The 576,462-nt window shown below is 38.8% G+C and overlaps 6 protein-coding genes across 9 annotated transcripts; 4 read left to right on the top strand and 2 right to left on the bottom strand.

Moving 5' to 3' along the window:
- The first annotated feature begins 9,264 nt into the window (after positions 1 to 9,264).
- Positions 9,265 to 59,825, top strand: LOC145978390 (serine/threonine-protein kinase Nek8-like). The gene is made up of 22 exons (XM_083111004.1): positions 9,265 to 9,469; positions 13,369 to 13,570; positions 17,769 to 17,869; positions 21,203 to 21,379; positions 21,926 to 22,124; positions 23,283 to 23,439; positions 24,291 to 24,473; positions 26,469 to 26,607; positions 27,228 to 27,356; positions 27,553 to 27,785; positions 31,376 to 31,396; positions 31,814 to 31,938; positions 34,466 to 34,583; positions 35,591 to 35,718; positions 38,207 to 38,342; positions 47,487 to 47,673; positions 51,672 to 51,887; positions 54,829 to 54,933; positions 55,498 to 55,560; positions 56,326 to 56,456; positions 58,109 to 58,430; positions 59,184 to 59,825. The coding sequence occupies exons 2-22, from the start codon at positions 13,405 to 13,407 to the stop codon at positions 59,259 to 59,261; spliced, it is 3,114 nt and encodes a 1,037-aa protein (XP_082967130.1). The 5' UTR covers positions 9,265 to 9,469; positions 13,369 to 13,404; the 3' UTR covers positions 59,262 to 59,825.
- Positions 37,437 to 80,307, bottom strand: LOC145978393 (non-homologous end-joining factor 1-like). Of its 2 annotated transcripts, XR_014440689.1 has the most exons (8): positions 79,940 to 80,307; positions 75,349 to 75,543; positions 72,067 to 72,205; positions 67,779 to 67,932; positions 64,749 to 64,863; positions 60,714 to 60,833; positions 47,828 to 47,942; positions 37,437 to 38,849 (listed from the first exon to the last, which is right to left on the bottom strand). XR_014440689.1 is itself a non-coding variant. In XM_083111008.1 (7 exons), the coding sequence occupies exons 1-6, from the start codon at positions 80,102 to 80,104 to the stop codon at positions 60,738 to 60,740; spliced, it is 864 nt and encodes a 287-aa protein (XP_082967134.1). In that variant the 5' UTR covers positions 80,105 to 80,307; the 3' UTR covers positions 45,385 to 47,942; positions 60,714 to 60,737. The 2 variants fall into 2 exon arrangements, 1 of the variants encoding a protein (XP_082967134.1); XM_083111008.1 differs by lacking the exon at positions 37,437 to 38,849 and having other exon boundaries at positions 45,385 to 47,942.
- A 187-nt stretch (positions 80,308 to 80,494) lies between these two features.
- Positions 80,495 to 107,067, top strand: Abi (tyrosine kinase Abl). Its single transcript, XM_083110838.1, has 8 exons — positions 80,495 to 80,603; positions 81,354 to 81,514; positions 84,339 to 84,506; positions 86,511 to 86,658; positions 88,999 to 89,231; positions 89,672 to 89,954; positions 91,585 to 91,821; positions 101,506 to 107,067. The coding sequence occupies exons 2-8, from the start codon at positions 81,398 to 81,400 to the stop codon at positions 101,667 to 101,669; spliced, it is 1,350 nt and encodes a 449-aa protein (XP_082966964.1). The 5' UTR covers positions 80,495 to 80,603; positions 81,354 to 81,397; the 3' UTR covers positions 101,670 to 107,067.
- Positions 107,068 to 158,761: 51,694 nt separating this feature from the next.
- On the bottom strand, positions 158,762 to 439,117 carry LOC145978327 (disintegrin and metalloproteinase domain-containing protein 10-like). Its single transcript, XM_083110886.1, has 14 exons — positions 438,834 to 439,117; positions 312,310 to 312,445; positions 253,441 to 253,559; positions 214,913 to 215,503; positions 199,999 to 200,139; positions 196,622 to 196,746; positions 180,785 to 180,913; positions 175,438 to 175,606; positions 173,764 to 173,933; positions 173,192 to 173,359; positions 172,690 to 172,817; positions 171,514 to 171,628; positions 168,412 to 168,546; positions 158,762 to 164,569 (listed from the first exon to the last, which is right to left on the bottom strand). The coding sequence occupies exons 1-14, from the start codon at positions 438,922 to 438,924 to the stop codon at positions 163,280 to 163,282; spliced, it is 3,507 nt and encodes a 1,168-aa protein (XP_082967012.1). The 5' UTR covers positions 438,925 to 439,117; the 3' UTR covers positions 158,762 to 163,279.
- A 53,877-nt stretch (positions 439,118 to 492,994) lies between these two features.
- LOC145978433 (carbonic anhydrase-like) lies at positions 492,995 to 511,321 on the top strand. Of its 3 annotated transcripts, none has more exons than XM_083111071.1 (8): positions 492,995 to 493,336; positions 497,017 to 497,091; positions 498,550 to 498,600; positions 498,988 to 499,152; positions 503,047 to 503,188; positions 505,161 to 505,266; positions 506,462 to 506,690; positions 511,046 to 511,321. In XM_083111071.1, the coding sequence occupies exons 2-8, from the start codon at positions 497,040 to 497,042 to the stop codon at positions 511,144 to 511,146; spliced, it is 846 nt and encodes a 281-aa protein (XP_082967197.1). In that variant the 5' UTR covers positions 492,995 to 493,336; positions 497,017 to 497,039; the 3' UTR covers positions 511,147 to 511,321. The 3 variants fall into 3 exon arrangements, with proteins under 3 accessions (XP_082967197.1, XP_082967199.1, XP_082967198.1); XM_083111073.1 differs by lacking the exon at positions 492,995 to 493,336 and adding an exon at positions 495,324 to 495,482; XM_083111072.1 differs by lacking the exon at positions 492,995 to 493,336 and adding an exon at positions 495,324 to 495,556.
- Positions 511,322 to 532,813: 21,492 nt separating this feature from the next.
- Positions 532,814 to 576,229, top strand: LOC145978161 (carbonic anhydrase 1-like). The gene is made up of 7 exons (XM_083110600.1): positions 532,814 to 532,865; positions 534,200 to 534,238; positions 536,279 to 536,446; positions 548,459 to 548,600; positions 550,837 to 550,942; positions 556,231 to 556,455; positions 576,125 to 576,229. The coding sequence occupies exons 1-7, from the start codon at positions 532,814 to 532,816 to the stop codon at positions 576,227 to 576,229; spliced, it is 837 nt and encodes a 278-aa protein (XP_082966726.1).
- The last annotated feature ends 233 nt before the right edge of the window (positions 576,230 to 576,462 follow it).

Raw genomic sequence — 576,462 nt, 5'->3', positions numbered from 1 at the left:
CATTAATTCAATCTTTCCATTATTAAACAAATTATACCGCAACAGGCAAAACTTTTTGATACCCTCTCGTACTTTACAGTTTCCTAGAGATTTACATCACTATTATTTCTCGGAGATAAATGATGTTCTGAAAGCATGTGAAAAAATATTTTCTGCTTCACTCCTTTGCGACTGATTTTCTAATTAATTAATAAACAATTATGTGGAGTCGAGGGACCAGAAATGTCCTTGTCTTTGAAACCGAAAAAACGATTTTTCAAATTAGATTTCGTGCCAACAAATGCATCTTCTTTCAAAGACATTTCCTACAGTTGGCACTTGCATATGATGCAACGTAAAGTATTAATAAAAAGTGATATTGTTGTTTTTACATTCAAAATAACAACTGTACATGTGTTTGAACATAGTGTTAGTTAAAACACGTTTCTATACATAATCAATCGTATGTTTGTGCGTGCGCGCGTGTGTGTTGCAAATTAAATTATATGCAAAATGTGTGTAGTAATAGGTATTAAGGATGCACAACGTTGTCCGAACTAAACTGTTTGTCTTTAGGATGTATATTATATTTGTTAATCCTTTGTATGTACGTGTTAATATATTTATATTCTATTGTGTGTATATTCTGCAAATGTTGAATAGAAATTAATGAATGCTGAAGAGCACAATATGTAAAATAATTTGAATTTGTTATCACCGATACGGGAAACGAAATTGAAACTTAGATTGTACTTAAATGAATAGAAACTAAGAACAATTGCTTACTTTAGCTTGGACAACGTTTTGCTGTTAAGAAGTAAACTATAGCGACGGTGTTGTATGTAAACTTTCCATATGCTTCTATGTAAATTACAGATCCGTAAGTTATTCCAAGAGATAATTTGTATAAGGCAATTTATCACACAAAAACTTAGAACAGCTAAGACACTTATACAATTGTTTTTTATATGTGTACTTAATACGCATACTCTTCCACTTTGCCATATCTGCAACAATAATATTCCAATGAACTGTTAGTAATAAAGTTTTGTTTGGGGGAGAACCAATCTGGTGCAGAGCCTGTAGCTAAACTCATTGAGGGCAATTGAAACGGTCTTGATAAATCAAATATCTTAGTCTGAAGCGTCGATGTTTATTACTTATACTGTTTATTATTATATATGCCACGCAGTGGCGGCGATTGGGCCCCAAAACCGGGGGGCAAGGTGTCAAAACTAGGGGGGCAAAGACAGTATATTTCTCTTTGTAGATAAGATTTAGCATAGTGCGGGGGCAAAAGTGGCGAAAACTGGGGGGGGGGGGGCAACTGCCTCGCCCCCCTAATCACCGCCACTGGCTACGAGCCTCTGACGCCATCGACCCTATTCGGGGCCTGCTTTGGGCTTAAACATATGCACATGTCCGACCATTCACGCATAATACACACATCTGCATATTTTAAAATATTTCTAAGTATTGTTCGAATTGAAGGAAATGCAGAGAGGGGTGGAAACTTCAGAACTACTGATCAGTGGCTGCGACTGGGGGGGGGGGTGAGCGTGGTGAGGTAGTTGACCCCCCACTTTTTGCTCCGTATTATGGCCTCTTAATGTTAAGCTTTGTTTACAAAGAAAAATGAAACTGTTCTTGCGCCCCCCCAGTTTTGACAATCCCAAAGGCCAGTACTGATTTCAATGTATAAACGATGTGTTGCAGCATGGTGTCCTTCACGTAGCCTCATTTCAGAAAAAATATCTTCATGTTATTTTGCATTCGTTGCTAACTGAGCAGTTACTTTCAACTTTGACACTACCACACAACAAAGTGATTTCTTTGTCACCATGGTTCAAAACAGATGTTTCTTCGAATATTCCATGATCTTCAAATCTGGAATTAATGCTTATCAGTAGCCCTAAGTCTCTGAAGGAAATGCTTTCGAAAATATGACTTTTTTCTCATCGGCTTCGGATGTTTCAGTGGTACACACATAAATGCTTTCTTTTGAGAAAACTAAAATTCTACATCTGTACACTTTCTCCAGGGTGCTCTTTAATTGAATTTAGTGATTTTATTGACACCCCCAGTTCCTGCCGTGCAGTAATTACACCAGCACTTCTCTGTACAAGCAATGAAAGCTGTTTGAGGAGGAAATATAATACAACATGGGAAAGACAAAGTTCTACTATAAATAAGTTGGTATCTTCTGTAGCATTCCTTTGCATTTCTCTTCCTTTTCAACTGATCGCTGCACTGAGCTCATGACAAATTACTGCCGGCACAAACATTTTGTTAATTTCCATCATTGTTGTTGTCACTGCTTGACCACTCTCGAACATATCCTTTTGATTTTTGCTGGTTCATAAAATAAAGTGCATCCATTAAATTACTATCTTTTCTTCATGACATCGTGAAGAGTAAGCTCGAATTTATGATTAAAACAGTAAATGACTGTCATGTCATCCAAAATAATAATAAAATACACATTCAGAGGGGGGAATTTTCTTTATATAAATGTACAACCGGGGATGAAAAAAGTAGAAGGGGGGGCATTCGCTGGCATCCCCCCTTCAATTCAAACGCTGTTTCTAAGATAAGTCAAATATGACGCCAATACAAACAGCAATCAGAACAACTTGTGGCGCTTAACTTCACTTTGTACTCATGCAGGTTAATTAGGATTGAACCTACACAAGTTTAAAATATGAACCTATCCACCGAAATGCAACAACCGTGATTCGAAATACGGCCGGAAAATTAGTAACTAATATATACACATATTAACGTGTGCTAAAGTCTCAAAAATAATAAAAAAGAACCTTCAAATTTGTAGGAAGGTTCAAAGCTGAAAATCGTGGTATTTGGTGTCTGTAAGCAAAATATTGGTACCACTTTCTGACGGGAATCATAAAAATAATCTGACGTTTCGACCAGCTACTTTACTGGCAAAATGTAGAAAATTGGTCTCTCACAGAACAAATCTGTCATTGGTTCAAATATCATTTCGCTCATAAATTGTACCGAATGACCAGTGGCGTGCCCATATGCCTCCTTTTTAACAGAACTTTCCTATATAAAATAATAATAATAAAAAAGTAAATGCAGGAAAAGATGGCAAAATATAGGACTAGTAAAAAAATAAGACATGACCTTAATTTTTTCAAATTCACGGGCACGCTACTGGCCAAAATGTTACCACGATAAATTAAATACTCAACCCCAACGCAACAAGATCATCACCACCAAGTTGAGGATTTCGTCAATGGGTCACATTCTTTTACAGATTCTCAGTACACGTTTTACTGATTTTATTTCATTTTTAAAAATCAATGCAAAGAGAAGATATAAACGTCACTGGGTCTGAACGCAAATTTTCAAGTTTGGTACAATCGTTGTCTCGGCACTGGCAACCATGTAATCGCATTCATCTCAAATCATCACACAATGTTGCCACGTACTCCTACTTTCCCATTTTTTTGTTTATAATGTATTGTAAAATCTCACTGCGGATTTGAAGTTTGCTAAAACTACAAACCAGACTGGCGTGCATAATATAAATGGATAGCACTATGTACAGAATTACATATAATATAGTAGATGTAAGTAAATAAATATATACAAATATATTGAGATATTTCGTTCTAAATTATTTTGTTACGGTCAATTTATACGCTGTGAAATATGTAATCTAGTTAGTTATATCTGTTATAAGTCTGTTTGTGTACATGATCATGTAGTTGCCTTTCATAAGTTTGTAGTTGTTGTAGCTTTATACACGAATGAAGAGTATGAGGGGAAAAAAATATATTGATAAGCTCATTTGATAGGACTGGGTGGAAAATACAACTCACGTCCATCACCAAATCTGTGATTCCTGGCGTACACAAATAAAATATATAACAAATGGAAATTTGTGTTCAATTTCTTCACTATCCTTATGTATACAGGGTGTTGCTAAACAACACCGACAAACTTTTACAGACTGTAGAGGGTCCCGGGTTCGATTTCGGGTGGAGGCACATTGTGCAGTGGTTCCGATCCCACTATAATTATACTGTAGCCTATTAGCCCGATTAGCGGGCCTCTCCGATGGCGCAGTGGTAGCGTCGTTACCTTGTAATCAAGGGGTCCCGGGTTCGATACCTGGTGGAGGCACATAGTGGTTCGGATCCCACTTTAAACTGTAGGTTCAGTCCACTCACTGTGCATAAAGTGGACTTAAAACACAAAATCAACCCAACCCGATTAGCCTATCTGTGCACGAAGTGGCCTTAAAGAAAAAAAATCGCTCAGCGTGTAGATATAGAGAGGAAAACATTTCTTCATAACATAGGTGTCTTGAGGCCCTTGAAGCATGGTGTACTCAATAGGAAGGGCAGCATATAAAATGGCGGCACCCTTTGCTATTTGCTCCGCATGGAAGCAGCGAGCAGTCGGCAGATTTTTATAGTCGGGAGTGTGTGACACCTCGTGAAAATGATAGAATGCTGCTGCAATAGTATGGAAATGTCTGAACTGGTGATGATGCACGATTGGGTATAGATGCGTTCAAAAAATGGGCGAACATCAACCTGTGATGAGGAACGCTCCGTCACTGATGAGAATCTGGGTCGCAATGGCCCCACTATTCGTGAAAACAGTCGCATTTCTTCAGAGGTTTTGGTCAGGGAATTGGATGTGGGTATCGGATCCGCACATATCATTGCCACGGAGGATTTCAAAATTCGCAAGTTGGGGGCTTAGGTGTTCTTCTCTCTCATGGCAAGGCACGTCCTCCCACGGTCGCTGCAACTCTTGATACCATTCGGAGATGGAGATTTGAGACCTTATAGAATCATCCCTACAGTCCTGATCTTGCACCCTACGATTATCATGTACTGGGACCCATGAAGGACGCTTTGCGAGTATGAAGATATGGAAGTGATGACGAGGTAAAAAAAGCTGTGCATTTCTGTCTGAAAATGCAACTAAAAAAGCTTTTCTTTGGTGGAATGAAAGAGTTGGTGGAAATACGTGGAAAATTGACACATCATTTGTATCTCTAATTGCATATACAGCATCTCTCAAAATGTTCAATTTGTGTTACTCTTTGAACACCTTCGTGTTTGATACACGTGGATTGGCTCAGTCGTCTATAAATATTTAATATCTCGTAGATAACTGCGTAATATATTGTGAAATGTGCTTCCCTCCCAATCAACCGAGTTTCTACAGGAGACGGGGTGGACACCTGGGGTTCTGGATGGACGCAGGACGAAGCAGGAGAAATCTATTTCACTTATCGTACAGCAGAAATTTGCAATATCCCATTGGTAAATCGCATTTCAACCAGAAATACCTCTGACGTCACTCGACTACTGAGCCTACCCTAATATAATTGGCTATTACGGATTATTTTATTACTTATAACTTCATTAAACGACGCCTTAATACAAGAAAACTGAAATTCTAGGCCTTATGATAACTTCCAGAAATTTCCATCCCTGCCAGAGACTATATCGTCGCATGTTGAGCCACTTCTCCGAGGGCCTCAGGTGGTTCCATAACATTCTATGTGATTCATGCGGGAAAGCATAATTTCAGGAGCGCGTTCGCCCGAAATGAACACAGTGAGTCTGGCTTCACGCAGTTATGCCAACCTAGCATAATTGTGCTAAACGTAGTACAATTTGAACTTCATTGGCACCTAACACCCTGTGTTAGGAATAATGGAAAAATATAGCATCATCTATAAACATGCGCACCTGGGAGACAGATAAATTGAATTCAGAGAAATATATTTTGAAAAATAAATTTAAATAAAATCGCAAATCTTATTGCTTCAAACAAAAGGTAGCATGCCGATCCAACTACATCTAGTCCACCGTCTTTTTTCATATTTTCCATATCTTTCCTTACTTAGCTCACGAGGAACATTTTATTGAAGGAAATTGCTAGAAAGTTGGGGTCACAGTTGTAGTCGTCGAATTTTCTCAAACTTTTTCAAGCGTTATATTGAACCAATTATATTGGTTAAACCATTGTAACTAATTTAATGGAGGAAATTACCAATATTGTTTAACTAATCAACAACGCATGTCCACATCACAAGTGCCCCCAAAATAGATGCATAAAATGAACTTAAGACCTAAGTCATCCGAGTACAATTTAGTTGCATTTAGCAAAATTTAAGAGTTTAATCAGCACACTTTTCCTGATTGGGAGATTGGCAACGCTGGACACACGGTACACACTGGGCTTCACATCTGTTTCTTGTCCAGCGCGGGGTGTCCAACGAAGGGAAAGGGAAGGTGAGGGTAGAATTGCAAAGACACCTTGTCCCGAGGGCGAAAAAAATGTTTATATCCCAGTGTTCTGCGTTTTCGTTAGTTTCTCGATTTACTCCTGTTGCGTTGTTTTTTCTGTTATATTTTATCTTGTTTTTTTCTTTTAGCTAATTTATTTTTTTATTGTTCTTTGATTGATTTTTTTACTTAGCTTTTCGTGCCACTTTTGGCTAATTTGCGAAGATGGGGAAGAGTGTTGATATGATGAAATTGACGGATGGACACTTAGAAACACCCATGTCCAGGCCGAGATTCAAACCCAGGACCCCTGGCGTCGTAGTGCGATGTGCTAACCACTCTGCCACGGGGGTCGGGTTTCATTGTTGTGAGCGTTAAGTGAGCAAGGGGAATAATGACTTGTATTACTCTGGAATGCTACAAAAACAAGCAATAAAGCCTATTACCGGGCATAGGAAGAAAGAAGGGGCATCGGAACATTGAGGACTGCCACTGAAATGACATCTAAATCATCAATTTACAATAAAATCAAGAAATACGATTTACGAGTTAGCACACATCAAGAGTTACTATTCACGTACGTTGATAGATGCAAGACTATGTTGTTACATTTTCAAAAATAACTTTAAAGGTTATATTTTTTTATATTTTAAAAATGTCGCACCCATAACAACACGAACTCACACGCCTGTGCCTACCCTTCCAGCGACAGCACGCTTCGCCACTGGTAATAACCATTCCCAACTAGGAGAAAAATAATTTCAAATTGTTACTGATAACAATTCACAATTAAAACGTTAACCTGATTACGGCAGATTAATTATTATACTGTGCGGGGAATAGCAAATGATGAATTGCATGAAATTATAGTTGTGTCATATGGCAAAACAAATAAGTATGTAATCAAGTATCGCGAATTTAAGAAGAGCGTACATAATTATCGCTTTCTATATTCGTAACGGAGATTGTTACTTGCCATTAGCTAATTATACTTTAGAGTAAGCACTAAGCAGTAGCCCGCCATGAACGAGTGCGAACAATGGAGTTAGGAACCCAATCTACGCAAATTAGTAGAATTGCAAGATACTTAGTACTCATGACAACCGCAGCAGAACCCGCCTGATGATATTTCGACCTCCCAATGCACAGCAACAGGGCTCCGGGTTCAAGTCGGAGGCACAATGCTAACATTTCTATGTTCTCTCGCATTGAACTGTGGGCGTTCGCGGGATTGTTTCCAGTGTCAACTTTTACCTAGAACAATGCTTCGAATTGAAATTTGATGCATGGACAATACGGTATATAATTTTAGGCTGACAATCATTTATAGAGTCCATGACCCACTTTTTCCCTCGGGACGCCTATACATTGAACATTTCATTATCCGTTTTCATCGTCACGATTAAAAGTGAATACGTAAAATAATGTAAATTCTGATTATTTGACATACGGTTTGTGATTTGATTTATTTAGCATAGCTTTTCTGTCACTTTTGGCTAATCGCTACGATGTAGATGAGTGATGAAACTGGTGAAGGAACACTCACAAAGAACACACGTGTCCAGACCGGGATTCGAACCGGGGACCTCTGGCGTCGTAGCGAACAGTGCTAACCCACTCCTGCACGGCGGTCGGCTATTTGATAAAGGGATCATGCCGAGAACAAGATGAGCTCGTAAAAGTCGAGATTAGAACAAGACCTGATCTTCCGAGACTTGTCAGAAACCTTGACAAGACCAAGACTCTCAATTTCGTTCGAGACTTATGGTATGAAATTGAAATATTATTTATACCAAATGTACTTTACTGTGCAACTTCTTCAAACATACCAAGGGGATATCTACCTGATGATTTACGGAAAAGTAACATATTGTGTTTGCAGCAATTGCAAAGTTAATCCATTAGTGGCAAATGCGAGCCTGTGCTGTGTGGTTGCATACATATTCGAGAGCTCGTAGCGTCGAATTGAGGTGTTAAACAAAAAAAAAATATATTAAATAAAGGCTGTATACGCTGTGAAAGTTTGAGCGGTGACAACTGTGTATGTTGTTTACGATACCATATACAGTTTGGTCCAAAAAAATATCCCCACCCAAAGGTTTTATTGAAAGCACATGAGAATGAAAACTAACCTAATTTAACCAATAATTTTGAAGTTTACTAATAGAGAACTACCTATACTTTGTCTTGGGAATCCGTGGAGCAAGACCATGTGGTAGTGAAGGGGAGAAAGCGAGTGGGCAGATCAAAGCAGTGCGCGCTGATGGAAACGGATGGTAGCTACAGCCGCATTTTCCCCTCCATGCTCTCGCTTCCACTCTCATGCGTTAATTGGTCTAGTCAGTACTTGTCTAGATGCATGTACACATGCAAGAAAATTACTCTGGGTATTGAAATAAAATTGTTTAGCAGAAATAAAAAGAAGCAGAACCATCTACAACATTGCCATCAAACATATACGTAATAAAATACAATTCAATTCTTGTGTATGTATGATGTAATTCACGTCGATTATCTGTGTGAAAGGGTGTCAATAATAGGCATTCTTATCTAGTCACCAGTTAATTGATACTTGTTTCTAAAATAAATAATATTGGCGTTCCTATGACATTGAAACACATTTAATTTGAAATATCTGAAGAAATAAACAAATATTGCAATTGGGGATATTTTTTTGGACCAAAGTGTATTTAGACTCTAAAGGAGCCTGATATTTATAACTCGAGAAGGGACCAAAACATTGTCAAGTCCCGTCTCGATACCGTACCATCTTTTTTGTGGATTTTGCACGGGTCTTTTCTTCACCTCAACTCTGGATGGAGGAAAGAGAATACTAATTTATTTCTTAGTCCCCTTAAAGAACTCTAGGATACGCCGCAGCGTAGAACAGAACCCGATTCTAAGCAAGGTTTTTGTTTAGAATCGGACGTCGTCGTGGTAACCAGGATGACAGCACGTGCTATCGACGTATTACTTCCAGTTCTTTCGGCTCATGACTGGACGTGACAGCACTTACATACGCTCGCACCAGTGCCATCTGCAGGCAGGATATTGATTTCGAAGACATGTTTTTTCCTTCAACTCAAATGCCAGGACACGGTACAGCATTAAAGTAGAAATACCAGGCGAAAGACGAAAAAGGTTTGAAACAAAAGTTAGCAAATGGCGAATCGAATGACGTGGATGAGGAGTCAAGAGAAAACCAACAGGTAGGACTTGTCTAATTGTTTTCCAGCAGTACTTGTCATTCGCAATATCAATCAGAAATCAACACTTTGAAAGTTGTGCAAGGATTACATTAAAACTATGTCAACACCCAAAATTGTTTTCGGAAAAAAATGAAATGTTAATTTTGTAATTTCGATATTAACTTCTTTAAGAATCCATCGATAGACTTGCACTGATAATTTTTTTTACTTATTTCCATACACAGAGATTAGGATGTCATGAGAATGCTTGTCAATGGATCACCTGGATCCTGAAATTCTTGTTCTCTGTATGGCGTTATGTGTGTTGCCTAACTCCGGTGATCGAATTTGCCATTGAAGATTTGCTATTGAACTTCACTCATCGCCGTACATTTAGGAAACACACATACCACCATGAGGATATTTCAGGATATAGGAGTACAGTGGGATCCATGAGTATTACCGTGCAAATTGTCCATGACTATTTTCATTAATTTTTCTCTTACATCCTATGTGTTTTTATGCGATGGATTTTTATGTATGCTAGTGCAGAAGTTGTCAACAGCTTGCTTTGAGTTGTCTTTTAATTCTTGAAGCTCTTATTGGGCCAAATAAAGTGCACGAACATGGTGATGGACAATTTGCACGGTAATACTCATGGATCCCACTGTACATTTTTTATGGCTGATGGCTGTACGTGCTTGCCAAAAACTTACAGCACGTTTGTTTCACAAAGGAACAAACACAACACAATAATATATGCAGTTATGGGAAACAATCCGTTAGACAAACGGATCTATAACGATGCGGCTTCACAGACTTACTTCTGTATTTGAAGATCAAAAGGGCATCAAGTATTTATTTAAATCTGCTCACGAGAGAACTCTTTTATCACAATTATATACTCCAATTTATTAAAATACTCACACTTCTATTTTAATAATAATTATGATTTGGTATTTGTTACTTAGCGCCACTTTTCTGCAATTTTTGACTAATCGCGACGATAAGGATGAGTGACGAAATTCACCAAGAGACGTTGAAAAAAAAACACCCATACACATGGCTTGATTCGGCGTCGTAGCGCGCTTTGCTAATCACTCCCCCCAAGGAGGTCGATTTAAAATTAATTATGAACAGATAAAGCAGATGCTACATTTCACTTGCAAGTCTCGCTATATCTAGCTCAATAGCAGACAATTTGTATTCTGAGTTATTTACCAAACGTTTTCTCTACTTGTTTTTAAGATAAACAAAACATAAAGGGTAAAAGAAGGGATGTTCGTCATGCTGGGAATTCCGCCGTACTTGTGGTTTTTGTAATCGTAGATAGAAACTATAGGTTGGAAACACTCACTGATGCCTGTAAAAAATAAAGTAACATGTGCCTTGTTTCCACTGAAAACTGCAGTGTGGTGAGCGAACTAGCAAGCAAGCAGTACAGTTTGGAATGCGCAGTCGCGTTTACACAGAAGACAAACAAAGGTGCCGAATTTCAATACTATGTTGGAAATTGTCATTTCGTGGCACATTAGAATTATTTTTCTTCCTTTTAATTATTGATATCGTAACCTCAAACCTTAAGAATGTCGTGAAAAGATTTGCTTTGAAAAGCGTGCATGTACAAGTAAACATAAGTTGTTCTCTTTCGACTATGCATTTGCTGGTAAATTCGCCAGAGTAACAGAAAATGTGTCGAATTTCCCTTCTTACAGGCGATCTTTCAAATACAACTTGTTCACAATGTATATGAACATTTAGGCCTATGTTTCTTAAACATGTTTGTATTGTATCTTTTTAAGCAATTTTGTATTGTCATTTGTAGGTCTTTTACACTTTGTTGTCCGACTTATTGGCCACGACTTCGTATTTCATACACTTAAACTGACGATAAAATGATAAATAAGTTATATGGCGAATTTCCCAGCATGTGGCGGGAATTTCTCCACTTTTTCTCATTTTAGTATTTTTAATATTACGTCATAAGTATAAGTAACACAGTATTTATGTTATATTCCTCATAATCCGCAATGACTACTCTTTGTATCGTATAAATTTTGTCCTTCTCCCCCAATTCGTTTAGTAGGAAAAAAAATGAAAAGCATTATGGTGGCGAACTTTCCCTCCTTTACGCTAGTTATGAGAGCCCTCTTCGTCGAGCCCAGATATTTGGAAGGGCTTTTTCCTTGACAATTTGGAAAGGGCCTCCCGACAGCGTAGTAGTAACGTCCCACTTGTAATCGCATGGTTTCGGATTCGATACCCGGTGGAAGACCTAAGTAGTGGTTCGAATCCCTCTAAATTGCAAAGTTAGTACCGATTAGCCTAGCTGTGCATAAAGTGGATTTCAAAACAACAACTCAATCTAGAAATGTCGATTTTATAATAGCTATTAGTTTTCGTACTGGGAAGATGTATTATTGTAAACAATCTATAATATTAATAAAACGATGTAAAATATTCCCACGCTTTCACTTCGTTTAAATCGGTTTATTGAATAATGCATGGTTTATTTCCTACGAAAATATTACAAGATGTTGGCGTGGCTGCCGCGGCTTTATTTCTCTTTTTGATTTCTCCTTGCCTCGCTTATGTATTTCATATTTTACTTCCTTCCATTTCCTCCTTCCTAAGTGTGGTGCATATACTACATATGCGCGCATGTGTCTCGCTTCTCTATTTCTCCTTATCTCTCTCACTTCCATTTCCTTGATTTCTCGAGGTTATTTTACTTCGCTTTGCTTCCACTTTTGGCTAATCGTGAAGATGAGGACGATATGATGAAATTATAGGAGGGGCACTCACAAAGAACAGTCATGCCCAGGCTAGGAATCGAACCCGGGACCCCTGGCGTCGTACCGCACCGTGATAATCACTCCACCACTGAGTTCGACACCTCTCTCTGACTCTTTCATCCTCCTTCATCTCTTTATTTCTATCTCCTTCAAACACTTCTTTCTTATGATGGCATGTTGACACAACGTCAATATAACCTAACTTAAAAACACAGTTCTTTCAATTTTGACCCTTTTGGAAAATTTCCTGCGGTCGCACATGCATATATAGTAGCTATAGTGATATTCATCAAACACAAGAGATGTTACCTGCATTTCTCTGACCACGAAACCTCCTGTATAGTAAGCATGAAAAAGTATACATAACGGAAATATTATGATCATTTTCTAATATCCAAAACATATCCTTTTTATGTCCATTGTTAGATATCCAGTTCTGGATAAGTTCTAGCTATGTTTTGGATATCCCGTTTTGGACAAGATCTAGATATGTTTTGGATATCCCGTTTTGGAAAAGATCTAGATATGTTTTGGATATTCCGAATTGGACGTGTTTTGGATATCCCATTTTGGACAAGATCTAGATATTTTTGGATATCCAGAATTGGATGTGTTTTGGATATCCCATTTTGGAAAAGATCTAGATATGTTTTGGATATTCCGGATTGGACGTGTTTTGGATATCCCGTTTTGGACAAGATCTAGATATGTTTTGGATATCCAGAATTGGACGTGTTTTGGATATCCCATTTTGGAAAAGATCTAGATATGTTTTGGATATTCCGAATTGGACGTGTTTTGGATATCCCATTTTGGAAAAGATCTAGATATGTTTTGGATATTCCGAATTGGACGTGTTTTGGATATCCCGTTTTGGACAAGATCTATATATGTTTTGGATATCCAGAATTGGGCGTTTTGGATATCCCGTTTTGGACAAGACATAGATGTCTTGGATATCTAAAATTGGACGTGTTTTGGATATCCAATAGATATCCATAATATCCATGGATCTGATCTGGACATTGTGGATATCCAATGGGTATGTATGGGTGGTAGGAGAACGTACTTTATAAAATACTTAGCAGTGATAAACAAAGAAAAAGCCTCTATTTGCATTTGCAGGCACTTGTGAAGTGATCAGAAGAGACAGAGCCAAAGATGCCTACAAGGGACGAAGAGAGGAGGAGCAAGCCTCCCGAGCCTCCTAGACTAATTCTAGCGTCGAATAGAGCTCGTCACGTCCCCATAGTTGCAGCATGTAGAAGACAAAATGTGGTGGTTGTTAAGTACAAGTACGACACCTTTACACTGGACGAAATCCTTGGTAATGTATATGTTACTGTACATGCAAGATATATTATTACTAAAATATTAATGCATAATATGAAAAAGTTGTCATAAATTGTCTGCAGATTAATAAAGACAGCTGATTTCCGTATCGATTTCACTTGCTAATGTTTATTCCATATTTACATGGTGTATACCCTACAATATCAACAAACTTTCTTCTTACAGAACATTTTTTTCTTAATAACGTTTTGCTCTTTGAGGCCTCGTTTCGACCCTTGACCTGCATTTTATCCTGTGTGCAGGCAACCATGCAGCACAGATTTATGTTTGCCACTGATATTTACTTTCTGTTGTACAGCATGGATACTGTTGGGTTGTAACGATTCCATTGGAAGTCAATGCATTCATTACAACCCAGAACTGTCCGTGACTGTACAATGAGCTTAAACATGATAATGTTTGCTCTCTAAAATGCGAACGCTTCTAGAAAAATAATCATTATATCTATCACGAAAAGATAACACATGGAGTTTAATGTGGGTAGTAACAGCCAGCTCACCCTATTGACATTGCTGCTGGCAGTGGTGGTGATTAGGGTGAGCAAGGAGGGGCAGTTGCCCCGCCCCTTTTTTTTTATCAGCACTATCCCTTCTTAATACTGAGTCTCGTCTACCAAGATAAAATTAACTGTGCTTGCACCCCCAGTTTTAGCACTCTTACTGCTGGCAGTGGCGTACGCAAGGGGGGGTTACGGGGTTTAACCCCCCCTTTGGGCTTGTGAAATATTATGAAACATGCTGTGGAAAAAAATTAAATGGCCAATTTTTCAGTCAAAGATCTGGAACAATAATATTACTATTACTACTTCTACTACTACTAATAATAATAATTTGAATTATTATTTCCATGGAGCATGGAGAAAAGCACAGCATTCCAAACACACGCGTCTTTCAGAGTGATGCCTTAAAAATAAACACGAGTTTATGAGGTTAGGTTAGGGTAACTATGATTTAAAAGAGAAAAAAAAGTTGTTTTGTATCTCAGTTGCAACAATGTTCAATACACTGGCGTACGCAGGATTTTTTTTTTCGGGGCTGGAATAGTAAATGTGGATAGCACATGGCTTCGTTTTGGAGGGCAGGATGCATAATAAAATATTTCGTATTTTTGGAGCTTTTCAGTCTATTAAAATTGTATTCAAAGACAACAATGGTCATCGGGATTCACTTTTAAAAGAGGTTTCGCATTTACACATTTTGATTTTTTAAAGTTCTTAATGGATTTTTATTTGAAAATTCTGATTTTCTCAAAATTTCGGTAGGGGCTGGAACACCATCGGCCACCCCTCTACGTACGCCAGAGTTCAACGAACATGTATTTTTTTTGTGTGTGAACAATTAGAATGAACTAAATAAAGTTCTTGGTACGTTGTAAGAGGCTAATGTATAGACAAAGGCTAGGCAGGCAAAAATCCAGTCACCAATTCGCATTCCCATTGTATTGTTTACCGCAGCACGTTTGAATGTCTTCTCTCTTTAAAATGTCTCACCTTGTTGACTAGACAATTATTCAAACGACAATAAGCTTAACTATTACAAAATGCTTTGTTGGTAAGGACAGCGAGACAATTCAGATGTAAATTATCAGGAACATTTATGCGGGAAAAAAGCCGGAAAATTTCAGACTAATTCCGGGAATCGAACCCGGATCGCCCGCGTGGTTGTCAGACGCTCTACCGACCAGACCATCGCAACTCCTTGGATGAGTTCCATACTTTGATTATTTCCATTTATTTTAATATATTTTCTTGTTTTATGGATTTTCTTCACACTTGAAATGTCTCACCTCGTTGACCAGACAATTATTTCGTAACAAAGAAACAAAAAAATGCTCCCAGGATTTCATAAAAATCGAATGACTAGAAAGTAATTTCGTTCTAATGTTTTCATAAATACTATATTTATGTAGATCTCTACTACTTAATAGTAGTAGTTGTGGTATTAGTAGTATTAATTTAGCTAATTAATTAATTATAAGTATTATTAATTAATTGTGATTATTATTATTTAATTAAAGTATAATAAAACAATGGTAATGTGAATTTGGAAAAAAGTTTTAGAAATAACACCCTCCTTGATGAAATCCTGCGTACGCTACTGACTGCTGGTATGCAGTAAGGGCCAGAAAAAGCAAGTAGGCAGGCAGGAACTTTTGCTGACGAGAGTTGTCACATTAAAATACTTCTAAATAGACCATTCAAATAGTGTGTATATGGGCTAGAGAGCACATATTTCTCCCTGTCCCTCGTGCCATCATACATATTATGTTCACGTACCATATCCATAGTGCATACTATCGCTTTGTTATTCGACAACAATAAATGTTGGTGGCAACTATGTGATTGTGTAATGTGGTTGTATACATACAGGATAAACTTCTTGTACTTAAAGGGCTTTAAACGGCAGATTAAATTATTTTGTGAATATTTCTATTGTAAGTTGTAACCCATGCTAACTAACTTTCCTGGTGAAGTGTGATAAGATCTTGACATGATAATTATTCCTTTTTACTCAACGTTCATTACTTTCAAATTAGAATTCACTTTTGAATTATTCTTCAATTTCACCTATATTTTAATGAATATCGTTTGTGTTTGTTTTTAATGTCATGAAAATTTGAGTTAAAGAGTTATTTCTTAGAAGTTTATATTGTCTCACGTTTACTGTAATAAGTAAATTTTCCGGAATTGTACAGTCTCCTGCAATACCAGTGAGGCATCTAGATCTTGAAATACTAGTTTTACTGCAATTGGTTGTGTGTGTTGCCAAACTCTACAGTGAGGAGCAAACTATAATAAGTTCAGACACTACTGTATAGTTGGGAAACCTGCATAAAGCATTGCTGTAGGGAGTATGAAGATCTAGATGTCCCATTGTTATTGATGCTCACTGTACAGATACCAGAACAATGTTGATATACAGTACATATTTTCTATATATACCTGAAACCCATAATGGCATGGGTCAATATTGGTGATGGAATTCAAGCCCAATTTATCTGAGGTTGATGGCACCAACATTGTTAACTGATTCTGATCAATAACAAGTTAAATTTACCTTCTTAAGGGTATGAGGAACAATTTCGCACCAGTTGTGCATTTATTTCAATATCGTCCGAATGGGCAATACTACTGAGGAAAAAAGCTGGTGTTCAATAGAGTATGAATTTCTCCCCATGTTGCAAGTGAAAGTGTTTTTTTAAAATTGATTATTAAGCTAGATACGATGTTTGAAAAATATGATGAATAAGAATTTTCAGAAACCCATGTATTCCTTATGAGGAATCAACTTCAACTTATAGTTACGGCTAAACAAATGGAAGTTTCGACTTTTCTGCCTGGCAATTACTACTTCAGTCTGTCCTTTTCCCGTTGATATATTTTTCTATGCCATCGGAAGTTTGATATTCCCAAGAGAACAAATAAAATAATACTTCCATAAGAGCAATATATTTCTCCTTGCCTCCTACGGTCATCCTGGCAGTGTTGCCAAACCTGATGCACATAACAGAGCTAAATTTCACCGTAAATGGAGTAAAAACTTTGAAGGAGCTAGATTTACGAAACTGGATAAAGTGCCTCCTTGGGTAATTTTAGGTGTCAAATGAGTGAGGGTGTGTTATTACCATTAGCTTTAAAGTGATGGTAATTTATTCTTAGTTTTCACTGCCTAGATCCGGTGGCATCAACCATCTCAATAAGCCACTGATGGTCGTATGAAATCAAAAATAAAAAGTATTCCCGGATAACAATATTACGTCCTCTTCACATCAGCCAAGGCGCTATAAAGAAAAGTAGCTGGGGATGTAGGGGAGCTGGGATGAATAGCCAATATAATAATATCACGTCACGTGCAAAATGTATACTTATGGCAGAAGTTGTCTATGTAAGCCAGAGCCAATGATGGCATCATAGTGGGGCAAGGGGGCGAGTGCCATAGTTCACAGCCAAACGACTGCCAAAAGAGCCAAATCTGGCTCCAAAAGAGCGAAGCTGGCAACAGAACACCAGCTGCCGAAGAGAGAAGGACCTAGGGGAAATTGTCTCTCTACCTCTTAACTGCTCTTCTAACGAATCGAGTCAACTCAGGATAATAAAGCAAGCAGTTAAATCTATCGCCTTTTAAATTACAACACATTGCACCTCATTATTAATATTTGCAATTATTTTTCAGAACAAATTCGAAGAAAGCTGAATGGTATGCGAGTAGAAAGCATAGGACTGCTAATGCACTGTTCTGAAACTGAAATCTTCATCTGTTTCATGGGAGGCAAGGTAAGATGAAAGAACTATGACCTCAACTAAATTAGTCAGGCCAGAATGTTTCTTAAGATGACAAAGGCTCTTTTAAAGATTTACACATAAGATATACAATCCTGATAAAGATTAATATATTCATCTTGCTTTACCCTGCATGTTGCCTCATTTCTTACAACTTTAATCCCAATAGTGATATGCAAGTTTTGTTAGTTGAATCCTTTCACAGATAACACAACAGAATCTATCACATGCAAGATGCAGTAACTAAAATTATTAGGTTTAATGAAGTTATTTTGCATAATTTTCTGTCTAAGTAGAGTGCCACACACGTAAATTTGCCGTTGCGTAGAAACGAATTTTCGTTTCGTCTCCCTCTCTCTTAGCATCATGTGTTCTACCCTGCTCGAAAACCTTCGCTATTGTTGCCACATTGTCATTCCATTCCTGGACACACTCGCGCAAACATCATTGAAAACAATTGAATAGCTCTCCAGCTCGCGGTTCCCACCGTTCGGTAGGGACGCTAATGTGGCAATATAGCACGGCGTAGTGCTTGCTTCTTTTATGCAGTGCATGTTCATTGGCTAGCTAGTAACTAGTGTTGCCAACTGTAATAATGAAGCACTATTTCTGTCACGGAAGGGGAAAAGGCAGGTAAAGTGGCGGTGAGTTTTGTTGGATTGGAAGCACCATATTTTTATTTTATACTAAGTATTTGACCGGTTTGACGTTGTGTGCGTGTATTGCGTGTGTGTATGTAAAAGTGTGTGTTTGCTAATGAACGTTAAATTCCATAATGCCTCCAGTTCTGTCGAAGTTGAAATCAAAAACCTTGCATAGCCAAGCTCGGGAAATTCTAAGCAACGTGCACGAGTTCATGAAGGAGGAAGCCAGTCATGGTGTTAGCATCCCAATAAAGCATTTTGGCAAGAGAGCAGCGAACAGCAGCAACAAATTGTTCATATTTCATAATTTTGGAATTATTCAAAATAAATAAATTATGTGGTTCCAACATCATTTCAACTCTGGCTCCGGCACGTGTTCTTGTAGAAATTGCATAGAGGAGGCTGTCATTTTTGCTGCTTAATGCGATACATATTGTTTTCTGTGTTAAAATTGCCATGCTTTGATGGGTGACCAAGTTCATAGCAGGGCCGGCGGAAGGGGAGGGCGAACCGTCCCATCGCCCAGAGCGGCAAAATTTGAAGAGAAGAAAAAAATAAGCCTATTGAAAACTGTGATCGAGCGAGATATTCTTTTGCGCTGAATAGTATTGAAATAGCATAAGAAGTCTCATTATTTATTTTATATTTTGATGTTTTAGTTAGGAATATATTGATTTTCAATTTTCCGTTGCTGCGTAATGACCGGTGGGGGGGGGGGGGGGTCGAAATAGAGCGGCATCTGCCGCCACCTCCCAGAGAGGCAAAATTACTAGCGCCGGCCCTGGTTCATAACAAAAGAAAAAGCCGCGCAGCTTATCGTCTAGTGGCAGTATATGTACTTGTTATTGTTGTGGAAGCCGGCATCCTTTGTAAATGTACAACAAAGGCAACCGACTGTCGCCGATCTCAGAGAGGAAATAATAATACTGCTTCAGGAGGAGTGTTATGGTGCAATTGTAGCGGTTTAACACGTTGGCATGTTATTATCTGCCGTTGCAGTTCCATACCAGTGTATACGGGTTTTGGGAGTGAAAAGTTAGAACGCCACCAGTGCATTAATGCAATGAAAAATAATATATATATTTTTTTATTTTGTTTGAAATCACTCAAATAAGGAATCGTATGAAGAAGTCTTCTTTGCAGCATTTTTGGTAATTTTACTTATGTGTTAGTTCATATTTTGCGAATTTTTAGTCCATATGTATGTAGCTACATACATAGTCACTTGTTAGTACATATTAATCCTAGTCCTGGTATAATGCATGACGTTTAAAACTCAACGTTAGATAGACCTGAATTCTCTAATTTTATTGTTGTACGTAACAGCTGTGCATCGGCGCACCGCAGCGATTTTTCTATCTGCTCCATTAGCAACACTGCTTCTTTAGTTCTGTCGCGCATTGCACGGCAGAATTATCTGCGCTGGACTCTAGTCAGATTTAAAATTGTTTCGTAGGAATCCACCAGTATGCAATGGATAGTTGTGTTACTCTTGCACAGTGTGCGAATTAATGGGGGGAGATGCCGGTGGGGGTGGGGTTCCCCCTCACAAATAATTTTATCCCTGGCAAAATATAATTATTCCCTGCCAGGGATGTTTTAATCTGCCTCAAGAAAAAATGGAATTGAAAGTATACTATTTCTAACTACGTAACAAACACAATTGAAAAGTCCTTTGTGTCCATTAATGGTCCAGTTATGAAAGATTTCCTTGTTGAACAATATGTAGCCTTGTGATTTAGAAGGAAAAAAAATTGCAACTGAACAACTCACTGAGCCAACAGCAGGCTGTTTTTCACTAACATTTTCATTGCATAGTTCTGATAATTTACATGTATTAAAGTTCACAAGAAACATGTAGGTAGGTGGTAGGTTGACAATAGAAATTTGGTCATGTTTTTCCACGTTAGTAGTTCGATATCTGCTTTTGTGTATGAGTTTTGGTCTTTCTAGAATGTAAATATATGTACTAAGTGTTTCAAAATTACGTGTAAATGTTATCATAAAATGTTAACGGGCTAAGTTAGAACCAATGTTCTAAGATACTTACCTACTAGTAGAACCGGCAGGCAATAACTGGCCAGTAACATACACAAATTTGCATACCCCCCAAAAAAAACTATTTCCTGAAATAAAATAACAAATATGCCACTGAGCGTGCATCCCCCCCAAACCAAAAAGTTTAATTTGCGCAGTGCACTTGCATCTAAAGTGTAATCCCAATACAAATCTGAATAATTTTAAACGACTCTCTCATATCTCACTTCCAAACTACTATTCATCTGTTGTAACAGCAAAGTCATTTTGATAATAGCGTGAACAGGAATAAGAGTTGTGTTGGTCCAGTCAGTAGGGCATCCAACTGCCATGTGGGAGACTCAGGTTCGATTCTCAGGTGGGAATTTTCTGACAGTGTCTATGAATAAGCAGCTTTGAGGTTCACTTAGCCTCTACTCTATGGGTGCCTGAGGACATTTCCGAAGGGTAAAGACTGCAGGAGCATGGTGTTGATAACACTGCCTCCACCATGGCAGACATGGAGAATATGTGGGGCTCCAACTACAGTGGATCTTTTTTATTTTTTTTTGTTTTGTGTCAGCAATTCTTGTTCAAAATAATGCATGGATTTGTTCATGATATTATGTAAAAATACTTTTGCCAACCATTTATTTCATCCAATCAGGTTCTGAATCTACAGAGTGTGAAGGAAGACATCAGCATCAGAGAATTTTTCAGCCAACTTGTGACACTCTTCATTAACAGATCCTATCCAAATCGTCGAGTGGATTTCCTGAACTGCTACACAGCACTCCACGTCAATGGTGGACTTATGGCAAGGGAATTAGAATCCTTACTCAGCGTAAGTATAAATATTTCTGTTTATTTACTGTATTACGAAGAAAAAATTATCGGCTGTAACCAGTGCTCAAAGTGAAAATCCCTAACTGGGGGGGGGGGGATGCCTTACACAAATTATTTAACTGGGGGATAACACTAGCTGTAACCAGATTATTACTCATTAAAATTACCTCAACCATTTATTTATATTTTGAAACCCTAAATTGGTCTTGCTGTTTCCAAAATAGTTTGCAACTGCTCATGGCACAAAACTCTTGATCATAACCAGTGGGTTTACTTTTATGTAGATTACCTTCTCTTCCCCAGTTTTTTTTGCTGCGATATTAAAGGTAACACTAATCATTGCAAAATTACAACTCGGAAGCAATCTCACACTCGATAAATCGTGAATCAAAATAAATCCAGTTCGAACAAGTTGGCAATCATTGCAATCTGAATCAAAACATTAGTAAACTATGGAAACTAATAAACTAGGAAAAAACTATAAACTTGCACTCAAGTTTCATTAAAACTTATTCCTATCTCACTTACCTGTTTTATATTCCAGTTGCCAGTGGGAATGAGTAAAGATTTATTTGGTGCAGATGTTCAGCTGGTAAGACTACACGTAGATTCCGATCCAAAGAACACAGTTGGCGAATTGTACTTTCACATTCAACAGTTGCAGGAACAACTCAGAAACGCCAAGGAAGGGAGCCAGAAGGACAAACTGGATGGATACGAGAAAATACGAACTGTGGGGAAAGGTAAGGCAAAAAGCAGGATAAGTGTTAGCAAACAAGCAGCAATGAACTTTAAAATTTCTAATATCGAAATGTTAAATTGATAATTTGAGTTACAAAGCCAAAAGCATATTAATGTTTAATTGTATCATGGAGTGGGGTTTGATTGATTTATTTATTACCATCCAGATGATCATATAAGTAACAGTTGCAGCGTGGTATGGGATAAGCCACAATTAAATTATAAAATAGTAAATAATTAGTATACCATTATAGTTATAAAAATAGTAGGAGATAATAATGTAGAGAATAGTGAAGATAATGATGGTAGAAAAGGCTATAAAGCTACTTTAGTTATGTCCTAATCTACATAAAGAAAAACATGATAAAAATATACATGTATATACTAATCATGCCACTATTTCACTGAAAAAATTAGAAAAATATAAATTTATATAACTATATATTGGTTAACAGGTGTAAGAGTTAAAAAAAAATAATTCTACACTGTACAAGTGTTTCATTAGCAATGTCTTATTGCAATTTTACTATGTGAGGAGAAAATTATAAATAAAATATAATACGAGGGACGTTCCAAAAGTAAGCTTCGTAATTTTTTTTCACAGGGAAGCTTTATTACAAACAGAAGACTACAATGTCATAACAAAACACAATCTTTTGGCTATTTTTCCACATAGTCGCCACCAACATTGATACATTTGTCGTACTGTGAAATCAATTTCAAGAAACCCTCCTCATAAAAATCGGTGCCTAGCAATTTAAGGAAGTTCTTCACACCCTATTCCACCTCTTCCTTGGTTCCCAAGTGACGTCCCGTTAGTGCTGACTTCAACGCAGGAAAAGGTAGAAGTCTGATGGGGCAAGATCGGAGCTGTAAGCCGGGTGGTTCAATCTCTCCCATCCCAGACGACGAATGAGTTCTGCAGTGACCCTTGCTGTGTGGGGTCTTGCATTGTCATCCAAGAACAAAACCTGAACAGGAAGTCATTGCCCTCGCACTTGTACCACATCAAAAATTAAAATAAGTGAAAGATTTACCTGAACCTTCTAGCATAAATTCTATACACATATAATTTTTCAGATTTGAGACTGTCAGTGTGGTTCTTCAAGACATAGCATCATCTCACTGCATAATACTCCACTATTTTTATTTATTTTCAGGTGCGTTTGGTATTGCAGTTTTATACAGAAGGATCGAGGATGATGTAATGGTGGTGTTGAAAGAAGTTAACATGAATGATCTTACAGCAGCAGAGAGGCAAATGGCTTTGAATGAAGTACAAGTGCTGGCCTTAATGGACCATCCGAACATCATCAGGTAGGATTCTCTGTTCAAAGCAGAGCAGATGTGTGTCAAGTCTAAATTGGAATTATGTCCGAGACAAGCTCACAGGCTTTAATGCAACCCTAGGCAACAAGACAAGTGCAATCAGGTTACTGGAATGACACAATGAGTCAATTACAGATCTCAATATCTTGGGAAATATGCAAATAAAGCCACAGTAGTTCAGTAGTTAGGGCATCTGACTACCATGCGAGAGAACCGGGGCTTTTTAAACCTGTTCAAGCGGCTCCGGTGTGCACCCAGCTTCATATAAAGTGGATACCTGGAGAAAACTCTGATCACATCACTCCTAGCTTCGGCCGATATCAAGAAAGTGAATTCTATGAATCAATGGAGGCGATTTAATATTCCAATCAGCTTCTAATTTTATCTTAATACTTATTTCTTCTGAACAATTTTAAAGCTTTTAAATCTTAAAACATTTCAATGTTCCAAGTTTTGTTATTACCAAGAATTAGTAAAGCTCTCCTCTGTGCATTGCACCATGTCATCAAGGTGCAATAGGAGTGTGGAAGTAACACCCCTCACATTATCGATCTTGGCCATACTGAAGATAATGCGATCAGTACAATGTTTTGACCCCCTTTACCCAACAGTGTACTGTAATTACAGGTTGCATGAGCAGCCCTCGAGCTACTTTATGTATGGACATACTTTAAGCAGAACCTTATCAATGAATTCACATAAATTTTATCATAGGAAAACCAATTACAGGTTTAGAAGTTACTAAAAAAGAAAACATTATATGCAAAATTTGACCTTATATTTATGATTAAAATAAAGTTATTGTGTGTATGTGAACTTTTTGTACTTCTATGTACCAGTTACCTGGGAAGTTTTGAGAAGGATGGTGTGCTTATGATAGAGATGGAGTATGCTGATGGAGGAACCCTGGCTCAAATGCTTGCACAAAAATCACGACGAATGGAGGAGAGAGAGATATTGATGATCTTTCGACAAATTGTTGCAGCCATACGGTACATGCATGACCACAATATTCTGCACAGGTGACTATATTTTTAATAAGTTCATATAAAAACAAAGTATGTTTGTAGAAAGTGTCTACTTTGTTAGACTTGTTAATATATCTGAATTAGAAATAACAGTAACTAAAAGTATTGGTTTGAATTTAATCAAAGGTATGGGTTAATATTTTCTTGCATCTATGCATCCTATGAGGTATGCAAAGTATGGCTAACTTTTCACCATGGTTCAAAATATCCCAGGAATTACTCGTACAGTGTCATTATTGTGTGATGAACGTGAGTTTTCTGATTATGATGTGGATGTAATGTTACATGGCACTGGTTGGTTTATATTTAAAAACCTTACTAAATATTACAGTACAAATTATTTCATTCACTGATTTGGTTTATTTTATGTCATGTTTCTGCCACTTTTGGCTAATCAAGAAGATGAGGCTCAGAGATGATATGATGAAACTGATGAAGGGACAGTCACAAAGACCACCTATGCCAGGCCAAGATTCAAACCTGGGACCGCTGTGCTAACTGTTCTGGCACGGAGGTTGCCTACAATTATTTGATTCATATAATAGTGAGACAGTGGCGTACGCAAGGGGGGTGTTATGGGGTTTAACCCCCCCCCTTGAGCTTGTGGAAAAAAATTAAATGGCCAATTTTTCAGTCAAACATCTGGGACAATAATATTACTATTACTACTTCTACTACTACTACTACTACTACTAATAATAATAATAATAATAATAATAAAATTTGAATTATTATTTCCATGCAGCATGGAGAAAAGCAGAGCATTCCAAACACATGCATCTTTCACGCATTCATAGTTACCCTAACCTAACCTCATAAACTCGTGTTTATTTTCAAGGCATCACTTTGAAAGACGCATGTGTGATGTGAATTATTGGGGACATTTATTTATTATTAGGAAAAAAGCCGGGAAAATTCCACCAATTTCGGGAATCGAATCCGGATCTCCCGCGTGATTGTCACTTGTCAGACGCTCTACCAACCAGATCACCGCAGCTCCTTGGATGAGTTCCATACTTTGATATTTCAATTTATTTTAATATATTTTCTTGTATTTATGGATCTTCTTCACCCTTGAAATGTCTCACCTCGTTGAACAGACAATTATTTCGTAACAAAGAAACCAAAAAATGCTCCCAGGATTTGATAAAAATCGAATGACTAGAAAGTAATTTCGTTCTATTGTTTTCATAAATGGTATATTTATGTAGATCTCTACTACTTAATAGTAGTAGTAGTAGTGGTATTAGTAGTATTATTAGTATTAATTCAGCTAATTAATTAATTATAAGTATTATTAATTAATTGTTATTATTATTATTTAATGAAAGTATAATAAAACAATGGTATGTGAATTTGGAAAAAAGTTTTAGAAATAACACCCCCCTTGATGAAATCCTGTGTACGCTACTGTAGTGAGATCATGTTTAATTATGAGTGTTTTTGATGCTATGTGTAAATTTGATTTAAAATTACTTATTCAAGTGACACAGGATTGATACATGCAATAAAAAAAACATGTTAGGAAGGGTCAATCTTGTACCTTTCGGGAGGCTTTCAGACTGAAGTGAAAAGCGACAATTGTCGCTTGAAAATGAATTAACAGATATAAAGCAACATTTCATACTGAAGTGATACAACAAGCTGCATGTGCAGTGAATGATTTCTTACACAATAGAGGGGTCCATGTCACTTCAATAAATCTCACGCCGTATCAATGATTATACAGAATGACAATAATGGAAAGAAAAAAGTAATTTGTACAAGTTATATCATGAATCAGTGAATTGATGCCTGCAAATAACTTAGGATTACGATTATGAGAGAAACACTGTTGCTTCACTTCCATATATCATCCACTAACAACAGAGAACTTAAGACATTACATGTTACTAATAAAACATGAGTAATGCTTTACAATTAATTAAATGTAATTCAGTTGCTATAATGATTGTCTGGTCTTTCTGTAAAAAATGTGGTTTGTTTTAGGGATCTGAAAACAGCTAATGTATTTTTGACTAAGGAGAGATCAGTTAAAGTTGGAGATTTTGGTATATCCAAGAGGTTGGAAACTCGAAGTGCAGCAAACACAGTGTTAGGAACGCCATATTACATAAGTCCAGAGATGGTAAGTTACACTTGTTGAAAGTAAACTAAATCTTTATATCAACTTTGAAAGAATTTCAGTATCACAAAATTACAATGATGTTCAAATACATAACATGACACAATGTAATGGACTAGAATCTTACTGAGATGTGTTCCACCACCATTTGCTCTTAAAAATGTTAATAAATTCTAAACGGAGTATCTTGATGTTATCATAAGGTTCATCATAACAGGTAACTGTAACTTCATGAAAAAAAGTGCTTTCAATAGTGTCATTTTATCTAGTTTCCTGCATTACTTTTCTGCATAAAACTGTACTGAAGTTCTATTAATGTCCTTTACCAGTATTCATGATTGTACCACAAAACGGGAAACAGTTTTTATCTGTTTGTCCTAACATTCAAATTTAGCCTCATGAAAGAGAACATTTTACAGTTCAAAATCTAAATCACATTACAGATATACAAAATAAGATTAATGTAATATTATAAACAATTACTATACATCAAGTAATATTTGTCCATTATCAAATTATGAAATATGGAAACTTTCAATGCTAGCATATACAACTATTACTTCAAACAGATAGGTACAAAAAGTAGTAATGTAACTTTAATGATGCTATCCATTTCTTTGCAGTGTGAAGGAAAGCAGTATGATCAGAAGTCAGATATCTGGGCACTTGGCTGTATTTTATATGAAATGGCATGTCTACAGAAGACTTTCGAGGGCTCCAACTTACCAGCTCTTGTCAACAAAATTATGAAGGTATGTTCATCATAAATTGCAACAGTGATTGATTTAATGCACTTGTCATTTCAACTTATTTAATGTTTTCAACAGCCGTAAAAATATTTTCTGAAACTAAAAGCTCTAGATTGGTAGTTAAATAATCACTGCTGAAGACACTAATGTATTTCTAAGCATTATATTTAATTTACAATTACATTTACTTTATTTTAAGGGTCACTTCCAACCAATCAGAGGCAGCTATTCTCCAGGTTTCCGCCAGCTGATACATGACCTTCTCCAGAGGGATCCAGGATTTAGACCCAAAGCTGAAGAGATCATGGACTATCGTATACCTGAACTGCTGGACAATCTCCACGAGAATGGAGAATGGTTTAAGGACAATGTTGGCGATGAACCCAACATTCCTGGAGCTTTGGGATCAAGTCGAAACAGCTCAACAGCTAGGTTATACTTTATTCCCATAACAAATATAAATATTCATGATGGTTGCAGTAAACATGGTTTAAAATTACTTACGCGAAAATTAGAAAATTTCGCACTTCCGTGTTGCACAATATAATGGTTAAATCCTATTAATTTCGAAGATCCACTGTCTTCATTCACAAAAGGGTACGGCGTTTGAAGCGGAGTGACGTGGTACCATCTTCGAAATTAATAGGATTTAACCATTATATTGTGCAATGCGGAAGTGCGAAATTTTTTAAATTTGACGTAAGTAAATATAAATATACTAGGAATATTTTGATCTCTCTAATTTTATAATACATTATAAAATGATAGCCATACAAATTTCTTCTTTGTAAGTGTTTTGGTTTTCATCTTTATACAAATTAAACAACTTCATGGTATTATACAATAATAATAATAATAATAATAATAAGTTTCTCCATATAACCCTCAGGTAACTGTGGAAATAGAGCATTTTATAATCTCTGCAAACAGGTGCAAAACATGAGAAACAAATTTGGGCTAAAAAAAGATACTTCATTAATATCAGATTTCAATCTCAAATATAGACAGACAAACTTGAACAAAGCTGTTCCCAGTGAAAGATATAAATAAAGATATAATTTAGAGACAGGGTTATGCAAAAAACTTGACAGGTCACTATGGACAAGTTAACACAATACATGGTATTAAAAAAAAATGGTGGGGTTTTGTAAATGAATAAAGCAGCTGTTCAACTTCAATACGAGGGGGGGGGGGGGCTGGAAAGTTCATGAAATCACCCAGAAGATATGAAAATTGAAACAAATCATTGTAGCCATTAGAAAGAGCATATATTGTAAACCTCTTATTCTGAATATGATCCATTTGTCATTTTTATTTCTTTTGTTTCACGTTCAGTAAGAAGAGATGACGGAGGATTTGATTTGATTTGATTTAGTTTATTTTACTTCGCATTTTGTGCCTCTTGGCTAATTTGCGAAGATGGGGATGAGTGATGAAATGATGAAATTGATGAATGGACATTCACAAACAACCAAGCCCGACCGGGATTCGAACCTGGGACCCTTGGCATCGCAGCGCGATGTGCTAACCACTCGGCCACAGGGTCAGGCAAGAGATGACGGAGGACCTAAGGAAATTTGAGAAGAATGAGATTCACAGTGTCATCAAGTTTTTCGTGTTGCACGACAAATCCCTCATGGATATCCACAAAACTTTGCATGAGACATTGGGGGAACATGCCCCAGGATATACAGCAGTAGCCAAGTGGGTGAGGCATTTTAAGACTGGATATGGTGAGACTGAAGATGAACCCTGCTCTGGCAGGCTTGCAAGTGCAGTGACCACGGAAAACATTGACAAAGTATGACATGTTCATGGAGGATAGGTGCATATCCACCAAAACCATTGCTGCGTATCTGGGGATATCACATGATCGTGTGGGTATCAAAATATCAGAGTATCGTGCCATGCGGAAGCGCAGTGCGAAATGGATCCCAAAATGTCTGAATGCTGACCAGAAGAGAACACAGTTGCAGATGTCACGGGAGACCGTGTGCAAGTTTCAACACCCTGATGATTTTTTGAGCTGTCTGGTGACTGAAGATGAAACATGGATTCACCATTATGACCCACAGACTAAACAGCAATCTATGGAGTGGCACCACAGTGGGTTTTCTCGACCGAAAATGTTCTGAAGTCAAATGTCAGCGGGGAAGGTTCTGGCATCGGTCTTTTGGGATAAGGATAGTGTCATCCTCATAAAATATCTTAAACAGGGTGAAACCATCAATGCTGCTGTTTGTTTCCAATATTTGATTGAATTGAAGGCGGCTATGAAGGAAAAACGTCTAGGAAAAGTGAGCCGTGGTGTGCAATTTCTCCAGGACAATGCACCCTCGCACAAGGCCCATCAAACAATGCGATTGCAGCCGGATATGGGTATTACCTGTGTACCCCACCCACCCTATTCCCCTGATCTTGCCCCGTCTGACTATCACCTCTTTCCAAAGCTCAAAAAACATCTCAAAGGCACACATTTTCAGTCCGAAGAGGCACTGGTTGAGGAGGTGGAGGGCTGGTTTGCACAGCAGAACAAAAACTTATATTTGAAAGGGAAACGTTGAAACATCGTTGTGAAACGTGTATTGAGCTTCGGGGGGAATACGTTGAATAATGTATTAAAATGGTTGTTCCAGCTGTATTTCTTCTGGGTGATTTCATGAACTTTCCAGCCCCCCTTGTACAATTGTGAAGTGATTTCACATTCCTGAGAAAACGGGAGACCTCCATCCATTTGGAGAATGTGGTTATCATATTTAGTATCCAATTGTATAAAGAAGCAGTTTTCCAACATGTTCTGGTAGTATTGCAAGTCACGGTTCCTTTGACAAAGAACAATGGCTGCTCACTTTCTCATAGAACATCAGACAGAAAATGTTGACTTTCGGGAGTCACACTGGTCCTCTATTACCACGTGTAGCAGGTTGGTTCTGCAGATACTGACATTGTGACTATTGCCACTGAAATGAAATATGGCTTCATCACTGCAGATGAGCCATTCCACAAAACCATCTTCCTCCATCTTTGACTGCACTTCTACACAGTCACTTTTTCCCACCTTGTCTGCTGGTGTAAGGGTCAGCACCAATTGTAACTTGTATGGTTTAACAGATATCACTTACACAACACTTTCCACACTGTCATTTTTGGCATGTTCAATTTCCTGCTTCCTTTAGCTAGTGACTTTCAACTGCTGAAATGCCTCCCACACTCTATCAACATTGTCACTGGACACACGTGGCTGATTGGCTTTTCACAGGCATCTAGTTCCCATGAACTGTCTGTACCACCTGTGAATCTTAATTCTCATTTGGCATATCCTTTTGAAACCAGGCACAAAACTCCTACTGCACTGTGACAACAGATTTGGACACATCAAACTGGAGTACACAGAATGCCTTCTCCTGCTGAGCTCAGCAATAAACTATTGGTAATGCATCTTGAACTTGAGCAGCTGTTCTTTCTAAGAACACTGGTTACAACAGTTTTATTTACATATAAAACCCCATCACTCTCTTGTGAATATGATGTATATCCTCCCAGTATTCTTGTCTCACACTTTATCTACATACAAATAGTTTTGGGACTATTTTCACATATTTTTCAAAATTCATTACGATTGCTGAGCGGAAAATCTGGCAAGTGTAAATTTTGTTTAAAGTAGGTAAGATTTGATTTGATGTTTTTTAAGTCCACTTTATACACAGTAAGGCTAATCGGGACTGAACCTACAGTTTAAAGTGGGATCCAAATCACTATGTGCCTCCACCGGGTATCGAACCTGGGACCCCTTGATTACAAGGCGATGATGCTACCACTGCGCCATCGGGGAGGCTGAAGTTTCAGAGTAATCTACTGTGGTGAAGCCTGCATGTATATCTGAGCAATTAATTCGGAGATCTAATATTGTTACAATGATTGCAGTCATTGAATTTTATGAGAATGTCACAATGTTATCTGCTTTGGAATTCATACTATCTTGTACACTAACTCTGCTTTTCATGTGTTTTTCATGCTTGCAGCAGGAAAGCCAAACCTCAAAGGTATGAGAATTTTTTTGGTAGTAAAGTAATGCAACACTAACACTAAACTTTACTTACAATATTGTTTCCAAGAAGGTTACTTTCAAGACATATGTCTTGTTATAAATGTAGAAATGAAGACATTGTTTAAGAGACTTGTGCATTGCTGTTTCCAATGCAGTAATCTTTATGGGGTGTACGCATAATTTACATACATCTTAATTATTAGCATCTGTTCAAATTCTACCCCAAAATGAATGTAGTAGTTGGAGCTACAAATATTTAAGGATTTTTTTAATTTTTTTTTTTAAAAAGGATGTATTTTATGTGCATTGAGTGTTTCCAATACTCAACTTTAAAAATATGGAGACAATATCACCACCTGAAAAAAAAAAAAGTTGTTCATCATGATTCTCACTGACATTTTTCATTTTCTAGGTCAGTTCTCTACCATTTCAAGGCTTTTGATACAACAATTTCATTGACACCGATGCAACTACCTCCAAGAAGCAAGATCAAGCAAGTAGCAGTTAGCAACACACATATTATTGTTCTCACTGCAGGTAAAATATATATGTGTGCATGAGTATATCAAAGAAGAAAGGTTTCTAGTTATATATTTGATGACCCCTCTCTGTTCAGATGTAAATCATACATCACTTCAATCCAATATTATTCTTACTTAATCATTTTTTACACCAATGATATCCTGATGATTCTTTTACATGTTAAAATTTTTAGAATTTTTTACACTTAACAGTTACAAATGTTAAAAGATAAAAGCACCATTCTTACAATGCCAATCCATCAGTCCACTGTTCTCAACTATTTCTACATGCAACGCAATGTTAACAATAAATATGCTATTTTTAAAAGACGTTTAATTCTGTCAAATAATTACTCAATGTTCTCGAAATTTCTGAATATTATTAAGAAGCTATGTGCATACTATGTATTCTATATATGTAAATACTGGTTGCATTATGTAACATCTTTCTTTTTTCTGATCAAATAACTGTAATCAATAAAGGTGTCTTATAACTCTCATTCTAGCTTTTGTACAATGCATAATTGTTCAGATCTGAGTAAATGGTTCTTAATATCATCCCTTTTTCTTACTGAAATGTAAACATTCTTCAAAATTTGACATGTTGGAAGCCTGAATAATAACTTACATGCTTCTGATATCTCCACATATGAACTTATATCAACAACTAGTGATTTTACATTGAATAATGTTTCCATTGAATACAGAACCTCATTCACTATACAATGTCGAGTATAATAGCTTCAACATGTACTTACGCACATAAACATTATTTCAAATAAAGATCTTATCTCTCCTTTTAAACAATACTACTTGAGCTTCCTCGATGGTGCAGTGGTAGCATCGTTGTCTTGTAATCAAGAGGTCCCAGCTTCGATGACTGGTGTAGGCTCATAGTGGTTCGGATCCCACTTTTAACTTATAGGTCCAGGCCCGACTAGCCTTACTGTGCATAAAATTGACTTTAAACACCAAACCAATCAATCAATCAACAATACTACTTGCTTGATGCCAAACTGGTTAGCTAGCAAAACCATTATGCGTAGATAATTTGTGGATGTGTTTACTTGCCTCAGTTGACTGGTTTAAACTACACTTATATTATTTCGACAAATAGTCCACAAATCCTGTGAACATGATATGTTGATATATTGAAATTGCCTTGCACACAAATTATAACAACACAACATTACCTTATTATACCAACTACATCTTGTCACACCAACTATATAATTTTGAAACCTAATGTCAAATATGTAACACAGACTATTTTCCTGTGGCTCATCATCTTCATCACACCACTCTAGCACAATAACTTTACAGAAGAAATTATAGTAGACAGTCTCTTTCCAATTTTTATTCTTAGGCTGTGTGCTCATATTATAATGGAGATTTTTTTGTGTGATTTATTCAACATGTTGACATTTGACAGCACGGTTTATAATACGAGGTGGTATTAAAAAGTTTTGAGACTAGCTCTGTTTACAAGGAAGTACTTTATGTATCTACTTTTACACACTATCACCTTCAAAATAGTTCCCTTGCACAGCGATTCAGTGCTCCCAGAATTCCTGCCACTTCTTGAACGTGTCCTGGAAGTCTTCTTTTTGAAGTGTGTCGGCACCTTCTGCGATTCAAGCTGGAGTTAAATTCGTAACATTTGAGCTGGATCTTCATCTTCGGGAAGAGGGCAAAGTCCGCAGGAGCCAAATCTGGTTCCGTGTGACACACTGATAATGGCAGCAATGTTGTGGATTGTTCTCAGAGGATCCTCATGCACAAATTGCTGAATGGTTTTGACAACTTGCTGTCCATGATGAAATTGCAGACGTGGTAACACATGTAGTCAGAATAGCACCAGTTGCACAGCTCCCAATGTACACAGGACGATGTCTCTTGGCACACTGACTCATGAAGGAGGGTGCTCCCAGTGACTGTGCATGCAGCCTTGTGCTGCCAGAACAGAACTAGTCTCAAAACCTTTTGATACCACCTCGTATATTGATCATGTAGGGTGGGGTGTGATAATCTGATGGTTTTCATGACATTGTTATGAGGTAGTAAGGCTGAAATAAACAAGAGCACTGGTAGAAATATGAAGAGGGTTAAGTGCAATTTAATGAGCATGGTTTTCCTGTGCTGCAACATAGCAATATCAATTTTGTGTCTTTCACAAACAATGCAATGTTGAAGCTCCTGGATACTGTGAAGTCAGGTAGCACAGACAGAAGTCTGAGGCTGTTAGGTTGGAAGATTGAGCTAGCCATTCAATGTTTCCAAACGATGAAATAAAATGGCTGTGGAACATTGAACAGCATCCCTGCTTACCGTTGCAGTGTGGTGTTGCACGATCATGTTGAAAGCAAAGGTTGAATACACTGCATACTCCTAAAACTTACTCCTGACGTCATTCAAGTGAAGCAACCTCACAGTGCTCTCATACCAGGTATACAAAAACCATCAAATCCTCATGCCCCACCCCACTCAAATGCATGTACAACACTGTATTTATTATTACATATATATTTTATTCCTCTTTAAAGAACTCCTGGTGTTTACATGGGGAGAAGGCAAAAAAGGCCAACTGGGACATGAACAAGCAGAGATGTGGAGAAGTACCCCAGAATGTGTTGAAAATCTTAAAGGAAAGTCTATTACAAAGTAAGTTTTTCAACAGAAAAAAATAAAGTTATCATGCTATATTTAAAATATACTGTCCATCTTTCCTACATTCACCACAATTAAGTTCATGTATAAATCATCCTATAATAAATATGTAAAAGTAGGTGAATTTTTGTTCTATATCGAATCTTTTTACAGCATATTCAATACATCTCGCTGCCCCACACAAATAACTGGAAGTTTCTTATTCACTACAATTAAAAAAATAAAATTACATAAAAAGTTTTATTCATTATAAAACAACATCAGATTCACACTTTTACAATCTATAGTACACAAACATGTTGTAATAAAGCGAAAAAAAATATTTGCAAAGGTATCCTGCCACTTTATGCAAGAGGCTAATTACGATTGGATATAGATATGCATCCAAACTAGTCAAACCTAAAATCAGTCTTAATCAATATTATGTTACAAACGAGGTCACATATCCATGCATCTTTTTTTCAAACAAATTGATAAAGTTACACTTATGAAGGCTTCAAAAATTCAAAATGCAATTGAAGCACCCCATTTTGATTCTCAACCACAGTCCAAAACAATTTTGTAACACAATTTGGGAAAAATAAAGCCTGCACGATGAGATAACCAAACCAGACTTTTCCTCTCCACATGTGGGAGTTTCGAAATGCAAACGGCAGTGTTGCCGCATGTCTGATTTTAGCTCAGTTGTAAATGACACCTTCTGCTGTCCCTCGCAGTTTAAGGAAAGACATGGAATAGAACAGCCATTCATTTGATAGGCCAGGCAGCACCTGTGACCTGAAACTATTGCTCTGAGGCATAAGATTGACAATTCCGTATACCTACCACAAGAATTTCCCATCACTATGGAGCAGCCTGATTGATTCAAGGGTGCATGTGACCCTGCCTTCACACAAAAGACAAATAGAATGGCAACTTGTTTTTTCATATGGTGGGCTTTATAAAATATATGGAATGATTTACCTCTTCCTAGTTGAAATACTAACTATTTTTCATTACAGGGTAGGTGCTGGTGATGGGTTCAGTGTCTTTGTCAGTGACACTGGCATGCTCATGACGTGTGGAGATGGAACTTTTGGGTGTCTTGGGCATGGAGATTGGAACAACTCTGTTCGACCCAAATTGATTGGTAAATATGTATATTCAGTATAAATAATTACATGCTTCTTTACTGTAATGATGGCAATATGATTATTTTGTTCCTGTCAAGTTATTTTTCATGACCAGATTTTGGAATACAGATAAAACTGAGCAATGGGTAGAAAACATATAGGAATCTTTCTCTATGGAGTACAGTGACATGGACATCATTCCGAGTATAAATGAATAAATGGCACAATATTGGTTAAAGTTTATTCTGACATATGTACTTTGTTTGATTTCTTAAAATCTTGCAATGAATCTTTGTTTGTTTGTTGTGTTTTCATCAACAAATTAGTAGAACAAAGATTAATTTAGAATATTGAACAGACTGTTCTAATCTTACTTTATTTAACAGTTACAGTGAGCATTGCATGATCATCTCCTAATCTTTTCACTGCAGATTCCATGCTAGAGTGTCCCTTCCATTAATTTCACCTGATCACCATTCATCTTCATTATCACAATTAGCCCAAAGATGCAGAGAAGCAACTTCAAATAAGAAAATATACCTACAAGTTAATTTTGAACTGTACTAAGGAAATTAATTTGTACATGAGTTACATGCATACTCATTAACCACTTGCCTGATTAACCCGAGTTAACTCGGAATTTGTTTTTGCTTTACATATTATTTACCCGAGTTATCTCGTTAAAATCGTGCAACCGCAGTGCACTTTTCTGCCTACCCGGATAGACTCGTTTGAGCTTTAAAAGGTGTTAATTCCCATTTTGGCCACTAGATGGAAGGCCATCTACCGGATTCCCATGACACTACGTAGTTGTGGTCGTTCTGTGAGTGTAGTGTCAAAACTTACAGAGCGTTTTTGTGTTGTGAATACATTCTGTTCATGTTTTAGTGTTTTCCATCGTGTGAAGAACAACAAGATGAGTAACGATAAGCTTAGACAACAGTATATAGGAGGAGAAGGAAAAATGGATGTGAGTGGAAGTGATACAACAGCGGACAGTGTGTGTACTGACGGGACAGATACAGATAGTTGTGGTGGTGTACAGTCGCCTTCTAAAATATTTTCTTTGGTATATGATTTGTTGGGAAAGGGGTACTGTTTGACAATGGACAATTATTATAACTCCCCACAACTTGCAGATCTGTTCATTTCGAAAAAGCTGATGTATTTGGAACACTGAAACGCAGTAGGAGAGATGTACCACAGACTCTAAGAACAGCCAAATTGAAGAAAGGCGAAGAAGTAGGGTTGCAATGCGGCAAAGTGAGAGTCATGAAATGGAAAGATAAGAAGGATGTGACATTGTTGTCAACCATCCATTCTGTTGAAATGATGACTGTAACACAAAGTCACAAAGCCAAAATTAAACCACGAGTGGTGGTCGATTACAACGACAAAATGGGTGGTGTTGATCAGCATCTTGCTTCATACGCCACACCAACAAAGCGTGGCAAAAAGTATTATAAAAAGATTTTCTTTCATCTGTTGGATCTGTCTCTTTGGAATTCAACATTAAAACGTGAAGACATTTTATTTTCCACAGTTTATATGCTATTTTGAAACATTTGTAGTACTTAGTTTTTGAATAGTTTGGTAACCTTATTTGACCCCAAAAAAAGAATTTCATTACTGTTCCTTAATTGCCGATATCGGTACATTACAAACACACAATAAAAAAAATGTGTAAAATATGGACCACTTTTGGGAAAATAAAGTGTCAGGCAAGTGGTTAATAGAGTTCAAAATAAGAAGAAATATGAATTATGGGTGTTCGGAAAAATCACCACATTCAGTGCTGGAAAACTGCCAAAAGAAGAAACATAAAAAATTTATACATGTTTTCATTATTTTGAAGTGTAAATGTAATAAGCAATATGCACAATTAAAAAGAATTATTGATTAATGTCAATAATGTATCATAAAAGTATTAAACTAAATATTTGCCTTTGACATTAAATCAGTACAACATTAGTTACTAGTCAACTTTCAATCCTCTTCTGTGTAATATTTACAAATACAACATATGTTCACAGAAACACTGTTCAAACAAAATAAGGTATTATAAAAATAGTTCTTGAGCATGAAACTTCTAATTCACTTAATATTTCAATATATACAGATGTCTCTTTTTCAAGACTCTTAACTTGTATGGGCCTCCACGATGGCATAGTGGTAAGGTCGTTGCCTTGTAATCAAGGGGTCCCGGGTTCGATACCTGGTGGAGGAACATTTCACAGTGGTTCGGATTCCACTTTAAACTGTAGGTTCAGTCCCGATTAGCCTTCCTGTGCATAAAGTGGACTTAAAACAACAAATCAATCAACCAATCTTAACTTGTAAGTGTTGAAACCTTGAAGGAATAAAAAGTTTTGGCCATAAGAAGTACCTTCTTGAACATAAATATTTAATACAAAATTCGAGACTATATGGCCACTCTACAAAGAATTAGAATTAGAGAAAACATGGTCACACACTATTGTTACAGGCTTCCGCTTTTCATTTCAGAAAAGTTGCTGACTGTGGACGTGTGTGCCATTGGATGTGGTCCTCACCATGTTGCAGTTGTGAGTGGGGAAGGGTTAGTCTACTCGTGGGGACGTGGTGATGGTGGACGCCTTGGAGTAGGCCACGAGGAAGACTGGTATGTTAGAAGAAGCCATTTCACACACATTATCCTTCTCAGTTTCCAATCTTTGACTGGATCAGAATGGAGATCAAGTTTCTAAATTTTCTGTTCTTCCACCCTTTCCACTATGTTCCAAATACAGTGCCTTTTCTTTTCCACTCTTCACTACTTGCTCTTTCCTTTGGCTCCTTCCCACTACTTGCACAGTGTATTCTCTCACTGGCAGTATTTATGGCCTTAATATCTTCATGTGTCCAAACCATGGCCACTCTAGGACAAGGTTAAAATTCAAGTATAATTCTCAGTTTTAAGGTGAACTTTCCAAAAGGGGTGGAAACAAGTGCTATCTCTACTTCAAACTTACGTATTACCATCTATCACCACCCACACATGTACACACACAAATATATTAATGATATAAGGGGTTGCAACGTCCTCCAGTTGGACACCAGTCGTTCCAAAGTTAGTCCGCTGCTACTTTTGTCGGGAACATGAGATGCTTTTATCACTCATCAGGGCTTGCTGGGTAGAAAAGAAAACATGACATTCTTTTCAAAGTTAAACACAGTTTCATAATCGCTTATATTTCCTAATCACTTACCAATAAAACACTAGAACATTCAATAATAACGTTCACTCACATATAACGAAAGTCAAATTACATAATTAATTGTTTACTTTCAACTTATCGGCAAGAAGAAAAACTCGAAAACCCAAAATCTATACTTCAATTCTCTCCGTTTCCAAGTTCTTATTATTCTTCACCTGTTTTCCAAACTCAGTCTGTCGTCAGGTGAGAAACATTCAGGTGGGTTCACTTCCTCTGCTGAGATGAGAAAGTGACGTCAACACGAACAGATTATGACGTAACAGTTGGGCTGAAAAGTTCGTAGGCTAACATAGTAAAAAATATTTTTTTGACAAAATTCGATTTTATTATTCAATATAGTTGCCTTCGAGGGCGATACAACGATTATAGCGGTAATACAATTTTTCGATGCCATTTTTATAGTACGATTTCTCTTTAGCCTCAAAATAGGCCTCAGTTTCGGCGATTACCTCTTCATCAGTGCTAAATTTCTTTCCAGCGAGCATTCTTTTAAGGTCTGCAAACAGGAAAAAGTCACTGGAGGCCAGATCTGGAGAATATGGTGGATGGGGAAGCAATTCGTAGTCTAATTCATATAATTTTGCCATCGTTTTCATTGATTTGTGACACGGTGCATTGTCTTGATGAAACAGCACTTTTTTCTTCTTCAAATGGGGCCGTTTTTTCGTGATTTCATCCTTTAAACGCTCCAACAACGCTATGTAATAATCGCTGTTGATGATCTGGCCCTTTTTGAGGTAATCGATGAATATAATACCATGAACATCCCAGAATACTGATGCCATAACCTTGCCAGCCGACTGTTGCATCTTTCCACGCTTTGGATTCGGTTCATCACGTGCAGTCCACTCGGCTGACTGTCGATTGGACTCTGGAGTGTAGTTATGGAGCCATGTTTCATCCATTGTAATATATCGACGGAAAAATTCGTGTTTATTACGGTTGAATATCGCTAAACATTGCTCCGAATCATCAAAACGTTGTTGCTTTTGATCGATTGTGAGCACGCGCGGCACCCATTTTGCACACAGCTTTCGCATGTTCAAATATTCATGCACAATATGTCCAACACGTTCCTTTGATATTTTTAAAGTCTCAGCTATCTCGATCAACTTCACTTTACGATCATTTAAAATTATTTTGTGGACTTTTTTGATGTTTTCGTCGGTAACAGCCTCTTTGGGGCGTCCACTGCGTGCATCGTCTTCGATGCTCATTTCGCCTCGTTTAAATTTAGCAAACCACTTCTCAACGGTTGATTTTCCTGGTGCAGAGTCCGAATAATGTTTATCAAGCCAAGCCTTGGCTTCAACAGTATTTTTTTTTCGCCAAAAAGCAATGCTTTATTAACACACGAAATTCTTTTTTATCCATTTTTTCACAATAACAAAAGCTGCTTCACTCACAATGCTATATCTCACGAACTAATTATCCGGCAGCTGTGAAATTTATACACGTATCCTTTGAAGGTTAGTACTAAGTAAAAATCACATGGATTTAATTCTAGTAACGCCATCTATGAGTCAGCCTACGAACTTTTCAGCCCAACTGTTATTTATAAACATCTATACAAGTTCCAAACACAACTGTATCAATCTAACTATAGTTGTCTGTGACAACGTGCACATTATTTATTTATTTATTTATTAATGCCTTGTTTTAAATGGCGGAGTTAAGGCCGTACAATGCCTTTTCTTCCACTCAACCATACATTTAAAATTATACATTATTATATTATACACAAAGTACACTAAGTCATTTCACATAGGTCCACACACACACATTATACTCATACACACAAGTCTTAAAGCCCTGAATATAACACACAAAATACAAAATATATAATACACAAAAAACTAAATATGGAATGAAAGAATGCAAAATTTGAAATTGTATTTAAGTAACTGCAAGGTATTTTAAGAATTCGTTCACTTGCACATGCTTTTTAGTCTGCTTGACAGGGGAAGATCTAACAACTACTCTGAAGAGAGTGGCGAACACGTCTGCTAAAGGAACCGACGGAGCTTACTGCTCTAGTGCTTTCTGGCAGCTGATTCCATAGTCTTACAGCCGATACGGAGAAAGAGTTGGAGAAGAAGTTTGATCTGTGGACAGGGATAGAGAGAACTGAGGAGCTGCGTGATCTGGTGTCGCGATCGTGAAATTCGTGAAGAAATTGGAAGCGAGAGAGGAGATAGGAAGGTGACTTGAGGTTGAGAACTTTGTAAAGTAAAATCAGAGTGTGCAGCGTTCGTCTTTCTTGCATACGTAGCCACCCCAATTTGAGAAAATAAGGTGATAGGTGGTCCCAATATTTTAAATTAAAAATGTATCGTACGCAGGCATTTTGAACACTCTGCAGACGTCTAGCTGACTCACCTGTTAAGCCGGAATACGCTACGTCACAATAATCTAAATGGCATAAAACTAGGGACTGACATACTTTGGCCTTGATAGAGGTGGGGAGGAACTTGCCCATGCGTCTTATAGAATACAGAGATGCGAAAGCTTTTCTACACGCCGAACTTGTGTGATGTGACCATGATAAATTTCCGTCTAATACAATTCCCAGATCTTTAACAGTTTGGTTAAATGGAATGTGAGTCGAATCTACAAGAATGGAAGGCAGAATGTTAAGATCTACGTAACGTTTCAGTTTATCGGAAGCAATCAAAATTGCTTGTGTTTTATTAGGGTTAATATACATGCCATTGTCTAGCGACCAGTTAACAATCCTCTCTATATCTTCATTAACCTTGGAAATACCATCGTTTAACATTACTGGGGGTGCAGAATAGTACAACTGGAGGTCATCGGCATACAGGTGATAACGGCAGTGTTTCAAGATATTTGGTAGGTCATTAATGTATAAAGAAAATAATAAAGGGCCGAGTACACTTCCTTGCGGAACGCCACAAGTAATCTCAGATAGCGCCGAGCACTTGCCATCATAAACCACCCTTTGTTTACGTCCAGTTAAGTAGGATTTGACCCAGTCGGTTGCAGAGGTGGTGAAATTAAAAAATGATTTTAGCTTGGAAATGAGAATATCATGGTCGAGTGACTGGAAAGCTTTCGTGTAGTCCAATAAAACTAAAACTGTCGCCTGTCTGCAGTCCATAGCTTGTCTGACGTCGTCGGTTATGTGAGTCATGGCGGTGCTAGTGCCGTGATTAGGTCTAAATCCCGACTGAAACGGAGCCAGAACTTCATTTGTATGTCGGCTGATTTGGTCGTGAGCAATGTATTCTAATGCTTTCGATAGCGCGGGAAGAATACTGATAGGTCGGAAATTGTCAATGGAAGTGGCGGGGTCAGTCTTGGCGAGAGGAAGAACGTGTGCTATTTTCCACTTATCTGGAAAAATACCAGAGCGCAGAGAAAGATTAAAAATGTCAGTGATGTATGGCAATACATGAGGTAAAATCAGCTTTATTAGTCGCAATGGGAGGTTGTCGGCTCCTTCAGAACCAGATTTGATCCGACCGATTGCAGTTGCAACTTGGAACTCATAGACTGGGTTAAAATTGAACTCTATCATTTCTGTTTTGTGGTTTGCTATAGCTCTAATAGTAACATTTTTAGCATCGTTATTCATTGAATTAGAGAGAGAGAAATGTGTATTTAATTCATCAAGGGACGAAACACGAGTAGGATCTACGTTACGTTTCTCTCCTAGCCCTAGATTTCTTAAGTTATTCCACAACATTCGGGGGTTGCCTTGCATATTTAATAATTCGTAAGAGAGCCTTCTCTTTGCGTTGCGCACGGCCTGATTACATCGATTTCTCAACACGCGGTAGTTATTAAAACTGTTTAAAGTATTTGGAGATTTGAGGCGCTTGTCAGATTTAAACCTGCGGTGAGCCGAATCACGCTCCGCCATAAGTGCGAGAATGCTGTCGGTCATCCAGGGGGAAGCAGGCCGCGTGACGCGTTTTTTCTTGAGTGGAGCATGTTTGTCGAAAAGGTGTAAGATTAGACTATTTAATTCATTAAGCTTATCGTTAATATCAGTGAAGCTGTTTATTGAATTCCATGGGGTTCTTGTAGCATCTTCGTTTAGTGAAGCGGGGTTAATTTTCTTTAAATCGCGGTATTCAATTATGTTTGGCTTGGATTTCGGAACATTGAGCGAGTAAGCAACGTAAATAAGATCGTGGAACGAGAGACCGCAGGCGCTCGTTTGTCCATGTTTGGTGATTCGAGAGCAGTCTCCTGTTAAGATGACATCTAGCCAAGAATGCGACGTAGCCGTGTGGAAGGTAGGATCGAGCTTCAAAATATTTAGATTGTAAGAAGAGATAGCAGCGCGGAATTTATTTACTTCGGGTTTGTCAGTTTCTAAATGAAAGTTCAGATCCCCAAGTAATAATACATGCGAGTACATGGGAATGAGTTTAGCCAGTTCCTCCTCACAATTTACAAAGCACGTTCCAGGTGGACGGTACGCAACAGCTAGAAGTAGCTTCTGTTTGTTGATGGTAAGTTCCAGGAAAAGATATTCTGTCATTCGTGCGTAGTTACCGTCAGATTTAGCCACAACCACCGCGGTAATATCTTCCCTTATCAGTGCCATCACCCCGCCACCTCGTTTCCCCAACCTGTCGTTTCGGAAGACGTTGTAGCCTCGGAAGGAGACCATGCTGGAGGGTGTGAGGGGATTAAGCCATGTCTCCGATACAAGAATGCAGTGGAGATTCAGGGGGGAGAAAATAGCTTTGAAGCTATCGAGGTGCGCTTCGATGCTCTGTGCATTCACGTGTGACACCAACAGTGAGTTCGGACAAGTCTTCAGCTCATTTCCGAGAATTTCGGCTGTGCTGACAGCGGGGGGCGGAGTGCCAGGGCAATTAGCAGAGCGACGACCCTCTTCAGAATTTCGTCCACTGTCACCGAGATGCGTTGTTGCCAGATTAGCCATTTTTAGAATTGAGGTTTAACGAACAGAAACAAGATGGGAGAAGAAACATTAGCATACCAAAATTAAATTTAGAATTATTACTTACCCTGTCAAGCAGAATAGCATGGAGGAAAGCATCAGGGAATGACACACACACACTCACATTAAAAAACGATAACATAAACAAGAACCCGGACAAAAAACTCACACTAAACACACATGATTTGAACACATCACACACACAATTATTCATACACAGCGTATCATAACGACAAAAGTCACATATGCTCTTCATTACACTTCGTACTCAGTTCGCGTTGCACCCCATCTCAAGGGAGAACGTCAAGATCCTCGGGGGAAGATATAAGGTAGCGACGACCTCCGTGAAATACGAAAATGCGCCCGTCTTGGCTCCAGGCATTGCGTGTCCCTACGCGATCCTTTGCCACTCGCAAAACCCTCTGTCTGTAGGGAGTTAGCGACTCTGTAATTAATAGGGACGAGTTCTTTAGCATCTTCTTTGATTTCCACACCTCGTTCCTGGAGCGGTAGCTTACAAATTTCACTATGATGGGGCGTTTTCCCGATCTCAAAACTTCCGCAGACGATCTTTTCGGAGGGCCAAGCCTGTGGCACCGGTCAACGTGCTCGAGCTTGATGTGCTGCAACTGAAGCTTATTTTGTAAAGTCTGGAGCACGATGCTGTCCACGTCTTCGTTGGTGGTTTCGGGGACCCCATGCAGCAAAATGCAGTTCCTCCTAGAGTACTGCGCTAGGTCATCTATTTCAATGGTGTTCGTGCGTATCTGCTTGTTCATGCTCTCTAGGTCGCGCCGCAGCTCTGTCATGGAGTCGCTCGTCGATCTCTTAAATTGCACAAACTCCTCTCTGAGGTTCAGGAGTGACTTGCGGAGGTCAGCATCTTCTTGCACCGATCCATGGTTGTCTAGCAACTCATCAAGTCGTTGCTGGAATGCTTCCATGGTTTTGCCTATTTCTTCAACTTTGGTCGAAACAACTGATAGTGTAGGCTTGGACATGATAACAACCCCGAAGATCCACACGGTGAAGCTATTGACCTGGCGGAAGATGTGGCAACGTACAGCGGTGGAGAATAGAATGCCAGGCTAGCTGAGGGGTGAAAGCGCGGAGCTCTATTCAAGCACGTCCATCCACTACAACTCACAACGTAGGAATTTTAAAAATCTTAACTTCTTACAAATATAAAACCTTAAACTCTCAGGTTCGTTACAGGGTCTGTGTGATTCCAATGTATCAAAAAATTATAATTCAATTCAATTTAACTGTATTATATTTAATTCAAGGTGTGGATATTACATTTGCCATTTCACATACTCAGACTAGATATTGATATTGATATGTTGTTTTAAGTCCACTTTATGCACGTGTAAGGCTAATCGGGACTGGACCTACAGTTTAAAGTGGGATCCGAACCACTTGTGCCTCCACCGGGTATCGAACCCGGGACCCCTTGATTACAAGGCGACGACGCTACCACTGCGCCATCGGGGAGGCCTATACTCAGACTAGAAATATATCTACAAAACAAAAGTCACAAATGTTACTTGATATAGTAATCTATGAAAATTGTTAATTGTGTAAGAATTTGAAACTCATATTTACCTAATCAACTTCAAGAAATTTTATCATGCAATAATCTTCCGTTTGCCAGATAGACTGCTCTGCAAAAGACACTAACAAAGGAAACTGAGTGAGAGAATTCTTTTTTATTTTCCACTCAGCTTTCTTTTCTTTTCTTTCCTCGATAAAAATAAAGGATAAACTGTGAAAAACTTGCCTCACGGCATTAATAAATACATATAAATTCAATGGAATTGGGATTCTAAAAAGTTGCAATTTTTCACATCTATGGGGAAAACTCAAGCATAATTCCCACTCTGCCTCAACTAAGCCTGACCTATTCTCTCCTTCTCTACGCCCACTCTGTCCGCTGCCTGTTCTGGTCATCACTATGATATTCCTTAACAATTTCATCTCCACTGCGTTTATCTTACTTCTGCCACGCCCATTATCCAAACCTCTGTTACTTAGATAAATTTTACCAGGGATGAGCCGATATCAATGTATCGGTATCGTAAAGTACCAGTAGGATTTTATTTACCGAAACCAGCGGATATTTTTCTGGCATTTTGATCATTTGTGGGGTGTGCAAAAATGACATACAACACTTTCCCAGAGTCTAACTATACTGAAGTTATGAAAAATTCGAAGTTTCCATTGATTTTGTTCCAATATTATGTAGAACTGTATTTTGTGATTACACAGCATGCATTTTAATATTATGATGTAATTTTTTTATATTTCTGGTAAATTAATTAATTATAATTGGAATGGATATAATATTAATCAATATTTTGAACAGCATTTAACTGCTACAATCATCATTACATCAGTATTGGTATCGGATGTAATCGGTGAGAGTATTGGTATCAGTTCAAAGTGCTTTCGGCTCAGCCCAAATTTTTACACATTCAGAATTTGTTGTACAGCAAGAAAAGTTACATTTGTTAAAAGCAGACATGATCTTTTTTTCTACAAAACATGAAAAGTTGTGTATAAAAAATAACCAAAATCAAATGAATGAACAGGAAATAGTAAACATTATTATAAAAATAGGGCATCAAATTTCCAAACTGTAACATTAAAACATGTGTAAACAATTAGTGCATAACTCAAAAGTATGAGCCAAATCACCCCTTCCTGTTTGTGGTTGGGTTTCATACTGGCAAAGTTGCATAAAAATACTCTCAACTTACTGGGACTGGTAGATCACTCACAAAAAATCAAGCAAAAAAGAACAAGAATTAATACAAAATTATGTACTGCAGAAATCTTGAAATATTTTTTGTGAAATTTAGGTGAGCAATTGTGAATATTTGTGATGAGAATGAAAAGTTTAGAAATAAAATTTAAGAAACTCTTACATGAATATGAACTCTCCTCCCTGCTGTGTGTATATATATATATATTCAGGGTGGAACCTCAATTTTATGTTTCTTAGGGGACCAAGTTGAAAAAACTTTAAATGTGGGAAAATGTAAAAAGGAGAAAACTTTTATACCATTTTGCTATGTTGGGACCATCAAGATTGAATATCCAAGGGTGTATCAAAAAGTAAGGTGAATTTTCGATTTATTGAAAAAAGGGCATAGAAAAAATATGAAGTTGGCCATGGACGATACTCCTCACTTAACCATTTAAGATGTTCAATGCATCAGCAATATCATGCAACCTGACTCTTCTGTCTTCACGAATCATCGCAATTCTCAATGAATTTCAGATGGTTTCTTTCCCTTGGCCCATAAAAAACAAATAACACCGCACACCTTCTCCTTGGAGTAATGTTCAAGTCATTGCGCCATCTTTGAATTGTTCTAGGTACTAGACGGGTTGACGTAGAAGGCTGTAATTGCAGTCAGACTTGCATCACTTTGGTGTCTGACACATACAAAAAAATTAATTAGCTACACAAAAAACTCTGCGTTTTACAAATTCACCTTACTTTTTGATACTTGTATAATGCAGGATGTGCAAAATCCGGAATTTAACTGTATTTATTTATTTTGCCAAATACTAAAAAAAACTTGTGACATGCTGTTGACAGCTGTACGCCAGAGCTTGTAATGATGCCAGAGGAAGGTAGCGTAAAGAAAGTATGCTGTGGAGGAGATGGGACGATCATACTGATGGAAGATGGTACCTTGTACGCTTGCGGGAGGAACACAAATAACAAACTAGGCCTTTCTGAACGTTTGGGGTTACTTACGCAAGTGAAAACAATGAGTCTCAAGGTAAGATATACACATCTAGTTTATTTGAGAGGAAAGCCAGCTTCCCATATTGAAACAGCTCATGGAGCAGTAGTTTAAATCATGAACCCATTTTAAAAACAAATCATTAATTACAATAATAACTGAATAAATTAACTACTGGATAAAATCTTACTTTAGAAATTGAATTATGCTCATATCAGCTTTCACCACATGGAAAATCACATTATCACGTTGCACAGGTCACATTGTTGCTACAGTTTAACATTTGTTCTCATTTACTTGTTAGCCTGTAAGATATAAAAGATAAAAATAATTATTAAGTCTCAGTTGCCTTAGCACTATACATCTTAGCATCATAGGTAATTTAATATTGTGTGCTCTCATTATAATAACTACAAAATGAAGGCAGTCATATAACTATTAGGTCAATTAGTGTACATGAACATGTCTGGACTATATTTTATAACTATATTTTAGCTAAACACTCACACGTAGAATCCTACTTCACCAAGTTTTAGAATCTTAACTGCACATTTAAAAGCAATAACGTAAAGAGAAATTGAATGGTATTGACTGCTGGATAGGGGAAGGGAGACAAGTGAGTATCAAGGATGAGTTGCTATGTAATACTTGAAATTTATGGACTAATGATAAACAAAGAATCTTTTCTACAAATTCATAATAATTATACTGAAAATAGCACAATTACAGTAAATCTTAGTGATATATTACTCCAACTATCTACCAAACATCCCCCAAAAAATTGTAACAAGAAAGTGGTAAATACTAGTAGCCACTTATTGTAGATTTCTACATAAAAATAGTTTGTTTTCTTTGCTCGTTTGTATGCATGCGAATGTGCGTTTATTTTTCAAAAACCTAATTTACTGCATTACTACAAAAACATTGTTTTTTTCCAGAAAAAGAGTAAATTTCCCTGACATTTCCATGCTGGTAGACATCCTGCCAATATAACTACACAGCACCTATTACGTTTCAAAATAGCATTTGAAGTTTGTATACAGGGTGGAGCAAAATTCCGTTTACAACGCTTGGGAGGTGATTCGACAAGTAAAAACAAGGAAAAATGCCATGTGAAAAAATGTCGAAATCGGCACCGTTTTAGAGTGACAGGCGTGCGAAAATCGCCTCACACCATGTTTATAGCACAATAACTCAAGAAGGAAGAAAGATATCAATGTCGGAATAAAATAATACAAACAAAATCGTACCTGACGAATACAATGGTGCAGCAATTGAGGCCCAGTGTAAATTGCGCAAAGGGACTCTCAACGAAAATGGGGAATCTCCTGATGGAAAATACAAGAAATTTACTACTATCTTCTACATAATGTTGAGATCGGAATGTAGGCAGTAAAAAATGGCGACGTATGTCCACATGTCCCACTACTGCTGGGACACCGTCCCACACCCGGGAAATAGGAAAATAACTGCAAATCTCCTGTTGTACACGGCTCACATTGCGGTACGAAGAAGAAAAGAAACCAATTTGTCGCATGTCCCACTACTGCTGGGACACCATCCCAAATGGAAAAAAATACGGAAAATCATAAAAAAATGTTTTCAATCCCTTAATGGTTGGTTGATTTGGTATTTTAATTCCACTTTATGCACAGTAAGCCTAATCGGGACTAGACCTACAGTTTAAACAGTTTAAAGTGGGATCCGAACCACTATGAGCCTCCACCGGGTATCGAACCCGGGACCCCTTGATTGCAAGGCGACGACACTACCACTGCACCATCGGGGAGGCCCTTTCAATCCCTTAATGTTGACACACTACTTTGCAGTACAAAAAACAAAAGTTAAACAATGGCCACATGTCGTCAGGCTGTACATACTACGGACAAGAGAGCTCCCCAAAGAAAGTGGGTAATCCTCGAAGGAATGAAGACAGAGAATGGCGAGAAAACGCACACAATGGCATGTAACATTTCCAGGCACAGCACATCTTGAAGGGATTCCACTGAGAAGCGCACAACCTCCGCACATGCAGATCGATGGTATGTAGTACAGCGATCTCCAGCATCTTCACTCGCACCTTTCCTTAAAGGACACTATGCTGTGCTGATAGGGGCTCACAAACACCGGGACACTCAGAGACGTTGTTGAAAATGTCCGTCATTGACTTCAAGACAAAGATGGCATCGGCAAAGCACTGATTGTCTGGTACGCGCAAATACCTCTGGCATGTCACCAATTGTCCCAGCAGCGGCACTAACACGAGCAACGAGATCCTCAGAACTTTCCACAGAGATTTCATACACGAGCCTTTTCATTTCTCCCCATACAAAGAAATCCAGTGGTGTGAGGTCGGGGGAACGAGGTGGCCACGGTAAAGGTCCACCCCTGCCACACCACACATTCACTGCGAACCTATGTTGATGATGGCGCACAATGATTGCATGCGGATTGTCCATATCCCAGACGTGGCTGTTGTGGCTATTGAACATACCGTCCCTGGTGAACATTGCGTCATCGGTCCACAAAACTCTTGTTGGAAAATGGCAAGAGTTTGTTGAACGTACCATTGGCAGAAATCCATGCGTAGGGAAAGTCCGTGGGCAGTATGTGGTGCACCTTATGCAATTAGTATGGGTGCAATTTTTCCTCCTGAATAACGCGGAACACATTGCTATGGTGGGTTTGTTGCGTACGAGCAATGACACGTGTGCTGGTGTCAGGACGGTGTCGTATCGCGTCCAACACGTCCTCTTCAAATTGCACAGTGCGCACAGTGCGGGGTCTTCCACAATCCAACCTACGGGGTAGTAGAGATCCAGTTTCACGCAGTCGAGCATCAAGTCTTTGAAAGAGTGCATGTGCTGCCAACCGCCTATTGGGAAAACGTTCGTGATACGAACGCCGTGCTTCACGGCTGTTTCGGTTTGCCTCTCCATAAACGAGATGCATATCAGCAAGCTCGTGGGTAGAGTACTCCACCATTGTCCTGTTCGAGAATTGCCCAGCAACAGGGGCACTTTCCCTCCGAGTGACGGATCACAACTACCGTGATTAGCACCCACGTAATGTCACACAGGTGTCCACGCAGTTGTTGCAAACCGAGAAAGAACACGGGAATACGTACTCTATGTACAATATTCCTTGGCGCAATTCAGCCACACACACACGCCAGACTAAACTCCATGCTGCGACATGAAGAACAGACAGGAAGAACAACGGTCGACTACACTCTCTACGTAGTATCCACCAACACTAATACGTAACAGGTGACCTACACTCCCAGCGCTTCCAGTGGGGCTTTCTGTATCAATTAGCTGAAATCAATCTCAGCCTAATCTGACGGCATAGAGTCATTTTCGGGTGAATTTCCTATTTCCCGAGTGTGGGACGGCATCCCAGCAGTAGTGGGACATGTGGACATACGTCGTCATGTTTTTACAGCCTACATTCCGATCTCAACATTATGTAAATAGAATATAGTAGTAAATTTCCTATATTTTCCATCAGGGGATTCCCCACTCAATTGCTGCACCATTGTATTCGTCAGGCACGACTTCCTTTGTATTCTTTTAATCCGACATTGATATCTTTCTTCCTTCTTGAGTTATTGTGCTTTACACATGGTGTGAGGCGATTTTCGCACGCCTGTCACTCGCAAACGGTGCCGATTTCGACATTTTTTCACATGGCATTTTTTCCTTGTTTTTACTTGGCGATTCACCTCCTCCGCGTTGTAAACGGAATATTGCACCACCCTGTATTTTTTAATCATGTACAGCATATATCAATGAAGTTAAGTAACTAACACTGTAATATGAAGAAAAAAAAACTCTGGCCATTCCTATTGAATATACTTAATTTCTGCTACTTTATTGATATTAATTTCTTCTAAATATCTCTGGCCATTCCTATTGAATTTACTTAATTTCTGCTACCTTATTGATATTAATTTCTTCTAAATATCTTCTATGTGGTATTACATATTTTAATTTAATGATATAGAGTTTATAACTTCACTATTTGATTTGCAGGCTGAAGTTGAGAAGGCTGTAGTTCCCACCAGGGTGAAGAGCATAGCCGCTAGAGTGGCTGATGTGTCAATGGGACCAACACATACAGCTGTGCTGACAGAAAGTGGTCACATACTCACGTTTGGGAGAAACACCGAGGGGCAGCTTGGTCGAGGCCACACCCGAACCAGTGATGGCCCATCTGTGGTGAAGTATATGGCAGACAAATATGCAACAGTAAGTATATTACTTATACACTTTTCCACCTTACTGAAATTATCAACATTGGAAATCGCAAGACATTGACCTTCAGCAAAAGAGAAAGAAAACTCTCAATGCAGAGAGACAGGTTATTGTGAATACTGTAACTGCCTTAAGGGGAGGAGGGAGAAACAGTTACGCACTAATTGTGCATTTTTCAATATCGCCCGAATGGATACTGCTACTAAAAAAACCCTGGGTGTATTGAAGAGTATGAATTTCTCTCCATGTTGAAAGTGGAAGCATTTTTTTATGTTGATTATTAAGCTGGACGCGATGTTTGAAAAATATGATTAATAAGAATTTTCGGAATCCCATGTATTTCTTATGTGGAATCAATTTCGACATCAAGTTACGGCTAATCAAATGGAAGTTTCAACTTTTTCGCTGGTGAAATGCATCTTCAAACTGCCCTCTTCCCGTTGACATCTCTTTCTATTCCATCGGAAGTTTTATATTCACAAGAGAACGAATCACATCATACTCCCATATGATCAATGCTTTTCTCCTTGCCTCCTGGCAGTGTTGTCAAACCTGATGCACATAAAATAACTAAATTTCACCTTAAATGGAGGTAAAACTGACTTTCATGGAGCTAGATTTACGAAGGCTGGATAAAGGGTCTCCTAGGATAATGTTAGTTGTCAAAGGGGTGGGGCACTACTATTATCGTTAACTCTAAATTGACGACAATATTTTCTTAGTTTTCAACATCTGGATTCGGCGGTATCACCAATCTCAATAATCCACCGCTGGTCGTATGAAATTGAAAATAAAGAATTCCCTGATCAAAAAATTATGTCAATTTCACATCAAACACGGCGCTATAAAGAAGTAGCTGGGAAGATAAGAGGGAGTGGGGCGACGCAGCCAATATAACAATATCACGTCACGTGCAAAATGTATAATTATGACAAAAGTTGGTCTATGAAGGTCGAAACCAGTGATGGCATCATAGAGGGGCACGGGGGTGGGCATCCCAGTTCACAGCCAAACGAGTGCACGAAAGAGCCAGATCTGGCTTCAAGAGAGCTAAGTTGGCACAATGCTATGGATGGAAGAGCTTGGTAAGACTCCCGTGGAGACTGCCCTTAACTAATTCTCTAGCCTTCTTAAACCCGAAGGTTTATGGCTGCAGCAACACAAGCCTTCCATCTGTCCCTATCCTGGGCAAAATCAATCCAATCCAATTTTCTTTAGGCCCATCTCAACATTATCCCTCAATCTTTGTCTTGGCCTTCCAACTCTAACCATCATGAATACTGTAATAAAATTCTAAATATTTGAGTATTTGATCAATGAAGTGAAAACCAAATCATGCAAACAGGAAATAAAGTTATTAAACAATTTTAACTTGGAAAGAGGCTGAAACAATTTGAAGTCTTGTATTAAGACAGTGGAAAGAATCCATAATTGTTCCTGTGTTTAAAAAAGGTGATAAAATGAACTGCAATAATTACCGTGGAATTTCTCTACTCTCAACAACATATAAAATATTATCTAACATTCTTTTAACAAGACTAACCCCATATGCTAATGAAATTATAGGTGATTATCAATGTGGATTTAAATGCAACAGATCAACTACAGATCAAATTTTTCACATCAGACAGACACTTGAAAAAAAGTGGGAATATAATCAAAATGTCCATCAGCTATTCGTTGATTTCAAAAAAGCATATGATTCGGTCAAAAGAGATAAATTATATAATATATTAGTAGAGTTTGGAATACCTAAGAAGCTTGTTAGTATGATAAAAATATGCACCAGTGAAACAGAAAGTAAAATTCGTGTGGGTATTAATATGTCTGACAAATTTACAATTCATGATGGGTTAAAACAAGGAGATGCATTATCTCCATTGCTCTTTAATTTTGCCTTAGAATATGCTGTTAGGAAGGTAAAAGAAACTAAAGAAGGACTAAAATTAAATGGTGTGACTCAGTTGTTAGCATATGCAGATGATGTAGACTTACTGGGGGATGATGTGAATACAATTAAGAATAATGCTAAAATATTTTTCAAAACTGCTAAAGAGATAGGTTTGGAAGTTAACAAAGAGAAAACTAAATATATGCTTACAGGCCGAAACCAAGTGTTAGGTAATAATCAAAATCTAATTATTGATAACAACTCGTTTGAAACAGTTTCCAAATTCAAGTACTTAGGAGTAATATTAACAAATGAAAATTATATTAAAGAGGAAATAAAAAGTAGGCTTAATTCAGGAAATGCATGTTACTTCTCTCTTCATAAACTTTTGTCTTCTCGTTTAATATCTAAGAAACTAAAAGTTAAAATATACAAAACAGTAATTTTGCCTGTAGTATTATATGGGTGTGAAACTTGGTCCCTTACATTGAAAGAGGAACATAAATTGAGAGTATTTGAAAATAGGATCCTTAGGAAAATATTTGGACCTAAAAGGGATGAGGAGACAGGTGAGTGGAGAAGGTTACATAATTTAGAAGTACATAATTTGTATTCATGTCCAGACATTATTAGAATAATTAAATCAAGAAGACTTAGGTGGGCAGGCCATGTGGCACGAATGGGAGAGGAAAGAGGAGTTTACAGGATTCTTGTTGGGAAACCTGATGGTAAGAGACCAGTAGGAAGGCCAAGACGAAGATGGAGGGACAACGTTGAGATGAACCTAAGGGAAATCGGTAGGGATGGAAAAGAGTATATAGATCTTGCACAAGATAGGGACAGATGGAAGGCCTGTGTTGCTGCAGCCATGAACCTTCGGGTTTAAGAAGGCTAGAGAGTTAGTTAGTTAGTTAGTGTATTAAGATAATTGTATACACAGAGACCTTGTGTGAATGAGTTAATATTAAAATGTTCTAATTTATCTTGCAAAACCTGTAATAAATTAATTTTAAGTTTTACAATGGACTTTTACTTATCTTTCAGATGGTGCAGTGTGGTCCAACTTACACTGTGGCAGGAACAATTGAGAATGCAGTGTACTTCTGGGGTACCAGGCACATTAGCCCCTTAACAAGACCAAATACACAAGTAAATGTTGTTTAGATTCCAATCCATAATACTTTGGCCAATTCTTTTTCTCGGTTCATAAGAAGTTTAGTAGGAAGCTTATTTACATATTTCTGTTAAGCTTTGTTTTGAGATGAACATTTCAGCTAGTTTATACTGTAAGTTAATTTGGGAGTACAATGTGTTAAAATTGGGGTGAGGTACACAGACCACAATATTGTATTTAAGATAAAATCTTTTTGAGAAAAAGGGTCTTTATAGATGAGTAATTTGCAGGAATTCATGATTCTCTCAAATTCATTTTTACTTTTCATAAATGCAAAGGAAGAGCAGGAAGAAAATATAAAATACCAGTTTATGGAATCTCCATGATGATATCATTTTCCTGAAACCTTACTCAAGGCATGGAAATTATACTGACTTTAAAATATGTATCTAGAAAAACAAATGAAGAAATTCAGACAGATATCTGATTCATTCCACATATGTTCACTGGAATCATTTCTACATTAAAAGGCTAAGGTCCAAAATATAAGTTTGTACCATTTCACTGCTGTAATTTAAGATCCTAATTTTTCATTATAGGAGATGCTTCATGCACAAGGGTTGAGAATGTCTGGTAGCTACAACTTGTCAAGAAGTCATCAGGTAATATTTTTCCCCCTCAATTTCAGTACATATGAGAAGTTATTGTTCATCATTCACATACGATTTACAGTTCTTTAATATCAGAGAGATAAAAAATGAACTAACAACAAAGGGACTTTAGACAGAAAAAAAGTACATAAAAATATGCATTCCATGCATGCTTTCATACTTCTATCCTGACAGACCTACAAGATCTGGAACTGTTACATGTGCATATAACATGCTAAACATTTTCATGACCATATGCATAGGTACAGTTACATGAGAATAGTATCATGCTAACTAGTATTAGCTCTTGCATTAATATTAATAGTTATACAATGCGGATGAAACTACTGCAAAGTTTGTTGTGGCATCCAATAACTGGATCTTGTGATGTAAGTTAAATCCTTAACCACAAGGCTATCAGGAATGTCACAAGTAGCTTTAATGTCTTTGAAATATCTAACAAGCTTTCATAGTGTGATATTATGTTACGGGGGAGTGTACATTGCACACTGCGCTTCCGCATAGCTAAATGCTTAGTGCTCTTACGTTTGCTGCAGTTCTGAAAGCAACAGTGGCACACACTGATCTTGAAAGCCAGGAAACAGCAGCGATATGACTCGATGTGCTGAACACGTCGGTCGCTGCTTGGCAGGTGTTGGCCCTCAAAGAATTGCACCAAGGAGTTCAGTTTCACTGCACCCAAACATGAAGCAAACTGAATGTAGATAGTAAATTATTGTGTCAATAATGTATGTTTGTACATTCTTCTATTTACAGACAATGAGACAAAATAAAACTGGATCAGCTTCTAGCACAAATTACACGAGCATTCTCACAGCATCGTCTCTGCAACACCAACAGAGCCTACAATTTCGGGATGTCATTCTGGAACCTCAAGAAATACTTGCGTACGTATGGTAGTTGGTTAAATAGAGCAATTGGCAGAAATCATACAAATTGTATAATTCTTTGCCACAGCACTATGTAACATTGCATTCTTGAATCTGATGGATCACTTGAGATTAAAGATCTCAGTTTTGCATGTCACTTAACCATTAGATGTTCCGGCCCTTTTACTATTCACTACATATTTATAAACAGATTTTTATAAAACAAATAATATTTCACAAATGTCATTTGCATCATCAGACCCAATGCAGTAGGAAGAAAACACTTGTATTTTTGGCATAAAAGCATAAGTTATGGCAACTGCAGATTGTATGTTTGGCCACAATTAACCATCTTGGAACTGATTCAACAACTATACAGGGTGTCTCAAAAGTAATAGCGCAAACTGACACAGGTGAAAGTACACGATAATAGAAGCAAAAAAGTCTCAGTAAACATGGGTCTGCAAATGAGCCGTTTTCGAGATATTCGCGAATGTGTGATTACAAGCCGCCACTGACTTCTTTCTTTGAAAACGTCGTCCTAGTTGATAAAATGCTAATAATACAGTAATAATAATGTTCTCTGAGGCGCTGATGTACAGTTGTAAATGTGAGACTCTCGGGGTGACTTCGAGCAGGGTATTTCTCTTGTTACAAGCGTGCAGCCTCCTGTGCATTGCCGTTAGCAAAACAATAAATGAAATGCATATCCACATACTCTTCGTTGCTGTAAGGTTCCATTTTCACTACCCAGTACAGCACAACTGACGTGACTCCCACAGTATGATTAGACTGTGTACTGATTGTATCCATCCTGTTTGATTACAACGCCATCTCTCGGAAATGTTCTGTTTTGTAAACAAAGAGCAAACCACGGATAACGCAAGGAGTAAAAGCACTCTGTGCTTACAAAATGCAATCAGTGACGGCTTCTAACCACACATTCGCACACATTATTAGCATTTTACCAACTAGGATGACATTTATAAACAATGAAGTCAGTGGCAGCTTGTAATCACACATTCGCGATTATCTCGATAATGGCTCGTTTGCAGACCCATGTTTACTGAGGCTTTTTTGCTTCTATTATCGTGTACTTTCACCGGTGTCAGTTTGCGCTATTACTTATGAGACACCCTGTATAATATACAAGTGCTTTTCTTCCTACTCTATTGGGTCTGCTGATGCAAACGAAAAATTTGTGAAACATCACCTGTCATAAAATAATTAATGGGCTGTTTATAAATTAAATAATGAATAACTAGATTTTTTTAATTTCTGGAAACTAATTTTTTTAATTTCTGGAAACTAATAATGATAGTTACCAATAATGCATTGTTTTGTTCAGGCTATAAAAAGAAAGAACAAAAAAGGAAAAAAAACTGTTAGCCAGTTTCCAGGGTAACACCGTGAACCTTTCAAAAAGATCACCCTTCACAATGTATATCTTAGATATAGGTAAGTATGTTATACTCAAGGAAATATAGTCTACTTACAGCTGGACTAGCAACATGAAATAGCTTTGTAGCACACAGAAGATACTGAATATCCAGATTTGATCTCTCATTGAGTTCTAATTTTCACGTAACTTTTCAGTACTTTGTCAAAATTCTGATCTTAATAAGATTACATCTAAGAGAAAATTTTAAAAATCTTGCCATTCATTCTAGGTTGTATGCATCCCCAAAGCAGATATCAAAGGGAGAAACAGTGAGTCTAGCAGGTGTGTTTTCACAGCATCACAGTATCTATATTTTGGTTGACACTACAGCACCTCTTGCTAGATTCACACCTAGATCCGAGCTACTCAATCAAGCACTACAACAAGCAAATACAACAGAAGTTGAAGAAGAGGAGGAGGAAGAGAACGAAGATGTGAACCATCATGCAACAAAAGAAGAGCAGAAACAAAGAGGGAGAACGGAGGAGAAGAGACGCTCTGAAAAGGAGTACGCTTCTGCAGAGAGTGCAGAAGTGGATAGTTTGGGTCCAGTAAGACAATTTTTAATTTATCTTTCTACTGGAAGAAATAGTGAAAACTACATATCTAAAATGCCAGTCCTGACAATATTGATATTTAACCCATGCAAAATAAAATTACAAAGAACCTGAATGGCTCAGTCACTCTCTTAATTTGTGTAATTCGGTGATTGCAATAAGTTTTGCTCTAGATTTTGATTTAGTGTCACTTCTCTGCCACTTTTAGCTAATCGTGACAATGAGGATGAGTGATGATATGATGACTATGACCAGGACAGTATTCAAACCTGGGACCCTGGTGTCGTAGTGTGCCACACGAACAACTCCACTATGGAGTTGGCAGCTTTGCCTTAGAAAAAGCTGTGTATTTAGACACTTCCTTACAAAACCAGGGTATGAACTATACCCTTATATTTGTTCACAGTTGTATTTTTGGCATAAAAACAGAAAACCTGGACATTTTGCACTAAATTACAGGTTATTTATAAAAATATTGGATCAATGTAATTATTGGCTATTTTACGACAAAGCAGCAGGTCTATATTAGCTAATACCAGTAGAGTACTGCCTGTAATTCCTTTCCTAATATGCATCTTCATGTTTGCAAACATTTACTTCAAAACTTGAATTGTAAGTTCTTGAACAACCGCCTCGCTAATTTTTTTAGGAACATTTAGTGCCAAGTACTTTATAAATTCTAAACATAACTTGTGTACTCCCTCCTCTCAAACTAAAACTAAGAAGTATTTTATATATATTTTGTAGGTACCGGAATGGATCAAGGCTGAGCTTGCAGAATCAGATGCAGTGTGGCCAGGATTTGTACATCAGAAGCAGAAATGAAAGTACTACAAAACATGCCCTATAATTCTAATTTCTCATTAACTTACTTATGAGGACATCATTTTGGAACTGTTTGATCTTGTAAAATTATAAGAAATTTCCAATAATGGCACAATACCTAAAGAGTGATGGAGCAAACAAATCACTGACCGAAGAGAACATTCTATGGTGCATAAAATTGAGCACTTAATGCAAATGCAAACCATTTTTGAGAGGATGGGGGGGATTATTTCAGAAATGCAGCCATGGTGTGTGTAAAATTTTTCTTTCATTTTTCTCAATAAAGTTTCAGTTATTTATTAACTGTTTCAGTTATTTCACTACACGTATTTGACTCCATATGATAGTAAAAAAATCGTTACGTCATGTGTCGGCAAAATACTTCTTAAAATCAAGTTCAGGTTTCGCTGATGTTGCCGTAATCACACCCCCTTCGCAGTCTCTCGACCAGCCCTGTTGATGATTCTGCGATGGAACCAAAAGCTTGGACAAACTCTTAAAGTGTATTTTATCATGCTGTTTGTGCATGTTGTGTTGTCTTAACAAGTATTTGACTCAATGTAAAGTGCAAAATAAACCAAATACAGCAGACCTGTGGTTATATGAACTTTAATTTGACATTTTTTCATATTATAAAATTTCTTTACCGTGGATGTATTTGAACATAATTCAGCTCTTGGCATGAAGTTTCGTCAGTAACCAGATCCAACACAACAATTGACCATGACAGTCATACGTCCCAACCAGAATACAAGATTTATATTGCTTGCTGGTTTTTTTTCTGTTGGTTTTGCAGCACTGTACCTTTCATAACTGTCATGAGTGCTATGAAGGAACAATGTGATTGATTGATCGAGTTGGTGTTTTAAGTCCACTTTATGCACAGTAAGGCTAATCGGGACTGGACCCAAAATTTAAAGTGGGATCTGAACCACTATGTGCCTCCACCGTGTATTGAACCCGGGACCCCTTTATTATAAGGCAGCAAAGGTACCACTGCGCCATCAGGGAGGCCTGTGAAGGAACAATGTGTTGTTACTGTGAAAATATTTACAAATATGGGGCAGGATATGCGAAAACAGTTTGCAAAGTGTGTGACAGTCGGCAAAATGGAACAAATAAGTCACCAGTTCAAAGACTGGATAAGAAACTCAAGACTGCATGTTTGATTATGGACGTTAAAACACCCGTGTGCCATCCTACTAGCTGGTCTCTTAAAAACATTGCCACAGTTAGTAATACGTATTTTACTGACTCCAGGAGCCTTAATTCTCATGGAATTGTCATCAGTCACCATTTGTCGCATTTTGCATTCTACACTTAATTGCAGTATGTGCACTTTGTCTGAAATAAAAACATCAGCAATTTTCAAATATATGATGCTATATATAACAAAATTAAATCTTACATTCTTGTTGGGACATGCTTAAAACAATTATAAAATCTCTTTACCATAGACTTGAAGACCATACATCCTTAAAACTTTAATTGTACTCTTTTCGTCTTCTTCTTTTTCTTAGGTACTTCACTTTCTGGTCTGTTCCCACTAGGATCATCATCACAATCATCATCCTAAATAAATAAATAAAAGTTTCTAATAAATTCAATTCCATGAGACACGTGTAATAATGCTAAAACTACAATAAGGAAGAGAGAAAGCAATGATATGAAATGCCAGGGAGTCGGATATTACTGTTGGTCATGGCATCTCCCTGATGGTGTAGTGGTGATGCTGTTGCCTTGTTTGATCCCCAGTAAACTGTAGGCCCAGTCCCTATTAGTCTATCTGTGCATAAAGTTGACTTAAAAACACACCTTCACTGTTGTCAAGTTACAATTACTACAACTTGTTTGTTTGTTGCCTTCTTCTGTCTTGCTATGTTCTGTGTGGCACCTCCCTTGTCTAAAGCTTTTGAGGAAAAGAACACCAGTTAGGTATTGTATAGGTAAAGTTCCATAGTTCTCTGTTACAATGCAGAAATGTGAAACGTCATTTACCTACATAGAATTTTCATGATGTTTACAGTACCACACAGTGACCAACTTGGATCTTACTGTGATTAACTGAATGGCTACAGTGACTATTTGTAAATGACAGATCAGAATCAAGTGCAGTACTACTAAAGTTTTTCTTAGAGATTCATATTCGAATGTGGAACATTTCTTCAAAAATGCATTTATGTTATTTATTATTTAACAAAATTTATGCTATTGTGATTCAGAATATGTTACAACAAACTCAAATTTAGAACAGTGAACACTAACAGGAGCTAAGATAACTACGTATATGTCAATGACAGATCAGGTTCATCAGATCTGGTATGGCACTCCTCATTTTTTGTCGATTTGGATTGAAATTTATTTAATATTAATTTTAACTAAATATATGCTAATAGTATAGGTGGCGGACATTGAAACTGAAACACTGGTGATTAAAGAACACGTCACTGGAGGACTCAACTGTGCCATCTGTTGGTCATGCACAGTGCAGCAGGCATTCAAGCACATAGGTGTGTGTGTCTGCCAGTCACATTCAGTGCTAGAATGGGGGACATATCAGAGTTCCAAAGATAGCAAATTGTTGGCGCTCATCTCTGCATCAGTAATGGAGACTGCGAATATTTGTAGGATATCAAGAGCCACAGTATCAAGGTCATGACATCATACCAGAATGAAGAACAAACCACATCCAGCAGGAGTAACTGTCAGGGGAAGTGGAAGCTGTCTGATAGGAATGTCAGTATATTGAAGAGGATTGTGTGCCAAAAATGCAAAATCACCGCTGAATTGAATAGACATTTGACTGAACGTGTTTCTACCAAAACCATCCACTGAGAACTTCATAGGGCCAACATCCATGGCAGGGTTGCTATGCCGAAACCCTTGTTCACTAGCACCAATGACAAAAAATGGCAACCAAAAGTTGGTTGATTGGTGCCAGCAGTGCAAATCATGTATGTTAGATGACCTGAAATGCGTCGTGTTCTTGGATGAGTTCACCTTCACTGTTTTTACGACATCTGGAAGAATGTACAACCTTGGTGACAATGAAGTTCGACCAGAAAGGAATACGTGATTAAATGCACAGAGGCATAGGCGGTGGAATGGGTGACCCGCAGAAGTGACGCATGTGTGTAAGAGGAGGCGTGTGAGCAGGCAAGAATCGTGATCCCAGCATGTTGCACCCAAGGTCACGTAAAGAACGAAAACGGGGAACTATATGCGTGACATTGAACTTCGACCAGGCACCAGACCCATACGGAAAATTCCAGATAGTGGCGCATTCGACGGAAGCATGACGTCACGGACACGATAAGGGAGTCCGTCGTATATAAGCGCGTGCTGTGCACCGAGGAACCGCAGTGCATCATCACCATGGCCAGGGGCAAACCTATTGACAACACCGTGAGGAGAAGAGTGGTGGAGTTGCAACGGGATGGACTCAGTGAACGGGAAATAGGGCGCCAACTGAACTTACCCAAGTCAACCGTCCACTGCATCATCAAACACCACCAAAATACGGGTACTACAGAGCCAGGTAAGGCCCCCGGTCGAATACGCCTGCTGAGTGTGCGTGACCTACGGATATTTAGGCGCTATATCCAGACCAACAATCATGTTTCTGTGGCCGAGTTACGACTGTGGACTCGAGAACGCTTTCACATTGAAGTGTCAACCAGAACCATTCGCCGTTACCTACAGCGATGCGGTTACCGAGTGTACAAGGCAAAACGTAAACCCTTCCTTTCCATGTTGAACAAAGGCAATCGACTACGGTGGGCACGAATGTACCGGGGATGGACATTTCGGCAGTGGAACAGGGCTTTGTGGACGGACGAATCCATTTTCAATGTTGTGTACGGAAAAATACGGAAAACAGTCATTTGTCGGAAGGAGGAACAGAATGTTATGCACGTCGGGTACAGAAACCTGTGTCAGTGATGGTATGGGGATGCATGACGGCATCTGGGGTTGGCCCAATACACGTCTGTGAGGGCATTGTGAATGCACACGCCTATACACGCATACTGGAGCGGCATATTCCCACAATGCGAAGGCACCTGTTCCACAGGCGGCGTCTCATCTTTCAACACGACAATGCCAGGCCTCATACACCGCGGCTGACAAGAGAATGGTTGACTCACCATCACGTGCGAACTCTGCCATGGCCACCATCGAGTCCCGACCTCTCGCCCATTGAGAATGTGTGGCGTGTTCTTAAGCGACGTGTGCAACAGAGGGGACCCACGACAGTGGCTGCTCTTATCGCTTGCCTGCAGGAGGAATGGCACCGCATCGATGTGGAATACCTTGAACGACCCGTCCGCTGCATGCCCAGATGCATTGCCACAGTTATTCGCCGACGGATTGGCGTCACACCATGGTAAACAGGATCCCCTCTAACAGTGGTCGAACTTCAATGTCACGTGTAGATGGACGATTTTTTTTATTTTGTGTGGACACCATACATTGCTGCGTTGCAGCGGAAATTTATGTTTTCCTTTGTTCCATGTAGCCTGCTGAATAAAATATGTTCAGCATATGCATGTGTTCTCCTTCTTTCACAACGCACTCCTATATTTGTGACTGGTCGAACTTCATTGTCACTAAGGTTGTACTACATGGGGAGAAGTCCATCCGAAGCATACCAACCAGACTACTTAAGAGTCCAGAGTGAAACTTGGGGGTGGATCTGTGATGGTGCGGGGTGCAATGGCAGTCCTTGGAACCATAGATCGTTCTAGAGGGACATGTCACTGCCAAGGACTATAGGGCCATTCTGGAGGACTATCTGCAATGATACACACTGCTAAACAGGTCACAGAGTGGTTTGATGAGCATGAACGTGAGGCTGAACATCTGCCATGGCCCGCCCAGTTGCCGGACCTGAACATTATTGAGCCCTTATGGGGTCTTTCAGTGGATCGCATGTGTCGACGTTTCCCTCCACCAACAACATGTCGTGAACTAATTGGTGTGCTTCAGGAGGAATAGCTGCAAATCCCTCTCAACACTCTGCAGGACCTCTATCGGTACTTCCCAAGACATGTTGCTGCTGTCCTGGCGGCCCAACACCATACTAATACTAATAAGGGTTAGCATCTTCATTCCAGGTGTTTCAGTTTCAATGTCTACCATCTCCATGTAATATCTGCTAAAAGGAACTCTAAATAAAATAGTGAGCAAGCACAAAAATTTTCACACGATTATTGCCAGATAACCATAATTTGAAGTGAGCATTTTGTGATGGAAGACAACATGGAAAATAATGATAAAATAATAGGTTCCTTATTTCTTACAAAATGTAACTTGTATTAAAATTTTGAGGAAATTAGAAAATGTTGCTCTTTATTAATATGTTTTTGTTTCTACATACAAAACATACGAATGTTAGTTCATGTTAAGAAGACATTTTAATCATGAACATAATCCAGATTTTTTCATTATCTAATTTTTACCATTTAAAATAAATGAAATAATACTCACAAATACAATGCCTTTCTTTTCCTCCATCTTTAATGATCTTTGTGGCAAACTGATGATTTCTTTCTTAGGAACTACGGATTCTTTATCATCTAATTCCAAGTTGTTACAGACTGGGCTACAATTGAGAAAAACTTCATTATTGGAAAACATTGACAATATGAAATGCAATTCCAGCAGAAATGAAAGACTAAACAATTCAATTAAAGTATCCATGTTACAAAATATAAAAAAGAAGTTAAAAATTGTACTTACGTATGTGAGTATATGTTCCTACCGTAAAACAACGTTTCAGAGATAGACTATCTCCTTCTTCAGGTTCATATAAAAAAACTAGGTACTTGGCATAGTACTGCATCAAAAATGTAATATGAGGATTGTGGTTAAGGGTTGGTTAGGATACATTTAAAAATATTGTTTTTGCTATTAGAAGTACATAAAAAGCATGTCGTTCCCTAAAAAGACTTGTACTATAGACCTATTCACAGGTAAAAAGTTAAAAAAGTTAAAAATCTAAAAATCCTGCATGAATCACTATGCTACTTGCAGGTTTAGCCATTCCTACCCAACTTTTTTACCTGTGAATAGGTCTATAGTACAAGTCTTTTTAGGGAACGACACGCTTTTTATGTACTTCTAATAGCAAAAACATAATATTTTTAAATGTATCCTAACCAACCCTTAACCACAATCCTCATATTATATTTTTGACGCAGTACTATGCCAATTACCTAGTTTTTTTATATGAACCTGAAGAAGGAGATAGTCTATCTCTGAAACGTCGTTCTACGGTAGGAACATATACTCACATATGTAAGTACAATTTTTAACTTTCCTTTTTTATATTTTGGATTTGTGAGTAACACGCGACTAACCTACAAAATGTATCCATGTTAGCTATGTAATGATGAAAAAAGTGTGACTGCATCTTTGTCAAAAATTAATTTTAAAAAGTTTGTTGTAAGTCCACTGGTCAGATAAGCTAATCATATTTTGTAGGGATGGACTGATTAGAATTTTTTACATATACTAATATTGAAAACTGATCTGATGCAATTACAATATTCCTTGAAGAATATGAATACTTCATATACCTTTTTAATTAATGAATATAATCAGGTATCTGTAATACATTTTGCATTAAAAAAGAAACTTCTGCACTTTCAGACTTTTACATAACCAAGGCCATATATTTGTATCAACAAAAATAATAAAAAAATATTGCAATTTTACTGATAAATCAACATGTATGTAATGTATTGGCAGATACCAATTAACCTGTTCCATCTCTGCAATCTGTATGGATCCTATGGAATGAAATAAAAAATCATAAGTAAAACAAAAATTATGCATGTCCAAGTTTAATAGTATGATTCCTAAAAAATAATAAATTTTCATGAAACTTACTCTGTTTTATCCATACATCAGGCATACTTTGTATTATGGGAGGATAACTTGTCTCTTAATTACATTCATTCAACTTTATTGCTACTTTTAGATGCCATCTCTAGGACTGACTGAATATATTCCTCTTGTCCCTTGAGAAAATTGGGGCATCAACGAAAGTTAGCTATCTGGTCCTGCTGACAGTCATCCCCTTATTTTGCACTAACTAATAATTATCTCCATGGTGATCACTTAATTTTACACATCAAGAGAAGGTGATCCCCTTCTTTTAGAAACTTATTTCACTTACAGATATTTAGGGAGAAAGCGACCTATGAGGGAGCTTTCACACGGACAGCAACATGACATGTGTGTCACTCATACTGGACTGCTTGCTCAATAGCTTGTATTGTGTCACCTTGGTGTTTGTCATTTATGTGCAGTCTTTACAGACTGTTGTCACTTGCTCCTTCAGTGTGTAAGCTCCCTTACTGTTATATGTCAAGGGGAAAGATAAATATTTTAGCCTTGTTTCCAGCTTAATCAGCTCAGGCTGGCATATTTGGTCTTTTACACAATAGTTTCACTATTTCAGTCTTTATCAAGTAAGTAACAAAGATGCTAAGTCAGGTATTCCCACACTTACTTCTTTCAGTAAGATCTTGTCAATATAAAAACAAAAGGCAGCTCCAAATATTAACATAGAGATTTTTATAAACAAGATGATATAAGAACATGAAAATTTATATTAAAACAGCACACACACATACGAAAGGAACAATATTAATATCCAAATACAGTATAACCTTATTAAGTTTATATGGACCAATGTTCAAGCTGGGGAAGGGGATGTCATCCCCATATCTATCTCTAAGACTCTACTAAGCATCCTCCTCCCCACCTAGGAATTTCCATTTCGAGCATTGATATTGAAGCTGCAACTAAACACTTAAAATGCAGTAAATGTACTCCACAAAAATTTTAAAGTGGTGTGTATTATTGGGACCATCAAAAGTTAAATACAGGGTGATTCATATTTCCCTCCAGGGTTCCTAACATTTATAGTACAAGAAATATAACACAGCAAAATGGTGCATATCAGTATATAAAGAACATCTCCAAGCTTGGTATGTACCTTACAGGTGCTCGATATGTGCACCCCTGGTGACTCTACAGACACCATTACTGAAATCAAGTTCCTGCCACGCACATACCAACATATCACAATCAATATCAGCTACAGCATGTGTGATCCTTCCTCACAGTTGTGGTAAATCTTGTCTTGTCTGTAGATGCTTCTGTTCGATATTTCGTACGAAATCTCCATTGTACCATCACAACCGACTAACATTTAGCGATTATAAGATGCGGAATGCTTTGTGTTCGCTAGAGCACACCATGTTTGCATTAACTGCATTATACTGGCACCTAGTGGTTAAAACTACAATTACGTGATAAGGCCTATTATGAGTGCAAACTTGGAGAGATTCTTTATGTACTGATATGCACCCTTTGCTGTGTGCATTATAGTTCTTGTACCATACACATTCAAAACTAAGGAACAAATTATGAATCACCCTGTACATAATGCAATAAATGTAAAATCCAAGTTCAATTGTACAAGTATGATAACAAAGAACAACAAACCTTTCCTTAAAATCCGACAACTTCTTCCTAATATCAGCATACAAAGGTTGTGCTATGCTATGAAAGGCTTTCACAGGTGTTCCCATATTTGATAGCTTTATTTGTGCTTTTTCTTTGAAGTCTGTCTCCTTAAATTCTTGAGTTTCAACATTTTCTGGTGAAAAGAGAAGTTATGTTTAACAAAATATACTGACTTTTAAAAAAGCATTTGAACAAAGAAAATATCATGAACTAGAGAATATAAAACAGTAAAGTGGCAATAAACATGCAAAAGCACAGTACTATTGAAGTGTTTGCTTCAAATCATCTTGGAGGGGGAAAAACATCACAGTGAGTTTGCCATAAACACACACATGGACAGTATGCATAAATGTACATTTCTAGATAAAAAAAATAGCCTCACCACTATGCATCAAGATAAATAACATAGAAAGGGTACTATACAGAGGCATAAACATTCCTATGATTGAGTCTCAATGTCTATAAATATAAACATATGCATACTGGTATATGAGTTGGTGTTTTAAGTCAACTTTATGCACAGTAAGGCTAGTCGGGACTGGACCTACAGTTTAAAGTGGGATCTGAACCACTATGTGCCTTCACCGGGTATCGAACCCGGGACCCCTTATTACAAGGTGATGCCACTACCACTGTCCCATTGGGGAGGCTTATACTGATATATGATGATGATGATGATGATATAAGATCTAATAAGTTCAAAGTTAAGTTTCAAAGCTTGAAACATGAATAAAACTATTATTTCAAGATTAATAGTACGTATTCAAAATAAGACACACCAGTTCAATGTAGCAGCATGGCAAATTAATATGAGTATCTAGTAAGTGTCAGGGTTCGGTCAAATATCATTAGGCTGGTCTCGCAATATACTAAAATAATGATAGTACATAATATATCACAAAATCCTGGGAAGACAATATAATATCATAGGAAATTTACAGAGTATTTCATATGGTGAGACCAAAATATGTACGTTGTCGTTTTCCCTCTCTATGTTCAAGATAAGGCCAATTCCATGAAATATTTGAAATTTCTTATTGTTTAATGAAGATTCCCTACATTATCTACACTTTAGTTCAATTTTCCATATTCTACATTGCCTTTTTGTCTATGTTGGCTAATCCTAATAATGAGAATGAAATCAGTGGAGGACACTCATAAACAAATACCTACATCCAGGCTTCGATTTATCCTGGAACCTTCAATAGAATGATTTTATGAGTTAACCATGCTCCACCAAAAACTCATATCTTGCACGTGTGCAAAAGTTTGCCATAGGAGATGAAAGGATAAATTTTGGATAAGGAAGACAAGGATGAAGTAGGCAGGATTTCATCAAAGGGGTGGGGGGGTTATTCCTAAAACTTTCTCCAAATTTACATTACCATTGTTTTATTATACGAGGCTTGTCCGGAAAGTAAAGATACAAACCAAAAATAAGATATAAAAGAAATGTATTGCTCGCAACTAAAGTTACACTTGATGCACTGATACAGAGGCTATGTCTCCACATAAGTGCCACCATTGTCCAAACATTTGTTCAGATGGGGAACAAGTTTTTGTATCCCTGAATCGTAGAAATCCGCCGCCTGCATCTGGAACCAAGTTGTGACTTCTTCCCTGACTTCATCGTCGTCGGCAAAGTGTTTTCCACCAAGATTTTTCTTCAGGTACAGGAACAGGTGGTAATCGCTGGGTGCAAGGTCGGCGCTGTATGGCAGATGGTGAAGGACCTCCCATTAAAACTGTGCAAGCAGATCCTTGGTGACATTCGCTGCATTGGGGCGGGCGTTGTCATGAATAAAGTGGATTCCACTTGACAACATGCCTCTTTCTTTGTTTTGAATTGCACGTCGGAGATGTTTCACAGTCTGGCAGTAGGTTTCGGCATTAATCTTTCTTCCAGGCAGCATGAATTCCACCAGCAGGATGCCGTGGCGATCCTAGAAAACGGTTGCCATCAGCTTGCAGGTTGAAATTGACGTTTTGAATTTTTTGGCTTTTGGAGAATGGGTATGGCGCCACTGCAGTGACTGCTGCACGTCGACCTTTACTGAAGGCACGGCACCATTTCAACACATTTTGACGATTCATTACGTTCCCGTACACAGTCACAATTTCTCAATGGATATCCGATGGACGCTTTCCTTGTGCCTGCAAAAACCTGATCACGTCGCGCACTTCACACTTGGCGGGATTCGGTATCGCCGCTGCCATTTCCAACGCGGGTTCCTTGCACAAGACTCAGCGCAGCACCGACGACTCACTCCTAATCCTCGTTGTATGGATCACGGTTACTGCCAGTGTTGCCAACTTTGGTACACATTCTTCCCCTAACGTGCAAATGTGTTTGTATCTTTACTTTCCGGACAAGCCTCATACTTGAATTAAATAATAATACTCAAAATTAATTAATAATACTTATAATTAATTAGTTGAATTACTACTAATAATACTACTAATACCACTACTAATATGATGTAGTAGAGATCTACATAAATATAGTATTTATGAAAGCAATAGAACAAAATTACTTTCTAGTCACTTGATTTTTAACAAATTCTAGGGAGCATTTTTTTGTTTCTTTGTCACAAAATAATTGTCTAGTCAACGACGTGAGACATTTTAAGTGTGAAGAAAATCCATAAAAACAAGAAAATATATTTAAATAAATTGAAATAATCAAAGTATGGAACTCATCCAAGGAGCTGTGGTGGTCTGGTCTGTAGGGCATCTGACAACCACGTGGGAGATCCAGGTTCAATTCCCGGGATTGGTTGGAATTTTTCCAGCTTTGTCCCCAATAATTCACACCTGGATTGTCTCGCTGTTCTTACCAACAAAGCATTTCTAAATAGTTAAGGTTATTGTCATCTGAATTCAGAAATTCAAACGTACCATGCAATGGTAAACAATGGGAAGGTGGACTGGTGACTGTGTATTCTTGTCCGCCTAGCCTTTGTCTATACATTAGCCACTTACAACGAACCAAGAACTTTCTTCAGTTAATGCTCATTGTTCAAACAAAAAGATACATGTTCATTGAACATTCTTGCAGCTGAGATACAAAACAACTTTTCCTTTCTCTTTAAATCATAGTAGTTATCCTCATATTTTATTTTCAAGGCATTCGCTCTGAAAGACGCGTGTGCTTGGAATGCTGTGCTTTTTCCATGCTGCATGGGAATAATAATTCAAATTATAATAATAGTAATAATAATTATTATTAGTACTAGCAGTAGTAGTATTGTCACAGATCTTTGACTGTGATAAATTGGCTATTTTAATTTTTTCCACAGCATTTTTCATAACATTTCAAAAGCTCAAGGGGAGGGGTTAAACCCCATAACCCACCCTTGCATATGCCACTGATTGAAGAACAGGTTAGGAAAGAAAATGTTAGGAAAAAGGGGAATAAAATAGAGGGAAAAGGAGGGGATAAGAAGCATAAGAACTATAAAAGAAAGCTAAATAATGTTAAATGGGTTAAGGAAAGCAACATATTTTTGATCCGATCGGATAAGGTGAAAAAAATGGAGACTGGGGGCTGAGTTTGGAACCGGGAAACGTCCTGCATTCTGCAAGAAGGCAAACATGATACCTCACCGGCGAGCGTGTAGTCGCTTGTGTGTTTTCTAATGTTTCAAGTTTTAAAGTTTTTATCTTTGACTTTTTACGCCTTTGGTAGCTTTACAAAGAAAGGAATGTGGGTATGGGAGTTTTATCAGGAATGGGCAAGTTGTTAGGAAACTTTTTTCACCATAGTAACACCTATCACCTTACTCCTTGTTTTACTTCATTTGATGTGGCTATGAAGCAATTTCGCTAGCCAAGGAGATAACCTGAGGAAGGGAGCAGTTGAATCACGAAACGTAGTTTGGCTTACTGTACACACTCACAAACCATAAGTAAACTATATTTGGTATTTTTAAATACTCCACCAAAAACTCCCACACTCACACAGGCATACATACACATTTTTTTTACTCCTGATATTGATAACATTTAAATATTATGTTTAGGTGTAAGAGTGTCACAATTTTGAAGCAATCTTTAATAGTTTGATACATTTCACGTTTTTTAAATAGTCACAAAAAGAATGAAAGATAATGTCGGTTACAACAAATGGTTACATTTACGAACTGCTAATGAACAATAACTGATCAAAAAAAGGTTAACATTTATTCTCCTGGAAGCTGAACTTGACTAAATTTATTGAAAAATATGTATAAGCATGCTGAAGAATGTAAATGTCAAGGTTACTTACTGCGAGTCAATACAGCACCCTCCATTTTGTACTGAGCTATTTCTTTGTCTTTTTTTCTTAGCTGGGTGAACAGCACTTTCTCTCTTTCCTGCAATTCTTGAACCATGAAAATTAATGGAAGAGTCAACTCTTCAAAAACCTGTAAAGGAGAGCGTGACTTATCATGATATAATGGTCTTCTTCGAATTACTGACACAATGACAACTGATCACTTGGACAGTTTTTATTAAACATTGGAATATTAAAACAAACAATGAAGATGATTAACATATACAAGAAATCAAAACTACCTCTGTCCACCATTTATCCTCACCATCACAATTAACACCGAAATCAATAAGTTTCAGTATTTGAAAGGCAAATGATGGATGCAGCAATCCAATAATATATTTTCCTTCCTTAAACATAGAACTATGTAAAACATGATCAATTTACATGCTATACAGAGACCACAAGGAAAAGAACCTTCAGCCAAAAGTTTCCGCGCACCTTTCCCTCCATCGGTTCAACTCTGGCCATAAGAAAGCATGCTCCACTGTCCCTCCCCTCCATGTGGGAATACGATGCACAGGAGTCACAGGTCTGCAAAGGCTCTTTTGCCTGTGGTCTCACTATATATCCACATCTGATCAGGGGCGGTCCGTGACTTTTACAGAAAGGGAAGCACATATCGTAAGACATTTTAAAAAGCATTATTATTATTATTATTAATACCATCTTTATGAATTCTTCTATCACTAGATTGTAGAATTCATCTTCTGCATTTTCATTTCAGTTCTAGCAGCTTCTCAATTACTGTCCTTGGGTATTTCTTAGGGATGTGCAGGATCACGAAAAGTTGGGACTGGGATCGGGAAAAAATTTTCTGTCCCGATTCCGACTTCGGGATCCCGAGCAGTCAAAAAATATGGAATGGTCACTTTAAAAAGTCGTTAATACTCGAAGTTTTCTGCATTGTAAGTTTCTGGAACATATCGGAAATTGTTAGTTTTTAGTCCAGAAATGCAAAAACAATCACTTAAAATGAAAATGATAGTAGAATTAGAGATTTCCAGAGCTTCGGTAAATTGCGAATTTTTCCCGTCCCGAATGTTGTGATTTTAAAAAATTTCCATCCTGACCTGAAAAATTCTGTCCTGCACACCCCTAGTATTTCTACATTAACTGTGAATTCAGTGAAATAATGAAAAGATCATTCGTTCAGCACTAGCACTAGGCACGGGAATTGTTTAAACAACTAAACTTAACTGGAACAATTCAAAAAGCATTCCTTCAAGCAAAAGAAAGGTTTGTGTTCTCCTATCGAGATATATTAATCTGAGGAATAAGCGACTCTTAACTTAGTTCACTTCTGTGATGAGCCATGCCAATCAAAGAATAGAAAATGTCTTCAGGAATTTTTATTGCATTCATTTTATCAACTAACTGTAAACACTTTAATTTATTTTTTTGATTCATTATCTACAGTTGGGGCTGTTGATCTTCTTGCAAGTTTATTCTCTGCAAATGTTGTCAGGAGAATTTCAGCGTGGATTTGAGTTTGCCGATGACGCTGTGATGTTTAAGTAAATTGTTCATATCATCGAAACCTGAACTGCTCCACACCCCCTTTTCATTTGAACTCGGATGGTAGAGTGGTAACATTGTCGCCTTGAAATGAAGGGATACAGAGTTCGATACCTGGTGGAGGCACATAAAGGTTTGGATCCAACTTTAAACTGTAGGTGCAGCCCCGATTAGCCTGTCTACGCATGAAGTGGGCTTAGGAGCAGAACTCATTTGAAAATTGGACCCAACCAACAGTAGAATTTTAATGCTCTTCGCAACCACATCATTCCACATTAGTCTGGATTAAAATGTTGAACACTTTTTTCCTCTATTATACCAAGTATAGTCTAAATCGGACATTGATCTACCACCAGAAATAACCCCTCTCTTCTCTTCAAACCTTCTTGATCTCAAGCCCTGGACGAAGAGTGTTTCCACAACCCACCATTAGCTAGATGCTCCAAGACCCGGAATGAGTTCTGTGGATTCATTCCTTTCGAGTCAATTGAACCGCACTGATTTGGTCAACTGTTAAGTATGATTTTTAAACCTACGTTTTTTAAATACAAATTGCAGAAATAACACACATGAAATTTACTGGGATAACTGACAACACAGAATTCACTGTAAATGAAGAAAAAATATTGCAAAATAATTTATTTTAGGTGGATTTAGTTCGAAAAAACTGAGAGGCTTGAATGAGTGGCAGTCATGCGTTCCCTATGCCGAAGATTTACGAAGAATGCCGAATGATCCCTTCCCTTTGCCGAGGGTGAGCGACATGGACACTGATGGTCGTCTGCTATGACGAGGACACACGTCTCGCGGTTTTTACAATAGCCCTTAGAAGTAGATATACGACTACATAAGAATAGTTTGAATGAAACTAAAAATAAATTGACCACATAAACACAGTTAATACTTCTGCTTTGTAAGGGAATGACTCATGGAATAACCAACCTCCCATGCATCTGATAATGCTAGTGTCAAAGACCAAAGTTTGAGCCAACATGCAAACAAATGTACACAAGCAACATTTTGAATACATTATTTTAATACTCTCGCACACGAACTACTGATGTAGATAAATGCACCCAGAATAAGCAAAATTACACAAAAAACATTTTGAATACATCAAATGGCTGTGTGCACATATACATTTTCAAACATTGCTATACTTCCTTATGATTTAGCACACACAGACAGTGGCGGCAATTAGGGGGGTAGCTGCCCCCCTGCTTTTTGCTACTTTTACCCCCACACTATGCTAAACCTTATCTACGAGGGAAAGAAAACTGTCTTTGCCCCTGCAGTTTTGGCACCTTGCCCCCCTAGTTTTGGAACCCAATTGCCGACACTGCACACAGAAGATGTAGAAATTTAAGCAAAACGTACAGGTTTAACCAGGACTTGCAACCATGGAGTCTGGCACAGTGCCCTTGCACTACCAACTGAGCTAATAAGCTGGCTCTGGTCTCATCTCATTTTTCACTTCCGCTGGGAGATCCTGGGCACTGTCAATATCATCAGTGCTTTGAAGGGCACATATTTTCTTGCATAATCACTAACAGAAACAACTCCACACATGTACAACAATGGAAGTGTAAAACCAGATGGGACTCGAGTTACCTTGGTAGCTCAGTGGATAGAGCAATGGAATGATATGCCTGGTCAGGTTTGCATTTTTCATATCAATTTCTATTGCTCTATTTGACAAAGAATATTGGTACTTGCCGATTTTGGTTCCATGAGTTTGAGACGAAATTCATACTGAAATAAAACTCCTGACAAATCTGACTTTAATTTTAGAATGAGATAGTCATCTTCTTCTGCAACTTCTTTATGAATTTTCTTTCCCTCCCCACTCAACAAAGACTGCACATATTCAAACAAGTGTTCTGGTGAAGCCTCGACAACAGGGTTCAATTTCTGTAAGATCAGATACATATATTAATGTTAAACATATGCAATGCATACAGTGTCTCAGTTCTAGACTAGACTGAGGATTTATGTGCAAATGCATGTTTATATTGAAACACTCATGTTTTCTCATGACAAAAAGCAGTACATAAAGCACATACAGGCAATAAAAAAAATGTAATGTTCCTAACATGAAATTTGTTACTGTTATGTCATGGTATGTGATGTTAGAGATCTTTCTCAAAATAGACTAGGATATACATACAAATGTAGGAGACTGTTGTGAATCTTGAAAAATCTTAATTGAACATTGCCACATGAATTGCTGCATGTAGTTTTCATGTTACATTTTCAATAAAAATTGATAACTTCACACACTGCACCTTATTTGCATACCAATTATTACTTTTACAGTAGAATTGTTTTTGTAATTGCTGTTCATGTTTATTTTATTTTGCACATTTTTAGGCATAAAAATCTGCAGGCTTCTCATGTTGTACTTATTTGATAATAATCTGTGCTGTCTGTACAAAATATTGAATGAACATTACTGTTGTATTCTGTTAAACAAGACTTTCATAAAAGTGCAACTTCAATTTTTTTGTTGGTAGAGAGGATCGCAATTTAATACTATAGGGCTCATGTTTCACAGTAAGTTTTTGACTGATTGATTGATTTGGTGTTATAGTCCACTATGCACAGTAAGGCTAATCGGGACTGGACCTACAGTTTAAAGTGGGATCCGAACCATTATGTGCCTCCACCGATGTTTCACAGTAAGAAACAGTGACTTGAGCACAATATTCCAATGCAAAATACTCACCAATAACATGAGAAGCATGCAAAATAATGGCTACCCATGTTCACATTTCAAATTTTATGATTGTTACATTATTCAGCAAGAAGAGAAGCAGGCTAAACTTCTCTTTGCTAGATGCTAATCTTGCAATTAAGCATGCACTTGTTCTACATCGTATAAATTCTCTACACAAATAATGCACACAATACAAAGGTACCTACAATGAATATTAACCACATCTTTCTCACAAAATGATTTCTCTGTCCTCCCCCCACATACAGAGATATACATTGTGTATTTTTGCTGTTGGTACAGTGCCAGGATTAACATATTTTCCAATGGCCATTGCTGGATCCATTCACAGGAATTATACCATTTAGGTTTAGCATTTTTAGTATATTTATGGTTTGAGTAGATTAGAATTATTTATCTTGTAGTCTACGGTAATTACAAGCATAAAAACACAGTTTTTCGTTGGGACATTTCAGGAGAACACACGCTCCCTTCATCAGACATTTATTGTTAGTTGTATTAAATATAGTTATAACAATTGTACAATGGACCTTGTCAATGTTACATTGTTGTAATATAACAACCTAACTGTGAAAAACAAGCAGTGTGTTTTATTATTTCAGATAAAAAAATTTGATCACATTATTTTTTATTTAAAAATTATGAATTCCAAATATCATCAGGCAATTCAAAATCATCATTGCTTTCACAGAGTTCCTTGATGTTTTCCGTTACATTAAATTTTAAAAATGGTGGCTTACTCAAATTCTGAAAAAGAAAACTCCATAGTGGGTCTATGTTACCATTTTCATTATTTAATTTATTCATATTCTTTATTTCCGTTGACCCATGTCCATAGGTATGGAAATCATCATATAACAATACATACATTAATAAAATATTAATACAATTTTAGACAAGGATTACAGTAATGATTTTAAAGAACTAGTACATGAAGGAAATCCAAATACACTAATAAAATATTAAAAATTATAGAAAAGAATTACAGCAATGATTTGAAGAACTTCTACATGAAGGAAATCCAAATAAAGAAGAACACACTATGGAACTGAAATTACATACAATATTTAAGTCGAGCACAATAATAAGCGAAGAAAATGTATATGGTAGATAGTACTAAAAATAAATCTCTGATGAAATATTTCTTTGGTAAAAATGTCATAACCGGGAAATGGATTTCTTCAAATTTCAGGAGAAAGTACTTACGGAATTGAGTTTCTGTGTAATTTCGGAAGGTCGTAGAAGTGTTTTCTCGCATTTTTCAATGTATTTGGCCACTAAATCATGTATTTTTCTATAATAATGTCCGTCTGATGCACGAAAGCTGTTGCTTGCATTTCCATCCATGTACTTGAACAGGATGTTCTGAGCATCTGATGACGTAATCCCCGGCAAGTGTTTCCAAATGCACAGTTTTTTCATTATATTGCCTAACCTAACCTTAGCATGATGGTGCATGGGGCTATCGTGAATGGTTTTTGGGGCTATTCGTGGATGGTCATACTATACCGAATGGTTTTTGGGGCTATGCGGGAATTTTCTGTTAAGAAGGTTGAAACACTGCTTTGCCATTTGAAACACAACGCATATGATAGTTTTACCATTTATTTTTCTTTTCGGTAACGGTCCAGATCGTTTTATGATTTTTTCCAAATTCTCCTAGCAGAAAGAGTAATTATTGTAGAATGTTGGAAATCATTGTCATATGAAATTTGAACCTTCCTTAAAGTAATGAGCACTGTTTAAATTCGAAAAAAAAAGTTATGTTGAAAAAACCACTTAAAAATCACCTCATGCAAGCACGCGTGCTTCCCATGGACGAGCTTTTCTCCATTGACAAGCGACAGTACGTATCGTAGACTAGTGGGAATGAATGTAGAAGTAAATCGGAACCTTAGTAGAATGCATTTAAGGACTTTATTTGGTATCAGTTAGTTATATCGAAGACACATTTCTTCCTTTCTACAGAAGAAACTACTTATGGAAATGAGTTTCACCAAGCTTTCCAACGTTCGTCGAGGTATTTTCTTTCATCGTGGAACATATTTGACCGGGAAATCATGTATTTTTCAAGAGAAATATCTCACCGACGCACAATTGCCATTGCTTATTGTTTCTTGCTAATTCGCTTTGGTTACACACAATATGACTCATGTTGGCTATCGTCAGCTGATATCCAGTGTTTCCAAACTTACTAACCGAAAAATGCCGCACAAACTATTCACAGAAGGTTTTTAAGCAAAAATTGATCCACAAACCATTCACGGAAGGTTAGGTTAGGTTCAGTTAGGTTAGGCAAACATAGACAATTAAATAAAAAAAAACCCACTCACACGTCATCTTGTAAAACTACCGCATGGTTGCTACACTAACAGGGGGTTACGTAATCGAACGCACGGAACATTTAATTCAAGTAGTCGACGGTAATGGTGGCAAGAGCTATCGTGCATCGGAGATACATTAATGTCGAAAAATACATGATTTACAGGCCAAATAAGTTGAATGAAGGGAGAAAACACTTCCACGAGCTTCCAAAAGTCTACAAAAACTTAGTTCCGTAAGTAGTTTCAGTAAATATGTGATATCGCCCGAATGGATTTCTTCAAATTTACAGGAGAAACTACTTACTGAAATCAGTTTCTGTAGCATTGTCGAAGTTCTTCGAGGTATTTTCTTTCGCGGAAACTGAAAACTTCACCATAGAATGATGCAGACCAAGAAATAATCACTTTTTATGTAAGGAACTTGCATTTTCTGTAAAGCGACAACATTATGCCATTGTTTCCACTATGTACCTGCAGATGACGCGAGCGTCGAAAGTCACACGGTCTCGCCAGTGTTTCCAAACGTGCCTTTTTTTTATGAGAATTTTTTTTTTAACTATGCTTACCTAACCTAACCTTGCCGGAAATGGTCCGTGGGGCTATCGTGAATGGTTTTTGAGGCTATCCGTCAATGGTTTTTGGGGCTATCCGTCAATGGTTCATGGGGCTATCGTGAATGGTTTTTGGGGCTATCGTGAATGTTTTTTTAGGGGTGTTCTGGCGATATCGCACAATTAGCATAGTTTCTCCTGTAAATTTGAAGAAATGTGTTTTCACTATACCATACTGTTACCAAAAATTGTGTTTGTTTTTGTATAAAAAGCATAATGGCACCTTGAACTATGTTCCGCAATACACAATTGGTAAGTACGAACCATGCAAAACACAAAATATCCGATTTGAATGTGTCTCAGATATAACGAACTGTTACCCTTTATTTTAATGCTAAGAGAACCAAACCTGACCTGCCTAACCTAACCACGAAAGCATAATTGAACCACATCTTATGTAATCGCTAAAACTCTGCAGTATGTGTTAACAGACGTAAATCGAAATCGAACCATGTAAACGTTGCATTCGTAGGATGATGAAATCGCAATAAAACAAAAGGAACTTGGGCCAGCTTATGTATTATTATCAATTTGTAGTAGAGATTCTTGGTTTACTATATTACTTTTATCCATTACTTGTAGTGTGAACCCTTACTCAAACATACGGTACACATATGACGTAAAAAAAAAAAGCTTACTTGACATCTCTCGAGAAGTTGTTCCATACGCAGTTCTTCAATCCATACATTAAGCAAATCTGAGAGGTAGAATTTACATACATTATTGGTCAATACTTTCTTGTATAAAAATAATTTGGACGGTGTTGAAAACAGTTCCCAATTTGCAGTCGAAGAATCACACATTTTGAACTTATGACACTACCTATCCTAATGCATTCAAGGATTTTTTTTTTAAAAAAAGTACAGGTAGCTAACATATACTGTTTCTAAATTTTGATGCATGGTGTTGCATTTTATGCCTCTCTTAATTAAAGCCCGTTTTAGAAATTACAAAGCTGGCCAAACTTTAACAAACAACAGATGCGTGTTTTGTTTTGATACTTCCGTTTTTCCTTCTGCTACGGTCGGAAGTGTCAGTCAGTACAGTGTCTATCACGTATGCTACTTGTTAAAGTACTTAAGAAGCGAACATGGGAAAATAATTGTAAATTGATTAGTGTATAAATTTAATCTTCACAATTATTGTAAACTGTGTTCAAATATTAACAAATATTTTGAATTTCGCTCGCCGATTGTCGCATCCCATCGGCGGTGATCGGGCTTCAACTGTTTTATGGTCGATGGTTGGGTGGACTCCAGCAATTCTTCTGTAACAAATATTTGCTAAAATTATCAAGCAACGGTAAGTTTCATCTTAACATCTGTTACTGATGCAACATTCCCATTATATTCTAAGTTGCAAGCAAATAAATCTGCATTTAAGTTGTAAAAAGGAAAGGAAAGAAGATACACTGGTTTAGCTGCAGCTCTGGAATTGCGTCCTTTTATAACTGTAATTCTGTTATTTCATCTGAACGAACGAGAGAAATGTATTCGGTATAATAAGAAATTTTCTGCAACAACTTCCGATAGATAATCAATGTACTCTCCCGAGAGATGTATAAAACGTTCATGAAGTGCTCTCTTTGAAGACACAGTAATGGAAGTTTTCTCAAGTTTTTGAGATCAAATGCATTTGTGGTATAATATGGTGTTTGTAGCCTGCATTTATATGTAAACAAGTTTATAGTAGATAGCGCCATGATATACGCTGCAAAAGTTAGAATGCAACTACTTTTATCAATGGATGGGGAGTTCCTTACATACTACCAAGATAAGATAACAAGCCGCCTATAACTAAGATAAGATTAACGTGTGTAAAGGTGAAAGTACCACCCTAAATCTGTCAGTAATGCTAGAAATATCCAGTGCGACACATTCATACACAACATAGAATAAAGTAATGCTCGTCATTGTTTTATTAGCTACCCATATTGTTATTTTCTCTCTCTTTAAGTTAGCCAATATGAAAACTAAATATATATGTGTACATAAAAAATATGAGCACACAAAAAATAGATGTTTTTTAATGTTAAACTTTACTATGTTACAGTGGATCACAACAGAGAATCTGGTTTTGGGAGTGAGGCAGACAATATGGCCGAACTCGCAGCTTTACTAACAGCAGAAATTCCAGAGGGAAGGAGTAATCTAGCAGACAGTCACACAAATCTAGAGAGAGTAGCAGAATACTGTGAAGGAAATTATTTTCAGGTGTGTAAATCATAATTTCTCAGGTTGTTTTGCAAATAGTCAACTGGTGTGGGTTGGAACACTTTTAGTAAAAACATTGCAATAATTTATGAAGGCCTATTGTTTAATTTTACTGACTATGGCTTGGGTGTTGAGGAACAAAGAGAAAAAGAGGCTAATTGAAAATTGCAAAAAAGGGGACTATTTCAGTGGCATTTGGAATACCCAAAATGCACAAAAAAGGGGTTCCACTAAGGCCAATCATACAGATGTACTCTCACCTGGGATACGGTTTAGCAAAAATTCTTGTTGGGAGAATTAAAAAAGTAAAGAAAAACACGACTTATAGTGTTTTGAATGCATTGGAAGTAAAGAGTGAAATCAAGAATATTGAGATTGACAGTGAAGATGAAATCACAAACTTTGACATAGTTAATCTGTACCCTAGTGTGCCAAGGGAAAAAGCTGCCGATTGTTTAAATAGGTGGCTTATGGGTAACGGAATTGATGTGATAACTGCTTGGGAATACGTCAGATGGTTTACTATAGTTGCGGGGTATAATTATTTCTTTGTAATGAAAAAAAAATATGCAGAAAGAGGGACTGGCCATGGGGAACCCTATATCAGGGATACTATCAAGCATTTTTATTCACTTCATTGAGAACGCAGCATTGAGCAATTTAGAGAGTAAGGTTAAATTTTACGGGAGATACGTAATGACATTTTGGTTATCGAGAAAGAAGGAAGTTTGGACAGTCTATATAAAAATCAGGAGATCAAGAAGCAAGAATCAAATTTACTAGGGTAAATATGAAGGATAATAAAATTAGCTTCCTAGACTTAGAGATTCACAAAATAGGTACAGAAATAGAAACTGGTGTCTTCCATAAGCCCCTAGTGGGAAAAATGTACATCAATAAGGAATTTGCCCATTCCAGTAGGATTAAATATAATGTCTTCCTAAACTTCTTCATACATGCTATCAGATTATGTAACAGTAAAGAGAGTTTAAAAAGGGAAATAGATTGGATCTATAACGTAAGTAGTAAGAATGGGTATAAAAATGAGGAAATGAGGAAGAATTTTCACAAAGCAAGGAGGATATGTTCTAAAGAAGAAAGTAAGGAAAATAGTAATGTTAGTAATAAAATGAGGAGGTAATGAAATATAGGCACGTGGCTATCCCCTATTTTAGAGGAGTGTCTGAGAAGATAGAAAGAACAGTGAAAGAAATTGGCATTAAATGTGGGATGAAAGCACCCAGGAGCTTAGAGAAATATTTCACCAGTTATAAAAAAAAAGGAGGGAAATAGGATGAAAATGAAGAAGTGATGAAAGGGATATATAAGATTAAATGCCAATGCAAAAAATAATACGTTGGACAAACTGGCAGAAGTACGGGTTGGAAAGAACACAATAAGGATATCAGGGAAACGAACCCCAGAACTGGATTATCTGAGCACGTATTGGAAGAACAACATAAAATTGAGATGCAGGAAGTCCTTAGGGAGGAGGATAAATTATTTAGAAGAAATGTATACGAAGCATCATTTATATGTAGGAATAGAGAAAATAAACTTAATAGAGAAGACTGTAACATTGATGAACTCTGGATAGGAATGCTGAAAAAATGGGAAAAGCGGGAATATGAGGAAATCGGATTCAAGGTTACCTCAGATGTAGAGCATGAAGCTCGAATCGTACACGATTTCACCTTAGATATGACGTAATGCGGAAGGGGAAAAGGAGTGGTGGGGAGATCTAACTCGCTTACGACCTCGTGCATTCGCATGGAAGCCATTGACTGTGAACATGTGAGCGGCAAATGGCCAGAGGGATTCTCTTTTAATAAGTTGTAACAGAGGGGTTTTAATTGATTTTAATAGATGGGGAATTTTACAGTGTGTTTTTTAAAAAGAGAACAGGTCAGTTATGATGGAATCCAAATATTTTATCCTATCCATGTAAACCTAATCCTTGCCATCGACGAAGCTTTGTGGGTAATCGTGAAGCCGATACACCGACCTGAAAAAGGGGACAGTGGTCCCTGAAACGTCAATTACTCAACACATACTTACTGAACGTAAGTAAAAATAAGTTTTATTTTCTTTATAGTACATCAAGTGAATAAGTCGCACATAACCTGAAAAATGAAATACTGTTATGTAAAATAATTACATTTTTGCACTGTGTTGGAATAAAAAATATTATATTCCTATTTCAACCCACCCCATTGTAACCTAAAAATCCACTTTTTATTTGCTTCAAGAAAGTACCGTCTAGTTCGCTGCACTTATTGCAGGTGTATCCCGGTGTCAGGCTGGTGCAAGGAAATTATGTTCAATCAAGTAGACAGATAGTGGGGTTGAAGTTCAGAATATTCAACAAATGCCTGTCTGCTGCTTTAAACTTTCATTTGATTAGTTAGCAAGCACCATGTGACCATACACCACACACTACACTGCTCCAGAACATGGTGAAAATGATGCAGACACCAAATCAACGGAGTAGACGAGTAGGTGTTGTCTTTGATTCATCGAAGAAGATGCTGAGGGGTAAGTGTTTCACCGACCAAAAGGTTGAGTGGTTCCGCTAGCAACAAGTATCCTTCTTTGCAGAGGGTATGCAGAAACGTGAGTGTTGGGACTACTGCTCAAATGGTGGGGTGCTTGTGTTTAGGCTCACTCGAACTGTTCTTGCTATGCTATCATTATGATAGTGTATGATGTCCAATACATAAAAGTGCTTGTTAAAACATATATTTACAAGAGTTTGTTGTTTTGTGAAACACTTGCATAAACTTTTGTGTTTTATTATATAATGTCTTCCATTATTCACTTACAGTCGGACAACAAGAGAGCAGCTTTAGAAGAAACTAAGAACTATACCACACAGTCATTGGCAAGTGTTGCATACCAGATCAATACCTTAGCATATAATTTTCTGCAACTTCTTGATCTTCAAGCTGCCCAACTGGAAGAAATGGAAAGCCAAATGAACCATATAGCTCAGGTTGGTTAATTATTGATATGTTTAAAACAAACACAGAGTTGTGAAATTATTGTTTTAGTTTAGATAATGAAAAAATATAAAATTTATGATGTAAGAATTAGAATTATTGCATTAAAATTACACTGCACAACAAATTTGAATACATTTTCTGTCCTTTAGATGAAATCATGTGATTAGAACTAAACAAAGGATACCAAATTGAAGTGTGAAAATCGTATGCTTCTATCACACATCATTTTCATTGGACAGCCACCTTATTCATTGCTACAAGTATGTGTGAAAGGCATATTACAATACACTGTACAGTAAGAAAACACAGTAACAATACCTAGGAACATGACGTTGTGGAGCATTTACGCTTGTAGGGTCTCCCTGATGATAGACCAACAATAGTCAGCAAGCATACTGCCATTCCAACGTCTTCTGAAGCGATTTTAAAACACAGCAATGTCCTCCTGGTGAAACCTTTCCCCATGTCATCACTATCTCCTCCCAGGTTTTGCACGGAAAGCCCACACGTGAGTCCAGAAAGTGTAATTTGAGTAACATGGCACCCCATGACATGAAATCAGTGTACCATGTCACGAACAAAGGCTTCATAATTTTGTGCTTTCAAATTATCCAGGAAATTAGAGCACACCAACTTGAATTCCTGCCATGCTACTTTGCTGGATCAGAAAGTGTAAAATCAAACGCACCGTCACGAAGAACGGTTCGAATTTGTGTGTTAATAAACACACCTTTCATAACCTTTGCCTCACTTAAGTGTGGGAATTTCATCCAGAGGTACCTGAAAGCTTCACCTTCTCAGCCTAGTGCTTTGACGAAGATTTTCATCAAACCAAGCTTGATATCTAATGGGGCAGAAAGACATTCTGATTGATTCATTGTATTAAAATTTTTGGTTGCGTCAGCACGTGTGGCCATTTTGTACCCTTCAATATATGCAGGAAAATATCCCCTTATGTAAGAGTCTTTACTTAAAATGTTAAAACAAGGGTTGTAAAAGGTGCAAGGTTGTAGACAAGACAGAAACAATACTTTAGAAAGTCGAATTAACTAGAAGCTTCCTCACAGACCAGCTAATGCTAAAATCATTTGATAAAATACTGTCATGATCTCCCAATAGGGATGAGAAACAGCTGGCGAGATTAGAAGTTTGCCGGAGGAAAGCAAAAGGTGCACATTCAACAAGAATATGTAGAATACCAAAAACGACATCACAAATATGACACATCTAACCCTTGCAACAAGTGACCATGGGTTAGAGGGCTGTGTCCATTACACAGTCGAATAAGAACTTCTTCTTGACTAGAGAGAAAGGGAGGATATGGTGGGCTTAATCGCTTGAAGTTTCTTCCTCGTTGCCGCATTCCACATTTTGGGGCTTGTCAATTGGATCTCGTGATATGTTCTTGATGCCTGTCGTAGCGGCCAGTGCTTACGAAAATGATGATTATCTCTGTCCCGACTCTCTCACTCACAGAGGAAGCAAGAGTATTTCATTAACCATGTTGCATGCATCTTATCCTGTCATACCAATGTGCAATTTGGAGCATTCATACTTTGTAACACAGGAGAAACACACTTTTGGCTATTGCCCCATACGTTTCTTATGCAACTTTCAAACGTTGTGTTTTTGGCTAAATGATACATGATACACGGAAACAAACTGCAGATTCGTTTTAGTCAGTCATGCACAAATACATTAGAATCACACATTTTCATCAACAAATTTCGTGTTGTGCAGTGATCAGTCTTGCTCATGTTCTTGATCTGTTATTTTTAAATTTCAATATTTTTTTTCTCTTGGTTTAGAACATGACAATTTTAAGAAAGATAAAAAAGTTTAAGAAGCTCTGTGATGAATTTCTCTTCTGAAATGTGCTCTGCAACTCAAAACGTTTGGGAACTGCTGATATAATGCATTTGAAATTACATAACAATGCCAATACATATGGATTAGTCTTCATTCAATGAAGGGTATTTTGTGCTCCATTTCAGACTGTCATGATTCACAAGGAGAAGGTAGCAAGACGAGAAATTGGTGTTCTAACTGCAAACAAAACAACAACACGGCAATATAAAATTATAGCTCCAGCCAACCCAGAAAAGCCTATTAAGTATGTAAGGAAGCCGATTGATTATGCAGGTAATTGTTTGTATTGTAATCATAATAAACATGAATAACATGAGTTATTTTTTGTTGCAGCAATTTTTATTTCGTGTACAACATTTTGATAAACTGTTTGGATGTGTCTTGCTGTGGTACAAGTTTGCTATTTTGGGCGATATTTCATTCTTGGTATCTGAAATTGCTAGAAAGGGGGAGAAAAACAACCTGTCTTTTCTTTTACGAGTCTTAACATGCAAATTGATTACTTGTAACTACGAGAGAGAGTCTGAAAATAAGTTTCCGCTGGCAACTGTGGACAGAGATGGGAAGGAAAAGCAAAAAACGTAAATGAGAAAAGGAATAGCATACTTACTTTATTTTTCCACATAGGAACCCCGGACATTCAGACATTTGTCACACCGCTTGATAAGCTTCAAAAAACCCTCTTGGAAAAAATGAGTGTCCCGTATACGGAAGAGGTGTTGCACGAAATGTGTCACCTCAGCATTGCTTCCAAAGCGCCTTCCTCCAAGAGCCTTCTTCAAAGCTGGAAACAGATGGAACTCACTCGGCGCAAGATCGGGACTGTACGGCGGATGTGTAAGGTGCTCCCAACCAAGGGTTGCAAGATGATGTTGCGTAGCCCTCACCGAGTGCGGTTTCGCATTGTCATCCAATAACAGCACGCCAGATGTGAGAAGGCCAGTCCGCCTACGCCGAATAGCCTGCTTCAATTTGGACAGGGTGTGACAGTAACGTGCAGCATTGATGGTTCCTTGTTCCAAAAAGCCCAGCAACAAAACACCATGGGCGTCCCAAAAAAGTGAGAAGCACCTTACCTGTTGAGGGTGTTGTCTTGAACGTCTTCCAGACAGGAGATGATGGATGTTTCCGCTCCATTGACGCGGCCTTAAATTCGGATGTGCTATGGTGCACCCCCGTCACAATCCAAAAGAGAAACTCATTTCCTTCCCTGTGATAACGCACGAGATGCTCCAAACTGACTCCCATGCGCTGGTCCAGATGTTCTTGGGTGAGTTGACGGGGCACACATTGTGCTGACACTTTCCTGTACTGAAGCATGTCATGGTTGACTTTCCTGTACTGAAGCATGTTGTGGATGATCTTGTGAGCTCGCGCATGGCCTATTCCACTTCTTCAGTGACATCATCGATGGTGATATGCCTGTTCGCTTTAATCATGTCATCCACCAACCTGACGTTTTCGTCTGTAGTGGACGAACGCGTCCGACCAGGTCGCGGTGTGTCCTGCACTTGCTCATGCCCCTCACTGAATTGGCGACGCCATCTCCACACCATTTGTTTCGACATCACTTCTGGCCCATACACTTCCGCTAGGCGGTTATGAATTTCTGCTCCTGATACTACACGTGCTCATTCATACCGGACAACCGCTCTCACTTCCTCTTTTGACCACGAATTCAACATGCACCTTCTCTCCATATTTGCTAGGCCACGACTGAGAGGCACCTCCCCTTGTTTGCATGCACTACGCTCATGCCATCTGTTGGATCGTGGTCGTACTACACCCACTGGTGTATAGGTGTCTGCTGTGTTCCAACACGGCCTGGTTTACCCATTGCTGTACGATTTCCCTGGCAAAACGGGGGGGGGGGGGGGACGACTTATTTCCAGACTTTTCCTCGTAGTTTTACATGCATTTATTGTCTCCAGCAATTAGGTATGAAAGAAAGGCAAATATGGTGAGATTGTTTTGTAATTCCAACTAGCACAAATTTCAATTGTATAAATATGATTTCATTATTCTACATAAGCATTTTCTACATGAAAGAAATTTACACACATTTTCATAAGCATATACTGAACAGGCTTACCTTTTACTACTTCATAGTTTGTAGATATTTTTTTCCCCTCTTGCCTATATTTGGTTACATGGGTAGGTTAGGTGGATCAGTTTTGGTACATTATAAATATGTTTTTTTTGCAAGGTTACCACAATGGCAGGTTGCAAAACCATTTTTTATGACAATATTTCTCATAAAATAATACCTTCTGCTACTTCAGATGGCACTGAATTAGGTTCTCCAACTTCAAACTTATTTCCACACGAATTTTCACTATGCTAAATGCCTTTGTCTTCTCCTATGCAACTTATAAAAAATAATTACCCAATCAGAATTGATAACCTGCACTTTGCCAATATAATTACATACAATTATTCAACCTCTTTTGGTTTTATCATGGACTAGGTTAAAAAAAAAGTAACAAATAGTATTTATAGAAATTACTAGTGATTACGAAAATGCATTGCAAGAAAAAGTTAGCATTTCATTTTGTGGAACATTTTTGATATTTTTCTATTCTAAACCATATTTGCTCCTAAAATATTTTACAGTCCTTGATGAGATTGGACATGGAATTCGAACATTATCAGGAACACCCCGTACCAAACGAGGTTCAAGCCAAGGGAGCATACAATCTTTAGTGGCTCCATCTTTGAGTGGTCAGATTGTAGGGCCACCACCAACAACGAAACCACCCACACCACCTCAAACAGTTCGCACTGGAGGAAGCCTCACAAAAGGTTCTAGAGAATACAGGACACCGCCTGCAGTTGCTCCACCTCAGGTAATTTTTATTATTTGTTAATGTTTACTTAATTGTGCCTTTGGTTCCCCTCCATACCAATCTGCTGAACTGTAATGATTGTAATAATATTAGTTTGTTGCTTAGTGCTAGTTTTTTTGCTGGTCTCTCTATAATTTTGCATTACAGAGGTTATTGATTTTGTTGAAATCAACGCATTAAATTTTTTTTTTCATGGAAGTGAATTTGGAGCTAATAGAACCTTTAGTATATGGAGTTTTAATTTTAGCCAGTCAGTCGTTGCTCTCAAAAATAAAAGCATTAATGCTAATTCAAGCTGTACTCATAGTGACTAAATCTGTCTCTATTTCTCAGTTTAGGTCTTATTATGTAAAGCCCTAATTTTGGAATTAGTCTGTGATTATTATTATTTTCATGTGTATAAATTAGTTTATAATATATGTACATGTTTTTTATTGTAGGTTCCAAGCCATTATGCTCCAAATTACCCATTAGGTCATCCACGCCGTGGTGATAGATCGAGTGGTTACAGCACGTTACCCATGCCACCATCCTCTCACATGCACACCCACACATTACCTCATCATTCATCATCTGCGAATGCTGTACCTACAATGGCACCTCCCCAAGTGGGGATGGTGCATCCTATCCCACATTCCCAGTTGCAAACACCTCACCCACAAACCCCTCCTCCCCCACCTCCACCGAACACGTATCATGTGGATCATCATAGTAGTATGCCTCGTAAGTCTCATTTTTCACTGTTACATGTATTTGAGATGTTAACACTATCGTTACATGTGATACAATAAAAATTCTGGCTACAAAATCAATTAGTATCGTAGTGTAAATTTATTTAAAGTTCTGATATGTGATTCCTGGTATGTGCATCTAGGAATATTTACGGTAGATTGGTATATTGTGTAAGGAGGCAATTACCTTATGTGTGTGATTATTGGTAAAATCATTAAAATTCTGACCAAGGTAAAATTTAGTGTATAAAAAATATACACTAAAAACTAAGGATGGGCCGATATGAAATTTTGGCCGATCCCGATAAAGTACCGATATAAAATTTACCGATAACTGATATTCTACTGATCCGATATAAAATTAGAAATGGTCCTTGAAGAACCTGAAATGTTCATTGATCTCCTTAATAAATGTGTGTTTTGAGGTGACTGCAGTGCAAAAGAAGTTGAATATTTAGACAATTACTTTTTTAGAAAGTAGGGCATCGAGATTATCCATAAAAATTACAACAAAATTACAGAATTTTGCACTGAATTATGAGATATTTTTCAATATATATGGATCGGTAAAATAATCGGTAAATTTACCGATAAACTGATACACCAATATGCCTATATTGGCCGATACCGATAAAGTACCGATTAATCGGTCCCATCACTACTAAAAACGTAACGTTAAAGTTTTATTAACAGGGAAACAAGGCTCAACAGTGTTACTATTGGGTTTAACCATTGGTAAACCCAGCAAAATTTTTATCAATCTGATAAAAAAAATGTGTATACTGCATTCTTGTTAATATTTTTATTAGAACTGAGTCAATACTGATGGCAATGTATCGGTTGGAATTTATTTACCGATATCAGCCGATACTTTTCCTGGCATTTTGATCTGAAGAATTCCAAGCAACTTTATAGTGTAATTATCCAAAAAATTATGCAAAATAAGAAGTTTCTTGTACAATTTTTGTGATTTCATAAGATGTATTTTAATATTCTGATGTAATTCTTGTATTTTTTTGAAATCGAAACTTGTGATAAATTTATGCATATAATTGAAGTGGAATAGTTACAAACTAAAATTATTCATTATTTTGAACAACTTTTAATTATAACAATTTTCAAGCATCGGTATTATTATAAGTGGAAATCTCTATGGTTGGGTATTGCTTTAAAGTGGTTTTGGCTTAGCTATAATTTTTATGGATCTTAAAAGTAATACAAAATGTAATTTAAAAGTATAATATCTTGGTTTTGCAAAGTAAATATGCAGTTTCTTTTTCAAAATCTCATTGCAGCCACTTGATTTCATTTACTAATTGAGAAGATGAATAAACCTTTCAAGTTCAGCATGGAATATTCACACATTTTTATTGAATCAGTAGATTATTGGTTTTCATAAATTTTATATCCATACTTTACTAGCAGCAAAATTACGGTTTATTATATGTTAGTGATTTACTTGCTCTAATAGCTGTGAAGCCCTCATTTGTTGAACTTAGCTAGGAGGTCAAAGGAATTTTAACAACTGCCTGAACATGAATGACACTGGTTTTCAAGTGTGCTGAAACCAAATACTAGTTGCCAGTCTGTTGAAATATATTTTAATTTTCTTTTTTTTTAAGCTCCTCCTTCACCCTTGCCAGTTGGGATGGCAGCAGTAGAGTACACCCACCATCATCATGTGCCTCATCACCACCACCACCCAGGCAATGTGTCTCCACCTCTACCTCCCCCTCCCCCTCCGAATGACGAAAATGGATTTGGGAGGGGTGATCTTAGTCATGGAAACCATATGGGCCGCATTGTTCCTGAAGAAGACGATTTGCCTGGTTGGGTACCCAAGAATTACATTGAAAAAGGTAATTTATTTTAGTAGTTGTGTGTAGGTTTGACCTGCATATTTGCAAAACACAAAAAAGAAAGGCGCGTTATTCATATTTAGTACAGTACATTCATTGTATTTTCTGCTATAATGATCATGAGTATTAAATTCTATTTTCTAGTAATGCTTTCAAATCACTCGCACTTCATTTGAACCTTGTATATATTAAAAACTACTTCTAGAGGCATTTTAAGGTTTAAAACATTAACGGTAACTGCATTAGAATGTGCAAATTTCCTGTTTGTTCTGTTCACTAGATAATGCCTAAAGTCAATGTCAGTTTATGAGCCTTTGTATGAGGGGCAGTCAAATGAAAACTGAACACCCGCTACAAAGCGACACTGGAGTTTGTTTTATTCAAAAGTAATTATCACAAGTGTTAAGACATTTATCCCACTGGGAGACAAGACGATCAATTCCAGTCTTGTAGAAAGAGGTAGGTCGCTCACGGATCCAAAACCTCACCCACTGTTGCACTTTCTCGTCCGAATGAAACCGACGTCCGCGAATCTCTTTCTTCAGGTCACCAAAAATTGGAAGTCACAAGGGGAAAGATTGGGGCTGTACGGAGGATGTTCAAGCATTTTCCAGCCAAAGGTCTGAAGCTTATCCCTCACCAGATTGGCAGTATGGGGACGGGCGTTATCATGCAAAAGGATGATTCCGTCCGACACCATTCCAGGGCGTTTTGACTTTATGGCACGTCGCAGTTTCTGCAACGTGTCTGCATAGCGCTGCGCATTGATTGTGTCTCTACGCTGTAGGAAGTCGACAAGCAGAGGGCCCTTGCAGTCGAAGAAGAAGCTCAGCATGACCTTACCGGAACTCTTATGGACAGCCTTGGATTTCTTTGGCGGGATAGAATCGACGTGTTTCCATTGTTGGCTTTGACGTTTGCTCTAGGGCTCAAAATGGTAGCACCACGTTTTGTCCCCTGTGACGATACATGGCAGAAACGCATACTCTTCCTCGTGGTAGTGCTGCAAATGACTCAGATATGACCGCCTACCTATTCTCGTAGCACTTCTCGCAACTTGAGAATCGCAGGGGACCAACTTCCTTACTTGGATTTTTACCTATCAGGCTTAAACCACATACGCCAACTCATGAAAAATGTCAAAAACAAGTCTGGTGTTAGTAAATTCAGATTTTTATTAATTTTTACATGCAAACATGCTTGAAATTTGTTAGAAAACAATCCGATTAACATGCATCGCATAAACTTACAACCCCGGCTTCCATTCAGCCAAGCCACAGAATATCTCCACCCTCCTATTCCTCTATTTTATACAATGCGATTGCCAATATGACTTTTCTTCGCAGCGCTGTCAAAGTTATAATTTGTACAGCGTGATTATTTTTATATACAACATTTTCAACTAGAGAACTTATGATCTGTCATAAATTCCCCGGGGTTGGGAAATTTGACTTTCTTACTGAGAATCAAGAAGAAATGTTAAATACTTCGTGCATTACTAAAATTATGACATTGTCTACATACAAGAAGTTAGTTACAAAACAAACACCACATAAACAAAGATATAACATGTAAGATTATGACAAAATATCAGATTCATATATTAAATAACTTAACATGCATAAACACAAAACAGAATACAATATGTACAGTGTGTATGCATAATCGCAGAACCAAATTTGTACAATTTTCAAGCATAAACACAAAACAACACACGTGCAGTTTACATGCATCAGTAAAAAAAAGAAAACACAACAATTTGCATGCAGAGATAAAATCATCACATATGCATCTTGCATACATAAATAAGCATAAATTAGCATGCATACATTTAAAACATGCAATAGATAATGTATGCACAAACTCCACATATTACAAATATGGTACCACTAAAATTTACAATTGTTATCATGCTCTCATTAAATATAGTTACACAGCATCATACAACTGCTCCAAACCTAACTCATGAAGTTGCAAATCGTTACGCATGCTTAAAAGTTTGTTTATCCAAAGTTTTTGTTTGTCCAATGAACAATGCCAAACTTTGATATTTTTTACGGAAATATTTGCAATGTCTTTTCCAGTGTTGCAGCATATGGCTTTCACTGTGTTATCATCATGAATTTGCATACAGACAAAAGGACCTTGGTATAAATTACAATATTTTTTTATAATGCAAGTGATAGTGTCACTTTGAGGATGCAGTTTTATGAAGATCAGATCGCCTTGCTTTACTGGATTTTTTGTTGCTTGTTTTTCATGCTGTTTTATAATATGTTTTTGTCTCTTATTGAAACTACATGTTTCTGCCATAAGCAGCTTATTTTTCCACATCTCTACATCAGGAATGCGATCCGTTAGTACTTTTTTACAGATATATTGAGGTTCAATATTTAGCCTGAGTTCTATAGGAGCATAACCTGTACTGGAACAAATTGAATTATTTAACAGATGTAAAATGGCAGCAACATGGCTAGACCATTGCTTATGTTTACCATTGCAAAATATACGCATCAATCTATTTATTTCCTGGTGATATCTCTCCACTAAGTTAGCACTTGGATGATAACTGGGTATGTAAAAAATTTTTACATTGAGAGCATGCATACCTTTTGTAAAATGTCCTGCACGAAATTGTGGACCATTGTCACATATAATGATCGTTGGTATTCCCAAATGGATGAAGTAAGAATGTGTTAGTTTTCTAGTTACGATGGAAGCTGTACTATTGCCAATAGGATATGCCACAAGATAACGGCTAGCAGAATCTAATACTGCTAGTAAATATTTTTCACCTTTGGAGGAACGTATGAATGGACCTTGTAAATCAATAAATAATATTTCACCTGGTTTTGAGGGTTTGTGCATGATTTCCAGATACTTAGGAGGATGTTTATCTGGTTTATTTTTCATGCAAATTTCACAATCAGTGATGTAAGATTTTGTGTCTCTTTTCATATGAGGCCAGTAAAATATTTGGTAAATTTTACCGAGTGTCTTGTCTGTACCAAAATGACCACCTTGATCATGATACTTGTGCAGTACAAGATTTACTAATGATTGAGGCACGCATATTCTTATCCGGTTTGGATTGTGAAAATCTTTGATGGTAAGTAGATCATTGTGAATAAGGTATATATTCTTCCAGTTTCGATGTTTGCTCTGTTGTGAACTTTCACAACCAGCGAGAACAGATTTAACACCACTGCAATACGGATCACTATTTTGTTCATTAACAAAATTGTTTTTATCACATATTAATGACTCATCAAGATACTCAAAGTTATTCATGAATATGAGTTCATTATCACGGTCATTAAAAGATCGGCTCAACAGGTCTGCCAAGAGGTTTTCTTTACCTCTACAATATTCGACATGGAATGAGTACTGTTGTATTTGAATAAACCATCTAGTCAGCCTATTGTTCCAAGTGTGTGCAGATTCTAACCACGTGAGGGATTTATGATCTGTGATAACAGTAAATTTTCTACCTAACAACAGTGATTTAAATTTGTCCAGTGTAAAGAGTATTGCTAACACTTCTACTTCAGTGGACGTATATGATTTCTCAGAAGGTTTCAAAATCCTTGACACGAATCCAATCGGACGCATGTTGTTGTCTACCAGTTGAAAACAATATCCTGCAATGCCTCTATTTGATCCATCAGTTTGAACAAAGAATGGTTTGTTCAAATCTGGATGGTAAAGCATTGTTTCTGCAATAATGGACTGTTTCAACAACTCAAAGGAGCATTGTGCACTGTCATCCCATTCCCACTTTTTGCCTTTTTTTAATAACTGGTACAAGGGATGTGCCATGATGGCATAATCTTTAACATATTTTGATAGCCAATTGAAACTTCCCAAGACTTTCTGCAGTTGCTTGATATTGCAAGGGACAGGTAAGTCTTTTATGGCTTGAACATACTTTGGAGATTTCTCATAACCCTGTGCAATGATAGAATGCCCTAAAAATTCCACCTTGACTTGACAAAACCTACATTTGTCCAGTCTCAGTGTCATGTTGGCATCTTGTAACTTGTCAAAAATAAGTCTTAAGTGAAAAAGATGTTGTTCGAAAGACGTGCTTTTGACAATTACGTCGTCTACATAACATACTGTAAAAGATTCCGTACCTTCCAAGGTTCGTGTCAGAGCATTAATGAATGCAGACGTTCCATTGATTGATCCGAACACTACCCTTGTGAACTGGTAAAGTTTTCCCTGAAAACTGAAAGCAGTATACTTTCTTGTTTTGGGGTGTAAGGGGACCTGCCAGAAAGCATTAACCAAATCTAGGGAGGACAAACATTGACATCCATGGAAACTCATTAAGAGTTCATTTATGTTCATAGGATGTAATTGCTCAAGCTTGACATGTTTGTTGATATTTCTTTGATCTAAGCAGAGACGAATGCCTCCTCCGGGCTTGACTACAACTAGGAGAGGACATAGGTACTCTGATTCAGAATATTCAATAATGCCTAAGTTGAACATTTGTTCTATTTGCCTGCCAACTTCATCCCTATATGCTAATGGTATTGGATACTTTTTGTTAACTATTGGTGTGAAAGTATCCAGTTCTATTGTGTGTGTATACTTGTTACAGAGACCTGGTAATTCAGAAAACAATGTTTTATATTGTTTTAACAACTGAACTAAAGCTATCCTTTGTGACTCATTTAAATGTTCACACTCTTTAACCCTTCTCCACAAGTCTTCATCAGAAGGATGAGAGGATGACCGTGGGGATATGTTAGATACAGAAGGTCTGAAATCTAACTCTTCTTCCGGACAACTTTCATTTGAGACAGCGATAAATTTGGAGAATTTGCTTCCTTCACTCGATTCCAAGAGTAAGCCTCGCTGGACAAAGTCTAAAGTACTATCAATATTGTATAGGACATCTAAACCGAGAATAATGTCTACTTTTAAATGTCTGACTACCAGGAATTTAATGTAAAAGGAAAGTCCACAAATTTCCACGTTCAAATTAGTGGAACCTATTAGCTTGTCTTTCCTTTTCCCTGTATAGTCTACTAATTTTATACCTGTAACTGGCAATAGCCGTGGTTTAGAAGCCTGACTACAAATAGACTTCCACAGGATTTCTGAGAGAACACTGACCTCAGCGCCACTATCGAGTAAAGAAGTATATTCCTTATTGTTTATTCTTACTTTTATGTGAGCAGAAGGTTTACGCTTGCTATTAGTATTTATGGGTTGCTTACAATTTTTGATTTCTGCACTGCAATCTATTTCATCACATTCACTTAAGTTTATAAAATGAATAGCAGGATTTATCCCATCACTCACATCACCTGCTTTTTGACATGAGCTCGTAACTAGTTTAACGAGTTAAACTGGTGTATGTCTGCCTGGACTGTGATTTCATTTTGATTGACATCATTGAACAGACCTTTTTGTTTCAAGAAATCAAAAACTACATTCATCCCAGACTTTGACCAATGAATTAAATCAATTCGGCCATTCCTTGGATTTCCTAAGTGTTTTTCAAATAGATCTAGTTTTATACTAGAATCTGCATTCAAAAACAGATGACTAATATTCACTACAATGAGATTCTCATCATTACCTAACTCCATTAGAAAATTATTCCACTGACTCCACTTACTCCACAAATCAGGATTGTCAGCAGTTAATAACTTTGGGATTGGTGGTAATGTGAGTAATATTAACTGATTCGTTAAAGGTAATAACTTGTGCATTAAACCTTTGAGGTCACTTTTCATTTTGTGTAGCTCTGTATATCTCAAAAAATCATTGGTGCCAATAAGCAACATCACTTTTTTACCAACTTTGGTATCTGGATGGATTTTTTGGGATAGGTTGGAAATAGTTTGGCCACTAGTACATAACCCTATGTTCCGTTTACCTAGTGAATCATATGAAACAGTGTAGTTTGCCAAGGTTTCTGCTACGCGGATCATCATGGAATCACCTAGCAAATGAACATTATTGTACAAGGGTTCAATGGCCTGTGCTTCGGTATTTGTTTTGACTGAATTGTAAAATTTTTTGTGTGTGTGATTAAGATTACTAGAGTTGGGTTGTTGCAAAGGAGGATTAGCAGGTACACTCATGACACCTCCCTCTCGACATGAGCGACTTACTCGTTTCCTGAAAAAGTAGACTTATTAGCATTGGTGACTACATTTCTTTTCGAGTTACGCTGTGTGCTGGAATGATCAACAACCTCGCACTTGAGTTTGTCACCTCTGTCTTTAGACTGATCAGTACATTTAGTTTGAATAACTGCTACGTTTCTATTACTATCAAAGTTTTTAGTTCTACTGTTAAATACTGCCTGTGGCCTTTCACGTAATGAAGTTTTGCTAAGGGCTTCAGAATTTTCTATTACCGTGATGGCTTCACTCAGCTCTGTAACAGGTTTCATAATGAAAATTTCCTTGATTTTGAAAGGCATCAAAGTAGCAATTTGAGCTAGCCTTTGTGCTTCGTCAGTGGTAGGTTGAACAATCTGCAAAATTTTCCATTGGTCCATGAAAAATGTTAGCAGTGACCCATGAACAGACTTTTGATACTGGGAATTCAAGATTTTGGTGAGCATCGTTGTTTTCCAATTAGAATTTTGATAATGATTCAGAAACTGAATCTTGAATGATTGGTAATCTGAAAATTTTTGCTTTGAGATCTTGTACCATTGCTTAGCATCCTTTGTTAGCAGCGTTGGTACATAAGTCATAAAATCTGTTTCTGCTATTTGAAATAACTCTAAATTCTCTTCGACATCATCTAAGAATTCAGATGGGATTAGTTCACTAGAAACTCCAGAGAATTTCGGAAACCTATTTAATTGATCTGACTTCAAAAAATTTATTTTAGTAACGTGAGGAAACTTGATTTTCTTTGCACCTAGAAACACTCTTACTTGTTCCATTAGGGAAAAGTGTTGTTACACTATCATTATTATTCACATTTACTAAAGGAGACATTTTCCTAGACCTATTCTTTTTTCTACTCTTAAGCCCAGATGAATGACAGCTAATTGTGCTGGGTGAACTATCTGAATCACTTTCCCGAAACCTGTGTAGCATGGTAGTAGTTGAATTCTGTAGAACTTTAACTTGTTGAGCTACACCTGACAAAACGGGCAACACTGTATTGTTCACAATACCCACTAAATGTTCTACCTCATGGGAAACATTACCATTTTGTAATTCACTAGTTTCGATGGGAATATTTTCACTTGTATGGGATTTACCAGCAATAAAATTAAACCATTCTTCAGCTTCTGATGGCTCTTCAGTAGATTCCTGGTGATCTACAGGTGAAAATGCAGGCTTCTTTTTGACAGACTCTGGTACTTGTACTTGACGATGACACCATACAGTCTTGGCTTGATTGTTTTCTATTCTTTCTTCCAGTTCAAAAAATTTGTTTTTCACAACCACCAGTTCCTGACACAATTCATCCTTTTCTTCTATCAATTTTCTCACTTCCATGTCAACTTTATGGGTTTCACTCCTAACCTTCTCATTCCTAGAAATGCATTCTTGCCTGTATAGGACGCACATCACTGCAAGATGAACCGCACCCTGGACAGGCCCTCGAGCCATTACACCTGATGTGATTGGCTTGATTGTTTTCTATTCTTTCTTCCAGTTCAAAAAATTTGTTTTTCACAACCACCAGTTCCTGACACAATTCATCCAAGCCAAGACTGCATGACATTCAGTCGGATGTTCAGATCAGCTCTTATATTTTTTTTCTAGATTCTTTAGATCACTCTTAAATTCTGCTTTCACTTGTCCTAACTCCTGTTTAAGTTCCTCTTGTGACTTCGAGATAGCTCATAATTCAGCCAATATTTGCTCCATATTTCTTATTTTTCACGTAAAACCACTTAAATTCACTTTGCACCAAACAAGAACTAGTTGAACACTATCACAATCGTGGAATCACATATTTCGTTTTTGCAAACTAGTTGCGATGATAATGTAAAATATTTCACATTATAATCTTTAGACGAATAATCTTTGAGACAGCGTACTGAGTCTCATAAAATCTTTTTATGACCGCCTACCTATTCTCGTAGCACTTCTCGCAACTTGAGAATCGCAGGGGACCAACTTCCTTACTTGGATTTTTACCTTTCAGGCTTAAACCACATACGCCAACTCATGAAAAATGTCAAAAACAAGTCTGGTGTTAGTAAATTCAGATTTTTATTAATTTTTACATGCAAACATGCTTGAAATTTGTTAGAAAACAATCCGATTAACATGCATCGCATAAACTTACAACCCCGGCTTCCATTCAGCCAAGCCACAGAATATCTCCACCCTCCTATTCCTCTATTTTATACAATGCGATTGCCAATATGACTTTTCTTCGCAGCGCTGTCAAAGTTATAATTTGTACAGCGTGATTATTTTTATATACAACATTTTCAACTAGAGAACTTATGATCTGTCATACAGACATGCAGTCATTCTGTCAATCTTTTGTCCCTCCGTCAGTTGATGTGGAACCCACTGCGCGCAAATTTTTCGGAACTGCAGGTGATCTTTGGTAATGGCATGCACAGAGCCATGACTAATGCCAACCTGAACACGAATTTCTTCCTCTGTGATTCGTCGGTCTTCCTGGATCAGACCATCGATCCTCGCAATCACATCAGGTGTAATGGCTCGAGGGCCTGTCCAGGGTGCGGTTCATCTTGCAGTGATGTGCGTCCTTCGCGGAATCTCTTCTGCCACTCGTGCACACTTGCCAGGAACATGCAGTGTTCGCCATACACTGCAGACATGCGATGATGAATTTTGCGTGTTCCAGCACCCTTAGCCACCAAGAAATGAACCACACCTCTCTGCTCTTCTTTGCTTGCCTCCATTTCCAATGCTGGACGAACACACTTTTCACTACGCTCACTTCCTGAGCAATGACAAAGCAACTGTGTGGAACTGTGTGTTTTCACTATGCATTCCTCCTACCCTACAGATGGCAGTATCGATACGTAACAACAGTGTTGCCAACTTTTGCGAGGAATGTGTTTTATGAAAGGTGTTTGGTTTTCATTTGACTGCCCCTCATAGACAAAGCTTTGTTTTAAGTTGGGTTCATGCACATTTGGGCTAATCTGGAAGTATCAAATATATAAAAGTATTGGGAATTTTACTGATACATTAATATGCAAGTTGAAAAAATCTAACCCTGTGCTTTTTTATTTTATGACCCCATCTCAGGGTTGTCATAAATATGCAAGTACCTGCCAAAAATACAATTTGCTGATTTTGTGTTATCTGGTGTTTATTTACAGGCAAAATTATTCATTTGTAGCATAATTCATACACTGAGATGCTTTGTAATTTCATATTTGTTATTTCTTGCATGTGTTATATTTTGGCATGCACAGATTCTGTTGCAGGATCATTGTCCAACACAGTTACTACAAGAGTAAAACAGCAGAAGCAAAAGAGATGGTGAAGCCTCGTTGTAGCTCATTTCGTCGAGTAATGTAGTTTGCATACCAGACGTGCAGTTCGCCACCAAGAAATATTTCATACCTTTTTTTTTTAAGTACAAAGTATTTTGCGCAGCTATTTATTATTCATAAACAAGTTGCTCTTAAAACACATGCATTCTACATTTGTGGAAGAATATATAGTCAAATTTATATTACAATTTTTGTATTTTTAGTTGTGGCGATTTACGACTACTATGCGGACAAGGAAGATGAGCTTAGCTTCCAAGAAAGTTCCGTGATCTACGTTCTGAAGAAGAACGACGACGGTTGGTGGGAAGGTGTAATGGATGGCATCACAGGGCTCTTCCCTGGGAATTATGTTGAACCCTGTGTATGAAGATACGAAATTCTTTCCCTTCGAAAACGTGGGAAAGTTTCATAATAAGTAGTATATTAGTGGGAATATGCTATACTAAGATAGAATTTTGCTAAGCCCATATTGACATATAATTATGTGTGTCATAATGTGAAGAATCATCTTTGCACACTGGTGATTCTGGCGTTCTGCTGTCATGCTCATGTTGATTAATTTATAGTTGTGGAAGTATATATTTCATACACTGATCAATGGGTATGAACAATATTTTGTGATAAATAAAACGTTATAATTTGACAAATGGCCATTGGCATTTTCACAAAATTGTATATACTGTGATTAGCTAAAAGAGACAGAAAAGCAATGTAAAATAACACAAAAACAAATTCGGATATATTTTTAACTTGTGTATTGTTAAAGTTAACAAAATACTGTTGTGAATTGTTAGTGTGCAAAGCTGTTCCTTTCTTAGGCCTATTTTTTTTGTATAAAATGTTGCTCAGGGCATGACAAGAAATTCAGGTGAAGATTCTCATGAGCTCTCTGCTTCAAAGTAGCCAGTGTGTGTGTATGTAAGTACAAATTACACTGTTGATCAAGTCCCAAACAACTGCTGTAGTGAAGTTGAGACAGAATATTGTGCACTATGATTCAGCGAAATTACAAATGAAGAGAGTTTCATTTGTAATTTGAGTAATACTTTTTAATTTATGAAACAATAGTAGTACAAATAAGGATTGGCAACCACTGAGAACAAGATTTCAGTTCCTGCATGGAAATACATCTTTTAATGTTAATATGTAATTAACGCTATAATGAAAGTTGTTAGTAATAAGAAAGAAACAATAATGTCTGGTAGTAAGTTCCCAAAGAGAAGGAAATATTCTTCCTGCTTCATGGATGTAAAGAAGTTAGTATTCTTTCTCTTTCCATAATAATTTTAGTTGAAGGTGAAAGATGTGTTGTGTTGGTAAACTTACTGGTTGAGTTGAAATTATATGTTCCTGTTTCATTTAGCCATGATTTTTAACAAACCACAAATATAATCAATGACTGAAATGAATATATATTTAAAACTCCTTGGCCTGAATTTGTAATTAATTGTCATGTCCTGAGGCAAGCTTTCCTCCTCTATTTGCATTCCTTTTTGATCTTTATTTGTAATATATTTATTTATGTTCAATTATTCTTAATTATTAAATGAATATGATTAACCCTCAAAATTTAGGGAGGAACCGAGTGCACTTGTAGACTCAACGATAGAAGTGCTTCCTTATTTTCTTATAAGAATTTGCCTTATGAAATGAAATTTGCCCTTGGCCACACCGGATAAAAGAAAAGAAACATGCAACATCTCGCACCATATTACAATTTCTACAATGACAATTAAAACAGGAAAATTCAACTTCATTTCAACAGATGTAAATATTGAAATGAAACTGCAACAAATATATGGGAATATATCTTTACATATTTTAGAGTTGAGTAACTATGAAAATGAAATGTAGGAGCTTTTGCCTTATTGCTCCAAATGTGTATCTATATTGTATGCGTAGTAGTATTTCAGTGATTCAAAACAAACTCTTTTGTTTGTTATTCCTGTGCTTTCTGCTGCATTCACAATTTACATTTATGTAGCAATGCTATTATTTATTTGAATAAATAGTATGTGCAACATAAATCCTTAATGTACAGTGACTTTTTATGTAAGTGTATGTAATTATGCCTGGTGTTGAGATAACACAATAAGTACACCATGTAGTTGGCATATTATACAATAACAGTATTGGCTATGTTCTAGTATTGTTCATAATAAAAATCTAGAACAGCAGTTTTCAATGGTTAGATCACATCATAATTCTACAGTATTGTGGAAAAGTCAACTGCTCACCGATCTTGTTATGTATTAGTGTGTAATCATTCCAAGGAAGGTGTCCACAGGACTTCTGCTGCATTATTCATATCAATGAAACACTTCTGATACATGAATATCAACAAAATTGGCATATTGAAATTGTAAAAAATCCAACATTTATAGACTATTTTTGATATTCAAATAATAAAATATGGCATAATCATTCATATTTAATACAGTAAAGGGTAGTATTGTTTTTTTCTAAGGAAAAAAAATGAAGAGCGTGGGTTGTTTTCTTAGAATGCTCTCAAATATTTCATTAGTTTCTCATATGTGATTACCACTGATCCAGTGTAAAAATTTGAGTTCATGGAAATAGTGGTAATGTTTTTATTAAGTAATTACTAGGGAAACCATATGTCCCGTTTTGATTGGGACATTCCTGTTTCAGAGGTGTGTCATGATCATCCTGCCCATATTATTAAAAAAGCGCTATTTGTCCCGTTTTATAAAAGTCTAGGAGTTATCTTGAAAACTAAGTAAATTTCAGACATTTCATTCTAAAAAAGAAAAAAGATGCACTGTTTTGCATGTCTTCCGTTATTTGTAAAGCAGTGAATAAGCATGCAGTTTCTTCACGGAGTTGCAAAAAGAATGTAAAGCTTAGCACGCACCAACCGACCTGTGTAAAGTTGTAATAAGTTTGTTTCCCTTCACAATCCGACTTCTCAGAGGTTTGGCAATGAAGAGAAACACCTACTCACTTTACATTGCCATTATGCGTGTGAGAAAACCTTAATCAGTTCAGTTGGTATCTTAAATATACACTTAATGGCTAATCACAGCTTCTCATTTTTCAAATAACAAGCTTGAAACATAGTTCATATTTAATATTCCACCTTTCAAGAAAATCAACTCACTTGTACACAGAATAAACAATATCTTCAAATCCAATAATTTGGAACACTGCAGAAAATATTACCATTAGACTTACATTTCGTAACATGTCTCCATGTCCACAACAACGAACATTCTTAAAACATAATCAAATTGCATTATTAACCAACTTACAGAATTGTCTCATTCATCTCATTGTCTATATCCGCCAACATTCTACATTATTCCCTTTCGTTCTATCATGTCAAGAGTTACACACACAGGTTGGTCGTGAAACACAGTTTAACATAAATGTGTCATCACTAGAGCCCAGATTTATAAGCACAATCAAACAGTAAAATAAGCAAGTTAATAAGCACAGAAAATGAAAAAAATAAGCACCAAAATATGCATAAACAAAAACAGGAAAATCTGAAAAAATATTTGTTTATTAGATCTCTTAACTTGCTGTTACAGTATGTAAGGAAGGTCATCGTGAGGTTTTCTTGTGTGAAGCTCCAACGTCTGTCAGTGAAGAATGATTTGTACATTGAAAATGTTCTTTCCACGTCGCATGTCATCACAGGTGCATGTACAAAACACCACAGTTCTTTTTCGGTGAATTCCTCTTCAATGTCTGTTTCTTCACCAGAAATATGTTTATAAATTTGACTGTTTTGTAGTAGAGATTTTTCAGTAATATCTGACTGACCTTGTCGGGTGCAATTTTATCATGGCATGACGTGGATTGCGTCAGCTGACCTACGAGGAAAAGAGGCTGGGAAATTCCTGTGCGGCTATTTAGAAGCATTGATCTCGTCATCCCAATGCCATCGTGTGATTGAAATATGACAGATTTGGGTAAAATATGCTATTTTAAATCAAAATCATAAAATAAGCAAGCATAACAGTTTCCTGCAGAAATAAGCATTCATAAGCACTTTCAACCTTAGTTAAATAGCTCATCAAGGTATGTAATACAAAGTATAACCTTTCTTCTTACCACGAGAAGTCTGGAAAAGAATATGCATTTCGCTTATAAATCCGGGCTGTAGTCATCACTCATGGCCGTTACAATCTCCTGCGTTTTGAGACAAACTCAAAACAAAAATCTGGAGTTGTGTGTGTGATATGCGAGGGTAAGGTTTTCGGAGAGATTATAAACTGTAGGTGAAGAATGTAGTATGCTCTCAAGAAGATTGGTTCTTCTGATGAATACTTCTGGCAGTCCTCAATTTCAGCATAGGACTAACATGAAAGGTTGATCAGAAGGACTAGAAATGCTATGTAAATCATACCGAGATTATAATAAGTAATACCTTTAGACAGCGGGAAATCATATTTCATTTATTGTTTATGCGATCCATCCTTTAATCAATACGTTAATAATGACAATTTTATGATTAGGCCTAACTGATTTTCAGGAAAGTGGGCTGTGTAAACTGATCTTGTGATGTCCCATTTTTGGGTCAAAATATTATGATCACCCTAGTAATAACATACATTGGAATCAGTTAAACATCAGCATCAGAATATCCAAAAAATTATTGGTGGGTATATCACTGTCATCAAGTTTCATACATTATCACGTAAATGGAGGCGGTATGTGAACTGCATCACACTCATTTACTATTTGAATGTGCTATTTCTATTAAAGAAAAACCTTTTGTACATCCCAGATTGTTAGGTTTCTTCAACTTTCTACATAAACACAACAGTCATTAAAGGAACAATTAGTAGAGATTATCCCCACAATGCTGGTTAAAAAGAAAGAAAAAACAAACATTTGAGCTATACAGTACATACAGTGGATCCTCGATTTTATGTTTTTCAGGGCCAAAGCTGAAAAAGCATAAAAAACAGGTAAATTTTATAACATTTTGTTATGTTGGGACCATCGAGATTGTATAATGTGGGAAAATGTAAAATCTGGAAACATAAAATCAGGGTATTCCACTGTAGTGGTTTCAATTCCACTTTAAACTGTAGGTCCAGTCCTGATTAGCCTATCTGTGTAAAGTGGAGTTGTTCGGATTCCACATTACACTATGTTCAGACCTGATGTGTGCATAAAGTGGACTAAAAAAATAAATTTAAGTATCAGAGGTAAGAGTACTATCTATCCAGTCACACAGGAGCCTGAACTCTGTATATTATCCTGGGGAAATGAAGAGTTAACTCTGCTTCTCTTTCAACATTCTTGTGAAATCTTTGAATTATTGTACACACCAGAAGTTTTAATTTGATGTGGAATAATAACCGTGGTTTTCTTGCAAAACTTTTGAACATGCAAATTTCCCTAGCCATTCAAAGAATGAAGGTTATCGTTATCAGATACATCTAAAAAGCCTTTGATAAAAGTTGTGTGGCTGGTAAGCAACATTGGGAAGTAATGTATAGTTAACTCTTGAGAAATTAATCTTGGTTTGAGTTATGTACAGTTTATTATGGAAATGTATAACAAACCAGAGAAGGCTAATGTACAGTGCTACATTTAATATTACTACCTATATAAGTATTGATCGTAAGCAACCAAACACTTGTAATCTCATTGAACAACATTCTTATTTTGTTAAGCTTGAACAATGATGTGCAATTTGAAATGGCATAAATTAAGAAACCTGTGTATCTATATAAAATTAAGTTATTGTTAGTTATAATGTAAATATATAGTTTTTTCTAAGAATAAACAGATATATGTACAACACTATATGAACTTCTTTATTTAGTGCAGAGGTGTCCTGATGATATTTTCAGGGTGAAGATGTTTCCTCAGATTACAACCAGGATAAGTCATTGTTAGTTTCCAAGCCGACACATGCCTCATGTACGGAAATTACATTCATTCATTTTTTGTCATTCATTGTTAGAAAATATTACTTGTATTTTAATTTCAAGGTTGTACAGGTTAAATAACTTTAATGATACAAATTTAAGCAATTATAATAAAATAAAGCAAGAAGTTTACCACACGTTTAGAATTTAAAAAAGAGATTACTTGAAAATCAAGATTAACAAAATTGAAACAAACAGAAAAAAATAGAAATATCAGAGATTTATATAAAGATGTAAATGAATTTAGAAAAGGGTGGCAACCTAAAGTAAACTTGATAAAAGACAAAAACTGTGAATTTTTGGCTGATCCAAGCGATATTTTAAATAGATGGAAGAACTACTTTAATGACCTTTTAAATGCACGTGTAGGAGATAAACCAGAAGTAAATTAAATATGCACAGCAGATTCTTTAGTACCAGAACTTAACTTGACTGAAATGAAAGATGCTATTAAAAGGTTAAAGAATAACAAAGCACCTGGCATTGATTTAATACCAGCTAAGTTCATTAAATATGGGGGGAATTCATTAAAATGTCAAATTCATAAATTAATTTGTTTAATATGGAGTAAAGAAGAAATTTTTGAACAGTGGAAAGAATCCATCATTGTTCTGGTGTTTAAAAAAGGTGAAACTGCAATAATTGCCGTGGAATTTCTCTACTCTCAACATCATATAAAATATCTAACATTCTTTTAACAAGACTAACCCCATATGCTAATGAAATTATAGGTGATTTTCAATGTGGATTTAAACAAAACAGCTCAACTATAGATCAAATTTTTCACATCAGACAGACACTTGAGAAAAAGTGAGAACATAATCAAAATGTCCATCGGGTATTCATTGATTTGAAAAAAATATATGATACGGTTAAAAGAGATAAATTATATATTAGTAGAGTTTGGAATACCTAAGAAGCTTGTTAACATGATAAAAGTATGCAATAATGAAAAAAGGGTAAAGTGCTCCCCTGTGCTTAGCACCATGCCATGGAGGCATATAGGGGGTGTGGGGGTAATGCCCCACACTTTCTAGATCCGGTCATGAGTGGGGGTGATGTGATCAGCATCACGCCCCTGACCACCTTTACCCCCCAGGTACCCATGTCATGCGATGCTGGGTGGGCACCGGGGCCACTTCCAACGTTAGAAAAGTTCCCGGATTTGAACCGGTCGGGGATCGAACCTGGGACCATTAGCATGGTAGTCAGATGCGTTACAAACTTTTTTTTTTTAACAAATTTTGTTTTATCAGCATATATACAAAATAGGTCTGTTTTCTTACATAAATTCTGTTAAAAGTATTGTATAGATTTTTTAACATAGTAAGTAATATAGTAAGAGTCCCATTTTCTCTATCTGATACAAGATTTTTGGCATAAACATTCATTTGTACCTGTAATATACATATACATTTTTTCATATTTTAAATACCTGTTTACACTTTCACACCACAAGTATACAAATATTGTATTCTAAACAACACTGAGGTAGTTTCCAAAATACTCATACATTTTTGGATATTGTAACATTTTCCATCTAGTTCTTTTTAAATACTGTGTGAACAAAATGCTATTGCTCTCATACTTTGTGCAAAATACATAATATATTGTATTAGCTATTAACCAAATTACTGCATTGTTTTTCTTTTCTGGAAAATATTTGAAATCTGGTCTTGTACACATCGACGGTTGAAAGTACTGGGGTGCTGTTCGACATATTTGTCCTAGATATGTCGTTAGGCATTTCCAAATTCCCTTTACTCCATTACATGTTACTATTCTATGTTCAGTGGTGTCTATCTCTCCACATATGTGGCATTTATTAGTTGTTAGTCTCTTGATATTATGTAAGCATTCATTAGTTGTATGTCATTACATTGTACCAAACACTATACACTGATGTATCCAGAAATTTCTTATTTAAATTTTTCCAAATATTTTGCCATCTATTATTAGGAAAATGTTTTTCAATGCGGTGAGTCGGTATCTGCAACTGTTTGTGAAACAGTGTATATAATAAGTATTGAGAGAGTTTTACATCTTCACCTTTTGGCGGAAGCACCACATAACTGAATTCTTGCATCAAACTTCGTAGATATATCGGTCCTTTTTGCAATCTGCGTAGATCGGGTGGATTTTGGGGTGGAAATTCCTCCGTCCATAACTGTATCCATAATGATGTAATGGAACCTTCAATGCCATAGGGCGTATAGGATCTTGCCAGGAATAGGGATTTGCATTTGATCTCAATATTTGTGAGCTCCAATCCTCCTTTTAGTTTCATTTGCCATAGATTGGATAGTGGTATTCGAAAAAAAATGTCCATACCACATAAACCAACCAATTGCTGAATTCATTATTCTGAGATATTTTTGATTGATTGGGATCACTTGGGCCGTATAGTTTAATTTACTAAACATATATGTTTGCAAAAACCACACTCGTTGTATCATGTTCAACTGTCTGCTTCGCATTTTATAACATTGTATGCGAATGTCTCTCCCTATCTTTTGCCAATTGGATTCTAACATTTGTTCCTCGTCCCTGTGAAAAATTATTCCTAATATTTTAATTTCCTGTACATATCTGGATATTTTTGATCCCATGTGCCAAAGGGTAGCGCCTTTGATTTGTCCATATTTATTTTGGCCCCACTAGCACGGCAGTATATATGTATCGCTGCCATCATTTTTTGCATTTGCTCGTTTGTGGTGATAAATCAGATAGATCATCTGCGAAAGTGAACACTTGGTTTTCCTTAAAGGTGTGTATCTCGTCGGGAGTAGTTTTCCTGGTATATTGCAGCAAAGGATCCAGGGTTAAAGCAAACAAGAGCATACTTAGTGGACATCCTTGCCGAATTGATCTTGTTATATTTATTGGGGATGACAGGAATCCATTGACCATTATCCGCGATGTTGCCTTTCAAAATATTAATAAATTTATCACTGAATCTATATGCCTTTAGCACCTCAAACAGGTAGTCATGCGACACTAAATCAAACACTTTTTTTGAAATCAAAAGCAAGCACACATGCATCAAGTTTCTGCAGCATATAATAGGATATCAGATCACGAATCCCTCCAACTGCACTGAATATGTTATGCTTTTTGCCAATGCATGTTTATTTCTCGCTGAGTATCCATGGTAAAATTAACTTTAACCTATTTGCTAAGATCTTTGCCATTAATTTATAGTCACAATTTAGTAATGTTATTGGTCTGTAGTCATCTACTTGTTTTGCATGTGATTTTTTCAGTATCAATATGATGATGCCTTCATTTTGTAAAACTTTTCCATTTTTAAAGGCATCTTGTATGATTTTGATTAATTCATATTTTATAATCTCCAAAAACTGCAAATAAAACTTGTAACCAATACCATCCTTTCCTGGTGCTCCTTTAAGGTTGCATGTTCGTAACACTTCATATACTTCTTCTATTGTTATTTCAGTATCTAAAAGTTGTCTATCCTCTTCTTTCAAACCATTAGTTAGAGCTTTCAGTATTGTCTCTCTTGCTTCTGATTCCCCCTCCCCGTTCTGATAAAGCTCCCCATAATAGTCATAAAATGATTTCATGATTCCTGGCTGACTCACATGTGCTTCTCCACCTGAATCCACAATATTGTTTATCATGAGTGTTTTTTGTTGTTTTTTGCATCTTTACATAGTGATACATCGAAGTTCTTTCATCTTGAATTAAATTCTTGGAATTGGTTCTTATTGTTATGCCATCCATTTGTTGCCTCTGGAGTGTTAAGATTTTGGCTTTATACTGCTGTATGGCTTGGTAATTTTTGATGCCATCTGTCCCTTGAAATGCCTCATGTAAACACTGGTAATAAAAGTTGATCAATCCGTTCCTGTCTTTTGCATTTTCTTTTCCATACCAGCAGAAAAAAGTTTTTAATTTTGGTTTTACATATCGAACCCACCAGTCATTATGATTACTGTAATGCTTTTGTTGTTTACCCCATTCGGCCCATTTTTGTGCAAATATTTCATTGATATGTGGAAGCTCTAATAACTGTATATTTAGCTTCCAATATGAAGGACCCCTGACTAGTTTTGTTTCTTCCAGGTTTACTGCCATATGATCAGTAAAGGGCGCTGGCAATGCTTCTATGGATGTTATTTTTTTTATTTGATCTGTATTTGTATATAACCTATCGATTCTCGATCCAGATTTATTATTAAAATATGTAAATATTATATCCTGTCTCTTCTGTAACCAAATATCTTTCAAATGCAATTCTTCAATTAATGTTGCAAGTGCTGGACTCTTTTGATAAACTCCTAAACAATCGCTGGGAGTCAATACCTGATTAAAATCACCCCAAGTATTATTTTAGATTCACTTAACGGTAGCAAATATATTATGTCCTGATTATAAAACTGTTCACGTGACTGTCTATTTTGATTGCCGGATGGGGCATAAATATTCACAAATGTATAGTTGTTACTTTGAAAGTTAATGCCTCTCCCATCTATTAACTTTTTTACATTATTAATGGTTAGGCCGTTTCTAACAAGTGTTGCTGTCCCACGGCCATTGATACCAGTATTAACTATGGCTTCGTAACCATATATTGATGGAAAGTCACACATACAAACTTCCTGCAAAAACAATACGTCTATGGAGTGTACCCGTACAAATTCTTCTAACATTTTACATTTTACAGGCGAAAAGATGCCATTAATATTAATAGTACATATTCTACTGGTATATACCATTAATAAATGAATAATGTAGCACACAGTTAATAGTACTTTCCGATCGTCCCTCATAACGTTGAAAAAAATATACAAATAACAAATGAAATATCAAATTAAATTTCCCTTTTTAGGGTTTACTTCTTCTGTTCATTACTCTATTCATACCTCCTACCTCTCTCACTGATCTCCTCGTCGCTATTGTGTTCTCGCTACCTTTCGAAGTATTCTTCGTCTGTTTTTTTGCACCCATCTGCTGAGATTTTTTCCACTTTGACACTGAAGTGGCACTTTCGTCACTTTCTTCTTCTGTATTCAATTCACTTTCCAGCTCACAGTCTTTCGATGGTCCCTTGCCCTCCTCTTTTGGGATGTTGTCCTTTGCCGCTGGGATGGGAGGAAGATCAACTGAGTTCCCTTCGTCCTGCATCTGGGCATCCTGCATTTCTTCACTTCCTTTTTCCTCTTGTTTGTCTAGGTGGGAAGTTCCCGGTTGTTTTGTGTCCATCGATAAGATTTTTTGGATGTGTTCTTCCTTTGTGGTCTCCGTATTTACCGGTGGGAAAATTTCCACTGGGTGGGTGTCACTTGGCACATTCTTTATCCCCTTATCTTTCATTTGTTCTTTTATCACCTTTTGTAGACCTTCCGACCTGTTTTGATTATTATCTGGTTGGAACTGATTTTTCACATTCGAGGAACTCCCCTTTTCCACTATTATATCACTATAATTTCTCTCTCGGTTTTTATTCACATGAAGCATTGTTATCTGACGACTATCACATTGCCAGCTACCGTGTCCTTCTTTTCCACACGCCCTGCAAGTTCTCGGTAAGTTAAACACTCTTACCGCTTTTCTTTCCCTCCCCGCATCACTCAAAAGCACTTTTACAGTTTCACCATTATCATAACAAAAGTTTGTTTCCAGACCACATTTCTCTTAATATTCGCGTCATTATTGCTTCTCTGATACATTTTACGAAAACACATCGAAAATGCATAGGTATTTGTATTCCCAAGATCTCATCTACTTGAAGTTGAAATTGTCCATGTATAAATAAAGTCATGAATTTCTCGCGCCGACGGCCTCGGTGCCCCTAACGGAAAACGTATCTGGATGGTATTTTGTCTAATAATATTCATCTTTTTACTATTCTAAAGTACTTTTCCAATTCTACTTACTCGCCAGCCAACTACACCAAACGCCAAAGCAACACACACACGGCACTCCCGCTTGTTGTTTCCTGAAGGCAACTTTTCACTGACCTTCACGGATCAACTAATCTCCGCGTCCGCTCTCTCTGAAGGCTTCCACGGAACCAGGCATATAGGGGGTGTGGGGGTAATGCCCCACACTTTCTAGATCGGGTCGTGAGTGGGGGTGATGTGATCAGCATCACGCCCCTGACCACCTCTACCCCCCAGGTACCCATGTCATTCCACGCTGGGTGGGCGCCGGGGCCGCTTCCAACGTTACAAAATTTCCTGGATTTGTACCGGCCGGGGATCGAACCAGGGACCTTTAGCATGGTAGTCAGATGCGTTACCGACTGAGCCACCACGGCCACAATAATAATGACAGCCACCGCAATAATGAAACAAAGTAAAATTCATGTGCATATTAATATGTCTGACAAATTTACAATTCATGACTGGTTAAGGCAGGGAGATGCATTATCTCCATTGCTCTTTAATTTTGCCTTAGAATATGCTGTAAGGAAGGTAAAATAAACTAATGAAAGTTTAACTCAGTTGTTAGCATATGCAGATGATTTCGACTTACTAGGGGATGATATAAATACAATTTAGAATAATGCTAAAATATTTTTCCAAGCAGCTAAGGAGATAGGCCTGGAAGTTAGCAAAGAGAAAACTAAATATAGGGTGAGGCAGTCAAATGGGAAGATTAAAAAAATTCACAAAAAATACAGAGAGCAAATATTAGTTCATTTTTGAACATGAATGTACTGTACATGAGTTGAAATTACTAGTGTACCTGAAAAATGTTCATTTTATTTAATATGGTGTCAGTAAGATGGCATCCTAGGTATTGCACACATTGTCGGAGTCTCAGAGTAAATCTGCCCATGACGCTTCGTAGCATCTCCAACGGAATGTTGTGGATCTCTTGCCGAATTCGCTCCTTCAAATTATCCCTGGTTCTTGGAGGGTTGTCCTTGAATACTTTGGATTTGAGGTAACCCCAAAGGAAAAAGTCAGGAACTGCCAAATCAGGCCACGCAATATCACCGAATGTGCTGATGAGACGACCATGAAATGCGAGTCTAAGCACATCCATAGACACACTTGCAGTATGGCTAGTTGCACCATCTTGCTGGAAGAGTGTTTCTTCATCTGGGTCATAGTCATCGAGGACAAGCAGGAAAAAAGTTACCAATATGTCAGCATAATGTTATGGGCGGATTTACTCTGAGACTCCGACAATGTGTGCATAACCAAGGATGCTATCTTACTGACACCATATTAAAAAAAATTGAACATTTTTCAGGTACACTAGCAATTTCAACTCATGTACACGTACAGTACATCCATGTTCAAAAATTAACTAATATTTGCTTTCTCTACTTTTTGTGATTTTTTAAATCTTCCTGTTTGACAGGCCAAAACCAAGTGTTAGGTAATAATCAAAATCAACTCGTTTGAATCACTTTTCAAATGCAAGTACTTAGGGGTAATACTAACAAATGAAAATTATATTAAAAAGGAAATAAAAAAGCAGACAATTCAGGAAATGCATGTTACTTTTATCTTCTCGTATAATATCTAAGAAACTAAAAGTTAAAATATATAAAACAGTAATTTTGCCTGTAGTATTGTATGCATGTGAAACTTGGTCCCTTACATTAAAAGAGGGACATAAATTATGAGTATTTGAAAATAAAATCATTAGGAAAATATTTGGACCGAAAAGGGATGAGGAGACAGGTGAGTGGAGAAGATTACACATTGTAGAACTGTATAATTTGTATTCCTGTCCAGATATTATTATAATAATTAAATCAATAAGACTTAAGTGGGCAGACCATGTGGCATGACTGGGAGAGGAAAGAAGAGTTTACAGGATTCTTATTGGGAAACCTGATTGGTAAGAGACCTGTAGGAAGGCCAAGATGAAGGGATAACATTGAGATTGACCTAAAGGAAATTGGTAAGGATTGGATTGATCTTGCCCAGGATAGGGACAGATGGAAGCTTGTGTTGCTGCAGCCATAAACCATTGGGTTTAAGAAGGTTAGAGAGTTAGTTAGCTAGGTTGTAAAGGAGAAAGGCTGAAATTTAACAAACCTTCCTTTTGCAATATTAATATAATTGGTTCTCCACCCCCACCAAATATTGATACTCATAAATTTCCATTTAAAATTACTCCAGAAAGCAGTTATAAATATTACAGTATAAATATGTTAGGGTTGATCTGAGTTAAAATGCCAAATATTCCATGAAGAACTTGAATATTTCATTAATTTATTTAATTAATACATGTATTCAGGCAAATTCAGTGGATTTATACGAAAGGTAGTTTGGTAGCCAGTCAACTGCAGACCTGCATAGCATGTAACATCACTGCAAGGTGAAATATTGCCTTATTGATGGGTTTGTTCTCAAGTGGCATGGGTGACATGACACTTGTCTCGTTGGTACCGTTACTGGGCATACCCGGAAAACCTATCCTAAGCATTTCACAACTCCCGAGAGCACTATAAATGGGTTTAACAACCTGCCTCAGGAAGGAGAAGCCAAGGATCGAGAGTGCGACAGTGCCGGATGGGGAGAATCGTCTACAGGGCGAGATGCCTCCGGCCAGCCAGTGGGACCAGCGCCCAGCCGACCGTTCCAGCATCCAGGTGATCCGGAGATAAGTATGTGCCCCTTTATGGTGCTAATCCTTCTCCCTCTCAATAATCTATTGAAGTACTTGCCAAATAAAACACAGTCACTTAACTATTCAATTAGTGTTACATTAATTTAACTGTACTACCTCTGATTCGTCACCTGCAGGTCAACGGGTACCCTCTAATACAGAGGGTGAAATCCAGTACGACTAAGGTTTTAACGCCCCCAATTGTGTCTCCAGGGACCAGCCCTGGGACAGGAATCTTATCTCGTAACTGTACGAAAACTTCCAATATGTGATGCACTGATAAAGTTGAATTAGCTTAAATATGTTTTAACTTTTTTCATACACAATTTATTACAGGGTATAGAGACTGTTGTTTTGCACTATAAATAATGTTTTTTACTTTATTAGGGCTAAGCCAATACCATTTTGAACTGATGCCCAAAAATACCAGTGTTTGAAAATTGTAACAATTAAATGTTGTTCAAAGTATTGATTAATAATAATGAGAGTATTCCACCCCAGTTATAAGTATCAATTTACCAGTTATGCTTTAAAATTTTAAAAAATTTACATCTACTACATCAGAACATATGTGTGTTATGTAAATGTCATTCTAGAAAAAAAGGGGAGATATAAACCTTGTCCGGCAGTCGTAAAAAAATGTTTTATTAATTTATACATTTGTTGCAAGATTCTTTATTTCTTCCAGAAATCATTTTTCCTCTTTTCAGAAGTTTCCACATAATCTGTAGATGTGCCCTTCCGTGGACTGCCTACATTCCAAATTTATGGATGTAGATTATTTTTATATCTTTTCCTTTAGACAAGTTAAGATTTAATACATTGAGATTAATTAAGTAATCACCATAGATCCCCCAATGAACATAAAAAAATAATGGTAACACTTCGATATGGTCCCAATGGATTTCTTCATTTTTACACAAGAAACTACTTACGGAAATGAGTTTCTGTAGCATTTAGAAGTTCATGGAGGTATTTTGTTTCATCGTGGAATGTATTTCACTGGGAATTCATGTATTTTTCAACAGAAATATCTCTCTGAAGCACAATTGCCATTGCTTTCATTTCCTTCCACTACGTGAACCAGATGTTGTGTACGTTTGATGATCTAACCCCCTGTCAGTATTTCCAACCACGCCGTTGTTTTGCAAGAAGATGACAATTTTAACTATGTTTGCCTAACCTAACCGAACCTAACCTTGTCGTGCATGGTTTGTGGGACTATTCATGAATTAGAATGGGGAATGGTTTGTGGGGCTACACGAGCAACGTGTGCATGGTTCGTGGGGATTTTTCGATTGAGAAGGTTGGAAACACTGCATACCCACTGATGATCTACCACGCTATTCAAGCTGTCTCGCCATATTATGTGTTTCGCAAGCAAAAAAAGGAAGAACAATAATTACTCCTCATGTCAAAAATTCAAATTATTTTTGTGAAAAAAGCAAAATACCACCTTGAAGAATCTTTTGCAATGCAGAATAGGTAAGTATGAATGTTAAAAATGACGAAATAAATGAGTGAGAGGTGTTGGGACCATACCGAAGTAGTAATATAATTTTATCTTAGTTGAGTAAAATATCATAATATAATGACCCAGGAGAAACTGTCCACTCTGTAGACACTGGTAGAACGTTCCTATAAAAATCCACAGAGTGCAGCACTGTTTAATCCACATCAGGAAATTGGAGGGAATGGAAGTCATTGTTATTTCAAGGGACAGTTGAAATTTTGACTGAACCTTCAGTAAATATGTACCAATGTGTGTCAAAGTTTTGAAATTTCGTTTTTTTGGAAATTGTAAAATAAAATTTTGAAAATACTTTTAAAATTTGTTTTTCGCAAATAACCAAGCATGTTGTATATCAAATGAAAGCCCTCTTCATAAGCTTTAAAACGAGACCATGCCCAGCCCAGTAGTTGAAACAGGTCTCTTGCAAATTTTATTTAAAGTTTCAGCGGTGAGTGGTTTTGGGGCAATTTTGTCAATTTTCAAAATTCAATAACTCAAAAACCGACAACATGAAAAATAAAAATATTTTCTATATTTCAGATGATAAGAAACATGTATACCAAAAATTAGTTAAATCCATGACATCAAATTCCAAAATTTATTTTTTCTTTGTTGATTTGACATGGAATTACCCTAAGCAATTAAAAAATACTAGATTTGTCAAAATACAGGGTGGCTCAAAAAGTCACTTAACAGCCTCGGTACAAGGCCACTGCAGAGTGCAACGTGGAAATGGTGATAACCAATCGTTGCTAGGCCAAGGGGGAACCACATTGACGCCACCCACGCGGTCGGAGGCCATCTTGATGTCCGCCATCTTGAATTCAACTTCAGAATTTTAAATGGGAAGGGGGTTATATGATATATAAATCAGGCTAGAATTTCACGAGAAATGCAATGGTGAAGGTTTTTTCGACGTATCTTTAACCAGTAAAAAGTTATGACTGAATTCTTGTACCAATTTGCTCCTTTTCGAGGTGTTAGAAAAATGCCTTAAAATTTGTTTAGCGCATCGGTAACGCATCGAGATCAAAGTGACATATAGGGAGAGAATTTGCATGCCATTGCACAAGATTTTAATCGGATACATCCATGAAGAGCTGAATGGTTGAATGGTTGTCGCAAACAATTACCAGTGTGATGCTTCCATTAAATGAAAAGTCCTTCATAGTGACAAGGCTAATGTTTATGTTCATAAGGAACATATGTTCCGTATACGACTAAAGAGATTTATTGATTGCTCTTATTTGCGCATTATTTTTTTAATATGGGCAAACGATGACAAAACGTTGGGACTCGTTTGTTTATTTATTAAATACAATGTGAAAGTTAGATATTTCATTTGGAAGAAAAATTTTGTGAAAAAAAGAAAATAGTTCAAATCTACTTTCCACCAAGGAAAAGTTTATGTAGGCCTACAGAAAAGGTTTGGTTGCTTAAAAGGGAAATAACACAGAAATCCATTCCAATCCACTCTATCAAGATGAAAGTTCCATTCGTAGACAAGCCACTTTTGCAATTTTTAATTTTCTAATTAACTAGGAGCAAATTATCTTGGCCAAGGTTAGCATTTGATTTGGTTCTATAAGGCCAGAATAGTTCATTAATTTGCAGGGACGGCAACAGGGGTGGGCATGGGTGGGCAAGCGCCCACTCAAAATTTCCTGTGCCCACCCGATTGCCCACCTAATTAAATTCAATAAGTACATATATTGGGGATATATGAATGATTCAATAAATAAGTGTATTCTGGTGTTCATAACTGTTTATTTTACTTGTGATAATTATCTATGCTAGAAATGTTCACATATTATCAACCCATAAAAAGCCAATTTTGTCATTAGAAAGTGAAAGTAATTACTAGAGCTATTGGAACAAAAACTGTGATCAAATGAATACTTCCATGATTAAAAGCAGCTATTAGGCTTAGGAGGCTCAAAATTATGCAGGGTATGATCAAGATTAGATCAGAATTTAGGGTGAACTTGAGGACTGCAACTCCGGGCCTCCACATACGTATATAAATCCCGGCCTGCGTATGTTTAAAATAATCTCTAAATAGATAAATAAAAACATTATCTTAGCGTTACTTCCTCCAGCACAATAAATTATTTCGACTTTTTAATTATTATTAGAATAATTTAATCAAGAAGACTTAGATGGGCAGGTCATGTGACACGAATGGCAGAGGAAAGAATAGTTTACAGGATTCTTGTTGGGAAGCCTGGTGGTAAGAGACCAGTAGGAAGGCCAAGACGAGGATGAAGGGATAACGTTGAGATGGACCTAAAATAAATCGGTAAGGATGGGAAAGATTGGATTGATCTGCCCCAGATAGGGACAGATGGAAGGCTTTTGTTGCTGCAGCCATAAACCTTCGGGTTTAAGTATGCTAGAGAGTATAATATCCGGTAGTTTTAATTAGCTCTGCATTGAAATTCCAGAAGTGTCCCTTTTTTTATGTCTTTACAATTTTTATATACCTGTCATCTTCAAATATCAATATGGTATGCAAAATATCAACTTTATATTTGTTCTACTAATAAGAAGGAATCACAATAATCACTACAATAACGAAGTGAATTAATTTTAACAAAACAGTTATGTATGGAAAAAGCTACAGAATTATTCAATTGCTAATGAGTGGCTTATCCTATTTAGAAATCCTCTCCATACATAAATATTGCCACATGAATCAGCTGAAAATGTCAACAGAATCTGTAGATGCAGCTGAATTAAAGAAAAAAGTTACGTCAGGAACTATCCAGAAGACGATTACGTTAGTTTGTTTTTAAGCCCACTTTTATGCTCAGATAGGCTAATCGGGACTAAACCTACAGTTTAACGTGTAGTCCGAACCAATCTGCATTGTGCTTCCACCAGAGGAGGGGAGAGTCGAACACAGGACCTCTCTATTTTTAATGCGACAGCGTTATGCCATTGGGGAATAAATATACAGAAAGAACTTGCACCAAGCGTGTCATTTTAACACCACAGAAGATGCATCCATTTTAAGAGGGTGATTGCCTGAAACAAATATTTGAGACTTTCGGAAAACAACGTCGTTATTCACGGAATTAGCTGCCTTGATCCACTAATGAAACGCTGTGCAATTGAAACTACCACCTCAACTTTCTAAGAGGTATGAACTAATGAAACTCCATTTTTGGAAGAGTAAGTTGTGGTTGATTTGTTTCATTTTTCTGCTAATTTTGATAATGACGACGATAAGGTTCAATAGTGATTAGATGAAAGTAACGAAGGGGCGAAAACAAACACATGCTGACACTCATAATACAAACCCTCATAAGTTATTAATTTGACAGTGGTTCTAGGCGCCAGGGACTCGTTGCCCTGAAAGAATACAGTTTCCAGGGTATGCTGCACCTCTATAGAGGTTGACATTCTAGTGTGTTCGAAATGGTCACGCCATACAACCCAAGTCATCTATGAAAAATAGATGGATTATTGCTGGTACTTCAACTTCGATGAATTCCTTGTGTCCTAAATTATTTTGTTACCTCAAAAAATATGTTCATGTAACCATACGTGTATTGCTTCTCCCGCATTAGTAACATGACAGTTCAGAAAACGAATAGCAACTTAGCTAACAATCTCTATAATTCTGAACAGATTTTTCAGTCTTACTTGTTTATTATTTGTGAGTGATATTTTGTCAAAATAGCCTTTCATTAGCCTAGGAATACTTCATGGACAATGAACAAAGAATTGATTTTCCGTGTCTGTTTTAAATCATTCCTAATAAGACGTTCATTTTAATCCAAACATTAAGTGGCAGTGATTGCGAGTAGCGGGAAGTGGGGGATGCAGTTCCCCCCTCCCAACATTTTGCCACTTTTTGCCCCCACACTATGGTCTCTTTATGCTAAGCCTTTTCTGCCAAGAAAACGTTTATTGTCCTTGCCCCTCAAATGTTGGCACCCAATCGCTGCTACTACAAACATTCAGATAGATTTCTCAGTTGTACAAACCTTGTAAGCTAAGAAATGTGACCCCCAAGGAGTAAGAAAACTCTTTCAGTCAAAAACTCATACGATGAAAATACTATGCCCAGGAACATGCATTTAAATTAAGAGAAACTTCACGATTGTCTACCATCGCACTTTCTACCACTGTCGCCGAATACATAAAACCAAGTATGTGCCTTGTATTTGCAACACAAGCTTATACCTAATTCACATTTTTTCACTGTATTAACATGCATTAAAGAATGTGATTACAATGTATGGCAGCACATGGTACACACTTCCTTGAAATAATCGTGTCCATCAGAGACAAAGCGAAAGGAAATGGAACAAGATGCGAGAATAGATTAGAAAGAAATAAAGAGGAAAACAAGAAAAAGAAAGGAAAAAGAAGTAAGAGGAAAATAGGGAGTGTAAGAGAGAGGGGGATACATTTGTCTTACATACACATATATACTATATGGTCATACATTTATACTGCCCACCCTAATCTATCAATATGGATCTTCTGCCCACCTGGTAGAAAATTTCTGGTGCCGCCCCTGTTAATTTGACAAATTTTGAACAATTTCAATTTCTTGTGAAATCATCATCTCGTTTCTACCCCTTTTTTTTGGAGAATGACCTGCAATCACAAAATATCATGTTTTTTACGTAATATTGGTACAAAATGAAAGAAACTTCTCAACAATAACATTATTCTTGGAATGTGCCATGTGGCATTTTTGCAGACTCCGCGAATGATTATCCAAACAGACATTTTGAACACCTGTGAATTCTAGTTGGTCCCTAATATCTTCAAGGCCCCAATTTATACTGTGTCCATTTGAATACTTATTATTGTCAAGATTAATACAATGGAATAAAGAGTACATTGAGAAAAAAATACATTGAGAAAAAAAATAAAAATAAAAACATGAAAAGGATTACATATCAATACAAATAAGAACAATTAAATATATAGGTATATACGCTTAGGATATATGTATAGATAATGAAAAAGAAAAACAGATTTACCTATAAATTGTTGAACATAGGTAGTAGTGTAATTGGATTGTTTCAACGCAGTACTTAGTAGGTATCCACTTTTTTTACCAATTGAATATCACTTTTTGACATATTTTGACAATTTTTTGTCGATGTTTTAGCGTTTAGCAATGTTTTTAGTACAATTTTCACTATACTCATTTTTCCCCCACTCGTACTTGGTAGGTATATTATGATCTTACGTGATACAACTTAACCTATCCTTTTTTTACGATTATTTAATTTTTTTTACGATCCTAAGTGATATAACTTAACCTATCATTTTTTTATTTATGCACTGTTTGAACGTCATCATTTGAGGATCATATTTTGTAGGTATTTTTTTTTATCAATCGAATATAAGTTTTTGACATATTTTGACAATTTTTTGTCGATGTTATAGCGTTTAGCGATGTTAGTAGTGGGTTTTGTGGTACGGACAGTGCGAGAAAGGAAGAGCATCCCCTCAAGCAGCTTTGCTACACTTAAAACTTGCTTAACATGAGCATATGAGTTTTTGAGCAAGTGCGGAATCTTGTCTAATCCAAGATTTTTGTAAAAATGCCCTCGGGAATTTTTCAGAAACGAAGAGCTTCCTCAGATTGATTTGTTTATACTTAAAACTTGTTCAACATGTTCATTTGTTTAAGTGTATCACCTGCCTAACCCAAGAGTTTTGTAATTTTTAAAGTATTAACTCTCCTCAAGCAAATTTGTTAATATTTACAAAAATTGCATCAGCCAGTCTATAAACTTGTATCCATACCCACCTATACATATTTACTTCAGGTTTAAGTTCAATTGGATACTATTCAATTTGCTTATCCAATATTAAAACAATGCAATATGCAGAGCATACCTCTAGAATTGGTCCGTGTTTGCATGTTTCCCCTCTGTGGCAATGTGCGCAATTCCCGAGACGTTAGTATTGATTTTTTTCCTCAGTATTTACAGAAATTCCTGAATATTGCATCAGCCAGTATTGTGAGACTGACTGAGGGGAACAGACGTGTTGATACAGTGCTTCTCATACTTACTGGTTTAAATTCATATTGAACAATATAAAATCTGTTATTTGTTGTAATCCACTCATATTTAGAGTCAAGCTTATATTTGTCCCAGCCTGTTATACATAACAAGGTTATTGCTATTCAAGATATGCATGTTCGTGCAGGTATTTGCGCCGGGTCAGTGTGAATGATTTTCCACTTGTGGGCTATTGGCTTTACATTTGAAACCCAGGAAATTTTATATAAATACCAAAGCCAGAAATATTAAGTGTATACACACCTACACACATACACACACATACAAATCACAGTGCTGAACCCAACTGATATTTTTTATCCAGTATAAAGTTTTGAATTGAAACCCAGGAAATTGTATATAATAAACAACAACAAAAATGCCGAATCAAAAATATTGTAATCAATGCAATAAAAATATATTTAGCTCTAATTGGGCCAGACACCAAAAGATTTGTAATCCAGACAAATGCAGAACTCCCACAAAAATTTGCCCCAAATGCAATAGAAAATATAACATGGAATATTTCACATATAAACATAAAGATACTTGCTCTGCATTGCCCTCTCAACCATCTACATCTGGTCTGAAAAGAAAGCACGAAGCACCTCTTAATGCCAGAGGTGCAAAACAGCCACGCCATGAACCTATCCATAGCAGTTTTAACGGCCAATTAAAGGATCACCGGTTTGTATCAGAGCCAAGATGTGGCATTGAGAATTTCTTGAACAGTATAAATTCTGATCTGCAGGCAATTCTTAATGCACAAAATGGCTCTTATAAGCTATCCCTCAAATTGTTTGTACAATATAAGAAACCAAACGGCACAAAATTTACACAGCCCCACATAACAGAAACTGTACCTGTATATTCAAATTCAAATTCAGACAAAATAATAGGCAATTTGATAGATCAATTAAATATCAAACACTCTGAATTTGCGGCAAAAGAGTCAGGATGGAGCCTATGCGGTTCATCACACAAGCTCTATGTTAATATTTCTGAATTCACTCCATTACAAGGATCCACTTATGTGCCATTGCCTGCTAATATCAAAAACAAAAGAGCCGTGGTCAATATAAAAAACACCGACCAGAAATGCTTTTTGTGGTGTATATTAGCTGCTTTGTATCCAGTTTCAAGGAATCCTGAGAGAATAACTTATTACAAACAGCATGAACATCTTTTTGACGATGCATTGGAGGGTTTGGAATATCCAATGTCAGTTCAGAATATTGATAAATTTGAAAAAAGGGCCAGGAATATCAATGGCAAACAATTATCTATTAATATATTTATTTGTTCCACTGGCAATTGCCCGATAGCACCTCTCAGAATCAGTACAATTGATGATGAATCTGCTATTCCGATTGATCTGCTCTTAATTGAAGGAGATGATACATACCATTATACTCTGATACATAATCTTGAAGCTTTAGTGAGAACACAACTAGACAAAACTCATACAATATTCAAGTTGTGTAGAAGATGCTTAACTGTATTTGATGGTAGAAAAATGGTGAATGGTGTTTGTGAAGAGAATGCAGAAATTGCTAAAAACAAGTTAATTGAGCATCTGAAATACTGTGGCAACCATAAACCTGTTCATATGGTGATGCCCAATCCAAGTGAAAATTGCAAATTCAAAAAGTATGAAGCCTTGTTGGAACACCCAGCATATATTGTCTGTGATTTCGAATCGAATCTCAAATCTCTTGCATTCTGTAGCCCAGATCCAGAAGAATCATCAATTACACCATACCAGCTACATGAACCTTCCAGCTTTTGTTGTGTGGTTATACGGGACGGTGTAGCTAGTGAGCCACACTTATACATGGGACCAAATGCCATCAAAGAATTTGCACATATAATAGAAAATGTGTGCCGTGACATAGCATCTAACATCTTATTAAAATCAAAGCCTATGCTGCCTTTAACAGAGGAACAGATTGAAGATTTCAACAATGCAGAAAAATGCCCGGTATGTGATTCTGAATTTTCAGATACAAATATCAAGGTAAAACACCATTCTCATACAGATGGTCGATATAAACAGGCCCTGTGTAATAGCTGTAATATTCAGATCAAGAGACCAAGATTTATCCCCATATTTTGCCATGGAGCATCCAATTATGATTTCCATCATCTGATCAGGTACGAGGGGTTTGAGAAGCAGAATTTAAATATTTTAGCTGAAAATGATGAAAAATATATATCTATTAGCAAGATAATTAAAGTTGATGGTGTTCCTATTCACATAAGATTTCTTGATTCTTACAGATTTTTACCTGCTAGCCTGGCTACACTGGCCTCTCAATTATCTGATGATGACTTGAAAATCACACGTGCAATGTTTCCAAATCAGGACCTGAAATTAATTAGGCGGAAGGGTGTATATCCATACGACTATGTCACAGATTTTTCTAAATTTGATGAGTGTTCCCTGCCACCACAAGAAGCATTTTACAGCAAAATCAGAGGATCTGGAATCACTGATGAAGATTATCACCATGCCAAATTGATGTGGAACAGTTTTAAATGCAAGACATTTGGTGATTATCACATGGCGTATTTAAAACTTGATGTCACTCTCTCAACTGATATATTGCAAACATTCAGAAAATCTTCCATGCAAAATTATGGACTGGACCCAGTGTATTTTTACAGTGCCCCGGGCCTAGCATGGTCTGCAACGTTTTTCAACACCAAAAAGCAATTGGATCTAATCCAAGATCAAGAAAAGTATCTGTTTATGGAGGAATGTATAAGAGGGGGGATGGTGCAATGTTCCCAGAGATATGCCAGAGCAAATAACAAGCATATGCCTGATTATGATCCAGCACGGCCATCAAATTATATACTGTATGTAGATGCAAACAACCTCTATGGTCACGCCATGATGCAAAAACTGCCATATGCAGGGCTTGAGTGGGTTGAAGATTTCAATATTGAAGATCTTCAGGATTTTGATGACAGTGAATATGGCCTCTTCTTAGAGGTTGATCAGATAATTCCAGATCATTTGCACAATAAATTTTCTGATCTGCCCCCAATTCCCGAGGTTAGGTGCCCACCTGGCTCTAAACAGAAGAAGCTCATGATGACTCTGGAGCCGAAACAAGGTTATGTCATATATTACAAAAACCTCCAGTTCCTGATGAAGCATGGTGTTCAAGTGACCAAAGTTAGAAAAGTTTTGAGGTTCAGGCACTCAGAATGGTTGAAACCTTATATTGATACAAACACGGAGCTTCGAACATCTGCAAAGAGCCAATTTGATAAGAGCTTGTTTAAATTGATGGTGAATTCAGTGTATGGCAAAACAATTGAAAATGTCAGAAAACATACCGATGTTAAAATAATTACTGACCCCAGCCGGAGCAAAAAATTGGTTGCAAAGCCCAACTTCAATTACAGAAGAATTTATGATGAGCACATGGCACTCTTCAACATGATGAAAACAAAGATCAAATTTGATAAACCTATTTATGTAGGGGCTGTGATATTGGAATTGTCCAAATTACATATGTTAATATTGTATTATGATGTGCTGAAACCTTTTTATGGTGATCGTGTAAAATTATTGTACATGGACACGGATAGTTTTATTCTCGATATTCAAACAGAAGATGTTTATCAAGATATGTCACAGCCTGAATTGTTTCAATATTTTGATACCAGTGAACATACAAAGATTCAACAACACCACAACAAAAAGGTGCCTGGCAAGTTAAAAGATGAGACACTTGGCGATGTTATTGTGGAATTTGCTGGGTTAAGTGCCAAGGTGTACAGTTTTAAAACATGTAGTGCTGTTGTCAAAAAGGCCAAGGGCGTTGGCAGAGTTACTGTGGAAAAAGAGCTTGTATTTGAAGATTATAAAAATTGCATCAAATCACAGAGTTCAATCAGAACATCAGAAAATAGAATTCAGAGTGAGAACCACTTGCTGACTTCAAATATTGTAACAAAAGTGGCTCTGGACCCACATGATGATAAGAGATGCATTTTATCATGTAACATACATACTTTACCTTGGGGGCATTGTGATTTGAAAAGTGGGAAACAATGCCCAAACACAGAGCATGATTTGAAATAAATAAACATGCCTATGAACTTATTTGGGTTCAAAAAACAGGCTATTATGGACCTGCCCACACCACAACCCTCTCCTGATATGCTGTCTAAACTGAGTGGCTTGTTAATTATTCATCTGAACAGCATATTTACAGATAATGATGAAGAAACAGGCAAAACATTGTACATATTTAACAATAATTTAAATCATTACCAATTACCTGTAGGTGGTCAATTGCAATTTATTACAACCCCTGAGGGTGATGTTAAAATTTCAGTAGGGAGAAATATTTATAGAATCAAGCACTCAAACATGATTTCTGGCACTGTATATACTGTTTCTGCTGGTGACTGCTTATATATTGAGGTCCCTGGATCTTATGACAAGCTTATACCCTTTTTTATAGAATTAAGAATCAGATACTCTATAATAAATAACCATTAAAACAAAAATGCCTAATGATATATTTGGCCATACAAGACATGAAGATCACAGTGATGAGATTCTTATGCTTGATGTCAGAGTCAAGAAATTAAGAAGTGATTTACAAGCTTTACAAACCACACTCAATGCCAGTCTTCAATTAGAAATTACAAATTTACAATCGCAATGCATGGACCCTCTTCTTAAAATTGATTCTGAACTCAAAGTGCTGCTTCAGAAATATACTGATCTGGCAACATTAGATAATTTTCAAAGTTTAGAAGAAGCTGTAGCAGCTCTTCAAGCAAAATTTAAGACCCAGGCCACCAACTCTGAGCAATTGAAACAGCAATTGGAAGAGCAGATAAATAATGTCCAGACACAACTCCAAACAATTGTCAAAAGCATAAAATCACAAGAAGATTTTGATCTAGTGATTTCCACTCTAAAAGAACAGATTCAATCACTCCAAATACCTAATCTGGACCCTCTGAACAATGCCATAGCCGAGGTTAAAGAAAAAATTGAGACACTTGAAAATTTTATGAACAACTTGCCATCTTCTGATGCTTTGAATGCAATAACTCGGAGTGTTGCAAATATTAAGCTGCAACTTGAAACATATGAAGATTTTGGAAAAATTCAAAGTACCATAACCCATCTTGAAGGTACCATAGCAGCAGTGCAAAGTGATTTGGCAAATGTACAAGAAACTCGCCTGCCTGGGATTGTAGACACACTTGTCAGTGTCCAGCAACAGATCACAAAGCTTGAAAACCTCAACACTGAATCTGAACTATCTCATTTTCATCACTTGATCGATGATATCCAAACAAAGCTTGAAATTTTACAACGATCCACACCCTCTCAGGCAGATATAGCCCTGCTCCAAAATGCTATGCAAAATGTGGCTGATGCCTCTGAATTAAATAATGTGAAATTGGCACTTGAATCTTTGCAGAATACTGTATCAAATCTGCCTACATCACAGGAACTTAAAAATATTAAGAGAGCTGTGAATAGGATATTGAAATCAGAAGATATCAAGAATATCCAGGCAGAGATCAAACATCTCACTCAGACAGTGGCCACTCTACCAACCAATCAACATATTAATGAACTGCATTCCCTGTTTGAGGATATCAGAAGACAGGTCCATGATCTTACTGCTCAAAATTCAAAATTGGCAGTTGTTGAAAATTTGCAACAAATTGTAGCTAATATCAAGCAACAGCTAGGGACCATGGAATCCAATCAAGCAAATGCTCTGTCTGTTTTTGCCACCCAGCTTCAAGAGATTGTGCAACAATACAAGAAACTTATTGTGGACATAAAAATTAAGCCAGGCCATGATGATGTTGTTAGGACCATCAATGAGCACCTTGAATCTGTAACAAGCAGATTGCTTACAGCAGAAAAAGAAATAACAGGCATAATCGAGAATCCAAAACATACAGTAATTCTTGAATTGTACAGCATCCCCAACAAAGAATATGATTCTCCATTTACACCAGCTGGCAAAATATATATGCTGTCCCCTGCACAATTTTATTACCAGTTTTTTGTTGGGGGCACATTGAGACCAATCAAGATCAAATATTGGCATCAGCCACAGGCACACCACTACCCTACCTTATCAATAACAAATGCTGACAACAAAGTAAAAATCACCAGTGTAGAGTTAGAGGATTTTACAGACCCCAATACATTAGAAACAGCCTATACTGAAGATGATGGATCTCTGGAATTTAAAATACAAATAGGGGACAAATTATATTTAGAAAATCCTGCAGTATCAGCTGCTGAACACCCTATAGTTGCAATATTCTTGTTTACATACCATGTCTAGACAAATTATTGTTGATGAATTACACAGACAGGCCAGACATAATTTTAAGAGACTCCCAGTAGTCACAAAGGGCATAGATGATTTATGGCAGAGCGACTTGATTGAAATGGCAACTGGGCAGTTGAAAAACTTAGACAAAATCAACAAGGGCTACAAGTATCTACTCACTGTGATAGATACATTTTCAAAATTTGCCTGGGCTGTGCCACTCAAATCCAAGACTGGAAAATGTGTTACAGAAGCTTTGAGAACAATTATCAATCATTCAGGAAGATCACCGCGCTATTTGCAAACAGATAATGGCAAAGAATTTTATAATTCAGTGTTTCAACAATTTATTAAAAGCCAGGCAATAAAACATTACTCGAGTTACAGTGACCTCAAAGCATCAATTGTAGAGAGATTCAACAGAACCTTAAAAAATCTTATGTATAAACAATTTACACTTCAAGGTAATTATAAATGGCTTACAATCCTACCAGAACTTCTACATAAATATAACAACTCGGTCCATTCCACAATCAACATGAAACCCTCTGAAGTAACTTCATCTGATGAGCAAAAATTGATCAGAACTGTTTATTATCCTAGATACCAGCCAACAACAAGAAGGGCCAAATACAGGGTGGGTGATCAAGTAAGAATCAGCAAATATAAGCACTTATTCAAAAGAGGCTTTACAAGAAACTGGAGTACTGAATTATTTACAGTGGTTCAAGTTAAACCCGGGACCCTTAACACATATATAATAAAAGATCACCGAGGAGAAATTCTCAAAGGCAGGTTCTATGAACAAGAGCTCAGCAAAACTAAACAGCCTGACACTTATCTCATAGAAAAAATCATCCGCAGGAAGGGCAACAAGTTATTTGTCAAATGGCTGGGTCATCCGGAAAACAGCTGGATCGATGCAGACAAAGTGATAATATGAGCACCTGGGACGTTATAAAGAGGCTGCCAGAACCTGAACAGCAGAATAAGAGAAATGGCAACTTGCTGCCTGATAATATTAGGTGTCTTATTGTTGGGCCATCGGCTTGTGGTAAAACTACACTAATGATTGATAATTTTTTATTAGCACCCAACTGGTTAGACTGGAAAAACAGGCACTTGTATGTCTTCTCTAAGAGTTTGGAACAATTAAAATATCAGCAGCTGATGAAGCTATATGATGGACTGGATATTGCCACTTTTGAATCAGATGTTAAGCCACTTGATGAATGTCTGGATAACTCTGTTGTTGTGTTTGATGACATTATACTGGATAATCAAAACAAGGTTAGAAATTTCTTTACACAGGGGCGGCACAAAAACATTGATTGCTTCTACCTGGCACAGACTTTTTCTAAAATTCCGAAGCAGCTGATCCGGGACAACAGCAATTTTATATGTGTGTTTCATCAAGATCATACCAACCTCAAACACATACATGATGAATATGTAGGTGGGGACTTGAGCTACAATGATTTTTCCAAGTTTTGCAGTAGGTGCTGGAACCAGGACAGTTATGGGTTTGTCACAATTGATATGACAAGAACACCTAATACTGGCAAATACAGAAATAAAATCAACGATTTTCTAGACGTTGAAACATATATAAATAACCATGAAACGACCAGTCATTGATGATCTTAAGTTAAGAGATTATCTTGTAAAAAGATTCAAGGGATGGAAATCAGAGAACCGGGGAATTTATGAAAAACACAAGCAAACAGAACAACCTATTATTGATGCTATTAGTGAATTAGGTAAAAATATCAAAACTGTTACAGAGCAAAATCAAGATTTGATCACAGAGCTTGTACCTGTAGCTGCAAGGAACATATTAGATTATCCATTCACCCCACTTTCCAGTATTCATACACCTAGTCCTGTTGCTCCTAGAAGAATTGAAGCTACTCAGGATCCTATTGAATTGGGTCCTCTTGCTCAAAAATATTTAACTACACCTAAAGACAACAAAGATGAGGTGTTTGGCTTATATGCTGACACAGAGCTTGACGGGAGCATCATTCATAGAATTGGCAATTTTAGAGTAACATTTATGGGGGATGATATAATTGTATATTCAGAATCTCGTCTCGGAGAAAAAGGTGCTTTTGTTAAGTACACCGGAACACCTGGATTGTGGGAACTGATAACTAGGAAAAGGCCTGGCAGCTATACAGATCAAGATTATGAGGATTACAAAGAAATATTAATAAAATCAGATGCTCTATATCAGAACAATGATCCCACACAAAAAAGAGTCAAGTCTAGCAGTGGGGCAAAATACAATAATTTAATCAAGCCCATATGGTCACAGATCAAGACAGGCAGTGGAATCAAACAATACAACACCCTGCCTAAAGAATTTGTCTGGGTTGATGATGTCAGGAAACTTGTAGATAGGTTATTGGTGATAGCTGGGGAGGAAAATGCTGGGAACCACAATTTTTACAATGAAAAGGTTGGAATTATGGACATGATAAGCACAAAATTGTCTAATTTTATAGTGAATGACCCTAAGGGGATTGGATATCTCATAAAAATTATTAATACTCTACCACCTAAATTTTGGAATATTTCTGAGGGTCGAGGTTTGGTTAATGACATTATAAACAAGCTGCCATTTGAACTACATATTCCAGGCTATCAATATTGTGGTCCAGGCACAAAATTGGATCATAGATTAAACAGAGGTGATCCTGGTATAAATCCCCTAGATGCTGCTTGTAGAGACCATGACATAGCATACAACACACATTCTGATCTTGACAAGAGACATGTTGCAGACAAAAAATTAGAAGAGGCTGCATTTGGTAGATTTGTAAGCAAAGATGCTTCTTTGAGTGAGAGAATATCAGCATTGGGAACCACCATAGCTATGAGCACCAAACAAAAACTGGGGTGGGGGTTGTGAACATGTATATAATAAACCTACAATGAAGGCCAAGGGTGTTATGTATCAAATACCTTATGCAGGTCTCAAATCTCTTAAAACTATTGATAGTCTTTTGACCAAAAAGCAGCGCAAGAAAAAAAGCTCTTGTCTTGCAAAGGGACATGGTATGAAATTGTTGCTTAGTACCCCCCAATTAAAAAAATTACAGCAATCAAGAAAAAAATCACATACAGGGGGTTTCATATTTACTATCCCTGCCATCTTAGCAGCACTTGGGGCTGTGGGGAGCTTGGCTGGGGGATCAGCTGCCATAGCAAAAACAGTGATAGATGCCAAGAAAAATAGGGCAGAATTAGATGAGCAGAGGCGCCATAACCTGGCAATGGAGAAAAAAGGCAAAGGTGTTAAGAGAGCCATGAATAAGTTTAAAAAAAACAAGAGCCGCTTACAAACCAAGATATTGAAGCTTTGATCAAGCCACTGGGCATCAAACATTTTAGAGGTGTGTACATGTCTGATTCTTTACCAGAACAACCACTCAACAAAGAGTGTGGCATTGTTAATTTGGATGAGTACAAAAATCAGGGCACTCACTGGATCTGTTATCTTAAATATTTAAAAAATGAGGCATTTGTGTTTGATTCATTTGGAGGTGTTCCACCTGAAAATTTAGTAAAATATCTAAAATCGGCTAATCTTTATTACAATAATGCCCGTGTTCAAAATTTCAAAGATGTTAATTGTGGACATTTGTGTTTATCTGTTCTTAGATATATGTCTCAAATAAATAAACCATCAATTGAAAATTTTCAAAAAGCCTTGTGGTATCTGAAACATCATGGGGGTATTCCATCTCACCAGCCAAAATTCAATATTGAAACTCAAATTGCATGATGACATAGTGTATCCCAAAACAATAGCTCTCAGAGCATTTTACGGCATGTACTTGATACTTAATATTACACACCACAACAACACAATTGCAATAGGGGATCAAAAAATTGTCATTACTCCAGGGCAATATAATCTGTCCACTCTAAATGCTCAATTACCCAGAGGTATAGTGTTAAGTCAAAATTCTGTCACTCACAGAGTAGAGATTGTATCTGCTACAGAAACAGTGCATCTGGGTACTATAGGAGAGCTGTTAGGCTTTGAGAACAACACAAAACTTGAACCGGCCATCAAACACACTGCTATGAATATACCTAAATTCTTAGCCATAGAGACTCTGAATATTCACTGTAATGTGGCCGAGGGTATGATCACCAAATCAAATGGCATAGGCACTCACAAACAAACTGGCATCATTGCAACATTCAAACCTAATTCCGAATTCATGGAGCCCATCATCTACAATCCATCCCCAACATTATATTTTCCTGTGTGCCATAATAGAATAGATTATATTGAATTGATGGTCACTAATGAAAAAGAAGAATTAGTTGATTTTGCTGGAGCCACAACAACTGCAATCATAGAGATTAACATTTAAATAAAAATACATACAATGGAAAATATTGAGAGTTATGAGCTACAATCATTCCCCCCAAACAGGAGGACATTTGCAAATTTAAATCAACCCAACACAGAAATAGAGGTTGATCTTGATATAGGGGACGGCTTTATACACCCCCACAGAGCAGATCTATACATCAAATTTGATGTTGTAAAGCTCGATGGAACAGATTACCCTGCAAATTCAAATATAAGACTTGTAGACAATTTTGTACCGCATCTGTTCTCTGAAATTGAGATCAGAAAGCATGGCGTTGTTATAAACAGAGTAGATTATCCCGGCATTACCTCCACAGCTTTGGCCACACTAAAATTATCCAAAACCGAGGCTTCTTACTACAAAATAGGTGGTTTTGAAGCTGGTGATAAAATATTATCTAAAAATCACACAGTGCTGTTCCCCATGCGCCTGTTGCCAGGATTCTTCTCGGATTACAAAGAAATTATGTGGAAGGGTGGTTTAAGAATTACATTTAGAAGAGCTGCCAATGATAATAATGCTTTGATGAGGTACAGCACATTAAACCCTACGGGGGAAGCTATGCCTAATACCTTACCAGATGCAGGCAAATGCATTATTCAGACTATGGAGTTAAGAATCCCCGTTGTTGAATATGAGGCCAGTTACGCTCTTAAATACAAAGCAGATATAGTAAAAAATCCACAGATTCCTCTGCAATTTTTTACATATCAATGTGTACAGAAGCCCGCATCTGGTACTTATTATGAATTTGATGCCACAAATTCATTCTCCAGCATACAATACGACATGCCTGATTTCGTGGTGGTACTGTTTCAGACTAGGAGACACAATAATCAGGAAAAAAATTCAAGTAGATTTGATAACTGCAACATCAAGAACATATATCTTAAAAATGGCAGAAATGAAGTCTTTCCTAGAGAAAATTACAATTTAGACATTTCCAAGGATGATTTTCTCAAATTATATGAAGCTTTTTCTTCCTTCAAGCGCGTCACTACTGGCAATACTGACCTGTACTACACACCAGATGAATTCAAGGAACGGAGACCCATGTTTGTCATCAACACTTCAAAAAGAAAACAAGTTGTGGTTAATGACAGAACAAACATTAAAATTATCTGTGAATTCCACGAGGCATTACCTGAAGATACCATATGCAGTGTCATTCTCATAGGTGAAAAATCATATATTTATGATGTGAGAAATGAGAGAGTCACAGAGCAGTTCTAGAAGCACGATTCAGGGCTTCCCCCATGGCGCAGTGGTAGCATCATTGCCTTGTAATCAAGAGGTCCCGGGTTCGATTACCCGGTGGAGGCACAAGTAGTTCGGATCCCACTTTAAAACTGTAGGGCCAGTCCCGATTAGCCTTACTGTGCATAAAATAGACTTAAAACAGCAACTCGAACTAGAAACACGATTCAAAACACAGAAACCCTTTGGATATAAAACAATACTTTACCGTCAGAAAATATATTACCTACCCATTTTATAGCTTACGAGCAGAAAAGCTTTTACCTACTAACACAGCACATTTGCCATTGCAATTATTCTGTTGCGACAAGATCAAACCTTTGCATGACAATATCCGAGAAGGCAATTCCTCAATATGATGGATGGTCCCTGAAAGAGTACATAGTGTAGATAAGAATTTCTCTTTGAGTTCCATGACAAATGACATGTAATTTCCCTCGGAAAATGTACAATAGAGGTAATATCAACAGATATAATCTAATGACGAAGAATAATATGTTATTCCTCTCTGAAAAGACGCAATATAGATTATATCTGTTGGCATACAACCCCCGGCCATGCATAATTAATTGTTGGCCGAAACATGGGACTGATCAAAAGATTGGAAAGAACATGCAATGTTTACTCGACCTCCATTCTATTGTATTGATTATGCAGTTTTGCCCCGTATTGCTGTTACCCAGATAACAAAACTCTGGCGATTCTTAATAGAGAATTACCAAATTTAAGATCTGGGAGCTATCAACAGAGCAAAATCTCACGTATGGAATGCCACATCTCTCAGGACTCGAACCCAAGGCCCCTTGTTTACAAAACAACAATATTAACATTTTGCCATCAGATTTTATGAGGACTCAAACCCGAACCTTTTGATTACATGGCGATGCACCACACTCCACTCAGTCTCAGAACCCAATAGATATCAATTCAAGATTCCTGGGATTTTGACAGAAAAACATACTATAAGCTTAATTTCTGGTGTAGCTAAAAATATATCAATTTTTGGCAAATTTATAAACAAAAATCTGGATGATGCAACTTTTGTAAGTATAAACAAATCAATCTGAGGAAGCTCTTCGTTTCTGAAAAATTCCCGAGGGCATTTTTACAAAAATCTTGGATTAGACAAGATTCCGCACTTGCTCAAAAACTCATATGCTCATGTTAAGCAAGTTTTAAGTGTAGCAAAGCTGCTTGAGGGGATGCTCTTCCTTTCTCGCACTGTCCGTACCACAAAACCCACTACTGATGTTTTAGTACAAATTTTCACTGCACTCATTTTTTCCATTTATACTTGGTAGGTATATCACGATCTTACGTGATACAACTTAACCTATCTTTTTTTTTACGATTTTTTAATTTTCTTACGATCCTAAGTGATATAACTTAACCTATCATTTTTTTTATTTACGCACCGAACTAACCTACAAGGGGGACTCTGTTTTTTTTAATATTTCAGTATTATAAGGTTTTCGCAAATTTTATATAACCTAAAATGTGTTGGATGTTGATTTTTAGTATGTGGCAATTTTTTATGAATTTTAAAACTGCTCCGTGACCCTCTCGTTCTTCACGTCGTAGGCGAAGGACTTCTCTGCAATCAGGATGACACTGCATAGGGTATCCTCGGGCAAGGCATCGTGGAACTCGCAAACACCCACTCTACAAAAATTCTACTATATGATCTTTCACTGGCTAAGCTAACCTACAAATAGGAATTGGCAGCACTGACTTATAAACCCACTGGGTCTTCTTGGCATGTTTTTTCATGATGTGTTGCCAGGCTATTGGGCATCTTGGCGTATACAATGTATATATTTTTGAGGGGGAGGGGTTATAGCTTTTTATGCTGTACGAATACTAAAAACTTGACAGTGACAACCAACAGAGTAGGTAAACCTACATGCAGAAACTGGCAACACTAGTTTCTGACAGTGAATTTGAAATAAAATATTAAACAAAATACACGAGTAAGCACTGTGATTACAAATAATACCAGTGTTATGCCCCCCAACTCCAACTGGGCAACTGGGGGAAATAATTGTACAACAATTTGTACCTAATTGTACAATACTTGTACCTAATTGAGAGAGCCTTCCCGTAACTTACTTCATGCACAATTTATATGATTTTACAACTGTGAAAAGAAAGCATATGTGTTCCGTATGCACACATTCATTCTTATTTTTCGAAGTTGAATGGAAGCACGTGTTTTTACGTTCTCGTAATACTGACCTTGCCCCAGTGATTTTAAATTGCTTCCATCCGGTTTTTTTTTCTGTGCTATTTCCGCATGCACGCAACATTCGCTTTCAATAGACAGAAGGAGTTTTAGTATAGCAGGCTCCGAGTTTTACAATTTATTAAATTAAACAATAATTTATGTAAGAATATACTTGTACTTACCGAACACAAAATAATAAAAGCACATGTGAATATTTGCGTGCGTTCATGTTATATGACGACTGAGTAAAAAATAATGTTGACTCCCCGAAAGATAAAAGTTCCTGGTTCGACATCAGATGCATGCAAATTTTATGTTTTGCTCTCCAAAATCTTGATTTCTATGTTTGTGCTATTTGCCATACAGCAGAGGAGAAGAGGGGAGAGGGGAGGGGAGGGGGTACTATTAGCGCCATCTATTAGCAAACAATAGAAATAAAAAGTAGGGTCAAACTTTTTCAACACCCAAAAATTTTAAACGTCCTCGTTTAGTAATACGATCAGCAGAAGACGTTTGAAAGAGTACTCTTAGTCGAGAAAGCTAATTGCTAGGGCCCATATATTGCTAAAATGTTCTTTGATTTGCATATTTCTCATACCGCCATATGTTGTTCTAGTTGACTTCTTCCAAAAAAATGCTAATTAGCGAGAGTTAATTAAGCAAGGCAAGTAAAAGAAGCAAATAGGACAATATGTGGCGGCGTGGAAATATGTAAAAATTCGACTCGATTCGAATTAAAATTGGAGGATATTTTGCATTTTTTTCCTATAATGTACAAAACATTTACCCGGGTTCGATACCTACTGGATTCCAATTCTATTTTAAACTGTATGCTTAGTCTTCTGATTAATCTATCTGTGCATAGAGTAAACTTAAAAAGTTGGTTAATTATTGTTGCGATTAAGCATTAAAAAAAAAGAGTGGGTGAAGTCAGATTCAAAAAGAATGCCACGTGATTATTTTGATTCAATAGCTTCGTCTAGTTTGCTGCATTTTTTAACTGCACTTACGCGTTTAGTTGGTTATACGGTGCAACCTATCTTGTTGATTTTGGGTGTTATGTAGTGTATTTGGTGTCTGCACCACGTCTTAGAGAGGTGTAATATGTGGTGTGGTGTATGACCACGTGGTGAGTGGTTAACTAATCAAATGAATGTTTAAAGCAGCAGACAGGTATTTGTTGAATCTTCTGAACTTGAACACTGCTATTTGTCTACTCGGTTGAATGTTATTTTTTTTCACCAGCCTGACACCGGGATACACCTGCACTGCATCTAATGTCAAAGAAGTGCAACGTACTAGACGAGGATATTAAATTGCATACTGATCTATTGCATGCTAACCAAACCTCTTGGGAGGTGGGCCACGGTCCTCCACATGTATGTATGTATGAAATGCGATTTAGGGGAGGCCAAATTTTAAATTAATCTGCATGCATGCTTAATGTTTGATTTTTTTGTTTCTAGTTCGACATGAGATACACACAATTTTATTTTTTGAAGTACAGTTAATATTACCTAGGTTAATCTGTGACATACAACTAGCGATCGATACGACCACCTGATACACAGACACAGAGAGAGTGAGCAAATTTAAAGTGTGATCTATCGTGAATTAAACTAAGCTTTTTCACCCACCCACATATAGTCTTACAGGTGACTCAAAAGCAGAAATTGGTCATAGCGTGACAGGTCGATCTATCGTGAACTAAACTAACCTCCCCCCACTCATACATACACACTATGTCTTACAATAAGTAAAACTGCTATATCACATGTAAGGGCTGACGGTTGCCAACACACGCAAGATCTATTGCAAATTTTATTAACCTACGACATAAGCCATGGACACACACACACCAAGTTTTCCAGATAGGCTATAAGCAACTCACCTCTTGCAATTGTATAACCTATTAACCTACAGCTAGCAACACTGTTTGAGCTGCTTTCGACGAGTAGTGTTACCAAACTTATTTTTTTACAAATAGACTCTACAGCTAGAGGCTTGAAACATATACCCTACCAGAGTATGCCAACTTACCTCATGTAAAAATATTACCTAGTACGGGTTAAGCTGTGACATACAACTAGCGAACGACACGACCACCTGACACACAAACAGAGAGAGTGTGATACAGCTTATACGCAGTTTTTCCTACACACGTACTGGGTTTAAAAGGTAACTTACAACAACTATTTTACTCACCTCCTATCATATAATAAAATTACCACAGGTTTTTGATACTTGCTGCCAGAACATGGTAGTTTTAGACTGGAAATTCAGCCCGATTATTCTATTTGTGCAAGAGAAAAATGATGATGCCTGCATTTGGAATATATAATTCTTCTTATGGTATTTTGCGTGCCCCAGTAACCTTGCTTTCGATTCACGGAAGCTATGACGTGTATTTCCTGTTTCGCGAACATACGAGAACTTTTCACAATGTCGCATCAGAGCGAGTTGGTTGTGTATATAAATCTAGTTTGGGGAATGGACATGAATATAATGTCAAAATTATTGCATAACTTAAAAAGAACATTTATTGCACTGCGCTTTCTAGCAAAGGTAAATGTAGAATGCCCCGGCCCCTCAGAGATTCGAATACTGTTAGTTAAACAGCAAGCATTGTCATATGGACTGTCGATTATTATTTTTTAAAAAAAACAGACCTCGTAATAAATTATAACCTGAGCTGTCTTGCAAGTCTCTTGAGTTTGATATCTGGTGAAGGAATATGATGCCACTATAAACTGTACACAAGATATACTCAGTCCCTGGCATGAGATGGACGAGGACCTATACAGTTGTACAATGGTTGTTCTTTATTAAAGCATAGCGCTTATTTACATGTCAGCGCAACATGCATGCAAAGAAGGGAGGGAGACCATAACGGATAATTCTTATTTCGATTTCAATATTTTTGCTAGTCACGCTATCTAGACGAACACTGGAAGATGGGCAAAAGCGAGGGAAAGAGAGAAATGTTATTTTTTGCCCCTCTGCCTGTGTGTGATATACTAGTTTTACATGCATACGGCTGTATCGTGAAGCGAGGCCGAAAATAATTTTTGAAAGCAGTCTCGAGCATCTTCGCGTTCAGCCAACAAGAGAAATAAAATATTACACATGGGTGTGGGGCGCAGTACGGTAATGTGCATGGATGTTAAAATTTTTGGGTTTTATGAATAGACATACATATCAGTTTTGCAGTCTCCAGATGGGACCGGAGCTTACTCTTTATTTGGACAAGGGGGTTCAGATCAACTATAATTTTTGTTCACATCAAAATGAAACAAAGGATTTTACTCTACTGCTTACTTATTCAATATTTTTATTATTGTAAAGAATGGCGCGGTGTGTTTTATTGTATATAGTCTTCCAACAACCACCTCGGGGGCGTAAATTTATGTTTCTGCATGTATGCAAAATGCACTTAACTTCAGTTGTGAAGTTTGTTTTGCTGTTGTGATTAAATACTAAACCAAAATCACTGATGTGATATGAACCCCCTTCACTTGTGTGTATTTGAATATGCGAACATGAGGTATTTTGAATAATCGAGGCGGACAATCACAAAAACAGCTTGCAACGGTATGGAGAGTTCAAACTTCAGACGATTTTTGTTAATCTACGAAAAGCCAAGGGGCGAACGGAGATCACTACGAAAATTGTAACGCGAGGCTATTTTGGCTAATGGCAACGATGAGGATGAATAATGGTTGTTTTGATGAAATTGAAAAAGTGGGGCACGTCTGCTTCGAAGTGCATTACACCAACAACTACAATTGTCCCTCTTCCCCACACGAGGCGATTAACAGAGGTGTACTTTTGCTGGTCTACGACTCTGAGGGCTCAAGTTACAATGTTTACCTATAGCTGTACATATTTAAAAATGACCTGAGCAATTAAATGTTACAATACCGATCCTGATTTTTGTCGGATGACGTAGGTTGCAATCCCACCCCCGATGGCGTATAGACTTAAATGTTTCCATAACATGAAATACTGTTAATGGAAATCTGTTGTTTCTAATGTAAAAATCATATAACAAGAAAAAGAAGAAAATAAATGTTGCGAGCAAATACGGAGCCTCAACCCAAACACATAAATAATTAGACAAGATGTCAACGGTGCGTTCATAACTAACAAGTGATTATTCAAAAATTGAAATGGTGCAGGGGGAAACAACCAACTAACTAACTAGGCTTCTTAAACCCCGAGGGACAGCAAATACAAGCCTATCCTGATCTGAGAAAGATCTCTATCTATTTTTTTCCATCCCAACCGATTTTTTAGGTCCATTCAACCCCTCATGGTACACGAGCTCCCACTGCCCTGATGGTGGAGGAAGCGAATCTATTTGGACATGAAAGAGCATTATGTGTGGGAGACTATAATTTATACATGTGGTTGCTTGGATGCTTACAGAGGATGCCATAGCTCGTGCGATTGAGGCATTTTATTAAGCACATATTTTGATGAGTGTAAAGAATTAAATAAGTCACAAGGGGCCGAGGCATGGTTCGAATTTCTCGATCTAGGTATGGATGCAGACAGACACGAAGTTTTGTGTGTGGACACAAATGATAATGGAAAAATGCCGTTCACCCCGATAGCATAGTGGTAATGTTGTTCTTGCCTCGTTTCCATCGACAACATAGTGGTTATACTGTCCAATATTAAGAAGTTCTCAAAATTATTCAATCATTTTTTTTTCTTCTTCTATCATCTCGGTAACCAAAAAAAAGGTTTTCTCAAACGTTTAGACGGCTACGAAAATGTTGAAATGTAAAATATTGTTGCATTGTAATCAAAAAAGAATTTGTTGAATATGCCTAACCTAAAATAAAATTCAAGAATTAATAGAGTTAAATATTTGCCACTCTGAAATGGCGACGGCTATCATAACATTATTTTCAGCAGGATAATAATGACAATATTATATATATTAAGGATTAGGCCCGAGGGATTCTTATTCACTACACTCGTTTCTAACCTGTCCACACTGGAAACCGAAAACACAAGTACGAGACACTAACTTGGGAGAGGACATGCAAAAACTCTGCGGGGGCTCATCTTAAAAACTTCAGTAGATGTTTGTCATGGAACTCCCTCCTTAAATTCGATTCGAAAGGCACAAATATTCCGGTTCTTGAATAAGAAGCGCGTATGCCTTCGGAAAGAGAGAAGAAGAAATAAATAAATCAACTCATGCATATTCTTCATGTACGTATGCTTGGTGACAAGAAACAGTATTTTTTTTTTCTCTTCAAGAAATTGTTTTCAACTTTTTGCTAGGTGACCCAACAGGAGTGGACGAAATAGCTTATTCATTCAAACTGGAAGCTTGCTTTTTTTCAACAATAGAAAACATATTATTTCCAGTGAAATATCGACTCAACTACCTAGAATGGCTACCACGGGCTTGGTGACTGAATACTAAAAAACTATCGAGCGACTTACTTCACAGCAGTGTCACTTAGTTTCAACAAGAACAGTTCAAGGCTTCCCGGGTGTCCTGCAAGGTTCGGTATTTATTTTTTTAATAGCAAGCAGATGAACTGGCCTTACAATATGAAGACCCCTCTCACTGTGTCGGTTGCAGTTATTTTCTGGTAATTATGTCTTGCCGATGGCGTTGTTGCTTTGTAATCATACTTAGGAGTTATTTTTTTTATTTTGCCTTTCGCGACATGTTCGACTAATCGTGACAATACGTTTCAACTTTTCTGCATGTAGGTTTACCTACTCTGTTGGTTGTCACTGTCAAGTTTTTAGTATTCGTACAGCATAAAAAGCTATAACCCCTCCCCCTCAAAAATATATACATTGTATACGCCAAGATGCCCAATAGCCTGGCAACACATCATGAAAAAACATGCCAAGAAGACCCAGTGGGTTTATAAGTCAGTGCTGCCAATTCCTATTTGTAGGTTAGCTTAGCCAGTGAAAGATCATATAGTAGAATTTTTGTAGAGTGGGTGTTTGCGAGTTCCACGATGCCTTGCCCGAGGATACCCTATGCAGTGTCATCCTGATTGCAGAGAAGTCCTTCGCCTACGACGTGAAGAACGAGAGGGTCACGGAGCAGTTTTAAAATTCATAAAAAATTGCCACATACTAAAAATCAACATCCAACACATTTTAGGTTATATAAAATTTGTGAAAACCTTATAATACTGAAATATTAAAAAAAACAGAGTCCCCCTTGTAGGTTAGTTCGGTGCGTAAATAAAAAAAATGATAGGTTAAGTTATATCACTTAGGATCGTAAGAAAATTAAAAAATCGTAAAAAAAAAGATAGGTTAAGTTGTATCACGTAAGATCGTGATATACCTACCAAGTATAAATGGAAAAAATGAGTGCAGTGAAAATTTGTACTAAAACATCGCTAAACGCTATAACATCGACAAAAAATTGTCAAAATATGTCAAAAACTTATATTCGATTGATAAAAAAAAATACCTACAAAATATGATCCTCAAATGATGACGTTCAAACAGTGCATAAATAAAAAAATGATAGGTTAAGTTATATCACTTAGGATCGTAAAAAAAATTAAATAATCGTAAAAAAAGGATAGGTTAAGTTGTATCACGTAAGATCATAATATACCTACCAAGTACGAGTGGGGGAAAAATGAGTATAGTGAAAATTGTACTAAAAACATTGTTAAACGTTAAAACATCGACAAAAAATTGTCAAAATATGTCAAAAAATGATATTCAATTGGTAAAAAAAGTGGATACCTACTAAGTACTGCATTGAAACAATCCAATTACACTACTATAGGTATCTAATGGTTTTTTTTGCTTTTGTTTTAGTACACATTCATATATATACAATTTGAAGAAGTGTTTAACTTCCAAAGTTAAAGTTCTGTCCATTAACCAGCGCCTGGTTTTCTCAGTTCCAAACAATTCTATTCTCATAGGTTATTGTACTCGGTATCAGGCATGTAGTTAAGCGGTGCCATTGATTTGTAGGAAACGTTTTTTTTCCTGTAGGTTAATAGTTGTTGTCTTATTAATATGTGGTCTTCTACCATTTAAAAGGCACAATTCAGTTTCATCTGTGGTGCTTTTGACCGCATGCACTTTCTCGTGTTATAGATTTAACAATAGATCTTAATTGGATTTTCCTGTATTTTATGAAACTGGAAGAAGAAGATCGAATTCATAGGTTTCTTGAAAGCATCGAGAAGGAGGAGCAATGTGATACAGAGCTTCGAAGGCAATTAGAAAGAGTAAGACACCATTTTGGCTATGAATAATGTGAATCAGAAAAAGAAAGAAAATGCATCCACTGTTTTTAATGTGTGAAATGTGCAAATGGAAATCTTGATAGCGATGAAGTGGATGTGGAGTAAAGATATGAAATAGATAAATTTAAAACAAAAACTGGAGTAGTAAGCGTAGAAAATATACTGCAATTGTAAATATCTGATAGTATCATAATTTTCTTCTCTCTAAACGAGGCTTGGGCAACTAGTTTGCACTCGTGAAGGCCAGTGAGCGCTCTGTGGTGTACAAGCGTCCCGCCTGCACACACAGCCCAGAGAGCAGCAGAGGAATGGGTGAGCTGCCTCTGTTTCTTCGTTCATGATCACAATTCCACACAGCACTGTTATATTTGCATACAAAAGTGCTCTTCCACAAATGCATCGGGTTGGCCACCGTGTGGGCCTTCATCGTTGTTGATGTGGGGCTGTTTTTGGGGGCGTGTATGGATGACTTTGGAACTCTCAGGTAGCTGAATGGTTAGCACTTTGGCCTTTGATATGAGTCGCCCCAGGAGGAGTCCCAAAATTTCGATAAGTAGCAGGTTCCGGTCTGGAAAGCCCATTAATCAGCGGCGATAGGACTAGTCAGGGGTGTCCAAAGCTATGCAGGGCCAGTTAACTACTTGAGCATTTGGTAGCGGGCCATGTTACACTACATTTACACCAAATATAATACATCAAAATGTGAGGTTTTACAAGTACTACCGTGCGTCCATTTCGATATGTAGCCAAGAGATCGGGAGCAACGTGGCGGGCGGCGCTGACGGAGGTGCCGACATTTGCAGCCTGTAATGCCCGCATATTTTTATGGACATATGCAGACATTTATATAAATATTGCAAAACTAGCACTAACCTGTGTTATAAGAGTTGTTCAAAGTGATGTCCACCTACATTCACACATTCCTGGCATCGTTTGATGAAATTTTGATTCACACGCAAAAGTTCTTCTTCCGTAATTCTTCCTAGTTCTGCCCTTATATTGTATTTTAGTTCGTCGATGCTATGAGGGTTATTTCGGTAGACTCTATTTTTCAAGGTTCCCCACAAATAATAGTCACATACGGTAAGATCTGGCGAACGTGAAGGCCATAAACCTCTTAAAATTATTCTGTCATCAAACACCTCCCTTATAGCGTCCAAAGAATCAGCGGCGGTATGGGCTGTGGCCGAATCTTGTTGAAAATACCCATATTGTCTCTCATTATCTGATAACAACTGAAAAAACGGCGCGAGTATTTGTGTGCGGTACCTCTCTGAATTTATTGTGTCTTCAAAAAATATAGGCCCTATTATTCTTTTGGCACTTACAGCACACCACACACCAATTTTTGCATCGTGTAACGGAACTTCGTGTATTATTCGGGGATTTTCAGTGCTCCAGTATCTATTGTTCTGTGAACAAACATGACCACGCAAGTGAAACCATGCCTCATCCGAAAAAATTATTAACTGTGGATCAACCATACCATCTACAATATTCTGCAAAACCCAATTACAGAAATTTACTCTACTTACATTGTCAGGGGGCTGTAATTCTTGCACTATAGAAACTCTGTACGGTTTTAATTTTAGTAGCTTAGTGGCTGTATGTGCTGATGATTTTGACACGCCGATCTCCTGTGAAAAACGACGTAGAGGTTTGTTTGGAGAACGTTCTAACGCTGCACCAATTTCATCGAGTTTTGCTTCGGTTAGAATCCGTCGTTTTTGCTTAGGTGTTTTAAAATTTAACGATCCAGTTTCTCGTAATTTAAGGACAAGACGTCTAACTGTGTCTCTATGTGGAGGTGAAACGCCTGGGAATTTCTGTACAAATTGCCTACACACGTCTCGACACGAGTCTGTTTTCACGTAAGTGTCATACATAAAAATTCTTTGTTCTAACGTGAACCTTGCGGCTGGCATTCCAATCGTCTGACTGACACAACACACATACACACTGCAATAACACAAACAAGTAACGGCAAGTAACCAAGAATAACACTCTTACGCACAGTACGAAATTAACACGCTCTTGGCTTACATCTGCCTGCCACTATATTCACAGCTCTGTAGTCGCGAAGGAACAAAAAACTTGAGCTAGGAGATTTTGGATTGCAAGGAAGTTCACGAACACCATTAGCTTTTAACGGTTCGTCTGCAGCGTAATCTTGATACAGTGTTGCACATTCGAAACCTCCAAACGATCCCCATCGACACAAAACTCTTTCAAGGATATAAACTTAAGCAGGACGTTACTGGTAAAAAATATGATTAAAATGTTTTACAGAGTATTATCTGTGGCTCTTAATATAATTTCTAAAGCGTATTTATTTGTGTATATAAGGGTGGAACTTGGAAGAATTACAGAAGAACTTTTGCGTGTTATAACACAGGTTAGTGCTCGTTTTGCAAGATGTCCACAAAAATAAGCGGGCATTACAGGCCTCAAATGTCGGCATCTCCGTCAGCGCCGCCCGCCACGTTTCTCCCGATCTCTCGGCTGCAGATCGAAATGGACGCACTGTAATAGGGCCCACATAAAATGCCATGGCGGGTCAAATGTGGTCGTAGTTTGGATGGCATTCAGCTGCCTGAGAGTTCTGGGGTTGTTCATGCACGTTCCTGGGAGTAGTCTTGCATCGGCAGCGATGGGGGCTTGTATGGTGTTCGGCCCGACGTATTTGTGGAAAAGCCATTGATCATCATCATCAATATATTTATTGGACTTACAGCAATGCATATGGCTGTTTATGCCTATTATATATTTTATTTACATAAGATACAATTTACATAAAATCTATAAACAAATTTCAAATACACTCCTATCTATATCATCCTTAGAAATATACATTACCATGTTATATCATTTTGTCTAAAAACATGCAAGTAAAATATATTCAATTCACATGCAAGAAAGAAGACAAATTTATGGGAAATGATTACTGGTGGAAAGAGTTAACCATGTAGAGAAATGTACAAAATATTAATCATGTTAATAATGTCATTTTCATTAAAGTGTAAATAAACAGGGCAGCTGATATTTCGCAAATCATCATTAAAGACATTCCCAAAGTTCAGCTACAAAAACTACAATTATAGAGTACATCCAGAATATTTTATTTTCATTAGAAGAAAAGTTACTGAAATTATTATAGTTTCACTAATACATTTATATATATATATATATATATATATATATATATATATATATATATATATATATATATATATAAATATATATATAATCTTGTGTAGTAGTAGTAGTGCATTTGTGTTTTTTCTTGTGTAGTGGTTGTTATGTGCTTGTGTTTATTTTGTGTAGTAGTTATGCTGTCTAATGTGTTTCTGTTTGTCTTGTGTAGTATCGGTGGTGTGTATGTATGTGTCTTGTGTTGTAGTTGTGCTGTCTAGTATGTTTGTGTAGTAGTTGTGCTGTCTAGTATGTTGGTTTTGTCTTGCGTAGTAGTTGTGCTGTCTAATTTGTTTGTGTTTGTCTTGTGTACGCGGTGGCTCAGTCGGTAACGCGTCTGACTACCATGCTCAAGGTCCTGGGTTCGATCCCCGGCTGGTTCAAATCCGGGAACTTTTCTAACTATGGAAGCGGCCTCGGCGCCCACCCAGCGTCGTATAACATGGGTACCTGGGGGAAACCCTGGGGGGTAAAGGTGGTCAGGGGCGTGATGCTGATCACATCACCCCCACTCACGACCGGATCAAGAAGTGTGGGGCGTTACCCCCACACCCCTTATACGCCTTCATGGCGTGGTGCTATGCACAGGTGAACACTTTACCTTTTTTTTTTTGTCTTGTGTAGTAGTTGTGGTGTGTTTGTGTTTATATTTTGTTGTAGTTGTGATGTGTTTGTGTGTGTCTTGTGTAGTAGTTGTGCTGTCTAATGTGTTTATGTTCGTCTTGTGTAGTAGTTCCTCCATTCATATTGGGGGTTAGGCGTAGAGCTGACAACTCTGCACTGTAAAAACACATGTCAAGAAACAACAATATAAGGCCATGGATGTTCCCAAGGTAAAATATTCCGGAGGTAAAATAGTCCCCCGTTCGGATCTCCGGGTGGGGACTACTTTGGGAGGTCTCTGGACTAAGGATAAGATCTACATTAGGAATAAGGATATTAAATTAGGCACCTGGAATGTTCTGAGCCTTTACCGGCCTGGGGCATTTCAGTGTACAGTTAGTGAGATAGTTAAGTATAAATTAGATGTAGTAGCTGTCCAGGAAGTTAGGTGGCCAGGAGAAGGGAATTGTAAAACTAAAAATTATACTTTTTTCTATGGTGGTACTGAAAATCATAATTTTGGAACAGGCTTTTTTATAAATAATAGAATTATCTTGGCTCTTAAAACAGTAGAATTTATTAATGATAGGATATCATATGCAGTTTTACAGGGTAGGTGGTGTAAAATTATTTTAATAAACATACATGCACCAACGGAAGATAAAGATGATAATACTAAAGATGATTTTTATACAGAGTTAGAACAGGTCTTTGATAAATTTTCTCAGTATGATATGAAAATTCTGTTAGGTGACTGTAATGCACAAATTGGCAAAGAAGAGACATTTAAACCCACAATTGGTAAAGAAAGTCTTCATGAATTAAGTAATGATAATGGTATAAGATTGATTACTTTTGCAACCTCAAAGAATTTAATTGTGAAAAGTACCACTTTTAAACATAAAGATATCCATAAATATACCTGGTCTTCTCCAGATGGTAAAACTCATAATCAGATAGATCATATTCTCATTGATAAGAGAAGGCATACTAGTATAATTGACGTTCGTACACATAGAGGTGCTGACTGTGCCAGTGACCATTATTTAGTAATTGCTAAATTAAGAGAAAGACTCTCAGTGATAAATCATAAGCAACAAAATCTAAAAGTTCTAAAATTTGATACAGGAAAGTTTACTGATGAAAGAATTAAGAAAGATTACCAAATTAAACTGTCAAATAGATTTGATGTTTTGCAGGATTTAAATGATGATGAAAATATAAATGAAACAGAGATAAATAAGAATTGGGAGCACATACGTAATGCAATAGAATCAGCAGCTAAAGAAAGTATAGGATACCATAAACCGAGAAAAAGTAAGCCATGGTTTGATAATGAATGTCATAATCTAATAGAAATAAGAAATCAGGCTAGACTTAGGTGGTTAAATAACTCTGATGATACAAATCTAAGCAATTATAATAGAATAAAGCGAGAAGTTAACTGCACGTTTAGAAGTAAAAAAAGATATTACTTGAAAACCAAAATTAACGAAATTGAAACAAACAGGAAAAATAAAAATATCAGAGATTTATATAAAGGTGTAAATGAGTTTAGAAAGGGGTGGCAACCTAAAGTAAACTTGATAAAAGATAAAGACGGTGATTTTCTAGCTGACCCAAGTGATATTCTAAATAGATGGAAGAACTACTTTAATGACCTTTTAAATGTCCATGTAGGAGATAAATCAGAAGTAAATGAAGTACACACAGCAGAACCTTTATTCCAGAACGTAACTTGACTGAAGTTAAAGATGCTATTAAAAGGCTAAAAAATAACAAAGCACCTGGCATTGATTTAATACCAGCTGAGTTAATTAAATATTGTGGAAATTCATTAATATGTCAAATTCATAAATTAATTTGTTTAATATGGAATAAAGAAGAAATCCCTCAACAGTGGAAAGAATCCATAATTGTTCCTGTGTTTAAAAAAGGTGATAAAATGAACTGCAATAATTACCGTGGAATTTCTCTACTCTCAACAACATATAAAATATTATCTAACATTCTTTTAACAAGACTAACCCCATATGCTAATGAAATTATAGGTGATTATCAATGTGGATTTAAATGTAACAGATCAACTACAGATCAAATTTTTCACATCAGACAGACACTTGAAAAAAAGTGGGAATATAATCAAAATGTCCATCAGCTATTCATTGATTTCAAAAAAGCATATGATTCGGTCAAAAGAGATAAACTATATAATATATTAGTCGAGTTTGGAATACCTAAGAAGCTTGTTAGTATGATAAAAGTATGCACCAGTGAAACAGAAAGTAAAATTCGTGTGGGTATTAATATGTCTGACAAATTTACAATTCATGATGGGTTAAAACAAGGAGATGCATTATCTCCATTGCTCTTTAATTTTGCCTTAGAATATGCTGTTAGGAAGGTAAAAGAAACTAAAGAAGGACTAAAATTAAATGGTGTGACTCAGTTGTTAGCATATGCAGATGATGTAGACTTACTGGGGGATGATGTGAATACAATTAAGAATAATGCTAAAATATTTTTCAAAACTGCTAAAGAGATAGGTTTGGAAGTTAACAAAGAGAAAACTAAATATATGCTTACAGGCCGAAACCAAGTGTTAGGTAATAATCAAAATCTAATTATTGATAACAACTCGTTTGAACCAGTTTCCAAATTCAAATACTTAGGAGTAATATTAACAAATGAAAATTATATTAAAGAGGAAATAAAAAGTAGGCTTAATTCAGGAAATGCATGTTACTTCTCTCTTCATAAACTTTTGTCTTCTCGTTTAATATCTAAGAAACTAAAAGTTAAAATATACAAAACAGTAATTTTGCCTGTAGTATTATATGGATGTGAAACTTGGTCCCTTACATTGAAAGAGGAACATAAATCGAGAGTATTTGAAAATAAGATCCTTAGGAAAATCTTTGGACCTAAAAGGGATGAGGAGACAGGTGAGTGGAGAAGGTTACATAATTTAGAACTACATAATTTGTATTCATGTCCAGATGTTATTAGAATAATTAAATCAAGAAGACTTAGGTGGGCAGGCCGTGTGGCACGAATGGGAGAGGAAAGAGAAGTTTACAGGATTCTTGTTGGGAAACCTGATGGTAAGAGACTTGTAGGAAGGCCAAGACGAAGATGGAGGGACAACGTTGAGATGGACCTAAGGGAAATCGGTAGGGATGGAAAAGAGTATATAGATCTTGCTCAAGATAGGGAAAGATGGAAGGCCTGTGTTGCTGCAGCATGAACCTTCGGGTTTAAGAAGGCTAGAGAGTTAGTTGGTTAGTTAGTTTAACTTCCAAAGAACTGTAATCTTGGTCCAATTATATGCATAGGGATGTTATTTTATTCTTGAATTAGTTTTGCCATTGGTAGGTCTACCAGAAAGTGAATAGTTTTTGCCTTTGAAAACAAACTACGAACAGAAACATTTACTTTACAAAACCACGACAAATGAAATGTGTTTTTATTCTTAAAAAGAATAACAATGGGAAATATTGCACTGACTTACGGCTATTTATAAATATATCTAATTAGTTAAATTATTGGTAATTTTTCTGATACACTGATATGATGCCTATATCAACCAAAAGCCCTGGAGTACTGATTAACCTGTCCCACATCCAATAATAATAATAATAATAAATAGAAGGTGCGGATTATATGAGTATGTGTGGATATGAAGAGGCCATTGTAAAATACATGTAAAATAATAGTAATGTACTGTCTATTGAAAATATTTGAGGATTCTGGAAAACTCGGGGAAAATACATTTTAGAGTTCATGTGGGAACCCTGCTGATGCAAATAAAAATGATAATGTAGGGTTTTGATACAAAATTGAATATATAATGCCAATTCTGATAATTATTAGTAATTAAAATTTCACTTACCTAAGCAGAATAACATTTCTTTCTACAAACATAGTGTGATTCAAATTCTCCTTGCAGACATCCATTTCCGGATACTACTGTACACAAATTCAAATGACACGTACATGAACGTAAAAAAAGGATACTTCGGAGGTAAAGTCCTTCGTTTTACTTATAGCACACATCTCAGGCACATGTATTTGACAAGACCAGTCCTTCGTCTTCCGAGTTCTGATGCAATCCTCTCTCATGTCAGAAGACGAAGGACAGGGCTTGATAAAACAAGTGTTTGAGAAGTGTGCAATAAAAGTGAGACCCCTTCACGCTACGGAAGCAGAAGGCAGATGCCAACCAAATGATGCTCCACAACTATTTCCTACTCAAATGTGACCAGTGGCAACCCAGGATTTTCGAATGGAGGGGCATGGACGTCCGGAAGGAGGCAAGGGGCCATGCCCCTCCCTGGAAAATGAAAGTCGACCAAAAATTATATATTTCACACATATAATTTCATTTCAGCCACAAAAGTATGTGTTAATCATTGAATGAAGATGATAAATTCAAATTGAAACAATGTTTTTTTTAGGGAACAACACTATTATTAGGGAAAATGTGTCTTGTTGGCTCCCAGGGGAAAAAATACCTTACTTGCCCCACTGGAAAAAATCCTGCGGATGCCCATGTGGAGGGGGGCTACATGTACTTTGTTTAGTAGCTGGTCGTCAATTTGCTATCTTTTCTTGCCTTTGGCTTTCTTTTAGGTACTCGGTCAAAGGGGGAGGCTATGTCCCCCCCCCCAAAAAAAACCTGCACGGACAGTAAATCTGTGGTGGTTACTGGTTAGGTTAGGCTTGTTCGATTTGGTTCTCTTAGAAGAGGACAACGAAAATCGTTGTAGCAGCAATACCGACCTTTTTCTAAATACAGTGTTATCGATAAATATCCAAATAGCACTGGATATTTTAGATAGTCTATTCAATAAACGTTGTCGCTACAAAGTGATAGCTACAGCGAGTTGAAGCATGCACCTTCTGGGCCTTCCACCTTTCCCCTCCAACTCCACCTATGTCTCAGATTCCTCAGGTGGAACTGTCGGCTTTCCTGTCAGTTGTTTTCCCTTTCTCTTCCTTCCCCTCTCCCCTATCAAGTATGTTTATGCTGCTGCCATGCTCCAAACAGGATGACATGGCAAAGACACCATCAAAATTTCCCTTTTCTCAAAATTACTCAATTTGAAATGATGTGTGGGCTACCTCGACTCCGTCACAGTTTCGAATGGAACAGGATTGCAAAACTACATTCTAGCTCATGAGCTTGCTATGCGAATTAAGTCCTTAAGGATACAAGCAAGAAGAGCCAATCAGTTTTCTCTCGCTGTCTGTCTGCAAGCAGCATCAGACATAAAACACTTCGAAAAAGTAGAGAGACTGACTGCATATGTTGGTGAAGCGGTAAGGGCACATTTGATATTTTGAAGTAGAAGGTGTTCAATGAATAAGTATAATAAAAATTAATTGCATTACGGATTTATTTGGGTGTGCACTTGCAAATAATCAGATGCCGCTACTGATGTACACACAAATAAACAGCAACAATTGTAATATTAGTACCATATGTGCAAGGGTAAACCCTAATTACAAAGGATCCAAAAATACTTAAAACTCTTAGGTTACATTTTATAATACTAGCCCTATTTACTTTTAAATATTTTGTTTCGAAACTGTAAGTACCAGCCTATGACAATCTGTGCAATGTGAATGAACACTATTACAAATTCAAATTCTGAAATATGTTATCAATTTCTCTATATTGTTTCACACTTCACATTCGTGAAGAAAATATTTTGCACATACATTATCTGTCGCATGTTTCATATTACTCGTTGTTAGAGCTTATTGAGCTTCAATCGGAGACCAACTTCCCGCCATAAAGAAAGTGGATTCATAAATATGACACTCTTTCAACAATTTGTAATATCCTCTCTTGCCACCACAAATAGCGGCGGTTAGCACTTCATGTTAATCACTTGCATTTGTACCAGCTCTTGCAAGATGATAGAATAACATTTGAAAAATAATAGACAAGTTTAAGCACTTCAAGTATTCTCCCAAGTGTTCAGAAACACTTCTCTCTACAGTTGCAGATCTGACAAATATGGAATGCAAATGGTTGCCATTTTTAAATCCACATTATGCTCAGATAGACTAATCAGGATGGAACCTACAATTTAACCTCTAAGGCGATTTTGAAATATATTTTTTGATAATTTTCAAGACCACCCTTCTCAGTGCCTTTCCAGTGAACCTTTCAGACTGTCGGGACTTTGAATCAGCTGTGAGAGATTAGTTTCGTACACAGGGCTATAGCAACACTGTCTGGGTAGATGCCACCAAATGCACTCTCATAAGTTTCAGTTTGGTTCATCAAAATGTTCTTTTTTCTTCCTATTTTTATCAATTGTGTAATACAATAGAAATGTTCAAAATAAATAAAATTAGTTTAATCAATAGAGGTAAAGTTATTAAATGTTTTAAAACAATTATAATTTGGATATAAGATGTAATTTCGCTTATGAAACTTAAGAATAAAAATTTCACAGCTTGCATCCTGGTGGAACGTGCTCATCTTACAGTCTCCTTTTCCTCATCTTTATCAGTTGCATAATACAATAAAAAATGTTCAAGCCTAATATAATTACTTTAATCAATGAAGATATTATTATTTACATTCCTTAAAAAAAATGATTCGGAGTCACAAAGCAATTCTGCTTGTGGGTAAAATTTACACAGCATGCATCATTACATCCTAAGGCAGTGGTTCTCAACAATTGTGAGCCTCCAGCCTGGTAATTTAGATTTTTGAAAGTCAGTGACGTGCACTGAGGAGTAGTTAGTCTAGCAGAGATAGATCAATCAATCTCAAATCTCTAATTATTTTCAAATCACAATATTTATTGTTTTGTTGAAGCCACAGTTCATATGCAACACTTTTTTTTCACGCGCTTCTCGTCCCTCGGTGCATTCAGTGGGCAAAGCTGGCCTAGCTCACTCTTTCTCTGTATTTACACTACTTTTTACACGTTGTACAATATGTATGTATAATATGGGATGTACTTTTATTTTTTATGCAATTGGAACGTCTTATGTGCAGACAAAAATTGTATAGTAGTGTTTCATTTCAATATACTAATCTCTTGGTCTCCAATAAAAAAATGGAAAAGCTAAACAATCATAAATACGAATGTACTTATTTGAGCAAGAGAACGCGCGTTCTAATTCTTGTTGTTGGTTTGGTTTATTTTACTTTGTTTTTATGCCACATTTGGTTATCGCGAAAATGAGGATGAGTGATGATATGATGAAACTGATGAAGGGACCTCACAAAGAACAATTCAGGCCGGAATTCGTGACGATCGTGCATTCTTGTTCCTATGTGTTGCACTCTGCCTGCAGTGAATAATGAAAAAAATAGAAATGAAAAATGTATCCCAGAACTCAAAAAGCCAAATGAATATCATTGAAGAAAGTAGAAAAAGGTTTGTTTAAAGGTGTGTTTTGTTACCTGTTTATCCCCCTTCGCTTTTTCTAGCTGTATAGATTTAATCGCAATAAGTAGCTAAGAGCTTATTAAAATCGTGAGGGACAATCATAAAGAGAGAATTCTAGGCTCCTGATTTCACAGTGCCTTGCAGATGCACTGGGAGGAAATTATTTATATTTTCTTCTCTCTTCCATCGCTTTACCTAATATCTGCCATGACGATGAACATTGATTAAATTAAACGGGTGAAGAGTAGTTGCAAAGAAACACTCATGCAAAGGCCAGGGCTCGAGCCCGGATCCTTCAGTAACGAGATCGTGAGATGGAGAAATTACGGAAATCAAGCAATGCAAAATTTTTGAATAAACATTAATCATATATTAAGATGGTATTTCAAAAATTCAATTGACAATTACTACTCAGGAAAAATGCAGTTTGCTTTACCGATACCAACGTATCCGAATGGTTAGCACCTTCCTCTCATGTTTGTTGTCAGCCGACCTCTGTGGGGCAGTGCAAATGGTCCCAGATCTGTACCCGGTGGAGGTATATAGTGGTTCGGATCCCACATTAAACTATAGGTCTAGTCCCGATTTGCCTTTCTGTATAAAGCAGACTTAAAACGTCAAATCAACCAACCGTGGGGGAGTGGTTATCACAGCACGCTACGACACCAGGAGTTCCGGGTTTGAACACCTACCTGGACATGGGTGTTCTTTGTGTTTGTCCTTTCATTAATTTTGTCGTATCTTGGGGCGTTACCCCCACACCCCCTATATGCCTTCATGGCATGGTGCTATGCACAGGGGAGCACTTTACTTTTTTTTTACATCTTCGCGATTAACCAAATATGTCAAAAAAGCGAATCAAATCAAATCATTCATTGATTGATTGTTTGATTTGGTTTATTTTACTTCGCTTTCCGCCATATTTGGTTAATCACGAAGCCGATACGATAAAATTGATGAAGGGACACACAAAGCCGAGATTCAAACCCGGCATCTCTGGCTCAGTAGTCAAATCAAATCGTTTTTGATTTTCGAAAGTGGGTGGAAGTTATGTGTACAATTTTTTGTAATCATTCCTAACTTTGCAATTTTTCCTGTATTTGACGTTCTTCTTTTAGGAATACTGGGCCCTAAAAGGGGGTTGGGGATTATGACCCATTGGACACGCCACTCATTGCTACCCCAAGTATCGACGTCGCCGCACGTCACTGTTGAAAGTCGATGTCCTGATCCCAACAATTTTACTTGAAAATGACTTATTTTTTTTATCTTTATACATTAATTAATATAGCCTTGAAATTTAATGTTAATAATTATAGCATAATCATAGAGAGTATCAGTTCGATTATGTCTAGGATTGTTGCTGAATATAAAATTTGGTTTAAATCAGTTGACAGCGACTAGGTCTAATGGAATCTCTTAGTTTCCTCTGGCCAATATCATTAAATTAATCTGATTTCTAATGGCATGTTCCGTTTCGGACACTGACCGCCACTGTCATGGAAGAATTTCCTCTTATCACAGTCTAACTCAAAATCAAAATGAAAGGCCATCCTTCCAGGTGATTGCCAGCTTGGGATGCAATTCGCTTCACCCTTTCAGCCCCAACTCAAGAATTGCCCCACTTTTGTAATTCAAATTTGGAGGCTGCATGGGTGAAAGTCCCTTTCTCCCCAGCATTGGCCAGAAATAATTTCCTCTTATTGCTGGTAAACCCCGAACAAAAGGTCACCTTTCCAGGTGTTTGCCAGCTCAGTCTGCAAGTTGCAAACTTCAGGACAAACTCTCATGATCTAGCCATTGAGAAACACTATCCTAGAGGACTATGCACATCCTGCTGGGTTAAATTGAAATCAGAACCAATGTGGTTCCACATGAGATCAAATCCAGGTCTCCTTGCAGGGATGGCAGGAATATTTTGTTGGGGCCAGTCACATTTAGTATGCACCAAAATACCAAACATTTGAGATAAGAGAGCAATTATATGACTGCTGGGAGGATTGGGGGCAGACTGTTCGACCTGGAGGATGTTGGTCCACCTACCTTGCTGATGGTAGCTTGCTGCTACCTACCAGCTGGTACCATCTGAACCCTTGACTGCAAGATGACATTACCACTATGCCATCAGGAAGACAAAATCGTAAGTAAAGCCGTGGCTCGTGAGCCCTTAAAAGGCCTAGGCAGATCTCCCGACTGCCGGTCTCCCTCCCACAATCCTACCTAGAGGTGTGGAGATCTTCAACCAGTAATGGGGTGATGTGGGGTCCGCATGTCGAACCCCCACCCGTTATAGGAGATCTCAGAGACTGGGTTACGCTACTCACTCGTAGCTCCCCAATTTCCTCACGATGGTGGGTTGCCACTGGTCCTATACACAGGCCGAAAACCCAGAGACTGAACCAAGGTGGACTCGAACCCATGCCGTTCTGCAGTCAGAGCCCAAAGCATAGCACCTTAGAACGCATGACCACGGAGGAGGACACAATCATAAATTCTTAATACTTTAGATATCTAAAAGCTTTGTCCTTGCATAGTTTGTAGGAAAAATCAAATATGTAAAAATAGTTTATAAAAACAATGAAGAAACAACACCTGCTCAACCTCACCATGCACGCTACTAGAAACAAGTAATAAATGTAGGGAAATTGAAATAACAACAATGCACCTTATTCAAAAATTACATTTTTATTTATAATTAGAAGTGACCTTGTACCTCATTTTTATCTCATTTTTTGGATTTAGTAATTCTTGCATAAAAAGAGTCTACTTTCAGTAAAATTAGCATTCATGTAGTAACCAAGCAGAAGGCAATCAAGATGTTCATGGGTTTCTTGTAGAGCTTGATATTTTTTATAACCAGGCTGTGAGAAAACAACCATTTCATTTTTTCTGGTGAGTCTGTATATTGTTCCTTTCCTTTTAACCCCCACTATGCTCCCCAACACACACACTCATACATTTTCTCTTCTAGAAGAAAGATCATTAAATTAATTTCCTTATTTGTATCAGTCCAACAAACAAGAATAATTTGGGATTTAGAAGTAAGAAAGAACATAGTTTCATGTTTCAATCATTGGAACCCATCAACATCCTCAATGCCTGGCTTTATAACGGAAGTTTTTGACCTCAGAAACAATTTGGTAAGTCAGTATTTTTAATGCAGAAAAATCACTAATTTCCTGTAATGAAATTATTTGTTATTATGAACATTATTGACATTTCAAACTATTCTTGTTGCTTGTTAATTTTTTTCCGTAGAGTACCAAGGGCCTGCTTGACACTCTTGTATTTCACAGCAAGATCACACACACAAACATACAATACATCAACACAATAGAACATCATTTTTTTAGTTCTAATATCAGCCTGTATCCTCAACACATTAACCAAGCTTTTGTATACTGCACAGCGTATAAAAGAAGTGTACAAAATACATTAAACACCTGTTGTCACAGTCACAAATAATTAGGTTGTTATAAAAAAACAACACAGTTTGTCTAATGATTCATATGATGCCAAAATATACAACTTTGAAACAGAAATCTTTGTAGAAAAATGGCCATTGCAAAATGAAAGTCACACTTAGAATAGTTACATAAAAAGGCTTGTCGGTTTTGGCAGGATTTAGAGTAAGATTATATTTCTACATAAGAAGTCTTTTTATCTTTCCAGTTTTATATAGAGATTATCAGTGCATAATCAATTACCGCACATACATCTATTGTATAGTAAAAACAGTTTTAACATATGCTCCAAAACATGTGTAAAATAGCAAATGCTGGAGTTGACACTTAAGCAACATATTAGAATTCCTGTAATACTGGTTTCACATCTTTTGCCACCCAGAATATAATAAAAAGGACTTTTTTTTGGCACATGGAATACTGTATCATGGCACTTGTTGAAATGTTAAGGCCAAAAATTAAACTTATTTACATAAAATGAGACATTGTAATAATTGTATGTAGTTGTTTTCATGAAGTAAACCTTTATAATATTTTGTTTTATTCATACCATACACATCAAATAACAAATGCATTATTTCAACTAGGTATTATGAATCAATAAAGCAATACTGTTTATCTACTTTTTCTCATGGAGACAAAAAGTCTGTTCCTTTTGTTAAAGAGGTAATCATTGGGCAAAGAATCAAAAGCACAGTAAAAATTTTCAGATTACGGTGCCAACTTTACAATATAATTTACCAAATTGCATCGTATGAACAACATTTTCCCCTTCTTTCAGGTACAACACAATACAGAGGTTTTTTTTTCTGGTAATGTATCTGCTGTGCAACAGTGTAACTTCGAAAGATGTAATTTTATATTTTTTCCTCACTTGAAGAACATAGTTATAACAGTCACAGTTCTATAGGTTTCCAGAGTTATCAACAAAATTTGATACTGATTTATACTTACACCATAAAACTGAAATGGCAGTATTAACACATAAATTTCTTGAAAAGGATGGACCCACAATAATTATTGCTTTAGCAACACACAATTTTTAAGTACACGTTTAAACAAAGAAATAATACATTAAACTCAAAATGTCACAACTTGTAATATATTTCTTTTAATATTTATACCAAATACAAAGACAATAAAAAAAATTCTGTACTGCAGTCATGCCTATTGTACACATGTACAGTCAACTCTCACTTGTAGGACCTTACATGGTTCAAACGAAAAGGGTTGTTGATGGAATTGAGACTGATTTTGAACCACACCAGCAACCACATACAAAAATTGTGTTAAAATTGTACTTAGGCTGCTTTTGAATGGCTCCCGTGGCAAAATTACACATTACATTATTTAAATAAAACTGTAATTTATTTTAATAGGTAGATATCTCTTGTGTTCAAATACACCCAAAGATGACATCAAAATTTTTCCAAAACCTTGAGTGTGGGAACATGAAATCACACATCAATCAGCCTAACATTACAGTTGCTTGCTGAAAAATTCTCACAAATAAAACTTTATTTTTAATGATGGAAATCCTCTCAATTACAATGATTATAAGCATTACCTTTAAAATTTTCAACAATGGAAAGGTACATTGGCCTAACATTGCGCCATAACAAGTAACATGGACAGTACTTTGTCCAGGACTTCACATGGTTTGTCTGGTAACCAAAGCCCCAATGGTCATAAATGTAGTTGGAGATAGACACCAAAATGTTGTACCAACTACAACATGCAGTGACCAAAATAAGTATAACAAGCAAATATTTTGGTAGATTTGCATCAAAATTTCAATCTTTCTATTTAAAAGTTTCACGATTCTCAGGAAAGGGGTTCTTACTTTGAGAAGGATGCTATTCCCAGGAATGCAGAGTGATTTGATGTACTTTGAAATATCCTTTCCTATGAATAATTTTCATTCATAATTGGGAAATGAGAGACTCGGTAGTAGATAAATACTGAGAAAATAGTACTCACCTTTTCCGCGAAACTGTTTTATTTGTAGTTATGTTAATTTCAGTAGCCACTGCCACTGTTCCAAGTTCCAACGAGGATGGTGGCAGTGGATACTGAAATTAATAGAACTACAAATAAAACAGTTTCGTGGAGAAAGTGTGTATTATTTTCTCAGTATTTAATAATTTTAATATTGAAAAATAAGTACTAATAGGTCTGAGCACAAAGAGTTCAGCTTTGGACTTATTAAACAAACATTTTTTCTTTATAATATTTATCATAGTTTCTGCATGTGTTTTAACTGCACCACGCAGAGTTATACCTCAATACTAAAATATGCTGAATATATGTATCGTATTTACTCTATTATGGAGCTTGAAGATTTCCCTATTTGTCTAGCTGGCTGGATCATAAAATTTTGCTCTACAAATAAATACATTCACAAAATAAGTGCTCTCTACATATTAAAAAATAAAGAATGAATTCACTCAGCTGATTTGAAGTAGTTTCAGCATGGCTGTAAAGTGAAAATTGTATGCTGCTAAGCAATTGCAGTGGAATCCTGATTTTACGTTTTTCAGAGGGGGCAAGATGAAAGAACTTAAAATGGGGGAACTTAAAATAAGGCTTCCACTGTACGGATATCACATTCAAGTCCAGACAAAAGTTTTCTTTCTAATAATAGTCAACTCTGTTACAATAGACATACACAGTTTCATATTTTTCTTTTACATGTTGGGTCCATCCTAATTCTTATATTAACAACTTCTTGCACCATAATGCTATTACAAAATTAATTCATGTTGGCATTAGTGAATTAGGATCTTTTCTCAAAAAGCATCTTTGAACATCTTCATACTGAGGTAAATTAAGGTTGGCTTTTATATATAACAGACACAGCAAAACATCTGTGGTTGTTGTGGATACAGAAATGTTGGTGTTATAATCAGGATGCACCACCCTGACTTTTATCTGTATAATATCCAAAAATTACATTAAGTACTTTTAATATTTGCATAATTTTAGGTCACAATTATCTTAAAATGAATTCTTAATTGTCAGCATTGTTCACTTGTAAAAATGATCCAGTTAGGTAAGCAAGTTCAGATCTGTGAGGATGACAGAAGTAAAAAAAAAAATCTTTGAACTAAATAGGTCTTGACGTGAATTTTCCTGAGCTATTCAGGCAAAAGAGCCTCTTTAGTGATACATGGAAACAACAATGTCAAGTTTTCTTTTCCTTGGCTTCAAAAGTGTTAGGTGGTACAATCTGCATTGCAGATGTAAACACCTACGTTGCATATTATGTACTGAAAGCTCTATGATACAAAACTATAATTTCAAGTATATTCTTCGTGGTTCTTTTGACATGTCTTGCTGTGGAAGCTTTGTAAGTTCATATAGCAATAGAACTTGGTTCTCTACAAACATTTCGAATAAATGTTTAACATTTAAAGTGCAAGGGAAGCAAAATATTGGTGCACCAGATAAGTAGTGAGTAGTTTAAATAAATATAATTATATTAAAAAAAAATACAAGATTATTCTTACAAAATGGAATGTAAAAGCGTCATGTTTAGAGATATCATTGTCACAAAACCTTTCGTTTGCAACATCAATAATAATAAAATAGTTTATTTTTCCAAAACGCTTTCTTAAACATAGTAAACTAGCCATGATTCTCTTTTGGTGTGTTGAGGGTATTAATATCTGAATCACACACAGTGTGTTACAAGGTAGTTATATATGCCTCTGTACAAGAACCATGATCTGGAAGTACTTCTCTAAAAGTAAAGCCTTGTGTCACGCAATACTAGCACCACAGTCTGGAGTTTGGATCCCTGAAAGGGCTACATGAGTAAGTGGGGTTAAATTCTGAGAGAGACTTGCCGACGGTTCGGGAATGCATTGTTCTTCAGGCTCATTGTCATCTGAGAACAGGAAGTCACTCTCCGAAAGAAGAACTTCAAGATCTGATGGGACGGTATGAATGTTTTCATTCTCCTGGCAAGGGGTAGGAACAGTGGCAACACCCGAAGGTGTCTTTTGATGTCTTCGCGAATGTTGATTAGTAAGCTCTATGCCTTGTCCATGACCTTCTTGCATGCTACCTGTTCGTCTTCTTTTCTGCTGTCTTTTTTCTGGGCTAATCTCACGTTTGTGACCTCCACTACCTTCTCCACTCTTCTTCATCTTTTGGGACACCAACACTGCAGCTTTCCTGCCAGACGGTTTCACGTTCTTCCTAAAGTGCTTTTCAAGCGAATACATGCGATACCTATCTAATTTTTTCTTTAAGGAATGCTGTCCAGACTTCGCAGCATTAAGAATATCGTCCTTGAGCCCAGAAGTTTCACCACTAGGTCCCACAACAGTACTCTGCACTTCCGGTTTTCGAAGTTTCACACTAAACTTAAACGGTGGTTTATACACAACCTGCAATTTCACTTTCTCCGAATTCTTGCCGGTCGCACCGCCTTTAGGCAGATTTCCAAGACTTCGAGATTTACCTTGTCCTCGCGACCTTACCGGGCTCTTCTTGTCAGTTGTGAGCCCAGCAGGGGTGGATTTCGATTTTGGAAGATCCTGTTGAGAAGTTAACAGCCAATTCTGCACTTTGCCCACTGGATCTTCCTCACGCTGGCTGTGCAACAGAGAAGGTTTCTCGCAAGTCTTAACAATGCCGTTCACCACAACAGCAGTTGCAACAGCAGCAGACTTCTTAAGAGCTGTTTTTTTGTCTTTCTTTTCACCTTGTTCTGCACTGTAGTCTATAACTTTTCTCCTTTTCTTCTTCTTCGTTCGTCTCTCTGCTTCTGCATCAGTTTTTTTCACAGCACTCGCACTTTTCTTCCTTTTCTTCTTTTGGCCCGACGAGGGCATGTTTGTTGGCGAATCTTTTGTCTTACCTCTTCGCCTGTTTTCCCTGACTTTCTTCTTCAGTGGAAGCTTGGATCGCATTGCAACTGGATGAATGGTGACAGCTCCATCTTCAGCAGGCAGCCTCACAGTTTCTGTTGTTGAGCTATGGATGATTGTTACCGACTTCAACTTCATGTTTGGATGCTTTCCGAGATACTTTGTAACAAGCACCTGTAAAGTAAACATCAATTTTTTTTAATTTGTACTATCACAAGAATGAATTCTCAACATTTAAACTTTTATAATGAAGCAGGTGTAACATCCTGAATGCAAAGTAGAGTCTTAGATGTAACTAGTACAGGTCTGGATGGTCTGGAACCTCTGACTTAACAATGAAACTCCCTTGGAAATTCTCATTTCACGTATACTATTTGTACATAACTTGGAACTCCCTTTTCCTCGAATATAAAATCCTAGTTGTGCTAATGAATAAAACAATACATATTTCACACATCATATTGTCAACTTGATAACAAAATCTTCTACAACACAAGACATATACCTGAATGTTTGTTCCAAAAATTTTCTATAAAGCTTAAAACATTACATTAGTACATTTTATTCCTTGAAACTATCTTAAACGTTGCCAGTACATAACTCTCTAATCATTATTTCATGCAAGAAACAACAAGTGGTTGTCAAAAATTTCAGGGAAAAACTTTAAGGTATGTGTATTTTTTTTAATGTTGTTAAAAAACTAAAGTATAAACAATGGTATCTAATGAACTGGTTGGTAGATGAAATACATTAAAAATATTTGCTACTATCTCAGTATTCAGGAACCTCTACTTCATCTTCATAGTCAGTCAGCTATGTCTATTCACCCTGAAATTTCGACTCAAACTGCAAAAAATGACATCAATACTGCTGTCCCATGACTCTTTGTCCAGTGTTATCTTGCTTTGCACACTTGTTTCATGTTGTTAATAGTGAATAAATTTATTTGAATACTAAGAAATAATACAAAATAAGCTGTTCGTTTTTATATATATATATAATAATATATATATATATATATATATATATATATATATATATATATATATATATAGAGAGAGAGAGAGAGAGAGAGAGAGAGAGAGAGAGAGAGAGAGGATAAAATAAAGGAGGGCCACAAGGGCTAAATAAAAAGTGAAACAGGAGAAAGGAAACACTCACCGGATGCAGAAAAAATTCAAATTTTTGTGACAGTATGTCACATCTTCAGGAGTAGAGAAACGTTGTACTACGTTGTACGCTTCTCTACTCCTGAAGATGTAACATTCCATCACGAAAATTTGAAGTTTTTCTGCGTCCGGTGAGTGTTTCCTCTCTCTCCTCTTTCACTTTGTGTGTGTGTGTGTGTGTGTGTGTGTGTGTGTGTGTGTGTGTGTGTGTGTGTGTGTGTGTGTGTGTGTGTGTGTGTGTGTGTGTGTGTGTGTATATATATATATATATATATATATTATAAGTAAAACTGTTCGATACTTCATACAGTTACTATTTTTGAGGGGTTTGAGCAACCCCTAAATATTATTCTACTGGGACAAATTTTTACACAGCACTAGGTATTTCATTAGAATGGCCACAATACAGGATAAATTCCCTACATTATTATCAAATATAGTTATTGTCTGTAAGGTAAGAAGCTTGCGAAGGTGGTGGTGTACATTTTTTAATGGGATTTACCAAGTTAATTTTCTACATATTATCATTAGCACAGGGTTAAAAGGGTTTAGTCAATTATCATGATTATAAGAGAAAATTTACCAGCTCAAAACAACTTCCAAAGTTTACTGCTAGCTGTAAACAACTTTCAAAGTCTAGCTGTTGTACATAGATACTGTATACAATAAAATTTCAAGCTTATATGAAGGTTAAGTTACATATGGGGCCAAGCTGTACATAGGTAATTGTCGCAATATACTCACTCTGTTTATCCATAGACCAGTAAAAAGGTAGGGGGGACAAAGAATACATAATATTGTAATGATAATATTTTAATGTTATTATCCTTGTCACCTATTTACTCTTCTGAAGAGAGTGTTTGCCACTGAATGTAACAATAACACAAGAATCTATAGTGCACAGGCCCGTAGCAAGGCAGGGGCCAGGGGGCTCAGCCCCCTCCCCTGGAACTGCCGTCAGCCCACTTGACATTAGGTAAAACTATTTTGTATAATTTGTTTGCAGTGAAGAGTGAAAATGTAGCTTTGCTGCCCCTGTTGCAACCTCCCTTTTAGACAAAAATCTGTGATTTTGATGTCATCATGCAAATTCCCTCCGTATCTGTGTCAAAGGTCAACGGATCCCAAGTTTTTGGAACAAAGGGGAGTTTCATCCCAGATAGCACGTAAGTTAACTGCAAGTTAAATCGAATGTCGATTTAACTTGCAGTTAACTTACATGCTATCTGGGATTGCTTCAACCGGGGATGGAATGTACAGTACGCACAAACAAACTAACTAACTAACTCTCTAGCCTTCTTAAACCCGAAGGTTCATGGTGCAGCAACACAGGCCTTCCATCTGTCCCTATTTTGAGCAAGATCTATATACTCTTTTCCATTCCTACCGATTTCCTTTAGGCAGGCACGTAGTCATTTAAATACTGTATAGTTGTAATTAATATTACTTCCTTAGCAGGATTAAACATTAGATCGAGAAAAGTTTAGTGTAAAATAGAGGACCCAGGTTATATTTTAATATTCTACCATTTAATCCAAAGAATAAATGAATCCACAGCTTTCAAAATGTATAGTTTTCTTTGTGAGAAGTCACAGAATATAAACTTTATGAGTAACATTTGGCCCTAACTTTTAAGGCTTTTTCTTAATGGAATATGTAAAAGTTAATAACAAATTACAATAACTATGAATTTCAGTAATGTACAAAATGTAATAATAATAATGGATAACACTCGTGTTGGATATTCACTCATACAGTAGATCGAGTAGCAAAAGTCTCCATTTATATAATAATAATATCAATAAATTAGGATTAAAATTAGGTTATTTCTAATAACTTATAATAGTTATTATTGTAAAATGACAATCATAACCGTGGTAATAATTATTATTGTCTATATTATTTCTACTAATCAAGTTTTATCAGTGAACTGACCCCTCTACAAATATTTCATGCGATGCCTGTGATAAAGAATGACCCCCCCCAAAATAAAATCCTGGCTACGGGCCTGCCTTTAGGTCTATCTCAACGTTGTCCCTCCATCTTTGTGTTGGTCTTCCTACAGGTCTCTTACCATGAGGTTTCCCAACAAGAATCCTGTAAACTCCTCTTTCCTCTCTCATTCGTGCCATTGATTATTACGTAACACTTGGTTTCGGCCTGTAAGCATATATTTAGTTTTCTCTTTGTTAACTTCCAAACCTATCTCTTTAGCAGTTTTGAAAAATATTTTAGCATTATTCTTGATTGTATTTATATCATCCCCTAATAAGTCTACATCATCTGCATATGCTTACAACTGAGTCACGCCGTTTAATTCTAGTCCTATGATTGAATATTGTTATTTTTTTCTTGTGTGATTATAAATATCTGTATCATCAAAAGTAGTATGGAGTGTGTAGTAAGGGATGATTTCAGTAGCAGTCAATTAACACTTCAAGCGATGTTTTAAAAGATATAGGAAAATGTAGTTTTGTATATTTCTAAATTTTATGTAACTTAATGACCCCCCTCCCCTGAACCTCCACACTTAATTTACCTTCATTTAACACTGTTAAACTTTTGAAAAATGGACATTGTTTACAAAGACCTTCCTGATAAACCATGAGCCCCCCCCCCCCTTGAGATCATTTTCAGCTACGGGCCTGATAGTACATATGCTATACATTGTATCTTCATGTGTAGCAATGCTGCTATTAATGACTAAAGTAATAATAAAAAAATGTAAAAACTTTTCTCACAATAGATTTGCTTTGTTTCATTGAGATTTTTTTTGAAAATTAAACTTTTCACCCTTTTACACTCAAGTCTAAAATAGAATTAGGTATCCACAAGAAATGAACTTACCAGTATTACAACCAGTCCCACAATAATCAAGAGCACAGCATACCAATGGTCCACAATCCACTTTTTCAGAGAGGCAATGCTCTCATCTGACAACAAAAGTTTCCGGAGTGTTGCCAGTGGTCCAGATGGGTCAACCTAAAAGAATGACAGAATGAGAGAAATTTCACACCAAAGTGACACATGACACCCAACATAGGACTTTCACAAGTAAGTGGCATTTTCCCACAAACTGCACACACTTAAATAGCCACACCTCTTCTGTAAAAATACATTCACTGTGCATGCACAACCAACAGATCAAGGCAACCAAATAGGAAATAGGAAAATTGTCTGGTCCAAGTGACACCAAACTGACAAGTGATGTACTCAGTGTGACACTTCATTCTGGCATGAAAGGTTGAATTTATTTCTCAAGGTCTGTTTTCAAATGGCATGTCATAATAAGTGTTACTTGTCATTGCAGTGTGCAGCATAGATGGCAAGGGATGCCTCCCAATTTTCATCTCACTAGAAATAATGATAAAATAATGCATCAATATAAAAGAAAAATGTGCTTTTTTGTGATTCTATTACTTTTTTCATTATCTACTTTCTGCTTATACAGTATTAGCAACTATTAGCATTACATTTTTAATGTGTGTAGGGCAAAAGCTGCTCCATAAAGTTATCAAAGATGCAAAATCAAGCAGGTAAGCCTTTGACTTTACTGCAATAATAACAGACCTAATAATAAAAAATAAGAACAAGAAGCACGGCAACTATATATGAGACTACAGAAATATATATAAATCAAGATATTTTTTCAATTGTATAAAGATCACACCTCTAGAATTCAAGTCCTGGGATCAGCTATGATGCAAAGGTGACCTAGAAATTAAATGTCAAGCACATTTTATACAAGTCATTTCATTTCAATGACAAGACATAAAACTATAAAAGGAACTGGCAGAATAAAACAGTCCTGGAGTAAGACTGCTGCAGACTTGTTAAGCCAGAATTTCAAATTCCAGGCCCTTCACTGCAGGTGACCTTGCTTGTGTGAATGGATTTCCTATTTTCTGAATTCTACAGATCAGCATTCATAACACCATTAAGCCTTGTTTCCATGATATGAAAAACTCAATATGCTGACCTAGTCAGAATTTTATTTTATTATAAAACATAAACTAAACGTAACGTTCCAACCTTCTAGCAAGGTCTTCTTCAGACTCTGCACCAAGTACAAATGTTCAGCATTCAGTGAAGAAGACATCACAGATGCAAATAAATGGATGTTTATAATGCCATCATTAATCTCGAAGTATGGGTCAAAGCTTTTCTGGTGACAATGATGACGGTTCTCTTGATGTAACAATGAGATGAGTCCTGAAGAATGTTCCAAGCTTTTGAAAACTCAAGTCTTTGAAGATGAAAGTAACATTCAGGCCTGGGTGGAGGGAGAGTGGGGGTACAGGCCCAAGCTTCCTTTGACACAACTTGCTGTAAAAGTTATAACTGAAATTACACAGGATGGGCTCATGATGTTGTTGGCACTGGGCTTTCACATACTCTATGTGATCAAAAGTATCCGGACACACCGTGAACGTGTGTTTATCATAGAGGGCGACACAGTACTGCCATCTACCACATGGAACACATAGTCAGCGAACTCAGTAGTCTACAGACAGTGTGAGACAGCAGTATGGGATGGTCTGAGGAACTCATGGACTTTCAACGTGGTAAGGTGGTTGGGTATCACTTGTGTAAGAAGTCTGTGCGTGAGATTTCCACCCTCCTAAACATCGCTCTGTCCACTGTTTCCGATGTTATAGTGAAGGGATGTGTACAACCCAAAAGGGTGCAGGCCAACCTCCCATCTTGACCTCCAGAGACCATCGAGTGTTGAAGATTGTCGTACAGCATTATCGTCAATCATCCATCACCACCATCACACGGAAATTCCGAACTGCAACAGGATCTACTCCAAGCACCATTACTGTTTGGCGCAAGGTTTGGCAACTTGGTTTCCATGGCCGAGCAGCTGCCCATAAGTCAAACATCACACAGACAAATGCCAAACGCCGCCTCGTGTGGTGCAAGGAGCGTCGAAACTGGACCATAGAACAGTGGAAAACCATTGTGTGGAGTGATGAATCACAGTACACAATGTGGCGATCCGATGGTACGGTGTGGATGTGGCGAATGCCTGGTGAACGACATCTACCAGCCTGTATACTGCCGACAGTGAAATTCGGAGGTGGCGGAGTTACAGTGTGGTCATGTTTCTCCTGGAGGGGGCTTGGCCCTCTTGTTGCTTTACATGGCAATGTCACGGCACAAGCTTACGCTGACATTTTAACAGCTTTCATGCTGCCTACCGTTGAAGACCAGTTCGGGGATGACCATTGTGTCTTTCAACACGACCGAGCACCCGTCCAAATTGCAGGGCTTGTGGGGGAGTGGTTTGACGACAACAATGTCCCACTAATGGACGGGCCTGCACAGAGTCCTAATTTGAATCCCATACAACATCTCTGGGATGTTTTGGAATGCCGACTTCGTGCTAGACCACACCGATCCACATCAATACCTCTTCTCATTTTGGCGCTCTGCGAGGAATGGGCTGCCATTCCTCAGGAAACCTTCCGGCACCTGATTGAAAGTATGCCTGTGAGAGTGAAGGCTGTCATCAAGGCTCAGGGTTGGAAAAAACTGTATTGACTGCCAGTGTTCCCGATTGAGGGTTGCCCAAACTTGTACTTTATTTTCAGGTGGGTGTCTGGATACTTCTGATCACATAGAGTATATAAATCCAGGCCTGGTGACATTTGAGAAATGTTCCAGAACTAACTTGGCCATCAACCAGAGAGGATCACTTCATTATTTGTCTCATTATCATGGACCATAAAATAAATAGTAGCAAATGAAAGCATTTGTTACTTAAATATATACAATTTAGTTAAACTCAAACTTATATAGTAATGTACTAAGTTAATGGTTTAAAAAACTAGGGTGCCGTTGATATTCCACTTTCTTTCCAGTACAGATTTGAAGGAATTAACAATGCAAACATTTCAAAACATGCATATTACATACATACATATTACATGTACACATGCTTACCTCTCTACACTTCTGAAATACATCACAGTATCCATTATAATCATTGCAAGGTGTTCCTGGTTTAGCATACATATCTGGAATGTCATATGGAGGCTTGTTCAACTGGAATGATGACCTAATAGAAGAATAAAATGTAAGATAAGCAAAAAAAAAAAAAAAAATGTGCTTTAGATAAAAACAGTAACTCTCAAATTGCTTCATTGTGCCTACATTAATACAGGGTATTCAAAAAGCCATTGGACTGAGATTTCGAACATACATAACTTTTGTACAAAAAGCAATAGAGACATGAAGCTTGCAGTGGGTATTAACTTTGTCTATACAGATATTCTTTAAACAAACAAGAAAATGATACTCTACATGAACGTTCAGTATGGGGAAAAGTTACTCAGGTGCATAAAAAAAATACACGAAATAAAAAAGACATGGTTAAGTACAGCTATGGCATTTCTTGCAATAATTTTCGATGTGCATAGATGGTCCATGTGGGTATTTATCGAACTGATAAAAGAACATTTCTTTACACATTTTATGCATTACAGATGATTTATGAGGTTAATTATGACATTCATAAATATGTATGTTATTTAGAAATTTTGAGGTGTACTGGCAACATTGGTTGTGTCAGAGGGTAGCACCAGGTGTGCCGGACATCTGGCTTAGTTAGTCAATCAATGTCCAGATGAAAGACAAGAGTTGAAATTTAACATACAAAAACACTAAGGGTAGGGCAGGTTAAGTTAGTTGGATATCCAAAAGACATCCATTAGATGTCCCCTGGACATTTGTGTGTTGCTTGAGATAAGGAGGAGGAGGGGGGGGGGGGGTTGTAGAGGTATGCTCTATATATTCACAATGTAGGCCATTTGTGGAGGTGATGTGATCAGCATCACGCTCTAACCACATATTCCTCCCAGATCCCCTCTTATTGGAGGCTGTGCAAACCCCCAGAACTGCTCCACGCAGGGACATTGCTGAAAAAATTCCCACCTGAAATGGTACACACCGGGAATCAAACCATGTCTGGCACGTGGCAGTCCGTACCCTACTGACTGGACCACAATGATTGTTTTAAGTTATCCTACATGTCTGAAAAATATTTTGCAACTGAAAACTAATAATAAATAATACTTAATGTCATGAAAATAGAAACAACCAAGGAAACTTAAGACTTACAAACAAGGCTGGTCATCTCCTGGAAGTTTGCAGCACAACTCACATGCCTTTGTAGGGGAATCTTGTGAATTGGGAATGCACTGACAAGATTCCAGACCATATGCTAAACATATAGACCCTGTACATTCCTGGAAAAGAATAACCATGGAATTATATCAAATTGTATGTTAACTTCTTACACTAATTTATAATAATTCCACATAACTTTTGAAAAAAAGAAAGCTTAATCGATTTGTCTGTTATTGTTCACAGGAATAAAGTGTTTGTTATCTCTAATGCAGTTGTTGACAAGAACAGTAGATCATTTTGATATAATCAAAATAATAATCATAACTAGATTATATCAAAATAATACAACTTGTTCATATTATTCATAATCAAGTTATTAGAAAATAAGGTAAAACGTCCAGGACACATTTACAGGAATCCATCCATAAATGATTCAAACACTTAATTTGTCATACAAGGTAAGTGAATATATTATATCCTATGACATACTTACACCCATGAAACAAACAAATTCCTCATTGCAAATAGTCTTGTTAGGTTTGTTTGTTGATGGTGGACATTGTGGACCACGTCCATCACAATAGCTGGAATCTCTACATCCATTGTCATCTCGGCACTTGTCACCAAAGCGAAGTTGGCAGTCTGGCTTACAGCAAGGACCCTGAAATGAAGATAATTCAAAATTAATCTAAAATACACAACTCACTTTGATTTATATTCATAGAAAACAGGCTGCATTCAAGACAAATATATTTTTGTATTTTTTTTAAATATTACTAATGTGACAGAATTTGTTAATCAACTTGCTATGATTTATGAAAGTGTCTTATGCTACTCAAATCAATACAGAATGTTACCGAATTTGACCTGTATCACAAACACCATGCAAAAATATAGTGTTAATACTACTCTATATTTCACATAAATTCAATAAAAGTTGGACATACATGACACTACTGCTGCATAGTGGATGTTTCTTACTATTAATTTTGGATGGTGAGGATATAAGTGCTTGATTAAACATCTGTAATGCCCTACATGCAGATATATCACAATATTCCTTACCTGTGAAGGACTACATACACTTCCTGGAGTAAGAGTGCATGGTATCTGATCTGGAGGATGGTAAGTTCTCATTGGATAGCAGCATTTGTCACGACAGTCCTCTTCCCAGCCACAATCACATTCCTCTCCATCCTCCACGACACCATTCCCGCAAATTGCCCTCTGCGGTTCTGCAATGGAAACAATGTGCATGCCCTGTTATTGGTGTTCACGAGACCATTTTGGTTCAAAACAATGAATAATAAATAGCACTAAAGATCAATATGTAACGTAGCCGTTACAAGATGAGGGAGGGAGGAATTGATTGTACAATATTGTAGAAGAAAGCTTATATTTATTTCAGGGGGTGGGATGGTGGGAATTCGCCCTTGGAGGCATGCTATATTTATTTTTTTAACACTACTGATAATAACTCATCAGTCTCAGTTAATTAGTATCCAGGGAAAAATAAATTAGCTTCAAAAGTATAATAAAAAATACAGAAACCAAGATAGATTTCAAGCTTTCATATCCTAGCACTTACTTCAAAAGAATAAATGGGTCTGCGAGAGAGTTTCAGTTATCAAAAATTAGATCTCACAATTAAACCTCATGACCAACTTCCAGGATTTGCCTCTATTGATGTGGGGTTAAAGTTAGAGAATAAACATGCGTTTCAGTGTCAGATATTTACTCATAGAGTAGAAATCTCTCCCCAAGGATTGAGTAATAGTAATAACACACTATTATTTTACAATAGCGCTTTCTGCATATCCAAATGGTTAGCACTCTCGCCTTTGGTGCGTGCAGTCCTGTGTTTGATGCCCCCAAATTTCAGCACTGACCCAGTTTCATGAGGACAACTGAAGAGCTACTTGAGAAGAAGAAATAACAGGCTCCGGTCTCAAAAGCCAGAAATCAGTGGTGATGGGACTTGATGTGCTGACCATGCATCACTAAATAAATAAATAAAAAATTGCTCTGGCAGGCCATGGCCCTTAGACGGCTGTTGCACGATGGAGTTATAATAACAATAATTAATCGGTTATTAAAATTGAGTATTACTCAATCAATGTAATGAGCTCATGTGTTGGTACAGGTTTGTGCTCTTGTCTTTGGTGTGAACAATCCTAGGTTCGATTCCCTGTAAGAGCTCCAAAAATCTTGGTGTGCATCGCTAGGACTATTGGGGAGTTACTTGGAACCAATTGCAACAGACTCCAATCTCAAAAGCCAGAAAACAGCAGTAATGAGACGCGGTATACTAGCCAAGCATCATTCAGGACTGTTTGCACAATGTTTTTTTTTAAATCAATTTTGTATCAATCTTTACCTATATATTTTTTTATATAAAAAAAGTAAAAAAAGGATAAAAAATAATTTCAGTAATTTGAACTTTTGAGTAGTGGCGAATTCACACTAAGATACACAATAATGTCGAACAGCATTAACATGCACATCTCATATTCCAACTCATGGAAGTGAAAAATCAGTTCAGCACTGATTCTGATTTGTAAACAGAGAACAGTGTTGGCCCCAGAAAAGAGTGAGGGAGGATTCTCCATGGTCAACCCGTCTATTCCACTTATCCCCTTTAGCAAATAAAAAAAAAATACATAAATAAATGTTGTTTGAAGAAAAGAACATCTACATAGTATCCTTATACAGGATGGCCACAAAGCATGCAGAGCTTACCAGTGAAACATCCTTTAGGATTCCGAGCCTTGGCATTGAGGACGGGGCTAATACTGTTCAAGCTGCAAGGAGAAAACTTATTGTTGTTCCTCTTATCTCCAGATGTCGCTCGGGCGAACATTATGAAGTTGCCATCCTCGCCACCAGGTGTACACAATTCCGGATCATGCTACAAGAAAGAAAATAAAAGATGCATTATGATTCAGCAAAATAATTGTCACACATTATGTTCCAGAATTAGTCGACAAGTTCAAGTACATACTTAGAATCTGATTTATCCCAATAGAACCATTATGTTCGCGTAAATACGCTGACATTAAATATTATAAAAATAAATATTAAATACTATAAAACAAGGCACACTGACGACGTATTTTACTATTTCAAAGTTTAGTATGCAATAGCTCTATCAGGGAGTGGAGTCGAGGCTTCCTGTGCTCCCTTTTAAGCATGCCCTTGGACACGTTGCACACTCTACAAGAATATATGTTAATAGTAACGGCTAAAGATTCTTTGCTTAGTGGCGATTGGGTGCCAAAACTGGGAGAGCAAGGACAGTTCACTCTTCTTGGTAGACAAGGCTTAGCATTAAAAGTCCATAGTGGAGGGGCAAAAGTCGGGAACAACTGCTCCCCCCCAAATCGCCGCGAACGACAGTGGTGGATTACCGATATTTTTCCGTGGGTTGGAGGGGGTGTGACCGTTTGTCTTTTAACTGCCGCCCCGAAGTTCATTTTATTGCCTACATTTTATCTTTTCCCAAGAGTTGATGCTTCAAAGATAATACGAGATAATATTTTGTTGTTCTAAATACGATTTTTTCAGCTCGATAATAACATACGTGATTGGGAAGTAGCACCTTTCCTTCAAAATTACGTTGTAAATTAATGTTTAATCTAGTTTACATTGTGTAGACAATGTAAACTATAAATTAATGCCATCTACGCATAGATTACATGCAAGTAGAGGGAGATTATTTTCATAACATCTTTGGCAGTTATGCATTTGAAGCTTCGGAACGAGTCACAACTCTCGAAGCAGCCAATTAACCCAGCGAGCCGCTGACGTCATCTCAACCCAGAACCTATCGCTAAGCCCCTTGCTCAGGTTCTACACGCCCACTAGGCTCGCTAGACAGACTCGCGCAGTCCGCTGAAGATGTTCCGAAAGTAATTCGACTCTATCTCGTACAACTACAAATATGAAACTTCATCAAGGGATTAGATTTTATTTTTGTTATTTATCGTCGCTTTTCTTACAATTTTGGTTAATCGCGACGATACCATGAAATTGATGAATGAACATCCACAAAGAGGTCGGGATTCGAACCCAAGACTCCTGGCCTTTATCACGGATGGAGTTATTCAGTCCATACATCTGAAACGGGCATCTTACTAAATCAACACTCTAGGAATACTCGATGCATTTTAATCGATGGAGATTCGAAAATAGTGCCTACCCCTCCTTCCCCCAGGAGGACAAGGGTGCCTATATCTGTCTCTCTCACAAGAGCTATCCTGTTTAGTTATTGACCGGGAACCTTTGAGAGAGGCGAATGGACGTAATTTCATTAAAACCAACAGACAAACACGACACACCTACGCACTCAGTTGCCAACGATGATGTAACTGCGAACCGATGAAGATCCTTTTGTGATCCATGATAATAAATTAATTTTAACGCTAGCGTTACTGTTACAGCAATTAGACTCGTAATGTGCCATCAAAAGACCCGCCGGGGCATTCAACGTAATTAACTTAATTACCATGATTCAGCAAAACTCCACGTTTTTTTCCCTTCATGCATGAAACTGAAACATTTGTCGAGCAGCGTAACAAAACAAAAATGATGTTTTTTTTTATTTGCAGTTAGCTGATTTGGTTTCAAACAAAAACAAAGCTGAAAGGCAAATTCATCACAAATATTACTTTTACGAAGCAAAACAAATAGATCAACTGCGTAAAAGAAGGGAAGAAAAAAGTGCTACAAGTCAAACATTGATCTCTAATTTCATCAGACTTTTCTTTTTTTTTTTTTAAAAAAAAAAACCTTTAAAGCTTTTCTGACCGCATTGTATGCAGAGCTGAATTTTTTTTCCTAAATTAAAATTGTAATATAATTAAGCCTTGTTTCCATATTAAAACCAATAAGTTGCTGACCAAGGCAGTTTATTAAGATAAAAACACTTAACACGTAACGTTTCGACCCTGTATCAGGGTCTTCCTCAGACGAAGAACTAAACTAAAAATCCTTTATCTCTTCTTTATGTATTTTGGGAAAGCCTTTTAAACAGGGCAGTCTTCCTGCCTCCTTCGTGAGCTTTTTAAACCCCCTCCTTCCACAATCTTTTATGATCTTTTAGTTTAGTTCTTCGTCTGAGGAAGACCCTGATACAGGGTCGAAACGTTACGTGTTAAGTGTTTTTATCTTAATAAACTGCCTTGGTCAGCTACTTATTGGTTCTAAATTAAAAGCAAATAGAATTAAAAACTTAAAATAATGAATTTATAAAGGTTCGGGATCAAACTGCATTTTCTAAAAGTAAATGAGTTAGTTACCGTTACTTCTAAAATAACTAAGTTACTTCATTGGGTAGAAGATATAACTTTTATAACATGTCGCAAAGCTGTTCTTTTCATTGATGACGATATAAAATTACAATTAACTTTAATTAACTTAATAAATAACTTTATGTTTAAATATGACAATAAAGAGATAAACAAATTGAAAACAATATAAAATTTCCTTCCAAACACAAACAATGAAAATTATCTTCAAAATAAATTCTTTATTTCTTTACTTGTTACTTGACAAAAGAAATTGAGTTACGATTACTTATTTATTTTTAACAGTAACCAAGTTACGGTAGTGTTGTTACTCGAAAAAGCATGTTGATTGCGTCCAAAGACTAACACATATGTATGTTTTAGTCCATGTATATGCTTGTCTACGTTCAACCAATATACAGGGTGCTAATTAATGGGGGGCAGGCGATGGACCGTTGCGTAAGAAAAGCGCTACTATTGGTTATTGCCTTTAGCCACGCCCACGGTTGCGATTTTCACGTGGATTTTGTAAATATGTAAAAGCATAATGAGACCCCGTACGAATGGCGGTGTCATTTTGTTCTCTAGAATGCCCTCTACAATATACAAGATGTAAACAGTGAAATTACTCAGGAAAAGTCTAAATGTACAACATTTTGTTCACTCTGGTTGAGATACGTTTTGGCTTGTAACTCGAGCACCATAACAGACAGAATTATGAAAACTGGCATGTTGTACATCCACCCTAGTAATTGGCGGCTAGATCAATTTTCTAGGTGGGCTGGAGCGTGAGATATGGGGGAGGGGGGCAACGTCCCCAATCTATTTGGAGCATTGATTGCAGTCATTGTCTGTCAAAGAATCTAAATTAGTCAACGACAGACTGAAACCCATATCACATTATGTGTTGCAGTTAAATGTTTTATATATGGTTGAAGCAGTGACGCAACCACAGGGGGGGGCATTGCCCCCCCCAACCTTGAACGGAAATGAGTTCCAGGGGAGCAGGGGGCAAACATTGACGGCCAAGTGTACCTGCAGGAGGCAATTACCGCCCACAACTTCATATTTTATCCAAATAAAAGCACTTTTCGTAAAATTTTCTTGCTCGCTTCGCTCGCACTCCCTGCTTTTCTTAGTCTTATCAAGTTCAGAACCGTAGCTAGGGGGCTGCGGGAGTCTGTCCTGGGTGCCGAACGATCTAAATCAAAATAAGTTGTAAAATTGATTTACACACAAAAAAGCTAATCGGGTCTGGACCTACAGTCTAAAGTGGGATCCGAACCACTGTGCCATGTGCCTCCACCGGGTATCGAACCCGGGACCCCTTGACACAAGGCGACGATGTTACCACGACATCATCGGGGAGGCACAAAAGTTGCTCGACCGTGAAATTGTTTGAGCCCTATTAAATCATATTGATTTCAGCCTGTACAAATATTCGATCCAGAACTTTTCTTGCTCGCAATTTATCATTGTTCTCTGTAATGTACTGTGAATATTGCCAGACAGAGAAATAAGACTTGTCTTAATTGATTTTGTTTTAAATGCATGAATAATTGTTTTGAGGCAAAGGAGCATGGACATTTGAGAGACAATTTATGTAATTTTTGCTGTTAATTTAGTGAGATGCATGAATTGTTTGTGTAACGTATTTAAATAATATATGTTGTATATAGGACTGTGGGAGGGAGACTGGCAGTCGGAAGATAGGTCAAAGCCCTTACGGGGTGTAGGTTATTATTATTATATGTTGTGTATAATATGTATTAAAGATACTTTGAACACGTACACAATTTAGTGTTCACGTCGCTCCATGTTGCATATGTGTGAAACATGTATCGTGCATGAAAGTTATACATGTTAATGTAAAAAAGAATAATATTTGGAATGCATTTATCAAGCATTTTCTGTCTTTCAAAAATAGTTTGTGTGCTTGTTTTCCATTATTAATGTGAAATTGAACGTATTGAAAAAATAAATCAAACAGTTTGATCAAACACAAATGCTTTAGCACTAACTTCTACCCCCTTTTTGCATAATTTACGAGAGTAATAACATCTTTGATACTATTACTACTAGAGGAAAGGTCTAAGTATGGGCCCCCCTTTCTATGTTGTCATTTTTGGAGGAAAAAATTAATATATCAAGCACCTGCCTTTAAAATGCATATCTATGAAATATGTACTTAAATGTAATAGCATGCTAAAGTATAGGTCTTCATTTTTCTTAAAAAAAGCAATTTCCAAAAAATGGTAAAATGATGTATTTCAAAATTGTGGTCTAAATATGGGCTACTAGTGGCAATATCACAAAAAGCAAGTAAAATTAAAAAAAAATAGTCATTTAGCGCTAAAACATTATAAAATTCATATTTATGAATAATCTGTTGTTTTGAAAATCACGCGGAATGGGAAAAATCGAAATTAAGAAAAACATCCAAATATTTGTTGAAAATGTCGGAGGTCGCAATTAGCGTCCAAGGCCGAAACTAACCACCACTTTCTCTTGCGAATTGGCGCCGCAACCTTTGTCCTTGACAGATAACTAGTTCCCTTAGCCTCTGCCAGGCTGCAGCACCCGGGAGCGCTGATAACTCCAAAACTCATATTTAAACCTTCGCCCATATTTAGACCTTCTCCTCTACTACTACTAATAATGTTATAATAATAACTATTATTATTAACATGATTGTTATTAGCATTATTATTATTAACATTATTATTATTATTGGTATGTTTGTCCTGGAACTTAATTCGTGGTTGCGCTTCTGGGTTGAAGCACAATATGACAATACTCACCGGAGATCCGAAGTTATGTCCTATCTCGTGCGCAAGGGTGACGTGGGAGACCGCTGGAGGCACGTGTTTCCCATAGTTGAGCAAAGTAACAATACCAGTGTTCAAGCTCTTCAAACTTCCACGGTAATGCTGCAATGGAAAAAGATAAGCTTTTAAAATAAAGTAATGATGATTCAAATAGCGGAAAGCAATATTTGAACTGTCTCTATTTTTGATACACCCTTTAACATTATGAACCAAAAAAAGATATATTGTACTGCACCTAAGATAAGGATGGATAACGTTTACAAACACACGCCCAGAAAGACCTCTCCGATGGTGTTGCGGTAACCCTGATCTTTGCAATCAAGATATTGCCCAGTGTTTCGGATCCCATTTTGAACTGTAGGCCCAGTCCCGACTAGTCTATCTGAGCATAAAGCGTGAGTTAAAAATCACACATCCTGAAAAAAATGTACAGTCACGGGCAAAAAAATGGGACACGTAGGTCCTGAAATGCTCGCTTCCCTGTAATTGCGTTATGAGTGTTGCCTAACTTTACCGCTGTGGTAGAAGTTGCCATTGAAAATTTGCTATTAAAATCAACTTTTGGACTCAGAGCTAGGCCACACACGCAGGAAAGCGAACATTTCAGGACCTACAGGTGTCCCATTTTTTATTGCCGGTGACTGTACAAACCATACGACCATGGGCGTATTTAAGGGGGGGTTCAACGGGTCCAACCTCCCCTTATGGTTCAATAAAATTACCAGATTGCCTGTTCTATCCGCTTGTTCATAAAAATTTCTTCGGACTTATTTTATTCTCCTAAATTAGAGACGTATAGAACGGGATACGGATGGGAAGGAAATTACGTAATTCCATACAGCAGATGGGAATGCAGGCCAAATGTCTGCAATTTCCTGATAGTTTCGGAATTTCTGCGATAAGAAACTGCATTGGGACTGTCAAATCAGTCATATTTTTTTCCTTCGAGTTTTCTTAAAGGAATTTGGTTTTTAAAAAACGCAGTGCAAGAAAACCAGGCTAACACCGTAACATTCTCAAGTTGTTGACACAAGATGAACAGAAGAGCATCAATACTAAGTAGCATGGCTTGTGGAATTGTATTCACTAATTATAGAAACTACGGACCTTTCAATTTACTAGTAGAAGATAAATATTTCAGCAAGCTGTTCAGTGTTTTCCCTGTGTAACCTGTGGGGAGTTTGAAACATCTTCACCTGTTCTAACCAAATTGTTTTCATGCAGGCCAAGATTATGTTGGGCACCTCATAAGGGGTACTGTGAACATGTCAGTATTCTAAACGAGATATTAAAAAAAATTGCCCCCCCCCCCTAATCATGGACGTCCGCAGAATTTTTTCCACGGAGGGACAAGTTAGGTATTTTTCCATAGGGCATATTACCCCGATAATAGTGTTGCTCCCTAAAAAGCACCACTTGAATTTGGAATTATCACATTCCCGCATCCCCATTATAATAATTAATATAAATTACTGTAACTGAAATCAAATTATACGGGTGAAATATATACTTTTAGATTGACATTCGTTTTCTAAGGGGGGAGTGTGGTCCTTGTCCCCCTTCCAGATGTCCCTATATTATACTTTCACCTAGAAACTTAGTGTACAGGAATCTTATTGCCGTTATTAAACGATATTGTATTTTCAAGCTGATGAAAGTTCAAAGCAACTACGGGGTCAGGGGGTGCAGTGGACGGAAATCAATTCGGGGGGGCGGGGGCAAACATTTAAGTAAAAGAAAGCAAGGCTAGGCGAATCTAAGAGTAGCAGGACAAAAGGACACTCAAGATGGTATTAGTTTTAACGTCTTTCTTGCATTATTTCTTCCAGACGGCCAAGAGAATCTGCAGTGGGGCACAGAGGGGTAATTGCCCACTCAATTTAAAATTTTACCGGGAGTTGGCCCTCGGCGCCAAACAATGTAAATGAAAAAATAAGTAAAGAGAATGCCATGGCGCTCCATGAAATTTTTGTGTCCTATTAAATCAATATTGTTTTCAGTTTGTGGAAAATTGGATCAGAAATATTTCTTGCTCGTTTCGCTCGCATTTTGCTTCTTTTCTGTACTGCATTGTAAATTACTATAATATAGAAAGAGAGAGAGAGAGAAATAACAACAACCAAGAACTTCAGACTGTTGCTGCTAAACAGTTTTGTCTTAAATGAAGGAACAATTGTTCGGAGGCCGCTCCCGTAGCGGAGTGGTTAGCACATCGCGCTACGACGCCAGGGGTCCCGGGTTCGAATTCTGGCCTGGACATGGATGTTTGTTGAGTGTCCATTCATTAATTTCATCATATCTTCACTCATTCCCATCTTCGCAAATTAGCCAAAAGTGGCACAAAACGGTAAGTAAAATGAAACAAATCAATCAATCAATTGTTCGGAGGTAAAGGTGCGCGCACATTTCAGAGACAATTTATATCATTTTTGCTGTTGATTTGCTACGGGGAGGATGAACTGATTATGTAATGTATATAAATAATATGTATAAGATTATATACACACACACCCTCAATGCAATGAAACTAAAAGAGTGAGATAAAATGAGGTTTATCTTTTCAGACTGAACTTTCATCAATGCGTTTGTCCCCCTAATCAGAGGGTCTGCGCATGCCTATGTCAATGATATACTTCGAAATAGAGTTCTGTTTCTTTTTAAGAAGTGTAAATAATATGATAATGTATATGTACATACACACAACTTTGTCGGGTCCAGCACCTCCCCCCCGCACTCTCCAACAAGCTTCCGGTCGCGTATTTACAAACCCTGGAGTGCTGCAGAACCAAAGGTATACAACGCTTTCTTATTGGCTGTAAAAACCGGAAGTGTTTATGTTCCGTTTCCGTCCTCTTTTGTTGGTCGTTTACAGAAAAAAATAGACTCGTGATTATCTAGTAATAAAGTTTCTAATCAAATTGGCGAAATTATAAGAAATATGTATTTGTATGGAAATATGGAAATGTTAAAAATACAATTGAAACATTTCTTGTCGACAAAAATCAATAAGCCATCGAAAAACAATAATGTTGAATATTTCTGAAAGAGCTTGTAACGTATAAATGTGCTCAAAAATCAATCTGAGTTTAAAGGAGTTCTCATGATGTTAGGATGGATGTCTGAAATCTACACTGTCAATTTGAACCCTGCCATCTAGCGTCACTTTGAAGGAACTATGCATTAACTTCCGGAAGAGCCAATCAGGAGCCACATATGGCTGCAGGTTCTGCAGCACTATAGGGTTTGTAAATACGGGTCCCGGATGAAATATAGCAACCCTAATCATACCAAAAGTTGAACCCCCCCTCCTTAACTGAACTATAGATATACGCCCATGCATATGACCATAGGAATACTGAATTGAATGATGCTTATTATCGGACAAGATTTACGTCCATTATTAATCTGCTCTGTCACACCCAATATGAATGATTTAATAAATTTATTCACGTTAAATTCTTCATATTCGACTGAGAGTGTCTGTCAAGTGGATTATTTTGGGTGGCGAGTGTCAGATTCTCACCTCCGCTGTTATCTGGATTTCTAGACTAGAACCTGGTGCTTCTTCTCAAGCAGCTTCTTAATTGTCCTCACGATGCTGGGTCACATCGACATTTTGGAATTCTCACCGATGATCGAAGCCGGGGTCGTTCGTACCAGGTACTTGTTAATAAAATACATTAACAAGAACCGTGCAATAATAACGAATATGACACCATTTTCACCACTGTATATTCACAAGCCGAAGAGGAGAGATACGATGCAGAAACACAGTGAAAAGATAAGTGAAGAAACGTAACGCACAAAGATAAAGTTGGAATCCGTGGAGAGAAGACAGAGAAGAACATTACAAAACTGAAGCACAGAGACTGAAAGGGCCTGAGTGGAGACAAAGAAAAAGAGAGAGAGAGAGAGCGAGAGACAGAGAGAGAAAGAATGAGGATAAATAAATACGGTTAGGAGAAATAAATACGGTTAGAGAGAAAGGGAGATACAGAGATGGAGTGAAAGTGAGAGAAAGAAACAGGGAGAAAGCGAGAGACAAAGAAACAGAGAAACAGAGAGAGAAAGAATTAGAGATAGGGTTAGAGAGAGAAACAAGAAGAGAAAGACAGATGAAGGGGAGATGGAGACCATGAAGGAGGGCTAACAGAAGGGTGACCCAGAGGGAAAGAAGAGAAGGATGGAATATGCACAGATGGTGAGCAGTGGCGTGCCCAAGGGGTGGGGGTGGGGCAATAACCCCCCTTTTGTCTAGTATTCCTAAAAAAAAAGAAGATCAATGGTAGGAAAATATGTCAAAATTGGGGCTGACTACCAAGAAATAGTACACATAACGCATCCCTTTCGAAAATCCTGGGCACGCCACTGATGGTGAGGATGAAGAGAGTGAAGACAGCCGGGAGACAGAGACAAAGAGAAGCAGAGAAGGATTAAGATGAGGACGAAGTGGAGAAGGAACACAGAAGACAAGAGAGTCGGCAAGGGACTGAGAGTATGCGTATGTGCACGAGTTGGAGAGGGAGGTGGGGGTGGAAAACGCATTACGGACTTCATTCTTTTACCGTCACGGTATTCAATTGACCTTAAATAATCCTTCCGATCAGAGAAACCCTCGCTTTTTTGTACAAAGCAATGAACGCCCCATTAGCTACGAAAATTTCGAACAAGGACGCTCCCAAACCGCACTCCCACACTTCTTACAAAATTACGTATGCCTTTTCTCCTGGCCACTTCACAATTCCCCCTCGTCAATTACACAGGCTGCGTTGTCAATTACCGAGAAACCCACCGACCTCCGAAAGACTCATCCTCTTGATTAGCCCATACCAGAACAAACCAATCGATCACCTTTGGCGAAGGCCGTCTTACAGCCTCCGTGGAGCCCCCTAAACCTCCTCCGAGACAGTGTGGCCAACCATGTTTGAGCAATGTCCCTGCAAGTGCATGTAAAGTAAGGATGGCCAAATCCGGATAAAATTTTGTCCTGATATCGGATATTCTGACATCTGGAAACGGAATATCCGGATATCAGAATTGTCCGGATAACAATTATCTGGATATCCGAATTGCCTGGATATCAGACATTCGGATTATCCGGATATCAGAATTGTCCGGATAACAATTATCCGGATATCCGAATTACCTGGATATCAGACATTCGGATTATCCGGATATCAGAATTGTCCGGATAACATATATCCGAATGCCTAGATATCAGACATTCTGATTATACGGATATCAGAATTGTCCGGAAAACAATTATCCGGATATCCGAATTGCCTGGATATCAGACATACGGATTATCCGGATATCAGAATTGTCCGGATATCCGAATTGCTTGGATATCCGACATTCGGATTATCCGGATATTCGGATTACTAGAATTATCCGGATATCGGAATGTGTCGATTATTCGGACAGTTTTATCGTTTATCTGTTGTACGGGCTATCCACATATTCTTTTGTTCGTCATTTTCGTTTTTCACTGTACGGATTTTCTACAAATCCTTCATCAAATACAGGGTGATTCAAAATTCATATTACACACTTCTAGGGATTGTAGAGGGGACTTAGTAGATCAAGCTTTGATAAGGAACCCATGTCCCTAAACGTACCGCTTTGGTACTATGCAGGGGCCTCCCCGATGGCGCAGTGGTAGCGTCGTTGCCTTGTAATCAAGGGGTACCGGGTTCGAACCCGGTGGAGGCACATAGTGGTTCGGATCCCACTTTAAACTGTAGGTCCAGTCCCGATTAGCCTTACTGTACATAAAGTGGACTTAAAAAAACACCAAATCAATCAATTTGGTACTATGCAGATGACAAGATCACATAATTTCACATCTCCCGCTTCACGGTAGGCAACCCGCATTGACGGAGGGCAACGTCTTCAGTCACCTGATGTCATGTGTGCTGCTTCCAACGTCCTCTGCTTACAATCCGGTGTGCTTCCACCTTCACGTCAGTTGCTATTCAGTCGTTGCGGAAGACAGTACAGTATGGTTGAATACACGTTTGCAGAGAACACCGAAATGTTGTTAATTTATGGCGAAGCTGGACGTAAAGGTAGAGATGCGCAACGTCTTATAACGGGTATCGTTATACGAGTCATATTATATTCAACTGTATTCATGTTTTTCTCTATATTATTGATAATGATTATTGAAAATTAACCACGGCTGTTGCTGCGCGCATGCTTATATTCTTGGGGACTCACAGAGCAAAATCTTTATATCTGTTGGCAACATTGTGCAGCGCGATACGAGTAACAGATCTTTTGAACGGTTCATTGGTAATAACTGATCTTGATTTCCGAACGGGATCCAGCAAGAAAATGCTTCTTTCTTTAATGTGATTTGGCGAGTTTGTGAAAAACAAAGATTAAACCATGGGTTTTAATCATTCTCGGATATACGTTGGATGTGAAAGCAGTTCTGCACTGGGAATTGGACTTGTTGCCGGAAATCGCAGGTTGGAATCTGAACGTGAGGAACGGGTCGCGGAAGAGCGATTCAGGAGTTCGGGGAGAAAATATGGTAGACGCAGTAGTGAGCTGTTTTGATGCTGGAGATATCAAGGAACATCGGTCCATTTATAGGCGATCCATCCAAATTGAAGGGTGCCTATGACCCACAAAGGATAAGATTACCTGTTTCACGAGAAATTTGTGAGCGCAAGTGAAGGTGTGAGCGGATATGTGAATTTTATTTTCGCTCAATATTCACAAATTGAAGGACCCGGATGCATTGTAAGTAGGAATCCTTTTCTATCTAAGTGCTTACGGATAAACTCAAATCCAACTTGGAATACATGAAACTCATCGGCATTATACGTGATTTAAGCTAGCTTTCGTGTGCGTATATTATGGCCATAATACGGAACTTAAAACGTCGTTAATTTGCGCGCGAAGCACATGCTAAGGGTAGCCATCTTGACGAGGAAATCTCTCGCTGCCTAAGACTGTGTAAATATTAATTATTGCATATAATTTTAATTTATTGTGCTCAATTCATTCATTATTTTCTGTGATATTTGTCAAAATTTACCTCATATCGAATGAGAGATTTTGTAACGTATGTTTACGTCTGTTAGCTGTCAATAATTTTGGCTGCTAAAACTTACATAGACAAATTTCGTTGTTGGTTTTCATACGTTGAAATGGTATAAAATTGTATTCGTCAGCAACGTCAAAATGATCTAAATGATAATTTTTCAAATTATTTTCACACGTAATAATTGACGGTGTCAATGAGCATGGTGTGATCGATTTTAAGGAAAAAGACCACGGTCACATCAGTTGATATTCACGTATTAATACGCCATTGTCTGGCATGTTGGTAAGGTGCAAAATGTTGCTTACACAAAATGTTGTGTTATGTGTTCGTCGTAAATCAAAATAAAATCCAGCAGATCTTATTTCTGCAATTGTTTTAGTTAATAAATGCTCATAAATCAACTCTCTAGTGTGAATATTATTAACTTACAGATTTCAATTCATGTAAGATAACCATGTGCATACTAATGTCAGTGATCTCTTACAGGTGGGGGGTTCACTTCTTACTGGTCACTCGTGCATGAATAATAACTCAATAAATTGTTACTTACTTTTACCTTAGCGTATTCGTTATCGGGAAAGAATTTAAATTAAGTTCATCTTTCGGGTGCGTCAATAAGTCAACGGAGATGGGTTCATTTTAATATACAGGGTGGACATGTGACAGCGGAATTTAGTATAAAGCATAAGTTCATTTCTGCTGCGGTTTTATACTTCTTGAGGTCAATAATGGTGAACATAAACTTTTAGGGTAATTTTGGTCAAGATTCTTTAGTTTGTTTAAGCTTAATTGTTGTAATTCTTTAACACGGCTACCAGCGTTACCGATGAGATGGGTGGGGTCACGTGTGAGAATTTGGTGTGATTTCAGTGTTTTGTAATTGAGATATCATCTAAATTGTTCACATTAACTTAGTATACCTACCCACCAGGCATTGACATTCTGATTGGGAGTTCTCACCTCTCAGGGTTCGTCACAGTCTGTATGCAGAGAGTTTTCCGCATCGTGTCACTCCAGCACATACCATTTTTGCCCGATTAGATGATGATGGAGATGTAAAATTATGTGATCTTGTCATCTGTGTAGTACCAAAACTGTACGTTTCCGGACATGGGTTCCTTATCAAAACTTAATCTACTAAGTCCCCTCTGCAACCCCTAGAAGTGTGTAATAGGAATTCTGAATCAATCTGTATGTTCTATCCGGAAGTATAGACGTAGACGTAACGAAGTATGTGAAAAGAAACACAGAATACTAAACGAGGAAGTAGGCTATGTGAAAGGAAAGAGCAAAACTCACCAGGAAAGTACGTGAAAGAAATGGACAAAACAAACTTGGAAAGTATGTGAAACGAAAGAACAAAACTCACCAGGAAAGAGCGAAAGAACAAAACTCACCAGGAAAGTACGTGGAAGAAAGGGGCAAAACTTACGGGGAAAGTACGTGAAACGAAAGAACAAAACTCATCAGGAAAGTATGTGAATGAAAAGGACAAAACTACTTAACCGGGAAAGTATGTGATAGGAAAAGGACAAAACTCACCTGGAAAGTGTGTGAAAGGAAATACCAAAACTTATCAAAACTTAATCTACTAAGTCCCCTCTGCAAACCCTAGAAGTGTGTAATAGGAATTCTGAATCACCCTGTATGCTCTATCCGGAAGTATAGACGTAGACGTAACGAAGTATGTGAAAAGAAACACAAAATACTAAACGAGGAAGTAGGCTATGTGAAAGGAAAGAGCAAAACTCACCAGGAAAGTACGTGAAAGAAATGGACAAAACAAACTTGGAAAGTATGTGAAACGAAAGAACAAAACTCACCAGGAAAGAGCGAAAGAACAAAACTCACCAGGAAAGTACGTGGAAGAAAGGGGCAAAACTTACGGGGAAAGTACGTGAAACGAAAGAACAAAACTCATCAGGAAAGTATGTGAATGAAAAGGACAAAACTACTTAACCGGGAAAGTATGTGATAGGAAAAGGACAAAACTCACCTGGAAAGTGTGTGAAAGGAAATACCAAAACTTATCAAAAACTTAATCTACTAAGTCCCCTCTGCAAACCCTAGAAGTGTGTAATAGGAATTCTGAATCACCCTGCATGTTCTATCCGGATATGCAAATTTTTCGCACATTCAGATTATCCACTGCATCCGAAACGGATATTGGATAATTTGAAATCCTGATTTTGTGACCATTCCTAATGTAAAGTGTCAGAGCCTCCCTGATTTCGTAGTGATAACGCTGTCACCTTGTAATTAAGGGGATCCCGGTGAGATTCCCGGTGGAGGCATAGTGGGTCGGACCCTACTATAAACTGTAGGTCCATTCCCGATTAGTCTATTTGAGAATAAAGTGAGCTTAAAACAAGCTCTCATTTGAAAGGCTGATACCTCTGACGAATAACAAATCGGAGACAGAGCTCAGTACAATGAAACGAAAGGGCAAAACTTACACTAAAAGTATATGGAATAAAAGAACAAAACTCACCAGGAAAGTACGTATATGAAACGAAAGAATAAAACTTACCAGGAAAGTATGTGAAACGAAAGAATAAAACCCACCAGGAAAGTATGTGAAACGAAAGAATATAACCCACCAAAAAAGTATGCGAAACGAAAGAACAAAACTCAACAGGAAAATGGTGAAACGAAAGAACAAAAACTCACCAGGAAAGTAAGTGATAGAAAAGGACAAAACTAACCGAGAAAGTATGTGAAACAAAACTCACCAGCAAAGTATGTGAAACGAAAGAACAAAACTCACCAGCAAAGTATGTGAAACGAAAGAACAAAACACAACGAACAAAGTATGTAAAACGAAAGAACAAAACTCACCAGCAAGGTATGTGAAACGAAAGGACAAAACTCACCAGAACAGTATGTGAAACGAAAGAACAAAACTCACCAGCAAAGTATGTGAAACGAAAGAACAAAACTCACCAGCAAAGTATGTGAAACGAAAGAACAAAACTCACCAGCAAAGTATGTGAAACGAAAGAACAAAACTCACCAGCATAGTACGTGAAAGAAAGGACAAAACTAACCAGCAAAGTACGTGAAAGAAAGGACAAAACTAACCAGCAAAGTACGTGAAAGAAAGGACAAAACTAACCGAGAAAGTATGTGAAACGAAAGAACAAAAACACACCAGGAAAGTACGTGAAAGTAAAGGACAAAACTAACCGAGTAAGTATGTGAAACGAAAGAACAAAACTAACCGGGAAAGTATGTGAAACGAAAGAAGAAAACTAACCGGGAAAGTATGTGTAACGAAAGAACAAAACTAACATGGAGAGTATTGGAAGAAAAGGTCAAAACTATAGAGCGACCAAAAACAAGAGAACCTTAGACCAAAAGCCTTCGCGCATCTTTCCCTCAATTCATTCAACTCTACCCACAAGAAAGCGTGCTTCATTCACTCTGCCCCTGCCCTCCACGGGCGAGAACGATGCACAGGACACGCGGTTCTGGGTAGCTTCCTTTGCCTGTGGTCCCCACAATGACGGGAAAACTTTTCGGCTCCAAATGATGGAGGGGTCCAAGCGTGGGTACAACGTTGTCACCAGTCATAAACAACCCTTCGCCCAGTCAACAACTGATATTCACGCCCTATTGTGAAAACCGTTGCGGTTGTTAAGTTTGTGAATGCAGTACAAAACAGAAACAAACCATCTCGATGGTAACACACCTTCCTCGACTGGCTCAAGTGCCATGACAGCCTCATTCTACTAGCCAACAACAATAACAAACGTCCAAAGTTAGTTCGGAACTCTCGTCGCACGAAGAGTAACGAAATAGTAAAAAATCCCCATATGTAGGAACATAGTTGTACAGAAGGCAACACTGCCCCGGATCAGGGCTAATGCTGTTACTGCGGGATGCATCGAAGTGACCTGGCGAACCGCCAAAAGCGACGACCCTGGCCAAGAAAACCGTTACTTTTTTCTCCTCCCGAAGGAGCATTGTGTTTGAATCTTTCTTGCTCTTCCCCAGAGCTGCCCCCTCTCTTGTTAACATTCTCTGATACACTGAAATTTTCAAAGCGCGGGGGAGGAGGGGCGGGGATGGCTACGTTCCGAGCCCAATCCGAGGATTGCGAGTGGCACAATGGATCTCATTTTGGTCAATATACAGGAAGATAAAGAAGAATAAAGCAGTATGTAGAAGAAAACGGACAAAACTCGCCGGGAAAGTATGTGAAAGAAACGGACAAAACTCATCCGGAAGTATGTGCGAGAAAAAACAAACAAAAAAAAACGGGAAAGTCAATACCAAGAGGGGAAGTATGTGAAAGAGAAGAAAGGAAAGAACAAAACTAATTAGAACAGTACGTGAAAGGACAGAACCAAACAGGGGAAGTATGTGAGAGAAATGGACGAAACTCACCCGGAAGGTATGTGAAAGAGAAGAACAAAATTCATCGGGTAAGTATGTGAAAGGAAATGGCAAAACTCACCAGGAAAGTACGTGAAAGAAAAATACAAAACTAACCGGAAAAGTATGTGAAACGAAAGGACAAAGCTCACCAGGAAAGTACGTGAAAGAAATGGACAAAACTAACCGGAAAAGTATGTGAAAAGAAAGAACAAAACTCACCAGGAAAGTTAGACAAAACTAACGGGGAAAGTATGTGAAGCGAAAGAACAAAACTCACCAGGAAAGTTAGACAAAACTAACGGGGAAAGTACGTGAAACGAAAGAACAAAACTCATCAGGAAAGTATGTAAAAGAAAAGGACAAAACTACTATCCGGGAAAGTATGGGATAGGAAAGGACAAAACTCACCTGGAAAATGTGTGAAAGGAAATAACAAAACACACCAGGAAAGACAAATAGAAATAAGTGTATCCTGCAGAAAGGGCTCCCACTAATTTACGAGAATCAAATTAAATTAATTTCCAGTTAATTTCACAGTGCTTAAATATGTTATTAACCAAGTTTTAAGATTTAGACTGCACTTGTTGTTAAACATGATACAGTTTATTCATAATTGGGAAAATTAAGTAAGAAAAATAAAGTATAAAAACAAAGTATCTCCCACTAAGAACTGTTTCAGAAAAAAAAAAAACAGAATTTATTTTCATTCCCAAATCCTGGGAAGTACAAAATAACACTGGATTTTTCCACAGAATTCTGTAGAATCTATAGTTGAGAGCACTCTGGCGGAGCATTCTGAGAATTATTTTTATTGGTTTTCTGGAGGGACACCCACTTGATGTTTGGTTTGTGTGTAAATAGTGTTCGAATTTCAGGGATGTGTGTGTGAGAGAGAAGAATTTCCACTTTCTATTTTTGTTTCTCTAGTTCAAAATCCGTTCGCAACCGGAGGAAAAATGCTTCCTCAGTGACGTATTTACGATTTCATTTCGGTGAGAGTTAAGTTTCTTTCTTTTTAAAAGAAAAACAGTTGTAAAAACTTGTACACTCCATAATTGCATTGCAGTTTTAACTTGGAACATTGGTTGATCTGTTTTATTTTACTTACTTTGCTTTTATGCCACTTCTGGCTAATCGCGAGGATGAAGATGAATGATGATATGAGATGGATGAAGGGACAATCAGAAACGCAAATGGACGACAGAACAAAAGTTCTACAGAAGATTATACTGGCTGTGAGACCAGACGCCAGAGACTCGTTAGTCTACAAACTGCAGTCCGGGAAAGACAGGTTAACATGTGGGTGCGTATCACAAAAGTGGCCAATTATTACCACACAACATAATTATGTAGGATCTCAACTTAAGGCCGAATCACATGAAACCGGATATCCAGTTAGTTGGCGCTGAACTGCCTACCTGCCCGGATGTGATGGCTGCTTGACTGGTTTGGAGGAATAGGACATGTTCTAATTGCTACTGGCTTTCCTCGACTGGATCCTGTGGAACAGCCAATCAGAGCAAAGTTTGGGCATGTGAAGATAATCTCTGAGTTTGCAAAGGGGAGTTTTTTGTCTCTGTTTTCCGAGTGTTGGCTGTTTTTGTTAGTTTCTCGATAAAAAAAAAGCAACGAGATGACGTGCAGTGAATTCGTGTTCAGTTTATTAATATTTAGGTATTTATGTAAAGCGATGAGATGTGTTAGTGACAAATAAAATTAGTCGAAAATGAAAGTCCTTATTATTACAAGTGTATTAAATTAATGTTTGATTTCTTTAAAATTTGTGAATCAATCCTGCATACCCGAGTTAATTAAAAAGCTTGTTCGGTACGCATTGATTACTATATTTTTTTCGAGCCATACTTTTCTTTTTTAATTTTTAATAAAAGCACAAAGCAGGTAATTCTCCTACAACATTCTTCAAATTGCTCGTCCATCTTGTCTGCCCTGCGCAATGTCTTATGGGAACAAAAGTCTATCGACAAGTACGGTAACGAAACAAGTATCGTGTGAGGTGAAAACTAGCAAATGGGTAGCTAGTCCAGCGCCAACTAGGCCATTCCTACTGGAAATCTAGTTCCGTGTGATTCAGGCTTTACAACTTGTTACGTCAATAGTATCCGATCGTGATATTGGCCCACGGTGTATGTACAGTCACAGACAATAAAAATGGGACAACTATATCCTGAAATACTGGCTTCCCTGCAAGGCGTTGTGTGTGTTACCTAACTATACGACGTTAAGGGCAAATTTTCAATGGCAACTTCTACTGCAACCGCAGAGTTAGGCAACACACATAACGCCTTGCTGGGGGGCAAGTATTTCAGGATCTAGGTGTCCCATTTTTATTGCCGGTGACTGTACATTTAGTTAATTCGCTCTCGATGCTAAAAAATCCTATTATTGCATACATAACGGATATAAAGACTCAAGTTTCGAAACAGACGACGCCATTTTGATGCGCCGAGATGATGACGTTGTGGTTTAACCCGGTGATTACTATGGTGAATAATGATTAATTCAGACACCCGGCGCACCAACTTGGGCATCCAGTGAATTCCGGAAAGCTCGGAAAAGATCTACAAAGACACCAACTCCTTAGATTTCACATTGCTCCAAACCACACAGCGAGGTAGCCATTTCAGTGTTCCATCCCCAACCTACAAAACTTCCCTGACTCATTCCACGCAACTGCTCCTGTCATACTCTTTTCATTTTGTTATTTCACGAGGGATAATCGCTGCAGAATATGCAGTCATGTTGTTATCTGACGCACTCCTTCCACATTCGCATCAAAAATCGAACGAAAGAAGTCAACCATGAACACCCCTCTGTTAGACACTCACGCACCGCCGAACGAGATGTGAGCCGTTATCTCACTCGGTAAGAGAGATGACAAAACAAGAAGGGTGATAAACTGGCCACTGACTCGTTGTGGTTTTTCAGGCCCTTCCCCCAAAATCCAACGCACAGAATCTCTGCTGTTTAGAACGGGTAGCTATAGTGCATGAGGCATAACTCTGTTGCGTTCCCGCCATAGCTTCTGCGAGAAACCAATCACGTCGGCGAATCGGCCACGCTGATGCACGTTATGACTTCTTTCGCCTACTGGCGCGCCAGAGCTTTGCTGCTTGCCTGCGGACGACGATAGTGCATCGGCAACAATGCTGAAGTGTATCAAGGGATTCCGGCTTCGATTCCCGGTGGAGGCACATAGTGGTTTGGATCCCACTTTAAAGTGTAGGTCCAGTCCCGATTAGCCTTACTGTGCATAAAGTGGACTTAAAACATCAACTCAATCTAAGAATGTTCAAGTGACGTAGCACTTAGTGGCGGGAAAAGCATACAGGTATGCCTAATCCCGTAGAGCATTTGGTAGTTCGCTTAGAGACACATATGGAGATTTCAGACCGACGCGACACGCGGCAAATGTCACTTGAGAACGAGCCAATCAACAGCAACGTTTAGCGGCATCGGAGGCCACACAAACCTGCGTTCGATTGGCGAAATCCTCAAGCAACACGTGTCGCTTATCGCTTCGGTTGAAATCTCCCTAAATCTCCTCACGAAGCAAGGAAAGAAAGTGATCGAGTACAGCAACATCTAAAGCCATTACGGTATCTGTAGTTCAGAATAAAATGACCGAGATAATTCTTTCTTATTTGTTACTCTAAATAACGTTCATGATTGTTACGTTGCCTGCGTGTCCGTATAAAGATTCAAATAACTTGAGTCACAACGTACCAACAATGATGGTAACCAAGTGTCAACCTTACTTCCACGTCGTACACCCCGGAAAGATTTGTGCAGGCCAACGAGACTGCACCTACAGTCAGTATAATCATTCCTCTGTAGGGCTGTGTTTTCTCCCTTTTCAGCCTCAGCAAGAAAATTTTAGTCCTGAGACACACGTTTTGATTTTAGTTACGATAAGGGCTTGAACTTGTATAATGTGGCATGTGCAAATAGTCCAAGTGCTGACGCACCCAAAACATTCATTTCAATCTATAAATGAATGGAAATCAAACAACAAGACAACTTCTAACACAAAAGTAATGGAAGCATCATATACACTACAACAAGTTAATTAAGGAATTTTCGTTGCCATCCAACCACCGTAACTTGACAGTTTCTAAATTATTAAAGGCCATTACACAGTTAATCTAATTAATATATCATTTTAATGACTAGGTTTTTAAAAATACAAACCTGTGGTGCACGCAACTGCAATTTATAATCATTATGCATCCTCGTGCTTGACAAAATATTCAAATTAAATAAAAAATGGCCGTGCACAGTTTTTATAAATTAACAGCCAGACCGTTAAATTTTAACGGTTGAATACTGTAAATGTCACAGTAGCTACTACTCACCCCATTCTTCTCGCACACTCCACCTGCATTCTTGAGGTCGCCTGTCCAGGCCAATCCGAGAGTCCCCATCTCGAAATCTCTGTAAGTGAACATGTAGGCCAGGCAAAAGGCATCGTAGTCTTCCTCTGGAAAAACAAAGAGAGATATATTAAGATATTGCAAAGGCAAAGCAAAGCAGCAAATTCTAATGGAGGAAAGAGACATTAGTTTAAAAAAAATACATATAAACCGCTTTTATAGCTGAAGTGAAACATTAATAGATTGTAACACAATTAAATTATGTTTCCATGTTGCAAGAATACTATACCAGGGCCTTCCTCAGACTCAATACAGTCTGAAGAAGGCCATGCTGCAGGGTCGAAACGTTATGTATAAGCTTTTTTTTTAACGTAAATAAAACTGCCTTGCTCAGCAGATTTAGTGATATTGAGTGTTTCATTGTTTTGGTTTATTTTACTTCTCTTTTCTGCCACTTTTGGCTAATCGCGAAGATGAGGATGAGTGATGATATGGATAAAGGGACACAAAAAACACCCATGCCCTGGTCTGGATTCGAACCAGGGACCCCACTCCGCCACGGAAGTCGACGCTGAAATGAAACAGTACAGGAGCGTACTGACTCAGGTAGAAGAGCACTGGCAGATTAACAATAATCTTAAAAACGGTACGTGGCGTTTCTACATAATATGTTCTAACAGTTTGTTATTCAGAACAAAGTACTTATGAGAAAAAAAGGAAAACCAGTAATTATACAACTAACAACACTGATTTTCAATACATTTTAAGCGTGGTGTAAGTCTAAAGATATTAAACTCTAAAAAATGATACTGTGAATAAGACTTATTTACAGAACGCGATAATCAAAGTGTCAAACAAAAGTTACATGTAAAGTATTGGGTTTTGTAATTTTGTAATTAAAATATAATAACTATATTTTGTACAGCTAGTAAAGTTTGATGTACCCTGATATATGCGTTTGTGTTTTCAGAGCTAGTTAATTGTACATACAATTTGTTTAAAGGTTTTTCTCAAGTGTGTCCTTACTACTGAAAAAAATACCCTCCCCCCGAAAACGGGAAAAGTCGGCCTTAAGCTTTGCTTAACTTTGAGCTCCCCCAAATATCGGAAGAAATAGGCGCCTATGGTGAAATCCCTAGACGCAATATCAAGAGAGTGTGGTGGATGTGCACAGATAATGAGACAGCCTTCTACCGGCTGACCCACGGATCAGTTACGAAGAGTGAGTGGCAGTGACGTCACCGCCGCAGAGCGAAATGTCCACTGAAGGTTCCCTCTCACGGAAACTTACTTTCCGAACGACCCTCGCGCGTCCTTAACTGGGGGGAATGGTGCATCAGGAGCAAACTTTCACGCTCGGCTCGTGTGAAACCGAGAAATCCCGCCCCGTTCCCGCAGGAGAGCACATCCATCTCTCGGCTGTCTCCGCTCCTAGTGGACAGTTCGCCGGGAAAAAAGCAATTTGGCTCCGGGCCCGAGAGCTCCGGGGGACACGGGCCACTTATTGAAACGTTGTCTGACCTCCGCTGGCGGCGGGCTGAAGCACAGGCTATCTCCCGGAACAAGGACAGAGGCGGAACGCAACACAGAAAGCCTTTTAATGGCACCGCGCTGGCGTGTTGTACAATCAACGGAAAAAGTGTATTGCACCCGGTTACTATACCACCAACATATCTGTAATGTACACCCTCGGAAACACATTCGAAATACAAGTGAATCCCCCCGTCTACTGACACATCGATGCTAATGTTAATGTTCTCATGTTATGCAATAACAGGAAAGTGCTATGGTACTTGAAACACCACAAACGTACGCTAATAAATCAGAATTTAATATTTGACCAGGATAGTAACAACAATTTCATAGTAGCAACAATAATAATGGATGTACCAACAATACATCCTCACAAGCAGACTTCAAGGTGTCGAAATACAAAAGAACATAATGTGTTCCAACAGCATTTCTCCTGTCATAATCATTGATCTTTTCCCGAAACATTCAACAGAATAACTGTAACTTCCAGTAAACATATTGACGTGTCCTCTATCCTCCAGTGTGGTGCTTAATGATCCCTTCAAATCAATGTGATTTAGATTTAGGGAGGGTTTACGTATACCCTTTTTAGTGGTCAGTCCTCATTTTGCCCACTTCTCTTGCCTCTGACGTTCTCTTTTTAGGAATACTGGGTCAAAGCGGGGGGCGACCCTCACTAACCCCCTTTGAACACGCCACTGAATCGCATGTTCTGAGCGCCAAATCTGCAAAGTCAATACTACAGATATGTTGGCAGACTAGTAGTACTCATAGACTGGAACAGACCGGCAAACGACTAAGAATTAGACTGCATCAATGCTCGTCAACTTGATTTAACATATACAGGGTTATTGTTGGTGATTTGTAGACATAATACACTAAAAAGTAAAGAGGGAAGATAAAAATATGTAGAGCAATTGTGACGATGAGCAGGACCACTCATGTGTGTCCTGCAGGATGAGAAGTTAGGCAACATAAGCTGGGAAAAAGTGCTCGGAACAATGAGGAGAAAGAACCATGGAAACATTGGAAAAAAAGGGAGTGTTCTTACAAAAAGGCAAGGAGAAAAGAGGTGCGGTACAGAAGCAGAAAAAAAGAAGAGGGCGAACTGAACACTTTGAGAACAGAACAAACTATAACTGATATGATAAACCCTATACGAAATGTGTGGGAAAGTGTATACTATACTGAAATGAGGGCAAATACAAAATGATGGAGTGCACACAGCCGATGGCTCGCAGACGAGAACGAGAAATTATCTAAATCACGAAATCATAATGATTGGGGGGTGCATTAAACATCCACACTGATGGATAGAGAACATCTCAATACGTTTCCCAGTCAATAGCATATAGGTTTGTCCGCGGCAGGTGACAAGTACTGCAATATGGCCGCTTACGCTATGGTAAAAATCAACAATTACATTCGCAGGTGGTATGCCCAATATCAAGATTAAGAGGCAATGTTGTAACGAAGGTGCAATCAATGTCCGGATTCGATCCTGGAGCAAGATTCCAGGACAGCACTTCAGATCGTACTTTAAACTCTGTTCAGTCCCGATTAGTCCATCTGGGCATAAAGTGGACTCAAAAGAAACTTCAGAAAAGGTTTCACTGAATATGAAGAGAGGCTAAAGATGCAAAGCTAAGCGTAACGATATTATATATATACAGAACAGCCCTGTATAGCAACTCACTATCAACAACAGAGTATTAGAACGCAGACATAAACCGACAGACAAAGTGAACTTGGAATTAGAATCAATCACCAAACCTTCTTACAATTGAGTAAGTAAAAGCACCCATTCCCCTCCTCCAGTAACTTACCGGAAAACAGTTCCAGGAACTTCTCCACTCCATAGTTTCCAGGAAATCGATACGTGATGTCGTTGAGAGCGTCGGTGGAATGGACCTTTATCCTCTTGATCATGAAGCTGATGTTGTCGGGCTTCCCGTCCTGGTCGAAATCTGCAATTAAGGGGAGACAAAGAAGGATTACCAAATTCCGCGTTTCGCTAAAATAACAGAAAGTACATAGAGCGAGAAAAAACTAGAACTGTACTAAGTTAAGACTACAGAAAGTAGAGTGAAATAAATTAAAACTCTACAGAAGTAAGGCTACGGTATAGTGAAAGGAATTAGAACAGTAGTGAAGTAAGGGTACAGAAACAAGAGAGCAAGGAATTTAAACTGTACTGAAGTAAGGCTATAGAAAGTAGAGTGAAATAAATTAGAACGGTAGTGAATTAAGGATACAGAAACAAGAGAGAAAGGAATTAGAACGGTAGTGAATTAAGGATACAACAGTAGAAAGTGTAAGCACCTTTAAAATAAAAGATCGCTACAAAATTGTAACTAAACTATATACAGCAGAAGGCTTATTCATATTTTAGATTAAGAGGTCTTGTTGTCTCAATGATTAGCATGTTTTGAAGTAATGACAATAATGCTGTTTATTACATATGGTCAACATATTCTTGTTACTATTCACATTCATATTCACATTAATATTCACTACAATGTAAAGCATTTGCATTATTTAATAAGGAACACCAATATATATGTCATTTGAAATAACATTGTAATAATGACTCCTTTCTTATAAACTACAAATAAAGACTAATAACATAGACCAACCAACCTAATATATGTGTACTCTGCGACTGCTCAGGAAGGAAGAACTCCTCAACAGACTAAGCCTTCTCTTCCAGAGTAGAGAAAATCCTGTACATTTTTATATTATATGTAAGGAAAAAGGTCACAAGAGAAATAAATTAAAACTGTACTGAATTAAGGCTACAGAAAGTAGAGTGAAGGGAATTAGAACGAACGGTAGTGAATTAAGACTACAGGAAGTAGAGAGAAAGCAATTAGAACTGTACTGAATTAAGGTTACAGAAAGTAGAGCGAAATGGATCATAAGTGTACTGCATTAAGCCTGCAGAAAGTGGAACAATTCAGAGCGGAACAAAATTAAAATAAGAGAACGCAGAGCGAAAGAATTACAACTATGTTGAATTATTGTTGTACGGACACTTACTCGTACATCAGCACCTGCCAGAGAAAACCTGAGAAATATAAGTTCATAGAAAATAACATCAAATGTCCTCTACTCATCCTTTTAGTTTTACAATTCTTCCCGAGAGAAATTCGTTGGGATACATAACGGACCTCAAAAGAACGAAATCACCTTTATCAAGCTGGTCTTCTCTTTTCTCTGAAGAGCCTCCTGCATGGTCTTAGCCAGGAACGCTGATCCTCCCATCCATTTGGGGGCATTACCTCCTGATCTCCCCTCGCTCCGCAAACAATATATTTCATCCATCCGGTCCACCTCCACTTGCAACTTCCGTTTCATCCATTCCGATTACGCAAGGTCGTAAAAATGCGATCATGGAGGGAGAAGACTGTCGCTGCTCCTTAAGGATGCTGCGGAGCGTATATCAGTGAAGCTTACATGGTGGTCGTCTCTCAATTAAAATGCAGCCACGCTGTTGTACTCCGGGATGCTACAAAATTTAATGGACGCCAACACCGGTGCCTGAAGGAACTAGAGCGAGGCGGAATTAAGGCTGCGGAAAGTAACGTGAAAGAAATTAGGGCAATCGAATTAAAGATACAGAAAATAGAGCGAATGGAATTAAAACTGTACTGAATTAAGACTGCAGCATGTAACGTGAAAGGAATTAGACTGGAACGAAGTTAAGGCTACAGAAAGTATAGAGACAAAATTAAAATTATACTGAATTAAGTCTGCAGAAAGTAGAGCGAAAGGCAGAACACTGGACTAAATTAAGGCTACAGAAAGTAGAGCGAAATGAATCAGATCTCTCTGCCTTAATTATGTTCGCAAAGAGTAACTGGAAATGAATGAAAGTAAGAAGATACAACAGCGATTAAAGACGACTCGCTATCGCAAAATGATGGAATGGGATAGAGAGAACGTAATGGGTAACATTAGGGATAAATAAAATGACCGAGGGAAAATTGTGCCTAAAGACGGTAGTGAAACATTAGAGTGAGACGAAGTGAACAATACAATATAGAGAAAGAAAATTAACACCAATGAAATTAGAGTAGAATGGACTAAAGGTAAACTAAGTAGATTAGCACGAATGTAGTTAGATTAGGTTTGGATACAGATGTAGAGCAGATCTTAAGGAGATGTAATGTAGATCAAAAATAGTTATACTGGTCGCATCTCCAGCTGGCGGCTGGGAAACAGCGAATCAGCGATCAGTTGAATTCTCTTCGACTGACATTTTCGAGTCGCAAGTCACCGAACGCTCCTAGCATGACGAAACAAATTAGCATCGGATACACTACATGTTGCCAAACGTACTCTAAATGGAGAGAGTTCTCCGCTAAGGATATAGTCAACATCATACTTCAACGGGTGTTAATGGTACAATTGCACACTGGTCCTGAACAGTGAAGTTTCCGGAACGAGCACCCACATATCGGTATGCAACAGGCAAAACAAGAAGTACGCTTGGCAACGTTGCTTCTGGAGAGCGATGTTACACCTACAGCAGTAGCGTATACTGAGTCCAAGATTTGGGCTAACTCACTAGGTCACGTGATCCTAAGTTATGAATAGAAATAAGTTAACTCCTAAGATATCAGGTTGCCAACTCATATGAAATCAGGTTGCCAACTCATAGGAAATCAGGTTGCCAACTCATAGGAAATCAGGTTGCCAACTCATAGGAAATCAGGTTGCCAACTCATAGGACATCAGGTTGTCAACTCATAGGACATCAGGTTGCCAACTCATAGGAAATAATGTTGCCAACTCATAGGAAATCAGGTTACCAACTCATAGGAAATCAGGTTACCAACTCACAAGAAATCAGGTTGCCAACTCCAAAATTACCATTATCATTTCACTGATATGAATAATTTTATTGACAATTTCTGCTCGATTTTCCTCCTGTATTTTAATCTCTAGACTTCAGGCTTCGCAGATAGACTAGATAGCGTAGAATATACGCTCCTGCCCTACAGTTTTTACTTCGCAGTTGAGTGTGTTGCCACCCATCGAGCCGGACACACCCGAAGACAACTGGGGGACAGAAAGAGCCAGAAATAGCCATGAAGGTCAGTCGCCAGGTGGAAATGCGACCAGTGTGCATACATATGTGAGAGTGTAAAAAGGGGAGGAAGAAAGAGAAACATAAGAAGTGATGACTGTCTCCGGTAGTAAATCTGATTCCACATTTCTTCACTTGATTAGTTCAACACACCATCTTTCCATCGACAGGTTAACCACAATAATGAGAGTGACAAATTATGATAATTTGAAAGAACTCTATCTGGAAGGGTTAGTATGGTCTACGACTGCGCAGCCTTATAAGGGGGTGGGGGGAGGAGACAAGAAATAAGAAACATTACAAAGTTGTTTCTTTCGGAAAGTCATGCGATGCTAGACTGAACATGAGGGAAACCTAACTCTCACTCTCTCCGCCCCAACCCCAAGAGCAAAGGAAAGCACTTCCGCGGATGCTTCCACCCCTCCGAATCCGTTTCCGTCAAGGTACGCCACTTTCCCTCCTTTGATGCCGGCCATCTCCGCCGATTACATCTGGAGCGTGAAGTGGAGATGCGACGCTCATCTGGAGGAGAGTTTGTGGGAGGCTGTGTCAACAAATGCTTTCCTCAGAGATTGCCAACAAGCAGTGTTCTCAGAATTAAGAGAGATTCCCGCAATACAATTTTCTCCAAATACAAAAAAAAGTACAGCAAATATCCCTGTATATATTTAAAAAAAAGCATCTGTGGTTCCTATGTCTGTGTGCACTATTTTCTTATAGTTGGGAGGAGCCCCCAAAACACTTCAATTGAAGTTATCGCTTTCCTGCGACGATCTGCACTAGTTTACTTGTAATTATTGGTCCATTATGCAAATTACTCTGACTGAATATATTTGTAAAATATACTGACTTTCATTTTCAAGTGGAGCAACCTGCCTTCTGTTGTTACATTGTTGAAATCAATTTAAATAAAGGAGATATTAAGCTGAATTGTTAACATCAATACTTATATGTCCTAGCTTTAAGTCCACAAAATAATACAGGGTGTCCCAGTTAAAACTAGCCCGACACAAAGATATTTGTGTGTCGGGGGCTACTTTGAACTGGGACACCATGTATCTGGAAATTAAGTCATATTTTAGTCTTCAGGACAAAAATACAGGGTGCATATGCTGTTTGAGGACACCACATTTTTAATGTATAAAAACGTTGTACCTTATTAATGTGTCGTTTTTGTTGCAGATATCCGATGACTGAAACTATATTAACTCAAGAAATGAAAAGAAGCGCTTAGATTGTGGCCTTACATGCAAAACACAAGGATTTAGAAATTGCTAGGTTCCTGAATGTTGCCAAATCATTTGTCCATAAAGTTCGGAAAGAGTTGGAAGCCTCCGGTTGGAATATTTCAAGAGTTTCGAAGCGAAAAAGGCATTCTCGACGTTCTGACATTATCAGGACATCAGATTTTGTCCGAAAGGTTCAGGAAAGTCAATGAGGGCCATTGCAAAGGAACTCAAGGTGTCAGGGAGTAAAATTCGAACATTGGTTCATGAAGACATTTCGATACAAGTCGTATTCGATGAGGAAAGGTCAATTCATGTCTGCAAAAACAAGAGAGAATCGTCTGACCCCATGCAAAACGGTTGCTCACCAAAGTCAAAAACCCTGAGGAACATGGCATGCTGTGACAGATGGTTATGTAAGGATCCTTCTGAAGTTCCCAAATTTATGCATACCAAGTTTCCAGCAACTGTGATGGTTTTAGTAGTTGTGAGTAACGAAGGACACGTCATGAAACCACACTTCTTTCCACAGAGTCTTCGAGTTAATGCGACAGCCTACATTGAGGTTCTGCACCAATACTTTCTCACATTTTATACTTGTAAAAAAATACACGATTGTTTCTTAGATTATTGATTTGCTTTATTTTACCTCGTCTTTTGAGCTACTTTTGGCTAATTGGCGAAGATGGGGATGAGTGATGATATGATGAATGGACACTCACAAACACCCATGCCGGGATTCGAACCCGGGAAACCTGGCGTCGTAGCGCGATGTGCTAACCACTCCGCCACGGGGGCGGGCGCTTGTTTCTTAGAGTTTGTCCAATTGTCATTGGCACCTTTGCTGGAAGAAGGAAGGATAAAAATTTACACAGGATCATAAAATTTATCGCTTTCTGGCAACACTGTGCAGGTCATTTCTCGGTTCCATCCCCCCCACCCGGCCGTTTCTACGACAGTATTTCTGGTGAATAATTCAAATTTGATCCCAATGTGGAAGCGAAAAGAATATTTCCCCTTCAGAGCCAGCAGTTTCGGTTTTGACGATATTAATTCCCTGCAACGACCGAGTTCTTAATTAAAAGCCTCGAGTTTACGGAAGCCCAAGAATGTGCTTTTAAAACGGGACGAGGAAAGGGATGGGGGGGATTTTGCGAAATGAAAAATTCCACGCCACTTCTCCTCCGTACTTAATTATGTGCAGAAAAGTAGCCTCTTAACTTTTCCTCCCTGAAAATAACATTACTGAAACAAAACTGTCATTTTTTGCAGGTTTGCTTTTAGTGGAATATTTCTCCGGCTCGGGATTGGTGCATTCAGGCGGAGGGGAGGGGTTACAGGTATATTCCCTCTTTGGACCACCTTTACTAACAACATCGGATACATGACAAGTGGCTGAAACAGCTAAAAAGAAGGTTGTCGCTGGGTACGACACGACTTCCGTTACGTGGCACAGCAGTTATTATGACGCACTTTGAAAAGAGGAATCTGGTTCGAATGCCGGACAAAGATTTTCATTGATTGATTGATTTGCTTTATTTTACTTCGCTTTTTGTGCCACTTTTGGGTAATTTGCAAAGATGGGGATGAGTGATGATATGGTGAAATTGATGAATGGACACTCACAAACATTCATGCCCAGGCCAGGATTGATCATCCAATTTATTGAGAAGGAAAGTTTCCACTAACGCTCTAAGAGAACTACGTGTCAGCTTGGTGATATAGAAAGTGGGATTTGTCAAGATAAATTGGGATCAGTCGTTTTGACATTGAAACTGTCACTAACACGTTAACATAAAGGCCCAGAGTCATAGGTTCATTCCACCAAAATTTACCTTTATAGCTACACGAAGAACAGACATTAGCTTTGCTGAATAGTACTGCAGTGAGTAGCCGGTGGAAAAGTTTCCATCAAGATCGCTGCCAGCACCTGCAGTGAGTAGCCCGTGGAAAAGTTTCCCTCAAGATCGCTGCCAGCACCTGCAGCGAGTAGCCGGTGGAAAAGTTTACCTCAAGATCGCTGCCAGCACCTGCAGTGAGTAGCCCGTGGAAAAGTTTACCTCAAGATCGCTGCCAGTACCTGCAGCGAGTAGCCGGTGGAAAAGTTTCCCCTCAAGATCGCTGCCAGCACCTGCAGCGAGTAGCCGGTGGAAAAGTTTCCCCTCAAGATTGCTGCCAGCACTTGCAGTGAGTAGCCGGTAGAAAAGTTTCCCTCAAGATCGCTGCCAGCAGCTGCAGTGAGTAGCCGGTGAAAAAGTTTCCCCTTAAGATCGCTGCCAGCACTTGCAGTGAGTAGCCGGGGGAAAAGTTTCCTCTCAAGTTCGTTCCCAGCACCTGTAGTGAGTAGCCGGTAGAAAAGTTTCCCTCAAGATCGCTGCCAGCACTTGCAGTGAGTAGCCGGTGGAAAAGTTTCCCCTCAAGATCGCTGCCAGCACCTGCAGTGAGTAGCCGGTGGAAAAGTTTCCCTCAAGATCGCTGCCAGCACTTGCAGTGAGTAGCCGGTGGAAAAGTTTCCCCTCAAGATCGCTGCCAGCACCTGCAGTGAGTAGCCGGTGGAAAAGTTTCCCTCAAGATCGCTGCCAGCACCTGCAGTGAGTAGCCGGTGGAAAAGTTTCCCCCTCAAGATCGCTACCAGCACCTGCAGCGAGTAGCGGGTGGAAAAGTTTCCCCTCAAGATCGCTGCCAGCACCTGCAGTGAGTAGCCGGTGGAAAAGTTTCCCCTCAAGATTGCTGCCAGCACCTGCAGTGAGTAACCGGTGGAAAAGTTTCCCCTCAAGATTGCTGCCAGCACCTGCAGTGAGTAACCGGTGGAAAAGTTTCCCCTCAAGATCGCTGCCAGCACCTGCAGTGAGTAGCCGGTGGAAAAGTTTCCCTCGAGATCGCTGTCAGCACCTGCAGTTATTAGCCAGTGGAAAAGTTCCCCCTCAAGATTACTGCCAGCACTTGCAGTGAGTAGTCAATAAAAAGGTTTTCCTCAAGATCGCTGCCAGGACATGGCGTGAGTAGCCAGAGGAAAGGTTTTCCTCAATATTGCTACCAGTGCCTGCAGTGAGTAGCCATTGGAAAAGTTTCCCTCAAGATTACCGTCAGTCCATGCAGTGAGTAGTCAGTGGAAAATTTTCCCCTCAAGATCGCTGCCAGACATGCAGTGTGTAAAGTTTACCCTCAAGATCACTGCCAGCACCTGTAGTGAGTAGTAAGTGGAAAGTTTCCCTCAAGATCGCTGTCAGTATCTGCAGTATGGTAGGCAATCATTAACGAGCCACTCAAATCATCTCCGCGAGCTACCGGTAGCTAGCGATCGACTGTTTGGGGATGGCTAGTCGCGCTCTCGTGCAGTTAGTTATTCACACTCCCTCGCAAATTTTACAAGTGCAATTTATGTTTATTTTGGCGCCAAATATGCCTTTTCACCATCCGAAAAAACGACCTTACATCCGTCTCAGATGGAAAATTCTTGTTAAACCTCTGCTTCCGTGAATCAACGCCTGGTCCAGATACTCCGAGGAGTTGCCTTCAGCCCTGTCATTCGTCTTCCCCCAGCAGCCGCTGTCGCCGCTGTAGTGATTGTAGCAGGCAGCGCCACCTGTTCCTCCTCCCTCTCCATGAATACGAGATGAGGCTCCGCCAAGATTTTCGTTCCGCCAGGACCCCACGAGATTTATCCCGTGAGTCACCAAGGTATCCCCATCTCATCGTCCAAGTAATGCACGAGCGTAAAGATACGCACCGATGTCTTGATTCCCCGAGTATCAAGGTTTATACAGTCATGAATAATCAAACACGCAGGAGATATAATAATAACAATACTAACTAACTCTCTAGCCTTCTTAAACCTGAAGGTATATGCTTGCAGCAACACAAGCCTTCATCTGTCCCTGTCCTGGGCAAGATTAATCCAATCTTTCGGATATCCTTTAGGTCCATCTCAACGTTATCTCTCCATCTTCGTTTTGGCCTCTTACAGATCTCTTATCATCAGGTTTCCCAACAAGAATCCTGTAAACTCTGTATTTCCTCTCCTATTCGTGCCACATGGTCTGCCCACCTAAATATTCTTGATTTAATTATTCTAATATTCGGACATGAATATAAATTGTAGTTCTAAATTATGTAACCTTCTCCATTCACCTGTCTCCTCATTCCTCTTAGGTCTAAATATTTTTCTAAGGATTTTTCTCAAATACTCTTAATTTATGTTCCTCTTTTAATGTAATGTAATGATAATAATAATAATAATAATAATAACAACAAAGGTAAGTGCAAAATTATATCATGTATGAAAAGAAGAACTAAACGATGTTGTGTCGCAACAAGAGTTTAAGGGCCAAGTCACCCTATAGGGACGTTATAAATACGGGACAGTCAAGTTCAAAGATTCGTGCAATCTAATTTTCCATCCCCATATTCAGTAGGTTTTGTGCGATCTGTTTCAGAATTGAAAAACAACAACAAGGCACAGCCTATCTGCCTATCCTCTTTTACATCACCTGGAAAAAAATTGTTATTGTAAGCTCATGGGATGTAAAATTAAAGCGCTTGAAAATGATGATAGACAATGTATGTCCGCGTATCTCTGAACTTGACTGTACAGTGCCATCTCGTTCTATTTGGGATATTTTACTTCAACTTGTTTACATCTTGGGTTAATCGCGAGAAAGGAGATAAATGATGATGAAGTGATGGTGTTAGCGCCCTAAGTGGTCGGTCTCGCCACCAAAGTTTCCGGGTTCGAGCCTCAGCCGCGGCATAGTGTTCCTTGTGGATGTCCCTTCGTCCATTTCATCTCATCGACACCCATCCTATAAACAATATCGTGTGTGCCAGCCACACTGTATTCACTGCATCACATAATTTTCACAGCGTGAACTTGCTTTTACATTTGACGCCTGGTTTCGACGCTACGAGTCATGGAAAAACTGCATTTTATCCAGAATGTATGCAGCCACGCTTTGCAGTTACCACCAATGGATTTACTTCGAATCACGATAAACCAAATATATGACAGAGATAAATAACCTAGTAGATGTCTGAATAAGTCACGTGGTTAAGTAATATTAAATATATGTTTTTCTCGGTTTTGTTTCGATAACTCTAAGAGTATGATGTCCATCTCGGTCTCTGTACAATCACTAACTCACACCAAGCGGCCCCTCATTACGGCACGATCAACAAATCTAATCCCATCGCCGCGGTTTCTGGCGTTCCCGACCAAGTTTACAATTTCATCTTCCTCTATATCAGGCATAAACTCTGAAAGGTAAAACTATCAAAGCCGGGAATTGTCTGTAACTCGTTTATTCTGTAATTGTTGACATTCGTACTTACTTATTCTGCATTGCGAAAGATTGTTTAACAAGGGATTTCGCTTTTTTTTTTAACGAAATTAGTATCTATTGTCGACATATCGAGTAATTATTGTTCGTTCTTTTCTCGCTTCCTGAACACGCAAAATGGCGGGCTAATCTTGACTAGCGTTGTGTTTCAAACGGCAAAGCAGTGTTTCAACCTTCTTAACAGAAAAATTCCCGCATAGCTCCGAAAACCATTCCCGCATAGCCCCAAAAACCATTCATGCATAGCCCCAAAAATCATTCGGGATAGTATGACTATCCACGAATAGCCCCAAAAACCATTCCCGCAAAAAAACATTCACGCATAGCCCAAAAAAATTCTGGATCGTATAACCATCCACGAATAGCCCCCAAAACCATTCACGATAGCCCCACGCACCATCACGGTAAGGTTAGGTTAGGTTGCTTTAGGTTGGGCAATATAGTGAAAAAACTGTGTGTTTGGAAACACTTGCCGGGGATTACGTCATCAGATGCTCGCATCATCCGGTTCAAATACATGACTGGAAATGCAAGCATCAGCTTTCGTGCATCGGACGGACATTATTATAGAAACATACATGAATTAGCGGCCAAATACATTGAAAAATGCGAGAAAACACTTCTATGACCTTCCGAAATTACAGAGAAACTCAATTCCGTAAGTACTTTCTCCTGTAAATTTGAAGAAATCTGATTCCCGGCTTTGATAGTTTTACCCTCTGAAATTCGCTGAGTATACCAAACAACAAAACAAAATTTTCGTTTCCAGATGTCAGAGTTTCCAACTACAAAACGTAGTGTTGCCACACGTCTGATTTTTGCTCAGTCTTAAATGACACCTTCTGCTGTCAACATGCGCACTTCGCTCGCGGTTCAGGGAGAGGCAGAGAATCGTTTGCTAAACTGCGGCCGACCGTTAGGCTTTGCCGCGCCTTGGCCTTGTTGGGAATGCCTTTACCACCTGTTTTGCCTTCAGGAAGCATAAATTTGGCAAACAGGATACCTAAAAAATTTCGCCTCTCTATGGCGACTGGACCAAGCCGATTGGTTTAAGGATTCGTGTGACCCTCCCTGCCTTTCGACAAAAAATAGAAATTCAAGTTTGTTATTTGGGTGATCAGGCTTGTTTCTAATGTTTCTAGCCACTCGCATAGCTTGGGTGCTCAGGCTTTAGTTTCTGATGTTTCTAGATACTCGCATAGCTAGCGGTTGAAATTCAAAGTATCACACTGGGTCCTGGGCTTACGGGAGAACCTGGTATTCTGTCTGGAGGCAATTTCTCCACGTACTCACTTGGGCAAAAAGAGTGAAGCCTGGTCTCTTGTCGCCGTTCATTCCGTTACAGGGCTAAAGAACAATATATTTCCCGACAAATTTTGCCAGGAACCACCCCTCCCAACCAGTTTCTTCAGAAGTGATGATCCAGCCACGTAATGGATTGCAAGGGATGCAAAACTGACATCCGAGTGCCCGACGGAGGATGGTCGGGCTGGGCTGGCTCTTTTTTCCCTCCCATGGAAATTCTTTCGCTCCCCCTTCCTAATTCCCTCCCCTCTAACGTCAATTCTCATCTCTCCCACAATCCTTCAGCCTTATCTTGTGTTTTTCTTTCCCTCCCTCGAACATTCATCTTAACTCTCCGCAACTTTTGCCTTCATTACACCGGGAGGACCGGCGCTGAAGACTCCTCCGCGGAAACTTGGCACTCCGGAGGAGATGCTGCAGCGGAACTAAGATAAATGGAGATTCGAAAGAGAGGAGGGGGAGGGAACCGTAGGAAATCAACATAGAAAGGGCACTTAGCACGCCTCTTTGGTTTGAGTTCGGGATCTATCGGCTTCTACCCGAACTTTACCGAACGTCCAACCTGACACGGCAATTTGAGAAATTCAATATAATTATATTCTCCCTTGTTTCCATATATTACCACAATGTACTTCCACCAGCTGTGACCTTGAATCAGAGGGGTCACTGGGCTGTAGTCTCAGTCGATTAGCCTTTTGGTTACTGTCTAAACGAGGGGGGCAGCGGTAGGCCTAATTGGTCCAAATTTCCTTGCAGGTAAACGCTGCAACAGCGGGTCACTGACATACAGGAGGTCCCCGCGGCGGTTCTTAGACTTCCTTGGCCGGAAGATTTGCCTCACTACTTACATCCTTTGGTGTTAACGATCTTGTAACTCTGATGCAGTAATCTCTGTGTTTGTCCTACATACACACAGACGGAATTATTTCCTTTAACATTTATTCTAGCATAAATACTACATAAATGCTTCCAAAAATCTTATAGCATATTTAATAGCACAGAATAAATACTTTACACTGAAAGATTTCATGTTACATTCCGATCAGAGTTGCGACTGCGATGCGAAGTTTGCAGAGGATATACTCGTACAACAAAAGAAGCATACCAACCACGTTGTTTTTATGTAATAACTTACAAGTTCAAAGAGAAAGAGATGTATTTTAAAAGCGGAATTGTTTATTTAGACAATGAGATAATGTGTAAAGAATACTGACTCTAAACGCTTTTTTCTTAAGATACGTATACATAATTAGGAAACTACCAATGCAACCTACCGAGATATTTCCAAGTAATCCTTGATGTTTCTGTCCACGAGCCAGTGTCCGGTGTTTGCAATTGAAACTAATGTAGTCTGCCATACTTGTACTGTATGCTCTATAAAGGTTATAAGGTTTTTCCTCTCGGTCAAACAGTTATGGGCTTCTAAAAGTATGAAGTGATTCAGTGTTTTACATGGCACTCGGCCGCCATTACACGTACATGTAACGCTTCTGATTGGTTATACTACGAGAGATGCTAAGAAAATTTCGATTATATCCATGAAATAGACCATGGAATATGCTATTGCATCAAACTACTATAATCTTTTCACTTAACGCGGTAGATTTCGATCGTGTCGGAAATGTTAAGAAATATGCCAAGGAAAATGCTTTCGGCTAAAGCGGGTTTTAGAAATTCGTAAAGAATATAATTTGCTACTGATATGCCTAAATAAACAAAATATCCGTATGGGAGTAAGTAAAGGAACGGTCTATTTCATTGGCTTCATCCTTCAATGTGAGTGTCCTTGCAGCCTGTGATGCAGCTATCTCTACGTACACTTAGAAATTCTTAATTGAAAAATTTACCGTTGATATACTTAAATTTGAATTTGAATTTACATTTTTGGGTGCGTCAACAATTAAAGGCTATTTTGCACCCGTCACGTTATACGGGGTCCAGCCCCTTACCAGAACTAATATAACTGTAACAGTGGCGTATGCTGAGTCTAAGACCTGGACTAGGCTCATTCTTGACGTCTTCAAGGAAGCCACGATGCCATCTCAACAGTAGTCAGGTTGCCAACTAATAAGAATTCAGGTTGCCAACTCCTAACAATTTATCGATACCCGGTGGAGGCACAAGTGGTTCGGATCCCACTTTAAACTGAAGGTCCAGTCCCGATTAGCCTTACTGTGCATAAAGTGGACTTAAAGCAACAAATCAAATCAAATCAAAATCCAATCCTAAGAATTTAGGTTGCCAACTCCTAAGAATTCAGGTTGCCAACTCTTATGAATTCAGGTTGCCAACTCCCATCAATTCAGGTTGCCAACTCCTAAGAATTCAGGTTGCCAACTCCTAAGAATTCAGGTTGCCAACTCCTAAGAATTTAGGTTGCAAACTCCTAAGAATTCAGGTTGCCAACTCCTATGAATTCAGGTTGCCAACTCCTAAGAATTTAGGTTGCCAACTCCTAAGAATTCAGGTTGCCAACTCCTAAGAATTTAGGTTGCCAACTCCTAAGAATTTAGGTTGCCAACTCCTAAGAATTTAGGTTGCAAACTCCTAAGAATTCAGGTTGCCAACTCCTATGAATTCAGGTTGCCAACTCCTAAGAATTTAGGTTGCCAACTCCTAAGAATTCAGGTTGCCAACTCCTAAGAATTCAGGTTGCCAACTCCTAAGAATTTAGGTTGCCAACTCCTAAGAATTCAGGTTGCCAACTCCTAAGAATTTAGGTTGCCAACTTCTAAGAATTTAGGTTGCCAACTCCTAAGAATTCAGGTTGCCAACTCCTAAGAATTCAGGTTGCCAACTTCAGAATCGCCATTATCTTCTTTTTAAATCAGGTTAATTCACAGTTCCTAATCGAATTTTCTTCAGTATTTTACTTTCTTGGCTTCAGGCTTCGCAGATAGCCTAGCTAGCCTGTAATATACGCTCCTGAACTGTAATGTTGTTAACGAAAATATTAAAACATTCTGACTTCGGTTAAAAGTTGAGGCTATAAAGGGACACTCAGCACACATTAGGACAAAACAGAGGACAGCACAAACAGTCCTATGAAGATTATACTGGCTGTAGATCCAGACGCCAGAGCCACGTTAGTCTGCAAAATGCAGTGCAGGATGCACTACGTGGAAGGATCACCCCTTACACCCCGATATACTTAAATAAATCAGATATTGGTATGAAGGTAAGCTGAGCGAGCCTGTTTAAAACACAAGAGAAACCAGAGAAAAGTCAGAAACCAGAGAAAAGTCAGAAATCAGAGAGAAATTTAATTGGATACGAGTTTCATAGATCGGAGACACATTAAAATCGGATATTTTGTGTTTCGCATGGTTCGTACTTAATAATTGTGTATTGCGGAACATAGTTCAAGGTGCCATTACGCTTTTTACACGAAAACAAACACTTTTTCTAAGTGCTACCGAACGCACGTAACGGTGCGATATCGCTTCTTTGCGAATGATATAGCTTCTTTCGTTTTCGAATATCAGTGTTTCCAACCTTCTTCACCGAAAAATACCTACTATCGTGTTCGTCACGTGTGCAAATTGTATATTATGCACGGATAGCTGACGGATAGCCCCACAAACCATTCCGATAAGGTTAGGTTAGGCAAGCATATTAAAAAAAAGGGGTTGGAAACACTGACATGATTTCCCGGTCAAATAGATACCACGATGAAAGAAAGTAGTTTCTTCTGTAAAAATTAAGAAATGTGTCTCCGATGTATGAAACTGTTACCTTCAATTGGTTGAAACAAGCCATAAACCATCCACTCTGGACTCACCTGTCACTTTGTAGATGTTGTTCACCCTCTGAACATGCCGCGTCATGGCCTCAATGCAAGCTTCCTCGGAGCCGAATTTCTGGAAGAACAGGTGGTCCGCCTGCAGGTAGAGCATGCACGTGGTCTTCTTGGGGTCTATCGTCGCCCGCTTCTGAACATGGGCGTGCGGATCGGGCCACGACAGGCTCTCGGGGAACCAACGTTTCCTCCTAGCGTGGGGCGGACCTATCACAGACTTTGAGGATGCGACTTTGGAAGAATCGTTCGTCACGGAAGAAGAAGATTTAGCGGAAGAAAACGATCGGTGCATGCGGAACTTCGGGCACGGGTTAAAGTCCTCGGCGTCGTCGGAAGGTTCGTCGCGCCACTCCTCCTCGCGGCGTTTGAGATGGAGGAGATGGGACGCGCAAGGAAGGTCGGGGGAAGGGGGATCGACGTCGGAACCGCGGTACACCACGCTGTGGAAGTCCTGGGGATGGGGAAGATACCGATGGGCCGGTTCGATGAAGAAGTCCTCCTTGCTCGTGGAGACTGTCCCGTCGAACAGGCCGTCCGTCGTCACCAAACCGTTGACCACCGCGTCTTCATCATCTGGAACAAAAGAAAGTAGTCACTGAGATGGGCAAAACAAGATGAAATTACACACAAATGTAGTAAGAGATCAGAAAGCATGTTATTTTTTTTATCTCTATATATATAAAAATGGATGTATGTGGGAGTGTATATTTGTTTGTTCCGGTATAACTTTCGAACGCCTGGAGCAATTTCAACCAAACTTGGTACACGTATCACTTAAAACCTGGAAATAAATACTGTGGGTGTAAGACACCCCTGGTACCCCTAGGGGTGGGGTGGGAATGTGTGACATGTAAAAATAATCGAGAACCACCGATATTAAATTCCGCCCAAACAGACACCCGTGACTCTATGCAATCCGCACAACGATTGTGTTACTCGGGTTGTCTAACATTCAGGCTGTGTTGCGAATGGAATCCATAGTTTTCATGACACTCCCAATGCGGTTCAACTCCATGTTCATCACCTATCGGCATCAGGGACATCATAAAACTGCATGAGATCGAAATATTGAGTGTAAAATGCAGGCGCTAGTCCATGCTTTCGTATTTTACCACTTCATCCAAATTTCACATTTTTCAAAATTCCAAAAATTAAATATTTAGGTGGGAGATTCCACAACATAAACTTCATTAATAAAATTGCCCCTCTCTCCAACTTTTAAAGATTCCCTTTCAAGAAAGCTGAAATCAAAATTTAAACACATGAGCTCACTTTGTAATGAAGGGGTCCAAGGTTCGATATCTGTTGGAGGCACATGGCACAGTGGTTCGGATCCCACTTTAAACTGTAGGTCCAGTACCGATTAGCCTTTCTGTGTATAAAGTGGACTTTTAAACAACAAATCAAATCAAACACATGAGCTTATATAAGTTCCGGATCGTTGACAAAATGTGCGTAATTTTTTTAATATTTTCTTGTACTACAATTCGTATATTGTTTTTGTCTCGATAGTTATTAAATATCGGTCAGGACTACTGTAAATTAATAAATATCATGTTATGACAGCATTAATTCAATCTCCTCAGTTTCTATATCTTTCAATAACAAAAACTCACGTAGTTGTAAGATTACAAATAAACATAATCACACACAAAAATTTGTTTGCAATAAACAAAACAACCAGACATTTGTTTCAATATGCAAAAAACAAATGATTGTTCACGAGAATCAAATTATTTTAGTAATTGTGAACATTTGATTAGAATCACAGAAAATTTAGGTAAAAATTACCAATTGGTTTGTTTATGCTTACCAAAAAGCTTAGACAATTAAAAAAATCAATTAAATCTGTTTTTCCTGCATATTCTTTGCTCCAAAAATTAAAAAAATAAGAATTATATACTTTGTTCAAAGGCTAAATAAACATTGCACGCACTTTCACAACTCATGAATTTAAAAAAAAATGAAAAGGAAGTGAGTTGCTCGATATGGAGGCTGTAAACACCCAGAGACAGATTTACGGAGAGCTGAACTCTGAACGTTCTGCTGAACAAACACGAAGACAAGCGGCCATTAGGGGTTATAAATTAGCCCCCTTCATAGGAATTACCCGCCACTGAAAGGCAACAACAAGGGGATCCCTGATCGTCCTCCAACACGTACATGTCACGTAGGGATCCCAACACCCGGGGCCGATGTCACGTTCCACCTGTCGCTGCTCTACTAATGGTACCTAAACCTGTCACCAGAGTTCGCAGCGTGTGATGGACGCGTGACGTATGACAGACGACTTGCAAACACCTGTCCGTCATAACTACACAGAGAGGGCGCTACCGGTAAGGATCACTAATTACGTTGTTCAGTTAGGCAATCTTCAACTCGAAGAAATGGAATTTAGCGAAAAGCGATCATTGCACTTGTGCAATAGCAGAATCCACAGTGCACACTGTCAAATTGTTTATTTATTATTATTATTATTTTTTGCTTCAGGACGGATTATAGGAAATCCGCCTTCGTTTGGGGGCAGATGAATAAACATTATTATTATTATTATTATTAGTAGTAGTAGTAGTAGTAATAATAATTCTTTATTTCCGTTGATCCATGTCCATAGGTATGGAAATCGTCATATAGTAATACATACAGTAATAAAGTACTAATACAATTATAGACAAGAATTAAGGTAATGATTTGAAGAATTTATACATGAAAGAAATTTTAAAAAAGCAAGAATACACTATAGGAATAACATTTCATATAATATTTAAGGCGAGCACAATAATAAGCGAAGAAAATTTTATAATGTAAAATAAAATGTAAATTTAAATACGTAAACTTATACAACATGGCAGAAAGTGGAAGAATGCAAAATATATAAAGAACCGATTAATGATCATTTAGGCACAATAGTAGCATATAGTGAATAATTCGTATATGATAAGTGGTATAATAACCTTTTCTGTACAATCGAACTCTCTTTGTTGACAATTTATATAGTTATAAATATTTACAAATTTAAAAATTCCTTTATTGAATAAAAACAATGTTGTAATAAGAATTTTGAGAATTCCTTCTTAAATTTGGTACTTGATTCCATTGTTTTCATGTGATCAGGTAATTTATTATACAGGTGGATACCTACGAATTTAGGACCTTTTCCAAAAACAGTGGTTTTGTGAGTTTGTATAACCAGATTGTATTTTTTCTTGTGTTGTATTGATGTACTACCTTGATAATTTTGGAGAATACTAGACATATCTTATTTTTACATAGCACAGTAAATGTAATATATATAGGCAAGGTAATGGTAGAATGCAAAGATCCCTAAAGATTTTCCTACATGGTTCATTTAGTAGTAGTAGTAGCAGTAGCAGCAGTAGAAACAGCAGTAGTAGTAGTAGTAGAAGTACAGTATAGTCTCAATAATCATATGCACCATATGCATCTCTTTTCCACATATTAGGGTGTATCGAAAAAAACTTTTTTTCGAAATGTTAAGGTGGCTAGTGCGGAAAAGTGGCCATTTGTGATCAAAAACACGTCTGATTTTTTTCTGATTTTTTGGAGGTCGTTTAGTAGGTGGCGCGCATCGACCTTGAAGTTTTGATAGTGATTTGGTTATGCAACACGCACAACAATTTCACAAAAATGTCATTATGTGAATGTGGATCAAATTCAAGAGGTGTCGGGCTCCGTCAGTTATCGATGGTTCCTTCTTGATCCCAAACCACACCGGTGCGTACACCTTCATTATGTAGTATGTGGAATTTGATCTACTTGTCCCGATTTCTCCCACACCACTTGAGAGATCTGATTAATAGGGTCATTCAACAAAACGCATTCTTGGCCCATCCTGAAAATCTCCTGCTGGCTTTAATAACCGACAAAATCCCAGAAATAAGAAGTTTTGGTTGGCAAAGAATTAAGAAAGCAAGAGGATTGAAAAAAAGGCAAAAGAATTCGCACTTTTGTTTTACCAACCATCAATTTTAATGCAGACCAATACTATGACATGGTTGATTGGGCTTCATGCTCCCTCCACGAGCCTACGTTGGCCAATAATATTACAAATGAAGAAGTAGATGACTACAATAAAAACAAAAATATAGTGGAGCGACTTGTGAAAATTATCACAGAGGCTGCTTCTTCCGTTTTCGGCGCCAGCGCACGTGATGGCTACATCAAAGCGAAATTCGAATCTAGAGAACATATGCCGACCTTTCGAACAAAAAGTGACTATAAAGTTCAAGGAGAAAACTAGAAGAAAATCTTGGCCTGCCCCGTAAAATTATGTTTGCCAACATCATTTGGGTGGGTGGAGCTCGCAGTCCAGCCACCTCCTCGTGATGAGCTCTGGGTTATTTTCAAAGCATAATAAGCTATGAAAATAAGCGAAGCGCTGGACAGTAATTGAGGAACTGTTAGCAATTAGAAAGCCAAAATATTTTATTTAGTCTTTTATATCGGAAAACCTTCGAATAAAACACAGTCGAAACCAATTGGAAACCATCAATAGAAAAAATGGAGTTTTTAGCCTCAAATTGACAATTTTTGACCAAAAGCATACGTAAACAGCATAGGAAACCACCCCTAAGGCACGAATGTAACATATTTGCCATAAACAAAACAATAAACGACCATAATGCAGAAAAAAAACATGAAATAGCCAAATAATGACATTTCTGTGAAATTGTTGTGCGTGTTGCATAACCAAATCACTATCAAAACTTCAAACGACCTCCAAAAAATCTGAAAAAAATCAGACGTGTTTTTGGTCACAAATGGCCACTTTTCCCCACTAGCCACCTTAACATTTCGAAAAAAAAGTTTTTTTCGATACACCAACCACATTCTATATGGAACTAAATATGTTTAGCCTTTTGGGTGAAAGTACAGTTGACAAGGGAAAGCCACCTGCTAGAATGTTCCAGAACAACTTTCTAATAGTCTGGAGGGAGTAATGTTTGTGTATATATATCGTCCTTTTTTGTACCTTGTTTCATTTGTACTTGGTGCAGAGTCTGAAGAAGACCTTGCTAGAAGGTTGAAACGTTACGTTTAGTATATGTTTTAAATAACATAAATTACTGCCTTAGTCAGCATATTTAGTTTTTCATGTCATTTGATATATTTCATTTCATCACCATTCATATTCACAAAAAAAAAAGAATTAAATTAAAGCAAATTAATCAATCAAGTCTCGATAATGTGATGTTCTGTATAATTGGAGGCAAAAACTAAACAAAAATTAAGAAAATAAAATAAAATAAACGTTCACTGTTATGCGATTCTGTTCGGAAACAATACAACAACGTCCTGAAGCAGAAGACACTTGGCCATTTCAATTAAGTGTAAGTTCAATATTGTTTACATGCTTTTTCCCACCCAACATCATTTGTTACTTCTATACTGAGTAATGTACGTTAAGGACAATATTCATAACAACACTGTACATCCCATTTTGCACACATTGTACTTCTTGTTTGCTTTCGCCTATAAGCGACACTGAAACGAAGTTATGCTTCACTACAAACGCATTATCCCAATCTTGTATTAGACAGGAAAATAATGAATTCTAACTATAGTGCAAAATTCAACTAATTTTAAATGTGATCGTGAATGCCACCAATTAGCTTAGCGACTCCGAAAATTATGGATTCGACACTACTGTAGGTCATTTGTGGCATTTTATATTTCACCCCCTCTCACCCCCCCCCCAAATGCCGATAGGTGATGAACTTGAAGTTCAATCGCATTGGGAGTGTCAAGAAAACTATGGATTCCACACGTTTTCGCAACACAAAATTATATCAGCCTGAATGTTAGACAACCCGAGAAACACTATCGTTGTGCGGGATTGCATCGAGTCACGGATGTCTGTTTCTGCGGAATTTAATATCGGTCGTTTTCGATTATTTTTAAGTCACCCCTTCCCACCCCACCCTAGGGGTGCCAGGGGTGTCTTACCTTCAAAGTATTCTTTCCAGATTAGAAGTGATACGTGTACCAAGTTTGGTTGAAATTGCTCCAGGCGTTCGAGAGTTATGCCGGAACAAACAAACATACACACCCACACACATAACGTTACATCCATTTATATATATATAGTAGGTAGGTAGATTTGGGTCGGGGCGTTACTTAGCTTTACTACAGCCGGGTTGAGTCTCGGGTTCGATACCCGGTGGAGGCCAATATTAGGTTCCGATTCCACTTTAAACTGTAGGTCCAGTTCCGATTAGCATTTCTGTGCATCAAGTGGACTTAAAACACCAACTCAATCAGTCTATACGCGGATTTTCACTAAAATCGACTTCACTGCATCCACAGCATACAACTCGAGACTGTGCTAAAGCTCGTCACCGTTCCTGAATTTTACCACCGTATTTTAGCATTCAAAGTGTTGCCAACCCCATCACAACCACCTGGTACTCCTCGTGACCGATGACTGATATTTAAATTTGCGATCCTGACGCAAGCTGAAGACGTGTACGCCCCTCCCCTTTCCCCGCAAGCCCCGCGAGACAGTCTAGTTCCCCTCTCGCCCCATCCTAGGAAAACTGAAGTAATTTTCTCCCCGTGACGTCTCTTAATAATGCAAGCGGAAGAGGCTAAATTATTGAATGATTAGAAGACCTTCGAGTTCATCCTCCGCGCGTAAACTTCATTAGGGGACCCCGTCGCTACGACACTGATCTCGCACTTGTGAGGCGTCTGCAAGGTAAGCCAGAAAGTTCCACCGAAGAGACAGAATCCATTTTGCAGGGCATTTTCCTTCGTTAATGCTGTCAAGATAGTGACGCGCTTTGCCCAGAGTTGTTAGGAAAACAGTGTTGCCACACCAGATGAGTAGAAAAGAGTAACACTGTGGCTGGATTTAAGACGGCCCTACACCTCGAGACAACCTAACGTTGTAGCAGGATTTAGTGTATCATTCTTGTTTGTATGGAGCCCAGCTTCATCTGTGCTCGTCTTGAATCAGCTACAGAGTCTCAGAGCGTCGCCACTGAGTGAACCAAGGTGGGTTCTAGCCCACTGTGAGATAGTCTAAGCTCAACCTTCTGCCCATTAAGTTAGTCTACGTCAGGAATTTTCAGAATCATTTATAGGAATACAAGAACAACGCACACAGAGAGGAAGGGGGAGAGAAAATAATAGAGAGAGACAGGAAAACATAAAAGGAGAGAAACATAGAAATAAATATTACAAGAGAGAAAGAAATAAACAAACAAAAAAGGAAGAAAAATGTTAGGAAGATTCATGCAAACACACGCACGCACGGATAATTGGAGAAACAATTTAGGCATGAAATAAAAAAATTAAAGACAGAAAAGTTAGGATAATTCATACATACACACATACACAGGTGTGTGTGTGTGTGTGTGTGTGTGTGTGTGTGTGTGTGTGTGTGTGTGTGTGTGTGAGAGAGAGAGAGAGAGAGAGAGAGTAATATACAGAAAACAGAAAAGGAGAGAAACAGAGGAATAAATAATACAAGGAAGGAAGAAAGAGTTAGAGAAACAATTGAAAAATTAAACGAAAAAGAAAGTGATTAAAGAGAGAGAGAGAAAGAGAGAGAATGATGGAGACAGAAAAACAAAGAATGAGAGAGGCAGAGGAATAAATAATACAACGAAGAAAGAAAGAGAGAAACAATTGAACAATGAAACAAAGGAAGAAGCTATATGAAAAGAAGAAAGAAACAGAGAAAAGTTAGAAAGAGATACAAAACAGAACAAAGAAAAAGTCATTGAGAAGAAGCATAGCGGATGAAGAAATGGAGATAGAAAAAGAAATATAAACAGAGGAAGAAAGAAAGAAGGGTAGAGAGAGAGAGAGAGAGGGGGAGAATTCTAGAAGCCACTACCATCAAAGCACAGGACATTGTCCACTCTTGAGACAACGAGAGCAAAACGATACAGGATAGCAGAGAAAATCGGTGCCAAAGGAAGGCCCTCTGCAAGATACATTATAGACACTACTCGCAACTTGTAGCTATTCAAAAAACATAGAACTGTGCCGGCATTGCATAAACAACAACAAAAAAGCAATAAATAGCTACAATGTATCCATAGGCAAGGCAAGGCCATTGCCCTAAAAACGTCAGTGGGTGACTAAAAACTGTCAATGCCAAAAATGACTACATTCCGAAGTGGAGCTACCATCGCCATTTTAGAAGCTAAGTCTGGACCCAAACGTGCTAAGTTGGCAACAGTGGCGGAAATGGAACGCTGCTAAAGCTGATCTGATGGAAACGAAAGGAGTCTGACTTAATTGCTTATGAAGATGATTGGGCGTTCATTATGTGCTGCGCCAGCTTTTGCGACTTCAACCGCTGTTAAACCCTATGAACTACGCATTGTGTAAAATTAGTTAAGATTTTTCTCAAAGGATTAGTTCGGATTAGGATTTCTCATTTTCGTCTTTGACTCCCACTGCCGCACCAAAACCCTATGGGCGTCGCTGCGAGAGGGGCAGAAGGGGAACCGCCCGTTGAAATTAAACAGAAAACTTATTCAGCAGAAAACAGCAATCGTAACGCATCAGAATCGTGCTTACTCATGGAAAAGTGACGAAACTTGCTTCGCTTTCCGCAATTGCAACCCTGGGATGTCATTTCCAAAATTAGAAATTATAGCAATCCAGTTTCTCTATCTTAGAAATTAAGGTTTATATATCGTGGACATTAGGACTGATTTTAGTAGAGTTACCTATTAGAAGAGTCAACAAGGTTAGCGGTCCACCTTACATCTGAATGTGTTCTAATAACGTACGAAATTATAGCCCCGTACTAATAACAATTCTTGTGAATTTTGTTATTTTGTATCATTACCCCATGTTTCCATACGTGGGGTCGTTCAGACCCCAACAAGAAATAATACATTTTTTGTAATGTTAAGCACTAGTTCTGTCATAGCAATGCATTTTGCTCTCGTTCAACTCTAGCATCGTGCTTTTACATGTGTATCATAGATGGTGCTAATGAATCAGCTTGACATTTAGTTCATAATATTCGTCTATAAGGCAATATACTCCTATCTGGCCGCATTACTGTAGGAAGAAGAAATACATACTATTTGTCATGTTTCTTTTGGTAGCCCTTTTGCTGTGCATCACCAATATTATTTACAACTTGTCACCTTTCTTGCTGAAAAGTAATTTATTTTATGTAATATCAATGATGCATAGGAATCTTGAATCATATCAGGTTAGTGTTAGTCTTGAGTGTTGCATCCTATGAGTGTGATTTGGAGCTTTTTTCAAGGTATTTGTTTCAACCAGTGACAATGAGTTCTAGAAAAAGGAAGAATGAGCGTTCTGTGATTCATAAGATGGTAATTTTAGTGAATTGTCTCTGAGTACGGCATGAACATTTTCTGGCTTTGCGATTATTTGACGAGCTATGCTGTTGATGGCAATGTATACATAGGGGGGAAGGAGGGAGAACCTGTACAAATAAATCTCGGACAGTCTATTGTGATGGACTTAGTGAAGCCATTGCACAACTCATTCAGAAATGTCACCTTCGATAACTTTCTCACCACCATTCGTTTAGCTGAGGAACTCCTTCAGAAAGGGCTAACTTCAGTTGGAACGACGTGTCTCAACAAACCTCAAATACCAACAGCAATGAAGCCCAACCGTGAACGAGAAGTTTACCCATCATCGTTTGGGTTCAAGGATGACCTCACATTAGTAACTTATGTTCCAAAGAAGAATCAGGGCTGTTATCTTATCGAGTACCATGCATCATGATGTTGCCATACAGGGACATTCTCAAAAGAAAAAGCCGGAAATAATATGTTATTACAATAAAACAAAATGCGGTTCTGATAAAATGGATCAGATGGTTAGAAATTATTCATGTAAGCGACAAACTCGTCGTTGGCCTTTTGCGCTGTGGATGAACGTAATGGATATAGCCGCACTGAATGCATTCACTCTCTTTGTGGAGCAAAATCCTTATTACTGCAAGGACGTGCAGAAGAGTAGAAGAACATTTTTGAAGGAGTTAGCAATGCAGCAGACATTACCAAACATGGAGAAACGAGCACAAAACCCAAGTCTCCTCAAGTCGACTGTGGAAGCTCTCTTACGTTGTGATGTGATTGCTGCTCGTTCTGACGACCCCACAGCAACAAAAGGAAAGCGAAAGAGATGCTTTATCTGTTCCCGTAATAATAACAGACAGAGTGCAATTGTTTGCGTGAAGTGTAAAAAAATATATATGTGGTGAGCATTCTAATGTATTCTGCACTGAATGCAAGTAGAAACTTAAAACCTGCAGCCGTGCGCTAGAGAAAGAAGTGTAGTTTATGCTGTTACAATAGAAGAAAACTGCAATTTTTAGACCTGTGTGTGTCCTGTTGTTGTTGCTACTCGTATAATGTCCATTGTATGATTGAACATAAGCAAAATATTTTAGAGATAATCACAAATATTTTTTTGTGAATATAGATAGAAATCTAACTTCCAAATACACTAATTACATACTAATGTTGAAAGAAATAACTTTATAGTGCTACTGTACAGAACGTTGTGAATTCTGCTGCATCTGACAATAATAAAGTTAAATATGTTTTTATTATTATTTCTTGTTTGTTTGTAAAAGGATGGGAGGTAAACGTTAGAACTTAGTGTGGATAGAATTAACTGGATTGGGAGTGCGCAAGACAGAAAGAGGTGGAGGTTTTATGTTGCTTCTGCGATGAACCTTCGCGTTTTGTGATGCCAGAGAGTTAGTTAATTTGTAAAAGTTATGATAAAATACATGTGGATATCTCAAAACGACATTAACATGTGATTTTCTTATCTTGTTGTAGACAAAATATGTATTTGTAATTACTTTTGCTGATATATTTTGATGGGGTCTACCAGACCCCACCTATGTAAAGTAGTAAATATTTTTGGGTATGAAACCTAGGGTTAAGGAACTAAACATATTAGCCACTACGGAGCAACCATTTCAGGAGATTGCTCAAATTAGCACATTCTCTTCCATTAATAATAATTTTCGGCTCAATAATGATAGTAAATAATATTCGTGCCACGAGTTCGATAATTTTCTACAAACAATAATATGATGATTCAATAAATGCCTTAAATATTTTATTGACAGTTAAACATATACGAGGTTCTGGAAAAGAGAGTGACATTTCTCTTCGTTACGCCATCTGTTGGGAAGCGTTTGTATTAAAGCAGAGCGGCTTGCGACAGCTATAGCAGATTGGAGATAAATGCTAAAGGAACCAAACCTGGTCTGCCTAACCTACTCAAGTATGCATTAATAGCAGAAATATACATGTGTGTAGGTTAGACAGGTTAAGTATTGTTTGTGTCACGAACCGGAAATAAAATGCTTTGTCATCACAAAAAGCCAGCCAGCTCCCGGGTGACGAGAGGCCGCCAGAGAGGTGAAGAGAGTGGTTGGTCTAAGTGGTGCGTCCGTGCAAAGGTTGGGCAGTGCCCAAAGTACACACCGTCAACGGAAAAAACGGCACAAACGCGACCAATCTGACGGACCAGATCAGGTACAGTGATGGCACTATTAATTTAAGAATCAGTGTTTAGTAGTTCAAACCGGATCGGGTGTGTTCACCCCTTAACTGTTCGGCCTGTACATAATAAATAGGTTAAGGACAAAGGAGCATTAATTATTCCCCCTTCTCGCATTTAAACCCCTCTCGTAGCCAAGCTGTTAGGCCGGCGAACGAACCAACGTAACATGGTGGAGGCGCCGGGTATTAGATGGTTGTTGCTTGTTGGTTGATTTAGTGTTTTAAGTCCACTTTATGCACAGTAAGGCTAATCGGGACTGGAAATACAGCTTAAAGTGGAATCCGAACCACTGTGTGCCTGCACCGGGTATCGAACCTGGTAAAAAAAGTTTAAAAAAGTAAAGTGCTCCCCTGTGCTTAGCACAACGCCATGAAGGAGTATAGAGGGTGTGGGGGCAACGCCCCACACTTTCTTGATCCGGTCGTGAGTGGGGGTGATGTGCTCAGCATCACGCCTCTGACCGCCTTTACCCCCAGGGTTTCCCCCAGGTACCCATGTTATTCGACGCTGGGTAGGCGCCTGGGCCGCTTCCAACGTTAGAAAAGTTCCCGGACTTGAACCGGCCGGGGATCGAACCCGGGACCTTGAGCATGGTAGTCAGACGCGTTACCGACTGAGCCACTGGGACCCCTTGATTACAAGGAGACGACGCTACCTCTGCGCCATCGGGTATTAGATGGTATTAGATGCATGCGCGAGGGGGTTTGTTGCTGTTATATGATTGTTAGTCTTACGGCGGGCGGCCTACATGCTGGCAAGGGAAGTGGAGAGCGGGGAAGCGGCCAATCCAGCGCGAGAAGAAACACAGCAGCCTGTAGAACGAGGTGCGTGCAGCACATCCTCTCGCAACGTCGTGGCTCTCGGTACCAACGATGTTGTCTGGTTGATCTGCTGCGTGTTCTACGTCCCCACTTGCCTTGCCATCATGTAGGCCGCCCGCTGTAAGACCAGACAAGAACTATAACTTATATTGCTATAGTTGCCGCTAGCCGCTCCTGAGAAGACTTTGGTCTGGTGCTCAGTGGCTCAAATCGGAACTAGGCCTACAGTTTAAAGTGGTATCCGAACTACAGTGTCCTACCGGGAACGCAACCCAGTGTCCCTTGATTGAAAAGCGCCCTATAGCCCTTTAACAAGCTTCTTCCTGCTCGACCTATGTAGGCGGTTATGAAACGTAATTAAACAAATGAACAACGCCGGCGCTTCGTACAAAGGGATAACACGGAACTGGTTAATCTCGAACAAGTCGCCGGATGAGAATGTGGGCACATAAGAATATCAGATCCCCGGTGGCTCCGAAACAGACTGCCGAAGTGAGGCGCTTCCTTCGCGAACTTTGCCACTTAGCACAGAGTTCTCAAGCGAGGAAACTTCCCCCGCTAAGTTAATCAAAGTTTGGCTGAGACATTAATTCCTCCACCGAGATTCCCTCTTTCTTTACGTCTCTGCAGAAATCCCACACGATCAGGAGACCGCTTTAATCGGGTAAAGTAAAAAAAAATTCTCACAGGTGATGACGTGAACGGTTTCCACGTTGCTTCAGCAGCGTTTGACGAGCCAGGCGACTTCAAGATGTGCCCGAGAGGAAATTCGTCGCTACGAACCGCCGAACGATAAGAACAAGTCACACGTGGTCCGACAACTACCCCGCGACTGAAAAAGTGAAACTATAAAAGGCAATATCCGCCGACCTTCGTAACGGAGTGGTTAGAACAGTGCGCTATGCCGTCCATTTCGATGCCCTGTAAATTACAATTCCTACTTCATGCTTCGATATGATTTATTAAAAATATATTTCATTTTTTGTATTGATATAATTACCCAGAGTTACCTCACTAACACTTCTACCTATCCTACTAAAAGTTTAGCTTATACAGTAAAACCTCGTTAATCCGGACTAATGGGGGGATATAAGTTAACCGGTTTAACGAAAGTCCGGAATACACACGATTATTATGGTGTATTTAAGGGGCATAGGCCTAAGTACACTTCGGATCCCACTTTAAACTGTAGGTCCAGTCCCGATTAGCCTTACTATGCATAAAGTGGACTTAAAACTCCAACTCAATCAAACCTAAGTACACTATACAGTACAGTAAAATGTAAAGCAATACTTGGATGTACGTATTCTTGGTCGTTACGGAGCAATATGACGAATGCGATTCTTGACTTCTAGCCACATTTAAAATCTTGCACTCTGCTTTTTCTTTCTTTCGTGTTTTGCCTTTTGCCTGTTCGGATTAAGCGAAGTCCGGCTTATCAAGGTCCGGATCAACAAGGTTTTACTGTAGTTATAAATTTAGTTATTGTTTACATGGCTGTCTAGGACTACCTAACAGGCCCGGTACTTGATCCTGCAGAATGTGTGTACGTACAAGACACCTGTAGAATCAAGACAATTTGTAATAAACGAACAATAAAGAAAAAGAGGAAAGAAAATCTGGAGGAAACGAGATTCGCGCAAAAGACGTCCTAGTCTTTTTAGGCACCAGGACATAAGTGCATACCCTCGAATGTATGCGGGTGGAGGCGGGCCTACTTCGGGGTCCCCCCTCCCTGCCTTAGTGGGCTATGACGCCAGGGATCCTGGATTTGAATCCCGGTATGTGTATGGGTGTTTTCGCAAGTGTCTCTTTATCAATTTCTTCTCTACTCTTTTTCATATTTAAGGTTAAATCTAACTCCAGGACCAATTACTTTTTGTACTAGAATAGAAAGATATGTATTTTTGTTACTTTATGTCTCTTTTCTGTCACTTTTTGCTAATCGCGAAGTGAATGATTAGATTAAACCAAAGGCTGAAAGGGATGATAATAGGATCTAGAAAGTCAGAAAACAGAGACAGTAGGACTCTATGCGGTAACCACGCGTGAACCAAAGGAATGCAATTAAGATACCTTGCCTGTTGTGGCACAGTAGACTCACGATAATTCGAAGTGGATGGGAGCGAGACTACATCAAATTTAAAATAAAATCTGGCTGAGGATAACTGGAAGTGGCGAAAGGACAACATAAGAAAGAGCTTCAATACATGAAAAGTATACAGTATTATTACGAATATTGTATTTATCTTTCTCAGTACAATAGTAACAATGATGTTAGGTAAAAATAGTGAAATAATATTGAACCTTACTTGAAATAAATGGTCAAGTATATTCAGATTCAGGACCTTCCATCGTTTCCGTTCACAAACCCGCTTATCCAAGAACTTATCAGAAGAAAACTCGGTCTAATTTTCTTGCTACATATTATACAGACAGACAGACAGACAGACACAGAGAGAGAGAGAGAGAGAGAGAGAGAGAGAACTGAGAGCTGAGAGGGGAAGGATGTAAACAGATTGATAGACAGACAGGCAAAAAAAAAAGATGCATAAAAGTGAGAAAAGAAAAATGAAGAAGAGACAGAGGGGAGAGACGTAAGGTAGTAGCAGATAAAGAAAGAAAAGAGAGGGAAATATAGAGGAGGAGACAAAGATAGAGAAAGGGTGACAAACAAGAAGAGGACGAACGTAACCATGGGCACGGAAAGAAGGAGAGAGGGAGGGAGAGAGAGAGAGACAGATAGATGAATAAAGAGCGAGAAAGACTAGAGGTGGGGCGAGGAGAAGTACAGGAGCAGAGACTGGACGAGAAAAAGAGATTTCTCAACCCTGCCTTGAGCTTTCTGCGTATTGGACCTGGGTGAGAAACTAGAGGCCTTTCTAAAATTGCCACAGGGAGAGCCATTATAGAAGTTTCCAAACGCTAACAACTTCCACCAACTCGATCCGGTTGACCCCGTTCGCAGCATCGTTTACCAAAAGAGACTGTGACGCACGTGGGGGCATGGAGAGGCTTCAGGCGCAGGTAGGGATGCTGTTGTCTTGTATTCACTCGGCATTACTAGCACCACCACCACTACTACTACTACTAGAGGAAAGGAGGGGATTATGGAATAGGTAGGAGTATATGGAATACCCCTATAACTGTTCTGCTGTGCTGCACTCTTGTGCTGCAGTCTATACTACATCTTTGAAGAAGCCTTATGACGTCAGTGTATGGTGTGCTGATAATTTTTTGTGTGTTACTTTACTGGATCGAAAGCTGTTTTGCATGTTCGAGGAAGTTTTACAGATAGCTTTTTCTAATTGGATAATATGAAACACACAGCAAATTAGTATAATAACATGGTATGTCATGTAGGTATGGAATACTAAATTTTGAGAATGAAAGTAATTTTCGCTGTTGTCATTTCGTGGTGGACGCTAAAAATTCAAAATGGACGTGGGAGGGAGTTATGGAATACTTAAATTAACAGGTATTCCATAAATCGTTCCTGTGCACCTCCAACCTGGCAATGAGGACGCAACATGTATCTTCTGCGACCACAAATTTTCCGAGGACGTTAGAGGGGAAACTTGGGTAAAATGTGTTATGTGCCACATGTGGGCTCATGAAGTTTGCTCAGGCTGTGAAACAGACCTTTACATTTGCGATTTCTGCAAATGAGCCTATAATGACAATTGCAGTAAATAGTAGTCCATATACCCCTCCTATTCCATAACCCCCGCCTTTTTTCCTTATTCGTTTTTTTTGTGATCACATTTTTTGTATGCGTAAGTAGAACTTCTTGATACTATATAATAAACAGCATTATATTACCTGTGTTGTCATATAAGAATTATGTATTTTGCATAAATACTCATGAAAGTATTACTATGTACAAAATTGTATTCCATAACTCCCTCCTGTCCTCTACTGATTGCTTACAATAGAAGTTTGAATCCCGGTATAGGACATTGGACAGTGACTCGGATCAAACTTGAAGCTGTAGGGAGCTTGACTGACACCCTGGATTCGATTCTCTGTGATCTCAGGTGGAGATTTTTCCCTTAACGTCCCTGTATGAGTGAATCGAATTCTGGTCTCCAGCGTGGCAGTCAGACTCCCTAACGATTGACCACTATTGTTCCTATATAACTGTGGTTCTTACTGCAAAGGGAGAAGGCCTACTAAGGATGGCCTTAAAATCCTAATAACTAATATCCGGATTTCAAATCATCCGATATCAGTTTCGGATTCAACGGATAACCCGAATATCCGGATATCCCGTAAAACGGACAAACGTTAAAACTGTCCGGATAATGTACACATATGATATCTGGACATTTAGAATAATCTGAATATCCGGACACAGGATATCCGAACAACTCGGATAATCTCATATATCCGGATACAGGATATCCTGACAACTAGGATAATCTGAATATCCGGATATAGGATATCCGGACAACTAGGATAATCTGAATATCCGGATAATCCAGACAATTCTGATAAAAATATGTCCGGAATTTGCATCCCTAGTTGCTACTGCTCTTTACCCTAATATCTTTCGCTAGAATGTTCCAACATTGAGTCGATCAGGACAATCAGTGCTCTGTCTTGATATAATGTTTATTCCTTTCCTTCACGAAGACAAAATAATGAAATACTAACCAAACTCAATTGAAAAGTATCTGTTGAATTGCAAATATGCTTTATTAAAGCATATTTGCATGCTTTATTAAGAAGCGAATTACTTGCGGACCAACAGTAAGTATCGTGTGTGTGATGAAAACATTGTTACCTAATGCAAAAGGCTCTTGCCCGATCCTGTGGCCGAGTGGTTAGCACATCGCGCTGCGACGCCAAGGGTCCCGGGTTCGAATCCCGGTCGGGCTTGGTTGTTTGTGAATGTCCATTCATCAATTTCATCATTTCATCACTCATCCCCATCTTCGCAAATTAGCCAAGAGGCACAAAACGCGAAGTAAAATAAACTAAATCAATCAATCAATCAATCAAAGCAAAAGGCTCTTACGGACGTTAATCTTGCCTCAATGGTTGAAATAAAGACACATCCTGCAAGTTATACAACCGGGACAAACTTCTTTACGCAACGGGTTATATAACTTGCAGGATACGGCACACTAATGTACGAAATCTCAGCATGAAACAAGATATTTACGTATTTAAGGATAAAACTAAAGCTGTAAAGGAGTGCTGTGCACAAAACAACAAAGAATAGTTTCCTGGCGCTAAAGGCTATGTGAGCACTATTTGTTCTCTTTGCATAGCCTATTTTATATTTCAAATACACGGACAAGAACTTGATCAATATGTAGATTCTCCCAAATGGTTCAGGGAGAATTCCACGCAGATCTCACTTGGCAGAAATTAAAATATCGACGTGGTCCGTTGAAACTAGAGATAAAAAAAAAACCGTTGGTGAGCCGTGCGGAATATAGAATTGTATCTGCAGCGCAACACAAATTGCACCAGTACGCTTCATTAATTCTTGCAATGTGGACGAAATCCACCAATCACGACGTCCATTTATTAGAAGGAGAGAATCCCTATCAATTTTCCAATTATATGAATATCATTCCATTCCCCCCCTCCCTCAGGAACTAAACACTCCCCATCCACAAGCCATAATGCCCAATGTATCGGCCGAATAAGGAACATAACGGTATTTGTTTTTGTTCCAGCGTGCAAATCGTCCGATTAAGACCCAACAACGCATGAATCCCGTGTACCGCGTTTCCCCCCTCCGCCTGGGACATCTGGTTCCACAGTATTACTGGATGTGCCCGCTCGATTGCTAAACCATAACATGGCGCAGAAGTACCTCGTTCACGTCAGCCATAATTTCATTTATCACCGCTCGTAAACTAGGCTATCGATATTCCTCCGCGTTTTCAATTCAGGATGCTTCTGGGGTTACAGCGCGATGCGATGAGACGCGATCCCGTTTCGCGCGCGAGGCTTCATTTACGGTAACCGCAGTTGCCATTGGAAGAAAACGCACTCAGTGCAAGTTGGTAATTGGGTTGCGGACAATCTAGTCAGTCTACATTTGTTGTTAAGGTAACCGTAGAGTTATCCTGCCGCACATGTTCACGGGCAGCTGTGAAGGTGGTGATCAACACCACGCTCCGACCTCCTTTACTGTCTCAGGGTTGTCGCTCTTCCCACAAGTACCTATTTATTAGAGGTTAGGTCAACCCAAGAGTCACAAGGTACAAGAACTTTCCAACATTCTTGATCATCCACCCCTGGTGGCCTACCGAACAGATTATCCAAAATTTTCCACCTGGGGTGGGAGTGTAAGTTCAACACTTTTGAGCCAAAATGCCCATAAGCTGAGCCTATGCGAGAATTTTTTAGGAAGGGTGTGGAGGAAATTTAGACTACCGCCACGATAACAGCCCGCGCGAAGAACGTCTTTATGGCAGTCATCCGCTGTTGCCGCCTTTACCTACCTTCGGTCAAACGGCCAATTAGTAGAGGCATGCATATTTCGTTTTTGACGAAAATATTAAATGTCAAAAAAACACATTGTAGTGTTAATTTTTCATGATTTTGAAAGGTGTGAGATGCATTTTGCTACCGTGTTTCGTCACGAAATAATGCGAAATGAACTGCAGAATGCGAAATAAACTCTTAAACATGAAATTTAGGGTTTGTTTACCGACGCGACACCTTCCGAGGTCTGAATTATCCTGTGTGTTATGCAATTCCCGGAAAATTGATTAATTCTGCTGTTAATATTGTAGAAATAAACTTAATACTCTGATAACTACATAAATGTGCTTTTAGAAGTGAAATGTTAATTTCTATAGTTAGTGGGGTGTTGGAGTGTGTGGACAAATCACTGCTACTGACTGAATCACCGCGATTTACTTGTTGATATAAAAACATTCTGTATTCGGGTCTAACACTACGGGAAAGGATCGGTCACGTAATGGGTCTGTAAACAGAGGCTGAGTGAATCCTAGAGTCGCTTATAGAGGGACATTCTTACCTAAATAAATTGTCACACGTAGCCAATTGGTTAGTGCTCTTGTCTTGTGCGCAAGTGGTACCAGGTTCGATTCCCAGTGGGAGATTCTAAATGCTGACGTTTGCCCAGCATCATGGGGAGCTACTTGAAAGGAGGACGGACTCCGGTCAAGAAAGTCAGAAAATGGCGGTGGTGGAAATTGGTGCACTGACCACTCGCCTCCAAATGAAAAGATAGGCCTTGGCCCTTGCCATGTCACGGACTTTAGTAAGTTCATTCACTCCGGTAAACCAACCACGGTCTGCCGAATACCTTGGCGGTCAGACTACCAGTTGACAATTTCACCGCAATTCTTAATTGGCGTTCCCTTCTATTACCCAAGACTAACAAAATATTCACTTAACTATTCACTATTTCTTAACATCACAATAAATTCGTAGGTTCTTTTCATTATGGTGGTAAAAAAATGACATTCACGGGACGAGATGTTTGAAATCCGGAGAACAAGGAAGCTTTCATCATTCACGTGCGAAGACAAGACTGTACCAACTTTCATCTCAGTACCAACCTTAATTGAATCCACTTGTGGATGCTCACATTGTACTGTGTTATCAGTCAACATCTGCTGAGAAGAGGTCCATGAGGATGTATCTCTCTTTTAGGGGAGCGAATGCCGTGCACCCCAATTAGGCCTGATGAACAGAGGCCTTTAAACATTCTGCTAGTCATCGAGAGCAAAGTGCTCGCCTGCTCCACATAAAAAAGGGGATGGGGATTAGCTCCAGACAAATCCCATTCCCGGCCCGACGTCCGCTCGACTGTGCAGGATCCTATTGAACCGTAATTGGATTCCTCGGGAGGCAAGTGGTGAGGGATTTGAAAACTCTCCTCTAGCCCATTACGCAATAATCCGACTCCATATTGGCTTAGCACTCGGATAACTCCGCCATGGAGAGGACCCTGGTTTGAGTATAGTTTTTCAAAGCTTGCCTGCTTCCACCACGTTTCTCTTTGAGCCAATTGCCCTGTGCCTTTGCTTTCTTCGTTTGCACGAGACAGAGATAATTTACTTTCACATTACATTATAATCACACGCACGCATCTATCTAGTATCACTGTTCGGTAGGTTGTTGAGTTCGTGTTTTAAGTCCACTTTGTGCACAGTAAGGTTAATTGGGACTGGACCTACAGTTTAAAGTGGGATCCGAACCACTATGTTCCTCCACGGCAACGACACTACCACTGCGTCATCGGGAAGGCTTGGTATCACTGTTGGAAAATTCGTGAAGAAATCGGAAACGTGAGAGGAAATGAGAAAGCGACTGGGGCAAACGAGAGAAGACACTTTGTAAGTTTCGAACTTGTCTAGTTCTCATTTCGTCCTTAACTCGTTTTCGTACCAGTGGTGTTCTCGGTGACATTGTAGTTCTTGAACTTATCTTCGAGACAAAAAAGTAGATATTTGGATCTCTGGTATCTCTCGTTGCTATTTTATCTTATTTTAATATCCGCGACCGTTAGGATGAGTGGTGACCTGAAGAAATTAACGAAGGGGTACTCGCAGGCCAGGACTCGAATCGGGAAACTTCGTTCGCGAGATGTTGAGTCTTCCACTCAAAGCTCTAGTCACACCAGAGAGAGTGAGAGAGAGAATGACAGAGACAGAGAGATAGAGAAGGGGGAGACATAGAGAGAGAGAGGGGAAAGGAGGTGAGAGAGATACAGAGAGGGGAGAGAGCGAGAGATAGAGAGAGGGTTTGATTGATATGCTTTATTTTACTTCGCTTCTTGTGCCACATTTGGCTAATTTGCAAAGATGGGGATGAGTGATGATATGATGAAATTTATGAATGTACACTCATAAACATCCATGCCCAGGCCAGGATTCGAACCCGGGACCTCCGGCGCGATGTGCCCCTCCGCCAAGGGGGCCGGCAATAGAGAGAGGGGAAAGGTAGTGAGAGAGATAGAGAGAGAGGAAGGAGTGAGAAATAGAGTGGGAGAAGAGAGAGATAGAGGGGGAAGAAATTGAGAGATAGAGAGAGAGAGGGGAAAGATAGTGAGAGAGATAGAGAGAGAGAGGGGGAAAGATAGTGAGAGAGATAGAGAGGGGGAAAGATAGTGAGAGAGATAGAGAGAGGGGGAAAGAGAGATAGAGAGAGGGGGAAAGAGAGATAGAGAGAGAGGGGGGAAGAGAGTGAGAGGAGAAAGATAGAGAGAGGGGGGAAAGATAGTGACAGAGATAGAGAGAAAGAGGGAGAGAGAGTGAAAGTTATAGAGAGAGGGGAAAGATAGTGAGATAGATAGAGAGAGGGGGGAAGAGAGTGAAAGAGAGAGAGGGGAGAAAGATAGTGAGAGATAGAGAGAGAGGGAGAAAGAGTGAGAGATTGAGGGGAAAGATAGTGAGAGATAGAGATAGGGGTAAAAGAGTAATATAGGGGAAAGATAGTGAGAGAGATAGAGAGAGGGAGGAAGAGAGTGAAAGACAGAGAGAGAGGTGAGAAAGAGACAGAGAAAGAGTGACAGACAGAGAGAAAGAGAGTGAGAGAGAGTGTGAGAGAAAGAGAGACAGAGAAAGAGAGACAGAGGGAGGGGAGACATGAGTAAATACACATCGGGAGAAAGAGAGGCATGAGACCAGGTGTCGGCCAAACTGAACCAAATTGAAACATGACCTTCACAAATCGTAATCTCGAAAGCATTTCGCCGCCATTTCTTTCACCCATCCGACTGGAGAGAGAAGGTGTCATTTCAATTTCCACGACACCTCTTTCCCTTTTCCCAGGAGACCTCGCTCAGAAACAGATCGCACGCTTGGCGAAACAAAGCCTTCTCCCCCACCCACCCCTTAATGCGACATGCGTAAGAAATGACGCACGGCCACCTCCCGAGAAGCAAAGTCCTTTCTTTGCGTCAGAGGCTTAAAGGGTCGTCCTTTAATATTTTACGAGCGCATAAAGCAAGATGCTGTGGGTCACTTGCTCCTTATTTCGCCCCTTTACTTGCGAAGTCCCTCTTTGACACACTCTAGATTTATGATTTTTCCTTCTCCCTTTTCTCGAATTTCTGAATACCTCAGGGACAACAAAGGACCATTCTCCTCTCTGCTTCTGGAGCAGAAAAAGAAAGGGAGAGAGAATCTGAACAAAATTCAGGATCGACGGCCTTGAAAAAATGATGCCAAGAGATGTAAGTCAAAAAAGAAACGTCGTCCGATATTCTGAGTTAAGCATAAGTCTACTTGGCACCATCTCTAAATCAGTGTTGCCGACTCCGTATTGTAAAAAGTCATGTTTCTTGAGCTTCATATCAAAAATTTTCGAAATTGTTGCGTTGGACTTATAGGCTTGAAGACTGTATCCGTAACGTAAGGGAAGAAGATATTGTGCACGCCTAAAACCAATCAGAAGGGGAAGTTTGCACTACCTGTGGGTACATTGGGTGTACCATTTCTCAAACTCAAGTCGGTCGTTTGAGAAATGGTACACCCAATGTACCCACTGGTAGTGCGAACTTCCCCTTCTGGTTGGTTTTAGGCGTGCACAATATCTTCTTCCCTTGTGGAACAGAGTGCAGAAAGTGTGGAAAAGTTGGAGAAAGTGGGAGTGTTTTTGGTGAAAGTGAAGGAGGAGAGAAGTGAGGCGAGGAAAAATGAAGAAAGACTGGAAGAAGAACTAGTGGAGTGAATAGTGAATGTGCTGTTAGGGGAGGGGAAAGAGTGTGTACATAGGGGACAAAGTAAGAGACAGGATAAAAGAAAAACTCAATGCAATATATATATATATATATATATATATATATATATTGAAGAAAAATCCAAATATTATGTAGTGCTCGCACATGAAAGAATAAATCTAATGTAATCTAATCTAAATCATTTCTCAGTTTTGAAGAAGGAGTTCCTGCATAATTATATTTCAGCTTGTAGAATAAATATTACACCTCCACAAGTGTATGAAGTTGTAGAAGGTAAGTTTTATTATTTTGATAACAAATGTTTTAGCCCTATAATATTGTAAGAAATGCTTCACCTCTACAAAACTGTGTATTCAATTATGTATGTGAAGGTTTCACTTCTGCAAATCAAGGTGTTGAAGACATATGCTTAAGTTTCCTGGAATTCTTTAACTCGAAATTATATCAAGAACACTCAAGCTTTACTATTCGTTACTTACTTTCGTTGCATATAGTACAAAGATTTGCCAAGACATCCAGCATTTTACAATGAACAATGGCAAGCCTCTGTGGATATGTTGCGACTTTGGAGGGGTGGGGCGGATCAAGGCATCATCTGCCTCTAACACAATATAACTTTCCTCAAGAATTTTTATTTTAAAATGGATAGAGAAAAATACACAAAACAAAATATATTGATAAGTTCTAATTCTCTATATCACCTTCTCGTCTAGCAGATATCCGAGCTCTATGGCTTTGTGGTTAGCAGAGTACTACGACGCTGGGTTCCAGGTTTGAATCCCAGACTGGACATGCGGTTCTTTGTAAGTGTACACCCAACGGCTAAAGACATAGTAGGCCAATTGTCCATTACCGATTTTATTCATTTTGTTTTTCACAATGTGATGAGCGTAAATTGAAATAAAAACGACAGTGGGCATAACGCTAAACCTGCTTTGCATCAAAAGATTTTCATTCCTTAAAACAACACAGGATTTGGAATAAAAAAATAATGAAAATAGTGATGGATTCATTTATTTATATTATTTTACTTCGCGTTCACAAACAACCATGCCCGAGCGGGATTCGAACCCGGGATACCTGGCGTCGCAGCGCGATGTGCTAACCACTCGGCCACAGGGGCCGGCAAAATAATGATGGACAATTTTTCTATTATTATCTTTGCCGTTGACTGTACCTTCATCAATTTAATCGTATCATCACTCCTCCTCATCGTTGCGATTAGCCAAGAGTGACAGAAAAGCGACAAAAATCAAATCATCGAGTAAGTTCACGAGAATAGAAGAGAGGAGAAGTATGTTTTCCCAAGAGAATCCACTATCTTCTTCAGGAGAATGTGAACTGAAGAAATAAGTTCTTGTGCTTTTTAAACTGTTAGTACATACATATTTTAAAACTATTACTATTGCCACTTACACACTTACACCTCGTATATGTATGTGTATGTATAGCTCGTCGACTTTGCCCCCTCGTAAACGTCATACAAAGTCTGGGCCCTCTGCCGTAGCAGTTAGAGTAGCATGCTGTCTATCTGTCCCTTCATCTCATCATCATTGTCGCGATTAACCTTCAGGGGAAGAAATGCAACTCGACCGAAAACAGAAAGACAATGCGAGCACTGCACCAAAAGGCATCAGTCGGTAACACTGACGAAGAGCTTTCCGAAGAGATTTGTTTGGAACGACATCTCGGAGCCGGCGGTCTGCACTCTCGCCCACACGGCCTCTGCAGAGCTCCATAAACTTCCAGTTATCCCCTCCCCTCCTTCGGTTCGCTCTATCCTTACATTAAGGATCATGCACCAAGACTGGAACAAGAAAGTTCCGGTGCTGGGCAATAAGTTATCCTTGAGAACTTTATGCCTATGATACAGCATCCCTTTCAAGTTTTTTTTCTTCTTAAAAAACAGAATAGATGATGGGTAACCTAACCTACTCCTCCATTCAGCTCATGTTGATGGGACGGCCATGCCACAGATCAAATTACACCGATGCACAAGATGAATGTCCTGTGGAACCCTCTGCCTCCTGTCTGAGGATCTTTATACTACGAAACTTTAAGTGAGTCGTATATCCTTAAAGAACGAGTGTTATGCGTAGTCCAATCTGGATTTTGTTACTCAAAATCGAAACGAAAACCAGATATCATCGTTGGGTATAATTTTAGAAGATAGCCATACCCCCTTCCTAAACAAAAATTTCGCTGCACATCTTGTTCAATTTTAATAAAGAATGAAACATATGCATTTCAAAGTAACTAACTAACTAACTCTCCAGCCCTCTTAAACCCGAAGGTTTATGGCTGCAGCTACACAAGCTGTGTCCCTATCCTGGGCAAGATCAATCCAATCTTTTCCATCCTTAACGATTTCCTTTAGGTCCATCTCAACGTTCCCCCTCCATCTTCGCCTTGGCCTTCTTACAGGTCTCTTACCATCAGGTTTCCCAATAAGAATCCTGTAAACTCTTCCTTCCTCTCCCATTCGTGCCACATGGCCTGGCTACCTAAGTCTTCTTGATTTCATTTTTCTAATAATATCTGGACATGAACACATATTAATGCAAATGAAAGTTTCAAATTTATTTAATAGTTTAAGCCAGAAAAACATATAAGCGAGTGAAACCTTGATTTCCAAGTCATATGTATGTATGAAGTCCACTTTATGCTCAGACAGGCTAACGCTGACTGTATTAGAGATGGATCCGAACATTGTGCAATGTGCTTCCAATTGTAATTGAAGCCAGGACAGCTTTAGTACTACAATTATGCACTTGGTGGCAAGATTGCCACAGCGAGTACAGCAATGAGTAGAAAGATTTAAACCAACAGTCTTTTGTCCAATGAGAGCAGGACTTCAGCAGATCACGTGGTTGCTTCACCACGAACAGCCGGCTCCTCCATGGCCAATCGTAAGTCACACGTTGGCATATAATTTCGCAACTGCTCCAGCCACTCTAGACCTTCTACCTCATTGGAACATAGGAAAACAGTCTGAAAATCGCAGAGACTACGTACACTTTTAAAGGTGCCGCTAGAGCTAGCATCTAGTGGTTGAACTTGAAAGTTTTTGCCATGGATTCGTGTCGTTAACCACCACTCTATCAGGTGCAGTTTCAGAAACTAGTCCTTCCACATCTTTCCTTTACAGTTGACAGAGTATGTCTCTACGTGCTCTGACAGTGTCGACAACAGAAGAACACTCTCTCGCAATTTCAACATCAGTAGTTAGCATGAGTTGTTAATTGGACTGTATCCATTGTCTACTGCTCTTAACTATACTTAATCTAATACTACGTTGGTTAGCGCACAGGATCTATAGTAAAATCACAGTCTGTTGTGGGTTCGATCCCCACCACCGGCAAAGAGAAGACGAGAGAAGAGGTGCTCTCTCGATACGTAGTGTTGGAATAAGTATACACTAGCGCCAAGATTTCTGAAACCTCGGAAAATATGCGAACTACAGGCTTTCCCTTGTGTCTAAACTAGTGACACTCCTTCCATGCAAGAGTTTGATTTGATATGGTTTATTTTACTTCGGTTTTCTGCCACTTTTCGCTAATCGCGAAGATGAGGATACAATAAAATTGATGAAGGGACACTCACAAACACCCATGCCGGAATTCGAACCCGGGGCCCCTGGCGTCGTAGCGCGCTGACTAACCACTCCGCCACGGAGGCTGGTTCCATGCCCGTTTTTCAAACACAGTAGTGGATCTACAGTTAAAAGCACTACGCAATGGACAGAGTAAAACTAAGATTAAATGCTAATGTAGAATCATTGTTAGTAACATTCAGAAAAGTATGACATAAGCAGCTGATACATACACCATCGTCCATTGTATGTCTGTTATTGCTCAGTAAAAACAAATCTCCCCCTCAAATCAAGATTCTGACAGTACTCTTTGCTTTCATATTCCTCAGACGCCATGAATAAATCCAGAAATGTAGAAAGAAGGTACTGAACATACAAAATGCAAACACAAACACTGATAATCTTTGGATAACAGCAGCTCAAAATCCCTAATACCGAAAACTTGGAACTATTATTCTGAGACAAAAATCCGAATCCTTCTGTTCCTACCGGACAGATTATACATGGATAATCTTCCAGAGATTACGTGTGGATCTGAAAGAGAGAAAAGAAGATTCGGAATAAGAAGAAACGGTCCAGCGAAGACTTAGAGCGAGTCTTCCAGTTTCTTCCCGCAGCCATGGATCCGGAAATTAGAGTTCCTCTCGGGAGAGGAGGTAATTAAACGAGCCTAGATTTATTCTCCTCTTCCCGCATCCTTTCCAGGACCTCCTGCTTCCCACTCCGAGAGGCACGTGCCTTAAAAATAGGCCATTTCTTTATTATTTTCTTCCCCCCCGGTTAAAAGCCCCACCGGCTACTAATGGGCTCTTGAACGGCGAGTTGCTCCGTCGGAAAATCCCTACGTTGCGGGATTTCTTCCGAGTCTAAGATTACAACGCGCGGAGAAGACCGCTAAACAAGCCGTGAGAGAGGTACTAGAAGCGCCGAGACAGGTTCTGAAGAGGATGGGGTTGTATTGTTATTACCAGATGCGCACGGTAAGGGTGGTTTCAAAATTGGGAGAAGAAAGAGAGCGGCCCTTCGAGAACGCCCTTCCTTGGTACGGTCCTTTTGATATAGCCTCAGCCTTCTCAACAACGCCTATCCGTTCATTTCTACCTTGTGTCTTTGTTCTGATGTCCATATGTACACTGTTGGAGGTCACCCTAACATTTACAAATACCGTTAACATTTTAAGTCCCTGTTAATTTACAAAATCGCGACGCAACGGTTTTTTCGTGAGCTTGGGTGCATTCATGCCATCCCAAGTCTGTGCTGTGCCTTCAATGAGATATAAACATGGCGTCGGCAAAAATATTTTGGTTTATCTTCACTTTTTGTGTACAGTGCACCGTTTTCGACATATTATATCTTTTAATTTTCAAGGTGAATTCTTGCCACCATTCTTTTTATGATGGCCGCGAACCTACAGGTCAGAGAGTGGCAAACTCTTCAAAATCGGATTCCTCACATTCTTTGCTACAGACGCAGTTGGTTTCATTTCTTCTGCAATTACTTCCTCAGATGACCAAAAAATTGAAGAACTTTCCTAGACTATTGGAATATCCATTATAGATGCAACCTGTTACACAGGGTGGTACTTGAAGGAGGAATGAGGGGGAATTCCCGCCTCTGGTTTCTGCACCTATCTCCTTCCGAGACGACATTTTAGTCATCTAGAATGTAAAGTAACTAAAAAATCTTGATTGAATCAATATTACGACGAACTAAACTAAATGCCTATTTTGTTCTAGTGAACACTTTCGTATGATTTTCAGTCCACATATTGCCCTAAAGCCTAATTTGTTTCCACTAACCGATTCGTATCTTTCAGTCCCATTATTGCCCAAAATGTATATTTTATTCATGTCAAAAGACTTGTAATCGTTCAGTCCATTTATTGTCTACATGCCTATTTGTTTCAGAACAGATTCTTACGGTTTCAGTCCAGATATTGCCCAAAATGTATATTTTTACCATCAACAGACTCGTGGGCTTTTCGAACAACCATTAAATGCAAATTTCGACTTTCGGACCGCACCCTGTATCCCTATCCATTTTCTATTCCTTCTTCAATTATTGGCTTGATTTTGTTTGTCCCACCATCGATCGATTTCCACAGGTACAAAATTAACAAGGGGGAAGTCTACGAAACTGCCTGTGTGGAAACGAGAGGACGGCATTATCCGTTTGGCAACTATAGTAGAATGTGATTTGCAGTTGTGACCTTGGTTCGGTGTTTGAACGTGCGTCCAGAATTCTCCTTTTTCCCCCACTTATTTCTGCGAATCGATCTCTTGTGTGTGTAGTTCAGTTTTAAAGGGGAGCATGAGGCGCAGAGAGAAAGAGAGAGTAAGGACAAGGTACAGACAGACAGACAGACAGACAGACAGACAGAGAGAGAGAGAGAAAGGCAGAAAGAGAGGATAAATTAAGGCAAAGAGAAAGGCAGAAAGAGAAGATAAAGTAAGGCAAAGAGACAGATAAGATAGAGTAAGATACAGAGAACGATAGGCAGAGAGAATAGAGAGTGACAATGAAAGTAATGCAGAGAGAGCAAGGCAGAGCCAAAGAGTAGAGAGAGTAAGGTAGAGACAGTAACACAGAGAAATGGATGAGAGAGAGAGAGAGAGAGAGAGAGTAAGGAGAGAGAGAGAGAGAGAGAGAGTAAGGAGAGAGAAAGATAGAGACAATAAGGCAGAGACAGTAAAGAGTAAGATAGTGAGAAATATAAGATGGAGATAAAGTAAGGCAGAGAAAGAGAGAATAAGGTAGGGATGAAGATAAGAGTTTAAGGTGGGGAGGAAAAAGAGAGTAATGGAGAGAGAGGGAGAGAGAGGAAGGGAGAGAGAGAAAGGGAAAGAGAGAGAGAGAGAGAGAAAGAGCAAGGCAGAAAAATATAGAGCAGAGAGTAGAATGATAAATGAAAGTAATACAGAGAGAACAAAGCAAAGAGTGATAGGAGAGAGTAAGATAAGAGAGATAGAAGGCAGTAAAATAAGAAAGGAAAGTTAAGATGAAGAGAGAGAATAAGGTAGAGAAAGAGAGATATTAAGAAACATAAGAGAGTGTAAGGTAGGGATGAAGGTAAGAGAGTAAGGTGGAATAAAGAAATATAGTAATGCAGAGAGAGATAATAAAATGGGAACATAAGAGAGTGTAAACAGTAAAGAGAGCAAAGGAGAGGAAGAGAAAGCGAGAGAGAGGGAGTAAGGCAAAGATAGAAACTGGAAGGCACAATGATTGCATATTTTCATTCGCGCATCATCGTGCGAATTACTTCTATTCACAACACTTCACTATCCGTGTCTCCGAAGAACGACCGGCCCAAGCCGCAGCACAAACTTCCGCTTCTTCCGATTAACGCGCTGAGAGCCAGTTGCTGAACTAAAGTCTAAAAACAAATAGCTGCATCGGGTGTTAAGACAAAGAGGAAACTGCGCCGTTTACCGCAATCCAGATGGTCCGTACAAGAACAACCCTCGCCTCTATTGCAGGTGAAATAATTTGGAGGCGAGAGAGGACATAATGATTACAACGTGCTCGAAATATGAATCCTACCTCGCCGAGGAAATTCCATCCCTTCCCTTCCGAGAATAGAGGATGCTCGTGCTATCCTGCAGAGGGAACGAAAAAACATCATCACCATATGTTCCCCTCCCGCCCCCGCATCCTTTCGGGAAAAAACGAGAGCATTTAATGAAAAATTCAAGCCCCTTGCCCGGATGCCCTAATGACGACGGTGGCCCCTGCTCCATCCGTCTCGCTCCTAGGATCTGTTTCTCATTTGCCCTCGCCTTTTCCCGCGGAAACCTGGGTTACACTCCCCCCCCCCGTATTGCAAGCCCGTATAATCTCGCTCTCCGCAGCCCATTCTGTTTATCTGTCCCCGCGGGCGGCTAAGGAACAGCAGGCTAATTCTCCGGCCAAGGACACCGATGCGAAGGAGATTTCCAGTTTGCGCAGTGATGACGCTGAGAAGAGAGGCGAGGTTTCGAGAAATCTTCTCTAAAGAGCACCCGTTGCAGTCGGACATGTCTCCATCAGGAACGCTGCATTTACACAAAAGGAGGTGTTCTCTTGGAAGGCGCAACACGTTCTTGTCGGATAGGCCACTCTTCGGATCACAATCGGAAAATTGCAAGGGAAAATGGTACTAGAACAAGATCTTGCAATGTACAGTCACCGGCAATAAAAGTGGGGCACCTAGATCCTGAAATACTCGCTTCCCTGCAAGGTGTTGTGTGCTGCCTAATTCTACGGCGGTGGTAAAAGTTGCTCCGTAGAATTAGGCAACACACAAACACACATAACGCCTTGCAGAGAAGAGAATAATTCAGGATCTAGGTGTCCCACTTTTATTGCCGGTGACTGTACCTGCCACTATACATATTAATTCTGACTACTCTATTCAGAAAAGACTGAGAAACAGGAGAGAAGAGAGAAAGAAAGGAAAAAGAGAAAGAATAAGAAAGAAAGAATGAGAGAGAAAGAAAGAAAAAGAGAAAGCAAAAGAGAGAGAGAAAGAAAGAAAAAGAAATGAAAAAGAGAAAGAAAGAAGGAAAAAGAGAGAGAGAGAAAGAAAGAGAAATAGAGAAAAGAGAGGAAAGAAAAATAGAGAAAGATAAAAAAGAAGGAAAGAGAAAAAGAAAAGAGAGAAAGAAAGATGAAAGAGAAATAAAGAGAGAAAGAAAGAGAAATAAAGATAAAAGAGAATGAAAGAGAAATAAAGATAGAAAGAAAAGAGAGAAATAAAGAGAAATAGAAAATGAGAAAGAGAAAGAAAGAAGAAGAGAGAAAGAGAAAGATAGAGAAAGAGAATGACGAAAAGCAAAAACAAAGAGTAAAATGGAAAGAGAATTAAGAAGATAAAAGGAAAGAGTGAGAGACAGTGGTTGGATTTTTTCATTTTACTTCGCTTTTCTGCTACTTGGCTAATCGCGACGATCAGGATAACGGAACTGATGAAGGAACACTCACAAAGAACACCCATGCCCAGGCCGGGATTCGAATCTGGTACTCTGTAGTTGCACTGCGCTGTTCTAACCACACCACCACTGAGATCGGCGAGTGATTAAAATTGAAAGGAAGAGAGTGAGAAAGGCGGAAGCAGACAGGAAGAAAAGAAAGAAGCAAAATCTTCTATCTCTCCCCTTTTTTCTCTCCCTTTACATTTCTTTCTTTAAGATTGTTTATCTACTTTATCTACAGGGAGGTCACAAAGTGTATTCTTGACACTACGATCTGCGCCATATCTTTTATTTATTTATTTATTTACTCAGAGTTTCAGATACAGTCTTATTTGGCCATTTTACACTGAAACAACATAAGTAGAAACAAATAATAACAAAAGATAAAAAACAATAACAAGATGGGATAGATTTACATGTTCTTCGTCAGTAATATACAAAAGTTACGTTCTGGAAGGAATATATCTACATTCAGGGGAAGTTTGTTGTAGATTTCTGGGAGCCTGTAAAACAAGGAGCGTTGTAGAAGGGATAGCCTAGTGGTTGGGTTGTGGAAGAGTTGCAGGTTGCGCGTTAGCTTTTGGGGTACCCTAAGTGAGAATTCACTGATTAGGAGATCTGTTCTGATTTTGCCATTTATTATTTTGTATAAAAATTTCATGTCAGCTAGATCACGACGAAAGGATGGAGTGTGAATATTCAGAGCAGCCATGGTGTCTGATTTGGATACATGTCGAAAGGAAGGTATTCTAGGGCGAACAATTGCAAGAAAGAAACTGAGAACAGAATCTATCTATCTTTTCACACTTCGCGATGCCAGTGTGAATGAAACCTTTTCCCGGGCGGTTACGTTCCCCTCAATACGTTCTGAAGGGCCTCCAAGAAGTCCCACAGGTGGTTAATCAATGACACAGGTATGTGTTCGTATCCAACTATTACCGTCGTAGTGTCGAAAATAAAGGGGGGTCGCCCACTTTGTGACCACCCTGTACAGGAAGGTGAATCGGTACTGGAACTTCGGTTCAAAGTGGTATCCGAACCACTACACTCCTCCACCGGACATCGAACCCTTGCTTAATATGACAACATCGAGGAGGCGTTCTTTTACTTTTGAAGGGTGTAAGGGGTGATCCTTCCACGTAGGACACCCAATTGTCAACCTCACTTCCACGTAGTACACCCTGGACTGCTTTTTGCAGACTAACGAGGCTCTGGCGACTGGCACTATGGTCAGTATAATTTTGTGTGTTTGATCCTGTTTATTGTCCTTGTGTGTGCTGAGTGCCCCTTTACAGCGTCAGTTTTTAACGAAAGTCAGAATATTTTAAGATTTTAGTTATGCAACGTTAGAGTTGTTATTTGTAACGAAAGTGTTGCCCACGGGACGAGACGGGACAGGCTTTTAAAAATTCGAGACGCGACGAGATTGACCATGTGTCATAAGACAAACGAATATTTTCGAGACGAGACAGCATTTCCACGAGTCTCCACGAGACGAGACAGGCCAAAGTCTCGTCTCGTGGGCAACACTACTAACGATAAAGGGCTGGACCCCTATAATGTGACGGGTGCAAAATAGCCTAAGTGCTGACGCACCCAAAAGTTTTAAAATCAAATCAAATCAAATTTTTACTTTTGAACTACCTCCTTATATACCTACAGTGAACAAATTTTCAGTTGGAATTCATTACACTGGGGAACAAAAAAAAAAAAGATTTTATTTTGTGGCATAAAGTTTAATAACAGTTTCAGCACACAAAACAGCTGTGATTGCCAATTGTATGATTGGTTCAGTTGAATTGACTCCAGTTATAAAAATAAACACACCATGGAAAATGTAGGAGGTAAAATTACTCCACGCTTTTCTCGGTAATATCAAAATTTGATAATGGGTTGAAATTCCCATTAAGAAACTTATTTATTTATTTATTTGTAAATTGTTGCTAGGCAACTTATGAAGCATTGCTAGGCAATATATATCTTAATGTTGAATTTTGTAGTATAAGCAAAATAAGAAGTTTAATGTGAATACATTGGAAATATGAGTTCCTCACGTAGTAAGTGTTTCAATAAACCAAATGTTTTTTGCTATATATGTGGAATATATTGTCTACCATCACAGGGAAGAAATTTCTAGGATGTAAGATTTGTATCAGGCTTATTTTGCCAAAAATCTGGGACAACAGCATAAAAAATGGGTCCCACATATAGTTTGCAAAACTTGTTTCGAATCACTTCGTTATTGGGGCCAAGGCGGACGAAATTGACTCAAATTTGGAGTGCCCATGACATGGAGTGAACCAAAAAATCATGTTAATGATTGTAATCACAAAAAGAAATATTAAATTGTTGTTGGAAGTTTATTTATATGTATGTCTAATGTTTCCGCCATTTTGGTTTAGTTGCATTTATTTCATAAATTAGAGCCAATTCAGGAAATATATTATTATATCATTATTCAGCAGCATGAAATCGTCCTAAATTAGCTCTCAAACACTGTGCCGCAATTTCACTGTTCCCCAGTGTTATCGTTCAAACTCATCGAAACGACCCATACTTGCAGTGATGGATCCAGCGGAAAGGAACAAATGCTTCGGCATCCACGACGGTGTAGTCACCAACATATAATCGCACATTACAGCCCTTCCTCCGCTCTCTTAAGATACTCTGCTACAAGAAGCGCAGGACCCCGACCGGGAGAGAGACGTGAAAACTCATCGAGCTCCAGATGAAATTCCGCTTTCTCATCCGAGATGTCGTCTGGAGAAAATGAAGCGGGCGAAACGGGAAGCATTTCTTCATTACAAAAACACGCAGGAATGCCGAACCCTGGATTTGCTTTCTGGAAATGTTTCTCTCTCTTTTTCTTATTGTCTTTCTACTCCGTCTTCCTTTCTTGCTATTCCGATAGAGAATCCTCATTTCTTGTCCTTCAGGGTTTCCACTCAAGGAAACAGGACACTAGAGCTACGTTTGCAACACCAATGAGCACACCTCCGTGGCGAAGTGGTTAGCACAGCGCCAGGAATCCCGCCCTATACTATGTTCCTCTTATCTCTGGAACAAGTGAACCAAATCAAGTCTGCGCAAGTAGTGATGCGAGACGGCTGTACCAATTCACACGAGAGAGGGAACGGGATTGCCGTGGAGGGGGAAGCGACTGCAATTACTAGCCTTCCAGCAGCGTGTACTACTTCGCTCTTCCCACTCGATCCTCTCCCAGTGACGGATTTACAAGCCGCAAAACCCCGCAGTGCCCTCAGACAATGTCATAAGGTTCGATGCGTATGTAAAAACAAACTTAGTTACTCAGGAGTACAGAGACGAGTACAATATATACAGGTAAAAGAAAAGTTATATTCCCTGGGCACATAGCACCGTGCCAGGGAAGAGAATGTGGGGGTAGGCCCCCTCATGTTTTCGATGTCAGCCATCTTGGAGGTCATGTGATCAGCACCACACTCGCCACCCCAATACCATTTGATTTGAGGTTGGGTGAGCCCCCGAGCCGCTTTATGCGGGGACAAAGCCGTAAAAATTCCTACCTTAGATCACCCACCCCAGATTTCCCGCGTGGCAGTCAGACTAGAATCAAATCAGGCTAGAATTTTTCGAGAAATGCAGGGGTTTTCCTTTAATCAGGAAAAATTTATAACTGCTTTGATTGTAAGCATCATTTTCCAGGTGTGAGAAAACAGTGTACTATATATCACATAACCCCCTTTCCATTTAAAAATTTTGAGTTGGGTGGATGTGGGTGTAGGTAGAGGGGAACCTTTGGTAATATTTTACGGGGGGGGGGCAAGACTTGTAGATCCGGCACTGCCTCTCCCCCTTCTCTGCCGATATCCGCGGCCTTGCTCCAGAAATAGCCAGGACAGAGTATAGGTGATCTTTGTGAGTGTCCCTTCATCAATTTCATATATCAACACTCATCCTCATTTTAGCGATTAGCCAAACGTGGCATAAAATCGAAGTAAAAGGAAACTAAATCAAAATTAATTCAAAATCAAACACCAATAAGAACGATATCTGGGCGAGGCACATAATGGTTCGGAACTCACTTAAAACTGCAGATCCATTCCCAACTACCTTTCTGTGCATAAAGTAGAGTTCAAAACAAATGCAAACAAACGAACAATATCAAGAAACACTAATGAGGCAAAGCAGCGCTAAATTTATTCAAATAGAACGCAGACGGTAAAGATTCTTCTCAACCACAAGTTTGGATAATATATTGTATTAAACAAGTGCTGTGCATTAAAAAATACGGTAACTATCACACAATAAATTAGTACATATTACACTACAATGTTATATCACGTAGAGTCGCTGTACGCCACCCTTAAACCACTATGGAAGCCGAAAGCTTTCTCTCTTTACTAAATACGAATACATATGCAAATTTTAATTAAAAGAGTTTAGGTCAGAATAAAAGTTAACTTAAATTAAAAAGAAAGGCACAACTTCTTAAATTAACTACTTCATATTAAACAAAATTATAGTTCCACGACAATTTCCCCACGTATTATAATTCTCACTACTTCCCTATTTATTATATCGACGGAATAATATTGTGTGGGCAGTTTTAAATTTACTAAAGACCGTTTCGGATAAACCAGATCTTTCTAATTTACTTATTTACCACCTATAACAGAGCTACATCTGAGATTACAATAGTTTATTTTTTTACTTTAAGTCTACTTTATGCACATATAGGCTAATCGGGTCTGGACCTACAGATTAAAGTGGGATCCGATCCACTATGTGCCTCCACCGGATATCCAACTCGGGACCGCTTGATTACAAGGTGACGACATTAAATTACAATTGTACACATAAAAAATAACAATTACAAGATTGACTGAAAAATGAGCCATAAAGACACGGAAAGTAATCAAAATGAGAGAAAAACATTGCAGAAATGCTCAGACTTTTACTGAAAAATGAACGAAAAAAGGGTCGAAACCGGATCGAAACTAGTACTACAACAATTGCAGATGCAGAACAGAAGAAGGAAAGCACAGAATTAATGAAATAAAACGAAATTGCATTTAAAGTTCCGTAAAATATATGAACACAGTATATATTGTACATAGTACATGCCCTGTATGTGCCAAATCTTAATGAGTATATTGTGCATATTTATTCTAAATAAATAAAATACTAGCATCAGTGTATGTCACATTTGGTTTATTCCCAGTATCCTTTGCACTGATTGGTTGATTTAGTTTATTTAACTTCGCTTTTCTACAACTTTTGGCTAAACGCGAAGACGATACGATAAAATTGATGAAGGGACACACACAAAGAACACCGATGGCCAGCCTTAGTAGTTAAATGAAATCTTTCTTTGTTTTTCGAAAGTGTGTGTGGGGGGGTACATGTACTTTTTTTAGTAGTCATTCCTAAATTTGCAATCTTTTCCCGCCTTTGATGTTCTTTTTTTTAGGAATACTGGGCCATAAAAAGGGGGGTGACCACCATCAATCCCCCTTTGGCACACCACTGATTGCTACCCCAAGTGTTGACGTCACCGCACGTCACTGCATTGTACATAATACATAATCCTATAAAGGGTGAATTCTGGTGTACTGTCGAGTGTCATTTTCCGTACTAAAAAAAAAAAATGTTTGCTGAACCGTAACATATCCTCCTCAGCATTAAAATGCAATGTATTCGGGTAAACGCGATTCGGGAAAAAAAATGATTTTTCAGTGTGCATGAATTTTCATGAAGGAAAAAAAACCACGTAGTAACAAGTTGACAGAGGAAGCATGGTGTGCATTAAACCGTGAATAATGTTCCCTGTTGTTGGATGAAATATTACCATGTTATACCATGCTAATTCACTGACAGTCATTCACTATCTCCTTCGGCCATTTTTCTTTATCAACATCCAACGTTAATACGTTAATATAATGACACAAATTAATAATACATTTACAAAACTTACATGGCAATTGCAAGAAATTAACAATCAATTATGTGAAAATAACTTTCAATACGACTTATAATAACTAATCACCAGCGGAAAACAACTAAAGAATGGGGAATAAATTATTCCCAATTGGACAATTGGGCTAAGATGTTCAATTGTTCGTCCGTCAAGGATCATTCGTTTACACTAGGATGTAATTTGTGTGTCCATCCAGTTTAATTCGTTCACCCAGATTAATTTGTTTATGCTAGGATGTTAAATTGTTCGTGTGTCTGGATAAATTTGTTTACACTAGGATGTTCAATTATTCGTCCGAACGGGTAAATTTGTTTACGCTAGGATGCTTATCTGTTAGTTCATCCAGGTTATTTTGCTTACACTAGGATGTTAAATTCTTCGTTCACACAGCTTAATTTATTTACGCTATGATTTAAATTTTCAGTTCATCCAGGCTATTTTGTTTATGCTAGGATGTTAACATTGTTCGTTTCTCAAGGTAAATTTGTTTACAATAGGATGATAAATTGTTCATTCACACAGATTAATTTGTTTACGCTACGATGTTCAATTGTTGGTTCATCCGGGTTAATTTTATACACTAGGATGTTCATTTGTTCGTTCAACCGGGTTCATTCAGTGATCGAAGCGCATGGTGATGCGGAGGATGGTATTCCCCAGACCCAGCTGTCCTGTTGTTTCCATGTTAACGGACAACAGCATCCCCCAGCTACCACCTAAATTCAAGCAAGTCAGCCGGGGCTAGCAATTTTCACTTCGAGAACTGCATTTAATCGATCATGCATCTTTTGGTGTAGTGTTTATTTACAAAATCCTTGCTCGCTAACCCCTCCCTTTTCCACACACACCCACACCGCACAATTTCAAGTCTTAACGGTGAAAGACAAGATTTGAAGTAGGTATTTACAGACGGCTAACAGAAGAGAGCAAGAGCCTGGTAATGACTTACCCTCCAGGGTCCCGACGTACACTTTGGCAGTATCGAAGTCTACAGCTCCCTTGGTGCTTTCGAAGACGGCGTCGTCAGCAAAGATGTTGGAGTCTGGGACGAGCCGTATCTGGAATAGTCTGGAAAAACAAAGAGAGGCGACATTAACTGCAAGTATCGTTACGAGATGAAAGTTTAGACAAGCGAGAAAGGATATAATCACAATAACAAGGACACTTTGTAAATAGTGGCCGCGGTGGCTCAGTCGGTAACGCGTCTGACTACCATGCTCAAGGTCCCGGGTTCGATCCCCGGCCGGTTCAAATCCGGGAACTTTTCTAACGGTGAAAGCGGCCCCGGCGCCCACCCAGCGTCGAATAACATGGGTACCTGGGGGAAACCCTGGGGGGTAAAGGCGGTCAGGGGCGTGATGCTGATCACATCACCCCCACTCACGACCGGATCAAGAAAGTGTGGGGCGTTACCCCCACACCCCCTATACGCCTTCATGGCGTGGTGCTATGCACAGGGGAACACTTTACCTTTTTTTACTTTACCTTTTACTTTGTAAATAGTAGTGCGTTCCATGCTTAGGACTATAGAGCAGTTCAGATCGTTGGTAGAGTCAAGGCAAATATCTTGGGGGATGTAACATCAATATTACACAGAGGCCGCCCGCAGGATTTTTCTGAGGTGGGGCAGCAGTACTTAAACTGAGGCTTTCTTCAAGTTAAGAGAATTCTCTTAAGGCATCCCCAGTACTAGCATAATATGAATAGGTACTAATCTTCTGCATTTCACGGCACCCTCATCCATGTTTTCACTCTACAATTTCAAAATTGTAATTATATGAAGACCTCCGGCTCCACTCTGCAGGCGCCCTTGTGTGAGACAGGAGAGAGAGAGATAGATGGTATGTGTGTGCAATGATAAGGATAATACATATGTTTATGAAATGAAATATATACAAAGTCATGTTATGAAAACTTGATAGAGCATATTTCGGCCATATTCAGCGTATTTTTGCTATTTCAAGCTATCTTTTGCATTTAGCTATTTCTAAAGCGGATTAAAAATGTTCCTCTTGTGTCAGTCGAAGTGGAAAGGTTTTCTATGTACAGGGATTTGTTGGCTGACTATACTGTCATTAGCATTGGAAAAATTGCACAAATTGGTCACTTGTACATTGCAACTCAGGGGTCATAGTCAAGAAGTGTGCGAAAATACCGCTACCAGAAGATGGTAGGGATATTTTCAATACAATAAATAGACCTTCATACTTCTTTCAAATTTCGTGCTTTTTAATGTTACTTAATCCTAGAAAGAAAACACAATTAGTTATTAGAAATTTATATTTTTGTTAGAGCATACTTATGAAAATTTTAAGACAAAGTTACATTCTTTCTAACCCACAACTAACATTATTTAAGAGCGTATTCTTCTTGCTGCGTCAGTGTACGTACACATATGGTAAACTGCAGAAGAGAGAGAAAAAGAAGACTTAAATGTGTAAAAGGGGGTGAGGCATGTAACATTTGTGAGACAACTATGCGCAACCTTGCAAGAGGGACAACAGCGCCATCTGTGTTCTCCCCCACTGAAAAAACCTACCCGGGAGTTCTCCGAACGGCAAATCTCCACGCGTTTACATAATTTTCTTCTGTTGCTGCGTACGTAAGGGAGAGAATTTGTGCTTTTTACTTTCATGGATCCACGCCACATGTGCGGTTCCTTCGTATCGTGATATGAAAAGTCGCCGCAAAGGAACTGCAAAATCAGCAATTTTAATCCACGGTTGGTGCCACTGTTTATTTTTTATTCTCCACTCCCCCTTTTCATCCAAGTGCCGCACATCTTGCATGGCTGCTTCTTCTATCTTCTCACTGCAATTTAATTTTCCTTCTTTCCCCAGTGGAATATGTTGCTTACGTCTTCCTGTATCTTCTCAGCTATTTCTGCACGGCCAGCTCGTCATTTTAATACCGCATTGGGAGAAAGGATGTAGGGGTTACCCTCCCCCGATGGCGGATTAACCACATTCTTTCGTTATGAGCGGATTAATTTTTATTTACCTGCATCTCGTTATACTGGTCGCATTTCCAGTTGGCGGCTGGCGAATTAGTTGAATTTTCTTCGATTGACATCGGGCATTTTCGAGTCACAAGGCGAAACAAATGAGCATCGGATACACCACATGTTGCCAAACGAACTCTAAAGCGAGACAGTTCTCCGATAACGATATCATCAGCAGCAGAAATCAACGGTGGTTATAGCTCTTTTCAGTTCTTACGGCGGGCGCTCTAGAAGCTGCCAGGGGAAGTGGGGAGCGGGGAAGCGACCAATCCAGCACGATAAGAAACGTAGCGGCCAGTAGAACGAGTTTCACGTAGTACTTTTTTCCGGCCGCGTCGTGTCTCTCGGCGCCACTGTTGTTGTCTGGTTGGTCTGTTGCGTAATCCCCGCTCCCCACTTCCCCTGCCAGCTTCTAGAGCGCCCGCCGTAAGAACTGAAAAGAGCTACAATGGTATAATTGCACAGGTGGTCCTGGAGAATTAAGTTTCCCGGAACGACCACCCGCAGGTCGGTATGCAACTGGCAAAACAAGAAGTACGCTTGGCAACATTGCTTCGGGAGAGGGATGTTACACCTACAGCTTTTACTTCGCAATCGAGTTTGTTGCCACACATCGAGCCACCCCCTTCCCAAAGACGATTGCGGGACAGAAAGAGCCAGAAATAGCCATGGAGGTCAGCCGCCAGGTGGAAATGCGACCACTATAGGTTTGATTAACTGTTACTGTTAGATGTCTCTGGAAGGAGATGATCGCTTAATTTCACATGTCAATGGGTGACATGTACAGGGTGTTTCCGTGACCATGTAACAGACTTTCAGTGATGACGGAGGGGGACAGAAGCACCAACACACCCCTGTCCGGAATCGCTTCGTTCAGAAGCTAAAGAGCCATTCCATGTGAAAATGGACAAACAAGGCTGATTCGTTTTTATTGAAAATATCACTTATTATATGTGAAATTAAAAGGAAAACTACGCAGAATTAGAAATTATTAATACAAACATTAGTTTCTTGGCTTTTTAAATAACACTGTTTCAAACCTATTATTTTTTATAGTAGAAATTGGATTTTGTGTATGGGGTTTCCACTAAATTAGTTTCATTATGATACAGTATTATACCACAAGAAAACTAAAAAATTCAAATTTCGTTCTAATTGTCTCATTTATTGTTCCTATATCTTAAGCTATGAACTATCCTACTTCATTTCTGATACAAATCTTAGTTTGAAGAATATATTTATGATAATTTAAATAGCCCTTGCATTGTTCTATAATTCTACAAAGTAAATAATGTGCATGGTTTCACATCCGTAACAGGCAAATCATGTTTATAAAAAGAAGTATGTAGTAATATTTTTAGAAACTAAAAGCGTATATATATATGTCGAGTAAAGCTTGCTTTGTGAAAATATAATGAAATTGTTTCAGTAAACCAATATATTTCACAGAGTTTTCTAAAAGACTGAGGAAAGTCATAAATAAAGTCATGTCACCAGTCACAAGTACAAAAAATATAAGCTGGATATTGAGATGGGGGATTAATGTTCTGCAATTAAATACCTTTCATCGAGGAAAATGAAATTACATGAATTGATAGAGTTACATATTTGAAGGTGCTAAGTAAATAATTTAAAAATGAATGTAAATTTGTCTGAATGTCACATCCGTTACAATGGCATTGCCGTAAAGCAAAAACCATCATCCGTGAGAGACTGTTACATGGTCACGGAAACACCCTATATATAACAAGTATGACCCAAACCCACCTAAAATTTGTTTTTCCGCGTCCCTAGTTTCAGACTCATCTTGATCTTCATTTTTAGTGAACTTTAAATATTTCATAGTTAAAGAGCTAGGGACAGTTACTACAAAGCAATTGTTTCCTTTCACTGAGAATGCCTTGGGCCATCTCCAGTGAAACCATGCATGTTCTTTGCTGCTTAATGCGATAGGATTTTCGATAAAGGGATCAAACGTGGAGTGAGAAAACTTTGAAGTGCAATAACGTAAGAATTTGTGCATATCCAGAGAGCTTGACTCCATATATTTGTGACTTTTCAGCAAGGTAAGGGATATGAGTTGGTTTGAGTTGGTGTTTTAAGTCCACTTTATGCACAGTAAGGCTAATCGGTACTGGACCTACGGTTTAAAGTTGGATCCGAACCACTGTGTCATGTGCCTCCACCGGGTATCGAACCCGGGGCCACTTGATTACAAGGCGACGACGCTACCACTGCACCATCGGGGAGGCCCGGTAAGGAATATAAAACCAAATCAACTACCAGCGTACACAAGAGTCGCGAGTTGAACATTTGCAATTTCTGGATATTGGTTTCTCATTTACACTTTAATGAGTTCATTCAAATGGTGCGCCGAGGTTGTCCCTCGAAATTCTTGTACTGATTTGGTTTATTTTACTTCGCTCTTTTGCCACTTTTTGGATAATCGCGATGATGAGGATGAATGATGAAATTATGGAAGGGACACTCACAAACACCCATGCCCAGCCTGAGATTCGAATCTTGGACCCCTGGCGTCAAAATTGTAAATAAAATCATGGTAAATCAGTATCGTTATAGTGTAAATTAATATTTATATTCTAAACTGTAAAAATGTTTGTAATTAACGATAATTTTGTAACGGATGAAAATGTATCAAACCCTCCAAACATGGAATCATGATATAGTAAATTAAAATTAAAAGTTCGTAATATATTGTGGACTTAAACTCGTCAAACTCCTTTTTCGTGATTTTTCCTGTGCGTGCCACCTGTTCCAATTCCTATCTTAAAATAATTAGAACAAATATATTATTTATGTAGGACCATTCGACTATCAATATATCTCAGTAAATTGTTCTCGTACGTTCTAAGGCGAGTGACTTGAATACTTCCGAAGATGTCCGAAGTCGAGCGAAAGTGGCGAAGATACCCGAAGTAGATCGAACATTGCCGAAGTTACGCGAAGAAAGCCGAAGGCACAACCGAATGATGTTTAGGTTTTTATTGGCCGGGATAAACGAACCTACAACGTTCTCATAAATAAATCGATGCACGATATCAAACGGAGGCATAACGGAAGCTTTTTGAAGCATCTCGGAAGGAGAAGGCAATGGCTCCAAATGGTGAGAACGCGGCAGAAGCTACCAGGAGGAAGTTAGCAAGCTGAGAGCAGTCTGCAATTAACCAACATCCGTTAGGGCTGCGTAGTAACGGGGGGATTTTTAATTAAAACACGGAGAATCACCTTCGCTTAACCCCCCTTCCAAAAATTGCAGTATGAATCATTTAATTCTGCTTTAAAAATTCAACAGTGCATTCATTATTTCCACCATAGGCGACCTTCTGAATAATTGTTACTATTCCTGACACACGACCCCTAGATCTAATACTAGCACTCTCTGTAATAAAGCACTTGCGAATAAATATGCAATGCAATACTGCGAAAATGTCTATAGTGTATTCTCGGTTTCGTTCGTGACTTTGGTACTGAAAAAAGTTACATCTAAACCAAGTTTATTTTACCACATGACTTCTTCATACATACCAAGCATACCTGATTATTTGGATGTGGCCACATAAGGTAGGTAAGCCAAAGTTTCCCGTGCATGAAGGTGCATTTAGTGGATGTGCATGTCACCACTCATCTCCATCGTCCCGATTAGCCAAAAGTGGCAGAAAAGCGACGTAAAATACCTAATTCAATCGCTCAGTGTACAAGTTGTTCATGAGGATCATTGTCGATCTACACTAGATATATCGGATAATTTTTATCCGGATTTCAAATATCCGATAATCGGATATTCTGATATCCGAATTGAAATTGGCGGGATTATCCGAAATGTCCGTACATCCGAATGTGTGTATTATCCGGGCAGTTTTATTGTTTATGCTTTAATTCGTCATTTTCGTATTTTATTGTACGGATTTTCTACAAATCCTTCATCAAATCTGTTCTATCCGGATATCCGAATTATCCGTTGCATCCGAAACGGATAATTTGAAATCTGGATATTTGTCATACGGATTTTGTGTCCATCACTAATCTAGACAATAACGATATATCGAGGTCGATAACTTTACAATATTGGCCCAGCTACAGGAATTGTCAACCGCACTGTATTAGACTTTGCAGTGAAAGGGTAGGAGGAGAAGAATGCGAAACGTGTGGATCTTGGGGAATACTCCTTTGTCGGTGTGTAGGAGGACTGGGGCCGGAGAAAAGGAGCGATACGACATCCTCCCACATGGCCCTTTTGTAAGTGAGCATTCCTCAGGGCAGAACTTTTTGCTATCGCTTCGCTTCAACAATCGTCTCCTTTTCTCCTGTTTCCGAACTCCGTATTGCGAGGCCCTTTGTCCTGCTCGACACAAGGGCTTGTCCAGAGAGAGAGAGAGAGAGAGAGAGAGAGAGAGAGAGAGAAATGCCCTCTTCTCTTTACTCCTGAGGGATGAAAGGGAAGCCGTAAACCTTTTCTTCTCGTCGCCGCAAACTATGAAAGACTTTTTTTTCTTCAAGAAAGAATGCATTTTTGTTTGGCGTTGCGAGAATCGATCGAGTTCTAAGGAGCAATAAAAAATGAATAACTGCAGGCCGTTTTGAAACATGACACTTTCTTCCCCCTTTCCTTGAAAGAACTTCAGGTGGAGAAAAGGACTTTCTCATACGTTTAGCGTCTTTCCGTTCTCCAAAACATCCCAACGCGTCTCCACAAACCGGCCCCTTTTTCCTCATTTATACATTATTATAATAACGACTCGTATAGCCGAATACTTAGATTATGAATAAAAATAACAATACCTTTTTCTCTATGAATATTTTATTGAATATTAGGACAGCAATCTCCGACTCAGTGGTTAGCAATGGCCATTACTATAGTTTTAAAATCCTGATGACTACACATTTCAACACTGAATTGTTACTTTTATCAGCAGAAAGAAACTGTCCGATCTCGAAACCCAGACAGCTGCGGCGATGAAACTTGCTAACCACAGGTCACCCAAAGAAAAGTCGCTTTGCAGACCTTGGCCTGGCGTTTAATTATTGCAAAGGAGATAAAATATTACATATTGAATTGCTATTGTTTCTGGCACCTGCTAGGTTAATTCAAGGATTGTTGTTAGTTTTAGAGGTCTTGGAGAGTTTTATGCTTCGTTTTATAGTGCAGGAGGCAGGAGCGTTTCGCGGGCTGGCAGCAGACGTCGCTCGCACACTATTGCCGATACTCTCGTGTCGTCTGCTCCTCAGCAGAACAAACAGGCCGAGGTCACTCACCCTTCCAGAAGGGCGCAGAGAGCTAGCTGTGGCAACCGGGCTCGCTCATTCGCGTACCTGATTGGTTCTCGCAGACACACCCCCATATTGTCGTCTGCTGCAAGCCCGCGACAAGATCTTTCTAAGGCGTCCTGCACTTATAGACGTCAAGGAAGATGATCACCTTACTCTGATGTGCATTGGAGATTTATTGTTACTTTCAGGCATGTGAAATTTTAGTTATTAGATATCAAGTCGGTGATTGCGATATTTCTAAACCAGTTTTGTTTAACTTTTGTGTTCTAGTTACATATAATATAAGGTAATTTCGGGATTTCATCGGTTCAATTTATTTCAGAAACCATAAACTTTTATATTCACAAGAAAAAAAGATAGGAGCAGACTCACCCAATGAAACCAGAGCAGCTAAATCTCATGTAGAGACGCACACGCCATCTGTTATGTGGAAAAAGAACTACCCGCTACGTTAGCGTCCCCTTAAGCCAGGCATCATGTAACCGCCTGCATCGATGTAACATAAATAATGCGACCAGTAGTATGTCCAGAATGCCCATGGAGCTGAAACAACATGGTCAAAACCCGCAAACACTTCTCTTGTCAGCCCTTCTTTTGCATGTTCATCATATTTCTCCCTCCTCTATTTTTCATGTTTATCTGCAAAACATATGAAGGCAGTTTCGGTGGAAAACAAGCACGTCCTGTGCGTTCTTTGTGTGCACCGCCAGGGCAAAAATTGATGAGGAACGTTTCGAGCGGAATCACGTGATACAGAGCTAATGTCATCAACCGCCGCTCTCTGCATTTTTGTGGGAGCAAACGAACCATTGCTGATCACAACAAGACTTTCTCTCTTTTTTTTTTTTTCCGGAAGCACTGCTCCGTGACGTGTTGCGATGCGTTCCATGAAATATTCTCTGCCTCTCTGAAAGTGCATTTCCCTCGGAGGGACGTGGACTGCAAGCTGGCTGCATTGGCGATGCAGGGAAGGTTGTTAATATTTCACGGAGTGTGTCGAGTTCAACCTGTTACAATGCATACCAAGTACCGTAGTTTGTTTTAAACTCTGCACAGACTGAACGAAGGCTTTAAATTGGGTTCCGATGAATCCGAATTGAAGTCTGGGCGTCCGTTACAATGCACTGGGCAAGCGAATGGAAACGATATCAGGGTGTTAAGGGGGAAGGGAAGGCGCTCAAATGGTTGGTGCCGCCTTAATGGCCGTCCTACCAAATGGGGTAGTGGTAACGTCGGCGCCTTGTAATCAAATGGTCGCAGGTTCGATACCCGGTGGAGGCACAAGCGATTCGGATTCCACTTTAGGTCCTGTCCCGATTAGCCTTACTGTGCATAAAGTGGCCGAAAGGCATTAAGTGGTCGATTTCGGATCTCGCCACCGAACCTTTAAGGTTCGAGTCCCGGCAAGTACTTTGTGCGCGACCTTTCATCAATTTCAATCAGTTTCAAACACACAACAAGGCTTCTTCAATTTCTATTTTAAGACACCCCTTGCTCAAAGTGTACTTTGTTGCTATTGGAAGCTGAATTTACAATTACACCTCAGAACTGCCCGATGACGTAGTGGTAACGCCGATGCCTTGTAATCAAGGGGGTCCGGTGTTCGATCCTCGGTGGTTCGGATTCCATTTAAACTGTAGATCCGGTCCCGATTAACCTTTGAGCACACAGTGAACTTTGAAAAAGAAACCATTCCACTCCTTAAAAATGTAGAATGAAAATTCTGGGCACACAATGTAGGTTCAGATGCCAGAGCCTCTATTGGCCTACAAATGCAGTTCAGGGTGTACTACATGGAGGTGAGGTTGTGTTCTGGATGCCTTACCAGAAGGTCGCTCCTTACACCCCTAGCCCCAAGTTTGAAATTACTACAAACAAAATGCATGACGTGTAGGATAGATATCCGTATAGTATGTCTGAAGAAATCGCACAGTGAAGTAAATTTGCTTTTGGTAAATTATAAAAAAAAATAATCAAATATTATCTCAAAGTCCCGGACACAAAATCTCGCTCTCCACATCGTCTCCACAAGCATCGAACGGGCTGGTGTCGTTATTGGTTATGGCACACCTGTATTCAAAGCCCCGCTGAACTGTAAAGGAACAAAGCCACCCCTGGCAGTCCTGGTTATTTACAGCGTTGAATGTGTTTTAATAGCTCCCAGGCTCCGAAACATTAATTGCACCATCAGCAATTCATTTCTGCTTAACTGGTCCTCAAAATGTTATTTTCCATAATGCCTTCTCGGTACTGTAAATGTTAATAAAATGTTGATGAATTTTCCCTCCCGGGCAGGATGGCATTATTATCGTTGGGAAGGTAATACTGGGCAGGTGGGTGGGATGTGTTTAACAGTGGCGGATTAACGTCCTCTTTCACCTGGGGGAGGGGGCAGACCGCCTACCTCCTCTGGTTGCCGCTGGCTAGCTTCATTCAAAGCTTATTTGTTCGTTGTAGAATCCATCAACACTGACGTCAGAATATCATCTTATTCTCTTTTGTAATTTCACAGTTTATTATTAGTTTTAGAACTGGCCTCCTTGATACAGTGGTTAGCGTAATGCTATACAAAGCCACCAATCTGCACACACAAAAAAGTAAACTGAATAGTTGAAACAAAAAATGTTCTTCATAACTTCATATCTCGCATAATGACTGCAAATTCTGAGGTCAGAAGTCATTATTTCAAAATTAAACCTATCAAAATATTTATTGAAAATAATAATAAAAATTGCGTTTTTACCGTCAAGAACCTAAAAATAGCACAGAAATGAAAAAAATAATGAATACCATGAAAAGTGTTGTTACACATTATACATTTTTTATATATTTCAGCCATATTTCCCACTTTTTGGCTCCATAAACATCCGGTCCTTATTCATAACCCACCAACGATGACGTTGCATGAACACAAAGAAAGCCTGCCTGCTATAAAGAAGGCATTGGCTTTAACATCCTCCTTTCCACGAATACGAGCGAGGGCTGCTTATTCCGCGAATGCTGTCACCGACGAAGCATCTCGTCGACTGAAGGTTTTCAGAGAAACGTCCTTGGGAGCTTCCAAAGGTCTCCCACGTCAAGCGTTAACTCCTCTTCCTCCCTCCGTTCACCTTGCTTGCTTGCTTACTCATCTCCAACGAGCTTCTTTGCAGTGGCATTTCCTAGTGATAAGCACGTTTCAAGGCGCGTACGAAGAGGCAACGTTGGGCTATGGTGCGATATCTTTTTGTGGATATCGAAGTTTGACATCGCTTGAATATCGATATTGAGTCGATATATCGAGTATCGAAGACAGTATCGATATAGGTAGGCTAAGATAGGCTAGTTTGCACACACACACACACACACACACACCACACACACACACACACACACACACCACACACACACACACACACACACATATATATATATATATATAGTTATTTAAGGAATGGCTTATAACTTCTATATTGTTTTCTATATATTGATATGTTTATTACATAATACATTAACCACACATATACATACAATTTTTGTGCAATATTAAGTTCTCGTTAATATATAGTACTAGCATTTTAAATATATATTACATTATTATTATCATTACATTTAATATTTAACTTTGTCTGTATACCAACTAATACAATAGCTAAGCTAAAGAAATTAAACAGATTGTGAAATGCATGCAAATTTTCTTTTTTTTAAAAATGAGTTTTTTTCCTAATTTTATAGTAAAATTTCTTCCAAGCTACGGAATGAGGGGGGCATGGGGAAGTTTTGGGGGGCGGCCAGTGTCCCCCTTAACGATCTCCCTGGATATAGATTATATCGATACAATTAAATATATTTCAGTTCAACGTTTGAAGTAAGATTTTAACAGGCAGAAAACGAAAATTGTGTTGTTCTTTGGATAGGCCTGAGCAAAAATAGGGAGCTCCACAACACAATGGAGCCGATCGCTTTGTAGTCTGTAGATCTCTACCAGCCCCCCCCCTCTCCCCCCCTCCCTCCAATCGAGAAACTAAAAATAACTAATCGAACACAAGGTTGTCTACGAGAGTCTTCGTCGAGCTCGATAACATCGGTATTGTCAGTGTTAATAATATCGATATTAACGTCGGTATTATCGATATATCAAAGTCGATATTTTTACGATTAAACGACGACATCGAAGCTCCGATTTCGCACAACCCTAGAGGCAAGCCACAAGAACTTCTAACGTCACGATCTACAGAATTATGCTTGCAAATTACATGCAAAATAACGGCCGCGTTGTATGCAGTTGGCGCACATTTTGTGTACAGTAAACAGGGTGCACGTAAACATAAACACGGTGGATGTAAATGTACAGAGGAATGTAAATATAGAAGTCATGGTTGTATTTAAGGAGAGTGTATGACGCGTTCAACTCATCCCTTCGGTTCAGTAAATACATAGTTTGCATTAATTATACGTCCACATAAACAAGAACCAAAAGTTCGACAACTGCAGTTTTATTTCTTGTTCGTTTAATGTTAAATGGGGATAGGGTCTTTAATTTCAGTGTTATTTTGGCATCATATCAGATCACCTCTTCCGCTGTCATGCTGTTTGTGCCTGCGTTGGGGGCCAAGTCAAGGCTCAATCCAGAGACCTGCCAGACGGATAGGCAAGGTTCGTCGACCGCTACTTTTCCCCTCAGGCGGCAAGTACAAGTCAACAGACCTTGAGGGACAGGCACCCAGCAAAATATCAATTGAACGCCCATATATTAGCCAGAATTTGAACCTAGAATACCTGACTGGAAGCGTGTTACGCTGTGCACTTCTCCACAGAGACTGGCATTTGGCAAGCACCAGAAACTGATAAAATGAAAGTATGCACCCCCACACATACATATATATATATATATATATATATATATATATATATATATCTGTCATTATGAAATATACACATAAAGTAGAGAAGACTTGAAGTTAATATAAACTACAAACGTGTGTTTGTGTGTGTGTGTGAAACGAAACTAATGTAATTATAAACAAATCTGGGATAGAATTATAAATTTATAATTTGTTATGTGTAAGATTTAACAGGAAATGTGAAATAATAGAAACTGAAAATATAAATACGCCATGCTATAGCATGCAGTTCATATGCCTCTGTGTGTAAACAGCGTCAAGGCAAAATCTACATAGAAAAGGTTTTATTCGAATCAGCAAAACACGTCTGGTTAATCTTTTTGGTAACCGCCAACAAAAAAAATTAGTAATTTTGACTAATTTTTTCGGCAAATTTGAGCAGTACACGATTACTACAGAATTGTTTGTGGTCTCGCACATTTAAACACATATTTAATTACGAGAATATACGAGAACGTACTTAAATACATTGTTGGTTAGGAATGACAGAGAGGAACACTGCAAGTGACACTGAAAATGAGTCGTCCTACTCTTGACAGGATATTTCCCCCTATGGAAAAAATAATCTGCGATCATAACTTGACAAATAACCTCGGTCAATCGGATGGCATGATTCGGCGAGGGTGTTAGAGGAAGAATGGGGGACGTGGAGAATCAATTAGAAGCAGGGGAAGGGGAGAGGACAAGGACATCAATCAAGGCAAACGGGTCGCGTGGATGGCCGGACGGCGGTTACGTTAATTGCTTGTAATTGCCGGATCGCCATTCAATGCTCCCAAGCATCACCCTGCGGTCCGATGGCAAACGGGGGAGGCTCGCCGGAGGGGAGGGCCGGGAAACAACGGTGACACCCATCCATTACTCCCCGGTCCAGGTCGCTTCCAGCTGTCTTTGGCCAGAGGGCGGCAACTGATGTCACTCGAGGCTGCTGCTACCTGGAACAAGCTTCTGCAATTTACCGTCATCTTTTCTGCTGCATCTTTCTTCGCGGAGAGTGCGAACCATTCAACGGCACAAATCGTGGACGGGGATAGGCAATGGGGAAGGCGAAAATACGTAGACGTGTGTGGAGCGAGTAACAGGACGGGTTTGGCATGGTTCAGGCTAGGGGGATGGGCACAATTCAAGCGCGTGAGAGATGGCGGGAGTGCAGAATGTCCAATGTGTGGGGAAGACGAGACGAAATCCCACATTCTCCTCCAGTGCAAAGAAACAGCAGAGGCTAGACGGAAATACATAAGGGATACGAACGAATCTAAAATGGAGGGGCTAATGAAGGCCATTACGGGGAGGGAAATGGCTGGACTCAAATAAGGGACCTGCGAACCTTCCTACATTACGTCTGGACAGAGAGCGAATAAGTTGAGGGACGGGAGTGAAAGTGCCCGAGAGCGGTGTGCAGAAAGCGGCTTTTTGTCAATATAATAACTAGTGCTATAAAGTGTCAAATTATGAGAAAGAAAACAGGTTGATAGACTGTAGTGAGAGAAGAACCCACAATTAGTAGGAAAGGTAAAACTGAACACATGTGAGGGCATAAAGAGAGGGGTTATGGGGGGAAAGAAGAAGGGGAAAAATTCTTCATTGATGTATGGAAATGTGTGTACAGCCGCAAAGGCTCATTCTGAAATAAACCTATATATTCTATAGAGGAAGTCAGAAATATACTTGGTTACTTATTCCAATCCTCTTCTACCTATTGGGGCCTCCCCCATGGCGCAGTGGTAGCGTCATTGCCTTGTAATCAAGCGGTCCCGGGTTCGATACCCGGTGGAGGCACAAGTGGTTCGGATTCCACTTTAAACTGTAGGCCCAGTCCCGATTAGCCTTACTGTGCATAAAAGTGGACTTAAAACACCAAATCAAATCAAATCTTCTACCTATTGGTGTAGAGATATCCTTCATACCAGGAGCGTATATTCTTGGGTAGCTAGGCTATCTGCGAAGCCTGAAGTCTAGAGAATAAAATACAGGAGAAAAATCGATCAGAAATTGTAAATAATATTATTCATATCAGTGAGATGATGTTGCTGATTCTGGAGTTGGCAACCTGATTTCTTATGAGTTGGCAACCTGATATCCTATGAGTTGGCAACCTGATTTCCTATGAGTTGGCAACCTGATTTCCTATGAGTTGGCAACCTGATTTCCTATGAGTTGGCAACCTGATATCTTATGAGTTGGCAACCTGATTTCTTAGGAGTTGGCAACCTGATTTCTTAGGAGTTGGTAAATTTATTTATATTGATAGCCGAGATAGTGACATAGTGAGATAGCCCAGACCTTGGATTCAGTATACGCCACTGCTTCACGCCTTCGTCCCATGTTCTGCGTGGTATTCCTTTAGGTCTTTTCTTACTTCATTCTCCAAATCCTTCCTCCATAAATGTTTAGGTATTCTATGTTCTGGCATTCTGCTTAGCTGTCCAAACTATCTGAGTTGTGCTGTTTAACATCCTGTTGTATTAGTTGTGTATGTGACGTTATTCTCACTTTATTCTGATTTTGTCTCTTCATGTCTTCCCACTATTGTCCTCGGATATTTCATTTCTACTGTTTGTATAATTATCCACGATTCATTTCTTTATAAGTTGACTTGTAAACTATCACTTTTGTTTTCTGGCTTATTTCATTTTTCCTAAAATCCTTTATTTATTACACAATATAACCTGTTCGTATTCTTTATTCTAGAGTTTAATTCCTCGTCTATTTTTCCAATAGCATTGGTTTTTCCTTTCTTCATATACCTAGTGTAGTTGTTTTGTCTTTGTTTACTTTCATATATTTCTTTGACAGAGTACTATTTATTATTTCTGGATTTTTGTGTAGATTTCATTGTGAATTTGTGAAAAAAACAATATCATCTGCATATAAGAGTTCAGACACGGCTACTGTTTTCAATTTCCTATCTAGAAGTCGTCTTTGCCTTGTAAACAAGGGGTCCTGGGTACGATACCCGGTGGAGGCACATAGTGGTTCGGATTCCACTTTAAACTGTAGGTCCAGTCCCGATTAGCCTTACTGTGCATAAAGTGAACTTAAAGCACCAACCAACCTATCTAGAAGTTTCTCACCTTTGCTTACTTCCGTTGTTACAAATTCATCTGATCTGTTATTCTAGTTCTAGCAAGAAAAATACAATTACAATATAATGTAACAAGAGCGACTACCATCCTCAAACCGTCAAGGGCTTTCTGCATATTGAGAACTGAGGAAATCATGTGAAGATTACTTCAGTACTCGGTTTTGGACCGCGAACAGAGTCCTTTACTAAAGTCTCCGCAAGGAAGAGAACTGATCATTCGTTGTAAGTATTATAACAGGGAGAGGGTAACGGAAGAGAGGAAGAAAAGGCATTCAATTATAAAATGAGAAAGAGAAGAGAAGCTAAAACATACCGTGATGGAAGAAGGAAAGGCGAGATGAGGTGTAGTCCCCCCTCCCTTCAGGCCCAGCTCACAATGAAATTTCAAAGCGGAAATGAGTTTCTGACGAGTTCGTCGGGAAGGGCCAGCTATAAAACCGAACAGAAAGGGATAATATTGCATTCGGCTGTTTAAGCGGCAGGCTGCAACAATTACCAGTGTTAAGGGAAGCGTTCCCACCCAAGGAACGTTTCTTTCTCTCCCCCCTTCCTTCCATTTAAGTACCGGGACAGAGACTCATTCCCGACTGTTGATATTCATTTCCTCCTTGCTTCCTTCCTTCGGGAAGACTCAACCTTTTCTCCCCCCTTTTAAGGCACAAAATATCGTCTGCAAAGGAACGTGTACGGTCATGAGAACAAGTGAGTTAAATTCTACTATACGGTGAGGAGAATCGTGGAATCATTGCAGGCAGGGCTCGAAATGAAAATTTTCACTAAACGGAACACTTTACATTCGTTAACATGTGTCGACCTTCTTGTTTCCGATTACTACAGCCACGAGATTAACGACTAGTCAAATGACGTGCTGAATTAAAATAATAATAATAGTTAATATTAAAATATTATAGAAACATCAAATAATGCAAAATATATTGGATACTAGACTTCTGGACAGAAATCGGAGATGGTAGTCATCTCACCCAAAAGGAGAAAAAAAATAATATAGACAGCATCAATAACTTCTCTCAATAATACTTATTAAAAATCAATTTGTGCAAGTAATATTATTGTTATTTTGCGTGTCATGAGATATTGGATTTATTGTTTGACTGATTTGAAATTTTACTGTTGGGTTAATCGTGGCACTGAGAAAGGGAAATTCAAGAAAAAGTGAAATCCTGCAGATGATGTGCTGGTTGCATCGTACTTGTTTCTATCCCAAGCAACATAGGCGCTTTCATACTTTGATAAGCCCCCTCACGGCAACAACACATCACCATGTACAGATGATTGATTGATTTGCTTAATTTTACTTCGAATTTTGAGCCACTTTTGACTACTTTGCGAAGATGGGGTTGAGTGATAATGGGATGAAATTGATGAATGGACACTCACGAACATCCATGCCCAGGCCGGGATTCGAACCCGGAACCCCTGGCATTGTAGCGCGATGTCCTAACTACTCCGCCACGGGGGCAGGCTAAAAACACAAGTGAGAACAAAGGCTCACTTAAAGAACAAATTACGCAAAAGGATACACATAAATAGACACGATTGTGCTTGGTGTCATTTACGTAAGATTAATACAAATTAAGACAATAATAGGAAATAAAAATACAGGGTGGGCACGAAGTCGCTTTCCCCAAATATTTGATTTCTTCATTTAATGGGGAATGCGACTTTGTGCCCACCCTGTATGTATTAATACACGAGTAAGGAGTAAGGACAATAGATGTAGTCAAGGATGGGCGCCATGTGAGGGAAAAGTAAAGGTAAAATAAGAATACTTGCTTGAACACAGATTTTGCTCATTCAGCAACAGATAAATAAATAATAAATAACAATAAATAATAGTAATAATTAGGGCTTGGAAGTTGAGGACCTATAAATTGCCAAAAAACGAATACCTATAAAAAGACCTAAAAATATCAAAAAAAGACCTAAAAACGGAAAAAAGGACGTATAAATGAGATCCAAATTAATTAATAACTTCAGTTTTAATTACATATTTAATGAACAAAAAAATTCAAAATTCTGGTGGTATGGAACACAGTGCGAAAAAACCATATAATAATAAAATGCATCTTCTTCAAAACATTACATATTTTTTAGATTAACATAATTTAAAAAATCATATTTGAAGAATCATATTTGGCCTAACCACACTAGGGTTACAGAAATAGGACTTCGGATGCTATTTCAGTCGTCCAAATATGTTTTTCTCTCGTTTCAGGGATGGTTCAAATATATTTCTTTCTTTCTTTTTTTTATTTCTTTACTACAGAAAGGATGTTTAAGAGGTGATGAACTGATGATGATTCGAATTGAGAATGGGCAGTAAAAACGTAGTCGAAAGAAGGTGAAGTTGCAAAAAAAAGCCGTTAAAACCTAAAAAAAAGACTAAAAAAGGATCAATAAGCCAAAAAAACGCCGAAAAAGACAAAAAAAAGGACAAATAAAACCCACCCTTTTCTGGCCTACAATGACCCAAAATTAACATATATTATGTTGGGCCTCGTCTTCGGACACTAAGAAAAAAAGGATTTTTCCTCAACTTCCGAGCCCTTGTAATAATAATAATTATTGATTATCATTTCCACTTTCAATTCTGTATTAATGTTTCCCCCCTACAAAAAAATTAGGCGACATCTACGAAGGCACAAGAACTCTTTGTCTCTCATATCCTACCCGGGGACAAGACATTAAAATACATGGAAAGGAGAGGCTAAAAATAATGTCCGAACTTCAGAACAAGGAGAACATTGTCTCGCACCTCCCTGGAGGGAGGAATACGTGTCCTGAATACGTTCCGCCCTTCACATTAAAAGGAAACCTGCCGAGAGTAGCTCGTTCGCTGGATGAAAAATGAACAAGACAACGAAAGGAGATGAATAAAATACACGAGACGATATCTCACCTTTCTCGCTGTCTGAGCTGTTACAGATTTCTATATTATAAGCAGCGCCATTCGGGAAGTAACATTGCGGTTGAGTTGACAAAAAAAAAAGTTTGGAACTGTGTTTATGGGCATAGCATGTTTGAGTTTCAATTCTGTGGAATTGCGATCGAATATTGAAAAAAAAAGGCCTCATTGTATACTATCGTATGTATTTCGAGGTAAATGTGTTATTTATGCTGCAACTCTACATCACAATGAATATATAGCATATACGGTACGCGAAGAATAAGCAGACTTTTGTACAATTTAAAATTTGAATTTCGAGTTCTCAGCGCTCAACTGGGTTTCCACAATATTATATAACTTATGTTGCAATAAGTTAAAAGAGCACAGGTTAACTTCCTAAGGTATTAATCCACTTTAAATGATCGGATGCAAACTCAGTTGTATTACTGTAACACAAGACATTTTAAATCAAACTTCCTTCCTATGAAACAAAAAACGAATCGAAATCAAGTTTTAAAATATTGCCATTGATACAGCGTTCTTAATCTCAACGACTCCCTGTTCATTCATAAACACATGTACAATAGAAAGAAAGTAAATATTTGTTATTTGTGAGTATAGAAGAAGTCACAATACAACAATTCTAATAACATACTTTGACATCACGATGAGCATTCTGAGCGAATTTTAATTCTCACACGAAAAATGTCAGTCATATTAACAAGTGGCGTCTACAGCAAAATCTGTTATCTCTGCAGCAAATACAATAACCAACGGAATATATCGACTTCAAGAAACATTTTGACGCCAAAATGTACACAGAAAAGCAAACGCCTCAGTTGAAACAAAAAGAAATGCATCAAGTCTACAGCTCAGACCAAATGTTTAAGTGCATCATCAAGAAAGGCTTGTTTGTTTGATTGATTTGGTGTTTTAAGTCCACTTTATGCACAGTAAGGCTAATAGGGACTGGACCTACAGTTTAAAGTGGGATCCGAACCACTATGTGCCTCGACCAGGTATCGAACCCGGGACCCTTTGATTACAAGGCGACGACGCTACCACTGCGCCATCGGGGAGGCCCTTCGATAAATGTGAAGGAAAGTCCATCGAGAAACGAATCAGATGATGCATTAAAGTTCAGCTCGACAAACTCACTTGCATCATATGGTGCACTTCGGCGTTATCTTTACAAACGATATGCGTAAATGCATTGTTTTCTGTGTGTTGGCAATCTTACATGAACAACCATGTCAGCCACTGGCGTAGAGAGGTAGAAGGTTCCAACATTGGTTTGTCTACCGGAGAAAATACAAAGAAACTACCTGCACATATAAATTTTTACAAAGGTCGATTGTAGATTCAGGATTACGTACTTCGTGACAGGGATTTTATATTTATTTTTGTCTTTATTGAATTACTTATGAATTGAATTGTTCTCTTTTTAAGTCCACTCCATACACACTCCATGCACAGAAAGTCTAATTGGGACTGGACCTGCAGTTTGTGGGGTCCGAGCCACCGTGTAATGTGCCTCCACCGAGTATCGAACCCGGGAACCCTTGATTGCAAGGCGACGACGTTACCACTACGCCATCGGGGAGTCCCGAATAACTTATGACATTAAACCAATTTTCAAAATTACATTGTTCAGAAACAAGCAATGTAATTATTATAATAAAACCATTTAACCTTCCGCCTTGAAACACAAGAGAAGCAATTGTTTCCTGTGCAGGGTTCGAACCAAATCTATTTAGTTCCCTTCTATTACGTCCCAGAGGATCAAAGGGGCCGGGAGAATGACGGGGAAACAAAGTCATTAGCGAGACTCAGCTCTCGCGGGGAACCGACGCAATGGAGAGAAACGAAGGTGATAAGTTTTAGGCGGCGTTTAACGAAGGGTTGGGGATAATGTAATCGAATAACGAAGGGAGGATGTTATTAAAGAACTTTATGGAACAAACTTAAGATTTAAAGCAGATAAAGGCTTCCTTAAATCATTTTTAAGGGTTCAGAAATGCGTTGAAGATCATATTTTCCGAAGTGTCTCTCTCTTGAGTATCATTTATTCGTTCGAAGAGGTAATGCAGAGAAGATACGACCACTATCTGTTTAATGGAATAAATATAATGTTACTATTTATGTTCCGTTTTTGTATGATCGTTATGTGAACATGAATATGTGAAAAACAATCTCATTAAAATGGGTTTAACGACCTAGCATCTTGTATCTTATGTTTATGGTGTGTAATTTCAAGAAATGACGCATTTATAGCAAATTATGATTATCTACTAACCTGTATAAGAGTACAAGTGAACGAATCAGGATTTATTAGTGTCGAGTATCTCATGAATTCATTAACATTAAACGGGAATTGAAAAGTGAAAAACTGAAATCCTACATAAACAGGAACGTTGGCCAAAGTCGACAGTCTTTTGTTTGACAGGGTCAGAGCAAGAAGAAGAAGTAGGAAAGACTTTCCAATAAATTTGACAAGTTTGGTGGTCAATCCAGATGTTCGGATGGGTTACAAGTTTGTTAACATTCTAAAGAAAACGTAACATACAATTGTAAAGGGAACCTTTTTATCTAACGTCTATGAAATAGGGGGAAAAGACGAAAGGATATTTTAATGTAAAGCAATTATGTATATTTTAGAAAAAAATCATGGACAAACGGCTTGAAAGCTGTTAGATACAAAATAAAATAATGAGTGAATGAAATACCTAGGAAAGTGATTTAAATGTTTCTTTCCACCAGCTTGAAGTGGTTTACTTACCGAGTTCTTTGCTCTATGTCATAAGTAGGGCTAGGATTTTGATGACCTTAAAATTGTCAAAAAATGACCTTTAAAAATGCATTTATGACCTAATACATGCAATAAAATGCCCTATAAACTTAGAAAATGACCTAAAAATTCTGAAAGATTTGTAAAACAAATTTATAAACCACCAAGAGAAATTCAATTTACAAATTAACGTTACAGTATCTATCACATGTTAATTGCGTATGATAGTACAAGTAAGAAAGTTCACTTTTTGTCATCATTTACACTTTAAGTACTGAGTTGCAGTACCCAATGAAAATCATATGAAAATTTTCAAAAGTGAATGATTGTCGGTTTTCGGACAAGAGAGCCTTGTACACTGAAAAAAAAAACTTCCACCGACACAAGAGGAGCGTTCTTGAAATGAACAATATCACTTGCTGTTAAGTCACTTTCAATTCTATAGAGTGCAAATTGCTTCCCTGACAAAATGTCCCATACAGAACACAAAACTTTGTACCCCTTGTTTTTTTTAACAATAATCCGTCTGGCGATAATCGGAATTCTCACACAACAGCTTGTGTCATTAATACTGCACAGAATTTCTTTGTTCCTTCAAACACAGTCGTTCAGAACTGAGCTGAAGGCAATGAGACGAGAGTCGGGACCTCTCTCCATCAAAGGGTTGCATTTGCATGTAAAATGTCCATTCTTACACCAGAAAGCAGAAAAATGCATAAAAAACTTTTAAAAGGCCGAAAAATGACTTACGTGGTTTAAAAAGTTTAAAAAATGACCGTTACTCCAAAAAAGGTAAAAAAATTCAAAAACAATTGCCCTAACAAAGGCATCCAAATTAATTCACTTACGTATAAAACACGTTTCTATCTACTTATGCAATGTTTCTGCCTTAACAAAAAAAATATGCATTTGCATCAAAATCCTAGCCCTAGTCATAAGCATAACTATTGCTAAGGTTGTTATTATGGAAGGATGCGTTATGTGAAGATTATAGATGGAAATGTGCCATCTGCCTGGAAACCTTAAAAGTACGAGAACTATAATAAGGTCTAGGACTATAACGTACAGTATTTCACAGTGACCTTACATTAATTGTGTAATACCTCATTTAGCCTGTTGAAACCTGCCTATTAAGACAGAACGATGAATGTAAATGACACATTTCACTATGACGTGGTATTGTTTACTTTGCAATCAGGCACGTATTTAGAAATTCATTTCGGGGAAGGGGGTTCGAACCAAGTGTCCCAGAAATAATAACAATAATAAATTATAATATAGACGTTTAAATTAAAATAATAATAATTAATTAATATTAATTTAATATTGTATTGCTATTATTACATTAATTGGTAAAAACGGTGTAACAACAATAGAGATGTAAAAGCATGTATTCATTATCTAGCGTGTAGTTAAGATAGCTAAAATTTGTATTAATGCACTGGCAAGGAAATCAGTGCAAAATAGATAGAGAATTGAATATTTATTAAATAACAAGAAATAATATTAGATCCAGTTGAAAATTAAAGTTTCAGATTAATATATTTGGTACTGTCATTAAAAGTTGGGGTGGATATAAATAACCCTCCATTATACAGCACATTCTAAACAAGTATATTTTCATTGTTTTATGTTAGTACTTGGTAAGTCTCTCGGGGGGGAGGGGCCGAAACCTTGGACCCCCCTCCTAAATACGTCCTTGACAGTGCGGCAGGATAGTTTAGTGTCAAGCGTCTTCCAATAAAATAATTATGTTAATGTTATGCAACAAAAGAATCATTGTACTGCGTTAGTTTTTGTTTAGACACACACACACATACATCAAATTAATGTTCAATAAAGGAATTATAAAAACTAAATATTTTCTGCCTTCAAACAAATTGAATCAGATAACCTTCAATTATACGACAAATGTTAAAGAACGCACATTTTTTTATTTAAATTTTGTACTTGGTAAGTCTCTCGGGGGAGGGTCCGGACCCCCTGGACACCCCCTAAATACGTCCTTGATTGCAATTCAGTGCACTGGTTTCTTCACTGTAGCGTGTTAAGGGAAGCTTGGCAAAATACGTGAAACATTGATCAATCTTTGTCAAATAAATGCCAGTGCCGCATTCTTAAAATTTGACCCTGAAAATACCGCTTGACCACAACAATTCTTATTTATTGCATGCATTTATTATATATTAATTAGATATAATACAGGGATGCAAGTAAAATAGCAACAGAAGTCTGACAACTTCAAATTTTCAGGCAATTTATATATAAACTGTATGTATTTATACATACTGTATGTATGAAAAAAAAAAGTTGGTTTCATGGGCGAATACTTCACTGATAAATACTTCAGTAACAAGTTACCAACATTTCGAGAGTAGATAAGGCCGAATGAGTCCATTCCTATGGTTGCCACACTGGCCGTTAGAGCGCCGTAAAAGCAATAGCGGTCTATAAACTTTACAGACGCACTGTATAAGCAGTAAAAGAATCTTCGTTCTGTCTGTATACAGAAGAGAGGGTAATGCAACTTTACACAAACAAACAACCTCGTTGCTTCCGGTTGCATAAGAGAAGCATCAGAGTTGGTTTATTCTCCTGCTCATGCAGAATAATTGCATACATAATGCATGCAGAACGTGCAGTGCGGAATAGTTCTCTAGAGAAAAATGCTCATGAATATTGCGCTTGAATAAGTACACAGTTGCAATATTATGCTAGTGTTTGCTTATACAGCGAAGACTATGCTGCCCTAGTTTGGAACAGACAGTTCTGGTCAGGAGGAGGAGAATGGTATGAAAAAATGCTATGGAGCCAGTTGTTAGTTCTCTAAAGAGCGGGAGGCATTGTGGGTAATATTCGTTACGTTTCCCACGATTATTCTAGTTTGACTCACGCTATATGTTCGCACCACTGGATTCGAATTGGCGTTTCAAGACCTCATCAGATACGTTGAGAATTCAGGCAGACATTTATTTCAGGATAGGTTACTGGATGCCAACCAATCTACAGGGTGGCCCAAAAACAATAATAATAAGAGGTGGGAGATCATTCAACCTGTTATGGTGTGAAGTGTGGTCACCACGACAAACCCCCAGTCGTTGTTGTAGCTCGCCAAATTCTTCACCATGGTGGCTGGCCACCGGTCCCATACACACAGGCAGAAATCTCTGGAGAAATATTGTTACTCTTACACCACGAGGGGTGTAAGGGGTGCTCCTTCCACGTAGCGCACCCAACAGTCAACCTCGCTTCCACATAGAACAGCCTGGACTGCAGATTAATGAGGCTCTGGCGACTGGCCCCATGGCCAGTATAATTCTGTGTCGTCCTGTGTTTTGTCCTTATTTGTGCTGAGCGCCCTTTTTAGCCTCAGCTTTTAACCATAAGGAAATTTTAGTTTTCAGCCACGCTTTTATTTTTGTTATGATATAAGGGGCTGGACTCCGTATAGTGTGACGGGTGGAAAATAGCCTCAGTGCTGACGCACCCAACAAATTTTAATTCAAATTCTTCCCCCTGGAGACTTGAATCAGCGCGCATCCCGTAGCTGGAGCCCAAAGCCTGGCGCCTCAGACAGCAAAGCCACGGTGCGGGACGACCCACAAAAAATGTAACAAAACATAACTTTATCACATAATTAGTGTTCGGTTACCTATTTTGTATTAGTATTTTTGTTATTTAGCGTCACTTTGGATAATCGCGACGGTCAGGATAAGTGATTATATGATGAAGGGGCAGTCACAAAGAACACACATGCCGGGATTCGAACCCGGGACTCTAGCGTCATGGCGCGCTCTAATAACCATTCCGCCGTGAAGATCGGAAGCGGTCACAGAACTTCGAATCTGTGACAACCCGATATCTCCTTTTCTCCTACGAAACTGTCATTCTGAAAAAGAAAATTATACTCACAAGTAAAAACAAAAAATATTTCAAAGAATGATGATTTATAATGCAGGAAACCCAGGGTTCTATTCGCCCAAAATTAATGTTAGGCGACTTTTGAAACAAACGTTATTTCGGATGTGCACCACTTATTTGTTTAAGAATTGCATGGTGCATTCTCAGTTAGCACAGGAACGAAACCTTCAGATTTCCGTGAAGACCTTGTGGAAGATTCGCAGCGAAGAAAGCAACAAGAACGAAAAAACAAGAAGTAAATTTCCGGTTTCTCTGATGGCACCTTGTTTACTGGCGATGACATCACTCTCTGCATTGTTCCTAGCAACCACCTTCGGAACGCGTGCCGAACGCGACCTTCACAAAGAACCTTCTTCAGGATTGAAGTCATTCCTTAGCAATTTAACTGCTGGAAAAAGCCAAGAGATTCTTACCCTTGTCAATCTGGCATTTTCCTGTTGGGATTCATAACAATGTGTCTAAGGTTTCTTTGTTTCGGTTATTTACGATCAGCGTGAAATATGATTGGACAAACGGGACGATAGATCCATGGCTTGACCAGAGTTCGAACCTGGAACCTAGCACGTTGCGCTGACCACTCCATCACGAAGGTCGGCTTCAAAAGGTACCGGTGGACAACCATGGTGAAGGTTCGAACAAGTATTCTCAGCTCGAAATGTTGGAAGCTAAGTCCGATTTAACCTGGCTGGTAACCCGAAAACACTTGTTCGAATCACGTCGCTAGGAAAGCTACAATTCCTATGGTAAAGGTTGGTGCTGATCATGTCACCTTCCCTGTGACTAACATCAAGAATGCATGGAGCCAGAGGCGTGGCGTGCATGTAGCCGGTGTTACCGCAGGTAACAGCAAAATGTAAAGAATTAAAAAGTTGTTTCAATAAAATGACAACATTGTTAAATACGTTAATAAACAGCGTTGCCGTCGAGTAGATATTGCCTACGACATTTTTTCTGCAGCCGACAGAAGCGAAGAGGGAGGCCGTTCCGCTACCCTGAAGAGGCAACAAGGGAGAAAAGAGCGCCAATGCAAGGAAAGAGCGGGGAAGGACTTTGGTGTATTATTCATATGCCTGTTAAGGGGCCCTGTTGCCGTTCAGACCCACCGGAGCAGCCAGTGTTGTCACATCGGATTGACAGAAAAGAGCTAAATCCCACCTAAAATAGGAATACAATTTCTGTGAAGCAACTATAGGTAGACTGCAAAGCCAAGGCTGGATTGAACTACAACTGAGACCAGTTAGGTAATAGACGAAAATATAGTTCCTTAGTGTGATTCGTGATTTGGACAAACCTTGCTCCAAAATACTACGTTGGCAACAGTAGTACGTACAGCTGGGTTTCCCTTCCACGAAGGAGCGGAGTTCTGTCGTCTGCACAGTGCTCACCACACAAACGTCAAACTGACCCGAGAAAGTGTGGTTCTTCTTTCCCTTCGCAGCTAATTGCAAAGAAACGGAGACAGATGAAGAATTGACAAGGGTCTACCACTATTCTTTGGATTTTCGTGGTAACTGTCTCATGAGTGGTAGTTCTTTCTAGGAGTGTTTGTGGCTAAATCACTGTGCTGATTGCAAAACAAGAACGAAATGAACAAATATCTAGCTCGAAGACATGTTTTCTTTCCTGAAGGGAGAAGGGGGGTGTAATAACGTCTAGCAGGCATAATTGTCGTACTGATAGCTGGTAACACTTTTTAAAAAGTCACGCCACGCCACTGCATGGAGCCCTACCTGGCACTCCTTATGCGCCTGCATAGTACTGTGCAATGCACAGGGCAGAGCTTTACGTTTACCGTATATAAATACATATTTTCTTACTTTATTTTTATTATCAATAAGATATAATACAGTAATTAACCCTAATTTGAAATCCATGAACAATAAGCAGGATCTTGGATATTTCATATAATAAAAGGTATACTTCAGATTGTTTATATTTCACATATATTTTGCCAGTATTAGGGTGTACATTTTTTGTGTTTTTACCATTTGCGTTCCGTTTCCGTCACTTGGCTAATCGCGACGACGAAAATGAATGAAGATTTAAGAGTCATTTCACAAACGAACGGCTAGGCACGACTCGAACCTAGGGTGGAGAGATGTCGAATGGACAGACCACTTTGTCATCGAGGTGGTGCTATGGTTTGCACCTGAAATTGTATATTGCGTGTGTTCATGATTTTTATCAATACTTAATGCCGTTTTGAAAACTTTAATATGTATTGTAGATTAAGCACACACAGGAGATATATTACGTAGAAATCTTCAGCAAAAATGCAGGCTCGACCAGGACTCGAACCCGGGTCTCTGGCATACCATGCCATTTCTCTAACCACTGAGCTACCGAACCACTATCGCTGTTTTACCTGCGTGGAATTGTCTCTGCCAGTGCTACCGCAACGGGATCTGTTGCCTTTGAAACACAGTAGACTTCGACGTTGCCTGGTACCTCCCAGCGTAGAGATGTTAATTATTGTAGATTAGGCACACACAGGATGTACTACGTACAAATTTTCAGCGAAACATGCAGGCACTACCAGGCAATGGCACGGTATGCCAGAGACCCGGGTTCGAGTCCTGGTCGAGCCTGCATTTTTTGCTGAACATTTTAATATCTATATTTGTATTGTATTTATTTATTTATTTATGTGTTTCAGTGCCGATCAAAGTTAACGCTAAATGCAGCACACTCATACATAATAAAAGTAACAAATATAGAACCTAATAATAAATTAAAATACAGACATTATGTTACGTAGAAATTTTCAGCGAAATATCCAGGCTCAACCAGGACTCGAACCCGGGTCTCTGGTATACCGTGCCGTGCATTCCTGGTCGAGCCTGCATTTTTCGCTGAAAATTTCTACGTAGTACATCTCCTGTGTGTGCCTATCTACAATAAGACATTATGTTGTAGACAGTTCTTATAGAAATAATATAGATGGCATTATACACTGACAACATTTAGTATCAAATTAAGATCTCAAACACTAACCAGAAATAAAATAGTAATGATTCAAATATAACTTATTATCACTTTATATATTCAGACACACACTCACATACATATATGCGTGTGTGTAATACATAATGTAGCATAATAATGTATATCAGTACGAATAAGAATAATAATGTAGGAATTAAGAAACAAATGAAAACTTGAATGAAGTTTGTAAGGCAGTTTATTCTAGATGGTTTAAAGCAATATCGTTATTATGTGTATGTGTATTCATCTTTGATGCTGTGTAAGCACTGAACGTCACTAAATTACACCCGGGGTTGCATTCTTGCAGGCTAACGACGCTCTGGTTCCTGGACTAACAGCCAGTATAATCATCTGTGGAGGTTTGTGTTGCGTCATCCATTCTTGTTTGTGATTGTGCCTTCATCCATTTCAACTCCATCGTCGCGATTAGCCGAAAGTGGGAGGAAAGCGACGTGAAATAAACTAAGTCAACAACATATCTTTGGCAGTTGCATTCCACATCCAGACCTAAATTCCACGAAAGCCTGCATCAGTTCAGCGCAAACTCGCAAATGTAATTCCCAACACGTCTAAAACGCGAGGACTCTTCACTTAGGCTATATTTAACACGAAGAGGCCACAAAGCCTTATTAAGTTTACTCGCGAGCATTCGCTGCTTTGTGCAGCCTCTTAATTCATTCGTGGCAAAGCATTTTCCGGCGAGTTTCGGAGCGTTGGAAGAGTGTACGGCACAAGAGGACGTGTACGGACAAGAGCAAAAGGAGACAAGCAACACACAACGACTTGACATGTTGCATAACGTGCAAGGATACAAGATGACTGTTTTCTTCTCTTCGATTTCACAGGGACATTTCAGCTGCGGTGGGAAAGAATACGGAGGAGTGTTAAGGCAATAGATAGATTGATTGATTGGATGTTTTAAGTCCACTTTATGCACAGTAAGGCTCATCGGGACTGGACCTACAGTTTAAAGTGGGATCCGAACCACTATGTACCTCCACCGGGTATCGAACCCGGGACCCCTTGATTAGGCACAGGCAACATCAGCTGTTAGTCAACAGGGGACACTAACGAAACAAATAGTCCCTTACATTTTCGACTAACAACACTGAACTAGCGGTTCCATTGATATCAGAACCAATCGATGGTTCTACTAATATTCGTGTAAAGAAAAATTCAACATGAAGTCAATGGCAATAAATAGGAAAAAAAATCCTAGAGTGAAAATAGCGATAAACGATAACATAATTGAACAGGTAACAGACTTTGTATATTTGGAAAGCCATATTTCACAGTACCAACATAAAAAGATGTTGAGAAAAAATTAATAAATATAATAGATTAAATGGAATTTTGAAAAGAAATTTTGCAAAACAAATTAGATATCATAAAATATAATTTCAAAAACGGCTCTCCTATATGGTAGCGAATGTTGGGCTCTTCATCAAAATGTTCGAACTAGAATTGTTCACAAATGAGATTATTTGATGTCTTTAAGTGGATTAACCTTACGAGACAAAATTTAGAAGTGAAGAAATCCGAAATAAATGGAAGGTCGAAGCAATGATGTAAAAAAAAAATCAAAAATATCAGTTAAAGTGGAATCAACATGTTCTGAGGATGCCTGATAGTAGTTTGCCTCGAAACTTGTGAAATTACAGGCCAAAAGGAAAAGGGCATTTAGGAAGACCATATCGGCGATAGAATGATCATTTTTTGTAGTCTCAGAACGGGCTTGGGTTACCCAGACCTACAAGAGGAAGAGGAAGAAGAAAAGAAATTTAAAAGCGAGTGAGAAAGAGAGGGGGGCGGGAAAAAGAAATAAAGAAGCAAGAAAGTGATAAAAAGAGAGAAAGGGGACAAAGGAGAAATAAAGAAGATATATATAGAAGGGTGTTACTACCGTAAAGTTAGTTTCCAACGCTTAAGAGGTGATTCTACAACTGAAAATAAACACAAAAGTTCATGTGACGAAATGCCGAAAACGGCACGCATTCGGAGTTATTGAAGTGGGAAAATTATGTTTACAAGGAAATATTGGCACAACGGCCAAACATATGACCGCGGCGAAGGGCGTTCCACAAAGAAATGCGGCATGCTCTATTCCAAAAAAGCACATGGCAGATGTGTGAAGTTGATGCACAAGGGATTCCCCAAGGGAAGCGAATGGGTCTGTTGAAGTCATGGGGGTAGGGAAGGGTTTAGCGAGATGTGTTATCCACGGAAAGTGATATGTGGAGACTGACAACTAAGAAGAAAGCGAATATCCGTAGTGGACATCACCATTACGTAGAAAAAACAAAGATGGTAGTGGTGGTGCGCTAGGTTGCATATGTGTCGACATGTTCACTGTGTGCAGAGTGGAGGTGCCGAGTTGTCAGTTGCAATATATGAGTTAATAGTTGTCGCCGCGGTCATATGGTTGGCCGTTGTGCCACTATTTCCTTGTAAACATAATTTTCCCACTTTTTCCCACTTCAATAACTCCGAATGGGTGTCGTTTTCGGCATTTCGTCACATGAACTTTTGTGTTTATTTTCACTTATAGAATCACCTCCTAAGCGTTGGACACGAACTTTAGTAACACCCTGTGTGTATATATATATATATATATATATATATATATATATATATATATATATATATATATATACAGCGTGAGCACAAAAACACTCCCTGGTTTCAATATCTCATAAAATTAATAGTTACTTGACTATTTTGATAAAATTGATATCCAAAGCTCAGTTAACTCAAAATATTTTAATATCTTTCTTTTCAGAATCGCTAGTTGTGAATTCGGTAGCTAGAGGGCAGTAACATCGAAAATGGCGTTCACTCCGCAGCAAAGAAGCTGGTGGGTGTTAGAATTTGCCAAAACAAGCAGTGTTGTGATAGTGCAGCGTGCATTTAGACGGAAGTTTAATGTTGATCCACCTACACACAAATCCATTCTGCAGTGGCATAAAACATTTGTTGAGAGAGGATGCATTTGTGATCAAAGAAAAGAACATTCTGGCCGACCGTCCATCTCTGAGGAAGTTGTGGAGCGTGTGCGAGAAGCCTTTGTACGCAGTCCCAGAAAATCAACACGTCAAGCCAGCAGGCAGTTGCAGGAGCCACAAACTACCGTAAGCAAGATTTTACGGAAGCGTTTGCGTTTTCACCCGTACCGGCTGAAATTGGTTCAAAAGTTATATCCACAAGACAAGGTAAAGCGACGTGAGTTTTGCGAGACTATCCACACTTTAATGGAGGACGATGAAACCTTTCTGACAATGATCATTTTTAGTGATGAGGAGACCTTCCACTTGAGTGGAAAAGTGAACAGGCATAATGTTAGGATCTCGGGAAGCGAGCAACCGCATGCCACTCTTGATGCGGAACGTGACTCACCCAAGGTGAATGTTTTTTGTGCAGTGTCAGAGCGTCGAGTGTACGGTCCGTTCTTCTTTGAGGGGCCAACAATCACAGGTGAAAGCTACTTAACAATGCTACGTGACTGGTTAATTCCTCAACTTGCTGCAGAGAGAGGTGACTACATTCTACAACAAGATGGAGCGCCCCCACACTGGCATCAATCTGTACGCAGCTTTCTGAATGAGAACCTCCCACACCGTTGGATAGGACGAGCTGGACCCAATGATCAAAATCTATGCAAGTGGCCCCCACGATCACCGGACATGACAGTTTGTGACTTTTTCCTTTGGGGGTTCGTGAAGGACCAGGTCTATGTACCTCCACTACCCACAACTTTGAATCATCTTCAGGAACGCATCAGTACAGCTGTCAACTTCATCACACCGGATACGCTTGAGAAGGTGTGGTTGGAGCTGGATTATCGTCTCGATGTTTCCCGCGTAAAAGCTGGCGCGCACATTGAGCATTTGTAATTCCAATGAATACCACGAAAACTTTATGAGTTTTTACAACTACTGTGAACATTTCTGTAGAATACTACTTTTGGTATTAAAGTTATACCCTTTCAAAACCAGGGAGTGTTTTTGTGCTCACGCTGTATGTATGTATGTATGTATGTATGTATGTATATATATATATATATATATATATATATATAGAGAGAGAGAGAGAGAGAGAGAGAGAGAAAGAGAGAGGGGGGGAGAAAAATACAGAAAAGATAGAAAAAGAAGAGTTACGGAGAGAGGAATTAAGCAAGAATAAACAGACACTAAGGGTGACACAACAAGGAAAGTTATACGTGGGTACAAGAAAATAATAAAGAATCACAAATAAAAGAATAAGTACATAATTTTACTGATTTCAATTGAGGGTGGGGTTAAGTGGCCCCTCTTACCTTCCATGTTTGGAGGTACACATTTCGAATCAAACTAGACCCAATTTCATTCAAAAGTTGAGCGAAATTTAATAACATTGCAAAACAATAGAATCTTTGTTCTCGAAGACTTTTAGACTTCAGTAAAGCATTCGACTAAATCAATCCAGTTTCCGGCAAATAACGTCTCGACACGGGCCGAAAAGGAAGAGGAATCGTGAGTTCCCGGCAGGACAATAGGCTCTGCGTAGGAGGACTCGACGTTGCGGAAGCGAGGGAATCGCCAATCAAAAGATGCCAGGGAACGAACAAACAGCCTGATTGTGACAAGCAGAAGATTCGGGGTTAACGTCCCGTGAACGCTGGCGGAGAATCAGCCGTATTTTGCCTATGACAGCTCCTGCGCGGGCTCCTCGTCAAATCAGGATCTTTCCTTCAGTGGTCCTTCTCGGGAATATTTCTTTGAAGACAAACAGTCTCTCGAAGTAACAGTTACTGTTTTCGAGTAATGCAGTTACTTCTTTCCGAAATGGCATCCCAAATAACGTAGTGCTAAAGTCTCAGTCCTCATTGGAACGCCACTTTACTTCAAGGAAGTTCGGAAAGATCCTCTCCGACAACCACATGTCAAGTCCACGTGGAGTCCAGTAAATCCTCCCCCTCAAACCTTTCCCACCAATAGCGTTCGTTTCAGGTACTGCCAGTTCTTGTCAAGTCCACGTTGAGTAAATTAGATATTGCCAATACAGTCTGTTTAGAGATTTCTTGACTAAAGGTTACGGTTGCGTGATCTTTGCTAGGGTTGTGTTATTGTGTTGTGCTTATTATTTTCATACAATGTGGAGACCTTGGGAATTTAACGTGCAGTGAATGAATGGATGTTTAAACACTGCAGGCAAAAGTGACGACAGCGCTTCTCAGAAAAACAGTTGCTGGCTCGAAACCAGATACGCGTCCGGTCGGCTTCCTCGCGAGCTGTGTCCAAGATACCGAACTGGCGTTCTAATCAGGACTCGAACTATAACAATGTAGCCTTGTACACCCTATGCAAAAACGTGGTGCTTTGGATCTCACTTTAAATTGTATATCCAGTCCCGATTGGTCTATCTGAGCATAAAGTACACTCAAACAAACTTCATTTCCAAAATTGTAACGGAATCTTTATAAAAAACATACGTATAAGTCAGAATTTTGCAAAGGGTTGGAAAATCCTGAATATTTTCCTTTCCGAATAACGTTGTCTATTGCTTTCACGTGGATGTGCTGCGAGCAATTATATGTATTGCTAGTAAATGCAACAAGAATGCTAACTTTCAGGTGCACAGACATTCGCTGCAAAATTAATATGAAGCAGGATATAATTTCTCAAGTAAGTTCAATTTTCAATTTTCTAGTTCTAAATGTTCATATTTAATCTAATTTTAATTTTCAATCGGCACGAAGGAACATATTCGAACACCCCAATTGCAGTTTTACATGAAACATTAATGGTAACAGTATTACGCCTTGTTTCCATGTTTAATAAAACACACGAAATGCTGGCTGAAGCAGTATATATTGCAAAATTAACCCACTATAAAAATAATGTTCTTTGAAACAAAGCAAGTGAACGGATGGAAAGTTTGTGTTGATGTTGCGATAAACCTTCGGGTTTAGGAATGTAGAGTTAGTATCCTTAAACTTAATTTTAGATTGTGATTCAGGAAATGAATATTATTTGAATAAATACCTGTCATGAACGTTATTTTAATCACGATTTGCTAATTGCCTGATGGCATACCTAATATGTAATATACCTAGGTATGTAGATATAAATTATGTATGGTACAAAAGCATTTAGTTTCAGAACAGTAACTCTTTACAATATCCTCTGTGATCGAATGCATTGAATGGTCAATAAACGAAAATTTCTGGCTTGAGCCCCGGCCTGAACATGGTACTCCCTTCATGAATGTCACCTAATCACTTCTAATCATCGTCATCGTTGCGATTGGGAACAGAAAAGAGTAGATAGAAAACGGGCATTTAAAAACAAACCGGTTATAACCGGTTATACAAAAGTGTCATGTGCCATCGGGCACTTAACAAGTGCAATCAGATGACTCTGTGTCGGGATGTGTCATGTGCCCATCTTGCATCTTGGAACATGCATGTTAGAACATGTTATTTCCCAGTAGGGAACAGTGCATCTTGGGCTAAACTGGTTATAACTGGTTATACAAGTGTAACTTGTCATCAGGCACTTAAGAAGTGCAATTTAAGGCTATGCCTACCCCTCTGCAAGAGGCCACCCCTCTGCAAGAGGCTACCCCTCTGCAAGAGGCCACTTACACTCACTTCCGGTCCACTTCCGGTCTACTTCCGGTCCACTTCCGGTCTCTACTTCCGGTTATACAGTGTAACTTGCCCCTATCGGGCACTTAACATCAAGTGCAATCACGCGACTCTGTGTCAAGGGTGTGTTGCATGATCCCTCTTGCATCTTGGGACCTGTTTATAGACACCTTAAGCTTCAAACAATTTAAGATAGTCATCCTGTAAGATAGGACAAGATAGGACACGATATGACAAGATTGGACAAGGCAGAACAAGAATAGACAAGGTTGGACAAGACAGGACAAGAATAGACAAGATTCAACAAGGCAGGACACAATATTACAGGTTAGGACCAGTCCAGACAAGATTGGACAAGACAGGACAAGAATAGACAAGATTGGACAGTTAATAAACAGAGGTTTTGATTGGCTAAAGCAAGCAAGATTTTGATTGGCTAAAGCAAGCAAGGTTTTGATTGGTTCGACAAAACTATATAAGTCAGTGCACAGTGCTGTTTGTTGTTCTATAGCTAGTCTAGGAGGTTTTTTAAGTGCTAAAGGTGTGTGAATATAAAGCTCTGTTCTTAAATATTGTATATTAATAATTTATTGCCTGAAATTATACAATTTAAAAAAGAAACCTATAAAAATAAACATATACCCCAGTATAAACTCTATTTCATGATATTTGTTGTTTTTTCTATAATTTTTATTAACATAAAATTATAACAATTTTAGTTAAGTGTGAGTTATTCCAACAAATTTTTCTAATTGTATATAAATAAACAATAGGTAAAAAAAATGAGTAACAAAAGAATTAGATCAAACCAAAAACAAGAAATTTTGTATAGAAATGAATATACTACAACAGACATAGATGATGATCTCTCAGATATTCCAAATTTTCTGGCTAAACTGAAGCAAAAAATTATAGATGCAATTCAAAGCATGCTTTTGAAATGTTCCCTCAAAATATACTTCACTCTATCCTCACTGTATATAAATCCTCGTGGTGAACAAGAACAATATTCTCATTGTACCCGTGTGTCAATTTTACACCGTGATGATATCACTTGTTTGAATGATATTTATGATATAATGTGTGAAACACTTAAACTAAAACAACAAGAATTTGAAGGCAGAGGTTCAGGATGGCGATTGTGTAATACTGATCATAAACTTGAAATTAAATTAGCTCGATATACTCCCCTTGGTGGTGGGTCTAGTTATATTGAGCTGCCCAAAAAGATTAGAAACAAACATGCTGTGTTAAATATTCAAAATGAAGATGATATGTGTTTTCTTTGGTGTATTATAGCACATTTTTATCCAGCACCAAATAATAAACATCGTGTCTCTCACTATATGAAATATTTTGATGAGTTTGAACAAATAATGTTTGGTATCCAATATCCAGTAGGTATTTCAGCTATCCAGCAATTTGAAAAACAATATGAACAGCACCACAATCAACCATTAGCTGTGTTTGTTTATGGCTATGATGAAAAATTTCACATTAATGTACTTAGACACCATCCACCAGCTAATGATGCACATATTATTAGATTGCTGTATGTTTCTGAGGGAAATCAAAAGCATTATTGTTTGATACAGGATCTCCCAAAATTAGTGAGAAACCAAATAACATTACATCATAATAGAATTACCATATGTGATTGTTGCCTATCAATATTTCATGGCACAAGTATGAAAACAAGAGAAGAACAATTAAAGGAACATATTGAAAAATGTTACCTCTACCCTTGTGTGACTTATAAATTTCCACTCAAAACTATAAAATTCAAAAATTTTAAATCACTAGTGCAGCATCCATTTGTGATCTATGCTGATTTTGAGACAATACAGAAACCAATGGCAGTATGCCTCCCAGATTCAAATTCATCATACACAACACATATTGCTAAACATGTCGCTTGTGGTTTTGCTCTGAAATTGGTAAACACATATCACACAAACAGTCCACCCCCTTATATTTATCGAGGTGAAAATACAGCCCCAAAATTTATCCAAACTCTTCGAGAGTGGGTGGAAACACTTGCTCCAATTTTACATAACACAAAACCGATGAATGATCTTACACCAGAGCAACAAGACCAACATAATAATGCAACACAGTGTGCATACTGTAACAATAAGTTTGATTCACATTGCCCAAAAATTCAACATCACAATCACTATAGTGGGGATTTCATTGCCAGTATTTGCAATCCATGAAACTTGAAAATACAGAGATACAAATTTATTCCAGTATTTATTCACAATTTGCAAAATTTTGATGCACACTTGTTTATCTCAGAATTGGGATATGATGCAGAGGATATTAATATTATACCACGCAGTAAAGACAAATATATCACCATAGAGAAAACTATTAGATTAAAAAATGGAAAAATTGTTTCTCTCAGGTTTCTTGATTCATACCAATTTCTATCTAGTAGCTTGGCAACTCTGGTGAAACAATTAACCGATAGTGAATTTGTTCACACGAAGAAATATTTTGGTGATGATAACATGAAATTGCTGAGAAGAAAGGGTGTCTACCCTTATCAATACATGGATAATTTTGATAAATTTAATGAGACACAGTTACCACCACGAGAACAATTTTATAATCATCTTCAAGATGAGGAGTGTAGTGAGGAAGATTATCAATATGCCCAGAAAATTTGGAATACACTAGATTGTAGAACAATGGGAGATTATCATGACAAATATTTGATTCTGGATACCCTCCTATTATCTGATGTGTTCGAGGCTTTTAGAAGTAGGTGTTTCCACATATATCAACTAGATCCTGTATATTATTACACAACACCTGGTCTATCCTGGCAGGCTATGTTTAAGTATACAGGAGTTGAAATTGGTCTTGTTGACAATATTGAACAGTTCATGTTTATTGAGTCTGGTAAACGTGGTGGTATAGTACAGTGTCCTTTGAGGTATGCAAAAGCCAACAATAAATATCTAGTTGATTACAATCCTGGCAAATCTTCTACATACATACTATACATTGACATGAACAATTTATATGGTTATGTCATGACCCAATCACTCCCAATTGGGAACTATCAATGGATGAGTAATGCAGAACTTGAAAACCAGGATTTTCTAAATTGGGGTGAAGATCATCCAGTGGGTTGTCTATTAGAAGTTGATTTAGAATATCCATCTGATCTTCATGATGAACACCATGGATTTGCTATGGTTCCAGTTTCTCAGAAGATTCCAGGTACAGGGGAAACAAAATTGGTGTTATCTTTTGAAAACAAATATAATTATGTGCTTCATTATCGACTGTTACAATATTATGTCAAGCATGGTTTGAAACTCACCAAAATCCACAAGGGATTGAAATTTGAGCAACAAAAATGGTTAGCCCCTTATATTCAAGAAAATACAAATCGTCGCATACAGACAAATTCCAAGGTTGAGAAAAATTTGTATAAATTAATAAACAACTCTATTTATGGGAAATGTTTAGAGGATAAAAGAAATAGGGTGAGATGCTCTTTGGTGTCTGATCCTAAAAAATCCAGAAGCTTATTAATGACCCCACATACAAGAGCTTTAACAGCATCACTGATGATCTAACTCTTATTGAGAGGAACCCTGTCAGTGTAATATGTGATGCACCAATAGCTGTGGGTGTTGCAGTTCTAGAATTAGCTAAATTGGAGATGTATAAGTTCCATTATGATGTTATGAGGCCCAAAAATAATATTCAGATAGCCTACATGGATACTGATGCTTTTGTATATGTAATAAAAATAGATGATTTATACAGTGATCTGTTTTCTATGAGAGAACATTTTGATTTTAGTAACTATCCAAAAGATCATCCACTGTACAGTGTTGAAAATCAGATGATCCCAGGAAAAATGAAAGATGAGGTGGAAGAGTCCATAATATCAGAATTTGCTGGCCTCAGGCCAAAAATGTACTGCTTAAAGATAGATGGCAAAAATGAAATAAAAAAGGCCAAGGGTGTGAGTCTAAGCTGTACTGCTAAACTCACAATAGAAGATTTCAAACAGTACCTATTGAAAAATGAAACCTTATTAATGTCAGCTCATCATCTTACTAGTAGATTGGATGGTGTCCATACCACTATAAAAAACAAAATAGCACTCAATGGCAATGATAATAAATTGCAAATATTAGATTGCAATGTTCTTACAAGAGAGTATGGACACTATAATACAAGCAAATCTTGCAACAAATGTTCATCATAGATAGATGTAACTTACAAAATTGTTATATCTCCATCCCTAATTGAGCTAGTAGGATGGTTGATAACTTGTTAAACATATAGAAATTAAAATTGTTCTATTATTCTTTCATTCTTCACATCATATATGTATGACTTCTCTACAATTAAAATTGCACTGCATGTAGTGTTCTCTGGTAGTGCATCATGAAATTCACATACTATTTTAATATTAGTTCTATCATTTATAACTACTAATTTTCTTTTTGAAGCATTTATTAGAAACATTGGCCTATGAGCTATGAATTCATCTGGATCATAATACATATTCATATTTCCTTCAGTAACTCTCTTAAAAGCAGAGTATCCTTCATACAATTTTAAATAATCTCGATTTGCTATGTTCAAATTGTAATTTTCACGGGGGAACACTTCATTTCTACCATTCTTTAAATATATGTTTTTAATTTTACAGTCATCAAACTGGCTGCTGTCTTTTTCTTGATTGTCATCTCTTGCTGTTTGGAACAGTACAGCTACAAACTCTGGCATGTCATATCTTAAAGATTGAAACTGTGTTGTAATATCATATTCAAAAAACTTGCCTTCTACAGCTTTAGATATGCACTGGTAAGTATAAAAAACTAAAGGAATTTTTGGATTTATACTTCAGAGAATAATTTGCTTCATATTCAACAATTGGCATTCTTAGTTCCATGGACTGTATAACACATTTTGCAGCCTCTGGCAAGCTAGCATCATTTGCTGTACCATCTGCATTTAAAGTTTTGTACCTCATGATGGCATTGTTATCATTGGGTGCTCTACGAAATATGATGCTAAGACCTCCTTTCCACATGATCTCTTTGTAATCACTAAAGAATCCAAATAGCAATCTCATAGGGAACAACACTGTGTGAGATTTTGTTTGAATTTTTGTACCTGCTTCGAATCCAGCAGCTTTGTAGTAAGCACTTTCTGCTTTAGATAGTTTCAAAGTTCCTATTGTAGTGGATGTAATACCAGGGTAATCAATTCTGTCTATGACTGTGCCATGCTTCTTAACTTCAACTTGTGAGAACAAGAAGGGTACAAAGTTATTTATAAGTTTCACATTAGCAGTAGGAGGAAATTCTTCACCAGTGCTCTTTTTAACAATATCAAATTTTATATACAAATCTGATCTGTGTGGATGAATAAACCCATCTCCTGCTGTGATTTCAAACTCGATCTCTTTGTTGGGTTCATTGAGTTTTGCAAAGGTCCTCCTGTTTGGAGGGAAGGACTGTAATTCATAACTCTCGATATTTTCCATTTTGGGTATTTATTTATATATTTATTTATTAAATATTTATTTCAATTACTGCAGTGGTATTGGCACCAGCAAAATCAACTATCTCATTCTTCTCATTTGTAATTGTTTTCTCTATGTAATTAACTTTGTCATGTGAAACTGGAAAATAGATTGGTGGGATGGGGGAATAGAAAATTGGCTCCATGAATTCAGAATTTGGTTTGAATGTAGCTATGATACCTGTTTCCTTGTGTCTACCAACTGAATTTTCTTCAGCTTTGATAATCATCCCTTTAGCAATGTTGCAGTGAATGTTCAATGTCTCTATAGCCAAGAATTTTGGTATGAATTTACCTATGTGTCTAATACCTGGTTCTAGTTTGGTGTTGTTGGGAAATCCTAAAATCTCACCCATGCTAGACAGGTCTACCGTTTCTTGCGCAGACACAATCTCCACTCTGTGTGTTACAGAATTCTGAGATAGGAGTACACTGTTGCCAAGTTCTGATTGTAAAGTAGATAAATTATACTGTCCAGGGGGAATAACAATTTTCTCATTGCCCACAACTATAGAATTATTATAATTTGTTACATTTGGAATAAGATACATGCTGTAGAAAGCTCTGAGAGCTATGGATTTTGGATATATGATATCATCATGGAGATGTAGTTTCAAGATCGATGTCTCACTAGAAAGATGAAAAATTCCCATGCTTAATGTACCACACAGCTTTTTGAAAATCTTCTAATTTGATGTTATATATTTTATACAAAATTCTGAGCATGGTAACACAAACATGACCACATATAATTTGATTGAAATTTTGTATACGCTCATCATTGTAATAAATGTTTACATGTTTTAAATAATTAATTAATTCTGTAGGGGGTACCCCACCAAAGGAGTCAAATATGTAAGCATTGTTATTCTGTTTATAATAGCATATCCAGTGTGTACCAATATTTTTGGACATATCCAAGTTAACCACACCACATTCTCGAGCCCCCCAAGAAAAGGGAGAACTATTTTTAGGAAGAGCGTCACTCATGAAAACACCTCTGAAATACTTAATTTTAAATATTTTAACTAAAGATTCAATATCTTGGTTGGTGAGTGCTTCTTCTTTTTTTTTAATTTTCTGAGAGTTTTGGATTTCATACCACTGAGTACCCTAGACTTTACACCACTACCCCCTCGTAGGGGGCTCTCCATAGCTAGATTATGTATTTTCTGTTCTTCTAGTTCTGCTTTATTCTTTTTTGAATCTATTACAGTTTTGGCAATAGCAGCGCTCCCGCCAGCCAAGCTCCCGATAGCCCCTAGAGCAGCTAAGATGGCAGGGATGCTAAATATGAATCCACCTCTATGTGATTTTTTTCTTCTATTTTGCAACCTTTTTAATTGTGATGTGCAAAGTAATAATTTCATTCCATTCCCTTTGGCTATACATTGTCTCTTCTTCTCTTGTTGTTTTTTTTTAGTTAAAATTGGATTAATTTTTAAATTTTTAAGATTATGATATGGAATCTGGTAGACAACACCTTTAGGTTTCATGTTGTTTATTATTATTATTTAAGGGTATTTATATTTATATATATTTATATTACAAACCCCACCCTAACTTTTGTTTTGTATTCATAGCAATTGTTGTACCCAATGCAGTTATTTTTTCACCCAACGAAGCATCTCTGCTGGTTAATCTTCCAAATGCTGCTTCTTCTAATTTTTGATCAGCCACATGTCGAGTATCAAGATCTGCATGTCTATTGTAAGCAATGTCATGTTCCTTGCAGGCTGCATCGAGAGGATTAACTCCCTTGTCTCCCCTCTTCAATCGCTTGTCAAGTTTGGTACCTGGACCACAGTACTGATACCCAGGAACATGTACCTCAAATGGCAGTTTATTAATAATATCATTAACTAAGCCTTTACCCTCTGCCATGTTCCAGAATTTAGGTGGTAGAGTATTGATAATTTTAATCAAGTATCCTATGCCTTTAGGATCATTTGCAATAAAAGTAGCTAGCTTGTTACTAATCATATCTACAATACCCATCTTCTCATTATAAAAATTATTATTTCCAGCATTCTCTTCCCCTGCTATCACCAACAGCCTGTCTATAAGTTTTCTTACATCATTAATCCACACAAACTCTTTAGCTAAAGTGTTGTATTGCTTGATACCACTTCCAGTCTTGAGTTGGTTCCAGATGGGTTTGACAAGATTCTTGTACTTGTCTCCACTACTTGATTTAACTCTGTTCTGACTAGCATCGTTGTTTTGATACAAGGCATCAGATAGTATAAGAATATCTGAATAACTTTGATAGTCTTCTTCAGTAAAATGTTTTGGTTGCTTCTTGGTTAAGAGCTCCCATAGACCAGGGGTACCAGGGTACCTTGACCAACTGTTTTTATCACCCAAATTGACTTTTATGTTGTCCCCCTCGAATGTCACTCTAGACTTCCCTATTTTCCAAACTGCTCCTTCATTAGGTTTCATAGTAGGGTACAGTCCAAAGACCTCATCTTTCTCAAACTTGCCTGTAGTCAAATAATCTCTTGCCAAGGGTCCCAACTAAATTTTCTTCTCTGATTCTTGTTGTATAGCTGGTCTAGGAGGTTCTTTAAGTGCTAAAGGTGTGTGAATGCTAGATAAGGGGGTAGGAGGGAAGTCTGCATAGTTTTTAGCAGTGAGAGGTACCAAATCATTGATGAGATCTTTATTTTGCTCTGTGATGCTTTTAATGTCTTTACCAAGACCACTGATAGCATCTATAATAGGCTGATCTTGATGCTTGCGCTGCTCATAAAAGCCTCTGTTCTCATCCTTCCACCCTTAAAGCATTTAGCAAGATACTTATGTAATTTTAAATTATCATCAATTTTATGTTTTGACATATTTATATTTTTTGATTGATAGTTATTTATAATGTTTCGACGTTCAAAAAGTCGTTGATTTTATTTCTAAATTTCCCATTGCTAGGTTTTCTTGTCATGTCGATCGTAGCAAATCCAAAATCATCGGTGTTCCAACATAAAGAGCAGAATTTTGAAAATTGATTATAATTTAAATCTCCCCCAACATAGTCATCGTAAACATGTTTCAGATTAGTATGATCTTGGCGAAATAAACAAATTAAATTTGTATTATCTCTTAATAACTGCTTGGGAATCTTGGAGTAAGTTTGAGCTAAGTAAAAGCAATCTATTTCCCTATGTCTACCCTGTGTAAAGAAATTTCTTATCTCATTCTGATTTTCTAGAATCACATCATCAAAAACAACAACAGAATTCTTCAAACAGTGATCGAGAGGTTTTACTTTTGAATCAAATGTAGATATGTTAAGTCCCTCATACACCTTCATGAGTTGCTGGTATTTTGGTTGTTCTAAACTTCTTGAAAATACATACAAGTGTCTATTTTTCCAGTGTAACCAGTTAGGGGCCAGCAAAACATTATCTACAAGCAAGGTAGTCTTCCCACAACCTGAAGGCCCTTTGGTGTCAAAGAATAACTTTGTCTGCATCTATCCAACTTTTCTCTGCTAATCCAAGCCATTTAACATAAAGTTTATTATTCTTTTTAAGTAATACTTTTTCAATTAGATATGTGTCTGGATATTTTGTTTTACTGAGCTCCTCTTCATAAAATCTCCCTTTTAGTATTTTATTGCTACTATCTTTTATCATATAGGTATTTCTATTCCCTGGCAAAACTTGAACTATAGTGAATAACTCTGTAGACAAATTCTTAGTAAATCCTTTCTCGAATAAATGTTTAAATTTACTAGTTCTTACTTGTTCTCCTAATCTGAATTTTGGTTTCTTAATTGTATGTTTATATTTATTACAGTAAACAGTAGAAATCAATCTTGCCTCATCAGCTTTGGTTACCTCAGCTGGTTTCATGTGAATAGTACTGTGTACTGAGTTATTATAATTATGAACTAGGCTAGGTAAAATATCTATCCACTTGTAATTACCCTGTAGAGTAAATTGCCTTCACATTAGATGTTTTAATGTTCTATTGAACCTTTCCACTATACTTGCTTTGAGATCACTATATGTAGAATAATGTTTAATATTATACTGTTCCATTAACTTGCTAAATGTAGAATTATAAAATTCTTTTCCTCTATCTGTCTGTAGATATTTTGGTATCCTGCCTTTGCTAAATATCAATTTAAGAGCTTCAACAACACAAGCACCTGTTTTGGATTTTAGGGGAATTGCCCATGCATACTTACTAAATGTATCGATAACTGTAAGCATGTACTTGTAATTATGATTTATCTTATGTAAATTTTTCAAAGTTCCTGTTGACATTTCTATCAGATCTGCTTGAAACAAATCATCTATACCCTTTGTCACCACACTCAATCGCTTGTAGTTGCGACGAGCTGGCTTATGTAATTCATAAACTATATCTTGTCTTGACATCTAATGGTATAAGAGAATATGACATAAAATGGATTATCCTCTGGGTATAATTGTTTCACTTCAAATAATAATTGATCACCTGCTTCTACATTAAAAACAGATAATTGTTCATCCTCATGTACTTTATATCTTTTTGCAGATGCATCCCAGTATGCAACAGGTATCTGAAGTGCTCTATGAACACCATCTTTTCTTTGTATGGTGAACTGTGGTACTTCAAAATGCTTACCACTCTTCAAGTAACCAAATTTGAGAAATTTAATATTACCATCGAGGAAAAATTCATGAGACTGATTTTATGGGTACAATTTGTAAACATTGCCTGCATTGACATATGTCCAGCGACCTCTAGTATTTGGAATACTCTGTAGTCTAACAATATCAACAGTAAAAAAATGTTTTAATTCTTGTTCCTCCAACCTGCTTAATATTTGTTCCAGGTGTTCCTCTATGATTTGTACTACTTCACTGTAGCTAGGTTTGATTCTCACATCAACATACAATCGTTTGAACTCTTCCTTGAGGTTGTGGAGTTGTGTGGTGAAATTAGATAATGCTGATTATTGAGTAGATTCCAGAGTAGCAAGCTGTAGCTTGATGTTTGATATAATCTCTTGTAAACTCTCTACAAGTTTCAATTTGGTACTCTGGCTTGCAAGATCGTGCACTTGATTTTTGATTTCCACAAATAATGCATGAAGTTCATTGATTATCTGGTTGGTAGGTAAAGTATTAATAGTATTTTGAATTACACCAATCTCTTCCTGTATGTTTTTGATGTCCTCTGACTTGAGAATTCTATTCACTGCTCTTGTTACAGATCTTAACTCTTGGGAAGTGGGCAAATTAGCTACAGTGTTTTGAAGTGTGGTCAAGGCTTCTTTCACAATATTTAACTCGCTGGCATCTGCAACACTGCTCAAGGCATCCTGAAGGTGCTTTAAGTCATCTTGGGTTGGCGTAGATTGCTGTAATATTTGCAATTTGTTCTGAATGTTATCTATGAGATGGTGAAAATGCGATAATTCAGTTTCGGTATTCAGATTTTCCAATTTGGTGATTTGTTCTTGAATAATGTTTAAAGTTTCGGTTATACTTGGCAACTTGAATTCTAAAGTTTCTTGTACATTTGTTAATTCATTTCTCATAGTAGTCAAAGTATCCTCAATGTGAGCTATGGTACCCTGTATCTTACCAAAATCTTCATAAGTTTCTAACTGTAGCTTGATATTGGCAACGCTGCGTGCGATAGCATTTAATTCTGAAGATGAAGGAAGATTATCGATAAAATTTTCTAATGTTTGTAGTTTAGCTTGAACTTCTGCTATAGCTGTATGCAACTGATCTGTTTGGAGTTCAGTTTTAATATTTTCCAGTGAAGGGGTCTCAAAAGATTGAAACTGCTCTTGTAATTCTGCAATACTAGCATTGAGCTGTTCATATTCCCCCTGAGTTTTGATATTTTGAATAATAGAAAGCAGTTCTGTGCGAAGAGTATTCGCTTGATTGTTTAATTCGTGTTTTAATTGCTCTGTAGCAGTTGTTTGTATTTGTCTAAATTTCTCAAGTTCAATTTTCAATTTGCCTACACTCTCCCCCAAGCTTTGAAGGTTGTCTATGGATGCTAAATTTGTATATTTTTCAAGTAGGGATTTGAGTTCACTATCAATTTTCACTATGGGGTTAATCAATTGAGTTTGGAGATTAGTAATCTCTGTTTGTATGTTTAAACTTAGTGAATTCTGTAAGATTAACAAGTCAGCTTTAAGCTTTTTTAATCTTTCATCTAGTCTGGCAATGTCACTTGAATTATCTGGTATTTCTTGTCTTCTTCTGTTTCCAAATATATCCATTATGTATATTAATTTTCGAATATGTGTTATTTAATTTTATTTTTTGTTCAAGGTATTTTTATATATTCATGAGAGAATAAATTAATTTAATTTCCATGAAGAAGGGGATTAGCTTGTCATACTCGCCAATAATTTCTGCATAGAGATAATCATCTTTCTCTACATCGTATGTGCTGTCGGGGTTCATATTATTGTGTTTAATTCTATACAGATTTCTACCTATATGTATATTTACCCCCGTAGGGGGCCTCCCTTCCCCCGTGCTAGAAGAAACAGATATTTGAATTTTACCTGTGACAGGAATTCTGTAAGATGGAAGATTATTATTGAACACAAGCATTTGTTTTCCTGTATCCTCATCAACCTGATACCAGATACTATTCAGATGGATGATAATTATTCCTTTTAATTGGCAATGAATTTCTTTAATTACATCCATGTTTACAGCTGTTTTCTCTACAAGTTGAATATGTTTCTTAAATCCAAACAGGTTCATTGGCATTATTTTTCACTGGGTTATTTATTATCATGAAATAAGTATCAGAACTTTATGCCCAAGATGCAAAAAAATAGGTGTGGGTGAACTTGGACCAAGATGCAAGAGGGATCATGCGACACACCCTTGACACAGAGTCGCGTGATTGCACTTGATGTTAAGTGCCCGATAGGGGCAAGTTACACTGTATAACCGGAAGTGGACCGGAAGTAGAGACCGGAAGTGGACCGGAAGTGAGTGTAAGTGGCCTCTTGCAGGAATCAGGGAAAAATGCGCCCGGGAAAAATGCGCTCTCGCAATAAAAGTGGGAAAAATGCGCCCTCCCAAGAGTAACCACATTAGAAAGTGGGAAAAATGCGCCCAGCACACATGACCAGTCAGCAGGAGAGAAACTGACAGCGTTTCTTGACTACTTTGTGCAACAATGGCTGCAAAATCCAAATCTACCAGTTGATGTGTGGCACTGTGGAGATGCAAAGCACCGCACGAACAATGCTGTCGAAGGGTGGAACAATAAGCTGCAGGAGAAAGTTCGGCTTCATCCCAAATTCTACACCCTTCTGAAGACGCTGAAGCAGGAAGCGGAATACAGCGGATACAAATATGACAGGGCTAACAACGGTTTGGAAGGAGCGAAGAGGAAACGAACGTACATAAAACTGGACGAACAGATTAGCAAAATTTTACATACTTACAAAACAAGCACACCCAAGGACCTTACCAAGTGCCTGAGAAGTCTGGAGTAAAAGATCGTCAACGGAGGTCACAAGAAATGGAAATACAAATGTAAATAAAAACTTTAATGAAATAAAATAAAAATTACAACATATTAAATAAAAATTACAAAAGTAAAATTAAAAAAAATACACCAGAAAAATGAATATTTTTACTGTACTTTAAAAACAAAATTATCTTTCCTGACAGTCCCAAGCCTGTGTTAAGTGTGAGGGGAAGCTGCGTAAAGGTTGTTTTAATCAATATATTATCATATTGGTGAAGGTTGTGTGTGCTGGGCGCATTTTTCCCACTTTTCATTGTGGTTACTCTTGAGAGGGCGCATTTTTCCCACTTTTATTGCGAGAGCGCAAGTTTCCCGGGCGCATTTTTCCCGACACCTCTTGCAGAGGGGTGGCCTCTTGCAGAGGGGTAGGCATAGCCTTAAATTGCACTTCTTAAGTGCCTGATGACAAGTTACACTTGTATAACCAGTTATAACCAGTTTAGCCCAAGATGCACTGTTCCCTACTGGGAAATAACATGTTCTAACATGCATGTTCCAAGATGCAAGATGGGCACATGACACATCCCGACACAGAGTCATCTGATTGCACTTGTTAAGTGCCCGATGGCACATGACACTTTTGTATAACCGGTTATAACCGGTTTGTTTTTAAATGCCCGTTTTCTATCTACTGAAAAGTGACGTCAAACGATAAAAATAAGAGTTTGTACATCATATCTTCACCTGCGATAAAATCGTTGTATTCTGACTTTTAGACGTACCCTCGTATATGTTCTCTAGAGCTCTGGCGGTGGGAATCCTGTCAGGCGCCGTTCTATCTGCTTTTTTGTGCAATTTCGCGGGCATAAATGCCTCAGCCACTGCTTCCCTTGGATTTATGCGATTCCAGCGCGTATTGGTCTCTCGGAATCGTGGTGTGTAACTCATTCCCCGACTCCTTATGGGGAAAACGTTGACATTTATCAATAGAGATTGTCCCCATGAATAAATTCCTCTCTCGCTGCGAGATGACGCGCAATTGTTTGCGGTTTTGCCACCGGCGGCTGCCGTGGATGGAACTTATCTTGTTTTGCAAACTTCCAGGAACGGAGGGAAGTAGACGTGGAAACCAAAAAGCTATGACTAAGTGTTGCCAACCCAGCATCGATGCGTGCAGAAAAATTTCTAGCGGGTGGGGGTTCAGTGAAAAGTTGTACCTCTAAATGAAATAATGTGACGCCATAGTGGAACGTGCGACGAAAACTCACCTCAACATAAGGAACGCTTATCTGTGATAATCCAAACTCACTCCAAGTGTGAATGTATTATTATTAATAACCAAACAGATTTAAACGAAAACTGTGGTTGCATATATTCAGGAAAAAATGCTATTCTTTTTTATAGTTCGTAGAGTCCAAACCAAGCGTAGAATAAAAACATTGTTAAGAAAGATTGTTTTCTTAAGGCTATGGCCGACGCCAGAGGAGTCATTTGCGAAATATACTATCCTTTCGAAAAACTCCTATGATATTCCAAACTCTAAAAATTACAATTATGCTTTTATGCTTAAGAATTCCTTCTAGAGCAGGTACGTGCATCTTCGTGTGGTTTGCTTTCACTATTCGCTAGATATTTGCAATAGTTTCGTGACTACGTAAAACCATTAAATTAGGGCTAAGCTGAAATAATAAAAAACTCTCAAAATGTCTTGGTGTTTCTTTTATACCCAAACGAAAGTTACTTTCCGAATGACCCTCGTATGTGATGTTATAAAAAATCAATTTTTACACAAAACTGATGCAAAATAAAAATAAACTTATATTTTTTGCATAATTTGCAGGATAATTAGACAACGCGGAAGTGTCGAACGGAATTTTTGCGGAGCCCTTGAAAGTCCAAAATGCCGATATTTTTTCCGATACCGATATATCGGTAATGGGTCAGCAGTTTCTTGAAAGAAGAGAATTTTTCAAAAGTGGCAACGCTGTATATGTTACTTACACAGTCAAAACTAGAGCTGAGCCGATACCGACGTATAGACATCGGCCGATACCTGTGGTATCGGTACAGGAAAGTATCAGTTGGAATTCATCTACCGATACCAGCCGATACATTTCCGGCTTAATGGTTTTTCACGGGGTCTGCAAAAAATGCCTTGGGACATATTCACGGAGTCTAATTCTTTTGGAAATTATGCAACATTCAAACTTTTCATTTTGCAAGAATTTTGCACAAATAACTATTCTTTTTACTAAATAATATCTATTTTAATATTCTCCTGTAATTCTTGAATATTCTTAATGAAATTTCTTGGCAAATTGATCCATGTAATTGGAGAAGAATATTTACACAGCAATATTGATGACTTTTGAACAAATTTTAATTATTGCAATTTTCAAGTATGTGTATCGGTGGGAATCGGTAAGGGTATCTGTATGGGTGGGAATCGGTAAGGGTATCGGTATGGATGGGAATTGGTAAGGGTATCAGTATGGGTGGGAATCGGTAAGAGTATGGGTATCGGTGGGAATCGGTAAGAGTATAGGTATCGGTATCGGTTCAAAGCTAGTCGAAACCACTTCTTCATTCCCATACCCAATGATTGCAATACTTCCTTCCGATCATGTGTACATACAACCGTTGTGATAAAAATAAAGAATTGCTGAGGAAACGAATGTTCAGTCAGGAACGAACCGAACCTCCTCATTCGACCGAAACGATCAACAATCTTTGGTTCCGAAGCTAAAAGTTTCCTAATGTTCAGCGGACCCCGACATCGAAATCTGAGAGTTAACTGACAACATCATTGGAATAGATTGTGTCTTCCCTGGGAGCCAAAAACCGTCCCTGGCGTCTGAAAAGGCAGAAAAAGTTGAGTTTGCAGGCTTTACGTAAGAACCGTGACGGGAATTTAAATCGTACGTTACCAAATTGGGCAAATTGGACCGAGATTGCTTAAAATTCCGGGCACAAATCGTCCCTCTTCCGTGAAATTGAAAGGACAAGTTACCAGCAAACTTTTCCCCCAACGCTGAAAAGTAGGCGGAATATGATGTAGGAGCGGACACGGATTGAATAACTGGAAAATTGAATTCCATTTTTTTTCCGTCTTGGTATCTAGAAAACGACTCTTCAGCTTCCTGAAGTCAATGGATCCGAATAGTTCCTCCTGGCGGGATCGCTTCGTGGAGAACGTCACGTCTCACAAAATGGCCATCCCTCTGGTAATCATGATTACTTACGATATGGTTGGTCCATATAACTGCAGAAGCGATCTCGTTGGCTGACGCAGACGTCACTTTGAACCACGCTTGCGTCTTCAATAACTCGATATTTTACTTCCGTTCCGGTAACAAACAAGGTTTCTGCATTTAGCTCTATCTACCAGATGGCACGACCATCGATTTCATGAATGTGTAAGGTTATATATTAACTCTAATGTACTTCCTGTGGAGAGAAGTGAAATCCTATTGGTATTTGAAGCTATTGCACGAACAACGTTCTAACCAACAAAAACCAAATATCGCAGAAAGAGTACAACAATCAGCAATATTGTTTCTCTTAAAAGTTTTTCTTGCTACTTCTATTTGGTGCAAGGTGCATAAATCTTAATCTTAAACCTCAGCTAGCATATCATCAGGGTAGGGTTCTTTGTAGAAAACGAAACCAGACAGGATGCCTTCCAATGGAGACGTTTATACGAATATATTAATTCAACACAGGATACATGGAATCAGAATATTTACATGATAAGTTACGTTCTTCTATAATTCTTATTTACAGTCAATTTTCATTTCAATATGCTTTTTATTATTTCTTTTGTTGATTTGGATATTCTTCTCTATGGACTTCCTTCGTAAGGCATGATCTGGACTTCCTTCTTAATGGACGGTCTGGATCTGGACTTCTTTGTCAATGGACGGTCTGGATCTGGACTTCCTTCTCAATATGAAGGATCTGGACTTCCCTCTGGATTTCCATTTATTTATGTCTTTGACGATTTAATGAATTACTTTATCCTCTTTCAGCTTTGGGACTTATACTAATATCCTCCTTTGCGGCTGCGATTGGAACGCGCCAACACTAACTGGGTACGACAGAGTGCATACTTGGTGCCAAACGACTGACACGCGCATCCAAGTAGGTGCTACTGCTACGGTTGAACCAAAAGTGTTGTGGGGCGTCGACTGAAACGCGCCGCCACTGATGTTAACAAAATTTCCGCTATGGGAATGGTAAATCAATCAGACAGATGCAATATCTGTTCAGACACAAACTTGCATCAGTGCTTTGACTTCTTTAATTTTCGTATTAACTTACATATGATCACTGATTTGATTTATCGAATATATATTAATTTCTTTCTTTTATATTTATTCTTTATCTTCTTATAGTAGATTTTATTGTTTTTCATCTTTGCCATTCGTTTTATTCTTATTTAGATAGTTATTCACATATATTATGTTAATTCTTAATCTTGTACGCCTGGTGCTGCCATCTCTATTCCTCTTTGGCAAACTATTTACATTACTTGGTCCCATTGGGTACGTAACATTCTTCAAAACGAAGTTAGCTATACGGTGCACAAAAGGCCGCTGTATTAAGAGAACACATTTTAGAATTAGTTTACCAGTACTGGAAAAATGCGAAAAATAATACAGGGATTTTAACTCCTAAATATAACCGAAGGTACGTCATACATTACTTCCTTTTCTGTTTAAAAAGTGCATTAATGTGTAAATGTGTGTGTGTTTGTGTGTCTGTGTAGTGTGTGCATGTGGTAATATTTTGATTACCAAATATTTTGTGTATAATGTTTTTTAATTTATTAATGTTAATGTTGAAGAAACGACTGATAAAGTAAAATGTAATCTAATAATGTTCGAGTGGAAGAAAAGGCATATACCATATAAATTAATATAAAATTAACGAGAAAGTATAAAAATTACGTAAACATGCTACATTTGCCTTATTTTCAGTTTACAATGAATGAATTATGTTATATTACGTCGCTTCTCTACCATTGTTGGCAATGGCAAGGCAAACATATATGAACGGCACAACACAATTCCTACGAAAGAATATCGTGGACTGCTGGTCCAGGTGCCACAGCCTCGTTAGGAATATGTTCAGCAGGTCATTTTACCCACTCATGAACAATTTCGGACAACGATTAAAGATTTCGACGTAGATGCGGTTTCGAAAAGTAAAGTCTCTACGTACAGGGCATGCAATACAGAATTTGCAAGTGTTTCCAATTATCTTGTTTAACATAAAAACACTGAAGAACCAGTCGACAACACTTAATGTCGTTTTCCAATGTGGCACCCAAAAATCTCTATCAAAAAAACTTTTTTTAAAAAAAACTGTACTGGGGAGTAGTGTATATATGTCCATATGTATCCGAAACCGATGGCAACACCAGTTTGCTGGGAAGTTTAGAGTTCTTCATTCTTACAGGCTTGAAAACTTCGTTTTTATCCTGTCTCTCGCTTACACTCCCCATCTTTTCTTTCATTGTCTCTTTTTCTAGAGATCCTGTGCTTCCGTTACTTCCAACGACTCTTTCCAATCGAAGAAAGTAGGTAAGTAAGTACTGCAGATATGGATATAAACGTCAACAAGGGAGGAAAACATTCGACAGTCGAGAAACACATAATAAGCTTACAGAAGGAGCGGAGCCTGGAAAAGCTGCTTAGGAAATTGCGTTTTCTCCAGAAAAGATTCCTCTGTCGCTCTGCCAAACCAAGAAGAAAAGACAAAGAAAATAAAATAAAGTCGGGGATGCCAAGAAGGAAAGGGACTGGAAGAATTACAACGAAATATAAAACAAAGCAAGCGAATTCAATTAAGGGATGTCACTTGAAGTCAGAGCCAGACTAGACAAGGTCGGAATTCCATTCCACCCCACAAAGACACACACATGCACAGCGTTTGGAAAAGGCAAAGAAAAAAAATGAGTTCTGGGTAGCGTAGTGGCAACGTCGTGCCTTTCTGTGCACGAAGTGGACTTAAAAACAAACAAGACAAGAAAAAGGAACGTGTGGGGTATAAGAAAGTGGCTCAAAGAAACTCTTTTCTCACATGGTACATCATGTAAACTACATACATTCTTGCAGTCTGACGACGCTCTGGCACGTAAACCTGCAGTGAGGACAATCCCTTGAAGGGTTGTGTGTTGTCGTTAACCAGCGAGTGCTTCTTGTAGGGTCAATTCTCACGCGGCAACTCCGTTGGTGTCACATTTCATGAACATTCACCATAAGAACTTTCTAAAATGCTATACGATTTCTATGGTGAAAAACAAGTGTTTAAAACGTGAGAAAAACCATGTGTTCTTAGCAGGGTGTGAAATCATTGAAGACGGGGGGGAGGGGGGGATGAAGATCTTAATCTACACACACATATATAAAGTTGTTAAGTATGAAAGTAAATTACTAAATATTTAAAAGTATCTTATTATTATTGAGTTGCTGTTTTAAGTCCACTTTATGCACAGTAAGGCTAATCGGGACTGTACCGATGTGCCTCCGAACCACTATGTGCCTCCACCGGGTATCGAATTCGGACCCCTTGATTACAAGGCAACGACGCTACCACTGCGCCACTGGGAGGCCTAGTATATTATTATTAAATACATACAAACGAATTGATTTGTTACTTGCAAAGCTAAACAAAAACTTATACATATACCGCGTTTGTTAAAACCTGTCCCTTTTCCCGCGTTAGCGATCGCTCGACAGTTTCGGTGCCAATGAGAAACGAGGAAAAAATCGTCTGCTGGACAGCGAGGAGCGAATGGAAGCCAGAAGAGAGGCGCTTACGTAGACGCTGTTGCGACGTTGCGTATTTTAATTGGCTGCCTGGCTTTGACTTTCCCCAGCACGGAGAAAAGCCAGCGACCAGTTAGCGCGGGAACCGGGACAGGTTGTAACAAACGCGGTATAGTAAAGCTATTTTAACTATTTTGTAATTTAACAAATGAATTTGCTACTTTATTTTTATATATATATATATATATATATATATATATATATAAAGTAGCAAATTCATTTTTTAAATTAGAAAATACTTGAAATATCTTTTGTTGTTCTAACAAAAACTCTTATCCCGGAAATGTTTGAGGACAAGATTGTTGGTGGGGGAGAAATCCCCCCCCCCTGTCTCCCCCGGGATTTCGCACCCCGGTTCTTAGTTTTATCTACTGATTTTATTTCGCGCTGCTGTCGAACTGTAATTGGAAAGATTTTTCGCTTCCAGTCCAAGGTTTCGAGACTAAACTGCGAGACTGTACACGGAGGATGCTCACTTCAAGTATGGTCTTGCACCTTTCTGACAGGAAACTGGAGTATAGATATGCAAATAAGCAAACGTAATCAATATGTGTAATATTTGGCATTTGGGTTTCACTCACTCCACTTCCTTTATCACGAAGACTTCAAATTGCACTTTCATCTCCTCGGTCTTTTCCATGCTTTTCAGCGTCTCCTTTTTATCCAAGCAGCCGTAATTCATCTCAGTTTGAAAAGAGCGTTCCTCATAAACAAAAGAGACCCCCAGGACCGTCCAAATTTCAAAAGCTGCGTCCACGTATAGGCCGTGATTATATCATTCTGCGACATGGTTATTACACGAAATAACCAGCCTCCCCCTTCATCCCCAATCAGTTTTTTGGAGCTACGTACGCCGGCGTAGCTGTAATGGGTTTGAGGGGGAAGGAAGAAGAAGGGGGGTCTTGTTCCGAGCTGATACAAAAATAGCGTATAAAAAAGGGTATATTACACGTGCTCAGGTGAAGGTGCGATGCGGCAGAATCAAAAGCCTCTTTGTTAAGTCGCCTTAATGGTTCCCTTTCAGACTCAGCGCGCATGCGTGGTAAAGTATTGCCACAATTTTAACGCATTCGGACGAAGAGGGTACTGAAGCATCCCTGGATATAGAGGTGTAAGGTAAAATTTTGCGAAATACTTTAAACTAAAAATTATATGGTGTTTCGTACAAGACACCTTTCACAACGCACGATAACGGCAAACAAATTTCCTTAGTCAGGGTGGCCACTCTAAGAGCATGATAAAATTCAAGTATAATTTTCGGTTTCTAAGGGGAAATTTAAAAAAATTCAAGGGTACAAGCAGATGTTTCCTCTATTTCTACCTTATGTATTACCGCCTCTTACCATCCACACACAAATAGGTTAACAATATAAAGGGTCTGTGTGATTCCAATGTATCCAAAAATTCTAATTCATTTCAATTAAATGGTATATATATATATATATATATAAAATAAATAATTTAAGGTTCGGAGTTTGCATTTGCCATTGCACATACTCAGACTCAAAATAAACACAAGTGAAAAATGTTAATGGATATACTAATCTACGAAATATGGTTAATTGAACAAGAATTTCAAACTCAAATTTACCCAATCAACTGTCATATACAGGGTGGCTCAATAAGTCACTTAACACCCCCAGTACAAGGGCACTGCGGCATGGAACGTGAGAATGGCGATGACCAATCGTTGCCTGGCCAAGAGGGAACCACATTGACGTCACCCACATGGTCGGCAGCCATCTTGATGTCCGCCATCTTGAAATCAACTTCAGAAATTTAAATGGGAAGGGGGTCGTGCGAAAACGTGTGTGTTGCGCAAGAGGGACGTCATATTGAGCATGTGTTATAACTTTGTGGTATTGTTAACTCCGCAACAATTAAAGTTAGGTGAAAACAAATGTCACAGTTGTTTTCCTGCTGAAATTCTAGCCCATTTTGATATGTCGCACGACTCCCTTCCCATTTAAATTTCTGAAGTTGATTTTAAGATGGCGGACATCAAGATGGCTGCCGACCATGCGGGTGACGTCAATGTAGTTTCCCCTTGGCCAGACAACGATTGGTCATCGCCATTTTCACGTTCCATGCCGCAGTGGCCTTGTACTGGGGGTGTTAAGTGACTTATTGAGCCACCCTGTAGATTGTTCTGCAAAGGACACTTACAAAGTAAACGGAATGAGAGAATACTGTTTTATTTTCCACGCAGATTTCTTTTCCTTCCTCGATAAAATTCAAACCTAAACTTTCAAAAATAAAAACTTACATGAGCGTGTTTATAGAGATGTGTAAATTCAATGGAATTTGGATTTATAAAAGTGGCATTTTATTTCACGTCCACGGAAAGAAATTCACGCATAATTCCCGGCGGGCAGCTACCCTGTTAGTGTAAGCTTTACTCGTTGAAGCGTTCTTTCGACGCTAGGAGCATCTTCTATTCTGTATGCATGCAGTCATGCAGCATAGATTCAAGGTTGCAACGATAATTATTAAGATAAGGAACGTGGTGTCGTAAGTGCAGCTCCATCTCGTATCCATACTTATTCATTAGCACCCTTTAAAACAGGAAAGAAATGCCGCGACACCATGCAGAGCGAATTTCATACCAAGTTTCTTATGGCTTACAAGAGCGCTGAGCAGAGAGCGGCTAAATTTCAGCAAAGGACAGCGAGAGGAGGGGAACCCGGTAGAAATCACGGCCGTGGAAAATTAGTTCTTCCGGTTAGTCCCCGCTACTCACTTGTTTTCGCCAGTTTCAATCCAACTGGGAACTTCATTAACATTTTACATGAAAGGGAGACCGCTACATTTTACTCCCCCGGTAGGGACAGGAAGGCAAAAAATAGTTCGTATCCTGCTGGAAGAGTAACGTTAATAATTTATTATCCTCCCCCTCCCATTAAAAAAAAAAAAACATTACGGTTCATCCCCCACGAGGCAGATTTTTCCATTCTGGGTAAAACGTATTAGGATTGCGTGAAAGGTTTCGAATCTAATATAACACAAATATAGGGTATTGTTAAAATGGAGTCTGGCGAGTCCATTGTTTAAATGCTAACAATGGGAAACTAATATTGTTATACGCATGAGGTTGTGAGGAAAGGACTAAAGAGAAAAATCAACATGAAAACAACAGTGAAATAAGAGTATAAAGATTAGATACACAGACTGATGGAAGGGACAATTGTTGCGAGGAGAATGAAAAAAAAAATGGCTTGGTTCAGGTTAGGGGGTTGGAAAGCATGAGACAAAAGGATAGAATATAATATAAGCATAGGAAAAAATATATTTAAGCGAGGAAAATAGAAATGGCAGGAAAATACACTAAAATAAAATAAAGAAATAAGACAAGCACGGGGAATATGAAAGTAAATATGGAAAAGAAAAGAAACATAAGAAGAAAAATGATTCAGAAGTTTACGAGAAAAGTTATGAAAGAAGTAATATAGCTAAAAAATAAGATGAATGAAATATAGTACCAAGCTAAAATAATTGAACAATATGAAACAGGAGTTGAGATGAAGGTCAGAATAGAAAGAAATACAAATGTGCGAGAAAATAGAAAAGGAACCGAAAGAAAGAAAAAAATGAAAATAAAATAGAAGAGGAAAATAAAAATATGGGCAATGTGAGAGAAATGAAAGAATGTGGAATTATCGTCTTAACGAAATCACACAAGACAGAATAAAAACTAAGCATAAGAAATAAATGGGTGTCATGAACGAAGGTTACATTGCAGCGTTGGAATCGTGGACATTCGGTTACGAAACTACCATTTTCTTTTCAGTTCGTGATTCAGGGCAGACGCAAATTGTCCTTGTGCAGGAGCAACTATGTTATTGTGCCTTTCATTTTGTATGTTCCTAAGTTTACTTACAGAACCATTGTAGCGTAACGCGATACAAGGTAGAAAGCAAAATATGGCACACGACTTGCTTTTGTATTAAAGCTTAATATGGCAAACGACTTGCTTGTTCTTTGAATTCACGCAAAATATGGCAAACGACTTGTTTGTCTCTTGTATTCAAGAAAAATATGCAAGCAGACAACTTACTTGTCTTTTGAATTCAAGCAAAATATGGAAGACGACTTGTTTGTCTTTTGTATTCAACCAAAATATGGCAGGCGACTTGTTTGTCTTTGGTATTCAAACAAAATATGGCAGGCGTATTGTTTGTCTCTGGTATTCAACCAAAATATGGCAGACGACTTGCTTGTCTTTGCATTCAAGCAAAATATGGCAGACGACTTGCTTGTCTTTTGCATTCAAACAAAATATGACAGGCGACTTGCATCAAGCAAAATATGGCAGACGACTTGCTTGTCTTTTTTATTCAAACAAAATATGGCAGACGACTTGCTTGTCTTTTGTATTCAAGCAAAATATGACAGACGACTTGTTTGTCTTTTGTATTCAACAAAATTCCGTAGACGACTTACTTGTCAATAAATAAACAATAAAGAAACGAAAGTGCAGACCTACCTGTTATGAGCGGTGAAGTTAAGGCGAAGGGGGGCGGCAGACACGTCTCTTCTCAGCCTCCGATGCTGCGTCGCAAGATTGTCCCTGTCGTAATACACAGGCTCGAAATGGCGGATGAACTCATTCAGTATCAGTCCTGTAATGACAAACAAAATTACACAATTATAAGCAATTAGTAACGGAACGTTTGCGACAAAAAGAACAACGCACGTCACTCTCGGCTAGAGTGTGTCTCGATACACGCGCTATATCGATATATTATAAACATTCATCTCGTTCTCGTCTCCGTCTCGAAGGACAAGTCTTGAACTCGCATTGTTTCTCGGAATGTGCATCTAGCAAACAATATCGTTAAGGTTTTCACCTTTTAGAATTCTACACTTTGGGGATGTCACACAGCGTGTCACCACACAAGCTTTCGCTATAGCGTACGTGAAACATTTTTTAAATGTTTTAACCCTAACTCAGACGCTACGAACCTTCGATAAAATGGAATCTGATAATTTGTGATTATGTAATTGATTACTTGTATTATCGGTCTGTGTATGTTTGTGTGTATCTTAATTGTATTGGTTCTGTTTATATTTTTTGTGTGAATGCTTATCTGCCTTTCGTAACTGGAGGTTTTATCTCCGTTGAGGCAGTAATTAAATAAATAAATAAAATACGGCAGACTAGAGTCCGAGTGCATTCAGAACATATCCAGCTGACTGCGTGAGTCTAGCCAGCGAGCCTACGATCAGTGTACAGCGTGAGCAATAGAGTTAGCTATAGGCGCAGAGTAGAGATGACGTCAGCTGTTCACTTCTTGATTGGAGGCGTCGGGAGTTGAGACTCGTTCCCAAGGCGCAAGCGCAGAACGGCCAGAGCTGTTACCGAAATAATCTCACTCTACTACAAATTATCTCTGGAGGAAGCGAACAAAAACAAGTCTCTGCGCAAGTAGTGACGCGAGACGGCTCCACCAATAAACACGTGAGAGGGAACGGGATTGCGCGGAGGGGCAAGCGACTGTAGTTACCAGCCCTCGCAGCACATGTACTGCTTGGCTCTGCCCACTTGATTTCCTCCTCTTCTCTGGCGTTAAGCGCGGCCTTGCTCCAGAGATAACTGAGACAGGGCATATTTGGCATTTACACTGAAGCAAATTGCGAACCTATGTTGGGATGTTGCATATACATTCAGGATAAAATTTCCGTTTCGAAGTCTCCTATAGCGTTGAAACACAGCGTAAAACTGAAAGATGTTATCAAGAAAAGTTGTTTCCTTTAATGACCTCCACACTCTATGAGGGTTTGAGCGGTGTCAAGTTGTACATCGAGACGGGAACGAACTTGAACAAACAAACCCAAGAGCCATCCATGAACAGACAGACACGGACGCTGATCGCAAAGCTTCCTACCTACAGTCATTTTGGCAACCTTCCTCATGGCCCTTCTAGCTCCTGACAGCTATAAAACTTCCCCTCCGGAAATCGTTGGAGAGGAGGAATAAACGTTACCATAAAGAATGCATCCAATATTTTTATACCCTGCACATGTCTGGTTTCCTTCGGACAGACCAAAACCTACGCTTTTGGGAAGGGAAAAAAATCGACGCAAAACTCCCGACGAGCATCCCAGAAAGCCTTAATGTTCACATGGCAGAGTTTATGTCAATTTTAATAACAGGTAATAAACATTCTCTCTCTCCATGATCGTGCTCAAAGGATGGTCTGTTGAAGATGAACGATTAATTGCTGCCGGTATCCCCCTCAGTCATGCACGAATAAGCTCTAAAAGGGCGCATGAGGGAGGTAGTATCAGCGAATATTGCTGTGGGCGAGGGAAGTACCAATGGCAAGAGTGGTACAGGAATCGTCCTCTGAAAAGATGATTACAGGATTTTTTCTTTATAAAAATGAATCATCCACTCTGAAACTGAAATTTATCTGTTAAAACAGACGACTACATGGGTTAGCACAGCGCGCTACAAAGCGAGGGGTCCCGGCTATATATATACACAGGGTGTCCGAATTGAAACGCCCTAATTTCAACTGTCTGTAACTCTACATGTATTTCATGCATCCAAACGAATTGTAAATTAATAAATATACATAGTCCTAAAGTTTCTGTGAACAAAATAGTAATTATTTAGCACATTTTAGTACACTTCTACATGCGCCCATGAGTCGAACGGAGGATGTCCAGCCGAAACTCAATTTTCCGCCAGGTTGTCTGTAGCATGTGTCCCATTGGCAACCCTTTCACGAAGCGGTACAGAGTTATCACTCTGGTTGAATACACCATGTCCTTGACATACCCCCACAGGAAAGAAAACGAAAGGGGGTAATGTCAGGCGCATGTAGAAATGTACTAAATGTACTAAAAATGTACCAAATTTTCTAAATAAACTAATTACTACTTTGTTCACAGAAACTTTAAGACAATGTATATTCACTAATGTATAAATCATTTGGATGCATCAAATACATATGGAGTTACAGACAGTTGAAATTAGGGCGTTTTAATTCGGACACCCTGTATATCTCGGCCTGGGCATGGGTGTTTTTGGGAGTTTGTTTTAAGTCAAATTTATGCACAGATTGGCTAATCGGGACTGGACCTACAGTTTAAAGTGCGATCCGAACCACTGTGCAATATACCTCTACCGGGTATCGAACCCGGGACAATTTTAATGTTATTTTATTATATATTATAGTGGTTCGTGATTGTATTAAAGGGCCAGAAATTTTAAATAAATTCAATTCCGGTCCTGGAGAAAAAATCAGCAAGCGTAATATTTTAGAATGTGGACTGTCGTAATAAAGGATAGGAATTTTTTAAAACTGCTTCAATGGCGTCGGTCAAGGACTCAGCTCGGTATTACTAGTTAGTTTCTAGTAGTTTCTCGGTTACGTAAGACTATTTTCCATTACAGATATCTAGAAAACAAAACTAGACAGACAACAGTTTGTCCGAACAACTTCCAATCCATCATACAAGTATATATACAATCCTTATACATCAAACATCCAGTGCCATTAGTATGCCCAAAGGCATTCACTTCCTTCCCAGGTAAGAGCAATCCTGCTTCCCGTCCACAACAATGAGAAGACCAGTTTGCACAACTGGAATCTATCTCCTTTAACAGAAGATCACTCATGCGTAGGGGGTCGCTTTCATCTTTTGCAACGAGTCTCTGATGCGTGGGGTCACTATTACGCAAGGTGCGTTGTAACAAACGCACGCATTCTCTGCCACGAAAGTACGTCAGAATGAACGAAATCTTGAGCCGAAAGTGGCCAGCAACCTCACTGGACGATAGAACTTTTGAATTGAATTTACTTTATTGATGGACAAGGTACCGCTGTTGCTAGTCTACCACCTAATTCTATTTTTTTTATTTGATTTTTTTTAATTTACAGTAACTTTTGGTTAATCGCGTGAAAATAAACATAAGTGTAGTAAGCATAATACAAACCAATCATTCAATCAGCAGCCTATATCATTGTAATAATTAAATCAAGATGAGCAGGACAAGGATCATGCATGGGAGAGAAGAGCAAACTTGTTGGGCAACCTGATGGTAAGAGACCTATACAAAGATGGAATGGCAATATTAAGACAGTAAGGATGTTCAAGAGAGAAATGATCTTGCCCAGGTAGGGGCAGATGGAATATATACATTGCTCCAGCAAAAAAACTTCAGGTTTAGGAATGCCAAAGAATTGGTTAGATTTAGTTGGGCATAATGCTTTTGAATAATAACCATATGCAGTGAGAAGATTTTCTCTAGGTATCCACCAAATTGGGTCTTGACAATCTGAGAGGTAACATCCCTCCTCATCTTCAGAGACTGACAGGAAAGGTGTTCAACCTTGAGTGGAATCTCACCTCCTTGAGAGCAGGCGTTAAATTATCCGCCACTTTCTCCCCTCCTTAATCCAGCCTAATGAGAGTAACAAGATGAGATAGCTTACCCATCTCTTTCCTCCACAGGGATTCTTGAAGGGGGTAAATTTCATTCAAACAGGTAGAAGCTGCGATTACGACACCAGTAAAAGTTCAGATGGACTGACCGATCTATGCAGCTTTAGCATACACACGCAGAAGCTGTTTCCAGACCAAATCGAACATACTGGGCTATCATACCATACATCTCCACCAAATGTCTTAGGCCAAATTAGAACGCCAACAATCTATTAAAAATTACTCTAACAACACAGCTAAAACATAGTTCAAACTTAGTCTTAAATATTAGCATTCAAATTATCGATTTTCGTATTGGTTCACCCAGGTAGACAATTATGTATCAATAACCTTATTTCTTTCATATTGCATTCCTTTACCGTTAAACGTACGTACCCTCTATTCTATCCCTGCGTATCATTGACTTTTTCATGTCTATGAACGCTGATCAACAGAAATGATAATTACTCGTATTTAATTTATATATACTGCAACGGATTATTATTATTATATATATTTAATATAATATATTTAGTTTAATTAATTTATTACTTCATTATTTTGTAATTCCTCATTTTAATTTTTAAAATGAGCCGACCTTCGTAGCATAGACGGCGTTAGGACGCCAGGAGTCCTGGATTCGAATCCCTGCCTAAGCATGGATGTTCTTTGTGAGTGTTCCTTCATCAATTCCATCATATCATCACTCATCCTCATCATCACAATTAGCCAAACGTAGCAGAAAAGCGACGCTAAATATAAGAAATCAACCAATCAATCGATCAAATTTTAAAAAATATGATAATAATTGGACACAGTATAACGTCACTTCAAAAATCCCTAAACATGAAATATAATTTAGATTTCAATTCGAAAACTGCAGTATTGTGAGTATTGTGAGTTTGTTTTTAAACCCACTTTTGTTGAGATAGCCCAAATCTTGGCCTCCTCCTACGCCACTGATTCTACGGTTTTTTCGCCGTTGTAGTAGTTGTTGATTTTGATTTTCACAGTATCAATGCATTGTTGTTAGAGAAATCAAGAGTTTATATATATTTTTAGAGTGTACGGCATTCATATTCCCAAATATTCTTAGCAATCAGAAACATCGTAATTACGCGCCATAAATCCAGGTCTTACTTTGATCTAGTCATCGCTTCTTCCTCCTATAAGGCACTGTTTTCGACACAATTTATCAACATAAAGGAAGAAACAAGGTAACGTTACAGCAATACTCCTCAGAAAAAGGGAAGATAGAAGGCACCAATCGAACCAGCCTCCTCCTCCGTACGTGTCAAGTGTGCTAAGCGGGACGACCTCCAGCGGCTGAATGGCAATGAGTCAGCTTCAGGGTTCGACTACATTGGCAGCTCTGTACCGAATAGCGGCGTCGACAGAGGATTTCTTTCAAGGAGGTCTATCTCTTTCTCTCTCCACTTGTCTGTCTCTTCCTTCCTCCTCTCTCTCCATCTGTATTTCTCTCTTCTTCCCCCTTCCTTCTTTGGCTCTCTCTTTCCACCCCTCTTTCTTTGTTTTTCTTAATCCCCATCTTCCATTGTCTCTCTATATCCCCTCTTTCTATCTCTTTATCCCCTATTTCTTTCTCTCTCCCTCTCTTTCTTTGTCTATCTTTCTCCCCATCTTCCATTGTCTCTTTCTCACCCTCTTTATCTCTCTCTCTTTCCCCCTCTTTATCTCTCTCAATTTCTCCCCTATTTCTTTGTCTCTCCCTCTCTTTCTCTGTCTCTCTTTCCCCCTCTTTATCTCTCTCTCTTTCTCCCCTATTTCTTTGTCTCTCCCCCTCTTTCTTTGTCTCTCTTTCTCCCTGTTTATCTCTCTCTTTCTCCCCTATTTCTTTCTCTCCCTCTCTTTCTTTGTCTCTCACTCTCCCCATATTTGTTTGTCTCTTTCTCCCCCTCTTTATCTCTCTCTCTTTCAACCTCTTTATCTCTCTCTTCCCCCTCTTTATCTCTCCCTTTCTTCCCTATTTCTTTGTATCTCCCTCTCTTTCTTTGTCTCTCTTTCCCCCTCTTTATCTCTCTCTCTTTCTCCCCTATTCTTTGTATCTCCCTCCCTTTATCTGTCTCTCTTTCCCCCTCTTTATCTCTCTCTCTTTCTCCCCTATTCTTTGTCTCTCCCTCTCTTTCTTTGTCTCTCTTTCCCCTCTTTATCTCTCTCTCTTTCTCCACTATTTATTTGTCTCTACCTCTTTTTCTTTGTCTCTCTTTCCCCCTCTTTATCTCTCTTTCCCACCCTTTATCTCTCTTTCCCCCTCTTTATCTCTCTCTCTCTTTCTCCCCTATTTCTTTGTCTCTATTTCCCCCATCTCTCTTTGTCCCTCTTTCTCCCCCTCTTCTTTTGTCTGTTTTTCTCCGGTTCTTTCTTTCTCTCTATCCTCTCTCTTTCACTCCCCACCCCTCTCTCTCTTTCCCTATGTGCGGGGGAAGAGGGTGAAAAATAATACAGGGTTATTACAAATGATCTTCCCGATTTCAGACGTCTCAAAGTTTTATTTCATATCATTTCAGATACGGTTGGTAACACTGCTGCTTAATAACGACGAGAGAAAATGGCTGCCGGCGAAGACAGGAAAGCGTTTTGTGTGTTAGATTTCCACATACACCAGTCTGTTATTAGTGTGCAGCGACATTTCCGTACAAAGTTTGGTGCAGATCCACCCAGTGGGCATTCAATTCGTAAATGATTCTGATTTTAAAGAAAGGGGATGCATCTGTAGGGGAAGGTCAACTGGCTGCCCGTCAGTACACGAGGAAACTCTGGAACGGCTCCATGCAAGTTTTACCAAGTTTCACTCACATTGAACACTTGTGAGGTGGTGAAAAAAAAACTTTATGAGTTACTATTTACGTTGATATAACCTTTTTGTATCTGGGTTTCATTAAACGTGATTTACATGTGTCTGAAATCGGGAAGATCATTTGTAATAACCCTGTATATTTATTTCGTAATCCATTTACTTTAGCTAGATCCAAGCCATTTTTGCTAAGACGTGCAATAATTTTAATCCCTCAGATGCGAAAAAAGGGAAATACGTACAGTGTTCATTAAAGCTATAAAAAAATAGTGAGTATCGGTAATAGGATACTAGTAGACACGCTGTCGTAATTAAATACTTTATGGGGATTACGACATGATCTGAGGGGAATGTGCCATTGGCCTTGGTGGGGGGTGAGGGACAAATACAACGGTTACCTCCTAATTCTTTGATTTTTACACTTTTACACAAAATTTTTGGACTTTTCCAAAACATTTTTTTTTTTACTCTTGAGTCAATTTCCTGTTCTTTTCCAGTTCTTTTCTGACAATTTCCAGGTCAGTGGGATACCTTCACAAGTAAAAAAGAGCCTTGCAAGCTCCGGTATTGAAATGCTAATCAGAAACTCAAGGAAGCAAAGCTCAGCCTCTGTTTGCCAGCCGCTCCCATTAGAATATCAGGCGACGAAAGAAGATTGATCACTGCCCATAAAATCTCCCTTGGAGGAGTGGCTGGCGACGGGTTTAGGAAGCCCGGTTGACGGATACCCGGATTATGGCGAGATGAGCTACTATGCTGCTATGTATCCGAACTGTCCGATAAAAATTGTATTCACGAGACGGATATTTGGATGAAACTGAGAATATACTATTATGTCTTGGTAAACACGAGGAAATATACTGTTACAAGAGCCTAGCTGAAAACGCAATCTACTGCATTCGAGAGATCCGGGTTCGATCCCCGACGGGGGAGAATTGGGATATTTTCCACCTTTTTAAGCAGCTCCGGCGCCCACCCAGCGTTGTATAAAGTTGATAGAGGGAGATTATTTCCATAACATTTTTGGCTGCTATGCATTTGAAGCTTCGAAACGAGTCACAACTCTCGAAGCAGCCAATCAACGAAGCGAGCCACTGACGTCATCTCAACCCAGAACCTATCGCTAAGCACACTGCTCAGGCTCTACACGCCCACTAGGCTCGCTAGACAGACTCGCGTAGTCCGCTGGAGGTGTTCCGAAAGTAATTCGACTGTACCTGGAGGAAACTCTGGGGGGTAAAGGCGGCCAGGGGCGTGGTTGCTGATCACAGCACCCCCACCTTCGGCCGTGATCAAGGAAGTGTGGGGCCCTTACTCCACACTCCCTATACGCCTTCATGGCGTGGTGCAAAGCACCGGGGGGCACTTTGCTTTTACTTTTTACAGCAAGACTCGAGCCTTTTTCTCTACCAAACAATTTTCAACAATTATTTTCTGCATATATCTCTCGTTTTTCTATCGTGTCTCTTTTCCACGTTTAATCATGTCTTGTAAGGGATTCGAACACGGAATCTGACGTCGTAGCATGGTACGCTGACTACTCTGCCAGGGAATGGCAGAAAAGCCGTTGTTAACGGTCGGCACGGCAAGGCGCAGGAAACTGATTTGAAAGGAATCAAATGGGAGTAACCCGCGAGTTGAATGTCAAGGTTGCCTACCCCGAAAATTAAAACCGGCCTTGGGCCTTCGTCCTGAAACAACTAGACCATGCTGGTGTAGATGTTTTGTTTACTGTACACACTCTTGGTGGTGGTGTGCGAGATATCGAGCAGGAAACGTGAAGACTAACTCCTTATGGAAGAAAATACCTCAGATCCAAGTTAACTATATTTTCTTCTCTTCACAAATAAAGGGTGTCTAAAAAGGACGGAACATTTTGAAACAAGAGGTATAAAGAAGAGAATAAATAGTTGCAAGAAATTTAATCATGGAAATAAATATTACAGAGATGTCATTACATAATTGCATAGCGCTGAAGAGATGGATAGTTTCATGACTTGATAATGACGTCCAATAGATGACGATATTTTCTAAGCAACCATTCCTGCGTGCTGTTGTCGACGGACATCCTGCATAGCTCGAAGTAACATGTCCATAGGAATCTGAGCGATTCTACAGTTGCAGGAGGTCGAGTCGAGAAAGAATCCTTCCGGTGGAGGCACATTGCACAGTGGTTCGGATCCCACTTTCAACTGTAGGTCCATTCCCGATTAGCCTCGCTGTGCACAAAGTGGACTTAAAACAACAATTCAGTTCAGTTCACAACTATTATTTGAAAACTCGCGTTGGTCCAGTCGGCAGGGCGTCTTGACTGCTAAGCGGGAGATTTGGGTTTGATTTCTGGTGTGGATTTGCCCAGCTATGTCCATGCATGGAGCGGTTGGGGTTCACCCAGAGGACACCTGGGGGTAACCCTGCGGGGGGGGGGGGTGAATGTAGCCTGTGCGTGATGCTGATCACATCACCTTCACAAATTGACAGTGAATGTGTGAGGCCCTACTTCTACATCTCTAATATGACTTCACGGCAGGAGGTCGTGTTGTCTTTATCAGACAATCGAATACCTTACGAGAACTCCCTCCGGAAATTTGCTTCTAGATACACCGCTGCCTGGTAGTAGCAGATCCAATCATGTCCACCTTCCATCTCATCCGGGAAATATCAGAAAGGTGGCAAAAACGTCTCGCAGAGGAGGAGAATTTCTCGGGAATCAAAGGAAACTAGGTCTCTCTCCAACGTTTGCTCCCAACTCCAAGAAATTTATAACGCACCGCAAGCAACTGACGCTGAACAGCAAAAATATTGAGTGGTTAATAACATCCGCGCTCTGTAATTCCGTCGTTTCAAGAGCGGATTACAGCGCATTACAAAGAAACAGATTATAATCCTTGACGGAAACATACAGTGGCGAAACACGGCGGTTTCCATGGCAACCAGGAGGATCGGAAGCTTATTTTTGGGAAGCTTTATTCTGACGTGAACGACTTCCCGGAAAGGAATTGCCTGCGAGTGTTGCCAACTATATTCTATCCGCCAGAAGAACAAAGTCATTGTAAACACACACACGCGTGGTTTCTGAGGTTATTTCAATGGCAGCTGCGTGGAAATCTTGTGCGTAGGAATATAGTGCCTGGGATAAAGCCATACCTGCTACATGAAATTTGTGGGACCTTAATTATGACCTCTACATTTACGACCAACATATCCATGCGCAATAAAACACCAGAACTAACACACAGGAAAGAAACTACTTCTCAGAAATCACGTGGTTTGGTTTACATTAACTTCGTTCTTTCAGTGGATGGAGAATCCATGCAAAGGTTACAAAGTATGTTGTAACTCTGTCGTACACGTTTGATGCACATTTCCAAGTCAAAACGTCCATTTTATGGATAGAATAATCGGGACTGGTCTTACCGATACCAGCCGGGAAGCCTCGATCACAAGGCGGCCATGGGTGCATCTACAGATTTAGATGTGTGAGGTGTATAGGAAAAATTTAATTGCTAAGGATTCATTTACGTCAGAAATACTTTCTAGACATAATTGGTACATTCTAAATAAAAATCAGCAACGCATACAAAATAACATCCAATGCAATTTCCCAATCGGTCATTTGGCAGCAATAAGTTTGCAAGAAACATATATTTTATGGTATATAAAGCCCTGCTTTACTCCACTAATGTACTACACTTTGTACACCGGAATATGTGTGTAAACAATTTACAAACACCACAATAATAGAGAAAGTAAATAAGGGAGTTCAAACGCAATCTACGAACACAGGAAAATGAGCAAAAGGGACCTATACAAACGCCGGAATATGCACAAATTAGTAAATCTGTGAACACGAAGCAAGTGCAAAGCGAATCTACGAACAGCAGAATAAGCTGGAAAGGGATCTACAATAACAGAAATAAGCTAGAAATAAATATTCTAATCGCGCCAAAAAGCTCCAAAGGAGGGCACCAACACAGGGATATGAGAGAAATAAATCTTCAAACACACGAAGAAGATCGAAATATCGGGAAAAGAGCGAAAATAATCTACAAACACAGGAATAAGCTTGAAATAAATCTTCAAACGCACGAAATGATCAAAATGTCGTAAAAAAAAAAGTGAATCGAAATCTACAAACACAGGAATAGGAGAAAAATAAATCTATAAACAAAGGAATAATATGGAAGGAAATCTACGAACACAGGAATAGGAGAAAAATGACACTATAAACAAAGGAATAAGATTGAAGGGAATCTACGAACACAGGAATAGGAGAAAAATGATTCTATAAACAAAGGAATAATATTGAAGGGAATCTACGAACACAGGAATGAAAGCAATGGTAACATTCAGACACGGAAAATGTTTGAAATAAATCTTTAATCACAGGAATAAGACCAAAATGCCTGCAAAAGAATGAAATTAATCTAGAAACCCAGGAATATGAGGGAAAGGAGTCTAAGAATATAGGAATAAGTGAGAAAATAATCCTACGCGAAAAAGAACAGAAGCAGGTACCAGTGAGAAAGAAACTATCCGCGAACAGGATTAAACCCGGTTTTCCGGCGACTCGAATTAGGCAATAACGATGAAACTTAATGCTCCAAAACCACACGTTTAGTTTACGTGCCCTACGCTCTTGGAACAGTTGAGGTGTAGCTTGAACAGACAAGACCAAACGAAACAGAGTAGGATTTGCCGGCTGGGCGAGGGAGAGGGAAGCGAGCGTAAAATGTCTTGGGAGCGGTAGTATTGTCCCGAGTAATTAGAAGCAGCCGAGTGTGAAAAGGAGGAGAAATTACGCGGCAGTTTATTTTACGCCCCCCTCAGACTGCGGTTTTCTGCTGCGAGCCCCTACGTCGCCAGCTGCCATGTCGATTTTCGTCCCCTGCAAAGTGAAACGTTGGAGAAGAAAAAACGAGGGGCGTTCCAAAGAACACCCATATGAGGGGACGTTTTCTGAAATGTGTACTCCACCCTTCCATATGTAAATATTACGACTGAGCCTATACCATTTTGAACCGATAACCAGCGTGCGATATCCTGGGGGACGGAAGGATTTCCCCCACCAACAATCTTGGCCTCAAAAATACCCCCACCAAACATTTCAGCAAAAGATAAACAATTGGTTTTCATTTCAAATATACTTTCCTACAAGTAAGTATAATATTGAAAACACACACTGTATCTTTCAAAAGATCATTAACAGATCTACACCAATAGCAATATATTCACAATAAAAGTAAAAAAGAATGCAAGATAAATGTAAGTATGACATCAAATTGCTTTTAATAAAAGCAAAAAGTAACCAAAAATTATTTCACTTCAACTATTACATAATAAAAAAATTAAACTATTTTGTAATTTGTTGACATTTTTAACCAGGTAGTAAAGAAATTAGTTTTCTACTTTATAAAAACCTGATGTACATAAAAGTAACACAGTTAATTAATTTTTAGTAATTAATTTTATATTTAATAACATTATAATAACGTATGTCATATTCAATGATATCCCACCCTGACGATACCGATGCTTCAATTATAACCATTAATTTACTACAGTTTTGCTGTAAAATATTTAAAAAATTACATCAGAATATTGAAATACCTGCTATGTAATCACAAAATACAAGTTTTGCTATTGGTGCAAAAATCGATGAAACTTCGAATTTTGCACAGGGCAATTAGATTCCACGAAGGTGTCGAGAGGTATTTTTGCAGACCTCGCGAACAATCAAAATGTCTGAAAATATCGGTAAATAAAATCGAACCATACTTTCCAATATCGATTGTAGTGGTATCGGCCGATACCGATATATCAGCATCAGAATCGACTCAGCCCTAATAAACAGAAGTGGGAGAAATGTTGTAGCTTCTCCGGAAATGAAATGCCAGGAGAAATTACATATTTCATACATTTAATTTCTTTCAATGACACTTTCCGTTGCCACGTTTACTATTTTACCAACATTGGAAACACGCTGAACGGGGTTGTCAAAATCAGCTTTCATACAATAACATATAATACCGGGTGTCCCAGAAGTCTTTCCCTGATTACAAACTTTATTCATATCCGCTATATGCAATAGAGATGTTAAAGTGGTGCCAAAATGTTGGAAAACTAACCAATTTTATTTGTTGCAGGTTTCAGTAATGTGGCTCTAGTGTGAGTGCCAAGGAATCCCGAATTAATGCTGTTGACATCGGGTGGCATCTTTCCATACAATGTTTCTTGGATTTGACAGGATTTGGGAATGAAGATAAATTCCATTTTTTTAAATACCAACTTATTGATGGCAGATATTCTAGACGAAACAATTCTGTACATTTGAAAGTTCCTCTGCACTGTTATTGGTGACCGAGTCTCGTGATAACAGAGGACATGCTGAGCTTTTTCCTGATTTGTGAACATTTCCGGTTTTCTGAGCACTGACACTGCTACACTACAGCCACGTTACTCAAACCTGCAACAAAAAAACTTGGTTAGTTTTCCAACATTTTGGCACCACTTTCACATCTCTACCTTGCATATAGCGGATATGAATAAAGTTTGTAATCAGGGAAAGACTTCTGGGACACCCGGTATATATTTTAATACACATAATATTATATTAAATGAAATAATATAAGAACTTTCAAAAAACGTAAGGCAACCCTACTAACACTACATTGCATTACGTAGGAAGAACTGATTGCAAGAGTGGACTGCTACATGTTTATCTCAGTAAAACTTTAGCTGTCAAGCAGTGTTTGGCGCACGGGATGTGTGCGGTTGGGGAGAGAGCAACGCAGTTTTAGCTAAAAACACACAATTCTGCGGGCAGACATGGACACAGGTGTTCTTTTTTTTGTATGGAAAGAATGAAAATTTTCTGTTCTCGGTGCTTTCATATTTCCAAAATTACGAACGAAAACATACATCTCTCACCGTAAAAAAGAAATTATTTTGCGCCTGGGCATTAAATGGAACCAATATCAAAAGCCATTCACGCAATATTTCCTTCCATTATCCGTGTCTCCTTCGACAGCTGTTCCCCTTATTCTTTATTCAACGTCTTCCGCTTGCAAGTTCCAATGACCCTAACCGACTGCATTCTTTCGGCCTACAGGTGGGAGGCGAGTGACTAAGAGCAGCGTTGCCACAGCCTCTGCACAGTGGTGCCACCTGGTGTTGCCTCGCCTATGACATTAGTGCCTAGTAACTGAAATCATACCTGTAATTGTAATGGTATACCGTTACTTTTTACAAGTGAAGATTATTACTAGGGCTCGGAAATTGAGGAAAAATCCTTTTTTTCTCCTAGTGTCCGAAGACAAGGCCCAAAATAATATATGTTCATTTTGGATCATTGTAGGCCAGAAAAAGGTGGGTTTTATTTGTCCTTTTTTGCCTTTTTCAGCGTTTTTTGGCTTATTGTTCCTTTTTTTAGCCTTTTTTAAGGTCTTAACGGCTTCTTTTTGCAACTTTACCTTCTTTCGACTACGTTTTAACTGCCCATTCTCAATTCGAAATAAAAAAAAAGAAAGAAGAAAGAAAGAAATATATTTGAACCATCCCTGAAACGAGAGAAAAACATTTTTTGACGACTGAAGCAGGTACGGTACAAGGTCCTTTAACCCTAACTTGTCTGGAAGGTCGCGCTGGAGATGACTACTGTGATATACTGCAATGCCAACTGAGGTAAGGTTTCCGAAGTCCTATTTCTGTAACCCTAGTGTGGTTAGGCCAAATGATTCTTCAAATATGATTTTTCAAAATATGTTAATCTAAAAAATATATAATGTCTGAAAAAAGATGCATTTCATTCATATAGTTTTTTCGCACTGTGTTCCATACCACCAGAATTTTTTATTTTTTTATTCATTAAATATGTAATTAAAACTGAAGTTATTAATTAATTTGGATCTCATTTATACGTCCTTTTTTCCGTTTTTAGGTCTTTTTTTGATATTTTCACGTCTTTTTATAGGTCTTTTTGTGGCAAATTATAGGTCTTCAACTTCCGAGACCTAATTATTACTTTCATTACCACACTTAAGGTTGCCTTGATGAACTCAGAACTGGAAGACTTATTTACCAGAACGAAACATGTGTTGTTGTGGAAGAAGATCTCGGAATCCAACAGGAAAACTGTGACCTAGTAGATACTTGAATTAATTAACCTAAATCTACAGATTTTTCATGACACTTCCCTCATAGGTAGAGTTAGAAGCGTGAGAGAGAATGCTATTTCCTGCCGACGAAAATTTAATCAAAGCCTACTTTTACCTGCCTTACTGTTAACATGTTATAAATAGGAGATGTTCACAAGGGTTCCCTCACCCTAAAGCGAAGACAAAATAATCTAGAAAGGGAGGGCGTGCAGAGTTGTACAGGAAACGTGCGGTTATCAAAAAACATCTCACTGTCAGAAGTTTGAAAGCTAACACAGAATGTTGCATGAAGTAATTATGATGTCACAGACGAAGTCAATTCTAAAAAGTTGGGCTAGGGACCAAGGGAGGACAGAAGCTTATCTGGGAAGCATTCGCTCACCCACATGCCTCCTCCTCTTCTAGATATTTGCTCTGTTAGAACTGCTTACAACAATTGTTGCAACCGAGTGATGCTTAATCACTCTCCACGGTATCTAGGATTCCAAGTAGCATTCTTAAACTTCTATCGCTCGCTCATCGTTTTGCATGTTTTCATTCAGCGTTCTTCAATTCTGATCACACCATCTCCGTTTTTATCTTGAAGCATTATGGAGCTCCGATCACTCACTTTCCGTGTTCTTTGTATTCTCCTGCAGCCTTGAATTCTGATCACACTTTTCATGTTGTCTATATTCTCCTGCAGCATTCTTGAACCCCGATCACAATCACACACTCTTCGTGTTCTCTGTATTCTCCTGCAGCCTTGAGCTCTGATCCCATTTTTTGTGTTGTCTTTATTCTCATGCTATGCAGCATTCTAAAACTCCATTCACACATTCTCCGTGTTGTCTGTATTCCCCTCCAGCATTCTTGAACTCCGATCGCACACTCTTCATGTTGTCTGTATTCTCTTGCAGCATTCTTGAACTCCGATTCACACACTCTCTGCGCTGTCTATATTTCCCTCCAGCATTTTTTAACTCCGACCACACACTCTTCGTGTTGTCTCTATTCTCTTGCAACATTCTTGAACTCCGATTCACACACTCTCCGTGTTGTCTGTATTCCCCTCCAGCATTCTTGAACTCTGATCACACACTCTTCATGTTGTCTGTATTCTCTTGCAGCATTCTTGAACTCCGATTCACACACTTTCCGTGCTGTCTGTATTCCCCTCCAGCATTCTTGAACTCCGATCACACACTCTTCATGTTGTCTGCATTCTTTCGGAACACTCTTTAACTCCGGTCACACACTCTCCGTGCTATCTGTCTGTATTCCCCCTCCAGCATTCTTGAACTCCGATCACACACACTCTTCGTGTTGTCTGTATACTCTTACAGCATTCTTGAACTCCGATTCACACACTCTCCGCGCTGTCTATATTCCCCTCCAGCATTCCTGAACTCCGATCACACACTCTTCGTGTCGTCTGTATTCTCTTGCAACATTCTTGAACTCCGATTCACACACCCTCCGTGTTGTACGTATTACCCTCCAGCATTCTTGAACTCCGATCACACACTCTTCGTGTTGTCTATATTCCCCTCCAGCATTCTTGAACTCCGATCACACACTCTTCGTCTTGTCTGTATTCTCTTGCAGCATTCTTGAACTCCGATTAACACACTCTCCGCGCTATCTATATTCCCCTCCAGCATTTTTGAACTCCGATTCACACACTCTCCGCGCTGTCTATATTCCCCTCCAGCATTCCTGAACTCCGATCACACACTCTTCGTCTTGTCTGTATTCTCTTGCAGCATTCTTGAACTCTGATTCACATACTCTCCGCGCTGTCGATATTCCCCTCCAGCATTCTTGACCTCCGATCACACACTCTTCGTGCTGTCTGTATTCTCCTGGAGCATTCTTCAACCCCGAGCACTGGCTCTATTATACGTGAAGTCAAAAGCGCCCAGAGGCGCATTTGTGAGACACAGTGGTTAACTGGACAGTCTTCCTTTGACGTTACTAATCCCTCACGACAGGGGCATCTCCCGGGGAGCGTTTTATCACAGAAGCCTCTAAATTGCCAAAGCCGTGAGCTGTCTTGGGGACCGCACAACATAAAAGCCAAAAAGTCCCGGAACATCCAGAATCTATCAGCCGTGAGTTCTTTGAGGAGTGAATGGTCCACGGGACTTTGACGCCCCTTGCAATGGAGCGGAAGATTGGCGCTCTCTCCATTCAGAAGAGATCAGGGAGAGAGAGAGGGACTTTTCAATCTCCTCCCAGAGAAAAGTGACTTCCATCCTGAGGCTTGTGATGCGGTTCTTCGTAATCTTGAAGCCTTCCATTCCTCTATTCAGCGAGGAAGTAGCCGAGGACCTAGAGAAACGTTCCGACAAGCGCGTCTCCACAGTCCTTCTACGACCTGTTCCCATGCCTTTCAGTCATCTCGTATCCTACGATCTAAATTCCCGCTTTTCCGAGTACCAATACGCTAAACTTAAATATAGCCTTGTGTGTAGCGTTTAGAGCAGTGTTCTGCGAAACCAGGAATCTTGTGTTTGAATCGAAGATAAGGCATTGGTTAATGGTCTGCCCAATGGCGTTTGATCCCCCATTAGCTTGGTCCAGAATTCCCAAATGAAAAAGAAAGTCAGTGTAGGAAAACATGGCAATATAAGGGTGGGTAAAAAAACGGAACATTGCCGTCATATCTTCTCGTACGAAATTTGTAAGTTGGCATGCCATAGTATATCTTTTTTCATGAATTACATTGCATTCATCGTCTTGTAGGCCTCCTTTGTCGTCTTGTAATTACGGGTACGATTTCTGGTTTGGATTTCACATTAAAATGTTCGCCAAGTACCGATATGAAGATAACATGAACGTAAGATTAATTTGCCTAATATTTTTATACTTCTTATATACAGGTATGTGTGTGTGCACGTGGCATATGTACTCCGTAGACAGAATACAACCCAAAGTAGCAATTACTCATGCATTCAAGCAAAACTTTCAACCTGGTAAGCCAAACAAATTCTGCACGGTATAATATTGCTTGTTTGAATTTTTGTTTTAAGTACACTTCATGCACAGACAGGCTAATCGTGACTAGACCTACAATTTAAACAGGAATCCGAACCACTATGTGCCTCCATCTGGTATCGAACCAGTGACCCCTTGTTTAAAACACCACGATGGTTTTATAATATTATCTGCTATGTACTTGTGAAAAAAAGTAAAGTAAAGTACTCCCCTGTGCTTTACACCACGCCATGACTGCGTATAGGGGGTGTGGAGTTAGGGCCCTCACACTTTCATGATCACGCCGAAGGTGGGGGTGACGTGATCAGCACCACGCCCCTCGCCGCCTTCACCCCCTAGAGTTTCCTCCAAGCACCCACTTTATACGAAGCAGGATGAAACGGGTGGAAAAAATCCCGGTTCTTCCCCACCGGCATCGAACCCGGGTCTCTTCCATGGTAATTTGATTTTTATTTGTTTTATTTTACTTCACTTTTTGTGCCACTTTTGGCTAATTTGAGATGATTTGAGTGATGACGTGATGAACTTGATGAATGGACACTCACAAACATCCATGTCCAGGCCGGGATTCGAACCCGGGACCCCTGGCGTCGTAGCGCGATATTCTAACCACTCCGCCACGGGGGCCGGCTTCGCATGGTAGTTAGATGCCCTAACGACTATGTACTTGTATCTATATTTGAGTAAAAGCCTGCTAATTCACTACATAAATAAATTAATAAATTGACTTGATTAATAACATTATTAGAGGAGAAAGTCTAAATATTGGCGAAGGTTTAAATATGGGTTTTGGAGTTATCAGCGCTCCCGGTTGCTGCAGCTTGGCAGAGGCTATTGGAACTGGTTATCTGTCAAGGACAAAGGTTGCGGCGCCAATTCGCAAGAGAAAGTGGTGGTTAGTTTCGGCCTTAGACGCTGTTATAAAATTGCGACCTCCGAAGATTTTTTGCAGGTATATTTTAACTCAGCGTTTTCTGAATTCTCATCTGCTTTGTATAGGTTATGATATTAGCGGTACATAAAACAAATGTGGGCTTTTATAATGCCATGATTTGTTTGTGAAATATGTACCACGGAGAGCGAAAATAAATTGAAGAAGAAAAATAGCGTGATGGTCTAAATATGGGCTATGACATGAGGTCTAATGTTGAGATCACATTTTCAACAAATATTTGGATGTTTTTCTTAATTTCGATTTTTCCCATTCCGCGTGATTTTCAAAACAACAGATTATTCATAAATATGAATTTTATAATGTTTTACCGATAAATGACTGTTTTTTAAAATTTTAATTGCTTCTTGTGATATTGCCACTAGTAGCCCATATTTAGACCACAATTTTCAAATACATCATTTTACCATTCTTTGGAAATTGCTTTTTTATTTTTTTTTTAAATGGAGACCTTCCCCTCCGAAAATGACAACATAAAAAGGGGGGCCCATATTTAGACCTTTTCCGCTATGGGTGCGTCAACGCTGAGGTTATTTGCGCTTTGTGCACATTGAAGGAAATTTGAGGCAGTACACTTAGGCTGGAATCAATCAGATGGAGACGAAGTACTTATCAACAGTGCCTCTGTGCGCCACAACATCATTAGCCTACCCGATTAAGATTTCCATGATGAAGAGAGCCATTAGAAAATATCACCTCTTTTTCACTTACATAAATAAGATACCCGCGAGTGATATATATATATATATATGAAGATTTCAAGCTGTAACATTTTTGCAACATTTGGTATTAGGTTTTACGAGTTGGTTAAAATGCGGATGGATATCCACAGGATGGAGCAAGAAAAACCTCAAGAACTTTGGCTACTAATTTCTCCGGTGGAAGAAGGCTCTTGGGGACCTCAACCTTTCCCAGTGAACCGGATCGGGATGGAGAAGTCGTTAGGATGCTAAATGACACGCCGCGGCGTCGTCGAATGTCAGTTGCCCCCTCGGGGATGCCATTACTTCAGAATTCGAGCATGGCGACGGTGGATGGTCCTCGGACCATATCTTACTGATCATATTTCGTTTATTATTAGCAACATCGAGCCATTTACTAATTCACCCCTGTGCAAGATAAGGGTGTGACCACTGAATCAGAACTGGAAACAAATTACACGCAATTATCCCTCACAGAAACGGCGAAAACTGATTTGCGCAAATGTGCTCGTGGTTTGTATTTCCACCATGGGAAAGACAAATTGCGCTTAATTGCTCCAGCCGTTCTGAAATGCACGAACGCTGCGGAAAAGCCACTTTTGTAAGAAATATCTCACGTTGCTTCAAGTGCGCTGACAATGGAACTCGATGCACGTTACATAGACTTCTTTCGCACGCGCCCAATCTGAGAAAGTGCACAGAATCCTCGGGAAAGGATCCATCTGCCCCACATAATTTCAGACACGCGCTGAGCTCAGATTGGCCTGGTCCAGATTGGGGGGATGGACACACGGCTTGAAAAGGGGGAAGAAAATGTAACATACCCATTCTGCAGGCTGCTTACTCATTTGCACAGGGTGTCTGGACCCACAAGAGAAAAACACGTACACTTAACGCGTTTGTTCAAAGTTTTCCCCATTGTATAGCATACACAGCTGAGGATGAAATCTCCCCTACTGCAAAATTTTATGTACAAAGTCGCATAAAATTACTGACACGTCCGCAGCATTCTTCAAGGAGGAGAACGCTCTGAATTTTGGCCTTGGGCACCACGGCTATTAGGCGATCCCACAAATTGAGCGGATTAAGATCTGGATTCCTTGGAGACTATTTCAGTAAATACAATGCGGAGGTGCGTCATCCTGTTGAAACCTCTATGGGTCCAGACGTACAGGACACCCTGTAGGATTAGGTTAACCGCGACCGGAAAAGACGGTACCTGGCAACAGTGGGGCGAGGAAGCGTCCTTAGGGAATTATGGGACGGCTTGATTCGTTCCTTGGAACTCACACACGACGCACAGGAGCGTTCAATAAGAACATGGCGTTTGATCTCTTTAATCTCATCCTCGTCTTTTCCTGCGAGGGAGTTCCTTCCTTTTCTCTCCTCTCGTCCTTACAAAGAAAAGGGAAAGAGAACTGGAATCCGAGCAGGGATCGTGTTCTACGCAAGGATAGAAAGTTGAAGAACATCCGATAGATAGAGAGTGCGGCACAAAAGAAACTTTCAATCTCGATATGCGAATCGTATCCCCCGTACGTGACGTGGGAGGAGGCCTGAGAGGGAAGAGGAGTCCACGCTGCCTCATCTTGGAAGAGCCAGGGTCGGAACGTGACGTCTGCCCAGTATCCGGGGATGAAGAAAACTTTCCTATCTCCCCTCAGTCGCCATAGTCCATTTCGATGTTCCCGGACGAGCTGCGGGGAGGATTAGCTTAAATGGCTCCACTGGCTTAGCTTCGAACATTTTCGGCACCGCATATATGGCGCCCAACGTTGGGCCATTTTTTTTCTCGCCAGAGATAGAGCTCAAGTGACACATTGCATCGACTTCGAGCTCATCTCCATGACAACAATTCCATCGTCTTCTTCATATCAATACACATACTGCAATCTCGTTCGCTTTGAAAGTGAACAGCTATGTCACAGAAAGAAATTTTCATCATAGAAACTACTTACATTGGTTCGTCTGACTCCGTACAAGTAAGAACCACCACACTGTTGCCAGAGCTTGGGCCATTTTGTACACTTACTTAGATTGTAGACGTCATAAAATTCTCCAAAACAGCTCAATGTAAAGTGTCAGGGAAAGTAACCCAATAATCTTGATATATGCGGCAGAATGTAAAGACAAGCAACTTCAATTCCCTACATGAATGAAAGGAATATCACAGATTTCAGAAATTACAAACATTTTATACAGTAATGTAGAGCGAAATTATTTCCGTAACGTCTCTGGCTGTTCTTCATTTGCAGCTTGGGAACGAGTCGTAACTCTCGAAACCACCAATCAACGAGCGAGCGGTTGACATCATCTAAATCCAGCACCAATCGCTAACTCTCTAGCTCATGCTCTAGGCTGTTGCTAGGCTCGCCAGCTAGTTTCTCGCAGTCAGCTGGAGATGTTACGAAAATAACCTGACTCTAACTTTGAATCCATATGCTGGAAAAGAGTTTTAGACAAAAACTGTGAAAATAAAGGAACGTTTTATTAGTATCTTTACAATTTCGGGGAAACAGAATGTCCTAAGTAATTAATAGCTATGTGTACGATGTGAAGCCACACCAAATTAGTCAACCTTATGTACCAGATGTGTAGCTACAAGTGTTTATTTTTTAAAGAAAATAAAAAATGACTTCAAACTTATTAAGCAGGCAATACATTTTCATAAATGCCTTTTGTAGAAAATGAAAGAACAAGTTACTTGTTAACAAACCACACCGTTATCTGGTAAGGGGGTCCGGAAGGAAAGGAGGGCCATATCCCCTCTCTAGAGAAAAAAATGTCAATTGGTACATTGTCGCAACATCATAATTTCTGATTCAAGCAGTGTTTTCTGAGACTGAAAGAACCTCTAGAAATGTCCTTCCTCAAATTGTCTCCAAGATGTCCCAGAATTTGATACATAGGCCTAACCTGTGATTATTTTATCCCTAAATTTATCTTTACCCCCCTCTGAATGTCCTTACACTCCCAAAAATTCTGAACAATTCCTTGTAATCTAAAAGAAATGCTTGGACGCAGAACAAGGTCCTGTAAAATTCTAAACTTACCCGTTTCCAATCTTTGTTTCACTTTCTCCTTGTGAACATTCCTCCAAGTTAATATCCCACCTGCAAACAAAGAAAAAACAACGACATGCCAGCATATTTATCCTAAATCAAAAATCCCTTTTTCCAATGAAATATGCTCTTTTTGGAAAGGCAGGAAATATTTTGGATTTCGTGTCTCCATGCATCGTCAATCCTCATTTTCGTCTGTCCGTTGCTACATTTAAGTTTATTGTTTTAATACTCTTTACTTTTCCTCCGATTTGCCCCCCCCCCTAGTTCAGAGCTCTATGCAAAAGCTAAAAAAGGGGGGGGTTCCGTTCTCCACAAAATTAACGAACCCTCTGAAAAGGAGGGAAATAAAATTGCTGAATCGAAACTCACGATAATTTTTCATCTTTCCCGTCGGCATTCAACAGTGAAAGCCACCGACGACGCTGAAAAAGATTGCCAAAGCAGAAACGCTAATGAAATTCACCACCGGACCAGGACGAAGCAATATAGTCGTCCTCTCAAAACGGGAAATAGAAAAGGGAAAATGAAGAATGACGACAAGGTGGGATGAGGCAAAGGATGGGGGGAGAAAAGAGCCAACATTGCAATTAGCAGCGAAGTTTAACTACATCGAGCGACGACCATTTGAATTTCAAATTTTCTGTTTCACCCGTCCCAAAGTCCACAACAGAAATAGCTGAAGCCCGGTTCAAAGAGGGGTGGGATTACAGAGGAGTCCACCGGTATACGTCACAGAGGCTGACAACGGGCAATGTAACTAGCAAGAAAACTTATTGTAAGGAACAGAATGATTGTACACCCCAATGGCGTGTCCAGACAGAGTTTTGAGGGATTCAACCCCCCATTCCCCCTTCCAGAAGTATCTGTAGCACTGAAAATAAAGCATCCTTCCTTGTCCACTTATTTTACACTCACAATATTGAAATACCAAAACTCTAATTTTATAACTTACAGATGGCACAGTATTGTATATAAACATCTAATTGCACAACATTGTAATGAACAATTACCTTACAATAATTAAAGTAATAAAAATAGTCGGGAATTACAACAGCTATCGTGTAAACTAACACAAAAAAACTAAATCAGTTTTGCATTCCAAATGATAGGGAAAATGACATCACTCATTTAAGTTTTTACAAAATTGCTTGCTTTAAAAATGCGAAAACAATCACAAGTAGAATCAAAATTTTTACATACTTATGTCTGAAATCATAATAAAAATAAAGAGGAATAAAAGGAATAATATTTTGCTTTTTGTCGAAAACTTTAGCTACAAGAGGCATTAAGGAAAATGAAATTTCAAGAATATAACTGTCTGGAATTAAATTCGAAGCAATGATGAGGGAAGTTTTGACCACTGATCTAGCACTTATTGTACACAATCATCCGATCCCTGATGCCTGCATATACACGTTGAAGTGGTGTGCGAAGCGATGTGGAACATCTGATATTGCCCACCAACTTCGTCACAGTCGAAATGTTACTGCTTTTATAAAATTGGAAGTACCTGTAGAAAAGAGTTCAGAATTGTACTAACTTACTTTGGGACACTGCATTTCTACCTTCACTATGTCCAAGTACACACAGCTTACCTGGAAAGAATAAAAAGAACTTGTTAAGCAACTGAGCTTTATAATGCTCGTGCACCTAGGTACAATATGTATACATTCACATTCAGTGTATTCGCCTGCACATAAAAATGCTATTATTTATTATTGCTGGCGTTTGAGTATGAAGGATCTTACAAATGTATGTGCTTATGCAGACTTAAAACAAACATCATCTGAATAAAAGGATGGATGTTTCAATGATGTAATATCAAAAACAAAAGGTCACTGGGTGAAGATACAATTGAAACAACACATTCACTTATTATTTAAGGTAAAAATTAGTGGAATTATACCGAGTGTCCGAAAAGTCACGCAACCCGGTGTTTACGACCGTATAACAGAATAGCGAAACGGAATCAGAAGAAACGCTTTCTGCCAAGAGAATGCCCTGTATATTGGGAAAATTTAGAGAGGCAAACATATGTAACATGCATGTTTTAATAACAAATAAGCAAAATGTTGCCAAAGGCGGAAAAAAAAAATGCAAATCGTGTGTATTGATGCACAGAACTCACTGAGGTAAATTATTGCAACATTTCACAATACCAACGAACAATTTGGATGACCATCTATTGAATTTGACAGAAAAAGAACTTTGACGAAGTTTCAAAAACATTGTACAAGGGAATAAATGGGCTGTTCCAAAAATCGATGTTTACACCATATTACGAGGGACACTGGCAACACTGTTGCTGTCACGTGTCACTAACAGACGTGTTTCACCTCAGGGTATCACACTAAGGCACTATTAACGACAAAGGAGAAAGTTGGTTACTCTCGAACATATGCAATAAATTACTGCTACTTTTTTTTTAGTCTGCTACTTTTCGACTAATCTATCGAAAAGTAGTATATTTATTAACATCTTTTCTAATTTATTGATGTTTATTTTCTATTGAGCTTGTATACTCCCACATTTTATTACAGTACCTAAATGAATGGCGCAAAATTCCTCTGACAGCAAAGGTCTATCATTGTGTGACACCGAGTCCCATCGCCGCTGTCTTCTGGCTTTCGAGACGCACAGCCCACTACTTCTTTTTTAGGTAGCTCCCCAATTGTCCTATTGATGCAGGGCCAACATAGAAATCTTTGGAGTTCCGATCGGGAATCGAACCTGGGACCGCTCGCACCAAAGGCGAGAGTGCTAACCATTTGTATACGCGGTAGCCTTTATTTGTATTACCTGCGTTACCTTAATGAAATAGCCACATGGACAAAAAACGATTCTTTCGTCGTCGCCAATAACTCCAACAGGTTATGCAACATACGAAATTATTGTGTGTTGTCGGTTGCCGATATTTAAGGATACGGGGATAGATATCGCACATTATTTTAGTACAAACTAATTTCTCTCGCGGCTGTACTTGCTGTAGTCATAATGTCTACTCTATTATGGTGTGGTCTAGTTCGAAAAAAATGTGTAAAGAGCAACGTTGAGAATGAATGGAGCGCACCCTTTATTATCCCTGAAGCTTCCCGTTCTGTACCAGTAATTTATGTGTGTTTGTAAACAATCTGTTCGAGGGTTGACGCATTGCACCAGGTATGATGGCTGAAGTTGCCCATGCGGTCGGTCCCACATTCTGCGGCGGCTTTCATTGCGAATTATTCCCTACAGTGTCCCTGTCTCCCTCGGGTGCAAGGGGGGGGACGCAACCGCTGGAATGTTACGCTTTGAGCTGGAAACAATGCCACCTTCAACAATGACCGCCATGCATGGTCCTGTCTTGCAACACAGTATCGGACTAAATACCCTGGATTAGAGTTGCTTTCCGGTTGCTGAAAGGGTCTTACTTTAAGTGAAGGTACGCCACTGTGCACCAGCGAATTCCTTCATGCAATGGCAGCTCTAACGGCAACCGTGCTTGAAACTTTCGAGCACCAACATGGAGTCCGCAGGCGGGTATGGAGGGTAATTTACCCACCCCCAGAATAAAAAAAAATACTTATTTGTTCTCTTCTTCTCCCTCTTATGTGTAGCTCTTCCCCTCTTTCTTCTTCTTTGATGGTGCTTATTTCGTCCCTTCTTGATTCGTTCATTTTCCATGATTTACATCCAGTTCATTCTCTCCCTCTCTCTTTCTCTCTCCCCCATCTCTTTCTCTCTCTCCTTTTCTCTCTCTCCTTTTCTCTCTCTCTCCTTTTCTCTCTCTCCTTTTCTCTCTCTCTCCCCCTCTCCCTCTTTTTCTCTCTCTTACTCCCTCCCTCTCTCTTTCTCTCTCCCCTCTTTCTTTCTCTCTCTCCCCCTCTCTTTCTCTCTCTCTCTCCCTCCCTCTCCCCTCTCTCTTTCTCCCTCCCTCTCTCTTTTTCTCTCCCCCTCTCTCTTTCTCTCTCTCCACCTTTCTTTCCCCCTCTCTCTTTCTCTCTCTCCCCCTCTCTTTCCCCTCTCTCTTTCTCTCTCTCCCTCTCTCTCTTTCTCCCTCCCTCTCTCTTTCTCTCTCACCCTCTCTCTTTCTCTCTCTCCCCCTTTCTTTCCCCCTCTCTCTTTCTCTCTCTCCCCCTCTCTTTCCCCTCTCTCTTTCTCTCTCTCCCTCTCTCTCTTTCTCTCTCCCCCCTCTCTCTCTTTCTCCCTCCCTCTCTCTTTCTCTCTCCCCCTCTCTCTTTCCCCTCTCTCTCTTTCTCTCTCTCTCTCTCTCTGCCTGTCCCACCCATCAGCTGTTACGTGTGTGAAACACGACCCCGTAAGAGCTTCCCTTTTGCATAAATTAATTTTGCACAGCCTAAGCCAGGTACGACCAAAACTGGAGAGAGGACACATGTCATGGTAGTAAATGCAATAAGCCCAGATTCCTTCAGATGATATTTTATTTTTAGTTCGTCTTTTGTGCCACTTTTTGGCTATCCTGCGAAGATAGGGATGAGTGATGATATGATGAAATTGATGAGTGGACACTCACAAAAATCCATGCCCAGGCCGGGATTCGAACCCGGGACCTTTGGCGCCGTAGCGCGATGTGCCAACCACTCCGCCACGGGAGCCAGCAGATGATATTTTACAATCCAACAATTCGATTATTTATTATTGAGTGTAATTCCTCTATGTTCCCGTACTAGTCTGCTAAGTTGGGTTCGAGCAGAAACTGTGTCATATGAATAAGTCATGCGTCATATAACAAGTCATACGCGTACATGAAGCTTTATATCAATAAACCACATTGCAATACATGTAAGCAGCATCGGCGACTGGATGCCGAAACTGCGAGGGGGGAAGGGGTTACTTTATCTTGGTATACAAGGATTAGCATTAAGATGCCATAGTGAGAGGCAAGAATGGCAAAAAGGGGGAGCAACTGCCCCCCCAGATGGCCGCCACTGCTTGTAAATAACTTTTCATAACATTACAATGTGATATAGTGAGGGAATAATAAAGGATCAGTACAAGACGCACTGGTTTAAAAACTGCTTGAGGTCTAAAGTCTGCCTTTGTCGGGTTACCGCTGCTACAGGTATTTCTTCCAAATAGCAATTGTCCTGGATCAGCACGGATATTGTGAGACTCGTACTGGGATCGAACCAAGGAGATCCACGCCTTGCGGACTCGTGATTGAATATGTTTAAGAAATCAGAATATACTAAACATGGCTCGTCCAGTAAATAGCTGTGCAAATACTCTCTTCGAACGTAGTGTCAATGTCATAATATCTAAAGAAAGATAACGAATAATGTGCAGCTAAGGTTCCATGCTAATGAAGGGCGTGCCGAGAGGATTTTGGGGGGGTCACTGTACCACCGAAATGCACTAGAAATACCAATATTTAAATATCAAAGATGTTCCAATTGCGAATAATGAAAGCCTTGTGTAAAATCTAATTTTAGCGGATGATGTAAGTAGTTGCGGTTACCCCATCTGTGGAGTCAAAATGAAAACCTTAATGATATACACTTAGGTAGATAGAAATATCAATAGTTTATCCCTGTGTCCCTCCAGGTGGTCATGCGTGTTTCTGATGAGTGTTTGTTCATCAATTTCATCTAATCATCATTCATTATTAGTAGCCTAAACATGCACACATGAGATATGAAAAAGAAAAACCGTATTTGCTTCCAATCTCTATTGGCTGTCCGTTGCAAGACGGAAGTCAATGTAAACAAAAAAGGAACGTGGCATCTGATAAATCCTATTGGTTGTTCGAATGGCAGCTGCGCAGAAATCTTGCGCGTACGAATATAGTGCGCGGCATAAAACCATAACGCTAAATGTAGTGGCTGTATTGAAGTTCTCAGACCTTATATTATGAGCTGTGCAGGTTCGGACTAGGGATGGCCACAAAATCCGGATAACGGATATCCAGATTTCAAATTATGGGATATCCGTTTCGGATTTAACGGATAATCCGGATAAAACAGATTTGATGAATAAAAGAATATGTGCACAGCCAGTAAAAAGCAATAAAACTGTCCGGATAAAGCACACTTTCGGACATTATATCCGGATAAAATGTGCATAATCCGAATATCGGATAATCCTGAAAATTCGGATATCAAGATATTTCGGACTATTCGCATATCTTAATAATTCTCATATCCGAATTTCAGAATATCCGGTATCTGGATATTTGATATCCGGATAAAAGTTTATCCGAATTTGGCCATCCCTAGTACGGACACTATATTCATGGACAAAGATAGTATCAGAACGAACACGGCTGCAGCAACACAAAGCCTTCCATCTGTCCCTATCCTGGGCAAGATCTATCCACTCTTATCCATCCTTTCCCGATTTCCTCTAGGTCCATCTCAACGTTATCCCTCCATCTTCGTCTTGGTCTTCCTACTGGTATCTTACCATCCGGTTTCCCAATAAGAATCCTGTAAACTCTTCCTTCCTGTCTCATTCGTGCCACATGGCCTACCCATCTAAGTCTTCTTGATTTAATTATTCTAATAATATCTGGACATGAATACAGATTGTGCGGTTCTATATTGTGTAACCTTCTCCACTCACCTGTCTCCTCATTCCCTTTGGGTCTAAATATTTTCCTAAGGATTTTATTTTCAAATACTCTTAAATTATCAGAGTGGCTACTCTAGCACAATGATAAAATTCAAGTATAATTACCGGCCTTGAAGGCGTATTTTCCAAAAATTGAAGGGTACAAGCAGATATTCTCTATTACAACCATAACATATTACCGCCTTTCACCTCCCACTACAAACACAAGGCACAAATGTTACCGGATATACTAATCGACGAAAAATTGTTAATTGTAAAGAACTTCAAACTCAAATTTACCTAATCAACTTCAAGATATCCTATCTTGCCATACTCGTCCGTCTGGCAGCCTGTAGATTGCTTTCCAAATGACACTAACGCAGAAAATGGATTGAGAGAATTCTGTCATATTTTCCACGCAGCTTTCTATTCCTTCCGCCATAACAATAAAAACTAGACTGTAAAAAACTTGTCGGTAAATTTCTCGTATCGGACAAACGGATTTCTTTAAATTTACAGGAGAAATTACTTACCGAATGCAGTTTCTTTATACTTGTGGAAGTTCGGGGAAGTGTTTTCTCGCATCGTTCATTGAATTTTGCGGGTAAATCATTTATTTTTCGATATAAATGTGTTACCGATGCACGAAAGCTCTTGCATCCATTTACTTCCAGGTGGATGTAGCCTGTGTGTGATGACGTAATCCCGGTCAGTGTTTCCAAACATGTGTTTTTGTAACTGAAGAAGGTACGTTCCCGCAAATGGTTTGTAGGGCTGTGTCAATGGTTCGTGGGGCTATGCAAGAATGGTGTGTGGGGCTACACAATTTTTAACTATTGTAACCTATACGTGACCCTACCTAACCTAACCTTACCGGAAATGGTTTGTGGGGCTATGTATGAATGGTTCGTGGGGCTATGCGTCAATGGTTTGTGGGGCTATTTTTGGGGTCAATGGTTTGTGGGGCTATTTTTGGGTGCAGTGGGGGTGGAAACACTGCATGCCAAGTACAATAGTGAAACTGTGACCGCCATTTTACGTGTTACCGAAGGCAAAAGGAAACGAAGCAAACTTACTCGATATGTCGCAAATAGAGCTTATTTCCGTGAAATAAGGGAAATACCACCTTCAGCAATGTTTTTCAATGCAGAATACGTAAGTACGAATATTCAAATTAAATGAACTAGCAAATTTCAGCCGTTTGTCCGATACGAGAAATTTACCAACTTGTCTCATGGCATTTATAAATATGTATAAATTCAATGGGATTTGGATTAATAAAAGCTGCAATTTTTCACGTCTATGGCGAAAACTTCACGCAGAATTCATGCACAATTCCCGGAGATAACAATTCAATTCTCGGAATTCAAGGAATTCCAGGTGAGTAGCTACCCTGTTTATGTTCTACTTTTAATGTAAGCAAGAGAGCCTTAAAAATTATTTATGTGGAAATAAGTGACAGGGTAATAAGAGTAGACAAGCAGTGCATATCCACATCCTCCAGAACGATTCCCTTCGCAGTGAATGTCGGGAGCTGTATTTCCAGCAGAGCTTCTCGAGATGGCGTTATCATGGACCACCTTCGCGGCAATTCCATCCTCTGGAAGGAGCCGAGATAGATCCCAGGATGCGCATGAATACCTTTCCCGCATCAAGCCTCTACTTCATTTTACGGGCGTCCCTGGCGACGGGTACTTGGGGAAAACCTTCAGCACACACGATGCGTGACTCCCGAACGCATCGCCGGAGAACCGTAACGCACTCGTTTCGGTGTCAGCTTGCCTTTTGTCCTCCGGAATCGCTTCCGGATATTCGATCCCGGATCATCGAATGCAGCGCACACACAGATGGGTTGTTTCTGAAGCTCTTGCTTTCTCCTCTGGAAGTGTTCGAGGCGTCAGCGGCTTTGGCAGCAACAGCTCGCTTCGGCGAACGTATCGAAGAACCGCCACTTCTTTATTCAAATCAACCTGAAGATCGATCCACTTGAGAAGATGCAAAAACTTCCATCAGGTTCTCGCGATATGAGAGACGATGCTGAAACGAGAAAAGACTAGGTTTCTGTTCTTAATCTTGTCTCGAGTTGAAAATACATGTCTTACTGATTTGTTGTTCTGATTGCTTTTCTGCAGGAGCGTATATTCTGGGCTAGCTACGCTATCTGCGAAGCCTAAGTCTAGAGGACAAAATACAGGATAAAAATCGATCAGAAATTGTAAATAATATTATTCATATCAGTGAGATGATGATGCTGATTCTGAAGTTGGCAACGTGATTTCTTAAGAGTTGGCAACCTGATTTCTTATGGGTTGACAACCTGATTTCCTATGAGTTGACAACCCGATTTCCTATGAGTTGCCAACCTGATTCCTTATGAGTTGGCAACCTGATTCCTTATGAGTTGGCAACCTGATTCCTTATGAGTTGGCAACCTGATTTCTTATGGGTTGACAAACTGATTTCCTATGAGTTGGCAACCTGATTCCTTATGGGTTGACAACCTGATTCCTTACGAGTTGGCAACCTGATTTCATATGAGTTGGCAACCTGATTCCTTATGGGTTGACAACCTGATTCCTTACGAGTTGGCAACCTGATTCCTTATGAGTTGGCAACCTGATTCCTTATTAGTTGGCAACCTGATTTCTTATGAGTTGGCAACCTGATTCCTTATGGGTTGACAACCTGATTCCTTATGAGTTGGCAACCTGATTCCTTATGAGTTGGCAACCTGATTCCTTATGAGTTGGCAACCTGATTTCTTATGGGTTGACAACCTGATTTCCTATGAGTTGACAACCCGATTTCCTATGAGTTGACAACCTGATTCTTATGAGTTGGCAACCTGATTCCTTATGAGTTGGCAACCTGATTCCTTATGAGTTGGCAACCTGATTCCTTATGAGTTGGCAACCTGATTTCTTATGGGTTGACAAACTGATTTCCTATGAGTTGGCAACCTGATTCCTTATGGGTTGACAACCTGATTCCTTACGAGTTGGCAATCTGATTCCTTATGAGTTGGCAACCTGATTTCGTATGAGTTGGCAACCTGATTCCTTATGGGTTGACAACCTGATTCCTTACGAGTTGGCAACCTGATTCCTTATGAGTTGGCAACCTGATTCCTTATTATTTGGCAACCTGATTTCTTATGAGTTGGCAACCTGATTCCTTATGGGTTGACAACCTGATTCCTTACGAGTTGGCAACCTGATTTCTTATGAGTTGGCAACCTGATTTCTTAGGAGTTGGTAAAGTTATTTCTATTCATAGCCTAGGACCACGTGACATAGTGAGATAGCCCAGATCTTGGATTCAGTATACGCCACTGCTTTTCTGCCACTTTTATGCAATTACGACGAGGATGAGTGAGTGATGATATCTATAAAATTTGTAAAATTGGTAAAAAGGGAATGCTATAGACAAAGTTGCTGTATCATCTGATGAAGACATACCTCAGTCTCAGCTGCTGTACAAAAAGGAAAGTATGTCATCCCCTACGCAAGAACAGAACGAGAGTGAGAAAGAAAATGATGAGGAGGAAAAAGGAAGGCGGTAGAAGATACAACATGTCAAGTATTTTTGCGAATATATCAGTGATGTGCGTCTACGCGTAAACAACGATAGTCTACATTCTACACGTAGACTATTTTATACACGTAGTTGACGTAATCTATATAAACAACATGACGAAAGGTGATAACTTAGCAAAGGGCGCCGTGGAATTAAAAGAAAATTATACTGCGTATCAGTTGCTGATGTGTGAAGAGAACTTTTCATACTCTTTCTTCCAAATTCGAACATTTTCTCACCTAGGAAGAAACCTAATATGGGAAATATTCTAGTGTTTTATGGGGAAAACACCACTCTTGCCTCACGACTGCCATCTGTTGTTGTTTTTTGCATACTATTTATCTTCTTCCATAGCTGATGATAGAAGAGAAGAGAAATTTTGTTGTTAATAGGATTCTTTTCATTTCGTTAGGAACCAACATAGTTGAAAACGTTACTTTCTTTTCATGAAACCCTTGAAAATTAATATTAATGCACTTTAGATTGTCTACGTAGTCTATGTAAACTACAATTCAATGTAATCTACGCGTAGATTACGTGTAGACAACGCATGTAGACGTAAACTTATAGTCTACGGCACATCACTGGAATATATACTGTTAAAGTTATTTGAAGAAATAGTGAAAGTATCAATTTCAAGCACTAGCATAGCCTATATTGTGAATATTAGAGACAGAAAAAAAAAAGAACAAGTAAAGTCAACGTCCATGCAGTCGAGACTGCTAACACAGAATACTCCATGATTTACCACACATACTACTCACCAACATTGACAAGTTCTACACTCAGCTACCAGTTGGCAGCACCAAACAAATACACATCATAGAATGCAGTGTTTCTATTATTCTTAACATGTTTTCAAGGGAATGAATCTTGCATCTCATCAACTAAAAAAAGATCAGTGCGGATTATGCATTACCTACAATGCGGGATCTGAAGAAGAAAAGAAAAAGGTAGAAGAAACTTTATGCGGCACGATGTTTACCGCAGCAAAATGAAACAATAGGAGAAAATACGCATAAAAAGAGAAAAATAAAGTAATGCAGAAATGTATATTTCAATGTTTACAAATTGGAGAAGTCACAATCTAACAACAGCCGCACAGTAAGGTTAATTGGAACTGTACCTACATTTTAATGTGGGTTCCGAACCACTATGTGCTCGTGTCCTCCTGTCAGCGGACAGTTCATGGAGCGAACAGGGCATGGAGCGGACACAACTTGATTGACATGTTATGTATTGAACTAATCAGTTAGAAAATCTAAACCTCCAGCTCCCAAGCGCTGCTGGCAGGCAGCAACCAGTTCATGGAGCGGACACGTGAAGCTTCAAACTTCCTGTCCTGTCTCCTGTGAGCTTATTTCATTTTTGTGCGATTAACCTATACTGGATTTCAGTGTAGGAACCGAACACTTCGATGTTTCTCGGAATTTTGAAGGAGTGGCCTTTCCGCCCCTTCCTCTCTCAACTTGGAAGGAGTGAAGAGAAAGAAGAAATATGTAAGGTTGGACGAACGGTTGCAAGAAACACGAGAAAATAAGAAGAAGATTGTGATGTGCCTAAATTTCTAAAGAAAATGTCCTACATTATAAAACTGGATTGATAGCATGTAAAAAACTTCTGACGTAGCACAATATGTACTTGTCTGACGAACTATGCCTTCAATTTGAAGACCGACTACGGTTATCCGTGCGGGTTTATTGCATCCGTGGGTCTTTGGACCCCCTGTCGCATTGCCGGTGCGAGGCACTACGACAGGCTCACCTTCAGAATAATGAGGTGCCCGAATGTGAAGAAGGCACGCAGTCCCGGCTTGCATTAAGTATAGACCTTTTCGCACTTCATTGTAAGGATATGTGCAAGTTTTGTTTGGCACAAAGTGGACGCAAATACAAATCCATCTACCCTTTAGTAGCACAATTTCCAGCGGAGCGGGGGAGGTCGATGAACATGTGTCCGCTGCATGAACTGGTTGCTGCCTGCCAGCATCGCATGGGGCGGGAGGTTTACATTCTCTAACTGATTAGTTCACTAGATAACGTGTCAATCAAGTTGTGTTCGCCCCATGCCCTGTTCGCTCCATGAACTGTCCTCTAACAGGACAGCTCCTATGTGCTTCCACCGTGTATCGACAAAGGATAATGAAAGCATTGGACTGTTCACAAGTCGGAAATATCACAATTCAACAATAGTGGCATAGTTTTCCAGGATCAAAGCTATAGATTGCTTAAGCATTGTTTGTAAGCTCTATTAGGCAATATCCGAGGTTGCCACAATATTCTCAAAGCTTTCAACTTTCACCCGATAATTTTGTGATCAGCCACCTTAGGAAAAAGATGGACGTCTTAGTACTCTGGGAAGATGGCTCAAGAAAAATAACATTGAAGCCGGGATAAAGGTACCTAAAGGGGTGGTTCGTGATAAATGAAACATAAAGTACCGTTGCTGAAAAGTACCAATGCATAGTACTTAGCGTTACATTGCAACGTATCCCTGACATATGCAAAAATGCATGCAAGAAGTATAAACTTAAGCAATTACAAATCAAGCTAAATAGTAGTGTCACTTTTCGTAACGGATTATTCTTTTCAAAGGATACAGATGCAATAACGGTACACAGTACATGTTTGCCATCTGGCATTGTGTGTTAACCACACATGGTTTATATTAACGGTATTAATAAAATCATAAATGTCGCAAAGCACGGAAGTGCCGAGGTTTGTGTTTGCAAATCTTAATACCTTCTTGTTGACGACTACTTCATTAGCTCAAGTGGTGACTTTGTTACGGAACGGCCCAAAAGCACTTGTCCGCTTATGCAACTCATACTCCTCGACCCACATGTGTGTTGTGCTTAGCCACGTACGTACACAAAAGAAAGAGAATGATACGGAGATACAGATTTCTACGCCAGTTTGACATTTGAGAGTTTCTAAGGACTAATCTTTGGAAAGTTCAGCAACTAGGTTACAGTTATATCGCTATGAAGTAACTCAACTATAGTTGACTCCGGAAGGAGTCAGTTTAAAGATCACGGATTACAGGTGTGTTTGTGTTGCTGGTGGGTATTGCTAGAAGGGTATTACTAAAGTACGTTAAGGTACGCCACTGTGCCCCATCGAATCCCCTCATGTAGTGGCAGATCTGACGGTAGTTATACTTAAACAACTAGAGTCGTTTTCACGTTCAGAAGAGACAACGGCGCTTATGGAGAAACCGCACAGTGTTGCCAATACAGCGCTAGCTCATGTCGCCGGGAAATGATGACCTTCCTTCACAATGAAGGTGTTACATATTTTGTATATATAATGATAATTATATGTAATTATTAATATTAATATTATACTGTGAACGTTACAGTTACCCTTTTTACTATGATCCATTGCGATCACTACACATGCGAGTGTAATGCACGAATATAACACTTCAGAAATCAAGTAAAAATCACTGAGAACTCACACAACTGAAAACACTTTTTCGGGAGAGGGAAAAAGTCTAAACAGAACAAAGCAGATCTCTCACTCAAGTAAGGGGACCCTGGCACATGGGTTAGATTCAAGTTGCAACCCAAACAAACAAATGAGTTATGGCCCACGTGAACTGATAAGACGTGAATGACTGAAGCAAGGCATGTCATATTTCTATCTTGAAGCCCCATATTTTGTCACGTGTTGGAAATCCTTTCAAAGGTTAATATAGTGTCTATGAATTTAGTGTAAGTTGGAAACTGAAAGGTGATCTTCATTTCAGCATTAATGTCGACAGTAATGTAAACGAAAACAACGTGTATTTGCGACAGCACTAATGTTGCTCACAACAGCAGCATTGGAAATAATTGTCAATTATTAAATTTAAGTAATTTCAATTCTATTATAACAAACTGCATGAAGTTCATATTTTTACTGAATGGAAATAAAATGACAACTCGAAAACTTGGTGGTGATTAGCCGGAATGCTGCGGTGAGTCAGCTCAAGATGGCCAGACAACGTCTTCTTACTTCGCGCGCGGTTCGGGTTAAAAAGAAACTCCAAATGCATGGAAGTAATATTTCTGGGAACCTTTGAGTGTTTATAAAAAATAATTTCATTATTTTCTCCACAACTTTGTCGCTGGAAGTTTTTACTTGGAATTACAGAACAAAAAATGGCCAGCGACGACATTTTCTACTGCACGAATATAAAAAATCTCCACATACTTTATTTGAATATTTTTTAATGCAAATATGCTTTAAAGTATTGATAAATTTTGAGTACCACCGTCACGTATGACAATTAAAAAACAGTGTCAATTTTTTTCATAATGAAAGCTTCAATTTTACGGCATGTTTCAACGTTAGGAATGAAAACAATGTTAAAATTGTGTTTTCACAGAAAATTTGCGTTTTTAATTTATCTAAAATTATGTAAGCAAGTTACCAGTTTTTTGTGTTCACCATCGTATTCTCTACAAAATTTCCTGCAAAACTGCAGGTACCGATTTTACTTAAGCTAAATTTGTAAACAGCGCGCTCGTATTTCCCATAAGAAAAGCATTGCCCATAAGAGCCCATTGTGTCTTCTGAACGTGAAAACGACTCTAGGTGGTCTCCTGGTGGCTTAGTGGTAACGTCGTCGCCTTATAATCAAGGAGTTCCGGGTTCCATACCCGGTGGAGGCCGGTGGTTCGGATCTCACTTTAAACTGAAGGTCCAGTCTCTATCAGCCTATCTGTGAATAAAATGGTCTCAAAAGAACTCAGCTTAAAAAGCTAAGTGGTAACCGTTGTGTTTTCTCGCACAACATGTAAACAAAGGCTAATCAACAGAAGTTTCGAATTCTACGTTCCAGAATCTATAAAGAAAGCCTACTTTTATTCCTGTAAAATTTCAATTCTAAAGTAGCCCAATTTGGAAAAAAAATCCGAGGGGTCCAGACCCAGTGAACCTACGCCTTGCTACGCCAATGGGACGTGGACCTGTTCCTATCTCGACTTTCAAACAATGGTCTTCGTATAGGCAGGGTAGGAAATATACGAGAAATACTGTACATCACAGCAATAACTCTCGAACGTCTGGAGCGATTTCAACCAAACTTGGTACACGTATCACGTGTAACCTGGAAATAAATACTGTAAGACACACCTGGAACCCATAGGGGCGGGGTGGGAAGGGATGACATGTAAAAATAATCGAGAACCACCGACATTAGATTCCGCACAGACAGACATCCGTGACTCTATGCAATCCGCACAACGATAGTGTTTCTCGGGTTGTCTAACATTCAAGCTGTGTTGCGAATGGAATCCATAGTTTTCGTGACACTCCCAATGCGGTTCAAGTTCATCACCTATCGGCATGGGGGGAGGGGGGTTGAAAAATAAAATGCTACAAATGACCTAGATTAGTGTCGAATCCATAGTTTTCTGAGTCGCTAAGCTAATTGGTGACATTCACGATCACATTTAAAATTTGTTACACTTTACACTATAGTTAGAATTCATTATTTTCCTGTCTAATAAGTAAACACCCGGGCAATGCCGGGTAATCACCTAGTGCAAGGATAGCAAAAACACACACACACACTTGGCAATTTCTCCACTAGCACCAGTACAATCCTATTTCTTAAAAACACGTAGAATGAGAGAGAAGAACGAACGTAAATACTGATGGACAATTTGCCTGGTACTATTTATGCATCCTACTATACCATCCGTTCTACAAGGCACATTTTTCGAAATGTGTGTACTTTTAAAGAGAGAAGAAAATGAAAAAGCTGTACGGAACGTGAATTTTTAAGTTACATCCTTGCATGGAAGGCAACCCGGTCTACATGCCGTGCGAACTGCTTGCCTATCCGTAAGGATATGAGGACGCAAGACGAGGACCACTTTTGACCGCATTGTACGTACGTACGAGCGAAACGGAGGCGTGTTTCGACACGTCACGGCTGCCACCTTACTACGACAACTATTTCCGCTTTCCCGCGCTCTTTCACTTCCTGATCGATTGTTTTCACGGGTCTGGTCATGAGAGTCACTTCAGCACGCGCAGAGATCTGATCTCAAGATTAATATCTTTTCGATTTCCGATATGTTTCCCCTCCAGCATCGGTATAAAAATAGAGTTTGAAGATGGACGGCCAAGGGGGAGAGAAATGGGGGGGAGTATGGAGGTTCGCGGATGCGATAATAGATGGCATTGCATCTCCTCACGTGGCGACCTCTGGTAATGAAGACAAAGCGACGGCACCTGGAGTCTGAAAACAGGACTTTAATCGGAGGGGTCATAAAACAAGCGACGACGAGGAAAGTCTCTGCTATTAAGGCTCCACCGGGAGGCTGGAGATAAATTGAGGGGCTCTTCGGGACGAAACAAATGAATCTCGAGTTTATTCCGTTGTGTGAGAGAATTAACAACTTTCTCTAAGCTTTAATATGAAAACAGATACAGCCATCATTCAATGCTGACGAGCATTGTGATTTCCAACGAAATCACATCCACCGTGTCAACTCAGCGACTTAGGCGGGCGGCGTTGCCTGGTCGACTCACGATATCGCCTCCAAAGGAACAAGATTCTAGTGCCTGCCTGGGGATTGCCAGTGACGATGTGGAATGTGTGCCAGTGAGAATGTAGACAGCGGATATTGTTGTGCTCACAACTGGTGAAGGATAAATTCACAGAACATGAACAGCAGTACATTCGTTCATGTTGTATGTGAACAGAAGTCTAAGACTTTAGAATGTTCTTTCATTGGGGGAGATTCTTTATCTGTACCTTCCCTGCCTCTGCTGCGATCTCTCGTTTGGGCAGAAATCAGTGACTTTGACGCCATCACTAGAGGCATGTAAATTTCGTTTTTGACGAAAACACGAAATATGAAATAACATGCTGTAATGTTCATTTTTCATGTTTCTGAAAGGTGTGAGGCGCATTTTTCTACTCTGTTTTGACACGAAATAATGCGAAATGAACTGCAAAATGCGAAATATACTCTTAAACACGAAATTTAACGTTTATATACCGACGCCACACTTTCTGAAGTCTGAAGTATCCTGTGAGATATGCAATTCAGGGAACATTGATTAATTGTGCTGTAATTATTTGAGAAGCAAAAATGGACCCTTTCACACAGGAATAAACTTAATACTCTGGTAACTACATAAATGTGCTATTAGAAGGGGTAAGTTTATTTTGCGTAATAACTGCAGTTTTTAAATCAAATTTAGGATTATATTCACAATTTTTAAACCAAAATGTCATTTTATAAAGCACTTTTGATGTTTTTATTCAGCGCTATAACACCGAAATTTTATTTTTATTTACCGCTTTTGAACCCGAAATCGACTGTTTTTGTACCGAAATTTTGCTTTTTTATTTACCAAAAATATGTGCCTCTAGCCATCATCCATATTGCTTCGAGCTCCCAAGTTTTGGCAACGAAGGGAGTTTCAATGCTTGAACCGGGGATGGAATGTACAGTAGGCACTATGATTGAATATTATGCATTTCTTCTTGCATGATATAAATATCTGTAGAAATAAAAAGTAGTATGGAGTGTGCAGTAAGGGATGATGTCAGTAGAAGTCAGTTAACACTTCAAGAGATGTTTTAAAAAAGTGTAGTAGATTTCCAAAATTTCATATTTTATGTTAACTTCATGACCCCCCCCCCTCCCCCCAGGAGATCAATCCTAGCTACGGGCCTTACTCGTTAGTTTCAAAGACTGTCTAACTCGCCGAAAAAAAATACAAATGAGAAAACTAAGGGAATCATGTTAAGCCTGAATCCCACGGAACTGGATATCAAGTAGGAATGTTCTAGTTGACGCTGGACTGGTTACCCATTTGCTAGTATTCGCCTCCGTACTTGTCGATAGTCTTTCGTTCCCATAATGGCGGCCGCGCGAGATGCAAACAACGTATCACTTCACACTTTAAAATACGATAACTATTCAACCGAGAGGAATATCGCTTCGTATTAAATGGTTTTAGGTAGTGAAGAATGGCGCTGATTAAATACATACGTTACAACGTTTACTGTACACGTATGGAAGAATATTTTAGCTTTTTCAATTGTAAACACCGTACACTCACCATAGACGGTGTAACTCGACGTGTCTTTCGTGCTGTATGTATTATACATGTAATTGGAACAGCTAACCGAAATGATCCATGAAATGCTTTGGTGTAAAACTGTAAAGTACTATCTGTAATAAGATTTTTGGAAGTATTTATGCTAGCAAAAATGTTAATGGAAATGCTTTGGTGTAAAACTGTAAAGTACTATCTGTTATAAGATTTTTGGAAGTATTTATGCTAGCAAAAATGTTAATGGAAATGCTTTGGTGTAAAACTGTAAAGTACTATCTGTTATAAGATTTTTGGAAGTATTTATGCTAGCAAAAATGTTAATGGAAATGCTTTGGTGTAAAACTGTAAAGTACTATCTGTTATAAGATTTTTGGAAGTATTTATGCTAGCAAAAATGTTAATGGAAATGCTTTGGTGTAAAACTGTAAAGTACTATCTGTTATAAGATTTTTGGAAGTATTTATGCTAGCAAAAATGTTAATGGAAATGCTTTGGTGTAAAACTGTAAAGTACTATCTGTTATAAGATTTTTGGAAGTATTTATGCTAGCAAAAATGTTAACGGAAATGCTTTGGTGTAAAACTGTAAAGTACTATCTGTTATAAGATTTTTGGAAGTATTTATGCTAGCAAAAATGTTAATGGAAATGCATTGGTGTAAAACTGTAAAGTACTATCTGTTATAAGATTTTTGTAAGTATTTATGCTAGCAAAAATGTTAACGGAAATGCTTTGGTGTAAAAGTATAAAGTACTATCTGTTATAAGATTTTTGGAAGTATTTATGCTAGCAAAAATGTTAACGGAAATGCTTTGGTGTAAAACTGTAAAGTACTATCTGTTATAAGATTTTTGGAAGTATTTATGCTAGCAAAAATGTTAATGGAAATGCTTTGGTGTAAAACTGTAAAGTACTATCTGTTATAAGATTTTTGGAAGTATTTATGCTAGCAAAAATGTTAATGGAAATGCTTTGGTGTAAAACTGTAAAGTACTATCTGTTATAAGATTTTTGGAAGTATTTATGCTAGCAAAAATGTTAATGGAAATGCTTTGGTGTAAAACTGTAAAGTACTATCTGTTATAAGATTTTTGGAAGTATTTATGCTAGCAAAAATGTTAATGGAAATGCTTTGGTGTAAAACTGTAAAGTACTATCTGTTATAAGATTTTTGGAAGTATTTATGCTAGCAAAAATGTTAATGGAAATGCTTTGGTGTAAAACTGTAAAGTACTATCTGTTATAAGATTTTTGGAAGTATTTATGCTAGCAAAAATGTTAATGGAAATGCTTTGGTGTAAAACTGTAAAGTACTATCTGTTATAAGATTTTTGGAAGTATTTATGCTAGCAAAAATGTTAACGGAAATGCTTTGGTGTAAAACTGTAAAGTACTATCTGTTATAAGATTTTTGGAAGTATTTATGCTAGCAAAAATGTTAATGGAAATGCTTTGGTGTAAAACTGTAAAGTACTATCTGTTATAAGATTTTTGGAAGTATTTATGCTAGCAAAAATGTTAATGGAAATGCTTTGGTGTAAAACTGTAAAGTACTATCTGTTATAAGATTTTTGGAAGTATTTATGCTAGCAAAAATGTTAACGGAAATGCTTTGGTGTAAAACTGTAAAGTACTATCTGTTATAAGATTTTTGGAAGTATTTATGCTAGCAAAAATGTTAACGGAAATGCTTTGGTGTAAAACTGTAAAGTACTATCTGTTATAAGATTTTTGGAAGTATTTATGCTAGCAAAAATGTTAACGGAAATGCTTTGGTGTAAAAGTATAAAGTACTATCTGTTATAAGATTTTTGGAAGTATTTATGCTAGCAAAAATGTTAACGGAAATGCTTTGGTGTAAAACTGTAAAGTACTATCTGTTATAAGATTTTTGGAAGTATTTATGCTAGCAAAAATGTTAATGGAAATGCTTTCGTCTAAAGCTGGTTTAAAGGTGGACGAGCAATTTGAAGAATGTTGTAGGAGAATCACTACTTTGCTTTTATTAAAAAAGGAAAAGTAGGGACTAGAGATTGGCTCGAAGAAAAGATGGTAATCAATGCGTACCGAACACGCTGTTTAACTCGGGTTTGCATTATTCATACCTGATTCATACATAAGATTCGCAGGATTCATTCACAAAAAAAAAGTGAAACATTTATTAATACACTTGTAATAATAAGGATTTTCATTTTCAGCTAATCATATTTGTAACGTACACATCTCATCGCTTTGCATAAATACCTAAATATTAATGAACTGAACACGAATGCAGTGCATATCATCTCTTTACTTTTATTTATCGAGAAACGGAGAAACTATAAACAGCCAGCACTCAGAAACCACAGACAAAAAACACTCCTTTGCAAACTCACAGATTATCATCAAATGGCCAAACTTTGCTCTGATTGGCTGTTCCACAGAATCCAGTCGAGGAAAGCTAGTAGCAATTAGAACATGTCCTATTCCTCAAAACCAGTCAGCCAAGCGGCCATGTTTTCCACCCAGAAAGTCAGTTCAGCACCAACTAGGGCATTCCTACTAGAAATCCAGTCCGTGTGATATGGACTATAACTATTACTTCTCTTTCTGAAAGTAACTTAATTAAGCAACACACAAGGAAGCCAACTGCAAGACTGATTTACCATCGTGCATGTCGATAAATGCTACACTCAATTTGTAAAGGTACGTAACTCTTGCTCGACCTACCGACTAAGACTTATTGGCTCGTGAAGCAAACAAAGAGACCCGAGACCCTCGGGAACCATACCCCTCACCCCCTTCGCACCCTTTCCGGGTCGGCAGTCAGTTTGATTTAAGCATCAAGAAACTCCGGCCGATCCGGAGTTGATTCGGGACTCTGGTGCCCATGTGTCAGCCGGCGGAGCGGTGCTTTGGATGAAACATGGCTCCCGGAGCCTCCTGGGGTCGTTGAGCCTGACCCCAGGGTACAGTTCATCCGAGAATGGAGGTCAGATCATCCAGTATATCACCGCGACGTCTTCCACGTTATTGACGTGGCGAAACTCGCTCCAACTTTATACTGGATGGACGTCGTCGCCGATACTGCACCCGGGAGACGCGTCATTGGTAGGAATTTCATTACAAATTGAATTTGGAAAGATTAACGTATTGGCAAAGAACAGATTGATGGTTTATCTTTCCATTTGTGTCGCTTTTCTGCATGTTGAGTTAATCGCGACGATGAGGACGAATGATGAGCTGTTGAAATGAGTCAAACACGATGACATATCAATATCTTAGTCAGGGTTCGTACCTACGACCTCTGGCTTTGTAGCGCGGTACCTTGACCTATCCGGCACGTAAACTGATGATTTATTGATGGATTGATTGATTTTACTTCCCTTTTCTGCCACTTTCGGATTCGAACCCGCGACCCCTGGCGTCGTAGCGCGCTGTGCTAACCACTACGCCATGGAAGTCGGCCTGATGATTTATGTCTGGGTCTTTGATTAGTACCGGTCTCGGAAGACAGAGAACAGCGATAATGCACTGACCACGGCCATCCAATAAAAAAGTCGATTGGCTGGTCCTTAGAGGGATGTTGCACTATGGACTTTAGTTTCGGTAAGTAACCCTTAAAAAGTAACTGACTTACAGCTGTGTTGCTCAAGGAGTAACTCAGACACATAAAATTGTAACTTTGATTCGGTTACTTTGCCCAAAAGTAACTCTGTTACAGGACACAGTTACTTTTTCAAAATGTAACTCCGTGATAGTAACTTTGCTCGGTTTCTGAACTGGATACCCCGATCTTCGGATCCGAATCCAGGTACCTAATTTTCAATTCCTTATCCAGATACCCGATATTCACTCCGCACCCGGGTACCCGATTTTCTGTTCTGAAGCCAGGTACCCGATTTTCAATCCAGATCGAGGTACAGTAGAACCTCGATTTTACGTTTCTCAGGGGACCATACTGAAAAAACTAAAATGTAAAATCGGGGAATATTTTATAACATTTTCTTACGTTGGGACAATCATGATTGAATGTATAATGCGGGAAATAGTAAAACCGGGGTTCCATTGTACCATATTTTCGGTACCACAGACTCGTGATAAATCTGCATTGACCCGAACTTCATAGTAACGTATTCAAGTTGGAGGGGGTTCACCGTTCAGACCAGGTCCCTTAAAGAAAGCCGGGGGGATAGAAACGAAGAAAAGGCAAAGAACAATACCGAATACGAATTGCACAGACTCCTAAAAAAAAGAAATCATACCCCCTCCCCCTTCCCCAGAAATCTCGGGTACGCTACTGCCTAACTTTCAGGCACGCTCAATGTCACTTTCGCCACAGAAAACGTTGCTGCACGAGTAATGGGATTTCCTCAGCACACCTTCATTGCCTCACGCAAGAACTGTTACGCGAGCCACACCCATTATTCTGAATGACGCATGCAGTGTTGCCGCAAGAAGCAATTTCAGCAAAGAAACGCGCGCAGTGGACACAACCAAGGATGTTGGCCTCTTGGACGTTCTTGAACTCTGTGTCACTGCTGAACGAAGAAACTCGATCTGAACCCGAAGTTCTTCGAACTTACATGTGTGGGTTATTTTTCGAATGCCACACCTTGGGGTAACAAACATATACTGCGAACTCATCAAACACTTGGGAATTTGTCGTTGATATTGTTCGAAGTGGATGACTTTCTCAAGATTTCTGTTATTTTTGAATGTTCTTTACAGGACTGATGTTGCGGAAAACAACTTACTTTGTTTCAAAATTCTGTTTACAAGGACTGTTGATAATGCTGAACGTACTTAATACGGTTGATGTGGATGATGATTGTTGTTAAATTGTTTCAAGATATTCCGTTCAAGGACATTGTTTCAAGGACTTTCATTGTTGCTTTCATGGACTGTTGTTAGAGTTGAATGCTCACTGATTACAGTGGAATATTTCATACATCAATGGGAGACGTAAAAATATCCGTTATTGAGAAGTATCAGCTAATCGGAAATAAACTTAAAATGCTGTAAAATCTATATTTGAGCAACAAAATGTTTTATGTATTATAATGCTTTGAATTTCTTCAGTGATCAACGAACAAAATTTATCATGCATGCAAAATTTCCACATCAATTTCTATGAAAACCTAAATATGCTGACCAAGGCAGTAAATATTTTTGTACTTGATACAGAGTCTGAAGAAGACCTTGCTAGAAGGTTGAAACGTTACGTTTAGTTTATGTTTTTAATAAAATAAATTACTGCCTTGGTCAGCATATTTAGTTTTTCATAATCATGGAAACAAGGCTTAATGGTGTTATCAATTTCTAATATTTGTACAATTTTAAAAATATCTCTTAAGTGTCGCTTTCTCGTAGACACTGATGATTTCGATTTCTTCAATAAAGTTTATTGTTTGCATGTCTGCCATCGTAACACACGTGCCACACACACACTTCATAGGATAAAAACGGAATGCTTTTTAAAACTAATTAACTTAAACAATTAGATAATCTTGAAACACGAGAAATACGTCTTTTGATTTGAATTGGTTTATTTTTACTTCGCTTTTCTGCCACTTTTGGATAATCACGAAGATGACAACGAGTGATGATTTGATGAAGAGATACTCACAACGAACATCCATGCTCAAGCATGTTAACCACTCCGCCATAGTCAAATCTCTCTCGGCATCAGAGGAGAGCAGTGCCACTCAGAATGTGATAGAAGCTCCACGGTTCGTCCCCCAATTGCAAAAAAGGCGAGGGGGAAAAAACTAGAAGAGGGAATCAAATATCCGCGACCCAAGGAAACCACCTCTTCCCTCCCGCCCCCACAAACTTCGGAGTCAGTCCGGCCAAGCCGAAAGGCAAGCGTCGCTACAAAGGGATTCCCTGTGGGCTCTGAAGGGTTTCGTGGATTCTCCCTTCAACTAAAGGCAAAGGGAAGCCGGCGCAAACTACACAAACGCCAGGCCCTTGGAGGCTGGGACACAGTTCCCCGTCCCCGGGATCCTCTCGAGAGGGAACCCGAGAACGCCTTCTCCAAGGATGGACTGGCTCCCTCTTTCCGTTCCCGCTATCCCACGGGACCATCTTTATTCCTAATTCAAAAATCAAGATTGGATTCTGGTATCGCGCAACTGTGGCGTGAGTACTCATTTGACTATGAAAATCACCGAAGTCCCTAATTTCCGAAATACACATTTTGATTTTCCTGTTCCAGAACTGTTTCTTGTGCCACGGCAGCTCAGTCGTTATGACGTTTGATAACCATGCGAGAGACCCGGGTGCGATCCCCGGCAAGGGAAAACAGATTTTTTTTTCCACCTGTTCACGCGGATCCGGCGCCCATCCAGCGCCGTATAAAGGAAACTCTAGAGAGGGGGGGGGGGGGGAGCGGCTAGGAGCGTGCTGACCACATCACCCCCATCTTCGGCCGTGATCAAGAAAGTGAGGGGCCCTAACTTCACACCCCCTATACGCCATCATAGCGTGGTGCAAAGCACAAGCGAGCACTTTATTTTCGTTTTACTGTTTCAGAATAAACCACATCTTGTGCTACATCTCATTTAGTTTGTGGATACGGTGACGTACTCCTAAGTAGAGAATGATTATTGTCCTGCAATGGTACAGTGGGATGCACAAGTAATAATTGTACATGGCTATTTTCATTAATTTCTCTCTTGCGCCCTATGTGTTTTTGAACAATGAAATTTTAGGTATGGTGGATCAGATGTTGTAAAATGCTTCTCTTGACGTTTTGTTTCACTTCTTGGAGCTCTCGTTGCGTAAAACAGAGAGCATGAACACGTCTGCTTGGTAATTCTTATACAGCCCACTGTACATGGTTTTGATTGGTCAATCCTCCCAGGTATCTCTCTATAGCTGATTGAGTTGGGTGTTTTAAGTCCACTTTATGCACGTAAGCCTAATCGGGAAAGGACCTACAGTTTAATGTGAGATCTGGACCACTAGAGTGCGCGTCAAATCTCCTGCATATGGCCTTGAACGTCTGAACAGCGAACCACCAACGTGCGTTCAGAACCTGTTTCACCTCGCTACTCAATCGTGTACCCGGCGCTCGGAGATTTCGACATGGCACCGCTGCAGTGTGCTGCTATTGGCTATTGCCATATGCAGGAGATTTGACGGGCACTCTATATGTTTCCACCGGGCATCGAAGCCCGGACCTCTTGATTACAAGGCGACGATACTACCACTAGGTCATCGGGGAGGTCCGTTTCAATCTATATACGTACAAACGTATTACCCTCGTATAGCTATTATGTTTGACAGATGGCAGAGAAGACTAAGCATATGCTTGCAGCTTAATAAAGAAATATGATGATCATTGGTGAATTAAAGTAAAGGCGGGCTCCTGGCTTATCTTTTTTAAGGTCCATACTTTTCCACCTTTTCCTACAAAGTTGTCCTTCTGAGGAAAACTAGGCCAATGGGGGAAAGGTAGGGTATGAACCCCCTCAAACATTTAAGCAGAATGTACAGCGAACGGCAAAAATAATAGTGGCCAAATTTTTCATTCTTTTTTATTCCACTTCCTGTTCTGTTTTCAAATATGAAATTCTGCTGTAGTGAAGCAGATGTTACTCACTGCTTATTGGTGTTTTCATTTCAATTCATTATCATCACATTGTGGAAGAAAAAAAGACTGACTGAAAATGGTGATTGATACTCAGCTATTGCTAACCAAATATGATGTATGAATCAATAATAATACTAATACGCATAAAATAATAATTAAAGATTTCAATTTTCATTAGCTGCAATTAACATCCATTTCATCATATCATAAATCTGGCATTTTCTATTTATTCTCGCATTATTTTCTTTCTAAAAGAGCTGCTTCAATGCAAATTAAGTATGAACAAGGTACTCAATGAATGTATGCTAGTATATCTCTACTTGCGCCATCTTTCTTCCTTTAAACACAATAGTAACAGTATATTTGAGACAATTGAATATCGTATGAGGAATCGTCCCGAAATATATTTCTACATCGTTAGCAAGAAGTTACCGTGTAATTTACTGTTAAGATATAACAGTCTGTCAGTTAGGTTTAGAAAAATTCTAGAGCAGCTGCCTTTTTTAAAATTTAAAATTGATTACTTTATCTTGCATAATGATACGAGTAGAAAATGATTATCATTTGTAGCTGCGTGCGCCATTAATTTAGACATTGCATAACAAAATTACGTAAATTAGGTTAACTACGTAATGGCCGTTACAAGTTTGAAAATACGGTCACGGCTATTTTCTTACGGTAGGATGGTGCCAGAAATTGACGGTCAATTCTTCACTCGATTTTTTATAGTGTAGATACGTGTCTGTCAGAAGCTTATGGAAACAATTGCTACCGATTTCTTGGAAGTTGATTTGCTTTGTTTGCGTACATTGTTGGAAACTCGAAGGCGACTGCAGGAACTTCTTCCTGGCTTGACATTCGACCACAGTCTCTCAGGAAAGCATTAAAAGAGAAAAGAAAAAGGAGCACAGTTGCATGAACATTTAACCCGACTCCTGGGAACGATGCATCACCTTTACTGCAATATAAAGGTAAGAGGCTTTCGATGGACCCATAAAACTGTCAGGTCTAGATAACTTACACTTAAAAAATGTTATCAAGTTTCCCCTTGTGCTATAAACTCCACAAGATACCCAGCAAGATCAAACGGGGAGGACTATAATCAAACGATTACAGGAAAATCAAAGCGATCAATTGCAAGCTGCAGCATTCATCTTCGCCGTTTTGCCCCCAACAAGCACAAAGGGCCAGTGTTGCCAGGTGAAGAAATTTTCCCTTCACGCAAGGAAATTCTGGTGAGGTGGAAAGGGAAATTACACTCTGTCTCGGGAATCTGTGGAGCAAGGCAGCGCATAACGGCAGAGAAGGGGAGAAAGCGAGTGGACGGAACAAAGCAGAGCTGCTGCTGGAAAATCTCCTCCATGAACTCTCTTTCCCTATTACAAGTTCATTAGTCGAGCCCTCTCGAGTTCTACTTGCGCAGATGACTTGTTTTCGTTAGCTTGTATTTATCTCTCTCGCTGTGTAATTTCCACCAGCACCCAAATAGGGACCAAGAATAAGATCAGGGGCCCGTCAAGTAACTGAGCGACGCTCGCTGAGCAAGATTTTCGCTCGTTGAGCAGACAGATCATTCACTCTTTGCTCATTGATCAAAATATCAGTGCCTTTCAATAATCTGTGGTCAATGTGGCTGCGTCGAGTGGACAAGATTTCGGTGTTTGAAAAAATCTGTTGATTGTGGAAATAGAATAGTTGATGTGAACAAAACTGTCGAAATTTTCATTATCACGCCCTTGCACAACTTTCCAAAACTACGGTGTATATTTATTATTTGGAATAAACAACACTTTCATTTTAATTCAATTACAAAAACTGGAATATTACATCACCTTCTGTTACTTGAACTTCCTCTCTAATCACGCTATATCGCAAGCCGTTCATCATAAATATTTCCTCATTGGTAGCCACTCGCGGCTCGCCATCCTCATACAGATTTCCTCTTCTTCCTTTGCCCTCACGAGATCGAAACACAAAAACGCTATATTCTGTGGCTCAAACCTTTGGCGAGCAAGGTTCAAGTTCGCTCAGAGATCAACTGAGCAGCGCTCGCGGAGCAATGTCTATTTGGCCGCCAAATTGCTGAGCGATCACGTTGCTCGCTGAACGCTCAGATACTTGACGCACCCTAGAAGTCATGTTGTGAACAATATCTTCCCATTAACTTTTATAATTATTATCGTAAGACAGCCAGTATAAACCTGATGTTTATGAATTTTCGCATTTAGTATATTTTCTCGCAAAGTTTGCAATTTATGCAAATTGTTCAGAACTTACATTACTGCTGGATCATTGATTTTCCCCGCATAACACAACCAATATTTCATCAGCACCCCCTAACATTTGACACAACAATCTAATTTATGGTCAGTTTGGCTCTAAATTTTCCTTTGCAGTTCCTTCTCTACTGCATCTTTAGACTATTTAACGTGTTTTGTTAACTTATTCCAAATTTTGAAAAGTTATATCTGTTCAGAATTCCTTCTAGTATTTTTTTCATAATCTGTTATTCCTATTCAATCGATCCTAATATATCTTCGAGTAAATAATTGTCTTCTATTGGTCTATGGAAACTGCAATATTTCTACTACTAATATTAAAATCAATATAATAATAATAATAATAATAACAGTTGATAAAATTTGCGTTCACAATTTCAATTTTGTAAGATGAAGGAAAATTAAAATTAAAAATGGGAAATTTTTCAACGTTAAAAGGGATTTTTGTGTCTTCTAGTTGTGGCAACACTGATCCTGCCGCACCTGACAAGACGACCCCCCTTTTTCCCTTTAAAAAAACGCCGACCGTGTAGAAAGCGTGGAAGAGAAGGTATCGGAGATAATCGATGTTCTTATAAGCGAAACCCTCGGTGGAAATTTATCGCCCTTATTCACTCGCCTCTTCTGATTGGTCTGTTATCACCCTCCACCTACGATATCCCACCAGCATTCTTCTCTATCTTGTGACTTTTTTCCTTTCGCAAAGCAGGGTGCCAAACTTTGTGATTTATTGACCAGAACTGGCCAAAAGTTTGGCAAAGGTTATTCCGACTGCAGATCGAGTTCAAGGCTAGAACGGAAGCATTGTAATTCCTGCGGAATCGAACTGTGGACCCTTCCGTTACGAGGACGTAGCATGGGGGCAGTGATTTATCAAACACATGCGCAAAATTTCATCAGTACCGTACCACCTAACATTTTCCACAAAGGCCCAATTCATGGTCATTGTGGGTCTAAATTTACCCGTACACAGCAGTAAATTCGAAGATAGTACAGAGAAGGAAAGGAAAGGAAAGAAAAGAGGAGAGATTCTCCTTTTTCTTTCCCATTCTCTCTTTCTTTCTCTCTCTCTTTCTCTCTCTCTCTGTCTGTATCTCTCTCTCTCTCTCTATATATATATATATATATATAAAGAAAGAAAAGGAGACAGAGAGAGAAATAGAGAGAGAGAGAGAGAGAGAGAGAGAGAGAAAGAAAGAAATAAAGAGAAAGGGAGAAAGAGAGAGAGAGAAGGAAAGATGATAAGAAGAGGAAGAAGGAACGTCTCTCTCTCTCTCTCTCTCTCTCTCTCTCTCAGAGAAAGGGAGAAGTTAAGATCTCTCTCTCTCTCTTTCAAATCCCTTCCTCAAATATAAAATTCTGGATAAACATCTGCCTGAGGGAACACTTCGCCCAGTTGAGGACTATTTTCATGTACTTAGTTTACAAGGTGTAAATATGGACCAATGCAATTGCAAATAGGATTAGCAAAGAGTACAACTCACACACACATTATATACGTGGAAGGACAACTTTTTCCACTTTGATATTACTAATATTTAGGGTAATAATGAACTAAAACTCCCTGGTTCAACAGTCCGTTGAGAGCGAGGGTTTGCCAAGTGGAATTTTCGTTGGGTGACGTGTGGTCAGCGCATCGAGACCCATCCCCGCTGTTTTCTGGCTTTCGAGACCGAAGCTCAGAACTACTTCTTTTCAAGCAACTCCCCAATTGTCCTCACGATCCTGGGTCAACACCAGTGATCGAAAAAGAGCTAGGCGCCAGCTCTGAAAATCAGGCGCCAGGAAACCACCTACTAGCAATTATGCATACTATAAGAAGATGAGCATCACCATATTCAAAACATCACTAAATCATGTGAGAAAGAGGGAAATGCGGAGTTGGGAGACAAAGAGTAGGAAATTATTTATGATTCTATGGAATGTACAGAACGTTGATAGAAGAATCATTTGCTAACTTACGCTGTACTGCAATTTGAACTTAAGAGTCTTCAAAATTTCGTACATGCAAACTCAAAAAACATTAATATTACAGCAAAAGATCACAGTCGCCAGGCTGAAATTTCTAGTCGCCATGGCGACCGGGATTTTTCGAGCCCTGGTCAACACTGAAATTTTTTTGAGCTCGCATCGGGAATCGAATTCGGGAACAAAGGTGAGAGGGCTAACCATTTGGATACGCGGGAGGCCAGAGTGATAATGAAAAAGCTGGAACAGTACCCTTAAGGCTCCGCTGGACTTTAGGCCGAGGAGGTGGGAGAACAGCCACAGGCTGAACCTCGCTCTTTAATAAAGAAATTTTGAATTTGAATTTGACAGAGAAGCCGACTTAGAAATTTCCTCTCCTCTCGAAAAACTGGCGCCTTGTAATCAAAGGGTCCCCGGTTCGATACCCGATGGAGGCACATAGTGGTTCGGATCCCAGTTTAAACTGTAGGTCCAGTCTTGATTAGCCTATCCGTGCATAAAATGGAATATTTTAAAAAACTCAAACTCTAATTTAGTGTCGCTTTATGCCATTTATAGGCTAACCGCGATGACCAGGATGAGTGATGATACGATGAAATTAATGAACGGACACTCACAAAGAATGTCCATGCCCAGGCCGGAATTCGAACCCGGGACCAACGATGATGTAGCGCGTTGTGATAACCATTCAGCCACAGAGGTCGGTGAAAAACAGCTACGATATTTCAAATTCTGCAACGTTACATGTGCTTAGAATTCCTTCTAGAGCATTAACGTGAATCTTTGCTTCGAACAGAAGCAAAAATACAAAATCGAATTCGGTTATTGCAACACTGTTTCCATCCCCCCTTCCCTCCTTTCGCTCCTTAAAAGCTGCAACCCTGGTCCTCCCTCGGCGGTATCAAGCCGAATACTACACCCAAACTTCTCGTTACGCGTATTGATTTCGAATTATGGCGGCCCAAGGACCAGGACCTTAGGGAAAACTATGCCCGTTTGTTTGTCGGCAGTGACACGCAATTCCTCGCGTAAGAGCAGCCATCGCTTTCTGCCTGCGGGTGCGGAAGCCCTCGACTTTCAGCATCCCCCGGCATTCCAGAGGAGGAGATCAATACGAGAATTAATGATTCGCCACGGTTATAATTGAACTGTGCCGGCGAACGGGGCTTACCGGACTAGCCACGTGGCCTACGCGCTTTTCCACTCGACTCGAACCCATGCCGTCCCGCAGTCGGAGTCCAAAGCAGAGCTACTTTCACTGCACGCCCACGGAGGAGGACGTATCAGTTATACGTTTGCGTCAATTATCAATATGTGTACACTATAAATGGACATTTGCCTGTAGTTTGAAGTTTCATAAATAATTGAGTCTTGAATTTAAAACAAAATACGCACTTGCAGTTGAGGACATACAGAGTGTTTATGACTTGAAGCACTAACTGTTTGCAAAGTTCGTTTTAAGTCTGTTTTCTGCTCGGATACGCTAAATAGGACTGGACGTGCAGTTTAAAGCGGTACCCACACCTATGTTCCTGTACATAAATCGAACGTGGACGGACATTGCAAGATTGTAACCGTTCATTCTTTCTTTCCCTTTTTGTTACCCCGATTTGTTATTGGACTGATCCGTATCTATACCTAGTAAAGACATAAACAGTCCTCGGATTGGTGAAAATAGGAAAACCAGAAGCGTATATTCCAGGCTAGTTAATCTATCTGCGAAGCCAGAAGCCTAGAAAGTAAAATACTAAAGAGATATCTCTTAGAAACTGTGTGAATTAAGCTGATTTGAAAAAAGAATATAAAGGCGATTCTGAAGTTGGCGACCTGGATTCTTAGGAGTTGGCAACCTGAATTCTTAGGAGTTGGCAACCTGAATTATTAGTTGTCAACCTCAATTCTTAAAGGTTGGCAACCTGAATTCTTAGGAGTTGGTAACCTGAATTCTTAGGGGTTGGCAACCTGAATTCTTAGGAGTTGGCAACCTGAATTCTTAGGGGTTGGCAACCTGAATTCTTAGGGGTTGGCAAACTGAATTCTTAGGAGTTGGCAACCTGAATTCTTAAGGGTTGGCAACCTGAATTATTAGGAGTTGGCAACCTGAATTCTTAGCACTTGGCAACATGAATTCTTAGTAGTTGGCAACCTGAATTCTTAGTAGTTGGCAACCTGAATTATTAGGAGTTGGCAACCTGAATTCTTAGGGGTTGGCAACCTGAATTTTTAGGAGTTGGCAACCTGCATTCTTAAAAGTTGGCAACCTGAATTCTTAGAAGTTGGCAACCTGAATTTTTATAATTTTGCAACCTGACTACCGTTGGGATGGCAACGTGGCTTCCTTGAAGAAGTCAAGAATTAGTCTAGTCTTCTCCCTTCCTCCATAGCCTAGGACCAGGTATCATAGTGAGATAGCCCAAGTATTAGACTCAGCATACGCCACTGAGGAAAACACACCTCAACTTGGGTGCAACCTCCCTCTCCGATTGTCTCTGTTGCTTGTAATTATTCTAGCAGCAGGCTTATGACTGTTTAAACTGTAGGTCCCGCCGAAACAACTATACGCTACTACGCTATTGGAAAGACATACCCGCATGTAGCATGAAATTCCCCGAGATGGTATTTACATCAATTTCTGTCTTGTAAACCCTGGTCCAATCAGATTTTGATTTCCAGTCTACCCCCATAGAACAACTTCATAAAGCAAGTAATGGTTTAAGTCAAAGTGAATTATTTTCAAAATTCTAATATCGGGAGAGTAAAAAAGATATGAAAATTTCACAGAATCATAATTCGAAGTAGTGTGTTAACCTGTGGTTTGTAACCGAAATGAATTCACGTATATTTGGGCGAAATATGACATTTTAGCGACATATAATCTTGGGTGGCAACACTGACAGACCAGAATTATTTTAAGAGTTGAGGCAATATATGCCTAAGTACTGGCCGCACACTCTCATGAAAAGACATAGGGGACAGGAGCAATACATGAAACGGCAATGCAGGTTGTTAAATAAATAATGATCCAAATCCACATACAGAGATAACATCTTAGTGTGAAACATGCAATTGTAATCACTCTTGCCGAGGATTGTAATTACTTTGTGCTACGTCTCAACTTCATTGTACAGTGGCAGCATGGACGTGGATTGCAGAAGTCATTAAATTTTGGTCATCTAGAAGAACTTATTACAACTTACTAAAATTAACATTGTGGCATTCCTAAACCCGAAGGTTTATTGATGCAGCAACATATGCATTGCATCTGTCCCTAGTATGGACAAGATCAATCAACTCTTGACAATCATTACAGATTTCCATCAGGTTCATCTTCATCTGGCCTTCCTGCGGATCTCTTACCATCAAATCCTGTAAATTCAATTTTTTTTTTTTCAGATTTGCTTCACTTTCCCATTTCTACAGATATTGTACAATTATTTCCTGGCATTTATGTAATTTTTAAACTTACTAATAAATTTGTGATTCCAATGATTCATTTTTTCTAAACCAATTTTTTTAAAAAATAAAGAAAGGTACCTATAAAAGCTTGGGCTGTTATGATACCGGTGGTATCGTTATTGGAAAGTATCGTTTGGATTATATTTACCGATACCCGCCGACAGTGGCGGCAATTGGGTTCCAAAGGTACCAAAACTTGGGCGGGGGGGAGGGAAGACAGCATATTTCGCTTTGTAGATATGGTTTAGCATAGTACGAGAGTAAAAGTGGCAAAAAGTGGGGGGCAACTGCCCCCGTTGCCCCCCTCCTAATCGCCGCCACTGCCGGCGTTCACGAGGCCCGCAAAAAATGCCACGCGACACTTTCCCGGAGTACAATTATTCTGGAAGTTATATGAAAAATTCGAAGTTTACATTGATATTTTTACCAATATTATGATTGAAAACTGTATTTTGTAATTACACATGTATTTTTGCATTCTGATGTAATTTTTGAATATTTCAAAGCAAAACTATGGCATAATATTTACAATTGCGTCGAATACTCACCCACCAAAATTTGAATAACTTTTAACGGTTACAAGAATGTTAAAATTTTCAAGCATCGCTATCCGTGGGAATCGAAAAGAATATCGATACCGGTAGAACTACATAATTTGTATTAATGTCCAGATATTATTAGAATGATTAAATCATGAATACTTAGGTGGGTAGGCCATGTGGCAAGAATGGGAAAAGAAAGAAGAGTTTACAGGATTCTTATTGGGAAGCCTGATGGTAAGAGACCAGTAGGAAGGCCAAGACGAAGATGGAGTGATAACGTTGAGATGGACCTAAAGGAAATAGGAAAGAATGGAAAAGAATGGATAGTTCTTGCTCAGGATAGGCCTGTGTTGCTGCAGCCATAAACCTTCGGGTTTTAGGAGGCTAGAGAGTTAGTATGGGTATCGGCTCATCTGTAATGAAAACATTCATGCATGAACTGCCTCTCTTCTCTTTCTAGAATCATGGGCAAGTACAGGAAGCATATTTAATCTCCCACGACTTTTCCGGTTTCTTCGGAACTTCCAGGTTACGACAGGAACCTTGATATATCACTTTTGAGAAGTTCAGTCGGGCGTCGTCTTCCGCCTTATTTATTCCACACTCGAGCAGTAAAATCTTCCACACATCTCAGCGGGTCGCGTGACGAGAAAATGTGTTCCGTGCAAAGCGAGTAAAAGTTCTTCCAGACAGATCGAGTCCAATCCCTCTCCCGCAAGGAGTCAACGGGAAGGAGGGGAAGGAGGCGTGTGTCAATACAGAGGAAGTACTTGCAGTCACGAAGGCAAGACCCAATGCTAAAATATTCAACAGGTTGCCTCCGAAAATTACTCCACTCGAAGAACCCAAATGCAGGTGGGAAAGGTGGTCGGAATGCAATTGGATTCGATATTGAATCAAATTCTGCATTCGTTATTCGGACACCAAATAATGTATTTCATATTCAAGCACCAAACACTGATTTGATTTCCGAACTCCAAAAAATTCCATATCCGAGATTCTAGATTTGATATCCGAGACTCAAATTCTAGACTAGATATCCAAGCAGCAAATCTTGGATTTCCAACCCGAACAAATCTTGGATTTGCAACCCGAACTCAAAATCATGAATTCCATATCCGAAACTCGAATTCTAGATTTGATATCCGACCACCAAATCCTGGATTTGCAACCCGAACAAATCTTGGATTTGCAACCCGAACTCAAAATCATGAATTCCATATCCGAAACTCGAATTCTAGATTTGATATCCAAGCACCAAATCCTGGATTTGCAACCCGAACGCAAAACTAGGACTATATCAAAACCATATCCGAAACTCGAATTCTAGACTGGCACCAAATCCTGAATTTGCTTTCCGAACTACAAATCATGAATTCCATATCCGAGACTCAAATTGTAGACTTGATATACAAGCACCAAATCATGAATTCCATATGCGAGAGCCAAGTGCTACATTTGACATCCAAGCACCAAATCCTAGATTTGCTATGTGAAATCGAAATCCAATTCAGAAACTCAAATTATAGAGTTGATATCCAAGAACCAAATTGATATCCGAACTCCAAATCATGAATTCCATATCAGAGACTCAAATTCTAGAGTCAATATGCGAACACCAAATCTTGGATTTGCTTTCTAAACTGCAAATCACGAATTTTATGTCAAACTCAAAATTACATCCAAGCAGTAAATTGGATTTGCAATCCGAACTTCAACATGAATTCCAAATCCGAAGCTCAAATTCTAAATTTGATATCCAAACCGCAAAGCCTGGACTGGAGATGATATCCGAATGTTGATTGATTGATTGATGTGGCTTGTTTTATTTCGCTTTTCCTCCACTTTTGGTTAATCACAAAAGTGAGGATGAGTGACAATATGATGAAATTGTGTAACCACTCCGCCACGGACTGGAATCTTGAAAAACATGAATCTTGATTGGCCATCAACGCCTGTACCACGGTAAGGAAATCTGACAGAGGTGGATTCGTCCATTGTATTGAGAGTTCAAAATCATTGTTGCCGACTCTGCAGAGCTACGCTGTTGCTCAATCAGCACAGCTTTACGCTGACAAAAGAGAAGCAAGTACTTTTCCCATTCTCGGGAGCCCTGGTTTCGAAATCTCTGCGTAAGGTGCACTCGCTGTGATCTTCCAAACCATCACGACAACATCGCATGCGGGCTTTGCTGACACAGGCCACATTGCACGCGAACAGGAAAGACAAACACGAACAAAATTCTTGCGTTCAAGAAGACCTCAAGGGAAAAACGGTTCTAGGTTTGTCATTTTTCTTGCTGGATGCCGGCGTCTTGACAGATATCGTGCTGCTGGCTAGATCATATGCAACGGATAGCCAATAGTGAATGTAACAGAAGGTAGTGGGGCCAACTTTTGAAAAACATCTGGTGGGCATAACTCAGTCTTATTTTGTAATCTTATACAAAAATAATAACGTTATGACCGCTGGCGTACGCAGAGGGGGGCTGATGGGGATACACCCCGCCCCTAAATTTTGAGAAAATTAACATTTTCAAATAACCTTAAAATGACACCGAATTGCCATTATTGAAAGTTCGAAATATACAAAATACCTTATTGTGCATGGCGCCTACTAGAGTCTAGTTCCCCCATCAAATAGCAACAAGAATAACACGTTTGGTCGTTGGAATAACCAAAAGCTATTATCTAAAAAGGTGCTCTTCTTAGGTACGCTTTCTGGTTATGCAACGTTTGTGTATCACTGTAAATCAAAGTGTGTGTGTGTGAGCGTGCGTGCACGTATGTGTGCGTGCACGCGTGTCTGAACTGAACACTCCCGCGTTCAAGGGTTTTATAGAGATCGGTAGAAGTCGTGCAATCCTATAAATAACCAACGTAACTCAAAATAGTGATTTTTGAGGTGCGATTTCTTGGATTAATCGTTTTCAGTAGAACTGGAAACAAGCGGAGAGAGAGCGAGAGAGAGAAATACAGAAAATGTGGAGAGAGAGAACAAAATACAGAAATACAGAAAATGTGGAGAGAGAGAGAACAAAATACAGAAAGACAGAAAATGTAGAGAGAAAAATGCAGAAAGACAGAAAATGTAGAGAGAGAGAGAAAAAGTACAGAAAAACAGAAAATGTAGAGAGAGAGAGAGAGAGAACAAAATACAGAAAATGGAGAGAGAGAGAGAGAGAGAGAGAGAGAGAGAGAGAATACAGAAAATGTAGAGACAGAGAAAATACAGAAAGACAGAAAATGTAGAGAGAGACAGAGAAAAAAAACAGAAGGAATGAAAATGTAGAGAGAGAGAGAGAAAAAATACAGAAAGAATGAAAATGTAGAGAGAAAATGCAGAAACACAGAACATGTAGAGAGATAGAGGGAGAGGAAGCGTAGGTAAGGCCAGAAGAGGAAATAGAGAAAGAAAGAGGGGGAAAGAAAGGAGGATAAATAGATAGAGAGAGGGGAAGGCGATAAAGAGAGAATGCAGAAACACAAAAATGTAGAGAGAGAGAGAGAGAGAGAGGCCAGAAGAGGAAATAGAGAAAGAAGGAGAGGGGAAAGAAAGGAGGAGAACTAATATAGAGGAAGGGAAAAAGAGAGAGAGAGAGAGAGAGAGAGAGAGAGAAAGGGAGAATGTTAGTAATAACCACAGACGTAGAACACACCTGAAAATATGTTGTTCATTCTTGAAGCTCCCAAAAATAATTAGCTCAAAATAGTTGCGGCGATTTGGTGTCAAAACTGGGAACTGGGGGGGGGGGGGAAGGAACGTTTGCTTTACTAGTATCTTGGTGGACAAGGCTTAGCATTCAGACGCCACAGTGCGGAGGCCACTGGCTCAAAATAATTATTATCAGTGCGTTCGTTTTGGCTATGGGTCGAGATAGCGCGTAAACAACTTCAAACAACTCTTATAGCACAGGCTAGTACTTCTTATGCAATATAAATATACTTGTCTACATGCTAAAGATGTGTACGTAAATAAGCGAGACGTTACGGAACGAAAATGCCGCTACCTGCGCCATATCACGCAATGTCATGTTCTATCTCGGTCCAGGGTCAAAACGAACGTACTACGTACATAACGAGATGTCCCACTTTGACAGCGGAATTTCATCCTTCGGCCCACCAGTCAAGTCAGTTTAGTGCTTGCTATCTCGAGTCCCAGTCGTAGCAAACACTGATCTTGTTTCAGCAACCCAACTTTTTGACAAACCCTCGTACAAATTGCATGCGAAAAACTGAACCAAACTGTGCCACACGTTACATCGGCTGTTTCGGCCCCAGAACCTTATTCACACAGGACCTACATTCATGCATGCGGGTATTATGTGCTGCAATTGTATTACGTATCCTAAAAACGAATATGAGGGTCCATTGTTCTACGTCTGAGCAGGTGATTACTTGCGATGTCGCATAATACAAGCGAGTGGGTTACCTTCTCACGGAAAAAAAAAATATACGAATCACCTCGTGTGAAAGTGGGGCATGCCGCTTTCAGTGGCGAGGTTTTGGGGGGAGGGGCGGAAGAAGACCATCACCAGTCACGCAATTTGCATCCTTCTTTTTTTTGGCCGCTTTTCTTTTGTTACCAGTCGACCGTCACGATTGCTTTCCCTATCACCGGTAACTCTTCTCATGATCTGCAGCTTCTCGGATGAACGAACTCGGTGATGGGCACGGGTCACGCGTGCTAAAGAGACAATCACAATTAGCAGGTTCTCAAGTCTGGCAAGTAGGGGGGATTTCAATGTGGAACGCGCTTGTTTTCTTTTTGTTTCGCTTGTCACGTGCAGAATTGCAGCAACATACAATCTCTGCCGATCAAAATTTGAACAAAAGTTCACTTTTATCTTCAGATACGCAGATGATTCAAGTTTCTCTGTCTCAGTCTACTTTTTGCTCGGACAGGCTAATCGATATTTGCGTCGCTCTTCAGACACTTTTTGGCTAATCGCAACGATGGACATGGATAAAAGAACACTTAGGTCCAGGTCTAGCTCGAACCTGAACTGCTGACCGCAAAGATGACAAAGTCAACTAGGATGCTACCTAGGCGAGATAGATTTCTGTAAAAATCAAGACGAGACCGAGACTCTGGTATGATACTGAAAAATATACCAAAACGAAATTTACTTTACTTTGTGACTTCTTCAGATATACCAATTGGTATCCACCTTATTTAAGTCGTACGTTTTGTGCATATAAATTACAAAATTAATCCATTAGTGGCAATCGTGGTACCATGCTGCGTGGTTGCATATATACTCCGGATACAATTATGTTTTTCTAGGGTTCGTAGCGTCGAAACATAGGGTCAAACAGAGAAAAGTTATCAAGAAAAGTTGTTTACCTATATGATAGTAATACGGTGTGAAAGTTTGTGCCGTGACACGTTTTCGAGACTCGAGATGATTGATTGGCTGATTTGGTTTATTTTACTTCGCATTCTGCCACTTTTGGCTAATCGTGAAGATGAGAATGAGTGATGAAGGGACGAGACCTCTGGCGTCGCAGCACGGTGTGTTAACCTCTCTGCCACGGAGGTCGGCAAAACTTGATACGTAACCGAAAAGCTGCCAAGCCTCAATACCTTATCTAATGCCAACAATTCGACTGCCCGAGCATCATTTTAATATATACCAGAGTCGCACTAATTCACATTCTCCAATCATGACACTCATTTCCTCTATAGAATTAGGTCGACAGTTCATCTGAGCGCCTGGACGATAGCGCATGCGCCGAACATCTGCAAAGGTCTCGGCGCATGCGCAGAAGGCATCAGTGGGCGGAGCTTCCTTATGAACGTCAGGACTCGCATCGAGTGTGCGCATGCGCAGATACCGAGGAGAAAGAACCAGCTCTATACCCACCTTTACTACGGCGATTGTATAGATCCTTTAAATTTAAAGCAACAATAAAATAACGATACAATTGAAAATGATGCTGTACTTGCAAAAGCTGTCTATTCTAGACCCAAATACCTCTTTCTTCTGCTAGAATTTTTAAGACATTCGATGCTGTTTCTACGATGGTTCATTGGAAGGAAATAAAATTACGCCGAGCTCATTTGGGAAATATAGTCCTCTCTTGTTTTTTTTAACGACATCCTCGCTGGGCACCAATTAATCTTTATTATCACCTCCTTTCTTTGCAAGTACTGTTTCCGTCACCCAAATGCCACAACTGCTCTCGAGGAAGAGAATGTGTTTCGTCGTCAAATAAAGTTCGCTCTCGCTTCATTCTCTTACTTTCAGCACAGATATATATCTCCCGGCGGAGAGTCAATAGCCAGAATCATTGCATTAAAAGTTCAAGCCATACCGAAACGATCGCGAAGCTAAAATACATAAAAAAGGAACCGCTGGTCGATTTTTTTTTGCTTGAATATTGTCCGCTGCTTACCCCAGCGACAGTTTTAGGTTCAAAGTGCTTTCTCTCGTTTACAACCCGAGCAACTCGCACCGAACCTTCTCGCTGCGTTATACTGTTTTTCGGCGAGCCTATAAAAGCCCGGTAAAACTGCAGTTTTAGAAAGAGTTTTAAAAAAGAACCGTGCGTTAAATCGAGAAATACCCATAGGGTTTAAGGACGCCCGAATACGAAGCTAAAATAAAGTCGAGAACGCATATACTTTGAGAGCCGATTCAATAAAGCTGATTCACTGTCGACACGGAAACTTGAATCTAAATTTAAGAGTTGGCGGTTGAAGATGTGGATGATGTCTCGCTGTCCAATCAGATGTGTCGCGTTCCTGGACGTTAACGGAGAGTTGGGCGTAACTAAAGCTTTTTCGCAGCCGGCGTGTTTCGCCGAATTTGGATTCCGTGGAGACTTTTGTGAGCGATGGATAGGAAGGAGAAGTGAATTGTTATGTTATGATGCACAGTTCCTTAAAGATAAAACTTGAATTGTTTTCAGGCTGTAGTAAAAAAAAGTTTGCTCGATTCGTATCAAGGTGTCGGGAATGTCCCCGTTTTTCATTGTCTTGTGTCTTTGCCTGTTTTTAGTTCTTGTTCATTTTGCACTGGGTATAGTTTTCACAATGACTATTGTTACACTTCTCCGACTGTCATTCAATATATGATTGAACCACCCTTCACTTCCTTTGTAGCCAACAGTGAGACAATCGGTATTCTAGGAGACCACTTAATGCAGTTCATAGTATCTATCGTTTATCACTGAATTCCCTTACCACCAACGTTCGTTCGACTTCACACTTTTAAAGAAACACTGAAGGAAATAATAATAATATTGAATAACCTTTCTTCGGTTAGAGTTGTTAAAATTCAAGAAAAGCCAATAATACGAGTACAACTTTGGATCAGAACACACCACACACATTAGTGTCACAAACCTTCTCGTAGTAACAGCAGGTCTACAAGTTAGTCCATAACTACTTTATGAAATTACACAAACGAGTCATGTATTAGAATGCGCGTCATAAAATTTCAACAGTATTATATTTTAACTTAAGCATTTTCATTGCCCTATGAATTGAGGACTAAAAGTGGTAAACGTTGTAAGTGCCAAAAATGAAAGTGTTGGGAAATCGCATCGTTCCGCACATTAGCCCGTAAGAACGTTCACACTAGAGACCTCTTTACACGCCCTTTGAACTACTTAGAGGGCTACCACTTTTCACGTTTACCACATTATAAAGCATGGCACACTTCACAGTTTAACATGGAAAACGGTGTTTAAATTATTTTGGCACTTACAGCGTTTACCAATTTCAGTCTTTAATAATGAATTATAGGGAGGCGTAACAATATGAAACGTGAAATCTCGATCCTGTACAACATATCCGAACATATATGGTGCGTACTAATATCACAACTTTGTGACTACGATAAATGCAGTAATTTTACGTATTTTGACATTTCTCTAGTAGATACTGTAGATGACCTGGAGAATTTATCTGATAATGCAGGGCAATGCGCTTCAAAGATGACGGATAAGAATAAAATCTTCTTTATGTTCCGTGATGGTTCAGCCGGTAGGGACGGATGGAATTCATGGATTTTTCCAGCAATGTCCCTGCATAGAACGGCTCTGTGATTCACTCATCCTCCACTCAAAGGGTAGATGATGTGAAATTAAGGTCGCCGGATCTTGGAGCTGATCACATCACCTCCAACTATGGCCGATATCGGGAATGTGCGGAGTCCTACCTCAATACTCTTTCTGTGTCTTCATGACACGGTTTTTTTTCTTTTCCGGCCCGCGTGGCAGAGTGGTTATCACATCGCGCTACGACGTCATGCGTCCCGGGTTAAAATCCCGGCCTGGGCATGGATGTTTGTGAGTGTCCATTCATCAATTTCATCATATCATTGCCCATAACCATCTTCGCTTTAAATTTCAGAGATTACAAAACAAAACTAGGAGTAATTTCAGGGCATTTCGTAGGCTACACCTTGATAGCACGTGCTTTGAAATATACGTAGTTGCGGAAGGATGAATGGGGTTACCAATATTTTGACTGATAAGTACCGCACAGTTAGAGAACTTATTTTTAAAGTGTCACAGCATAGTATTAGTCTGGTATTGCTTTTGATCGGATTAGGCTATTTCACGTCGTACTCCTTTCATTTTTGACTAATCGCGACGCCAATGATGAGCAATGCTATGATGAAATTTATGAAGGAACACACATTCCCAAGCCGGGAATCGAACCCGGGATCCCTCGCGTCGTAGCTGGTGCTATAACAACTCCACCTGTTCTTATATTGCATTTGAGTGAAACTGGTCAACGCGTTTCAAGATGGCGGACTTTGATTTACAGTAACAAACCTTAGTAAAATACGCATGACACTGTTGACGAGCGAAGGATAAATCTCAGGTTGATTTCCCTGACTTTCCCAGGTTTTCTAGACTGGCGGGAACCTCTATTAACATCCGAACACACACATACGGAAAAAAGGTCACATCTTAATCCTGCACTTGACACGATACCAAGTGCGTGTTGACGGGCGCTCGTGACACAAATCGTGAGGGAGGTCATGGAAGCCATTCTGCGGTGTCACTGGTGTCATGCGAGAAAGCAGTTCAAGGGAGCAGTCATTAACATTGTGTAAATTGGCATCTCGGTGTGTTGGTGTTTATCCCGATACACGTGCTCGCTTTACGGGTCTGCGAGAACGAATACACACAGATTAAAATATTTTAAAAAGTATATGACAACAATGAAGAACACGTTGACTGAGTGCTGGATATTTCCAATTTACAATATATAAGTTTATTAAGACGTAATGTATATAAACAATGAATGCAGATTCTTAATTTCTTATTTTCTTTTTTGTTTGCAGTTTTGCTTGCGGTGGTATGCAATATCTTCCAAAACGACACAAATGTAAATCGTAGGTCTTTATTTCATGTCTCTGAGCAGTGTTTTCATGTACTTTTAACTATTGTTCTAACTGTGCTGCCATCTCTTAGCCTGGTTTGCATTTACTGTAAGTAACCAAACGTGATGCATGTCATCATTTATACAGGATGAGTCAAAAAGAATGAAACAATTTTGCACGGTTATTATGACGTAACTCACAAAAGGCGTGAATATAATGAAAAACTCTGGAAGTTGTATTTCGAATTGACGCGCTTATGCTGCTTTGCTGCTGATCCACCAGGATCGCTAGTGTAGCAAAATGGTGAATGACCAGCGTATTGTGTGTTGGAGTTCGCGAAAACTGATTCAGCCACATTGTCGCAGACATTTCCGCACGGTAGTCATGTGTATGTTCCACCTAGTGTTTGTGTTCCAGCCCCAACCCCCCCCTCCCAATTTCTTCAACACCCCCTATTTTTTCACAAAAGCCCAAAATTGCCTAATTTGTACTTACGGACATATAGCCTTTCCCCAAGATGGAAAATTCTGGATAAACCCCTGGTTCAACCACATCCGAAAGATTTGCCAGAGATACAACGGCGAAACCGTAGACGATGTCTCCTGTATGACAAGAGCTTGATTACCGTTTGGAAGTTTGCCGCGTGACACGTTGTTCACATATTGAATCTATGTAATGTAAGTCATGTGAGAAAAATTCCCAGAGTTTTTCTCTACATTGATGCCTTGCTTGATTTTCTACCATAAATACTTACGTCACAATAACTGTGTCAAGTTGTTCCATTACTTTTGACTTACCCTGTACGTGTTAAATGAAAATTCAATAAGCTGAATCAGAAGAATAAAATACACAAAACAAAAAGTTTTTCTTGCACTGTTCTCAAAATTCATGGCCTTTCCATGACTTTAAGTTAATCTCCAGATTTTCCCAATATTTGCAGGTCAGTGGGAACCATCCTTGAAATTTTATATACAGACCTATTTTGGAAAATTATTCAGAACGGCCTTAACCAAAATTCTGATAACCCCCCTCCCAAACGTGGATTACATAACCCATGGTGGTGCGTTACAGAACGAATCGTAACGATCACGTGGGGGTGTCGAACTATATCCAAGGCAACAATTCAGAGATTTACTCTCACATGATTTCACCATAAGAATGTATTTTTGATTACCTTGCCCCACTTTTCCGGGTCACCAGCTTAATCACGACAACGAGAATGGGTTTTCAAGGGATGAAATAGGCACAAGAAACGTTCATGATTCAACCATCAACCATGTGTGTGTACAGAATGGTCCAAAGTTACAGAAACACCCATTTGAAACATTTACGGACAGTGAAACACGAATAAAACATACCAATACATGAAAGGTAAGGTAGGAACCGGATGGGGTATGTGACCAACATGGCGGCCATTTTGAAGTCCGCCATCTTGGATTCAACTTCAACTTTTTTTAAATGGAAAGGCGGGTACGTGACGTATGTAAATGGGCAGGAATTTCAAGAGTATGACGTTGGCATGCTTCATTTTCACTCCCGATACATTCAGTTACAACTAGGAGTTTCATTCGAGATCAGTGTGTAACTTCGATTTACAGTATGTTACAAAGCTTTCCTGCAAATTTTCAAAAGGGAATGACCGACGTTTGTTGTCTAGAAAAAATTGACACTTCGAAATGCTGCGTTCAACATCAAACCGTTAAATATGCAACAAATGTTAAAAGACCTAATTTGTCACAAAACAAGTGAATACCAAATGAGGCACGCTTCTGTATTACCAAAAACAACATGAAAAGTCATCAAAATCATAGCCATACATATTACATTGAAGAGAGTAATATTTTGCATGAATTTGAATCATCTGCTGCAAAGAGGGCGGGACTTTTGGTTCACCCTATACGTGGATTTTCCGGGTTCAGAAAATTTGCACCGCCTCGCTATTAGAGCTCTTAACTTCGTTGTTATCCGTTTAGAAATACACCAGGTAGTCTGCATCTTAAGAGACGGAGCAGTCTGAGAACGTTGCTATGAAGACCATGAATTTCGCATTCCTCCCTCCTTCCTTTTGTTGCCCCATTCCCGTTCCTCTGTTAAGAATAGGACGGGCACAAAAGAAGTGGCTGATTCATTTTGAAGCATTACGCATCTAAATGCTAATGCAATCATATACCAGTGATTTCCATCCAGATCTTCCTCGAAACTTCGTCAGTCCTCGAAGGCATTTCTCTCCACGCTGCAACGAAGCATCTCCTCGTGCCTCTTTTTGTAGCTGGCCAGAACAGTGTTGCCAACCAAGAGTGTTGCCAACCCCCTTTTTTTGTCTCTGTATAGACAAACGTTCTTGTGTGTTAACTTTTTAGAATTTACTCCGGTTAAACTATTACAGGCAGGTGCATATTTATATACTTGGAAGGCCAAAACTGCAAAATTTCTTCACATAAGACGCAGCAACGTACCCAGCTTTTTCATATTTGGGAACAGACTGAACCTGGAGCCTAATGTATCCCATATAGGAAAGGTTGGTATTGCCGCTTTCTCCTTATATATTGATTTCTTATTACTTAGCGTCTCTTTTTCTAGCACTTTTGGCGAATCGCGAAGAAGAGGAAGAGTGATGGTATGATGAAGGGGCACTCACAAAGGACACCCATATCCAGTCCGAGATTCCGGGCGTCGTAGCGTGCTGTGCTAACCACTAGGTCTTGGAGGTCGGCTCTCCTTATATAAACCTCACACAAAAGTTATTGGGAAATTTTGGTCATAAAATTTATGTTGTGTGACCTCTTACACAAAACTCTAATTTTTGGAATTTTGAAAATTATGGGATGATTTGTTCAAAGGTACAATATGAAAAATATAACTGGTTCCTGCATTTCACAATGCAGTTCTTACTTTGGTTATTCTGTTCGAATACTAACTGAACTTTACTTCTGCTATTAACAATACAAATTACAAGCTTTCATCTGTCTTGTAACTTGAAATGGATAATGCCAATCCCGTGGGTGTATCAAAGGACCCATTCGACGTCGTTCCTTTTCCTACGCCTCTGTACACAACACTATAACACACTCTTCTTGTAACAAAGCACTTGGGGGTAAAAGTAACTTCTGATCACTTATCCGAAAAATATAGTTTTGGCATATTAGTAATCTGTTTCTGGCAATGTTTTAATTTAGCTTCCACAGAAAATTCCTTTAAAAATCCCTATATGCAGTGATATTTTCGTGCGGTTGGCAACAGTGGAGAAAAAGCAACTTCCTGCACAGATGGGATGCAAAAGGGAGAGAGAGGAGCCAAAAAAGAAAGGTTCTGGGAAGCAAAAACGTACAAAGGAAAGGGAAAGAAAGTTGGAGCTCTCGTGCGGAACTCCCTGGTGGGAATTTTTAAAGAATTATTTACTGTTTCGCACCTCCGTCATCAGCGAGGAGGAAAATGGCGTCGGGGGGAGGAAGACTAGTTTCCATTGTTACTCCGACGGCGATCACGCAGCGATGGGGCGTGGGAGAAGAAGGGGGTTAATGTGGAAGGAAGAGAACGAAAAATAAAAAGCAAAAGGGGGAGAAATCTGAAGGTTTTTTGAAATTGGAAGGCCGCACAAAGAAAAGGAAGGCTTAAAGAAAGGAGAAACATAAGATTTATTTCTTGCTCGCTCCTGTTATATTTGCGGCTGCCGTTCTCCAGGTAAAAAGCGCTGAGGCGTGGACTATGTTTATGCATAAAACACCTCTGTGCTTCTTATACCATTCTTGCGACTGCTACCGGTCTGCTGCTCCGTGCATAATGAGCCTATAACAGACCTTACGTGTTAAACAAGGACCTATTTACCGGGGAGGGGGGGGGGTATCAATGGAGTCCGGACCAGGGATAAACAATTCAGGCGCCAGCCCCTTTCTTTCAGGCGACAGCATTTTTTGCAGTATATGTATGTATGTATGTATGTATGTATGTATGTATGTATGTATGTATGCATGCATGTACGTAGGTCAGTGGCGTATACTGAATCCATGATCTGAGCTATCTCACTATGTCACATGGTCGTAATGAATAGAAATAAGTTTACCAACTCATAAGAAATCAGGTTGCCAACTCATAGACAATCAGGCTGCCAACTCAAAGGAACCAGGTTGCCAACTCATAGGCAATCAGGTTGCCAACTCATAGGCAATCAGGTTGCCAACTCATAGGCAATCAGGTTGCCAACTCATAGGAATCAGGTTGCCAACTCATAGGCAATCAGGTTGCCAACTCATAGGCAATCAGGTTGCCAACTCATAGACAATCAGGTTGCCAACTCATAGACAATCAGGTTGCCAACTCATAGGCAATCAGGTTGCCAACTTATAGGCAATCAGGTTACCAACTCACAAGAAATCAGGTTGGCAATTTCAGAATCACCATCATCATTTCACTGATATGAATAATTTTATTTACAATTTGTGATCGAATTTACTCCTGTATTTTATTCTCTAGACTTCAGGTTTCGCAGATAGCCTAGCTAGTCTAGAATATACGCTCCTAGTGTGTGTGTGTGTGTGTGTGTGTGTGTGTGTGTGTGTGTATTATTTTTCTTATGGTTACTTTATACAGGAAGTCCTTTATATATCACAGACAGATTGCTTCCCTTAGGAAACCCAGAGTTATCACACACAAGATCCCAAAGTTTCAATCTTCTGACAATTAAAACTCACAAAACTGAATTTTTTAGTAACTCTTTTGTTGTATCAGTGGTGAGGGACTGGAATGCACTTTCACATGAAATGAGAAAATCAATTTCCATAGGTATCTTCAAAAGAAAATTAAGAGAAAGTTTCATGGAGTGATTTTTTTTGTAGTGGCCTGTTATGCATATAAACCTATGTTTGAGTGTGTGTACATGTATGTATGTGTGTGTATATATATATATATATATGTTTTATGTATTTCATTAAATTCTACATATTTGTACCGCTGTTGGTTTGACATGAAAGGTATATGTGTGATCGTTATTTGTAATGTTTATATATGAATCAATTTATGAATATGTTCTATATTATGAAATTTTGTATGTGGTTGAGTGTAAGAAAAGGCATGAGCCTTAATCTCCGCCACAAATAAATAAGAGACAAATAAATAAATAAATAAAGCCATGAATCCAACAAAGATAAAGCTGCACACTTTGAAATGTGATTTTAAAACATCTAATTTATTAATTATTATCCTACAAGACTGGATTAAAAGTAATTAATTGTTGCACCAAAGTGGCCTTCCTAAAGAAGGCTCAACTGGTAACAGCATGAATAACTATGTAATATATTCTAACATATGGCCAACTCTACCATATCACTGCATGAACTCACGAAAGGTTGCGTCCTAATTGTGAACAGTCCCAATTGCGAACAGTGCCTGAATCGTCCTAATTGTGAACACTAGAAACTGAGAAATATTTCCACGTCCTAATTGCGAACACACAGAACTGAAAACCTGTTTTTAAAAGAAGGTAAGGGTAAGACACGAGAATTCTGATCTTTGCCAGCGCCAAAGAAAGAGAGACTTTGAAGACACAAACACATTTTTTAAATTATTTTTTTATGGAACGTTCACAAACTGTGCTAACCAGTTTTCTCAGATATAATACCATACAAGCAGACTTGGGATGTACGAATTTAGAAGCAAATGTTGTACCTCTAGTGTTTGCGTTTCCACAGAGAAGGAAAAAGACACTTATTTACGATTGTTTCGATTAATCTTGAGGGAAATACCAGAGCGGATCCCTGAAACGGTGAACATTGACTTTGAGGCTGCTGCTATTTCTGCTTTAAAAGAGGTTTTTACCACGATTAACATTCACGGTTGTTTTTTCCATTTTACACAAAGTCTTTGGAGGAAACTTCAAGAAATTGGCATGACAACATCTTACAAAGAAGATGAAGAAATAAGGAGGAGCATCCGTATGTGTGCGTCTTTAGCTTTTCTAAAACTAGCAGATCATGAAGAAAGATGGCTTCATATTTACGAGCAAGCTCATCGTAATGAAAACCTCGTGAAGTTCTTCGACTATTTTGTGAACCGGTGGCTCAAATACCCCTTACTGCCAAACGATATGTGGAACTGTTTCAACAGGACCCACAGGTCACTGAGTCTCTTTTAAAATGAGTTAAAAGGTCTCAGGAAGTGTGAGAGAAAGTTGTAAGTCACAAGGCAGAAAAATGTGTTCGCAATTAGGACGCACCCCTTCCAGTACATTCCTGTTCAGACAGGAAGTGTTCGCAATTAGGACTGTTCGCAATTAGAACGACACCCTTACGAAAACGTCATTGAAGATTACAGGTTCCTTTCCCGGTCTGGGCATGTTTGTTCCTCTGAGGGCGTTTCTTCACAGAAGCGTTGTTCCAGGCTGACTTTAGCCCCCTTCTGCGCACAAAATAGCTTCCAAGGCAAATTTCCAGAATAATTTCAGGTAGAGCAAGTATCAGACGCATCAGGCAGAGACAATTGTATGTTAGGAAATAAGAGAAAGAGAGATTAAGAAAGAAAGAATGAAAGAGAGAGATAAAAAGATATAGAGGAAGAAGAAAAGATAACGGAAAAGATGATAGACGAAGGAGCAGATGAAGAAAGAAGAGACAAAGAAAGTAGAGAGAACAAGAAGTAATAGAGGAAGAACGAAATATAGGAAAAGGAAATGATAGATAAAGAAATAGGGGAAGGAAGATCGAAAGTATAGAGAACCAAAGGAAGGAGGAAGAATAGAGAAAGAACAAACGACATTAAAAGGAAGTGATAGATAGAGAAACAGAGGAAGAAGATAATAGAGATGCAAAGTTGAAAAAAGATAGGAAGGAGACGAAGAATGAAATATAGGAAAAGAAAGGTGATATATAAAGGAACAGGAAGAAAGTAGAAAGAGATCAAGAAACAAGAAGAAATAGGGGAAAACGAAAGATAAGGGAAAACTGAGGCAAAGAAACAGAGAAAGAAAGAGAATAAAAAGAAACATGAAAAATAGAAGAACGAAAGGCAGGGAAAGAAATGTGATAGTGAAGAATCAAGAGTTACACCTAACCACCATTAACCCTCATCGTTGAGATTAGCGCGACGTAACAATGTTCAAACAATGCCAAACAACAATGATCAGAACAACTCGCTGCTGAACTAATTAAAACGGTTGTATATTTAAAAGTAAATACGCCGAACTCCATGCGTCAAAGCGGTCGGCAACAATTGAAAGCGGCGGTCGTTTCCAAAGCAACCGTTCGACGCGTGGGCAGATGCAGAGGCGGTTGCCATGGTAACTGTTGTTTTAAGACGCGGACCTTTCGCAATTCCCAAGGCTTGCGTATTTACCCATGCGTTCTTCGAAGTGTCCCGTGGTTTCTTCATCAGCAAGGGAACATTTGAGAGTGGGTGTTGATTGTCGCGTACAAATTTATTAAATACTCATTGGCGAAGCGAGATTAATATTGTATGCGGGTACACGGCACTGTGGGCGGTACAGAGATGAGAAGCCTATCCTTCTCGGTCAACTAAAGGTGTCTATACACGATCAAGTACTCCTCGAAGAACAAATTGAAGGCTTGAAGGAAGTGACGTCAGAGTACACGTCATTCTTCCCACTAGTATTCAAGGTTAACCGTTCAATAATTTCTTTGGGAGCTATTCTAGTAAAATCCTGGAACACAGACTGTTGACCAATCAAAACACGTGATATTCAAATTGATTATCGAAAGAAAAGCATCGAGCCACAGAATATTACTCTATGGTGAAGAGAAAGAGACGATGATAGTGTAAAGGAGAAGGAAAGGAGTGATGACACATTTTTATCGGTATCTACCTGGTGACCTAAACAAAAGTATACCCGAAGATTACCACCACCTTTGTTTTCGGTATACTTTTGTTTGGGACACCCTGTATTTAATCATGATTATACGACAAATAAATAAATAATGTATATTCCCACAGCTGTGAGTGATGTGATCGTCAACCAACCCTACAATGTGTCCTTCATCTTCAGACTTACTCATCCTATATTTAGAGCAAGTTTTATGACAATGTCTTGTGATATTATGATCACGGATTACATTTATGAAACGGAAAAAATACATCACACTTGTTTCGATTTTCTGTTTTATACCTTCCTTTGAAAATAAAATTGTTGTATCCAATTTCGGCTTATCTATTTATTTTTTCCTCTTGCCGTACGCGCTGCCATCTTTCGGTGAAATGTGAAATCGTTGTCAAATATTTCTTTGGTGGTGTATGAGAGGAATTTCATGCCTTTGAAGATGTCCATCTTGATTAGGTTGGGGTTTAGATTTTGTTTCATTGACAATTGAATCGTGTTATAATACACACAGAACTAGAATTGATCAAATTCAGGTTGATGCACTTTGTTGTTGCGTTAACTGGCACAGTTAAAGATGTAATTTTGGTTTCTTTGAAATCGTGTCTGATCTCAACAGACTGAATTTCTGCATGTATTTTGATGCATCATTAACAGTTTATGTAACTTTTATGGGTTACTGAAGTCCACCTATTGTGGACTTATTTTGGGTTCTTGGTGTACTCTAATTAGTCTCTACGCATGGGCGTCCGGATGGGGGGCAAGGGGGGCGTGCCCCCCCTGGAAAATGAAAATCAACCAAAAATTATGTATTTCACACATATAATTATTGTATGAACATCATAAATTTAAATTTTAATGTGCCTTGTTTGCCCCCCTGGAAAATAACACATTCCTTGCCCCTCCCTGGAAAAAAATCCTCCGGACATCCATGTCTCTACGTAATATAATTTCAACTTATATTGGTTTCAGTTACTTTATTTCGAATGTGTCAGATATACACACAAAAAAAGTCTTGCTATTTAAAAAATCGTGACTAAGTTATATTTCAGCAGTCGAGTAGAGTCTGAAGTAGTGTCGGGTGCGAATCCCGACCTGGGCATGGCTGTTCTTTGTGAATGTCCTTTCATCAATTTAATCATATCATCACTCTGCCGGATCTTCGCGATCAGCCAAAAAGTGGCAGAGAAGGGAAGAAAAATAAACCAAATAGAAACATCAAGAGGTTTTGGGTCCGCTGACTAGTTGTTCCGAACACAGTTCAAACTTGAACAGTCCCGACTAGCCTTTCTCACCCAAGAAGGAGAGATATCGGTAAATATCTTATCTCCAGAAAACGGCTGAAATTTGCTAGTTCATTTAATTTCAATATTCGTACTTACGTATTCCGCATTGAGAAACATTGCTGAAGGTGGCATTTCGCTTATTTCATGGAAATAAGCGCTATTTGCGACATATCGATTAAGTTTTTTTCGTTTCTTTTTGCCTTCGGTAACACGTAAAATGGCGGTCACAGTTTCACTACCGTACTCGGCATGCAGTGTTTCCACCCCACTGCACCCAAAAATACCTACGTAGCCACACAAACCATTGACACATAGCCCCAAGAAACATTTCCGGTAAGGTTAGTTTAAGTAGGGTCACGTTTAGGTTACAATAGTTAAAAATAGGTTTAGAAAAAAAATATGCGTAGCCCCACACACCATTCTCGCATAGCCCCACGAACCATTGACACATAGCCCCACGAACCATTTGCGGAAACGTTCCTTCTTCAGTTACAAAAACACGTGTTTGGAAACACTGACCGGGATTAGGTCATCACACACAGGCTACATCCACCTGGAAGTAAATGGATGCAAGAGCTTTCGGGTCGGGTACCCTATTCTACACCCTCGAATTTTGATTTTTTTTTCTTTTCATTATGAACATTATTTGATCCTATTTGTGAATTAAAAAAAATTGGAGCGCGGAAAGAAGTATTTACGACTGTACAGCCGTTTAAAGTTGAAATTTTGTCGTTTTAAATGGTTCGCAATTATTTCCAATTTCTAGATCGTGATACAAACACGACACCAAATTTTAACTATCGATCTCAACCTAACTGAACTAACCTATCCACGCGCCAATGGTTCGTGGGGCTAGCGCCAATGGTTCGTGGGGCTAGCGTCAATGGTTCGTGGGGCTAGCGCCAATGGTTCGTGGGGCTAGCGCCAATGGTTCGTGGGGCTAGCGTCAATGGTTCGTGGGGCTAGCGCCAATGGTTCGTGGGGCTAGCGTCAATGGTTCGTGGGGCTAGCGCCAATGGTTCGTGAGGCTAGCGCCAATGGTTCGTGGGGCTAGCGCCAATGGTTCGTGGGGCTAGCGCCAATGGTTCGTGAGGCTAGCGCCAATGGTTCGTGGGGCTAGCGCCAATGGTTCGTGGGGCTAGCGCCAATGGTTCGTGGGCCTAGCGCCAATGGTTCGTGGGGCAGCAGACCATCTCCCTGTAAGTCAAGTACAATGTCCCGTATGTCTCGTCGAACAAAGCCCTCTATGTCCTTCATCCGTTGAACGTGTGTCAATCTCATATTTAGTCCTTTTGCATTAATTCAATGTCACACAAATCAATTCCAATGTCTAAAGTCGCACAAAACAATTGCAATGTCTCAAATATCCAATCCGCCAATAAATTACATAAATAATATATTGAAATCGCAAATTATCCCATTGCACAAGTCATTCATAACAAGAAAAAATTGCAAATTATCCCATTGCACAAGTCAAAGATAAGAAGAAAAAGAAAATGTTCAGACGTGCGTCTGTGACATGAATCCAAGATGCGCCATGATCAAATCCCTGCAAAACCGTTTCGACGTTACATAAGGAATCTAAATATTGAAAAACGTAAGTTTCCTAGCACGTAGATCTACAAAAATAACTTTCCGCGCTATTTAGAAACATCGTTTCTTATGAAGAACTAATTTTCGTAACGAGAATATTTGAAATGTGCGAAAAATCGAGGGTGTAGAAAAGGGTACCCGAGCCGAGCTTTCCTGCATCGGTCACACATTTATATCGAAAAATATATGATTTACCGGCAAAATTCAATGAACGATGCGAGAAAACACTTCCCCGAACTTCCACAACTATAAAGAAACTGCATTCGGTAAGTAATTTCTCCTGTAAATTTGAAGAAATCCGTTTTCCGGAGATAAGAAATTTACCAAGATATCTCCTCGTAGTCTCTCATCTCGTCTACATACCATTCTTACTTCCAGCGTATAATATAACGGTACTGGTTGAGGAGATTCGAACTTGATATCGGCATATTCCGAGAATCCTGGAGAATATATTTGGACCGAATAAGACCAATCAGAGTTGCAGATTTTCGTCTCCCGCTGCCCTTGAAATAAAGCTAATCAGATTGTCGGAGACCTAGAAAAGAAAATTCCGGAAAAACGCAGTTCAGCGAACGGAGATTGTGGGGAGGGGGTTCTGCGAGAGCGAAGCGGAATTCTCCCCGATAATAGAACCAAGCAAAACCCCCGTTTCCATGGCAACCGCTGAGCTTTCACGTGCACGCTCCCCCCGAATCTCTCCACATTGCGTCCCCGCTGAAATCAACGCGTTGCCATGGCGACAAGGAAGAGAGAGTGAGAGAGAGATATGGAGTGAGGAGTCTTCAACAATCGTGTTGTGTCAACAGGACGCTGTAAAAAAAAAAAAAAAAAAGCGGGACCAGCAGACAGTGGTCTTACGTGCTCAGTGGCGGAGCGTCACGTGACTACGTGAGGGTGCTGGATCGGAATTTCCCCTCAGGACGTTGAGAGCCTATTCCCTCTCCCCACACTTTCCTCGCTTCAGAGATCTTGTTGTAAAACTCTCTTCGAGGAAGCTTCCCTACATCATGAAGGGGTAAGGCAGAAAAAACCTGAATTCTGGCATTTGCAACAACAAGGAGGTGGGGGGGATGAAGTTACATGCAAGGTCAACGGATTTCGATATAGTGACATTTATACACACTAATACTGCATAAAGATCGAACATCAAAGTGTATCTTGGCCTCCCTGATGGCGTAGTGGTAACGTCGTCGTCTTCAAATAAGGGATCCCGGGTTTGATACACGATGGAAGCACACTGTGGTTCGGATCCCACTTTAAGGTGTAGATCCAGTTCCGATTAGACTCTCAGTGCATAAAGTGGACTTCAAACAAACGAGCAACTACACTAAGGAACAATATGCATTTAGATATTCAAGTTTGCTCATCCTATGCAATTACACTAAATGAACAATATGGTTTAGATATTCCAGTTTGCTCATCCATCCAATACAATTACACTAAATGAACAATATGGTTTAGATATTCCAGTTTGCTCATCCATCCAATACAATTACACTAAAGGAACAATATGGTTTAGATATTCCAGTTTGCTCATCCTATGCAATTACACTAAAGGAACAATATTGCTTAGACATTCCAGTTCACCCATGGCTGAATAAAACACAGAGCAGAGATATCCAGGCGATATCTTCATATCCCTTATGTTTTAGTTGAGTGACTTCTTGGAACAAAACGACACTTTACTAGTTCTCGTCTCGATTTATAAATGGCGGTCTGTCTCTCCTCTCGGGGTCGTCTCTAATGCTTCCAGGTATATTTGGGACCTCTCTCCCTCCAGCTCCCGTCGTCGACGCTTCTGAAGTCCAGAGTGACAGCTACGGAAACTCAACAACGCTCACACTGTCAGGTGTTAAAACCGATTTCTTGTTCATGGCAGCTGCCCAAAAGGAAAACCCAATTCACAGCCGTGCAAATCCCTCTTCGCTTTTTCCCCTCTGTGTCTCTTTCTCTTTCACTCTCTCTCTCTCTCTCTCTCTCTCTTGCTGTCATGTCCGTCTGATATGACGGCTGAGGTTGGATCACTGACAAGTTTGCATGCTCTCGTCCTCCAGTAGCCCAGTAATTACGATTGGTCAAATTGGCCGAATATTTAAAAATCTGGACCTTGAAAGTTGGATTTTAGGGAAAGTATGGTGCAAATGACCTAAAAATGAGTTTTCCTCATGAATATTTAATTCAAGGTCTAAGTTTTGTTATAGCAAATGTCCACATTATCCTCATCAAACATTTTTCATTAAGAATTAACACCTTATTCTGAAAGAATAACTAACTAACTCTCTAGCCTTCTTAAACCCGAAGGTTTATGGCTGCAGCAACACAAGCCTTCCATCTGTCCCTACCATGGGAGGGATCAATCCAATCTTTTCCATCCTTACCGATTTCCTTTAAGTCAATCTCATCTTAAAAAATATTACGACTAAATTACAGATCTTCGCCCATAACAATACTCAGTGTTAATCGACCAGTTAAGGTGCCTAAAACAAGTGTAAAATGCCATCTTCATTTCTATTTCTAATGTCATATCTTTAGATTTCACTGAGAAGTGGCCATTTTTATGACCTAAAATTTTACAAAATATGCACTACGTGTATAATTTGAAAAATATGCCCTTAAAACTAGACTGTTTCAAACATCAATATCTAACTTATGCTGAAATATTTTCATATACGTACTATTTTTAGTTCACTTCATGGGCCCTGATGAGTTGAAATTCACAATGAATACTTTCTGTAAATTTTCAATTAAAAATGAAAAAGATGTTGCTGCAGTCCAAAAAAAAAAACACCTCGAGTGAACATGGTAGTAAGAACGAATCCACTTGGAAAATTACTGTATATTTCTTGAAAAAGCGAAAATATGCTGAATATGATCGCAAATCCATCAACATATGCTTGATCACGTAGAAATGGCCAAATATGCCAAAATATGTCCTTAAAAAGCACCTTCATTCAATTAGTTTCTCACAATATGATTTTCTATATATTTAGGCAACACATCACAACACATCATACACAAAAGGCAGCAAAGAAAAACTGAAAAAATATCTTGCAGTCATGAAACCAAAAAAGTACGAAAATAATTTAGCATAAAAAAATGACCCATTACAGAGCGAGATGAAAAGAAAATAGTTTTACCGACTATACATTTTCACCCCTATGAATATCGGCACGTTTAGGATTCTTTCCGGAGCATTGAAGTCAATAGTTGAATTTGATTTGTTGTTTAGAGTACACTTTAGGCACAGAAAGGCTATTCGGGACTGGACCTACAGTTTAAAGTGGGATCCGACCCACAGTGCCATGTGCCTCCACACAGTATCAAACCCCTTGATTACAAGGCGACAACGTTACCACTACGCTATGAGAGATGCCCGAAGCATTCACGCGAATCTTTGTATGGTATGTTTTCGCTGTTTTCTAGATATCCGCGATGGAAAAATGCCTTTAGAGTGCCACGAAACTATTACATATGTCTAGAGAACAGCGGGAGAAAACAAGAAGTGGATTCACAAGAATGCTCTAGAAGGAACTGTAAACTGATGTAGTTCTCCAGAATTTGGGAATATCAGAGCCATGGGCGCCGACTCCATGGGGCTTGTGGGGGCAGAGCCCCCCAAATAATTTTGCTTAAGAGGATCTAATGTATTTTCTTGCTTCTCTTGTAAAGTTTACTCTGAATTGTGCCACATGAACTTAACTTTAAATACACATTTGAAATGTTCTAGACCATCAACTTTGGGAGGCTGAGACAGCTAAACCATCAACTTTGGGGAAGGGGGGCTATGACGAAAGACAGCAAAACACATAAAAGGTAAAGGGTTCCCCTGTGCATAGCACCACGCCATGAAGGCGTATAGGGGATGTGGGGGTAACGCCCCACACTTTCTTGATCCGGTCGTGAGTGGGGTGATGTGATCAGCATCACGCCCCTGACCGCCTTTACCCCCCAGGGTTTCCCCCAGGTACCCATGTTATTCGACGCTGGGTGGGCGCCGGGGCCGCTTCCACCGTTAGAAAAGTTCCCGGATTTGAACCGGCCGGGGATCGAACCCGGGACCTTGAGCATGGTAGTCAGACGCGTTACCGACTGAGCCACCGCAGCAAAACACATACATGACTTATTACTATATACTAAATATGTAATTATGAGTACTGTTAAAATTTTTACTAAAAAGAGTTTCAAAAGACGATGTGCAAGAACTAGGGTAGTGGATGGGACGTTCGGGCTACAAATGGCTCTCACATGACATTCAGAACGAGATCATTGATATATTAGGGAGATCTGTTTTGCGCTCCGTGGTAACAGATATTAAAAGTTGGGAATATTTTGCTATTACGGTTGACGAAACTTGTGACATATCCATCCGTGGAGAATTAATATTCTGCATTCGCACTGTGAATAAAAAAATGGATATTTTTGAGGAATTCGTGGGCTTTTATGAGATTCCGAACACTGAGGCCAAAACTTAAAAAAAGGGAGAGATTGAGTCGTTCATTCATTTATTTCAGTGATCAGAGTCACCCCAATAATTTTTACAAGTCGGCGCCCCTGATCAGAGCCGTTTGTCGAGTCGAGAGCATATTTCGAAAAAAGAGAATTGCCAAAGGCCAAAACGTGAAACAAAAGTACTTCAAAGGGTTACTTCTTGACCTTCAAGACAACGACTTTGAACACGTTACCGCAAACCGACAAATGAAGGTCGTTTTGAGGAAATTGAAATCAATGATTCCCACGATAAACCCCAACCTTTCTTTCTCTCACTCGTTTTCCTCAAGGCACGGTTGTGGATAGGGAACGAGAGAAGAAAATAACAGTCTATCCTTCCCGGAAAGCAAATTTGAACTTGTTGCCCAAGAATGTGAAGCATCCTCCTCAGATCCAATCCGTAGAGCGATAATAACGTATCGTCTCTGTTGGAAAAAAATCATACAAGCGGTATACTCAGTTTGAATCCATAGAAGTCGTGGTCTTGTATTATTGTTACGTCGCGTCGCTTCTCTGCCACTTCCTGGCTAATCGCGACGATGAGGATGAATACTGATTATATAAAATTGATGAAGGGACACTCACAAAGAACACTAATGCCGGGACTCGAACCCGGAAACTCGGTGCAGAGATCGAAAGTTGATCACTTAAAGGGCTCAGCCACCGAACCAGATGAAAAATCCTCGTCTAAGGTGACTGAATCTTTTCTTGTTTATATATATATTTATAAAAATGACGTAAAAAATGCAAAGAATGACCATTAAATTTGTTAGTTTCAGGTTAAAAATTGAAATGAAAAGGGAATTAAACAATATGCAATTTTGCTATAAAAAAAAGACGGCACCAAATGATACCACAAGCACATTCAATAAAAATATGCAACGAGGATTTCCAATGGAAACAACCGAATAATTTTTAAACAATTTAATGAAAAAGTAGTATACACTGAATTAATTGGTGTAAAATGCATTAATTTCCTGCATCACTGCTTGTAAATTGCAATCTTGCGAGATCTATATAGGCGTATGTTAACCTTGGTGAAAAAACTCAAGAATATTACCAAAATGAGAGAAGTGATAAAATATGACGAAACAATACACCGAATATAGCGAAAAATGACGGGAAAATGCCGAAAATCTGGGAAAATGACCTAAAACTTGAAAATTGGCAAAAAATGCAAAAAAAATGCACTAAAATTACATTTTTTGGGTTCTAGACGAAGTGTAATATTGTGTATATTTAATGGGCATCGTGTCCGAGATATCAGAAAAAAGATGACATTTCATCAACTTCCGCTCCCTAGTGAAGATATAATGAAATTAATAACAGAATACTCACACATGCCCGGTGGTTATAGCCCACGTCCCCTGACATAGTAGCGCGCTGTGCTAACGGAGGTCGACCAATGGAAATATCAGATCAAAGGAGTTAAGACGAATCTTAAATATCTCTGAAGCCTATCACCCGTTGTAGGTGTATTTTCCAAAGCTTGTGGTAGGTTCTAAAGTTAGCTATAGTTTTGAGTCTAGCTTAATCAAAAAAGTCTGAATCGTAACTACAAAATATACCCCCCCCCCCCTGCAGTAAACCAAAATTCAGCTCAGTATCTCTCAATTAAAAAAAAGGTAAAAAGCTTCCCTGTGCATAGCACCACGCCATGAAGGCGTATAGGGGGTGTGGGGGTAACGCCCCACACTTTCTTGATCCGGTCGTGAGTGGGGGGTTGTGATCAGCATCACGCCCTTGACCGCCTTTACCCCCCAGGTACCCATGTTATTCGACGCTGGGTGGGCGCCGGGGCCGCTTTCATCGTTAGAAAAGTTCCCGGATTTGAACCGGCCGGGGATCGAACCTGGGACCTTTAGCATTGTAGTCAGACGCGTTACCGACTGAGCCACCGCGGCCAATTTAGAGCTTATAAAGCAATCAAAACACAGGGAAAATGTGTTGGTCCTGCGCTATCTTAAAAAGGCATTGACCAAATCTCGCTCGAATTCAATACCGTACCTGTCCTCCGAGGTATGCAACTGCTCACAAAAATTTCAGCTAAAAGACTCCACATTGAGGCAGTTAATGTGTCCACAATACTGTATTGGTCCATGTTGTCAGACTTCGTATTTTATTTTACAGCTTCAATTAAATACGATCCATGGGATAAATTGATGAATACAATTGGAGTATATTATACACTAATATTGATCAATATATATTGAACAGTTTTAAATTATTACAATTTTCAAGTATCGGTGGGAATCGGTTCAAAGTGGTATCTACTCAGCCCTATAGGAAAGCGTGACAAAGTAAATGGAATGAATATAACCCAAAGTTAAAAATTGAACACACGATAAATAGTGTTACTCTTCAATTCATTCTTGACATACGAAAAACGTAAACACATTCAACCAAGGGAACTCGTTGGTCGCAAACATTGAAGAATTTCTCACAAACGGCAAACCAAGCGTGCGTCAAGGACACCCTTTTCTGCATTGTCAGTCAACATTTTTCAACAAGGTCGTCATTGTTTGTGTTCGCTATTGTTCACTTTCAGTTCGTCATACTTTACGATGTCAGGTGACGACATCTTGTTTGCATATTAACATTTACTCCCGTATCGTCCTTAATGCCCCAGTGATGGCGAAACGAGACTTGAGTGTATCGATTTCGTCTCGAATTGTAAATGCCCGTCTCGTTCTCGGTCTCGTCTCGGTTCATCAGCGGCGGCGTCAGGATTATTCATCTAGGGGTGCTGAGGGGGTGCGGAAAGGAATTTAGGGGGTACGATGCTGAAAATAAGGAAAACATGAAACACGCATGCAACCTTTCAAAGCTGGGGGGGGGGGGGTCAAGAACAGTTTGCTTTCCTTGGTAGATAGGTTTAGCATAGTGTGGGGGCAATAATAGCAAAAAGCGGAGGTAACTGCACCCCTAATCGCCATAAATTACTGACTGAAATTAAATTATGTGTGTGATATATATATATACCGCGTGAGGCACCTAAAAGTACCACCTGAAATAGCGAAGAAACCAGAAACAGTAGCGATGTGAGGTTTGCGGGAAACAATAATATCAAATGGGGCTCGTAAATCGGAGGTATGGGGTGGGTCGAAAAATATCGACAAATGGGGCATCTGGAGCAAAGTCATATTTTTTTAAATGGAACGATATACAATAACATGCATAATATAAAAGAGCACACGCAGAGAAACACAACGCCGTTGGTCTCATGCATCTACTTCACATAGGAACGAAGATATGGCCATGTGAAAATATGTAAACAAACTAACAAGTAGCCCCTTGACCGTCAGTACCACGGCATGTACAAGTATGAGATGTCTGAAGCCATTGGACAAGATGAAGACAGAACGTGTTAAAGGAAGAAAAAATACAGTAGACATCGTCAGCTCCATGTATTTGACAGTGTTACAGCATAATGAAAATGACCATGACAGTATGTCGAAGAACCACTGCGTAAGAAGCGAAAACCTGTCAAAGTGTGTGTTCAAAGTGGTGGCCGTCAGCTGCGATACAGGCAACGAGGCGCCCACGCAAAGATCGTTGCACAGAATGTAGCATCTCGTAGGGAATGTCCCTACAGGCCGCAGTAATGCGGTGTTGCATATCCTCTGGAGTTGTTGGCACATTCCGATAGACAATGTCCTTCAGCTTTCCCCACAGGAAAAAGTCTAACGGATGTCAAATCTGGGGAACGAGCCGGCCATTTGACAGGCCCTCCACGTCCAATCCAACGATTTGGAAATGTATTTTCCACACATGCTGTAGCGCGTCTTGCACTGTGAGCTGCGCACCCGTCATGTTGGTACCACATGTCCCTCCTTGTCTGAAGTGGTATGTCCTCCAATAGTACAGGCAGTTCATGTTGTAAAAACTGTATGTATCGGTCAGCATTCAGTGTCCCTTGTATAAAAAAAGGGCCAATGAGATGTTCACCCACTATACCACACCACACGTTCACACTCCATGGGCGCTGGCATTCCACTTGGCGAAGCCAATGTGGATTTGTCACCGACCAATAGTGCATGTTCCTTAGGTTGACATTTCCATGATTGGTAAAAGTTGCCTCGTCAGTGAAGAGGATTGACAAATCGGGTGTGTCGTGTCGTAACAACCATGTGCAAAACCGAACACGGTCCACAAAATCATTCCCGTGAAGTTCCTGATGGAGGGAAATATGATATGGGTATAACTTGTGTGTGTGTGCAGAATGCGCAATACACTTCGCTGACTCATCCCAGCATCCCTGGCAATTTCACGGGAGCTAACGTGCGGATTCACAGCAACAGCGGCGAGAACATTTGTTGCACCTGCCTCACCTGTAGCTGGCTTGTTCCGCACACGTGCTCGTGGTGTTACACTTCCGGCGTCTCTTAATTTAATAAATAACTTACCAAACAGACGTCGAGATGGCTGTCGTCTGTCCGGATATCTCTCTGCGTACACACGGTAGGCTTCTGAGGCATTCTTTCGGCATTCCCCATAAATCAGGATCATGTCCGCTTTTTCTATGTTTGTGAACACCATAATCTTCGCTCTTACCACTACGACTGCTTGCTATGAACTAACACGATCTCGTGGACCTGCTATCAAAACTTGCTCTGCGTAAAGGCAGTTCTGTCAGGCACCTGAGAAGTCTTACATGCCGTGGTACTGACGGTCAAGTGGGCCACTTGTTAGTTTGTTTACATATTTTCACATGGCCATATCTTCGTTCCTATGTGCAGTAGATGCATGAGACCAACGGCGTTGTGTTTCTCTGCGTGTGCTCTTTTATATTATGCATGTTATTGTATATCGTTCCATTTAAAAAAATATGACTTTGCTCCAGATGCCCCATTTGTCGATATTTTTCGACCCACCCCATACCTCCGATTTACGAGCCCCATTTGATATTATTGTTTCCCGCAAACCTCACATCGCTACTGTTTCTGGTTTCTTCGCTATTTCAGGTGGTACTTTTAGGTGCCTCACGCGGTATATGTATATATATTTAGATTGGCATTCATTTTCCAGGGAGGCTGTGCCCCCTTTGTCCTCCCCCTGGACGTCCGTGATGATATGTATTAAGTCTTCTACTCCAAGAAAGTGGTCATACATTGTAAACATTCACATACACGTTGCAGTCTTATTGAACTATGTAGTGAAATACAAAATTAAATTATCCTTGCTTTTAAAACACAATTTTTGAACCTTTTCAATATAACCAATGGAGGTACAAAATACATAGTACATTACATCTTCCGTCTGCCACAGGACAAAACGCGAAATGCACAGCAACTTCGTCTTCGTTAAAATCCCTTCTGCTGCACTATTACCAATAACGAACAGTAAAATTTCTTCGTGAACATTGGGCCTCTTTCTAACAATTTTTGAAAAGCCTGAAATGGTACGTTTACTAGACATGTTACGTGGAGCAAATGCATAGAACGCATTAACAAGAAAACCACCCTTCACGTTACAACTTGCATTAAATAATTTCCCGAGCGTGACTTGGTGGATACATTGAAAGCAGCTAAAATTTTGGCTCCAGTGCGAGGAAGAAACAAGCAGACGGAAAATAAACCGTTTATCAACAATGCAAGAAAGAAAAAGGAAAAAAAAATACATAACTCACATTAAGCTATAGCCAATTATCGCAAACCACAAACAGACCACTTGAAGAAACAAGAGAAGAACAATGGATAACAACAATGCTGATGAAAGAAAAATAATGGCCACTGATCTTTATAGAGGCTGCCGCCAGTGCAGAAAATTTTGTAGGCTATATCGGCATCTCTTTCAGTGCTTGCCTGTTGCATACAATAATAACGGTCTTTCTCCAGTACCTAACATTCGGCGCTCAATATGACGACGACATAATATGACATTGTAAGGGTTAGTGTTTTCAGTTGAGCGTAGGGGGTGCTGAAGTGGGTGCGGAAGAAAATGAAGGGATACGCAAGCACCCATTAGCGGTTCATAAACATCCGTCCATATATCGAAGGGCAAATCTTGGTCTCGTCGAAATACAGAGGATGAACAACATATACAAGTTGTCATCGCACAAATTTTCACAGTGTATAAAGGTCTTTAACAGAAACAACTTTTCTTGGTGTTGTTCTTCGGTTTGACACCTCATTAAGACACTGTGAGCCTTGAAAAATTATTTTTTCTCCTGAATATATTCAACCACGTAGCACATGTGCACAACTGCCACTGATCACTGATGATTTTGTAATTACCAGAGGAGGCGCTTAGGGGCCGTGGGGGACACTTGCCCCCCACTTTTTGTCACTTTTGCCCCTGCACAATGCTAATTACCAAGGGAAGTAAAATGTCATTGTCCCCTTACTTTTCGCATATTACCCCTCACCCCCTAGTTTTGAAACCCAAAGCCGCCACTGGTAATTACTATAAATAAAACATAATATTTCTACAAATAATCATATAGACATGTATTTGGAGTGTACACTAGCGTACACAGGAGTTTCGACCTTGGAATTGTAAAGGAGGATATCACAGCTGCGTTATAGGGAAAGGGAACACAGTAAAATATTTCTTAATTGTAGTGTTTAACATTCGTTTTCAAAGTTGTAATGGAGAGCCGTTTAGAGGATTGTTTGCATTTACCACTTTGATGTATCCAGAGTTATTTACGGCTTTCACTCTAAATATTGTTTTTTTTTTTTCAAAATTTCAGGAGGCTATAGCCCCATCAGCTCCCTGCGTATGCCAGTGGATGAGCACGAAGAAGTCACATATGTAAAAAGAGTGTTGGAAAGAGTTGGTGAAAGATAAGCCAGGCTAAGTGAACAAGAAAGTAAAAAGAAATTGGTTGAGATACTGGCTAAGAAGGAGCTGCCTGCAACACACTGGAAGGAATGGTTCACGGGAAAAGGATCCGCAGAGGAAGATGATGATAGATGATATTAAATTAAGTGGATCCTACGCCGCCATGAAGCATAGGGCGCAAGATCGGAGTTGCAGTGTAAAAACAGCCTATTAAGGCTTGGTTGGTTGTTTTGCTTTATTTTACTTCGCTTTTCTGCCACTTTTGAAAAATCGCGAAGATGAGGATGAGTGATATGATGAAACTGACGAAGGGTTACTCACAAAGAACACCCATTCCCAATCAGAGATTCGAACCTGGGACCCCTAGGCGTCGTATCGTGGTGTGTTAAGGGCACGAGGGACAGTTTATGTCTAGCCAGAAACGAGTACCCCATACTGCTCCTGCAACCTGGGGAAAAAGAGGTCTGTGCGCTGTATGGTTCTAGGAGATGGAGAAAACTTAGCGTTCTCTTATGGGAGTATTACTTTATTTGTTCTCTTGGAAATATCAAACTTCCGATGATGTACAAAAACACATGAACGGGAACAGGAAGATTGTGTTTGTGTTAGGTAAAGTCGAAACTTCCATTTGATTAGCCGTAGCTTAAGTTGTTTGACCATAAGGAATATATGGAATTCTGTAACATCGTATTTTTTAGACCGTACTAGCTTAAAAATCAACTTAAAAAACACTTGAAACACGGGGAGAAATTCATACTTTCTTGTGGTGTGTTTTGTTTTGTACAGTAGCAGTGCTCATTCCGACGATATTGAAATGAATGCATAGAGTCCAATTACTTTCGGAACATCTCCAGCGGACTGAGCGAGTCTGTCTAGCGAGCCCAGTGGGTGTGCAGAGCTTGCGCAAGGGGCTTAGCGATAGGTTCTGGATTGAGATGACGTCAGCGGCTCGCTTGGTTGATTGGCTGCTTCGAGAGTTGTGACTCGTTCCGAAGTTTAAAATGCATAACAGCCAAAGATGTTGCGGAAATAATCTTCCTCTACCTATTAAGGCAGAGGACAATGAATGAATCGTACCAATGCCTCGATGGATCGTCTCAATGAGTCTTGAAGAGTCTGGTCTCGCATTTACGAGCCTGTTGTGGTTTCCTCAGTACCAAACCCACGAAAAAATATATAAATATAAACAGGTTCATCCGCCGCAAAACGGGTTAATCCGCCATTGGGAAGTTTGACCACGCCCCAATCTACATTTGGACCCACTGGTTCGGACAACATAACGCCCAGCGCTAACCAGGAACCACGATTCAGCAGACGAGGAAACAAGGGAGTGAGCAAACGCTTGCAACTTCGTCAAACAGTAACTAACGACCGTTTCCCCCGCCCTGTCACAACATCCAGCACCGAATCGTTGACGCCGCAGCCATCGTGAAACGTGGCTCATTTGTTTTGGACTCGGCTCGACCCACTTTCCGCAGGCGCATCCATCCTCCGATGGCTTTTCCACGCCTCGGAAACGGAGATGCTCATCACGCAGCGGCGACGCTCTGTCGAGCATCTGTAACAATTGTCCCAACAATGGGTCGCTCCCTGGAGAACTGTGAAAGCGAGAAGAGCCATATCGGGTCGAAAAATCAAAAACAAGAGATCTATCGGAGTGTTTCAGCTCAGATTGTTGCATTACGAAAACAATAGTACAATTGACCCCAACATGTATCGTAAGGAAATTTGGGGAGCTACTTGAAGAAAGTAGCAGAGGACGCCGGTGCAACAACTGACCAAACGTCACCCAATGAAAAGTCGCTGTTTTGAGGCAAGAGATACACATCAAGACGCCATTTACAGCGATGCGTAATTTAGGTTTAATATTGAGATTGTATGCTTACGTTATGCAATTCCCGCTAGAGTGCACCACCAAGGAAACATACCTGCAAGAAGAAAAGTATGAGCATGTAAGTATCAGTCTGAAGCATTTATTCCATTTTATTATCAACATTCTTCCATTAATTTATGCATTATGACCAGGTAATATTCAGAAAAAATTAATGAACAAAAATTCAACTTTCCTTTATTGATCGTAAACAAGAATCAAAAGGTCTATGATAAAACTCAGTGCGTTAGGCATATGAATTTAATCAATACCTCTATGATCATTGTAAAACTGTATTCGGTAACAGTTTCATATATCGGAGACACATTTCTTCAATTTTACACAGGAAACTACTTACGGAAATGAGTTTCTCCAAGGTTTACAACGTTTATCGATGTATTTTCTTTCATCGTGGAATATATTTGACCGGGAAATCATGTATTTTTCAAGAGAAATATCTCACCGACGCAAAATTGCCATTCCTTTCATTTGCTTGCCTTACGACAACCGGATGCTGCGTACGTTTGATGACGTAAGCCCCTGTCAGTTTCAAACCCCCCCCCCATTTTTTTACTATGCTTGCCTAACTTAACCAAACCTAACCTAACCTTATTGGAAATTGTTCGTGGGGCTATCCGTGAATGGTTTGTGGGGCTATCCGTGAATGGTTCGTGGGGCTATCCATGAATGGTTCGTGGGGCTATCCGTGAATGGTTTGTGGGGCTATCCGTGTATGGTTCGTGGGGCTATCCGTCAGCTACCCGTGCATAATGTATAATTTCCACCGGTGACGAACACGATAGTAGGTATTTTTCGGTGCAGAAGGTTGAAACACTGCATACCCAGAACTTGAGTCAAGATGTGCCCGCCATATTGTGTGTTCCGGAAGCGAAGAAAGGAATTTTAAAAAAACACTCAGAATGTGAAAAATTGCGTTTGTTTTCGTGTAAAAAGCATAATGGCACCTTGGACTGTGTTCCGCAATACACAATTGGTAAGTACGAACCATGCGAAACACAAAATATCCTGCATTCAACGGTCTTCACTATATGAAATACATTCTTCGCTTTAACCACAAGTGCGCAAGAAAGTCTGACTTCATCTTACTCAGAATATTGACGAGGTATGTGGACATTACATGCTTCTTCGATGTTTACCAATTCTTGTAAGGATACTCACGTGGACATGTGGTGGCCATACACCTTATCACGATTGTGAGGAAGATGACGTCTGACTTTCTTTACGTTTGTCCGCCTACCTCCGTGGCGAAATGGTTAGCACAGCGCCCTACAACGCCAGTGTTGCCAGGTTCGAATCCCGGCCTGGGCATGGGTGTTCTTTATGACTGTCCCTTTGGTGTCATCACTCATCCTCATCGTCGCGATTATCCAAAAGTGACAAAAATCAAATCAAATTAAGTTTAACCGGAACTATAATTTAGAACAAATCAGAAACGGGCATACTGAACAATGTGGCAAAAATCTGGCCTATACCATTGGGGATTGAGGTGGACAAGTAAGATGTCACACTAACATAATAGTAAATTAGATTGTTCTCAACATTAAGCGAACATGGACCTAAACGTCTATAACGAACAAACTCATCTGGCCCTAAAAACAAGGTCATAAATTAGCCAATATCTTGCACCATCTTGCACAGAATTGGTCCCAACATAAAATTTACGAATGTTGCCACCAAGACAACCATATTATAATTATTTATACTGTGAACAACTAAAATAAGGTTGGTTGTAACGCAGGATACGAAATCCCGTAGGGAAGCCCGGATCTCCACCCTCTCCTCCCACTAAACATCCACCGGGAGAATTCGGTGTAAAGGAAGCCAAAATTTATTCTTGCCACGGGCACTAAATCTCTAGCTACGGTTGTGATAAGGAAATATTTGCTTTCGAAACCACAAATATTCATTACATACACAAGGAAATGAAACATGAATGCAAGGCAAGTATAATTACAAGAATCTCATTGATCAATATTAATAGAAAGCAAAATTTATATAAAAACTAATATATAGCGAAATCATCTCAAGTATTTTGTAGCTTACGGACATTCGTGAAACCAGGTGATAAAGGAATTCATTCCCTACAGCCCGACCCTGTGGCCGAGTGGTTAGCACATCGCGCTGCGACGCCAAGGGTCCCGGGTTCGAATCCCGGTCGGGCTTGGTTGTTTGTGAATGTCCATTCATCAATTTCATCATTTCATCACTCATCCCCATCTTCGCAAATTAGCCAAGAGGCACAAAAACGCGAAGTAAAAGACAACAAATCAATCAAATCAATCATTCCCTACACTATATATGTAAAGGTAGCGAAGCCTTTATATATATTCAATAATATATAAATGTGTTTAACTATTTATTTATTTACTCATGTATTTAGTAACATAAATAAGTATGTACTCGTATATATAATATAATGATTCTGTTATATAAGAACTTAGTACACATGAGTTGAAATTCTTATATCTTAATTTACACACACACACACACACACAAGCAAATATGTCTGTATGTATGTGTTTGTCTAAATTAATATACTGTATAAGAATTTCAACTCATATACAGACAATATTTAACATTATGTAATTTATTATATGCATCTTCCAATTTACAATAGTTGCATCTGGTAAAACTTGCAGCCATAATGTTAATTAATAACATCAAATCACACTCGACTTGAACGAAGTTAGTTGTAATCAGGGGGTCCCGGGTTCGATTCCCAAGGGGGCAGATAGTGGTTCGGATTCCACTTTAAACTGTAGGTCCAGTCTCGATTAGCCTTAATATGCATAAAGTGGACTTAAAACACCAATCTTGAACGAAGTTACAAGTCTCAGGTTCGATTCAAGGGTAAGGCAAGTGTGTTTGTCCCATCGCCTATTTCACCAGCGCATCATTCATCCTCATCGTCGCGGTAAACATAAATGGTAGATAAGAAGCTTAAAAATAACAGAAATAGCTAGGCAGACTGCTTAACCACGTCTTAACCTTGTCTATGGGAGAAACAGCAAGAAATTAGCAGAACCAGTATTGATAGCTGCGTTGTCTCGCTACCAGGAACTGAAATATGATCTGTGTAAAGATGACGCTCGTCGTCAGTTACGAACAATATGCCTTAATCCAACACTGCTTATTTCCCCATATCGCACACTGTGTGTGATTCTATCACAGATTGCACGTATGATAAAACAGTTCAGATGACTCCGAGAAATTCTCAGCAAAACGTGGCAAATCCTCGACTTCTAAGTTCTCGGAAGGTGAAAATGTCTGCTACATCACCAGAGATTCTTCACAAAACCCAGATGACCACACAGTAACGCTTCGTTGCAAGCGTGACGCAAATATTCCCAGCTTCTTAGGTTTGCGTAATAGGAGTGGAAAGCACAGCTTATCCGTCACAGTCACGATTCACGCCTTTACAAAAAAGCATTCCCTTTCCCTTCACGACTCTTGTTGGTACACAGAAAGATTTTTTTAAGGAACAATCAGCGTTCGAATTGAAGGAGGGACAGGGATTTTCTTCCCCGACTCCAGTTTTCAAAATTCAATCAAGATTGAAAAATAAAAAGTTCATTCCCTCTGACAATAATGTACTACCATTAGATTTTTACATACGCATAAGCTCTACTCAATATGAAGTAAACATTATTTTATGTATTAACATTAACATTATCTTTGTGTATTATGTTCAACATAAATGGACCTTTTTTCCTGTGATGGATAAATAAATGAAATGAAATGATGTAATCATACATTCTATACAATTTTATATGTAGTTGTAATAATATTTAATAATTAGAATGGCTATAGCCTAAGTCTTTTCCGTCATTGTATAGTTATCGATACAATATTTTCCTGTGTTACATTATTTCATTTTCATTGTATTTTTTTCTGTTATATTGTATAGTTGTAATCGCCATGTCTGAAGTTTCATTATTCTATGTATGTTTATTGTAACCGAATTTTCCTTGAACGTTCGAGACACGAAGAAAGGACAGAGTGCTACATGGTCTCTATACATGGAATATACGAACCTAAAAATGCATAATAAATAGAGTTACACTAATCACACACACATATTTTTACACGCTTAATTACCTAGTTCATTAACATATTAATGAATATTTCAATAAGGAAAAACACTGTTGCCCTGACATGGGAGCAGGGTATTGTAACTGGAGCAATAGCTAGTTATGAGCGATGAATCAATAAATACTCTTAGATACATTTTATTACGCATTTGTATAATAAATCAATAATTTTCAGTATCAGAAGTTAATCTTAAGGTTGGAGTGAAAACTGTACTTCTGAAATGGAACTGTAAGCTACATTATTTTTTTAAAAAAAATAAAAATGGTCTGCGACTTTTAATAAATATACATGAAATATTGCATTTTGTTTCTATCACAATTGCAGAGAGATAATTTGAATTCACTTCCGCAATATAGGTTGTAACACTTAAAAACAAGTCGATGGAAAACAAAATTTTCAAAGTCCGCTCCTCCAAGGGAATAATGAACAAATAGGTACTCGTGATCAAATAGGTATATGTTTAAATAAGTTGGAAGCAAATCATTGCCCAAGCACCAATTTGTTTAGAAATATAATTCTTTTGTTTTTAAGTACCAATGAGTTAGTCAAAACAGCAAATCATCCTGTATTATTCGGGATATTTTCCACGGGGAAGGACTAAGAAAAAGCAGGTTTTCTTAAAACAGTGCTATCCTTCAAAAGGCATTCAGTTTGAAGATATCATGTTCCTGCGACGGTCTCTACCAGTCGTAGCCTATCTGGAATTATCAGTCCCTTACAAACAATAAAAGTAAATTACTGTGGCTGAAATGGTTGATCGACTTGTTATCCCTTACTTTGCTTTTCTGCCTCATTTGGCTAATAGCGAAGAAGAGAATGAGAGGTGAGAAGATGGAATCGATGAAAGGACAATCACATGAAGAGAACACAAGTCCTACGGAGAATTGTACAAATTGTGGGCCCAGACGCCAGAGGTTCGTTAGTCTGCAACAATGCGGTTCAGTGGAAGAGAAAACTCAGGAAATATTATTTGGTTAATTCCCAAATTCTTTCTGTGTGCCTACTTTGACTTGCATCATGTATTGCAATTTCTGTTTTTTCCAGCTCTCCATCCACTCCCAACGAAACATCGCACCGAACAGTTAACGCCCACAGAACACGTCGCTTGACGTCACCGCTTTACCCCACGCTACAAAGGTATCGAAACAAGAGCGCAACTTCAAAAGGCGATTTGCAGAAAAATAAACACACAACTAATTTCGCCCGCTCCGCTGCAGCGTACGCGACGCGATGAGAATCGCCTGCGTGGAAAGGTACTAACGCAGAGATCCAGGTCAGCAGGATGTCACCTTGATCTGCTTCGAGGCGTTTATCTCGCTTGCAGCCTCCGTCCTTCCCCTCCCGCCTCAACATGCATGCGTTTGTGTCGATGCGAACCGCCGGAGATTCCAACGCTCGATAAGGAAGCTAGGGCTGTTCTAGGATCTAGTGAAAAAAGAACAGAAAAGGGAGAAGGGATAGGAGCCAATAGTTAACATAAAAGAACAAAATTATGTTTGAAGATCGTGTCGCTGATGTTTTGATCTTGACAAGACCTTAGCTCAAAGACACGTCACAAGCGAGCAAGGGTTTAGGATGTTGCCTTATGTTCTAATCTTGACAAGACCTTAGCTCAAAGACACGTCACAAGCGATCAAGGGCTTACGATGTTGTCTAATGTTCTAATCTTGACAAGGACTTAGCTCAAAGACACATTACAAGCAAGCAAGGGCTTACGATGTTGCTAAAGCCTCAAATGTTTTAATCTTGTCAACGGCTTAGCTAAAAGAAACATCACAAGCAAGCAAGGGCTTAGGATGATGCCTAATGTTCTAATCTTGACAAGACCCTCAAAGACACGTCACAAGCGATCAAGAGCTTACCATGTTGCCTCAAATGTTCTAATCTTGACAAGGACTTAGCTCGAAGACACGTCACAAAGCGAGCAAGGGCTTACGATGTTGCCTCAAATGTTTTAATCTTGACAACGGCTTAGCTAAAAGACATCATAAGCGAGCAAGGGCTTACGATGTTGCCACAAATGTTCTAATCTTGACAAGGACTTAGCTCGAAGACACGTCACAAAGCAAGCAAGGGCTTACGATGTTGCCTCAAATGTTCTAATCTTGACAAGAACTTAGCTGAACACACCACAAGGTAAGGCTTAGGATGTTGCCTCAGATCTTGGAATGCATCCCAGCGAATACAAATGCATACAGTTTAATTCTTAACAAGGGCTTAGCTCAAAGACACATCACAAGCAAGGGAAGATCTTAGGATCTTGACACTGATGCCCTTATCTTGACAAAAGCTTAACTTATTGATGTCATACAGGATAAAAGAAACATCGAGTGGTTTGGGTGTCTTTTACATGATGCGATTTTTAATTTAAATTTACATGGGTAGATCATAGTGAAGTTGCTTGCCCCTTTATCATAATATGGAAATAAGTTCTCCAGAAATTTAGTTATTGAAGGATGCGAGACAAAATAAAGTACGTTCGCTGCCTTAAGTACAGGTTTATTGGAACAAACTCCTCAAAACTACAAGAAAATAAGCTTGTAGAACACTATACATTTGTGTTCGGAAATTTTCGTGTGACACAAATTGGAGTCCCTCACAAATTTACACAATACATCATGAAGTTTCTTTTTTTCAATTCAAATTCCAAGGATAATTCAACTTAAGTTAACGGAAATGTAGCAAAATTAATTGTATCAAAGACAAGGGTAACTCAGAATCACCTTCGATGATTACAGTATGCACGGATTGTTGAAATAATGTTCCACTTTTCGTTTTGTGCATTTCATGTCCATGGAAACGGTTATTGAACTGCATTCTCAGTTCTCTCTCAACGCAAAATACTATCTTTAGTGCACGTTATAGCAGCAAATATTCCTTTTCTGGAACAAACTATGATTCAAAAAGGGAATATTTGTTCACTATCACTAAAATGAAAAATGATTACAATAATCAGCACTTAAGAAGAAGGAATATTGCAATTGTGTGCAAGATATTTCTAATTTGGTGACATTTGTTATTAAGTTTACGTTCTACGTACGAAGGTAAGCTAGTTGAGAGTAGAGCTATATTATAAATAATAGTCGCCTATGTAAGAGCTGGTGTATTAGGGATGGTACCGAATTTCGTGATGAGATCGGGTTAACTTGAAACTTGAAATTTTTCTCGAGACGAGAAAAATTGTATTTCATGTACGCCTGGATGTCGTTTCGTTATTCTAAAACTTCGGAAAGTCCCGGTTTGACTTGAAAGACCCTCGTATTTCGCATTTCAGACGGGTATTTATAAATCGAGACAAGAACAAGGGGGCATTGGTAACTCGAGACAGACATCCCGTCTCAGTACCGTCCCTATGCAGTTCCCGGTGATATCCAAACTCAGGAAGTATGACGAAAGTTCCCAATTCAGGAACTAAAGTGGAATGTTCCCAACTTAGGAAGTGCTGCCTCGGGATGGAAGGGCGAGAGGCGAGGACCGGTTTTTGAAATGTTCCGATCGTTACTGCACGTTAACCTGAAATATTACATATATATATATGTATAAAGGGTCTACCAATTTGAACGTCAGAACTTTGAAAGAGTGTTGTGGCAACACTGACTGGATTTGAGCAAATGAAAATCCGCAAGTGATTCTGGACGTACCCCTTCATCCTAAGAAAGTGACAGTGCGGTGTGGTTTTTGGGCCAATGGCGTGATCGGGCCTTATTTCTTTGAGGACCAACATGGAAATCACGTGACTGTCAATGGAGAGCCATACAGGAATATGGTGGTGCAGTTTTTGTGGCCTAAACTGGCAAATCTTGACATCAACAATGTGTTTTCCAACATGGCCACACAGCTGGCCAAACAATGGAATTATTGCAGGAAAAGTTCTCCGGACGAGTTCTGTCCAGAAAGGGTGATGTGAACTGTCTACCAAGATCATGTGGACCCTCTGGATTATTTTCTATGGGGTTTTGTCAAATGTAAGGTCTATGAGACTAAGCCACGCACACTTCGTGACCTGAAACGGAACATCGAATGAACCATAGAGGTATACCGCTCAATATGTGTGCAGACGTGCTGGAAAATTGGACATTCAGAATCCATTCCACCCACCGAAGCAGAGGAGGACATTTGAACGACATATTGTTCAAAACATAATGCCATTGTTTGCTCTTCAAAATAAAATAAAAATATATGTAATTATCACTTGTGGTTTTCATTCTATCTAATTTTAAAGATCTGACGTTCAAATTGGTAGACCCTATACATAACCATTTGCAGAAACAGTATTGTGCTCTACGGAGAGTTCCTTCTTTACCCTAATATTTTTAGTATATTACATATCTCTTGCTTGTAGGTTAGCAGCTACATAGGTGTGCGTAATGTCAACTATTTGAAACGCCAATTCATCCTCTCCCGAGGCAATTAGTAGGACGTCCGAACTTGGGAAGACATTTCACTCAAATATCCAACTGGTATAGAACAGTTCCTGAAATGGCACTGTTTTCATTGAAATTTCCATAGTTCCTGAGTTCGAAAGTCCTGAATCGGGAGTCTAACTTGTATATATAAAAATGGATGTATGTGTGTGTGTGGGTGTGTACATTTGTTTGTTCCGGCATAACTCTCGAACGCCTGGAACGATTTCAACCAAACTTGGTACACGTATCACTTGCAATCTGGAAATAATATTTTGGGGTAAGACACCCCTGGCACCCCTAGGGGTGGGGAGGGAAGGGGTGACATGTAAAAATAATCGAGAACACCGATATTAAATTCCGCACAGACAGACATCCGTGACTCTATGCAATCCGCACAACGATAATGTTTCTCGGGTTGTCTAACATTCAGGCTGTGTTGCGAATGGAATCCATAGTTTTCGTGCTGTTCAACTCGAAGTTCATCACCTATCGGCATGGGGGTGAGAGGGGGTGAAAAAATGCCACGAATGACTAGATTAGTGTCAAATCCATAGTTTTCGGAGTCGCTAAGCTAATTGGTGACATTCACGATCACATTTAAAATTAGTTACATTTTACACTATAGTTAGAATTCATTATTTTCCTGTCTAATACAAGATTGGGATAAATAAATACCTGGGCAACGCCGGCTAATCAGGTAGTCGGGAATAAATCGCATTTCCCAGGGTACGACAGGATGGTAGAAAAGAGAGGAAGAGTTGCTATCGGAGAATCCTTTATAATGAAGAAAATTGATACACAATGCGCATACTTGGTGGACGCGGTGAAAGTTACCAAGGAAGTCTCAGCGGAACGGTATTGCCGCACAACTCCACGATCACCTAACAGATAAATCACTTTATTAGTGGTTTCAGCAATTCTTTCCCTTCGATCAGCGCAGGAAAGGAAATCAGATAGCAACCTGTCTTTTCCTTCTTAATTTGTAGCCTGTGCAAAGCTTTATTGCCCTTATCTGATCGACCGCCATCATCGAACTGGAAGAAATCTTTTGTTCTCAGCCGTGTGGTTGGTCCCACACCCAAATTCTTTTCTCAGGCTCGTATCCTGCTTTTCTCCCTTTTCTCACAGTCTGGGAGATAACCACGTGAGAAACGAACTCGAGACTCAACGAGGATGTTCAGATGTTGGCTGTGCTAGTACTTAATTACCCTGATTCACATTCCATATACAGCAATTACTAACGTGTTGCGAAAAGGGTTTTATCTGGCATCTTTAAAAAATACACGTAGATATCGCACGGACGATATGGTCATGGTATAAAGTTTCACATCTTCAGCTCATATTCATTTTTGATCAACAAAATTGTGTGTAAATAATGTTATTGTACAACTGAGCCCTGTTTCATCACGGTACTGGTTTTGAGATGAGAAAAACAGCCGGGACAAAACAATATGACGTAATAAAAAAATCGAGCTCTTTTAACCAGTAATTGAAAGTGGGATTCACGGTGTTTATTTTGGAAAAAAAAATGTTTTAACTTTACGATTTTCTAGAATAAATGAACACATATAGGCGCATATGAAAATACATTACTTATAAAAGACAAGTGTCTACTATTACCGCATGGGGCGCTAACATAGATGGCGGACAAGCCTTTTTGCTTTGATTCTGCGTCTTATATTGCTTCTCTCCAGTTTAAAACGGCTTCTGTAGCTGGAAATGTCCTTAAATAATTAAATAAACAGAGTCAATTTTTTGCAAATAAACTTTCCACGAATCCCACCTTCAATTATTGATTAAGAGAGCTCGGGTTTTTAATTTATTTATTTATTTTATACATACTTAGTCAACAATATGTAGTTGAGGACTCTCTACGGAAAAAGCAAATAATTTTGTAAAACGTTTAATTAAGCATATACGTTGCGATTTTTAGCAATATATTTTCCGATATTTTTTTAAGTTTTCTCATATATATTTTATTCCTGTGAACGGATTGACACGACCACGTTACAGGATACAAGAGTCAAAATATGTAAAGGCTATTGTGCCTCAGTTTCGATCTCTGATACACACACAAATAAATAAGTAAAACAATTATGTATGATTGATTGATTTGCTTTATTTTACTTCGCCTTTTGAGCCACTTTTGGCTAATTTGCGAAGATGGGAATGAGTGATGATATGATGAAATTGTGAATGGACACTCACAAACATCCATGGTCAGGCCGGGATTCGAACCCGGGACCTCTAAAACATTTATGTAGAAGAAATCCTTGAGGCAGGTCGAGACCCAAATGATAGGCCAGTTCGAGATAAACGGAGAAAAGAGGAATTGCCAAAGAAAATAATGATGGACTTTACTCCAGGAAGAATGGACGGAGACGAAATTTGAGATTGAGTTGTGTAGGATTTGAAGATGGTGGAAATAAGATTTTTTTTTAGTTTTTGTTTTAACCTATACGGTTTAAAGTGCAATCCGAACTACTATGTGTCTTCTCCGGATATCGAACCTAGGACTCCTTGATTACAAGGCGACGTTGTTACCATTACGTCATCAGGGATGAATGGAAATACGATTGTATGGAACAATTTAGGACAGAGAAGACTGGAGAGGATATTGAAGAAGGTAAGAATATGATTTTTTCAATGAAATACTAAGGCAGTAACACCCTACTTCCAGACTTCGACAATCAAAAGACCAAAGAAGAAGGACTGTCCACCGCCTCGCCAATCGCGAGCCGTTACATGCGACTATTGACCTTAGCGAGGACCTGCGTGCATGTCACCTGCAAGTTCCCACGTCGAGCCACGGCTGATCCTGATGCGAAGCCACGACGCGTCTAATGGAGAGGAAAGGACAATCCGCGACGCTTTGCGATTCGTTCCCACGACTCCTTTCGCCGCAATTCATCGTCGACTGGCTTTCTTTATGGTCGCCAATGCGGAAGCAAGAGTCATGGGAGAACACGGGGAAGGAAGCAGGAAGATGGGAACAAAAGGACTTCCGTTGATTTTCGTTTGTCTTCCTCTAATTCTTCTGAAGCCTATCTCTCTCAACACGGAAGGAAGCCAGCCAGCTTTACACCGCGAGTGAGAACATTCTAGAGACGCGACGTGACAACGAGACTGTACGTCTACATGCGTTCTCTATACCCTGTCTCAGCTAACTGTGGAGCAAGGATGCGCATAGCGTCAGAGAAGCGAGGGAAATCTAGTGGCCAGAGCGAAACACTACACGCTGCTCGAAGGCAGCACTACAGTCGCTTTCCTTCCCTCCACGCAATTCTGTCCCTCTCACATGTTCATTGGTGAAGCCATCTCGCGTCACTTCCTGCGCAGAGACTTGAATTCGCTCGCCTGCTCCAGAGTTACGTGTAGATTACAAAGGTGTAAGTAAGGGTGGCCCTTTATGAGAACACTCGAATGTAACCTCTCTTCCACGTAGTATGCCCTGGACTGCATTTTGCAGACTAGCGAGGCTCTGGCGTCTGAACTCACACTCAGTATAATTCTCTGTAGGGCTCGTGTTGTGTCGTCCGCATATGTCTTTGTGATTTTCCAATCGCCCACCTCATCACAATTCAACCTCATCCTGGCATTTAGCCAAAAGAGACAGAAAACCTAAGTACTCGTAAAATAAACTGAATCAATCAATATACACGTAATCAAAGAGTAGATTACACTAACTTACTGGCAGTATTGTTTGTTTTTGCAAAGGCAAACTGGACACTTCAGTCTCGCAGCTGCTGACGACAAAACATTTCTAAATATAGCCTTTTTTATACACCAAAATGGCCTTCCAATAATAACGTATTGGTAACATCATCGCCTTGTAAGCAAGGGGGCTTGAGTTCGATACCCGGTGGAGACAAATAGTGGTTGGGATCCCACTTTAAATAGTGGATAAAGTCCTGTGCATCAAGCGCGCTTAAAACTCAAACTCATATAGCCTAAACAGAAATCCACTTCTTAAGTGCATAGTAAGATATACAATAAAAAACAAAAATACATTACTTTAACGAAAATACAGTTAAAACCCTGACAAAATGCATTTCCATAAATACGCATTGCATTCGTACTACAATTTACGTTCATCGTAAACTATATATTTTCATAATTGTGTAACATGATACACGAACTGTTACATATTATATGCATGGAGATAGATAAAGAAAGAGATCAAGAAAGAAAAGACAAGAGATTTGGAAAGAAAATTAAAAATGGGCAGCGATAGCGAATGAAAAAGGGAAGAGTGAGAGGAAAATGAAACATGAGAATACTGAGAGAAAAACAGAATGGACATTAAAAATAGGATCGAGAGAGAAGAAAGAACACGCAAGGAATACAAGGAGAGAAGAAGAAAAACAGAGAGGGTGTGTGTGTGTGAAGGAGAGAAGGGACGGAAGAGAATATCTGTTAAACAAGGGAAGCGACTGGTCCACAGGAGACAAAGTTCACAAGCAAAAAGGATTTCGTCTCCCCCTAATGTTGAATCTGTCATGTAAGAGGAAGCAGGCCCAGAGAAGCAATTTCCCTTGTTTTCCCTCCCGTTTCTTAAAGAGTGGCAATTCAAGATCCTTCCCTCGTAGCAGATGCAATTTGCCTCCCCAGAGTCCCCGATTTTGCTGCGTCCAATATCACCCGCGCCCCGGCATGCTTCCCCATTGTTGCCAACCTATGCATATTGCCACTAGATAAGATTCCATCCTCTAGGCTCGGTACCCCAAGACAAACCTCTCCCTCTCTCTCCTTATTCTCTCTTCCTACCTCTCCATCAGTCTCTTTCTATTCCTCCCTCTCTTTATTCTCTCTTTCTAACTCTCCATCATTCTCTTTCTCTCTATTTATTCTAACTCTCCATCATTCTCTTTCTCTCTCTCTATTCTCTCTATCCATCATTCTCTTTCTCCTCTTTATTCTCTCTAACTCTCCATGATTCTCTTTCTCTCTCTTTATTCTCTCTAACTCTCCATCATTCTCTTTCTCTCTCTTTATTCTCTCTAACTCTCCATGATTCTCTTTCTCCTCTTTATTCTCTCTAACTCTCCATGATTCTCTTTCTCTCTCTTTATTCTCTCTAACTCTCCATTCTCCTTCTCTTCCACTCTACCTTATTCTCTCTCGTTTCCTTTCTCTCAATTTCTCTCCTCCTCTTCCCCCTGTGTCACTCACTTTCCGTCATTCCCTCTGTCCCTCTTTCCCACTCTCGGGTTCACTTTTTCTCAATCTCTCTTCCATTTCTCTCAATTTCCTTCATTCCCTTTCCACCTCTTCCTATCTTTGCCTCAGGCTCTCTTTCTCTCTCTCTCTCCTTTCCCCTCCCATATTCTATGGCACGCTTTCTCTCATTCTATTTCATTCTCTCTTATTTCCTTTATCTCATTCCCTCTCTCGCTCATTCTCATTGTCCATCCTCCCTTTTCCCTCTAGTACTTAATCTCTTCAATCTTTTCACACCATCTTGTCCGAAGATTTTCCTCCATATCTCCCTTCGACCTTCATATTTATCTTCCTAGACAGTCCTTTCTTTATCCTCATCATCACCTGAATATTGTTCTCCTCATTCTGTTCCCATTATTTTTCTGACTTCATCATTATCTAGTCTCATATTTCCTACCGCACTCCTATTTTCCATCGCCCACACACTTTACCATCATTATTTCTCTCGATGCCAGTGATTCAGCACACATCCAGTTAACCGGACAGTAGAAAAATATGACGGAATATAAGTAAACACATTTAAAAACTTATATTTTGTGCATCACTTCTGGCGAATTCCAACAAGAAAAAATTATGAAGATGAAATTGATGAAGACATATCTACAAAGGAAAACTTATGCCACACAAACTTTCGATGGCGGATTCGCGATACGGTAATAATAATAATAATAATAATAATTAATAATAATAATAAAAGGAAATAAGTGTATATTTCTATTTGTGTTTTAATTATTTAATGTCGCTTTTCTTCCAGTTTTGGCTGACTATTAGGATGACTGATGACTGGACAAAATCGATGGAGAGACACTCAGACAAAGACTCGAACCTCGATCTTCTGTTACGAGATTGTAAGTCAACAATATTCACGACTATATGTATTTACATCGAAACATTCTATGGAAAAAAGAGGTAATCTTTGCACACAATTCGAATTCAACATTCATTATGGAATGCCTTCATTTCATTCAAATTTCATCTTTCTTTAGCTGGTAGTTTACAAGTTACCGACCGTCAAATGCTACTGGTTCTTAGCTCGTACGGACAGAGGGGCAGGAAGACTGAACGAAATAAATTTATATTGTTTTAAAATACGAAAAGTCTGTTGTATGTCAACCGAGTTGTGTATGGTAGTCGCCGACGGAAATCTGGTAACTTACTCAACCTTGGAGTCTGCAACACTGCTTTAGAAACTCTCCCTAAACGAAGCAACCCCGAACACAATCAGGGGAGAAGACAAAGGCCACGTGCTGTTTACGCCATCTGCAGGCACCAACAATTGCCTCTGGTGGTGCGACAATGAAAAACAATTACGTCCACTTTATGAAATAAAATTATATAGGAAACAGCTCCTACTTCTAATTTTTCATTCGTTTTGGAGAGAAAATTGATTCTTTTGTGAGAGAAAATGATTCTGGTATATCAACCAATGCTTGTTGGAAGCAGCCTTCGTGGTCTGTGGTTAGCCACATCCTATGGATGTCTCGGATATGCAACCAACATGACTATATGACGTCACGCAGAAGTCCTTCAATTATAATTTTTAGTTTTACGAAGTGAATTTACTACACATGCGTCAACGTGTGTGTGTCGAGTTATTCTTGAAAGACTTGAGAACGTCTACACACTGCCAAGAACAAGATATCTTCAACTCAAGAAAATGTCCACACTCTCAAGTTAAATTTTCTTTTAAGTCCACTTTTATACATAGACAGGCTTATTGGGACGGGACGTACAGTTTAATGTTGTATTCGAACCACAATGTGCTTCCACCAAGTATCGAACCCGGATCTCTCGAGAAGAAAATGTCCACTATCTCAAGAAGAAAATGTCCACACTCTCAAGAAGAAACCGTCCACACTCTCAAGAAGAAACCGTCCACACTCTCAAGAAGAAACTGTCCACACTCTCAAGAAGAAAATGTCCACGCTCTCAAGAATAAAATGTCCACGCTCTCAAGAAGAAAATGTCCACACTCTCAAGAAGAAAATGTCCACACTCTCAAGAAGAAAATGTTCACACTCTCAAGAAGAAAATGTCCACACTCAAGAAGAAACTGTCCACATTCAAGAAGAAACTGTCCACACTCTCAAGAAGAAACTGTCCACACTCTCAAGAAGAAAATGTCCACACTCTCAAGAAGAAAATGTCCACACTCTCAAGAAGAAAATGTCCACACTCTCAAGAAGATTGATTGTAGATTCATCTTGCTTCGCTTTTCTACCTATTTCGGATAATCGCAAATAAACGATGAGTGATGATATGATGAAATTGATGACATAGGGAAGGGACACTCACAAACAACACCCATGCCCAGACTGGGATTCGAACCCGGAACCCCTGGCGTCGTAGCTAACCACTTTGGCAAAAAAAAAAATCTAGCCGGGTGGTAGAGGCAGGTGGTAATCCGGCCTAGGCCACTGTGGACATGATGTGATCAGCATCACGCTCCGACCGTCTTTATCCCTGCCTCACCCCAAAGGTTACACCCAGATACCCACTTTCATTGGTGGCTTGGTGAACACTAGTACCGCTTCATGCAGTGACAATGCCTGAAAAATTCCCACGCAAATCGAACAAGGGTCCTTAGAGTAAGAAAAATCTAGAGAAAGAAAGAACAGAGGAAAAGAAATTAGAAAGAGAGAGAAGAAATGAAAGAAGCTATATGAAGAAAAAGAAATAAAACAACAGAATGAGAAAATAGAGAAGAATAAGATAGTTGGGAGGGAAAGAAAGCAACGGAGATGTAAAGAAAACAACCAACAAGAGGAGAAATAAGTTTTGAAAAAATGGAAAAATATACCAAACATATAGAAACTGAAAGGAAGGAAAATGAAGCATATGAAATAAGGTAGGGATAAGGAAGAAGAAGGCATTTTCCCTTATATTTCGGGGGAATCTGACCCCTCTTTGACCCTCTCAAGAAAGCAGAACCGTAACAAGACCACCAAGTGAAACCGCAAGCTACCCAGAATGCACAGCGATAACGAATTCAGCGCAGGGAAATTATACACTAAATAAAAAAAAAAGAAACGCTTTCGAATAGCGAAACGGCATACCTTACCACCAAGTCGTGCTGCTAGGCGCAAAAATGCGAATTCCATTTCCGAAACTTTCCAGGAAGGAATATCCTGAGGTTATGTCTTCTCAGAGAACCCAAGGAGAATGAAAGGATGTCCATTTTCTTGCACAACAATGAAAACAATCGAACGTTTCTTATTTTGTTCTCCTCGAAATAGGACACGTCTACCACCAAACAAAATAATCCTTTGTTAACAGTTGCTTTCCATATAGAACCTTGGACTGAATCAATGATTAATGACACTTTAAAATTCCCCTGTTATAAACTTACTACCGTGAAAACAAGCTTTCTGAATACGTGTGTTATTACATTTCTCTTTTGTTATTAAGAAACGAATGAAACCTGTTACATATGAAGAAACGGGAATACTTCCTGATTACAATATAATATTCTTCCATATTTTACAACAGTGTACATGTACACACATATTAGGTTTGTAGGCTTATATCATCGTGCTACCCATGTGGTCTAGTGCGTTGAGTGGCCGATTTACAATCTCATCATTGAAGGTTCCTGGTTCGAAGCCCACCCTAAAATTTCATTTAGTCAACATCCGTTTTCAGTCATGATTAACCCTAATGGCAGAAAAGTGGCTCAAAAAAGTATCACCCTTCACCAATATATAGTTGTAGATGAGAAAGAGAGATTCCCGCTCACGTAATTACACAGAGAGAGGGGGGGTGTCTACATTATCCTTAGTAAAGTATATTTAAAGTAAATAGTATTATTGCTTACATAACAAAGAAAACCTTCATCCCTGAAAATTTTAGTCGAAATTTATGAAATCGTTCGTGGGGGACCCGTCCCTCCTGGTAGCAAACGCACATATCAAGAAAAGTCTGTCCTTCTCTTTACCACAGTAATTCTACGGTATTCAGGCTAAATGTTATGTTTTTAGAAACTCCTTCCATTTATTGCTGATATCTTACGTTCGTCACATTATCAAGCAATGAAACTACATTTTCGACTCTAGGGTGCAGAATAATTACTAGAGTTCGAGAATTAAGCTGGAGGGGTACGCACGGACCATAATGGCCAATGGACGATTATATGCTACTTAAGAAATACAGTAAACCCTCGTTAACACGAATCAAAGGGACCGAAAAATAGAAAGTTCATGTTAAAAAAATCGTGCTAACCGGGGACTCAAATTTTATTGTTGCAATACAGTTCTTTCTACACATTAACCATTTACAATACGTATGATGTATGTCATCATAGAAAACACTTCTACACTACTACAGTAATTAACTCTTAAAAAAGTACTGACTGATCATTTTCTGTTGAAAAATTTCAGTATATTGCCCTGTCGCAGACGAGAACGCAAATGCCTGGTAACTTCACGGCCAACTGTACTCATAGCTTCCGTAAAACTAGCGGGCAATTCGGATGTTGCATCTGAACACACAACTGAATTTCTTGGTTCAATACGTATAAGCTCATTGTTGACGCGATGCTCGCGATTGTCAAGCAATTGCACCCAAGTTTCAATCTTGATGTTACTCGAACTGGCTATGTTTTAAAGAATAGAAAAACACATTTGAACACATTGTTGATCTGAATCTGTTGGTTACAATACTGTATAAGTTGATTGTTGACAAGATTGTTGAGCGATTTCTTACGTACCTAGCAGAGGAACGACAGAGGAACAAAATTATGAAAAATTTGAAAGTTCGTGTTAAATGAGATCTAATGACGCACCGGACTAAAAAACAGTTCGTAATTCGTGGTAACTGAAATTCGCGTTAACCGATAAAACTTTCTATAAGATATAATACATCCCTGCCGGGACCAACATTTTGTTCATGTTAACCTAGTGTTCGTCTTAAGCGAGTTTGTGTTAACGAGGGTTAACTGTATCAATTATGTGATCTCACTTACTTGGCGCACACCTGACATTGCCAACAATAACAAAAAAACACTCAAATGGGAGAGACGTATTTACTTGAAAAATCCGGAATAGAGCGTAAACCCATTTCATCACGATACAAACAACGAAAATGAAAAATAGCTTAATAAAATACACGTACAGATATAATAAAAAGAACAACAATAAAAACACACGAGGAAAACTAATATTGTTAATACTGCATGGCGAAGATAAATATCGTGCATAAGAAGACTGGATAGAATGTCATAGAAAGGTTTCCAAGGATCAAGCATCTATGTTTAACTACCTTGCCTTTCCCGAGCAAAGAGGCGAAGTCGAATCTCCTAGATACCAATCTCATTTTGCACATAAATATCTTACAAGCATACACGTAATAGCGACAACAAATATAATGTCGACACAACTCAGCACACAGAATCCATTACATTCCTTGTATTCGATGAATTTCCGGTCAATAACCCTATCACAATTCATTTAGCTGAAGGAGTTTTTGCACCATATTTGCACTACTTATTGACCGACCCTCGTATTTTACAAATCGGCCTTAACTTGCAGGTTCTTTTCACGCGTGTCTTCATCCTTCTCGTTTACTCGTTGAGGTAGAAAGACGAATGAATGAATAAATATTGGTTCGCTACTGCTCACGATGTTAACTAGATATAATTATATGACTGAGATCACAATCATGTTCTATTCAATCTAATTCGGATCTTCAATAAACACACAATTTGTTGGGAAGGCTCAAATCTTGCATGAAAATAAGCAAGCGGAAGGAGAACTATTTTTTTCTCCCGTGGAAGAATTCAAGCGAATCGAGGCGGTTTGCCACATAACGCAATCCTCGTAAGCGGTTGAGCTAATCGCAAATCCTTCCTGCCGGTCAATGGTGCTGGTCAGCTTTCCACTTCGGAACGATGACTTTCTCCTCATCCTTTTCTGCCTCTGATTACTCAATTCTACATCCGCTGCTAACTTACATCCTCGAAGAAACACTCGCTTCTCCACTCTGTATAATTTCAGAAAAATCCGTTCACAGTTTTATGCGTAATCGTGATTGAAGACACTACACTGTAAAGAGTGTGGCATAAAGTAACGCCAAGTGTAGCAGAACATTCCTTCTGGTGTTAATGCGGAACTATGCTCTGTCCCCGGAAACTCTGGAGCAAGCGAACAGAAACGAGTCTTCTGCGCAAGTAGAGGGGAAAGGAGGCAACGTGATTGCAGCTACCAGCTGTTTGCGGCAGCGCGCACTGCGCCCTTCTCTTTCCATTATGCGCGGTCTTGCTCCATAAATTCCTGGGACAGAATATAGCATCCTTTAGCACCATTTTCTGTGTCTTTTTACATCATTGGCTGTCAAACTGCATCACTAGATTAGGGGCTGTGTTGCACCAATTATGGTGTCTACTACAACTTGAACATTTTAAAAACATTTTCGTTCACTAATTCACATTCACGTAATGCACCAAAAGTACATTAAATTTACAATTCGTTGGGTTATTCTCTGTCTTGAAGCTTTATATATACCGGGTTATTCATTTGGATATGGATAAAATAAAGCATTAATACAAACGTAATTGTGAGAGTAGGAAAACTTTCGTGTTGGTGTTTTCGTGCGTGAAACATGGGAGTCTTGTTGTAGTGTGTTGGCAACAATGAAATTTGAAGTGGTTCGTGATTTTCTTGACCAACATTTCAATCGTCGTTGGTGTGGCCTTGGGGGACCAATTGCTTGGCCTCCCAAATCCCCAGATTTAACCCCTCCAGACTTCTTCGTTTGGGGTTTCGTTAAAGACACGGAAACCCACAGACATTGATGATTTGAAACTCAAAATCACACCGGCTTTCGACAGAATCACCCCAGAGATGTTACACCCGACGTGGAATGAATTGAATCACCGTTATGAGTTGAGCAGAGTTCGCAATGGAGGCCATGTAGAAAACTGAAAACTGTACCAAACTGTTAGTAGTGTATAAAAATAAAAACTCCCACCTTTCAGTCTTTTGTATACAATATTTCAGGTAATTACATTTGACCAAAACATTTCACATACCCAAACGGATCACCCTGTACTTTGTATATATACAATATATATTATGGCTGAGCCGATGTATCGGTATCTGCCGATACCAGTGATATCAGAAAGTATCCGTTGGATTTTACCTAGGTATTTACCGATAACGACAGATACTTCTCCAGGGTTTTGGTCGTTGGCGGGGTCCCCAAAAATGTTGGGTAATACTTTCGCAGTCAATTTTTCCTGGAAATTATGCAAAATTCACAATTGTCATTTATTTTGCACCGATATTGTGTGAAAAACTGTATCTTATGATTACATAACTAGTATTTTCATCTTCTGAAACAATTCTTGAATATTTTTAAAAGAAACTCGAGGCAATTAATGTTTATAATTGGAATGCGATACTCACATTAGCATGTTTTAAAGCTGGATCCTGAAAAAAGGGGATCTGGCGTCTGAATTATTTTTAGTTGTCTACCCATGGCCGAGATTGTTAATGTGTGGAGCCCTACTTCTACATCCCTCCATAGGCCTTCAGGGCATGCTGTAATGGGCAGGGGGCGTAGCTTTACCGTTTACTTTATATTTGAGGATAAAAAAAATTTTGTCCATTAATAGAGCTTGTTTTCTTAAAACCTGTTTCATTACAACAAGAGCCATGATCATTCAATAAGACTGACCGACATATCTCGCTACAAAAACATAGTCGTTTATGCATTGACAAATGCAGTCAAGAACGTTCTACCAGCAGTTACATCTGTCTTCAACGGTACATTGCTAACTTGCCAGCTTGCTAATTTTTACACGTACCACAACTACTGTAAAAGCTAGCGTGGTCTACCCTACGTATTTGGTACCGGAGAACGAAGGACGACGTGTTACCGTTAGCGAACGCCAGCAATGGGCATGTGCGACGTTCAGGCCGAGTCAAGGCCTTGTATGAAAGGCCAAGCAAACCATCGAGTCTGGAAGGAACGTAGTTGGTTCCTGCTATTAAGTGTGGGGGCGTCCTGAAAGCCTCAGCTCGCACAAATAGGTACACGGAAAAACCTCAAGACGTGTAGGATGAGGAAACCAGTGAAAATGGAGTTGTATTTTCCTTTTAAACTTTCCGGAAGTCCAACATTGGACTTGTTGATTTATTTTACGTCGCTTCTCTGTCACTGTTGGCTAATTTCGATGATGGGGATCAAATGCATGGAGTGGTAAACACATGTGGACGACCCAACACAAAACCTCTTAGAAGATTTTACCGACAGTAGGTCCTGGCCCTAGAGCCTCGCTGGTTTGCAACATTTCTGTTACCGGGGTGGTGAGCTTCAATTTTGGTCGTCTTCCCAAAAGGTCACCCCTTAACAGGGGCGCTTAGAGGCGGGTTTGTGGACGCAGTGAACGGGGATTTTTGTGAATGAAATTTGACTGAATAAACAGCATTGGAAGTTGAACTAGCGTTATCATTTAGACATCGCTGCTCACAAATATAAATTAATACACTGCCAAGGAGATTATTTCTTCTCTCAGCTCCAACCTTGAAAAGAGTGGATTCTGAGAGAAATATTCTATTCTAGAACACGGTAATAAACTGAGAGGTGTCTGTCTGTCTCTACCATAAATTTTCATTATCTTACCAACATTTCTCTCTCGAAAAAATTGGTCACTTCACTCTACAGAATTTCATGGAATGAATAAGAATGGTCAAAATATATAAAATGTAAACGAGGAACCATTTTACTCCATGAACATAAACTGAAAACGAGTGGCCACTTTACTCTATGAAACAACAAACTGAAAACGAGTGGCCACTTTACTCCAGGAAACAACAAACTGAAAACGAGTGGCCCCTTTACTCCAGGAAACAACACAAACTGAAAACGAGTGGCTACTTTACTCTATGAAACAACACAAACTGAAAACGAGTGGCTACTTTACTCTATGAAACAACAAACTGAAAACGAGTGGCCACTTTACTCTAGGAAACAACATAAACTGAAAACGAGTGGCCACTTTACTCTATAAAACAACATAAACTGAAAACGAGTGGCCACTTTACTCTATGAAACAACAAACTGAAAACGAGTGGCCACTTGACTCTAGAAAACAACATAAGCTCATAACAAGTGACCACCTCACTGTAAGAAACAACAATCTGAAAACAAGTGGTCAGTTTCCTCTAAGAAAGAACAATCTGAAAACAAGTGACCACTTAATTCTAGTAAACAACGTAAACTGAAAACTGGTTGTGAATTTACTCTAGAAAATTGCGTGAACTGGAAAAAAAAAAAAAAAAGGCGCCCGCTCTTATCTACGAATCTCAAACAGAATAATGTTCCCACATGCTACTATTAAAACAAAATAATAATAATAACTGATGAAGAACGGCCATATTATCTGAGGACACCATAAAATGTAACGGGAAACGCCGTATGGGCTCCATTAAGTCCCTTTCTCCTTCGCTCTCGGAGCAGAAATCAGTTACATAAACACGTCACGATACGAGGCAAGCCGCCCTTTCACTCTTGCAGTTTGGTTCTGAGTCAGAACTATTTGCATAAGGCCTCTCAAGGATACGCCGTCGAGTTGCTTAGAAGAAAGCGTACCAGGATAATACACAATCCTCTCCTCGCCCACTCGCGGAACTTGGGAAGTGTTGCGCTCTGATGTCATAGAAGCAGCGAGGAGAGGAGAGGGAAGATAGTCTTCGAATAGGAACAATCCTATGGGAAAATAGACTCGTAGATAGTTGTATAGCTGTTTCGAGAAATCCATGCATTTTGAACACACTCTACCATGATGGTAGAGTCACGGACACTTTTGGGTTGTAGCAAACCCATTGACTTTCAATGGGATCACTACAGCCCAGAAGTGTCCGTGACTGTACCAAGGATGTTCTTTAGGGGGGGGCTGGGGTGAGCGCAACGCCGCATGCTTAGCGTTCTTGATTTTAGTGCGAGTGGTTAGCATAACGCGTTACGTCGCCAGGGGTCCCGGGTTCGAATCCCAGCCTGGACATGGATGTTCTTTGTGAGTGTTCCTTCATTGAGTTTTAGAATTGATATTTTAAGTCCACTTTATGCACAGATAGGCTAATCGGGACTGGACCTACAGTTCTTTTAAAGTGGGATCCGAAGACCTGTGCAGTGCAATCTCCACCAGGTATCAAACCCGGGAATCCTTGATTACAAGGCGATGACATTACCACTCACTCATCCTCATCTTCGTGATTAGCCAAAAGTGGCAGAAAAGTGAAGTAATACAAACCAAATTAATCAATCAATCCCAGCGGGCGGTGTTAAAAATTTGATTTGATTTATTTTACTTCGCCCTTTGTGCCACTTTTGGCTAATTTGCGAAGATGGGGATGAGTGATGATATGATGAAATTGATGAAAGGACGCTCACAAACATCCATGCCCATGCCAGGATTCGAACCCGGGACTCCTGGCGTCGTAGCGCGATGTGCTAACCACTCCGCCACGGGGGCCAGCCGGTGTTAAAGACAATTGGGGACCGCCTTGCCATCAATAGCAGCTGACTCGGGTCTAGAAAGCCAGAAAACAACGGTGATGGGATTCGAATAGCTGAATACCAGGAGCGTATATTCTAGCCTATCTAGGCTGTCTGCGAAGCCTGAAGCCTAGAGAATAAAATACAGGAGAAAAATCGAAAAAATTGAAAATATAATTATTCATATCAGTGAGATGATGATGGTCATTCTGGAGTTGGCAACCTGATTTCTTGTGAGTTGGCAACCTGATTACCTATGAGTTGGCAACCTGATTTCCTATGAATTGGCAACCTGATTACCTATGAGTTGACAACCTGATTTCCTATGAGTTGGCAACCTGATTTGCTATGAGTTGGCAACTTGATTTCCTATGAGTTGGCAACCTGATTACCTATGAGTTGGCAACCTGATTTCTTATGAGTTGGCAACCTGATTTGCTATGAGTTGGCAACCTGATTTCCTATGAGTTGGCAACCTGATTTCCTATGAGTTGGCAACCTGATTTCCTATGAGTTGGCAACCTGATTACCTATGAGTTGGCAACCTGATTTCCTATGAGTTGGCAACCTGATTTCCTATGAGTTGGAACCCTGATTTCCTATGAGTTGGCAACCTGATTACCTATGAGTTGGCAACCTGATTTCCTATGAGTTGGCAACCTGATTACCTATGAGTTGGCAACCTGATTTCCTATGAGTTGGCAACCTGATTTCCTATGAGTTGGCAACCTGATTACCTATGAGTTGGCAACCTGATTTCCTATGAGTTGGCAACCTGATTACCTATGAGTTGGCAACCTGATTTCCTATGAGTTGGCAACCTGATTTCCTATGAGTTGGCAACCTGATTTCTTATGAGTTGGCAACCTGATTTCTTAGGAGTTTGTAAACATTTCTATTCATAGCCTAGGACCATGTGACATAGTGAGATAGCCCAGACCTTGGACTAAGTATACGCCACTGCTGAATACGTATCACCCAATGTAAAGCTGTTTGGCAGGCTGTTGCGTCACGGGATCTAGTTTTTATTTTTTAGTTTCTTCAACAAAATTAAGACAAGAGAAGGGATCTGATTCCTATAAACAACCTTTCTTGAGTTATAATATGTGAAATTATTTCAAACACAGGTAAAATTTTAATTAAAATTAAAATTCTGGATCTCCAACATATCAAAATAAATATTCACATAGAATTTGGTCTCCTCCTCTCGATGGTTCCAAAAATTATGTATTTAAATTTCGCTGTGTGAATAATATAGTGATTGCTCCTGCCTAAAACTGGCAGTGACAATAGTATACGCCCATGCATACAGTAGTAGAAGAAAAAACAATGTTATTTTATGAGAAATATTCCATTTATCATGGTATCTAGAAGCTCCCTTCTCTTTCTCTCTCTCTCCTCCTCCTCCTCTCTGACAAGCAAGGGATGAAAAGAAGCGAGAAAGAATATTGATTGATATGGTTAATTTCACTTCGCTGACTAATCGCGAAGATGAGGATGAGTGATGATATGAAATTTATTAAGGTGAACTCACGAAGAACACCCATGCCCAAGCCGGGATTCGAACCCGGGACACCTGCGCGCTATGCTAACCATTCCGGCAAGGAGGTTGGTATGAGAAAGAAGAGAGACAATAAATGATGGAAAGGAAGAGAAAGAGATAGTGAAGGAGAAAAAAAGATGTCTCACCTCACTCTTCTCCTTTATCTCTTTTTATCATTCTTTCCTCTCTACATTTTTCTTAATCCTTTTACCTTTTTTCCTCTCACTCTCTCCTCTCTATCTCTCTAAATGGAGACAAATGGGGGGAGAGGGAAAAGAGATGAAACAGAGGGAAAGAGAGCATAAGAAACAACAGCAGGCAGAACTTCATATGACTGCTAATATTTAGTGAGCGTTATTAGTTACTGTAGAAACAACAGATGCGAGCTAAATATATTCCATTTCCTAACATTTGGTTGCACCGAGCGTCTCGTTTCCTAACAACGTGTTGTTGACTAACTTTAAAACCACTTTATTTGCTGTCGCGAAAACAGCAGATGGAAACAAAAACACCTTGTTTAACTTCTCCAGCATCGGTTAAATTTAGACTTAACGTCGACAAGCCAAGCAGCAAATGAAAACTCATTTGAACATGAGCAAACATTCGGGTCTCCCTTTAGTACCCTGCAACAACGCAAGTGAAGATGCCTTCGCAGCATCCCAATGGCTTCTTATCCTCCTCCTTAACTTCTCTCAGTTTCATCCGCTAGCGGAGAGAGAGATGTTGGTCAAGTATCGCACTTTTGTCGTGAACCGTAATGATCTGCTTCGTCTTCATCTCTCGTTGCCTTGGAAACGAAGAGAGAGAGAAGTTTTGCGGAGATATAACAAAGACGCGTCGCTCCTGAGATGAAGAAACGGGGGTGAGAGGGAACGTGGAGGCTCACGGTAATGGAACTGCACTGTTGTTATTTCCAGGGGAAAAAGTTTCCGCATGGAATTTAACAAGATGTTGTCAGTCTGAACTAACGAGCTACACACACCCTTCCGCTGTGTATATTCTGTGAGCGAAGCGAGGTTAACAAGTGGAATGGAAATGGCTTTTAAAGTCGATCGCTTTGCAGATCCCCACGACGGCTAATGGCGAGGGATTCTGGAAGACGATTCCTTGGCTGGAACGGAGGGGAGAGCAAAATGAACATCACCGGGAGAACAGCGCGAACGATACATCTCAGACTGGCTGAGAGGTAAAATGGCCTAGGGACTGACACAATGGGAATTGTATCGATCATCATCGGTTCATCGACTGTTCGATTTCGATATATTCTAAATGGATAGAAAACATCTCTTTCTAGTCTAGGGGAGTTCTTCCTTCCAGCGAACAGACTGAAAATGCAGAGAGAGTGATCAGTTACGCTTTGGTGCCATTTATTTTGTTGTCGAGACGAGAAAAGACAGACCAGTTGGTCATGACTGTCTCGTTCTCGGCTTATTCTCGAGTTAATGACTGTCTCGTTCTCGAAGATAAAGACCTCCGTGGTGGAATGGTTACGCAAAGCGGACCAGGAGTCCTGGGGTTCGAATCCCGGCCTTGGCCTGAGCGTTATTTGGAGTGCCCCTTCATCAACTTCATCACTCATCCACATCGTCGCGGTTAGCTAAAAATGGCGGAAAAAGCGACGTAAAATAACCTAATTCAATGAATCGAAGATAAAGTTCCAGTCTCGTCTCGAAATAATGAGTATAAATAACCAAGGCATCTCGGGTTCGATTCCCAGAGATTCAGAGTGGTTCGGATCACACTACGCTGTAGGCCCAGTCAACATTAGCCTATATCAGCGTCAAATATACATAAAACAAGCAACAAGCAAATAGCGTAAACAACATAAACAGCTATTAATCACAAACTTTCACAGCGTAGGTTAGCACCGTGGACAATTTTTTTGTTCAACACCTATATCGGAAAACGGAACTTTACTCTGAATGCATGCAACTGTGCAGCACAGGTCCACAATTGCCACTAGTGAGTTAATTTTGCAATTGCTGTAAAAAAACGACTTATCTATAAAAAAATCAATCAGTTAGAAAGAGATGTCCGCTTGGTAATACGTGGGTTGTAAATAAAGTAGTGACAACACTTAACACCGTGCATGTGCTATTAGGCAGTGAGCAATGTCAGTTTGGAGCCATGTCGATGTGTGGAGTGCCAAAAGTGGTCGGTGCAGTGAGTGCTGTGATGCATGTACGATGTTGAAATGAACACCATTTTCTGTACTGCTCTAAAACATGTTTACAAAGGTAGATCAGTGATTGTGGATCAAAATCCAGGTTTGATCATGGCAAAAATGCACAAGAGTGTGATCAAAACTTGTATGAAGCCTGAAGCAACAATATCGGGAACCCAGCATGATGCAATTTTCCTCATGTTGAGGTTGTTCTCACAGACGCATCGCTACCTTTTAAAGAAATGCACTTACCCATTATGCAACCATCAGATACGGCTAGGTATTGTTGCTACAGGCTTCATGCAAGTCTTGCTGATATTGTCGTGCACTTTTTCCCCAGGCAACCTGGATTTTGATCCACAGTCACTGTTCTATCTTTTTAGACATGTTTTAGAGCAGTACAGAAAACAGTGTTCATTTCAACATCGTACATACACCACAGCACTCGCTGTACCGATCACGTTTGGCACTCCACACATCGACATGGCTACAAGCTGACATTGCTCACTGCCTTATAGCACATGCACAGTGTTATCGCCTTTTCCCGACAGTGTTGCCACTACTTTATTTACAACCCACGTAGCATAAGTGAGACACTTTGGTTTAGGTAATTAATTTAGGTAATTAATTAACTGTAGGATTGTCGGTACCAAACGCAAATGCTATCGTGAAGGATGATGGCGGTTGTAGTTCCGTGCTAATAGTACTGGCAGATACACAAGTGGGACACTTAAGATATGAAGTGCATATCACTGGCAAACACAGCTCTGTGCTGTGTGTGTTCCAATTATATTTGCGTGTTCTTCCTATGCCATATTTACGTGGTTTCGGGGTCAGATCCCCACTTCAATTTCTCCTCATCTTGACATTTGAGGGTGGGTTTTGCCCCCCTAAAACAGTTTTTTTAGCTGAACACAAAAACACGTATTTATTCCTTTGGGCCCCTCTATACACCTGTCAAGTTTCTAGGAAATCGGAGGGGGACACAGGGGTCATATCCCCACTTCAATTTGTCCTCATCTTGATATTTGAGGGGGGTTTTGCTCCCTAAAACCTTTTCTTAGTCGAAACAAATCAACACATATTTCTTCCTTTGGCCCTCTCTATACACCTGCCAAGTTTCATGGAAATCGGAGGGGGAGACAGGGCTCATATCCCCACTTCAATTTCTCCTCATCTTGACATTTGAGGGGGTTTTGCACCCTAAAACAGTTTTTAGACGAAACAAAAATCATGCATTTCTTCGTTTGGGCCCGTCTACACACCTGCCAAGTTTCATGGAAATCGGAGGGGGACACTTAGATAACCTCCCTTGTAAGTCGGAGTCTCGTGTCGATATCTATAGCTGTTCGCCCATTGAGGTGGAGGCGGCGTGCCAAAAAAGGCATACGCATAAGAAACGTTATTTGAGAGAAATGAGACGAAATCAAGTGCCATCTCGTCCAATGAGCCAAACGGGAAGAATGGAAGGATAAATTTCCCCACTAGAGAAATCTGGGGTGAAAAGTACGAATGGCATTAGTAAGTTGGTAACATGGGAAGCAATGCTACGATAATATTTAGGCTGAGGATAAATCATACAAAATTGACTGTTTTGCCTAAGCGATATATTAGACTATATCGAACGTATGAAATAACACATTCATAAAATGAAATCTGGAACTCTAAACTGCGTTTTTACCTCATGACATAATTTCCCACTTTATCTCCTCCTGACTTTAATATTTCGCAGCGACACATTGAGATAAAACACGCATGTTCGTAGCATCTGCCTAGTCGACGTCGGACTCGAGTGTCCACTTCATGGCGCAATAGCTCTTGCCACGCGGCCTCACCTAACTCCCACGGCGAATTGTCGTAAGGCAGACGGAGGTCGCTAACCTTCGGAGAACCTCGCACACCCAAGTTGGGCACGATTGTTCTCTGCCGGTCGTCTGGTTCTCAAGGTCCAAGAACGGCGGCTACTGCAGAATACGCATAAATGATCCGTTCGTGGAGTCAGTCTCAGTGAACGGTTCATCTCTGAAGCTTTGAACGAGTCTCGTAACCTGTTCCCCAATAGTCCAGTCGGTTTGGCCCAAAATTTTGCAAATAGTTTAAAAGCACTTATAAGCAAGAGACTTGGTCTACATGTAGCAATAAAGCAATTCTACATATTTATCACCGAAACTATCCAAGGTATCAAAAATGTTTTTTTTTTTAAAAAAAAACTATCACCATGGAATTGTCTCCTCCTTCTGTTCATAAAATTTCATAAAACTTGTAATTAAACCCCCAAAATGGAGTTTTAAGGAAGCTAATTTAATTTGATGTGAAGTTTTTATTACCACCTAGGCCCAATCTAAGCCCTAAACTTGTCCCAGTTCGTTTGTTAATCTCCAACAATTTCCGAAAAACGGATGTTGTCTGACATTTTGAAAATCTCTACCAATTTCTCTGACAAGCAATACCACACCAATCCTCAACAAGGTTTCTAGTTTACTATGTAAAAGTTTACGTAAGTTACCAAAGTTATAAAATTGTGACTAACCAACACCCCACCTGCATCCCAACCCCCTTCGACACTCCCAAGGTATTTACTACCAAACTGCATAACAATTGATACAGTAACACTCCAATGAAGGTTTTCTTCTAAGTTCAAACATTCCAATGAAAGTTTTCTTCTAAGTTCAAACACTCCAATGAAGGTTTTCTTCTAAAACCTTCAAAGTTCATACACTCCAATGAAGGTTTTCTTCTAAGTTCAAACACTCCAATGAAGGTTTTCTTTTAAGTTCAAACACTCCAATAAAGGTTTTCTTCTAAGTTCAAACAAGTTTGGATCCGGATCCAGAACCCTAGTTTATACCCCCTTTTTTTACAGTCTAAAAAATACCCCCAAAACTGGGATAAATATAGCAGTGTCTATACAGAAGCCACACTTACCCCTCTTATGGCCATATCCCCATTTACAAGATTTCTATATGAACCACTGTGTTTCACGCCTCGGGTCAGAAGACGTTAACGATAGCGCAGTTTCTAACATTGCCGCCTCGTATTCCATGGGGCCGTGTTCGATCTCCGGTGGAGACATATCATGCAAATCCCACTGCAAAGGCAAACTGAATTCTGTCTACCGAGTTTATCTGAGCATAAAGTGGACAAAATGCCAAAGTTTACCTAGAAATCCATGCATAAAACATGACCACAAGTCTCAGATTTCACCATGAAGGTGAAGTTATACTCTAAATCACTAGGGAGTTAAATTTACAGAGGAGTTTGACCTGATATCTTTCTGAAACAGGAAGGAGACGTGGAATTTCGGCTTATTTGTCTCAGTCTCATCCAGAACGCACATTAGGCACGCAGCATTACAATACAATGCGGAGTTTCCGGAGTCCGTCACACGCACTGTCTCCATCCTACGTTCCACACGCATTCTGATGGCTCCCGGCAGACGCATTAGAGTCGCCTAGAGGGTCGTCAAGCACAGTCGAATCTTTCCCCGGTTATTTTTATGTGCAAGCTGAAGACCGGCTCCAAAAAAAATTAGTCATTCTGAAGAAATATTTGAAAGCGCCAGAGGGAATTCCTTTCTTCCAGATTAGTCTTGATGCGATGCTTCAGGCATTCCGAGGTTCGTGGGAAAGCCTCGTTAGGGACGATGCGAGGGACCTCTTTTCTCCTCACAACTGCTCGACTATTGTTTAGTACTCCCATAGATGACCCGGATTTACATGAAAGTCCACCATCGTGTGCTCCATCCGCATATGTAATTTCAGACCAGGTTATGTAAAAAAGTACATAGGTAAGTCACAGAAAGTAGGTCACAAACGTTTTCTTAAAAAGTACTAAGTGAGATACTGGCTTGGAAACCGTTTGATTTTTGAACAGATTATTCACTAACACTAATACACTTATCCCATCACTTTATCAGTGGTTCAAAACGTGGTGTATAAAAGTATTTGGGCTGCTGTCCCAGCCACAGTCGCACCTCACCTCACCGTGTGCACACTTTTCGGAAATTCAAACGCTGTAGGCTAAACCATTAGAACACCTTATTGCAGTTGCTGTGCTATCTCATCAATCGTCTGTCAGCTCGAATCATCTCCTCCACCCGTACGTACCATCTCCACGTAGCTAGCTGTCCATGCATACGTCAGCTATCAATCGACTGCTAACTGAATCGTACCACTGGATTGTGCTACCACCTAATGACACCTTTAGAAACTCACTTCTTTACTCAATAGTATTGTCAGCTATTCCACAACAGTTTGTGACGCATTTACTGACTTTTCCTACGTATATTTCAAGTACATTTCATGTTCAGATAAGCTAATCGGAAGTGATCCTACAGTTTAAAGTGGACTCAGAACCTTTGTGCAATGTCTCTGCACCACGGGTCGAACCAGGGACATGGGTAGTTGCCAGCAGAGGTGTTCACCATCCGCAGAGCGACCTGCATGAGGGCAGACCTAGCCCTCAGCCTCCGGAAGACTTGTGAGGCTGTGAGTGTGAGGATGAGGTCGAGGGCAAGTCGTGAGGGCGGTGGAGGTGACGGCGAATACATAACTGACACTAAAAAAAACATCTACATTCGGATGTCACTGAACCACATTTGGTTAGCAACGTCGCCATATCTTCATCTAATACAGGTTCGGTTGTTGCACTTGATACAACCATACCGTTGGCACGAGCCACGGGCATCATGGCAGGTGGACAGATTCATTTTCAATGAAAAATCGCAGGGGTGTTCACCATTCACAGGGCAACCCTTATGAAGGCAGATCTCACCCTACCGTGTGCGGTTACAATTACATTATAGATTTGGTCATCTCCAATTAGGCTTCCTGGTTGTCCTAATTCTATGCGAATTAGGATAGTTAAATTGGGCCTGTCCGAAAGTCAGATTATGATTGTCGACGTCACGATTTAGTTGCACGCGAGTCCAAGACTAGTCAAGTGTACTGTACGATTCCGTCGCCTACGTTTGGGGTACAAGCTCGTATGATTACCAACTTGGTCTGTTGGCGGGAAAGGGAATCAATACATATAGATGATTCGTTTCCTTTTAACGAAGGGCACCAGTAAGGTCTCCTGAACTGTGGATGGGTTACGTGTTTACTCTCGGCTAGGGAGGGGTGGGGGCCGGATAGTAAGATCTAGTGATTAGCGCAGCTTCTTTGTTCATTGGCCGATCACAGTGTTGAAAATGAATTGGTAGTTCTATCGCAGGGTTAAAATGGGGCGAAAATGGCTAAACACAACGGCTGTTTTCCCTGTCCCGTTCCTCGACGTATTAAAAGGCGGTTACGCCATTCAATGTAAGCGATCGCTCCTCTTCCTTAAAATTAAAAAATAAAAGAACAACAAAATCGAAAATCAACAACAACATGACAGTGAACAGCGACTGCCCAAATATTGTATTTTCCATTGCATCAAGCTGCGCTAACTTTCTTCTTAGGACGAAACTGACCTCAGCTCACTGTATACTAATCCCCTCCAACTCATTTCTTGGGTGTTTGTTTTCATCATCGGAGTAAGCCCAATCATGTAGTACATCCACGACCGGGAACCACAATTTCATTACAGCATTTTTCAGTCCATAATTTCAGTTTTCCGTTCACACTCAGTCTGTTGAAAACCACATCCTGTGTTCCGTTTTTTGGCCTAACAGTAGATAATCGAGAGGTCCTATGGTTAGCCATCAGGACTGCCCTGTCATTAAAAGCGAAAATATTCGGAAAAAATCCAGAGTAATATTAATAAATGAAACTATCACACAACAGTTCTCTAGAAACATCCCTTCTCAGCGTTCAGGCCAAATTTGAACCTTTTCTGTCCATTGGCTCTACATAACCATGCTGAAAATTACCCCGTTGACGAGGAATTTGCTCAAATCTTCACAGAGGTTCAACAAACCTTGAATGCTTTGCTCAGTGACAGGTTTAAAAAGAGGGTAACTCGCCCCCGCGACAGATGGTACTAATCCGCCACTGGTAACCAACTGAGAGGTTGAATCATAAAATCTGATACGTTGAAACTTGCTCTCTTTGAAAAGTAGTGTGCGAGCGAGAGCAAAGGCCACCTTCGGCCCACACACCCGATTCCTGTTACAACTTGTTCGCCCACAAACCTGACTCAGCTGAGATACAGACCGTTTCCCGCTTGGCGGTGGAAGTTACACAAGCGAACATTATTATGAACGTTTCACCATGCTAGGTTGATCACTGCACGAAACACAACCGTGCTGCAATTAAGTGTTTAAAAGGATAATGATTGATGAACGTAACTCGGCATAAAAACAAATGAAAGTAATCACTTGCGATTCAGACGCCAATACTGCGGAAACATGAAAGCGTTACAGGGGTGGACAAAACTAGAAATAATTCAGACTCCAGCCTCTTTTTCTCAAGAACAAGTTTCTCTCTAATACGAGATAAGAAAGCCATGATATTAAAACATTTAATTTATTAATTAATACAAGATTGGATTCAAAGCAATTAATTCTTGTGTGCTGGAGTGCTAAAGAAGGCTCAACTGGTAAACATTGGATTGGATTGATTTGGTCCACTATATTCACAGTAAGGCTAATCGAGACTGCTGGACCTACAGTTTAACGTGGGATCAGAACCACTATGTTCAACTGGTAAACAGCATGAATAACTATGTAATAAATTCTAACAGGCCAACTCTACCATATCACTGAAGATTTAGAAATTCGGCTAGCAACAGTGTTTATATTCTAATTACATGATACACGCGATACAGAAAACGCACAAACATAAAAAAACACAAGGGCCTCCCCGATGGTGCAGCTGTAGCGTCGTTGCCTTGTAATCAAGGGGTCCCGGATTCGATACCCGGTGGAGGCACATAGTGCCTCGGATTCCACTTTAAACTGTAGACCCAGTCCCGATTAGCCTTACTGTGCATAAAGTGAACTAAAACAGCCAATCAATTAAAAAAGACATACAGTATTATTCTCGTTATTTTTTTAAAAAAAAAGTAATGGGAATTCCCGTAACCGAACTTAAAAGTATATAAGGAAATGAATTTAAAAATTCACGCGACAGGTGAAAATTTTCAGGCGTCTTGTATTTTTCTACCCCTGAAACTGTAGATATATCATGATGAAGGATAGTTTTATGAAAGGGCTCAAGACTACAAAAGACGTGACAAAGACCATCGGCAATTAAAAAACTTTAATATCGTGATTATAGCAAAATAACGCCTCTTAAGTCCTTTTACTTGTTTATTTCATGAAAGAAGGTCGAAGGAAAGGGTTTCAGGCGTTAAAATAACTTATTTTATCATAACCTTATTATCAGAGGTCACGTAACAGTGCTCGAATGTAAACAAATGTTGCTCGTAGAAACGAATGTAAACATTTTGAATGCGAACAATTGAAAGACAAGTGGATGGATATTGGCGGTTGAAATAAACATCCTTGTTTCTCAGTAGTGTGGCTACCGTAATGTAGTGTCGGCAGTGGCGTGCCCAGGATTTTCGAAAGGGAGGGGTTATGTATACTTTTTCTTGGTAGTTGGCCCTCATTTTGTCATATTTCCCTACCTTTGACGTTTTTTTTAAGGAATACTAGGCCAAAGGGGGGGGGGGTTATAACCCCCACCAACCCCCACTTGGGCACGCCACTGAGTGTCGGTTTCTTTTCCTTTGGAGCGTGTGCGGTATTAGTGTTATGTGGCGAAATGCAAAGTGCAAGGGCGCTTAGAAACGATAACAAAGTCAAATTAATACTTTTTAATTATGTGTGCCTATAATTTAAAGTTTACAAAGTGTTATTAATACAGAGAATGCAATTAGTGGAAGTGAAGTACCATGATAAAACAATAATAATAATGTCGGCATGACCAAAAACAAATGATAGCGTAGAGTATAAGCTTTATTACCCCCCGCCCCCATTTACTGATCATTTTTTAGCACTGGGATGGTGGTCCGGAAGGGGGGCAAGGTGGTCATGTCCTCCCTGGGAAAAGTACATATTGCACACATACAGTGGCGTGCCCAGGATTTTCGAAAGGGAGGGGTTATGTATACTTTTCCTTGGTAGTCAGCTCTCATTTTGTTAGTTTCCTACCTTTGACGTTCTTTTTATTACGAATACTGGGCGAAAGGGGGGGTTATAACTCCCATCAACCCCCCTTGGGCACGCCACTGCACACATAATTTCATATCAGTCACAGTAATTTATGTTAATTGTTATAAGGGCGTTAAGGAATATGATAATTTCAGGCTGGAGCAGCTTTTTTTTTTTTGGAATACTATTATCTCGCCTTTTTGACCCCCACCCCAGGGAAAAAAATACCTTGCTTGCTCCTCCATGGAAAAAATCCTGTGGACGTCCATGACCACTGAGCAAAGTGGCGTCCCAAGAGGGGAGGGGTTACATAGCTTTCTTTAGTTGTCAACCCTCATTTTGTCATCTTTTCCTGCCTTTGACTTTCCGTTTTTAGGAAAACTGGGCCAAAGGAGGAGGGGACTATGATCCCCATCAATCCCCTCTTGGGCACGCCACTGACTGGGTACTTTCAACAATCAACTGTGTGAACTCAAATCCAAACGACAATAACCCTTTACTTCCTGTTTCTGACAAAAACCCTTGCTCATCCATCTCTTTCTGTTGGGATTTGTGCTATTCTTTTATTGTCCTTCACTGCTTTGTTGTACAATCACGTTTCCCCCTTTTTTTTCCAAAGCCTTTTACAGGTGTCGGAGCAATCAACAACAAAACAAGCCTACACCATCCGGAACACCGACTCACCTGATCGCGAGGAAGACACGGCCGTCGAGACGATCAGGAGTGCCAGGACAATTCTTGCGGCCAGTCGCCCCTCCGCTCCGGGAACCAACATATTCGGTTGCCTTCACGTCATCGCAGCACCGAGCACCACTGCACCAACACAACACTTGCCACCCCGGCTCTGCACCGACGGTCGTCTCCGTGCATGGACAACACCAGCGTGTTTTGACACCGCACTCACACTTTCTCACCACCTCCCGCTGGTACAGCCTCGCGCGAAACACTGTCCCTCCGTCTGTCTCCGAGCCCCGACTGCGGCATCCTCCGTCTCGTTTGCGCGTTCGGCCGCTAGGGCGGCGGCACTCTACGCGTGGACGATGCTCGTTTTTTCTTCTGGAATTGAAAGTGTTGCAAACTTTCAGTGACCAGCTTCTGTATTGACGATTTTTTGGGGGTAAGAGGCAGGGTTGTCATTTGTCACAGGTCCAGGAACCCATACATTCTAATGGGTTATATTCAGTGGCGTGCCCAAGCGGGGGTTGGTGGGGTTTATAACCCACCCTTTTGGCCCAGTATTCCAAAAAAAAGAACATCAAAGGAAGGAAAATATGACAAGATGAGGGCTGACTACCAAGAAAAAAGTATACGTAACCCCTCCCTTTCGTAAATCCTGGGCACGCCACTGGTTATATTAGGTTCCGTAACAGGACCGAAACCTTTTTTCTCGCACAATTTAAATTCGGCCCCAGTAGCGTATTGTTTCATTGAAAAAGAGGTTCGTGGAAAGTATTTAAATTAGGGATGTGCCGAAGCCGATTACAGATGTATGAAAATCGGCCGAAATTGACACATCGGAATCGGCAAAAATCCGATATTTAAACCGGAACAGATTATACTAGAGTTTTTACCTTCTAATAAGTTTTATATTCTAGTTTTGTAAGATTATTGAAAATTTGGTTATGATTCGTCATTATTGTAGAGTTTTTGTAATAAAATTATTGCAAACTCATTCAGAGGATCAACCTAACTATAAATCGGAAATAAAACAGTACATTGCTGAACCAGGATCTACTGTTGTATTGGAAATTCGAAAATGAGTATTCAAACCTGAAGCAAGTCCTGAGAAAATACTTGGGCATACCTGCTGCATCAATATTCAGTGATTGAGTGTTCAGTGTTGCTGAACAGATTTGAGATAAGAGAAGAAGTAGGTTACTTCCTGAAGTGCTTCCAAAACTCGTGTTTCTGAAGTTGAATCTGGCATAACAGGAATTCATTTTGCATTTCAAAGAACTGCTTGTGTACTAATGTTTAATCTCTTGAGAATCCATGTTCTTCTTAAAGGTTCACATAACATTTTGTAGATGCAAATGTACATTCGCATCTCTTGAGAATATATATGTATATACATATGATATGCAATAGAAATGTATTTACATAGAAAATTTATTTTTGTCATGCTGAAAATAACATCCCATTTCTGTTTAATAATCTTATGTATCGGAATCGGTTAAATATCGGCATCGGTTCCAAAAATTATCGGTGAGTACATCGGCAACGGTAAATTTTCAGCTTCGTCACATCCCTAATTTAAATTGAACCGAAATAAAAGTTCCTGGACCGTATTAAAGATTGATTACAAAAAAAGTTCCTGGACCGCATTAAAATTCATCCGGAGAAAAAAGGTTCCTGGAGTGTATTTAAATTGATCCCGAGAAAAGGTTCCTGGACCGAATTGAAATACTTTAAACACGAAAAGGTTCTTTACGGTCCAGAACCCATTTACGCTTGCTGATTTTCTCTCCTGGACCGGAATTGAATTAATTTACAATGCCTGGACCTTAACAACCCTGGTAAGACGATCTTCTCTTTCATGCGAAAGGTGCTGGGTTGGATTCAGTGAAGTGTAAGGGCCGCTTTGGACGGAATGATTTCCTTTAAGATTTTCGCTAGTACAAATGTTACGTCAGGGCCAGCCTTAGGTGGGTACGGGGGGCATACAATATATTCGGGGCCTATAACCAAAATTTCTCTGGGAAAAAAAATCCAGAGATTTTCGTTCCTTTACATAAAAGCAATAAGCAGAAGGCAAAGCGAAGAATCATGGGAGGCAAATAAAAGTTTCATAATTAGTAGGTTTTCTTCTCATGTCCGGTGTACCACTGCTGAGACGTTTATCATATTTAATTTTAAAACTGGGTGTATTCAATAAGAAACTATTACCTTACGTATCAAAATGGAAATGTTAAATCATATCCAATAACATTCTTGATCATAATTTTCTTTTATTTACTTTTCAGTTGTGAATTTACATTTTCGCTTAATTATTTAATTCTATAATTAAAGGAACAGTGCAAATAACTATCTTCGGATGAAATATTTGAACACGATTTTTATGTAGTCAGCCCCGTAGTTAGAATTGATCTCCAGTTATGGTTTAACAGGGACTTTGTAAACCAAGTCCATTTTTCGAAAGTTTAATAGTATTAAAAGAAGGTAAATTGTGTGGGGAAAGGGGTCATTAAGTTAATATAAAATTGAGATACATCATAAAATACTACAGTTTTTTTCTGTATCTTCCAAAACATCTCTTGAATTGCAAATGACTGCTACTGACACAATCCCTTAATACACACTCCATACTATATTTGATGTTACAGATATTTATATCATACATGTTAAAATGTACAATATTCACCTCAATCATAGTGCCTACCGTACATTCCACCCCCGGCCTTAGCAATAAAACTTAGGATCTGTTGACATTTGACGTAGATGCGGAAGGAGTGTGGATGATGACATCAAAGTCACAGATTTCTGTCAAACGAGAGGCTGCAACAGGGGAAGGGAAAGTACAGATAAAGGAGACTCCCTATGAAAGAACTTTCTAAAGTCTAGACAACCTTTTAAATACTTTCCGCTAGTTAGGACTTCTGCTCATCAACAAGATGAACGAATGTAATAGCTACTGTTCATGTTCTGTAAATGTATCCTTCACCAAGTTGCGAGCAAAAAATATATCCAAAATTTTTCACGTAAGTTCGTATTTAGAGGAAGGTAAGCCAAAACGAGCATAAATTTGGCATTTGTGGAACATTTTATGGTGTGTTAGCGGGATGTTTGAGGTGCGTGATGAACCACTGCCAAAGGGGGGACATGGGCCACCCAAAATTCGAGCTGGCCAACCCTTCCAAATTGTGAGTTTGTCAACTTATTAAGCGATATGAACAAGAAAATTGTTAAAAATTTGAAGCCATTAATCAAACCTGATACTGCATAGGCTATGCATAATGATTAATTTGCCGAACTGAACATAAGAAGTTTTATTTCTCTTCTTAGAAGCCACACAGACACAATAAGATTGAACAAAAAAGATTAAGTCACTTCACAGACTATTTCCCACACATGAAAAATTAACGTGGACATATTTGAGTATGACAATGTTTGGAAACAAAACATTTTAACACTTCTCCTTACTCAAATATGCATACATACATATGACCGTAACTATTTTAAACCTAACTGTGATACATAATTGTCATGCACAATTTTAGATACAGGTTTTGTTAATAAATCTGCAATCATATCATTCGTTGGTTGATAAACCAAATGAAAATCTCCTTGTTGAACAGCATCCCTAATATAATGATGTCGTACATCAATGTGTTTTGTACGCCTATGGTGCTGAGAATTTTCAACAATTTTATGAGAACTTAAATTATCATTAAAAATTGTAATTGGCACCTTAATATCAATTATCTCTGATAACAATTTTTTCATGAATTGTGCCTCTTTGGCGGCATCACCCAAACTTTAATACTCTGCTTCGGTACTTGAGTAAGCAACGGTTCGTTGTTTCCTCGATACCCAATTTGCAATTGAACCTCCAAATTTTACAACAAGACCACTGTATGATTTACGATCTACCAAATCATTAGTCCAGTCAGCATCTGTGTACACTTTTACTTCATTTCCACCTTTTTGAAACTTAAGTTTATAATCTAGTGTACCTGTCAAATATCTCAAAACTCTCTTTGCTGCAACCCAATGTCTTACATCATAACAATTATTGAATTGACTGAGTTTACTATAAGCAAAATCAATATCTGGTCGTGTACAAACTGCCAGAGTCATGAGACTACCTACCAATTGCTGATAGGGAAATTTGGTTTCACATTTCTCAGCTTTTTCTAACTTTACATTTAGCTCCATGGTAGTTGAAACTGTTTTGCTATTATTCATACCAAAACGTGTAAGTAACTGTTTAGTATACTTCTTCTGAGATAAAGTCCGAGTATTCAGTTTCTTATTCCTGTCAACCTTCATTCCTAGACAATGTCTTACTGGTCCCAGTAGAATGACATCAACATTTCTTTTAGTACATTGATCAACATTTGTTTTCACATGCATCTTCACTAAATACAAAAATATCATCAATATAATGCTACAATCATCTTTTTACCCTTTATACATTTTGTATACACACAAGGTTCACATTTTGATTGATTGTATTGTATTTCATTTTGATTAACACATCATGTATTTTCTGATTCCAAGCTCGACTTGCTTGTTTAAGACCATACATACTCTTTTTGAGTAGGCATACTTTATTATCAACCTGATAACCTTGTGGTTGTTCCATATAAATTGTCTCATTTAAATCACCATTCAGGAACGCAGTACTTATATCTATATGCTCTATGGCCATATTGTATTCTACACCAATAGCAAACAAAAGTCTGAGCGTAGTGTGTCTTACAACAGGTGCAAACGTCTCTTCATAATCGATACCGATCGTTGCGTAAAGCCCAGTACTACTAATCTAGCTTTGTATATATCTATGTTTCCATTTACATCTGTTTTTACTTTATATACCCATTTACTTTCAACAACACTCTGGTCCTTTGGACGATCTACTAATTCCCAAACTTCATTTCTTAAGAGTGATTTGTATTCATCATCCATCGCTCTCTTCCATTTGGAATTTTCTTTGCATGTTGTAGCATCTTCAAAACTTACAGGTTCTTCAAAACTGATAAAAGATGTGTCGGACAAATCATAATCCCCTGTCCAAATTTGTAATTGCTTATTTCTAACAGGTCTACCATTTTCTTGAACAAGAAAATGAAACTTCGATAGCGCACCACTCCTCGCGGTAACCCCTGTGGTAATCAGAAAGCTATCGAGTGAACAGTTCTTGCCTCCAATGCATGGTCTGATACAAAAGAGTTACCGCAAGGAGTGGTGCGCTTTTAAAGTTACATTTCAGGGATCTTGCTTTATCATCCAAAGCAGTGGAGACGATCTTCACATCTAAGATCTACAGGTAAACGAACATCCTTTTCTATTGCATCTTGACCCTGCCAGACCAGTCAATCGAAGCGTTAAATATCGAATGCTAAAGTGTTCTCCTTATTTTGCAGGGCGAAACCCCTTAGATGTACAAAGTACCTCTCGTATAAGCGAGTTGTTTTATGCTGGCACAGCCTAAGTTCAATCCCAAAAACACAGTGGGGTTTTATACAATAGTACGAAATAATGAAAGTATATTTAAAATATGTAACGGATTTCACCCCAAAAGCTATAGAAAACAGTATATAACTTAACTTAACTATGGGTATTTCTCAATTAGTAAAACAATTAAAAATAAAATTAATGCAAAATGGACTAATATCTTTAATCAAAATTTCCAATATCGTGATTTTGAATTTTTTTTTTTGGAAGAAAAGGAAATTGTATTGGAACAACGGAGGGCTCAACCCCTTCGTTATTTGTCGTTGATCTACCAGTAAATGTAATAATTCAATTCTCTCTATCGGAGAACAGAAACACTAGCACTTCAATGACCTCATAGCAAGAAAACAAGAACTTCTGAAAAGGAGATTAAGACATGAAACGTCATGAGGACTTGGCTACGATCTTAGTTGAGTTAAGGCCTCCGACAAGTTACGGGCCAGAGTATGGTAGCCATTAATTCAAACTTGAACAAGTGCACTAGAATTGTGTTCAGTCGATGAGCAGGAACTGGATAATCGAGATTGGGGGATTATATGCATGAGGATCACGAATGAGAGTATCGAAGGGAAAGGGAGGGGGTTGAAGAGAGACAAATACATGCTAGAGAGAAGACTCGCACACACAGAGATGGACAAAAACAAAGATAGGGAATAACCCGAGAGAAATAAAACAGATATAAAGAAATATAGACAGAGACAGGAACAAAGAGAATAACCAGAGAGAGAGAGAGACAGAGAGAGAAAGAGAATGTCCAGAGAGAGATAGACAAAGACAGGAACAAAAACAATAACCAGAGAGAAATAAACAGATACAAAGAAAGATAGACATAGAAAGAAAGATAGCCAAAGAGAGATAGACAGAGATAGGAGCAAAGAGAATAACCAAAGAGAATTAAAACAGATACAAAGAAAGATAGACATAGAAAGAAAGACAGAGAATGTCCAAAGAGAGGTAGACAGAGACAGGAACAAAGATAATAACCAGAGAGAAATAAAACAGATACAAAGAGAGATAGAGACATAAACAAAGACAGAGATAAGAGAGAGAGAGATAGAGGCCAGAACAAAAGCAAAATATTAAAATAGTCAGAAAAAAATGGAAAATACAAACAGGTAGATAGACATAGGCAGCGAAAGAGAGAGAGGGGGATAGAACAAGAGGAGTAAGGAGAGACTGTCCAAGTGAAATAAAGCAGATTAAAAGAGAGATAGGGACAGAAACAAAGACAGAGCATAACCAAAGAAATTAAACAGATGGAAAGAGCTGTAAAGAGGAAGAGAGAGAGAGAGATAGAGAGAATGTGTGTCTGTGTGTAGCAGCTTCTGTGCCAATCAAAAGGTTACAAAGCTAACCTTCAGGAAGGGCTGTTGGGGCGGCTTAACCTTCAATCACGACCGCCTTCCGCTTTGGCAACAACACAAATGAATAGCCGCGCATGCTCAGTGCCTTTTATTGATCTGTTGGGGTTTGCCGTTCGTTCAACCTGGAGGGGGAGGTGCAGGAAGGTCACTCAGCACGTGGAAATGCATTTCCACCCCTTCCCTCAGACCTTACCACCTTAATTACTCTCCAGATCACATTCGGCGATCACTTTTAGCATCCAAGAATTTCACATGCGAATAATGAAACTAATGAAATATAAGTCGGAAAGAAGGTTCATTGAAATTCTGGATCAGCTTACCTGTCATCAACGCTATATATCAAGAAATTTTAGTATTTCAGTTTGAATTGAGTTTTGAGTGCACTTTATGCACAGCTAGGGTAATCGGGACTGGATCCACCACAATTTAAAGTGGGATTAGAACCACTATGTGCTTCCAGCGGGTATTGATCCAGGGACCTCTTGATTACAAGGCAACGACGTTACCACTATGTCATTGGGGAGGCCCTGTAACGAAAGTACATACAATGCATGCAATGCAATAAAAATAATTTGCCCCTTCAGCAACATCAGCCGAATCAATATACTGCATTGAGGATACAGATATACAGAGACAGAGAAACAAGGAGAGAATACCCAAGAGAAATAAAACAGATACAAAAAAGAGATAGGAACAGAAGGAAAGACAGATAATAACCAAAGAAATTAAACAGATAGAAAGAGATGCTGTCTGGGTTTAATTTTGAAAGTCTGTACTTAATATTTCTTTCCTCTAATTGACCTAATCAAATTTCTGTTTCCTCTCTCTGCTTTCCCCTTTCATTTGCGACTTCACCTTCTCTCTTTTCTAGCTCTCTCTCTCCCCTTCTTCTCTGTCTGTCTTGTCTTCCACGCTTTTTGCTTGTCTTTTACGTTTTTTGTCTGTATGTACGTCTCTCTCTCTGTGTGTACGTGTCTACAAAATATTTATTTCAACCCAGTTGTCCTTTCCTCTATTAGTTCCAGTCACATACCCAAGAAGGGGACAAGGAGGATATGCGCCCCTTCCAACTATGAAATATATTAATGTGGACTTTTAAAAACCTACGAAGATAACACCGATAATTTTTCAAATTTTTGCAAGAATTTCGATTTTGTCCTTGCTTAAATGATTGGGTTGTTTTGTGGAGAGGCAGGCCCCAGAAGTCTGCAGTTTGAAATATTTGTTAATTTTAGTTTTACAATTTAGTCGGGGCAGTCTATTCATTTCTAGGTCCTGTCACAACTTTTCTCGAATTGCAGCCCTGATGCGAAAATGTCCCGTTTGTTTATATCACATTTAGAAATGGTTTTTTTATTGCAATAATCTTTCCTAGAACGTATAAGGGTTGCCCAAATGAAAGTGAGACTTCGTTTGTTTTTTTCTGTAATGATTTATTGGTTGGAATATATGAACATACAGGAAGTAAAAGTGATCCATGGGTGACAGATCCTCTACTACACCAGCGGGGTATGCTGCGTTTAAGATCTGGATAAGCTCACTATGACACCTGGTCCGAGGAGAGAAGACTAGGCTCATTCTTGACGTCTTCAAGGAACCCACGTTGCCATCCCAACGGTAGTGAAGTTGTAAACTTATAAAAATTCAGGTTGCCAACTCATAAAAATTCAGGTTGCCAACTTATAAAAATTCAGGTTGTCAACTTATAAACATTCAGGTTGCCAACTTATAAAAATTCAGGTTGCCAACTTATAAAAATTCAGGTTGCCAACTTATAAAAATTCAGGTGGCCAACTTATAAAAATTCAGGTTGCCAACTCATAAAAATTCAGGTTGCCAACTCATAAAAATTCAGGTTGCCAACTTATAAAAATTCAGGTTGCCAACTTATAAAAATTCAGGTGGCCAACTTATAAAAATTCAGGTTGCCAACTCATAAAAATTCAGGTTGCCAACTTATAAACATTCAGGTTGCCAACTTATAAAAATTCAGGTTGCCAACTTATAAACATTCAGGTTGCCAACTTATAAAAATTCAGGTGGCCAACTTATAAAAATTCAGGTTGCCAACTCATAAAAATTCAGGTTGCCAACTTATAAACATTCAGGTTACCAACTTACAGACATTCAGGTTGTCAACTTATAAACATTCAGGTTGCCAACTTATAAACATTCAGGTTGCCAACTTATAAAAATTCAGGTTGCCAACTCATAAACATTCAGGTTGTCAACTTATAAACATTCAGGTTGCCAACTTATAAACATTCAGGATGCCAACTTATAAACATTCAGGTTACCAACTTATAAAAATTTAGGTGGCCAACTTATAAAAAGTCAGGTTGCCAACTTATAAACATTCAGGTTGTCAACTTATAAACATTCAGGTTGCCAACTTATAAAAATTCAGGTTGCCAACTTATAAACATTCAGGTTACCAACTTACAAACATTCAGGTTGTCAACTTATAAACATTCAGGTTGCCAACTTATAAACATTCAGGTTGCCAACTTATAAAAATTCAGGTTGCCAACTCATAAACATTCAGGTTGTCAACTTATAAACATTCAGGTTGCCAACTTATAAACATTCAGGATGCCAACTTATAAACATTCAGGTTACCAACTTATAAAAATTCAGGTGGCCAACTTTTAAAAATTCAGGTTGCCAACTCTTAAACATTCAGGTTGTCAACTTATAAACATTCAGGTTGCCAACTTATAAACATTCAGGTTGCCAACTTATAAACATTCAGGTTGCCAACTTATAAAAATTCAGGTTGCCAACTCATAAAAATTCAGGTTGCCAACTCCTAAGAATTCAGGTTGCCAACTTATAAAAAATCAGGTTGCCAACTTATAAACATTCAGGTTGCCAACTCATAAAAATTCAGGTTGCCAACTTATAAACATTCAGGTTGCCAACTTATAAAAATTCAGGTTGCCAACTTATAAAAATTCAGGTTGCCAACTTATAAAAATTTAGGTTGCCAACTTATAAAAATTCAGGTTGCCAACATATAAAAATTCAGGTTGCCAACTTATAAAAATTCAGGTTGCCAACTTATAAACATTCAGGTTGCCAACTTATAAAAATTCAGGTTGCCAACTTATAAACATTCAGGTTGCCAACTTATAAAAATTCAGGTTGCCAACTTATAAAAATTCAGGTTGCCAACTTATAAAAATTCAGGTGGCCAACTTATAAAAATTCAGGTTGCCAACTCATAAAAATTCAGGTTGCCAACTCCTAAGAATTCAGGTTGCAGACTTCTAAGAATTCAGGTTTCCAACTCCTAAGAATTCAGGCTGCCAACTCCTAAGAATTCAGGTTGCCAACTTCAGAATCGTCATTATCTTCTTTTTTTGAAACAGGTTAATTCACAGTAGCTAATCAATTTTTCTCCAGTATTTTACTTTCTAGGCTTGAGGCTTTCCAGATAGCCTAGCTAGCCTGGAATATACGCCCCTGCTCTCCACATAGCCACCGTGTCTGTTGAAGCAAGTGTCCCGGCTCGTCACAAGGGTTGGATACCCTGAGCGAAGAACGTCCGTGGTTGACTGCGGAACCAATCTTCAACGAACCTCAGCATCGTTGGTCCTTCAGATGTTTTATTAATGGCCCGAAGATGTCGCAGGCCGAGAGATCGGGGCTGTAGGGACGATGGTCGAGGACTTTCCAGCGGAAACGGCACACCTGTGCAACATGAGGTCGTGCGTTGTCGTGCAAGAGAAGAACCGAATTTGACAACATGCCAGGTAGCTTACTCTTGAGGGCCGATTTCAGTTTCTTTAGCCTGCAAGACGCTTTTGTAATGTGATGTAAGTAATATTTGTTAAAATTCTTTATTATCTTATCGGAATTTTAGTTTCAGTTTGTTTTTAAAATCCACTTAGTGTACAGAAAATATAATCGGGAGTGGACCTGCCACTCAAAGTGAGATTCGAACCACCATGTGCCTTCATTGGGTATCGAACCCGGAACGTCTTGATTACAAGGCGACGACGTTATCACTGCTCCATCGGCGAGACTTATCACCATTTTACCCACGAATATATAATTCGACTCCTATCGTTTAGGTCCCTTTGACACAAATTGTTGTCAGTTTTTGACTCTCACTGAGGGCAGATGGGACTAGATTATAAATATACAGTGTCGCAAAACAACTTCAACAACGCTTGGGTGCTGGTAGATATCATAAAAAGTAGTAACTTTTCCTTATGAACATTTCCTCGAAAGAGCTTAGTTTCGGCGCTATAAGCACTTAAAATGTATCCTGTATGTATGCAACCCAACACAGCAAACGACTGCTCTGACATAAGTTCCAGGGGCGCGCGTCAGGGTTGTCACTAGCGTCACTTTGCAGTCTTACCTGAGCAAGATAGAAAATAATGATACTTGCGATGTTCTAAGAAGTATTTTAAAACTTACCAAGGAATAGGATTTCCAACAAGTGACGACTGAAATTCAAGAACGCTCATTATAAAAAAGTTTCCAACCTGTTTGAACTGTCATGCAATATGAATAATCTCAAGAGAGGCTTGCGACAGATGTTGATGAAATCGACGAACGAACCAATGCCAACATATGCTCGCAGCCTCGTTTCGAACACGCAGACTGTAACAATTTATTTGGAATCTATACCATGGTATGTAGCATAATTTCTAATCGAGTCCGTCACATAATACGGAAGCAAGCCCCTCACTGAAAACAAAATAATGTTAATGTCCTTTGAAATAAAATGAAAAAGAGTCGTTTAAACATACAATAATTCAGAATAAAATTAATAAAGGGATAAACTGCTTATTAAGAGCCGGCCTTGTGAAACTCACATACATACTATCTGCCCACCCTATTTTATCAATATATAGGGTTACCAGACGTCCGGATTTTCCTGGACATGTCCTACATTTTAGCCTTGTGTCCGGCGTCCGGGAGGAATTTGAAAAATGTCATGTTCTACATTTTGAGCGTCCCATAATAAAATTAGGGAAACACGTGTTTCACTTTAACAAAGAGAAATCATGCAAGTTAAAAGTCTATTGACTGCGCTCCCAAACTCAATAGTGACATTTATCTTGATTCAGTCATTTCCGAAAAAGAAAAGAAAATATTGTCCTGCTAGAGGACAAACGGAAAAACGGAAGCATTTAATGAACAAAAATTTTGGGGCCACATTCTGATGATGCGAACGTTCAATGCCTGAGAGTAATTTCTTGCCTTGGGGTTTATACTGATGAAATAATGTGTTAAAAAAAAAAAAAAAAAAGGTAAAGTGTTCCCCTGTGCATAGCACCACGCCATGAAGGCGTATAGGGGGTGTGGGGGTAACGCCCCACACTTTCTTGATCCGGTCGTGAGTGGGGGTGATGTGATCAGCATCACGCCCCTGACCGCCTTTACCCCCCAGGGTTTCCCCCAGGTACCCATGTTATTCGACGCTGGGTAGGCGCCGGGGCCGCTTCCACCGTTAGAAAAGTTCCCGGATTTGAACCGGCCGGGGATCGAACCCGGGACCTTCTTGATTGTAAAGCAGGGGTTTAGAGAACGAAGTTGTTTAGGGTGTCCACTAGTCAAGAAAGTCGTGAAGATCAAGAAAAAATAAAGAAAGTAGGTCAAGAAGTCAATAAAAAGTCAAGAAATTATACTTGTGGTCAAGAATGTTTGCTATCCCAATGACTGATTAGTGGATTTAGTTTATATTACTTAACTTTTCTGCCCCTTTGGCTAGTCGCGAATGGCCATGAGATAAGATGGATGAAGAGACAATCACAAACATATAGGGATGACAACACGAGCCCCACCTAAGATTATACTGGCTGTGAGTCCAAACGCCAGAGCCTCGCTAGTCTGCAAAATGCAGTCCAGCATGCATTAATAGATAAAATAGGCCTAAATCTCTTGTTGTATACTGCTGCAGTTTTAATTTTAACCAGCCTTTTGGTAGGATTTTCTTATTCCTACCACAATTTCAATCTGCTTTCAGAAAAATGCATAGTACTTGCACTGCGCTGGTAGAAATCGTAGACAATGTAAGTAAAGGAATAGACGAAAATAAAGTTACACTTTTAGTCTTGTTGGACTATTCAAGAGCGTTCGACTCGATCAATCATGAATTGCTATTGGACAAACTGTATCACTATGGCGTTACCGGAAACGTGTTAAATTGGTTTCGATCATATCTCGGCAACAGAAAACAACGTGTGAAATATCGGGAACCGGAAGTTACATACTCTAAATGGTTAGTTGCTCAACAAGGCGTCCCTCAAGGAAGTATATTGGGTCCACTACTATACATGATTTACGTAGCTGATTTTGACCTCGCTGTCCAATATTGCCACTACCATCAGTATGCTGACGATTAGCAAATCTATATTCAGTGTAATACAGAAAACTACGATAATGCGATGACCAAACGTCAATTTGATCTTGATGCTATAACAAATTGGTCACGGAGAAACTCCCTTCAATTAAATCCATCAAAATCTTGCTTCATGACCATAGGAACTCATGGTACCCTTAAGAGGCCATATCATGGGCAACGAAAAAACAGACCTTCATTCAGAACACTTTTACTCGAAAACTATTTGAGACATTTGAATGAGCTTTGTGGTGAATTGATTAGAAAGGATGAATCTTAACAGTGAAGATTGAAATTTTTTTATCACTTCCGTATTTTAAAAGATATTAGCTGTCAAATATCTCACTTTTTGGATCGGCGTATAGAGCCCGATTCTAAGTTACTGTAAAAATTAAACCTTGCAAGGCTTTCTTGCATCCTTCCTGAGTAAACTGATTTTTTGTTTCTTTAAATTGAGAGGCCCATTGTGACAATACGCCATTTGCAAACATTGATATGCATTTTCAAACAGCTTTGAGAATGGCTTTATTCGAGCCATAGCGGGGCTGGCCATCGGCTGGCGGGGTTATGTTCAAGTCCTACAAGTTCAGCCGTCTGCCGATAGATGACTCTGGCCAGGTTTTACAATAGTGGGCGTGGCTTCACTTACTTCTTCTTCTACCCTTGGTATTGTCTTTTCCCTTGGGGGCGGCTTTTGACCGTGCTCCGACCATTTCGGAAAATCCAAAGTTGATTTCCTTCACCCGGCTGTTTTTCATTGTGTTCCATTTGTCTTATTTCTATTTTCCAAAAGGATAAATACATTAATACAGAGACTGTCCCAATTGAATATTACGTACATTATAGCAAAATTAAAGTTAGTTTTAAGTCAATTACATGCTTAAATAGGGTAATCGGGACTGGGGCTACAGGATAAAGTGGGATCCAGACCACTGTGTAGTTCTACCGGGGATCGAACGTGAGACTCCTTGAATACAAGTCGAGATAATTACTACTAATTTCATCGAGGAAACTCAATGACTTATTTGGGGAGGGGTCCGAACCCCTCCCCAAGAAAGACTTTCCAAGTGCAAAAATTAAATAATGAAAATATATTTGTGTAGCATTCATTTATTACATAATCGATGGTTATAATTTCCTTTGAACTTATTGATTGATTTGTAGTTTCTAAGTCCACTTTTTGCACAGAAAGACTAATCGGGACTGGACTTACAGTTTAAAGTGAGATTCGAACCACTACTTGCATCCACCGGGTATCCAACCCGGGATCCCTTGATTACAAGGCAACGACGATACCACTGCGCCATCTAGGAGGCCCACTCTTTGAACTTATTGGAAGAAAGATTGGAATTAGGGGGCTTAGAAGGACAGTACCAATTACCAAAGAGTTATGATTGCACGCTACTATTTATAACAATATACATAAAATATTAATCAGGAACTTTACTTTTCGCTAACCGGATCTAACATTCTCTTTTATTCAATAAATATTCAATTCTTCATCAATTTGAAATGCATTTCTTTGTCAGGGCACTTGTTTTTTATGCAAATTATGCCGATCTTAACTACAGGTAAGCTAGATAATGAATACGTGCTGTTATCCGATATTTTTACCTATTTATGTGGTAATAATATAATTTTAACTTAAACATCATATTATTATTATTATTATTATTATTATTCCTGACACAATTGGTTCGGTGTATTTCTAGATACGTGCCTTGGGAGGCCCTACAGAAATTACAGCGAAAGGAAGTGAGACAGTCGGGTACAGTTCTTGTCTCGATCTCTGAATATAATTTCAATTATAGTCACATTAACTTCAACGCATTTTAAAAATACAATTTGTGTCTATACAAAGAACACACTTGTGCAATACATTCACATTTAGAGAACACCGATCTATTTCATAAAGAGGTAAGACAACTATGCTGAAGGTAGATATTTAAATTTTAAAAATAATTCACTGCACATTCAATTATACTATATGTAATGTTATGTTATAATAATGGAACCCACATCTTGCAAATTTTTTAATTCTAGTTTCATTGATATTTTACTTTGGATATTATGTGAATACATTAATCGTGATGGAGGGAGAAAACACACCGGAACGACAAGTGACCGGCGACACGTGTCGCTTGAGAATTTAACCAATCGAGCGTAGGCATGTGCTGCCTGTGTGTGAAACGTTGCTGCTGATTGGCTCGTTCCCAAGCGACATGTGTTGCTTGTCGCTTCGGTGTGAGTTCTCCCTAAGAGGGCGAGTGACAATGAATTCAATTATATCTTCATAGCTTGTTCGTGACTGAAAGAAGCTACTCGTGTCGCATGTCGCTCGGATTGGGACTTTCTCTCAATATCGTGTATCATGTCGACTCGGTTTGTTGTTCGTGCATGTTTTGCTTTAAACTGAATAGGCTCTTGTTGCTTGATGTGAATGTGCCGTGTCGCTTGGGAACGAGCCAGTCAACAGCAACGTTTCTCAATGTAGCTGCAGACCGAAGTGACAAGCGACACATACCTCCAGAGAACAATCCAATCAACAGCAACGTTTCACACAGCTGTAGAATAACATGTCATACAAGCCTGCGTTCAATTGGTGAAATCCTCAAGCGACATGGATATTTCATGCCGTCTAAAGCAAAATATTCACTGTGCATGAGCGAACAACAGGCCAGGGCGACACGATGCACGGTATGAAAAAGAACTCAGTCCGAGGGACACACAAGCAACAGACAACACGAGCTGAATGTTTGGAAGCATTTATTACTGAGAGCCAGTTACCAAGAGACACGTGTCGCTTGTCGCGTGTTGCTTCGATATGAAGTATCCCTAAAAGTAAGCAGCTTTTGAATAGTTAATAGGTAAACAGCAGTGACAGCGCCAGACTTTCTTACGTGGGAGAACTACTGGATACCTGTCAAAGATTTGGGTGGACCACATCTTCACATAAATATATTTTGATATTCAAATTTTACGTGATCGATACTAAGAGGGTCCCTACCCTTGCAGCCACTTCTGTAGCCTTTTTAGCACATATGCTCTTAAGCTGACAATAACTATTAGTTAATCATTTTCAAATGCCATTTTAACATGAATTAATTCAGAGAACAACCAGTATAGCATACAGGTATGAATAAGCGCATGATTTTCTAATGTCACTATATGTTTGTATTCACCACACCTACCATAGTTTATCAGAAAGATATTAATTTACATTGAAGAACGAGATCAGCTCCTGCGTGGCCTAGGGACACGAGATCGAGTATGAGACTCCGTCTCTAAAATAGAGCCAAACCAGAATTGGAGGTAGGATATTTATTCCTTCTCATGTGTGAGCCGACGAACTGTAGCTATGTATACAGTTGTGAAATACGTTTTCTACCACACTTTCCTTTTCGTTTTGGAGAAAAACTACCAGTTGCCCTGTAGTTTCTAATAATTTTTGACACCGCTGATTTCCCAACACCAGCCACTTCAGCGATTTGCCGCACAGTCATGGATGTGTTGTCACTCAATGTAATAATTCTAGAACGTTTTCTGGGTGTTATATCCATACTGAAAACACGTAGGAACACGGAGCACAACAAAAGTGTGTTTACTACAGCCAAGCACTCACAGAAGTCTGTTGGTTAAGAATTGGCATTGCACCACAACGACAATAATGAAACAACAAAAATGCTTCAAACCTTGCAATTGTTGCAATTGTTGTAAACAGTATCAAGTACGCATCAAACAGTTAGCTGATACTACTAGTATAAGTTTATGTTACGTATTTATTCGATTATCTCCCATAAAGAGTGGAGGACTGTGGAAGGGTGATTTTTCTCTCTTTGTCCGCATTAATTTGCACAGCACTGTATGTGTGAGTGTGAGTGTGTGTGCCCGTATCTATAGGTTAGATTACCATTCTTATATATATTTTTCTTTGTATTTCTTATTTCTCTGTAATTTTAATATATATTTTTATTTTTCAATATTTTAATTATTTCACATTCATTTTCTTTGTAAACATGGTCAAGTGGAAGAAAAGGCTCCACAGTCTTAACTTCGTCATGTAAAAGAAGACGAAATAAATAAATAAATAAATATAGATACATTGTTTGAAAAGTAATAATAATTCAAAGGAATTTTAATGGTACACTTCTATGGTACGGCTAAATGATCGGGCAAGAAATTTTATGTTAATTGCGCAGTACTTCCACATTTATGGTAAACACCAACAAATACTGCTGTTTCACTACATCTAACACGGATGATCTTTCTTCTTCCTCGCAGATACCTCATTTCTGCAGGTTTCATTTTTTTAAATTAGTATTTCATACTCTCGGTCTCGACTACTTCAAACATACCTGAACGTTATTTATCTACTTCATTATTTACAGATTATCATAATCGAAATTACAATCATAAAGATAAATCGTAAGTGTCAACTGTGAACCTGTGCGCATTCATTTCACATATTCAGGCGAATTAAGTTTTCCGAGGTTCTAAGAGTTGAAACAAGACGCCAGCCCCATAGATCAGTCCCTGGGCAGGATTGGGGTTTGATGCCTCCCTTTCCCCGCACTACTAAGCACCGACATTTTATACTTTCTTCTTATGCAATGGTTTTTAATATTTACATATTACAAATTGTGAAATGATGAAACAATTAAAACGATCTGCATCGCCTCTATAAATAACCGAGACTATGAATATGTAAATAGCCACCACCACCTACCCACCAATATGCCTTCAAAACACATTGCATAATGCAGGTGGGTGGCTTTACCAATATCTTTCAAATACAAGTAGCTAATTATAGTAACAAAACATATTTTTATACATAATTGGATTTTTCAAAATTACAATAAAATAACAAAGCAACCCATTTTGTTGTAATTCTATAAAGAATAAGTTAACATAGGCCAGAATCGGTGAACTTCCCGTTCGGACAAATGTCGCAGTTCAAGTAGTGGTCTAAACAGGTAAAAACTGCTTACTGGCACGTAATCTGACTTAAATTTGGCATAAAGCAGTCTATTTTTTTAGTTTGAAAGACCTCGTGACATTTGTCGAGCCCGGATGAAGTTCTGCATAACTAATGAGATAAAGAAAAAGGAAAATTTAATTCGTAACACTACTAACGGACTTATTACGCCATTCCCATGATGTAATTAATAAATACAATAATTCTAATTACATGATTATTAAAAAGCAAACATTTCTTTGTAAATAATAATGTAAAATGCCTGTTTTTGAACAATCCCTCCCCTGTTGTAGGTTTGTTATCCATGAAATATCAATCTGGAAATTTTGTTTCACAGGTACCTGTCATAGAGTAAACCTTACGCTGTAAATATAATTTTTTTTAGCTCCCCCATAGGAGACATCTGGGCTCAAAATTTTGAAAAAGAGAATCAAGAAACGATCAAAGAGCTATAACAGTAATTCAGTCGAAATACTCTGATATTACATAACTTCCCTAAAAAAAAGGTCCTAAACTTAGAATTTTGGTCAAAATCAATATGTTGAAAAAATACACGAAACATACAATGTAGCTTGAAATGAACTGAAAACAATGTTTCTTTACCCAAGCTAGATGAGTTATCATAATTACCGCAACTGTCTACAAAGGCTAAAAATGCCACAAATCATAAGTCAAACATGCCTGCATTGGGGTTACAACAACAAGAATATATATAAATAGAAAAAGTTGACCATTTTGTTAATTATTATCTTTTTGGAAAACATGGTATTAAATAACCATATTTTGCTTTAGACCTAATATTAATTAAAATATGCAAGTTTGATTAAATTTGTGCATATATTGCGTATCAGTGAAAGTTTTATAGAAATAGATCAAATACATTCACAGTGTTGGTTTTATGCAAGGATAATGTTGGAAAATTTTTCGCTTGAAATCATTCACACTGAGAATCGAACCTGGGTTTACTACGTGGCAGTCCGATGTCATATTTTCTCTGCTTTTCTCATATATCAGTTTTTACTCAGTTCCACATTTTTTCACATTCACATTCAGAATATAAACATCCATGTCTTACTCGGGATTCGAACCCGGGACTCCTGCTGTCGAAGCGCGCTGCGCTAACTACCTCGCCCCGGAGGTCAATAATAGACTACTGGGACTCCTTATTCGTTGAAGAGAAGAAGCTTTCACAATTATGTATGTTACAAGCCACATATTGTTGCTGCAGGACTCTATATTATCGTCTGGAATTTTGACACGAAATGGTAAGATCAGCTTTTGGCAGTGAAGACCCGAACAGCAAAACCTAGGACATGTCTGAGGAAAGAAATAACAAGGGTTTTACGACCTGTCAATCATTAACTGCCCGTTTACCGGAGGAGGCGTGTTCTTGAGGAGCCTCGCGAAGCGGGCCTGGACAAAACATCTGGTGGTGTAAACGCTGGGCGCGCTCTATCGGCAAAAGGAAGGCGAATTCGGAAAAGGCCTTTCCATGATATACAGTCTTAAGAAACTTCACAAAAACGCACCTTCTCCTCCAACTCTTGGCAGTATACCGCTAAGGGAAGTGGATACAAGCAAAAACTTGGGAATTGTGTTCGATTGACACTTAAATTGGGAGGCACAAGTCGAATATATTGTGAAAAACTGTATGGGGAAACTTAAAATCATTGTATCATTTAAAATATACTCTGGAAGCTAATGTTGAAGATCGTCTTATGCAAGCACTCGTCCTATCCACATTAGACTATTGCGCTCCAGTGTACAGTAATACGTGGGTGACACTAAAAGTTTTTAGATGCGGCAACACTGATTGCAGCAACACATTATCTCTAGGATATGTTGAAGTTAGTAGTCTGTGAAGTGTGATAATGCTGCAGAATTTATAGTTGTTAATTGTTGTGTGCCAGAAATTAGTCAATTATTGTCGTGTGTGTACAGTAAAATGGATTTAACACGGGAGCACTTCAGAGCAATGAATTTTTACGATTTTCGAGCAGGCTTAACGCAGCAGCAATGTTATGAAAGGCTCCGAAATGCATTTCAGGAGGAAGCCCCATGCCGTGCGACTGTGTTTAATTGGTTTTCAGAATTTCGACGTGGACGTCAGAAACTCAGTGATGAATTACGTGATGGTCGTCCTGTGACAGCAACTTCTCAAGAAAACGTCGACAGAGTGCGTCGCATGATAGAGGAGGATAACCGGGTGACATATGCAGTTATTAGTGCAACACTGGGTATTGGTATGAGTCAGGTTCAAACGATCCTGCATGACCGCCTTGGTGTCAGGAAGCTCTGTGCCAGATGGATCCCACACCATCTTACTCAGGAGCAAAAGCAGGCACGGGTCACATGGTGCATGAAAATGCTGGACAAATTTAACCAAGGACAATCAAATGCAGTGTATGACATCGTAACAGGTGACGAAACTTGGGTGTACTGTTATGAACCCGAGAGCAAACGACAGTCGACGCAGTGGATCTTCCCGGATGAAGACTCACCAACAAAAGTCAGGAAGGGACGAAGTGTTGGCAAACAAATGGTTGCCACTTTCTTCAGTCGAACGGGCCATATTGCAACAGTGCCGCTACAGGGAAGTCGGACCGTTAATGCTGAATGGTATACTACGGTTTGTTTACCGGAGATCGTACGGAAAGTTCGTGAAAAACGCCTACGAAGTCGCATTATTGTGCATCAAGACAATGCGCGCAGCCATACAGCAGTACGAACAATTGAATTCTTCAAAGCCTCCAACATCGAAGAAATGACTCATCCTCCTTACAGTCCCGACCTCGCCCCTTGTGATTTCTTCCTGTTCCCTAAAATCAAGGATACATTACGAAGTTCTTCATTTCCTACTCCCGAGGAGGCAGTCACCGCCTTCGTTCAGTGCATTCAAGAGGTGCCTGCAGATGTGTGGTCCCAGTGCTTTCACACTTGGTTTGAGCGAATGAACAAGTGTATCAACTGTCATGGAGAATACTTTGAAAAATTATAGCATTCATACTTTTGGTCTCCAGTGTTATACTTGCGCGTGTCTAAAAACTTTTAGTGTAACCTATCGTATATCCCAGGACCTAAACTATAAACTTCAAAAAATTCAGAAGTGTTGTAGACGTTTCATATTTAACCTAAACAGAAAGGAACATGTATCCCCCTATTTAAAGAAACTTTCTTGCCTAAACATTAACAATAGAAGAAAATACTTAACAATCACCTTGATGCACAAAATTCTTAAGAGTGGCTCCCCAAAATACTTATCCGATAAGATCTGTTTTCGTAGAACATCAGCCGAACATAATATCCGCAAGAAGCACAATCTAAAAATCCCCAAACATAAAACCGTCACATATAACAAGTCCTTCATCAGGGAATGGAACAAACTGCCTGCACCATTGACTAACATTATTTGCCATCAAAGTTTTAAGAAAAATCTAAAGAACTTACTATTGTCCTAACAACTACATTAACCTTCATATGTTAACAATTGCACCTGCACTTATACATCATATAATGCATACCTAACCAACCCCTCCCCCCCGCACACATAATGAACTACCGAAGACTTATTATTTATCGTTATCTTTACTCTAGAGTATATATACTAATCTATTCAATGTATTATATTATCATTGTATAATCTCTATATTATCTTTATTGTATTATCATTTTTCTTTTTGTTTTTATTCATTTATTGTATCTTTGACAAGGGTTGGTTGTAAGAACGACCCATGAGACTGAAACAAGTCTGCTTAAATAAAGACCATTCTATTCTATTCTATTAAATATTATTTTCTTAATTGCTAATTTCCAACTTAACCTTTATTTATTCGACCCCTACTTAGGTAAAAAAAAAACGAGAAATAAATGTAAAGAAAAAATCCTGAAAAACTCAAGAATTTTGGATTTGTTAATTTGGTAATTTATTCAACTTAAAACTACCCAAGATGAAACTTTTGGAACCATTTCAATTACGGTAATTGCTGAATATTTGTTTGCAATTACAGGTCATAATGCAACGGTTGACATACTACTTTCATTACCATCAGCACAACGGACTCACGAGAGATTTTTTTTTATAAAGTCTGAAAGAAGTTTGGTACTGGTCCATATAATATCAAAGAGTTTGACTGTCCAGTCTCATGAATATATTTTGACTAAACCTGAAATTTTGGGAAAGATTGACTCCTCTGAGAAGTACCTTTAAAACAGGTGCATTGTTTAGTATAATTACAAGTTTGGAAATTTTAAATTAAAGAATTCATTAAGAAATCTTTTTTTTTTAATGAAAAGTGTCCATTTTAAATTACTCTCTAATGTGTTCTATAGAAATATGTATTATTTATTGCGAATGTTTTGTGTCCTACATTTTGACTCAATGTCCTACATTTTGAAACATTATGTCCTACATTTCCCTCATAGCGATCTGGTAACCCTATCAATATAGGGATCCTGCCCACCCAGTCAAAATTTTCTGGCGCCGCGCCACGCCACGCCACCCCTGTCACTTCAGCACATGCGGACGCGGACGGCTACTTCATGAAACTGCGGCTATTTTTTCGTCAGGTCGTTTGTTCCTGGTTTGTCTGAACGTTCTGTCTGCTCTACTAGTTTACTAGTTTCTTTATCCATGGATAGATGGCAGCACAAACTGCAGAAGCTTCTCGCAATCAACTTGTCGGTGTCCGTGCTTAGTATTTGATTCACTACTAGATGGCACGGACGCCATTGAAAAGAAATTATTCTTTTCTTGCAATTTAGAAACGCGGAAAATTGGGAATCGGGCATACGGTATAGAAATAATTTAGAATATAATGATGTGAATTAGTCTCAGCTCAAATATTTATATTTATGTAGAATTATAAGAAGAAATCTACATAATCTGTCAACTCCCGCATGTACATTATTTAATTACTTATACATATAAACTGCGTACTTAATTTTTTTTCAACCAATAGAGGAGGCTTTAGTAGTCTTATGATTTAATTTTTTGAGGGGGTTGTTGGTAGAGTTGCCTCATTGTGATTCCTAACAACTCCTAATTATTAACGTGAAACCATTATGGCCTTTCCTTTTCGGGAGTAAGTACACCGGAGCTCGGAGCTCGCTCACCGCAAGGAGTCGTTCAAAGGAACGATGCAGCTCCTTTTTGCGAGGCAGTTCACTGGAGCTTGATCACTGAGGGAGTCGTTCAAAGGAACGACCCGACACCGCTCGCCGTTTATTTTTCTTGCAGTTGAGCGAAGGGGGCGAAGAGGATTGTTGCTGGATTAGGGAGGGAGGTAACTCCACACACTACTCCACATGAAAAAAGAAGAGCACATACACAGCGGGAAGGAAACAATGTACCGTTCAGCGTGCGAAAACATTGAAACCTGATGGGGAGGGGGGAGGAAGTTCTTAATATATTTCAACTTATATATTTTTGGTGTTAGAAGTTTGTCGGATTCTGCGTCTTCTTTGTTGGTCAGGGACGTAGCCAAGGGAGGGGTTCGGGAGGCTGAAGCTACCCCCGAAATCCTACAAATGTGTAATTTAGATTATGGTAATTAATTTTACTCCCTTAGCAAGATTAAACACTTTGCATAATAAGTTGTAATATACTGAAAAAATCATCTTCAGAGCTTCTACACCCCCCTTTCTTCTCCTTTAGATGGCGGCTGCTGATAAGAGATGAGCCCCTCCCCGAATTGAAATTTCTGGCTACGGGTCTGGTTGGATTCGTTGCAAACGTTGCGTCACATGCGTTTTCGTACCGTTAGATTAACTGTGACAATTTAACATGGACGTACGCAGTATTTTTTTCTAGAGGGAAGCAAACTAAGCCAAGCGTCAGGTTAACCTTGCAGCAGGTTTTATGTATCAATCCGCGCGAGAACTGAGCTCAGAATCTTCCGTGCCAGTCTTTCCTCAACCGCCGATCTGCTTACATCGGAGACACTGAGAAAATCTACAGTATTGCCAACCGCACAACACATCAAAACCCGCATGCATGTCAAGTGGATTGTATTTTTGCTTCTCTTCGTCTCCTGAAACATAACATTTTAAAAGTACTTTCTGCGCATATATTATTTAATAAATGTGTCATTAATATAAGAGCGAAACAACTTCTAAACATGAGAGCATGTGTGTATATTTCGAGCACGCAAAAATAAAAATAAACAAAGATAAAAGTAAACAACGATAGGCCCCTCTTGAATTTAATGACAAATTATTGTTTTTGGTTTAGAAAGAAATAGATTTATGAAAAACTTGGTTGCTTCGTTCGCAATACATCCGTTACTGTAAGACACACGCACTTCAAGTTGTACCACCAAAAAAGCATGATTTGTTATTGGTGATATATACAATCAGGTGCATTGTCTGTCGCTATTACTCTGGTTTCAATTTATGAATCACTTCACTAAACCAGGATTCAAATCTTGGTCTGTCTATTTGTTGCTGATAATCACCCTTCCCTTTCTTTGCGCTGAAAAGTAAATATGCGCCTTCAACAAAGCTTTCATTGCCGCCAGTGGGTGAAACAATAAGCCTCCCCCTTCCCCTCATCGTCGGTTTCTTCAGCCCTGGCGGTGGTTTTGCATGGTGGTATCCTTCCATGGTTTATTCCCCCTTCCCCCACTCACCGAGTTGAAGGACGTCTCGTCCAAATAATAAACATGTTTCTTCTCACTGCGATATATTTTAATACCGCGGAGATTCTTTTGTCGTCAAACAACAAACAATCGTTTCCTCTTGCTAAACTCAAACCGCAAATCATTCAACACCCGTGATACAATTCGTGTGCACATTGACGGCAAATCACCTCACGCCCTGTTTTACTTTGATCTTGTTGCCGCAAGGAGGATTATGCATTTAAAACAACTTGCTTGACTTTGAAGAACATTTCCTTTCGGATGAAGCCCAAAATAACATTCGGGTAAAACCGCGCGCTGAACAGGAGATTCAGCCATTCTCGCCGCTCTACAATAAACATAGGGTTAAAATAGTGGGATGTGCAACACTGGTATCAGCGATTTCACGCGCTCTGCAACGCATTCAGTCTCGCTCGACTCGCTCTAAAGTTTCAATGTCTCTTCAACGCAATACAGATTCGAGTTGGCGAATCTGCGGTTCTAAGTTCGTCTGCACAGTGATTGCAACCAATTAAGTCCATACCTGCTAATCAATGTATTATTTTGTCTGTATATTACAAATTAAATAACTGTTTTCTTGCAAGTATGCAGTTGTGTCGGAATAGAACCCGTCTCAGTGGAACTATATTCTTGCGCGCACGTTTGGATCTACATATGCTAAAACCTGCTGCAAGGTTGACCTGACGCTTAGCTTAGTCACATTTTTCCACTTAATAGTGGGACAGTCCTTCAGTTTGAAATTGTCATGTTCGGTACTTGTCTGATAAGGCCCGAACACCTCTCACTCGTTTATTTCCTTAATTTTAGCATTGATACTTACATATTCTGCATTGCGGAAGATTCTTTAAGGTGAAGTTATGCCTTTTTCCATAAAATAGTGTCAACTTTTCATATTACAAGTCATTATTTGTCTTCCTTGTTATGCTTGGGTAGCAGATAATATGGCGTGCAGTCGTGTATGTGTTTTGTCGTTTTGGAGTGGGTATGCAGTGTTTCAACCTTCTTAACCGAAAAATACCTACTTTCGTGTTTATTATGTCATCATAAACCATTGACGGATAGCCCCAAAAACCATTCACGATAGCCCCAAAAACCATCCACGATAGCCCCACGAACCAATGACGGATAGCCCCAAAAACCATTCACGGTAGCCCCACGGACCATTTCCGGCAAGGTTAGGTTAAGTAAGCATAGTTAAAAAAAATTAAAAAATTCTCGTAAAAAAAAGCACGTTTGGAAACACTGCCGAGACCGCGTGACTTTCGACGCTCGCGCCATCTGCACGTACATAATGGAAACAACGGCCTAATGTTACAGAAGATGCAAGTTCCTTACGTAAGAACTGATTATTTATTGTTCTGCAGTATTCTATGGTGAAGTTTTTAGTTTCCGCGAAAGAAAATACCTCGAAGAACCTCGACAATGATACAGAAAGTGATTTCAGTAAGTAGTTTCTCCTGTAAATTTTAAGAAATCCGTTCGGGCGATATCAGACAGTTACCTCATGTTCCTTTTACACCATTCTAATAATGAACAAGTTACTGCGACTGAAATAAAATAATATGTGTTGAATATATAATTGTATTTTGCAAATCATTTTTCAGGGTGTCGTCGCCCCCTTGCCCCTTACGGATGTCCATGCAATTGGATAAACAGTCAAACAAACACCCATAAGAGAATGGAGGACACAACGCTAATACTTGGATTGCAAATGATAGCACTTTAATTCACACGCTCTCCCCAGTCCTCCCGTCCCCACATTTTCTTTACGATAGTAGTTCTGCCGATTGAAAGACATTTCAATAAAGAAGAGCACAGAAAAGGAACGATGTGTGTTTCATCCTTTCACAGTTATTCTCACGTTGCGAAAACATGTCACAGTAAGTGTTAAAAGTGAATAACCAGCCCATCCCTCCCTCCCTTGTTGTTCCGCTACTGTATTGTTGTTACAAATAGAGTTGCGCACATTTCTCTGTGGAAAACCGCCACAACAATACGGCAAGCAGAAACAAAACACGGTCGCTGTCCCTCGCAGGCACTTGGGAGTGAACGACTGGAAGCGGGAACTGCTGGCAACACGCGCAAAGCTCACGTCTCCGAGGAACGACCGCAGAGGAACTGCTCGTTCACCCTGAAGGAGCGGGCAGTTCACAGCTCCCAAGAGGGAGTCGTTCAAAAGGAACGACTCGTTCACGAACGAACCATCACTATGTTTGCAAATTCTTGACTTTATGCAGCGACCTTCAAATTTTCGATTTTTCCCCAAAATGTCGATGTTGTTTTTTTTACATACTTTTCACTTTATTCTATGCTTAAGATTTTCACATTGCTTTAGTTCTGGAAAATTCAGACAAATATGAGTTTTATTGACAAAAAAATAAATAAATTTAGGCTTACCTATGTGAGGAATAATGGATTTTTTTCCATTTTAAAATTATTTCATCACATGAGCCCCTAAGTATGAAATGTTTATTCAATGATATCACCCAAATCTTTACACATCACATTTCCCTAACACTGCCAAAAAAATCCCTCTGCGACACACGCACGTGTGTGTGTATATTGTCATGGGAAGGTGAACGAACGTCAAAAGCTAAAAGCAAAAACCAAGTTAACTCGAGCACACTGACCCAATCTTGGCAGCGACAATAACAAAATTCCTCTGGCTAGGCAGAATCCAGCTTGCAACTACAAGGACGCTTCTCCTGATCGAAAGAGGGAAGTAGTAGCTTGCATGCTCATAAGAAACACAGCACGTAGCGAGTAGCCTAAGTACCCCGGAATTTTGGGAAACCTCAGAAGCAGGCCCGTACCCAAGGGGTCTATGCCCCCTCCCCCCTCCTCGAGCCATGAAATATTTTAATGCGAACTTATAAAAACCTACAAAAATAACACGGACTTTTTTTTTAAGATTTTGCTACAAATTATATTTTCTTCTTTCATAAATGAATGTATTGTCTCTGGAAAGAGGCAGACTCCAGAAGTCTGCAGTCTACTATATTTATTAATTTTAATTCTATAACCATTTATGCGAAGGTAGCAAGCGTTCCAATTTGGTCGGTACAGTTCACCATTTTTACTCCCTGTTCTGACTTTTTTCGAACTGCAGTCTTGATGAGGAAATATCCTTTTTTAGGTTAATTAACTTTCAGACATGTTCTTCATTATAAGGATCATTCCATAGTATTGGTGGTCACATACAGGGTACGAATTCCCATGGAGGAAGGGGGATGTCCCACCTTTCCCCCAAAGATCTTGTTCTATTAAAATCCACCCCCCCCAATCAAAATTTTCCAAGGATAAGAGTTTGTGTTATAACAACAAAGATAAGCAATTAGTTTTGACTTCAAACATTCTATACTAAGAATAATATCATATACACATACAAAGAAGGAACAAAAAAGAATGATGTCAGCCTGTGTGTGAATGTTGCATACATATTTTGCTCTCTCTCTCTCTCTCTCTCTCTTTAGGGCTGGTAACAGCATGGGGTAAAAACGTACTTCTACATTCATAGATAAGGTTTTAAAATTATATCAAATTGGACTAATAAGAACTGGAGCCGTAGCTGCGAAGGTGGTTGTCATTGTCACTCTAGACCCCTGGAACATAGAAATTAGACCGACCTGTTATTTCTCCTCCATTTCTCACCTCCTTTCGTCGGGAATAAGACATTGCACTTACATGTTAATTTAATAGGAAACTAATGTCTTCTTATAGTATCTCACGTCTTGTCCTTCCACCTAGTAATCTTTAATTTGCAATCGAGATTTGAGATTTGAACAATAACACACACTGCTTGAATGAAGATGATATGGGATGTACAACCGAACCGACTTCCCTTTTATTAGCCATATTTCTTGAATGCTAAGTTTTCTTTTCGTCGGATTCAACGGAAAAGAGTAGGTACATAAAATTTATTAAATGTCTAAGTATGCCAGTTACATCTAGAGGGAAGGGGGTAGGGTAATGCAAATTCGGTGCAAGGGGTGCGAGAATCTATTCTCGTCCTGGACGCTGAAATCTCTAGCTTCAACCTTTTGAGAGACCATTAATACATTTACACCATTATAGAAACATAACACAATAAAAGTATGAAAATTTAATTATCATTATTAATAAAGAGCAATAATTAAATAAAATCTAACACTTATTAAAAACATTTCAATTATCTTTTCATTTATTGACATTTTGAACCAGTTGTTAAAGAAATTAATTTGCTAGTTTATAAATGTAGTAAATTAATTTGTTTATATATGTAAATATATATAAATAAATTGATTAATCAATGCTATTAATTAATTATTTAATAATTGTCATATGACAATAATATATATATATATATATAATCACGGTATCGGGATTGCCCCCCCTCAAAAAATCCTGATCATGAGTGTTCAAACGTTATCGTGTTCGCGCGAGCGACGCTTGCCACCGTCAGGTGCCGATAGCCAACACCTGCTATCCGGGGTGATTGCCTCGCTCGTGACGTGGTCGTCACCGGAGTCCGAGACGCAAGAGGGGTTGCTGCCCGTTTAGGTGAGTGTGCTTTGCTCGTCCACCTTCCTTACCTCTTCACCGAGTCAAGGAGGGCTGGCTATCCACAACCTGCAAAACTCAGTAGAGCATATGTTTATATATATGTATATCAGAGGCGAGGCGTCCGGTCATCGGGAGATGCGGCGAATAATAATAATAAAAATTTTTCATTTTATATATTTTAGAGAAGCAGTAAAAATAATGTCAGAATACTCGCATATTTGTGTGAAATAAGACAAGCGACAGCTTGAAACAGCTCGAAATACGCAAGAGATTCGCTAATCTTAGCGCATCGAAATGAGGCCCCACTACTACCCATCGCGCCGAACCCTCCCGCCAAGTTTCCTATTGAAGGCAATGGTGTTCGTCGGTCCAGCTCATCGCAGAATGGTGCGAATCTCTCTGGTCTCTGCCGGTGCCGAGAACAAACGAACGCTTCCGAACGGGCAGACACAACGACCTGTACTTTTCCCACTCTTGATGGTCTGGGTCATAACAGGCCCTTTTTTCAGCCCCATCCCCATGTTTACAGCCACGACAGGGTTTGTCTGGAGTCATCAAGATTCTTCCGAGTGTCCAGTGGCGTGCTCAAGGTGGGAGGTGAGGATCATAATTCTGCTTAGGCTCAATATTCTTTGAAAAAAAAAAAGATGAAAGAAAAGGCAAGAAAAGATGGCAAAATGAGGAATTGAGGAATGACTACTAAAAAGTACACGTAACCCCCCCCCTTCGAAAATCCTGGGCACACCACTCGAATGTCTGCTATTTCCACTTGTTAGGAGGAAAAGCACGCATTGACCGATCTGAATCTACTTTTCATTATCAAACCAACAATTGGCGGCGAACCATAAAGGTTCTTCTTACCTTTAAACGCGACAATTGAGGTGTTTGCATTTCAGTTTCCATCATATTTAATAATTCTCGTCGTATGGGATAGAATGATGTCTCTTTTGTAGTCGTGAGGTGGTATGAGCTTTTACATTGAATTGGCAGTGACTTTGGCGTTATTCGCAGAGAAATATTGTGCCCTCTCCGTTAAAAGATCGACCCTGGCGTTTGGCAAATCTTGCAATGACTACGTAAAAATGCCACGAGACCTGTGGACGGAGGAAAATCACATGTTGCAAGTGGGTATTGGTGCGGAAACTGCAGTGGCGTGCGGTGACATTTAAATTAGGGTACGCAACATGGGCCAACAGAAATGAATTATGGGGGCCAGAACCCCCCCTCCCTGGCCATCATGTTATTCAGAAAATAACTTTTTTCTACAATTTTATAATGGGAAATTTCTCATCCTTGTATCAATATCCAAACGTAACGAGGTAAAATATATGTATGATATTTTATATTTGCAAATATATTCTGATAGTAGCTACGTAGAGTCCAACAATTCAACTTTGATTATTTCCTTCATGCAGTGCGATGAACATTGAACGGGAAGGAAATGGCTCAATCATTTTCCGTCCTTTCAAATTTCATGTAATAAATTTGATAAATCTCAGTATACTCTACTATTTCACACCTTTCGCAGAGGAAACCAACGAATAAGGCCAACAATAAAGTTTCACTGTTTTTCTACTCAGTCAATCACTCTGTAGATATATTTTTTCTTCTTCTCAAAAATCAAAATGCCTACTATACTGCTTACCATCCTTCACAACTCCTACCTGAAACAATTTTTCCAAATCAGGAACAGACCTTCAATTTCGGATTGTTTACACTTTTTTCGTAAATTCCGAAAATCCCTTCTCCAGAATGTCATCAATAACTCCCGGTCCCCCTATTTTATCACTTCACAGCACCGACAAACAATAGAGATCCTGTAATGTAAATAATATGAACGAAACACTCGCTGCAAATTTCGCACGACAGAAGAAAGCAAAAGACAACCTCCCACGGTACGTTGTGTCCGGTCCCGCTATGCCCGAAAACCACGCGTTCTTGTGGACGAATGAATCGGAGTTGCCAGTCGACAAAGTATTTTGTAGAAGGGAGATAATTAAGGACAAGTAGAAAATACGTCAGCATACATCCCAGAACACTTCAAAATCTAAACAACCGTACATCACTTTGCAATGTCTGGTGGGAGGGATCCCATTGTAAGCATTGTGTTTTATGTTTTTCTTTTATCATTCATTCATATCGTCCGGTCAACAATCAACACCCATGCTATGGAACTCAAAGGAAATGTTGATCCCGAAAGGAGATAGCCCGACCCTGTGGCCGAGTGGTTAGCACATCGCGCTGCGACGCCAAGGGTCCCGGGTTCGAATCCCGGTCGGGCTTGGTTGTTTGTGAATGTCCATTCATCAATTTCATCATTTCATCACTCATCCCCATCTTCGCAAATTAGCCAAGAGGCACAAAACGCGAAGTAAAATAAACTATATCAATCAAATCAATCAACCGAAAGGAGATAAACAGATACTTTCATACTCTGAGAATTGTGCGAAACTTGCAAATTGTTCACATATTTTCCCCTCGACACAGTGACAGTCCATTCTGGTCCTCACCTCCCTATACGAAAAAAAAACTTGCTAGTGTAACTTTAACCTCACATAAATATTTTATATGTGATAGTTTACGCGTATATTAAATATGATCTTCCACCACTACATATTCTTGCCCTCCTGTCTGATTCCTGCATCACTTTTTATAATGTATTTTTATTGCAACCCAACAGTGATCTATCTACGCGTGGCTGCTAAATGCTAGTAAGCTAAGCATTCCAGAAAAAAAATATGTTGACTACTGTCAACACTGCATAAGCTGTCAAAATCTTGGGTACCCTCGATGCTTAGAACCGGGAAAGAAGTGTGAGAGAGGGTAGGCGCGGGCAGACCCAAACACGTGGTCGAGGCTGATATGAGCCAATGGGGTTACCTTCCGAATTTCTAGGGTACCAAGCAGAAGAAACAGCGTCTTTCTGCGGAAATCGGCAACGCGGATCGGGTGGGTGCCGAAGTCACAATCGGGATCATTCGTGACTGCCTTCAGGAAGGCAGCAGCGTGTTCGTGCGGAAATCGGAATTTCTTGCAGTGGAACTGCTTTCAGAGCGATAATTGTTGAATTTTCATGTTCGGGGAAGACGAAAAAATGTTTATTTTTTCTTACTGTGTTGTGGGTACGCAGTGCGTACCTTGCGTATCCTGAATGCACGCCGCTGGGAAACTGCATTGAATGGGGGTGTGGCCGTCATGGCAGTCATTGTCACGTACACAAACTGCATTGTTGGTGTTTGAGATAGAGGATCATAGATGGCAGCATGCAAAATGAACGACACTTATGTTTGATGATGCATAAAGCAGTTCAGAAAGTGGGCCAGAGATGGCAGCACTCAAGAAAACGTCTACAATTGTAAAAGATAAAAAGGAAAGCGCTGATGTGGTGAAATAATGATTGCAGATATTAATACTAATTATAATGAAATAAATAAATGAACTTAGCACAATAACAGGATATAAATAAGGTGGAAAGGGTAATTAATATTCAGTAATAGCATATGTGATCATTATATAAAAGTAAAGAAGTCGAATAGTAATTACGATTCTGGGTGTATTACGGTTCGCACGAACTGAGAGTTTCGTGCGGCTCTTGGGTTGTTTTTACTAGGTGTAGCGCCATTTCACGGCAGGCACCCAAGCACTTTTGGTAGGTGCATCTATTGCAGCTTCAAGTTAAGGTTAGCGCCGGCCAGGCGGCGATCTTTAACTAACCCCTTTCTCTTTGTTTGTCTGGGAGATCGATCTTCTTAATATTTCCGTCAATTTGGATCGACAAAGAAAAGAAAGAAGGAAAAATACACAATATGTAGTAATTACAAGAAGAAGATGCCTTAGTAATTACAAGAAGAAGAGACCTTAGTAATTATAAGAAGAAGATGCCTTAATTATTACAAGAAGAAGAAGAAGCCTTAATAATTACAAGAAGAAGAAGACAGTAATTATAAGAAGAAGAAGCCTTAGCGAATACAAGAAGAAGAAGCCTTAGTAATTACAAGAAGAAGAGACCTTAGTAATTATAAGAAGAAGATGCCTTAGTTATTACAAGAAGAAGAAGAAGCCTTAGTAATTACAAGAAGAAGAGACCTTAGTAATTATAAGAAGAAGAAGCCTTAGCGAATACAAGAAGAAGAAGCCTTAGTAATTACAAGAAGAAGAGACCTTAGTAATTATAAGAAGAAGATGCCTTAATTATTACAAGAAGAAGAAGAAGCCTTAGTAATTACAAGAAGAAGAGACCTTAGTAATTATAAGAAGAAGATGCCTTAATTATTACAAGAAGAAGAAGAAGCCTTAGTAATTACAAGAAGAAGAGACCTTAGTAATTATAAGAAGAAGATGCCTTAATTATTACAAGAAGAAGAAGAAGCCTTAGTAATTACAAGAAGAAGAAGACAGTAATTATAAGAAGAAGAAGCCTTAGCGAATACAAGAAGAAGAAGCCTTAGTAATTACAAGAAGAAGAGACCTTAGTAATTATAAGAAGAAGATGCCTTAATTATTACAAGAAGAAGAAGAAGCCTTAGTAATTTCAAGAAGAAGAAGACAGTAATTATAAGAAGAAGAAGCCTTAGCGAATACAAGAAGAAGAAGCCTTAGTAATTACAAGAAGAAGAAGACTTAGTAATTATAAGAAGAAGAAGCCTTAGCGATTACAAGAAGAAGAAGCCCAAAGAAGAAGATTGGTTACAATTAATAAGAAATAAAAATAGAAGAAAAATATTGTATGAAAAGATTTCCAAAGTTATCTAATATTTGTACATGATTATTCAAGAATATATTACGAATTGTACCCTCCGTAGTGGGCTAAATCTATTGTGGAACCTATCGCCATTCGTGGAAGAGATTGGGTGTGCTACTTTTGACTGCAAAAACTTAGATTTGACTGAAGAGACGCTTGGACGGAGGACAATCACATATTGCAAATGGATATTGGTGCGGAAACTGCAATGAATGGTGGTGTGGCCATCATGGCAGCCATATTGGATATCACACAATATTTTCAGATGGAAAGGGGTATGTATGACACATCAATTTAGGCTAGAATCGTCCCACAAATCACCATCCGAACTCATTTTGAACCTATCGCCATTCGTGGAAGAGATAGGGTGTACTACGTTAGACTGCAAAAAATGAGATTTGTCTGAAAGAATTGTTTACTGTATTATTATGGGTAACTGTACACTGCAAGTAAACAGAGAGCATGAACAGGAAAACATGACATTGTCTTACAGAATGCCTCAAAGCAAGTGCTCACACTGCTTCCCGTCGACTGTCTGACAGTACTATGTCAACTGATAATAAAAACTGCAAGGTGCACGTTGTAGCATATCCCGAGAAAGTCCTCTTGTTTCGTCCACAATGCGATTCCGTAGATCATTCAGGGAGTGTGGTTTGGTGCGATACACTTTGTCCTTTATATGCCCCATAAACTAATCCACGGGTGATAGATCGGGAGATCGGTTTTCCTCAGTTCCCCCAGGCGAATGCCGGGATGGTACCTTACTTCGAGGCTGTGACTTTTACATATCTTCGTTTCTTCCTTTCCTGCCTCTAGTCCTTTCCCCGGGTTGTTTTGATAGTTTGTTGAAAACAACATAATATCGCAAATTACCGAATTAAAGAATGCCAGTCTAAACAATCCTTCCTTACAACAGAGTAACATACTCTTTTGTAGCTAACAATCCTATTTGACGAATTAAGAGCATCAGGTACGTATTTGTTTTACTTTCCCTTCCACGGACAGCAATAACAGTGTCTGTCTGGATATGGACTCTACCTGTACACATCCCTTGTAGATTGTAGTCAACTTCCTCGAAGGTCAGTTGCATTTGTTATCGTCCTTGCGAACGTTCTGCATGTCGCTCATGTTGGCGAGTGTTGTGCCAAAGGAAGGAGATTTGTGTCGGTATCAGTGATCAAAATGGAGCTCAGTGAACGAGAACGTATTACGTTATTAATAATGCGTGGCTATAGAGATCGCAAGCGATCGTATACCGAGGTTCGATAAACTGCAATAAATGAAGCTTGACAATCTCTCTTGAATAGAACCTGAACCAGGTAGACTAGGATTGACAGATCCAATAGCTCTTCCGGTAATTCTTTTTTAACTGTTCTCCCCAGTTTCTATCGCATATTTCGCGGCATTTTTCGCGTTAAACTGCAAAGTTCGGTATTATTCTGAAAAATGTCATAATTCAAATTATGTAGAAGTCGTGAGTTTCTCAGTACAAGAGTTTGACCTACAAGGGCTTAGAAACCTAGACACAACCGAACTATTACTACTTATAAGTATGCCCTAATTTATTGATTAATATTAAATTTCAATAATACGTATAAACGATATATCAACTGAGTTGCCACAGACATGTTTGTAACACCCTAATTGATGTAGCTCAACACCCAATCGTGGCCATCCATTCTTGGTGTGATTTGACGACAAATGGTGTAACAAGACATTTGGTGCTACATAACAGCAATTCCTTATTTACACCAAAGGGGGCAGTGGCGCAGGAACGGGGGGGGGGGTACAGGGGTACATTGTACCTCCCCAAATTTTTGAAGCGGGGTACTGTACCCCCCTAAATCCATAAATCGAGTTGTACCCCCTGTACCCCCCTTTGGTAATTTGACAGCAGACGCAAGGTGCTACTGTTAAAAGAATCTATTTTAAATTCGCCCAATAAAAAAGTGAATATTTTTTATAACTTATAAGCATTTTATCTTCCTTACCACAGAAATTCAAATCATTGTAAACTGATTCTGCTACATTGTGCTTGCTACTAGTTAGTTCATTAACCTATGTTCCTGTTCTTGGATACCTCTTTAAGGAGATGGAAATTGTTTAAAATGTGTGTGAAACGATGGAATCAGATTTGCTCTCAGAAAATCACGCTGCATACGAATGCTCCTTTGCGTGAGGGGGGGGTACACTTTTCTAAAGAAGTGGTCGCGTCGATTCGAAGATAAAATACAAATCTTCATCAGAAGAGTTTATGACTGACCCAATTTTCTTTTGAATATTTAAAATGGAATTTTCCGAAACGAAATACTTACACGAACGAGACGAGACACGACAGACTAACTTGGGGGGGTACAATGCACTCCTGTACCTCACCCATATTTTTCATAACTTTGTAACAGGATGTTCGGAAAACTATACTGAAACTTATATATTAAGAGATTTTTTTATAAAATAGAGTCCAGACTAGCCTACCTGAGTGAATCTAGAATATGTTCTAACAACTTCAAAGTGAAAACCGAAACAAAAATAAGCACAAACAAGAACGAGAAGGACCTCACCACACAGGAGACGAGATGAAGATGACAGTTTTCGACTCATCGGATTGCGATATCATTCCTAGGTGAAATGAAATTTTTCCTAGACATTTAAACAGGTTGCAATCTGCGATTTTATCAGAGGGGGGGACTTATTTTACCTATGTATTAGGTATACTTATAATTGGACATTAATTGCTTAAAATCTGGTTTTGATATCGAATGCAACACAAACACAACACCATTTTAAGTTAAACACTAAAGTCAAACTGTAAGAAAATTTCATTAGTCAGATGAATGCACGAGATAAATTAGACTCACTGCAGGTTCTATTGGTAGATTTTGGATTGGATTCGCTAGGTCTTTGGGGTAAGATAGGAATGTTTGATTGATGTATTTGGTTTATTTTACTTCGAATTTCTGCCACTTTTAGCTAATCGCGAAGATGAGGATGAGTGATGATATGATGATATATGGACACTCACAAATAACACCCATGCCCATGCCGGGTTTCGAACCTGGGACCTGTGGCGTCATAGCACACTATGCTAACCCTTCTGCCACGGAGGCCGGCGAGGCGGGAATGTGTTTTGGATTTTCTCTGTAGATTAAAAAATCTGTGAAGCGCATGCTTTTGCTTACATTTAAGTTCACCGTTTCACATAAACAAGAAATTTACATGTCACCTTAAAACACACGCATGTATCTGCATTTAATACTATTCCATATGAAAATAAACCTTGGCCGGCTCTTCATATTGTCCACAAAAAAAAATGCTTTTGAGCGTATGGCTTTCCTTGCTTCCTCTGAGATCTGAAGGATTTAGATTTTGTATATGTAATGATAGTACTTTCAGTGATTGAAGAGTGTCATTAGGTACAGCCATAGGCGCCGACTCCATGGGACTTGGGGGGCTCGAGCCCCCCAATATTAACGATGTGGGGGCAGAGACCCCCAAATAATTTTGCTTAAGAGGATCTAATGGATTATTTTGCTTCTCTTGTAAAGTTTACTCTGAATTGTGCCACATGAACTTAACTTTAAATACACATTTGAAATGTCCTAGACCATCAACTTTGGGGGCTGAGACAGCTAAACCTTTAACTTTGTGGGGGCTATGACCAGAGACAGCAAAACACATGACTTATTACTATATACTAAGTATGTAATTATGAGTATTGTTAAATTTTTTACTAAAAAGAGTTTCAAAAGACGATGTACATGAACTAGAGGAGTGGATGGGACGTTCGAGCTACAAATGGCTCTCACATGACATTCAGAACGAGATCATTGATAGCTATATTAGGGAGATCTGTCTTGCGCTCCGTGGTAGCAGATATTAAATGTCTGGAATATTTTGCTATTATGGTTGACGAAACTTGTGACATATCCATCCGTGGAGAATTAATATTCTGCATTCGAACTGTGAATAAAACATTGATATTTTTGAGGACTTCATAGGCTTTTATTAGGGGTGTACGGGACGGGTTCGGGACGGAAAAATTTTCAATTTCCCGACTAAGTAGAGAAATTTTCGGGACGGGAAATGTTGGAAATTTCCCGAAGCTCTGAAAATCTCGAATTCTACACGTCATTTTCACTTTAAGTGATTTCTGGATTAAAAACTAACAATTTACGATAAGTTCCAGAAATTGACAATGCAGAAAACGTCGAGAAATAACGTCATTTTAAAATGAGCATTCGGTATTTCCCGACTGCTCGGGATCCCAAAAAGACGGGAAATCACCCGAAGTCGGGATCGGGACGGGAATTTTTTTTCCCGATCCCGGTCCCGACTTTTCGGGATCCCGCACACCCCTAGCTTTTATGAGATTCCGAACACTGAGGCCAAAATTTAGAAAAGGGAGAGAGTGAGTCATTCATTAATTTATTTCAGTGAACAGAGCCCCCCCTCCCCAATAATTTTGACAAGTCGGCGTCCCTGGGTACAGCTAAATATATAACAAATAAATGCTTTGTCAAATGTTTCAGAAATATTTCAAAGTTAGACTTCTTACGAGTTGATCGGGAACCATCTCAACTCAGTTTTTTTCTTTTTTAATACAACGGCCTATAGATGTCTGAGAAAATACCACATAGGCTACGTGGCTTCTAAAAGGCATTGGATGTGGTATACATTTGCCATAAATTGTTTAATGATATTTTTATGCATAGCTATGGGACGTTAAAATTAGAATGAACTGATCTGAAGTGGGTGGGAGATGATTATTCCTGTTTGGGGTGGCTCAAGATCCTCCTCAGCCCCTTTAATCTCAACCTGCATTAAAATGAATCTCTGTATCTTTGTTCGCAATTTTCACATTTCGAACTCCTGATTTTCCGTTCCGTTAAATCCAAATAACCCCAGAACGAAGTCTAGAGCTATATATGTTTCACAATTGTTACCAGGTTTTAAAATTTGTTTAAAAAAATCTAAGAAAAATAAAGAAAAATAAATTTATGGAAATTTCCCATAAAAATAACAGGACATTCGTGTGTGCTGTTCTAAAATAGAATGTTTCTCATGACTTTACATTATACCTAGGTATCAAGGACGTATTTGGAGGGGGTCCAAGGGGTCCGAACACACCCCCCGAAAGACTTATCATGTAGTAAAAGTAAATAATTAAAATATAATTGTGTAGCATTAAATATATAATCGATGGCTATTTCCGCTCAACTTATTGGAAGGCAAGGAATTTCGCTCATACGGTTTTGAAAGGTTCCAAATATTTATGCACAGTACTAATGATGATATCCATAAAATATTGATAAGCAACTTTACTTTTCGTTAATTGGATCTAACTCCTTTTTTGTTATTCAATAAATATTAAATTATTTTTCTATTTGACATTAAATGCTTACCAAGGCAGTTGTTATTATGCAAATCTTGGCGATCTTAACTACATGAAAGTTAGATAATGAGTACGTGCTGTTATATATCTATTCTTTTCCAATTCATGTAATAATAATTAACATTAATTAATTTACATATTTAATTAATATTTTAATTTAATTTTATATAATTATTCTAATTATTAATATGTATTATTATTGCAACACTTGGTTGGACCCCCCGAAATGTATTTCTACATACGTGCAGGAGTGTGTATGTAATATAATATTATATATATATATATATGGGAGGGGCTGAATTTTGTACCCCCCTAAATGAAAAACGTTCCTGCGCCACTGAAAGGGAGTGTCCTGTTGGTGACGACTTTTTAGGGAGTATTAACCCCTTCAGTGCCGAGGTATCATATATGATACCTCTTGTAAAAATTATTGTTAATGTAATGTATAAAAAACATTATGATATTATCTTTATGCAAGTGAACAATGGCCCAAATTTCAAAGTTTAAAAAAATAGAAAGGTATTTGTTGTAAAATTGTTGGACTTTTTGGGGGGAGAAAATTTGCCGGGCCGCGGTCTCAAGAATTTTGAGAAGCACTGACTCACGATGAAACGCAAATGACATTTCTGAAATCTATTTCCGATCAAGACGGGAAAAAATTGCAAGTACTTTGCTTCGTTTACTTGCTGTGTACTGGAGAAAGTAGTTCAGAATATTTGCCACTAGATGGCTGCACCATGAGGTAACAAACCTGCGCCATCTGCCGACGTATGCGGTAGCTATTTGGCGATGGTTAAAGATGATGATTTTTTTGTGTGTGATGTGATTTGATTTCCTTTATTTTCCTTTGATTCCTCTCTTCTTGTGCCACTTTTGGCTAATTTGCGAAGATGGGGATGAGTGATGATATGCAGTGGCGAACCGTAGAGTTGCTAGCAGGGTAGGCACAAAAGTGCGATAATATCCATTACTTGCTTAAATCTGTAAAAAGAAAGGGAGGGGCTATGTCATGGAGAGTGGTTCAATGTCTCTCCATGCGCTTGTTTACTTGCCAGTGGGGGACGTTTTCAAAAGTGTTGTTGCCGGCCATCAGAACGATAATTATGTCTTAGACGTTCTCCTCCCGCCCACCAGATGTCATCGATCTAGATTTTTGTTCATTTCGTTTGTTTTTTTTGTTTGTATTTTTCAACCTATGATTTATGCACGCACCTCCAGAAAGAACTACCAATCATGAGACATCGCGAAAATCCAACGAATAGTGCTCGAGCCCTGTTGTCAATTCTTTATCACCTCTTTATAAATGTATTTATTTATTTTGCAATGAGGTGAAAAGGGCTAGAAGAACCCCATAATTTTCGGGTCAGTATGACGTTTGTGCCGTGAGCAGACGACAGAATTCCGCACCAGGGGCGGCGCCAGAAATTTTCGACCGGGTGGGCAGAAGTTCTATATTGATAGATAAGGGTGGACAGTATAAATGTAAGACCATATATAGTATATATATGTATGTAAGACGTATGTATCTCCCTCTCTCTTACACTCCCGATTTTTCTATTACTTCTTTTCCCTTTCCTATTCTTGTTTTCCTCTTTAGTTTCTAATCTATTCTCGCATCTTGTTCCATTTCCTTTCGCTTTGTCTCTGATGGACACAATCATTTCAAGGAAGTGTTTACCCATGCGCAACCGTACATTCTAATCACATTCTTTCATGCATGTTAATACAGTGAAATAAATGGGAATTAGGTTTAAGCTTGTGTTGGAAATACAAGGCACATACTTGAGTTTATGAATTCGGCGACAATGATAGAAAGTGCGATGGTAGACAATCGTGAAGTTTCTCGTAATTTAAATGCATGTTCCTGAGCATTAGTATTTTCATAGTATGAGTTTTTGACTGAAAGAGTTTTCTTACTCCTTGGGGGTCACTTTTCTTAGCTTACAAGATTTGTACAACTGACAAATCTATCTGAATGTTTGCAGTAACGGCTAGTGGGTGCCAACATTTGAGGGGCAAGGACAATATACGTTTTCTTGGTAGAAAAGGCTTAGCATAAAGAGGCCATAGTGCGGGGGCAAAATGTGGCGGGGAATACTGCATCCCCCACTTCCCGCTCCGAATCGCGCCACTGAATGTTTGGATTAAAATGAATGTCTTATTAGGAATAACTTAAAACACACACGGAAAACCAATTCTTTGTTCATTGTCCATTAAGTATTCCTAGGCTAACGAAAGGCTATTTTGACAAAATATCACTCATGAGTAATAAACAAGTAAGATTGTAAAATCTGTTCAGAATTGAAGTTGTTTTCGGAACTGTCATGTTACTAATGCGGGAGAAGCAATACACGTATGGTTACAGGAACGTATTTTCTGAGGTAACAAAATGATTTAGGACACAAGGAATTCATCGAAGTTGATCACTGTACCAGTAAAAATTCATCTATTTTTCATAGATGTCGTGGGTTGTATGGCGTGACCATTTCGAACACACTAGAATGTCAACCTCTATCCTGTGCTGCATACCCTGGAAACTTTTTTCTTTCAGGGCAACGAGTCCCTGGTGCCTGGAACCACTGTCAAATTAATAATTTATTAGGGTTTGTATTTTTAGTGTCAGAATGTGTTTGTTTTCGACCCTTGGTTATTTTCATCTAATCACCAAACCTTATCGTCGTCATTATCAAAATTAGTAGAAAAATTACTTAAAATAAAACAAATCAACCACAACTTACTCTTCCAAAATGGAGTTTCATTAGTTCGTACCTCTTACAAAGTTGAGGTGGTAGTTTCAATTGCACAGCGTTTCATTACTTGGCCAAGGCAGCTAATTCCGTGAACAATGACGTTGCTTTCGAAAGTCTCAAATATTTGTCCCAGGGCAATCACCCTCTTAAAATGGACGCATCTTCTGTGGTGATAAAATGACACGTTTGGTGAGAGTTATTTCTGTATATTTTCCCCCAATGGCATAACGCTGTCGTTATAATAGAGAGGTCCTGTGTTCGACTCCCCCTCCTCTGGTGGAAGCACTATGCACACTGGTTCGGACTACACGTTAAACTGTAGGTTTGGTCCCGATTAGCCTATCTGAGCATAAAAGTGGGCTTAAAAACAAACTAACAAAATCGTCTTCTACACTCTGTAAAGAAAAAATAGCGACACTTGCTCGGATATGGTGTTCACAAGATTCATTAACCAACACCTCCAGTTCTTTTCTATTTTCATTTAATTTTTTATGTTTCAATGCAAGAGGCTCCCTCTGGTGCTACTCTGTTGCGTGGAGGCCGATGAGTGCTTCGTGCGATGCGAACTTCCCGCCTGTACAATGCACCTCAAAAGCAACAGAGTAGCACCAGAGGGAGCCTCTTGCATTGAAGCATAAAAAAATAAATGAAAATATAAAATAACTGGGTTTTTTGGATAAATGTCATCGTTTTCGCAAAACCATCACCCGTTTCTTCTGCGATGATAGGAGGGAGTGAGACAGGCATCACATGACGAGAGGTTTTCCATCGAACGAATACGAGTGACGACGATGCCTCCTGCCCCTCTCACCCCCTCCTATCCGGTCCCTTGCAACGTTTCAGCGCCCCTGTATTCGAGAACGCTGCTTCACAAATACGGCTGGTGGACAAATCCTGCTTTTCTTATTGTTTTAGTTCACTTCATAATCTTGAAAAACTAAATATGCTGACCAAGGCAGTAATTTATTTTATTAAAAACATAAACTAACGTAACGTTTCAACCTTCTAGCAAGGTCTTCTTCAGACTCTGTATCAAGTACAAAAGTAACCAGATACAACAAGAAGGGTAATATACATACACAAACATTACTCCCTCCAGACTATGTTTGTGTATATATATTACCCTTCTTGTTGTATCTGGTTACTTTTGTACTTGATACAGAGTCTGAAGAGACCTTGCTAGAAGGTTGCAACGTTACGTTAGTTTATGTTTTTAATAAAATAAATTACTGCCTTGGTCAGCATATTTAGTTTTTCATAATCATGGAAACAAGGCTTAATGGAGTTATAATTCATAATCTTGTGAAAACCATATCCGAGCAAGTGTAGCTATTTTTTCTTTACAGAGTGTATATACTTCGTGACATGACATAACTTTCATTTCTTTACTTCAGCTGCATCTACTGATTCTGTTGACATTTTTGGCTGATTCATGTGGCAAAATTTATGTGTGGAACAAGGATTTCTAAATAGGATAAGCCAACTCATTAGCAATTGAAGAATTACAGCTTTTTCCATGCTTAAAATTTATTCACTTCGGTATTGTAGTGATTATTGTGATTCATTCTTATAGGTACATGTGTAGAACGAATATAAAGTTGATATTTCGCATACCATATATATATATATATATATATATATAAATTGTAATGAAATAAAAAAGGGACACTTCTGGAATTTCAATGCGGAGCTAATTAAAACTATATTATACTCTGTAGCATACTTAAACCCGAAGGTTTATGGATGCAGCAACACAAGCCTTCCATCTGTCCCTATCCGGGGCAAGATTAATCCATCTTTCTCATCCTTACCGATCTCTTTTAGGTCCATCTCAACGTTATCCCTCCTTCTTCCTATTGGTCGCTTACGATCAGGTTTCTCAGAAAGAATCCTGTAAACTATTATTTTCTCTGCCATTCGAGTCACATGAATTGCACATCTAAGTTCTTGATAAAAATTATTCTAATAATAATTAAAAAGTCGAAATAATTTATTGTGTTGCTGGAGGAAGTAACGCTAAGATGATGTTTTGATTTGCTTATTTGGAGATTATTTTAACCATACCCAGGCCGGGATTTATATACGTATGTGGAGGAAGGAGCTTACAGCACCAAGATCTCATTCCAATTCCCTCTACACAGTTCTGTTAACTTCTCGCCAAGTTACATGGTCTGGTTTGTTGTTATATTTTTACCACATCCGAAGTACCTAACTTTTTTTCATTATGTGGTACTTTTCAAAGCAGTCTTTCCCAGTGAAGGCCCAGAGCTGCTGTCCTCAAGTTCACCCTAAGTTCTGATCTAATCTTGATCATACCCTGAATAATTTTGAGCCTCCTAAGCCTACTAGCTGCTTTTAATCATGGAAGTGTTCATTTGATCACAGTTTTTTTTGTTTCAATAGCTCTAGTAATTACTTTCACTTTCTAATGACAAAATTGGCTTTTTATGGGTTGATAATATGTGAACATTTCTAGCAGAGATAATATTCACAAGTAAAATATACATGTTATGAACACCAGAATACACTTATATATTGAATCATTCATATATCCCCAAGTATATGTACTTATTGAATTTGATTGGGTGGGCACAGGAATTTTTGGGTGGGCACTTGCCCACCCGTGCCCACCCCTGTCGCCGTCCCTGTGCAGGGGCGGCGCCAGAAATTTTCGACCGGGTGGGCAGAAGCTCTTTTGATAGATTAGGGTGGGCAGTAAAAATGTAAGACCATATATAGTTTATATGGTGTATGTAAGACGTATGTATCCCCCTCTCTCTTACACTCTCGATTTTCTTCTTACTTATTTTCCCTTCCCTTTTCTTGTTTTCTTTTTATTCTTTTGTAATCTATTCTCGCATCTTGTTCCATTTCCTTTCGCTTTGTCTCTGATGGACACAATTATTTCAAGGAAGTGTTTACCCATGCGCAGCCATACATTCTAATTACATTCTTTCATGCATGTTAATACAGTGAAATAAATGTGAATTAGGTTTAAGCTTGTGTTGCAAATACAAGGCACATACTTGACAATGATAGAAAGTGCGACTGTAGATAATCGTGAAGTTTCTCGTAATTTAATGCATGTTCCTGAGCATAGTATTTTCATCGTATGAGTTTTTAACTGAAATAGTTTTTTTACTCCTTAGGGGTCACTTTTCTTAGCTTACAAGGTTTATACAACTGAGAAATCTATCTGAATGTTTGTAGTAGCGGCGATTGGGTGCCAACATTTGAGGGGCAAAGACAATATACTTTTTCTTGGTAGCATAAAGAGGCCATAGTGCGGGGGCAAAAAGTGGCAAAATTTGACGATGGAACTGCATCCCCCACTTCCCGGTCCTCCTAATCGCCGCCACTGAATGTTTGGATTAAAATGAACGTCTTGTTAGGAATGATTTAAAACACACACGGAAATCAAATTCTTTGTTCATTGTCCATGAAGTATTCCTAGGCTAACGAAAGGCTAACCCCGTTTTTCTCACTTGGGCTTTCTGATTTGTACACGGTCGCGTGCTCCGATGTTTTTGCTTTCAAACAAAAGTTATCCGAAGTAGATTGCTCAAATAGTCTCCGAGATATAGTAATTTATTCTCTAATATGACATATTGCGTCATATTTCAGCCTGTATGAGGACTAGAGACTTGAAAGAAGTTAAGTTCCCTTTGTTGCAAAAAATCTATTCTTTGAAAACAATGCAAAAATTTGCGCCCTTTTCCAAAATAACGGAAGAAGAGGGATAACGTCCGATTTTTTTCATTGAAATTTGGGGACTTGGCCCCTCCCAACCCCGTTTTTCTCACTTGGCCTTTCTGAATTGTACACGGTCGCATGCTCCGATGTTTTTGTTTTCAAACAAAAGTTATCCGAAGTAGATTGCTCAAATAGTCTCAGAGATATAACGTTTTTCTGAAATAAGTGTAAAAATTTAAAAATCGCGCGCAAAGGCCGCGGCGAGAGAGGGGTTACTTTCGAAAGGTTTAAAGGTTAAATATAACAAATCAACCACAACTTACTGTTCCAAAAATGGAGTTTCATTAGTTCATACCTCTTAGAAAGTTGAGATGGTAGTTTCAATTGCACAGCATTTCATTAGTAGATCAAGGCAGCTAATTCCGTGAACAATGATGTTGTTTTCCGAAAGTCTCAAATATTTGTCTCAGGCAATCGCCCTCCTAAAATGGACGCATCTTCTTTAGTGATAAAATGCCACGTTTGGTGCGAGTTCTTTCTGTATATTTTTCCACAAAGGCATAAAGCTGTCGCATTATAATGAAGAGGTCCTGTGTTCGACTCCCTCCTCCTCTGGTGGAAGCACAATGCACACTGGTTCCACGTTAAACTGTAGGTTTAGTCCCGATTAGCCTATCTGAGTATAAAAGTGGATTTAAAAACAAACTAATAAAATTGTCTTCTGGATACTTCGTGACATAACTTTTTTTCTCTACTTCAGCTACATCTACAGATTCTGTTGACATTTTCGGCTGATTCATGTGGCAAAATTTATGTGTGGAAAGAGGATTTCTAAATAGGATAAGCCACTCATTAGCAATTGAATAATTATGTAGCTTTTTCCATACATAACTGGTTTATTAAAATTTATTCACTGCAGTATTGTAGTGATTATTGTGATTCCTTCTTCTTAGTAGAATGAATATAAAGTTGATATTTCGCATACCATATTGATATTTGAAGATAAGAAGTATATAAAAATTGTAATGAAATAAAAAAAAGGGACACTTCTGGAATTTTAATGCCGAGCTAAATACAAACTATATTATACTCTCTAGCATACTTAAACCCGAAGGTTTATGGCTTCAGCAACAGAAGCCTTCCATCTGTCCCTATTCGGGGCAAGATCAATCCAAACTTTTCGATCCTTGCCGATTTCTTTTAGGTCCATCTCAACGTTACCCCTCCATCCTCGTCTTGGCCTTCCTACTGGTCTCTTACCATCAGGTTTCCCAACAAGAATCCTGTAAACTATCTTTTTCCTCTGCCATTTGTGTCACATGGCCTGCCCATCTAAGTCTTCTTGATTAAATTATTCTAATAATAATAATTAAAAAGTCAAAATAATGTATTGTGTTGCCGGAGGAAGTAAGGCTAAGATGATGATTTTATTTGTTTATTTGGAGATTATTTTAACCATACCCAGGGCGGGATTTATATACGTATGTGGAGGCTCGGAGCTGCAGTCCTCAAGTTCACCCTAAATTCTGATCTAATCTTGATCATACCGTGCATAATTTTGAGCCTCCTAAGCCTACTAGCTGCTTTTAATCATGGAAGTATTCATTTTATCACAATTTTTGTTTCAATAGCTCTAGTATTTACTTTCACTTTCTAATGACAAAATTGGCTTTTTATGGGTTGATAATATGTGAACATTTCTAGCAGAGATAATATTCACAAGTAAAAAGTACATGTTATGAACACCAGAATACACTTATTTATCGAATTATTCATATATATCTCCAAGTATATGTACTTATTGAATTTGATTGGGTGGGCAATCGGGTGGGCACAGGAATGTTTGGGTGGGCGCTTGCCCACCCGTGCCCACCCCTGGCGCCGTCCCTGGTGATAAGTCTCGCCGATGGAGAAGTGATAGCGTCGTCGCCTTGTAATCAAGAAGTTCCGGGTTCGATACCCAATGAAGGCACATGGTGGTTCGAATCCCACTTTGAGCGGCAGGTCCACTCCTCGTTATATTTTCTGTACATTAAGTGGATTTTAAAAACAAACTGAAATTATAATTTCGATAAGATAATAAATAATTTTAACAAATATTATTTACATCACATTACAAAAGAGTCTTGCAGGATTTGTCGAGAACAGGCAGTGCTGCTTACAAGTTAATAACATTTGAATACTTGATTTTATGCACGATGAAACATCTTCGACAAAATGGACAGAAAGTGTCTTTCACTTACATCCGTGCGCATGTAATCAAAATAAATAGCATGACGTAGTAGATGCAAATGCAAAAAAAGCGAGAACCCAGGATTAGGTAACACTTTTTCGACTACGTTATACAGATCTCGTACCCAGAGTTAAACTAAACATAAGTTATAAAAACAGTGGGAGAAGTGGTGCAAAATAGAGCTACAAAATACCACATCCTATAAGTGGTATGCTCAAGTCAGAAGTCATAGACCTTGGTACCTAAACATGAATCTACCTCGGGCAGTAATTGTTTTTATATTAAGAATGCGAACAGGTCATGTATTAGTAAGTCAACATTTGGCTCGTTCAAAGATTGTGCCATCAATTTCCTGCCAATGCGGAGAAGCTAATCAAACACATAATCATTTATTTTATGAATGTCCCTTAAGACAACAATACCGAGATTCTCTATATAAAAACTTACAACATGCAAAGGTACCTTATCTACACTAATATCTGAATCTCGTACTGCAGTTATTTGGATTCTTTATAGTTTCGCTAGAAAACATAGGTTCACTATTTAAACAACCACGATGATTCACACTACAATTTAAATTAATAATCTCACAAAACTGTTATACCATAAGAACAGGAAGACATTAGTGTTTCGAATATAGTGAATGATATTCAAGAACAGTTTGGAACATAGATATTAACAATAGAACCTGAACTCAGCAACTCTGGCTAGAAACTGCAAACGCGGTGTGAGCCATAAAAAAAGAAAGAAGAAGACACATAGATTTGGCTATTGGGGAAAGTACAGTCCAATTATGATTTATTATTTAAATGCTCCCCATACATTATAAACTGTGTAAAAACTTTACAAAATTTAAAAAGCAGGGGAAAGATAATTCATTTAACCTGGGTTAAAGCACATTGTCAAAATTTAGGAAATGATATGGCAGATTTGTATGCAAAACAAGCTAGGGTAATTCAACCTGTACTGGAGCTGAAAACCTAGTACACAGACCTTCTACCGAGGGTGAAGAAAAAGTTGAAGGAAAACTGGACGGAATGGTGCAAAGGTGAATTTCAAAATGCAGGCAGCTTTTATCAGAGGATAGCTAATTTCAATAGAATGAGACCTTGGTTTACAAAAGTTCAAGGTTCACGGAATGTGATAGTATTACTAAATCGTATTAGGTCAGGACATACAACTACTAAAAGTCATTTACAAAAGATCCGGATTGTACAAAACCCAAACTGTACATGTGGCAACAAGGAAGATATACACCATATCCTATTTGAGTGTAATAGATACACACAAGAAAGAGAGACATTCTATAAAACTCTTATAAACTGTGAAATTCCTTTTCCTCAGTGTTTGGAATCTTTGATTTGTGAACCTAACCTTACAGTTGGATATATATTGTTATCTTTTTTTAGAAAATGTGGCTTAACTATTTAATAGAAAAAAAATTGTTCATAGTATCCTTTAATAATAATGTACTAAAAAATGTAAGTTTATGTACAGTACATATGTATATAGATATGGGAAAAACTGCTTAGCGGTAATCCCAAGTAAAATGTAAATAAATAAATAAATGGGGAAAGTACAAATCCTACAAGAAGTAAATTTTGTACAATGTATTTTCGTTAAAAATATATTAACAATAAATGAGAGGATAGGGCAATGTAGTGATTAGTACAGTGGGATCCATTAGTATTGCCATGCAAAATGTCCATCACCATGTTCGTGCATTTTATTTGACCCAATAAGAACTTCAAGAATTAAAAGAAAACTCAAAACAAGCTGCATACAGAAAAATCCATCGCCTAAAACACACAGGATGTAAGAGAAAAATTAATGAAAATAGTCATGGACAATTTGCACGGTAATACTCATGGATCCCACTGTACCTATGATGCATATTGAGGCTACGTAGTAAATTCAACTTGTTTTCAATTAAGCCTGCAAAATTGACGAAACAACTTGAAATCAATGTTCTATTACCAAACGGTTGTTCAGGACAAGTGGATCAGCTAGTGTGACGATTATTTCTCTTACAAACATCCATGAGCGAAAGACGTTTGAATAGATGAAGAGAATAAGTTTCTTATTTTTAAAATAAACCTTTGTATAACTGTCTCGCATAATATAGAAATAGGAACGGCGGGAGAATTTGCCTCTTTTTTTTAACTTGAAAAAATGGTTAGATCAATGTCGCCCTTAGTTTTTTTTGCGTAACGCAATATGTTTCTGGCATGTTCATTCCTTACGCAAGTTCGTGCAATAAAAATTGCTAAATGTATCAGAAGAAATTGTAGTATTCATCTGTGGCAGACGGTTAAAATAATTGGGACACGTTACAAAAATATCTGAGAAAAATGCTGTCATGCACTATTCATTCATCGTTGCCACTGATAATTATTTTACCTATATATTAAGTTACCTTGATGTCACACGCTCCTACAGGCGGCTCTGACTGGAGTCAGCATATTTGAGCCACTTGACATATTTTTGGTTCTGCGAGTACGTAACATAAAATGCAAAAAACAATAATTTGTGCTGTTTATAAGGAAATGGAAAGTATTACACCATGCTCAATTTACCAGTAATATTTATTTTAATTCATTTATCCTATATTTTTATCGTCACTTATAGAATGAGCACGTTTAATTTTCCTAACAATTGAGCAGAATTTTCGAATCTAGGGAATTTCTTAAATTTTTACAACGAAAGTAACTAATTAAATTTTTTATTGTTTCCAGCTATGAATGAAATAATTGAGCTAATTTACTTTTAAAATGTATGAGGTAGTTTGTGTCTTGTCATGTGATTTAAAATTTTGTAATAGATTTGTACAAAATAGAGCCCAAGAGCAATTTTCTTTCGTATGTATGTTCTTTCTGAATCAAAGTGACTTTAAATTATTACAGAGATGACAGGCATTCTCTCAAGTAACCCTCAAATCCAATTTTCGCTGCGTATGCTTCACCAGAGATCAGATGGAAGACTCCACTTGTTGTATTCTCCCATTCCTTGAAATCAGATCCCTAACAGCAATGGTTTTCTGAAGGAGCAGATATAAGTAAGTCTTGATTAGATTATCCTAGTCCTATGCAGTTTCCTCGAACAAGCATAGTACCAAAAACCATTACTACATTTAAAGGTTATTAACATGTTTCATTGTTGTTGTTGTAAGCGATTATTGTACATAAAAATAATTTTTAGTCCTTTTTTAAGTTTATCCTTAAGAGTTCGGATTTTTATGACATTTGTATTTTGGGACTGCTTTTTCAGGTTTCTAGGTTTTGTAAACAGGATGACGCTGCTTTTATTGGTGAAATAAATGAATGATTTTACCATATTATAGCTTTAGGCAAAATTAGGGCAGGACATAGTATAAACTCATATTTTGGTTATATTTTCGGCGTTTTTAAGACTCCACCAAATAGTGTTATAAAATTAATACTTCTGACAGTAATGCAAAGATTTTCTTTGGTCTTTTTTCCCCTTTTGTTAGAAAAACATTGCGACTAAGTGAAGTGAGATAACAGGATTTACTGGAAGGTGCTGTAAAACAAAGCATCAAAATGAAATTCCTATATATTTTTACCTTTTTTCACAATAAAAATCTATGTTTATACCTTTCCATGTTGCAAAAGCACATCAGCAATAGAATAAAACTGTTTTGTAAAATGCTCGAAAAAAGAATACCTTGTCATTTTTATCAATATCTTCACTTTATATTTTCAGTTTTTGGATTATGTTTTTGGTAATTTTTAGGGCATGTAATATTAATAAATTGATAAGAAAGAAATATTTCAATAGAATACTTGGCTTCTGTAGATTTTCTAAATACTTGTAACTGTTAGGAAATAAACATAATATTATTTGTTCATGCCAGCCTGTCATATTTTTGTTCTGAAAAAAAAAAATATTAGTCTCAATCATGTGATTATCGCACAAGCATATTTAAAAATCGTCACTTTTAAACAAATTATACGTTCGAATCATATATTTTTACATCAAATTTATAAAAAAAATAATTTTCATACCTTATACAAAAAAATCACAATCCCTCTGCAAGCGTAATGTCTGGTAGAGTGCCACAAACGTAAATTTGCCGTTGCGTAGAAACGAATTTTCGTTTCGTCTCCCTCTCTCTTAGCATCACGTGTTCTACCCTGCTCGAAAACCTTCGCTATTGTTGCCATATTGTCATTCCATTCCTGGACACACTCGCGCAAACTTCATTGAAAACAATTGAACAGCGCTCCAGCTCGCGGTTCCCACCGGTCAGCAGGGACGGCAATGTGGCAATATAGCACGGCGTAGTCGTTGCTTCTTTTATGCAGTGCATGTTCATTGGCTAGCTAGTAACTAGTGTTGCCAACTGTAATAATGAAGCACTATTTCTGTCACGGAAGGGGAAAGCAGGTAAAGTGGCGGTGAGTTTTGTTGGATTGGAAGCACCATATTTTTATTTTATACTAAGTATTTGACCGGTTTGACGTTGTGTGCGTGTATTGCGTGTGTGTATGTAAAAGTGTGTGTTTGCTAATGAACGTTAAATTCCATAATGCCTCCAGTTCTGTCGAAGTTGAAATCAAAAACCTTGCATAGCCAAGCTCGGGAAATTCTAAGCAATTCAACTCTGGCTCCGGCAGGTGTTCTTGTAGAAATTGCATAGAGGAGGCTGTCATTTTTGCTGCTTAATGCGATACATATTGTTTTCTGTGTTAAAATTGCCATGCTTTGATGGGTGACCAAGTTCATAGCAGGGCCGGCGGAAGGGGAGGGCGAACCGAGCGGCAAAATTTGAAGAGAAGAAAAAAATAAGCCTATTGAAAACTGTGATCGAGCGAGATATTCTTTTGCGCTGAATAGTATTGAAATAGCATAAGAAGTCTCATTATTTATTTTATATTTGATGTTTTAGTTAGGAATATATTGATTTTCAATTTTCCGTTGCTGCGTAATGACCGGGGGGGGGGGGGTCGAAATAGAGCGGCATCTACTGCCACCTCCCAGGGAGGCAAAATGACTAGCGCCGGCCCTGGTTCATAACAAAAGAAAAAGCCGCGCAGCTTATCATCTAGTGGCAGTATATGTACTTGTTATTGTTGTCGAAGCCGGCATCCTTTGTAAATGTACAACAAAGGCAACCGACTGTCACAGATCTCAGAGAGGAAATAATAATACTGTTTGAGGAGGAGTGTTATGGTGCAATTGTAGCGGTTTAACACGTTGGCATGTTATTATCTGCCGTTGCAGTTCCATACCAGTGTATACGGGTTTTGGGAGTGAAAAGTTAGAACGCCACCAGTGCATTAATGCAATGAAAAATAATATATACGTATATATTTTTTTTATTTTGTTTGAAATCACTCAAATAAGGAATCGTATGAAGAAGTCTTCTTTGCAGAATTTTTGGTAATTGTACTTATGTGTTAGTTCATATTTTGCGAATTTTTAGTCCATATGTATGTAGCTACATACAAAGCCACTTGTTAGTACATATTAATCCTAGTCCTGGTATAATGCATGACGTTTAAAACTCAACGTTAGATAGACCTGAATTCTCTAATTTTATTGTTGTACGTAACAGCTGTGCATCGGCGCACCGCAGCGATTTTTCTATCTGCTCCATTAGCAACACTGCTTCTTTAGTTCTGTCGCGCATTGCACGGCAGAATTATCTGCGCTGGACTCTATAATCGGCAATCAGGTGAACCTATACTGACTCAACTGTTGTACTTAATTGAAACATAGAATAAGGAAATAGATGAACGCTTTGCACGTACACACAACATTCGTATCACTGCATTAACATGTTCCATTTTGTTGTTTTCTACGTATGCTTGCAGAAGAATTACACCATAAAACTGTAAAGGGATATTTGTTTTTCTAGTATTTCTTACAAACAATGGAGTACATCTACGCTTGATTCGATATTACTACCGAACATAATTGGTGATAGCATCCGGTGAATCGTACAAACTGTGCTTCAAAGAATATACAATGTGAAAGACGTTCCTTAGATTTGAGAGTTGGTTGAAAATCTTGTAATAATGGCAGTGAGACAGACGTAGTGACATTGCGTATTGGATGATAAAGCAATATATGGATCCCTAAATAGGTTATGTCATAGATTCTATAATAGGTTTCTCAGTTGTGATTAACGCAGAAACTATTACTGTGATTTGGATAGTATGTGCTATATAAATATGTAACTTCAGAACGCCAGTTATGTGTACTTCTGAGAAATTGCATATGGAGAAATTGTATTCGGTGTTGAGGAATGAGAAGAAATGTGCAAGAATAATGTATGAAACACGTCAAGCTAACAAGTTGCTAGTAAGTATAGTAAAAGTTGTTCTCTAATAATTGAATACATGTGATTGTATTATATGGATCCAATGACGCGCACAAATGTGTTTTCACAAAATTTGAGATGATAAACAGATATCATCGACCAACATTCTAAACTACGAGTAAAACAAGTAACCAGAAACAGAATGTGCTATATCAGAGTCAATGCAAGATTCAATTTCAAATAAAAGTATTTTAAGATACTTTCCCATTGTCCAAACCAAATGTAGTAATCTGTATCCATAATTTTAATAATACTTTTTTCGAAAATTTAGCACGAAGTACCTCTTACCATAAGGGATGCGAAGACTACGCAACACCATCCTTAGCCTACAACCCAAATGTTCTAGAGTTGACGAGCTGCATCTTTGCGGGTGAACCCTGTCCAAGCCCGGCTGCGCAGTAGCAAGGGGGAGGAGCTACCGGCTGCGCGTCATTATCCTTGCGTTCTGTCCTTGCTGTCGACCACCCAAAGGGCGATTAGGTGGCAACTACATAAACCTCTCTCACACTCTGCGCGGAGTAGCCAAGGCCACCCGCAAAGATACAGCTCGTCAACTCTAGTCTTAAACAACAAATCATTGAATACATTCACACACACACACACACACACATTCATATATTCATAGTGATGTTTCGATTTTGGAGAAAAATGTGTCCAAACTGTACAGACTTTATCTATTATCCTCTGCCAGGTCTTAATCTCTAAAAGTACGCAAATTTAATTAAGTATTGTCCTTATTTACAAATTTACGGGAATAATTTAAGACATATTTCAACGACACTAAACCAAACTTGCTATTAAGAGTGCGGATATCCGTAAGAGGGCAAAATCATGATAATACAGATTTTAGTTTTCTCTGTCACGGAAAAAGACTGTACGTTTGACTTTTTTGATTAATCAGGACTGGACCTACAGCTTTCGTTGAAGTGGGATCCAAATCAAACTAGGGATCGAACCCGGGACTCCTTGATTACAAGGCGATTACGCCATCGGGGAGGCCCGTAATAAGACTACATATGTGCGTGCCTTTGTGTGCAATATTTTCCGCTGTCCTAGCAAATGTAAAATAGTCACGATCGATATACCATCCTATTTATACACAATTTATATTCACCCCTGAAAATTTCGACGACCAGATCATGGGAGAGGAAAAAAATGTTTTTAGAGCATGCTTTTTGGGAGACCTAGTGCTAAGAGATCTGTGGGAAGATCAGGACAAAGGGGATCTGAAAGGATTGATCTTGTCGTTGAAAGAGACAGGTGTATAGCTGCATCAATGAACCTTCGGGTTTAGGCGTACTATAAAATCAATTACGACGTACAGTGCGATGCATAAGTATTAAGTAGAAAAAGTACATCATAGTGTTTATTCTCTTTGTTTTAAAGGGTAAGAGTTTCAAGAATTTAAATAAAACTCCAAACAAGCTGCTGACACCCTATGTACCATCATACGTAAAAATCCACTCCATAAAAGCACGTAGAATCCAAGAAAAAAATGAATTAAATTAGTTAAGGACAATTTGACAAACGATTCTTGTGCATCGAACTGCACCTTCTTATAATGTTTCAAAATGTTTAGTTTCAAGAGTTTTGAGCAGATTTCGCACATGACAAGTAAGTACACGTTGTGTGGAAGTCCCAATGATTCACGAACTGATGGAATTTACAGGTATTAGAGCCCTGGAAAAGTAATTTCCAACGTATGTCCCCAAAGAAGTACCTCTGTAAAGGAATTACTGATTTAAGTGCTCGACAATGCCACAAGTTAAAATTATTTGCAGAATTTATGACATCCCATTCACTTTACAGCTTCCTACTTTTTCAGCTCCACGAAATCAACCAGAAAATAAAAACAGTAATTATTCCTCTTGAACAGCGATCCATGAAGCTACGGTGGCAATGAAGCCGTCATTGCCAGTTGCGAGAATCAATCATTGAATTATGTAAATGTTTCTGATCGCACTCGTAACCATAAATACAGATGTTGAGATTCGTGACAAAAGCCAGCCTGACAGCGCAACTGTACCAATCATCACATCCATGTGTGCTAATATTTCGCCACATGTGGAAAGGTTGCGAGACATTGTAGGACTTTATTTCTTCCAGTGAAAAGGAATACACGTGCAGGTATGACATTGAAGACACCAGGGCTAATATAAGCCCTTGGCGCAAAAAATAAGAGACCAATCCACAAGAATAAGGTAAGGAGAAAACAACAAACAATACCGAATACCAAGTTTACAAATAGAAATATCCATTTTGATATTTGTATTATTCCAGCTAAGAATGAAATTATCGAATTCTTAACCATCTAATTTTAAGATATTGAACAAGACAGACAGAATTTATGTTTGTTGAGTTTCGGGGTTAAGAACATTGTGTGGCCGTTATGGTATCCTAATTAGACTATATATATATATATATAATACTCAAAATTACTGTAACAGTTATACACATATAAATTTTCCTGTATATATAACTGTTGTAGTAACTTTAAGTGTAACTGTTGAACCAGGTTACATCCGATCTTTTTTTTCTCATATTATTGTCCTTTAAAAGAAAAATATTTATAGTTCCAAGAAGTGGCTCCTTTGAAGATGGAGGCCATCCTAAGCCCCCTACAATATTTTAAGGGCTGATTTTCTCAAGTGTGTAAATCTTTTTAACTCAGCAGGAAAAAAAAGTGTAGACAACTATATAATTATATATCTATCTCCGTGTGTGTGTTTTTCCATATGTGTCCCTCTCTGTGTGCATTATTCATATTTACCATGTGTCATTCACACCAAATTATGTACACCTTGTACCATGCTAATTGATAGGGATGTGACGAAGCTGAAAATTTACCGATGCCGATGTACTCACCGATAATTTTTGGAACCGATGCCGATATTTAACCGATTCCGATACATAAGATTATTAACCAGAAATGGGATGTTATTTTCAGCATGACAAAAATAAATTTGCTATGTACATTTCTATTGATTATCATATGTATATAGCCTACATATATATTCTCAAGAGATCCGAATGTACATTTGCATCTACAAAATGTTATGTGAACCTTTAAGAAGAACATGGATTCTCAAGAGATTAAACATTAGTACACAAGCAGATCTTTGAAATGCAAAATGAATTCCTGTTCTGTCAGATTCAACTTCAGAAACACGAGATTTGGAAGCACTTAAAAAGTAACCTACTTCTTCTCTTATCTCAAATCTGTTCAGCAACACTAAACACTCAATCACTGAATACTGATGCAGCAGATATGCCCAAGTATTTTCTCAGGACTTGCTTCAGGTTTGAATATTCATTTTTGAATTTCCAATACAACAGCAGATCCTGGTTCAGCAGTGCACTGTTTTATTTCCGATTTATAGTTAGGTTGATCCTCTGAATGAGTTTGCAATAATTTTATTACAAAAACTCTACAATAATGACGAATCATAACCAAATTTTCAATAAATCTTACAAAACTAGAATATAAAACTTATTAGAAGGTAAAAACTCTAGTATAATCTGTACCGGTTTAAATATCGGGTTTTTGCCGATGCCGATGCCGATGTGTCAATTTCGGCCGATTTTCATACATCTGTAATCGGCTTCGGCACATCCCTACTAATTGATAACACAAATAACTCACTCCCTTATTTATTTTCAGACATAGTAATCAACCGGGTAACCATGGAAGTTTTGCCTGTCTGGGTTTTCCTACTAACTGTCTTTCTGGACAATGGTATGTTGTTTTAATCTGATCTTGTTCACATCTTCTCAACCATTTATTTTTCGACTCTTGAAAATCGTAGCTTGCTTCAACTGTATCTTCGTACCTTGAAGTTTGTCTCAATAGATTATGTGCACTGTTCAGTAATGTTTCATTCTTATGATTCGTTTCACAGCAAATTCCTGGTAAATCCTCCCTTTACTTAATCATACCCTAATATATTTCTCACAGATGAGAAAAAACAAAATAAAAGTTGCATTACCGACACAGCCATTAATTCATTAACAGTATTTCGATTAATGTCAAAAATACTATATATAACCAAAAAAACATTATTTTATACCGTGTGTTGGCCAAAATATACCTAATGCTATAATATGGTAAATATCTTAATTTTTATGGCCAATATAAGCAGCGTCGCCGTGTTCACAAAACTAGAAACGTATTTATATTTTCTTAGGCATGAAGAAACAGGCGAGGATAAAAATGTCATAAAAATCCAAATAGTTCATGTTGAGTGTTTATAAACATGCCGTATTTATTTGAGATAAGTCAAAAACCAGAACTGTATGTCCGAATTAGTCGACAACTAGAAAAGACAGTGATGGGTGTACCTTTCTGCATATAGCCACGAAGCAACTATGATGAACATGTAATGTATGCATTATGTTTATGAAAAGGCCGTAAATTAACGTGGGGATACTGAGGACTCTCCTCCTTTTTCATTGGACTCCACTATCCCTGGCAATAGAGGTAAATTTTCATCCCTAGCAAGCAAACATGATTCATCCCCAATAACACTATGTAATGGCCCGAACATTACATTGTAATTCTTTGTTATTTAGCTAAAATATTGTGTTTGTTCGTTTTTTAATTTGGCAAATATTTATGATGTCATAGACAACTAGTGACAGATGGACAAATAGACTAGCCTTGATGTGCCATGACCTGGCAACATTTAACAAACTGGTAGATTTATCAACAAGCATACAATACAGTAGCAACGTTAGAACAGTGGTAAAACATGTCGAGAATAATGGGAATATGTGGTTTAAAGTTTATAAATTGCTGTTAAGAGATTTTATCTAAATATAAACCGTTTGTAACGGTGAAATAGTAAGTTTTTCTTTCCAGGCCTGTTGATTACAAGAGTCTTTTGACAACGACAAGATGAGCTAAGGGTAAATTCCTGAGCTGACTTAAAGCTACGTAAGAACTACAAAGCCACATATTGAACATCTTCTAATGTAAACTTGTTCACGAAGCAAGTATAGTTTCGTTTGTTTAAAAATCAGAACTGAGATTGTCAACGCTAGCCAATTCAAACAAACATTAAAAAAACTCTAGTCATAGTATGTTTCAAATTAAGTTCATTAAAAACGAAAGAAGTAAATTAGTATGTTTGAAAAACTAAAATATCACAAGTACGATGCTTAATAAGAAGTACTCGTACCTTTCTTTTCATTACAGGCCACTATGTCTTGTCTTCAGGAGGAGGATTCGGCTATGACGGAGAGCTAGGCAAGTAACCTACTACAATTTTACCTTCTTGCTAATAGCAACACCATTCTTTTAAGCATTTTCACATGATTCATGGTTCATTATGCTCACTCGGAAACTTAGTGATAAGGTAGACAATGAATAATGAAGACAGCCTGCTAATATTAAAGAAACACTGTCATTGTAGCATTCAGATAAGTTTTAGAAACAAAACCGCATTAAACACACAAGAGGAGGTTCGAGAATTAGAGAAAAAATCAATTTAAATAGAAAATATTATACCAGAAAGAAAGTATTAAACTATGTATTTTTCTACATTATACCATGGGTATTTTACGTCACTACCATCAATTTAGGTATCAAAGTAAAGTAATCATACATAAAACATTGTTATGTTCTCTTTGACAGGACCCGAACACTGGGCTGAGCACTTCCCAAATTGCGGAGGCAAGAGACAATCGCCAATCGATGTTGAACTGCACAAGTTGAGGATACGGTCCAATGGGCCTCTGTCCTGGGGCAATTATTTTGATGACCCCGATTTAATGAACCTGCAGAATAATGGGCATACAGGTATAGCAAACTTTCTTTCTATTGGTCACTAAAATTATATTATAGTAACTTCCTGGTTGAAGCGAATGCACTGTTGTATCATTACCTTCTCAATATGAAAGCCTCATGGCTTGCTCCGGTCACGTGACTAAGCGTCATCAACTGGAGGCGAGATAGCCGCCATGTTCGATTTGCTTCTTCGGAATCAATCTTGGACCTTTTTAGTGAATATGGAATTGTAATGCAAATTTACGAACTGTAATCGAGTTTACATGACGTGTAAATATGCTTAAATGTGCAAGAGGTATGGTGTAAGTGCTCAATTGCAGAGGAAATTATGATGAAAAAGGTGAGAGTAACGTTCACATTTCTTCAACATGTTGCTGAAAATAAGAAATGTTTAGGGCAATTCCATGTGATTCGGTCCCTACGAAAAGATACAAGTTAAGTAACAAAGGTTTTATACTCATAAATATATAAGAGTAATAGTTCATGATGTAAACATTTCATGTGTACAGAATAGGCATCCAATATACTCTTAAATATGTTTTATCTCTTGTCAATATTTTTTTAGAAATATCAAATAATTTACCCTGAATTATTACAAACGTTGGTTAACGTTAAGATTATTGTTTATGATTACAAATTAATTTGTTTCAAGATTTAGCCAACGTCTAAAATATTACGTTCGTGTCTACTAAAGCAATTTGTTAGTGTAAATTTTATGCAAGCATTCGATACAATTTTCATATTATTTAGCCTACACAAATTTTCAGTTTCAAAATGCTCTTAATGAAAGAAAGCTATACAACGGGGCAAAGTTGATACATGTGTACATTTACATTCTTATTTTATCTCGCTTTATGCTAATCGGAAGATATGTTGTACATTCAAATACAAGGGTGCGATGTGTAACAAGAACTTCGATGAAATATTCGTGTGTAATACTATCCAAGATTATATTACTTACGTTTCAAATACACAGAAAGCATTTTAATACCTAGCTATGTTAATATAAACTACAAATGTGTTAAATTTTATAAAACCGTTTCATATGAACTGCTTTTAATTTTTTTGTCTTTGTGAAGCTTCAATGTTCGTAACTTTGATTATTAAATCAGTGATTTATATCATAATTTATTAAAATTCTTCACGATGTTATTAACAGAATGTAAAAACAGTGTAAGGAAATATTCCAAATGTTTATATCCCAACTGAACGCTAAGATCGAAATATTAGTCTGCTTTTTTTCAATGAAACTCTTAAGTTATTGTCACAGATCTTACTAACGACAATGAAAAGATTCAATTTGTTTATTATCTTTCGTTCAATAAAGTCAATAGGATCGAAATTACAATATGACAAATGATTTAGGTTTAGTCTTTATTCACAGAAATGTAACATTGCCCTTGTACCAATTTGTTTCGCTTTTGCTGCAAGGATATACATGTAGAAATTAAGCTTTTGTATTGAGATTGTATAGCTAAGCAGAATATCTGCATTATCTGGTTGATTAATTTTGGGTAAAGGTAAAGACAATTTAATTGATTAGGTAACTTGGAAAGTTTACGGTCAACCTAACATGTTTTTTTTATTTAATCAATTGATTTTACATACAAAAGTTAAAACAAAATCGGTTACGAGTTTTACTGTAGCTGACAAATATTCCCGATAATATTTTTCAAAGATATACAATGTTCAATTTTTTCCGCCAGGAAGTTTCTAACGGTTTTCAACTCTTTATTTGTGCTATGGTAGGAATTTTTGTGGTGGCTTGAATGAAGATTTTGGTGTAAATATTCAATATTATACATTTTTCTTCTATATTCGTCGGGAGGGTAAATGTCAAAATTTAACTTCATAAAATAAATAAATATATCTTAATTATCTACGGTAAAATTACGACAAGGGGTTTTACAGCGTTAAGACGATCGCCTCCAGATGATGACGTCTTGACTGAGCGCTGTGGCCTGAACCTCAAGATGGTCTTGGTTGTATTCGCAAGTTCATGTAACAAAATAATCAAAGCTTCTTGTATTCGACATTTCCCTGGATCTATATTCATAACGACCAGTCTCATCGCGTATAAAGATACAAGTATAATGTTAGTTTGCTTAGTAATAGGGATGATATCCATTCGTGACGAGATTTGGCAGTCCCAAGTTAAAAATGCCAGTCCCGATCACTGTCTTGTCTCTGGTGTGTAATGGGCGACTCATTCTGAAGACACCCAAATGTTTGTCTATCCTTCCACGTAGTACACCCTGGACTGCATTTAACAGACTAGCTAGGCTCTGGCGCATGGACACATAGATAGTATGTATAATCCTCCGTAGAATTCGTGTTGTGTCGTTCACATACGGCTGTAATTGTCCACTCATCCATCTCATTTCATTACAACTCATTCACATCTATGAAATTAGCCAGAACTTTAATACTGCTCCCCAATTTGGGCAATGGCCTCAATCTTACCAGAATAGATTCAGTTCTCAGTTTCTTTCTTGCCATTGTTCGCCATAGAATACCTTCTTTCCGACATGTATCCAAATCAGACACCATGGGTGCTTTGAATATTCACTCTTCATCCTTTCGTCGTGATCTAGCAGACATGAAATTGTTATACAAGATAATAAATGGCAAAATCAGAACAGATATCCTAGTCAGTGAATTCACACTTAGGGTACCCTAAAAGCAAACGCGCAACCTGCAACTCTTCCACAACCTGACCACTAGGTTATCCCTTCTACAATGTTCCTTGTTTTACAGGCTGCCAGAAATCTACAACAAACTTCCCCTGGATGCAGATATTTTTCTTCCAGAACGTAATTTTTATGTTTTACTGACCAAGAACATGTAAATCTATCTCATCTTGCTATTGATTTTATCTTTTGCTATTTTTTATTTCTACTTTATGCTGCTTCAGTGTAAAATGGCCAAATAAGATTGTATCTGAAACTACTGAGTAAATAAATAAAAAGCGAAGTAAAATAAAGCAAACGAATCAGTCATCTCGATTAATAAACTTTGGTCTCGTTATCGAGTCTTGAATTTCGAAATATATAGCATAAACAACACATACAGCGCCTCGCACAAATTTGCACAGCGTACAGAGAGTTATATGAACCATTGACGGTTCCTTTCGTCACTACAAGACTTAATTACCAAAAAAAAGGACACAGAATTTTATATTGAACATATATGCAACCATGCACAACAGCAAGTTTGGTTTAGGTAAATATTTCAAATATTATACGAAAGTATCGAAGGAGACCGACAGTCTCAGTCCGGTCTCGATGTTAGAGAGGCCTCGTTCTCGGTTTCGTCTCCACAAGTCTCGTTCTCGTCTGAATTTTACCAGGCAGTTTCGGCCTCGGTATTTACATGGCGTACTAATCACTCAATTAGTAACATGAGTCAAAACTTGTAACAAAATCCCGTTTACAACGCGACACAGTTGATCATCGAAATTAATCGAGTGACTACTCACTGAAATTATTATGAATTTGTCAGCACTGAGACTATTTGCACCCTTGGTCCGATATGGATGCTCAAACTCTTAAGAACATTAAAAAAAATCATTTCAATCAGTAATTTAATGTTAAAAATATTTGATGATTTGCCAGTATTGTAAAGAAATCAAATTATAAAAACTAAAATCCCTACCCCTTCCATATGAAGAGGTTAAGAACATAAAACAGAACCCCACACCTTGATTCTGGACCAAGGCACCAGAGCCTCGTTACCCTATAATAGTTGTATTCATGTGTGTGTGTGTGTGTGCGCGTGCGTGTATTTTCAATATTATTTACTAAAACTAATATTCACTTGTCAAAAGGCAGTACTCTAAATAATCATCGTCTCATATGACTGTTTGAATTTGAGTTTCACTCAAAAATTACAATTTTTTACTTTCAGTAAAGCTGACAGTCATGAATGAGAACGATCCGTACACTCTTCGTGGAGGAGCACTTGGTGGCGATTACATCTTTCAAGAACTCCACTTCCATTGGGGAAGGGATTCCTCCGAAGGCAGCGAACACACCTTCCACGGAAGAAGGTACGGGGCTAAGAAAGCATGGCGAGATAGAGACGAGTCCATCTTGTTTCCTGTCGCAACTCTACATACTGTTCCAGGAGTCTGTGGAGCAAAAGAGATGAAACAAGTCCTCTGAGCAAGCAGTGACTCGGAAGGGCTCAACCAATGAAAGCATGATTGAGGAAAAAAAACCGGCTGCAGCCAACAACCATTTGAGGCGACGTGCACTGCTTTGCTCCACATACCAGTTTTCTCCCCTTCTCTACTGTTATGCTAGACCTTGCTCCATAGACTCCTGGGACGGGATCTCTCTCTCGGCTTCATTGAAATAATTATGAGTTCATCAGCACTGAGGCTATTTGCATCCTTGATGGAGACAAGCTCTTAAGAACATTAAAAAGTCGTTTGAATCAATAATTTAACATGGAAATGTTTGATGACTTACCAGTAATGTAATAGATACAAAAAAACAGATAGAAATCTTTGAAAGACAAACCGTTCAATAACTTGCAAAATACTTGCAGAGAATAGGATACGTCTTACCTATTTTTTTTAAAAAAATAATTTTCGATAGAATGCTTCGTAACAGCGTTCTCCTCTAATAGCTAAGTATACTAATGGAGTTCGAAAAATCGATTTTTGCAAGACAACACTTGCAATTCTGTGCTACAAATTGTAAAGAAAAAACAATTTGTTTCTTATCGAAGCGTTCCATGAAGATTTCGCTTTCAAGTTTATTGATCGATAGAGTTGGTGTTTTAAGTCAACTTTATGCATAGTAAGGCTAATAGGGACTGGACTTACAGTTTCAAGTTGGATCCACCGGGTATCGAACCCAGGACCCTTTCTTTGCAAGGCGACAACGTTACCACTGCGCCATCGGAAAGGCCTGTCTCTTTCAAGTGAGGTTTCAAATTTATATAATAGCAATGCGTACATCACACTGTATCTGCGGCCTTAATTTTGAATCCGCCACATTTTGTCGACGGATAAAGAGCTGCTTTTAGTGTGTTATTTGTCAGTTTCCAGAATTCCACTATTCCTTGCAAAGTAGAAACCGAAAATCCCTGGATTGTACGTTGTTGCTCATCAAACAATACACAAACTTATCAATAAATAATGAGGTCTTAATTGTTTTATAACTAGGGCTAAGCCAATACCGATGCAGATGTATCGGTATCGGCCGATACCAATGGTATCAGTATCGGAAAGTATCGGTTGGAATTCATCTACCGATACCAGCCGATACTATTCCATCATTTTGGTATTTCACAGGGTCCGCAAAAGTGCGGATTGTAATTATCCTGGAAATTATGCAAAAATCGAACTTTCTTCACATTTTGCTACAATTTTGCACGAAAAACTATATTTTGTGATTACATTACATATCGCATTAGGACACCAGGGGTCCCAGGTTCGAATCCCGGAATGGGCATGGATGTTTGCGAGTGTCCATTCATCAGTTTCATCACTCACCACCATCTTCGCAAATTAGCCAAAAGTGGTACAAAAACCGAAGTAAAATAAAGCAAATCAATCAATCAAGTCTTGTTCTTGAACATTCTAAAGCAAATTTCTTTGGTAATTTGATGCATATAATTGGAGAAGAAAATGTACGCATCAATATTGATCAATATTTTGAAGAAATTTTAATTTTTGCAAATTTTCGTGTGTCGGTATCTGTGAGGGTATCGGCTCAGCCGTATTGATAACATTTTAAAACGTTTACATGCGTGTATATTGCCATCATTTTGAAATATACGAGGTGTAACTGAAACATACTCCAATTCGTTTGGACGAACTCGCTGGTGGAGAACAGTAAATTGTTGACTCTCGATCTTGCCACCAAAGTTTCTGGGGTAGAGTCACGACATGGATTTTCTTTGCAAGAGTCCTTTCATCAATTTCATCTAATCATCTCATCTTAGAGATTAGCTAACAGTAGCTGAAAAGCGACGCAAAATAACAAAATACAATTTGTTTATGATTACAGATTCCCACTGGAGGCGCATGTGGTGCATTACAAGTCCGAGTACCAGAATTTTACCAACGCCCAGAACTACGAGGATGGTATTGCTGTGGTGGCACTTCTTTACAAAGTAGGTTGGCTTTATTGAATGTACAAAAAATGGTATTCTTGTGTTATTCAATTTAGCATCCCGTCTGCGAAAGTGGATCACGACTGAACATCCTCGCAGCAATACGTCACTTGAAGTGTTTTCCGCAGAAACAGTATTCAGTCACTTGTTATAAAATTTAGCAAGGAAAATAATACAAAAACATGAAATATGTTGCAGTATTTGTTTCTGAAATGTATTTTTGTATAAAAATTGCTGAACACGTATACGGATGTCTTCTTAAGTGCTCAACCCAATGCTATATTCTTCCCAAACAAAAACGTTACTCCAACCTTGCCCATTATTACACTACTCACTTCCTACAGTCTGTCTTTTCTCGTTGTTCATCTGCCTTTGTACCTACGGAAGGTGGACTGTGAAAGTGATTTATGATAGGCTCTTATTAATTATTATTATTTTGCATTTCTTCGTTTGTCTTTTGCTAGTATAGTCACTTCTCTGTAGCTCTTGCAATTTCTAACAGTTTCATTGTACCTAGGTATACTCCATACTGAGCCTTACAATACAGTTTTATTCATTCTATTATTTCTTCAATTACGATTTCATTATTCTAATTATATTATCCTAAGTATAGTACTAAGTATCTTCTCTGTTATGTATATGACTTCTTAGATCCACGCAAAACTAATTTAAAGGTTCTAACTATTTTCCTGTATTTTACGGTTATTACATCAAGAGACTTTGTGAAAACAATGATGAATTTGAATTATGATGATATTTGGGATTCATAATTTTAAAAAAAATCTGAAATAAAAATAAAACAAACTGCTTCTTTTCACAGTTAAATTGCTATATTACAACAATGTAACATTAACAACATCCATTATATAACGGATTCTTTTTGTTTAAAAAATTACTAACCATTGTTATAACTGTATCTTTAGTCAAAATGAAAATAAATGTCTGATGAAGGGAGCGTGCGTTCTCCTGAAACGTCACAAAGAAAAACTGTTTTCTTATGCTTGTAATAACCGTAAAATACAAGAAAATAATTCTACAATGCAAGCAATGCGTACATACAAGAAAAACTACTATTCATCTATTAAGGTTCTAACTTATTTTTGTTCATATGTGAATGTGCTCTGTTTTGACCGTTGACCACATTTGCTGCGAATAGTACTGTAGAAATAAACCATCATCATCCTTATTATTGTAGATATCCAAGTTTGACAACACGGCATTCGAAGAAATCGTGGAAGCCCTTCCCTCTGTCCAGGAGGCGGGCAGCAATGTCGCCTTGAGGCCCCATCCACTGTCGTGGTTTACCGAGGAATTCGAGCACAAATATGTCTACTACGAAGGCTCCCTCACGACTCCTCCTTGCAGTGAGGTCGTCACGTGGATAGTCTACACGAAGACCGTTGATATATCTGAGAGACAGGTAGGTTTCGAACCTTTATGAAACTTCTATTGCGGGGTATTGACGAAAGATATGTTAGTTTCTACGTAATTCAGGATGCCCTCATCGGCGCTGAACAAGCAATGTTAGTTTCCATTTCTATAGTTTCTATATACGTACATAAGATACCTGAACCCAATATGGCCTACTTAAGGTTTGTGATTGTTTCTAGTGGTGTACAAAGTCAGAAAGATAAAACTAGGGCCAAGATTCAAAAGGGGGGCATTTCTGAACGTTTACTGAAAATTGGAACAAATTCCAAATAACAATATGGATGCAGGGAAGATTTTATTAAAAAGTTACGTTTAGGTCAAATTGCGTACTTTATGTTCTTCCACATCAAAATATGCAACAGAAATTGCAAAGAAAGTACAACTATGTTGCTTTTGTAGGTAGATAAGTATATTGATACACTTACATTTTATTTACATAATGACATATGAGATTTGCACAAAGAAATAGCATTGTTTACAAACCAATAAACAAGGGAGTGACATGTCACAATTTTTTACCAGAAGACTATGGATTACACATCACAGTCTGGGCAAATGAAAGGCCTTTATCATCCTTAGTAAGTTCCACTCACACTACGTGAACATAAGAGTAACAAATGTCACATTTACGCATTTCCTTCACGATATATTCCTATATAGGCCATATTGAGTACACCTTACATAATGTTCTTTCTTCCTTCGTTATAAACAGTACTTTGTATGAAGTCTAAACTAAGTACATTGTTGTAAAGTACAAATTGTGATGTAGTAAGTAATAACTTCCACATGTTAGAACACAATCACGAGGTTCAGCTATTTCGCTTCTTTATCTTCAAGTTACTGTACTATAGCTACAGACAACAGGATCAATCACGTCATTCGGACAGCCTAAATGACATACTAACGTCATTTGTTGAATTAACCATGTAACTACCTGGGAACAACAAATAGGCCATATTGGGTTCAGGTTCCTTACTTTTTGTAAATATATTAGATGCATTAGGTGCATATTCAACATCTGATGCATGTAGATAGGGTAAGCTTTCCTGTAATTGACACTGCCCAGTTTTTTGGCACGTTGAGAAATATTTGTATAAATTAAGATCTGTGTGAAACTGGCAACATTGGTCTTGTTCCCACCTTGTTACCCTGTCTTCCGTTGATGACATTTGGAAGCGACGTCTTTTTCGTTTGTTATTTCTTATGGAAAAATCGCGTATATCTGGAAGGCTTTTGTGATTTTCAAGATTTCTGCTCAATTCTAAGCAGGTAGGTTATTTATTGTAGTAATGAAATTGTTGCACATGGTTCTTGTTTAACGGTTAGCTAGACCCTAAAGGAAGTGCATTGACGTCCCATTGCCAACAAATTGTTTAATCGCTGCACGCTTTCAAGGGTGCCAATAATTGGTACTGCTAATGTACATGATGCCTATTTACTTGGCACAAGAGCCAATAACTCTCAATTTGGAAGAAATAGACCTTTCATGTTTTTAACACTACCATGGTGCTATTTAAAACATAAGAATGATAATGCGAGCGTTCTGACTTTGATAGCTTAATGTTAACCAGTTGTTGCCGCCAGTGCCAAGTACCAGCATTCAGACTGACAACTATTGGTACAGACTTTCGGATTTAATTTTCTGAGTTCTTTCATATTTTTCATTAGGCATATTCCAATTTGAATTGTTTTATAACTACAATATAGGCTTAGCTACTACGTAGCCTACAATAACTGTGAATGTTAGAGGCTTAGCACATTGGATATATGGAGTGCCAATAACTGGGCACAAATGTGACAATAACTGGTCAGTGTATGCCAACAACTAGACAATCAGGTTCTGAATAATAAAAAAAAATTAAATCACTGCTTTCTGTTTTTACTGTGTCTCAATCGATTTCACTTCAGAACAGGTGTCAATATTTATAAAATACCGAAACCCAAAAAATGTACTGATACAATATGTGTAATTCATTTTTTTCCAACTAGTTCCTCTTAAAGTGCCAATAACTGGTATGCTCACCCTACGTTGCCTGAGGCTGAAGATTTTATTGATTGATTATTTTACTTTTCTTTTCTGACACTTTTTCTAATCGCGAAAATGAGGATGAGTGATGATATGATGAAATTGATGAATGGTTACTCACACTGAACACCCATGCCAAGGCTGGAATTCGAACCCAGGACACCTGGTGTCGTAGCATCGTGTGATAACCACTCCCCTACGAAGGTCGGCTGCAGCTGTTATGTATTTCTTGCCTTAGTTGATGCGTTTGCTATTCCGTGTGTGGAAAATTATGTATAACGTTTTACCACAATCTCTTTCGACTGTGCTTTTCCTCTTTGAGTATGCAAAGCCCACTTTGCAGATACAGCATTTTACCATGGCATGCAAATACTTATAAATCGTCATTCACTTTTAACATTCCTTATAAAGGGACGGACAACGTAACCTCCATTAACAGTACTGGTACATAGAGTTATGTTTAGTAAATGCATATTATCCTGGCACTGACGCACTTGTAAGAGACCGAAAAATCAGTACAATTTTAATTTTCATTTCCTAAGCATGAAAAGCCTTTGACAAAAACATAACATGCCAACCGAAAGACAGTGGATAACATCAAAATACAATAAATCACATTGTTGTAGCCACACTACATGATTTATGCTATTCAAGTGTTTTTCCATAACGCAATACTTTCTCCCGGTGAGCATTTCATTCAAATTTTATCTCAGAGTTAACACAAAGATATCTTTGCAATTGCATAAGGTCTTGTTCTGTTTCTTTCCGCACGTAATATGTTGGTTGTTATGTATTCTTTGCTTAAAATACAAAATAGTGGATAGAATGTGATATAGTAAGCCATGTAAAATATGGTAACACAAATTGATTTCTGCATCTGTATATCAGCAATGCCAACAATTATAAAACTTTTAAAATTTTGGCATATTCAGGAAATCCATCTAAACGGATAAATGCTTTACAGAAAGATAGTTTATCCATTAAGTGGATAACCATATTTGATATATATATATATATATATAATTATATATATATATATATATATATATATATATATATATATAATTCTCTATCCATTAATGGGTATATTGATGGCCGGGGGAGGGGTCAAAAAGTTACTCTGCCTCATGCCCATGTCGGGACTCGAATCCTGGAACTGCAGTGGTAATGCCGAGAGTCGACCACTAAACGCGTTTGGCCACCGAACCGGCAGGTCCTCTTTGAAATAGATTCTTTCATCCGCATGAACAGGTAGGGATATACCCCCCTCCCCACACCACTTCCAAAAAACTTACTGGCAAAGCACTGAAAACATTTGAGGTAAAAATAAACTCTGACCCAGTTAATCTTATAACACTATTTTTTTTTTTTGCATGGAGAACATTATATAATTTGAATGTTTATGATATGTAGATTTTTGCGTACTAATGAGGCTCTAGTGTCTAGACCCCCAGCCAGCATAATCTTCCGTGGGTCTCTTGTCGTATGCTGTCCATGTGTGTATGTCTCTCCATCAATCACCTTTTATCCTCATCTTCGCGAATAGCCAAAAGTGGCAGAAAAGCTAAGTAAAATCAAATCAAATCACTCAATCAATCGCTATGTAAAGGGACAGTCAAATGAAAACCATCATTTGTTTTTGTTTCTTATATAGCAGATTTCTATATGTAGGTTTGCACACGTTTGCTGCGTTTTAGCACAACCCTATTGCTGATCTACATATATCAAGTTTGAGTTAGTGGCTGTGTACTTTAAGGAGAGTAAGTCTTTGAGATCCACGTCCAGTCACATATGAGCCACTAACAGAGCGTCTTCATCCATCTGCCTGCGAACTGAGGTCATTGTCGAACTTCTCCATTAATAAACTTGCTGGTGTGGTAAGCATGCACAGAGATATTGAATTATCACTTGCCGAGAAATTTCTGTAAGTTTCAGGCTGACAGAGGGCAAGAAACAACTCCTCTTCACTAGTACAAGTATGTATAAGGGGCGCCATCTTTAAAATAATAAAAATTCCATTTTGAAGTTCACCTGATTAGTGTTGCAGCCTTGAGGTCGTCTTGTAAATAACAGTTCATACCTCATGTAAATTTCAGCTGTATAGTAGTCCCCCCTAAACTTTTAATTGGAGTTTTAAGGTTTTCATGTGACTCTTGTAATATAACTCATTCATTCTGGTAGTGGATGGTGAATATCGATATCTTTGAGACTTGTGAACGACCAGATCCGATAAACACTAGAACGATTCATCACACTGTTTACATAATGCCGCGTTTCGCCAAGTAACAACTACAACAATGTTTATTCTATATCCACAGGTAGCAGAGTTCAGGAAAATAAGGAATGAAGAAGGTCAACCCATTGAGCACTCCTTCAGGCCTACCCAGCCGCTCAACGGGCGGACGATTTTCTACGATCCCTAGGGACTTCGGAAGCTACAACGATTGTATCAGCAGAAAACTGAACTGGAAATTGCAACATCAGAACTATTTTTCCGTTGTGAGCTGATCTTCAATGGCAAACTTCCATGTTACTTTATGTTTGCTAAATTTTAAAAGTGGACGTCATTTTCTTTTGACAAATAAAATAATACAAAAATCCAGATTTAAAATCGTTACTCATTTTTCAGGTTATTGAAACATGTATTCCGAAACATAAGTAAGATAGTAAAGGGTTAAGAATGAAACGATAATTGAGTATACTAAAGAAGAATAACGGCGAATAGGATTAAATGCGAAATAGAATAGTGGCGAAAATAAATCTCGTTCATTTTCGTAATTGTTTCCGAACCATACAACCAACCGTATTTGTACGCTCTTGTATGCACGTGTGGACTACAGAGGGAGTAGCGATACTGAGCGAGCTAGGCAGGAGGCTTAGTCGGTCGCGTTCAGGTAGTGGAAAACTCTCATGTCATTCGCGAGTAAAGCCAGGTTTATATTTTTCGAGTAGACGGGAGAGTAGCTGGAGAGAGCTACTCTCCTCACGTAAACAACTGGGGAGAGTACTCGTTCCAATAGTCAGGACAGTCGAGTCGAGTGGATGTCCACATAAGACCGCTACTCGACCGATATGATTTCTCCCCAGTAGCGGCGATTAGGGGGGGGGCGAGGGGGCAGTTGCCCCCCACTTTTTGCTACTTTTGCCCCCGCACTATGCTAAAGCTTATCTACAAAGGGAAATATACCATGCCCAACCGGGTTTTGGAACCCAATCGCCGCCACTGTTTCTCCCCCATCGATTTTTTCACTAGCGCGTGGACTCGACAGACGAAAACGCTTTCTGAGGCCACTAGTAGAGTCTGTGGTGTGGTAGATTAAGTAGAGGCTACCTTGTTGTGAGTTCGCTTATTAATTATATACTATTTCTTTAAATCAACCATAGTGTCCGAGTCCGACACTATAAAGTTTGTGAAACTGAACCCTGAATATGAGTGTCTTTGTAAATTATGCAGTGTCGATTATAGGAACTAACAAAAGCAATAAGGGCCATATGAGGCCCTAGTACAGGAGATGGGATTTGAATTTACGCTCTACGTACAACTAAGAACTATTAAAAATATTGCACTTATTTTTCATAAAAACAATAATAAACCTATACTCTGTCTCGTCTATCTCTGAAGCAAACGAGCGAAAACAAGTCTCCGAGCAAGTAGTGACGCGAGACGGCTCCACCAATGAACACGTGAGAGGGAATGGGATTGCGTGGAGAGGAGGAAGGAACAGCGGTTACCAGTCTTCGCAGCAGCGTACACTGCGTCACTCTGCCACGTCGACCCCCTCTCCACTTCTCTGCTGCTGTGCGCGGTCTTGACCCAAAGATAGACGGGGCAGAGTATACGTATGTAAAATGATTCAGAGCTTTCTTCACTCGCCAACGACGGCGACCACTGATTACGAATGGGCTTATTCTGTCAAAAGAGCACCATACAGTTGCAGCCACTATCTTTGTAGAAAGTGTGTAAGCAGTTGCTCGTCATAGAAGGGCCGAGTCAAGCAAACAAGCCAGTAAGTCGTTCCAGTAACTCTTCCACCCACTCAACCAATGTTTTGATTGATGGGTTGATTTGCTTAATTTTTGCGCCACTTTCGGCTAATTTGCGAAGCTGGGGATGAGTGATGATATGATGAAATTGATAAATGGACACCCACAAACACCCATGCGCAGGACGGGATTCGAACCCGGGACCCTTGGCGTCGTAGCGCGATGTGCTAACTATTCCGCCACCAGCGCTGGACACTTAACCAATGTAAACCAGCCTTGACAGTGCAGTGTGGCATTGTAATCATGAAGAACAAGACAGGAGGTGGTTCCGTAAAGAGGAGGGGATTCATTTCCCCGCAGTGTATTTTCCCTGTGAACGTAAGAGGCTCTCCTGCTGACTGACCTTAGAGGTTCAGTATGCAGCCGGGAATCTTGCATTGCATGGATCGCTCTTTTGCCTCCACAAGTACAAGCGAGATGCCCAGCCTGATATAAAACACTTCCTGCTTGTCGAAGAATTCTCTTGCTTTCCAGTTTTCCTCTCTCCTCATTTTCCTGACATGAATCTGTAAGAAAGGGAAACAGTAGAAGTTAATTTAAGAAAATGAAGATTCAGTTTATCGGAACAGAAAAGTATGGAAGATGTAAGAGATGTAAACATGATGTTCAGAGATAAAAATAATGTACACTGTGGGCCAAAAGTCACAGTTTATAGTGCAAGAACGTATTAATTCGCAAAATAAATTGACGAAATTTCTTATGTTGTCATTTTTGGAGGGGAAAAATTAATATATCAAGCACCTGCCTTTAAAATGCATATCTATGAAATATATACTTAAATTTAATAGCATGCTAAAGTATAGAAGGTCTTCATTTTTTTTGAAAAAAGCAATTTGCAAAAAATGGTAAAATGATGTATTTCAAAATTGTGGTCTAAATATGGGCTACTAGTGGCAATATCACAAAAAGCAATTAAAATTTTAAAAAAACAGTCATTTGTCGTTAAAACATTATAAAATTCATATTTATGAATAATCTGTTGTTTTGAAAAACACGCGGAATTTGAAAAATCGAAATTAAGAAAAACATCCAAATATTTGTTGAAAATGGGATCTCAACATTAGACGTCATGTCATAGCTCATATTTAGACCATCATGTTATTTTTCTTCTTCAATTTATTCTCGCTCTCTGTGGTACATATTTCACAAACAAATCAAGGAATTATAAAAGTTCACATTTGTTTTATGTACCGCTAATCATAACCTATACAAATCAGATGAGAATTCAGAAAACGCTGAGTTAAAACCAGAGGCGAGTCCGATCATCGGGAAATGCGGCGATGACAAAGCAAAATAATAAAAATATTGCTTTTTAAATATTTTAGAGAAGAAGAAAAAATAAATCAGAATATTCGCATGAAACAGCTAGAAATACGCAAGAGATTCGCTAAGTTTAGGGCATCGAAAGAAGAGCCCAGTTCTACCCCCCCTACCTTCCCCGTGTCCAACCGTCCCGCTATGTTTCCTATTGACTGCAATGGTGTCAGGCGGGCCAGCTCATCGCAGCAGGTCTGCGAATCCAAGGTCCTTCGACCGCTTTTCCCCCGCTTTTGAAGGTCTGGCCACAGACCTTTTTTTTTCAGCCTCCTTGTTTACAAACACTGCAGGGTTTCTAAGACATCAAGATGAAACTTCTCAGAATGTCCAGCACTGTAAAGCATGCAACGCTCTTGTTTTTTAAAAGGAAAAAAAACATATTAAAGAGCATTGCAACGCAACTTACACAGAAAGGATGAAAGGAATGGTGCATAGAGAAAAATATAAGTAAGCAAGAGCATAAATTTCCTCACGGTTAGTGCTAAAAAGAACTGAAACAAAAACCAACAGTACTGGACCCATTCAATTTTCTTCATAGTATTTTTTCTTTTAATTTTTTTGGATCCTGCGGCTCAAATATTGATTTCTGGGGGAAAAAAATATGTTCTTGGTTTACAAAACACGAAGTACTTCCTGCTGTTTTGTGTGTTACTATGCTTACAAATGACAAGATTGATCAAGATTTTTGTTCTCGAGGTGATGGACATACTTACTCAAACATATCTAACATATCTTATTTTCACACCAGGGATGGCAAAAATATCAGGATTCCGGAATATATAAAAATCTCGATTCAAAAATTCTACTACCCGGATTTTGGAAGCAATCCGAATTTCGGAGAGAGAAGTTTACAATTTTTCCATTTTTTGTTTTTTTAGAATAGATTTAGCCATCTCTACTTCACACGTCATGTTCGAACACTGTTATCATCATTATCAATGTAGGAATGCCCCCTCCCCTTCCCCTTCTCGGGTTGAAAGATTGACCCTGACGTTTGGCAAGTCTTGCGATGACTACGTAAAAATGTGACGCTTCGCCACTGGTTAAAACATACCTGCAAAAAGTTTTCGGAGATCGCAATTCTATAACAGCGTCCAAGGCCGAAAGTAACCACCACTTTCTCTTGCGAATAGACACCGCAACGTTTGTCCTTGACAGATTACCAGTTCCAATAGACTCTGCCAGGCTGCAGCACCCGGGAGCGCTGATAACTCCAAAACCCATATTTAAACCTTCGCCCATATTTAGACCTTCTCCTCTAGAGGTCCGTCCTAGTGCTGCAGTTAAGAAACACATTGAGAGGTGCACTGACATCAATCTTACAATGTATCTTGTTCAGTTCAATACAGTTTATGCATTGAATACCGCATGTTCTTAAACAACAATAATACTTTATCAATATCCGATTATAACTTTTTAGCCCACCCTGTACTGGAACGTAGTCGTTGGTATCTGGAGGAGGGAAGGCGCAATGCAATTCGAGCCAGGATATCGAATAACAAATTTTATTATAAACGGAGGGGGAGAAACATGCAACATAAATGTAGGTAACTTTCTTTCCATGAAGTATGTATTCGTTCAGTAGATGCTCTCAAGAGTTATTAAGAGACTCTTTAGAATTCAAAAATACAGGAAGCAGACGATATCATCTGAATAAATCGATCAATGCATGGCATTGTTTCAGACAACTTATTTTGGAAGTAAATGTTATCTTAGTTTATTCTTATGCTGTGTTAATGCGTGAATATTTTTAACTTCACTGTAATACTTCCACTAAATGTGAAAATATGAAAAGTAAATAAGAAATGAACAACCTGTGCACAACAACGGGCCAATTAGAGACCTTTACTCAGATCGGTATGTAAACGAATCTTACCAGATACCAGCACTACGGGGTGATTCAAAAGTCCCTTAATACCCCCTATAAAATGTAAAGGAGTTAGGCTGAGTACAATTGGTCATGATAGATACATATTAGTCCTAGGGGGAACCATTTTGGTATGTTCCAAGTGAACATAAATTCACCAACAATATACCTAGAGTTGAATAATGAAATTGGTAGAGATTTCGAACGAATATTTTATTTCAAAACACGTGAAACAACGATAAGAGTGTCAGTGACAAAATCAGCCTTATTTTCCTGTTGAGTGTTGGAAGCTATGAAGTCTGAAACAAATGAAGTCTGCTCTACACACCTGAAGAAAAAATGTTGTGTGGGTATTCTCGACATTTCTCTCCCGTGCTGATCGCGTACCCTCCCCCCCTTTCAAGTCATTCATGTACCCCTGGGGGTACGCGTATTACAGTTTGAGAACCACGCGTTAGTCAAATGCAAAAACCGAAATCCTTCAGTTCTTAGAGCAAAGCAAGAAATTGACATGGCTACTCTTCAAACATTGAAACCGATTGATTAACCGTGTAGGAAGGAGGACGGTAGTTCAAGAGTTAGACGAAAACCAAACCATACGTTCGAAAGCATTTTTGTTGTCATATATTTGGCGGACAGTATGAATACCCGGTTTGAAGACAGGTAGTTCTATTAAATGCACATTCAGATGTGTTTTATAGGGATATGTTAGGGTGAACTTTAATTAAAGCGAAAGCATGTGTGCGTCACTAGTTAAAGAAAATCCAAAACACATTTCCACATCACTCGAACATTATGTGAATTCAATGGAAACTGTTTCAATCAACAGATTTGATTGATTTGCATTATTTTACTTCGATTCTTGTGCCACGTTTGGCTAATTTGCGAAGATGGGGATGAGTGATGATATGATGAAATTGATGAATGGACACTCACAAACATCCATGCCCAGGCCAGGATTCGAACCCGGGATCCCTGACGTTGTATCGCGATGTGTTAACCACTCCGCCACGGGGAGCGGTTGAATGTCAATGCAGGTTCAGTGCTATAGATCTAACCTTCAATGGTCATTTAGAAGATGCAACACTTAAAAAATGCATTGGATCTGGAATTTTCAGGTTTATTAAAATTTTCAACTTAATGATGCTTGTCATCCAAAGAAGAAAAGTGCATACGTTCTCTTTTTAGCTGCAAAGCCGTTATTATATTGGAAGCATCAGTAATGATGTCTTCTCCTTTTAATATTAAAAGAAATCATTGTTGAAAGGCACCAATTGTACCAACACTAGACGTTCCATATTGTTATAATGTAACAATGTTGTTTACCCCTCTAGTGAGATTAAATATTTGGTTGGACCATAGAATGCATCGCCGTAAATCAGATTCGGTGATAGCCTACCCCGTTGTTGTATTTTTTCATTAGATATGAGCACCAATTATTATTATCAACCTTCGTTTTAAAAGTTATTCAAAGACAAAAATGATTGTCGGAAATCATTTTATGGGTGATTGAACTTACCACTTTTGGGATTCCCGACTTCTTTGCCGCTTTCACTTCATTTTTCCTTAAAATTTCAGGAGGGACTGTAGCCCCTGGACACGTAGCGTGATTCGTGAATTGAAAGAATTTCCAGTTATCAGACCTCTAAAAAAAAAGTAATTTCAAGCACATGCCCTCCCCCCCCCCAAACAACAACACAGCAAAGGAATCAGCAGCCCCATCTAGTTCTGTACACTTTCTGGCAGGTGTAGCGTCAAAGTGGTGCTAGGAAATGGACATTAACCAAGCAGGCACTGAACAAATGCCTGCCTGCTGCTTCAAACGCACATTTCATTGGCTAGCACGCACTACGTGAAAATACACCGCTCCAGAACGTAGTGCAAACGGTGCAGACCCCTGCACTTTGTAACCAACTAGGCGCGAGAATGCAAAGACAATAAAAAAAGTGCAGTGAACTAGACGGAGTTACTGTTTTAAGTCAACAATGTCAGAAGTTAGAAAAAACAACTAATTACAGCATGCGAAATAGCTCGTGAACGAGTTTGTAACATTCCACTCCATTTAGGGCTTCCTAATTATCAGCTACACGAAATCAACCTGAAAATAAAAACGACAATTATTCTTCCTGAACATTGACCCGTGGTGCTGCGGTGGCAGTGAAGCAGTCTTTGCCAGTTGTGAGAATCAATCATCGATTATGTAAATGTTTTTGGTTGCACTCGTGACCATGGATACAAATGCCGAGATCCATGACAAAAGCCAGGCTGACCCAGTGTTGCCACAATCTGTAAGCACAATTTCCCTTTGCAAGGGGTAAAATTTCCCTTTTTCGCCCATTTTTTCCCTTCATCTAAAGAATTATTAATAATAATAATAATAATAATAATAATACACATTATCGTTGATCCATGTTCGTATGTATGTATAAAATGTTAAACAATTTAACTTTTAAATGATACGACGCCAGTGGTCCCGGGTTCGAATCCCCGCCTGGGATGACTGTTTGTGAGCGTCCATTCATACATTTCATCATATCATCACTCATCCCCATCTTTGCAATTAGCCACCCACTCCCAAAGCCGGAACATAAGGGTGAATGGTCAATAACCTCCAGCCCCAAACGGTAGCCAGATGTGGACCAACCCAAATTCCACCCTTCATCTCAGAACAAAGTATACGACAATTTTTTTTTAAAAAAATTCTCATTTTCAAAACTGGAATCTCTTATAATGTTTAATATAATTAATATTGAGTCTGTCTTAAAATTTCCCTGAAAATTCGCTACTTTTCATCGAATTTCCCTTTTCCCTTTTCACTTAAAATTAGCTCCAAATTTCCCTTCAAAAAGGGAAATTTCCCTTCATGTGGCAACACTGGGCTGACCGCGCAACTGATCATCAAACGCACGTGTACCAATATTTTGCCACATCTGGAAAGGTTAAAGACACCGCAGGTCTTTATTTTTTGCAGTAAAATGAATAATACACGTGCAGGTATGACATCGGAGACGCCAGAGAAAATAAAAACTCTTGATGCAAAAAATGACAAACCAATCCACAAGAGGTAAGGATAGAGTAGCAGCGTGTAACCGATACGGCGTTTGCAAACAGAAATATCCTTTTGATACAGAAAACCTCATTAATCCGGACCCCGATAGCCGGACTTCGCTTAATCCGGACAGGCAAAAGGAAAAAAAGGAGAATGCAAGATTTTAAATGTGGCTAGAAGTCAACAAGAGAACTTCCCAAAGAAAAGGCAGTCAACCACTGATGAAATTCTGTTTCCCGCAGGCTTTGTACTGTACTGTATAGTGTATTTAGGCCTATGCCCTTTCAATACACCATAATAAACATGTTTTGTTGCTATAAACGGAGTTTTAATGCACTTTCTACTGTTCTCTTAGGTTATTTCAGTTAATCTGGACTTTCGTTAAACCGGTCAACTTATCCCCCCATTAGTCAGTATTAGTAGTAGAGATGTACGATAGCGGATGTTGCTATTTAATATTCGCAATTCATTTGCACGTACTTATAACTAATTTGCACGGGTTTTAATTAATTTGCATGTACTTATAATTCATTTGCACGTACTTAGAATACTTTACATTTATGTATTTGCATGTTTATAACTTTTATGAATATATAATTATTTATTTTATGAAAAATATGTATATAAAAGGTAATTAGAGGTACTAAACGGTATGCATATGTTTTTATATTCATTACTGCAAAGTATGTAATGTATAAATCGATAATATTAATGTTTATAGTATTGAAAATAAGAGTTTATGGTTTATGAACCGCTATGAGAGGTGTTAATGGTACGAAAGAAGACGGTCCCGTTACTCGAACCCGCGATATGTAATGTTATTAATTAGTACTATGTAATTATTTCATTAAGTTTATGAAACACGATGGTACGAGACGCTAGACAGAATACTGTCTCAGAATCTGAACTCCGCGCAGGTAGAGGAGAAAGGAATTTGGGGGAAGTGCGTTCAAGGTCAAATGACGTCACAACGTCAGAACAAACAAAGAACCCGATTGACCAATCAGAACCGGTTTTTTCAAGGTTAACCAGTACGCAAGAACAGGGGAAAGCTATGCAATACTGTAGGGCAGGGGAGGGATTCAACCAGACAACAAAGGATGTCTGGAAATGCGCAGCAAGGGTCAAATCTCTGAAGCTATGCGTCGCTTGTAGAACCGGTTTCCGCCGCCAATTAATATTCCGCTCAGGTTTGCCTTCAAGGCACAGGACGCTTTAGCGCAGGTTTTTTTTATCTGTACTATGAAGAAGGGAGAGCTATTAGGGACGGGGCCTACAGTTTTCACAATTTGCTTTTATCACGGGGTAACGAACCTAGGACCCTTTGATTATTGATTTAGGTAGTAAATGTATGTTACTGTGTGCTATTTAACTTAATTTTGAGTTTATTTTTTACCAAACTTTGACTTTATGTCAAACATTTTCACAGCTTATCCTTATTTTTACAAAAATAACACTATTTGTACTATTCAGGCAACATTTTTTATTAAATTTTGGACTCGCAAAGATATTTTTACAACTTTTTAACTTATTATTTTACAATTTTATGTTAATTTTTTACCAAAATAACATTATTTGTACTATTCAGACAACACTTTAATAAATTTTGGACTCAAAGACATTTTTTCAACTTTTAACTTATTATTTTACAACTTTAAGTTAATTTTTTACCAAAATAACACTATTTGTACTATTCAAGCAATATTTTTTTATTAAATTTTGGACTCAGAAAGACATTTTTTCTACGTTTAACTTATTATTTTACAACTTTATATTAATTTTTTAACAAAATAACACTATTTGTACTAATCAGGCAACATTTTTTATTAAATTTTGGACTCACAAAGACATTTTTTCAACTTTTAACTTATTATTTTACAACTTTATGTTAATTTTTACCAAAATAACACTATTTGTACTATTCAGGCAACATTTTTATTAAATTTTGTATTTACAAAGAGATTTTTCAACTTTTAATTTATTATTTACAAGTTTATGCCTATTTTTTTACTCAAATAACACAATTCTATCTGTTCAAGAAAGACTTTTAGTTACATTTTCGACACACAAAGTGTGTGTTCTCAACTTCTATCTGTTTATTTCACAAGTTTAGGCTTATTATTACCAAAATAACACAATTCAATCTGTTCAGGAAATACTTTTAGTTATATTTTCGACACACAGAGTGTGTGATCTCAATTTCTATCTGTTTATTTCACAAGTTTAGGCTTATTATTACCAAAATAATACAATTCAATCTGTTCAGGAAAGACTTTTAGTCGCATTTTCGACACACAGAGTGTGTGATCTCAATTTCTATCTGTTTATTTCACAAGTTTAGGCTTATTATTACCAAAATAATACAATTCAATCTGTTCAGGAAAGACTTTTAGTCGCATTTTCGACACACAGAGTGTGTGATCTCAACTTCTATCTGTTTATTTCACAAGTTTAGGCTTATTATTACCAAAATAATACAATTCAATCTGTTCAGGAAAGACTTTTAGTCGCATTTTCGACACACAAAGTGTGTGTTCTCAACTTCTATCTGTTTATTTCACAAGTTTAGGCTTATTATTACTCAAATAACACAATTCTATCTGTTCAGGAAAGATTTTTAGTTACATTTTCGACACACAAAGTGTGTGTTCTCAACTTTTATTTGTTTATTTTACAAGTTTAGCCTAATATTTACTCAAATGACACTATTTATATTATTCAGGCACCATTTTTATTACATTTTGGATTCTCAAAGACACACACACACACAGACACACACACAGAGAGAGAGAGAGAGAGAGAGAGAGAGAGAGAGAGATTTTTTCCAAGTTTACAGGATTATTCTCTAGTTTACTCAAATAACACAATTTAGATGTGTTTTGAATTATATTTTGGATGCAAAAGTATGTTTTGACAAGTTCTACCCTTTTATTTTACAAGTTTAGGCTTATTATTACTCAAATAACACAATTTAAACCAGTCAGGAAGGATTTGTTATTATATTTTGGATGCACAAAGAGAGGTTTTCAACTTTTTTATTGATTTTTTGCAGGGTATGTATTAATTTTTATTTATTTTGTTTTGTATCATATATACATTTACAAATTTTTAACTTAGAGTTTAGTATTTATTTAATTTTTTCAAAAACACTAAAAAAAGTACTTTTAGCTAAAATGTAAGCCACAGAATATATTATTATTATTATTATTATTATTATTATTATTATTAGGGTTTACTGATTTCCACTATGCTATTTTTGGTTCTGTATTTCTATATGTATTTATTTAGGGCAGGTTACGCCTGCCACGTAGGAAAGTTTGTTTATTTTAGAGTTTGCTGAGTATTTTGTTACTGCTATACTAGGTAAAAGTTTTCTAAATATACCAGATAGAGCTCTATATACTTTTGTTTTTGCTATTTTGGAGATGATGCGATCAGCACCACTCTCCATCTGCTTTTTATTTTATGTACCCAATATTATTTTGAGGCTTAGTGAATTCTAGAGCCTATTTATGCAGGAGAGAGGAGAGAGGACTTGAAAATTTTGATCTCAGACAACCCACAACTATTTGTCAGAGTATTTTAAAGGATATTTTATACTTATTATGTGCCACTAGAATATCAAAGCTTGCTTAATTTTTATGTCTGTAACGCATTTATTGTATTTCTAGCTAAGGCTTATTGGATAAAGTACACGAAATGTTTAACATTTCAACTATTTGCTTTTATACGAGGGCAATTTTTTAGTGTAACGAAAATTATGATGTGTCTATGAGGTCTGAAACCCCTTTACCGAGGGTCCATATTTGGACGCTTACTAATATTGTTTTTTCCCCTTACATATAACAATTTAACAATATAATTACAATACGAAGTTAACAGACGGCTTAGGGGCCTAGGTCCACTTTCCAAACTTTTTTACTATTCTAGAAGAATTATTTAGCTTTATAGCCTTTTTCAAGGTATTTTTGAAGTATTACTGGCTTCTTTGGGTGCATCAACACTTGGGTTATTTCCATTTGGTTTATTATACGAGGTTTATTTTTTACTCTAAGATCAATATATGTCTCCGAGGACTAAAATACATTTATTGAAGCTAAAAGCTTAGGCTGTAACTAGGGACTTAGCATGTATATCGACAATTTATAGGACAACACGAACCTTACAAAGGATTATAGGTGACGTACGACCACACGCCAGAGCTTTGTTAATCTGCAAGAAGCAGTTGCAACTAATGCTATGAGGATATAATGTTAATTTTTCATTGTTTCACAAGGAGGCTATTTTTTACACAACCAATATTTGCTTTTTCAAGTAACTACATGTACCAGAAGCACACATGCCAACACTAACTAGATTTTGATTTATACTATCTCAGGTGCTAAATGTATCAAGAACACTGATTGTATATATTTTTGAGAATCCAACTATATCAGGATTTTTCTATGTAAGTATATTTTTATTGACTGGCTTATTTAACAGATCAAACAGAAAGACGGCAAAATTCACTAAATGTAGGTGATTGCATGAAAATAACTAGATCAAGGGGTGACCAACAGTGAGCTGAATGTATATATAGAGGGTTGCGCTCTATTATTCTCACCTTCGCTGGATTGACGAAGGAATGCACTTGTGGGCGGTAGAACCTGAACGGGCTCCACCATGGCATCGGAGACTCGAAGCAGATGTTTTGGAGGATGAACCCAAGTAGGGTCATGGGCGCTACGACCAATTTGGTCATTGCTTTTTATATGAGGAACCAATTTGGCCCACTCCCAAAATTAACTTAGATTGCTTATAACTTATGAAATTTGAAGTCTGCACAAGATCCGATGACAAAATTTAAAATTGTAACAACCCTGCCAGGGACTTGAACCCTGGACAGATAGGTTAAAAGCCTAGCGCTATACAAACTAAGCTACCTGCATTTTTAAAAAGTTAGTTATGTTAAGAAATATATTGAAACACCTGAGAACACTCTTGGTCTGGTTCGACAGAGAAGGAGACAACATTTCCAAATTTTTACAGACTGGGTGTATTTTTCCACTATAGAGGCCTTCACTATATGTAATTCGAAACGCTAAAGTTCAGCTAGCTTCCAAAATTGAGGTAAAAATTGTGTTTGGCGAGATTAACAAGTTACAATTATATCCAGTTACGGACAAATAAAGCTAAAAGTCTAAGATTTGCTGTACTAGCCAAGTTTTAGTAACATTTTCTTCACTTTAGTACAAATATCAAAGAAATAGGTATATTTTATTTATAATTTGACAAAATGTACTAGTATTTAATTCACAAAGTTAGGTAAAAAACAGTATTTTTTAAAATATTGTTACTGCCTTCAAATTTTATGTTATTTAGCCACTAACAACTGGTTTACACTGCTTGGCATTCTTTAAATAGGAAAAGAAGAAATTATTTGTTTAGTATTTTTACTACTTTATATTTATTTAAGAAAACAATTCTACACTTTAACTTAATTTTAACAAATTGTTACTAATTTATATATCAAAGTTATGTTATTTAGAGTGCATAAAGGCGTATAAAGTTAATATTTGTACTTATCAGTTCAACTAACAATTATATTTTACACACAAAAGGTACAGTTAAATTACTTGAATCAGAGAATAATATTTTACAGTAATTGATTCATTCAGCACTAGTCAGTACTTTTATGCATCAGAAAGTTTTCTTAATTTTCTATTACGCATGCTATTTTGGGCTATTCTTAAAATGTATTTCTAGGGCAAACTGGTTTAATTTTCTGCTTATAATGCAAAGTTGACATAGTTTTCGCACAATGCATTGTACATTTGTTATATTCTCTACGTACAATCCAAATATTATGCTTATTTAATGTATAACTAACTAACTCTCTACCCTTCTTAAACCCGAAGTTTCATGGCTGCAGCAACACATGCCTTTCATCTGTCCCTGTCCTGAGCAAGATCTATATACTCCTTTCCTTCCCCACCAATTTCCTTTAGGTCCATCTCTACATTATCCCTCCATCTTTGTTTTGGTCTTCCTATTGATCTTTTACCATCAGGTTTCCCAACAAGAATCCTGTATACTCTTCTTTCCTCTCCCATTCGTACCACATGATCTACACACCTAAGTCTTCTTGATTTAATCATTCTAATAATATCTGGACATGAATACAAATTATGTACTTCTAATTTATGTAACCTTCTCCACTCATTTGTCTCCTCATCTGTTTTAGGCCCAAATATTTTCCTAAGGATATTATTTTCAAATAGTCTCAATTTATGTTTCTTTTTCAATCTAAGGGACCAGGTTTATTTACTGTATTTAACTTTTATTTTTTGTAATTAACAAAAATTAAAAGCTTATACTGTAGTTATTATATCTTTTTCTATCAGCTTATTTTGAAATTAATATTATTAGTTATAGTCTTTGATTTATAACTATATTGCTTTTTTATCAATTTATCTAAGAGTACACGCAGACAAACACATGTGTACACACGTTTATGTAAATAGATATGCCTTTTTTCAATATTTTAGTATGAAGATTGCACTTTAGCTATTTAAACAAGGGTAGGAAAGGTAGGATTTCTGAGAATTTGTTGCAGGATTTTGTTGTCCAAGTATAGATGAGAACTGAGCTGGGAGACTGTTTTGAACATTTTCATGAGAGTTTGCATGTGAACTGTATGCAAATTGAGCACTATTGACTGTGCATGCTTCTAAGTATTGCTGTTATTTCACATCAACTTTGTGAGACTGTAGACAGTTTTCCTATTTCAGGTAGTTTTTATTGATTGTATTTGTATATGTTTTGGGGACTTAGCAGTTTTATGTTATGAGGCAGTTTGTTGTAGAATATTTTTACCGGATTGTTTTGAGATATTGAGTGTCTGCTGTTTTACTTGTAATTATTTTCCTTCTTGTGTTGTCTATTTGACTATATTTTGTCCAAGTTCGTAGTATTTAGAATAATTGTTATTGACTTGTAGATGTAGGGAGTAATAATCCTTTGCAAGATGCTCTATACTTTAGTCTGAACATTATTCTTAGTGTTCACTTTTGAAGCCTTAGTATTCTGGTAGTATTATTAATGTAGAGGTAAATTAGGCTGAAATGTAGGCATTTTTCTGATACATTATACTCACTTAGTTGTTTCAGCAGGTAGAAGTTGCATGATGGTTTACTGCTGATGATGTTAATTTGCTCTTCTTATGTGCTACGTATGATGTAGCTTACTTGAGTAACTGGAATTTTCTACTGAAAAAAGGATTGCTTGTCTATTTTATTCCTATGTTGTTGAGTTTGTCCATAAGCAAGCCATGTTTTTTACTCTATCCTATGCCTTGGAAGAATCTAGATATATTGTGTTTGCAGTTTTATGTTTCTCTAAGGTTTCAGCTATGTAGTTTTTTAAACTGTGCTATGGGTGTGACTATTGATTTCTCTTTCTAGATGCCATGTTGGTTTCTGTGTATTCCTGTATTTTAGATTTTGTCATCGGATCTTGTGCAGACTTCAAATTTCATAAGTTATAAGCAATCTAAGTTAATTTTGGGAGTGGGCCAAATTGGTTCCTCATATAAAAAGTAATGACCAAATTGGTCGTAGCGCCCATGATCCTACTTGGGTTCATCCTCCAAAACATCTGCTTCGAGTCTCCGATGCCATGGTGGAGCCCGTTCAGGTTCTACCGCCCACAAGTGCGTTCCTTCGCCAATCCAGCGAAGGTGAGAATAATAGAGCGCAACCCTCTATATATACATTCAGCTCACTGTTGGTCACCCCTTGATCTAGTTATTTTCATGCAATCACCTACATTTAGTGAATTTTGCCGTCTTTCTGTTTGATCTGTTAAATAAGCCAGTCAATAAAAATATACTTACATAGAAAAATCCTGATATAGTTGGATTCTCAAAAATATATACAATCAGTGTTCTTGATACATTTAGCACCTGAGATAGTATAAATCAAAATCTAGTTAGTGTTGGCATGTGTGCTTCTGGTACATGTAGTTACTTGAAAAAGCAAATATTGGTTGTGTAAAAAATAGCCTCCTTGTGAAACAATGAAAAATTAACATTATATCCTCATAGCATTAGTTGCAACTGCTTCTTGCAGATTAACAAAGCTCTGGCGTGTGGTCGTACGTCACCTATAATCCTTTGTAAGGTTCGTGTTGTCCTATAAATTGTCGATATACATGCTAAGTCCCTAGTTACAGCCTAAGCTTTTAGCTTCAATAAATGTATTTTAGTCCTCGGAGACATATATTGATCTTAGAGTAAAAAATAAACCTCGTATAATAAACCAAATGGAAATAACCCAAGTGTTGATGCACCCAAAGAAGCCAGTAATACTTCAAAAATACCTTGAAAAAGGCTATAAAGCTAAATAATTCTTCTAGAATAGTAAAAAAGTTTGGAAAGTGGACCTAGGCCCCTAAGCCGTCTGTTAACTTCGTATTGTAATTATATTGTTAAATTGTTATATGTAAGGGGAAAAAACAATATTAGTAAGCGTCCAAATATGGACCCTCGGTAAAGGGGTTTCAGACCTCATAGACACATCATAATTTTCGTTACACTAAAAAATTGCCCTCGTATAAAAGCAAATAGTTGAAATGTTAAACATTTCGTGTACTTTATCCAATAAGCCTTAGCTAGAAATACAATAAATGCGTTACAGACATAAAAATTAAGCAAGCTTTGATATTCTAGTGGCACATAATAAGTATAAAATATCCTTTAAAATACTCTGACAAATAGTTGTGGGTTGTCTGAGATCAAAATTTTCAAGTCCTCTCTCCTCTCTCCTGCATAAATAGGCTCTAGAATTCACTAAGCCTCAAAATAATATTGGGTACATAAAATAAAAAGCAGATGGAGAGTGGTGCTGATCGCATCATCTCCAAAATAGCAAAAACAAAAGTATATAGAGCTCTATCTGGTATATTTAGAAAACTTTTACCTAGTATAGCAGTAACAAAATACTCAGCAAACTCTAAAATAAACAAACTTTCCTACGTGGCAGGCGTAACCTGCCCTAAATAAATACATATAGAAATACAGAACCAAAAATAGCATAGTGGAAATCAGTAAACCCTAATAATAATAATAATAATAATAATAATAATAATAATATATTCTGTGGCTTACATTTTAGCTAAAAGTACTTTTTTTAGTGTTTTTGAAAAAATTAAATAAATACTAAACTCTAAGTTAAAAATTTGTAAATGTATATATGATACAAAACAAAATAAATAAAAATTAATACATACCCTGCAAAAAATCAATAAAAAAGTTGAAAACCTCTCTTTGTGCATCCAAAATATAATAACAAATCCTTCCTGACTGGTTTAAATTGTGTTATTTGAGTAATAATAAGCCTAAACTTGTAAAATAAAAGGGTAGAACTTGTCAAAACATACTTTTGCATCCAAAATATAATTCAAAACACATCTAAATTGTGTTATTTGAGTAAACTAGAGAATAATCCTGTAAACTTGGAAAAAATCTCTCTCTCTCTCTCTCTCTCTCTCTCTGTGTGTGTGTCTGTGTGTGTGTGTGTCTTTGAGAATCCAAAATGTAATAAAAATGGTGCCTGAATAATATAAATAGTGTCATTTGAGTAAATATTAGGCTAAACTTGTAAAATAAACAAATAAAAGTTGAGAACACACACTTTGTGTGTCGAAAATGTAACTAAAAATCTTTCCTGAACAGATAGAATTGTGTTATTTGAGTAATAATAAGCCTAAACTTGTGAAATAAACAGATAGAAGTTGAGAACACACACTTTGTGTGTCGAAAATGCGACTAAAAGTCTTTCCTGAACAGATTGAATTGTATTATTTTGGTAATAATAAGCCTAAACTTGTGAAATAAACAGATAGAAATTGAGATCACACACTCTGTGTGTCGAAAATGCGACTAAAAGTCTTTCCTGAACAGATTGAATTGTATTATTTTGGTAATAATAAGCCTAAACTTGTGAAATAAACAGATAGAAATTGAGATCACACACTCTGTGTGTCGAAAATATAACAAAGTCTTTCCTGAACAGATTGAATTGTGTTATTTTGGTAATAATAAGCCTAAACTTGTGAAATAAACAGATAGAAGTTGAGAACACACACTTTGTGTGTCGAAAATGTAACTAAAAGTCTTTCCTGAACAGATAGAATTGTGTTATTTGAGTAAAAAAATAGGCATAAACTTGTAAATAATAAATTAAAAGTTGAAAAAATCTCTTTGTAAATACAAAATTTAATAAAAATGTTGCCTGAATAGTACAAATAGTGTTATTTTGGTAAAAATTAACATAAAGTTGTAAAATAATAAGTTAAAAGTTGAAAAAATGTCTTTGTGAGTCCAAAATTTAATAAAAAATGTTGCCTGATTAGTACAAATAGTGTTATTTTGTTAAAAAATTAATATAAAGTTGTAAAATAATAAGTTAAACGTAGAAAAAATGTCTTTCTGAGTCCAAAATTTAATAAAAAAATATTGCTTGAATAGTACAAATAGTGTTATTTTGGTAAAAAATTAACTTAAAGTTGTAAAATAATAAGTTAAAAGTTGAAAAAATGTCTTTGAGTCCAAAATTTAATAAAAGTGTTGTCTGAATAGTACAAATAATGTTATTTTGGTAAAAAATTAACATAAAATTGTAAAATAATAAGTTAAAAAGTTGTAAAAATATCTTTGCGAGTCCAAAATTTAATAAAAAATGTTGCCTGAATAGTACAAATAGTGTTATTTTTGTAAAAATAAGGATAAGCTGTGAAAATGTTTGACATAAAGTCAAAGTTTGGTAAAAAATAAACTCAAAATTAAGTTAAATAGCACACAGTAACATACATTTACTACCTAAATCAATAATCAAAGGGTCCTAGGTTCGTTACCCCGTGATAAAAGCAAATTGTGAAAACTGTAGGCCCCGTCCCTAATAGCTCTCCCTTCTTCATAGTACAGATAAAAAAAACCTGCGCTAAAGCGTCCTGTGCCTTGAAGGCAAACCTGAGCGGAATATTAATTGGCGGCGGAAACCGGTTCTACAAGCGACGCATAGCTTCAGAGATTTGACCCTTGCTGCGCATTTCCAGACATCCTTTGTTGTCTGGTTGAATCCCTCCCCTGCCCTACAGTATTGCATAGCTTTCCCCTGTTCTTGCGTACTGGTTAACCTTGAAAAAACCGGTTCTGATTGGTCAATCGGGTTCTTTGTTTGTTCTGACGTTGTGACGTCATTTGACCTTGAACGCACTTCCCCCAAATTCCTTTCTCCTCTACCTGCGCGGAGTTCAGATTCTGAGACAGTATTCTGTCTAGCGTCTCGTACCATCGTGTTTCATAAACTTAATGAAATAATTACATAGTACTAATTAATAACGTTACATATCGCGGGTTCGAGTAACGGGACCGTCTTCTTTCGTACCATTAACACCTCTCATAGCGGTTCATAAACCATAAACTCTTATTTTCAATACTATAAACATTAATATTATCGATTTATACATTACATACTTTGCAGTAATGAATATAAAAACATATGCATACCGTTTAGTACCTCTAATTACCTTTTATATACATATTTTTCATAAAATAAATAATTATATATTCATAAAAGTTATAAACATGCAAATACATAAATGTAAAGTATTCTAAGTACGTGCAAATGAATTATAAGTACATGCAAATTAATTAAAACCCGTGCAAATTAGTTATAAGTACGTGCAAATGAATTGCGAATATTAAATAGCAACATCCGCTATCGTACATCTCTACTACTAGTATTAACGAGGTTTTACTGTATTTCTATGTATTTGTATCTTCGTTATACTTTTATTATTCCATCCACGAATACGATTCGTTGCATACGCGTAAAAAGCCATTGTTGAAGAGACGAATTATTTGCATTTGTAGAACGAATTTTGGAAAATTTAACTATCTCATTTACAGATTTTTGAACAGGACAGGACTTTCATTTGTGCATTCCGGAGCAAATAACATCGTGTAACAGTCATACTGACTGCTAATTATATCTACAGTTAGGCCTATAGCTAAAATTACTGTGACAGTTATATAAAGGAACTATTATACAGGGTGGACCATTTAGGTTGATAACTCGAAATATCTTAAAAATGAACCGTTTTAGAAAAAAATGTTTCAAATAAAAGTTAATTGACTTTAAGGTGGAATTCATGGGCCATTGGGCTCATGTGTGGTTCAATAGGCGGCCATTTTGAAGGTCATTCGAACACCAAATTTTTATAAAATGGAAACATAATTTTTTTGTGTAATATTTTTATTCAGTTTACAAAAATAAACAACTTTTGTACAATAAATCCATTGATCGTGTAGTTTCACAGATATTTGACAGTAAAAAGTGGTAACAGAAATTCATCCATTCCTACTTTCGGTCTTCATATCATGATAAGAATTAGGAAGTATAAAACTCCATCTAGTAAACCTGGAACACTTAGGATGCGAGTCGGTCCGCTGATCGCTTGTCAATCAGCGAAACTTCCAATCTCACTATAGAATTTAGATTATCTTTGGGTGTTCTAAATGAAGTATGCACTCAAGCAGAGAATTCACTTAAACCGATAGGAACTGGAATTTCCGTACATTAACATGTAAACAGAATAGTGTTATCAAAATAAAGACATGCTATTTTACTATTAGAAGGCGTTTGTGTCCAGCCCGTGGCGACAAGGGGAAGCACTCATTATTAGGAAAGAAGATAAAAACGGGAAAGTACTTAACCTGAGTTTGCATCTTGATAAGAAAACACGCAAAACAAAACATATCTACTTAGTGATAGTTTGTCATCTACTTGACTTTCAACTTTTCGAAATATTGACTACAGTAGTTCTTCTGTACTCTTGTCAGAAATAGACGGTAGGTGTGAGATTGTCTGATCTTAATTGTATTATTTCCATGTTAAGGCCAGTGACTTCTGAGTTCGATACTAGGTGGAGGCATGCTTTAGTTGCTCATATTTCAATTTAAATAGTAGCTAGTACAGTTACGGACTTTACAACCCATAAATATCTGCCTCCGTACAGAAAGTAGGCATAAAACATCACTATCATTATGTAACAAGATATCTCGTCGTAACAACGTGTTAACTGAACACGTTCTGTGTAAACAAGAATTTTGGTAACGCCAAAGCTTTCTCGGCGGCTTTGTTGTAAGTAATGGTACTATTGAGTCAATAATAATTAATAATAATAATAATAATAATTCCTTAGTCCATGACTTACTATCGTGATTAGACGAAGTAATGTCTCTGCAATGCCGCTCATATGGCCCGCGTCGACCTGGATTTGGGAAACCTCTTGTGGTTGTTAATATGCACTGTCGGAGGAGGAAAAGTTAATAATGTTACTAATGTACTTGACGATGTAAACTATTTCTGTGCGAAAGTGTTCTGATCAGAATCTGTTTATATTAGTGTAAGAATTCACTAATAATAGAATAACTATGTCCATAATATACATAAAATAACAACGTTCACATGTAATAACAAACTTACAACTCTGTCTCGGAGACCTGTGGAGCAGCGCCGCGCATAATGGAAGAGAAGGGGAGAAAGTGAGTGGACGGAGCAAAGCAGTATGGTAGATCAATATCCTGTGAATGTACTTGACTGGTCTTGGTGGTAATGGCAACGTATTAACATGTCAAGAAATATAACAACAATAACGATTCTTCAAGGACGTAAGAAGATAGGTTGATAATTGAAAATCTAACTCCAGCAAAATCTTTCTATAATTATTTACTTTCAGGATTAGAGCTATTGCAAAATCCAGGGCAACTATGGAAGTTCAGTACTTTTTGCTACTTTTGATGCTAGTCATCACTGCCAGAGGTAAGATGATGTTTGCCAGACAATTTTAAATCAATGAATGCTTAAAAAAATTATAAACTTTGATTGAATTAAAATTTTTGGATGCGTCGGCACTTCAGGCTGATTTACACCCTTCAATATGTATTGGAAAATATCCCCTTACTTAACCTAAACTTTGATTTTTGTTGAAAAGCGAATACCAGTTTTCACCCTAATTTTCAGTCATTTCCATTTGAGATGATAAAAAAAGGTACAGAACATTATAATGTAACTTCAAATGTACTGAAGCAAAGTTCTTAATCCAACTTTCTGTAATTTTTCTTAGCAGAGTTATGAAATTTATCTCAACTGTCTGCAAAGGTCAAAAGTGCCGGACGCAATGAAACAAAAATATCCGTCATTTGTAAACAAAGTCATATAAAGAATTAACTATTACCTGTTTCGAACTACCGTTGCATAAGGGTTACAACAAAAAATGAATCTTTATTTTTAAAAAAATGGTCTAGGAACAATTTGGTACGTATTGGCCCTGGTTTTGTGATCTATGGTGTGCAAACTAATGACGTACAGGGTGGGAAATAACCTTTTGCTAGGGGTCTGCAGGAAAAAGTAACAACAATTAAGAAATTATGGTAATACCAAATGTTTACTACGACAATTGTGGTTACAATAACAAAATTAAAAGTTAGTATGTCCGCCGTTTGCTTCTCTCACAGCACGAAGACGATCAGGGTAGGAGCTCAGAAGATTCGCAAACAGTCCGTATTCCATTCCATGTCACGGAGGACTTGTTCCAGATGTGCAAGGAGTGTTGGCCGGGAATAGCGGTCCGGTCCACGTTCCACTATCATCAAGGACTCAACTGCGTCCTTCAGAATAGCCCCAAAGTGCTCAGCTGCATTCAGGTCCGGTGATGCACCCGGCCATTCAGAACTGCTGAAGAAGTCAATGCCACTTCGCCGAAGAAGGTCTTGGTTTTAGCATTTGCCTTGAAGCAAGGTGCTTTGTCGTGAACTAACTTTTAATTTTGTTTTTGTAACCACAATTGTCGTAGTAAACATTAGGTATTACCATAATTTCTTAATTGTTGTTACTTTTTCCTGCAGACCCCTAGCAAAAGGTTATTTCCCACCCTGTACATAATGTACATAAAAACCTACCTACTTCACAGGAAAATTCCGAACGACTCCCTGTATTAATTCCTCCTTAAGAATGATTAATTACCGTGAAGCACACTCAGGAATTATGTCGCCCTCATTTACTGGGGTAATACAAAAATATGTAACATTGGTATTTATATATATATTTTTTTTTTTGCTAAAGCATTTCATAATTATTCTATTTCTTTTTTGCAGGTCAAGAAGATATAGGATATTCTTATGAAGGACCAAATGGTAATTTTTTGTTTGAAGTATGGTCTCATCTCTGAAAATAATTGCCTTACTATGAATTTTAATCAGACAAATTTCCTAAGCACATTATAACACACACATACACACAAACACGCACACATACTACTATTTGTGAAAATTGCAACACCATGAAGGAATCATGCGGATCGAATGCAATTTATTCCACGTAATGACATAAATGATTAAGGTGTCATACCGATACTGTACACGCAAAGAAACAGCAGCTTGTGAAGCCTCCACGTGATGCTACACGTGGCATCGAATCAAACAGGCTTTGGAAGTGTTTCTGGGGAATTGCCTGGCAGACTGCTTGTGTGGTAGGCTTCATTGTTAGCTGCTGTGACTTTGACGGACTAGTTTATAAAATGTGACAAAACACCAATAGTTTCATCATCCTTCATCTTCAATCTCCCTCGATTTTTACTGAATAAGTTTTCACTTTATAAATTTCAATGACATCAGGTGTGGACTGGTTCCTTCAAACTAGTAGCTACTGTTGTAACCGATCTTGGAGACGCACCCCTACAACAGTTGACTCGCCCTCGCTGGGTGAAAAAAACGGTTAAAGTCAGGGGTGCCCATTCCGCCCAAAATCATGACATGCGCTCCCCCTCAAATCATATCATTCGCGCCCTCAAACCATATTGCAATCCCCACAAAGTATTTAATTACGACAGCGTGTCTACCGAAAGTAACTTTTTCTTAGCTTTACTGAACCATAAGCTAGATAAAAACAAAATGTTGGAGTGTTATTGCCCCCAAAATTAGCCTCTCCATCTATCTTTTCACGTCTATGCATTATATAATTTTTGTGTGAGGACTATAGGAAGCGAGGCCCACTTCGACCACAACTCTGCCTTTCACCGCAGTTGGTGCTGAAGTGCAATGGTGCTAAGTTTACGAATTCTGGACTAAGAAAATATTCGGGACGACCAATCAAGAATTTTTTAAAATTATTTTTTATTTTTTTTACTTTGCTTCTTGTGCCAGTTTTGGCTAATTTGCGAAGATGGGGATGAGTGATGATATGATGAAATTGATGAATAGACATCACAAACGTCCATGCCCAAGCCAGGATTCGAACCCAGGACCCCTGGCAGGCCAATCAAGGAGTTGAGAAGTGTGAATACTACATTATACGATTCATATTCTATATCACTACATTCTATCCAAGGACGTATGTAAGGGGGGTCAGGGGGTCCGGACCCCCCGAAAGACTTATCAATTACAAAAATTAAATATTGAAATTATACGTTGTTGAACATTTCTTGTACAATCGAGTGATATTTATTTACAGCGAACTTATTTGAAGGCAGTAAATAATTAGTTTTTATAATTGCTTTATTTAACAATAATTTGATGTGTGTCTGTCTAAACAAAAGCTAACTTAGTACAATGACTTCTTTCTTGCATAATTATATTATTGGAAGACTCGAGACAAAATCTGGCAAGGGTGACGCCCAAAGGTTCGGGACACCCCCCCTTCCGAAAGGCTTATCAAGTACTAAAATTAAATAATGAAATATACTTGTTTAGCATTTGTTGTATAATCGAGGTTATTTATTTCCACCGAACTTTAAATACACCACCAAAGATATTAATCTGAAACTTTAATTTTCGTCATCTGGATCCGACATTCGTTTTTGTTATTTAATAAATAGTATTATTTTCTTATGTATTTGGCACTGATTTGCTTGTCAGGACAGTTGCTTTTATACAAAATTTATGCATCTATACAAGTATGCTAGATAATGAATTCATGCTTTTATATCTATTCTTATACCGTATTTTTACCTGTAGCAACAAAAATATTAATTTATATATTTTAATTAATATTATCTTAATTGAATATAATTATAACAATTATTGAAATTTAAACGTTAATATTATTATTATTATTATTATTATTATGTCTGAGACACTTGGATCGGACTCCTCCCGAGATAAATTTCTAAATACGTGCCTGCTATCTATGTATGAAAGTGACCATATAAAAAATATTGTTATGTTTCTCTTTGACAGGACCCCAATTCTGGCCTACACTATATCCACACTTCTGCTCAGGCAGTTCACAATCACCAATAGATGTTAAGATACACATGGCGACGATAATGTCCTATGGAACGCTATCCTGGGACAATAATTTTGATGAACCCGATTTGATGAACCTTCAGAATGATGGACATACAGGTATTGAAAGTTTTCTTTCTAATGGTCACTGAAATAACATTATAGTGAGTTCCTGGTTGAAGTGAATGCACTGTTGTATTCGCAAGCTCATATAACAAAATAACCTAAGCACCTTGTCTTGGACACTTGTCTGAATCTATATTTATAACGGTATCATTATTTATTTTACTTAGTAATAGGGATGGTCGATTGATTGATTGATTGAAGTTGAAATTTTGGGTGCCTTAACACCCCTCACCCCTCACGTTATACGTCCAGTGTCCCGTCCCTTAACTAATATCACATAAATGTAATGTCGTGGGACTAAAATATTCTTACTTGGATTAAAAGCTGAGGCTAGAAAGGGGCACTCAGCACACATAAGGACAAGCATCGTACAGAAACCCTACGGTTCTTATTGGGGATCGAATCTCAGGCTATGTGAGTCTAAGCAGCGAGAGGTACAGTCATGGAAAAAAGTTCTTCCCCATAAGGCTTTAATAGGAGCAAGTAATGCAGGAGGGTAGGCAACACATATTGCACCCTTCGATGATCGGGTGATTTTGCCTGTCTTAACACCGAGAAATGTGTTCCACGCGAAGGTCAACATGACAGGAAAGCAAAGAGGGTCACGTGACTATTGGTTACGTGGAGTGTTGTGCTTCTCCACGTCCCCAGTTCTTGATCCACATTGCAGAAAAAGTAGAGCTGCATGCAATATATGAAAATAGGTTGTTTTCAACTACACGCTTAATTATGATTTTCCCAATTGTAAATCTATCAGACGTGTCTCCCGATTTAGTCGGGACAGTCTTTTACTTTGAATTCCTGTTTTTTCATAGGCGTAACTTGACGGGAGCAGAAAGGGCATTTGTAACCCCCCCAAAAAATCAGGTTTCTTAAAGCTGCTAAAACAGGAATTAAATACTATGATTTGACGCGTCCAAAAAAAGTATTATATTGAAAGATTGTTCCCAAATACGTAGATAGCAATTTAATACTTTGAAAGTGTCTCAGATTTGTTTATTATGTCACATCTTAGTGTGGCACAGGTCTACTACAAAAGTGGAATTTCGTAACAGAAATATGAACCCACTCCTTTTATTTCGTAGCCGATTTCATCTTGAAACTGAAATTAAGAATATTAGTTAACAAGGTAAAAAGGTAAAGTGTTCCCCTGTGCATAGCACCACGCCATGAAGGCGTATAGGGGGTGTGGGGGTAACGCCCCACACTTTCTTGATCCGGTCGTGAGTGGGGGTGATGTGATCAGCATCACGCCCCTGCCGCCTTTACCCCCCAGGGTTTCCCCCAGGTACCCATGTTATTCGACGCTGGGTAGACGCCGGGACCGCTTCCACCGTTAACAAGGTCATTGGTAAACAATAAAAAAATGTGTTAGACCCAATTCTTTAATACCTTATCATAATCTTTATCGCAATTTTAAATTTTGTTGTAAGTCCACTTTATGCAAAAAAAAAAAAAAAAGGTAAAGTTCTCACCTGTGCTTAGCGCTACGCCATGAAGGCGTATAGGGGGTGTGGGGGTAACGCCCCACACTTTCTTGATTCGTTCGTGAGTGGGGGTGATGTGATCAGCATCACGCCGCCCCATACTTTCTTGATTCGTTCGTGAGTGGGGGGTGATGTGATCAGCATCACGCCCCTGACCGCCTTTACCCCCAGGGTTTCCCCCAGGTATCCATGTCATTCGACGCTGGGTGGGCGCCGGGGCCGCTTCCAACGTTAGAAAAGTTCCCGGGCTTGAACCGGCCGGGGATCGAACCCGGGGCCTATAGCATGGTAGTCAGACGCGTTACCGACTGAGTCACCGGCACAGATAGACTAATCTGAAATGCATACAGTTTAAAGTGGGATCCGAACCACTATGTGCGATCACCTGGTATCGTACCCGAGACCCCTTGATTACAAGGCCTTACCACTACGCGATCAGTGAGGCGCACACAATCTTTGTATTTCGACCTTTTTAAACCTATATGTATCATATAAGAGGTTGTTTAACGTTGCTATGCCTCTATGGATTATATATAGCCAGTATTCGAGCACATAGCGTCAGGTTTCATAGAATATAAGCTTCTCTTGCATGTTTATGGTTTCCTGTCTGCAGTAGAAAAACTGACAGGTTCCCGTAGCTTTTCTTTCAATAGTCTTCCAATGGTTGCATATCATATCACTCAAATTTGATTCATTCGTTGCGAACACAATCCCCGATGGCGGAGTGGGATCGTGGGCGCCTTGTAATTAAGGGATCCCGGGTTCGATACTCGGTGGAGGAACATAGTGGTTCGGATCCCCCTTTAAACTGTAGGTCCATTCACGATTAGCCTAACAGGACATAAAGTGAACTTAAGACACCAAATCAAGCAACCAACACAATCCCGTTATTGTCCAGATTACCGAATCCAGAGCCTTCGTCGCGAATAACATAAGCAGGAAGACAACATGAAATAACCGAACAGAAACAGAACCTAAAACCTACATCGGATAGATTGGATTAAGTCGACGATACAGCACGGGTTCTGAAATGAAACAGAATACGAAAGTTGAGGGACCTCTATACGCACCCACTTTTCCTCCACTCAATGGGGAAGATATCCTTCTAGCTCAGAAGCCTTTACGTAGGAGTGCCCTGAGGGAACTTCAAGGCCACTACGATAAAGTGTTCTACGTGCAGCGGCGTATACTCTGGGTCATCTAGGTAATCGCAGATGACCCGGCTGTATTTCTTTTTTTTAATATATATATATATATATATATATATATATATACATTTCCTCGCAATATTCTTCCAAACCAATTTCGATGCATACATTTCCTTGCTTCCAGCGCGCGAATACTTCCAATCGTTTGCCACCGAATGTCCGGGAACCTTTCTCCAGCCGGTGGAATGACTTCAGGGAATCTCACCCTGACGTCATTCCTCCCGCTTTCCTTACAACCCTTGGCGAGGAGGGAGGAGAAAGGAAAGAGGGGGAGGAAACACTGCTTTTCAGGCGCGGTGATTCCGTGCCCAGGGTAAGCTCCTTCTTGTGAGAGTCCACCGGTCGCACTCTCAACCTTGAGAGCCTTTTCCGTTCCCTCCGCTCAACTAGGGAAAACATACCCGGTAGAGTGCGAAGAACAGGAAAACTGAATAACATGGGCAAACCAATTCTACGCTAATTTTCACTTTACATTTGCTTCTGTCTTGCTGATTTCTGTTACTTGAACATAAATTTATCAAAAGGGAAAAGCTTAAATATTGAAGATGAAGCAAACTGAATTAAAATTCAAGGCTTAAGCAATTAAAGCACCTATTTGCTGACTCCCCCCATCCTTGTATTTACAAAAATAGTGATTGTTTCTCCTCTCTAATCTTCAAAAGCAGCGAGAATACTTATCTCACGGAACTGAATATTTTTTTAAAGGGAAACCCCCCTCCCCGAAATCCTACAAATATCTAATTTAAAAAGTGTATAGTGGTAATTCATTTTACTTCATTAGCAGGATTAAACACTTTGCTTAATACGTTCTAATAATCTGAGATTCATCTTCAGGACTTCTAACCCCACTGTTTCAAATTTATGTGGCGGCTGATAATAAGGGATGATCCCCATCCCGAAATAAAATTCTGACTCTGACCTGCAATGATTCGAACTTTTAAAAACCTGTCAATTCGAGCTCGGAAAGGGATTTTTTTTATTATTCATAGGGAATTTCATTCTGAGCCAGGAACACAACAACAGAAGTTTGGCGCGTGAAACTGAATGCGTGTAGTCGTTGGCTTCGTGCTGTGCTTCGTGTTTATTATTTATTTAGGTGTTAGTGTTTGTCGTGATAGTGCTGTGTTAAACGGTAATGGATGTGATACAAGATTTTCTGGTGAAACCTTTTGGAACAAGATCTTTTCAGGAGAAGTTGCAAATTGTTAATACAGGTAGGCCAGTGTCATCGCTTGAACTTATTTCTACACACAAAGACAAAATCGGGAATATGTGAGGCATTTTCGCAAGCAAATTATGACAAAACACCATGGTTGACAGGAAGTATAAGTGTTAATAAGCTTTGCATTTTTGTTCTCCGTGCTTACTTTTCGGGGCTGAAAAGAATGTATGGACGCGTGACTGTAATCTTTGCAACACTTGTGCCAAACATGAAAAATCCAAAAGTCACATAACTTCCTTTGTTAAGCTGCAATCTTTCGCCCAGACACGTATTGACGTGCAACTGGACAAACAGCGTGCTTTGGATGTAGTACAGCACAAGTAATCGGGTCCTGGAGTAAGTTGAATTTTGCACTTAAATTAATATTGCGGGTTTTTATTTCACTAGTGCACGTCTTTCATTTTTATATTTCACAGGCTGTTTTTTTATAGCTTTATAATACTGTCTTGTTTTATTATTTGAAATTCTACGCGTATAGTAAACTGCAATAACGAGAATTAATTGATTGTGATCGTAGCAATAAGACAAACATTCCGACACAATATTCCTAAATCCAATATGGAGCGTGACATAAATTGCACGGAAACTTTTGGAGTTTGAGGATCAAAAGGTCGGAGATTACCCACTCGTTAGAACCAGCATACGCCACTGTCTACGTGCAATGACGGGACCAAAACATACGTCAGATAGCTGTGTTCCTCCTTATTTCGTACGCCATTGATAACTGGAACACGTGACCTCGTCTTTGGTAGAGCACAAGCCTGCTTGCTTGCCACCACCCTTTAGTTCAGTGACCTTCGCCCGTAGTCAGCAAGAGTGAATGACTCACCAGATACTTGTTGTCTGTGAGGCTACACAAGAATAGATATTTCGTTAGTGGCTGTAAGTATTGTTTCATCTGCAGTTATATCAGTTAACATTTCAATAGTTTCCTAATGGTTACGTTAGTGATAAACATGTAAATTAGTTCTCGAGAGTGAACGTTTTATCTATTTGAACGGGGGATTTTTATAGAGCCTGCATGTATTATTTTTTCCTGAAACAAGAAGAAATTCGAAGACGCAAAAAGAGTTGTATAAGAGTAGTTAACAAAAGGAAAAAAGAAGAAGAAAACGAAAATGTAAATGCTGAAATAAATTATGGTAGAGATCGAGTGAATAACATTTTGTCATGGGGCCTCCTCGATGGAGTAGTGATAACGTCGTCGCCTTGTAATCAGTGGATCCCGGGTTTGATACACGATGGATGCACATAGTGGTTAGTATCCCACTTTAAACTGAAGGTTGAGTCCAGATTAGCATATCTGTGCACCAAACCAAAACTAAGAAAGAAATTGTCACAGTGTAAGAAAATTTCATGTTCAACCAGATACGAAACAAAAGGGAATAATATATTGCAGGTTGGAGTTCACATCTGTAGCATCTAACCAGCACAATTATGAATCGCAACATATCGTATGAGATCCATTTTTATTATACATGTATGATAATATAAGAGAAGTAGAGGAAAGAGAAAACCAAGCGAAACACGGACGCCTTCTCCAGAATTTCAAATCTCGTTACATAAGGTTCTGGGTTGGAGTCCCGAACAGGCATGACTTTCTTGTTCTTGCCCTTTTATCTGCTTCATTTCATCATAATTCATCGTTATGGTTTACCTGCAGGGGAAGAATAATGACAATAATTGCCAATACAAAGCCAATGACAAACAGAACAACTCGATTACGGAGGTGCCAAGAAGAAACGAGACTTGACAGTTTCTCCGCCTCTCGGTTTGTCGAATTGAAAATTGCTCTCCCGTTCTCGGTCTCGACTAGTTAAATATAGAAATCGAAAATGTATATGAATGAATATACATGTATTTTATATATTCCGGTTTTGTAGGAGATTTCGTGAGAGATGAAATAAGTACTCTTCCATCGTATTTATTTTTATAATTTTTATTCCCTGTTCGATTATCGCGACGATAAGGACGAGTGACCATTACACGAAATTGATGACGAAATAGTCAAACACCCCCGACAAGGACGGTACTCAAAACCGGGAACTTTGGCGACGATATCGAATGTCAATCACTTAATGAGCTTGACCACCGAGCCTGCTTAATGTTGTTTCTCTCAGGAAATTCGTAATAACTGTCAATATCCCACATTCACTATCATTTTCTTCATAATTTATCTTATTGTTGTGATTAACCTGAATTCAAAGAATTAGTTGAAAGGCAAAAATGCAAGATTGAATGTCTCTGATGTTACTTCGTGCCGAATAATATGACGTGGTATTATGATATGAATTTATTAATCATATAATATGCCTATTCATTCCATTGATTGATCCCAATTGAGCACACAAAATATGCTATAATGTCCACTCCATGGAGGAGTGGTTAGCACAGCGCGCTACGATGCCATGGGTCCCTGGTTAGAATCTCGACTTGGGCGTGGGTGTCCTTGGTAAGTGTCCCTTCATCAATTTCATCATAGCATCACTCATCTTCATCGTCGCTATTTGCCAAAAGTGAAAGAATAGCAAATCTAAATAACAAACATCCAATCAAATCGAACATCTCTACCGATTTAATTCTATACGGTACCGAATTCCCACTTTATTACTGCATCTTAAGTCATTTTACAGCATCTCAATTGTTTTCCGATTCGAAAACATTTGGAATGTTGTCTTGTGCAGTTGATTGTGCATTGTTTCGTTGTTTGGATTGTTTAATTAACGTCGCATTAATTAGTTTTAGACCAATCGTGACGGGGGAAGCAAGAGCACAAAGAAAGCGAAAGAGACAAGGAAGAGACCACGGCTTTCTTTAAAGATAGCATCCCGTGAATACAACTCAAGTGACTGCAGAATATTATGAATAAAATTTATTTCGCTTTTTCCTTTTATTTCTGTTTCAGTTATTTTACTTCGCTTTTCTTCTACCACTCGCGTTACTCGTGTCGGTGAGGAAGAATTATAAACTCGTGAAATGGACGATGGTACAAAAAAATATATGCCTCTCCCACGGTTCGAAACTGTCAGTACAAAATATTGTCTTATATTTAAAATTTACGGGCAAATATGGTTTGTCAGGTAGCAATTTTCGCTTATCTCTTTCTCAAGGGGTTCCATTGCCTCTCTGATGTCGTAGTAGTAACGTCTTCGCCATGTAATGAAAGGCTTCCGAATTCAATACCAAGTAGAGAGGCTTTGGTTCGAATCCCATTTTAATCTGTAGGTCCAGTGCATGAACTAGACTTAAACAATTAACGTGTGGCATGTGGTCTGTGATGAGAACCATCATTTCAGCGAACCTTCTTGACAATGACTCTAATATCACTTGATAGAATAGTATTTCCTTACGAGTAGCTCTTGTCAAGAAACCAGTTCCTGAAATTTTCTTCTGGAGGCATCGTAGCACCCAGCTGTTTGTTGTGGCTGGGGCACGAGTCATGTGACTCATGCTATCAAAGCTCAATCCTTCCCGAGAAGTCAGAATCACCAGGCAAACTTAAGCGAATATTTTGTTATTTGGGTTGCATAAACAACAGGCTTTAAGACGTTACGAAATTCTACGTCCCGTGGCCCAGGTATTTTTTTCTCAGACTGTACACCCCGGAGAAACAACGTTAACACGTAAGCAAGCAAAGGGGGCTCGCCCCTGTGAAATAAGAACAACACTTAAATGGGATGACTGGTCTGGCAGGGTTATAGAATAATAGAAAGGAAAATAAAGGAATGTTCGTTTACCTGTAGATCTGGATGTGACAACACGGTCCCAGGCCCGTAGCTAGAACTGACCTCCTGGGGGGGTTCACGGGTTATCAGGGGGGCTTAGTAAACCAAGTCCATTTTTCAAAAGTTTAATAGTATGAAATGAAGGTAAATTATGTGTGTCGGGGTCATTAAGTTAATTAAAAATATAAAATTTAGAAATATCATACAAATACTACAGTTTTTTTCTGTATCTTCCAAAACATCTCTTGAAGTGCAAATGACTGCTACTGACACCATCCCTTAATACACACTCCATACTATACTTGATGATACATATTTATATCATACATGTTAAAATGTACAATATTCACCTCAATCATAGTACCTACAGTACATTCCACCCCCGGCCAAAGCAATAAAACTTGGGATCTGTTGACATTTGACGCAGATGCGGAAGGAATGTACATGATGACATCAAAGTCACAGATTTCTGTCAAACGAGAGGCTGCAACAGGAGCAGGGAAGGTACAGATAAAGAAGGCTACCTATGAAAGAACTTTCTAAAGTCTACAGAATCTTCTAAACACTTGCTGCTGCTTAGATTTCTGTTCATAAACAAGATGAACGAACGAAGTTGTGAACAAAAAAATATATTCTGTCTACATTTTCACTCTTCACCTCAAACAAATTAGAATACAAAATAGTTTTACGTAATGTCAAGGGGGCTGGCGACCATGTCAGGAGGGACTGAGCCCCACCCCCCGGCCCATGCCTGGCTACGGGCCTGCACGGTCCCTGAAAAGAACCTTCAATAGCGCATCACTCCCCGCGGTAACTCTTTTCGTAACAATCGACACTCAGCCCATAACTTGGAGAGACAAGAACTGTTCACGCGATAAAGTTTCCGAGTACAACTGCAGCTGAGAAATGTTCTCTTGAACTATTTACGGTGGATTCGAATTTCCGATCGTTAAAACCGTTAGCGAGTTTCGTTTTGTCGTTAACTGTCTTTTCTTGCCTAAAGCTGAAGTTGCGTTATTTCAACGCTCCCTGTGGATTTTTGTTAGAATCTCGTGTCAGCGGAGATTTGACATCCACTGAAGGTCGCTGGTGTAATTTGCCTTTAAGCTACTTCCAGATTCTTCAACCGGGCCCCTTTATGAAGTGATTAGACTATCGAGTTATGACGCCAGGGGTCCCGGGTTCGAGTCACGCCTTCGGCATGATACGACACAGGACAACACAGCCTTAGGAAGGATTATACTGGCCGTAGGTTCAGACGCCAGAGCCTCGTTAGGCTGCAAAATGCAGTCCAGGGTGTACTACCTAGAAGTGAGGTTGACAAATGGGTGAGATTTGATAGAGGCTCGAATTCATCTCGAGTTGTAAATATCTGTCTCGTTTCCCGCTCTCGTATCGATTTATGGGATGTAAGGAGTGACCTTTCCGAAGACAGTCAAACGTCGACGTAGTACACCCTGGTCAGCCTTTTGTAAACCAGCAAAGCTCTGGCGTATGGACTCACAGCCTGTATAATCTTCAATAGGGCTCTGATGTGTCGTCCATATATGTTTGCGATTGTCTCTCCATCCATCTCATTTTATCACCTTAGCGATTAGCCAGAAGTGGCAGAAAAGTGAAGTAATAAAGCAAATCAATCAATCGATGGGCTCGATGTATGGACATTGGTCTCGTTCTCGTGTATGTCTTGTCTCGAATCTATATATACAATTTGGTCACAGCACAAATTTACACAGCGTACAGAGAGCTCAATAGAAGCCAAACAAGTTTTCATAATAAAGTTATCCTGTTTGACGCTTCCTTTTTTCCCCTGCGAGACCTTAAAGAAATTAATTTTATGCTTAACACATGCAACAATGCAGCACACGCCACAAATGGATTGACGCCTTGTAATTTAGTATAAACAAAATATACGACTCATCTGCATCTCAGAATAAAGTAAAATCGGTTTAAGCGAGTCAATAAGAGGGTCCAATAACAATAAGGAAAAAAATCAGGGAAAGCTGGAACAAATTTTATTATCTTCGTAAAAGGGTTCTTAACAACATACTAATTTTGCCCCCCTCTACCACTTGGCTGCCATCTTGGGAAAATGGCGCCCAAAATCAGTGTTTTGCAAATATCTCGCTTGGAAAACATTTTATAGCAAAATAGGTTATGACAAAAAATAATGTACATAAATTTCTCTACAAAAAATATTCTGTGCATTTTTCTTCTAGGATGCGCCGTTTGGGTGCTAGCTGAGCGAGAAAGGTTAAGTTTTTACGGATCCCACTTTAAACTCTAGGTTCAGTCCCGATTACCCTTACTGTGCATAAAGTGGACGTAAAACACCAACTTAATCAATCAATCAATCAATCACAAAGGGGTGGCATATCGATCGAACACTTGTAACTTGTAACAAAAAACTTGCCGAATTTCTCTACAAAGCTGTAAAGTTACTTCACGATATGTTCAATAGTACACATACAATAACATCATGAAACCGCTCCAACTATTTGTAGACACCCTGTATGTATAGCCCCAATCCAACCACTGACTAAACCACCGATATAAATGTTCTCCGTGAGGGAAGTTCCAGAGGCAAAAACCAGGGTTTGAAAAAACCCTGTTTTTTTTAAAAAAAAACAACAACCCACAATCGTTTTTTTCGTGTTTAATTGGTTTTTTCGGGTTTGATTAGGTTTTGTCGAGCTTTTATAAATAAAATGTGAATACATGTAATATAATTCACATTTGTACGGCCACTCAACCTACCCACTGCACTTCTCCGCCCGGCACACAAACTAGCAGGCCACAACAAACTGCTAAATCATAGTAATATTTATTTTTTATCCTTTATTCTCTTATGATTTCCTGGTTGCCTCTGTGGATAGCAAGTTTGTATGTTTGAATTGATATTAGCAGATGTTGTATCAATAATGGATACATTACGATATAAGACGACTTTTATCAGAAGCATCAAGAGATCAATTGCAGGTGTATACTATTATCTTCAGTCACAAGCATAATAAAATATAGATAGTATACATAGTATTCCCCGATAGTAGATCGAAAGAAACCGACTTCAGATCTGAGTTCAGTGACTTTTATTTACAGCTTTACTTACAGCTTACATCTACAGCTTAATATAGGCCTATGTAATTTCTTAATAAAGATCAAACGTTTGTATTTGTGTACTGAGCTCTGATATTTCGTTCTACTTCATATCAATATCACGAGTGTTGTGCATTTTAGATAGCAAAATTAATCTCGAGTTATAATGACAGTCGTGATCGCATTCTAAGCATCTAAAATGCAATCTTCATTAGTATACACCTCTATGACATTCCTTCATTTCAGAAATCATTGAAATACCAAAGTTAATGAAAAAACCCACTGGGTTTTAAAATGGGTTGGGCCCACCTTGGCGAACCTTGGCAAAAACGCTCCATTACAACCCATCACGAAAATGTCCCAAAAACCGGAGAAAATTTTAAAAAATCACTTACTTACCCCCTTTTTAAGGGTGAAAATGAAAGTTTTTAACGTCCCTAGCAACGTCCATTTCCAGGAGATAAAAATCCTACATTTGTTTTCCCACACTCTATCCTCGAGATCAACAACTACGCAGATGATTCAATTCCAAGTTAGAAAACGTACATCAAACAAGTGTGACATCTACATAAGAAGATTTAGTTCTCAATTATTATTTACATTTTACTTGGGATTACCGCTAAGCAGTTTTTCCCATATCTATTAGTTCTCAAAATACAAAAACAGTTATATCGTGGCTGATTTAATTAAATGCTTAGAGATGTAACAATATTATCATGTTTACCATATTAGTTGTTGACCATGGAAGAGAACGTTGCTAGGGAACCTACAGAAATTTATTTTCACACCGAAAACTACGGTGAGTAACTGATGCTTGAATTTTTGTATTTCAAAATATGAGCCTCAGAATTTATTACAGAGATAAGGTAGGAATTCGCGGAGAATAACGGAAAACAATTATTTTTTCAATCATTTTTAGAAATTTAAAAATGACAAAAGAAGGTATTATAGATTTTCCAATTTGGTGTCGCTGTTGAATTCGTTTACATAAAACAACTAACTATTTTGAAACTGACAGTACTCGAAAGTGTCGAGTGACCTTAATGCGGACCCCGTGAACGGTCAAAATGGAAGTATCGGAAGGTATCGGTAAAAAAATCCAAACGATACTTTCCGTGACACCACTATCGGCTCAGCCTATTACTATTTTTTTGTATAAAAATATTTTCAGTCGTCAAAAAGCATTTTCTTTATATTAATCTCATATTGACTAGTTGCGTCCGACTTTCATTGAAAATTGTGTGTAAATTATAATTGTTTACTTTCAGTAAAGCTGACAGTCACGAAGAGAAACAAACCGTACACTCTCCGTGGTGAAGGACTACCAGGCAATTTCACCTTTCACGAACTCCACTTCCACTGGGGACGAAATTCCTCCGAGGGCAGCGAACACACATTCTACGGGACAAGGTATGGACCTAAGAAAGCATAGCGAGATACAGATAGCCACCCGTGATAGGCGAAGTGAGTTAGTGCATGAAGAGAAAAACTCTGCTACAGCGCGCATCCCTTTGCTCCGCCCAGTCACTTTCCTCCCTCTTCTACCGTTATGTACGACCTTGCGCACAGACTCCTGGGACATAGTATAGTATCAATGTAGTCTCGGCTTCAGGAAAGTCTCAGATACAGTAAAACATCGTTAATCAGAATCCCGATAAGGCGGGACTTAACTTAATCCGGACAGGTAAAAGGAAAGTGCAAGGTTTTAAATGTGGCTAGACGTCAACAAGAGAACTTCCCAAAGAAAAGGCAGTCAACCACTGATGAAATTCTGTTTCTCGCAGACTTTGTACTGTACTGTATAGTGTATCTAGGCCTATGCCCTTTAAACACACCATAATAAACGTGTTTTGTTGCTATAAACGGAATTTCGATGCACTTTCTACTACTGTTCTCTTAGGTTATTTCAGTTAATCCGGACTTTCGTTAAACCGGTCAACTTATCCTCCCCATTAGTCCGGATTAACGAGGATTTACTGTACAAAAAAGAAGAACAGAATGGAAACTGTAAAAGGCAAATTTCTCACATAACTTGCAAATTAGTCGCAAGTATAGGTCCTTCTTAGAATGTTTCCTTTACAATTTGCTGTCTTGCAAAACAGAGTTTCGGAATTTCAGCAGAATATTTACTGAAAGAAATTCTATACCGATGTATATGTCTAAAACTAAGTTATACAATTTACAATTTTACAATTATAATTCCGTACCGTAAATTGTATATGAAAAATACACAATTTATTTCTTATCGTAACGTTCTATGAAGATTTCTCTATAAAGTGGCGTTACAAATTTTTCGTAAACCTTCATTATGGATCCGCCATACTTAATCGATAGACATCCCCTGACGGAGTGGTTAGCAGATCGCGCTACGACGATGTTTGTGAGTGTCTAGTCATCAATTTCATCATATCATCACTCATCCCCCATCTTCGCAAATTAGCCAAAAGTGGCACAAGAAGCAAAGTAAGATAAATCAATATACAATTAATCGACAGACGAAGGAAAATGTTTAATGTGTTATTCAGGCAGGACAAAAGTCGGTTTACACATTTACACCATTATATGCACAGTAAAAACAAAAAATGCCTGAATACTAATTTGTTCTTGGTTAAATAATACATATACATTAGGTAGAATGAGGAGAGTTACACTCTTGTTATATCGGAATAAGGGACAGAGTATCGAAATATTGGTTTAGGTGATTAATTCACATATGCCTTACATGCTCTTACGTCAATCTCGATCTCGTCTCGATTTTATAGTCACCAATGACGTTCTCGGTCTCGTCAAGTCTCTAAGTGTCTATTCTCGTTCTTTATATTGTCGTCTAGATGTCTCTACAATAGCTGTAAATTGCAGGTATGTGTAACGTCATAAGACAAGTGCTGTATTCACTATTGTCCGTAATATTGTTTTGCAATATTTTAAACCTTTTGTAAAGCGTAAACATATCGCTATATTTTAAAATATACAAGGTTTAATTTAAATATTCTCCAATTCGTTTTGGCTTGCTCGGTGGCCGAGAGCAGTAATTTGTCAATTTTTAACAAAAGAACATTGTTTTAATAAAAAACAAGAACATGTTCACGTGAGAATTCGCAGCATTCACTTGATGCTTCTCAAGGTAGGGGTAATATTTCTTCGTTCGTTATTCAAATGAAATCAGTCATATTATTACTAAGAAAAATAAGTACATGTATAGTATATTACACTTTTTCCAAGAAAAGTGCTTATACGTGTAACTTCAACTTAACAATAACTATATATCACACCACCAAAATCTAAAAGACAAACCATAAGTAAAACACAGTCCATAATTCCGTGACAACAGGTTTTACAAGATGTACACACCCAGGTCAGTCCCTGGTCTGTGATCATAAGTATAATAGGTCTAAATATTGATGAACACAGAAATAATGTTACATAGATTAAAAGAAAAAGGCAACAAATACTTGTCCAAAAGGAAAGGACGTGTCAACGTTCGATCTCGTCACCGAAGTTCCCGGGTTCGAGTCACGGCATGGACGTTCCTTGCAAATGTCCATTCATCAGCTTCATTAGCACATCATCGTCATTACCTAAAAAAGACAGAAAAGCGACGCAAATTAATAAAAATACAATACATACTATTTTCTTCTGATTGCAGGTTCCCGTTGGAGGCGCATGCAGTGTTTTACAATACCCAATACAAGAATTTTGCCCAGGCGCTTAACTATCAAGATGGCGTTGCTGTTGTGGCACAGTTTTACAAAGTAGGTTAGAGCAATAGTAATAGTTGACTTTATTTAATTTACGAAAAATAGTAGATTGTTCAATTCCGCATTTCGTCTGCGAAAGCGGATCACGACTAACCATCCTTTCAATAATATTTCACGTAGCTAATATACTCTTCTAATAATTTAAAATTTAGGAAGGAAAACAGTATAAAAACATGAAATGTTTTCTTCTTTTTTTTTCAAAATTACATTTGCAGTGGTTTACAGTAATGGTTTATGAAATGTATCTCTTACATATAACTTGCTGTGCACGTGTGCGGTGTTCTTTAGTTCTCAACCTTGTGCTTGGTTTGCTCACGTTATTTCCAACCCTTTAGGGTAAAGATTGGGCAAACGGACACCCTAAGCCAGTGGTTCCCAAAGTGTGCGCCGCGAAATATTCCAATATTTTCAGTGAAATGATATGATAGTTCCAAATATGTGCTTATTTAGTAATTGTTACACAAAAAATGTTTCTGAATTTGAAATGTGTTAATTTTTTAACTTCAGGCAAGCAACCTAACATCACTAACTGAGCGTTGCAAGTGTTAGGTAGGGCTACATTCTGACTTGGGCGCCGCGGAAATTTCTGGAAACACTAAGGGCGCCGTGAAACAAAAAAGTTTAGGAACCTCTGCCCTAAGCACATTGTTAAAAATAATTCAAACTTTTTATTGAGAAACGAATATAATGGTTGGCACACAAGGTTTGAACATCCAATAAACCAGTGACGTGCATACAATGTAAGCTACCGAAGCATTGCTTCGGAATGCAATAACGTAACAATATATTATGTCATTATACTCACACGATTATTCAATAATATCTAGATACGAGGGGCGATCAGGTTGCTCTGACCCTAACATAGAAAGAGCGGCAATGGGGTTTCAATTTTTTTTTTATTTTTCAACATACTCCCCTGCAACTCCAATGCACTTCTCCCATCGATGCTCCAACGCGTGGATACCTTGCAAAAAAAATTCTTCCGACTGGTCCTCCAACCATGAGTCCACAGCTCTTATCACCCCAGAATCATCAGAAAAGTTTTGCCCACGAATGTCATTCTTCAAATGTTTGAACAAATGGAAATCACTGGGGGCCAAATCTGGTGAATATATTGGGTGGGGCAGCAATTCGAACGATGCATCTGCGATAGCGGCCCTCGCAATGCGTGAGGTGTGGACAGGTGCATTGTCCTGGTGAAGGAGCACACCACGGGTCAACATCCTACGCCTCTTTTTCTTGATGGAATCACGTAATTTCTTGATAAGGTCACTGTAGTATGTGCCAGTGATGGTTTGGCCTCTTTGTAGATAGTCCACAAGAAGGACACCCTTGCAGTCCCAGAAAATTGAGGCCATCACCTTCTTGGCTGACGTTTGCACCTTGAACTTTTTCGTTGGTGGAGAATGTGGGTGTTTCCACTCCATGCTTTGTGATTTTGTTTCTGGGTCGAAGTGATGGACCCATGTTTCATCCATAGTTACAAATCGGGCAAGGAAATCGTCTATATCAGCACGAAACTTGTCAAGAAGTTCTTGACTGATGAGCACTCGGGTGCGCTTCTGATCTGGGGTGAGGTTTCGAGGGACCCATCTTGCAGCAATTTTTTTCATTTGCAATTCCTGGGTAATTATGTTTTGCACAGTGCCATATGACAGGCCACACATCTCAGCAACATGACGGATAGTGACTCGACGATCCTTCAGCACGATATCGTGGACTTTGTTAATGTTTTCGGTCGTCATGACAGTTTTTGGTGCTCCACCTGCATGTTCATCCTCACACGACTCTCTCCCACAATTAAACTCACGCCACCATCTCTTCACCATACTGTATGAAGGAGCACTGTCCCCTAATGTATCCACCAAGTCCTCATGAATTTTCGATACCGTTCACTTCTTCTTCACAAAATATTTGATCACCGCTCTCACCTCAGTTTTCTCCATTCTGGCACATTGACACAACTTCACTCAGTTAAACCCCTGTAAAAAGAAAACTGTACGCTACTCAGACTTGCAATTCAGATTGAAAGCATATAAAGGATCACTAAACAATATCAAAATAAAAAATCAATCGTGACGTCATTCCTTCTATGTTAGGGTCGGAGCAACCTGATCGCCCCTCGTAAAACCGTTCCATTTCTTCACTACACATAGAGCAAATACCAGTCCCTGCACTGAGGTTGAGCCGAAGCGATCCCCCTCTTGCATCGGTTCAGCAGTGGCAGACAGTTGCGCGCGCACCTCAAGGTCACGGGTCGTGTGCGTGTATTTCTTCTCCAACCGAAGCTAGCATCGGACAGGGAATTAGATTACTCGAGTTTGCTCTATACAAAGACAGAGAGTGTATCAGAGTGTTTCAACTCGTATTGTTTTCGGTTTCCTCAATTTACGGGTTTGGATTGCCGAATGTATATGAAAGTGTGTGAAGGTACCAGGTAGTATCTGGTAATATAGAACAATGTGTACTATAAAATAACTTTTGTCCAAGCCATTCTCTGCCCGTTCTTTATCAGAAAAAATGAGATAATTAAAAATGGACGGGCAACACCAGAAATACCGAACTTGGTTCAAAAGACCAGTAAATTCACTAGACATTTACAGTGTAATATGTATTTTGCTTATAGTAAAATTGATATTAGGTCTAATTATTTCAATATCTATTCTTTTAATTTCATCTATGAGAATAAAATAAGGACTGTCTGTCTCGAAATAGTTCCATCAATCACATGGTCTTGCAATGTCCGTTTACCCCGCACAGATGGGGGCAAATGGACACTAGATCGTTAGAGAAATATCACACTAAATGTAAGCCATTGCCATTCACAAAGTAAACACTCTCAATAAGAACTGCACCAAGTTTTGACCCTGCTTCAACACATTTTTGCACACAAGACACTCATTGCTTGTGATTAGGGATGGACGATATCGGTAATATGATATCGCGGTATATCGTCAAGAAAATATCGTCACAGATGATACGAGAATATATTTTTTCCGTATCGTGATATCGGCGATATATCGTCTCCACGATATATATCGCCAAACTATTGTGACGATATATCGTCTTGTTCATATCGCCTGGTCGATATTTTTTCAATATCGCGATATATCGTCTAAACGATATATCGCCCAACACTACTTGTGATACGATTACCCTGATTTGATTACCCTGTGTGTGTGTATTTTGTCTCAGTTTTGTGTCATTGAGGTGAACGATGAAGAAGGAACCCGTTAATATGTGCGAATATCCAGTTCTTCGTTTCATCTTGCAGGTCCCAAGGGGGTTAGCTCCACAAAACTTCCTCGGGATGACAAATCCCTCTTTGGGTATGGTAATGATCATGAATTCGTGGACAGTTCCAGGAACAAATACATGCTCATGCAGTGATTGGGGGTAAACGAATGTATCACACACCGTTAACCCCATTTACTACATAATTAAACAAACAGTGGCCACACGTTTCCATACTTCAGCAAAAATGCCACAAGAGATACCTATCCACGCATTTATTCCATAGGTGCCATTGTAAAATACATTAGTATATGATTCAAAAACTCCCTGCTATTATTTAAATGGAGTGCAATTCATACATGTCCTTATAACCACACAGCAGCCTGTAGCATTTGGCCTTAAATTTTAAAAATGCCAGAATTGTTAATTTGATAGAATTTGAATTTAAAATTTTGGGTGCGTCAGCACTAAGGCTATTTTGCACCCGTCACATTATACGGGGTCCAGCCCCTTATCGTTACACATAACTCTAACGTTGCAGAACTAAAATCATAAAATATTAAAATCTTCTGACTTTCGTTAAAAGCTGAGGCTGTAAAGGAGCACTCAGCACAAAGAAGGACAAAACACACAGGACAACACAAACAAAATTATACTGGCCATGGGACCAGTCGCCAGAGCCTCGTTAGTCTGCAGTCCAGGGTGTACTACGTGGAAGTGAGGTTGACTATTGGGTGCACTACGTGAAAGTAGCACCCCTTACAACCCGCAGAAGTGTTAATGTCCGTGTACCTATGAAGGAAGCAGAGGCGTCTCCTGAACGCATGCGGTGCATGCTGTGCATGCGTCAATTGTGGGAAAAAGGAAAGCTTGCTCTGCGACGACATTAATGAGCATTTCTACATTCTAATTTCTTCATATAGGAGAAGTATTTATTTTACATTAGAGCGCTCAACTAAGATTATATTACATTTCTTGGATCTGAAGTGACGCATGCGTCAATTTTGGGAAAATAATTATTAATTTCTTTCACTTTAGATCCAAGAAATGTAATATAAGCCTAGTTGAGCGCTCTCGTGTAAAACTTCTCTTATATGAAGAAATTAGAATGTAGAAATGCTCATTAATGTCGTCGCAGAGCAAGCTGTCCTTTTTCCCACAATTGACGCATGCGCAGCCTGCACCGCATGCGTTCAGTAGACGCCTCTGGTAGAATGGACTGTTGTCACGACATTTCAAAGCAGAACTTGGGCCGGACTATCATAATCCAAGCAATCCTTAACCTGCCAGGTTTTAAGGCTAGATTAGCGCAATTTCTTCAAAATTCATGCAGGTTACACATTCTTGCACACGTTCTGTTTCAACTCACAACTAGAACTGATGCACTGTGCCAGCGTCAACGCGAAAATGTTCCTACTTTTCTTAAGGAATGTTCGTTTGATCCGCCTTTCCCTTACTCACTTCCTATTTTCATTTTCTTCTCCTTGTTGCTTTGCGTTCGTACTTAAGGAAGGTGGACGTGGAAATTATTTATATTATGCTCTTCTTCCTTTGCCTTTTGACAGCATCCTCATTTCTCTGTAGCTGTTCCAAGTTTTAGCAGTTTTATTCTGTACATTCTGTGCTTTAATTCGTTCTATTGTTTTTCAATTACGGCGTTCATTATTCTTTATATAATAATATAATTATATTATCCTATGCATGTTTTATTTATTGTTTATTTATTTGGTTTATTTTATTTCGTTCTTCTGCCACTTTTGGGTAATTGCGAAGATGAGGATGAGTGATGATATGAAATTAATGAACGGATACTCTCAAAGAAAACCCGTGCCCAGTCCGGGACTCCAACCCGGGACCCCTGGTGTCGTAGTTCGCTATGCTAATCAATCCGCCACGGAGCATAGTACCTAATTTTACTGAAATATATATAACAGTTAACTAGTAGATTAACTCATTAAAATACTCTCTAACATATTTCTGTATACTACATGAACGATTGTGGTTGTGAACAGCACTGTACAAATAAACAATCATCAATATTATTGTAGATATCAATTTTGGACAACACAGCATTCGAGGATATAGCGGGCGCCATTCCCTTTATCCAAAATGCGGGCACCAGCATTTTCTTGAAGCCCCGTCCACTGTCGTCGTTTGTTGAGAATTTCCAGGACAGATATTTCCAATATCAAGGTTCCCTCACGACTCCTACTTGCAATGAGGTCGTGACGTGGATACTCTACACGCAGCCCATTGGTATATCTGAGAGACAGGTAAGTATCGAACCTATCCTAAGTTTCAATTGCGGGGTGACGTTGACGAATTTGAGAGACGTTAGTTTCTATTTCCGGGTGTCATGTTCGGAGCTGAACAAGCAATGTTAGAAACTATTTCAGGGTTTCGTGATCAGAGCTAGTAGAGGAAGTGGGGGAGTTGAACGTCATCAATTGAGGCTCGGTGAGGATCGCCTTAATGGATTTGTCTCGTAAGGCATGAGCCTCATTTGATGGCAGTGTTGCCAGCTGCTTACTCGAAAAAATCACCAAGGTTTTTTTTGGGTCTAACGTAGCCTAAAGCAAGGAGCTGGCAATCTTGCTTGAGGCTTGCCTTAATGGTTTGTTTTTGTAAGGCATAAACTTTATTTTCTCGCAGTGTTGCCAATATTTTACTCGAAAAAATCACCAAGGTTTTTTTTTGGGTCTAACCTAGCCTAAAGCAAGGAGCTGGCAATCTTGCTTGAGGCTCGCCTTAATGGTTTGTTTTTGTAAGGCATAAGCCTTATTTTCTCGCAGTGTGGCCAACACCTTACCTGAAAAAATCACCAAGCTTTTTTTTTGGTCTAATCTAACCTAAAGCAAGGAGCTGGCAATCTTGTGTGCTCGCAGTATTGCCAACATCTTAGTCGAAAAGTCACCAAGGTTTTTATTTTGGTCTAACTTAACCTCAAGCAAGGAGCTGGCAACCTTGCTTGAGGTTTGCTTTACAGTGCATAAAGCAATTTGCCAACCTACTAGTACTTTTGCCATAGCTTTTTACAAAAAAAGAGAGAGGAGAGAGAGAGGGAAGAGTTAAACAACTGACAATGTCGCTAATATTTACCTACAGTTTTTTTTTACTTGGCAAGGGGGTTTAGCCAATTTATATACTGGCGTAACATACATACACTGGGCAAGGAGAGCCGGCAACAAATATATACTGCCGTAAAAGAGAAAGAGATGGATGGATGGATGGTAATATAGTATGCGTGTGCGTGTGTGCGTATAATATGTAGCATTATTAACTAGAGTGTGTTGGCAATTTACTTGCAACTAAAAAAATAGAGATGCCAACATTGCTGTAAGATAAAAAGAGAGACCTAGAGCTGGCAACAGTGGTGAGCGAATATGCCTTATTTCCAAGTCCCGGGCACCAATGTAAACCTCTCTCGCAGGAACGATGTGCTACACACGCATAAGCGCGCACATGCTTATTTTTATTTCTGTATTGCAACGCAAACACATCTAGAAAAACTACAATTTTGTTCTCTCTCCTCTCTGCGTATGCTATCAATGTTGATGCAATGACACAAATTCAACAATACATAGGCCTTGGGACGATGGAAGTAACTTCCTGCCCTACTGACGTATACAATACACATGATGCCATCTGTACAGCAGGTTGTTAACAAATTTAACAATACATAGGCCTTGGGACGACGGAAGTAACTTCCTGCCCTACTGACGTATACAATAAACATGATGTTATCTATACAGCAGGAAGTTAACAAATTTAACAATATGTTGGCCTTGGGGCCACTGCTACCTATGCTGCTAACTGATGTCACTATTTCTCAACAATTGCCAGAGCTGATGTTAACTTCCTGCCCTACAGATAACATCATGTGTATTGTATGCAATATTACCTTGCATGGCTAATATTTCATTTTTGACCTCATTAGAAAACCGTATAAAACCTAAAGCACTGGTGTAGAAAGTTCTGTTTTATTTTGAACGTTAGTGAAGAGCATTTCTGCAGTATTTTCCAAAAGTAAGTAACTTTGTTTCTTAGCTTGCATGAGTTGGCTTTGATTTATAAGTATGGCTTTGTTTTTGTGAGTTGATTTTTGAAACTAGCCAAACAGATATAAGAGATTGCGGAAGGAAGGTATAACTTCTTGAAAACCAAATAGCTCTTATGTATTGTGGAAGAAAATATACTCACAAAACATGCAAAAAAAAAAAAAAAAGAGAGAATATAGAAGATGTTTCATGTCTCTCTCTGCTTTGATATATTTGAAGCATGCATTTTGGTAGCTGGAATATTTTTTTTTTCCGTGTGCTGTTGTTGGTAGGTAGGAAATATGTGTGCGGGGCATATTTAAAAAAAAATAAAATGTGTTAAATTGTTAGAGGAACGCAAGAAAAAATGGAGGAGAGTTGCGTGTTTTTGATATCTAGTGGAAGTACTGATTGATTTGATGTTTTAAGTCTACTTTATGCACAGTAAGGCTAATCGGGACTGAACCTACAGTTTCAAGAACCACTTATGCCTCCACCGGATATCGAACCCTTGATTACAAGGCTATTGCTGTGCCATCGCAGAGGCTAGTGGAAGTACTGATTGATTTGATGTTTTAAGTCTACTTTATGCACAGTAAGGCTAATCGGGACTGAACCTACAGTTTCAAGAACCACTTATGCCTCCACCGGATATCGAACCCTTGATTACAATGCTACCGCTGTGCTATCGCAGAGGCTAGTGGAAGTACTGATTGATTTGATGTTTTAAGTCTATTTTATGCACAGTAAGGCTAATCGGGACTGGACCTACAGTTTCAAGAACCACTTATGCCTCCACCGGATATCGAACCCTTGATTACAATGCTACCGCTGTGCTATCGCAGAGGCTAGTGGAAGTACTGATTGATTTGATGTTTTAAGTCTACTTTATGCACAGTAAGGCTAATCGGGACTGGACCTACAGTTTCAAGAACCACTTATGCCTCCACCGGATATCGAACCCTTGATTACAATGCTACCGCTGTGCTATCGCAGAGGCTAGTGGAAGTACTGATTGATTTGATGTTTTAAGTCCACTTTATGCACAGTAAGGCTAATCGGGACTGGACCTACAGTTTCAAGAACTACTTGTGCGGGTATCGAACCCTTGATTACAATGCTATCGCTGCGCCATCGCAAAGGCTAGTGGAAGTACTGATTGATTTGATGTTTTAAGTCTATTTTATGCACAGTAAGGCTAATCGGGACTGGACCTTCAGTTTCAAGAACCACTTGTGCGGGTATCGAACCCTTGATTACAATGCTATCGCTGCGCCATCGCAAAGGCTAGTGGAAGTACATAGTTATTCGAATCTTATTTATTTAAAATATTTAGTTTTTTTTTATGCACGCTTATTGATTTTTAAACCTAAAGTTAAATAAAATCCGGCAATTATATCCAAATATACTTATGGCTACAACGAGCATTCGCAAAAAAAAATGGCTTGAGATTTTTTTGCTACGTAAACAAAATGGTCGACATGCCAAATATGAACAGGCTATATAGATTTGACAGATGGATAGAAAAAAAAGTTAATTAAAATTTAATTTCATGATTGCAACACGGAACTTAATGATTGATTGATTGATTGATTTAGTTTATTTTAACTTCGCGTTTTGTGCCTCTTGGCTAATTTGCGAAGATGGGGATGAGTGATGAAATTGATGAAAATGGATATTCACAAACAACCATACCCGACCGGGATTTGAACCCGGGACTCTTGGCGTCGTAGCGTGATGTGTTAACCACTCGGCCACAGGGTCGGGCAAGTACTGGTATATACATAGACCAAAGTTACATGGTTCTAGCTCAATTAGGAGCCGAGAAAATCAATGTCTTGGAAAACGTCTTAAGACAAATATCTTAATCTTTAAGAAAGTCGACTTCCGGTATCTCAAGATGTTACTTCCGGTCTGTCAAGAAAATTTTCTTAAGACAAAAATCTTAAGACGTTTTCCAAGACATTGATTTTCTCGGCTCCTAATTGAGCTAGGATGATGCTTTTAGGTTTGTTGGATAGGATTCGACGAAAACTATTCGACTATCAAATAAAATCGATTCCACCCCCTCAAGTTTTGGAAATACAGACAATTTTTTTTATTTTTTGAGAAACTTGATTTGCCGGCTTAGTTTTTACTCTAATTTGAAAATTTTAATGATATTTGATAAAAAATTGAATGTACTCTACAACCTATTGGAAACATAATGATTAGTGCTTACTGTTTCCGAGTTATTTTAAATTTAAATTTCAAGATGTAATTTCTAAGTTGTTTTGTAACTCGTAAACTATGGCTCGTAGAAAACCCATTCTTGTTTTATCTGCTATTGCCCGACAAATACTATAAACACAAATAATGTTTATTGTTTGATTTAAAAAAATCGAAAATAACTTTGTTTTCTGAAAATAAAAAAAAATGTGTGTATGGAAAAAAAATACGATTGTGTAATTTTTTATGATGTATGTTTGCATGTAAAAATAAGTATACCTGAAAATTTTAGAATTTCAAAATAGCTATATATATATATTTATATTTGCTATTATATCAGCCGAAACAATAGAATATATATAAACAAGTATATTTTCATAGTTTCATACATCTACTAGATTGGTAGAAAAATATACTAATGGGCAATAAAATCTGAAGAAGATTCGTGTCTAGCAAAAAATAAACTAAATAGAATTACACATGCATACAATATTTATTGTGCTTTTTTTTCTATCTACAATCATATTTTTCTTATATATTTTTTTAAATTTTTTTACAGGGTTTATTAAAGCACATATTTGAGGAAAACAAAATTTTTCTCGTAAGGCATTTTTTTGTAAACACTCTACCACCAACAGATCACATATAAATAAACATACCCCCCCCAAAAAAAATGCGCTCCATGAAAAGTTGCCCTGTGTGCAAAATAAGCATATCAAGCAGAAATTTTGCAAGACATTGTCGTACCTGCGTGCCAGGCAAGCATTTGGCTGCTAAAAAATCATGTCCCAGGTGCGGTATACATATTACCATTAATAATTTAAAAAGGCATATAACATCATGCAAAATTGTCGTTGGAACACCTGTTCCACAACCGTCGACCAGCTCCACCAAGAGGAAGGCAGAAGCAGCCTCCATCAATGCACCATCCGCCAAACATGTCAAGCCTGCGATGAAAGCAGACCGGACTGCTTTCGAGCGTTTGTTAGAGGATTTTGTCATCACTTCGGAGGGCTCATGCGACGTGCGTAGCTTTTTGGAGGAGAAGCGAGCAGAGATAATTTCCATCCTCGGTGATGCGCTTGCAACGCACTCCACCAAATTCTACGCATCGCTACGTTGCCAGTACAAGAAGCCGTCTGATGAAATTTACAGCTTCTGCCACAACACCAAGGCGAAGACGCTGCATCTGGCGGATGTCGACAACCTCGAGGTCATCTACAACAAGTTTGCCGAGGAGCTGGTGGCGAAACAAGAAGAACATGAAGCTGAGGGCTCGGGGGGTTTGCTGTGTGGGGGGCCTCACGAACTGTGCGTCAAACTTTGCAAGTTTACGCCTCTCTCCGCCTCCAGCTACGTCCCCTTACCACCTTCCATCGCGGCAAAGAAGGCCGTCCTGAACATTCAGAACAGTGACGCCAAGTGCTTCGTATGGTGTGTTCTGGCAGCGTTGCACCCAGTTGAGCCAAAAAATAATCCAAAACGCGTTAACCACTACCTACCCTACGAGTCAGAGCTGGAAGATGCTATGGTTGGGATCGACTATCCCGTAGAGGTCCCGGACATTCAAAAGTTCGAGGCTCGTGCGCGGTTGGCTATCAACGTTTATGGCCTCACTGACAAAAATGTGGTGTACCCCATCCAGGTGAGCGACGTAGAGGACGATGGTGCGCAGGAAATTCACCTTCTGCTCATCAAGGACGAGACCCATCACCACTACACCCTTATCCGTTCCCTCTCCCGGTTGGTGTCGAGCCAAAAAAGCAAGCATCATGGTAGCATAGAGGTGTGTCGCAGGTGCATGTCAACTTTTGATAATCGAGAACAGCAAGATTACCAGCGCATCAGAGGTCCCAACATCGCTGCCGAGAAGCTCGCTCGCCACAAATTTTATTGCGATGCCAACGAGCCTGGGGTGGCAGTCTTGCCCAAACCTGGCACCGTGGAGCGTTTCCGCATGCACGGTGCCATGGTGGAGCACCCCGCTATCATCATCGCAGATTTCGAGGCCTTCCTCAAACCCCTGTCCACTTGCGATCCCGATCCCGAAGTTTCCTCCACCACCCCTTACCAACTCCACGAGGCATCCAGTTTCGAATACGTTGTGGTGCGACGTGACCAGCACATCGCCCCCGAGCCCTACGTGTATCGCGGTCCCGACGCAGCCAAACACTTCCTCGAGAGGATGGTTGTCGAGGCCATCGAGATAGGGAAGATACTGTTGGCCCTCAAGCCTATGCTCCCACTGTCCCCCGACGATCAACGTAGACACGACGAGGCCATCGCTTGCCCCGTCTGCGTCAAGGAGTACACCGCCAACAACCGTAAAGTCCAACACCACGATCACTTTAACGGTAGGTACGTTGGTCCTTGGTGCAACGATTGCAACCTCATGGCCCGGGACCCTCGATTTATTCCGATCTTCTTCCACAATGGCTCGGGATACGACTTCCACCACCTGATCAAGCATCTTGGATACGACAACAAGGGAATCAACGTTCTCGCCCAGAACGAGGAGCGTTACATCAGTGTGAGCAAACGAGTGTCGATCCCGGGATCACGCTCTACCGTCGAGCTTCGCTTCCTCGACTCCCTGAGGTTCCTCCCGGCAAGCCTCGATGCTCTCGTGGGGAAGCTTAGCGACGAGCAAATGCTCATCACTTCTGCAAACTTTCCGAACTTGGACGCCGGCCTCTTCAAGCGTAAGGGGGTCTATCCCTACGAATACGTCACAGACCCTTCCAAGTTCGCGGAGACGTCGCTACCTCCCCAGGCGAAGTTCTACAGTCAGCTACGAGGCTCGAACATCACCGACGAAGAATATCACCATGCCCAGTCCATGTGGCGCGAGCTGGGCTGTCGAACTCTCGGGGACTACCACGACGCCTACCTCAGACTTGATGTGACGCTCCTCGCCGACGTGTTCCAGACGTTCCGTGCGACCGCAATAAAGATCTACCAGCTGGACCCCGCCTACTTCTATAGTCTCCCCGGACTGGCGTGGTCAGCCATGTTTCTGGTGACGAAGATCGAGCTGGAGCTTCTTTCCGATTATGACATGGTGCTGTTTGTGGAACGCGGCATCCGGGGTGGCATGGTCCAGGTGTCGCAACGGTACGCACGCGCCAACAACCATCACATGGCTACTGGCTACGACCCCTCACAACCGTCCAGCTACATCATGCACACGGACGTGAATAACTTGTACGGACACTCCATGATGCAGCCACTCCCCTTTAGAGGGTTCGAGTGGGCCGACCCCTCCAACTTTAACATTGAAAGCTTCGACGATTCAGAACATGGGTTCTTCGCCGAGGTTGATCTGCAATTCTCCGAGAAACTGCAGGATTTGTTCAACGATCTCCCCCCTGCACCCGAGTTCAAGTGTCCACCCAATTCCAACCAGAAGAAGCTCATCATGGATTTCGAGCCCAAGAAGAATTACGTCCTACACTACCAGAATCTCCGGTGGTTGATGCAGCAAGGGGTCGCGGTCCACGCAGTTCACCGCATCCTCAAGTTCGAGCATTCTCCGTGGTTGCGTCCATATATTGAAGTCAACACCAAACACCGCACCGCAGCCACGTCCGAGCTTGATAAGGATTTCTTCAAGCTTATGAACAATGCGGTGTTCGGGAAAACCATGGAGAATGTACGGAATCGTGTAGATGTGAGGCTAATATCAAACAAAGCACAATGTCGCAGGCTCGTAGCAAACCCGTTATTCAAATCGGGGACTATTTATAACGAACAGCTTGCTCTGGTGCATATGAGGAAGAGCGAGGTGAAGCTCAACAAGCCAATTTATGTTGGCGCCTCAGTATTAGACCTGAGCAAGCTGCACATGTTTCAAATATATTATGGGATACTACGCCAGCACTTTAACGACAATATTAGCCTACTCTACACGGACACGGACAGCTTGGTGTACCACGTTCGCACAGCCGACGCGTACAAGGATATGGCCACGGTTCCATCTTTGGTTGACATCTTCGACACCTCAAACTATCCCCAGCCGAACCGATACGGCATCCTGGCTCGCAACTGCCTGGTGCCTGGCAAAGTCAAAGACGAGAAGAAAAGTGATTTAAGTCTCGAGTTTGCAGGTCCTCGCGCCAAGGCCTATGCCATCAAAGCCGAGGGCGGCGCTACCAAGAAGGCCAAGGGTGTCAGCAGACAGGTGGTTCGGAAGCATATCACATTCGAGGACTTCGTCGATTGCCTCAAGACCAGGTCGTCGGTTCTAAGAGCAGAACAGCGCATCCAGAGCGTCGACCATGTGTTGACCACAAACAAAGTTAGAAAAATTGCGCTGGATCCTAATGACGATAAGAAGTACGTCCTCGAGTGTGGTATTCACACATTGTCGTGGGGGCACTATCGCTTAGCAAAAAGCAAAACCTGCAACATATGTCCATCTTCAACAAAAGATTCATAAAAACAAAACAAAACAAAAAAAAAAAACATTTTGACTGTCATTACAAAAAACTTTGACCGTATTCTTAAATAACCAGCATGCCTATGAATTTGTTCGGTTTCAAAAAACAGATCATTATGGAAACCATACCAGATCATGAAGTCTTACCTTCCGTGTTACCTAAACTCAACGGTCTGTTGATCATTCACCTCAACAGCATTTGGACGAAACTGAATGACGATGTGGGCAAAATGTTTTATGTTTTTAATAACAATTTACATTTCTACGAAATTCCGATCGACGGGAAACTTCAAATCACCGTGAATCCGGAAAACGCAGGCGAAATCAAAATTTCTACCGGCAAGAACATTTTTCGAATCAAGCACGACAAGATGCTTTCTAATATTACGTACGATGTGTCTGCAGGAGATTATTTTTACATGGAACTTCTCGGAGATTACGACAAACTCATTCCTCTTTTCGTAGAATTACGAATCGTTTATCCTATTATAAATAACCGTTAACCAAAAATGCCTAACGACATTTTCGGCAACACCAAGCGTGTAGACCACGCAGAAGAGATTCTCATGTTGGACATTCGAGTTAAGAAGTTGAGGACCGATTTGATCGCTTTGCAGGAAACCTTAAACAAAAGTTTAGAGTCGGAAATCGCTACGCTCCAAACACAATGTCTCGACCCCATTCTGAAAATCGATTCCGAACTGAAGACGCTGATAAAAAATTATGTCGACGTACCTTCTTACGACAGCGTTCAAAATATACAGTTGAGCGTGGATTCGCTTCAAAATGATTTGGCCAAATTACAGCAATTTCAATCGAAAAATGAAGATTTGGAAAAATTGAAACTCGAAATCGAAGAACGAACTTCCGCAATAGAAAAGAATTTCTCCGAACTTCAAACCGCCGTGAACGATATAGACGCAGAACGCTTACATGTCGTCGTTTCCAAATTACAAGAAGAATTCACCGGCACGTTGGAAGAAATTAAATCCAAGTTACAGACTTTGGAAGATACAATGACGAACCTACCATCGTCGGACGAACTGCAGGTCATCGGTAAAAGCGTCGCGAACATAAAAATTCAATTGGAGGCGTATCGAGATTTCGAACACATTCATACCACCATCGCTACGCTTCAGGCGTCCTTGGAATTGATCAACGAAGAAATTAAAAATATTCACGCTGAAACAAGAGCGTTGACGAGCATTCAAGACACGTTAAGCACGGTTCAGCAGAAGATCGAATATTTAGAAAATTTGAACGTCGAAACGAATCTTGCTCATTTTCATCACGTACTCGACAACATACAGGGTGACTTGGAATCGTTACGGACGAGCGTGCCTTCGAGCGAAGATTTGGAAAAATTGAAAACGGCGGTGACGGCACTATCCGATTCGAGCGACATCAAAAGTTCATTGAGCGATCTCGAGAGTAGGGTGGCCAATCTCCCCACCTCGAAAGAATTGCACGCTTTGAAAAGAAACATATCTCGAATGCTGAAACGACTAGAAACGGAAACGGCGAACGTGGAACAGATTCGAGACGAAATTAGTTCGCTGGTGTCGACGCTGCCCACTTCGCAGAGCGTCGCCGACCTTCACACGCAGTTTACAGAGATGCGAAGCATCGTGAACGATCTTACCGAGAAGAGCTCGAAATTGAATCAAGTCGAGAACCTTCAGAACATCGTCGTCAACATCAGAGATCAAGTCGGAGTGCTGGAATCCACGCAGGAATCGACGCTGGCCTCTTTCGGTGCCAAGTTGCAAGAACTCAATGAAAACTACAAGGAGTTGAACGTGAAAGTGAAAATCAAACCGTCGTTTTCTGCCGTATCGGATACCATAGTCGAGCATTTGCTGCCCATCGAAAATAAACTCGGACAAGTTCACAGTAATCTGCTCGGCGTCGACACTAAATTCGCTAAACTGCATTCTCTGCAAGCCATCGAAATCAACAGCGTACCCAATCAACAGAGAATCTCCACGTTCGTCGAAGGTAACAAACTGTACATGTTACATCCTTATCATCCGTACTACAAGTTTCTCCTCGATGGCACGATTCAGATAAACGAATTTTCGTACTGGTCTCACGGTAGAAAAGCTAGCGTTCCCACCATGACTTTGATATCGAATCGTGGTGTCCAGAAAGCAGGAAACATTCCTCTGGCACGTTGGAACGAAACGCGCAACATATATGAAATACACGAAGACGAAGATCTTACCGTTTTCGACGTGAGTGCCGGCGATAAGCTGATCATTCAAAACACGAGCGAAGTGCCACCCTCTTTGAATCCCATCACGCTTGTGCTTCTCTTGAAACGTAATCTCTAAAAAAAAAATGTCTAGGCAAGCCATCGTCGAAGAATTGCATAAACCTGCACGCCGCAACTACGAACGTTTGGCTGTGGTAACCAAGGGCATCGATGACCTCTGGCAAAGTGACCTCGTGGAGATGAGTAGCGGCAATTTGAAAAACATACATAAATTGAACAAGGGCAACAAGTACCTTCTCACCGTCATAGACACGTTTTCGAAATTCGCATGGGCTCTACCCTTGAAAGCCAAAACGGGAACATGCGTCACGGAAGCATTCAAGACAATTTTTCGCGAAAGCGGTGGCAGACGACCACGGTTTCTGCAAACAGACAAGGGGAAGGAATTTTATAACGCTGTATTCCAAAAATTTATTCAAAAACACAAGATTCAACATTATTCGACCTTCAGTCACATCAAAGCCAGCATCGTGGAAAGATTCAATCGAACCTTGAAAACACACATGTGGAAACGATTCACGCTTCGGGGAAATTACAAATGGGTCGACATCCTACCGGAACTCGTCGACACCTATAATGATACGGTACACAGAACGATAGGCATGAAGCCAGTTGACGTTACGAAATCTGACGAGCAGCGTTTAATTTCTACCGTTTACTGCCCAAAGTACACACCCACGACAAAAAAAGCTAAATACAAAATTGGAGACCAGGTGAGGATCAGCAAATTCAAACGCACCTTCGAGAAGGGATTCACAAAAAATTGGAGCACGGAACTTTTTACGGTGGTTCGAGTTCTACCCGGAAACCGACACACGTATATAATAAAAGATAGTAGCGGCGAGATTTTGAAAGGAAGATTTTACGAAGAGGAACTCTCTAAAACGAAACACCCCGACACGTACCTCATCGAGAAAGTATTGCGTAGGAAAGGTGACAAACTGTTTGTCAAATGGCTGGGACTTCCGGAAAAGAGTTGGATCGACGCGAACGAAGTGATCTTGTGAGTACGTGGAACGTGGTGAAGCGTCTACCGGATCCGGAATGTCAAACGAGAAAAAAAAAGAACGGCAAGTTGCTTCCCGACAGCATCCGCTGTCTGATCGTAGGTCCTTCGGGGTGTGGGAAAACGACACTGCTCGTGGACAATTTTCTCCTCGCACCGAATTGGTTAGATTGGAAGAACAGGCACCTGTACGTGTTCTCGAAAAGTTTGGAGCAATCCAAATACCAGCAACTGATGAAACTGTACGATGGTCTGGACATTGCAACGTTCGCCTCGGAAATAAAACCACTCGACGATTGTCGTGAAAATTCAGTTGTTGTGTTCGACGACGCCATCCTGGAAAATCAAAATGAAATTCGCCATTTTTTCACGCAAGGTCGTCACAAAGGAATGGATTGTTTTTACCTAGCTCAAACGTTTTCCAAAATTCCAAAACAGTTAGTGCGCGACAACGCTAATTTCATATGTTTGTTTCGCCAAGATCACACCAACCTCAAGCATGCGTACGATGACTACGTAGGCGGAGACATGAACTACAATCAATTTTCGGAACGCTGCTGCTCTACTTGCTGGAACGGTGACGATTTCGGATTCGCGACGATCGACATGACGAGGAAACCCAACGACGGAAAATACAGAAACAAAATCAACGACTTTCTAAACGTTGCAACGTTGTGAGAAACGACGTGTATAAATTACGTCATGACGAAACGAAAAATCGAGGACGAAAATCTCAAGCTTCGCGATTACCTCGCGAAACGCTTCAAAGGTTGGAAATCCGAGAATCGCGGATTCTACGAAGAGAAGAAACGTCAGGATCAACCTGTGATCGATGCCATCAGCGGTCTAGGTAAAGAAATTAAAAATGTCACGGAACAAAATAAAAATTTGATCAACGAACTCGTACCGCTCGCAGCTAAAAGTTACGCCGTACCCACGCCCATTTCGAGCATTCCTTCGACACCGTTCGAACTGAAGGATGCACCGGCACGACGTCGAGCTATTGGTAGCACGTCTTCGGATAAAATCGAGTTGGGACCTTTGGCACGAGACTACCTGAGCACGGGGAAATTCGACAAGGATGAAGTGTTCGGATTGTATCCCAGCCTGGAAACCAACGAAGGCGGCGGTGTGGTGTGGAAGATTGGGAAATCGAAGGTGACCTTCGAAGGCAACGACATTAAAGTCAATTTAGGCGACAAGGATAGTTGGAACAGGTATCCGGGTACGGTGGGACTGTGGGAACTTGTCGCCAAAAAGCAGCCGAAAGATTACACCGACGAAGATTACCAGAGTTACAAGGAAATTCTGATCATGACGGATGCCTTGTACCAGAACAACGACGCCTCGCAGAATAGGGTGAAATCGAGCAGCGGCGAGAAGTACAGGAATCTCATCAAACCGATTTGGAACCAGGTCAAAACAGGCAGCGGCGTCAAACGCTACAACACGTTACCCAAAGAATTCGTTTGGGTGGACGACGTGAGGAAGCTCGTGGACCGATTGTTGGTGATAGCCGGCGAAGAGAATGCAGGCAACCGTAATTTCTACAACGAGAAGGTTGGCATCGTGGACATGATCAGCACGAAACTTTCCAACTTCATCGTGAACGACGACAAGGGCATAGGTTACCTGATCAAAATCATCAACACGCTGCCTCCGAAATTTTGGAACGTGGCCGAAGGAAAGGGACTCGTGAACGACATCATCAACAAGTTACCTTTCGAGATGCATTTACCTGGCTACCAGTACTGCGGACCAGGTACCAAACTCGAGAAAAGATTGGAGAGAGGAGACAAGGGTGTGAATCCGTTGGACGCGGCATGCAAAGATCACGACATCGCCTACAACACCACGCAGACGGATCTGGACGCACGTCACGAAGCAGACAGAAAGTTAGAGCACGCAGCTTTCGAAAGATTCGTGAGCAGAGACGCATCGCTGGGTGAACGGGTCGCCGCACTGGGTACCACCATCGCCATGAACACAAAACAAAAATTGGAGTGGGGTATATAAATAACATACAGTAAAAAAAACAACATGGCTTGCATAACTGATTTGCCGCACGAACTACTATCTAAAATATTCAAAAAGGTAGTTAACGGAGATGTTAATAAACTTGTGATCATAGCTAGAACGACGCCGGCATTTCGCATGGGATGCGAAATAGTTCTCAAGGACCATCTTCGGGAGATCAGCGGCCTGAGGTGCGGTGATCTCAACATTCTGCTTTTGGCTGCAGGGGAAAAATTGAACGAGAGGTTAGATGAATTGCACGAGGCGAGGCAGGGAAGAAGACGGTATACTGATGATTGGCGTAAGTCCAAACAGGAAACTGAAGAAATCATCACGCACATTATCGCGTTCTCCGAAGCACGAACTTTCTTCCTCTGTTAAAAAATCTTCGATACAAATCGTTAAAAAAGAAAATATATATAAATAACACGCATCGTGAAAAAAATAATCTTCGGTATAAATAACACACATCGTGAAAAAAAAAAAATTAAATTTCTCTAACACACACACTGAAAATTTCTCTTCTTCGATATGACAACTGAAAAAATGTGTGACCTCCAAGCATTAAAACAAATGCTAAATTTGTCAGTCGAGTATGTAAAAATTCGGGAATTGGAAGTCGACAAACCTTACACGATAACTTCCGGTTCAATTGTTTCTACCCAGTATGGTCCCAAGGTACGCCTGTTGCTCAACGCACAATACAGTCTATTTTTACCAGATCGATACGCTAACATGTTATCGGACGAGAAGCTATCTATTTTAATCGAGAACAAAACTCAAATCGTGTACAAGGGGACAAAGGAACTTCTTGGCAAGAAAACGAAGCACGTAATAGAATTTGTGTAGCGACTGCGGGGCCGTGAAAAAAAAAATCTCAGAATATTTATATATAAATAACATACCGTAAAAAAACTACACAAGAAAAAAATATCAGAATATATATATAAATAACATACCGTGAAAATAACACATAGAGCATCAACATGAAGCCCAAGGGTGTCGTGTACCAGATACCATACTCCAATCTGAAAAATCTAGGTGCCCTCGATGGGTTACTCACCAAGAAACAACGTGAGAAGAAACGTTCTTGCTTGTCGAGAGGACATGGAATGAAATTGCTGCTCAGCACACCTCAATTGAGACGGTTGCAGCGTTCGCGGAAACAGCAAAAGATCGGAGGTTTCATATTCAGCATCCCGGCCATCCTAGCAGCATTGGGGGCCGTTGGAAGTTTGGCTGGCGGAAGTGCCGCCATCGCGAAAACCGTCATCGACTCGAAGAAGAACAAAGCAGAATTGGAAGAACAGAAACGTCACAACCTGGCCATGGAGAAAAAAGGAGGCAAGGGCGTGATGAGAAAGTTTAAAAAAAAGAAACAACGGCACTCACCAACCGAGACATTGAATCTCTGATCGGACCGTTACAAATCAAACACTTCAGAGGAGTTTTCATGTCCGACTCGTTACCTTCAAGCGTGAAAAGAAGAGAATGCGGAGTAGTCAACTTGGACGGTCAAGAAAATCCAGGCACGCATTGGATATGTTACCACAAAAACAACAATAATAAAGCATTCGTTTTCGATTCTTTCGGAGGTGTTCCACCTACAAATTTAATTCATTATCTGAAAACGAACAAAACCTCTATATACTACAACGACGAACGCATTCAAGATTTCGGAGACGTGAACTGCGGTCATCTCTGCCTCTCCGTGCTCGCGTTTCTCTCTAAAATAAATAACCCTACGATCGAGGATTTCCAGAAAGCATTGTGGAACCTCAAACAGCATCACTAGGATGGGCGTGTTCCATCTCACGAGCGAATCTTCAATCTTGAAACTCACGCTGCACGACGACATCGTCTATCCTAAATCCGTGGCTCTGCGTGCATTCTACAGCATGTACCTCATACCTAACGTCACGCAGCACAACAACAAAATTAGCGTCGGAAGCGAACACATCGTCGTCACGCCAGGCCAATACAATCTTTCCACTTTGCAAGCTCAATTACCCAAAGGCACGTACTTTTCTCAAAATTCGGTCACGCACAGAGTGGAAATCCTATCCGCGACGGAGACCGTGGACCTGGGCACCATGGGAGAACTTTTAGGTTTCGAGAACGACACCAGACTCGAAGCTGGCATCAAGCACGTAGCAACCAACATTCCTAAATTCTTGGCCATAGAAACTCTGAACGTACACTGTAACGTGGCCGAAGGTATGATCACGAAATCTTCGGACGGATTGTTAGGAAGTCACAAGCAGACGGGAATCATAGCCACTTTCAAACCAAGTTCCGAGTTCATGGAACCGATCATCTACACGCCCTCTTCGCCGATCTATTTTCCAGTATGCCGCAACCGCATAGACGACATAGAGTTGGTGGTGACGAATGAGAAAGGAGACGTGGTGGATTTCGCAGGTGCCACTACGACGGCCATCGTGGAGATCAACGTATAATAAATAACCATACATATAAAATGGAGCAAATCGAAAGTTACGAATTGCAATCTTTCCCTCCCAACCGTCGCACGTTCGCCAATCTCAACGAGGCCAACAGGGAGATCGAATACGACGTGGACGTAGGCGACGGGTTCGTTCATCCTCACAGAGCGGACCTCTACCTTCAATTCGACGTGGTGAAGAAAGAAAGCGGAGACGCGTTTCCTGCAGCAGCAAACTTGATACTCGTGGACAACTTCGTGCCTCACCTGTTCTCGCAGGTGGAGGTGAGGAAACACAACACCGTCATCGACAGAATAGATTATCCAGGCATCACGTCGACGGCAGTGGGAACATTGAAATTATCCAAAACGGACGCAGCGTACTACCAGGCCGGGGGATTCGAAGCCGGGGCCAAAATATCAACGAGAAGTCACACGGTGCTTTTTCCCATGCGTCTGCTGCCTGGTTTCTTCTCGGACTACAAGGAGATCATGTGGAAGGGAGGACTGCGCGTCACGTTTCGAAGAGCGGCCAACGACAACGACGCACTGATGCGATACGCTACTTTGGGTCCGGACGGCACCACGCCGCTGCCCAACACTTTACCCGAAGCGGCCAAGTGCGTCATCCGGAGCATGGAATTGAGAATGCCGGTGGTGGAATACGAAACGAACTACGCCCTCAAGTACAAAGCGGAGATCTTGAAAAGTCCGCAGGTGCCGATTCATTTTCACGGTTACCAGTGCGTACAGAAGATGGCATCGGGAAGTCACATGGAATTCGACGTGACGACGCAGTTCAACAACATACAGTTCGACATGCCAGATTTCGTCGTAGTGCTTTTTCAGACCGGGAGGGACAAGAATCAGGAAAAAGATTCCAGCAAGTTCGACGACTGCAAGATCAAGAACATTTATCTCAAAAATGGACGCAACGAAGTGTTCCCGCGCGAGAATTACAACCTCGATATGACAAAAAACGATTACCTCAAACTTTACGAAGCGTTCTCGGCTTACAAACGCGTGACCGAGGGAAGCGTGGACATGTACTACACGCCCAGCGAGTTCAAAGCACGGAGACCCATGACCGTCATCAACACATCTAAGAGAAAGAAGGTTGTGGTCAACGATCGAACCAACATCAAGATCGTCTGCGAGTTCCACGATGCCTTGCCCGAGGATACCCTATGCAGTGTCATCCTGATTGCAGAGAAGTCCTTCGCCTACGACGTGAAGAACGAGAGGGTCACAGAGCAGTTTTAACAAGTTTTTTAACATCTTTTCTTGCACAAATAAGAAATTTTTTGTACTAGCACAATCAGTTACAATAGCACAATACGAATTTCACTAGTTCAGATCAGTTACAAATATCAATTTTATTAGTTATCAGTTACAATATCTATTTTGCACTATAGCACGAGACAATCAGAAAATTTGCACAAAATTTGTTGTTGTTTTTACACGTGAAAATTAACAATAAAATTTCTTTTTTTATCGTTTCAGATGCTGTCGAAACATCAAAAACACATACACACACTAGAAAAAAAAGCATGCAACTTTATTTGTAACACACACATATTCTCCATCTTCATCAAGAAAATATTATAATAAACATAATTATTTTTATCTATATCTCACAATAAAACTCTATATCCAAAAATATCACAACATCAAATAACACTAGAGTCGTTAGTACACGTTGCATGCATTACGGAGGTCCTCTGTAGGGTTTCATGGAAGTTTGGGGAAAAAAAAAACACGTGAAACCCTACAGAGGTGCGGTTATCTAGAGCCGTAGCCGTTAGAACCTTTTTGGGTTGGGCACCACGCACCCTGGCGGGGTTAGGGGCCAGGAATCTTAAAAAAAATAAAAAAAAATTATTTGTTTTGCTCGCGTCACAATACAAAAATAATAAGAAGCACCAGCGCGCGCACGTGTGTATAGCACATCGTGTTTCCCCCGAGAGAGGTTTACAAAAATCACGATAGGTCTCTCTTTTTATCTTACAGCAATGTTGGCATCTCTATTTTTTTAGTTGCAAGTAAATTGCCAACACACTCTAGTTAATAATGCTACATATTATACGCACACACGCACACGCATACTATATTACCATCCATCCATCCATCTCTTTCTCTTTTACGGCAGTATATATTTGTTGCCGGCTCTCCTTGCCCAGTGTATGTATGTTACGCCAGTATATAAATTGGCTAAACCCCCTTGCCAAGTAAAAAAAAACTGTAGGTAAATATTAGCGACATTGTCAGTTGTTTAACTCTTCCCTCTCTCTCTCCTCTCTCTTTTTTTGTAAAAAGCTATGGCAAAAGTACTAGTAGGTTGGCAAATTGCTTTATGCACTGTAAAGCAAACCTCAAGCAAGGTTGCCAGCTCCTTGCTTGAGGTTAAGTTAGACCAAAATAAAAACCTTGGTGACTTTTCGACTAAGATGTTGGCAATACTGCGAGCACACAAGATTGCCAGCTCCTTGCTTTAGGTTAGATTAGACCAAAAAAAACCTTGGTGATTTTTTCAGGTAAGGTGTTGGCCACACTGCGAGAAAATAAGGCTTATGCCTTACAAAAACAAACCATTAAGGCGAGCCTCAAGCAAGATTGCCAGCTCCTTGCTTTAGGCTAGGTTAGACCCAAAAAAAAAAACCTTGGTGATTTTTTCGAGTAAAATATTGGCAACACTGCGAGAAAATAAAGTTTATGCCTTACAAAAACAAACCATTAAGGCAAGCCTCAAGCAAGATTGCCAGCTCCTTGCTTTAGGCTACGTTAGACCCAAAAAAAAACCTTGGTGATTTTTTCGAGTAAGCAGCTGGCAACACTGCCATCAAATGAGGCTCATGCCTTACGAGACAAATCCATTAAGGCGAGCCTCACCGAGCCTCAATTGATGACGTTCAACTCCCCCACTTCCTCTACTAGAGCTGAACAAGCAATGTTAGAAACTATTTCAGGGTGGCATGATCGACGCTGAACAAGAAATGTTAGAAAATATTTCAGGGTGTCATGATAAGCTCTGAACAAGCAATGTTAGTTTCTATTCGGCGTGTCCTGATCGGCGCTGAACAAGCAATGTTAGAGACTATTTCAGGATGTTCTGATCGGCGCTGAACAAGCAATGTTAGAGACTATTTCAGGGTGTCTTGATCGGCGCTGAACAAGCAATGTTAGAAACTATTTCAGGGTCTTGATCGGCGCTGAACAAGCAATGTTAGAAACTATTTCAGGGTGTCCTGATCGGCGCTGAACAAGGAATGTTAGAGACTATTTCAGAGTGTCTTGATCGGCGCTGAACGATGCTAGTTTCTATTCCAAGGTATCCTGATCGGTTCGGCACAAGCAAAGAGTAAACGGTGGAAAAGAGTAAACGCCCATATTGATATCCTCCAAAGGAAATAATATTTCAGAACAATAAAACCGGATAAATTAGGAACGATTGATCTCACTATGAACATAAATGCCGTTTTTCTGCAAGTAACAACTAAAATGTTTAATTTATATCCACAGGTAGCAGAGTTCAGGAAAATAAGGGATAACGAAGGCCAACCCGTTGAACACAACTTCAGGCCTACACAGCCTCTCAACGGGCGGAGGATTTTATACAATCTGTAGCGACTTCGAGAGCTACAACGATTGTAGAGTTGTGTGAGCAGAAAACTGAACTGGAAATATTAACATCATTAAAATTTTCAGAAAAATTCTACTTTTTTGAGCTGATCTACAATTACAAACTTAATTTTACTTTTACGAGTAAGTTCTCTAAATTTTAAAAGTGGACGTAAATTTTTAAGACAAATAAAGGAATATAAAAATGCAGGTGTAAAATCTTTAGTTGATTTTTCAGA

The sequence above is a fragment of the Lepisma saccharinum genome, chromosome 24 (assembly GCF_977018435.1).
Source record: "Lepisma saccharinum chromosome 24, izLepSacc3.1, whole genome shotgun sequence".
Taxonomy (NCBI): Eukaryota; Metazoa; Arthropoda; class Insecta; order Zygentoma; family Lepismatidae; genus Lepisma; species Lepisma saccharinum.
This window is presented reverse-complemented; position numbering and strand designations above follow the sequence as displayed.

Bases quoted from the DNA above. Each gene is read 5' to 3' on its own strand.
- LOC145978161 (XM_083110600.1), top strand. From the start codon at position 532,814: ATGGAAGTTCAGTACTTTTTGCTACTTTTGATGCTAGTCATCACTGCC. The intron at 532,866-534,199 runs GTAAGATGATGT...TCTTTTTTGCAG, and splicing joins GCTAGTCATCACTGCCAGAG to GTCAAGAAGATATAGGATAT. The intron at 556,456-576,124 runs GTAAGTATCGAA...TTATATCCACAG, and splicing joins TTGGTATATCTGAGAGACAG to GTAGCAGAGTTCAGGAAAAT.
- LOC145978390 (XM_083111004.1), top strand. From the start codon at position 13,405: ATGCCTACAAGGGACGAAGAGAGGAGGAGCAAGCCTCCCGAGCCTCCT. The intron at 21,380-21,925 runs GTAAGTATAAAT...TTTATATTCCAG, and splicing joins AATTAGAATCCTTACTCAGC to TTGCCAGTGGGAATGAGTAA. The intron at 24,474-26,468 runs GTGACTATATTT...GGTTTGTTTTAG, and splicing joins GACCACAATATTCTGCACAG to GGATCTGAAAACAGCTAATG.
- LOC145978327 (XM_083110886.1), bottom strand. From the start codon at position 438,924: ATGTTGGTTCCCGGAGCGGAGGGGCGACTGGCCGCAAGAATTGTCCTG. The intron at 172,818-173,191 runs GTAAGTATGTCA...ATTCTTTTCCAG, and splicing joins AATTTGTTTGTTTCATGGGT to GAATGTACAGGGTCTATATG. The intron at 168,547-171,513 runs GTAAGCATGTGT...TCATTCTTTTAG, and splicing joins TATTTCAGAAGTGTAGAGAG to GTTGACCCATCTGGACCACT.
- Abi (XM_083110838.1), top strand. From the start codon at position 81,398: ATGGCCGAACTCGCAGCTTTACTAACAGCAGAAATTCCAGAGGGAAGG. The intron at 81,515-84,338 runs GTGTGTAAATCA...ATTCACTTACAG, and splicing joins GTGAAGGAAATTATTTTCAG to TCGGACAACAAGAGAGCAGC. The intron at 89,232-89,671 runs GTAATTTTTATT...TTTTTATTGTAG, and splicing joins CTGCAGTTGCTCCACCTCAG to GTTCCAAGCCATTATGCTCC.
- LOC145978393 (XM_083111008.1), bottom strand. From the start codon at position 80,104: ATGTGTGATTCTTCGACTGCAAATTGGGAACTGTTTTCAACACCGTCC. The intron at 75,544-79,939 runs GTAAGCTTTTTT...CTGATCTTACAG, and splicing joins AACTTCTCGAGAGATGTCAA to AAATTGAACCCTGTTGTCGA. The intron at 60,834-64,748 runs GTGAGTATTATT...TTATTTATTTAG, and splicing joins AAAAGAAAGGCATTGTATTT to GATGATGATTGTGATGATGA.
- LOC145978433 (XM_083111071.1), top strand. From the start codon at position 497,040: ATGGAAGTTTTGCCTGTCTGGGTTTTCCTACTAACTGTCTTTCTGGAC. The intron at 499,153-503,046 runs GTATAGCAAACT...TTTTACTTTCAG, and splicing joins GCAGAATAATGGGCATACAG to TAAAGCTGACAGTCATGAAT. The intron at 506,691-511,045 runs GTTTCGAACCTT...ATCCACAGGTAG, and splicing joins TATATCTGAGAGACAGGTAG to CAGAGTTCAGGAAAATAAGG.